Source organism: Eretmochelys imbricata, chromosome 3 (assembly GCF_965152235.1).
Source record: "Eretmochelys imbricata isolate rEreImb1 chromosome 3, rEreImb1.hap1, whole genome shotgun sequence".
Classification (NCBI taxonomy): domain Eukaryota; kingdom Metazoa; phylum Chordata; order Testudines; family Cheloniidae; genus Eretmochelys; species Eretmochelys imbricata.
The window spans coordinates 110,507,159-111,028,901 of NC_135574.1; the positions used below are offsets into that span (position 1 = coordinate 110,507,159).

Consider the following 521,743-nt stretch of genomic DNA (forward strand, 5'->3'; position numbering starts at 1 on the left):
AGATGATATTGTTGACGCTATGTAACAAGCTGGAAATATAAAGTGCTTAGACTGAAATTCAAAATTTGCTTCTGCAGTAAACAGAGACAGGCAAAGAGGAGACGTTATAGTCACAAAAAATGTATAGTGGGGTAACAATGGGTTAAACTTTTCTTTAAAAAAAGTTTCCACTCATCTACACTCTTTAGTTCCAATAAACTAGTTTTACAGTAGCTATTTAATAGATTGTGACTCATCTGCCCTAATGCCATTGACCAAACACACTCATTCTTTGTAAGAGATTAAGCAAGCTGGGGGGGTGAGTGAGGAGTGATTTCTTTGGGTTCCTTTTTCCTAGTGTGGGATTCCCATGGTCATGTACCATAAATGAGGGCTATTCTTGTAAACATCCTACATGTCCCAGACAACCAAAAAAGGAAGAAAAACACGGTGTACCGACACAGATGCTTTGCAGAGCAGTGTGTCAGCATGTATAAAACTAAAGAAGCTCTTGTATTTCAAGCAACAAGCGTTCTGATTAAAATTCAGAAATAGAATATTTTAGTTAATCATATTTTTCAGACTCTTCTGTTCACGTCCTTACCACAATTTAAGGGAATGTAAATTTTGAGCTCAAACTTTATCATATTGTTCAGTCCACCCAAAAAGTTTCTCCTCTAGTTTATCACAACATTTGTATTGGAGAAAATAACAGTATACTTTCTCTAAAAAACAGCTGTATGGAGTGAAAGCCCAATTAAGGAAAATTTTTGTACATTTGCAGACAAAACAATGATCCTGGAAGAAAAAATGCAGACACAGGGAGCATTAACTTGGTGCGAGTTGTTCTGAAGGGCATAAGGAAAGTGTTGGAAAGGAGTATGTGTGAACTGCCCCATGCAGATCCTGCAGGTGTGCTCTAAAAGGTACCTAGTTCACATTAATGTAGTCCACAAGATGAGGTACCTTTTAGACCATGCCAGAAGGGTCTACACAGACCAGTTAGAGCACAACAACATGTTAGCGTGCGTTACAAATCACACCCTTCTGGCGCACTGTGCAGAGAAGCCCACCGTGTCAGCAAAGAAGTGAATGGGGAAAGAGAAAAACACACAGACACCAAATGAGTATAAAATGATGGGTAGCTTATTTTCTTTTTAAATTCTATAACAAAGGAACCCACATTCTTACAGCAAAGCAGTAAAGTAGTCATGGCTTCAAGAATTTTTTAAAATGTGTACAACTGATTCAGCTTTTTACTGTTATTTCAAGACCAATATACATATAAAAGGCATAATTTATCAAGATAACACTGCAGTAAGTGAACACGAAATCTAACTTGCAATGAAACTTCTGTTGTGTTACATAATCTACACGAATACCTAAAAAGGGCATTATGAATACCCAACTGGTTAGTAAAGAGTTTAAGTGTTAACAATAAGAGGTGCAATCCTTGAGAGTTAAATGCTGAGAACCCTAGAGCCCTTTCTATGAGGGTATTCATTCTCAATAAAGCTTTGTAGAGTAAAAAACTGAGAAGCAAAATACTCTGTTCAGTTTCTCTGATTCCACTTTCCCTTCCCCCAAAGTGAAGCTTTACTTGGAGTGAAATCCTGGCGCCATTGAAGACGGTGGCAAAACTCCTGTTAACTGGGGCCAAGATTTTACCCTCAAAAGTCCAGCTCAAATGTCCTTTGGAAATAAAATCCATTGTTTTGTATCGTGTGCAAAGTGCAATCTCTCTCCAGTGCTATCAGAAAACATGCTGATAAGGACATAGCCACAGAATCAAATGAAAACAATTAAAACCCTTACTAATTCTAGCAATCCTAACAGAAGAAGGGTGTTTGATATCTACAGGAATTTATGACAGGTCAACTGATTTAATACAGATGCTATTACTAAGACATGTCCCTTCTGATTTCACTGCGTCAAATCAAAGTTGTTTCACTCAAGTTCTTCAGTTTCTTCTGTGAAAAGGTCTGCCAGATCAGCCACTGTCAACACTGAGGCTTCTGACTGTTTCATGGAAGAGCTGGTGTGGCTGTAGGGAAAATTTGCACATAGTTAGAGAACAGACTCTGCACAATAAAGAAAGAACATGCAGTTGTAGATTGTCTAAAATTTATACTACAGTGAACATCACAAAGGAAGATGACAAGGAAGGGTATGTATACAGTGTAGTTGTAGCTGTGTTGGTCCCAAGATATTTGAGACACAAGATGGGGGAGGTATTATCTTTTATTGGACCAACTTCTATTGGTGAGAGAGAAGCTTTCGAACCACACAGAGCTCTCCTTCATGTCTGGGAAAAGTACTCTGAACATCACATCTAAACGCAAGGTGGAACAGATTGTTCAGCATAAGTAGTTAGTACATATTTTAAAGGACCATTTTAGGCAGAGTGGCCTATTAACAGCTCTGCATGATAGGACAAAAAGAGGGAGTTAGTAGGTTACAGACCACAATGATGCCTGTGTCAAATATTTACAAAACAATGGACAGCCCTCAGATATCCATCCCAAACACGCGGACAAACTTATCCATTTCATCCTCTCCCGTAACAATTTTACATTCAACAACAAACACTTTGTCCAAACCATGGGAATAGCTATATGCCAACCTCTTCATGGGCCACCTTGAAGAAGACAAATGCACCACAAAACCAATGATATACCTCAAACACACTGATGATAGTTTCTTCCTCTGGACAGATGGTTTAAACTCCCCTCATAGACTTCCACCACAATTTCAACAACCAATCCCAATCCATTAAACTCCACAATCAGTTTCAACAATGGATCCCTACAGACAACCATATACAAGAAAGAGGAGATCACACCTACTTTCAAAGTTCCAGTATCCACCCCAAACACACCAACAAATCTTATCTACAGCCAGGCACTCAGATACCACAGAATAGGCTCCCAGGAGAAGGTCTGGGATATATATCTTAATACTCAGAACTGCCTTCACCAAAAAAGGACACTCCACCAGAGTAGCAGACAATCATGGAACGGGCCACACAAATACCCTGAGACCCTGCTTCAATACAGAAATAAACCTCCCTCCGGCTGCATGCCCCTAGGTGTCACAGACCACCCTACACTGGAACCCATATGGGGTATCATCAAACAACTACAACCTATACTCAATGGGGACCCAATCCTGAAAGAAATCTTTCCTGAACCCTCACTTCTGGCCTTCATACAACCGCCCAACCTCTCCAAGCTCATCATCAGAAGCAAGCTTCCCACAGATCAGGACACACCAACTGCCAGACAACAGATGCAAAACCTGCAGACATATCTCCTCTGCTGTAATGATCAACACATTTCAAGATCCATGGATCTTACATGTGCCTATCACAACATGCGGTATACCCAGTGCTGTCCCTAGAGATTATGGTGCCCTATGCACCCCCTCCGTGGTGGAACCAGCCCTGGGCCTCCGAGGGGGAGAGGGGTCTCAGGCCTCTGCACAGGAGGGGGTGGGGCTGCACCCAAGGGCTTTGGGAGGCAAGAGCAGCCAGTGCAGGAAGGCAGCAGGGGTCGGGCCCACCCCCACACTCATGGGGTGGTGGGAAGTGGAGCAATCTGGCCCCAGCCTGCTCCGCTCTGCTCCCAGGCTTGGGGGAAGGGGAGAAACCACCCCCCCCAGCACTCACCGGCAGAGCAGCTGGGAGCTGGCACAGCATAGCGGGCTGGGGCCGGGTCGTTCCACTTCCCGCCACCCGTTGAGTGCCTGACCCTGACCCCTGCTGCAGTCCCCCAGGATTCATAGCTCAGGGGACGGGATATGGGTGGGGGAAGGGGTGGAGCGGGGGCAGTAGCAGCTTTCCCGGGCCCTGCTGTGCACAGCCCATGAGGGACTGGCTCAGCTGCCTGGGGAGGATTGGGCTGGCTGCAGCACACAGCTGCGTAGAGCACCAAGAAATTTGGGGCAATTTGGTGCCCCAAATTTCCTGGTGCCCTACGCAACTGTGTAGTTTGTGTGTGGGTAGGGATGGCCCTGGGTATACCTCATCCAGTCCACTAAACGCTCCAATAGCACCCATGTGGGTGAAACCAGACAATCACTAGACTCTCAAATTAACTCACACAGGAAAATGATAAAAAACAAAAACACCCTATCATAGAATCATAGAATATCAGGGTTGGAAGGGACCTCAGGAGGTCATCTAGTCCAACCCCCTGCTCAAAGCAGGACCAATCCCCAACTAAATCATCCCAGACAGGGCTTTGTCAAGCCTGACCTTAAAAACTTCTAAGGAAGGAGATTCCACCACCTCCCTAGGTAACGCATTCCAGTGCTTCACCACCCTTCTAGTGAAAAACTTTTTCACAACATCCAACCTAAACCTCCCCCACTGTAACTTGAGACCATTACTCCTCGTTCTGTCTTCTGCTACCACTGAGAACAGTCTAGATCCATCCTCTTTGGAACCCCCTTTCAGGTAGTTGAAAGCAGCTATCAAATCCCCCCTCATTCTTCTCTTCCACAGACTAAACAATCCTAGTTCCCTCAGCCTCTCATAACTCATGTATTCCAGTCCCCTAATTATTTTTGTTGCCCCCCGCTAGACGTTTTCCAATTTTTCCACAGCCTTTCTTGTAGTGTGGGACCCAAAACTGGACACAGTCCTCCAGATGAGGCCTGTCGAATAGAGGGGAACGATCACGTCCCTCGATCTGCTGGCAATGTCCCTACTTATACAGCCCAAAATGCCATTGGCCTTCTTGGCAACAAGGACACACTGTTGACTCATATCCAGCTTCTCGTCCACTGTAACCCCTAGGTCCTTTTCTGCAGAACGGCTGCCTAGCCATTTGGTCCCTAGTCTGTGGCAGTGCATGGGATTCTTCACTTGTCCTTGTTGAACCTCATCAGATTTCTTTTGGCCCAATCCTCTAATTTGTCTAGGGCCCTCTGTATCCTATCCCTACCCTCCAGCATATCTATCTCTCCTCCCAGTTTAGTGTCATCTGCAAACTTGCTGAGGGTGCAATCCACGCCGTCCTCCAGATTATTAATGAAGATATTGAAGAAAACTGGCCCGAGGACCGACCCTTGGGGCACTCCACTTGATACCTCATCTACAGAGCCAGTTATCTTGTCATAGAAGGCAATTAGATTATTCAGGCACGACTTGCCCTTGGTGAATCCATGCTGACTGTTCCTGATCACTTTCCTCTCCTCTAAGTGCTTCAGAATAGATTCCTTGAGGACTTGCTCCATGATTTTTCCAGGGACTGAGGTGAGGCTGACTGACCTGTAGTTCCCAGGATCCTCCTCCTTCCCGTTTTTAAAGATGGGCATAACAGTAGCCTTTTTCCAGTCATCCGGGACCTCCCCCGATCGCCATGAGTTTTCAAAGATAATGGCCAATGGCTCTGCAATCACATCCGCCAACTCCTTTAGCACTCTCGGATGCAGCGCATCCGGCCCCATGGACTTGTGCTCGTCCAGCTTTTCTAAATAGTTCTGAACCACTTCTTTCTCCACAGAGGGCTGGTCACCTCCTCCCCATGCTGTGCTGCCCAGTGCAGTAGTCTGGGAGCTGACCTTGTTTGTGAAGACAGAGGCAAAAAAAGCATTGAGTACATTAGCTTTTTCCACATCTGCTGTCACTAGGTTGCCTCCCTCATTCAGTAAGGGGCCCACACTTTCTTTGACTTTCTTCTTGTTGCTAACATACCTGAAGAAACCCTTCTTGTTACTCGTAACATCTCTTGCTAGCTGCAACTCCAGGTGTGATTTGGCCTTCCCGATTTCACTCCTGCATGCCCGAGCAATATTTTTATACTCTTCCCTGGTCATTTGGCCAATCTTCCACTTCTTGTAAGCTTCTTTTTTGTGTTTAAGATCAGCAAGGATTTCACTGTTAAGCCAAGCTGGTCGCCTGCCATATTTACTATTCTTTCTACATATCGGGATGGTTTGTTCCTGTAACCTCAATAAGGATTCTTTAAAATACAGCCAGCTCTCCTGGACTCCTTTCCCCCTCGTGTTATTCTCCCAGGGGATCCTGCCCATCAGTTCCCTGAGGGAATCAAAGTCTGCTTTTCTGAAGTCCAGGGTCCGTATTTTGCTGCTCTCCTTGTGTCAGGATCCTGAACTTGACTATCTCATGGTCACTGCCTCCCAGGTTCCCATCCACTTTTGCTTCCCCTACTAATTCTTCCCTGTTTGTGAGCAGCAGGTCAAGAAGAGCTCTGCCCCTAGTTGGTTCCTCCAGCACTTGCACCAGGAAATTGTCCCCTACCCTTTCCAAAAACTTCCCGTATTGTCTGTGCACCGCTGTATTGCTCTCCCAGCAATATCAGGGTGATTAAAGTCTCCCATGAGAACCATTGGGTGAATGCTTTTCACAAAGTGATCACTATATCTGACTCATCAATCCTCCTCCTCAAAGGAAACCTGCACAACACTTTCAAAAGATTAACCTGGGAGCAGGGGTGGCAGGTTTGTAGAAATGTTGGTGGTGCTGGGTGCAGGCCGCCGGCTGGGTCAGGGATGCAGGAGGGGGTGAGGGATGCAGGCTCTGGGACGGAGTTTGGGTGTAGGCTCTGGGCTGGGGCAAGGGGTGGGGGTGCAGGCTCTGGGAGGGAGTATGCAGGGCTGGGGTGCAGGCTCTGGGAGGGAGTTTTGGGGGTAGGATAGGGTGTGTGGGAAAGGGGTGGGGGTGAAGGCTCTGGGAGGAAGTTTGGGTGCAGGCTGGGGCAGGGAGTGGGTGTGCATGAGGGGGTGAGGGGTGTGGGGCTTGGGGTGTGGCTGGGGATGAGGAGTTTGGGGTGTGGGGGGCTCAGGGCTAGGGCAGAGGGTTGGAGTGTGGGGTGAGGGCTGGAGATGAGGGGTTCATGATGCAGGAGGGGGCTCAGGGCTGGGGCAGAGGGTTAGGTGCGGGGGGATGGAGGGTTTGGGGTGTGGGAGGGGCTCAAGGCTAGGGCAAAGGGAAGGAGTGTGTGGGGGATGAGGGGTTTGGGGTGTTGGAGAGGCTCAGGGCTAGGGCAGAGGGTTGGGGTGCAGGGAGTGGGTGGGCTCTGGCTGGGGGTGCAGGTTCTGAGGTGGGGCAGGGCTGGGGATGAGTTTGGGGTGCAGGCAGGTGCCCTGGAGCTGCAGCCAGAGAGGAGGACTGCCCCCAAGCCCTCTTCCCACTGGCAGCAGTGAGCTCTGGGGGAGGGGCCCCCTCTCCCTCCCTATCTCTCCGCCCCCGGCAGCATACTCATCTCACACCACTGTCACTGCACATGCTCCTAGGGCCCCTCTCAGGTCCAATAAGCCCCCTCACCTCCCTTGTGGTGGGTGCTCTGGGCAGGGGGGAAAGGGGGGCTGCCGCCATCACACATGCACCTCCTCTCCTGCTGTAGCCTCACTGTAGCCTCACTGGGGGTGAGGGATGGCTGCTCCTTGCCCAGCGGGGGGCAGGAGTGGTGACGGGGGGAGGGGGGGGAGGCTGTGCTGGTGGAGGGTCCCGCTGGAAAAGGGAAGGGTCCGAGGCGGAAGGGGAGGGTAAGGGCAGCCTGCCCTGGCACTAGTGGGGCGGGGGGCACTAGGACCCTGCGGCGGCAGTTGATGCCGGGAGCCAGGAGAACAGAGGCAAGGTGGAGCTGCAGGGACACTCTGGGGGGCCAGGGAGGTGCGCAGGGGCAGCAAGTGGAGGCTGGGGGACACTTGGGGGAGGTGCAGGGGGTGGCAGGTGTGGCCGAGGGAGAGACCCGGCCCCGAACATTGGTGGAGCTGGGCCCCCGGGCCCTGAATATTGCTGGAGCCCGGCCACCAGGGGCCCATACAACTCGCCGCCCCTGCCTGGGAGTTTAAATTAATAACTCTCACTCCATGATTTTTCATGTCTAGGAACAGAGACACTGGATTTACGGCTTATTACAACAATCTGTAACCCACTAACTCCCTCTTTTTGTCCTATGACTGCAGAGTTGTTAATGGGCCACTCCACCTTGAATGGTTCCTTAGAATTTGTGCTAAACAATCTGTGTCACCTTGCATTTAGCTGTGACACTTTTCCCAGAATACCTTCCAGAAGGACCAGAAGAGGAGCTCTGTGAGGCTTATTAGCTTGCATCTCTCACCAGCAGAAGTTGATCCAATGAAACATATTACCTCACCCATCTTGTCTCTTTAAGGAAGGGTATGGTTATTACCATGCTCGACCAAAGCAGTATGAACCATCCTGTTCATTATGTAGAGACCATCTTACAGAAGATTTAGTTGGGGACTGGTCCTGCTTTGAGCAGGGGGTTGGACTAGATGACCTCCTGAGGTCCCTTCCAACCCTGATATTCTATGAATCGCATGAGGTCTTCTCACTAGGCAATTTTAAAGACAAAGCAATTAAAGTAGTTTGATCAGGTATTTTGTTGTTCATATTATTCACTACAACTCAGATTAAGAGCACAAGAATTGCCATACTGGATCAGACCCAAATTCCATCTAGTCCAGGACCCTGTCTGACAGTGACCAGTAACCACATGCTTCAGAAGAAGGTGGAATAATCTGTCCCTAGCATGAGATCCTGATCTCTAATAGTAAGAGACTGATGTAAACCCTGCTTTGTACATCCTCCCAAACTACCACAAGTAATAAAAAGACTGGAATCTGAACTCATCTGGTGATTTTGTTGTTTGGGCAAGCAGCATAATACAGTAGTTTTGCTCCTCTGCAGCTATATTGGATCTGCAGTTCTTCTAGTCACATAAGCTTGGTTCTGTGAACTAAATGGAGGGAACTGTGCAGTTAAAGGGTTTATTTTTTCATAACTTTTGACTATCACTATGCTGTACGACTAGAAATTCTCACCTTGTATTTGTTTGCAGGGGTAAGGGTATGAGGGGCAGGGCATCATCCTTATCTTTGTAAGTATCAGTTTTCCACATCTGTACCATTCTAATGTTTTCGCATGTAAAAATTCAAATAATTTGTCCAATGGTTAAACAACATGATTAACAGCAAACATTTGGGAAGGAATATTAAATCTTATGCTTCAGGGTTTACGTCAGTCTCTTACCATTAGAGATAATTAAAATGCCTGGCTAGTAAGGGTTTTTTTTCCCCACCAAAAAAAGAAGAGTCTAGTGTAAACCAGAAATGTAACATCCACATCACATCGGTTTGTTATCTAGCCAATACAAGATTTGTCCAAATGCCAGCTTTTAAAGCATAACCTGGTATACATTTGTACCATTCTAATCTTTTTGCATGTAAAAATTCAAATAATTGTCCAATGCTTAAACAACATTATTAATAGCAAAAACTCATACACCTTAGGTCTAGTTCACCATTGCATTAGTCCAGTTTTATGATAGTGTAATTTCACTGATTTCTGTGCAATTACACTAGTGTAAAACTGGAGTACTGCAGACATGAATCTGGTCTCACATTTATGGTTATTCAGCACACATATACCTGACTGGTTCATGTCCTTGCAGACATCTGGTCTCTTAATTAAAATGTCTGGCCAGTAACTGCACTTATTTACATTGTGTTTCTGTTTCAAATTACTGAATAACAAATCCAAGTTAAAGTGTCAATTTTTTCAAGCTTTGCTGAAAACATTTTGGGACTTTAGTCAAAACCTCACAACTATAGTGAATACAGAATAATAACCTCTTAAACAAACAGAGTGAATGCAGGGTGTATGTATGAATAGGACTTTCATTTCAGTGCAGTAATGCTTTTTAGCTCCCCTCCCCACAAAAAAAAAAAGTACCTTCTCTCTACAGTTTTCAGCATCATCTGCATTCTCTCTTCTATTGTTGCTTTTATCAGGAACCTGTGAACAATGGTGGGCCTGCATGTGTTAAAAAAATAAAATTGAGCACTGGTATATTGTCATAGGACTGGCAAGAAGTTTAGGCCCAAATTTTCACCTCCCTACAAATTATTTTAACCTTGTTGAAAGTGTCCTCTGGATTTTAAAGGCCCAATCCTGTAAGGTGCTGAGCAACCTCTACTGAGAGTAAAGGGTGTTCAGCACCTCCCACCACTCAAATAGCTACTTTGCAAGATCAGGCCCTCAATGATCATCAAAATAATTAAATAAAACCCTATTAGACATTGGATAAAATTCTGCTCTCACTTTTACTAGTAACAATAAAAAGGGTTCATTATGTGCACACCCTGCTTAGGGAGCTCAGAGACATGACTCCTTCTATAACTCCCAGGGCCAGATTAACTCATCACTTGGTCCCAATCAAACATATACTTCTGGGCCCCTACCCTGTTGGAGAAGTAGTTTCTTTACCCAGTGCCCTCCTTGGAAATGGCAAACGAGCCTCAGCTGTGTGGGAGGAATATCTCTGCCCACTCATCCACTGATGTGGGGATGCACATGAACTGAAAGAACTTCATTCACTTGATTCAGAGTAGCAGCCGTGTTAGTCTGTATCCACAAAAAGAAAAGGAGTGATTGGTAGGATTGCCAACCCTCCAGGTTTGACCTGGAGTCTCCAGGAATTAAAAATTAATCTTTAATTAAAGATTATGTCATGTGATGAAATCTCCAGAAATACATCCGACCAAAACTGGCAACCCAAGTGATTGGTGTTGTGATCTGGCACAAAGTGGTACAACATCATGTGAAGTTCTTTCAGTTCGCGTGCAAATCTGCATCAGCAAATATATATATTTTATATATATATATAAATAAAATAAAATAAAATAAAATATAAATAAATAAATAAATAAATAAATAAATAAAATAAAGTGGGGGCCCTGGCCCAGGGACATGCCCAGTTTACCTATGTGTTAATCCAGCCCAGGTAACTCCTCAGCACACAGGGGGAGCACTCCTGCAGCTACACCCCTTCAGGGAATGTGGCCTGCTCCTCCTTGTATGTTGGGCCTGCTCCATAGACTAGCATGGTATGTGGATGGGAGAAAAGTCCTGCCTTCTCCCGGCCCACCTTGGGGTGATGTACGCATGGAATGGGGACATGGAGGAAGCATCTCCTGAACTTCCCTGAGTAAAGGGATTGTGACAGGCTCCTCGCATGTTGTCTTGAAGAGCCCCCTTAATGAGGGCCAGTAATGAACTCAGTCCATTGTTTGTATAGGACCTACAATGTTGCTTTTGAGCCCGTCCAAGAAAGTGAGCTCCAGGTAATGACTAATTAAACATCATTTTCAGAGCTGTGCTGACATCGCTAATGCAGAAGACAAGCAAATATTTTGTTCGGTTTCTTATGTGCCATATAAAAAAGGGTAAAAAAATCTGATTGGCAAATGGAGAACAACAAAGCTAAAGGAAAAGAAAAAGAATTTTCAAGGTCCTGAGTGGGTGAAACAGAGCAGAGTAAAAATCAAAAGTTAATATCTATGAAAATAGCTGTACATCCTTCTGACAATACATTGTTTTTCAGATTAGGAATTTATATTAGAAAATGAAAAGCGCTAAACACTACTCAGAACCTGATTCAAAGTCCATTTAAGTAATGGGATTCTTTCAAGCCCTGAAGTAAAATGTACTAGATAAAGCCAATAGAACTACTCATGTGGGTGAAAGGGAAGCATAAGCACATGCCTATGCAGGGTAGGGGTCTAAATCTGGAATAACTCCAGATATATGCTGGTGAAACAACATAATTTGGCCCTTACTACACATTTAACTTATACATAGTTCTCTTCTTGACTCAAGGCTCCTTACAGTTTTATTTTCATTATCGTTTTATTAAAGTGTACAACACAACATATTGTTGCTGCTGCTGCTGCCTCATTTTCTGCCATGCCTTGACACGTCAGTACCAGCACCATGTGAAATTACAGTGCAGGCTGTTGCTATTCATCTGATCTTCATCCCCACAGCTGAGTCAAAATATTTAGCACCACACCCAAATATCCATTTACTCATGCATTCACTCTCACACATGATGACTCCTGCAACTCCCTCCGCCCCAAACAAAAACATACATTATCTTTATTCCAGAACACATTCGGTCCAGCTATGTTTCTATTTAGTGTATGGCTTTTTTGGTTTTACTAGTAATTTTTGAAATCTAAGTAGGTGAGCTTTTAAGGGGTGTGGTTCAATGGCTTGCAGCACCAAAATAGCAATACTAAAAGTTGTGCAGATTCATGGATCATCTATGCTTGAGATATTTAGATACTAATATAAAAGAAAAGTGTCAATTTAAAACCTAGCCAATTTCAAAAATTAGATATTAAACCTGGCCCTTTTGTCCCTCTGCCAGTCTGTAGTTTTACAGTTAAATTTTCCTATTTTTAAAACTATTTCTCTTTCCCCGACGTTGTGTGAGATCCCCACACAAACAATGAAAACTGACTATACAGTGGAAATTGCATTTCATAGTGCTTTGTGTATTGTCAGTTTCACAAAGTAAACAGACATCCATTTTTCCAGTTATAGTTAAACAAAAAACTTTACAGGAATCTTAAGTGGTTTCAATTAGTAATGGCTACTGCAGAAAAATCTGAGAGAGATACTTCTCATAATAACAGGAAGTAGCATTTTATGAAAGTAGTAATTTTTATTTTTTAAGTTGACAGTGTCCCTTTAAGGAATTATTGTATTGTTGTACAGGTGTCATAGGTTGCTTACACAAGTGAAAGTGCTAAACCCTCTCTCCTATAGTTTTAATGGTTACAGAATATAAGCAATGATCATCAATGTAAAGCTTAACATCAGTAGGTATCTTTTAACCTAATAAAAAACACATGACCAATAAAGATTTGGGCTAGACTGTCTCCTTCCGCAGGAGACAGAGTCTACTGGAAACTTCAGTAGTTCATAAGATGTTTTGTTTTTTAACTGCATGGTGTATTCCATGAGTAGAGAGTGTGAAAACCTCACAATGCTCATTTCAGGAGACCCAGGTGGTGGGCCAACTCTTCCTCTATGCTCCAAATAGACCAGGGGTGAGGAAACTACGGCCCACCAGCCATTTTAATCCGGCCCTTGAGCTCCAGCTGGGGAGTGGAATCTGGGGCTTGCCCTGCTCTGGCTCTCCACGCGGCTCCCAGAAAGCAGTGGCATGGCCTCCCTCCGGCTCCTACGTGTAGGGGCAGCCAGGGTGCTCCGCTCTGCACGCTGCCCCCGCCTCAAGCGCTCCCATTGGCTGGGAACTACAGCCAATAGGAGCTGCAGGAATGGTGCCTGCAGACTGGGCAGCATGCAGCAGAGCTGCCTGGCCGCACCTCTGCATAAGAGCCGGAAAAGGGACATGCTGCTGCTTCCGGAAGCCACTTGAGGTAAGCCCCGCCCAGAGCCTGCATCCGTGAGCCACTCCCCTGCACCCCAACTCTCTGCCCCAGCCTTGATCCCACTCCCACCCTCCAAGCCTCTCAGTCCCAGCCCAGAGCACCCTTCTACACCTCAAACTCCTCATCCCCAGCCCCATCCCAGAGCCTGCACCCCCAGCCAGAGCCTCCTCCTGCACCCTGAACTCCTCATTTCTGGCCCCACCCTGGAGCCCTCACCCCCTCCCACACCCCAATTTTGTGAGTATTTATGGCCCGCCATACAATTTCTATTCCCAGATATGACCCACTCCTGAAATACACCTACCACTTAGCCTGACCACCTAGCTTCCTCAGGAGCCAGACCTACCCCCAAACATATACTTTATCTCCCTCCCCAAAATGTGGGGTAAGCAGGTATGGAAGGGTAGCTCACAGCAGCATTTCCAAAGCTGATTTCCACTCAGAAATCCAACAGCACCCTCGGGAGCATTTTGCTGGGAATGACTGCGCCTCATTTCCATTCATCTACCTCTGACTCTTGGTTCACTTCCTTTGGACCTGTAGAATCCAGGCCCTGCACTGTTTGAGAGCGTGCTTTCACAGCTCCCAGGGAAGATGAAGCTTACAACTGAGTCAGTGGTAATCTCTCCCAAATCTTAAATGTGCTTCACCCACTTTTTACTGAGTTAGGCTCAATTGTGGCTATCTAAATAAAGGGGAGAATTGTGCCTTTTATGTTTTCCAGCCCAACCCACCCATTTCCCACAAAAACATGCAGAAGGGCCACACCCTGGCAGAGTGGCTTGTTTTTATTAGTGTAAATATACAGTTAAATGATTAAGATCACTAATTAGAAAAAAAGAGAATCTTTAAGAAGTTTGCGTTAAAACACAACAGCAAAACTGAATAGAAGAGAAACCTACAAGGAAAAAAATATTGCTATGCTTCTTTTTTTCCACATGTATGGCAAGTGGTTCTTGAGACCAAAGCAGTTAAAAAGCTAGTAAGATATTGATCTCTTCTGAATTATCTGCCATTCAGATAAAATAGAAAAATATCATTAACCTAAGCTGCCACTACAAAATCAAAGAGAGTTTGTAATGATAGTGGCTAGAGCTTGAGATATGGAGTCAAGACAATAGATTCTAGTCCTGGATCTGACTATCTGGTCTTAGGTAAGTCACGCAGGGCAAAGTTTTCATAGGTTCCTAAGACACTTAGCCACTTAAGTCCCAATAACTTTCAATGGGACTTAGTGCTTAAGTCACTTTTGAAAATGGAACGCGAGAGCTTAAGTCACTTAAGTATTTAGGTTCTATTTGAAGATTTAATCCATAACCATTTTGTTTCTCAGTTTATCCATCTGTAAAGTGGGGATACCTATCATACTTCAGCTTAAAGATTCTCAGAAGGAGTTTGCCACATACGAGCATAGTATTATTTTAGACTGACAAGGCAACAGAACAGCAATTTTAAGCAACGTTTATTTTAATTCTTACTTTGTTTGTCCAATACGATGCACTCTGCCAATGGCCTGAAGTTCATGTGCAGGATTCAAAATGGGTTCCACTAGCAGAACATGAGTTGCCTCGATTATGTTTAATCCATTGGAACCAGTATGAAGGGGTAGCAACAAAATATTGATCTTGGGATCATATTTAAATGCCGAGAGGTTCTCCTAGAAGATAAACACCATGTTAGCATTTCAGTGGGAGTTGTTCCTGAATAAGGACTGTAGGGTAGGAACGACAATCAGGATCCAGACACCCCAAGGTAAAGAATAAGAAATTGAATCAACTAATTGTATTCAATATTATTGTACTACAAAAGTGCATTGAGTAAGGTCTGTTAGGAAAGCTGGTGACTTTCTGGTCATTAATATTACTAAGTGATCTATGTACATTTAGTGTGTAAAGAGTTAGGTATGTATACTGGGAATATGTTCCTAAAACATGGTCGGGGGGAGGGGAAGGTAGACTAAGTAATCTCAGTAGAGTAGATAAATAGGTTTGTCCCAGAGAAAGGAATGTAGATTTGCCAGTCTGCCGGGGTCAAGCTTAATAAACTAGAGACAGTGAAAATATATTTGTATCTAAGTAAATAAAATAAGTAAACCAACAGAAAGAGGATGAAGACAGCTTGGCATCTGCACATCAGTCGGAAATTACCTCTGTCTGGGGTGTACACTTCAAAAGAAACACATTTCAAAGGTTTACTAGACTATAAGAAGGGGAGAAAATCCCTTAGTTATCCATCAGTTAGGGGACAAAGTGATCAGCACCTGCTAATTCTGTGAACAGCGGATCCTCCTGCCCAAAGGGCTGGAGATGCTGGAGGCTTGATGTGAGAAATCTGCTTAAGCAAAGATTGTAACTTGCTAAAGTTAGTTTTAGTCACCAGAAAGTGTATTGTTTTGTTTATAACCATACCTGTCTCTTTTTCTCTGGCCGAGTACCACTTAAATCTATGTGCTTAATAAACATACTCTGAGTTGTACTATAAACCATCTCAGTGTTGTGTACCAAGGTAAAAAGTATGCCTTCAGCTGGGCTACCAGGCTGGTGGGGGTGTGTGTGTGCGTGCGTGCACTGTTTCTTTGGAGACAGTGGACTGAGTAATTTCTGTGAGTATCTAGTGAGAGGGACTGGACCCTACAGAGACACATCTCTGGGTTCACTGAATGTTACCTGCAAGGCAAGGTTTAGATTGGCAGAGTCTCAAAGAGTTTGCTGGAGAGGCGGACAGACTGGTTTGACAAGGAGGTGAAATACGAAATACTATTTAAGCCCCAGCAAAGCTCTCTTTTGCAGAGGCAGAGGGGTAACACACTGGCTTACACTTCTGGGCTCCCTGAGAAGAATGTCACAATCAGGTGTTTTTTGTTTGTCTTTTTAAAGAGAATTTAGTAACTGACAGCCCTGAACACAGAAATCTTCTTTTATCCAAAGGACAAATGAGCAGCAGCAGCACAAGCATCCCCCACAACACCGTGGCCAATCTATCTCATCCCCTTCATTCACATAAACTTTATTAAAAACAAATAGTATATGCCTTATTTTTGTGGTTTTGATAGTGTTTTTTAATTATTATTTTAGAGTTCATTAGCTCAGAGATCAAATGCTCTGCCTTGATCAGTTCTATTATTCTCATTCCATTTTCTGAAAGGATATGCAAGGCGAAAGGGTCAAATGAATTTCTGCTAATTATTCCCCCACCAATCCCTCCCGCAAAAAATGACTTGCAGCAAAATCAGCTTTCTGTACCTGAAATTTACTAATTCCATTAATCTGAGCAAACACCATGTTGTTATCATATAGAGCTTTTGAAATTATGTCCAAAACATCTTGCCACTAGAAAAAACACAATATAAAAGCAAGTCAGTATTACAAATAGCACTGACAACACTAGAACATGAAAATATGACATGTCTGTAATATCTTAACCTTACCAATAAATAACCCAGTTATAAAAGGAACCTCTTATGATATGCCTTAAATTAACATTAAACAATTTTTTGGGGGTGTTATTTTTTCTCCAAGAACAATATATTTTAAAAATTGTCTTAATATTAAAGATACAAAGTAGCAAACAGTCCAGCATTCAAAGTGGGCAAACAGAATCCAGAGGAGAGAAAATTAGTGTAAAGAAATAAAGATAAGTTTGAGCAGAAGAGATTTGCAACAATGAAATGTAGTTTTAAAATTTATGAAAAATACTTTGACAGTGTCTTTTCTATCTAGTTAAAATACATGTAGAACTGATAATACGTCTGCACATGAATTTTCAGTGTTTGCCCTTTGAACATCTGTAAAATGGGGGATAAGTTACTGATCTCCCTTGTAAAGTGCTTTGAGATCAACTGAAGAGAAGTGCTATATAAGAGCTAGCTGTTATTATTATACAATACTTTCCATCTATTAACCATGAGTACTATCAACAATGTCCCAATGACATGAAGAATCCTTCACAATGCTCAAAGAATCAAGTGGATATTGAAAACTACTTACATAGTTTAGTAGCTAAACTGAACTTTGGAAACAGTTATTGGAATCTAAGAATTTGTAGAACACAAAGTAACTTTTAAGGTAGAAAATAAGGTTGATCAATACCGTTGAGAAAACCAAAGATTTAGCCCCTGGATCTTTAAACTGGATTTTCTTCAGAGTCCGAACCACAGCTTCCACTTTGGTGGAGTGACTTCCCTTTGAAAAGGGGAAAGAAAAACAACATACAATAGGATGCAGCAAAACTGAAGGAAACAAAATCACACATGCACATTATATACTGATCTTTCTATTAGCATCTCTTAAATATAGTGCGGTCTCTGTCTTATAGATCTCAAAAGGGATCAGCAAATCTCTCTTACCCAGGTACCCATTTTTTTGGATGGGTCTTACAAAATTATACCAGGAACGTTGGAAGTACTTACCATAGTTTGCTCTCAGACCGTACTCTTCTCGGGGCAGAAACTATAGGTGAAATTCAGAACTTGCAGCATGGGAGGGGGAGGGGAAGGTAGGCTAAAATGGCTTTAAGCTGCCTTTGTGCCCTCCCAGTAACGTACTGTTCTGGGAGTTACAGCGATCCCTGCTGTAATTTGGACAGCCCTCTGGATGGCAGTGCTGCCCATAACCTCCACAATACTTTGTGCTGAAATCCAGTACCTGACACAACTCGCCCTCCCCCAGCATATCCACTATGCCTCGGAGGGCTTGCAAGGGGGTCCTTGAAGGATAGCCTATGACAGTCTTGCTTAGTTCCTACATGGGGTGAATTCTCCCCTGGCCAAATTCAGGGCTTTTAGGCGTTATATGACACTTGGCTGGCTAGAGTGGGAGTGAGATTCTCTCTCTGTTTTTGTTTGTGTCTTGTACAGCAATGAGTATGCTGTCACCCCTGAAATAAATAATTCTTTAAAAAGGTTATTTAACATAAGGTTCTAGCTATTATTTGTTTTATTTATTTTGATTTATGTAACAAGATTTATGTAGCATCTTATCCAAAGCTCCTTGTTGCTTTTAACAGACATTTAAAGAACAATCACAACAGAAGACCAGCTGAAAACTTAACTGAGCAATTAAAAATTTGAGGTAAACAGTACTCACAAATCCCAGCTCTCATTTAATGCTAACAGATAGGCTTTCCCAAATGTTGTAATGTCAAAAGACTCAGGCTATTTTGGATGAAGTGGAGGGGACAAAAATCTGAAGTTCAGGGCTATTATGGAGAGCACCCTGCCAGCAAGTTCTCCCTTCATTTAAAGGAGAGATCTCCAGCTTGGGTGCTCTGATGATTATAATTGCAGAAGTATGGCATAGGGAGAGATGTCTGTCAGGTAGGCATGTTACAAGCATCAAACCCAACACATGAAACTCCATCTGAAAACCAAGAACTAGGGGCAGAACACAGTGAATTTCTTCTGTGTTTGATCCTCCACTGGTATAAGGTCTCTGAGTGAACTTCATAAGAACTTACATGTGTATACTTTATTAAGACCACATCCACCAAAGCATCTGAGCACGAGAATAGCAGTCTACTGAAGTCAGGTGGAGGAAGAATTATGGTGGTATTCCACCCCCCTTTGATTCCAATGTCCTAAATACAATTTTGCTCTGTAGGCCACTCCAAAAGATTCCATCACCAGAGCCAAGAGGAAAATATACAGGGGACATTCTTGCTCAGGTCCCCTCTCATGAGAAGGTATGGAAGACGGAACAGATTTTGGCCCCAGTAAACACTATAAAAGTCTGATTAATAAATCACTCTCTATAGGTAAAATACAATTTGACATCTCATAGAGAGAGAGTTCAATGTAGCTGAGAGCATTCTCAGTATCAAATGACAAAATGAAGCCTGGATAGCAGCAAAATTACAATCTCTGATTTACTTCTTTTTTCTCTTTTTTTTTAAATTCAGAAATTACAATTTTTAACAACATTATCTAAAATGTGACCATCACAATTAATGAGAGAAAGTAGGTGCCAAGACTTGCAACTAAGTGCATCTTTCCCCTTCTTCAGAACAAAGGAATTAACAGTCTTTGACATTTTCTGTAGAAAGATAAGGAAACTTCTGACAAGAACTAGAATTATTTATTAATAAATAAAAAGGTCAGCAAATCAGAATATTTTCCATAGACTTCAGTCTGGAGATAATGCAGCATTTTCTCTTTATATTGGAAATGTCAGACAACAACTTCTTGTATACTGTACAGGAGGCATATAAACTAATTTCAGTCATCACAAAGTTAAGTTTCACTAAAATAGATGGGAGTCTATTGCACAATCAGTGATCCACAACTGTCTATGACAGGGTTTCTCAATCTTTTTTTTTTGTGGGGGGGGACCCCCTATGAAAATATTTCAGGCTGTGATCACCCTCCCTCCCAAAAAGTGATGACTCCTCCCGCATACCATAAGAGTTTTCAGCAACACCACCTATGAAGGATCTTCAAAATCCAGATTTAACATCCTCTCTCTTATACTACCTCTCGGCAAATTTAGGTCCCCAGTAAGATTTTATATTCACGAATCCTGCTTCTGTTGCATCCCCCACTCAGTTGCGGCACTAATATTTAATGCTTTTTGCTCCATAAAAAATAATAATTTGTAGTGTCTCAAAACTATTATAATAATACCCAGGCACTTTAAAAAGAATTAGCAAATAGAAATCAGTTAGCAACACCTCAAGCCAGGATCATGGCAAAATACCAAGTCCCATGACTGCAATGAAACGAGTATTTTCTCATGGCATTTTTATTGAAATTACAGAACTACAATTACATGACCACAGCTCCACTTATCATTGCCAAAAGTCGAAATATGGTTATGTGCACAGAAGAAAATGAAGGAGGGCACTTAAAATATTTACATATTAGAGCTGTCAAGCAATTAGAAAAAGTAATTGCGATTAATCACGCAATTAAAAACATTAATCATGATTAATCACACTGTTAATAGAATACCATTTATTAACAATATTTTTGGATGTTTTCTACATTTTCAAATATATTGATTTCAATTACAACACAGAATACAAACTGTACAGTGCTCACTTTATATTTATTTTTTATTATAAATACTTGCACTGTAAAAACAAAAGGAATAGTATTTTTCAATTCACCTCATACAAGTACTGTAGTGCAATCTCTTTATCATGAAAGTTGAACTTACAAATGTAGAATTATGTACAAAAATATAACTGCACTCAAAAATAAAACAATGTAAAACTTCAGAGCCTACAAGTCCATTCGGTCCTATTTCTTGTTCAGCCAATCGCTCAGGTAAGTTTCTTTACACTTGCAGGAGATAATGCTGCCCACTTCTTGTTCACAATGTCATCTGAACGTGAGAACAGGTGTTCTCATGGCACTGTTGTAGTCAGCATCACAAGATATTTACATGATAGATGTGCTAAAGATTCATATGTCCCTTTGTGCTTCAATCACCATTCCAGAGGACGTGTCCCCATGCTGATGATGGGTTCTGCTCAATAACAATTCGACACAATGCAGACCGATACATGTTTGTTTTCATCATCTGAGTCAGATGCCACCAGCAGAAGGTTGATTTTCTTTTTTGGTGGTTTGGGTTCTGTAGTTTCTGCATCAGAGTGTTGCTCATTTAAGACTTCTGAAAGCATGCTCCACACCTCATCCTTCATTTTGGAAGGCACTTCAGACTTTTAAACCTTGAGTTGAGTGCTATGGCTATCTTTAGAAATCTCACATTGGTACCTTCTTTGCGTTTTGTCAAATCTGCAGTGAAAGTGTTCTTAAAATAAACATATGCTGAGTCATCATCTGAGACTACTATAACTTGAAATATATGGCAGAATGCAGATAAAACAGAAGCAGAGACCTACAATTCTTCCCGAAGGAGTTCAGTCACACATTTAATTAATGTATTATTTTTTTTAATGAGCGTCATCAGTACGGAAGCATATCCTCTGGAATGGTGGCTGAAGCATGAAGGAGCATATGAATGTTTAGCATATCTGGCACATGAATACCTTGCAATGCCGGTGACAAAAGTCACATGCAAATACCTGTTCTGACTTTCAGGTGACATTGTAAATAAGAAGTGGGCAGCATTATCTCCTGTAAATGTAAACAAACTTGTCTGTCTTAAGAAGAAAAGGAGTACTTGTGGCACCTTAGAGACTAACAAATTTATTTGAGCATAAGCTTTTGTGAGCTATAGCTCACCTCATCGGATGCATGCAGTGGAAAATACATAGGGAGATTTTATATACACAGAGAACATGAAACAATGGGTGTTACCATACACACTGTAACGAGAGCAATCAGGTAAGGTGAGCTATTACCAGCAGGAGGAAAAAGAAAAAAAAAACTTTTGTCGTGATAATCAAGGTGGGCCATTTCCAGCAGTTGACAAGAACATGTGAGGAACAGTAGGGGGGAAAACAAATATGGGGAAATAGTTTTACTTTGTGTAATGACACATCCACTCCCAGTCTTTATTCAAGCCTAATTTAATGGTGTCTAGTTTGCAAATTAATTTGAATTCAGCAGTCTCTCGGGGTCTGTTTTTGAAGGTTTTTTGTTGTAATATTGCGACTTTTAGGTCTGTAATCGAGTGATCAGAGAGACTGAAGTGTTCTCCGACTGTCTTAGCAATTGGCTGAACAAGAAGTAGGACCGAATGGACTTGTAGGCTCTAAAGTTTTACATTGTTTTGTTTTTGAGTGCAGTTATGTAACCAAAAAAATTTGTAAGTAGCACTTTCATGATAAAGAGATTGAACTACAGTACTTACATGAGGTGAACTGAAAAATACTGTTTCTTTGGTTTTTTACAGTGCAAATATTTGTAATAAAAATAATAATCTAAAGTGAGCAGTGTACACTTTGTATTGTGTTGTAATTGAAATTAATATATTTGAAAATGTAGAAAAACGTCCAAAAATATGTAATAAATGTCAATTGGTATTCTATTGTTTAACAATGCAATTAAAAATGTGATTAATCTAGATTAATTTTTCTGAGTTAATTACATGAGTTAACTGCAATTAATCAACAGCCCTAATACAGATGTAACATTTTTACCCTCTATTGTAGGTTATTAAAATTTGCTCCTTTAACTATTTCAGCCCTACTTGATTTCATCACATCTGTAAATCACAGGGATGAAATATATTAAATAGTAATATTTGTAAAACACTTAGATTCTTAGATCAAAAACAAAGTATATTATTTTACCATGTGTATTACAAATATATAAGTTACACCTTTATTGACCTAATGGATATTTTAAATTTGTCACAGTGAGACTTGTAACTGTAAAGTTGAATACTAACAAACTATTTTTACCTTCAGCTATGCAAACTAAGAACAATCTAGGAAAAAGTACATAAATTAACTTTAATTTATCCTTAGGGCACGAGGGGAGACTCATACTAAGTGCGTACTGTAATGCAAATCCTGTCTACCTAGTCTGTCTACCTTCCATTCATTCAAGACCATTTCACTGTACTTTAATGCATGATCTTATGTATACAAATTACAATGTTCTCAATACAGAAGAGTACACAACTATGTTCTACTTCTTGCTCATTCTTCACTTTGTTCTCTATGCCATTTACTTGTTTGCATACGGGCTCTGTTTGCCTGGCAATCAGAAAATGTATTTCCTTAATAATGAATATTGTGTTGCAGTGTTTTTTAAAGGTATTTTATTGCTTAAAAGTGGTTATGTGTCTATACAAGTGCACGCTGTAGTTGTTTCAGCTGGGCAAATATGGTTTTATTTCTGTCTGTACCTGTTTTCTGAATGCTGATTTGCACATGGTTGGCTGTGCTATACTGACAGGTCAAATTTAGTGCAGTTTTGCTGCTTGTAGTATTGGTGGGGAAGTGATTCCAGTCTAAGTGAGTGCCTGGAGCAAGCACTGGGCAGCTCAAGCATTCATATGTCACAAGTAGCAATGTGAATGCTCAACCTGTCAAGGGTTTCCGTATTCAGTGCCAGCTTCTTTGCTACTATTTTCTATAATGATTTCAGTGCTATGTCCTGGGTACAGGAGTGAACAACTTTTGGTGCCAACACCTTTGCTGTTGATACGTACCTGGCAGCCATCTAGAATCCTGTTTCCAGAAGTGTGACTAGACTGTTCAAAAAATGTATATCTAAAAAGGGGTTGGAGGCTGGGGGTCTGGATGATACCGTTGGCAGCTCCCTAGCAACAGCCAGTCAATGGTACCCATCCTTGGTTAGGGGATCTGAGATTGGTTAATTCTCAGAATTTCTTACAAGTGTTGGGACGGAGTTGCAGGAGGATGGGGTGGTTCCCCAAGTAGAATTAGGCTTCTTTCTGCTCTGGTCTCCACATTGCTGCAAGCCGCAATTTCTCTCTCTCCTTTGTCTTCTGGATTTTATTAGCTGCTTGCAGAATCTGTAACTTGTTGCTCAAGTTATTGGCTGCCCTAGGGATTAGGGTAGGATGCTGCGGGCATCTCTGGACTTGGAAGTGACTGTATGGACACTTATGGTGTCTTGGTACAATTAGTTTGCCTATGAATCATAGGACTGCAGCTTTGGGTGGTACCTTGTCTTGGATGCATGAGTTACATTCCCCTGGGAAGCTGGTGGAGAGGGGATAAAATAAATAGGAGAGCACAACTGGTATGACCCTACAGAGGTTGGGAGTTGGAGTGATGCCCCTTTTCTGCGAACTGTGTATCAGTGAATCTTCCTAGAAAGGGCTGGATTTGCCTGGAGGTCCAGGTAATTATGCAAAGTGTTGCCTCAACAGTTAGCAGTTGCCTCATCAGCACAATACTTTGGCCTGAATCAGGCTTTGGTATGAGGCAAACATGGTTGGTCAAGGAAATGTTACACTCTGGACTAGAGAATCAAAAAAGGGAGGTGGTTTATGACAGTTTTCTCCTCTTTTCACTGCTTCCAGGGACAGGCTGCTTTTAAGAGATATTTTCAGTTAGAGGGTTAATAAAGCTACAGCCCCAAGTCCAAAAGATGATAATTCTTGCCATCATCCATTCACAAGCAGAAAAAGATCATCATCACTCTGCCATTCAGAACTACTACTTGTACAAGAAATACTTAAAAACATAGAATTTCTCATGAGTGTAGACCAATTTTGCTTAGTCAACAGCACCACAGTTAGTTGCACTGTGGAAATAACTAACACAAATAACAGTGGGTAAGTTGACCATTTTCCCCTTTTGTACAGTGTTTATGCAGATATGCTACAGAACTGCTTCATACCATTTCACTTTCAGAAATCACACATTTACACTACAGAGAGCCTTATAATTAGGAAGCTCTCTCTTCACACACAACATCAAACACTGACAAATGAATTAAAAGCAAATCTACCAAATTCAATCTTTGCAACAGGAAAACTGCCCAAAGAAAATATATTAATTCAATTGAAAGGTCAAAGTGTTTATGTACCCAGCTTGAGTAACCATGTGATTTTATTACTGCATCGGTCCTCCTGCATTCCATCCTCATACCTCTCTTTGTTAACATAATTTGTCATGATGTACAAAATTAGAGTCCTTTTACCAATCAGGCAGTGAGTAACTCACTTGTGTAAATGTCTGCAGTTTCAAGGCCTTATATAGTCTTCAGGACAGGGACCATATTTTCCAGATTCTTGACTGATCAGCAGCAGTACAAAGGAAGATAAAAACCTTCAATGAACAGTACCACAGAGATTTTGTAAAATTACCACCACCAAATACCTTGAAATTTGGTAATTTTTACACCTAAAAAAAGCATATTTTGCTGCTTCATTGCTTCACTCATCTCTTTGGTTCCACTCTTTCCACAGCTCCTATTTACTCTATGTTTTTTGTTAGTTTTTGCAAACTCATTCTCCTGCTGATTTGAGTGTGTGGCACATCCGTGACACCTAAAAGGAGTGAACGGAGCAGCAAGAGAGTTGAAACTATGGATACAGTACAAAATATCCCAGTCCCTTTGCTGCCCCAGTTTTTTTTTTAAATCATTCTGCTCTAAACAATCAAGTTAAAGGTACATCATCAACTTGAAAAAAAAATACATGTGTAAACCACAACCCCTCCGGCCCTCCACCACCACATGAAAGAAACCTGGGTTCACATTTTAAGTAAAAATAAATACCAAATGAAGTTGATTCTTAGTGCCAAAAATAAGTCAGCATTTCCCACCATAATGTTTACAGGAGATGTACCATAGATACTATGTATTCTTGGCTTCCACGCTGGCCATTTGTTATCCTATTGCCCAGCAACACATCTTGCATTTGTTTACATTAGAGTTTAACTAGAGTTAAATGATAGCCATTTAACTTGTGTTAGCTTTAATGTTTGTACATGCTAGTCTGACCAGAGTAATCCACAAACATCTGTATTCTGTTGTGGAATGTCCAGACTAGCATATATAAACAGGTTAACTGACTATCAATTAACCCGTGTTAAAAAATCCCTAGTGTGAGCATATCCCTTGATCAGATGGCAGACTAAGAATAGCTAGAACTTTCCACAGAGTGAAAAACTTGCTAGGATCCCCCTGATGACTTTTGTATAGAGAGTGCCACATGCAATTGAGTGCAGCATTACCACTGTGTGGATAATGCTGTGTTGACAAAATAGAAGAAAGACACTCACTAGAGAAAGTAATGAGAAATAGGACAATCACAGACACAAGTGTAAATACAGGACTGATCCCAAATTTTCACATACAGATTGGTGAGCTACCAACATTTATCATGACGCTCTACAGGACCATTATGCAATACAAAAAAAAATGACCATTCTTTTAATAAAGGAATAGAGGGGGAACAACTGCATTTTAAAAAAAAAATCTTGCTTGCTTTTGCAACACATGTACTGAAATTGGAATGATACAAAGAAGATATTAGCACGGCTCAATGCAAGGATGACATTCAAGTACATGAAGTGTTTCATATTTTAGCTGAACCAAAGGTTATGGGCTTGATGAAGGAATCCTTCAGTGAAATTCTATGGCCTGCATTATGTGGGACATCAGACTGGATGACCTTAATGGTCCCTTCTTGGCCTAAAATATATGAATCTACGAATGAGACCTCCCAGGATATTCCCTTACACTGTTCAAGATGGAATGACATTTACCCTCTCCTTCCAAAACTCCTGGGTAAATACTGTAAATATGGAAAAATATTGTGAAAAAAACTCTACAAACAGAAAACCAAAACAACGAACACTCCCAAAGAACAATCTACTTACTCCCCCTGGTGCCAAGTCATGCCAATTACTTCCATCCCTATATTCACTATTTGGCTTAGGGTATGCCACACTGAAGGTTAATTTCCAGCTCAGGTAGACAATCACATGCTAGCTTTTATCAAGGTAGTGTGAAATAGCAGTGTAGTCATGGTGGTGTGATGGGGCAGCTGCCCGAATCCGTATCCAGGGTCTCTGACAGGATTGTACTGGGGGTAGCTAGCTCATCCTGCTGCCTGTACCACTACAGTTACCATGATATCTTTAGTGTGCTAACTCAATCAAAGCCATTGCATGTATGAGTACTTGAGCTGAAAATTACACCGCTAGCTCCAGGATAGAAATACCCTTAATCTCCTCAGTGAAAACATTACCAAATGACCAGAGTCTCTACCACTTTAAATCCAGGCTCCTCATCCATGTTTTTTCAACCACCATAAGTCATCAGTTTTGTTTTCTTTTTCAACGAGAATTTTATAAAAACTACCATTGTAAAACAAAAATGAATATACTTCTGGCCCAGCAGCCTAGGGATCCCAAAACATTACTTAAAATACAAAAAAATAAGCCCTCTCCAAACAAACTCATCAGGAAGAGACAAAAATGGCAAAGCAGGAACACACCTTAATAGGGAGATTTCTCCAAAAGCCTTCAACACAGCTGCACAAGGACTCAGATGGACAATCTCAAGGAAAAAGTGGTACAGAAAGGAACCCTGGACTCTTGGGATAAAGAACCAGCCAGTTTCAACTGCCTTAACAGGTCACACGGCTCAGCAATTACTTTGATGGTAAGCTCTTCAGGGCAGCGACTGTATTTTTGTTGTGTGTTTGTGCCTATCACAACGGGATGTGGATCTATGATTAGGGCTTTTAGGCACTACTGCAATACAAATAATTAATAGGGTTTTGGCTCCTAAGTGCCTAAATCCCTTTTGAAAGTAAGTCTTAGGTGATGTAATTTTGAGCACAGCAACACCTACTAGCTTTAAAAATCTGAGGCTGTGAGCTTTGTACCCTCAGTAACCTTGAATCAAACCCACTGACTAATCAACAAGCAAAGTAGATGGCGGACGGATGGAGCTGCAGACTCCATCTTTTCACCACTGAGAAAGAAAGCAGCCACATGCTGGAACTCCTCAAAATAATGTTAGGAAGGAATTGAAAGGAGAGTTTTACATGAATCCACTCGAGAATGAAATAAACAGCTGAACCACATAATAAGACTGACCCTGCAAATGCTTACTAGCAGTCATAATGCCTACTACTGGGAGCAGTTTCCTCAACAGCATTGACTGCCTTCAGTGTTCTACAGTTAATGTTGTATATGTTAATCTTCATTCAGCAATGTTTTAAAAAAGATAAAGGAAAAAACATACCTTCTTATCCTTTAAAACCACTATAGTCTGAACAGCAGCTAATCTTTCATGGCTATCCATAAAGTCCATAAACCTAAATCTGTACCAATGAGAGGTGCGGAAACCAGATTCAGGAACAAAATTCAGATCGCTGGTAAATCAAGATTTAGCTGTTTGGTTACAAATTGATTAAAAATAATGAGGCAACAAATTTTTCCTAAGAAAGTGGAACTCATCTGAGTAAAGGCTGCAGAATTCCCTGCCCTTCCTTCCCCCACAAATAAAAAATTACAAGAGATACAGAAGGTAACTACAAAAAGCCAATCATTCAACCATCTTCCAAGTAGGTTGTCCACAGCCCTTTATATGTTCATGAGTCTGTTTTTATAGGAGATGAGATGTTATGAAAATCCTCATTAAAGCGCAATAAAGGCTGTTTCCATTTAGGTTCTGGCCTTCAGATTTTATTTTCACATGAAAGACAAATATTTATCCAATTTAAAAAAATTATAGTTTTGTAACTCATCTCTAACAGACTTCAATCAGACATTTAAAAACATCCTTCCGAAACATCTGATCTTTGATGCCATCACATGCGGCATGTCTGTACTTAAAGCTAAAAAAGGTAACTAACATGGATTTTGTGTTTAGGAAAAATTAAAAATGTTTACTTGATAGTTAGCTTCTAGTTGTCTAAATTTTTGAGAAGGGAATAGAAGGGAGGACCATATTATCAAAAAGGTGCATGTAAGTCACACCCAGCTGGAATGGGAAAAAAAACATACATGCTTATGGACAAACCCAGCTCATGAACATATAGTTTAGGTTTGCATGCCAAAATCAAGCATGCACATGCTCTGTTGCCTACTAAGTGTGCATCTCTGAAAAGATTGGCCAAGATATGCTACATATGGCAAATTACCTTCACAGGAATATCGTCCTCCTGGTTTGCAGTCTCTGCAGTGAAGACGTAGGATATTTCTTTATGAGAAGTTGTCTGCCTGCAGATGGCACATTTAATCGAACTTCTGCGGGTGCCAACACTGTACTGCTCTATAATAATAGCTATGCACTCATTGCAGAAGCAATGTCCACATGTCAGCACTGCCCACTAGATAGGGAAATATAAGAGGAACAACAATACAATATAAAACCACTTTCTTCTCTTTATATATACACACAGAAAAAACTCAGATATATAATTTGGTTAAATTATATTTTTAAAACATTTCCTTACCTTTATGAAAAAAACACTTTAGATTATTAAAACAGAAGGAATTCTAGAAAAATATTTGTATTTATTAGAGTTGGTTGAAAAATTTTGAATTCTGAAGTTTTCCAACAGAAAGGGATAATTTTGTGAAAATTTCCAACCAACTGTACTATTTATGCGTTTACTATTTGCATATCTCTCAGTATAAAAAGTAAAATTTGACAAGTCAGTTTTACTTTTTTTTCCAAAATAATTGCCTAGCCAATTTTTTATTTTTGGATTTTGCACTAGAACCAGTTGCAAACATCACAGAAACAATATTTGTTAAATAATAACTGTTTGTAAATCTGTAGATTATTTGTATTGGCCTTCAATTTTGTAAACGCTTTGTTTTTATAAATCCTGTTAAGAGCAAAAGTCACAATCCTTACTCCAAAAAGAAAAGGAGTTCTTGTGGCACCTTAGAGACTAACAAATTTATTAGAGCATAAGCTTTCGTGAGCGACAGCTCACTTCATCGGATGCATCCTTACTCCAAAATTCATGAAATAATGTTTTAATTTTATGTATATCATTACTAAGTTCCATGTAACAGCACTCCTTTATTTATAAAGAAAGAAAATTGTGAACTGGAGTTCTCAACCTTTTTTAGAGTGTGGACTTTAAGATAATGAAGAATTCTGTTGTGGACACCTTCCCTTCCATTTATGATTGTGCTGATCACCTCCCCTATCAATTGGTATCATATGACATCCCTATGGCAACTACAAGAGTTCCTTACAAAAGAGTAGTATTTTGTAATAAATAGGGTTTTTTAGCAGATGGAAACAAGGAGGAGTCAACACCATATGACCAGCCAGCTCGTCTTTGGACCACTAGTGGTCCAAAGACAACACTCATAGAAATGCAGCTTTAAAACTTTATATAGACGAAACATTTCTGAGGGATTGGATAATTCAGAGGATTGAAAAGGGGGCATGAAGCTTTCAATCTAAGGTCACTGGTTAAAATCCATTAGTAGTAGACTGATAGTATGACAGACTATTATGCACAGGCTCTTTCATGGTTTAAGTGAAATGAGTCAATGGTCTCAGTTCGTAGCAGACAGATGTCCATACCACAGATTGTCTTCTTGGGTGGCTGTCTCAGCAAAGGTGGACTGAACTACTATCTCTTATAGAGGTGGTCCCTCCAAATCAGGGCTGAAGCATATTGGCAGGCCAGTGTAGGGAAAGCTACCATTACCCATGCTGTACCTGCACTTAAAGTCATAGGATGACAAATCCCACAAGCTAGCTGCCAAAATAAAACATTTTTCAGTAAATTCACTCCCAAATTCTGGCTTTTCTAGTTCTGAAAAAGAATCTAGATTATTAATATTTATTGTACAAATTGTATTGTATTGTTTGTTTCTGAAGAGGAGGTTAATCACCCTGTGCAGCAAACGTGAAAGTAAGCCGGTCCGGCGTACCGGCAAGAGCCAGTACGCCGTGCCAGACCAGACCGGCTCCCCGCAGTGGCCAGGGCTTTCGGGGCCTTCAAAGCACACCCCAAGCCCCGCTGCCGGAGCCCTTTAGTGTTGACTAAAGGCGTCTGTGTATGCCCAGGTGGCCACCTTACAAGTGTCAATAATCAACATGTTTAGAAAGGCTATCAAGGTGGACAGTGAGCGAGTGGAATGCGTCCGAGTTCCCGGTTGTGGTCGAAGCTTGTGTCATTGATAGCAAAAGGTGTATAAACTCCTTTTTGATAGATGTTGTTTGGATACGGCTGATCCCTTTGATCTTTCAGCAATAGAGAAGAATAAGCCTGGCAATTGCCTGAATGATTTAGTCCTGTCAAGATAAAAGCCTAATGCTCATCTGACATCCAAGGTGCGTAGTGTGGCTTCATGCTGGACGGCATGGGAAGGAACGATGGTGGATAGGTTGGTTTAGATGGAAAGAGAACGGTACATTAGGTAAAGAATTTTGGGTGCGGTCATAGCATAACTGTCTCTTTGTAAAAGTCTGTGTACAGAAAGTACACCATGAGAGCACCTATTTTTCCAACCTGTCGGGCGGATGTGATAGCGACAAGAAATGCTGTTTTCATGGATAGGTGTATGGAGGAGCAAGTTGCCATGGACTCAAATGGAGGGCTGGTCAGAGTGCAAACCAAGACTGGGATCCCAACAGTGGGGTGGGGTCTTGTATTTGAGGGTAAAGATTTTGAAGGCCCTTAAGGAGTCTTTTTGTTAGTGGGTGGGTAAATATGGAATGACCTTCTATCTTGGGGTAGAATGCTGTAATGATGGCCAGATGTACGCTACCAGAGCTTGTGGACAATCCTGATCTTTTAAGTTCTAGAATGTAGTCTAGAATGAGTGGGAAAGGAGTGTTCATTGCTGGGACATGTGTGGTGTTGCAGCAAGTCCAGAATCTTTTCCATTTATGCAGGTAAATGTAGTGAGTTGTAGCATGTAGCTATTTAAAAGAATGTCCTTTACCTCTTCCTAACAAGTTATCTCCAGATCCTGAAACCATGAAGGAGCCATGCCTTCAAATGGAGAAATTCTAGATTCAGATGGAGGATTTGGACTGCATCCTGCAAGAAGAAGTGTGGAGTCAACAGCAGGGTGATTGGCAGAGAGACCATCATGCACACGAGGTAAGGATACCATATCTGTTGTAGCCATGCTAGAATGACTCTGGCTCGTTCCACCTGTATCTCGTGGTGTACTTTGAACAGTAGAGGAAAGGCATAGAGCAGGGAGGGGTGCATCCCATATAATCAGAAAGGTGTCTTCCAGTAGTCGGTGACCCAGACCCACTCTTGAGCAGAATTATGGACATTTGGCGTTTTCAGGTGTGGTGAAGAGATCTATGTTCGGGAATCCCCAGCAGTTGAATACGTGCTGCAGGGTTCTTGTATCTTATTCCCACTTGTGGTCTTGTGAGAATCTTCTGCTCAGCGAATGTTCTGGTGTCCCGGTAGGTATGCAGCAGAGATGTCGATGCCACATTGAATACATCAGTTCCACAATTTTAGTGCTTCCGAGCACAGGGATGGTGACCTTGCTCCCCCGTCTGTTGATATAAAACATGCAGGTTATGTTGTTCCTCATTACTCTCATGGTCCTTTGTCTGATTAATGGTAGAAAGTGTCGGCATGTGTTGTGGACTGCATGTAATTCTAGGAGGTTAATGTGCAATGAGGATTCTGAGAGGGACCACCAGCCCTGCACCATGTGGGTCTGTAGATGTGCTCCGCAACTGAGTATGGAGGTGCCGGTTATCAGTATCAAGGACAGTGTTGGCTGGAGAAAGGGGACCCCCATGCAGACATTTCGGGGTTCTTTCCACCAGTCTAATGAGTCCTTGATCTTGACTGGTATTGATAGGAGTTTGTTTAGACTTTGTCTGTGAGGTACATATACTGTTTGTCGTCATCCCCTTGAAGACAGTGGATGCGTAATCTTGTGTGTTTCACCATGAACATGGCCGCTGCCATATGACCAAGCAGCTGTAGACGAGTCCTGGCAGAGACCTGTTGCCTGGTTCTCATGGTGGAGCTGAGACTGATTATTGCGGAAAATCTCTGAACTGTGAGGAAGGCTCTTGCCTGCATAGCGTCCAGCTGGGCCCCAAAAAATTCCAGATGCTGTAGTGGCATCAGTACTGATTTTTGTATGTTTACCTGGAGGCAGGGGTGAAAGTAACTTAAGGGACTTAATGGTACAAAGGATAACTAGGGTCCTGAGCCAGGTGGGAGGGCAGCTCTAGGCCCTCAGAAGGGGCGGGGATGGGGCCAAACTCCCCCAGCCAGCCATTCAGCACTGCCTGGCCTGCGCCACCCGGGGCCCTAGCAGCAATTTAAAGGGCCCAGGGCTCACGGCTGCCGCTAGCACTACCCTAGGGCTCCGGCCATGATTTAAAGGGCCGAAGCCCCGGGCTCTTTAAATCACTGCCAGAGCCCCGGGGTAGCAGTAGCAGCCACGAGCCCCATGGCTCCAGCAGCAATTTAAAGGGCCCAGGGCTCCAGCTGCTGGCACAGTAGCAGTAGCAGTGGTTGGGAGCCCCGGGCCATTTAAATCACTGCCAGAGACCCATGGTAACAGTAGTGGCGCTAGTGGCTGGGAGCCCCAGGGCTCTGGCGGCAATTTAAAGGGCCAGGGGCTCTGGCCACTGCCAGGAGCTCCGGGCCCTTTTAAATTGCCAGGCCCCGGGGGAGCTGCCCCTTTTGGCTCTCCCCATCAGCGGCCCTGCCAGTATGGTCGGCTCTGTACTCGCTCTTACCAGTATGCCATACCATACTGGCTTACTTTCACCTCTGCCTGGAGGCCAAGGTTCAAGAAAAGGTCCAGTGTTTTTCTTTTGGCTTCAAATGTGTTGACTCTGGATGGAGCTTTGAGACAGTAATTATCTAGGTATAGGATTATTACAATTCCTTGTTTGCATAAATGTGCTGCCACTACCAAAAGGCCCTTGGAAAATACCCTAGGTGCTGTAGAAAGGCCAAAGGGAAGTACCTTGTATTGATAACAGTCAGACCCCAGGAGGAATTGCCTGTGGGAAGGTTGTATGGTGATATGGAAGTACCTGTCTTGGAGGTTGTGGACCAAGAACCAGTCCCCTTGTTCCAGTGCTGATAGCGCGACCATCTTGAAGTGTTGTAGTTTGATGAACTTGTTGAGGTTCTTTAAGTCTAGGATAGGTCTCCACCTGCCGAATTCTTTTTTGGATCAGAAAACATTGGGAATAAAAACCTTTCCCTCTGCGTTAGAATGGGATCAGCTCTATGGCTCCCAGTCACAGGAGGTCTCTACTAGTAGATGGTGTTTGAGAAGGTTCCGTGAAGTGGGATGGGGAGTGGGTGGGAAAGAGAGGAATGGATGGAGTACCCTTTGTTGACTATTTCTAGAACCCAACTGTCCAAGGTGATTTGTCACCATGATGGGTAGAAGGGGATCAAGCGGTCACCAAACTCATAGGTTATATAAGATGGTTGTGCGTCATACTGCCACCAAGGGATGAAATGTTGAGGTCAAGATTTAGGTTGATATCTACCCCGTCTTCTCTTCGGCACTGGTGTATATATGTCAAGTGAATGCATTGTTGCTCTAGAATCTTTTAAAGAATGTAGGGACTTATCTGTGTGCTCAGTGAAGAGTTTAGACCCTTCAAAGGCAGATTTTCCACAGCGGCCTGCAACTCTCTGGGGAACCCTGAGTGGTGAAGCCGTGAGGGTCATCACATCACCACCGATGTTGCAACAGAATGGGCTGCCGCATCCACAGCATCCAGAAAGGCTTGCAATGTCGTACGGACCAGAAGTTGTCCTTTCTTCACAAGTGCCTGGAACTGCTCTTCTTTGTCCTCTGGGAGATGTTGGCTGAATTCCTAAAATTCGGAATAGTTAATGTGATTCTATTTGGTTAAAAGGACCTCATAATTAGCAACACAGAATTGGAGCATTGCTGAGGCGTATGCTTTGCGACCGCAGAGGCCTAGCCTCTTCCGGTCCCTGTTGTAAGGGGTCTTCCTAGAATGGTGTTGTCACCCCTTCTCTTGCACTGCATTTACAACGAGGGAATTTGGAATAAGGTGGGAAAAGAAATTCCATGTCCACTCGCTTGCATGTGGATGGTATTGATGCTGGGGTCTGCCAGTTCACCTTGGCAGGGTCCAATAAGCCCTCATTGATCAGGAGTGCAATCTTTGCCAGTATGGAGGTGTGTAAGATGTCAAGCAACTTGTGCTTTTACTCTCTGACTTCTTCCAGGAGAATCTGGAGGGAATCCACAATCCTACAGAACAGTTCTTGGAACTGTTTACAGTCATCTGCCGATGTTGGAGGTGGTGTCATGATGGCCTGATCAGGGGAGGATGAGAAGTGGGCTGGTGGTGTAACCAATTCCTCCGTTTCTTCCTCCTGCTCCTCTAGTAATTCTGGTTGAGAATCAGGCAATCTAGAGACTGATGAGGACAGAGTGTATGTGCCCCTCTCCCTGGTCCATGGTTTGGGAACATGTGCCCTATTCATAGCCCAAGCGTTCAAATAGAGCTAATGTGGGGGAAGTGGCATATGTGGTTGCACGTATGGGAGTCTGTACCAGAAACCTGATTCACTTCTTGTCTCTGGGTATCAAGGACAAAAAGATAATTCTCTGTGTGACTGCCCTTGATATGATGAAGAGGGGTGAAGTGCAATGGAATACTCCTCCTATTCCTCCTCACTAGAGAAGGGTGGTGCAATCCTTGGTGGTGAACGAGAGCAGTGTTGTGTCTCTGGGGAAGAGGTATGAGCCATGGGGAATGTGGTATGTAGGAGCAGCGACTCTGAGGTGTCAGAGATAATCAAGTCTCTTGGGTATTTAAACTTCTGTGGTACTGGTAGGAGCATCATCGGTACTGGTGGTTGTGTGGAGATTGAGGGCATTTGCCAGTGCCAAGGGTGGAGTGAATTCTCTGCAGAGGTCAGTAGGTGGTGCCAAGGATTGAGTCAGTGCCGAGGGCTTGCTAGGTGCCAAGGACTTGGCTGGTGCCAATGCACTCAAAGTCATTTTAGTTGAGGCGATCGCTGCCGATTTTCAAATCGTTGAACTGTCCTCCTCGGTTCTGAGCGACAGCGTTCCTGTATGCGGTCCTGCCCATTTAGGGTCCTTGGATTTTGCGGTAGAGTTGGTAAAAGAGGTGACCAGGTGGTCATAGGAGCTAAGTCTCGCCAAGGCTACTGATCTTGCAGGGGATGCCTTTCTTTAAAGTGGCTCCCTGGTGGAGGACCTCCGGGCCCACTTCTTTTCATCCGGACAGGAAAGCATAGATTTTCTCTTAGTGGCGTGCGGTGAGTGGGGGTTGGCTGATGACCATGCCAATGGTGACCACCTCGGAGAAGACGTATCAGGAGCAGGGTCTGAGACGGGTCACAGTGAGCTGTCCATTAATAAAAGTTTTAGTCTGAGATCACGGTCCGTTCTGCACCAAGCTTTCAATTTGAGGCAGCAGGTGCACTTTTGTGATACATACCCCCTACCCAAGCCGTGTGTACACTGTGAGTGACTGTCACTCACAGGGATGGCCTCACGAAATGAATGGCACCTCTTAAACCTGGGGGATCCGGGCATAACCCAGAGAAGATAGAACTTCCCAGTTGGGAAGGGCGTAGAAAAAAGGAAACCTTCACTAATCTAAAGACTAATGGGGAGGAAAGAGCAAAGGAAAAAACCATTTATCCAGTATCCATTTATTTAAAGTTTTCGATCCTCAGAAGAAAAAAATAAAATATATACTCAACAACAGCAGATACAGAACAGTATGTGACTAAGTACACAGTATATTAAGGAAGCCAATCTACTTCATGATTAGCATGTGAGCTTCCAAGAAGAATCCCTGACCTGCCAGACAGCAGTGTTTATTACATTTATTTTATTTGATAAAAAAGAGAGACTGAAGGAAACAGCTAGAGAATTATGTATAATATAGTCAGCAATGGACAAGCTCCCCATACATCTCTACCAATGCACCTCAGTAGTGAGGGGACACATGCCAACATCTATTGGTTTTTATTATTCTGTGAAAGGCATGCTTCAGTGCTGAAATTCCAGTGAATTAACCAGTGTAACTAAATTTAAGTTACTACAGTTCAGATACGGACAAAATTTGGTAATTCTGGATTTGTACACACAATTTTTTTAAAAAAATATCCATTCAGCTGTATGATTTGTCCTGGTGTATCTCTTAAATATATAATGTTTTGCTATATTAGAAATGTTGAGAGATACGATATTCAGCCAAGTAAAACTGAGATGAAAGGCAAAATAAAAAAAATTTAAAATGTCACAAAATTGTATTGGAATCAAAATTCTGCTCTCTTATTCTTCTCTAACACCACAATTTTGACTTCCAAAACAAGTTGATTCTATTTGAAAAGAGACTCTCCCACATAAATTTTTTTACCACATGCTTAGTCTACTTCTCACCTAATACAGGAACAAAAAAGGTACAGTACATATAAATATTAGCCCATCTGATCAAGAAGATATGTTGGAAAAGTATTAATTTCCCAGTTTAAACATACTGTTCAGTTAAACTCAGATAGCTGAAATCTACTCTAAAAATGCTGAGAATTCTTAGTCTAGATCTGTAAAAGGGTGAATCAATGCCTGGATGTTTTACCTGTTTTCCCAGTTGGCGGGCACAAATTGGACAAGGTTCTGGATTAACTCCTCCAGTGGTCTTATCCTGAGACTATAAAGCATAAAAAAGCATAACAAAAGTTAATTGAAAAACAAAATTGAGTTACTCAGCATTTCAGATAATTAATTTGGCAACTGATCACAGTTCATTCTGAACTGATTTTAAAATTGCTTTTAAAGTTGCCAAATGTCTTTAATAATTCTGAGAGAAATAAAGCAAGTTCTTTTGCCCATGAATTACAGGAAGATAATCTGGTTTAGGGTCATTAAATAACACTGCTGTTTATGTCACTGTACTTTAAGTTGCACCTGCATTTCTACTAGAGTAATTTAGAAAAAAAATTAGTAAAACGATGTTCCACTGAAGACAGAATATTGTGGGAATTTTGCCCCACAACCTCCATTTTTTAAACCAGCTTTAATTTCTATTATAAAAGCACTGTTAGACCAGCCAAAAGATATCCTCAATAGGCTAAACATTCAAACTCCTTTAAAATAATGTTTTCTTGTATAATATCATATTTAATGCAATGGTCTGTTGACACACTAGGAAGGAAGTGACAGCAGAAAGCTGTTTGGTTTCTGAAAGTTTAAAATATGAACCTTTCTGATATTGTAACGTGTTTTCAGTCTGCTTGGATATCGAGAATTTTTATCTTTGTTTGTGCTAGTTTGCATTGTCCAAATTGCTCAGGTCAGTTGGCAGAAATAGGCAGGGTAAAGTTGATAAAAAGCTATGTTTATACAAAAGCTAACCTCCATTAGGCAATCTTCTGTCTTAAAGACATTGTACAAGCATCCCTAAGCATATTGGGTACAATTCTGACCCATCTTTATTAGAACACCTCCTCCATTAAGTAACTGATTTGTTTTGGTGGTTTAAAATAGGTTTCACTATATATATATATATATATATATATATATATGATACACATTTGGGTATTCCTTGGGTATTCCAGTCTAAGTTATACAGCCCAATGAACAAATTAGATAGCTTTGTAAAACTGTCATGCAAATTTACCAGTCCAGATATGAAATCTCCTCATCTGTTCATTATCATTATGACTGATGATAGTGAGAAAAAACTAAAGAGGTTTCACTCACCCATCTAAACGGGAAAATGTTATGCCTACTAAACATACAATGACACAAGGTCTGATTTTTCAGAACTGCTATGCATCTGCAGCTCCCAGTGATGTCAGTGACAACTGCTGGTGCTCATCATTGCTGAAAACCAAGTCATGTACCTTTAAAGCAGACTAAATTACCTATGCAAAATAATCACATTTTAAAAAAGATAATCTTTTACTCTGAGTTGCTGTATATTGTCCTGTTCTTCCCCTTATATATTTACATCTTCCCCTCTATTTACACCTTCATTTGCACTATTTAGAAAGCCCAAAATTGTTTTCTCCGCTTTTCCACTCCAACATTCAAACAATGGACTCTGTAGCCAAAAATAAAATCAGCAGTAGTTAAAAGCCAAATTATAGTGATACTGAAAAAATTAGTTACATTAAATTATGAATAATACCCTCACACACACTTTTAACCTCTTCAGGAGTACTGAAGGAGAGTCGGCTGGTAACCTCTGAAACAGTTAAAGTTTAACTATAAAGTTTGTGCGTCAAGTGTACAAAATCCCTCTATTTTTTCTACATACGTTTTCAAAGTTAATTCATAATCAAATCTATACCTGAATAATTTGGTATGTAGAAAAAGGAGAGCTAGGCATCACAAAAAGCTTTTAAATAATTCATAACTACTCAGGTAAATGCACTCATTTTGGCTGTGCAGTTAGACTAATAATGTAGAAGATGGAACTGAAAGCTTAAATACACTACCATAGCTGTAGATCACCAGTTTATGGACTCTTATTTAGAAGTGAAAATTTCATTTTTTATTAAGTGCCACTTACTTCAAATTCTGAAGTTTCCATAGTGTAGCTGCACACCCATTCAGACACTAAACTGCCACTTTTTCTTTTAAATCTCACACAGCAAGTCTCAGACATGAGACAATTTTTTTAAAATCAGTTTGGAACAAAATTTAAGTGTCTGTATGCAATAGACTGAGCCAAGTGGAATAATTTGGATTGTGATTAAGCTCCAGATTCCAACCTCCTCCAAAAGTACTAGGGTGTTTAGGATCAAAGTTCCAGTTTAGGCCCATCTGTAGCTATCAAGTTGTAAAAGCATAAAAAGAAAGTAGAAGCAAATGGTAAGGTTTGTACGTGCCTAGAGATGACAGATGACTGTTTTCCAAAATTAAAGCTTGTGGACTACCCCAATATTTAAGAAAGAGTGTCAAGTCAACAGACAGAGTAAAACCTAGGGCACTGTGGGCTTCTGAATGTTCCATAATACCTTGTGGTGTGTAGGGGTTCCAGGGAAGTGAAAGAGAAAGAAGGTATCTGGAAAGAGATAGATTCACCACAAGGATAGCTAGCAAGAATGGGCAGAGGTAGCTAGGAAATCAGTACCAGTAGACTGACTTATGTACCTGCTGTATTAATAGAATAGGTTCCATCAACAAGACAAGGACCTATTGGTTAAATCAACCTCTGTACCAGATGACTGGAGGATAGCTCATGTATCACTGATTTTTTAAAATGGCTCCAGAGGTGATAATCACAGTTACAGGCCAATAAGCCTAACTTCAGTACCAAAAAAATTGGTTGAAACTAGAGTAAAGAATAAAATTATCAGACACACAGATAAGCACAATATGTTGGTGAAGAGTCAACACAGCTTTTATAAAGGGAAAAAAATGCCTTACCAACCTATTAGAATTCTTTGAGGGGGTCAACAAGCATGGGTACAAGGGTGATCCAGTAGATACAGGGTATCTGTGCTTTCAGAAAACATTTGACAAGGTTCCTCACAAAAGTCTCTTAAGCGAAGTAATCAGTCAGGGGATAAGAGGGAAGGTCTGCTCATGGATCAGCAACTTGTTAAAGGATAGGAAACAAAGGGTAGGAATAAATGGTCATTTTTTACTTTGGAAAGACGTGAATAGCGAGGTCACCCAAGGATCTGTACCGGGACCTGTGCTCCTCAACATATTCATGAACAGTCTGGAAAAGGAGGTGAACAGAAAGGTGGTAAAATTTGCAGACGATAAAAAATTACTCAAGATAGTTAGGTCCAAAGCTAACGGTAAAGAATTACAAAGCGATCTCACTAAACTGAAGACTGGACAACAAGATGACAGATGAAATTCAGTTTTGATCCATGTAAAGTAATGAACATTGGAAAAAATAATCCCAAATATACATACAAAATGATGGAGTCTAAATTAGCTGTTACCACTCAAGAAAGATCTTGGAGTCATTGTGGATAGTTCTCTGAAAACATCCACTCAATGTGCAGTGATAGTTATAAAAGCTAACAGAGTGTTAGGAACCATTAGGAAAGGGATAGATATAATAAAATAGAAAATATCATAAAGACTATATAAATCCATGGTATGCCCACTCCTTCAATGCTATGTGCAGTTCTGGTCGCCCCATCTCAAAAAAGAGATATTAGAATGGTAAAAGGTACAGAGAAGGGCAACAAAAACTATTAGGGTATGGAAAAGCTTCTACATGAGCAGAGATTAAAAAGACTGGGACTATTCAATTTAGAAACAGATGACTAAGATATGGGTGCCGGAACAATTTGCATAGTGGGGGTGCTGAGACCCATTGAACCAAACTGGGTTCCTGTATATAATGGAAACCACTGCAAGCCACGGGATGCAGCAGCACCCCCAGCAACCCTAATTCCAGCATCTGTGGACTAAGGGGGGATATGAAAGAAGTCTGTAAAATCACCAATGCTATGGAGAAAATGAACAGGATATTATTTATCCCTGCACGTAACACAAGAACTAGAGGTCACCTGATGAAATGAACAGGCAGCAAGTTTAAAACAAACCAAAGGAAGTACATCTTCATACAATGCACAGTCAACCTGTGGATCTCATTGCCAATGGATGTTGTGAAGGCCAGAAACATAACTGGGTTCAAAAAAGAATTAGGTAAGTTCACAGAGGATAGACAAGCCATTAGCCGAGATGATCAGGGATGCAACCCCATGCTCTGGGTAGCCCAAAACTTCCATCTCTCAGAAGCTAGATTGGATGATGGAATGGATCACTCGAAATTTCTCTGCCCTTTTTATTCCCTGGCATGGGCCACCACCAGAAGACAGGATACTGGGCTAGATCAACCATAGGTCTGACCCAGTATGGCCTTTCTTATGTCCTTATCCAACACGGATTTGAATCCAGTATCACAACAGAAACCACTTAAGATGAAAGCAAGTTCTGTATATTTGTTATTACATAGTCTCAGGACACTTTAGTGTGTCTTTGGGAGATCATGAAAACATTAGAGAATCTTCATCCCATATTACAGCTTCAATTTCTACATTAAAGCGTCCTAATTATGCTTATATGAACATTTGCACTTATTTGAATTATATGGTTCAATAATATAATATATATAATTAGTTCAAGATCTGCATGAAAAGCAATTAGTGCACATGCTCAGCAAATGCTTTTTAAAAATTGTATCCAAACATTTCTGTAAAAAATATTTTTTTATAATGAAAAAACATTGACAGACTTCCTGTCCATTAGGACACTAGAGGGTGCTACTATATTGTAACATCGAACAAGGAACTGTATGACCTTACCTTCTCCAAATTAGTAAGATACAGGAGTTGGCCTAGTTTCTTCTGAAGCTGTGATTTGGCAACTGCCTTGTCATTCAAAAGTTTCACTCGATTTTGTTCTACCTGCAAAAACAGCATTCATTAAGTGTGTTGTACATATCACAGGGTGTTGTCTGAGAAGTTTCAAAATAAAGCTTAAAGGGATCATTAAAATAGTTGTAAAGTAGATAATTTATTATTTAGGAAATTAAACTATGCATTTAAACTTTTGAGACACAAGACAGTTAATTTCTTCATTTAAAAATGTCTCCAGGGTAGCAACTGAATGCACATTCCTCCTCTATATCTAGTAAGGGTGAGATAGGAGATAAATCCAAATTAATTTAGTTGTCATTTGCTTCACTTTCACTGCAAACAGCAGAAATTTAACACACCAAACTATTAACCTTTATCACCAAACCTCTGTAAAGTGAAATAGTCACACTATTTATTTTATTTAAAACATAAATGATCCTCTGGTCTATTGCTGGCATTGCAAATGCCTTTTGAACCTGAACAAGAATTTTTAAAATTTAATTTAAATGTTCACTATCTATGTTGTTTTACTTTATCTCTTTGCCCTTCATTTAGTCTGTTCAATAACAAGAGATATCACACTCACTTTGCTTTCTAGTCAATTTCATTTTCTACTTCTTATATATTAGCTCAAGCTTGCACTACTGGAGTAGTAAGGCTGAAGACCAATTAAGAAGTAGTTTTCTTTCAATTTTAAGTACACATTTTAAATAAAACCTAAATTTTGGATTTCAACTACCTGATAACATCCCTTTAAAATAGGGCTGAAAAATCCACTGAAGGAAAAGCAGAAACATACAACCCACAGCAGCCAGAAAACTGAGAGAAGGAGCAGAGTAGTGGGGAGACACATGCACTTATCACAGCAGCCAGGAGACTGAGGTACATGAAAAACTAGCAGAATACCCTCACCCACATAGTAACAACGAAGCTTTCGGAGATGAGGGAAGAACAGAGAAAGACGCCTGAGGGCTAGCATATTTTTATACTTTTATAGGACAACCTTAAAATACCAGTCCTTTTTTTGACTATTTTTCTCCTGAAAAACACAACTGCCCCTTCTTTGACTCAAATATTTTACCTCATGTGGTTCTATGATGTGAAGAACAGGGGGGCTAGGCTTTGGCTCATCAGGATGACGCACTCGGAGCCGTTCTGTAGCCATAGCAAGTTCATCGATAGCAGATACATGATCTCTCAGTACCATCCAATATTCATGAAGTAACTACAGGAAAAACCAAAATGAATTAGTAACAGAACTGTGGGCTGAGTCCCCTGTAAACTGCTGCTTCTTATTGTAAGTGGTACAGTCTCAACACGGACCTGAATCTTTTGAGAGAGGATTTCACAATTTTTTCTGAACAGAAAACTGTACAGGAACATAGGCATTAACTGCTCTCTTCCACCAATTCTTTATGTGTGGCTATGAATGAACTTAATTGACTTCTCACCTCTTTCTCCCCCACACAATTTCTCCAATGAGATACAACTACAAAAATCTATGTAACCAAAAATGTAGAGGTCAGCTGCCTCTGCTCGATTAAGCATACTCTCTGAATAAAAATGAGGGAAAATGAGAAAACTAGTAGCAATATTTGCAAAGCATAAAGTAGTAAGGCATAGCTTCTTAGATGAAGCATGAAATATTTTGTTCACTTGAGTGACAATACCAACTTTTAAAAAATGCTGATATGCAACGTTTGATCATTCTAGATAACAGAGGAACAGAAGAGGGTAAGAGAAAAAGACAGACACTGGGTTGTATTCACCTGAGGAAGAGCAAGTATTTCAAATATTAGTTACCTATTTTAAATATTTATAGAAAACCAACATATTGCAAATTGTCACACTTCCTGGAGTTCTCTCAAATCCCTCATTGATTATATTGTGACAAATTTAGATTTTTTTAGTCCTAAATCTTTTTGTTCTATGAATCTTTCCTCAACTTTTAATGATTTTATTCAAGAGTCCCTCTAGGACACTGTTGAGATCCTAGGAACTACCCCCCCCCTCAGTTTTTTCTGCTAAGATTCCTACCTTCTCTCAAGGCCAAATGTCATATATGAACACTGGTTTGCTACTGTAAGGATGTTCCTGAATGCTGGCCTGCTGGCACTGTTTTGTTCTTTGTTTTGAAATAAAAAAAAGCACCGAAGCATTAATTTTGGAGCCCACACCTTAACACCTACAAATGCAGAATTACTCTGCATGTAAAACTAGCATAAAGTTAGACAAATAAGTCAAATTTTGAGACTACTTCAACAAACAAGGAAAACAAGGGTGGCACCAGCCTCTTCCCAGTCAGGGGCTGAGGTGGGCCATAGCCCCATCTTGCCATAAAGCCCTGCCCCTCTCCTTGATCCTGTCTCTTCTCCTCCTCTACCCCCGAGGTCCCGCTCCCTGGCCAGGCTGGAAGCTGGCACCGGGCAGTGGTGAGAGCTGCCCAGGGAGCATGGGCCATTGCGGGAACCCCGGACTTTCCACCTGCCCGGGGCAGCGTGCCCCAGAGGGTGGGGACATGAGCCGGAGGCTGCTTTCAGGCATCCTGAAAGTGTACTGAGCTTGGGGTGACAGCCAGGATCTTCAGAGTTCTAATTCCAACTCTGTCTCCCCACCCAGGCTTATTTCAGTGCTGCTGCTGAAGGTGGGCCCCCAGCCAGCAGTTGCCGCTCTCTCTGCTCTGCCTTCAGAGCTGAGTGGCCAGAGAGTGGCAGCTGCCACAGGGTGGCTACAGGGGGGAAGCCCTCAGGAAAATCTGGGGGTGGCTATAACCCCCTTAAGCCCTCCCCAGCACCAACCCTGAAGGAAAATAAAATCAAAACAGGTTTTAAAAATAGGTAAAACACCAGCACAGTTTATAAGCCCATTCAGTGACAATTCAGATGCTTCCTTGGATCACATTACAAATACTCTTTCTTTCCAGTCACAGAGAATGCCACCAGCAAAGTCTTCTCTCATGAATCCCCTGGCTGTCATCAAGTTTATGTACGGAATGTTCATCTCGGCATACAGTTTTAGCAGAATAGTTGCATAAAAGCTCTGCAATTACTATTCACTAATAGAAAAGCATGCAGTTACTTTGGCTTTCTTCTCTAAGTGAGTGTTTAAGCAAGTTGAGTGTTTTGTCTACACTGGGCAAACCTTCACAATTTTAAATAAAGCTGTCAAGTACATTTCCCATTTTCCCACATACATTTCCCATTTCATCCTCGTCTGCAAAGAACTGGCACTGACAAAACATTTACATTTATATTGCATAAACAATGAATCCTAGAGCAAACTGACATTATTTGTCCTTTGCTTAAATGCAACAGCTATATTTCAGAGTAGGGTCAAAGAAGGTCTATTTAAGATCATTAGTCTAAAAAGTTAGTTCTAGATACATGAGGGTGTGACAGGGTCGGGCCAGATGGCTACAGGAGAGTGATAGAAGGCAAATATATTAGCCCCAGATTAAGCAGGTCCCTTTTCCCTGGGTAAGGTAACAGAACAATCAGGAACTTGCTGTAACCAATTAAGACAGGCAGGCTAATTAGGACACCTGGAGCCAATTAAGAAGCTGCTAGAATCAATTAAGACAGGCAGGCTAATCAGGGCACCTGGTTTAAAAAGGACCTCACTTCAGTCAGTGAGGGGCGCGCAAGGAGCTGAGAATGAGAGGGCGTGCTGCTGGAGGACTGAGGAGTACAAACGCTAGCTGACATCAGGAAGAAGGTCCTGTAGTGAGGATAAAGGCCATGGGGAAGTAGGCCAGGGACTTGTAGCTGTCAAAAGAAATATTGTAGACAGCTGTGATCCACAGGGCCCGGGGCTGGAACCCAGAGTAGAGGGCGGGCCCGGGTTCCCCCTTCTCCGCAACTCCCTATTGGATCAGATTTGTCCTAGACTGTGGGTCCTACCAGAGGGGAAGGTCCCTGGCCTGTCCCCCGACTCACTAGGTGGATCACCAGAGACTACGGGGATTGTTCTCCTTCCATTTCCCCATACTGGCCAGTGATGTGGTTAGCTGAGTGAATGGCAGGTTTGAGCCACTAGCAAAAGTGGCCAAACTGAGGGCTGCCATGAATCTCTGAGGCGAGCAAATCCACTAATAAGCACAGGACCCACCAAGGCGGAGGAGGAACTTTGTCACAAGGGCTACAATACATGTAGCAGTGCTCTCCCAGCTCAAAGTGGATTTGAGTAGCACAGTCAATTGAATCAATGTTGCCAGACCAGGACAGATGGAGTCACAAAAGTACTATTTACATTGTCATTGGCAATACTAGCCCTCTTTCTGTCTCCCAAAGCAATAGAACATGAAGATACCGTGCTGAATACAGTATAGAAAAAGCAAAGCAACAGAACATGAAGATATCAGTGTGCCATTGTTGTCAAGAAGGCCAATGGCATTTTGGGCTGTATAATTAGGGGCACTGCCGGCAGATCGAGGGACGTGATCGTTCCCCTCTATTCGACATTGGTGAGGCCTCATCTGGAGTACTGTGTCCAGTTTTGGGCCCCACACTACAAGAAGGATGTGGAAAAATTGGAAAGCATTCAGCGGAGGGCAACAAAAATGATTAGGGGACTGGAACACATGACTTATGAGGAGAGGCTGAGGGAACTGGGATTGTTTAGTCTGCAGAAGAGAAGAATGAGGGGGAATTTGATAGCTGCTTTCAACTACCTGAAAGGGGGTTCCAAAGAGGATGGATCTAGACATGGTTCTCAGTGGTAACAGATGACAGAACGAGGAGTAATGGTCTCAAGTTGCAGTAGGGGAGGTTTAGGTTGGATATTAGGAAAAACTTTTTCACTAGGAGGGTGGTGAAGCACTGGAATGCACTACCTAGGGAGGTGGTAGAAGCTCCTTCCTTAGAAGTTTTTAAGGTCAGGCTTGACAAAGCCCTGTCTGGGATGGTTTAGTTGGGGATTGGTCCTGCTTTGAGCAGGGGGTTGGACTAGATGACCTCCTGAGGTCCCTTCCAACCCTGATATTCTATGATTCTATGATACTATTTGTTCTCACAGCAGAAGAAACACACTAATGCAACAAATGAGCAGCTCATGTCAGGAATCTAGTTCTCTCTGTGCCAACTGCACTAAGTTCTGCACATATAATAGTGAAGCATGACACAGAACTATGGCCAAAATTTTCAAATTAATAAAAGTGGCCTGATCTTCAGAGAACAAGTGGGATTTACAGGGTGCTCAATATCTCTGAAAATCAGGTGCTTAAATATTGTTTTAGATGCCTGAGAGCTTGTGTACAGTTTCTGCAGTGTCACAGAGTAAGATGGCTCTCTGAAGTAGTCGTGAGTTCAGTCTCACCTGTGATTAGTTTACCTCTGAGTCAATGGGTCATATGATGGGAACATATGACTAGGAACTTGTCCTGCTGGGGAATATAAGGGCAGCCTGGCTTCAGTCAGTGAGAGTTTGGGGATCACGCTGGGAAGAAGTGGGTGAAAACTCTCCAGAACTATAAGGCAGAAGGCCTGGGAGAGAGATCAACAGGAAGCAGGAATCTGCTGAAAGAGAAGCTCCGGCTAAGGGGGCTGCAAATAAGTCATCATCTTAGAGTATACGCAATGTGCCTCAGGTGGCACATGACCAGGATTCATCACCAAATTTGGTTGGATCCTTAGCTTCCCTGGCCTGGGTCAGGTACTGACGGAAAGTGCGACATGAATGATGAGCCATGCCCCCCTGCAAAGCAGTGAAACTCGTGGGAAGATTATAAGGAAGGTTGATGTTCTGCTCAGGACACCCAGAACTTTAGGTCACTGTGTTACCCCTCTGCCTCAGCAAGTGAGAGCTTTGCTGTTAAGTTGTGTGTCAGTTCCCTGACACTCCAGCCTGTCAGTCTTGCCAGCAAATTCCTTGAGACTTTGCCAGTCTAAAACTTGCCTTGCAGGTAACAATAAGTAAATCCCAGTTCCCGAATTCCCCAGAGCGTCTCTCTGCAGTGTCCAGTCCACCCCCCTGTGACACTCAAAATAGCATGCATATTAGCTGAAGACTTACATTTTAACACAGAGCACTGAGATGGGTTTGTAATAAAACAAGAATAAGTTTATTAATGAAGAATAGAGATTTAAGTCATGCTAAGCCAGAGAAAGAGACACAGGTATGGTTAACAAAACATGCTTTCTAGTGACTAAAAGTTAATTTTAGAAAATTACAATTGTTGCCTACCCTAAACAGTTTTTTTTTTTTTTACACTTACATCCTATTACCAGCATCTCTAGCTCTCCAACATAGGGGATCAAACTTTCACAGGCACAGAGGGTGTTGTACCCTATGTTGCCTAAGTGATGGATCACTAAAATGTCTTTTTGTTCCCCTTATATTACCCAAACTCCATTGTCTCAGTCTTAAGAGCCAAGAAGGCTTCCTGGGGTGCAGATTCTGACCCCTCGGTGAGCTCACTAAGCTCCTTCCTCGATTGCTTGTTACTTTGTTTACCTTATATGTATATATACCTTCATTGTCCTCAGTCTGTAATCAAGCTAGTCAGACAGGGGAACCACATCCGATGTACACACTGCCTCCCAAACACATTTTAGGAACATATTTCCAGTACACACAAATAAAAGTCTTTGTACACAACCCGTACACAGACCATGCAATGATTTTCAGGACCAGCATGTCACCAGTTTAGATACGATTTCTTACCTGACACCTTTTAGATACATATTATGACAACATTGTGTTGGGGGTAATGATATGGTAATTGTGTTGGGGGTAATGATAGGTCAGGCCTGATATGTATTACAGTATAGTTAACCTTTGCCAATGGGCATGAAGGGGCTCCCAGAGTCACAGAAGGTGAAGCTGTGGTAAAGGATTTTTGAGTCTAGAGGGAGGGCTAAATGCATGCTGAAGCCTGTTATAAACCAAAAGAACTAAATGAGCCCAGGGGCGAGTGCTGTATGGTTTTGTTATTTTACAATAATAAATTATCCCCAAAAGGGGAACAGTACTGTGAAAACACCAGGTGTGGTGGTTTAACTGATATGAGACAAAAGGTAAATTGAGGCATTGGATGGGCCAGACATCTGATTTGGTGAGCCCTACTAAATACAGAACAATGAGATTAACTGGTTTAGTCTGCAGTGGATGCAATTATACTGGTATAGAAGTGTGTATACCAGTTTAGCTTGCTTTGGTAAATGTTAAATCTGTGCAAAAGCTACAAGTAGACAAGTCCTAACTTTAGGCATCTAGATTGAAAATTTTGGCTTATATTCATGTTACATATAATACACTACTGCAATGTTTCTTCAGAATCTTATGTGTTGTACCTTGTACTCCTTCTTCCATGCTTCAAAGAGTTCCAGAAATATATTCCCTTCTTCAATTAGTCTAACATCCATTCGGTGAGCTTTGGCAAAAGACAGTATGGCTTTTAGGGAGCGCTCTGTCTCACTTGCGGCCCATAGTCCTCGACTTGTGGTGGGCAAACGGTCATCAACCAGCCCATCTTCATCTTCTATCATCTCTTCAAAGATAGCCATCTGGCCTTTCACACTTTAAATACACCAAAGCATAACACTTGTCACTAGCTTCTCAAGATATATACATATCTTACATATACATATATTGCTATATTTACATTTATATATACACACACATTTGCTATATTTAAGCTATATACATTCCTTACATATATACATATATATACACACCGCTATATTTAACTACCATGTTGGCTATTTGTGAACCCCAAAACATGGCCACATTGACAATCAGGAGATATTAACAAGGCAAAATAAAAATAATCATCCAGACCAAACAAATTTAAGCAGCCTGTGGTTCTAGTCACATTCTGGTTAACATCAAGTCTTATGCTTCTGGTTTAGAACATATTCATAATTTAAAATAGGGAAAAAACAGCTTTGGTTTGTGAGTCTGCTTTTAAACTATGGTTATCCCACAGTCCCTTGAAAGCAGCATGTTAGATACTGGTAGCATGAATACTATGCAGGGCGCCTTGTCAGCTATGCACTCAATACTAGCTCTTGCAAAGCCTTAGACATCATACTTTTAGAGTGGTTATTAAGGACACTGGAGGTATCAAGTGTAAAAAAAATAAATATTTTTTTAAATAGCACTTCTGTATATTTAACTTGTCCCTGGACTGACAGCAAAGAGATGCAGAGGAGGAACCTTGGCTCAAAGTCTACTACCCCAAAAGAGAATCTTTGAAACCCAACAGCTCCCAACTCCCTTCCCTACCAAACTGACCATGGATGAGTGTACATTAATATGCGCCCTCACCAGCCCAAAAAAAACTCAGTGCCATGCCAAAGCCTATTTCAGGCCCTTCAGTCAGGGCAGTTTATTAACTCACACACAAACTCAAAAAACAAAACTATTCCCTGACCCTAGCAAGTGGCAAGGAGCCCGGAGGCCCCTCTCTTTCTATCTCTCATTCCTCTCTGGCAAAACAAAAAACACACCACACCCTTTCTTTAAAGCCGTCTTGAATCATGGGATGGGGGTTTCATCAGTTAGGAGCACAAATTCCATTGACTTCCAATGGGACTTGTACGTCTAACTCATTTTAGTGCTTTTGAAAATCCCTTCCACCAACCCCAAACTCTCTGTATTCCCCCTCTCCCACTGGGCATTTGAGATTTACAACATTTTTGAATGTGGAGGCAACATGACCTAGTGTACTGAGCTTGGGCATGACAGCCAGGATCTTCAGAGTTCTAATTCCAGCTCTGCCACTGACACACTCTCTCTCTCTCTGGGCACTTCATAACTATTACCATAATGATTATCATCATCAGATTGTACTCTTACTTAGAGGAAATGAAAAGCCACCAACAGCCATGTTCTCTGAGGACTTCTGACTTGCATACATACACAAGAGCATTTGCCCATACAGACTGTGTAGCTGAACATATAGTTACAAAATCTGCACATTAAGAAGCTGGGAACATTTTGAAAGTTTAGCTCTGTGATCTTTCAAATCATAAACCCCTAATGAGAAAACTACACTTATTTGTTCATTTTACAAAAGTGTGTCTTTTTAAATGAAACATGCATAAAAAAGTGACACTGCCTATAAACATTGACACTGACTCTCTTTGTAAGAATATGCTGAAATAGTTTCCTCCTAAAACAAGTGTTTTAGACAACTTAAGATGTTTATATTTTAAACTTTAACTTCCAAAACAAAATTTTCCTTGAATCACAAAAATAAGAATTAAAACTAAGTACTTACGTATGGGAGAACAGCTTTGACTCATATTCTGTGAACAGCTCATCAGCCTTACAGAAGACACAACTAGAATACAAGAGATTGAAAAGAGAGCATTTAAAACTTTGTCAACCAACCTAATTCCTAAGAAATGCCCAGAATTCTCTCTGTTCTGATGAATGAAACTATTATTTAAAAAAAATAAGCTCATTAAATTTTCAGTGAAAAAAATAGGAGATCTCCATTTTTTTTAATTAATGTAGGGCCGGATCCTGTAAACTAGATCCATGCAGACATAAGGGTTTGTTTGCATGGATCTCATTTAAAATGGGAGATTTAATATTTCAATTTAATTTTTCTTCCTCTTATTCCAAAAGAAGATGGACTTCTCAGTACGCCTCCTACAAAAACAACATTTTTGACATACTTGTTCAAAGGAAGTCTAACGGGCCGCAGATGGCAGAGAGTGGCTGCTTCAATAACCTTCTTAGAGGGAGGACCTTCTAGATTTTTCACAGCTTCTCTTACAAGCTTCTGGAACTTCTTCACCTCCTCCATTTGAGTTGTGAGCAGGTACTGAAGGCCTCTACAGTCACGGAACCTGACCAACATCAAAAACACATAATAGCACACCAAGTCAAAACCCAATTCAATATTTTCACAAAGAAGAGAAACAAATAAATGGCAGTATGCAGTGAAACTTCTTAAGACCCAGTCCTGAAGTGTAATGCTCACTATCATGAACAGTCCCCACTGAAGTCAGTGACATAAAATGGCTCAGATTTTAGAAATGGGGAAACAGCACATACCATCTTGGTCACTGTCTCAAATGTGGTCAAGGTCAGTAGTGCCTGAAAATATTTACTATCTGATTTGTGTTTGGTGGCCAGGGAGTAATGAGTTTGGTGGTCTCAGTCCAGTTCACAGTGGAGACACATACATAAAACCGCACACCAAACATTTGTTACTCTAGATCGCAAAGGCAAAATACCGAACAGGCATGAAGATGAACCATCTATTCAAACACCTGGGTATCTCTCTTGATCAGGTGCACAGCCTGCTGCCAGTGCAATACAAGGGAAGTGAACTGTTGCTGCCCATGCTGTAATTGTTCTTTGGGTACGCTGCTTTGGATGCCAGAACACTGCTCAACTTGGCATCCTTAAAAGTACTTACAGTAGAAACTCAGAGTTACAAACATCTTGGGAATGGGGGTTGTTCAAAACTCTGAAATGTTCATAACTCAGATGTTATGGTTGCTCTTTCAAAAGTTTACAATTGAACATTGACTTAATACAGCTTTGAAATTTTACTATGCAGAAGAAAAATGCTGCTTTTAACCATCTTAATTTAAATGAAACAAGCACAGAAACAGTTTCCTTACCTTGTCAAATCTTTTTTTAGTAGTTTACATTTAACACAATACTGTGCTGCACAGTATTTGCCTTTTTGTGTGTGTCTCTGCTGCCTGAGTGCATACTTCCAGTTCCAAATGAAGCGTTTAGCTGACCAGTCAGTTTGTAACTCTGGTGTTCATAACTCTGCGGTTCTACTGTGTGTGTATATATATATATTTTTCTAAATAGATTACTTCTCTCTCTTAGGGAAAATCTGATCCAAAACATTCCAAAACTACAATGAGCCAAGTTAGAGAAGGATAAGTTCATCTGCGTAAAGCTGAGCAAAGTTAGAAAATGGGTAGCTGTTTAAATGATCAAGTTAAGCAATACTTAGGGCTAATTCGGAATTCTGCAACTAAATAAAACCCACATATGGGAGAGCTAACCAATTACCAACAGGGTATTTTGGAAACACATGGGTAGCATTTAAGTTTGAGTTAATATAACAACCTGAGCTGCCTAGTGTCCCAAAAGAGAGAAATCCCACTTTGTATCTTGGGTCAGTCAACTCCACTACTCAGCTATTAGATAGCACTTGCAGCTTTCATCATTGCATTTTTAAAAATAATAATAAAAATATTTGAGCTCTTCTGGAATATTTTTATTTCAAATCTTAAAGTACTTTACAAAGGAGTACCAAGTATCATCCCCCATTTTACAAATGCGGAAATTGAGGCACCGAAAGAAAAGTTACTTGCCCAAGGTCACAGCTTGTCAGTGATAGAACTAAGAAGACAGTCAAGGTTTTTCTGACTAGCCCATTTTAAGTGAAGAACTATTTCCTCTTTCAATATACATAGTGGCAAGTATAGCTTGCCATAAATTTTCCAATGAAATTTAGTTTAGTCTGGGAAAGTGAAATATTTCAATGAGTCTACCACAGATTCAACAAAAACTTTCGTTGAAACACAGCAGTGCACTCGGGAACTCTGCCTGGCTCCCCCACAGCTCCGTGGGATGGGGAGGCCAGCAGTGCTTGGCCTCTCTGTCTCCCGATAGTTGGGCTGGAAGGCTCTTGTCAAATTCACCTGTGAAATTGTTCAAAGCCTTCCCAGAGGCAAAGCCAGGAAGCTGAAAAAATCTTTAGGTTCAAGAAAAATTCTGTTTTGGGAAACTCCCTGTGAAAACGTTCACATTTTTGATGTTTTGATGTTTGATGTTCCACATTTTTTGGTGGAAAGGGAATCATCCTTTTTGGCAAGCTCTAATGGCAACCACACACACACACACAAACATCTGTAATAGTCTTCACCCAGCTATGTTGAACAGCGGCATTTAGAGAAACCCTTGGTCTCAAATGATTGCTCACAATAAGATGGGTCTTCCATGAGCGATGTGTGGAATTTCTTTGTCTTCCTTCTCAACACAACTCTGAGTACGGAAAAAGAAAAGCTATAAAAAGTAAAAATTCTTTTTTTTTTTTTTTTTTTTAACAATACTTCAGTGGAATTAAAAGTCAAGCATGTTATTAGGTGCTTTGCTGTATCAGTACTCAGCATCTTGCAGGATCAAGTCTTATGACTAAACTCTTCAAAGTAAGGGTACCGTTTTTCCCTTGTGTGTGAAGAACTATCTTTGTTTATAGCAATGTAGAGTAAATAAACAGAAATTTTCCTATAAGGGATTCACATTTCAATTTTTTTTTTTTTTTTAAAAAGGCAACTACTTACACTTCATGTTCCTGTATCTGAAGCCAGACTGTTTACAAGTACAGTAAATGCTAGTCACTCATCTATAGACCACTTTACAGGACAAACATATGAATCTGTAATTTATTGCTCCATGAGCTGGGAGTACTCTTGAACTTGGGACTTATGGTATTTGTGAAAAGGATGATGCTGGTGGGGAGAAAGTAACTAGTGACAATTCTAACAGAAGAAGTAGTACTGATGGTCTCCAGTGGGAAACCCATCCAGAACTTGTTAACCAGAAAATGGTATCTCAAGAATGGGAAGCTGCAAAGCGGGAAATGGATAGACCCCAATAAGGGTCCAAACTGATGCAACTGAATCCCTAGAGGAACAACATTAATTGCAAGTCCGTTTGTTTTAGAGAACATTAACTCCCAATGCAATTAACTCCAACATTGAATTATTTTGCTCAGCAGTTGCATGAACACAGAAAATTAAAAAAAAACATAGTAGATTACACAAAGGAGAACATTTTAATGAATACTTGTCTGGGGGAAAACCGAAGGCATCTCTCTTTTGAAGTTTTATATATTTAGTATCTCCTTTTTGAAGTGAGTTTTTAAACTTAATTGCAGTGCAGATGTTCTGAACACAAGTGCCTGGCACTTAATTGCATCTGCTAGCACAAATTGATTAGAAGACTTGAGCAGAGTTAAGTGTATTTTGTAGTTAGTTATTCTCTTACTTGTCTGCCATGGAGAGTTTATTAGTTTGCTGTTTGTAGTTACTGGTTATCTCATTTTGCACACGCTGAACAAGCTCCTCATCAATGGCATATTGTATTGCTGTCTGGATCACGTCCAACCACCAAAGCGACCCAGAATGTATCTGTATGCAAGAGAGATTTATTCATGAACACTCACAACAAGTAAATGCTTTGCATGCTGTGGTAGGAGCCTTTTTTTCTCTCTGAATCATATTCTGCCTGGACTGGTAAAATCTACTGGAAGTAGCCAAGAGATGAAGATGCAGTTGGAAAAGCCCACCTCTGCCCTCAAATATATCCATCATAACTAGCTGGTACTTCCTTTTAAATTTCAATTACTTCAATATCGTTAAATTGCTTACATAAGGTAGATGTAGGATATCTATGCAAGAGAAGAAAATCATCTTTTATTATTTAATCCTCTATGTCTTTATTTATTGTAATATAGTATAGCCGAATCTGCATTTCAGCTCAAGCCTTCATCAGTATATCTTTCTTTTACACCTTTCCTCATCAGGTATGTTGTCAGAGTGAATTAATGCTGTTGAAATATACTTGCCTGGAAGAACAGTTCCTTAGGAAGGAACAGAGGCCTCACCTGATGCAGAGTTTTTTAAATATAGAAACATAGTATCTTCTAGGCCAGTATGGTATTATTCTTATATCTTGATTCTTAGCCTAAATTTGAAGAGGCGAGTGTGTATGTGTGTAACATGATACAATGGAAAAACCATAAAGCAGTTGCTTTATCATCATTTTCTCACTATTACCTTGTGTTCCTCCTATCTGCTTGTTGTGTCCATTTGTTGTAGCTCATCAAATACTAAAAATGTGAGCTCTTTGGAGGCAGGAACCATCTTTTTGTTATGTGTTTGTGCTGTGATCAGCACAATGCGGTTCCATTCTGATCAGGGCTTCGAGGTGCTACCACATTACAAATATTAAATAATATTTTGAATCTAGGACACCCAGGTTAAAAAGTAATTAGTAAATCAAAAATCATAAGCCAAAGAGAGGCACCTGCCTTTCTCTGGAGCTCACGAATGGTTTGTAGCGCTGGTTGCAAGGCCTGATGAGCTTCTGAAACTTCTGCATTGGATTTACTCATATAATGTTGTCGAAGTTGTTCAGCCTATATGCACATAAGAGTTTAAAATATGCATCAGTCATTTATATTTACAAGGAATAATTAAACATAGAAAAGCTCTCAGCTACTGTCTTGCATTAGTCCAAGAGTGTGGTTGGTTACTCAAGGTCTGTATTTGCTTCCCTGCAAATTCAATTCTTTAAAAGAGCTTGAAATGCATGAGATTATAAATATGAGAACAGTACAGTTGTGACAAACTGTAGGCAGGAAGGAGGTTGACTACCATTTTTCCTTCTCCAAATAGAAGATAAATAAATTAAATACATTAAAACTATATTACTGTGATGAAAAATGACTTTAGCTAAATTCAAAAAAGCCAAGGAATTCTGAATTAAACCTTTCTCTCTGTATCCTTTCAGCCATTCTGTTGTGCCTACACAGCAGTAGCTGTTGCTGAGTCAGAGAACAGCAATTTATTTTATACTTTACCTGAACATCACACCTAACTGCAACATAGTGAGTAAAGACATTTTTAGGCCAAAAAAAAGTTAAGAAAAATGCATATCTGGGTTGTCCACATCATTTCAGGAAATTGTCTTGGTCAGAAAAAAAACAACTTAAAAAAACTGGAAAAAATCAAAACATTTCATTGACATTTTCAAAATGTTTTGATTCAAAACTCATTTTCATTTTGAAATTTCCATCAACTTTATTAAAGACATATAAAAAACTCCAAATGCAATCTAAATGTTTTTGTTTGATCTGAAACTAATCTGTTCCACCTTGCATTTAGCAGTGATACTCGGAGTACCTTTCCCAGATTTGAAAAGCTCTGTGTGGGTCGAAAGCTCGAAACAGAAGTTGGTCCAGTAAAGATATTACCTCTCCCACCTTTTGTCTCTGCTATTTTTAGGCAAATCAGATGATGAACTTCTTATTTTTGATACAAAGCACTTCTATGAACAAAAATTCATTGTGGTATTGGCACCAGTTTGGCAATATGTTTCTGTCAGGTTACCAAGTAGATTACTGGCATGTGTTTTCACAAATAAATAGTCAAAATCTATAGTACCTCACAGCACAATTTTGGTGAGTTAGATTTTTGTCTTTATTTTCTGCATTTTGGTGTTGGTTAAGTTTCACTTCACTTTTCTATTATTATGGAATTATCATCATCATTGGTATGGATGGAGCTTACTCACTGAAACTAGAAATGTTTCAGAGTAGCAGCCATGTTAGTCTGTGTTTGCAAAAAGAAAAGGAGTACTAGTGGCACCTTAGAGACTAACCAATTTATTTGAGCATAAGCTTAAGTGAGCTGTAGCTCACGAAAGCTTATGCTCAAATAAATTGGTTAGTCTCTAAGGTGCCACTAGTACTCCTTTTCTTTTTGTGAAACTAGAGAGAGGCTCATGGGGGTGGTCAAGAGCACTTTATTGAAAGAGGACAAAGAAGAAGAATCTCAATTTTTTTCTTTAAAAATGAGAGCTAAGTTTCCAGTCCTTTTCCTTGTGACAATAACAAAAAAGATAAAATGATGTAAACCAATTGCTAGGGGTTGAAAGAAACAAGCAACTGGGCTGCTACAGTCCAACTTCCTCCCTGACAGTGCTTGCCTGGCCCCAACCTTAGTATGAAGAGTTCTTAATGTGAGGGAACCTGATTCTGCTCTCTCACACTATGGTAATCAAGAGTGAAGTCAATGAAGGGAGGGACACTGGTATAAATGGAAGGAGGATCAGGCCTCTGAAGTCCTATTCCCCAAATCTCCAATACCTATCCCCTTTCCGCTAAGTCCCCTTACCAGCCACAGAAAACCTGTTCTTCTGGCTCCCCGCATTCCTCATACAAGCTAGGGGAGATTGATGCCATCCTGATCCTCCCACACCAGCTAGGACAGTGATTTTCAAACTTTTTTCTGGCGACCCAGTTGAAGAAAATTGTTGATGCCTGCGACCCAATGGAGCTGGGGATGAGGGGTTTGGGGTCTGAGAGGGGCTCAGGGCTGAAGCAGAGGGTTGGAGTGCAGGGGTGAGGGCTGTGGAGTGCAGGAGGGGGCCAGTGCTCTGGGCTCGGTGTGCAGACTCTGGGGTGGGGCTGGGAATGAGGGGTTTAGGAATGGGCTCCTGGTTTGGTGGGGGGCTCAGGGCTGGAGCAGGAGACTGGGGCACGGGGTTGGGGTGTGGGCTTACCTCAGGCAGTTCCCAGTCAGTGGCACAGCAGGGGGTGCTAAGGCAGGCTTCCTGCCTGTCCTGGCACCGCAGACTGTGCTGCACTCCGGAAGCGACCAGCAGCAGGTCTGGTGACTCCACGCAGCTCTTGCCTATAGACACTGCCCCCTCAGCTCCCATTGGCTGGGAACCACCTGAGATAAGCCTGCGCCCCAATTCCCTGGAACCAACCAATGGGACTGTGGAGCCGGTGCTCATGGTGGCGGCAGCATGCAGAGCCCCATGGTGCCCCCGCCTAGGAACCAGACCTACTCCTGGCCACTTCTGGGGCGTAGCGCGGTGTCAGAACAAGTAGGGACTAGATTTGCCTTAGCCAGGCAGCACCGTCAACAGGACTTTTAACAGCTCGGTCGGCGGTGCTGACCAGAGCCACCGCGACCCAGTGCCTTACATTCCATGACCCAGTAATGGATCACAGTTTGAAAACCACTAAGCTAGGAGACTACTAGCAGTAAGGGAGACTTTCCCACATAAAATATTAAAAAGGGATTCTGTCCCAATCACCTACTGAGCCCATCACCAGAGAGCCTCTGGCCTGATCACTCCACAATCAGAGATGACAAGACAACCCACCTACCACTACTTTTGTTGCTATGAGGAACAGCTGGACAGGTAAGGAAGGCATGTAGGAGCCTACACAAAAGTACATAGATGGATAGAAATTAGTCAGAGTGGGGTGAGGAGCAGAATATGGAACTGATGGAATTTGGGTGAAGTGGAGTAGAAACGACCTCCCATATATCATCTCTGATTGAGGCAGAAATTTTGAGGGCACCCTGTTAAAATTTTGACAGCACATCATGGAATTTAGCAGCATCCATAAGAACAGTTTAAGACCAACTTATGCCCAAAATATGTATATTTTAATCCCCTCAAAAAGAAAATTGAGTAGATTTGCTCAAATTATTGGCATGTATATCTTATAAAAAGGGTAATAAAGCACTATGATTGCGCTGTGATACAAGAGAAAAAGACGAAAAGAGAACGGTAAAGCATTTTCTCTAGTTCTAGAAGGGAAGCAAGGAAAAGGAAGCTAAATATGCACTACTGAGAAAGTAACAAAGCAGAGTCTAAATTGGTGGTAGGTGAACAAAGATATGGGCTAGCCATCAAAGACTTTTTTTATTAGTGTAACAGTATGATCACAGTTTATGAGAGTATGCCCTTTTTCAAATATGAATTTTGCTAAGAAGCACATATAAATCTGTTTATGCATAGTTACTTTTGAGAAAGAGAAAAACAATTCCACTTTGAAAGCTTATGGTACATGTCCTCCAGTTTAAAATAAATGCCGAAACTACTTTAATCTCCATCACCACTTTAACTCGCTGTGGAAAAAAGCATCCCATTCAATGCAATACTAGAGAAACACACACAAGAGATATGCATACAAAATTACATATGCATGCACTTATTGAACATTCCAAAAACCACGGCAATTGTGACAAGGTAAAGGGGATGCAGTCTGTAAAAGGTTCACAGGTCCCTGCCTCTCATGTTTGGTCAGGGCAAAGTACAGAAGTAAGGGGAATTTGCATCAAAGGATATCTAAGGGGAAAATTATGTCCACTCCCTTCTCAGCTGGCTAAAGCAGGGAAAGCCTACTGGAATTACTGCCCAGTGCTTTTCAATTGATTTGTTTTTGTTTTATGATAGTTTGTGGCTTGTTGTATTCTCCACAAACGAATGGAAAATTTCTTTTAGAGTTTTCTTTCTGCCAGTAGCAACTCCCATAATTCTGGATATCTGGGCTGCTCTCCTCTCACTATAGCTTCACAGAGGCAGATCAGCATTTTGGCTCTGCATACTCTTGCCATACTCCCTTTTCTCCTGCTTACCACCAGATGAGTTATTCCCAAACTGTAAAACTTGCATAATTTCACTAACAAAATATTCCAGAGACAATGTAACAACTATGTACATTAGACCAAGGGAAAAAACTGTTCTATCATAACAATTCCACTTGATATTTGACCCTTGGCTCTTGAGCCATCTAGGGTGGATAGAATTGTGGTAGCCGCTACTTACAGAGAGGAAATTATTGGTAAGAAATTTCCATTCTGCAACCCAGAATCTCCCACGATTCTGGATGTCCAGGAAGTAGCAAGAAGTGATCAGACAGAGAAAGTGTTGTGAAAACAGAATTCAATAGATAAGAAGCCCCCCTCTTTTCATGAGCTCAGTCAAAGGTCAATATTATTTCTGGGCTACCTCCTGCAGCCCCTTCCTGCCAAAGGAGGTCTTTGCAGAAGATAGATCCATCTTACAGCAATTAATGAAGGTATTAAATGTAGACCAAGTGGCCACTTTGCAAGTTTCTGAAGTGGACACACTTGCTTGTTCCACCCATGAAATTGCTAAGGATCTCATGTAGCACACCTTGATCCCTTCTGAGGCAGGAACCTCTGATGATTTGTAAGCTTCCACAATACACAGTCTAATCCACAAAGTGATAGAGGATTTGGAAGCTCTATGTCCATGAAAGGACATGAATAGGGAGCCCAATCTTCTCATGCATTCTGTAGATTTTCAATACTCTTCAGACATCTTAAGATGTAAAACACCTTTTCAGTTTGGTGTTATGATTTTGGACACTAGGAAGGAAGCACAACCTTTTGGGAAGTGTTGAAAGAGGAATTCACCTTAGGAAGAAAGGATTCTAGCGTTCTGAGCATCACCTTGTCCTCATAGAACATGAAGTCAGGCTCTTGTATAAATAAGGCTCTGAAACTTACCTTGTGGGCAAGACAGCCACTAAGAAACAAGCCTTAATGGATAAAAGCAGCTGACACTGAAGTCATAGCTTGTCACAGCCTTCCATACTAGTGGTAGGTCCCATTTTAGAAAGAGTGGCCTGACCACTGGTTTGACTAGCTGGACAGCTCAAAGGAATCTGTGGATTGTCTGCCATGGAACCCAAAGACCCCACGAATAGCATGTTACTAAGAGCAGACACCTGAAGAGCAATGGTACTGTCTGTGCCTTTTTGGAGAAAACCCAAAATGTCTGGAATGCCAAGATCTCTGGGATTTGCATTGTGCTCTTGGCACCAGTTGTAGAATCTGGACTAGTTAAAGAAGTATGCTTTTATTCTTGATTTCCTCCTAAATGAAAACAATGTCTTGATGACTCTGAAGGACAGACTGAGACCACACTTCCGTCTCAACAGCCAGGCTGTGAACTGAAACTATCAGTTGAAAAAAAAAAAGAGGACGTCTGGTCTCAATGGGAACTGGAGTGGGGGTTCTGGTTTTAGGTCTATCAGGTCTGAAAACCAAGGTGTTGGCTAATGAGGAATTACAACCATCTGTTCTCATCTTATTTTTGAGACCATCTTCCCCAATAGCCAACTGTACAACAAGGCATCTGTCCCCGGTTCTGGGGTTTGCCTCCCTTGTGAAATATTTTGGCATCTTTGTGTTCATGCGATTTGCAAACAAGTCATAGAATCATAGAATATCAGCATTGGAAGGGACCTCAGGAGGTAATCTAGTCCAACCCCCTACTCAAAGCAAGACCAATCCCCAAATAAATCATCCCAGCCAGGGCTTTATCAAGCCTGACCTTAAAAACCTCAAAGGAAAGAGATTCCACCACCTCCCTAGGTAACGCATTCCAGTGCTTCACCACCCTCCTAGTGAAAAAGTTTTTCCTAATATCCAACCTAAACCTCCCCCACTGCAACTTGAGACCATTACTCCTCGTTCTGTCATCTGCTACCACTGAGAACAGTCTAGATCCATCCTCTTTGGAATCCCCTATCAGGTAGTTGAAAGCAAAACCCTTTCAAATCCCTCCTCACGCTTCTCTTCTGCAGACCAAATAATCCCAGTTCCCTCAGCCTCACCTCGTAAGTCATGTGTTCCAGTCCCCTAATCATTTTTGTTGCCCTCTGCTGGACACTTTCCAGTTTTTCCACATTCTTGTAGAGTGAAGCCCAAAACTGGAGACAGTACTCCAGATGAGGCCTCACCAATGTTGAGCAGAAGGGAACGATCACGTCCCTCGATCTGCCAGCAATGCCCCTACTTATATATCCCAAAATGCCATTGGCCTTCTTGGCAACAAGGGCACACTGTTGACTCATATCCAGCTTCTCGTCCACTATAATCCCTAAGTCGGTCAAAAGGAGGCTGAATGTTTGAATGAGGAGATCAAAAACCTTTTGATTCAGGCACCACTCGGAGTTGTTGACCCTACGCCTGTTGAACAGCCTGCCTTTTGGATCAGATCCCCGACATAGAACACTCTGAAGGAAAGGAGGAACTGTTCTGCTGACCTCATTATTTCCAGCGCTACCATGTGTAGCATCAGTCTCCTTGTTTCCCCTTTGTTGTTTAAATATGCAATTGTAGTTGTATTATCTGACTGACCCAGGACATGGTTCCCCCTTATGGTGAGCTGGAACCTTTGCAAAGCTAATTTGACTGCTCTCAGCTTTTTCCTACTGGCTCCAGATACCCTGGGTTGTTTAGGTCTTCAAGTGAACTCCCCAGCCCTCCAGATTGTCATCAGTTGTGAATACTAAAGGATATGGAAGGAGACGTGCCTTTGTGGACACTGTTTGTGGACTGAACACCTCTGTCAGAATCTGTACTTGATCTTTCACATATTCTGGGGAGTGGTCCTACACCCTGAGAATCAAGGCTTGAAGGCTTCTTATGCATGGAATGATCCTTATGCACAAAACCAGGAGTCCTAGCAGTTGGAAGCATAATGCTATGGCAGGTCTCCTGTGACTCTGGAACAAGATGATAAATTCCTGGATTTTCTGAAACCTTTCTAATGATTGGTAGATCTTTGCTACTGAGATGTGTATTTTTGCCCCCATATGGATGGAACCAGGAAATCTTTCTTGGCATTGATAATGAAGCTGTGCGCCTGGGAGAGACACAATGTCTGAGACATGGCCCTGTGCACTGGTGATCAAGATGGAGCTCTAATCAGAATGTCATCCAGGAAAGGATACAGCTGAGTTCCCTACAACCTGAGTGTGGCTGTTTATCATTACCAATATCATTGTAAAAACTCTGGAGGCCAAGGACAGGCCAAATGTAAGTGTTCAAGTACTGATAATGTTTCCTGCTGTAAGCGAACCTCAGAAGTCTGCGGTGGCACCATCTAATGGGGATATGCATCCACTGGATCTACTGAAATCAAGAAGTCCCCCTGGGATAGGGATGACTCCGTAGAGGTCAGGATCTCCATCTGAAACTTAGTTTTCTTCATCCACTTGTTGAACCGCTTTACATTTAGAATGGCTCTGATAGCCCTCATGAAAAACAATGAAAAACATGGAGTAGAGCCTAGACATCCTTTCTTCTGAAATTACACACACTATCATTCCTATAACCAGAAGATGAGATCCTTGGTTCTGGATCAGATTGTGGTTTATAGGGTCATTGGAGCTGCATGACTGGATGAAGAAAAGATAGGACAGAGCCCCTAGCTCGAGGTAGTATCTGTAGTATTTGTCTGTGGTCAGTGGAAGCCATTCCTCTAGGAAATGGGAAATTCTGCCCCCTAGCGGCAGTTCTGGGCGAAGGCAGATATGATCTTTTTCATGAAGTAAATCTGGGGAAGAGAGGGAGGGTTAAAGTCCCTCTAGACTTCCCAGCCGGGACCTCGATTTCACAGTTTTCCCTTGGAGAATCTGTTGTACTTTTGCTAGTACCTCCATGAGAATGGTGAGCGAAAGGAGTGCCTCTATCTGAAAGCTGGTCTGTACTCTCTCCTGGGAGCACTTAGTGGGGCAGGGAGAGACTGTCTGGATTTTGCTGCATCAACCACCACCTTCTCCAGCTTTTCTCCAAAAAGGATGGAGCCTCTAAACTCAGCCAAGCATAGGACCTGTTTAAAGTGAGTGTCCACCTTCCACGGACACAGCCATAGGTGGTGCCAGGCTATTGATCTGGAAGTCATGGCTCATTCTGAGAATCTCAGTGCCTCCATTGAGGCACCAGCACCAAATGCTGTTGCCAGGGACACCTGCTTTAAAAAGGAACCAAAGTCGGGTGATCTCTGTCCTTACGGGCATTGAGATTTCCAGCCAGGAAAGAAATACTTTTGCAAAGCAGGTAGCTGCCCGGGGTGCTCAAAGGGTGTCTGAAGCTTCAAAATCCTTTTTGAGAGTGGCCTCCATCTTTCTATCCATGTTTATTAGTGGTTCTTCTGGTACAACTCCCCCTCTGAGGGAATAACCATATATCACTGGAGGGACGCTATAGCGGCATCCACTCTCGGTATCTCAGTAATAGACCCTTTGGTTTTTGAATGTTACAGAGCCTACGATCGCTCCTATTAATGTGCTTGCCTGCATCGGGATTGTTTCATCATCCCTACTCACTTCCTTGAAGAAGGAATAATGGGGTATTGCAACCTCGGGGGATGATTTTGTGGAGAAAAATTTGTTCTGAGGCTTACTCTCAGGAGCCTGCTCAGGTTGGATTTGAATCATGGAAACAATGTTGTTGCTTGAAATTTCGCCAAGGGGGACGGGGGGGGGGACACGAAAAAACCAACACACACCCTTTTGCTACATTCCCCCTCCCCGCATTCCGTTGGGATTCAGATCCGAACAGCTCACCTTCCTAAGTGGAGGAGGGGGAGGAAGAGGAGTCCGAAAACTCATCTCCTGGATTTTGTGTATTTTTTCCTCTTTCTTTTTTTCCTTTTTGGATTTTTAACCTTTTTTATGCAGGCTTTGGGAACACAGAAACTGTTGCAGCTTTGTAAGGCTTTTTGTTGCTTACCTTCCTGGAGTCCTCTTCAGAGGTTTGACTCCGAATCCTCTCTCGCTGGGTCTCCTTATTGGTGGGAGTGGGGAACTCACTGTCTGAGTCCTCCTGGTTGGCTTGGGAGGGAGGACCCTGCTTCTTTCCCCAGGGCACTCAGGACCCACAAGGCTCCCCTCATTGTTCTGCACTAGGTCCCCTGGGATTTATCCCAGGAGTCAGGTGGTCAGGATCCTCCTCATGTTTAGAGCCTCTCCCTGCTCTGCACTGGGGTTCTTGGTCCATTTTTCCCAGACTGGAGTTGAGGACCACAACTGCCTATCTGACTTATAGACCCAGAACCTAACAGAGTTAGGGTCAGTTGGCTGGGTACTACTCAACATTTACGGAGCCTGGGAAGGTGCTTCACGGACAGAGCACTGCTTGGATTTAGTCCTGTGCTTTCTTGGCTGCTCTGCCATGTCTGGAAGGGAAAGAGGAGCAAGCAGGGAGCAGAGGCTCAAGGTGGATTAAACCCCCGAGGGATTACCTGACCTAGGGAGGAGGAGTAACACTTCTCCTCACTGCCCAAAAGCTGGACAGAAAAAGCTCAAATTGCAAAGTAAGGACGGAAGCAACAGAAACTGCTCCAGTCTGCTGCCATGGAGGCAACAGGAAATCTGTTGGCAAGTGAGAGTGGAGGGGGCGTGGCCAGAGTGTGTGGAGCCAAACATTGATCCACCTCCATAACGCTGCAGAGAAAGAAGAGTAGCCCAGACATCCAGAACCATGGAAGACACTGGGCTTCAGAAAGGATATTAAAGAGACTAAGGGCTTGTCTATACAGTGTAGTAGTCCACACCAAAGGAATGGAGATTCTAATACACACTAGCATGTTGTACACTAACTGAAGTTCTCTGGAGTCCTATTTCACATAAGCCAATTAGTGCACAATACATATGAGTGCACTAGAACTTACACACCTTTGGTGAGGACTAATGCACAGTATAGACAACCCCTGATGCTTGGAAATTTATTTCCTTTCCCTCACTGATGAAATCACCCACCAGCTTACGCTACTAGACAGAGAAGAAAAGGTTAAGGCAGCAAGGTGTGTTTATTATACATGAAATTTAGCAGAGGGACATTCACGTACTCTAAGGCCATAAGGGACCATTTGATAGGGCAGAAGCAGTAGATTTGATATATTTCAATTTAGTAAAGCTTTTGATACTGTGTCACATGACCTTCTCATAAGCAAACTATAGCCCAGATGAATCTACAATAAGGTGGATGCACAACTGGAAAACCATACTCAGAGTAGTTATCAATGGTTCACAGTCACGCTGCAAAAGCCTATCAAGAGAGGTCCCGCAGGGATCTGTCCTGGAGCTGGTTCTATTCAATATTATCATAAATTATTTGGATAATGGTATAGAGAGTACACTTAAAGTCTGTGGATGATACCAATCTGGGAGGGGTTGCAAGTGCTTTGGAGACAGAATTAGAATTCAAAATGATCTTGACAAACTTGAAACATGGTCTGAAGTAAATAGGATGAAATTCAATAAGGACAAATGTAAAGAACTACACTTAGCAAGGAATAATCAGTTGTACAAACAGAAATTGGGAAATGACTGCCTAGGAAGGAATACTGCATAAAGGAATCTGGGGGTCATAATGAATCACAAACTAAATATGAGTCAACAATGTAATACTGTTGCAACTAAAGCAAACATCATTCTGGGATGTATTAGTAGGAGTGTTGTAGAAAGACACAAGAAAAACAATGAAAAACAATGAAAAACAATGAAAAACAATAATTCTTCCACTCTACTCAGCACCAAAGAGACTTCAATTGGAGTACTGTGTCCAGTTCTGGTCACCACACTTCAGGAAAGATGTGGACAAAAGGTAGAAAGTCCGGAGGAGAGCAACAAAACGATTAAAGGTCTAGAAAATATGAGTGGGGGGACATGATAACAGTCTTCAAGTATGTAAAAGGTTGTTATAAAGAGAAGGGTGATAAATTGTGTTCCTTATTCTCTGAGGACAGGAGAAGAAGTAATAGGCTTACATTGCAGCAAGGGAGATTTAGGTTAGAGATTAGGAAAAACTTCGTAACTGTAAGGGTAGTTAAGCTCTGGAACAAACTGCCTAGGGAGGTTATGGAATCTCCATCTGTGGAGGTTTTTAACTACAGGTTGAACAAACACCTGACAGGGATGGCCTAGATAATACTTGGTCCTGCCTCAGTGAAGGGGAATGGGTGACCTATTGAGATCCCTTCAAGTCGTACATGTCTATGATTGTGATCAAGTTTGACCTACTGTATAGCAAAGGCCATAGAACTTCCCCAAAATAATTCCTAGAGCATTTTTTTTAGAAAAACATACAATTTAAAAGTGATCAGTAATGGAGAATCCAGTAAAACCCTTGGTGAAAACATGTTCAGAGATCACTAGATATCTGTGAATTGAGAAGTTGACTATCATTTGTCACACTACATTCAACAGACCGCTTTGTAAACTTCAAATATAGGTACTTTCCATAGTTTGGTCCATGAGGTGGCTAATACTTCTTCCTTCTCCTCTGATACTCTCTTTATATACTGCACTATTTGACCCAGTCCTGAAAACACTTATGAGAGGTACTTAATTTTACACGACTAGCCTTATTGACTATGAGACTATTCATACGTAAACACTTGTAAGATCATAATTCTAGTGATCAATGTTTAAAGTTTCCTCAAAACATATAATCATAACGTAGCAAAGATCAGCACACATTCAGAATAGCAGCAATTGGACATTTTCCCTTCTCTCAGTACAACTGCATCTGATTGAATGAGTAACGTGGCTGGAGGCTTATCCTGGAGTATTTGGCCTGATGATTTTTTTCCCCTTCTTTTGACATAAAATAATAGAAAAAGATGGTTACAGTCTTTAAAAAAGTACAATCTGCAAATCATATTGTTCTTTAAAATACATTTACACCAAAACGAACAATCACCTCTTCCTCAAGTCTGCCATCACGCAAGGTTGGTGGTATCCCTGGATGCTTTGCTGTCAGTAGTTCCATCAGGTTGTGTGTAGAATGAAGTCTCTTCACATAGAGAAAAGCAACAATTATCATGTAACACAATATACTGTATTATCTGGTACAGCAACAATGAAATCATTAGTGAAATCCCAGAACAAGGCTACTTATGAGAATAATAATAAATATTTCATTTAAAGGTAGGGCTTTTCTCTGTGAATCGTAAAGTACCTTATGAAGGTGGGTAAGTATTATTATCCCCGCTTACAGAGAGCAAAAATGGGAGAACTAGGTTACCTGACTCCCCCAAGATCTCACAGCAAATCAGTGAGAAAGTCTAAAAAAGAACCCAGGTCTTTGATTCTCTGCTTTATACTCTGTATACTGGATCACAGCTGTTCCCCTTAAAGCCCTCGTGAGATGCAAGCCTTTTATCTTAAAATTTATTCTTTTATAAATTATTTTTAAAAACTAAATATGGAAAGAAGTTGTTTATATGTCCCAAAAATAGACAAACTTCAGAAAAGCGGGAAAAAAATTATGAACTCTGAGCAGCTTCTGCCATTTTTCTTAAGTTACAGTAGTATAGTTTCATTAACATCATTATTGTTATATTAAAGTCAGAGTTTAAGGCCACAAGAGACCATCAGATCATTTACTCTGACCTCCTTTGTAACACAGGCCACTAAATACCATCCAATTACCCCACAATAAGCCCAGCAACCAGAATTAGACCGAAGTATTACAATCTTCAGGAGACTAAACTATTGTGTGGCACAAGATGGACAAAGGTGCACCACTGCCCAAGGTTCCTGCAATGGCAGGGAATTGATTTAGTGAGAGATACTCAGACATCAACAGAGGCAGTTTGATATACTGGTACAGATATGATTAATGAGAGGTAGATCGCGCTTGAATTGACAAAACAAAAATATAACACTGGGTGCAATAAACATGACCAAAGCAACTCCACATTGGTGAAAAGTTCTGTGTTAGAGAACCCCAATGGAGGACAATGACTTGAAATAATATTTCATTTCCCTTTGTGGCCGTAAGTGGTAAGAGAACCAACAGGCAAGTAGCTCACTTCTGAGTTGTCATTATCATGACATAATACATAAACATGCTTCTGCTGTAAGACAAAAGAAAGTTGGTCCAAATTTACCTTGTTGAACATGTTCTTTAAATATAAAATATCATCTGCAGTTGCTGGTTATTCACATAATATAAATACAGTTTCCTAAAGGGATACTGTCAATACTTTTTTATTCTTTCTTGTCTTATAATGCTCTTAGAGGTATAATTTCTTGTGATATAACAATTTGACTTGGTTCCATTTATACTTCTCCAGGAACCATCACAGCTGCCTTTTGTCTATTTCTCTGTCTGTATTCTAGTACCACTGATGTTAGCAGTGATATGCAAGACTCCAAGATTACAGCTTGTTAAATTCTATTGTAGACCAGCAGGCAAAGCTCACATTGTTTTTTGGTGCATCACTAAAAATTAGAGGCAAGGCCTTATACAAATTTTTGTTGCACTATGGTGGCTTTAAACAAGAAATCTGTAGTTCCATGGACTTGTCATAGAACACAATGTTTAGAGCAGTGGTTTTCAAACTTTTTTTGGGGGGGAGGGGGGAGGGGGGAGCCAGTGCTCGGTGTGGGGGCAGTGCACGGAGTCCTGTGGCCCCGCCACCTAGGAGCTAGACCTGCTGCTGGCTGCTTCCAGAGTGCAGTGTGGTGTCAGAACAGGTAGGAACTAGCCTGCCTTAGCCAGCCTGGTCAGCTGTGCTGACCAGAGCCACCGTGACCCAGTGCCTTACATTCCGTGACCCGGTACTGGGTCCCGACCCGCAGTTTGAAAACTACTGGTTTACAGTATGTTATATTTGAAGACAGAACAAGTTAACAGTGTCCCTTTGGCAAGCCCCTATGAGAAATAGCTGCATAAGAAATTTAACTGTGATACAAGAACAGTCAAGTACACGTTGACATATCTATTTTAAAAATGCCTGTGAACTTAAATTCATACTCACTTGCAGCGAATCTGTTTTGAGCTTTTCTTTGTGCTCTTCAGAGGAACGCAACACCTCTCTGTACAGGTCTGCTGCCAATGCATATTCATCTGAAGAATTCAAATCCACTTAGAACCAATGCAACATGATTTCTATCTCCAAATGGCCACAAATGGCCATCATCTATGACAGAGGTGGTCAAACTATGGCCTGGGGGCCACATCTGGTCCTCCAGATGTTTTAATCCAGTCCTCGAGCTCCCACTGGGGAGCAGGGTCCGGGGCTTGCCTCACTCTGGCACTCCAGCCGGGGAGCGGGGTCAGGGGCTTGCCCCACTCCACGCTGCTCCCAGAAGCAGCAGCATGCCCCCCTCCAGCTCCTACGTGTAGGGGCAGCCAAGGGGCTCCGCACAGTACCCCCGCCCCAAGCGCTGCCCCCACAGCTCCCATTGGCCAGGAACCACAGCCAGTGGGAGCTGTGGGGTGGTGCCTGCAGACAGGGTGGTGCACAGAGCCATCTGGCAGGAGCTGCAGCATCTCCACAGGAGCTGGAGGGGGGGACATGCTGCTGTTTCTGGGAGCTACTTGAAGTGCTGCCAGGAGCCTGCACCCCTGACCCCGCCCATGCCCCACCCCCATGCCCCAGCCCTGATCCCCCTCCCACCAGCCAAAACCCTCAGTCCCAGCCCATCCTCTTACACTCCCAACCCCTCATCCCCAGCCCCATCCCAGAGCCCTCCCCTCTTCCCCACCCCGCATCCCAACCCCCTGCCTCAGTCCAGAGTCCCCTCCTGCACCCTGAACTCCTCATTTTGGCCCCACTCCAGAGTCCACACCCCCCAGACGGAGCCCTCACCCCAACAACCAATTTCATGAGCATTCATGGTCCGCCATACAATTTCCATACCCAGATGTGGCCCTTGGGCCAAAAAGTTTGCCCACTCCTGATCTATAACATATGTAAGATGCCTTCAGAGGAACCATCTACTATTTACTTGCTGATTTTTTGGTTTTGTAAATTGCCTATTTTAAAACACCAATTGAAGAAGAATGTTTTACTCAACATAGTGGAGTTCTACTCTGAAAAGTAAGTCTAAGAATGGCATTGTGGGGTACCATATTTGTTGTTTCTCAGTGACTTCCAGAGCAAACAGTTTCAGTTTCCAAGTTAAACACGGTTTTCGCAATTGTCAAACCTGAAAACTCATGATGATTTCAGAGTCAAGCAGAATTCTATAAGTCATATTTTCAAACTTCAAATTCAGCCCTAATACGAACCCATCTGTTATAACACCCACTGTACTGGTGCAACTAAATGCAGAATTTGCCAATTCATGACTATGAATCACCAGTATCAATAACAATGAATAGTCACTGGGGCAGGGAAAGAATGAGAATGATTCTATAGCCTGGTGATTAGGACACTCACCAAGGAAGTGGGAGACTCAGTTTCAATGGCTCTGCTCCAATGGCTAATAATTATTTATAAAAAGTGGAGCAGCTTCAACAGGAGAGATTAAGAAAGACACATACCACAATGTCCCACAGCCCAATGGCTAGAGAATTCTCCTACAATATAGGAGACCCATGTTCAAATCCCTTCTTCACATAAAGCAGAGGGAGGAGTTGAACTCTTGTTTCCTGCGTCCCAGATGAGTTCCCTAACCACTGGGCTAAAGATTTTAAAGGAAGCCACCTCCTACTACAAGCTCACCCCATTCTCCCCACTGACCTTTTTGTGAATCTAGTCCTCTGCTTTTGTCAAAATTCCCACAGTCACAATGTTTTATTTTGAAGCACTAAATTATTTTGATTTGCCAAAAAATTTCATTTTCAGTTTTCAGAATTATCACTAAACCAAAAAATCCATTATTCATCCCCTCTTGTGCCATTTTCACAATCACTTTTAATAGTGGAACTATAGTTTAAGTGGCCATATGCACCCTGAGGAAGAAATTAACCAATATTAACTTGAAGCTACATTTGCAAATCATAAAAACCACAATTACGTATACTTTCTTCTCCTCCAACAACACACAGAAGATAGGTAACCAAATTAATAGTCTGGTGGTCCATGGGACATAAAAATTTAAGGGTGACAGTAAGATAATAGTGAAAGCCCTTTTCTAGTTCCAAATATCTTGAAAAAAAGTGGTGGCAAGTTACAGGGTGGGGAAGTTGTCTAGTACAGTGGTTCTCAACCAGGGGTACGAATACCCCTGGGGGTACGCAGAGGTCTTCCAGGGGGTACATCAACTCATCTAGATATTTACTTAGTTTTACAAGAGGCTACATAAGAAGCACTAGTGAAATCAGTATAAACTAAAATTTCATACAGACAATGACTTGTTTATACTGCTCTATATTTTATACACTGAAATGTAAGTAGAATATTTATATTCAAGTTGATTTATTTTACAATTGCATGGTAAAAATGAGAAAGTAAGCAATTTTTCAGTAATAGTGTGCTGTGTGACACTTTGTATTTTTATGTCTGATTTTGAAAGCAAGTAGTTTTTAAATTAGATGAAACTTGGGTGTACACAAGACAAATCAGACTCCTGAAGGGATATAGTAGTCTGGAAAGTTTGAGAGCCACTGGTCTAGTAAAAGCTTTATTGAAAGAAGAACTGAACAGGTAAACTGAAGAGACCGTTGAAATTAATGCAGCTTAACTAAAAATGACATGATGTGATTTGATTTATCTGAACTACTAGGTGCTACAAAACATATTACACTTCACTATACACTTCAGAGTTCACTGGTAATCACCAGGACCACATCCGATTAATAGGTGCAATTGGGAAGGAAAGGAACAAAATTTATTCTTATCCTTATTCCTAAGATTTATTCATAAGATAGTTATAGTATTAGTACTCATTTTTAAAACAAAGGGCGGGTGTAATTCCATGCAACTCATTAGTTTTAACAAGGATCACTTGGCAAAAAACAAAAAACAAACAAAAAACAGGCTGTACTTTTGCTTTGAACATTTAGAACTAAGCATCCAAGTAAATTATGCTGCTTGGTAAGAGATTCACATAATTATTTCTCTTTGCTTCATTTTTCAGATTTCTGATTAGAACTCACAGAACCCCCACACTGATTCAACTGGAATCTACACTGCCATTTATATGCTAATATTCCTTCAACTAAACAGCGTTTGCAATGGCAACAACATAATGACTTCTTGTATTTCTTACATTCTCTGTGTACACAGCAATTGCTCCAGACATGGGGGCGGAAAGTGTTGTCATCATTGCTACCAAATTGGTTATCTTTTGTACCTTCAACTTCAAATGGCAGTATCAATCCTTGCTATTGATGCCATTAAAATCTATTACAACTTAAAAACAATATTGCAAAAGCATCCATATGTTATATGATATTGAAACTGAAATGCAATTTCACTTTATGAGAGACAAAAAGCCTCAATACCACATTTTACTAAAATGTTTAAAATACTGTATGTCATAATATTCTAGGGAAGAGGCCAAAGATTTCACTGACCATTAGATCAAAGGAGCAAAGTTTAGTGACTGGAATGAATGTGCAAAGGACAAAAAATGTTTCTGATAAATTAAGCACCACACATACTTCCAGCATTGTGCCACTCTTTGCTAGCTATGTGTTTCCAGTTCTATTACCTACACAAAACCTTTGATGTAGCTGTCACAGTTCCAGAGGTAACTGCATCATCTCTGACCTCTTCTCACCCCTCTTAGATCTCCGGCCTCTAGCCATCACCCTTCTCAGGAGAGAGTCCTGTGACACCCTCTCTAGGCTGGGTATTTAGGCAATGATCGTCCCTGCAATTCATTCCGATCACCTCAGCAAGTCTGACTTTAGTTCAGCACTAACAGTCCTATTCTTTCTGGGGCAATGACAGGGTTAACCTGTGACCAGCCAGCCTTCATAAAGCAAAGTATTATTTATTCACAACAAAAGCATTATAGAGAAAACATCTCAAACAACAAACAACTCATATGAAGTCTTAGCTTGTCACCCATCTTCCACATGGAGACCTTGGCATGTACTATCACAGGGCCTGTCCCTCTGGCTCACAGTCTCATGTCCATTCTTGGATCAGGAGAGTGACCTCTCTCTCTGCTTCAAGGTTGTCAATGTACTGGCAAACAAGGAACCCAAAACCATATATTTTTGAACCAGATCAAACCAGTTTATGCAATTTTCCACAGGGGTGGGGCTTCTCTAGACTGGTTAACTGCCATGGGATTTGCATTGGTCACCATCTAGTGATTTTAATTCCTCCAGGAAACCCTTTAGTTCCCCCATGAATCCATAATATAATCCCTACCCCAGAAAGATGCACATAACTTTTACAAAGTTGATACAAGAATCTTTGGATATTCCAAGTGTCCATTGTATCTGTCACAGTAGCCACTGTCATAGCCCTAATAAAAGGGAGAAAATAATGGCGCTAATTCACCTCATCTGCTCCAGTTTTACACTAGTGCAACTCAATGGACGTCAATGGATTTACACTTGAATTACACCACTGTGAAAGCAGAATCAAGCTAGATTTGTTGCTTTTATCCTCTCTTGATTAGACTTTAGAAAGTGAACATAGAAAGAACGTTACAAAATTTAAAAAATGGAAAGTGCTGTGATGCAGTTCCCAATATACTGCACCTCTTTCTTCCCTGTCAGCTCAGAGAAATTTGTTAGGATTTCAGCTGCTGCCTATATGCAGTTCCAGTTTTCTGTGACTGCATAATGCACTTTTCCCTGAAATCAATGGACCTGCCATTTTGCCATGATGATAGCTAACCTCATGACTCGCCCATCAGACAGAGTAAATTAACATAGTGAGCGGTATGTTTTTACCTTTAATGATATGGATACCAGCTAAACCATTGAGAGCACACACCAGTTGTCGATGGGCTTCCTCACATTCAGTGCGACATTTCTTCTGCAGTGAAGTTAGTAGCTCCTCCATGGTCATTGTGCTGAAATAAAGATCTAATGGATCAAATTTGAAAGAAAACAGACGCTACACTTGCATGAAAGGTCATATTATGCAAACATATGTTTGCCACATGATAAATATTCTCAAGGACAATATAGTGACATGACTTAGTTTTAGCAGTCACTCTTTCAGCTGCAGCATCTGCACACATCTAGTTACGGGCTGTGCCCCAATCACTCATCTAACCAAGAGTGCACGTCAAGAGTATAGGAATGAACTCCCCCACTCTGTGGAGACTTGGGAAAAATAGACCTGTCAGAACTCCAGTGCCAGGAATTTCTCCCATTACTTCATTCAGAGCCACTATGTCCAAGTCTCTACACTGCAACAACACAGCATCATTCCTCCAGAGACAAGGAAGTACAGGCCATTCTTGTAGAGAAAGAGCTATACAATCTATTTTCAAAAGCACCTTCCCTCCAGGACCAATGCATTACTTCAGCAACATGACAGCTCCACCAGACTCTCAGGGTCTGAGAGTATGTATTGTTGTAAAGCGATCTTTCCACATTGTAACCGGCCTCTCTCCTTTAAGTATTATTATTTGTATTGCTAATATACATAAGAGCCAAATGAAAAAGGGATCCCATTGTGTTAGGGTTGTACAAATGAATAAGCAATAGTTCATGAGCAAATCTAAATAGATAAGACAAAGTACAGGGGAAAGGAGATATAACAATACAAGCGAGTAAACAGAGCGATGGTTGACAAATGTCACATTAGTTACACTATGCTTTCCTTCCTTTAATTTTTTTTAATTCTCTGGGTGGGGTTTAGCAGGAGATTACCTAAATAGAAAGAAAAAGGGAAGGAGAGAGGTGAAAGGGAGAGGGTAGGAGAAGAAAGAGGGAAGGAAGAATGAAGGGACCATGAAGGGCAACTGGGGTCAGGCTGAGATGAAGGGTTTGGGCAGGAGTGGATTGAAACAGACAAGCAATCAGCATAAGAAGAGACTGACCAGAGTAAAAATGGTAGAAATCAGCACCATCACATTAGTATCCAACAGTCCCTGCTAAGGCTGCTTCTGTGCCTGATTCTGGTTCCCGGGCCTGGCTCCTCCCTGGAATTGTTCCTCGTGTCCTAGAGGGATGCGGGAGTCACCCCTGCACAGTTTGGATCCAGGACGTGAAGGTATGGAGAAGCCGCATTGACTGGGCCCCATCTTCCCCTCCCAGCAACACTGCAGTACCTACTACGGCAGGGGTAGTCAATATGGGGACCACAGGCCAAGTTCAGACCGCCAGATGCTTTTGAACAGACCTGAAATCTTTTTATTTACTTATTATCATAATTATTGGGGGGTTTTTAAATTATTTTCTTCTCTGGAGTCTGGACCTTGACTATACCTTGACCAAGAAATTAGGATCTTGACAAAAAGTAATTGATTACGCCTGTACTAAGGTTTCCCCTTACCTTTGCTCCTGCTATCTAAAGTTTCAATGCTCCTGCTGCCATTCCAGCATGGGAGATGGAGGTGCTATTGATTTAAAACTGCAATTTATACTGATCTACATTTCTCAGTTGTATTGGAAAATATGCACAGCACCTGCTGCTCTCATTCTGCTTAGCTCTAGCCAGCGCTATTAATCTTTCATTTTCATAAGCATGGAGAGTGAAAGAAATTTCTAAAAGCAAAACAAAAATAGCACATAGTTTCATAATTTGTAAGGCCTGGCCTACACTAGAAAATTAGGTTGGTTTAACTATGTTGGTCAGGGTTTGAAAAATCTACACCCCTGAGCTGCGTAATTAAGCCAACCTAAGTCCCCATGTAGGCAGCACGAGATCAACAGAAAAATTCTGCCATCAACCTAGCTAGTACCTCTAGGGGAGGTGGATTACCTACACCGATGGGTAGCATCTATACTGAAGTGCTACAGCTGTGCCGCTGTAGCATTTTAAGTGTAGACAAGCCCTTAATTCATTTACTTTGAACAATCTGAGGCTAATAATCAATTTCAAGAGAAGTTCCTGATTCAGTTGAAATTCTAGGAAAACCTAAAAAGTATCCTGTTTAGGAATGGCTGGACAGCCTTACTCACTGCCTTTACTAGATGAGAAAATTAACACTCTCATAGAACACACTCCAGGCGTCAGTTTCCTTGTTTCAGTCCAATTCTCCTATTCACCACAATACCTGGCACTGAATTCTTATTTATTCACATGCAAATAAAGGAAGCCATAAGCCAAATCTTCTGCATGTTCTGGGAATGGTCCATTGCTACAGACAGCACTTGTTCACAAGAAAATATATAAACGGTATCTCCACACTGTCTTTTCTTACAGTGTGTTTACTGGGGGTTCATCTTTTATTGCTTGTCTTCCACTGCAATTGCTATGCTGCTGTACTCATTAACATTTCACTGAAATCAGTGCAGTGCTAGGATATTCCTGGTGCATTCAGCAGCATGGCTTGCATGCTGCACTTGTACATCATTGGAATGTTCAGCAGTACTCAAACAGTAACTTGCTATGGATTGGGGGAGTACTGGTATTTCTCATGTTCCACCCATGCTTCCACAGCTTTAAAACTATCAGGCAGGAAAATCCTACAACAGATTGTCTGCTTCTATAGCTATTGCACAACAGCAGACATAATTCTACACTGAAGGTGCCCTGTCAGGAGAGAGAGGAGGGACGCAGGACACAGAGGGAAAGAGACACAGGAAATGCGTGAAGAGAGCAGAGAGGAACAAAAGAAAAGGTGGTTGAAAACAGCAGAAATACATTCACATTAAGGGCCAAGCTTGATTCTTTCCTGCCTGTGGCAGCAAGAGCTTAAAAAAAAAATGCAGAAAAGCCAATGCTCTCAGTCCCTGGCATAGGATTATGCACCCATACCTTTCTCTCTAGCAACTCACTGTTGCTAGCCAAAAGAGCAACACTCACTTGCTCCAAAAGGAGCAGTATTAAACCGTTTTTGGCTAAAGACAGGGCTGGTGCAGTGATGGCCTTATGGCAGGGGTGGTCAAACTTTTTGGCCCGAGGGCCGCATTGGGATTGCAAAATTGTATGGAGGGCTGGGTAGGGAAGGCTGGGCCCCCAAAACAGCCTGGCCCCGCCCCCTATCCGACACCTCCACTTCCCGCCCCTTGGCTGCCCCCCCTCAGAATCCCCAACCCATCCAATCCCCCCGCTCCTTGTCCCCGACCGCCCCCTCCCAGGACCCCTGGCCCCTAACTGCCCCCCCTGGGATCCCACCCTCTATCCAACCCCCCTGCTCCCTGTCCTCTGACTGTCCCAACTCCTGTCCACACCCCCGCTGTCTGACAGGCCCCCCGGGACTCCCACACCTTTCCAACCCCCCCGTTTCCCATCCCCTGAACACCCCCCCAGAACCTCCGCCCCATCCAACCACCCTCTGACAGGCCCCCCAGGACTCCCACACCTATCCAGCCGCCCCCTGCTCCCTATCCCCTGACTGGCCCCCAGCCCTGGCCCCCTTACCATTCCGCTCAGAGTAGAATGTCTGGCAGCTGCACCACCCGGCTGGAGCCAGACACGCTGCCATCCTGCCCTCCAGGAGCATGCAGCCCCGCAGCCCAGAGCGCTGCTCGCTCAGCACTATAACTGCGGGGGAGGGGAGACAGCAAGGGAGGGGCCGCACTAGCCTCCCCGGCAGGGGAACTCAAGGGCTGGGCAGGACGGATGTGGCCCGTGGGCCATAGTTTGCCCACCTCTGCCTTATGGGTTGCATGTGAGGGGAGAGAAAGATCTTTACAAGTGTGCACACAAAAGTATGCAAACAGATTTTGAAAGTCTAGCCCTAAATTTATTTTAAAACACAGAAGTTCTTTATTAACAGTTTATTTAAAACAATGTTTTAAAAAAACCTATATTGTACTGCTTATTCACCTTGTGAATAACTCTTCTTTTAGACAGTGAATCCTGCAGGCTAAATAGGCTCTCTTGTTTTTTCCTAGTCAGTTTAATTTTTCAAGTGCTCATGCTCTAGCGCAATGTTTGTCAGCAAACACTGAAGACAAAATAAATTCCACTGAATTTAGGATCTCAGTTTTGTATCCCATCATAAATATGGTAACTCCATCAGTATAGTGCCTCTCGTCATCATAGTAAAAGGTCAATCCCTGGAAGAGTGCCAAATACAGAACAATCAAAATCGCTTTCTCAGGCACCTAGGAATTAGTAGGAATAATTGAATCATAGAATATCAGGGTTGGAAGGGACCTCAGGAGGTCATCTAGTCCAACCCCCTGCTCAAAAGCAGGACCAATCCCCAATTAAATCATCCCAGCCAGGGCTTTGTCAAGCCTGACCTTAAAAACTTCTAAGGAAGGAGATTCCACCACCTCCCTAGGCAACTCATTTCAGTGTTTCACCACCCTCCTAGTGAAAAAGTTTTTCCTAATATCCAACCTAAACCTCCCCCACTGCAACTTGAGACCATTACTCCTTGTCCTGTCCTCTTCCACCATTGAGAATAGTCTAGAACCATCCTCTCTGGAACTACCTCTCAGGTAGTTGAAAGCAGCTATCAAATCCCCCCTCATTCTTCTCTTCTGCAGACTAAACAATCCCAGTTCCCTCAGCCTCTCCTCATAACTCATGTGTTCCAGACCCCTAATCATTTTTGTTGCCCTTCGCTGAACTCTCTCCAATTTATCCACATCCTTCTTGTAGTGTGGGGCCCAAAACTGGACACAGTACTCCAGATGAGGCCTCACCAATGTCGAATAGAGGGGACGATCACGTCCCTCGATCTGCTCGCTATGCCCCTACTTATACATCCCAAAATGCCATTGGCCTTCTTGGCAACAAGGGCACACTGCTGGCTCCTATCCAGCTTCTCGTCCACTGTAACTCCTAGGTCCTTTTCCGCAGAACTGCTGCCTAGCCATTCGGTCCCTAGTCTGTAGCTGTGCATTGGGTTCTTCCGTCCTAAGTGCAGGACCCTGCACTTATCCTTATTGAACCTCATCAGATTTCTTTTGGCCCAATCCTCCAATTTGTCTAGGTCCCTCTGTATCCTATCCCTGCCCTCCAGCGTATCTACCACTCCTCCCAGTTTAGTATCATCCGCAAATTTGCTGAGAGTGCAATCCACACCATCCTCCAGATCATTTATGAAGATATTGAACAAAACCGGCCCCAGGACCGACCCCTGGGGCACTCCACTTGACACCGGCTGCCAACTAGACGTGGAGCCATTGATCACTACCCGTTGAACCCGACAATCTAGCCAACTTTCTACCCACCTTACAGTGCATTCATCCAGCCCATACTTCCTTAACTTGCTGACAAGAATACTGTGGGAGACCGTGTCAATAACCTTATTGCATCCTTCTCAGCTTCTGACGTCAGGTAAGATCATGCCTGATGCAGCATAGCTGCGAAGTGGCTCAACTGGCAGGTATAATTTTTGACTTACTGTAACAACATTGGCCCCTGATCCCGTACCATTAAGTTCAATGGGAGCTTTGCCATTGATTTCAATGAGTGTAGGATCAAGCCCTCAGCACTCAATTTAAGCAGTGGTAAAATTCACCTTTTCTGCAATGGCAAGAATTCCCCACGAACAGCTTGTGGATGACAGCAGGCCTGCCTCAGCCGCAGCAAAGGGTACAGAATAGAAGTGACCGTCCTCCTGTCCAAGCTGCTAAGTTTAAGAGTCCAATCAGAAATCTTCCTGAGTTTTGCTAGCGCATCTTGGCAGCACACTTCATGTTGACGATGATAAAAGTGTCTCTCCACAGGAGAAAAGTGAAGCCAGTGCACATCTTCTGTCTGAGGGGGAATCTGAATCTGCAAAGTAAAATAAAATAAATACATAAAAATGTTTTTGTTGAAAGTGCTATTTACATGCAATTTTTTTAAAGTCCATATTTACTTGATCAATCACGTCCTTCTTTGCTGATCTCCACATTATGTTGGCAATTAGGTTGTAGAGAGGCTGAGGATTTTTCCTACAGTAAGGTCGATACAGAAGCTGATCCCACCAATGTTTGACCCAGTAAGGATCAACTCCAAGAAAAAGCACTAGGCCATATAGATCTGACAAAAGAAGAAGATTACTGTAGAAGTTTTTTTTGGTGTGGCATTCTAAAATAGCACACAGTAACGTAATGTCACCAGGTTTGAAATACCTAAGTGCTTAAACCGCAGAAGCAGACTCAGTTCATCACTCTTCTACAGAAAACAGATGAAGCTCCATGCAATTTACTATGTGCTGTAGTCTTTCAGCTGAGACCTTAAATATTAAGGTCCTGTCTGTTCTGTATAACTTTAAAGATTGTATGACACTTTCCATAAGAGTTAGTTTTCCCTAGGATCTTGTTACCAAAAAAAAAAAAAAAATACTGCTCTCCATCATTATTTTGCAACCTGCAATGCACCAATTGCTTATTGCCTACCACCCCAGCAGTGGCTGTAATTCAGTAGAGTTTCACTCCTTCAATAGCGTCTTAATATTATGACAAAGGAAATCAATTAAGACTTACAAACTATAAGCATTCTTCTCTAGGAATACAAAATATCTACTGCAGGAATCTAGAATAGGAATATCAAAATTGGCAAGTTTAGTTGTCTTTCCTGGAGCCCCAATTCATTGGGGGAAAAAAACCCACGCAGACTACACTACTACACAAAGCTTACCTTCTAATCCTCGCTGCACAGGAGTGCCACTGACACACCAGCGATTGATTCCACTCAAACGGAGTGCCATTTCTGCAGCCTAATGAGAGAAGACAGGAATAGCAATAAGTAGAAAAACACGAAAAGACCACAAGAGACAAGAAAAAGCTCACTCACTCTGAAGAACCATGATTGTATTTGTCAGCCTTGCAAAACACTATTCACCAGACATGCCAAACCCATGAAAAAAAGGCTGAAATTGGGCTTGTTTTTCCTTAATTGGCTTGTGAGTTGCTTGATGGCTAGTTTCTGGCTTGTAGCTTGTTGCTTTTTTTTTTTTTTGGATTGGCTCCCGGCAAGCAGGAGCAAGGGGGGGCAAATAGGCGGGGAAGAGAATCAGGGTGCACAGTGGGCCCACCACAGTCCCAGACTGCACGCCGGGGGGATCTAGTCACATAGAATGTTGGGGTTCTTAGGGATTGACTTGTTTTAGCCTTGTTTTGAAATGGGATTAGCTTGATTTTTGGCTTACTGTGAAAGTCAGGATGCTTATTTACCATCTGAAAGTTGGCAACTGTGCTACTCATCTAAGTTGCCTGTGGAGAGCAGTATTTTTGGTTGACAGGTAAGAGACAGATAGTTTTTTCATTAAATAATAATAAAGGATGGGAAAGAAGATATTGTGCCTCGGCTGATGAAGAGAAACATCAGGGTCATTAGTACAGTAAGAGAAGTAAGAACTTTGGTTCCACACACAGATTTCCCTACATGTGTGGTAACTACAGTATCTGCTTACATGTAAAAGAAAGGAACTGATCCAGAGCAACAGGTCTCAGATTGCTACCTCTGTAATCCTTGCATGTTCCAGACAGAGTTTGCTGTAAATATGGTCCTGGCTCTCCTCTTTGTTTCTAGCTGTAACTACCATTAAAAGACAACTAAAATTACATTAAATACTTCCCTGACATTACTTTTACATGTAAGCAATTGATGTATTTGCCATATGGATGTTAAATAATCATTTGGGAAAGTGGAAGTGATACACACTTAAGACATTTACATATGGAAGAGTGAGAACCCCTGTACTACAGAAAACTGATAGATATGCAAGCAGAACTGATACACTTGTGTTTTTTCCCCCCTCACACATGCACGCACACACACGGAAGGGCTCTGGTATGTATATATAGATTCATTATGCTTTTATTTTAAAAACAAATGGATCACTTGACAGCTGATGAGATCTATCACAGATCTAATTCAAACTGGATGAAGTGTTTACAACAAGGAGGTAAGTTAACTGGGGTTAAATTGTTATGTGAGTAGGATTTTCTGTTGGCATTTTTATCTCCCTACCTTGGGCAACGGGGTGGACACACACTAACTAAAATAATCTCTCTCTACAAACTGCTAGAATGAGCCTAAAGAGCTTCTCAAGTCATTGCTGACTGTTTTATAGTTTCTAGACCTAAAGGACATATTAATACCTCTAAACCAGGTCACTGAACAGGCTAATGCGTTCTTTGAAACTATCAAACACTGTATACAACATGATGACCTAGTTCTTTAAACTGTTGGTATAAATTATGTTAAATACTTTTTGAGCTAGATACACATCATAGCATGCCAAAACTTCAATGGGGAATCATTTAACAGTAAATATCTCCAAGAGGAAGCAAACTATTAGTACTTCTGAAGAACAGATTACAAGGACAAGTTTATGTTTAATACACATTAAGAGTAAAGAAGCAGCTTTATCTTATTTTTTTTTCTTTAAGTTACAATAATCTTATCAAATCTTTTCAATACAGGCATGCCCAGGAGACTTCCTCACCTTTGCAGTGGTGCATTCAACCATCTGTGCTTCATCTAGACAGATCCTCCACCACTCCACTGCTACTAAGGGACTTGGGATAGCCATATACCGCTTCTGGTTCCTGAAACGGCGCCCATCTTCACTGTTACTATGTGGGATGTCCACGTAGTTAAGCTCAGTGCGAAGGACATCATAAGTGGTGATGACTACCTCCTGCTCTGCTAACATGTGAGGCTGCAAGAAGCCATGTTTCTTCACACCTTGATACACCTACACACATTTATATACACAAAGATGAGAGCAAAGACTGAAGATAAGAAATACTTCATAAAGTGTAAGAGCTCTTTATAGTTTTACAGAACACACACTTAAAAATGTTCTTTGCATTATGCAGTGTCAGTTCATAAAAAATGGCTACTAAACTTTTCGTAACTGTTGTTCTTCAAGATGTGTTGCACATGTCCATTCCACATGAGGTATGGATGCACCACACGCACAGTTGTCAGGGAATTTTTTCCCTCAATGGTATCTGTTGGGCCAACTCTAGCACCCTTTGGTGCTGCACGCTTATGCGCCGATATAAGGGGCCTGGCTGACTCCGCACCCTCTCAGTTCCTTCTTACTGGCTAACTCTGACAGAGGGGCAGGAGAATGGGTCGCAGAATGGACATGAGCAACACATTTAGAGGAACAGAAGCTACGGAAAGGTTAGTACCCATTTTTTCTTCGAGTGCTTCCTCAAGTCCATTTCATGTTAGGTGACTCCCAAGTGGAACCTTAGGAAGTGGGCTTGGAGTTCACATATATGCAGACTGCTCTACCAAACGCAGCATCACCTCTAGCCTGCTGCGTGATAGCAAAGCGGGACGAAAAGGTATGCACCAATGACCAAGTCACCACTCTACAAATATCCTGGGTTGGGACCTGGGCCAGAAAAACGACTGAGGAAGCTTGAGCTCTCGAGTAAGCTGTCAAGATGGCAAGAAGTGGAGCACCTGCCTGGTCACAGTACATGCGAATGCAGGAAGTGATCCAGGATGAAATTCTTTGGGCCGAAATTGGTAGGCCTTTCACCCTGTCTGCTATTTCCAGGAAGAGCTGCGTGGGCTTACAAAACAGTTTGGTCCTTTGTGTATAGAAGGCGAGGGCCTGCCTAACATCCAATGTGTGAAGGCGCTACTCCTCCCTATTCTTGTGCGATTCCAGGAAGAATACTAGCAGAAATATAGAGTGGTTATTACGCACGTAACCACCTTTGGGAGGAACACAGGAGTGGGGGAGAAATTGTACTTAAAGAACACCATATACGGGGAGTCTGAAATAAGGCCCCTGATCTCCGAGACCATCCTGGCTGAGGTAATCGCTAATAGGAAGGTGACCTTCCAGGAGAGGTACGACAAGGGGCACAATACCAGCTGCTCAAACAAAGGGCCTGAGAGTCTTAACAGGATCAGGTTTAGGTCCCACTGTGGAATGGGTTCATTAATTTGTGGTTATAATCTCTATAAGCCCTTAAAGTGAATGGACATTTTATGTGAAAAAAAACAAAGATGGCTGCTAGGTGCGCTCCAACTAGCCCTGCTGTTTCAGATGAAGCATATACTCCAAAACTGAGTGGAGAGGTGACCTACCAGGTGAGATGCCTGGTTGGGATGACCACAAGGAGAAACGCTTTCACTTGGCGAGGTAAGTCACTCTAGTAGATGATTTCCTACCGACTTACTCCAAACAGGCCAGCTCCGCTTCCATGGAGCTTCCACACAGTCAAGTGGAGGACCTTGACATTCAGGTGGAGCAATCGGCTGTGAGCTTGTGAGATCAGGTCTGGAGGGGAGGAAACGGCACTGGGATCGCTACTGACAGGTCTAATAAGATGCCCAACCAGTGCTGGTGTGGCCATGCTGGGGCTATAAGAATAACCTTTGCTCTATCCTGCTTGACCTTGAGTAAGACTTTGTGCATGAGAGGAATGGGGGTGGGGGGGGAAGGGGGACAAAAACACACATAACAGATGCTTTGTCCAATGGAGTAGGAAGGCATCTGTAAGCGAGCCCAGGCTGCACCCACGTAGAGAGCAAAACTGCTGACACTTTCTGTTTTGCTTGGTTTCAAACAGGTCTTTGAGGGGAGTCCCCCACTGCTAGAAGATGGTCCTGATTATACCGGGGTGAAGGGACCACTTGTGGTGAGAGGAGAAAGATCTGCTGAGGTGATCTGCCAGATTGCTCCAGGCTCCCGGAAGGTGAGAAGCTTTGAAGTGGATCGAGTGCTTCACACAGAATTCCCACAAGTGAATGGCCTCTTGACACGGGGGACGGGGAGGGGAGGAGAAGAGCATGCCCCTTCCTGCTTGTTGATGTAAAACATTGCTGTTGTATTGCCCGTAAGGACTCACTCAACCTTGCCTACAATCTAGAGTATAAACACTTGGCATGCTAGGTGAACCACTCTGAGTTCTCTGACATTTATATGTAAGGAAAGTTCCTCCTGGGACCACAGACCTTGAGTTCTGAGTTGCTTAAGGTGAGCACCCCAACCTAGCTCGGACGCATCCAAGGTTAGGGATACTGATAGTCAGGGACTGCCCAAGCCTACCGACCAGGAGTCCCTCCACCAATCTAGAGAGGCGAGGACCTGGGCAGGAACTGTAAGCACCGTGTCCAAATGATGACGGCTTGGCGAGTACGCAGAGTCCAGCCATACTTGAAGGGGTCTGAGGCACAGTCTCACAAGCAGTACTATGTACGTGCATGCAGCCATATGATCCAATAATCTGAGGCAAAAACTGGCTGTCATGACAGGGCATGCACTGACCTACGATATCAGGGATGACATTGCCTGGAAGCCGAAAAATGGAGGTGTGAAAACAGGCGTCTTAAGTTGAAGGCAGCATACCAGTCCTTTGGATCCAAGGAGGGGATAATGAAGGCCAGAGATACCATGCAAAAATTCAGTTTCTTCAGAGAACTCTTGAGGAAACTCAGGTCTAGGGTGCATCCGAGACCCCCTTTGGCCTTCAGGATTAGGAAACAACAGGTATAAAAATCTTTTCCCCTCAAACTCTGAGGTACCTCCTCCACAGCCCAAACCCAGAGGAGGGCTTGCACCTCCTGGGCCAAAAGTTGCTCGTGAGAAGGGTTCCTGAAGAGGGATGTGAAAGGGGTGTGGGAGGGAGGAATGGAAATAAACTGGACAGTATAACCTTCCTCCACCATACTCCTTACCCAGCAGTCCAAGGTGATATGGGAACATGCCTGGCTGAAGCAAGAGCAATGGTTCAAAAACCAAAGTGGGGCAGGATCCAGTACAGGAACCGGCATAATGCACTCGAACTCCCCATCAAAAGTTCTGCTTGGATCCTCTGGAATGTCTGTGAGGGCCTGTCAGCAAGGCCAAAGTGGGTGGGATGTCTGTTTTTATAACCTGTTTCACTTCTAAAGCAGGTCCTGGCACAGCGATGGAGTTGGGAAGTGGACCAGTTGTTGAGGCCTGAAGTTTCCTGGAAGGCGCTGGTGCATATAGATCTAGAGACTTGAGGGTGGCTCTGGAATCCTTCAGGCTGTGAAGCTTCGCATCCATTTGCGCAGGGAAGAGCAAAGTACCTTCAGGTCCTGAATGGATTGTTGGACCTCCACTGGTAGACCCGAGGACTGAAGCCACGCGCATCTGCTCATGACCACTGCAGAAACCATGGATCTAGCCACCGAATCTGCCGCATCCAGGGCAGCCTGCAGGGAGGCTCTGCCCACAGACTTCCCTTCCTCCACCAGAGTGGAGAACTCCTGTCTGGACTCCTGGAGAAGAGAATCCTTGAACTTCATCATCGACTCCAACATTAAAACCGTTATCTCCCCAGCAACGCCTGCTGGTTGGAGAAGCGGAGCTGTAGACCCTCTTTCTACCACAAAGGTCTAGTCTCTGAATCTTTTGCTTTCGAGGTCATTTTTTGCTCTCCCTCTCATTGGCCACTGAAACCACTCGGGACCCCGGGGGGGATCAGAGTACAAGTACCCGCAGCCTGGGGTTGGAACAAAGTACTTCTTTTAGGTCTCTTTTGTGGTGGGAGACAAGGAGGACAGAGTTTGCCACAAGGCTTTAACCGGTCCAATAATGGCCTCATTGAGAGGGAAGGTCACCTTCGATGGGCTTGCATCAGACAAGATATCAACCAGGCTATGAAAGGACTCTACCTCCACTTCCAGCCCAAGGTTCGAGGCCACTCTTTTCAATAGCTCCTGGTGAGCTACTACTAAGTCACTGTGCAGGAGGACAAACACGCCCCAAACACTCCCTCATCCGGGTGAGGAGGAAGAACAGTCCTGCACCAGTCAAGAGGTCCTCTTCCTCACCTTCTGCAACAATTGGGTCCCATAAATCTAGGTTCTGATGCTTGGTACCAGAGTCCATGTCGGGTGCCGGTCATATGGATAGGGGCACTTCATTCCGAGACTACGGATTTCGAGCATCTGAAAGAGGGCTCTTGCATAGGAGGAAACCCCCACAGGTTCCAAAAAGGCCATTGCATCTACATAGGCCAGTCCCAAGTGCTTGGCAGTACCCCTGTACCTGGGTCCACTGACTGGTAGGGCTGCCTGGGTGGAGAACTGGCTGTGGTTCCTCGAGTGGAAATATGACTCCACTTCTCCACTCCGGTCCTGGGGCCGGTTTTGTTCAATATCTTCATAAACGATCTGGAGGATGGTGTGGATTGCACTCTCAGCAAATTTGCGGATGATACTAAACTGGTAGGAGTGGTAGATACGCTGGAGGGCACGGATAGGATACAGAGGGACCTAGACAAATTGGAGGATTGGGCCAAAAGAAATCTGATGAGGTTCAATAAGGATAAGTGCAGGGTCCTGCACTTAGGATGGAAGAACCCAATGCACAGCTACAGACTAGGGACCGAATGGCTAGGCAGCAGTTCTGCGGAAAAGGACCTAGGGGTGACAGTGGACGAGAAACTGGATATGAGTCAGCAGTGTGCCCTTGTTGCCAAGAAGGCCAATGGCATTTTGGGATGTATAAGTAGGGGCATAGCGAGCAGATCGAGGGACGTGATCGTCCCCCTCTATTCGACATTGGTGAGGCCTCATCTGGAGGACTGTGTCCAGTTTTGGGCCCCACACTACAAGAAGGATGTGGATAAATTGGAAAGAGTCCAGCGAAGGGCAACAAAAATGATTAGGGGTCTGGAACACATGACTTATGAGGAAGGGTGAGGGAACTGGGATTGTTTAGTCTGTGGAAGAGAAGAATGAGGGGGGATTTGATAGCTGCTTTCAACTACCTGAGAGGTGGTTCCAGAGAGCATGGTTCTAGACTATTCTCAGTGGTAGAAGAGCACAGGACAAGGAGTAATGGTCTCAAGTTGCAGTGGGGGAGGTTTAGGTTGGATATTAGGAAAAACTTTTTCACTAGGAGGGTGGTGAAACACTGGAATGAGTTGCCTAGGGAGGTGGTGGAATCTCCTTCCTTAGAAGTTTTTAAGGTCAGGCTTGACAAAGCCCTGGCTGGGATGATTTAATTGGGGATTGGTCCTGCTTTTGAGCAGGGGGTTGGACTAGATGACCTCCTGAGGTCCCTTCCAACCCTGATATTCTATGATTCTGAGACCAATGACAAACCTTCCTCCGGGGACCATGGAGGGGTGGTATACATTGATGCCAGGGAGAAAAGACCTGCATTGGGGCAAGTAGGGATGGTTTCCCTCTAGAAGGTACCTGAGGAGGCTGCTACCGAACTGGCACTTGGGGCCACATGCTCCCTTCTGCTCCCTGGTATTGATGTCGCTGACTCCTGTACTGATGGTGACAGTGGCACCAAAAGCCAGGTCTCTGGCCACAAGCAACGCTTCCGGGGTACATGGTACTGCAATCCTGCTGGTACCGTATTGCCCTTCCAAAGGAATGGGATAGTCTGGAACTTGACTCAACGGAGCCTGCCTACAAGGCAGAGTTGACACTGCCCCTCTCAGAACAGGGGCAGAGGAGGGGCTAGACACTGTCTCCACTGTGCTCCCCGTGCTTGACCCTCTTCAGGGAACGTCCCCTCTCGAGCTGCTTCTCAAGTTTTTTCTTCAGAAGGTGAATGGTGCCGAGAGTCTCTCATGGCAGGAGGAGCACTCTGTACTGACACAGAGGCACTGGGTGCTGAGTTGGACCAGCTTAGCTCCGAAGAGGGACAGAGTGCTGCCTCCATCAGGAGGGACTTCCAGATGGCCTTCCTGTCCTTCTTCATACGGGGCTTGAAGTCCCAACAGATCTGGCAGTGGTCCCTGATATGAGTCTCTCCGAGGCACTTCAGACAACTGAAGTGTGGGTCACTCACAAGCACAGGCTTGCTGCAGGAGGCCCAGGACTTGAAATCTGGGGGTCAAGGAATGCCCAGGCACTTGGGGCAGACAAAATTCCACTAACAGAGCGAGAAATGCCAATTAACTATATACAACTAATCTACAACAGTCCAAACTGTGAACTTGAAGAGCTGGGATAGGGAAACAAGAGAAAAGGACTAAACGAAGACTGAGTAAGAGTTTGCCGAAGGAAGAGGAGCTGTTCCAGTGACAATCATAGGCAGGAAGAAGGAACTAGAGGGTGTGAAGCTAACTGGGCCCCTTCTACCAGCACACAGCACAAGAGGGTGCTACAGCCAACCCGACAGATACCACTAAGGGAAAAACATTCTCTGGAGACTGTGCATGCCCGTGCGTGCACACCTAAGCATGGAATAGACATGAGCAAGCACTCAAAGAACATTTGCACTCAAGATTATTATTAAATTATACAATTGAAAGGAAATAGGGTGTCCCAATTGATTGCCCCCTCACCCCCAGAGAAGAAAAGGATTTTTGTACTTCATATGACAGCTGTATTTGAGCTTAGCTACTTTAACATGGATTTAACATGCAGCAACATTATGGAAGCAACTGTTAAAACATGCACGTTTTTCCTACAGCAGAATATCATGGTAGAATAGTCAAAGACAGAAACATGCAGTCAAACACCTTTAGGAACAGGAACAAAGTGTGAACTTGAGTAGACTATTATTTCTATCTTCCAAGGAATCTCCAAACAGAATCAATGCAGCACATGGAACGAACATGAAAGACGGTGGCAAAAGCACCAACAAAGTCCATAAATCTCCTTTAGTGACCTTCCACCAGAAGTCTTATAATAAAAGTATCTTTATTATTTATTGTAACAGAACGTGTGTATCTGTCTCTCTTTTACCTCAACATTTTCAATGTGATCCTTTCTGTGAAGCATACAGTAGATGAAAGGGGAAAAAACCTAAATTCATAAGATAAATTGAGGCTTGTAACAGATGTATTTCACAGTGTTAAAATGTTACATCTGCAGGAAAATGCAATAAATATTGTAAACTTAAAACTTTTATGTATACTTTGAGTACTTTAAAATATTAACATTGTTAGATTTCAGATTGTACATGCCATACTCCTAGAATTTAACCAGATACTGTAACAATGTATAGTTTCCAGTTTCCTTGATCTTATTTCCTGTGTCTTGTGTCACAACAGTCTCTGCCAACCAGAAGCATTTGCAGATAAATCCTGCGTAGCCTCTGTGGCCCCAGGATAGAACATGTTTAGTCACTCTATGGTGACAGGGCAAATATGATCTGGTTGGTATGTGGCAGCTGTGAGGGGATAGATTGCTAAGTGCAGACAAAATCTTAGGAGAATTTAGCTGCCAAACTCTAACCTCCACGAAGCATGTGCAAATTGAGATTTTTCAGAAGTTTATAACTTGGCCAAATATGGGAGAATTCTCAGACGGATGGTGAAATACAAAACTCTGACACAAAGGCCAGTCTTCTGCCAAATTTGGTTTGTGTCTTATATTCCTAAAAGCTCACACTTTAGGGTTTCAACCAGCCATCTGCAGGGGTCAGGAAGGGATTTCCCCTCTCCTCCCAATGTATTCTGCGGTGATTTTTGGTCTCCCTCTTTTGAAACATCAAAGATGGCCATGGCTGGACATGAGACACGGGATGGGATGAGGAGGCACTGAGCATTCTCTCATTCACGTGCTTAACTGGTTGGTTCTTACCTCACAAGCACAAGATATAACTGATCACTATATGGGACACTGGGAAAGAATTTTCCCCCAGGTCAGATTGGCAGTGACATTGGGGTTTTTTTGCCTTCCTCTGCAGTGTGTGGGTGCGGGTCACCTGCCAGGATTTATCTGGGTGTATCTCACGTAATCATTTCGCTGCCACTGCAGGGGCTTTGGGCATTGGTGCATCTCAGTTACTCCTATTCTCTCCCTGTAACACATAATGGCCTAGTCTTCTGTGGGCTGTGTAACACGTTGATCTAATTTCAGTTACTGAGTTTAGTGGAGAGATGCTAGGTGGTGTTGGTGGCCTGTACAGGAGGTACACGAGGTCAGACTAAATGATCTGGTGGTCCCTTCTGAACTTAAACTCTATGACTCTATAAACCCACTGGGAATTGATGAAACAGGAAAGCTTGTTTTCCTCTTCCAATCTGTGAATCTAGGTATGAGAAGATAAGATGAAATCATCTTACCAGGACTTGAAGGGAAGATGATCTCACATGCCTGTTGATCTCATCCACCCACTGATGGCAGATGGAACTTGGAGAGATTATCAGAGTGGCGCCTGTAGAAACTGGTTTCATTGCTACTAGGCAATGGGGACAATAAAAGGGCTTAATCTTCAAGTTTTCCTCTTTGTAGTTTACACATTCAGCATGCTGCCATAGGTGGCACTTCAGGCACTGCACACGGGCCTTACAGTCAACCAAGCCAAGCTCACCACAAATGCATTCAAAACGATAGTCAGAGGTGTTGAACGGAAAAATGGAACTGGCATGCTGTATGACACTGCCAGCACATTCTTGGGAGTCTGAGGACTGGTCCTTTAGGACTTCTACATCATCTGTATTTTTACATTCACTGAGGACAGGACTGGTGGAATCACTGAACATGAGATCGCCTTGCAAATCAGCAGACTCCAAGTCCATAACTCTTGGCTGAAGATTTTCTTCTTTTATGCAGGTCCTTTGGCCTGTCTCAGACTTTTTGTTATTTTTGCTAGTTGTACAGTAGTCATGCTCTTCTGCGGGAATGTCCACCAGCCAGGGTGGTTTGACTTTTTCTGAAGATGTGACCCTACTTGCTGATTCTTTGGTTTGAGTTTTAGCATTAGGCAAAGATGTCTTCTGAATCCTTCCAGGACTCCTTGTTGTCTAAAAAATAAAGTTAAACTGTCAGTTAAAATTTTTTTTCCCCTCTTTGATGAGGAAAGTATAGCCATCTCGGGAGTAAACTGTTAACATAACATATATCTTCTGGTTTGGGCTGGGTTTTGGGGACCAAGTACTTAATATTAATTTAGGATTTTTCAAAGTGTTTCATAAACCTCCTGGTCATAAAACTGTAACATCTGCCAACCCTTACAGCAAGAGCTTCAAAACTTTATAAAGGACATAGTGAAAGATTTTAACCCCAAAATTTGACCTACTTTGGGTTTTATTTTTGTTTTTCTTTTTGGTACAGTCTACATATTATAATTCTTTATTTCTGTTTTCAAAGCAAACGCTTCAGGTTTTTGTTTTTTGTTTAAAAGTCAGTACCATCAAGCAAGCATTAATGGGGAGCCCTTTAAATAGCATCACTCTGGCAGCATGTAACTGGCAAAAATAAAACAGCTCCATGCAACATTTGCCTTAATTCAGTGGTTCTTAACCTTTACTGCAGCCTACACCCTTTGGTTCTCAAACTATGTTCTCACACCCCCTACCAAAATCATTGAAGTAGATCAGTTCTTTAAACCCAGATATATTTTTTGTTTGTATATTACAGTTATGGTTAAAAAATGTATAATGTTAATAAATACATAGGTTTGATGAAACAAAGTAGTTGTACTTCTGTGCCTGTGCGTAATTTGTGTTTTCGATGATTTACCTTCTAAAAAAATATGGCATGTCTTGCACCCCCAGAAAGGGCATCTCGCACCCCCAGGGGATGATGGTTCTTAACCTGGAGTTAAGAACCACTGCCTTACAGATCCAGACTAACACGGCTACCCCTCTGATACTTGACTGCCTCAACTGATACTTTCAGCTCTTGTTTTACCTGTTTTTTGGTTCTCTCATGCCTCTTTTGTTCTTTGTAATTCTTCCCCAACTTGAACGATCCAGCCAGACCATGACCTTTAACCTGTTCCACTACTTGTTCTGCAATTAGTTTTTCCAAAGTTCTTTTGAGAAGACGTCGGTTTCTCTGTATGTCATATCTATATATGGCACTGACATATTTAAATATTGCAATGATGGAAGCTCCCTTCTTCACATTCATTTCCTTGACAGCTGCTAATATCATCACCCGTAAGCCTACATGCAGAATGAAACTAGGGTTCAGATAAAATGAAAAGTTACATGGGAGAAAACGTATTTATGTAGCTCTGTAAATGCATGGCCTGCAAGAGAATTAAAAGGTTAAAAAAAAATAAGCTCGACAACAGAGTAAGCAGTCCTGCTCAAGCTAGTTTTGCAGACCATTACTTTTTAGTCAAGATATTGAATACTGTCTAAGGAGTACATATAAGAGTGGAAACAAAGAAGTCTTGTTTTTATTAACAGGGATATGCAAGTACAATATTTTGGTCTGGTCAATAAACCATCTTGTTACAATGGTTCTACTCTAGGTAAAGCTGTGCTGCATGGAGTTCTACAGTGCAGCTCACAACTGGTTTTACCTTTAAAATGGATCTATTAGTAAGGACAATTACAGTTCCCAGAGTGCAGTGCTATATTCTTGAGGAAAACTATCCCTCTGCATCAGAGATGAAGCCATCAGTAAACTGCTTCCTTCATACAAATCAGGTGCAACCCTTGTGCTCCTAGCAAGTTGCCAAAACAACCTCAATAAGCAAACTGTTTTATATAGGTTTTGTCTCTCCATGAATACTTACTGGGATACTGTACTTTCTCCTTTGACTTAAGCTCCACTTTCTTTGCTTTTTTCTTTTTGTTTCCTTCAGTAGGCTGGGGTGGAACGAAGAAGTTCACCAATTTACCCTAATAAAGACAACATTCAATAACGGTAGGATGACGTATATCTGTGACATAATTTTGAACTGTTTTATGAAATTAATATTTTCAATTAGCAGACTAGCAAAAAGCATTTTTACTTCTAAGACATCAGTTCCTCATTAAATACTTTCGCAGGACCACAGGAATGGTCATGCTGGATCAGACACAATGTCCATCTAATCCATTATCCTCTCTCTGACAGTGACCAGCGCCAGATGCTTCAAAGGAAGGTGTAAGAACTTCATGGTAGGCAGATGTGGAATAATCTGCCCTCCACATTTAGTTTCATCCTGATCTTTAATAGGTTGAAACTGACAAACTCTGAAGCATGAATTTAATAGCTCTTCTGAGACTGCTACTATTAATTATAACTCTGGATATTCTTGATATCCATATAAATATCCATTCTCTTCTCAGTTCTTGTTAAATTCTTAACCTCCACAATTTCCTGTACAATGAGTTCCACGGTTTAATTATACATTGAATAAATAAGTATTTCCTTTTATCAGCTTTGAAATTCCCAACCTTTTAATTTCACTGAATGAGTCCTTGTTCTTGTGATAGGAGACAACAGAAAATTCTTATCTACTTTCTGTATACCATTCATGATTTTATATATCTTTATCATGTCCCTTTTTATTCATCTCATTTCTTAGGTAACACTCCCAATTCTTTTTCATCTTTCTTTATATGATAATTTTTTCCAGGTCCCTGACCATACTAGTTCTGTAATATCCTTTTTGAAATGGGTATTTCAGTACTGCATACAGTATTCCAAGCCACACCACTGATTTACATAAAGACATAATAATGGTCTTTGAATTATTCATCATCCCATCCTTTACGCATCCTAATATCTTGTTAGCTTTTCTGACTGCCGCTGCACATTGAGCTGAAGTTTTCATTTAGCTATATATAATGATGCTCAGCCCTTTTCTTGAGTTGCTACAGTTAACTGAGAAAGCGTATGAGTACTTTAATTGACACTGGATTTAATTTGTCATCATGTTGCCCAATCACCTAGCTTGTTTTGCTCCCTTTGAAGTTCCTCAAAATCTTCTCTGGTGCAAACTAACCTAAAAAATTCTGTGTAATCTGCACTCACCCCCCTTTTCACAGAATTAATAAATATATTAAATCGGATAGGACTAAGTACATAACCTTAAGGCACCCCGCTGTTAACCTTTTGTCATGACAAAAATAGACCATTTAATCCTACTCTTTGCTTTCTGTCTCCTAGGGATCTTGCCTCTCAGCCCATGTCTAATTAGTAGCCTCTTGTGTGGAACTTTGTCAAAAGCCTTTAGGAAGTCTAAATAAAATTATATCCACTGGCTCTTCTTTAGGCACCACCATATTGACCAGCTAAAAGAATTCTAAGAGATTAGTGAGACAGTTTTCCTATACACAAACCATATTAGTTAGACTGTATCATATCATGGTCTTTCAAGTTCTATATTATTTTATCTTATTTCAACCAATTGTCTAGGTACACATTTAAAGTTTACTGGTCTATAATTCCCCAGATCATCCTTGGAGCCTTTTGTAAATATATCTACAATATTTTCTACCCTCCAATTCTTAGGAACAGTTGCTGTTTATAATTAGAAATTACACATTTTTGTAGGCATCTCCATCACTTCATACTTAAGTTCTTTGGAACTCTTGGATGTATTATCAGGGCCTCATGACTTTCTGCTTTTTAATGTGAAAGATGAGAGCCACAAAGAGCCGTGTGTGGCTCGAAGGCTTGCCTCTCTCACCAACAGAAGTTGGTCCAATAAAAGATATTACCACACCCATCTTGTCTCGCTAATATACTGGGACCACCACCGGTACAACTACACTGCTTTTTAATTTTTTAATTTTTTCAGTTTGCTTCAGCACCTCTTTTTCTGATATCACTATCTCCAAGACTACACATAAGAATGGCCATACTGGGTCAGACCAAAGGTCTATCTAGCTCAGTATCCTGTCTTCCCAGAGTGGCCAATGCCAGGTGCCCCAGAGGGAATGAACAAAACAGGTAATCATCAAGTCATCCATCCCCTGTCACCCATTCCCAGCTTCTGACAAACAGAGGCAAGGTACACTATCCCTGTCCATCCTGGCTAATAGCCATTGATGGACCTATCCTCCCTGAATTTCTCTAGTTCTTTTTTGAACCCTGTTATAGTCTTGGCCTTCACAACATCCTCTGGCAAGGAGTTCCACAGGTTGACTGTGTGGTGTGTGAAGAAATACTTCCTTTTGTTTTAAACCTGCTGCCTATTTCATTTGGTGGCCCCTAGTTCTTGTGTTAAGGAAGTGTTATTTACTCCTTCTCATATTTACTTTCTCCACACCAGTCATGATTTTATAGATCTCTATCACATCCCCCTTAGTCATCTCTTTTTCCAAGCTGAAAAGTCCCAGTCTTATTAATCTCTTTTCATACGCCAGTTGTTCCATACCCCTAATCATTTTTGTTGCTCTTTTCTGAACCTTTTCCAATTCCAATAGATCTTTTTTGAGATGGGGCGACCACATCTGCACACAAATTCAAGGTGTGGGTGTACCATGGATTTAAATAGAGGCAATATGATTTTCTGTCTTTACACCATCTTTATTAGCAGAAAAGAGCAGATCTAGAACAAATATTGCCCAACATTCTCAGCAGTGAAGACCAATTAAAAAAATTAGCTTTTCAAGTGTCCCTGTCTTTCTTAATTGCTCGGTTGAATTCTGGTGATCCAATGAATCCATTGATGTTTTTCAGGCTTCCTGCCTCTGATATATACTTAAATAATCTCTTAAGGTATATTTATATTTAAAAAAAACCCCTAAATTATTTGAGCTTTGAAATCCATTCTGGCTGTAATTTATGCTCCTGTTTATTGGCTTCACCTCATAAAGGTCAGATTTCCAAAATTTGAAATATTTCTCTTTGGGTTGAATAACCTGTTGTAACTTTCCATTTAGTGTTCAAATTATTTATTTGTATTACTTGAGTGCTTAAAAGCCCTAATCTTAGACAATGACGCCATTGTGCTAGGTGCCATACAAATACAGAACAAAGGACAGTCCTTGCTCTGAAGAGATTACAGTCTTGGCTTACTCCTTACCTTCATGGTTCCCTTTTTGTTTAGCAGTACACACATCTTGTGAGACTAATTTTTAAGTAGCATCCAAGCCACCTGTATGGATTTTACTTTCTTTAGTTTTAATTTTAAGGACCTTTTGACTAAACTATTCATTTTGTTGAAAATTCTTTCTAAAATTTCACATCACTTTTTAAAGCATCACCTGCCCTTTAGCTGTTTAACCTAATTATATATTGTGGTCACTATTACTTAGTGGATCAGCTACTGTTACTGAATTAATTGTGTGTGTTACTTAAGACAAAGTCAAGAATAGCCTCTTCTAGTGTGCTTCAGAACTAGCTGTCCCAAGAAGCAATCACTTAAAATGTCTAGAAGCTGTTTCTCCAGACTTTGTCTTGTTAGTGCCACTTGACCAGTTGGGTAACTGAAATCCCCCATTATCATCATTTTATTAGATTTTGTTGCCTCTGATCTCTCTCAATGTTATGCATTCAATTTCCTTTTCCTGATTCAGTGGGCAGCAGTGTGACTCCTCAGGACACTCACTACGCACAGCTCAGCTAGGTGGCAGCAGCCACAAGAGTGCAGTACAGAGCCAACCCTATGAGCAGGAGGAGAAGAGCTAACCTGAGCCTGAGAGGTTGGATTGTTTTACGACCCAATGCAACACTTGTAGTCGGTCTTGTTGATTTTAGGATAGGTTGTAGGGTTCTACACTGTCAAGTATAATACACAAAATGTTAATGTTTGAAAGAAAATTGGTTGCTACAATAAGTCTTTTAGATGGCAAGATTCTATGAAGAAACACATATGGATAGAGATCACTAATATTTTTATTGAAATACATGCTATTGGGAATTGTATGATTATGGGAGACTAATTTCCAGATATACATTGCAAGACAAGTGCTACTAATAATAGTAGGGCCCAGATATTCCTGGATGTGATGGCTGATAGATTTCTTCACCAAGTAGACACCAAACCAACTAGATGTGATGCATTTTAGATTTAGTATTGGTAAGTGGCAAGGACCTCACAGAAGAGCTGCTTACAGAGGACAGCCTTAGTTTGAGTGACCATGAGATAATCCAGGGTAAACTAAATGGAAGGAGAAACAAAAATAGGTCTGCAAATAGGGTCACTGATTTCAAAAGGGCAAACTTTAAAAAAATAATGGGGATTAGTTAGGGAACTGGACTGAAGAACTCCAGGATCTGACGGCGGAATAGGGTTGGAATTACATTAAGCCAAAGTTTCAGAAGCTACCTGAAGCCTGAATCCCAAGCAAGGGGAAAAAATTCATAGGAAAGGGTTGAAGAGCAAACTGGATGAGCAAGCAGCTCAAACAGATTATTAAGAGAAAGCAGAATGCTTACAAGGAATAGAAGATGAGAAGGATCAGAAAAAAAAGCTACCTCTTGGAGGTCAGAAAATGTAGGGGGAAAGTGAGAACTCTCAAAAGGCGAGCAGCATTGGACCTTACAAAGGAAATTAAAACCAATAGTAAAAGGTTCTATAGCCATATATACAAAAAGAAAACAAGGAAAGAAGAGAGACTGCTAAGTATTGAGGATGGGCTGGAAATTAAAGACAATTTAGGCATGGCTCAACACCTAAACAAATACTTTGCCTCAGTTTTTAATAAGGATAATGAGGAGCTTGGATCAGTGGTAAGGTAGCTAATGGAAATGAGGATATGGAAGTAGCAATTACCATGTCTGAGATGGAAGTCACACCCAAAGAGCTTAATGGGATCAAATTGGAGGGCCCAGATAATCTCCATGCAAGAATATTAAAGGAATTGGCACACTAAATGACAAGCCCAATAGGGAGGATTTTTAATGAAGGGGTTGTACCCTGTGACCAGAGAATTGCTAATATAATACCTATTTTTAAGAAAGGGGGAAAATAGTGACCCAGGAAACTACAGGCCCATTAATTTGACCTCAATTGTACACAAATTTTGAAAGAGACAGTAGTTAAGGATAGAGATAAATGGTAATTGGGATAAAATATAACATGGTTTTTATGAAAGGTGGATTATGCCAGACCAACCTGATCTTTTTTTGAGAAGACAACTGATTTTTTAGACAAAGGAAATGCAATAAGGATCTACCTGGATTTCAGTAAGGAATTTGAAGCAGTTCTACATGGGAAATAATTAGGTAAACTGGAGAAGATAGGGATTAATACGAGACGTGAACGGTGGATAAGGAACTAGTTAAGACTGGAGATTACAACGAGTCATACTGCAACATGAATGGTCAGGCTGGACATAGGGTACTAGTGGAGTTCCTCTGGGATCGGTCTTGGGACCAATCTTATTTAACATTTTCATTCAAGACCTTGGCACAAAGTGGATGACACAAAGTTGGGAGGTATTGCCAATATGGAGGAGGACCGGAATATCATACAAGAATATATGGAGGACTTGAAAACTGGAGTAATAGAAATGGGATGAAATTTAATAGTGCAAAGTCATGCACACAGAGACTAACAACAAAAATTTTTGCTAGAAGATGGGAATTTATCAGTTGGAAGTGACAGAGGAGGAGAAAGACCTGTGTGTATTGAATCACAGAATCATAGAATATCAGGGTTGGAAGGGACCTCAGGAGGTCATCTAGTCCAACCCCCTGCTCAAAGCACGACCAATCCCCAACTAAATCATCCCAGACAGGGCTTTGTCAAGCCTGGCCTTAAAAATATCTAAGGAAAGAGATTCCACCACCTCCCTAGGTAACGCATCCCAGTGTTTCACCACTCTCCTAGTGAAAAAGTTTTTCCTAATATACAACCTAAACCTCCCCCACTGCAACTTGAGACCATTACTCCTCATTCTGTCATCTGCTACCACTGAGAACAGTCTAGAGCCATCCTCTCTGGAACTACCTCTCAGGTAGTTGAAAGCAGCTATCAAACCCCCCCTCATTCTTCTCTTCTGCAGACTAAACATTCCCAGTTCCCTCAGCCTCTCCTCATAAGTCTGTGTTCCAGTCCCCTAATCATTTTTGTTGCCCTCCGCTGGTCTCTTTCCAATTTTTCCACATCCTTCTTGTAGTGTGGGGCCCAAAACTGGACACAGTCCTCCAGATGAGGCCTCACCAATGTTGAATAGAGGGGAACGATCACGTCCCTCGATCTGCTGGCAATGCCCCTACTTATACATCCCAAGATGCCACTGGCCTTCTTGGCAACAAGGGAACACTGTTGACTCATATTCAGCTTCTTGTCCACTGTCACCCCTAGGTCCTTTTCTGCAGAACTGCTGCCTAGCCATTCGGTCCCTAGTCTGTAGCGGTGCATGGGGTTCTTCAGTCCTAAGTGCAGGACTCTGCAGTTGTCCTTGTTGAACCTCATCAGTTTTCTTTTGACCCAATCCTCTAATTTGTCTAGGGCCCTCTGTATCCTATCCCTACCCTCCAGCGTATCTACCTCTCCTCCAAGTTTAGTGTCATCTGCAAACTTGCTGAGGGTGCAATCCACACCATCCTCCAGATCATTTATGAAGATATTGAACAAAACCGGCCCCAGGACTGACCCTTGGGGCACTCCGCTTGATACCGGCTGCTAACTAGACATGGAGCCATTGATCACTACCCGTTGAGTCCGACAATCTAGCCAGCTTTTTATCCACCTTCTAGTCCATTCATCCAGCCCATACTTCTTTAACTTGCTGGCAAGAATACTGTGGGAGACCGTGTCAAAAGCTTTGCTAAAGTCAAGGAACAACACGTCCACCACTTTCCCTTCATCCACAGAGCCAGTTATCTCGTCATAGAAGGCAATTAGATTAGTCAAGCATGACTTGCCCTTGGTGAATCCATGCTGACTGTTCCTGATCACTTTCCTCTCCTCTAAGTGCTTCAGAACTGATTCCTTGAGGACCTGCTCCATGATTTTTCCTGAAGAGAGGCTGACTGGCCTGTAGTTCCCAGGATCCTCCTTCTTCCCCTTTTCAAAGATAGACACTACATTAGCCTTTTTCCAGTCGTCCGGGACTTCCCCGGATTGCCATGAGTTTTCAAAGATAATGGCCAATGGCTCTGCAATCACATCCGCCAACTCCTTTAGCACTCTCCCATGGTGATCAGAGGATGGCTATGAACTGCAATATGATGCGGCTGTGAAAAAGGCTAATGCAATTCTAGCGTGCATCAGGCGAGGTATTTCCAGTAGCGATAGGGAAGCATTCCTGCCATTATACAAGGCGCTGGTGACACCTCATCTGGAATACTGTTTGCAGTTCTGATGTCCCATATATAAGAAAGATTAATTCAAACTGGAACAGGTGCAGGGAAGAGCTACTAGGATGATCAGAGGCGTTGAAAATCTACCTTATGAGAGGAGACTGTTTAGCCTAATCAAATTAAGGCTGAGGGGAGATATGACTGCTCTCTATAGATACATCAGAGGATAAAAAATACCGGGGAGGGAGAGGAGTTATTTAAGTTAAGAGCCAATGCTGACACAAAAACAAATGGATATAAGCCGGCATCAACAAGCTGAGACTTGAAATCAGATGAAGATTTCTAACAATCAGAGGAGTGAAGTTCTGGAACAACAACTTCCCAAGGGAACCAATGGGGGCAAAAAACTTAACTTTTTTAAGACTAAGCTTGATAAGTGTATTGAAGGGACAGTTCAATGAGATGGGCCACATGCCATTGTAGGCAATCTGTGACTGCCAGTAGCAAATATCCCCAATAGAGGAGGAGGGCTTTGAGTTACAACATAGAATTCTTTCACAGGTATCTGGCTGGTATTTCTTGCCCACATGCTCAGGGTCCAACTGAGCACAATATTTGGGGTCAGGAGGGACTTCCTCCCAGGCCATATTGACAGAGACCTTCGAGGGAAGGGAGGTTGGGACTTGAGTCACTTGCTGGTTTAAATTAGAGTAACTTGAAGTCTTTAAATTGTGATTTGAGGACTTCAGTAACTCAGCCAGAGTTTATGGTTCTATTACAGGAGCAGGTAGCTAATCTGCTGGCAGGTCGCAAGGTAGGCGGGGACATTCTGGCCGCTGCCTCCCGCAGCTCCCGTTAGCCGGGAACAGCGAACTGCGGCCACTGGGAGCTGCAGGCAGCCGTGCCTGCAGACGGTCAATGTAAACAAACTGTCTCGCAGCCCACCAGCAGATTACCCTGATGGGCCATGTGCGGCCCATGGGCCGCAGGTTGCCCACCAACGATCTAGTTAGAATGTAATACACAACGGAACGTGGAGGAGTAAATTCCCAGCATATGATGTGCCAAATGCTGTACACAGATCAATGAAGATATCCCAGTGAAGACTACGTAATGTGCGTGCATGCATACAAGGCCAAAATTTGATCCGTTTTCTATGTTATAAGTCTCATTTAAAATATATCAGAAGGGTAGCCATGTTAGTCTGGATTTGTAAAAGTGGCAGAGTCCTGTGGCACTCTATAGACTAAATGACGTATTGGAGCATAAGCTTTCGTGGGTGAATACCCACTTCGTCAGATGCATGTAGTGGAAATTTCCAGAGGCAAGTATAAATATGTAAGCAAGAATCAGGCTAGGGATAACGAGGTTAGTTCAATCAGGGAGGATGTGGCTCTCTTCTAGCAGCCGAGGTGTAAACGCCAAGGGAGGAGAAACTGCTTTTTGTAGTTAGCTAGTCAGTCACAGTCTTTGTTTAATCCTGAGCTGATGGTGTGAAATTTGCAAGTGAATTGAAGCTCAGCAGTTTCTCTTTGAAGTCTGGTTCTGAAGTTTTTTTGCTGCCGGATGGCTACCTTTAAATCTGCTATTGTGCATCCAGGGAGATTGAAGTGTTGGAGAACTGTAGGAGAACACTTCAATCTCCCTGGATGCACAATAGCAGATTTAAAGGTAGCCATCCGGCAGCAAAAAAACTTCAGAACCAGACTTCAAAGAGAAACTGCTGAGCTTCAATTCACTTGCAAATTTCACACCATCAGCTCAGGATTAAACAAAGACTGTGACTGACTAGCCAACTACAAAAAGCAGTTTCTCCTCCCTTGGCGTTTACACCTCAGCTGCTAGAAGAGAGCCACATCCTCCCTGACTGAACTAACCTCGTTATCCCTAGCCTGATTCTTGCTTACATATTTATACTTGCCTCTGGAAATTTCCACTACATGCATCTGACTAAGTGGGTATTCACCCACGAAAGCTTATGCTCCAATATGTCTGTTAGTCTATAAGGTGCCACAAGACCCTTTGCCGCAGTTAAAATATACTTTGCCTGGAATCTCTGCACTTTTACCATCCCTTTTTCTAAAAAGCAAGCTAATAAAGTAACTTGCCTACAACTGAGACTTTGTTCTTCATTCACATCAATGACAAACAATACAAATTGCTCCTCATAATATTTTGTACTGTTTTCCTATTCACATCACCAAGGACCACGTGCTAACAGACAGACTATTTCTTTCACTTGCACAGCTTTTCATTACAGACTTTGCCACACAAAAAATGATAGCTAAACACCAGGAACATGCCTCACATATTAGAAGTACCTTGTTTGTTCCCAAAATCTACCATAGTTCTCTCACCTCGGGTAGTGTCAGCACATCTTGTTTAACATCTCGTCGGGTGTGTGTCAGAATAAGAGCCAGTACCTCTACTGTCTTTCCAAGACCCATCTCATCTGCCAGGATTCCTCCAGGCCACGGAGGCCCTGCAACTGGGTGTTCACGGATAATGCTAAAGATTAGCATTATCACACACCCAAACAAAATTTAACAAGTTACAAACTAGTGTGACCAGAAGAGTAGTATGTGTTCAAAGGAGCAGAGATAATGAATAATTTCTGCAAGCTACATATATAGAGAGAAATATGCACCTGTGTTAAAGAAAATTGCTTTGGTGGCTATGTTTAAACAGATTACAAAACAATAACTTACATAATTTTCAAAAGGTAAAGATGAACAAAATCTGCATAAAGCAACTATACACTACAGTATACAAACAAATTTATTTCTCACAAAATTCATAATTTATTAAAGCAATACTAGTTACTGTATTAATCTATTTTCTTGTCCAAGATCAATAGAAAAATGAAAGTTTATACTGTCTCTTTGCTGTAAACTTTAAAAACTTGGAACACAAATTGAAGGGTTGTAGCCTTCAAGTCATTAATTAAAAAAGAATGAATCCACTACACTTGAATTAAGAAAAAAAGTTCCTACAGCGAATATATTGATGACATTAACCTACAATTTATAAACTTTCTTCTCCCCGCCACACCCCACATTTTCTTCTTTCATATTAAATATCCTATACCTCTTATTCTACATTTACTAACTGAAAAGGCACGGTTATTACTTATCCAATGCTCTTCATGTGAAGGTTTCTAACAAAATTTTCACAAAGTGGCATGTTTAGGTGCTGCCAGGAACAACAGTGTTCCCTCTACAAAACAAAATCAACTCACCAGCCAGTAAATGGATTATAGTAGAGTTTTACTCCATCTGGAGTGATGACCTCTCGCCATAGAAAGTGTAGTGTGTTTTCTATAGAGAAGGAAACCATATGAATATTACAAGATTTTTCATAGTGCTTAGAACTGCACAGCATTATTATGACATTTAAAGGCAAACAGGAACCAAAAACTGGAATTAGTTGCCTATAACTGGAAGTTCTTTGACATGTGTGGTCCCTATCTGTACTGCACACGTGAGCGTGTGCACACACCATAAACCCATGTCCAGAAATTCTAACAAGCAATGTTTGTTGCCCTACAAATGCACAGTAGTTCTCCTCATGCTCCAGACTGAGGGTGCAAGAGGAAATGCAGGCTGATACCTCTCTAGTTCCTCTTCTTACCGCAAATCTAGTAGGATCCAAACAAGAGGGGACAGACAGGGGGTAATGGAATTCAGATAGGGACCACACATCTCAAAGAGCTTCCAATTACAGACAAGTAACCTCCATTTCTTCTTCAAGTACTCGTCCCTATGTGCATTCCACACAAGTGACTGAGAACCTGTATTGGGACTGGAGTGGGGTGAGGGAGACAGAGCAGCAAAGATGCTTGAAGTACTGAAGTTCCCACAGCACTGCATCTGCAGCAGAGGACTACACTAGCGTGTAATGTTTTGTGAATGTGTGCCTGGAACTCTAGGTAGCCACTCTGCACATGTCCAGTAATGGTACTTCCGGCAGGGATGCTGGGTAGCAGTGGCCCCAAACTGTGGAGTATACTTCCTTCTGGGGGTGCGGAGGGGCCCAGGCCAGCCCCCATGTGGGGTATGGAGGGAGTGCCACCCAGCCCTGCTCCACCCCAAACCAGCTCCAGCCGCAGCTCCACTCTGCCCCCAGGCGCAGCTCCAGCCACAGCTTCACTTCATCCCCTGCTCCGTCCCCAGTCATAGCTCCACTCTGCGCCCTGCTCTGTTCAGGCCCCAACCACAGATCCACTCTGCCACCTGCTCCAACTGCAGCCCAGCTCTGCCCTCATTCCTGCTCCGCTTCTAGTCCCAGCTCTTCCTCCATACCGAATTCTTTTCCCATCTCTGCTTTCAACCCAAGCTCCTCTGCTGAGCCAACTGTGCAGTGAGAGAGAGCACGCCACGGACAGATTCCATAACTGGTAACGGGGGCGGGTGGAGAGGAGGGGTAACAGGAAAAGTTTGGGCACCACTGCTGAAGAGGCACCTTGTGCTCTCATGGTGGAGGTATATGTACTAACTGATAGCTCACAGTGATGTGCCCAGAAGTCCATTTAGATACTCGGAGGATAAAACTTGTTCTCGCAACCTTTCTGCTATGGCAATAAATAACCTTAATGATTTTCTCATCGATTTGGTCCTCTGCAGCTAGAAAACCAAGGCACATCTGACATGGAGGGAATAAAGTCTTCTCTTTTCAGCAGCGGAATGGGGTTTCAGGAAGAAAACAAGTAAGTAGATAGTTTGGTTGTCATGGAACTCAGAAATAACTTTGGGGAGCAATTTGGATGGAAGCGAAGGAAGACCTTTCCCTTGTGCAAACAGTACATGGTGGGTCTGCCATGACGGCTTCCATCTTATTCACACTTCTGGCTCAGGTAATAGCAACCTTCATGGACACGTGGGAAATGGAGAATGTTCCCAAGGGAAAGATATCTTGCTCTGCCCTGTTATGTAAAAGGCTGTGTGGTGACATTGCCTGACGTTACTTGGGCATGGAAAGAATGAATGAGTGGAAGACCAGACCTGCATGCCAGGCAGACTGCCCTCAGTTCCAGAAGACTGTTGTGCAGTCTGGCCTCCTGTGGATCCAGATAACTTGTATGGCATGGTTGTTCAGGTGAGCACCCCAACCCATAAGGGAGCCATCTGTTATGATGGTGACAGAGAGGGCAAGAGTGATGAAGGGGACATCTACTCTTATTCGATCCAGGTTCAACCAGCAGGTAAAAGAAGCGATAGTGGGAACAGTCACTCTGGTGTTGATGTGATCCATGCCCAGTTAGTAGATTTACCAGAGTCTGGCCTGTAGACAGTGTACAGGAAGCCTGGCAAATGATATCACAAGTTCACAAGGTCATGTGGCCTAGAAGAGAAAGCACAGATTACTTACAGACTGAGGACTCTGGTCAAAGTGTGCCTATCAGATTGCTCATTAACCGAAATCTTTCCACGGGGAGAAATGCTCTTGCTCCCATAAAGTTTATTATCTGTGTGGGTGTGTTAAAAAGGACTTTTCTTTGTTCACACAGACACCCAGTACTGCTAGAAGATTGGCAACTTTGAGAAGGAACAATCTAACCTCATAGCTGGAGCAACCTATTAGGAGTCAGTCATTGAGATATGGGAAAACTGTTTAACGCCAACATCTCATTTGGGCTGCCACCACAGAGAAGACCTTAGTGAATACTCTGGGTGCTATAGAATATCTAAGGGGAAGGGCTCTGAACTGGAAATGTTCCCAACCCACTAAAAACTGAAGGAACTTTTTGTGGGAGAAATTAATATCTGCATGAAAGTAAGTGTCCATGTGGAAAGCCACGAACCACATCCCCTGGGAGGGGATTATTCATGCTAGTGTAACCATCCTAAATTTTGATTTTTGAAGATGTTCACTTATAAATGTCCAGAATGGGTCTCCCTGCTCCATCTTTTTTTAAAGGACTAAAAGATAAGGGGACTAGCACTCTCTCTCTCACCAAGGTGACACTCGGTCCATTGCCCCTCGGAGGAGGAGAGAGTCCACCTTTTGTTGAAAAATAACCTCATGAAAATGGTCCTTGAAGGGGGACTGGGAAGGGAGTTTGTGGGGAAGAGAAACTCTATGAACTATCCTTGGTGGGTAATTTCTAAGACCCAACTGTGAGTCATATTAGGAGTCCCAATTGTGGGTGAAAAGTGAGAGATGGCCCCAAAAGATAAGGGGAGGTAAGCGGCGGGTTGGTCTCGGCTGAAGCATCAGAAGTAGCCTTTAGTGGATGAGTGGGAATGGATAAAGGTCGTGGTAGCAGAGGGGTCTGAAAACCAAGACTTCTAAATCCTCTGACATTTATGAGGGGTTGGATGCAGGCCGTACTGGAGTTTCCCATCATAGGCAAAACGTAAAATTTAGTTTGTTTCAGTGCACCTTGTGCGAATGTAAACTGATGAGTGATGCGCAGATCCATCTGCACATGTCTGACCACATGTTTTTGGCACAGCCTGCTTTCTTCACTGAGGCTTCTCTTTGGTTTTTTCTGTGCTGATATTCTCGATGGCTTTAACTGCAGACCAACAGGTCTGCTGCCATCCTGATTAACCAACAGCAGCAGCTTCCCATGTGTGTTCGGATCAACTTTGACAGCTTGTAGGTGAGTTCTGAGAATGTCCTTACATCATTTTCATTGGCCTCTTAGCATACACATTCTTGTTTTCCACTGTCCATAAAATATGGCTTCGTAGAGTCACATAGCATCCATACATACAAGGTGATCAGCCCAAGGAAGTTGTGCCTGTTTGATTAGGGATTCAACACTAGTCACGCAGCACCAGTCCAGGACTCCAATGGCTGGTACGATGTCTGACCATTTAATATTACTCTAGTTCCTTCAAGTCCTGATACAGAGTGCCCAAATCAAAGATCCAGAATGGGTCTCAGTCTTCCTTTTTTTTTTCTTTTGGGGGGGGGGGGGCGGGGCAGACTGAGGAATAAGGGGAATAGAATCCTCTCCCTTGATACTGTAGTGAGACTTGTTCTATCGCCCCTTGCTGTAGGAAGGAGTCCACCTACTGATAGCAGAACGTCTGTGGAGGATATGGCCTTGACCTACACACCTGCCTCTGGTGTTTTCTCCTTGGGCCCAGGGGGTCAATTCCCAGGAAGTGTATAGTCAACCTCTAGTCTTTCAATGAGTGAAGGAACTCATCCTTTTTCTTACTGAACGGTTCAACTTGTTGAAAGGCAAATCCTGTATGGTATTCTGGACTGCCCTGGAAGCCCCGAAGGGTGAAACCAAGACACACACCTTATAACTACGCCAGTGACTAAGCCATTGCAGCTTGACTGGATGTCTTTGCCGCTCATTTGCCCTCCTCTATGAAGGACTGAAATTGGGCTCTGTCTTCAGGGGGAAACTTGTCCTTAAAGTCAGCCAGCCTGGCATAATTTTTAAAATCATATTTTGCTAACAAAGCCTGGTAGGTACTGATATGGAATGGCATGCTCATAGAGGAAAAGATCTTTCTTTCCAAGAAATCTAACCTCTTTGAGCCCTTGTCAGCCAGGGTGGTCTTGGAATGCTGTGATCTTACTCTCTCCATGGCTGACTGTACCACTGGGAAGTTGGATGATGGGTGGGAGAAAAGAAATTCAACCACTTTGGCAGAGACGAAATAGCATCTCTGAGCCCTCTTAGGCATGGGGGCCCATTAGACTGGGGTGCATCAAACCACCCTTGCTGGCTCCATGATGGCCTCATTAATCAGGAGCACCACCTTGCTTGGACTTGTAGGCTACAGAATAGTCGGTACTGGAAGTCCTGGACCTCCTGATATTTGGAGGTCATTGGCTATCCTCTGAAGTAGCTCCTGGTACTGCCTATGGTCACTTGGCAGAGATAGTGAGAATGGAGTGACAGTTTCTTCCAGAAATGAGGATGAGATTCCCATCAGCACCTGCAGATCTGGATCAACGTCGTTCTCCTCATACTCTGATGATCTGGTGGATGCCAAGTAGGAGAAGTGTGGTATGACACATGAACGGATCTGGGGTGTTTTCCTTAGGAGTCCCACAGGCCACAATAAGGACAAACGGAGGAATCGACTGGATGTGGGGGCCCCACTAAATCAGGTGCCAGCAGTGCTTGGGGAAGTCATATCTGGGAGGACGGCATCCAGAACTCCTTGACTGCCTATCAAAGCTCAGCTCTCTCTGAGGAGAAAAGAGACCATCCAGGGTGTCTGATTCATCTGCATCTGAGAACTGTTCTCTCTCCATTCATGGGGCCAACAATATTAGAGGATGCATGCATGCATGACCAGGGAAGAGTATAAAAATATTGCTCGGCCATGCAGGAGTGAAATCAGGAAGGCCAAATCACACCTGGAGTTGCAACTAGCAAGGGATGTTAAGAGCAACAAGAAGGGTTTCTTCAGGTACGTTACCAACAAGAAGGAAGACAAGGGAAGTGTGGGCCCCTTACTGAATGAGGAAGGCAACCTAGTGACAGAGGATGTGGAAAAAGCTAATTTACACAATGCTTTTTTTGCCTCTGTCTCCACAAACAAGGTCAGCTCCCAGGCTACCGCACTGTGCAGCACAGTATGGGGAGAAGGTGACCAGCCCTCTGTGGAGAAAGAAGTGGTTCGGGACTATTTAGAAATGCTGGACGAGCACAAGTCCATGGGGCCAGATGCACTGCATCCGAGAGTGCTAAAGGAGTTGGCAGATATGATTGCAGAGCCATGGGCCACTATCTTTGAAAACTCATGGCGATCCGGGGAAGTCCCGGACGACTGGAAAAAGGCTAATGTAATGCCCATCTTTAAAAAAGGGAAAGAGGAGGATCCTGGGAACTACAGGCCAGTCAGCCTCACCTCAGTCCCCGGAAAAATCATGGAGCAGGTCCTCAAGGAATCAATTCTGAAGCACTTAGAGGAGAGGAAAGTGATCAGGAACAGTCAACATGGATTCACCAAGGGCAAGTCATGCTTGACTAATCTAACTGCCTTCTATGACAAAATAACTGGCTCTGTGGATGAGGGGAAAGCGGTGGACGTGTTGTTCCTTGACTTTAGCAAAGCTTTTGATACGGTCTCTTACGTAAGAATACGGTACAGTATTCTTGCCAGCAAGTTAAAGAAGTATGGGCTGGATGAATGGACTAGAAGGTGGATAGAAAGTTGGCTAGATTGTCGGACTCAACAGGTAGTGATCAATAGCTCCATGTCTAGTTAGCAGCCGGTATCAAGCGGAGTGCCCCAAGGGTCAGTCCTAGGGCCAGTTTTGTTCAGTATCTTCATTAATGATCTGGAAGATGGTGTGGATTGTACCCTCAGAAAATTTGCAGATGACACTAAACTTGGAGGAGAGGTAGATACACTGGAGGCTAGGGATAGGATACAGAAGGACCTAGACAAATTGTAGGATTGGGCCAAAAGAAATCTGATGAGGTTCAACAAGGACACCTGCAGAGTCCTGCACTTAGGAATGAAGAATCCCATGCACCGCTACAGACTAGGGACCGAATGGCTAGGCAGCAGTTCTGCGGAAAAGGACCTAGGGGTGACAGTGGACGAGAAACTGGATATGAGTCAACAGTGTGCCCTTGTTGCCAAGAAGGCCAATGGCATTTTGGGCTGTATATATAGGGGCATTGCCAGCAGATCGAGGGACGTGATCGTTCCTCTCTATTCAACATTGGTGAGGCCTCATCTGGAGGACTGTGTCCAGTTTTGGGCCCCACACTACAAGAAGGATGTGGATAAATTGGAAAGAGTCCAGCGGAGGGCAACAAAAATGATTAGGGGACTGGAACACAGACTTATGAGGAGAGGCTGAGGGAACTGGGATTGTTTAGTCTGCAGAAGAGAAGAATGAGGGGGGATTTGATAGCTGCTTTCAACTACCTGAAAGGGGGTTCCAAAGAGGATGGATCTAGACTGTTCTCAGTGGTAGCAGATGACAGAATGAGGAGTAATGGTCTCAAGTTGCAGTGGGGGAGGTTTAGGTTGTATATTAGGAAAAACTTTTTCACTAGGAGAGTGGTGAAACACTGGAACGCGTTACCTAGGGAGGTGGTAGAATCTCCTTCCTTAGAAGTTTTTAAGGTCAGGCTTGACAAAGCCCTGTCTGGGATGATTTAGTTGGGGATTGGTCCTGCTTTGAGCAGGGGGTTGGACTAGATGACCTCCTGAGGTCCCTTCCAACCCTGATATTCTATGATTCCTGCCTGACGGCTGGAGAGGGGATGGTTCTTGTGTCATAAAAGCAGTTTCATCCTCCAGTTTCACCCTCGGGACCAATGAAGAGTCAGGTCCAGCACTTTTGGATGGAGCTGGCAGTTGCTGGTCCTTGTGTTTCAGAGCTGGAGCCACTGATGGAACCAACAGATTCTTTTTCTTGTGCGTGCTACCTTTCAGTCTCAGGGTTTTTAGTGGTCCTGGCACCACAGCATCCACGTGTGAGGCTCTCCCGTCTTGGGTAGGGTTAGGGAGGGATCTCTTCATTTATGAACATATCCTTGCGACCATGAGAGTGCCCCCTACTCTCCTGGGAAGTCTGGAAAGAAGATTCCTTGGCTTAGCAGCCATAGATTCCATTCCTAAGCTTGTGCTTGGAGGGGCACTACTCATTTGATGGGACTGATATACACAGGCATCTCCTTGACCCAGATCATAGTGATGTCTCAGCCTTCTTCATAAGGTGTTTCCTTAATCAAAGTTCATGAGCTTCACGTGTTCATGGTGGAAACAAGTGAGATGCTGCACTTTACTGCTTGGGTGCGAAGCATAATGCTGCAGAGACAGCATTGGTGATCATCACTCATGAAGAAGTAGTGAGGGCAGGACATGCAGCTCTTGAATCCCCAGGACTCTGGGCATAGTCCCAGACTGCAAGGAGGGAGTCCCCAGTATGGGGGGAAAGAACAAGCTATACTACCTATACTAATATTAAAACTATTTACAATACTTATTTACAAGCTATCAAAGAGAAAAGTTGGAGAAATCTGCAGACACGGGATTCCAACTCAGGCCATGCAGCAGTAAGAAGGAACTGCAAAGGCGTCAGCCTGCATTGCTTCTTATGTCTTCAGTCTGGAGCACAAATAGAACTACTCCACACGTGAGAGCCAATGGGCACGGTTTGTTAGAATTTCTGGACTCGGCCATATGGCGCACATGTACACTCATATAGGCAATATGCATAGTGACCAGCACTTGAAAAAGTATCTTCAGAGCGGTAGGGTCAACCAGCTTGATCAATTGTTCCCTGGGTCACCAGAACTATATACTGTAATAATATATAATCCTTAGTCTAAAACTCTGGCTTCTTGTTGATCATAACACATCCACAGCAATGCAGAATCAATGCCAAGGCTGCTCCAAAAGACATAGTAAGTAAGTAATGAACAATGGTAGGGAAATTCAGTGTATAGCCCAAAATATTCTGAAGCGTGACAACTGATCATGGATAATAGCTATTTTTCAAACTTAAATACTTTAATTATAAGACTACTTTATTTTGTGAAATGTTATATTTTGAAACAATAGTAAAATGCAACGTATCCAGATTGACAATGTCTATATTAAGTTCTAGACCAGAATGAAAACAGCTCACAATTAAAAAAAAAAACAAAAAAAACCCCACAAAAATAACGCTTAACTAGTTGCCTCAAATACAACTACAATTTTTATTAATAAAATAATAAAAGCAAAGCTTCTAATTACTAAATTATCAAGGAGACTATTCTCATAAAATTGTGCTAGTTCATATTCAATCCTTTTTGATACTGTATTGTTATTGTATATTTGTTTTGAGTAGCGTTATAATCAAGATGTGCATTTGTTGTCCACAGCCATGTACTTGCCATTGGTAGGGTTGTTTCTGAAATTCTCCCGCTGCAACATCCAGTTCACAGCCTCACTTTGATAGGGCCTCAATACAGGAATCAATGCAGAGTGCTGTACGTCCTCCCACAAAAACTGGATTTCCTGCTGATGTGTGTGCCTCACAAAGTCATACAGCTCTTCAATATTCTGTCGTTCCAGCTCTCTGTCAGATTCTTCCTCATCCTCTTCCAACACATCTGCATATATGAAGAAGCATATCATCATCTTACCCCATCTTTATCAGCAACTAACATCACCTCAATTAAATAAGCCTAGCTTTATTGCTACATGTTTAGTTAATATATGAAAACAGTTAAGCACTGCTTCCATAAAGAGTATGAACTGAGTATATTTTATTTTAGTTGATTGTTCCTGGTGGAGGTGACAGTAGTAGACAAAGATGGGAATTAAATTCCTGAATCTTAACACTGGCATTTTTTCAGACTGCAAACTTACCAAATGCTTAGAAGCAGGAAGAGGTGGTTCCTTAGCAGGTGCTGGGCCCAAATATTATCCATTTGAAGTATGGATACTCCAGGGTTTCTCCTCTATTGAAGCCGCAACAGGGCATACAGCAAAACAAGGTTTTTTTTAAGCATGCTATGCTCTTTAGAGCTTCAGTAAAATGGAAGTCACAGCCCCAGATCAAAGTGTAAAAGACAACACGGGGAAGAAAATACTACCTTTCTGCTCCATTTCCAACTAAGAAAGGAGAAGCAAAACATGACAAACTGACCATTTCTTGGCCCCCCCTCAAGGGAGGGGCATGTAAAAAGAATTTGTACTGCCTTCTCCCAGCCTGAGGCAGGAAAGAATGTGTCATGGAAGCTGAAGGAGAGAAAAGGGTGAGGGAGAAGATTTGGAAATGTTTTTTCCGTGGTGCCCCATGAGGGAGGGAAAAAAATTAGATGGATCCTTTGCCTCAACTTCATGAGCAAGGGAAGGGAAGAGAGAAGAGAAATGCTCTGTCTGGCTCAAATATGATAGAGAGAAAGTGAGAGGAACACTTCCCTCACACACATAAGGGTTACTACACTTTCCTTCATGTGATTACATACATTGTTCTAATGGCAAACCTAAAAAACCCCCAAATAAATGGAAAATCTTAATAGCAAAACACCCTGTTTTCTGAAGCACAAAACTGGAGAAGTATCCAAAATTACTCTGAAGTGAACCCCAAAGAAATGTATGCAACATTTAGGACCACGTGTTCAACTGATGGGAATCAGCATGGCTTTATTATTTCAACTGAACTAGACTGATTAATATCATCAATGAAGGATTAGTCCTTAGTTTCTATCTTATAATTGTGGACTGAGGGAGGTTCTTTTGTTTCAATTGTTTTTAATAAATATTTTTCTAGATATTTCATGCTGCCTTTGAAATGTCAGCATGTCAAAAAAAATTGATATAAATGCACCACAAAATTCAGAGATTCTTGCTTCAGAATTAGGGCCAGGATGGTGCAGAATAAAAATAAACTTGTTTAAGAGATATAAACCTTCTAATAACCATGTTTTTCTAGATTGTCTTTTAAATTTGCTTGTACTAATTTCTACATTTTTTGCCTTGCTAAGTGAAACGCACTTTTAAAACAAAAATGCTAGCAATCGAGAGTATACAAGTTCATGAATCTCATATATCCATGCAATATGAACTTTAGTGAGCATACAAAATTTCAGATTCAAATCTCCATTTTTTAAAGTTATGAAACATATTCCCATGACAACACTCTGAACCCAACATTTCTGTGGGTGCCCTTGGGAAATATTCAAATGTAAAGATAATTTGCATCACTAGATTGGAGATACTCCCTAACCCTCTAATTAACTTATTCTCAGTTATTACAAAGAACTAGGCCTAATTAATGGTGTCAGTATTTCAGCTGTTTCTGAGCCATATAAACAAGCTAAATAATTAAAATTCACCATGATAAATGTTCCAGGATTTACAGGCTCACCTTTCTGGGGAAAAAAATGCTTCCTGATATACCTGTCCTATTTGTCCAGAAGGCATATAATAAATAAAGCATCATTTTGCCATCATCTGGTTCTCTAAAGAGCTTCTGTAAAATCAGGAAGAGTACCATTACTAGTTCTTTCTGCATATTATTAACCAAGGAACCAAAGGTCATGACGAGAGGAAATTCTTTAGTTGCCTATATACCAATGCTAGGAGCCCACATAACAAACAAGAGGAATTAGAATTGCTCATTTAAGAGCAAAAATTGGATCTAGTTGGTATTACCAAAACCTGATGGGAAGATTCTCATGACTGGAATGTTAAAATCAAGGGTTATAACCTAATTAGGAAGGATTGAGTGAGCAAAGGCAAGGAGGAGTGACACTGTGTCATAAATGATATTGCTTGTTTCTGAGTCACTGATAACTTGGAAGAAAATTATCTTCAGTACTAACAGATAAAGCACAAAATGGGATATTACTTGGTGTCTGCTACAAGCCCCCAAATCACACTAGGGAAAAGGATGACTGGCTGAATAAATAACAATCTATGCTGTGTAGGAAAAAAGCTCTGTGATAATGGGGACTTCAATCTGAGTGACAGGTGCTGGGAAGCCTCATGCTGCCAGTACTAAAACATCCTTGAAATTTCTAAATAATACAAATGACAATTTCTTAACTCAAAAAAAAAAAAATGTTGCTCCAACATGGGGGAATGATATATAGTAGACCTTGTCTTGACAGATAAAGAGGAACTGATCACAGAACTAAAAGGTAATGGTAACTTGGATACAAGTGATCATGACTTGATAACATTTATAACGTGCAAATAGAATAAAGTCCAGACCATTGATATATACACACTTGGTGCTTTAAGAGGTCCAGTTTCACAAAGCTGAAAACAATTATGAACCATAATAGCTGAGAGGAAGAATTTAATCAGAAAAATGTGTAAAATAATTGCGATTGTTTTAAAGAACACTTTACTAGATGCCCCCCCAAAAAATCACAATATCACAATTGAGGAAGAAAGTTGTATTGGTCAAAAAACAGATCTGGTTTAGAGGGGAAGTGATGGCAGCTATAAAAAAGAATATATAATAAATGGAGAAAGATGAAGTTTATAGTAATGAATATAAATCAGAAACTATGAAATGTAGAAAACTGTTAAGGGAAGCAAAGGGACACAAGGAGAAATCTATGCCCAGCAGATTTAAAGACAATAAGGAGTTTTTAAAGTATATTTGGAGTAAAAAGAATCCTAACAATGGTATCGGTCCATTGATAGTCAGAAATGGTAGAATTATCAACAATACTGTAAAAGGCAGAAATGTTCAATAACTATTTCTGTTCTGTATTTCGGGAAAAACAGATGATACAGTCATATCATATGATAACATTCTTTCAATTTCTGGTATCTCAGGAAGATGTTAGAAAACAGCTACTGAAGTTAGACATTTTTAAATCAGCAGGTCTAGATAACCTGATCCCAAGAATTTTTAAAAAGTTGGCTGAAGACCATTAATGTTGATAAATCTTGAAACACTGGGGAAGTTCCAGAAGACTGGAAGAAAGCTAATTTTGTGCCAGTATTTTAAAAGTATAAATAGAATGAGCCAGGTAAGTATAGGCCTGTCAGCTTGACATTGATCCGGGCAAGATAATGGAGCGGCTGATACAGACTCAATTAATAAAGAATGAAAGGAAAGTAACATAATTTAATTCCAATCAACATGGGTTTATAGAAAATGGATCCTATCAAGCTACCTTTTTTTTTAAAGGGATTGCAAGTTTGGTTGATAAAGGCAATAGAGTTGATGTAATATACTTAGACTCCTGTAAGGCATTTGAGTTGGTGCTGCCAGACATTTCAATTAAGGAACTAGGAACGATAAAAAATTAACATGGCACACATTAAAAAGGATTAAAAGTTGGCTAACTGATAGGTCTCAGAATGAAATTGTAAATGAGGAATCATCATCAAATGGCTGCATTTCTAGTGGTGTCATGCAGGGATCAGTTCTCAGCACTATGCTATTTAAAATTTTAATTAATGACTTGGAAGAAAAATCACTGATAAGTTAGCAGATTAGAAGAAAATTGGGGGGAGTGATAATATTGAAGAGGACAGGTCACTGATACAGAGAAATTTGGATTGCTTGGTCATAGCTGTGCATAAGCAAACAATATGCATTTTAATAAGGCTAAATGTAAATATATACATATAGAAACAAAGAAGGTAAGCCATACTAACATGATGGGGGACTCTCTACTGGGAAGCGGTGACTCTGAGGAAGATTTGGGGATTATGGTGATAATCAGCTGAACATGAGCTCCCAATGTGACCCTGTTGCCAAAAGAGCTAATGTGATCCTGAGATGCATAAGCAGGAATCTTGAGCAGAAGTAGAGGGGTTATTTTACCCCTCTATTTGGCACTGATGCAACTGCTGCTGGAACAGTGTGTCCAGTTTTGGTGACCACAATTCAAGAAAGATGTTGATAAATTGGAGAGGGTTCAGAGAAGAGCCACAAGAATGATTAAAGGATTATAAACATGCCTTATAGTGATAGACTCAAGGATCTCAAACTATTTATCTTAACAAAGAGAAGGTTAGGGGGTGACTTGTTTATAGTCAGTAAGTTCCTATATGGTGAACAAATATTTAATAATGGGCTCTTCAGTTTATCAGAGAAAGACATAACATGATCCAATGGCTGGAAGTTGAAACTAGACAAATTCAGATTGAAAATAAGGCATAAATTGGTAACCATTGGAATTATTTACCAAGGGCCATAGTAGATTCTCTGTCGCTGACAATTTTTAAATCAGGATTGGATGTTTTTCTAAATGATATGGTCTAGGAATTATTTTAGGGAAGTTCTATGGTCTCTGTTACAAAGAAGGTTAGACTAGAGGATCACAATCATCCCTTCTGGCCCGCAAATCTACAACTCTGTTCTGCTCTGTGTTGTCTTTATTGTACCTCTAATGCCAGTTATGTCAGTCTCCCAAAACATGCACAGTAACTCGTCTTATCCTATTTATTACAAAATGTTTAAAATTGCAATTACCTCCTCTTTCACCTTTCCCATCCATGCAATTACCCATATAATATATGCTGGATTTTGGAGGGTGGGGGGATGGGGTTGGGGAGTGGGGGTTGGTAGATTCAGAGTTACTCTTCTTCCCATCACTAATCCAAAAAGAAAAAAAAAGAGCAGACAAGTAATTTTTATCTTACATATGTATGCTTTGGTCCAGTGAAGACATAGCCCATACCTCCCCTAGAATAAAGGTTATCTTAGAGAACATCCAAAAATCGTTCTCCGTATATCAAAAATCTTTTCACAGTCACCCTTCTATCTCCATGGTTTAAAAAGTCCACACTGCCCATTTATCTTGGTCTAGTAGGAAACTTTCTGGGTTGAGTAGAGGGATCTAATCTAATCAGTTTTGACAGAATTGTTTTAATAAAAATATAAATAACTGATGAAATACTTTTCTCCCAAGTCTGCAGGCAGAAAGTTCCAATGCCTCTGCTGATGCCTATAGCTTTGCCAAGCATCTGTGGAGTGAAATTAACACACAGTTGCAATAGAAATTGCTATGGGAAGCAATGAAAACAATAAGAATAAGGTCAATTTCATTTAATCTCATGGCCAAGTACTAAAAGGTGCCAGGTATCTTCCAAGTGCGTACACCTGCCATTGAAATCAATGGTAGATAAGTTATAGGTGTTCAACATCTCTCAGCATTTTCCCCTTAGCGTAAACAATCGCCCAAAGAAATAAATAGCCTTCCATCTTCACCTTCCCTCACCGCATTATAAACTTTACACAGTCAACCCTCTCCATCATACTTAATTCAGTACCCAAGAAGAATATGATGCCATGAAGAGAAGCATCACATTAAGAAGATAATACTTATAAATAAAATACTTTGCATTTACAGAGCTCCCTCCATTCCAGACTCTCAATGCATTTTCCAGATATTAGTTTAACTTCACAACCATCAAATGAAGTAGCTAAGTATTAGAAAAGTGCATGGGTCTAAGTGACTTACCCCAAAACATACAACAACTCTGTGCTGAAACTATGAATAGGTCTCCCAATTCCCAGTCCTTTGCTTTACAAACCTATCCTGCCTCCCCTTCACAAAAAAATTACCAAACACAAGCTTCAACTTTCTGAAAAGAGAACTAAATACTGAAACATTTAAAACAAAACTAAAGTACCACTCTCACATCCCATTCTGTCCTCAGCCTGAGAATAATATATTGTTTAAAACTTTAGTTGTTCTTTAGAGAGGACATTCATTGAAAAACAGAATCATAGGACTAGAAGGGACCTCAAGAGGTCATCTAGTCCTGTCTCCTGCACTAATGGCAGGACTAAGTATTATCTAGACTATACCTGTCAGGTGTTTGTGTAACCAGCTCTTAAAAAGCTCTTATCATGGAGATTCCACAACCTCCCTAAACAATTTATTTCAGCGCTCAACTACCTTGATGGGAAGGTTCTTCCTAACGTCCAACCTAAACCACTCTTGCTGCAACTTAAGCCCATTGCTTCTTGTCCTATCCTCAAAAGGTAAACAAGAACAATTTTTCTCCCTCCTCCCAACCATTTATGTACTTGAAAACTTATGTCTCCTCTCAGTCTTCTCTTCTCTAGACTAAAACAAACCCAATTTTTTTTAATGTCCCCTCATGTGTCATGTCTTCTAGACCATTAATTGTATTTGCTGCTCTTCTCTTGACTTTCTCCAATTTGTCCACATCTTTCTTGAAATGTGGTGCCCATAACTGGACATAATACTCCAGTTGAGGCCTAATCAGCACAGAGTAGAGCAGAAGAATTACTTCTTTTGTCTTGCTTACAATACTCCCGATAATACACCCCCCCAAGAACAATGATTGCTTTTTTTGCAACGGTGTTTCACAGTTGACTCATATTTAGCTTGTGATCCACTATGACCCGCTGATCCCTTTCTGTAGTACTCCTTCCTAACCAATTATTTCCCATTTTGTATGTGTGCAACTGATTATTCCGTCTTAAGTGGAGTGCTTTGCATTTGTCCTTATTGAATTTCATCCTATTTACTTCAGACCATTTCTCCAGCTTGTCCAGATCATTCTGAATTTTAATCCTATCCTCCAAAGCACATGCAACCCCTCCCAGTGTGGTATCGTCTGCGAACTTTAGAAGTGTACTCTCTATTATCTAAATAACTGATGAAGTCATTGAACAGAACCGGACCCAGAACTGATCCTTGTGGGACGCCACTTGATATGCCCTTCCTGGTTGACTGTGAACCTCTGATAACTACTCTCTGGGAATGGTTTTCCAACCAGTTATGCACCCACCTTATAGGAACTCCATCTAGGTTGTATTTCCCTAGTTTGTTTATGAGAAGGTCTTGTGAGACAGTATCAGAAGTCTTACTAAAGTCAAGATATACCATATCGATCGCTTCCCCTTCTCCACAAGGCTTGTTACCCTGACAAAGAAAGCTATTAGATTGGTCTGACAGAATTTGTTCTTGACAAATCCATGCTATGACTTACCACCTTATCATTTCTAGGTGTTTGCAAACTGATTGCTTGATTATTTGCTCCATTATCTTTCCAGGTACTGAAGTTAAGCTGACTGGTCTGAAATTCAAAGGTTGTCCTTATTTCCCTTTGTATAGATGGGCAAATATAGTGCCATTTTCCAGTCCTCTGGATTCGCTCTCATCTTCCATGACTTTTCAAAGATAATTACTATCCGGCCCTCGCTCATTTTCACTGGCATTCACTACGTTTTGCATAGTGTAGGTTCACTAATCTTTTTGTTGTCATTTAGCACTTCCACCATTTCCACATTTTCTGTTACTGTCTCCCCTCCCCCACTGAGTACGGGACTACTCTGTCTTTGGTCTTCCTCTTGTTTCTAATGTATTTGTAGAATATTTCTTCTTACCATTTATGTCTCAAAGTAATTTAATCCTTAATATGATTAAGTTAATCAAGTCAGACTAAAAAGCACAGCTTTCACACATACAGTTAAATTAATGGATTACTAACCACACACAACATAGTTTTACATTGTCCCCTAATTCACAAAGTCTCTCTACTCACACAGAACACGCACAGAGGAAGATTTAACCCTCTGGAAGGGCAAAATTCAGTGATTCCCCTCCACTTATAGTTAGCTAACATAATTGTCAAGTGACCTATCATTCTTCCCTTTATTAAAAATCTAGAAAAGTCAACGGCACTGTTGTAATGGATTTTTCTTTTCATTTCTTTCTGAGTTACATAGCCATGTGTTCCAATTAGAGAATGATTAGACCAAATGCCAAGTTTGACAGCAAGAGAAAGAACATATTCCCCATGAAGAATTCCCTTCAGGAAACTTCTGAAATATCAGAATAATGTTCCCCTTCCAAGTCATATAGTTAATTTTTCTAATTCATGCCTAATTTCCTTTTTAATAAAAATAATGGAAAACCATACTGAATTTATTTTAAACTTATCAGGAATATTTCCAAATCACATTATGTTACACATAATGCTCATCTTAAGTTTGTTAATAGACACTCAGAGAAAGAGGGAAAAAAATCAAACTCTGGACTGTGAAGGATTCATACTTTATGGCCCTTGTAGGAAGGAAGGTTTGTGTTTACGAAAATTATTGGGAAACTACTTGGCTTCCCTTCAGTGAGCTTTCACAATAATTCTAACAACAGTCCTCTTTACCTTCACTTAATGAAGAAATTCATAGCAAGTTTACAACACAAAACAGCCTCCAAAGAGAAGAGGATAAAGGTCAATTTCTTGAGTCATTTAAAAAACAAAATCAGACTACACACAACATTAGAAATTATACTGTAGAAAATGATTCTGCACTGGTAGGGTCTGGACTCTGATATATATGCAGCCCAGCCTAGTACATTTTCCCCATCTCTAATTCCTATTATAGAACAAATTAACTAAACATAGACCAGATACTCAACAATGTAACAACTGGAGATTCAGAATGAATCCAGAAATTCTCAATGGTCTCATGATCACCCATATTGAAAGATACAAACAAACAAAAAAGATACTGATTAAAAGTTGTTAGAACCTTTGCTAATTTGAGTAACAGTACATCTCAAAGGAAGTTATCAATTGCAGCTAATACTGGAGACATACACACCTTGCAACACATTTTTTCCAAGGTACAATTTGACACTGACTAAAGCTGGCATCCTAAAAGCATGAGGTGTTAAGGCTCTGTTAGGAATGATATGAAGAAATTATTGGAAGGAAGAGAAAAAAGACGAGCAAGGGATTAGCACACTGAATAGCTTTACAATAAAGGGCAACAAAGTTTGGATTGGTGGATAGGGGGAATGCGGTGAACATAATATGTTGGACTTTAGCAAGGCATTTGACACAGTCCCACGTGACATTATCACAAGTAAGCTGGAGAAATGCAGGCTTGGTGGAACTACCGTTAAGTGGATACATAATTGGTTAACCAACCACAAAGAGTAACTATTAATGGAATGATGTCAGATTGGAAAGAGGTCTCAAGCAGGGTCCCACAGCTATCTGTTCTGGGTCAGAGTTATTTAACATCTTTATTAATGACCTGTGTGTAGGAATAGAAAGCACACCTATCAAATTTGCAAAGAACACAAAACTAGGTAGGGCTGCAAACGCTTTGGAGAACAGAGCTAAAATTCAAAGAGATCTTGAGAAATTGGAAAAATGGGCTATAGACAACAAAATGAAATTCTACAAAGACAAATGTAACTTGCTATGCTTAGGGAAGAAAATCCAAAGGCACAAATACAGAATGGGGATAACTGGCTTGGCAGCAGCCTTGCTGAGAGGGATCTGGGAGTTCTGGTGGATCACAACCTCAACGTGAGTCAACAATGTGATGCTGTTGCAAAAACACCAAATGCAATTTTGGGTTGCATTAACAGAGGCACAGCATGCAAGTCACAGGAAGTTATAATACCACTCTACTCTGTGCTAGTTAGGCCTCAGCTGGAGTATTATGTCCAGTTTTGTTCACCGCTGTATAGGAAGGATGCAGAAAAACTGGAAAGGATCCAGAGGTGAATGACAAAGATGAATGCAAGCCATATGAGCAACGGCTGAAAGAACTGGGTATGTTCAGTTTGGAAAAAGAGGAGATTAACGGGGGAAGATGATCGTGGTCTTCAAATACTTGAAAGGCTGTTATAAAAAAAGACGGAGAAAAATTGTTTTCTCTTGCCACAGAGGACAGGGCAGGACAAGAGGCAATGAGTTCAAACTACAGTATAGCAGATTTAGATTAAATCTCAGGAAAAACTTCTTAACTGTAAGAACAGTAAGACATTGGAACAAACTGCCTAGGGAAGTCGTGGAAGCTCCTTCACTGGAAGTTTTCAAAAACAGACTGAACAGTCATCTGTCTTGGATGGTTTAGACATAACAAATCCTGCATTTTGACAGGGAGTTAGACTAGATAACCCTTGCATTCCTTTCTAACCTTATGGTTCCATGATTCTATGTTCTATGAAACACGCACAACTAAATTAAGTTTATCTCCCTTTGCACAGCATGTATCGTGATTAAATTTTTCACCAGTTCACCGAAAGCAAGACACATGAACACCATAGAATCAGGTCTCAATATAAAAGATCTGAGTTGCCATTTGTCCTTTCTTTCTGGTGAGTTAAATGTCTTTTTTTTAAAATCACAATTTTCACTTGGTATAGGAAAGGGAAGAGAAGCTCTTTTTCTGCATTTCATTTAAGCATTATCTTCTCATTAACATGATGCCTCTCTTCACAGCATCCTCCCTGAACTTCAAGGAGAGAAATAATTAAGTAATTACCCTTTAACCTATTTTTGGAATGAGTGCAAGTTGACAACCAAAAATGTTTCCAACAGAAAGCAAAGAGGGCTTCCATAATATTGGTGGTTGTTCAAATGTGGAATTAAAACATATTTAAACTCTTAACAAAATAAAATATAAACTTTCGAAAGAGATGAGCAACGACAGATAACAGGGAAAATTTGCTTCCTTCATGCAACATATAATCATAGAATAAAATACTATGCTAGAAATTAAGAAAGGTCTGGAAGATAATTTTAAGACCATCAACATTTCCATGCTAAAATAAGGGTGATCAAATCTCACATTTTAGAGGATAAAGGCCCTGTTCCACAAAGGTACGTAGGCACCTAAACCCCAGACTTAGCCACCTAAGTCCAGTTTTAGACTTCACAAAACTCCCACCAAACCCTACAAGTGCCTAAACTCACTCAGCACCTAAGTTTTCAGAGTACAAGTTCTCTCAGCACCTACAAGTTCTCTTTGCACCTAAGTTTCTGCCTTTGGACATGCACTCTGCCACCTCACTCTAGGTGTGCAGATGCCTATCTCCTGCCTAAGCCCCAAAGTGATTCATGAACCTAGGGAAGATAGGTAATCAACTGCCCAAGTTGCATGTGGGGACTGATCAGGTAGGCCTGCTCAGAGGCCACCTATTGGATTGGCTTCCATTCAAAATCTGGCCACCAGAGGAGATGGTGGTGGTGCCACCTATAAGTTCTAACCCAGTGGTCAGAGCACTCGCCGGGGATATGGGAGACCTTGGTTAAATTCCCCTCTTTCTGCCAGAGAAGTTGAAAAGAATTGAATAGAGATGCCACAGGGTGGTTAGCCCCTGTAAATGAGGCAGTTCCAGCATCCCTGTGTCAGAATAATTGGCCAAACTGGGAGCATCTAAGAGGGCAGGGCACCACCTGGGGGCTATAAAAGGCTAGGGAGAAACCAAATGAGTGAGAATCAGTCAGGAAAATGGAGGAGGTTTTTGAGGAAAGATGCAAAGAGCAGAAAGTACTCTGCAGGCCCTCCCTGTGAAGAGCAAGGAATTTGCTAGGAGATAGTATTTTTGGGAGAGCGCTGTAGGCAGGAGAGCAGAAAGAGGGGTTTGCTAGCTGGTGTCCCCAAGCCAGAGTCTCGGGGCCAGAGAGGGATGAAAGCAGAAAGAGCAGTAGAGGCAGATGCCTGCTGGCTGAGAGCTTGAGCAAGGGCCGGAGGTGGCTGAAGGCAGGGGCGGCAGCAGAGGAACTTACCCGCTGACATCTCCAAGGCTGGAGAGCTGGACCCCAGAGGAACAGTGAGAGGGCCAGAGAGACTGAGGGATGCTCCCCTGACAAGGACACTCCTAACAGAAAGGCTGTGGGGGTTCTCACTGGGAAAAGTGGGATTGCACTCCAGCTAGAAGGATAAGGGTGGCTATCCTGGCAGAGAGTTGGAAAAGGATGGATAGGGAGCCTAAGCATGGCAGAAGACACCATACCAGGGAGACAGTGATCTCCCAGCAGAGAGGCTGTGGGGGTTCCCACGACAAAGAGTACAGTTTTAAGGACTATATACACTGGGGATGACATGAACTAGGCTTTAGAACTTTTGTTAAAGACTATTTGCACTATATTTGGTAATGAACTGCTCTTCACGAGGGGTATTGTTTAAACAGAGAGTCTGAAGTGAAGTCATCTGGGTTACCTGAGAGGGGAAACTGAGATAGGTGCACCTGCTGTGCTGCAGCATATCACAGGAGGGTGCTCCAGGCAGGGTCTGCCTTCTCATAAAGGGTCTCACACCTCTCAGGAGAATGCTCTTACCTATCAGCTATGGGATATTTTTATTGCAGCAGGATGCCTCCCACAATCTCTCCTGTTGAAGCTGTTCTACTGTGGATAAATAAAGAAAAAATGATTTGAGCAGGAGGACCAGACCCAGAATCTTCTGCAACCCAGGTGGGTGCCCTAAGCATTGGATTAGAGCAGTAGTTCTCAACCTATTTATCATTCTGGGCCGCATATGCAGCCCACAAAGTGTTATCTGGCCGCAGGTTTAAAATCAGTGCCCCACACCGAAACCGCCCCCATGCTCAGAGCCCTCTGCCCAGAGATCGCTCCACAGAGTGGGGCCAGAAGCAGAGAGCTGAGTGTGGGGCGGGAGGCAGGGACCCCGACCCCCACTGTACAGGGTGGGGCGGCAGCTGGCTCCTGAGCCTGGCCTGGTTGGGGGCCGGGAGGCAGCCGGCTGTCCACACCCAGACGTGGGGGGGGGGGGGGGGCGCGGGGCCAGGTGGCTGCCCGGAGCCCGCCGCAAGGCAAGGCAGACAAGAGCCCGGAGCCTGCCGTGTGGCAGGGCAGCTGGGAGCCTGCAGCCTTTAGCACACACCTGAGCTGGGCCGCAGCTGTGTGCTAATTGGACCGCATACAGCCCGCAGGCTGAGAACCGCTGGATTAGAGAGTGTCATTTTCGCCCAATGACCATTTAAGTATTTATCCACCCCACAGTGGAACAGGCTTTGGGCCAGACAGAAAATAACTCTATAGTCCAGTGTTTCAGAACATGTGAGGTGAAAGACTCCAATCACTCTTCTATTATTTATCCATAGTGAAACAACTTCAACAGGAGACCATGATAGAGATGCCCTCCCCCACATCAGAATATCCCTTAGCAGTGTGATTAGAGCACTCCCCTGAGAGGTGGGAAACCCGTGTTCAAATCCTCTGGCAGAGAAGCAAGGGGAAATGAACCTGGGTCTCCCATATTCTTGGTGAGTGCTCTAATCACTGGGCTAAAAGTTGTAAGGTAGGCACCTCCTCCTCTGGCCATTTTGTGTAACGGCGGGCAGGTTCCTAATTCATTCTGCCAAGAAACTACATAGGTGCTTACACTGCCTGACTCCGAGACACAGGATCTCATTAGTGGATTGCTAGCACAGATAGGCACCTAAGTCTAGGATTGCTATCTCAAAGTGAGGAGGAGCTTAGGTCACACCTCTCCCAAGATCTCCCACTGGCTAGCTTAAGCAGTCCTCTGCCTAGCATTCTAGCTTTTGTGGATCACATTCTAAAGCATCTGTCTCCCTCATTCACTGTATAGGAGCCTAGCTGCCTAACTCAATCTTGTGGATTAGTGTCATTCCAGTGATTTTATAGGCACCTAAAAGTTAGGTCCTGCAACACTGAATGCTTCAGCACCAAAGTCCCTTTGTGGATCTGGCCCACAGTGATCAATACTGGAGTCAAAAGATTTCTTATGCATACTCTTTTACAACACCACAGTACACAAATTGTTTGGGGTATTATTTTTGTTCCTGCCTTCACCCCTTTTTTTTGTTTGTTTGTTTTTCTGATACTTTGTATTCTAGACAAACAATTTAGGCCCCAATACTACAATGACAAAGTCAACTGGCCTCCTCATGGGTGTAAGGGTCTTCTCATACAGAAATTATTACAGGATCAGGGCCTTATATTATAAAATTCCTGGGGCTGCCCAACTATGTATTTTATAAAGCACAGGTGCAAACAGTGGGGTCACATAATTAACATTAGGGGCAGAGTAGTTTTGCCTTCTTCTATACCATGATCAGCCACCACTGGAGAGAGGTTATCAGATGTGATGTACTGATGCTCTCATCTGGTAAGCACAAATTCTATATTGATTCTGTGAGTAAGAGATATTTAAAAAAATATATATCTAAGGCAGCAGAGATGGCTTCAGCATCATGTGAATGGAAAGAAATAAGGGGACCTGGAGAGAAGACAGACTAGGGTTCTTTCTGAAAGTGAAATTTTGACATGTAGTAGACGTGGCAAAGTTAGCATGTGGATTAGCAAAACTACAAGTTGTCAGTGCTAATGATAAATTAGCCCATTGGTTGCTAAAGTTCAACAAATAAAAGAGACAAGGATTTATGGAGCTCTTATGGTACATTCTATACTGCAACAGAAGGCTCACAGCACAGTCGCGGCTGGCCCATGTTAGCTAACTTGGGCTAGCGGGGCCATAAAATTGCAGCGTAGACATTGGTCCGAGTCCCAGTGTCTATACTACCATTTTATAGCACCACAGCCCAAGCCTCACAAGCCTGAGTTGGCTGACCCAGGTCAGCCGCAGATCTTTTACGGCAATGTGGACATACCCTTATTGTCAAATACTCAGCTCAGGGCACTTTTGACTTACATGTAAATTGTTGAAACCATCTGGGATTTTATTAACATGAGACTAGTACGTGATGAAAAATAGATTAAGTTTTTATGTAAAACAATATTTAGTACAATTGGATATATACTGTTCACACATTTCTTATTTGTGCTCTTCAATAATGTAATCACACAGCTACTCATATTTTCAAACATTTTAGTGAGGGAAAAATAGCTGTATTTACTGTATAAATAGATCATTTTAAAAGCTTTGTTAAAGCTTTCCTCCACACTATTAATTAAAAGCACAAATGAATATTCAATATTACCCATTATACCATTTTAAAATGTGATTCAATAAACATGTAACACATTACATCTCAATACCTTTAATTCTCAGACAAGACTGGGATTCTAAATGTTCTATTTCTCTGTAGACCCTATGTTTCAAATTAATCTTCTGTCAGACGTCGGAGGTTGTGGCTTTCAGTATTTTAGCCATTTTACCCACCACAGTGGAGTTTCTCTCAGGTTCTAAAACAGTGTCACTTACTGGACAGTTTTCAGAGGAACTTTTCTTAAGGTTGAATATTAAAATGTGTACATTTACAATTTGGTATCATTTCTCAAAAATAATAAAGACTATCTCCCCCTTTTGTCTAGATTAATGGGAAATGTATTTATGTTCATATTTGGTTACGAAAGCAGACCATGCCCTGCAAAAACTAAAGGGCTTATTCTTCCTGAGAAGCCTGGGGACATAATGTATCCAGATGTCATTTAATTTCTGAAAAGTTATGTCACATATGTGCCCATGTACTGATGAAAGAACAAACCCCAGAGCGCTGACCCTTAAACAGAATAAATATATGAACAGCACATTGCATTTACATTTACATTCTTTATTCTCATTGGATTTTATAGCACAGACCAACTATTTTTCATCCCTTGAACAAGGCTAGCTCAATTTATGGATAGCCTAGGGCTGTGAGTCTACTAAACCAAAAAGTAGTAGTCTGAAGTATTTGCATTATAGCAGACACAGGAATAGTCTATTATAAAGGATAGCTGTTAAAGTAGACAAAATAAAGATCTCTACAAGTAAGTTATCAGGAAGGACCCAGTTAATTCTACAATCTCTGTTTAGGATCACCACAAAGGTTTATAAATGACATATTTTGCCTTAGTATTTAAGTTGGTAGATTTCAGTGAGTTTTGCTAAATAACTGGAGCTGGGGGTTTTGTTTATTTTATTACGCACAGATTCTGTCTTGCCATTATGAAAGACACAGACAATCCCTACCCCTCAAGATCTCAAAATCAATTAAAATACATGAATGAGACAAAATGCACTGAAACCCCCCAGGGGAAGTTGTTAAAAAAGAATCAAAGTTAAGTCTTCCTCTCATAAAATGCAAGGTGGGAGAAGGTACGTGTCTCACTTCAGTTTCTGTGGGCCTCATAGCATTTGCAGCAGAGCCAAAGGAAAAAAAAAAAACTTTTTAAATAAAACTCCCCTGGAACACCATCTATAAAAAAAAAATCAAGTTCCTCAAAATATAAATTAATATATTCTGGTATTCCAGGCAAATGGACACAGAAAACTTTTGGTGCTCTGAACTTGTGCTTTAATTCAGCACCTAGATACCAAGGCGGTAATGGAAATGTGATTAAAAAAATAAACTGAATTGTAGATAAAGATGTACCTGTGCAGGATCTTTAAGGAAAAAATGGGAAGTTTAATCTTTAATACTTAAACTTTAAACTTCAAGAGCTGTAGCGTGATACACAATAAGCCCCAACCCACAAAAATGCACATTCAAAAAGACACTGTGAAAATTACCTGATTTCCAAGTCATCACATTCCAGTTTGTATTGAGTTGTAAGATTTTAGTTAAATGTTGTGAACATTAGTCATAAAAGTAAGAGGGTGATTACTTTGTCTAGAGCAGCAACCTTTCTGATAGAAATCTACCAGTAACCTTCCATACCAGATTTAGAACTAGTGTTTTATCCCATACGCAGAACATCTTTGTCTTTCCCCTATACAATTCCCCTGTTCACACATTTCTCTAGATTATTTTGTCTCCGATAACCAAAATCCATTGGTGGTTAGGAGAGAAGAGTGGTGTGGTTAAGGCACTAGACTGGGAACAAAGGACGAAAGCTTATGCTCAAATAAATGTTAGTCTCTAAGGTGCCACAAGTACTCCTTTTCTTTTTGCGGATACAGACTAACAAGGCTGCTACTCTGAAAGGATATCTGGATCAGTTCCTGGTTCTGCTAGAGACTTTGTGTGTGATCACAGACAAACCTAGCACCCACATAATTTTATTGAGTCTTTTCATTGACTGCAATGCGTTGGATTGGGACCAAAACCTCTTTGCCTCAGTTTCCCATTGGTAAAATGAAAATGCTATACCACCTTCCTTATTTCAGAAGGGTGTTATGAAGATAAATTACTGTCCATGAGGGGGGTAAGATATTTATGGTGGTGAAGACTATATATTTCCTGACAAAGGCAGTTGTCATGACAGACAAAAATGCTGTATACTTCTTGCCTTTTCCTTAAAAATATCATTGAACTTAAGAAAAACTTTAATAGTAAAACAGTTCTGCAGTGACATTCAACTGCATGATGGACAGATTATGTTACCTGGAATTATAAAGTTGTAGTACTTTTCCATTAGTTTCTGAATCAGCTGGTTGGCCTTTTTTATTCTCCCACCTCCATCACTGAGAAACTCTGATTTGCTTAAACCAGCTTCCAGAAGGTAAATCCCAACCTGTGAAACATATTTGCAAGAAATTAAAATGATTAAGGAATTAAAATAGATTTAGAGGACAAAAACCAAACTAGAACAATGCTTATAAGTTAGGAAGCCACATTTGGAAAATTTTGAAGACTGGTGGCTATGAATAGAGTTAATCTCTTAACCCCATACAAGATTTTAGTATGGAACACTTAGGAACTCAGATGGTTTCTAAATTCATTTTAAGTGATCTTAATATGTAATGATTAAAGGCAATTATTCCCAAAACATTGAAAACATGTATGCAGGTAACAGCTGAAGAGTATACTTTGCACTGTATTATAAAAGTGTGTGGTGGGACCTGGGCTTGTCAAATGTTCACCTAACTTTCTATTTTATGGTACCAAACACAAAATGAGCTATTTTTATTTTAAAATCCCTCTTAAAATAAACTGCATGAGCAAATACCTTTAAAGCTTGGTCTTCTCTAGGTCTTTGATAAAGTCCAATTACCTTCTTCTTTTGCAACCACCTCAAGTCTTCTAACGTTTCACTACTGAGGGATGATTCCACCAATATGCCCTCTTCATAATCACCTAGGCTCTCTTTTTCCTCATCACCTCCCTCTTCTCCACTTCTTGCATGAACACAAATTTGCAGCTGATCACCAGAATCTGCTCTCATCAAAGTAAAACTCCTTTTATGGATCTTCTCAATAAGAATTTTCTCAAGAAGAAGCTGAAGAACAAATTCTCCAAGTAAAGCTTTCCAGGAATTGTCTGAATGGTAAGGCGAGACTACAATATTTAGCTGTACAGATATAGAGGTCAAGATGGAGCAAGAGTCTTCTCCTTCATCTGTTGAGAAACCCACTGACTTTGACCCTCCGTTTTCTTTGTAAGACAGTCCTTCATCAATGCTATCATCATCTATAACAAAGGATACAGAAGAGGTGCTTGGACCTGGAACAGGGTGGTCTTCATCAATGTTATCATCCAATATTATCACCTCATTCCTTCGGTCTTCATGCATATTCCAACAGAGTTGCTTCTTTTTCTCCTCATCCATCCTCAGTGGAGGTGCACACTTTCGACGACTACTCATCTTGCTGTTTTGCTGGCAGTGTCCAAATCTCTGTAAAATGGATTAATATTAGTCAATAGTAGATAACACTAATTAGATATCCAGATAGATCTTTTACTGTGCTATAGCTGAAGAGTTTGCAGAAGTCACATTACTTGCAACTCTGCTCACTAGGGGTTCTGCAGATGGCTCAAAGTGTCTATTCAGTTTTATAAAACATCCCTTTGTTCCTGCCCCAAGAAGTCACACAAACAAAGCCATGTAAAAAGATGTCTTGTGGTGGTTTTAAGAGATCAATTGCTTATTTTAATCAGAGAAAGGAACTCACTCGTTTCTTCTGCCTAGTTCAATCATCATCCAAAACTTTCTAGTCAACACCACTTATTTTTCAAATGAAGTTAACACCAGGAGTACTTTTTCCTCTTGAACAAAATGTTTCTTGGAAGTTATAATTAATCATTAATTAAGACCATGAAAACTGCAAAGTGAAAGAAGAAGAGTACACAAAAGGCTTGAAAAATCCATTCTCCTGTGGTAAGCGGGAAACTTTCCCTAGAGCCTACATATCAACAATTTCAGTACAATTGAAGAACTCGGAATTTTTTTTATAGTCTTTGTGATTGCAAAGACAATTTTCCAAATGCAAATTGATTGTAAACCTATGCAGTGCTGTCACCTGGAATCTGAAGACTAACAGTTCAATGAGTCTGCTGCTGTTGCTTCTAGTTTTGCCAAGCAGCAACAGATTGAAATTAAGACGACTGACCAGTTTCACTGCCATTATTCAGAATCCTATGGACAGCTGTGAAAAGTCAGGGATCATATTAATTTCACATTGCTGCTGCTGAAGAAAAGTATGAGCAGCAGCACAGGAAAGTGCTAGAATTATCCCTGGAAAGCAGATGCCAATCCACTTACAACAGCCTGTGGGTTCCAGAGAAGGAGAAGAGACAAAACGTTTCTTATATCTTCAAGCATTAAGAGTGGAATGGAGTTTCAAATGTATCCAGCACATAATAGCTGGAGGATGACAGGATATAAAAGATGGATTGGAGTTTCTCAGTAGGCTGTTGTCCAGGTACATCTCTGGTGATGTCCATCTGAGTCTTAATACCTACTACTGGCTAGCAGCTTTAGCACCACACCCCAATCTCCCTCCCCAGTTAATAAGCAATTGATACATTTTTTTCAAGGCCTGGGAATACTCTTCTCTTGAAGGAGCTTGCACAGCAGTCCTTAACAGTTTGTTGTTGCAACTAGGCCCAGATTCAGCAAAGAATTTAGGTATATGCATAGCTTTAAGAACATCTGTAGTTCCACTGAAGTCATAGGAACTACCCAGGTACTTAAAAGATATATATGTACTTTGCTGAATCTAGACTTTGAAGCACAGAGGTTATTTTACACATAATCCTATTGGTCAATAACACACATATGGTAAATACAGCACATGGAACACGGGGAACATTAAGGATCAATGGTCACAATAAATGCAATCAGTTCTCAGAAGTTAATAACTATATATTCAAAAAGGTAGTTGTCAAAATATTGGATTTTCAAAAAAAGAATTACAGAGACTCAGATTAGCTCAGAAAAAGGTTCAAAATAATGACCTTGTATAATTTCAATTTCATTTGCCAGGAATGATGGGCCAAATTAACAGACCTATACCTCCTGTATCAAAATTGTTACTGAAATACAATAGCAAAAAAGCAGATATGCTAAACTACTCATCATATAGTCACAGGTCCCAAGGCTAAGGAGGGGTTAGCTCTGGAATAAGACAGGAAATTTCTAGAAATTCTTGAAGACCTTTCTCTTCTTGAATTTGACACAGAGACTCACAGGCCTGATGTACAATTTCCCAAATTTTTGTCTTAATTAAATAATCAAAATTTTCCCTAAGGGAAGCTAGCAGTAAGCTATTTGTAGACCTGCTCCCTCTGATCACATGGCCCACATTTTATGTTCCTCTGTTAAACAGATTCTCATTGCAGCTCCTGATCATTCAACATCCACAACAGCAGCACAAGGAACTGCAAAAACATACTGCCATTTAGAGTCTGGACATTCAACTTTTTCATAATTGAGTTGTATGAAAGGAGCAAGTGAAAAAACAAGCACTCGAGGGTAACAAAAGGAGACAATTTATCTTTCACAAAGCAGTACCTCTTTTCGAGTTATAATTACATGGTATTGCTCTTCAACTGGACATCTCACAATGGAGGAAGAGAGAAAACTGGTAACAGTTTTCAAGTACATAAAAGGTTGTTACAAGAAGGAAGGAGAAAATTTTTTCTTCTTAACTTCTGAGGATAGGACAAGAAGCAATGGGCTTAAATTGCAGCAAGGGCGATTTAAGTTGGACATTAGGAAAAACTTCCTGTCAGAGTGGTTAAGCACTGGAATTAATTGCCTATGGAGGTTGTGGAATCTCCATCACCGGGGATTTTTAAGATCATGTTGGACAAACACCTGTCAGGGATGGTCTAGATAATACTTAGTCCTGCCTTGAGTGCAGGGGACTGGACTAGATGACCTCTCGAGGTCCCTTCCAGTTCTATGATTCTATGAGAATACTATATGCAACTACATCTTAACCCTTCTCATACCATCAAACGTTGCCTAAGGCACAAGCATGGCTCTGCCATCCCTGACCACAATGGCTACCTTGTTCTGTTCCTACAACTTTTTTTTCTTTTTTACGAGAATAGATTATTGGTCTATCACTCAACCCCCAAACTGGAGGACCAATGGACTGCTTTTGGTCTGGTCCCGATCCTCTGACCTGTCCAACTTCGGTAGCCCTGCCAAAAGAGTTAATCCTGATGGCACAGCTCTCAAGGTCACAGGCAGTGTTCCCTCTTAATTTTTCCCCACCCATGTGAGGAATGAATTTTGTTATGCGCACCAATAGGGAGGTGATGTCATATTGGTGCACATAACAAAATTCATGTGGCGGGGGTGGGGCCAAGAGGTTCGGAGTATGGGAGGGGACTCAGGGCTGGAGCAGAGGATTGGGATGCAGGGGTGTGAAGGTTCCAGCTGAGGGACTCCCCCCAGCTCTCTCCCCCCACAGCAGCACCTCGGCTGGGGGACAGAGGCGCCCCTCCCCACTGTGGCAGCTCCGGGGCTGGGGCCGCAGGATAGGCATCCCTCCCCCGGCCCTAGCAGGTCCAGGCTGGGGTCGCCCGGGTTCGGGGCTGGAGCCGCCCAGATTAAGGGTTGAAGCACCCCGCCCACAGCAGGTCCAGGCCATGGCATAGTTGGGGCCAAGGGGCCGTCCCGGCCGTGGCAGGTTGGAGGCTGGGCTAGGTTGGGCTGCCCCTCCCCCAACAGGTCCCCAGGTGGTTTCCCTGAGCGCCTATGCAGCGCTAATTTACAGGGAACTTAGGTCACAGGCATTCACCACATCAAGGTGTAGTCCCCAGGGAAGGATATGCAAGCATATCTGCAAAGAAATCATGACGAATTTTGGAAACTAGATGAAATAATTAAAACATGACCTACGAGGAAAGACTGAAAAAATGGGTTTGTTTAGTCTGGAGAAAAGAAGACTGAGTGGGGACATGATAACAGTCTTCAAGTACGTAAAAGGTTGTTATAAAGAGACGGGTGATAAATTGTTCTCCTTAACCACCACGAACAGGCCAAGAAGAAATGGACTTAAAATTGCAGGAACAGAGATTTAGGTTAGACAAAAGGAAAAACTTCCTAACTGTAAGGGTAGTTAAGCACTGGAACAAATTACTAAGGGAGGCTGTGAAATCTCCATCACTGGAGGTTTTTAAGAACAGGTTAGAAAAACTCCTGTCAAGCATGGTCTAGAGAATATGTAATCCCGCAACAGCGCAGGAAACTTGACTTGATAACTTAACTAGGTCCCTTCCAGTCTTACATACACTTAAATGTTTTACTGTTTTCTGTTTTGTATTTGTTTTTCCTATAAAACCAGCAGTTCTGACGAATGCTCCACATTCCTTTCAACACTGTCCCACATCTTCAAAACAATTCTTTGGGACCTGTGATCCACAAATATTTTCTAAAAATATAAACTAGGAATGTCAAGCAATTAAAAAAATTAATTGCACTGTTAAACAATAATAGAATACCATTTATTTAAATAGGTTTTGATGTTTTCTACATTTTCAAATATATTCATTTCTATTACAACACAGAATACAAAGTGTACAGTGCTCACTTTATATTTATTTTTGATTACAAATATTTGTGCTGTAAAAAAACCAAAGAAACAGTATTTTTCAAGTCACCTAATACAAGTACTGTGCTGCAATCTCTTTATCAAGAAAATTGAACTTACAAATATAGAATTATGTACAAAAAATAACTGCATTCAAAAATAAAACAAAGTAAAACTTTAGAGCCTATACGTGCACTCAGTCCTACTTCTTGTTCAGCCAATCGCTCAGATAAACAAGTTTGTGTACATTTGCAGTAGATAATGCTGCCTGCTTCTTGTTTACAATGTCACCTGAAAGGGAGAACTGACGTTCGCATGGCACTGTTGTAGCCGGCGTTGCAAGATATTTAGGTGCCAGATGTGCTAAAGATTCATATGTCCCTTCATCTTCAACCACCATGCTAGAGGACATGCATCCATCCCGATGATGGGTTCTGCTCAATAACAATCCAAAGCAGTACAGACCAACGTATGTTCACGTTCACCATCTGAGTCAGATGCCACCAGCAGAAGGTTGATTTTCCCTTTTGATGGTTCAGGTGCTGTAGTTTCTGCAATGGAGTGTTGCTTTTTTAAGACTTCTGAAAGCATGCTCCACACCTCGTCCCTCTCAGATTTTGGAAGGCACTTCAGTTTCTTAAACCTTGGGTTGAGTGCTGTAGCTATCCTTAGAAATCTCACATTGGTCTAGTCTTTGCGTTTTGTCAGATCTGTAGTGAAAGTGTTCTTAAAACAAACGTGCTGGGCCATCATCCAAGACTGTTATAACATGAAATAATGGCAGAATGCGGGTAAAACAGAGCAAGAGACATACTATTCTCCCACAAGGCATTCAGTCAAAAGTTAACTGACGTATTATTTTTTTAACGAGTGTCATTAGCATAGAAGCATCTCCTCTGGAATGGCAGCCGAAGCATGAAGGGGCATATGAATGTTTAGCATACATGGCACAAATACCTTGCAATGCTGGCTCTGAAAGTGCCTGTTTTCACTTTCAGGTGAAATTGTAAATAAAAAGCCGGCAGCATTATCTCCCGTAAATGTAAACAAACTTGTTTCCCTTAGCGATTGGATGAATAAGAAGTAGAACTGAGTGGACCTGTAGGCTCTGAAGTTTTAAATTGTTTTGTTTTTGAGTGCAGTTATATAACAAAAATAATCTACATTTTTAAGTTGCACTTTCATGATAAAGAGATTGCACTACAGTACTTGTATGAGGTGAACTAAAAATACTATTTCTTTTGTTTATCATTTTAAAAATCCATATATTTGTAATAAAAAATTAATAATATAAAGTGAGCACTGTACACTTGGTATTCTGTGCTGCAATAGAAATCAATATATTTGAAAATGTAGAAAAACATCCAAAATATTTAATACATTTCAATTGGTATTCTATTGTTTAACAATGTGATTAAAACCACGATTGATCACAATTAATTTTTTTAATTGCAATTAATTTCTTTGAGTTAAATCATGTGAGTTAACTGTGATTAATTGATAGCCCTAATATAAACAGATATCAGTAGTATCCTTTTAAAATCACTAGCACATGAATTGGACTCTCCCATTGTACATGGTCTCAGGATCAAATTTAATCATCATTCTAAGACCTCACATACCTTTCATTATAAAGCCAACAATTTCCCCATGCTTGCTAATAGGCAGCTGCCCTTGTTGCATTCATCCCCAGCTGAAGGGTGGGTGATAGCAGCCTCTTCCGAGTAATGCTTTGATATGCCACAAAATGGTTAGCATTAGGTACTCATAAAAATAGAAGTTGTCATCCTCTTTAACATAAATCCAAGAACACCTGAGCTCCAACAGTTGAGGAAACAATGACTGGATTTCAAATTAGATACACAATTGCATGCACACTTTTGCACATGTACTTTAGGCAAGCAAATGACCAATGTATATATATAAAAAGAGGTATGTGCACGTGGCTAATTAAATAAGACAACATGCAAATGTACACACACTATTGTAAATGCAGGCTTAGAAAATCTGACACCCTTCAACCAACCCCAATAATCAAGGTTATTTCCAAGGCTCCTGTTCAGCAACCTCATCTTCTGTCTGACTGAAGACTCTCGCCCGTACATTAAAATAAAGTAAAATCAACAAGAGTCTGACAAACATTTTTAGGCTAATATAGTATATGTAATATTATGTATATATTTGGAATCTAGTGTCCTGTTAACTTGACATTAAATATGCTTCTTCAATGTAAATGGACATGGCCAACTTAAATTTAACCCACAATTTACATTTCATACAAACAAGATTGTATAAAGCCTATACACATCAACCAACAGAAATGATTTTTCATCATTAAGATGAGTCTAATGAAATGTTTTTAGACTAAAACCTATATTGTTTGAATTCCAAACATTATACCCGTAAGAATATGAAAGTGAAACTGTCTGATTTCTCAGTATCGATACTGAGAAAAGTGCGAGCTTTAAAAATAGAAAAAACAAAGACAAGCTAACTGGGGTTTTAGAATTCTTGCACTTAATGTGAACAACAAGGGCCAGTATCCTTCAATCAAATCCATGGAGTTCTCCCTGCATGAACCAGCTGAATACAGGTCATAATTACAAACATAGTTAAAGAAATCTGTTTGTTTCATACATGATTTTAAGTGTCCCTTTAACTATGATGCAATCATGTCCACAATATGAGGCCCCAATCCTGCAAAGAAAAGCATGCGGCTAAGTGTTTGACAGATCGGGAATTTAGGTTTTTTTATGTAATCTTTGCCAAACTAAAGGATTTCTAAAATACCTTCTGAATTTGCAATGATCTTTAAAACTGTGATATCTCACATTATTTCTTATTGTATTGGGCATGTGGGGTTTTTGTTCTGTTTTTTGGCCTTATGTCATTCTTTAGGAGAGCTCAGATTTCCTAGACCAGTGGTTCTGAACCTATGGCCTATGGACACCTGGGGGTCCGCAGACTATGTCTAAGAATTCTAAAGGGGTCTGCTGCACCTCCATTTGAAAATGTGTAGGGGTCTTCAAATGAAAAATGGTTGAGAACCACTGTCCTACACTATGTTTTTACATTATTATTGCATGCTCCAATGTTATACATTCTAACAGCTCTTTTTTCCGATTTTTCCTGTAACTGCTGGGGAGCTACTTGAAACATCAAAAGAATATGAAAGCAGAAGTTAAGAGTATCTTTTGAATAATAAACTCTCTCCTCAGTGGACTACTCCAAATAAAGCTATTAATGTGGAAGGAAATGTATGATATTTTGATACCTCCAAAACACTGCATTTCAGAAGCTGATGAAATTTGGGCAGCACCAAGATTACTGACATTATAACGACAGGTTTCAGAGTAACAGCTGTGTTAGTCTGTATTCGCAAAAAGAAGAGGAGTACTTGTGGCACCTTAGAGACTAACCAATTTATTTGAGCATAAGCTTTCGTGAGCTACAGCTCACTTCATCGGCGTAGCTCACGAAAGCTTATGCTCAAATAAACTGGTTAGTCTCTAAGGTGCCACAAGTACGCCTCTTCTTTTTGACATTATAACTACACTCACCAGCCTTCCATCTTTATTTTTCCTTATTACACACTTAATACGTGAATACAGAGCAAAGTTAATATTTATAAAGTAATGTACATGTACAGATCCATTTGCAAACCTAAACAAAGCACACTCCTTGCCCTGAAAGAACTTCTGAAAACCCAGCTGTTCTCTGAAGCATTCCAGCTGTGAAGCTCACAGCCCTCACTCTCCTGTATAATATTACACAGTGGAACCCGATTTATCCGATCTAATTGGGATTGGGGCCACATCAGATAAACAAAAATTCAGATAAACAGAAGAATGGATGGGGATTTCGGGGCTGTGGGCCTGAGCCCCGCCACCCGCGACGGACAGCGTCAATTTCCCTTACTCTGTTCCTGTCTGGCGCCCGGGTGGTTTGGTTAATCCGGAGAGCCAGACAACGGGTAAATGGGGTGCTACTGTATTGCAATGTACCCATTCACCCCTCAGACTGCAAGCCCTTTGGGGCAGGGACACTTACGTGCAAAGCTATACTTACCCTTGTCTAAAGCACCGCGTACTCTTGCATTGCCACAGAGACAAGGGGCCCTCGTCCCGAAGAGCTGCCAGGCTAACCCGGACACACGCAGCACACCCAAGCGAGGTGGCAATGTACGCAAGGGGGGCAATTATCGCCGCTTAGCTGTATCAGGAGCGCTCGCCTCTTCCCAGAGACACTGGTTTATCTGAGCGCCCGGCTCAGCCCCACTTCGGGCCTGGCCTCGCCTCGCCACCGGAACGTCCCCGTGGGAAGGGGCCGCAGGGGGAGGCGAAGAGACTTTGCCCTTTCACAGCACAACCGGGCACGCCGGCGGGCGAAAGGGAAGCCAGGCGCAGGCAGCGGGCAGCACACGCGGGGTACCCCAGCCCCCCACCCAGCACAGGGGAGCCCCAGGGAGGGGCTGCTGCACCGTGACACAGGGGGCGCCCTGCGGGGTCGGGACCCACAGCCTGGCAGGCCCCCGCTCCCGCCCTGAACCTACCTAGGGGATAAGTCCGCTCCTGCGTCGGCTCCTTCCAGCCCCTCGGGGCGCCTCTGGCGGGGGGGGAGGGGAGAGGAAGGGGATACAGCTCCCGAGCAGTTGCGCGCGTACGAGACCCCGCAGCGCCGCTTGGGGGCTGACGAGGGGCCACAGCCACCAACGGCCTTCTAGCCGCGCGCGCTCCCGACAGCACCAGGGCGCGCCCGTTCGGTGTGGGAAGGAGCCTCCCAGCCGGCAGAGGCTGCCCCGGCGGAAAGGAGCGTGCGGGCCCAGAGCTGGCGCATGCGCAAGGGCCATGCCCAACAGCTGGGGAGAGAGGTAGGCGGGGCCTCGACGGCTCCTGTGGGTTCCTCCCAGCCGCAGAGGGGAGGGTGGCCGGGGGCAGGGAAGAGCCGCAGCCGCGGCTGGCCGGGCTGATCCCGGACAGCCGGGCCCAGGGGTGCCCCTGGGATGAGAAGCAGCAACAGCCTTGAAATGCCCGCAGCAAATTCCCCCGTCCTCACAGGGGTAGTGCCGGGGAAACGTGTGACACGCAGGGCTGCCCTTGGGGGAAATGGTGCCCTCCTTGGGTGAACTTGTATTTTGGTGCCCCTGGACCCCTTGGATGCCCCTCAGTGTCCCTAAGTTCCCCAGGCTCCCCACCTCCCCTTTCCCTCCTAACTCCTACACTGTGCCGCTTTGCTCCGAGCCCTGTACCTCTAGCCCCTCTACCCCCTCCTGCGCTCAAGTGGGGAAAGTGACCTAGATGCATGGCGCAACTGGCATCGCCAACTGGCAACTCTCCGCCCCCCGCTGCTTTTCCTCCGTCACCCCTAGGGGCTGTGAGGCGAGAGCCAGGACCAGCGCCAGGGCTCCTAGCATCCAGGACACTTTCCCCACCTGGGCTGTGTAAAGCCAGGGCAGGAAAGCAGCAGCTCCTGACGCTCACCTCACAGCACAGCAGGACAGTGACCTGGATATATGGAGCACTCGGTGTTGCTTCTCGCTCCCCCGTCACAGCCCCCTAGGGGGGCACAGAGGACCATGGGCGGGTGGGGGCGAGCACCACTCCCCCCACCACGTTTGTCTACTGGGAAAAAGCAGGGAGAAATCTGGCTGCATTCCACACGCACAGCGCTTCCTTGCCAGCCGGGAACAATTTCTGACAGCGCGCACCTCAGCGCTGACACACAGTGCCCCCTTGACTGACATGTGCAGTGCAACCCTCCCCCATTCTCAGAGAGGAGAGGGGGCAAGGCACACCGCAAACTCCCCCTCTGTGTCCCACTCCAGCTGCAGGAGGGAAGGGAAATTGGGGCACCCGCAGAAGGAATTGATGGATCCCTTAAGTGTTAAATAGTGCCCAACTACTATGGGAATGGGTGCACTAAAGTTAGAACGATCTGATGTTCAGATATTGTTGGGACTGTCAGGGTATTAGGGGCTTTGTCTTATATATGCCACTTCCCTACACTGGAAAAAAATCCTGATTTTTCACACTTGCTATCTGGTCACCTTAACTAAAGTGCATTTACACTTTTATTTGACAGACTCGATAGTGACATTTTTAGGATCCTTCAGCTTATCATAGGTTGTCCCACAGTAGGATTTTTTTTTTTTTGAAGAATAGTTCAAAGCAAATCACTTGTCTCCTTTTATGATTAGACTGATTCACCAAATCAGTAATGAGTTGGTTCTGAGCCTGCAGAATTTGGATGTTGCATACCTGAGTAGCATCCTTATTGTGTTTCCTGCGTAGGGTTATAGAATTGGCAGATTCATACAACAAGATAAGAAAGTCATATAAAGATATCAGAAAAGTCATAGCTGCACTTCCCCCCCATTCCCCAAATCATAAGTAAGTCAGAGATGACAACAGTTGAGTAAATGCTGCAAAAAAGTATCTGTGAACATTCCTTAGAATAAATTCACACATTTGTTACTATTTATGACCTCTTTTATTTGCTTCCCTAAACATTTCTATGTGCAAGTTTTTGGTTAACAAGAACATTATAGAAAGAGAAATTTTCAGGCATACTCATGAAAACATGTATTTGCATGAACATTCACACCAGAAGTGTTTGCATCAAGTTCTTGAAAGCTCTTCTAGGACTAGAAATCATCCAGTCAGGGAGCTGAGACTAAGAAATAGTAAATTATTAATAGCAAATTCTCAAAGCAGTAGTAATGGTGGACAATGTCAGGCAATCCATGAGCTAAAATATGTTTTCAAAATCACATTAAAATAAATTCGTGTCAAATATGCTCATGGATAATTTCAGAGGTAAAAGGATTAAATTGATCTAATAAATTGTTCACTGCAAATAGCTCACTTTAAAAGATGCAAATTCTGAAAAGCAAGAGCCAGATCTTGCTGTAAAATAGACTGATATTCAATCAGAGAACTGAATAGGGCAAATGATTTGTCATCCTGGTAACTTTCTGGATCTGACAGAACTGCCAGCAGTGGTGTGTGGTCTGATGGTATTGTAGGCAACTTCTGAGGTGCTTATTAGTAGGGGTATTTGTTTTGCAATGTAAGTAAGCAGACATGAATCAAGGAACAATAGAGAGAAGCTATTGAGAAAGAAAGGGCTTTTCCCCCCCTTCACAGAAACCATTGTGGGCCAGATTCTGCTACCTTTACTCATGTCGAGTAGCACCTTACTCGACCAATAGGCACTGATCTAACAAAACCTTTAAACATGAGTAATCCCATTGACTTCAGTGGGACTACTGAGTAGTCCACATGAGTAAGGGGAGCAATATCTGGCCCTGAGTTTGAACCCATGAGGAAGGACACTAACTTTACACAGTATGGCCTTTCAATGAATCCAAGATTATATAAATGTGAGGTGAGAAGAACATACACTATGTTGGTACATTTGTTACTGTTCAAACTATGTTTCCGAACAATAACTGAAGCCATTAACTTGCTGGGCCTGGTTCTCTGCCATTTTTGGCTAGTTTATAGCAGTGAAACTCCATTGACTTCAACAGAGCTAATGTAAACTAATAAAATTAAGTGCCTTGCATGGTGTGGGTTATAGTCAATGAAAGCTTATGCCCAAATGCATTTGTTAGTCTCTAAGGTGCCACAAGGACTCCTCGTTGTTTTTGCTAATAAAATTAATGTAACAGTAGAGAATCAGGCCCTCTGGGTTCTAGCTGTATTTCTGTGATGGTCTGAGTTTCATACCAGCACAGTGCTTGTGATATAGCAGTAAGAATATACTGCCAACTACCTAACCAGGATGGTGACAGGGATTGTGAAATGCCCAAGGGATAAGAGAACACAAAAAAACGCAGGAATAATGGAGAATTACAACTATCCTCTCATCACACGGTGCTCCCTCAGCTACCTGGTGTGCCAGGCTGCCTGGCCTCTAACAATATACACACACAGTCCATTTCTTTTCCCCAGTGGTATCATTTTTCTTTAGATTCTAGGCATTACAGAACACAGTACAGGTAAGTGTAAAGAAGATCCTTCCACCCGCTTTCTGTACCATACCCAGCTCGCAATCTGAGCTCTCCTCTTCTTATTCCTGCCAATTATATATCTTCCCCTTATGGAGCTTATTACCTCATTAGTCCAACCATTACCCCCCCCCCAAGTGTCAACAATTTTCAGACCAAGTTAATACCTTCCAATTAACTCTGTGATCTGCTCTGTTATACAATTACCTTAGTGACCAGAGTGCTACAGCTATCACTCTGTCACACCTCACTTTGACTGGGTATATGGCACCTCAGGAAAAGATGCAGAGATAAAATTTCTAGACACCATAAGCGACTCCTTGGAGCAGCTTGTCCTGGAAACCACAAGGAGAGAAGAAATTCTTGATCTAGTCCTAAGTGGAGCACAGGATCTGATTCAGGAGGTGAATATAGCTGAACCACTCGGTAATAATGACCATAATGTAATTAAATTTAACATCCTTATAAGGAAAAAAATGCCAAAGAATCTTACTACAGTAGCATTTAACTTCAAAGAGGGAAACTAAACAAAAGTGAAGGTTCTAATTAAATGGAAATTAAGAGGAACGGTCACAAAGCTGTAATGGCTAGAAATTTCATGGAGACAATTTAAAAACACCATAATAGAAACTAAATGAATACCCCAAATAAAGAAAAAACAGTAAGATGACCAAAAAATGCCACCATGGCTACAAAGCACAGTGAAAGAGGCAGTTAGAGGCAAAAAAAAAAAAAATCCTTTAAAAATTGGAAGTCAAATCCTAGTGAGGAAAATAGAAAGGAGCATAAACTTGGGCAAGTCAAGTGTAAAAATATAATAAGGTAGGCCAAGAAAGAATTTGAAAAGCAACTAACTAAGGACACAAAAACTAACAGGAAAATGTTTTAAAGTATATCAGAAGTATTCTGCCAAACAGTAAGTGGTGGTCCTGGACAACTGAGGTGCTAAAGGAGCACTCAAGGAAAACAAAGTAGTTGAGGAGAACGTAAATGATTTCTTTGCATTAGTCTTGACTGCAGAGGATGTGAAGCCATTCTTTTCAGGTGACAAATCTGAGGAACTGTCCCAGATTGATGTGTCAGTAGAGAAGGCTTTGGAACAAATTGATAAATTAAACAATAATAAATCACCAGCACCAGATGGTATTCACCCAAGTGTTCTGAAGGAACTCAAATATGAAATTGCAGAACTGTAGTATGTAACCTATCACTTAAATCAGCCTATGTAGCAAATGACTGGAGGGTAGTTAATGTAATGCTGATTTTCAAACAAGGTTCCAAAGGTGATCCTGCCATTTACAGGCTGGTAAACCTAACTTCAGTACCAGAAAAATTGGTTGAAACTATAATAAAGAACAGAATTATCAGACATATAGATTAACACAATCTGTTGGGGAAGAGTAAACATGACTTTAGTAAAGGGAAATCATGCCTCACTAATCCATCAGAATTCTTTGCGGGAGTCAACAAGCCATGTGGACAAGGATGATCCAGTCAATATACTTGGATTTTCAGAAAGCCTTTGACAAGGTCCCTTTCCAAAGGCTCTTAAGCAAGTAAGCAGTCATGGGATAATAGGGAAGGGTCTCTCATGGATCAGCAACTGGTTAAAAGATAGGAAACAAAGGGTAGGAATAAATGGTCAGTTTTCACAGTGGAGAGAGGTAAATAGCAGGGTCTCCCAAGGATCTGTACTGGGACCAGGGCTATTGAACATATTAATAAATGATCTGGAAAAGAGAGTGAACAGTGAGGTGGCAAAGTTTTCAGAGGATACTAATTTACTCATGATAGTTAAATCCAAAAGCTGATTGCAAAGAGTTTCAAAGGGATCTCACTAAACTGGGTGACTGGGCAACAAAACATCAGATGAGATTTTAAGTGCAAAGCTATGCACATCGAAAAACGTAATCCCAACTATGGGATGGGGTCTAAATTAGCTATAACCATTCAAGAAAATCTTGGAGTCATAGTGGATAGTTCTCAGAAAACATCTGCTCAATGTGCAGTGTCAGCCAAAAAAGGTTACAGAATGTTAGGAACCATTCAGAAGTGGATAAATAAGACAGAAAGAATCATAATGCCTCTCTCTCTCTCTCTCTCTCTCTCTCTATATATATATATATATATATTCATTTTATGCTCACACCTTAAATACTGCAGGCAGTTCTGGTTGCCTCATCTCAAAAAGGATGTATTAAAATTTGAAAAGGTGCAGAGAAAGGTGCAACAAAATTGATTAGGGGGATGGAATAGCTTCTATATGAGGAGAGATTAATAAGACTGGGACCGTTCAGCCTAGAGAAGGGATGATTAAGTGTGGATGTGATAGAGGTCTATAAAAACGTGACTGGTATGGAGAAAGTGGATAGGGAAGTGTTATTTACCCCTTTACAAAACACAAGAACCAGAGGTTACCCAATGAAATTAACTTGCAGCAGGTTGAAAACAAACATAAGGAAGTACTTCTTCACTCAAAGCAGTCAGCCTGTGGAACTGGTTGCCATGGGATGTTATGAAGACCAAAAGTATAACTGGGTTCAAAAAAGAATTAGATAACTTCATGGAGGATAGTTCATCAATGGCTATTAATCAAGATGATCAGGGTTGCGACGCCATACTCCAGTTGTTCCTTCACCTCCAACTGCCAGAAGCATCTGGGCACTGTCAGAGATGGGATACTGGGCTAGATAGACCATTGGTCTGATCCAGTATGGCTGTTCTTATGACATTCTGATCCAAAAATGAACGTAAAAAAATCACTGTAAACATGAGTGAAACTGTGAATAAAAGGAAAGCTCTCAGTTACTAAACAGCAAAAACTTCAAAAGGATAGGATGACATCTCTATGTACACTGTCTATTGACAATTGAAATCATAGTCACCCGGGGCTGAAAGGGCTGGGCAGTTTCCCTCATGATGATGTGGTGTGAGGATATGTTTTGAAAATATAAAGTTTCATATATGAAAAAACTATTAATTATTATTATTATTATAATACTTGTAAAAGGTTTAGGTCATGTCCTAAATTTTCCTGTGTTTAACTCCTCCCTGTTCAAAGCTTATCTGCAAAAAATTTACATATCTTAATAAAAGCCTTGCTGCTTAGGATAATTTAATACTTACCTATCTACTGTGCACTTATTTTCTTTCCTAAAAGAACTAATGTACTTCTCATGGTCCATTATACAAGTTGCTTGGTACCATGATAGATAGTATATAGTAAACTATTTCAGAACTCATATACTTTTAATGAGTTTTATCTTTGGAATTCAACTTTGGAAAAAAACATTATGAGTTTTTAAACTTTTATTTATAGTTTGATTATACTCAAAAAGTGAGTGTAAAACTGGCAGCCTAATACTCAACAGATCTATTATCTGTATGTACTCAGAGCCATAGCTGTGTATCTAATAACTCATCATCATCTTATTCAGTTTGGGCACAATCGCAAAGACTCGACTTAGGTTCAGGGCCTCACTGTGGTAGGTAAACAAAGAGGAAGACATGGTCCCTGCCCACAGGAGCATATTTACGGCAGGATATGCTGAGTGAGCAACAAATGATAGAAGGGAAGCTGGAAAGGAGGGTGAAAGCAACAGTGCTGAATTCATGCGTTTATATAAGCCAGTGTAGAGCCCAGCTGGATGGAAATAAATCTATATATTATTTCCAACCTAGCCATCTTCAGCTGGTTGATTTCTCATAGGCATCACAGAAGTGGATCTTAAGGGTCTATATTTTTCCTACTTTACTCCTGTGAGTATTCAGAGCCAATACAATTATAGGAGAGTAAGCTGGTTTCTTTTCTGGTTGGCATATCATCAACAAAATTACTAAAAATGAAGTGCTCTCCTCTGCTTATGGAAAACAGAGCGTAAGGCACCATGGAGTGCCAGCTCTATGACATACTATTTCCCCTGTGGCATGCTAATCCTGTAAAACCATCTTTGTTGGTACTCTGTGAAAATCAAGCTCTGCGATAGAGTGCAGTGGAAGAATGCACATCTCTACTCAGCACCTAATGATTAATTGTCCCTATCTTTGGTATCTAGTGATTTCCCTAGTGCTATAAATTAGGTTTGTTTGAATAAAGGTAATTGCAATTTAATTTAATGAAACAGGGAGAAAAATTAGGAGAACTTTATATCAGATAATGAGAGTAGCAGGGCTATGTGAAGGGAGTTTCGTATGATTCCAGTGGAACTGGAACCGGGTCCATCAGGGGCCTGCAATGCCTTCCTCCCCTACCCCCCTCCCGACATTTATCAGTCTTTTCTTGTGTCATGGGGCCCTAGCCTTCTCTGTAGCTGCTCCCCTTCATTTGACCTTATTCCTGTGTTCTGTCTCATTCCTCTCACCTGATATAGCCCTGAGTTTCACAGAGATATGATGACCTTTCACCTGATTTCTCTCAGTTTCACACAGATATTCATTAAATCTTTCACCCACGACTGCAGTTATTCCAAACTTAGCAATTCATTTGTAAAGATCTTGGTGGGTGAATTCTTATGGTCTATTATGATTAAGGCGATTGATTAATCACAGTTAACTCACGCGGTTAACTAAAAAAAAATAATCGCTGATTAAAAATATTGTGATTAATGCCACTGTTAAACAATAGAATATCAATTGAAATTAAATATTTGGATGTTTTTCTACATTTTCATATATATTGCATTCTGTGTTGTAATTGAAACCAAAATGTATATTATTTTTGATTATAAATATTTGCACTGTAAAAATGAAAAACAAAAAAAATAGTATTTTTCAGTTCACCTCATACAAGTTCTGTAGTGCAATCTCTTTGTCGTGAAAGTGCAATTTACAAATGTAGAATTTTTTTTGTTACATAACTTCACTCAAAAACAAAACAACGTAAAACTTCAGTGCCTACAAGTCCACTCAGTCCTACTTCTTGTTCAGCCAGTCGCTAAAACAAACAAGTTTGTTTACACTGACAAGAGATAATGCTGCCCTCTTCTTATTTACAATGTCACCAGAAAGCGAGAACAGCCATTTGCATGGCACTTTTGTAGCTGGCATTGCAATGTATTTACATGCCAGATATGTTAAACATTTGTATGCCGCTTCATGCTTCAGCCACCATTCCAGAGGACATGCTTCCAGGCTGATGACGCTTGTTAAAAAGATAATGCATTAATTAAATTTGTGACCGAACTCCTTGAGGGAGAAATGTATATCCCCTGCTCTGTTTTCCCGCATTCTGTCATATAGTTCATGTTATAGCACTCTGAGATGATGACCCAGCACATGTTGTTCATTTTAAGAACACTTTCACTACAGATTTGACAAAAAGCAAAGAAGGTACCAATGTGAGATTTATAAAGATAGCTACAGCACTCAACCCAAGAATCTGAAGTGCCTTACAAAATCTGGGAGGGATGAGGTGTGGAGCATGCTTTCAGAAGTCTTAAAAGAGCAACACTCAGATGCAGAAACTACAGAACCCAAACCACCAAAAAAGAAAATCAACCTTCTGCTGGTGGCATCTGACTCAGGTAATTAAAATGAACATGTGTCAGTCCCCCTTGTCCACATATTTGCTTTGGATTATTATCAAGCAGAACCCATCATCAGCATGGATGCATGTCCCCTGGAATGGTGGTTGAAGCTTGAAGTGACATATGAATCTTTATCACATCTGGCACGTAAATATCTTGCAATGCCGGCTACAATAGTGCCATGCAAATGCCTGTTCTCACTTTCAGATGACATTGTAAACAAGAAGCAGGCAGCATTATCTCTTGGAAATTGTAACCAAACTTGTTTGTCTGAACGATTGGCTGAACAAGAAGTAGAACTGAGTGGACTTGCAGGCTCTAAAATTTTACGTTGTTTCGTTTTTGAATGCAGTTTTTTGGTACATAATTCTACATTTGTAAGTTCAACTTTTATGATAAAGAGATTGAGCTACAATACTTGTATGAGGTGAATTGAAAAATAATATTTATTTTGTTTTTTTACAGTGCAAATACTTGTAATAAAAATAAATATAAAGTGAGCACTGTACACTTTGTATTCTGTGTTGTAATTGAAATGAATATATTTGAAAATGTAGAAAACATCCAAAAATATTTAAATAAATGGTATTCTATTATTGTTTAATCGTGCAACTTGTTTAATTATGATTCCTTCCATGCCATTACCTATAAGCAGATGAGTGCTGTTCAAAAGCACAAGATGCAGCAGCACCATGAAAAAGATCAGAAAAGTGTGAGTGGTCTACAAAGTTTCTTTAAACATTCAAAGTTCACCCACATTCCTGGTGAGCTATCTGTGGACAGTTCGGTTACTCGCACTTCTGAGGCTTCCTTAGCTAGTGAGGATGTCAATTTGGGTTTGTCAGACTTATTGAGTGCCAGCGTCTCTGATTCTGGAACTGAAATTGCCCGTTGGTTGCGAATGCAACTGTTATGAATATGGATGCTGAAAGCAGTTCAATTATTGAAAGCAGGAGCAGAATTTTGACTTTGACAAGGCAGATTTGGCTACTTGGCCACAAGTGATGGATTCTGTTCATAGGTTTTTTGGTAGAAAAGTCGGTTAATTTTAAAACAAGACTTTTCACCTAGTAAACACAAAGGAAGGCAAGTATTAAAATTGTGGTTCTTTGTCAAAACTCTTTATGGGGAGTTATGCCAGCATTCTTGGTTGATGTACAGTTCATAAGAACAACCATACTGGATCAGACCAAAGGTTCATCCAGCCCAGTATCCTGTCTACTGACAGTGGCCAGTGCCAGGTGCCTCAGAGGGAGTGAACCTAACAGGTAATGATCAAAAGATCTCTCTCCTGCCATCCATCTCCACCCTCTGACAAACAGAGGCTAGGGACACCATTCCTTACCCATCCTGGCTAATAACCATTAATGGACTTAACCTCCATGAATTTATACAGTTCTCTTTTAAACCCTGTTATAATCCTAGCCTTCACAGCCTCCTCAGGCAAGGAGTTCCACAGGTTGACTGTGCGCTGAGTGAAGACGAACTTCCTTTTATTTGTTTTAAACCTGCTGCCCATTAATTTCACTTGGTGGCCCCCTAGTTCTTATATTATGGGAACAAGTAAATAACTTTTCCTTATTCACTTTCTTCACACCACTCATGATTTTATATGCCTCTATCATATCCCCCCTTAGTCTCCTCTTTTCCAAGCTGAAAAGTCCTAGCCCCTTTAATCTCTCCTCATATGGGACCCATTCCAAACCCCTAATATTTTAGTTGCCCTTTTCTGAACCTTTTCTAATGCCAGTATACCTTTTTTGAGATGAGGGGACCATGTCTGTACACAGTATTCAAGATGTGGGCATACCATAGATTTATATTTAAGGGTGATAAGATATTCTCCGTCTTATTCTCTATCCCTTTTTTAATGATTCCTAACATCTCGTTTGCTTTTTGACTGCCGCTGCACACTGCGTGGACGTCTTTAGAGAACTATCCACGATGACTCCAAGATCTGTCTCCTGATTAGTTGTAGCTAAATTAGCCCTCATCATATTGTATGTATAGTTGGGGTTATTTTTTCCAATGTGCATTACTTTACATTTATCTACATTAAATTTCATTTGCCATTTTGTCACCCAATCACTTAGTTTTGTGAGATCTTTTTGAAGTTCTTCACAGTCTGCTTTGGTCTTAACTATCTTGAGCAGTTTAGTATCGTCTGCAAACTTTTCCACCTCACTGTTTACCCCTTTCTCCCGATCATTTATGAATAGGATTGGTCCTAGGACTGACCCTTGGGGAACACCACTAGTTACCCCTCTCCATTCTGAAAATTTACCATTTTTCCTATCCTTTGTTCCCTGTCTTTTAACCAGTTCTCAGGCCATGAAAGGATCTTCCCTCTTATCCCATGACAACTTAATTTACATAAGAGCCTTTGGTGAGGGACCTTGTCAAAGGTTTTCTGGAAATCTAAGTACACTATGTCCACTGGATCCCCCTTGTCCACATATTTGTTGACCCCCTCAAAGAACTCTAATAGATTAGTAAGACACGATCTCCCTTTACAGAAACCATGTAGACTTTTGTGCAACAATTTATGTTCTTCTGTGTGTCTGACAATTTTATTCTTTACTATTGTTTCAACTAATTTGCCCGGTACTGACGTTAGACTTACCGGTCTGTAATTGCCAGGATCACCTCTAGAGCCCTTCTTAAATATTGGCGTTACATTAGCTATCTTCCAGTCATTGGGTACAGTAGCTGATTTAAAAGATAGGTTACAAACTATAGTTAATAGTTCTGCAATTTCACATTTGAGTTCCTTCAGAACTCTTGAGTGAATGCCATCTGATCCCGGTGACTTGTTACTGTTAAGTTTCTCAATTAATTCCAAAACCTCCTCCAGTGACATTTCAATCTGTGACAATTCCTCAGATTTGTTACCTACAAAAGATGGCTCAGGTCTGGGAATCTCCCTAACATCCTCAGCCATGAAGACTGAAGCAAAGAATTAATTTAGTTTCTCTGCGATGACTTTATCGTCTTTAAGTGCTCCTTTTGTATCTCGATTGTCCAGGGGCCCCACTGGTTGTTTAGCAGGCTTCCTGCTTCTGATGTACTTAAAAAAACATTTTGTTATAACCTTTTGAGTTTTTGGCTAGCTGTTCTTCAAACTCCTTTTTGGCTTTTCTTATTACATTTTTACACTTAATTTGGCAGTGTTTATGCTCCTTTCTATTTACCTCACTAGGATTTGACTTACACTTTTTAAAAGATGCCTTTTTATCTCTCACTGCTTCTTTTACATGGTTGTTAAGCCACGGTGGCTCTTTTTTAGTTCTTTTACTTTGGGGTATACATTTAAGTTGAGCCTCTATTATGGTGTCTTTGAAAAGTGTCCATGCAGCTTGCAGGGATTTCACTCTAGTCACTGTACCTTTTAATTTCAATTTAACTAACCTCCTCATTTTTGCATAGTTCCCCTTTCTGAAATTAAATGCCATAGTGTTGGGCTGTTGAGGTGTTTTTACCACCCCAGGAATGTTAAATGTTATTATATTATGGTCACGATTTCCAAGCGGTCCTGTTATAGTTACTTCTTGGACAAGATCCTGCGCTCCACTCAGGACTAGATCAAGAGTTGCCTCTCCCCTTGTGGGTTCCTGTACCAGTTGCTCCAAGAAGCAGTCATTTAAAGAGAAATTTTGTCTCTGCATTCCGTCCTGAGGTGACATGTACCCAGTCAATATGGGGATAATTGAAATCCCCCACTATTATTGAGTTTTTTATTTTGTTAGCCTCTCTAATCTCCCTTAGCATTTCATTGTCACTATCACTGTCCTGGTCAGATGGTCAATAATAGATCCCTACTGTTATATTCTTATTAGAGCATGGAATTACTATCCATAGAGATTCTATGAAACATGCAGATTCATTTAAGATTTTTATTTCATTTGATTCTACATTTTCTTTCACATAGTGCCACTCCTCTTCCCGCTCCCTCGCCCCCCGCATGACCTGTTCTGTCCTTCCAATATATCTTGTACCCCGGAATGATTGTGTCCCATTGATTGTCCTCACTCCACCAGGTTTCTGTGATGCCTATTATATCAATATCCTCCTTTAACATGAGGCACTCTAGTTCACCCATCTTATTATTTAGACCTCTAGCATTTGTGTACAAGCACTTTAAAAACTTGTCATTGTTTATTTGTCTGCCCTTTTCTGATGTGTCAGATTCTTTATGTGAATGTTTCTCATCTGATCTGGCCCATACTTCGTCCTCTTTCATACCCTCCTCCTGACTAAAACCTAGAGAATCTCTATCAATAGACTCTCCTCTAAGAGAAGTCTCTGTCCAATCCATGTGCGTCTCTGCAGCAATCGGTTTTCCCCCATCTCTTAGTTTAAAAATTGCTCTGTAACCTTTTCAATATTAAGTGCCAGCAGTCAGGATCCACTTTGGTTTAGGTGGAGCCCATCCTTCCTGTATAGGCTCCCCCATCCCAAAATTTCCCCAGTTCCTAATAAATCAAAACCCCTCCTCTTTACACCATCGTCCAATCCAAGCATTGAGACTCTGAAGCTCTGCCTGCCTACCTGGCCCTGTGTATGGAACTGGAAGCATTTCTGAGAATGCCACCATAGGGGTCCTGGATTTCAGCCCCTTTCCTAGCAGCCTAAATTTGGCCTCCAGGACGTCTCTCCTACCCGTCCCTATGTCATTGGTACCTACATGTATCATGACTACCGGCTCCTCCCCAGCACTACACATAAGTCTATCTAGATGCCTCGAGAGATTCACAACCTTCGCACCAGGCAGGCAAATCACCATACGTTCTCCCGGTCATCACAAACCCAGCTATCTATGTTTCTAATGATCAAATCTCCCATTGCTAACACCTGCCTTTTCCTAATAACTGGAGTTCCCTCCCCCAGAGAGGTAACCTCAGTGCGAGAGGATACCCCAGCATCATCTGGAAAGAGGGTCCCAACTATGGGAAGGTTTCCCTCTGTTCCCGTTGACTGCTCTCCTTCTCTGGGCCTTTCATCCTCCTTAATGGCACAGGGGCTGTCTGACTGACTGGAGGTGGGACAAATCTACAGTGTCCCGGAAAGCCTCATCAACATACCTCTCTGCCTCCCTTAGCTCCTCCAGTTCCTCCACCTTGGCCTCCAAAGCCCGTACACAGTCTCCGAGGGCCAGGAGCTCCTTGCACCGAATGCACACATACGCCACCCACCCACAGGGCAGGTAATCATACATGCTACACTGAGAGCAATAAACAGGATAGTCCCCACTCTGCTGCTATCAGTAGGATCACAAGAAAAGTATAGCAGACTATTTTCCACAAAGTTAGAAAAGCTAAAACTTCTCTGTTGTGTTTGACTGCACTCCAGACCTCTCCCAAATGAAACAAATGTCTCACATGTTAAGGCATGTTGAGATTTTGAAAGATGGAGCAAAGGTTGTTGAGGGAGTTGTAGAGTTTATTGATATCCTCCCCTGTTTCATGTGGATATTACAGAGGTTATTTTAGAGAAGCTGAAAGAAGATGATTTATATATGGCTGATTGCAGGGGACTAAGCTATGACAAAGGTGCTAATGTGGCTGCAGCATACAGAGGTACTCAAAAATCAAATTTAGCAGGTAAATCAATACACTTTCATCCCATGTGTTGCCCACTCACTGGATCTTGTTGGAGAAGCTGCTGCAATGGTTATTCCCCAAGTTGTTCTATTTTTGGAATTGTTCAAAGATTCCCCCCCCCCCCCCGCCCTTTTACTAGTTGGGATATGTTGAAAAAGCATATTCGCAATTACATTAAAGTGCCAAAGCACAATAAGATGGTCAGCAAAGGTAGAAGCAATCCATGCACTATAAAATCAGGGTGACAGTATTCTAGATGCTTTAGATGGGATGAAGGCTACACACAATCTTATGCCAGAACTTAAGTCAGAAGCCAGGAGCTTGCAAATGAACATTTCACAGTTTTCATTTCTTGTTTTGGCTGAAATATGGTATACTACATAAGCAAAAATAACGTTGTGAGCAAGAATTGCAGAGTCTGGATCTTGACATTCAAATGGCTCATGATTTATTTAGTGGCCTTTGAGATGCTCTATCAGAATTGTGGTTTTCTGGGTTTGCTGCATGTAAGGAAGCTGTTGCTTCACAGGCTGTAACATTAGCAATATCCAGGAAGTTCAAAGAGAAATGATCTCAAAGGAAGAAAGTAATGCCAGGCAAACCAGCAAAGGACGAAAGGCCACCAGATCCTGAGAAAGCTTTTGAATGAGAGATTTTCAACCCCATCTTAGACACAATATTAACACAATTGGACAATGGGATGTGTAGGTAGAATGGAGTCAAAGAAAGGTTTGCTTTTATGACAGGTGAGAAACTGAAAAGTCTCAGCAGCAAAGACCTAAAGAGGCTCACTTGAAACTTAGCAAGCACCCACCCTGAGGATTTAAACTCAAGAGTTTTGAGAATGAGATTGAGCTCTTCGCTGGTGAATCTTTAAGGATGACATGTAAATGAAGGCACCCATTGATCTCCTCAGCTACAGTCACAAAGGTCTTTAGATGTGAGTTTCCCTAACACAGAAACAGTTCTGTGTATTTTTTGCTGCCTTCCTGTAACCGTGGCTGCTAAGGAAGGAGTTTCAGCAAACGAAAATTCATCAACACATCTAAGAATGTCCATGGGGCTGGGAAGGTTAAGCAATTTGGCAGTTATTTCGATAGAGAACTCGCAAAAGAATATGCCAATAACCAACAAGATAGAAAGCAGGTGCATGGTTCATAGAGATGGCTAAAATAAGGTAAAAACATGACATTTCAATGACATTTTCCACTGAAACTTTGTATTTTCATTTAAAAAACAACATTTTCACATAAACGTCTATGAAAATGTTGACTTGTTTCTTGACCAGCTCAAGGGGGAAGCCAGAGGCAGTGGTTAGACACAGAAGCAAGATTCAGAGCAGCTGCTTTACATTCCCTGTTCTGCCATGATTCAGTGTGTCGTGTTGGTGAAGTCACTTGACATTTATGGGTAGGTCTGCACTGCAATTAAACATGTGTAGTTGGCCCGTGTCCGCTGACTCAGGCTTCTGGTGCTCAGGCTACAGGGATGTAAAAGTGCAGTGTAGATGTTCAGGTTCAGGCTGGAGCCCAAGCTCTGGGACTCGGAGCCCACATCTCAGCAAAATAGGTGTAACTCTACTTACTATGCCTCACAAAGATTACTTAATTATTGTTTGTAAATCTCTTTTGAGTTCCGCATATGAAAAGCACTATACGGTATAAATGAAAAGTTGTATTATAATGAACAGTGGAGTTATTCAAGCATGATACAGCTATGCTCTCTTCCAGATCAGTGGAATCGTCATTGACATGCATAGCCCAAAGAAGAAATTACCTTTAGAAACTTTATTCCTCACTACTCCTTAAATTGCTGGATTTGAATTCCAAAATATTTTAGCTAGCATAGAGGGCCTCCTGCAGTGTTTATCTTATAATTCTTTCATCTACAATAAGTAACATAACACTACTTCAGATCAAAGTGGGAAAAATCCATACATTTTAGGAGTGTGGTGAAAGGCAAAGTCGCCATATAATTTTAAGTGCTACCAGCAGTCATTGTAAGCCTGTGAGCTAACTCACCAGCTAATGCCCCAAAGAACATTCTCCAGCCACAAGATTCCAGTCTTCTTTTCTTCAGGACTTCAGTTTTTTTCTACAAAATAACACAAGTTCAATATATGAAATGTCCTTTTCCACATGACCCTGGGCCTTCTGCTACTTCCGGAATAATTACACAGCACATGTCTTCTGTCTGGGTGTCAAAGTGAGCCTCTCTGCTTCTTCCTTGCCTAGTCCCTGCAGGTTTACAATCTGCAGGCCATCTAACTGAGCATCATATATAAAAGGAGTTCTTTTCCTTCAGCAGGAGGCTCCTGCAAGAACGTTCCTACTCCCTACAGCTCTCCATCCTGCTTCTTGGAGGATTACACTCTACAGGCCTTCTATCAGAGAGTTGAACAGGAACTGTGCTCTTTTCTCTGAACCACAGACAACTCAACGGAGCTACTTGCTGGTTTTTATAGGATCAGGACTCAAAACCACAAAAAGATTTATATGTCTAACTCCAAAATGTAAGCACCATGGAGCTCCTCAAAGTCCCTGTTCAGCTGCCACCAAACTCTGGAGGTGCCTGAAATGCCTCGGTGCCTACATTTTTGTTATAAATGACCCCTGAGCACCTAAATTTCTGCTCCTGGGTATGTGTACAGCATCTCAGTCTAGATACTCAAGTGCCTCTCTCCCACCTAAGCCCCAGCAGGATCTTGAAACGAGGTGAATCTAAGCATCTCTGTCTCATGCCTGTCTCATCTGCAGGGCCTGATACAGTAGGTGTTCTTAAAGCATGCCTAATAGACCAAGGCCCAGGCAAATGCAGAGGAGGAGGTAATGCTGCCTCCTTTATAATCTTAAAATCAGTGGTCAGAACACTCAGGCAGCATGTAGGGAAACCCAGGTTCAATTCTTCCTTCCGTCTGATGTGGAGAAGGGATTTTAACAGGGATCTCCCAACTCCTAGGAGATTACCCTAACCACTAGGCTGTGAGATAGTCCGACATAGAGTTCTCTCAATCTGTCCTACTTTGCAGAAATAATTGGTCATTGGGCCAGAGAGAGAGCATGAGAATATCTCTATACCCCAGTGGTTAGGTCTCTCACCTGAGAAATGGGAGACCCAGGTTCCTGCCCCCATGCATATTTAATTATTTATATTCATAACTCCCTCCAGCCCAGAAGTAGGTGCCTATGTCCCTGAGAGGGCTTAAGAGGTCTATTTGCTAGCTTAGTCAGCTCCCCACTCAATGTGATGGCTTTTGTGGATCCCATTCTTATGTGCCTCTCTCTCTCCATTCATTGTATAGGAAGAGCTAGGTGTCTAACCCCGGTTTTGTGGATTCCACTAGGTGTCATCTAAAAGTTAAGTATTGCATTGCCTAAGTCACTTTGTGGATTTGGGGGCAGGTGATCTTCAAGCTATCACTTGATCCCAAGCCTCCCAGCATCAGCTGGGAGGCAGCTGATCAGTCATAGAAGGTGTGCTAAGCCCAACTCCCTTAAAGGACCACCCCATAACAATCATCTTTTTTTCTAGGATGGTGCAGTTGTAGAGAGACTAGCTAAATAAAGAGGGGGAAACAATGTTGCGGTTCAAATGCAAGACAAACAAAGCTTTTAGCAAGCAAGCGGGAAGGTCCGCCGTGTCGGCTTTCCACCCTCTCTTTTATTCTTCCTCCACTCATGCGCATTACATACTCCAACCGCAAAAGGAAACAACAAAGGAAATAATATGACTTTGATTAATATTCTTATTTACCAGCTTCTATCTACTACAGTCCTTGCTCTCAGGCCTTGAGCCCAGTCCAAGGAAACTTCCCATGGTTCATGTCCTCTGGGCGACTTCCCATGGTCCATGTCCTTGGAAGGAGCAGTGTGTGCACTGCTCCTACACAACACGCAGGGTGTGCCCTGAATGTTTTCAGGTGCATGAACCCTGCATGAACCCTTCAAACAACCTAGATTTTACTTGTGTATCTGAGGCATCATCTACAGTTACAATCTGATTTCAGCCCCAATTCAGCAAGGTACTTAAGCATGCACCTAACTTTAAACGTCTGAGTAGTCTCAATATAATCAGTGGGTGCATTCAGGCTTAAAATTAAGCACATGCTTAATTATCTTGCTAATTCAGGGTCTTAATAGGTAAATGTCTTACTCAATTATTTCATTTAGGCCCCAATTCAGCACAGCACTTAAGCTTGTGCTTAACTCCCACAGAGCCATTTAAATGCTTTGCTGAAGGGAGGGGCCTTGTTTTTTAGTTGTCAGCTCAGAATTCTGAGGTATTTCTTTGTTAAAAATACAGCACTGCTGCTGCACATGAGTGTACTTATTAAAGGACACGTTTTCATTGCATCTATTTGTCCATCAGGCTCAGCATTTAAGCCCTCAAATAAGGCACTTTTATTTCTTTGATAATCTTTGATGTGAATTACCTTCCTTGCCTCTCTGGACTCTCCGGAGTACTTCAATAGCGAAACAGCTTCTTTTCGGGTAAAAGAAATCCATAAAGGCAAAGGATGGCATGCACTTGCTGGGTCTCTAAACAAACCAACCAAAAAATAATGGAAACCAGCAGGGAATTTAGGCCCAACATGTAGGTTTTTATAATGTGATATCAACGCTGCTTTGTGCAATATGAAGACCAGGATCTAACTCACCGAATATGAAGGAAAATATTGGAAATGACACTCTCGGCATGCTGCAGGTAGGAGGGGATGTCCTGAGTTAGTGTGCCTGCTCTAGGGTTCTTTAGAGCTCAACAACAATCTCACCCTCCCCTCCTCTGGAAGAACACCAATGTCAAATGGTGGTGTGAACATTAACTACCTTCCTCTAGGTCATAGCTGGTTCCATCTGTACATCCCTTCCCCCACCCCCCCCCCCGCCTCGGCTGGGGGTGATGTGAATGAAGCTCAGACTCTAAAATATTCAGCAAATTCCAACTTTCTCCTCTCATAAGGCCAACCACTTTTCAGTGGTCTGTACTGTGGATAAGTGGCCAGTTTGTAGTGCAGAGTGAGGTGAAAATTTTGCTAACTCCTTTCAAGTCTCATGGTGGTGTTTTTTTCAGCCAATTTCTTTATAAAAAAGTTAAAGTTAGTCATAGATTTTCTTTCATAGAAACGTTATTAGCTCCATTTATGCACCAGGAGGTTATTTCACTTGCTCATAAAAAGGTGTGGGGTTGCAAAGGGCCTCCTGAATGCTCACATCACAGGCTAATCAAGTTAATTAATACAGGTTGGAAACTGCCTACAGAAGGATTGTCCTTTAGGCTGAATAAGATTTGGTTTAAAATTAGTTCACAGTCATCAGTGTGGCTTGATGAAAGGAAGGTTAATAATGGGCTTCTTTAGGATAGTCTTACATTTAATTAACCATTCTAAATTCATCTCTGAACCAATCTTGATGATTGCATTAGATGCAGAAAAAGCACCCACTTGTACAGAATGGGAATATATATTCCACAGTGTTCAGCATTTTGGTTTGAATGCTGAACTTAGACAATAGACTAAACTATTGGGCCAGATACTGAGCTGCACCAGAGTCACATTGACACAGCTGAGGAGGAAGCTGTGAAGTGTTTTAGACCACCTTTATACTGTTGCCTGTCCAAGGGCTTCATCTATATGGACCCCAACATCCTGTGTTGCTGTAAATCAGGGTTGTTGTACGTTATACTGCATGCCCATGGGCTGTTCTAGCAGATGGGGATATCCAAGGCATCTATAACAGATGTAGGGAGAGGGCGAAGTGGGGTGGAATAGGAATCTGTGTGATAGCAGTGCATGACAAGAGAATCCCCCTACACCAAGGAAATCCTCCACTGGCTAGCTGAACCAGGTTTAAAGCTGTTTTGTACTGCTAGAATAATGTAATGTATTATATCTATTCTCTAAGACAGAAAATCTCCATCTCTCTCTCCCTTCCTCACACAATGACTGTTCTTGTGTGGAATAATTCTTAAATAGTCATGGGGCTAAAAAGAGTGGGAATGATATTGTAGTCCAGTAGTTAGGGCACCCACCTGGGTACTGCGCCCCATATTCCTGAGGGAATTCTGCATCAAATTCTGTGCATAATCTTTTAAAATTCTGCGATTGTTTTTTTACAATAAATAAATGTGGAAGCTCCACCATAGCAGTGGGGAGCACAGGTCACTGGCTGCATGGAGGTGGCAGAATACCCTGCAGCCTCCCCTGCCCCCATGGGACAGACTTGCCAGTGAGGCTGAACCTGACCCTGACATAACACAAGGGCCATGCCTGCCACAGAAGCACCCTGGGGCCCTGCCCCTTTTGCCTTATTGGGATCCAGGAAGTGGGCAGGGAGACTCAGCCTGGCAGCAGGATCCAAGTGCAGAGGGATTTAGTGTGGGGGGATCCAGATGGGGGTAAGAGGGTTCTGTGTGGGGCAGTCTGAGTGCAAGCAGCTCAGTGGGGTATCTGGCTGACAGGGTGGTTCCAGGTGCAGGGCAATGGGAGTCTGCAGGGGGGACCAAGTGAAAGTGGTTGGAGCTCAGCGGTGGGCAGGTGGTGTCCTGGGTGCAGAGGAGGTGGGGTTCATTTGAGTGGGGGTCCAGGTGTAGGTGGTTGGGGCTCAGTGGGGAGTGTGTCTGGGGGGGCTCATCGGGGTAGTACAGATGCAGGGGAGGTGGGGCTTGTCAGAGTGAGGATTTGATGGGCCTGCTTAACAGGGGAGCCCCAACTGCTGCCAAGAGGATCCGCATGCTGGGCCCCCGCTTCTCCCATCTTCTTCTCTTCCCCATCCCATGCCCCTTCCCCACTGCTCCATCTCCTCCCCATCCCAACCCCTTCCTTCCCCATTGCCTCTTCCTCCCTGCCCCCGCTTCCCCCATCCCCTTCTCTTCCCCATCCCATGCCCCTTCACCACTGCTCCATCTCCTCCCCGGGCTTGGAGGGCGGGGGGAACCGCCCCTCAGCATGAACCGGCAGAGCAAGCTGGGGCCGGGTCGCTCCACTTTCTGCCGTCCCGTGATTGCAGGGCAGGCCTGCTCAGCTCTGCTCCGCTGGCTCCCAGCCTTGGGACTGGGGGGCTCAGGGGAACCACCCCCCAGCACTCACTGGTGGCGTGAAGCAGTGAGTGCAGGGCGCGCCCGACCCCTGCTGCAGTCCCCCAGGATGTTGCTCAGGGGAAGGTGTGGAGTGGGGGAGGGGCTGGGGCGGAGCAGGGGCAGGAGCAGCTTTCCAGGTTGGCTCAGCCGGCCAGGGGATCAGACAGGCCAGGGTTCCTTCTGACTCTGGGCCTGGCGCCATGGCGCCAGTGCCCAGTACTGATTCTTTACAAGGAGATGGGGTAGTACACTATTATTTAGAAACCAGTCTTCCTTTCCCAAATTGTGAAGCATGAGTCTGAGAGAGAAACTAATGTATCAGAGGAAACTTACATTTTTTTTTATTTTTTCAGCACAACGTCCCTAATTACTCTTCTTTAGCTTCAGTTTGGTTCTCTAGACAGCTGGAGATAGGAAATAAGCAATTTAACAACAAATATTTCACCAGCAAACCCTATATTGGGCCCTAAAGTATACAGTCCTGGATATGCCTTTATGGAAGCATAGTTTCTTTCCAATGGATGAAGTCCCTATTCTGCATTGCAGATAGAAAGAGAAGAGAACTAATATATATAAGATATAAATAATAATATGATGCTATCTGTATAAATGCAAGAAAGATAAAGTGGATGCAAGAAAGATAAAGATAAATGGAGAAAGATTATTACTTATATTTTCAGCTCAGTACTGCACTTGGCAAACTCTTTTGATCTTGTGATATCTCAGAAACTGCTGAGTGGATGATTTAATTTTGTTTATATTCCACAGGACATTTAATTACTGTATATATAAATATTATACACACAAAAAGGGCATTAAAGAACGTTAGTGAGATTGCAAAGTCAAGCACTCAAAAGTTAGGAAATGACAGAATGAAGGTTATCTGTGCTGCCTTATCCTTTCATGAGAATTTGTGTTTTGGTCTTGTCTCCCTGGCAGTATGCTTCCCTTAGGAGTCATCATGCTACCTCTTTCCCCAGCTATGCACTGTGACTTTTGGAGGGGATTTTGTTGTAAATAGAGTTATTTAGGGCAGCGTTAACTCTCACTTGGATGCTCATTAGGATATCTGTGGTGTCTGTAGGAGAGCACGCTGTGGAGTGCTCTCCAATTTGTCCATCTCCCAGCCTGGCCATTCCCATGTCCCACAGACCTCTAAAATACTATACACTACAGAAACAGGTTTTCTTGTGTGACAAAAACAACTTGTTATATGTGGTTTATAATGACCATTGTAGGTTTTTATGCTTTCTTTCATAGTTTGTGCACTACATAATAATAAAAGGAGCCCATAAAACATGGCAGCATTATACAGTTTCTTTTCAAATAAAGGTGTTCAGAATGAATGGCTTACACTATAAAATAAAACATAGAAATTAATTGAATAACAGTTTCTATTCACAATATGTTTAAATCTCCAACAAGAATAGTTAAAACTGGGGGATGGGGTGGGGTGGAGGGCACAGTTTAAGCATCCTAATTTATAACCTAGAATATGTTAATAGTCTCCTGTTAGTCCTTTCCTTTGTAATACCACCTTAGAATGTATATAGATATATATTCATATATGCCCTCTGAATCTTCAAGAAGCTAACATGTACCCTGGTCATATAGCATCAGCTTTTCCTGCAGCAGCAAACAAGACAAGACCTCCTCTCTCCCTCTCTCTCTTCACCTTTGGGGATCTTCAGCTAGAAAATATGAGCAGTAGCGGAAAATGTAGGCTCAGTGCATGGAAAATGTATGCAGCTTTTCCCAGATATAGCTGTATTGTATTTGAGTATTTGGTGTGCAGAAATGTTTTTTATTTCTGTATTCATGAGGCTTTTGCTGCATTAGCAGTGACCAAATAAAAACAAAAATGGACAAGATAGCTGAAGCAGAATGCAGTTTTCTCCCTCCTCGCCACCCACTTTCATAAAAAGAACACTGTGATGGCACATACTTAAGGGCTTTGTGGAATAAGAGTGGAGTTAAGCACATGCTTAAATGCTTTCCTGAATTAGGGCCTATATGCTGTGTCATTGTTCTATTTGTTTTTAGGCGGCAGCAAAACAGAAGCAGTCAGCATAGGTCTTGCTATAGCATAGACCCAGCATAGGTCACGTAAGACCCAGGTTACTTAGAAGATAGGGATAAAATTGTGTAAAGTGCTTGCATGTTTTGAGTAGGGAATGAAAAATATTAAGCAAAGGATAGCATAAGGAAAGAGATACACGAATTTGCTGACTCTGTCGACAGAGATTCCAGTTTAGAAAAAAAGAAAACTATGAATATATGAGGAGATGAATCTCTGAACAAGCCAATTTACCTGTGGAATGAAGGCACACTAACTGCAGGTACAATCTGAAAACAAAAAGCACAATGATATGGATGAAGGTGTCTTATTTTTAGCTAATGTGTGTTGGCTGAACATATTTAAATATAGACAAGTAATTCAGCAGCTGTCCATTGATATAGTCTGTCAACTGCTACCAAACCAGTTGAACCATTTAGGTACTTTGGCTGGGTTAATTTAAAAAGTGAAGGTTTGTTGTCAGAGCAGATTTACAATGCTGATGAAACAGAGGCTTTGTAGAAGCTGTTACCAGAAAAAAAATTTAAACACAGGCTGTAGCTACCGAGAAAATTGCCTATAGATTAAAAATAAGAGACATGGTATCACTGCATTGGCATGTGCTAGAGGGCCTCCCATACTCGTATTACTAGTGATTAGCAAACTATCAGACCATGTTGCTTTAATCCAATGGACCTGAGTGAGCTCTATGTTTTGTATAGAGCACAACCAAGTGCATGAATGACTTTCGATATTTTCCTTTGAATAAATTCTGTTAATTCAGTGTTGGAACTCTTTTGATTGTATGTTTAATTTGGGGCAACCGCTTAGGTTGATAGGGTAATATTACTGCCATTTACTGTTCCCCTCACTTTATCCATTGCTAACCATGTAAAGTGTGAACAAATATCTCATCGGTTATTGTTAATCATTTGTACACACAGACTGAAAAACTAGTCTTTAAATGTGCCCATGTTTGGTATTTTTTTCTTTATCTGCCGTTTATTAATTTCCATTCTCCTTTCTTTTTGAGGTTTTACAGATCAAACCCATTGTTAGAGCTACTGAACAAGATTTTCAAAAGGTATCAATGATTTTAGGTGCCTTGTTTTTTGACTGTCCAACTTGAGACACCCTAAAGGGCCCTGATTTTCAGATACTGCTGAACACCTGCCCTCTGAAAATCAGACCTACTTCTTCTTCTTCATCAGTCATCATCATCATCATCCAACACCACCTCCTCCTCTTGCTCCTGCTGCCATTTTGTGAATCCTTTGCTTTGCTTTTCTCAAAATGCCTGAAAATCTAAAGCAGTGGTTCTTAACCTTTACTGCAGCCTGCACCCCTTTGGCTCTCAAAATATGTTCTCGCACCCCTTATCAAAAATCGTTGAAGTAGGTCAGTTCTTTAAACCTAGATATATTTTTGTTTGTATATTACAATAATCGTTAAAAATGTATAATGTTAATAAATATATAGGTTTGATGAAACAAACTAGTTGTACTTATGTGCTTGTGCTTAATTTGTGTTTTCAATGATTTATCTTCTAAAAATATCTGGCATGTCTCATGCCCCCACAGAGGGCATCTTGCACCCCCAGGGGGTGTATGTACCCCAGGTTAAGAACCACTGATCTAAACAAACCTTGTTGGATCAAAATGAAACATTTAATTTAGACATTATCATAGCATTTTGACTTTTTCAGCTTTGTTGAAACTGTTCAGTGAGCTTCATGTGAATTCATGAATAGTTTTGGCCAGCCCGAAATTGCATTGTTTGACAAACAAATTATTACTCCCCAAAAGTTTGCCCAGCTACTTTGAAACCTTTCTGGTTCCATTAATCTTCAAGAGCAGACCATCAAAATGTATTCCTCACACTCACAGCAGAGAGGAGCTCCAACCTCAAAGTAAAGGAGGTAATGGTTTGTCCAAGACACAGGTTTAAGATCCAGTTGCCTAATCACCAGTCCAAATCTAAAACCTAGATCCTAAGTATGACCATCTGTCTGAGTTAAGCCATTAGTTACCTCAGACAGGCCCATTGTCATCATGATGGCTAGGAAATTCTGAGCTGCCTCAGAAGATTAATCATCTCCATGAAGTCTGAAGTCACCAAGGAAGAGTCAGTCTCTGCATTTCCCATACCATTGTAGCACATTGTAAGTATAAAAGAAAAAGAGAATTGTAATTCTGATATAACCTGAGGTAATGAAATGCTTCAAGAAATGCTGATCCTAGCTAGAAAGTCAAAGTGACACAGCTTGAGTGAAGTTTCTATCATCAAGACTGCTCTGCCTGAAGACCATAAACAAAATAAATAATAAAAAGAAACAAATATGAACCAGAGATTTTTTTCATGTTTCTGTTAGACTGCTTAAGATATGCACATGCTTTAACAAGTACTTGTTATAACACATTGAACCTAATTTTTAAAAGGACCTCAATCAACGCTTTAATTTTCTGGGTGCAATTTTGATTATACGTCTATTTGACTGCACCAACAAATCAGGCAGTTAGAGGTATAAATGCTGTAACCCATGGCTGCATATAGTTGTAAGTGCAGAATTTGAACTGCAGTCTTTGAGGCCATTTCTGAATGTCATCAACTTTATTCTGTAGATCTTAATTTGTGGTTTTTATACTGTACTTATGGTAATATCTATGTTCTAAAAGGTGAAATAAATAAAATAATTTCTACTATTGTCCTTCATGTGTGCTTGCTCTTTGTCAGGTAGATTGAGCCATTAGGCTCAGCCCAGAGTAACAGACAATGCATACATTGCACAGCTCCAGATGCAACCTGTGAAGCACAATTGCTCCCTGTTTCTCTTGGGATGAAGTATTTTGCAACTGCTCTTTTCAGGGTACAGCATCCTCCCCTTTGAGGCCCAGCCATCTCTGCTCACAGGTAAATAGGAATGTGGATTCAAGGTGCCCCATAGAATTCTATGATTCTATGATCTCCATCCCCTCCCCATCAGACTCACTTCCTTTGCTCTTACAGTGCTCAGTGCCACAATCCAGGCAAGATTAAGACAGCCCTACATAGGGAAAGGCCCTGGCATGTCAGCATGTTTAAAGATCCCTTTCTGGGTCCTCCCACCCTCTTTCCTATAGTTTTCCATTCAGCTCCCTCTGCCTGGAAGCCTTGACCCACTCTATTATGCTCCTCCTCTTTCAAGTTCCTCCTTAAAATGCACTTCTTTCATGAAGTTTATAGATCCCAGTAATCCCTGCAGTGAAGTATTATCCGGTCAAATGCACTTACATTAAAAACAATCAAAATAACAAGCATGTAATTACCACAATAGGCCTGATTCTCTACTGCCCAGCCCCCAGCATTGTCACTTCATCTATGCATAGCATGTACAAAGAGGGTCTAAAATGTTACTATTCTGATTTAGCAGGCTTTTAGACCCACTTTGCATCCATTTTGGATAGGTGTAAATGAATACAGTGGAGAATGAGGCCATTTCAATCCAACATCAACATTCAATCATACTGGTCTTTGTCAAACCCATCCTTTGTTTGCTATTGCAAACAATGTGAAGCAGAAGCACCTGTACAGCTATAAAGTGTCTTGCACATTGTGCTATGTATACAATGAAATAAAATAAATAATACTGTAGTTAATAAATGCCAATAACTTTCTAGGGTACTTATATTTACCAGAGATTACTTTGCACTTTTTTGACATATAAATGTCTTCATAAATGTTGGGTCCCTATAACACCAAAAAGGTTCCCTTGAAAGGATTGGGCCTTTATCGTGCACTCTTTGGTTCCTAAACTGGTACTTCTACAATTTTTTTTTTTTTTTTGGTGTGTGAAACAATCCTACTCTGGCAATGGAATGGATTAGATGATTGTAGGTCTTTTCTTTCTCTAACTTTTATTATTCTGTTATTTTTTATGAAATATGTAGAAGTGACATCTTAAATATGAAGGATGCAAAGAACAGCTGTTACATATCTGATGTAGCTGTTCTCTTCTGTGCTGAGATTAGTCATGAGAAAAAGTTCAGAAAACAGGAGAAACTTCCAAAAATAGTATGTACCTAGTCTGCTCCTAGTACACTGCAGATACACATTGCTCCTTCTTGTGGGTTGAGAGTAAACTCTCAGTCTAGCCCTAAAGGACTTAAGCCTTTTGTTGTTAAGGTTTGTAATCTAGGGACCCTATTGGATCCATGGCTCCTGGTGGAAGGCCAAATAGCAGCGGTGAGCCATGAGATTTTTTTCCATCTACACTTTGCAGAAACGTTCCAACTTTTTCTTCTCAGATGCAAATTTTGCCATAATTATCCATGCCTCCAGAATGGATTACTGCTATGAGTTTTGCATGGGACTAGCCTTGAAAACCACTGAGAAATTTCAGCTACTGGAGAACAAGGCTGCCTCCTTATATCACAGTGTTTCACACTAGTTCTTCACAGATTTTACCGACTTCCTGTGAATTTCTGTATTCAGTATCTGGTCTGAGTTTTTGATCTTTATGGTTGGGTCCTATATACCTTAGAGACCTTCTCTGTCTCTTCATATTTCAACCTTGCAGGTGAGTTCAGCTGTGATGCTCAAGCTGACAGTCCCTGGATTTTTTGGCTGGGTGATGGGCATTCTAAATGGAGGGTTCCTCACATCTGAAATTGGAGGGCCCTTGACTCTAAAATTCATTTTCCTCTTTAGTGTGATATAACCTGAGTTTGATATTCAGGTCGTGTGCCAACAATCTATTTATTTCAGCTTTTTCTGAAGAGATGATTTCAAAGGGAAGTTTGAGGGTTTTTTTATGGCGAGCAAGTTTTATCATCATTAAGTGATTTGCATTCAGTTGACGTATATAAGTATGTATTATAACTATTGTGTCATATGTTGGGCTAGAAGGCATCATAGGGTACATTGTTATAGATTAAAAAAAATAAGCACAGAAAAGGTTTGAAACCCCATCCAGGAGATATCCAGATTGTCACCCCCTTTGTCATATACTATTAATAATTGTTGAATTTATTATTAAATCCTCCAAATTCTATATACTGTATCAGACCAAAAATTTACAGTTAGGGCTGCAGCTTTTGGTGACAAGTGGCATGCCTTTCAGTGAAGTGAATCTGACTTTTTGGATGTGACATGTCATGGTGTAGATGGTGTGCCTCAGTCAAAAATAAACAGATTGTAAGATGCCTTGCCTTTCACTATGAGGAATGCCACATGACACTCTGTTCCAGTCTCTCTTCTCACATTCTACATGAAGAACTTCCATTCTGTTGTTTTTTTCCCTTCCACATGGTGTTATAAAACAACTAAGAAGCAGAAGAACATTTCTAATTTCTCTTAGAAACTTCTAAGGAAATAAACTTGGTTTATTTATTGGTTACTATTGGAGGTTGAAACTACTGAACACATGGATGACTCATTGCTTGATGCACTCTACATCCCATAGACAGTGGCAAAAACTCCACAAGAAGTTCCTCATTGCTGGATTTTGCATTGATTTGGATCTCATACTTATCTGAGAGATGTTTAAAATCACAACTAGACAGACAGCTCCTCATTGACTGAATCTCTGAGGAGGTATATGTGCTTTGCTTATTGTAGACAGTATATGGAATTTAGTGAGCTCATGGAATATGCTCGTCATACCCTGATTTTGTACAGGACTAAGTAGATGTCTGATGGACAGGAATAAAACCTTTCAACCTTTGGGGGATCTTTGTGGAAAGATGTGTTTCAAAGATGGGTCTATCAAAAATGAACTATTTGGAGAAGAGTGTAGTTATAGTTCTGAATGGAGGCTGCTTCTAGTCTCTCAAAATCACACTACAGGTTCCACTTGTGGGGCTTAAATCTACAGCCCTGTTTTATGCAATACCCTCATATGACTTCAGTGGATCTACATGTGTGAGGAACCACTGAGCAATCAGAGACATCTGGAGCTACACATATGTAGATACTAAAAGAGCAGGACTGATCCATTAATGCTCAATACATAGTAATTAAAGTAGGTAGTTGGAAGCAAACACTTTTATTATGAAATGTGTTGTAATGTGATTTCAGTTATTAATTCAAGTATAAGGTCGTTTGATTGAGAGATGGGACAAAGGCCTGTAGCCTGCACTTTTTTTATAATGAAAACTATAGGAGAAGTCTTTGCTTTATCAAAAGGAAAAAGGAGAATATTGCACATATTAAATATATTTGGATGATTACTATCCCTGTTTGGGAAGAGAGGATCCTGTTTGAATTTTATAAGTTGAGGATGAGCCTTTGTTTACATACAAATATTTCAGGATCTGTTATAAGGAAATATCTATAAAGGTTACTTTCTAGCATGCATAGTGTCCAAGTGGCTTATGTAAATCACAAGGGAAAAAATGTAGGTGGCCAGAATAAAGATGGACATATAATGACTAGAGTGGATTCTAACTGACACAGGTTATGTGAAATGACTTTTCCTTAAAAAATAAATAGTCCTCTGAGGGAAAAGTTTTAACAGCATTGCTCCACCCAGATGAGCTCCAAAGCTCACTGATGAGTTATCTGGAGAAAACACACAACTGGGACACAGAATCTGACATTTCTCTTACTGGGAGAAAGGAAGAAAGGAGTAGCTGTGTGCTGACAAACCACATATGGGTTCATCAGATCAAAGCTCCTCCCCCTTCAGCTGCTCCCGCTCCAAACCAAGCCTACCACAAGTCAATATTCTCCCACACAGCTCTACTTCCCAATAGAGCTGGTGAGAAATTTTCCAGCTGAACATTTTGCCATGAGAAAATGCAGTTTCACAGAATTCAAAAGGTTCCACAGAAAAATGTTGATTTCAACAAAATTTTGTTTTGAAACAAAAGTCAAAAAGGAGCATTCTGATAAGGGCAAAATGTTCTCTTTGACCTTCTCAGAATCAAACATTTTGATTTTCTCTTTTGAGATGATTTTTTTGTTTCAATGTTTCACATTTTATACTATGTAGTATAAAATAAAAAAGTCGAAATTGGAGTGAAACATTATCAATTTCATTAAAATTAAACATTTTGATCAACCCCAAATGATTTTTTTCCCACCCAAAAAATCATTTTACAGGAGTTTTGTTGTTTCTTTCTTTCTATTTTGGAATGTAAAAACTTCACAGTCACAAACTTTCCCACGAAATGGAAAATCCAGATCCAGCACAACTCCATTCACCATATTGCTAGTCTGTCCCCAATGCCCTTTCCCACTTCCTTGCTCGCCACCCAGGCCCCTCCACAATGCTGTGTAGTCCTGTTCAGCTCCTCTCCCAGAGCTGCTACATGGACACCATAGTATCCAAGAGGTGGCGATGGTATCTGAAGAGTGGTGATGTAGGGGGAGCCAATGATGAGGGAAGGGAGGTTTTCAAGTGTGGTGAGTTTATGGGAGGAGGGGCTTTTGGTTGTGGGAGTTGGGTGGAAGGAACCAGGATTGTGTGGAAGGATTAAGGTGGGAAAAAGCTGAGAGCCTCTGTCCTGAGGCATTGGCACTAGAAGAGTTCACCAGAGCTGCTGTCTTTTTTTGCCCCTGACAACTGAAACCCCATTTCTTCAGAGAGCCTAGATCTCTTTTCCTCCCACCGCCATAGTCCTATCTCTTCCATATGCCTGAACCTACCCCTATTCCCCATGCATCCTCCCTGCTGGCCAGCCCATCTCCCTGTCTCCCCAGGGACTCTGTGCTGCATAGAGCTGGTGAATTAGGAATTGAGGCTGGTAGCGTCAGAGAACAGAACTGGATGATGGGACTTGACTGTTCTGTTAGCTAATCGTGGCGAGACTTGGGTTATCCTGAATTAGGGTGTGTCTACACTATGAAATTAGGTCAATTTTTATAGAAGTCGAATTTTAGAAATCGATTTTATACAGTGGATTGTGTATGTCCACACTAAGCACATTAAGTCAGTGGAGTGCGTCCTCACTACTGTGGCTAGCATCAACTTACAGAACAGTGCACTGCGGGTAGCTATCCCACAGTTCCTGCAGTCTCCGCTGCCCATTGGAATTCTGGGTTAAGTTCCCAATGCCTGATGAGGCAAAAACATTGTCGCTGGTGGTTTTGGGTACATGTCGCCAGTCACCCCTCCCTCTGTGAAAGCAATGGCAGACAATCGTTTCGTGCCCTTTTTCCGTGCAGACGCCATACCACAGCAAGCATGGAGCCCACTCAGTTCAGCTCACCATCACTGCTGCTGTTGTGTCCTGGGTGCTGCTGTCAGCAGACGGTGCAGTACGACTGCTAACCATCATCATCCACTACTTCCACTGCAACTCTGCTCTCCTGGTGCCATGAATCCACCTCGCAGGTCCTCTCGTCGTTCTGTATAAATATCTATTCTCGTGGCATCTGTCATTATCCACTGCTTCCGCTGCAACTCTGCTCTCCTGCAAACGCCATACCACGGCAAGCGTGGAGCCTGCTCAGCTCACCGCTGCTGTTGTGAGCATTGTAAACACCTCGCGCATTATCCTGGAGTATATGCAGAACTGGGCTAAGAGATGCCAGCACGAGGATGATTTTGATGAGGACATGGACACAGATGTTCCTGAAAGCACGGGCTGTGGCAATTGGGATATCATGGTGGCAGTGGGGCTGGTTGATACAGTGGAACGCTGATTCTGGGCCTGGCAAACAAGCACAGACTGGTGGGACCGCATAGTGTTGCAGGTATGGTATGATTCACAGTGGCTGCGAAACTTTTGCATGCATAAGGCCACTTTCCTGGAACTCTGTGAGTTGCTTTCCCCCCACCCTGAAGCGCAGGAATACCAAGATGAGAGCTGCCCTGACAGTTGAGAAGCGAGTGGCGATAACCCTGTGGAAGCTTGCAATGCCTGACTGCTACCGGTCAGTCGGGAATCAATTTGGAGTGGGCAAATCTACTGTGGGGGCTGCTGTGATCCAAGTAACCAATGCAATCATTGATGTTCTGTTATCAAGGGTAGTGACTCTGGGAAATGTGCAGGTCCTACTGGATGGCTTTGCTGCAATGGGTTTCCCTAACTGTGGTGGGGAAATAGATGGAACGCATATCCCTATTTTGGCACTGGACCACCTTGCCAACCAGTACGTAAACCACAAGGGGCACTTCTCAATGGTGCTGCAAGCACTGGCGGACCACAAGGGATGTTTCACCAACATCAGTGTGGGATGTCTGGGAAAGGTGTATGACGCTTGCATCTTTAGGAACTCCAGGCTGTTTGAGCAGCTGCAAGAAGGGACTTACTTCCCAGACCAGAAAATTACTGGGGGGGATTTTGAAACGCCAGTAGTTATCCTTGGGGACCCAGCCTACCCCTTGCTCCCACGGCTCATGAAGCCGTACACAGGCAGCCTGGGCAGTAGTAAGGAGCAGTTCAAGTATTGGCTGAGCAAGTGCAGAATAGTGGTAGAATGTGCTTTTGGACGTTTAAAAGCTCGCTGGCACTGTCTGCTGACTAGGTCAGACCTCAGCGCAACCAACTAGAATTAATTTGAGAACTAGATACCATTAACTTGGGCTTGAATAGAGACTGGGAGTGGCTGGATAATTACACAAATTGAATCTATTTCCCCATATTAAGTATCCTCACACCTTCTTGTCAACTGTCTGAAATGGGCCATCTTGATTATCACTACAAATGTATTTTTTCTCCTGCTGATAATAGCTCATCTTAATTACCTAGCCTCTTAGAGTTGGTATGGCAACTTCCACCTTTTCATGTTCTCTGTGTGTATATATATATCTTCTTACTATATGTTCCATTCTATGCATCTGATAAAGTGAGCTGTAGCCCATGAAAGCTTGTGCTCAAATAAATTGGTTAGTCTCTAAGGTGCCACAAGTACTCCTGTTCTTTTTGTTCTTTTTTGTTACAGACTAACACGGCTGCTACTCTGAAACATTCCCATTGTTATTGTTGCTTGCTGTGTGCTCCATAAGATCTTTGAGAGTAAGGGGGAGACTTTTATGGCGAGGTGGGAGGTTGAGGCAAATTGCCTGGCGTCTGATTTTGAGCAGCCAGATACCAGGGCGATTAGATGAGCACAGCAAGGCACACTGTGCATCAGAGAGGCTTTGAAAACCAGTTTAATGACTGGCTAGGCTTCGGTGTGACAGTTGTGTGTATTTCTCCTTGATGCAAACCTGCCCCCTTTGTTGATTTTAATTCCCTGTAAGCCAACCACCCTCCCCCCTTTGAAGTAAAGTAGCTATTGTTTTGAAACCATGCATTCTTTCTTTATTAATTAAAAAAAAAAGGGAGATAACTGACCAGGTAGTCCAGGTGGGGTGGGGTGGGGGAGGAGGGAAGGACAAGGCCACATTGCTTGTTGTAGCCACACTACAAATCAAACTGTTTGAATGACAGCCTTCTGTTGCTTGGGCCACCCTTTGGAGTGGAGTGGCTGGGTGCTCAGAGCGCCCGCCCCCGCCCCCGCATTCTTGGGTGTCTGGGTGAGGGGGATATGGAACTTGGGGAGGAGGTTAGGTGGTTGTACAATGGATGCAGTGGGGGTCTGTACTCTTGTTGGCTTTCCTGCAGCTGCACCCATACGCTTCATCATGTCTGTTTGCTCCCGCATTAGCCTTAGCATCACCTCCTGCCTCTACTCTTCGCACTCCTGCCTCTGCTCTTCACGCTCACTTAATGCTTTCCTAGCCTCTGCCACTGAATGCCTCCATGAATTCAGCTGTGCCCTATCAGTGCAGGAGGCCTGCATGAGCTCGGAAAACATGTCATCGCAAGTGCATTATTTTCTCCTTCTAATCTGCGATAACCTCAGGGATGGAGATGATAGGAGGAGCATAGAAACATTTGCACCCGGAGGGAGATAAAAAGGGAGAGTAAAATTTAAGATGATACATTTCTGAGAACAAAAGGGGGACTCTTTCACAGTGAATCAAGCAATTCACAGCAGACAGCACATGTGCTTTAGGTACAGGGTCACATTTTGCCTTTTATATTGAGTGCCTGCTGGTATAGTGACACATCACACACGGCTGGGCAACAGAATTCAGTTTCCATGCATCCATGGTAAGGCAAAGGGTACGTGGGGTTGGCTTCTTATGCATAACATGTGGGAATGATTTCAAACTGCAGCGCCATCCTTTCCCATTGCAAGCAGTGGGTTGGGTTTCACATTTAAAAGGAGGGGCTGTGGTTTTCAGGTGGATGTGCAGCACACACCTCCCCACACCCCACCGCGTGGCTCTTCTCTGGGATGATCCCTTTTAGCCAAGCGTAAACAGCCCAGCATGAACAGGATCCTTTTACTGTTCCCTTACAAAAATTCCCCTATTTCAACCAGGTGGCCATGAATGATATCACTCTCCTGAGGCTAACACAGAAAGATATAGACTGAATGTTGCTTGAATGCGACCAAAACCCAGGACCATTCGCTGCAATCCTTTGTGCTGCAATGATTCCAGAATACTTTCAGAGTACCTCCAGGAGAGCTTCATGGAGATGTCCCTAGAGGATTCCCACTCCATCCCCAGACATGTGAACAAACTTTTCCAGTAGCTGTACTGGCCGTGAATGCATCCCAATTCTTCAGGGCAAATGAAACATTAAACACTATTGCTTTTAAACCCTGTACTGTAGTTACAAATGTGTACTCACCAGAGGTGCCTTCTCCAGCTTCAGGGTCGGGGATCTCGCCTTGGGAGGGTATTGGCTCCAGGGTGATGAAAAGGTCCTGGCTGCCAGGGAGAATGGATTCACCGCTTGCCTGCTGCACATTCTCCTCCTCCTCCTCCACAAAATCCTCCTCCCTGTTGCGTAAGACTCCCCCCTTGCAGGTGTCCACAGACAGTGGTGGGGTAGTGGTAGGGTCCCCTCCTAGAATGGCATGCAGCTGATCATAGAAGTGGCATGTGTGGGGCTCTGACCCGGAGGGACCGTTTGCCTCCTTTGTCTTTTGGTAGGCTTGCCTCAGCTCCTTGACTTTCACATGGCACTGCTGTGTGTCCCTGTTGTAGCCTTTCTCCAACATGCTCTATGAGATTTTGGCAAATATAGTTGCATTTATTCTTTTTGATCAGAGTTCTGCCTGCACAGATGCTTCTCCTCATACAGCAATCAGATCCAGTGTCTCTCTTTCAGTCCATGCTGGAACTCATTTGCTATTCTGGAGAGACGGCATGGTCACCTGTGCTGCTGAGTTCGCCACGCTGACCAAACAGGAAATGAAATTCAAAAGTTCCTTGGGGCTTTTGCTGTATACCTGGCTAGCGCATCGGGGTTCAAAGTGCTGTCCAGAGCGGTCAAAATAGAGCACTCTGGGATAGCTCCCGGAGGACAATACCATCAATTTGCATCCGCACTACCCAAATTCAACCCAGCAAGGTCAATTTTAGCGCTACTCCCCTCGCCGGGGTGGAGTACAGAAATCAATTTTAAGAGCCCTTTAAGTCGATGGAACGGGGTTGGTTGAGTGGACGCATTCATTTTAAAATCGACCTAACGCAGCTAAATTTGACCTAACCCGGTAGCATAGACCAGGCCTTAGAGGAATAAGTCTTTGTAAAAGGTTCAGGCATAATCTGTGTCTGAAATATCATCAAAGTGTGTGTCTGTGTAAAGTTTGGCATTTATGGGGGTCTGTGATTGTTCAGCTGGAGGAACTCAAAGGAGTGTTGAGGAGAACAGGGCAATATTTAAAACAGGTAGCATTTTAAAGTGTTTCCTCTGTCAAAGTTAGTGGTAGCAAATATTTTACTTAAACAGGTATATAAATAGACCAGTTGTCTTTTGAAAGCTTATTGTGCCAAAATTGGAGACTACATTGAATTATTCAAGTGTGAAACTAAAGGAATTTATTACTGTTTTTTAAGTGCAAGTCTGCATGCAACTCGAATAATAGTCACTACAGGTGCCTGTGTAATGTCGAGTGTGTGTATATATACCCTTATATGGGCACACACATGAAACCTTACAGATATACCTGGAAGGGAAAGCAGCCATGAGCCTCTGACTCAAGGATTCTGCCATTCCTTAATTTATTGCCTCCTGATTTGTTAACACAGCACATGATCGGTTATTATTTTATATAACTCATTTGCTCTTACTGTCATAAATTATAGCAAAAAGTGTGTACCAAGGTTTGTAGTGGTTGCATTTATATGTTATATTAGGTCTTTAACAATGAATGTGTCACAAATAAATAGGCAACATAGTACATAATCAGCTGTGCCAATGGGAAAGAACAGATATTACACAGGAAAAAGAAACCAATTAAACAGTATTCACCATGAAACAGTATCTGAATGTTCAGTAGTTAAACACATGTCCTTGTCTTTTTTAAAAAAACCGGACAAATTCCAGCCTCCACAGATATAGAGTTCCCTGAGGGCTAAAGATCTAACTTTAACTTCCACACAGTAAACTAAAACACCCGAGACTGATGGCGGTGATACAAGCCGGTCGTCTGAATTATGATTATTCAGTCTGGCATTATTTTAATCTGCCATGACTCTAACGTGCTTGATTTAGATTTATCTTGACCTGAAAACTCGAATCTCAATTTCTTTCTCTTTACAACTGATTTATCTTGTTCCACTAGTTTTTATTTCAACAGCAGACATTAAGAAACCTTCCAAACGAGTCAGACTTGCACATTTATCTACATCAAATACATTTGAATCAGGTTCCCCCCACCCGCTCCACGCATCATACTCTGTTTTCATTTGTTTATGTGACAAGGAGGTAATGAATTACGGTAGCTGAAAGTCAGACAAAACACAATTCTCCAGCAAGGCTGTTTTCTGGACTATATTTCTTTTCTTGATAACCAGACAATAGCTAAAGAAATTAAGGAGGGGGAGAAATGACTGATCTTTATGTATGAGATAATGGATGAGCCTTGAATGACCTGTTTTTTTTTTGTTTTGTTTTGTTTTGTTTTGTTTTGTTTTTTCTTGCGGTAAAACAGTGTTGAAGAAAGAGGGCACTAGCGTACAGCCCATATCCTCCCATCTGACTGTATTAGTGCTAAAGCTCATGTTAGCAGGAGAACTGCCAATGACTGCTTTGACCAAGGAAGGAGCGAACTGTCTCACTGATTCAGGTACGTCTCAAGTTTAATCCTACAAATAGACCAAGCTTTAAGGTATAACGCTGCAGATAAAAGATCCAGACAAAAGACACTCAGGCGACACATTCCAGGTCTGTCTGGCTTTCGGGCCAGTTTGAGACGCCTCTTGTGTGTGGCCGTAGGATCGGGAAGGAGAATCGGGACTGGTGGCTCCTCAGAGGATCTTCCCCCCTCTCGTTCTCCCTCGTCCCCCTTTCTCCATCCTTCAGGAAAGGGGGAGAGACCCGAGGGGCGAAGCCCTGGCGCGCTGCTCAAGAGACCTCCCTCCCCCCGGACCTCATTCTGGCAGGCGAAGCCATTCGGGAAGGATTGGCTGCAGCAAGCGGGGGGTTTGTCTGTCTGTGTGTTGGGGGGGGGGTCGTGACAGCGTGCGCGATCTTGGCTGCGGTAGCAGCCCCAAAGGCGGAGAAGTTTAGGGGGAAGGCGAGTCGCCGTGGCAGGAGGTAAAGGGCCAGGGCGGGTTGTAGCGGGGTCTGGCTCTCCTGTGCGCTGTCCTGGGTGCTGAAACCAGAGCCAGCCTCGCCTTGCATCGGGGCGCCCAAGCCCGGCTCAGCAAGTCAGTCCGCCTGCCTTCCCTCTCGGCACCCGATCACCTTTAAACCGCATTCAGCTACTTCAGCTGGAACCGCCTGGCTCCACACCTCTGGGTGCCCAAAGTCTGCAGGCAAGGCAGGCGTGCCAAGAAAGCACATCACTACTTTATCTGTGGTTGCCTTAGTAACTAATATGTATTTCCCCCGGCTTTCATATATGTGTCTCTTGTGGAATTTTCCCCTCAACCCCAAAAAGTTAACCTAAGCTGTAATGGATTTATTTTTTTTCTCCTCTGACCTTTAAATGACATTTTCCTTCACTGGAAAGGCGGATTTCTCTCTCTCTTTCTTTTTTTTGAAAGTGGAGTCTTCACATCCAAATGATGTTTTTAAATGACAATGAGTGAAGTAAACCCTCTCCCCTCCTTTCTGATATGGCGACCACTGAGGCGATGATAAGATTTTTATCTGATTAACTGGCTTACAAAAGTTTTAAAACCTGTCAGCTATTCTATCATTAGTTTCAAAGGTACAGGCAGCCGCCTCTTTGTCTTAAACACATCTGTGTGTCTATGTATATATTCTTCCTTGAAACTTACATTTGATAACCTCTTCTGATTTGCACACTGACAAAAATATTTATTTCTCCAAACCCTTTTAAGATTAAACTGATTTTTACTGATTGCTGCCCTGACAGTTTTCTCTAACAAATGTGTGTTATTCCTTCTTCCTATGTCAACAGGATACACTTCAGTACTACGATGACTCCTTTTGCACCTGAGAGCCATTTGTTTAAGGCTATGCCGTAGTGGGATTTAGAGCCACTTGACAAGTGACGGGCGAGAGGCTGGTATTTCCTTTAACAATGTGCAGACAGGAGGAGCCCATGAAATTTGTAACCTGCATTTGGATGACATCCTGTAACAAAATGATTGGAGTGGTGCTGGTGTTTTTCCCTGCTATCTTCCTGGAGATGGATATTCTCCCCAAAAACACTGGCAGGAAGATGCTGCTGTCGGGGGCTTCCTCGCAGCGATCGGTAGCCAGAATGGACGGAGATGTCATTATAGGTGCCCTCTTCTCGGTCCATCACCAACCGCCGGCCGAGAAAGTGCCGGAGAGGAAGTGTGGGGAGATCAGAGAGCAATATGGCATCCAGAGAGTCGAAGCCATGTTTCACACTTTGGATAAAATTAACTCAGACCCAGTCCTGCTGCCCAACATCACGCTGGGCAGTGAAATCAGAGATTCCTGCTGGCACTCTTCCGTAGCACTCGAGCAGAGCATTGAGTTCATAAGAGACTCCCTGATCTCCATAAGAGATGAGAAAGAAGGGATCAGTCGATGTGTGCCTGACTCTCTATCCCAACATCAGAGCAGGACCAAAAAACCCATTGCTGGGGTGATTGGTCCAGGCTCCAGCTCGGTTGCTATCCAAGTTCAAAACCTGCTCCAGCTCTTTGACATCCCTCAGATCGCTTATTCTGCAACGAGCATCGACCTGAGCGACAAAACTTTATACAAATACTTCTTGAGGGTGGTCCCTTCCGACACTCTGCAAGCCAGGGCCATGCTTGATATCGTCAAACGCTACAACTGGACCTATGTATCCGCAGTACATACAGAAGGTAAGTATGGAAAAGCAGCGCACTTAGAATCAGGCTAGTGGATTTTCCTTCCCACCCCTTTTAGCCGCTCTTTCCCCCACACCCAGAGAGCCAGCCATAAGCTTCTGGCGGCAAGCTGAAACACCACTGCATGGCGTGCTACACGGGTTTGTCATTTACGTGGTTCTCTTGCTCCTAGGTCACTAGCAGCGACCATCTAACTGACTAATGTAGAGGAATGCTTTCCACTAAGGAGAGACGGAGTCCTTGACGCTAAATTTGAACAATTAGATCGTGGTAGACTATTTGTTTGCCTTGTTTCTCCGGGCAAGTCAACTCCACCCCAGGGATACCAACAGCAATTGTTTTGTTATTAGTAACCTAGCTTTCTTGAAAAAATAAATGGAAAATAATGCAGTCTTCCCCCCCCCCCATACACACACTCCACCACTGTGGGATCTGAATAGTGTTTCTCTTCAACCAGGGAAGTTAGCGCTGAACAGACTGTTAGATAGTGTCCCAGCTTGTGTTCAAGCGACAGACTAGATGTGGTTAAGTATCAGACCTTATTTAAGTTCAGAGGAGTAGGACTGGCACAATTAGACATGCCCAAGACTCTTAGGTTTGACCCTGTCCCTTTACTTCTCATACATGGAAAGATTTCTCCTTCTTGCATTTTAGACTTTAATTTCGAATTAAAAAGGTAATTAATGTGAGAATCTAGAGCTGAAGTTAATCATGGTATAAAAATCATTCTTAAAGAGAGACTGCCAGTTCTGTTATGAAGTGTACAGATTTTCTCAGACAAATCCTGAGGGGCTGCTTAGTTTTTATTCAGGCAGAACAGTCACTGATGTCAATGAGAGTTTTAGCTGAGGGAGAACTGAGTCAAAATTGAACAAGAACTCCAGGATTTGGCACTATATTTGTTCTGTATTAATACTATAAATTAATTTCTGGGGCTATACACATAGAGGACTGAATCCTGAAGGCATTGCTCGAATATATTTTACAGAAATGTTTTGCAATGAAGTAAGTGTATAGAGGTCCATGCTATTTGACAGGCACGCAGTTCTAATATTCAGTAAAGTGTTACTACTATATGAACATAAGTGAAAGTCTTACTGTATAGAGACAATTTGTTTTCAACAAGTTTAATTAACTTTAAACTAGTAAGTGAAGGAATTGTAAGATCACACTATTTAAAACTGGAAGCACTGGTTCATAGCTAGACCATTGGTTTTGTCAAATACAACCAAATTTATATTCACAGCTAACTTGTACAAGAAGCAAGCCCTTTCAATCCAATATTGTGGCATTTCTATTGTCCAGTCATGCTGCTGAACACCAATTTTTTACATAGTAAATGACAAACCTGATTTTTTGTCATCGCAGCACACCGGTTAATACATTTAGCCAAGTAAATCCATATGTAAATCTGATTTATGATTCCCTTTAAATTAATGAACTAAATAGGCAACTTTGTGCTCAAAGGTCTGGCCAGATGTAAACAGTTGAAAACATATATTGCCATCATGAAAGAAAGAAATCATCAGTTAGACTTGCAAATGTCACATTCAAAGGTGAATTGGATTAACCTGGACATACGAAACATGAAAGTGCTGCAATTTTGAAAAATGTTAGAGCAGGGAACAATGACCTGACATTTGCAGTTCATTTTGTGCCCTGTCACAGATGAAAAAAACAAACTGATGTACAGGGTGGAACCTGAGATACTAAAATTCTTGGATGCTAGTAGATATGATTATATTTTGTGACAGATCAGAGTGAAAATACACAGGAAGGGGCAGCTCCTCATCTGGTGTAAGTTGTCATAGCTCCATTGACTTCAGTGGAGCTACGCCAGTTTACACCATTTGTGGATCTGCCCCTCAGGAATCTGTTCTACTTCTATGTGCATATGTAACTCCCGTTAACATTAATGAGAGTTATCTTCCCTCTTGGGAAAGAGAATAGATCATTAAAGTTATTTGTTATTTTGGTTTTTTTTTTTTAAATCATGATATAGGAGACTTTTCATGGTAGCAATTTCACTCATTACATGCGAGAACTTTTAATTAGCTATCACTTTTTAAAATACCTTATTGACTGACAAGGAGTGCTTCTTGCAGGATATTTTTCTGATATCCAGGGTGATACTTTTGGAAATGTTGAACTAATTCTGTTTCACAGTGTGATAAATTCTTCTGCAGTATCAAGGGATCATTTTTCAGATTACTCAGCTTTCATTACTCCCTTTTGTGCGTGTGTGCACACACACACACACACACAATGTCTCTAAAGATTGTCTCTAAACCCAATTAAAATATAAATTATATTTAGTTGCACAAGTACATATTTGTTGAGCTCTTTCCCAGAAGAACTATAGAATACCAATTTATAAAGTATGAAAATCTTCCCTCCCTCACCCTTTTAAGGTGAAATTACTGTTCAGGAACAGTGTTGCCTTTACTTTTCTACAGTTTAATATCCTATGCATTCACTGAGATCTATCTAGATTGTGAGAACGCTTCCCTCTTCCCCTTCCCAATGCCTATGGCATGCAAAGCACCTTTCTACTTTGCATAACCAACACAAAGGCCACTCTCAGTACCAGTCCCTGTGAACAAGGGCTTCTTCATATTTGCTTCCATACCAGCTCACAGAGCAGGGCTAGTGCAACAGAATCTACACCATCCTTGCGGTATGTACCACATATACAACTCCTATGCACACCACGCTTGGGGCAGATTGTGGGTTGTGGCATTATGGCTTGGCACCACCCTCTACATAGGACTCTGAAAAGTATACACATTTCTTCCAAAATGCACAGGCAGTACCAGTGCAAACTTCCATCATACTGACTTTCCAAAGAGCTTAAGACCTGGGTGGAGCACCCCTGGGAGTTGGACAACTGTTCCTTTCTCATGTCAAATCAATCTTTGGCCCCAATGCTTCAGATCATTGTAGACACCTGGGCACAAGGAAATGAAATGAGATCACCAATTCATTTGACATAACCACTCAGCAGCTGTCAGATAGCAGTATTCTTCAGGCAGTACCGACCTAGTCTGGATTCAAATAGGTAACCTAGAAATTAGAGTCTCCATAGTCCTTCTCTGATACTCTAAGCCATTTCTGTTCTCTTGCAGTGTCACCTTCAGACATAGCTGCCCAGAACAGTTCAGAGAAAACAAAATAATATCATAATGTATAGATTATTCTATCTTTTAATAATGATCATAAATAATTACCACTTGAAGTTTGTGAACTATACACAGAAATTTGTTGACTATATAAAATGGCTTCCAATTAGTTTATCACATTGGGTATATAGTGACAATGAGGACAGGCAAAGCAATCCAGTTTGTAGTAGACTGTCTTTCTGGTAGTCCATGAGAACATATTCTTCTGTTCATTGAACACATAGAGGTTTATTCTCCATCAGAGTGCAGGACATATGCAACTTCTGGCATGGCATTTACCTGCATAAAATCCCTGCACATTCATGGGAGATAGATCTCTTGAAGATATGGAATATCTGTCTTGTGCAACATTGTTTTCAGGAATACATAAATATTGTAATAAGGTACAAATTACTATTTTATTTTCAAAGGTATATATAATTCCACTGGAAAAAAATCATTGTAGACTAAAATTGACACATAAAGCTAGGCAGACAAGAAAAGGGCAAGTCATTTTGCTTAAATATGTGTCTCGAACACAGTTGCACATCAGGAAAGTGCATTATTTTCAGCACATCTACCTAGACAAATTTGTATGGCCCTATAGTAGCTGCAAGACATTTTCTAGGCTATTGTTTTTTTCATGGAACCTTCAAAGAGTATTCAATGTGCAGGAGTACTTGTGGCACCTTAGAGACTAACCAATTTATTTGAGCATAAGCTTTCATGAGCTACAGCTCACTTCATCGGATGCATTCCGGTGAAGTGACCTGTAGCTCACGAAAGCTTATGCTCAAATAAATTGGTTAGTCTCTAAGGTGCCACAAGTACTCCTTTTCTTTTTGCGAATACAGACTAACTTGGCTGCTACTCTGAAACCTGTCAATGTGCAGGGTTGTTGTTGGTGGTGGGGTATTTTTTGTTTTTGTTTTTGTTTTATGTGCACATGCATCCTCTCAGCTTTTAGGGATGATTCAGAAAAGGATTTCTGTTCAGAAAAGTACTTAAGTACATGCTTAACTCTTAAGTATCCACCGGTCAAGAAGGATGTTTGGTAAATTGGAGATGGTTCAGAGAAGGTACCACAAAAATGATTAAAGGACTGGACAACATGCCTTAAAGTGAAAGACTCACAGAGCTCAATCTGTTTAGCTTAACCAAGAGAAGGCTAAGGGATAACATGATAACAGTCTTTAGGTACCTACATAGGGAGCAGAAATTTGATAATAAAGGGCTCTTCAATCTAATGGGAAAAAAAGTATAACAAGACCCAATGCTGAAAATTGAAGTTAGACAAAGTTAGATTGGAAATAGGGCACGCATTTTTAAATATAAGGATAATTAACGATTTGGAACTTGCCAAGGATTGTGCTGGATCAGGGGTGGGCAAACTTTTTGGCCCTAGGGCCACATCGGGGTTGCAAAATGGTATGGAGGGCCAGGTAGGGAGGCTGTGCCTCTCCAAACAGCCTGCCCCCCGCCTCCTATCTGACCCCTCCCACTTCCTGCGCCCGACTGCCCCCCTCAGAACCTCCCACCCATCCAACCCCCCCACTCCTTGTTCCCTGACCACCCCCTCCCAGGACCCTCCGCCCCTAACCTCCCCCAGGACCCCACCCCCTATCCAACCCCTCCCCCGGCTCCCTGTCATCCCCGACCCCCTGGGACCTCCTCATCCAACCCCCCCGCTCCCTGTTTCCTGGATGTGGCCCACAGGCCATAGTTTGCCCACCCTTGTGCTGAATTCTTCCTTGAACAGTTCTTCTAAAGCAGTGGTTTTCAACTCAGACTTTCAACTTTCAACTTAGACTATGTCTAAAATTTCCAAAAGCTTCATTTGAAATTTTTTAGGGTCAAATGAAAAAAGGTTGAAAACCACAGTTCTAAAAGTATGCTGTAGTTCAAACAGGAATTCATTCAAGGAGGTTTTATGGTCTGTTATATACAGAAGGTCAGACTAGATGATTACAACGGTCCCTTTCATCTTTATAATCTATGAATAAGGCTCAACATTAACTAATGAAATATTTGTCGTGATTATAAAGGCTTTTTAATTAAAAGTAGAGGATGTGGTCTTTATCTTCATTTCAATTTTTTTTGTTTTGTTTTCTGGCCATAACTGTCACATATTCTCCACAGTAGTGATTCACAAGAAACTCAACCATATAACCACTTACTAGTAAAAGGATGGAAGCTGTATAAACTTGGACATGTCAAAGGGAAACATTCTTCTGGCAATATTGTATAATAAGCTTGAGAGTAGAGAATTCATCATGGTAGTTTGTATGGGCTAGAACAGTGGCTCTCAACCTTTCCAGGCTACTGTACCCCTTTCAGGAGTCTGATTTGTCTTGCATACTCCCAAGTTTCACCTCACTTAAAAACTGCTCGCTTACAAAATCAGACATAAAAATTCAGAAGTGGCACAGCACACTATTACTGAAACATTGCTTACTTTCTCATTTTTACCATATAATTATAAAATAAATCAACTGGGATATAGATATTGTACTGACATTTCAGTGCATAGTATATAGAACAGTATGTAAACAAATCAGTGTCTGTACGAAATTTTAGTTTGTACTGACTTCACTATACTTTTTGTGTAGCCCGTTGTAAAACTAGGCAAGTATCTAGAGGAGTTGATGTACCCCATAGAAGACCTCTGTGTACCCCCAAGGGCATGCATGTCCCTTGTTGAGAACCACTGGGCTAGAAAATAGCTTTCAGTTTAAAGCTATTGCACTGTTTGGGGTGATGGGTCAAGAAGCACCTCTAGTTTTTTGTATGTCGTAAAGAAGGACTTCATTTCTGTTAAATGCACAAGGGCAGTAAATTATGGAAATGGCCAATGGAATTTGTTAAACCAAAAATATGATACATTTAAACATTGTGTTGTTCAAAAATTTTTCAGAAACTATTCTTGATTTATGTGAATACACCCATTGGGCCAGCTGTTTTGCTGGTGCAAACTGGCACAGTTCCAATGGCAATGCACCAGTTGGCAGTAGTGGAGAATTTAGCCCTACATTTTAAGTATTCACCAAATAGTTTGGATTAATAATGTTCAGACTATGGGTTGTTCTCAAACTGTTCCCTTGAGCTACCTATTTACTATTCACAGTGTAACTGATCGCATGGTATGTTTGGAGGCGTGCCACTTTTTTAACATGAGAATGATGGATTCATAATAGTGAATAGCAATTCCAGTACAAATTAATTAAATTTTCAGAATTCACAAATATTTTCATGAGTACATTTCAGTGGTTATAAGAACATTTGCAAACAGTGATTAGTACGGCCTAGTACAGAGCAGTGATTTGTATCTGAGATGTTTATTCACAAATACATTCACCAAGCTATTTCTTCACTATTCAGCCACCCTTATAAACATCATGTGGGATCTCTGAAGCATGGTGTTGTGGGGGAGAAGCAGAAAAATTGAATTTATATTTTTTCAAAACCAAATTTAGTGTAAGCACAGAGACAAATGGAAAATCAAATGGTGACTGGAATTTTCTCTGCATTGGCCACACTAATTATATTTATAAGAAAGTGGTGAGAAAATCATTTACATTGATTGATGTTGACAAAAAATGTTGCTTATGACAAATACAATAGAGAAGTTATTCAAGAAAACTTCCTTCTTGAAAATATATTACCTTATAGCGTTACTAAATTCACAAAGAATCAAGCTTTTCAGCTGCACAAGTGGCCTCATGAGTTATATCAGTTCAAAAGACTCATCTAACTTCCACACCTGCCATTTCAGCAATATTCCTAGGTTTCACATTTGCGAGTTGGCACACTCGGTTCATTTGTGCCAGTTGCTTCTATTTTTCTCTATTCTCCTCCTGCTTTTAGATTTGTACATCCCACAGTCCCAGTATGCTACAACAGATTTTCTGTGTCAATACAAATTGTTTTAAAACCAAGTTAAAAGAGCTGGGTTTTCTAAACAAGCTATATGAAAATGTCTTTAAAATGTTATTTTGAACACAGAGTTCTTAATATTAAGGCAATCTTGCCTTGGTTTCTCAGTCAGAAAAAACTAAGGCTATGGAAAGTTTGGGTGTCTGATTACTTATGGTAACTGCCATTAAAAAAGGTATTTTAGGAGATTGGAAGGCTTAGGGGATTGACAGCTTTAACAGAATGTAGGGATGTTCTCATCTAGATCATTGATTCAAATACAGACTAAGCCATCAGTGATGGACAGTCATTTCTAATGCTGATTGGCATATGAGAAATGAGTTGTGGTCTCTGTATATTTTCTAGCTGACAGGTGTTCACAACACAAAAACCACCATCACAGATGGCACTAATTAACATCCCTGCTTGCAGTCTCAGCAGAAAGGGCAGAAATTGACTCGACTTGGACACTTAAATATACTGCCTTCTCTCTTCTAGAGGTGATCTCTTCATATCAGTGTTGAGGCACATTGTTAGAGCAGTGTGGGGAAGTTTGCACATTCACCAACAGTGTTGCATCTGTCCTGTGGAGAAATAGAGACTTTCAGTTTGTAGATATGTCAACCTGGCTTCTTTCACAAACACTAAAAGGAATTTAATATTTAGAAAATAAACTAAACTTGAAGGGATTTCTTCCAGAAGGGTGTACATTCAAGATGAATTAATACATGTACAAGTAGAGGTAGAAGCTTATAGTCATGAGTGTATATAAATCTAGGGTCCAAATGGACTGTTAAAATAAGTGGGAGAATTTCCATAGACTTCAGCCGAGTTACAACCACTAACATCAGTGGTGAATGTGACTCTAATTCTTGTCTAGATCCTGCAAGCAGTTCCATGTGGACTCTACAGCAATACAGGATTTCACTGAAGTAAATAGAGCTCCGTGCAGGCTCTCCTTGCATAGGACTCTCCCACGGAGAGCTAGTTGCAGGATTGGGGTCACTGGTTGGAACCCTGCCCTTGTTAGAAAGCCAGAATGAGAAACATAGTTAACAAATAATGTATAAGCAGAAACCCAAACATACATGGCTTTATTAGTAATTGGTATTTGTTTTATTTACCATATAAAACTATCTCTGACTGAAATTTCAGTCTCCAAGCAGATGACTCAACATGCACATGTGAAGGCAAGACAATACACACTATTTAATATGTGCCCTCATTTTTCATTACCCATTAGTGACTGTTGTAACTGCAAATTACGTATAGCCAAATAACACAACATACAAAGCAAATATGACACTAAACTGGGAGGAGTGGTAGATACGCTGGAGGGTAGGGATAGGATACAGAGGGACCTAGACAAATTAGAGGATTGGGCCAAAAGAAATCTGATGAGGTTCAACAAAGACAAGTGCAGAGTCCTGCACTTAGGTTGGAAGAATCCCATGCACCGCTACAGACTAGGGACCGAATGGCTAGGCAGCAGTTCTGCAGAAAAGGACCTAGGGGTTACAGTGGACGAGAAGCTGGATATGAGTCAACAGTGTGTCCTTGTTGCCAAGAAGGCCAATGGCATTTTGGGCTGTATAAGTAGGGGCATTGCCAGCAGATCGAGGGACGTGATCGTTCTCCTCTATTCGACATTGGTGAGGCCTCAACTGGAGGACTGTGTCCAGTTTTGGGCCCCATACTACAAGAAGGATGTGGAAAAATTGGAAAGCATTCAGCAGAGGGCAACAAAAATGATTAGGGGGCTGGAGCACATGACTTGTGAGGAGAGGCTGAGGGAACTGGGATTATTTAGTCTGCGGAAGAGAAGAATGAGGGGGGATTTGATAGCTGTTTTCAACTACCTGAAAGGGGGTTCCAAAGAGGATGGAGCTAGACTGTTCTCAGTGGTAGCAGATGACAGAACAAGGAGTAACGGTCTCAAGTTGCAGTGGGGGAGGTTTAGGTTGAATATTAGGAAAAACTTTTTCACTAGGAGGGTAGTGAAGCACTGGAATGCGTTACCTAGGGAGGTGGTGGAATCTCCTTCCTTAGAGGTTTTTAAGGTCAGGCTTGACAATGTCCTGGCTGGGACGATTTAGCTGGGGATTGGTCCTGCTTTGAGCAGGGGGTTGGACTAGATGACCTCCTGAGGTCCCTTCCAACCCTGATAGTCTAGGATTCTATGATTCTAATATGTATTTGTCGCATTTTGTGACATGTGGGGAGTGAAGTGAAGAGTACTGTGTAGCACAAGCTGTCTTTTCATCTGTGAATTGCCACTGGCTGCATGGCTTGCCTCCGTCAAAAACACAGTGTGACATGCCTTTCATTTCATTGAAAGGCATCCCACTTGTCACACAATACTGTGGCCCTCTGACTGAGCAATTTTCATTCGTTTGTGTTCTCTCGTGCATGTTTTTTAAACAATTGAATGGCATAAAAATACTTGTAGTATATTAATAACTGGTGAGGCATTATAGTAACATTAATTATTAGGGACCTGATCCTGAATTCTTTATGTATCCAAAACTACCTATGAAATCAGTGGCGTATCGATGTGCTAGGCACTTTAGAAATATTGATCGCTAAAATAGATAAGATGCAAGGTCATACCTGAAGTGAATAAAATTATCCACGGCAGTCACAGCTGATAGATATTGGGCCTGATACAATGCCCATGGAAGTCAATTGAAAGACAACCATTGACTTCAATGGGCATTGAATTGGGCCCAACATTCATATTATGTATTGGTCTGTTGGATTATGGTACTAAGATTCCTCAGGCAGTATTACAGATCCACAGGATGCCCCTGTGTGCAACTACATTGATCTCACTGTTCTCTGAAAGGTGTGTAAAGTTTCATATAGGCAAACAGCATTGTCTTTAGCTACATATTTGAGGATTTTCATGCACGTCTTTTATTCCACCCAAGTAAATTATCCAGTAAATTTAACCCTTTTTTCTGTCTGCAGATTGTTCGCAGATTTTTATTTTTATAAATGTCTTCACTGTTTGCAATTGTTTGACAAATGTTTTACACTCTTATTAATATGTGGATAGGTGTATTTGTACAAAACAGCAATTCCCCCAAAATGTATACAAACAAAAATCCACCTGTGTAAAAATCAAACAAAAAGGGTCATGAATTTGGCTGAACTGACAGCTTTTCAAAATGTGACTGAATGTTCATGAATACCATTTTACAGCGTTTGACAAGGCTGTAGTGAACACAGTATCCATGCATCTACATACACTAGTTTATAATAGTAGATGAATAACTATATTGGGTGGGGGAGGGGGGGAATCTCTCACTTTTAGGCCTGGTCTACACTAGAATATTAGGTTGGTTTAACTATGTTGGTCAGGGGTGTGAAAAGTCCACACCCCTGTGTGGCGTTGTTAAGATGACCTAAGTCCCTGTGTAAACAGCACCAAGTCAAGGGAAGAATTCTTCCGTCGACCTAGCTACCACCTCTCAGGGAGCTGGATTACCTACTCCAATGGGAGAACCCCTCCCATTGCCATAGGTAGCGTCTACACTGAAGCGTTACAGTGGCACAGCTGCAGTGGTGCTGCTGTACTGTTTTATGTATAGAGAAGCCCTAAGTCAAACATATCTTTCCAGGGGAGAATATTTGACAACAGTGAAATTGGATAAGAACATCTGTCAGAAAGCATCTTTTGGAGGACAATAGCATCTGGGTTAAGCTTCAGTTCTGAGAGTTGTATGATGCTAGTCCTGCAAATGATTATGTATTTCCCTTTTGCGGGCTCCACACTTGTGAATCTGGAATCAGGACTGGGTACTTAATGTGGCGATCTTTATAAAAGCAGATCATGACCCAGAAGGTTCTTATTTTGTTCTTCTGTAGGAAAAGCCAAGCTAAAGCAGTCTTTACAATACAATTAGCGTGTGGGCGGCAGGTATAATAGGCAAGGGGAAGCATTGCCTCCCCTAGCACAAGCATCCCTGCTGCCTGACACCTGGGCCGTGGTGCCCCCCTGCCTCTTTCCCTCCCTGCTCTGACCCTTCCCTGAGGTTTCCACAGCTTGCCGCTGCTGCCTGAGGTGAGTCTTCCTCCTCTCCTCCACCCCATCCCACCTCCTTCCCCCCCTCGGAGGTCCCCGCAGCTGTTGGCCATGTCTCTCCTCACTCCCCCTCCCCGCGGGGTGTTTGTGTGTGTCAGAGAATGTGAGCGGGGAGTCAGTGGCAGACAGGGGGAGTGAGGAGGTGAGCAGAGGGGATTCCTGGGGGTATGTCTACACTGCAAAGTTGTCAACAAAACTTTTGTCTTTCCATGGTACTTAAAAAAGCCTCCCCGCGAAAGACAAACATTTTGTCAACACAAGTGGCAGTGTGAACGTGGCTTTGTTGGCAGGAGCGCTCTCCTGCTGACAAAGCTAATGCCACTCGCGGAGCTGGAAGTATTTTGTTGGCAGAAGTGTTGACAAAGAGTGTTTACACACATTGACTTTTAGCAACAAGGCTGTGTCGACACAGCCTTATCACTAAAAGCTGCATGGTCTAGACAAGCCCTGAGTAACTTTACACAGTGAAAAGAACAGGAGTACTTGTGGCACCTTAGAGACTAACAAATTTATTTGAGCATAAGCTCTCATGGGCTATAGCCCACTTCATCGGATGCATGCAGTGGAAAATATAGGACGATTTTATATACACAAGAACATGAAACAATGGGTGTTACCATACACACTATAACAAGAGTGATCAGTTAAGGTGAGCTATTACCAGCAGGAGAGAAAAAAAACCTTTTGTAGTGATAATCAAGATGGGCCACTTCCAGCAGCTGACAAGAACATGTGAGGAACAGTAGGTAGGAAAAATAAAGATGGAGAAATCCTTTTACTTTGTGTAATGACACATTCACTCCCAGTCTTTATTGAAGCCTAATTTAATGGTGTCCAGTTTGCAAATTAATTCCAATTCAGCTGTCTCTCATTGGAGTCTGTTTTTGAAGTTTTTTTGTTGTAATATTGCGACTTTTAGGTCTGTAATCGAGTGACCAGAGAGATTGAAGTGTTCTCCGACTGGTTTTTGAATGTTATAATTCTTGACATCTGATTTGTGTCCATTTATTCTTTTACGTAGAGATTGTCCGATTTGGCCAGTGTACATGGCAGAGGGGCATTGCTGGCACAGGATGGCATATATCACGTTGGTAGATGTACAGGTGAACGAGCCTCTGATAGTGTGGCTGATGTGATTAGGCCCTGTGATGGTGTTCCTGAATAGATATGTGGACATAGTTGGCAACGGGCTTTGTTGCAAGGATAGGTTCCTGGGTTAGTGTTTTTGTTGTGTGGTGTGTGATGAGTATTTGCTGATGAGTATTTGCTTCAGGTTGGGGGCCTGTCAGTAAGCAAGGACTGGTCTGTCTCCCAAGACAGTGAGAGTGATGGGTCGTCCTTCAGGATAGGTTGTAGATCCTTGATGATGTGCTGGAGAGGATTTAGTTGGGTGACGGCGAGTGGCATTCTGTTACTTTCTTTGTTAGGCCTGTCCTGTAGTAGGTGACTTCTGGGTCACCTACTGCAGTTCTCCAACCCCTCAGACAGAGACAAACACCTACAAGATCTCTATCAAGCGTTCTTACAATGACAATACCCACCTGCTGAAGTGGAGAAACAGATTGACACAGCCAGAAGAGTACCCAGAAGTACCCAGAAGTCGCCTACTACAGGACAGGCCCAACAAAGAAAGTAACAGAACGCCACTAGCTGCAGGACAAGGAGCTTGCCTCTCCCATTTTCACCCACAGCCCATGAATTAGTGCCTCTGCTGCTATTGTAACTGTTAGATTATTAACTGTCACTGTTGATTTTAAAAACAGATATTTATTATGTATGTTGCTATTCCCTACAGGAGCTGGTCAGGTTTTTTCCACTGAAGAAAATTTAGATGAAAGTAAAGAAAAAAATCATTTTTGTCTAAATTTTCCATAGAAAATTTGTATTTTTGGGTGGAAATTTGGAATATTGAAAATTTTCAGCTGAAAACCAAAATATTTCCCTCACGGAAGTTGTAGTTTGGATGCCTCATGCTCCCATTCTTTTCTATAGGCTGGACTTTTGGTCAGACGGCTCCATGGTCTCCCTCTTGGAGAGTGAAGATGGTGCATCATGGGATCACTGGCTATGGTGCATCATGGGAAATGTAGTCTGTCCAGTGAGCCCAACCTATGGAGGAGAATGGGGACAGGAGGCAACTGAACTGTATCTTCCATGAGGCACCATTTCCAAATTGAAATATTTTGTGTTTTGGCTTAATTTTTTTGATTTTTGTTCAAAATATTTTGATTTTTGGGTTGTCAGTTTTTCAACAAAGTATCAAAATTTTCTGTGGAAAAAAGACACTTTTGTGAAAAAAATTGTATAATCAATCCCCCAATTTTCCATTAAAAGCAGTTTGATAGAAAAATTTTGGCCAACCCTATTCCTAGTCCTGATCATGTGACAGTGTGGTGGGAGTAAGGCTTATTTTAGGACAGCATAATACTAGTTTATGTGTGCAGCTGTATCAGAAAATTGAAGTAGCCTGATCTATTATACTTTACAATATGTTGATTTCATGTGGAAAGAACACATGACCAAATTATCCACATAGCTAGAATTATTCTGTTATGATTACAATTTCTATGCAATATTTTATTAGCTTTCAATAATCTTTGTTTGGCATTGACTATCAGGATTGAATTTCATGCTGAATTATAGCTCCTATAACTCCATTGACTTCAGTATAGTAACAAGGGGCAAACAAACACAGAACTGGTCCTTAAGGATTGCTTTTAAAAATACTGAGATTTCAGAGTATTAAGCTACTCATGTTGACTTTATTTATACATTCTTGTTCGTGCCCTTCATTATTTCATATCTTGTTCTCCTTGTCTCTCCTCATTTTATCTATGCCTCTTATTGACCTGTGTCACTTTCTCTGGGTGGTTGCATCCTTGCCCTATTTTACGTCTGAGGACCATAACGGTGTAGTAGGCATTTATGATTGTGTCCTCATGCCAGCTGTTTTAGTCTTCCTAATGGAGGGAAACAGAAAGCAAAAGGAATGTTTAACGGGGGGGGGGGGGGGAGGGGGGAGAGTGAGCTGCTATAACTGAGCGTTATATACCTGAGATCCAATGGCAATCAATTATGGTAGGTCTCATAGTTTAGTAAAAAGTAAAATTAGTATTTAGTACAGTTTTCTGGTTATACCCAAGTCACTGGAATTAGTGACTCAGGGTCTGAGTCTGTCCTGAAGTTTGAGAGAATGGTGTACAGGAAAATTTGTTTCAGTCATGAATTCAGACAGCAACCTACCACAGGTTTTGCCGCATGTATTTTCTCTCACTCTTGGATATAACATATCCACAATGGAGTATTGTTCAATGTTTGTATTTTCCACTTTGTTGAGATTTTACACTAAATTTGTTCGTATCATAACATAAACAAGGGCTCATGTAACTGAAGAAAGCAATAAGCAGAATGAAAAGATTCATCGATATCATTCTCATAGTATCACTGACTATGATATCACTTTGTACCCAGAATGATATAATTTGTCTGACAACACATGCAAAATAAAGTAAACGTTATGGGAGGGAAATGAAAACTGGAACCTATAGTAGGTGCATTTTTTTTTTGATCGAGCAGTTTCCCAGGAATTATTTAATACAAGTATTTTGCTGGACTACAGTGTAGATGTTTGTAAACATTTGTTCAGGCTAACCACAGAAAACATCATATATTGATATTTTCAAGTGGTCTGAGCATACAACCAATCTAGAAGCACCCTGTGTATGTTGTGATGGCTATCTTCTGATGTAATAGCAATATTAATATGCTCTCATCTAGGCAATGCAGAATGGATTCATTTCTTGAAAATATGATGTCCTTGTCACATCTACTTGTCTCTCTTCTAGTGAGTCGATATACGTGACTGGGTGAAAGTGATCATTAAATGACAGATTTCATGATTTTAAGGAAAGAAAGGAGTGAGAGCAGCAGAATAAGGACAATGGATTTCAAAACAGCAGCCATTAACACACTCGGAAAACTGGTAGGTAAGGTACCATAGGAAGAAAATGTAAGGAATAAAGTCGGTCAGGAGAGCTGGCAGTTTCTCAAGGAGACAATATTAAAGGCACAACTGGAAGCTATCACAATGTGAAGGAAAGACAGGAAGAATAGTAAGAGGCCAATATGGCTCCATCAAGAGCTCTTTAATGACCTGAAAATCAAAAATAAATCACACAAAAAGTGGAAGTATGGACAATTTGCTAAGGAGGAGTTCAAAAGTATAGCACAAGCACGCAGGGACAAAATCAGAAAGGCTAAAGTACAAAAAGTGTTGCACCTAGCAAAGGACATGAAAGGCAATAAGAAGAAGTTCTTTACATTAAGAGAAAGTTGAAGGAAAGTGTAGGCCCTCCACTTAACGGGAAGGAGAGCTAATAACTATGACATCAAGAAGCCCGAGGTGTTTAATACCTATCATGATTCAGTCTTCACTAAAAAAGATAATTGTGCCAGATGCTTAACACAATTCATTTTAACAAAAGAAGGAAGGAATGCAAGCCAAGATAGGGAAAGAACAGGTTAAAGAATATTTAGATAATTTAGAGCAGTGCTGGGCAACCTGCGTCCCATGGGCCACATGCAGCCCATCAGGGCACTCTGATTGCAGGCCGTGAGACATTTTGCTGACGCTGACCATCTGCAGGCATGTCTCTGCACAGCTCCCAGTGGCTGCGGTTTGCTATTCACAGCCAATGGAAGCTGCAGGAAGCGGCAGGCCGCAGGGATGCGCTAGCCGCTGCTTCCCGCAGCTCCCATTGGCCAGGAACAGAGAACTGCAGCCACTGGAAGCTGCGGGGGGCTGTGCCTGCAGATGGTCAACATCAGCAAAATGTCTCACAGCCCACAATTGGATTACCCTGATGGGCCGCATGTGGCCCACGGGACACAGGTTGCCCACCACTGATTTAGAGGTATTCATGTCAGCAGGGCCTGATGAAATTTATCCTAGAGTACTTAAGGAACTAACTAAAGCAGTCTCAGAACCATTAACTAGTATCTTAGAGAACACATGAAGAAAGAATGAGGTCCCAGAGGACTGGAGAAGGGGGAACCTGTGTATAAAAAAGGACCAAGAAAATTATAGATCAGTCAGCCTAACTTAGATACCTGGAAAGATACTGGAACAAATTATTGAGCAACCAAATTGTAAGTGCCAAGATGATAATAGGGTTATAAGGAATAGCCAGCATGGATTTGTCAAGAACAAATCATGCCAAAGTAATCTACTTTCCTTCTTTGACAGGATTTCTGGGCTAGTGGATGGAGGCAAAGCAGGACATGTGGTATATCTTGGTTTAGTAAAGCTTTTGACACAGTCCCACATGACAGTCCCTTTGAGATAACTGGCTCTGTGGATGAGGGGAAAGCAGTGGACATGTTGTTCCTTGACTTTAGCAAACCTTTTCACACAGTTTCCCACAGTATTCTTGCCAGCAAGTTAAAGAATTATGGGCTGGATGAATGGACTAGAAGGTGGATAGAAAGCTGGCTAGATTGTCGGGCTCAACGGGTAGTGATCAACGGCTCCATGTCTAGTTGGCAGCTGGTATCAAGTGGAGTGCCCCAAGGGTCGGTCTTGGGGCCGGTTTTGTTCAATATCTTCATTAATGATCTGGAGGATGGTGTGGATTGCACCCTCAGCAAGTTTGCAGATGACACTAAACTGGGAGGAGAGGTAGATACACTGGAGGGTAGGGATAGAATACAGAGGGACATAGACAAATTGGAGGATTGGGCCAAAAGAAATCTGATGAGGTTCAACAAGGACAAGTGCAGACATCCTGCACTTAGGATGGAAGAATCCCATGCACTGCTACAGATTAGGGACCGAATGGCTAGGCAGCAGTTCTGCAGAAAAGGACCTAGGGGTTACAATGAACGAGAAGCTAGATATGAGTCAACAGTGTGCCCTTGTTGCCAAGAAGGCCAATGGCATTTTGGGCTGTATAAGTAGGGGCATTGCCAGCAGATCGAGGGACGTGATCGTTCCCCTCTATTCGACATTGGTGAGGCCTCAACTGGAGGACTGCGTCCAGTTTTGGGCCCCATACTACAGGAAGAATGTGGAAAAATTGGAAAGTGCCCAGCAGAGGGCAACAAAAATGATTAGGGGACTGGAACACATGATTTGTGAGGAGAGGCTGAGGGAACTGGGATTATTTAGTCTGCGGAAGAGAAGAATGAGGGGGATTTGATAGCTGCTTTTCAACCTGAAAGGGGGTTGCAAAGAGGATGGAGCTAGACTGTTCTCAGTGGTAGCAGATGACTAGAACGAGGAGTAATGGTCTCAAGTTGCAGTGGGGGAGGTTTAGGTTGGATGTTGTGAAAAACTTTTTCACTAGGAGGGTGGTGAAGCACTGGAATGTGTTACCTAGGGAGGTGGTGGAATCTTCTTCCTTAGAAGTTTTTAAGGTCAGACTTGACAAAGCCCTGGCTGGGGTGATTTAGTTGGGGATTGGTCCTGCTTTGAGCAGGGGGTTGGACTAGATGACCTCCTGAGGTCCCTCCGAACCCTGATATTTTATGATTCTATGACATGCTCATAAGCAAACTAGGGAAATGAAGTCAAGATGGAACTCCTATAAGTTGGATGCACAACTAGCTGAAAGATTGTACTCAAAAAGTAGTTATCAGTGATAGTTATTCACTGTCAAACTGGGACAATGTATTTAGTGAGGTACTATTCAATATTTTCACTAATGACTTGGAGAATGGAGCAAAGGGTATGCCTTTAACGAAAAGGAGTACTTGTGGCACCTTAGAGACTAACAAATTTATTTGAGCATAAGCTTTCGTGAGCTACAGCACACTTCATCGGATGCATGCCGTGGAAAATACAGTGGGGAGATTTTATATACACAGAGAATGTGAAACAATGGGTGTTACCATACACACTGTAACGAGAGTGATCAGGTAAGGTGAACTATTACCAGTAGGAGAGAAAAAAAACCTTTTGTAGTGATAATCAAGGTGGGCCATTTCCAGCAGTTGACAAGAACGTGTGAGGAACAGTGTGTGTGGGGGAATAAACATTGGGAAATAGTTTTTACTTTGTGTAATGACCCATCCACTCCCAGTCTTTATTTAAGCCTAATTTAATGGTGTCCAGTTTGCAAATTAATTCCAATTCTGCAGTCTCTCATTGGGCTCTGTTTTTAAAGATTTTTTGTTGAAGAATTGTGACTTTTAGGTCTGTAATCGAGTGACCAGAGAGATTGAAGTGTTCTCCGACTGGTTTTTGAATGTTATAATTCTTGACGTCTGATTTGTGTCCATTTATTCTTTTACATAGAGACTGTCCAGTTTGGCCAATGTACATGGCAGAGGGGCATTGCTGGCACATGATGGCATATATCACATTGGTAGATGTGCAGGTGAACAAGCCTCTGATAGTGTGGTTGATGTGATTAGGCGCTATGATAGTGTCCCCGAATAGATATGTGGACACAGTTGGCAACGGGCTTTGTTGCAAAGATAGGTTCCTGAGTTAGTGTTTTTGTTGTGTGGTACGTGGTTGCTGGTGAGTATTTGCTTCAGGCTGGGGGGCTGTCTGTAAGCAAGGACAGGCCTGTCTCCCAAGATCTGTGAGAGTGATGGGTCGTCCTTCAGGATAGGTTGTCGATCCTTGATGATGCACTGGAGAGGTTTTAGTTGGGGGCTGAAGGTGATGGCTAGTGGCGTTCTGTTATTTTCTTTGTTGGGCCTGTCCTGTAGCAGGTAACTTCTGGGTACTCTTCTGGCTCTGTCAGTCTGTTTCTTCACTTCAGCAGGTGGGTATGGTAGTTGTAAGAATGCTTGATAGAGATCTTGTAGGGGTTTGTCTCTGTTTGATGGGTTGGAGCAAATGCGGTTGTATCGTGGAGCTTGGCTGTAGACAATGGATCGTGTGGTGTGTCCTGGATGGAAGCTTAAGGCATGTAGGTAAGTATAGTGGTCAGTAGGTTTCCGGTTTAGGGTGGTGTTTATCTGACCATCGCTTATTAGCACTGTAGTGTCCAGGAAGTGGATCTCTTGTGTGGACTGGTACAGGCTGAGGTTCATGGTGGGATGGAAATTGTTGAAATCATGGTGGAATTCCTCAAGGGCTTCTTTTCCATGGGTCCAAATGATGAAGATGTCCATCAATGTAGCACAAGTAGAGTAGGGGCATTAGGGGACAAGAGCTGAGGAAGTGTTGTTCTAAGTCAGCCATAAAAATGTTGGCATACTGTGGGGCCATGCGGGTACCCATAGCAGTGCCGCTGATTTGAAGGTATACATTGTCCTCAAATTTGAAATAGTTATGGGTGAGGACAGAGTCACAAAGTTCAGCCACCAGGTTCGCCATGACATTATCGGGGATACTGTTCCTGACGGCTTGTAGTCCATCTTTGCGTGGAATGTTGGTGTAGAGAGCTTCTACGTCCATAGTGGCTAGGATGATGTTTTCAGGAAGATCACCGATGGATTGTAGTTTCCTCGGGAAGTAAGTGGTGTCTCGAAGATAGCTGGGACTGCTGGTAGCATAGGGCCTGAGGAGGGAGTCTACATAGCCAGACAATCCTGCTGTCACCCCTAGAACTCCGAGCAGGGGTATTCTATCTGCTACCCAAGATCCATAAACCTGGAAATCCTCGACGCCCCATCATCCTCTCAGGCATTGGCACCCTGACGGCAGGATTGTCTGGCTATGTAGACTCCCTCCTCAGGCCCTACGCTACCAGCACGCCTAGCTATCTTTAATCTGGGCTTTAATCTGCAGCAAGGCAGACTTAAGTTAGATACCAGGTAAAACTTTCTAATTATAAGGGTAGTTAAGTTCTGGAATAGTCTTCCAAGGGAGGTTGTGGAATCCCCATCACTGGACATTTTTAAGAACAGGTTAGACAAACACCTGTCAGGGATGGTCTAGCTATATCTTCTCCTGTCTCAGACTGGCAGGTGAGGGATGGGGCCTGGACTAAATGACATCTCAAGGTCCCTTCTAGCCTTACATTTCTATGATTTTTTTCCTCTGCATTTTTAGCTTCTCTCCTCATGGCAAGCCACGCTGTCACAGGTTGCTGTATTTTCTGCATCTTTTATTTCACTGCTGTTGAATGAATGCTGTCTATTGCAGTAGATCTCAGACTTTTCCACACCGTGACCCCATGTTACAAAAGCAAAAGTTTTTGGATTCCCTCTCCCTCCCCTGATACCTAGATATAGGGAGAGGCAAGTGGACATGACCCCCTTGGAGCTGTTTGTGACCCCCTGGTTGGGAAGCCACATTCTGTTGGGTTTACTTTAATAGTGAGGGTGAGGGAGTCAGTGAGGCTATTTCCACCCACTCTTCTCCTGCTGTTAATGCAACACATTTTTTAAATTTAATTGCTTATTTGTGTTTCATTATTTGTTGCTGTCATTAGAGTCCATTGAACTTAATCAATAAATAATTATTCCCCTAATGGTCTGAAGGAAGGCTGAGTGGCCCAAAGCACTGCTACTTGTGCGTGTGGGGAGAAGGTCTGTGAGAAGTTCAGTATATTATATATATATATAATGGAAAGATACTGGAACACTCAATTTGTAAGCCCCTTGAGGGTAATAGGGTTATAAGAAATACCCAGCAGGGATTTGTCAAGGCAAATCGTGCCAAACCAGCCTAATTTCTTTCTTTGACAGTGTTACTGACCTAGTGGATGGGGAGAAGCAAGTGAGATATCTTGATGTTAGTAAGGCTTTTGACACTGTCCCACATGACATTCTCATAAGCAAACCAGGGAAATGTGTTCTAGATGAAATTACTATAAGGCTGATGCACAACTGGCTAAAAGACCGTACTCAAAGAGTTGTTATCAAGGGTTCACTGTCAAACTGGGCGGGCATATCTATGGGATACCACAGGGATCAGTGTGAGGTCCAGTACTGTTCAATATTTTCATTAATAACTTGGTAATGGAATGGAGACTATCTTATAAAATTTGCAGATGACACCAACTGGGATGGGTTGCAAGTGCTCTGGAGGATTAGCATTCAAAACCACCTTGATAATTTGGAGAATTGGTCTGAAATCAACAAGATGGAATTTGATAAAGTCGAGTGTCGAGTACTTTGGAAGGAAAAATCCAATGCACAAATACAGTGCTGCTAAGCAGCAGTACTGCTGAAAAGAATCTAGGGATTATAGTGGATCACAGATTGAATAGGAGTCAACAATGTGGTACAGTTGCAAAAGAAGACATATTTTGCGTGTATTAACAGGAGCTATATGTAAGACACAGAAGGTAATTGTCTCAGCACTGGAGATCTCAGCTAGAGTACTGTGTCCAATTCTGAGTGCCGTGTTTTGGGAAAGATGTGGACATATTGGAGATAGTCCAGAGGAGAGCAACAAAAAATAATAAATGGGTTAGAAAACCTGTTAGAAAAACTATGAGGAAAGGTTAAAAAAACTGAGCATGTTTAGTTTTGAGAAGAGAAGACTGAGGGCAGACCTGATAACAGTAAGAGGATGGTGATCAATTGTTGTCCATGTCCACTGAAGGTAGGACAAGAAGTAATGGACATAATCTGCAACAAGAGAGATTTAGGTTAGATATTAGGGAAAACTTTCTAACTATAAGGGTAGTTAAGTACTGGAAGCAGTTATGGGAAGGTTATGGAATCCCTATCATTGGACTCTTTTAAGAACAGGTTGCACAAAAACCTGTCAGCAATTGTATATGTTTACCTGGATCTGCCTTGGAGCAGGGGGCTAGACTTGATGACTTCTTGAGGTCCCTTCCAGCCCTACATTTCTATATCATGTGTAGTAATATATTCTACCTTTGTCATAGCCATAATGTTTTGAAATCTGAAGCAGAAATGTGCTGGTACCACAAACATCTTAAGAGACATCACCACTTTTTATAGGTCATATTTGGACATATGAATAATGAAATGCTTTCTAAAACTCCTGGAAATGTATCCGTGTTTACATAGTATGATCCTGTGATCCTAATGAACTCAACAGGAGTTTAGCGGTTGACTTCTGTTTGTACATGGATTCTATGGGCTTGCTCTTGAATGGGGCTGAGCGCTCTGGGCTAATTCAGCAAAGTATGTTCTTAAAGTTAACCCTGTGATTAAGTGAATAGTCACACTGACATTGAATAGGATTACTCACATGCTTAAATTAAGCACATGCTTAAGATGATTTGGATCACTCCGGCACTCCAGCCACCTTGTAGGAGACAATCCCATCTGCTTTGCTCCACATTATAACACAACATTTTTGTAGACAAAACTAAACTATATTCATAAGCCTAGGAAAAGGTAGTATTATTTGCAGATAATAGAAGGCATGTGAGAAGATGCTGAGTGGCTTGCACACTAACACTCTAAGATAAACTTACCATCTTTTCATAATAAATAGTGTTTGTGTTCATTGTATTTTGTATTCTTGTGCAGCGTACCTAATGTAAACAACAGCATTCTTATCCAACAAGAACACTTATATTCTTTGATGGTGAAATTCACCCTCACATACCTTCATATAGACTGAGTATCATACAAAGCTCTGTGGGTCTCTCCAGGGATGGGGGCATGGAGTTCATGGAGCCCTTGTTGCTGCTCCAGCTGATAAGCTAGTACTATGTTCACAAAACCGATGCATGTTTTTTGACCTAGTTGGTCCTCCTAATCGTGGGTCCTGCCATAAGCTCACCTCCAGTACACCCCTTACTGATCTCATGGGACTAGTATGGAGACCCCTTCCAGGGCATGCAGGAGGGTGGAGAAGCTCCCAGTGTAGTTGCTCTAAGCACAACCTCTCCTCCAATGCATCCTCGTGGTGGGGTTGAAGGGGCACAGAGGGATTTACCTAGACCCCCAGCATCCCCATGAAATGTCATCTTTCCTGCATTTCTTAATTTATATTATTTGTTTGGATCGTGTTGTGCTACGAGTTTCTCTCCATTTTGTTTTAGGCAACTTTGTAGACATTTCAGGATAAATTTTCAGTAAGATGCTCCTGTGTGACAGGTTTGACACTGACAATTGCATACCTAATTGCATACGCATGTTCACAAATTTTGACTTAAGAGCATGAATGCTCTTACATGGTTAAATTGGAGCACTGAAATAAGAGGTGGTTCACTAACATATGCAAATATATTATCAACATAATTAGTCATGTAACTGGGTGGTGAGATCTCAGCGTATTTTCCCATGAAAGAAGTTAGAATATTTCAAAATAAATTCTATTTGTCATGCTTTGTTATCCATTTGCTAAAAATCAAAGTTCTCTGGTGGAAACTCCATTCTGAAACTGTTCATTGTTAATTTTTATTTCTTGGGTGTTAATTTGTACATATTTGAATACATAGCCCCAGACAACAGTGACAAAATATAGGCAACAAAATAATGAATTAGGTAGAGAGAAAAAAATTCAGTTTTCTGTATTGCCTTCTTCCCACAAAGGGGTATGTTGTGTAAGCCTATTGGTACTGTATTCTGGTTTGTCTGTGAAGATTTAGTGTACATTTGATTATTTAAGAACAGACCAAAAAGGTGCCTCTCTCAAGCTCTAGGAGCTCTTGACATTTTTTTTTTAAATACAACCATACTTCGGTTATTGTCTATACTTACGACTGCATGAGGTGTCCATACACTGCACACGCCCCTGAGCAATGTAAATTGTACCGACCTAAGCGCTGGTGTAGAGAGTGCTCTGCCAGTGGAAGTTTGTCTCCAGGGGCTCGTCTCATTCAGTTGAAAATATCACAGAGATAAATGGCCACTTCACACCTCTGAGCCTCCTGTGCTACAGGTGGAAGTATAGAGCCTCTTCCCCCTACACTAGGCCCAGATCTGGGGTACTGACCCTGCCTCTCCTGTCCTGCCCCTTTCTGCTCCATCTGGTATGTGTAATCCTGACAGCCCCACCACCTTCCCATGGCTTGGAGAGGCAAGCAGCCTGTGCGTGTGTGTAAGGCTATGTCTACGCTACAAATTACTTTGGGATAACTTATGTAGCTCAGGAGTGTGAATCATTACAACCTTGTTCCCCATTAAAACTGAGCATTAAAATTTCCACTAATTCATTTTGATGGGTAATATGTTGACAAAGCTGACACCTATAACAAAATGTGACTAAGTGGATGTGATTTGGGACTGATGTTTTAAGAGATTTTTCCCCCCCCGCACCATGATGTCAAAGAAACCGTAATCAATTGAGAATGAAAGTTGTCTTTCTTTGATTGGATTTTTTTAAAATCCTTTTACCTTTTATTTTCCAATTTTTGTTATGTGTTGTGTATGTATGTAGGTATTTCTTAAAGCTATAGTATCAACAATATTGCCATTGCAATTTATACAGCTAGGCTTGGAAGGATTAGATTTTTATCAGTAAATGTTGATTTCACCATACACACATAAACCAATGAACAAATATTTTCATTGACAATAATCAAAATGTACAGATAGGCAAAGTAAGAAAAATGCTGCTTGAGAACTTATTAGAGTTTGATTTAACAATATTTACTTTCTATATTTTGGCATGTAATGTTCTATAATTTGGCAGATTCTGTGAAACTGTGAAAATTTAAATCAATAAAAATTGAAAAAAAATGCTTAAAATAAATATTGAAATGTCAAAATTATTAAAAAATAAAATTCTGCTAAGCCTATATATACACAGTAGCAATTTATCTTTCCAAAGTGCTTTACAAACATGAAGCAATTAATCTGATTTAAGTTGCAAAGTTGTAGCTACTAACATATTTTCCTAACTACTGTGTGAACTGGTATCTTTAAGTGTTGCTTTGGTCAGCAATCTGTAAGAAGTCATAAAAGTTCTGAAAGCTCAATCATTACTTTAAAATAACTGTTACTCTGTTACGTGTAACAGAACATGAATGGTTGTTGGAGACTTTTCACAAAGATAGAGACTTGATTGCTTGTATAACTTCTGCTACAGATACATCCTTGGGAGGCGGCCCTCTGGAATCAATATCAAGCTTTGGTAAAAGGATTTCAGCAAGATAAGTATTTGTCAACTTGGGTGTTCTGTGAAGCTGTAGGGAACAATAGGAATCAATTCTTCAAAGACATTGGCTCTGATGCTCTGCCTAGGTCAAGGAATGCACTGTGCAACTCATGACACCCAGATGTCAAGATGGTTGAAGCCATGATCCTGGTCCAGCTGTGTGCTAGGCTTACCCTCAGATGTTACTCTAGGGCTGCTCTAACTTATACTGGCTGATAAGGTCTCACGAGAAGCCCCAGCCATGACCTCTGTGCCAACAGCCAGGTGTGGAGAGCATAGAAACTACTACACAACAATACTACTGGAAGATCCCTCTACAAATGGGAGACACCCCTCTCCTCACTCTCCAGGGACAACTACATCAGCTTTAGGATTGCTTTGTGTCCGCAGTGCAATGCAAAGCAACCCTTCTGCAACAAAGAAACTGGCCTATCAGTTATCTTTGTGAGAGCTTTTCTTTTGTGACTCAAGAATGAAAGAATATAGTTTCTCTGTGCTTATGCTTTAGTTCAATAAACCAAGAACTTATTGGTTTCCCTGCTTTCCCTGTTTAATTGGTTTCAGTGTACATTCTGCTGTTTTTTAAAATAATAATATCTGATTGAGTTTACCTCTTTCAGATTCTAGCTGTTTAAAGATTTGATATGAGCCAGTGTTGTTTTGCTTCCTTTCTAATCTCTTTATTTCTCATTGGTTGTAAACATCCTTTTTGTAGGCTGAGGAGAATGCAATAAAATGACCCGAGACCACTGCCATTTTATATTGTGAGAAGTATCAGGATCATTATTTAAGGCCAGGTGGTCCTCAATTCTATTATCATTAATCATTTGTCTGAGCTGCTGGTTCTTATAATAAAAGCCACAGAAATTCATTCCAGGCAGAAATTTAGGAAGGAAGGCTATTTTTTAGAGACAGAATTTCAAATAGTTTATTTTTACATTTATAAATATGGCATCCACCTAAACTAAGGTTAGGGTATGCAAACTGGCTTGTTTAAAATAAGGTCTTATTCTCCCTCTACTCTGAACTGAACCTAAACCTTTATAAAAGTTAAAAAAAATTCTCCAGACTTCTCTTCTCTAAACCACAAATATGCCTCTCTCTCACTCCTCTTCTTGTAACACATTTCCCCTTCCCTGTCTCCAGCTCTCAAAAAATGGCTGTAGGACCATTCCCTCTCTCCGATCCACCTGGTCTTGCCCACTAACTATTCATGGATCTCCAGTAGTCTTTCCTGGTTGAGCAACAGGCTTCCTCAGCCTCCTCCGGTCTTTCCCTCTCTGCAGACCCATTTTTTAAAACTTCCCTACCTTAGAAGATCATTATGGGTTCCAACAGGTTCGGTAGTCTGTTTTAGGGCCTATGGTCTGTTGCTTTCAAAGCTGGCACAGGGACCTTCCTGGTCACACTGCATTGCCTGCCTCTGATCCGGGAAGTCTGAAAGTGCATCTGCTGGCATAAGTCCAGCAAACACAATGCCCAACCTCTTGGACCCTGCTAGAATCCTCAGACTCATAGTCATTTCATGAGTGTAAATGACACCACAAAGAAAGAGGGTAGTTGGGAGAGGAAAGAGGAGCTTGAGGAATTCAAGGGTGGAATTGTGAAGAAGAAAAGAGAGGAGGTAAGTCCTGCTGAGCTTCACCAGATCTCCAAACCTTGTGCAATTTAATTGCATCACTGTGTAGGTGCTTCTATAATTCACAGCACTTTTTAGTGTCAAGTATATAAGCCTGTAAGTACGTCTATCCTCTTGTATGCACATATAATTCCCACACAACCAATGAGAATTGCACCCACATAACTTAGGGCATAAGGGGACCCTTCTTTAAAATGACATTTAAATAGCTGAGTTATTAATGCTAGAAATTGGAATCTGCCTAAAGCATCTCTCTTCCACAATATGCATAATCATGTGCTCATTGCAGATGATAAATACTGGACAGATTTGCATGCTAGACTACAATTTCTCTGAAAATGCCACTGCAATCTAAGGAGTGAAAACTAAAGATTTTTTTAAAATGTAGAAATAATCTTCCATATATTCAATATAAAAATCCTGCCCAAGTACTGTATGGTGTAGTTGTTACCAGTGAGGGGTGAACAGGAAAAGGTTTGGCTTTGAATTGAATAAGCACCCCAATGTTTTAGACCTTACACAAAGCGTATCCAAATGATCTGAATTCTCTTGACCAGGCTGGAATTTTACAGGAACAGAGCTTTCTCACAAGACTTCCACTACTACTTGTTTCCAGGCAGGACACAGAGACATGCAAAACCAGCCTTTTTCATACTATTTCTGCACCTGTGCTTCCGCTCCCAGCTGGAACTCAAGAGATTCAGAACCTGGTACTTTCCCTGCTGCACCAGCTCTGGGAAATGGGCCAGGGCTGTGTAGGGGTGGAGCCAGGGCTCCAGCCACGCCCTGCAGGCACATTTCCCTCCCACCTACACGGCGGCATAGTAGTAGCTTGGCAGCGTCTGCTTCTCCCCCTCCAAATGCTCCAGCACTGTGGGCACCCCAGGTGAGGAGTCAGGGGGCTTCTGTTCTCATCTGCCCTTACTTCTCCATGTGGGCACAGCAGGGGCTCCCAACTGAGTGCATAATGGCACCCCTCATGGAGTTACACTGGGATTTTTGACCACAGATGGTGTCACACTGCTACTAACTAGCAGTAATTTATCCCAACTCCCCCTTTTGCTTTCCCCTATTCCTGTGCACCCACGTAGTGTGTGGTACCATGGAGTGAACTGTAAGGAAAGAAAGTAAATTATTCTTTTACTACCTTCAGAGCCTTCAAATCAAACACTGCAGTGTCCAAGTGATGCAAAAAATTCCTTCAAAACCCTAACTTCAAGTAAAACAAAGCTAACTTTTTATTGGCTGTGAGAAAAAGGCAGTGTTTCAGGAACAGGAAAATCAGACAACATAAGAATGTAACAACAGCCCTGACATGTCCTCTTAGCAATCAGGCCAGGTTTAATCCTTAAACCTCACAACAACCATATATTATAAACAGGCAGCTTTCCCTTTTCTAATACATATGATTTAGAGTCACTTTATAACTATATTTTCCAGGTAGCTCTTTTGTTAACCCCCCTCAAATCATATCCTAGATGGCTCTTGGAAACAAACCTGTCTAAGGAGAAACCTCCCATGGAGAATTAGAAAATCACTACTAAGGGAATCTCCCTATGCAAATCAGCATCCCAAACAGGTGACTGTGCTCAGATCCATTAATAGAAAACAGTAGATATGCAATGGCATTAACAACATCACAAATAGAGAGTTTTTAAAACATGGGTCTCATTTCCATCCAAAGTAACAAACAACTGTAGTTCTCCTGCTCACGTCACAAGTGGAATACTGTCAGGTTCTTTCTACACAGCAGAGGGAAATCTCCAGGCCTCCTCTACTCTGCGTAAATGCACCCCTGTGAAAAGAACCAGCACAAGTCCTATCCACCACTTAAGTCTCAATTCACCATGAACAACTTCAGGCTGAAAATTAGAGAAGGTTTCTAACCATCAGAGGCGTGACGTTCCAGAACAGCCTCTGAGCTATGTGGAGGACAGGACAACCAACTTAATTAGTTTCAAGAGAGAGATGAACAAGTTTATGAATGTGATTGTATGACAGGGTTGCTTGTGATGGTGTGGGGTAGGGCTGAGCAGCTCTGGGGCTCACTTCTGGTTTATATCTTGTGTTCTTAAGAGTTCATGTTTCAGGGTTTCAGCCAGCCAGCCAGCAAAAGGGGTCCACCCAAAAAGAGATCAAGTGAATTCTTCCTCTAAGAGGATCCATTTCCTCTCTCTAAATATTAAAACTTTTCTGAGCCAGTCCAACCCATCCGCACAAAATTGTCCAACATAATAATCCAGGTGAAAAGTCTGCTTATTTTTGGATATTGCATGCATGTGCTTCAGTTCAATCCATTGTATTTGGACTGGATACAAGAGGCAGAATATATCTGGCCTGAAAACATTGTGTGTGTCTGAAGGATTTAGTATCTTTTCACTGTATTGTTACTTATATCTTGTCACAAAGCATTATGTTATTTCATGTCAATGGCTTGACAGTGATGCTAGGTTATACAATGCCAAAAGGGAATTTGTAAATCTAGTGCTTTTGGATCATATAACCTTGGCAAAGCAGGTATCCGGTCAGGATTCTTGGTAGTTATTTTGCAGTACTTACCTTTGGAAGTAGTAGATTTGTTGAATTAAGGGGTTAACACTTTCAGATTATTCATGTGCATGCTCTCCTTATACTAATTTTGCAGAGAATGTACCTACAGTACTTATATCACAAGATCCACAGGGGCATTTGTGTATTATTTTATTGGCTCAAGGAGGGCAAGAATGTAGAAGGAGAATGCTGCTTCTGAAACTTTTGGTACGTGGATCAATTATGTGACTAATAATATATGTTAGGAAATGTAACTACTGCTCTAGTCACACCTGCTTGTTGTTTTTCCAAGATCAACTATCTCATTAAATTTAAAATATTTTCCTCTTTCGAGATAGCAAAAGCCGCTAGCCCAGCCTAAGAACGAATTGCCTTGCAAAATTATTTTTTTCATTGATGATGACTTGCAGCTACAACTGATTTTTTAAAAAGAATACAGTATTTGAAACAATATAAAATGGAGATAGATGCAACTGAAAACTTAATTGCGGGTTTTTAAAGAGCCCAATCATACCTCCAAGATCTAGGTGCACAGAGGACGCTCAAGACTGAGATTTCTTCATTCTGCAGGGATAGGAGTTAACCAGTTCTATGGCATCATTCCCCCTTTCCCTGGGCTCTCTACATGTTCAAGAAGTGATGTCTGGGAAGCGAGTGGGACCGGGGAAGAGTTAGGGCAGAGCCAATATGGGGGAATAATGTTGGTTCCCCACTGGTGCTGCAGAGAGTCCCCGGAAGGATAATTAACTCCTTACTGCAGAGTGGAACTTCCCGGAATTGGAGCTCCTGGAGTTTCATGTCATTGGCATTGTCCTGTCAGGCATCAGAGGCACTGAGGATGCAGCAGCGAGTGCCGAGGCACTGGACCTCTGCACAGATGGCCCTGGCCTCCCCCTGATTCCCTGTGTGATGTTGAAGACTAAGTCTCTAGGCCTTGAGTGAACACTATCAAACGCATAGCTGGAAACCAGTCTGACTCACCTGTGGGTTAGTCTGGCTAAAGTAGGTGTTAGACTTGTAACAATGTATTTAGCGTTTAGACTTTATGAAATGTGTGTAAGTTGCTGCATGCATTTATGGCACTAATAATATCTGTAACCCATGCTGCAAGGTAATATGTAAGTGTTCATTCTGTAACTGTAAAAATGTTTGCTCTGAAACTATAAATCCAGTCAGGACAGAAACATCACCAAGAGTGAAATACTGGTTTGCACCCACAAGGAGGGGTTATCTCCAGCCCACCAGGAAGGCCTGTTTTGTTTTGTTTTTTAATTTAATGATTTTCTTTGCATTTGTTTTTACAAGAGTCGGATGCCAGAAACAAACAGAACATTCAGTTAACTGATTTTGAAAAAAATTATGTACGTTTACGACATCAAAAGAATCAAGACAAAATATAAACCTTTGCTACTTACAATTGTTCTATACAGATTAACCAAATCACAAATCTGTCACAATATAAATGTTTAATTGTTACAATATAATGAATAAGAACACACAGAAAATGACTTTTATATTTTGTCTTTTAAACCTATCGTAACTAAGTTAGCTATGCAGGACTTTTGGGTTACATGACTAAGAAGGCACCAACAGTACAAAGCAAATACAAAGCAGTTAGAGTATTTTTTAAAACATGGTCTTCTACACTGATACAACACAAGAAAAGGCAACAATGTCAAAAAGAAAAGGAGTACTTGTGGCACCTTAGAGACTAACCAGTTTATTTGAGCATGAGCTTTCGTGAGCTACAGCTCACTTCATCGGATGCATACCGTGGATACTGCAGCAGACTTTATATACACACAGAGACCATGAAACAATACCTCCTCCCACCCCACTGTCCTGCTGGTAATAGCTTATCTAAAGTGATCATCAAATTGGGCCATTTCCAGCACAAACCCAGGTTTTCTCACCCTCCACCCCCCCACACACAAACTCACTCTCCTGCTGGTAATAGCCCATCCAAAGTGACCACTCTCTACACAATGTGCATGATATTCAGGGGACACCATCACAGGGCCTAATAACATCAGCCACACTATCAGAGGCTCGTTCACCTGCACATCCACCAATGTGATATATGCCATCATGTGCCAGCAATGCCCCTCTGCCATTTACATTGGTCAAACTGGACAGTCTCTATGTAAAAGAATAAATGGACACAAATCAGACGTCAAGAATTATAACATTCATAAACCAGTCGGAGAACACTTCAATCTCTCTGGTCACGCAATCACAGACATGAAGGTCGCTATCTTAAAACAAAAAAACTTCAAATCCAGACTCCAACGAGAAACTGCTGAATTGGAATTCATTTGCAAATTGGATACTATTAATTTAGGCTTAAATAGAGACTGGGAGTGGCTAAGTCATTATGCAAGGTAGCCTATTTCCCCTTGCTTTTTCCTAGGCCCCCCCCCCCCAGACGTTCTGGTTAAACTTGGATTTAAACTTGGAGAGTGGTCAGTTTGGATGAGCTATTGCCAGCAGGAGAGTGAGTTTGTGTGTGTATGGGGGTGGGGGGGTGAGAAAACCTGGATTTGTGCTGGAAATGGCCCACCTTGATTATCATGCACATTGTAGGGAGAGTGGTCACTTTGGATGAGCTATTACCAGCAGGATAGTGAGTTTGTGTGTGTGGTTTTTGGAGGGGGGTGAGGAGGTGAGAGAACCTGGATTTGTGCAGGAAATGGCCCACCTTGATTATCATGCACATTGTGTAGATAATATAGATATTATCATGCACATTGTGTAGATAATAATATGTGCAATATAGATTGGAATGCCCAAGGGGACTTTCTATGACTCCATGTTAAGGCTGTATAGTGCCTGAGGAATTTACACTTGTTATTTGGCTGGTGAAATCTGACGCCTGGTCTACACTACCGACTTATATCGTTATACTACGGTGCTCTGTTGTGTGAAAAATCCACACCCCTGAGCGACAATTATATCAATCTAGTCTGCCACATAGACAGTGCTATGTTGGCCGGAGAGCTTCTCCCTCCAGCCTAGTTACTGCTTCTCGAGGAGGTAGATTAACTAAACCGACGGGAGAGCTTTCTCCCATCAGCTTAGAGTCTTCATTAAAGCGCTACTATAATGAAGTTTCAGAGTAACAGCCGTGTTAGTCTGTATTTGCAAAAAGAAAAGGAGTACTTGTGGCACCTTAGAGACTAACCAATTTATTTGAGCATAAGCTTTTGTGAGCATCCGATGAAGTGAGCTGTAGCTCACGAAAGCTTATGCTCAAATAAATTGGTTAGTCTCTAAGGTGCCACAAGTACTCCTTTTGTTATAGTGAAGTTGCATCGGTGATGCAGCATTTTAAGCATAGACTTTTCCTGAGTATAGTACTCACAACCTATTTGAGGTTTGTTCCCTGCTTCTTAATAATCTGCCCTGAGATTTGTATTTTCGCTTGTGAGCCACTTCAGACAGCGTGACATCCTGGTCTCGTGACACTTCTTGGATGTTTGCAGTGCTTGGGAGCCAACTCCCTAGCCTATTCTGTAGTGCAGCAATCTCCAGCCTTCTGGAAACCTCAGGGAAGGAACTCCCTCTTAACCCATCCTGCAGGATTTTCTATGAGAAGGAGCAATCAGGCTCAAAACTTGGCTCATGTGTCCAGTTTTTAGCCCAAGGGGAACAGATATTAAACTGAAAATAATGCTTTTAATTAAAAAGAAAAGGAGTACTTGCTCATGCTCAAATAAATTGGTTAGTCTCTAAGGTGCCACAAGTACTCCTTTTCTTTTTGCGAATACAGACTAACACGGCTGTTACTCTGAATGCTTTTAATTGAAACTCTAATAGACTCTTACCTCTGGCATAACTAAAGGGTAAAGACTAGGATCAATGAAGTAAGAGAGAGGAAAGGGCCACTAGATTAAATAGATGCTCCTACAAATGCAGGAGATGGTCCTCTGCCAGAGAATGTATTGGCTATTAAATTAATACAATATGCTGGGTCTTAACCCCATACGTATGGAGAGAGATTTAGAAAACTTCACTTACTTTTCCTTCAAAGGTAGGGACCTCATAATGGTGACCTTAGTGATGTTTTATATGATTGGGTTTTTTTGGTGGGGGTGGGAGAGATGCATAAAATCTATCTCAGAAAACTCTTCAGATGGTCAAGACAGAACACTAACAAATTTCTTAGGAAATGGTCAGCAAAAAGGAAGAATATAGAAAAAAGCCTGTCCCAACAGAAGAGAACTGATTATGTGAAAAAAGCTTGGCAGAAAGCACCATTAAAAGGAGCAGAATTGACCTGATCAGGAGACGCAGGCAGTTGGGTGGTTTTTAAGCAAAGAGAAGCTAGGCTGGTGTGAGTTGCATGATCAGATTTATCCAAGGGAAGCAGCCAAAGTAAAGAAACCACAAAGCCAAAATAGGACGTTTTTTGGTCTTTCCAGGCCAGATTTTGCCCCATTGATCTGTAAGCACAGGGTGCTTTGTGCCTATGGTCTGCCTCTCACTTCGTGGTAAGAAGAATAAACTTTCTCACCCATGCTGGACCTGCAGAAGGCTCTCCTGCAGGCCCAGGGATCCTCATGTTGGCAAGAGACAGGCTAGAGTAGAGCATTCTTCCCTGGCAACTTGTGGAGATTCTGCCAGACATTTAACACATCCATAGGCTATATTAACTTCCCAGTGGTGCCCCTTCTGCACAGGAGAGACTTCTGCAGGAAGGGAGGTCTCTGCGCTGCTTGAGTTGGGAAAGGGGATGAAGAGGAACTTCCAAGAGCCGCTTCATTTTATCATGCTACCAACAGTCCATGATCTGATGCAGAGACACAGGACCTCCTCACAGACAAAGAGGTGTCCTGAGTAGATACCTGGAAATCCATGTAAATAGGAGCCAAGTGTCCTCCTTCTCCCACAGGGGAAAACCTTGTCTTAATGGAAAAATTTGAAGGAAAGATCCCAAGAGATATATCACTGTTACTGCCTTCTTCTGCTGTTTTACCCATGGATGTGCATTGTCTAGACCTCAGCTAATGATATGTGTATTGTACAGTGGTATGGGGAGGTAGGAGAGGGAATGACATTATGCTGCTGCTCAGTGGAGTGTGATCATCCATCCAGTAACACTTACCAGACCTCTAGAGCATTAAGTGAATTAACCCACCCCATCAAACCTCGGAGAACTTTCATCCTAAACAGCCGGAATGGGAGGCACATAGGCCCCCAAAGGTATTTAGTTGCTCAATTTCCATTGATTTCAATAGGAATTAGGCACCTGAATACTTTTGAGGACCTGGACCATAATTCATATTATTTTCTGGCTAGATGATTCTGTTAATTTAGGCAAGATCTCTGTTTTCCTTTTTAAACACTTAAGGAAATATTATGGCATAAACCCACACTTTTGGCTGAAATCCATCTATTTGGATTTATTGTTGTGTGTTTTTAAGGGGGAAGAAGAAAAATTCTACTCTGATGAATCCCAGAAGTTGAGCCACCTGCAGCAGGGTTTGACATAAATATTTTGGGAATGCTTAGATCACAGAAATGTCAGCTCACTTCATTTTTTAATGATGCAGTGGGCTTATTATTTTCAGGCAAATTCCTGCAAAGGCTGGAAAATTTTCTAACTTACACTTCAATGTCTCATCCGCAGTTGGGGTTCATCAGTATAGGCTTTCCCTAACCTGTTCTGAGGCAGATACAACATGATCTTTACCTGCTATTTTAGACTGGGTCTGAGGTGATGGTTTTGCCTGTCCACTTTGAGATGTCAATAGTCGTCCCTGCTCAGACAGACAAAGTTTATAGCTTTAGTGAGTCCTTCTGCAGGAAAGAAATTGTCACTTTAACTGGTCTATATATTAGAGATGGGCCAAAACTGCTGCCTCAAATCAACCTCCTTTAAATTTTGAGAGGGAGGTACAGATTCAAATCCTCAGATCTAATTTGCTTATTTAATAGTTGGAGCTCAAAATGGGAACTGGATTTCCCCCCCACCATTTCCAGTTTCAGACTGGTTGCAATTTTAGCCCAAGACAGTGGATATCTCACAAAAATGGCTGATATAGGGAGGTTTTCAGCTTCTTGGGCCAAAAATACACAAGAAACATCTCACAGGAGTTTAGCAATATCTAATCTGAAGCCTAGCCCTACTTCAGCCTCAAACCCAAACTCTAACCTAATCCAGATCTGAACATTGCCTTTTCAATTCAGCGCTAGTAAAAACTGAAGTTAATTAGCTGATAGCCCTGCCAGTGTTCATGATCCCTCTGCTGCTTGTGGATTTACTACAGCTGAGCTTTGGTGTAGATAGATTTATCCCATTTGAGAGGAGCAATGTGGACAGATCATTAGTGCAACCACTAGAAGCATAAGACTGGTATTTATCCCTCCATTTGTTAGGAGGGAAAAGAAGTTGTCGCTACCCAAACTATCCTTCTGAATATTATTGTTAAAATCCTGAGATCCTGCTGTCCAAGACATTTTACACACAGCTGGCCCAATTTGCCAATACATAAAAAAATGGAAGATGGAAGCTTGTTGTTTTGATGTTTCAGGTTCAGATAACTGATGGTGAGGTTCCCTATTTTTTCAAGTTCTCCAATGACTATTTGCAATTAAAGACCTTTGCTTTAGATTTGTTTGCAGCAAAACCTGCACAAACTTAGTTTTGGATGTATTGGCAGAAGGTGGGTGAGTTGCTGGGATTTTTGTACAGAAAAAGTCACCTTCAAATGACTGATTGATTGCACCTTCTTCCGTTTCAACACCACCACTAAAAATATTTATTCAGTTTTTCTGGCTTCTGGTTTACTCAAAAGTAATCAATACAACTGAAGGGAATAAAATACCTCATCCTTAATAAGTTAGAGATAAACAAACGAAATATTTTGATGAAACTCTGTTTTAACTTCCTCCAGTCTTCTATCTCCATTTCTCTGGATGTTTATTATTGATAGCAGTGTGTAAACAAAACACCAAGCGGCAGCATAAGGACTCAGAAGGTGGTTGATTTGGATAGATCTTGCTGAGAAGGCATCTCTTTTTTGCCTTTCTCATGCATTTTTCTTATCTTTCAAGACAGAAGAGACATGATTTTTTTTGGGGGGGGGTTGAGATCATGTGAAACAACTGCGATGTTCTTTTGCGGCTTTATCGTTGTTTACCTTGGGAACCATTCTACAAAGTTACTTAGTATAGTTTTGTTGACGGTCATAGGATGCCAAGTGAATTGGGCTTTAAAGCCTAAGATGACACGTTCCTCCTAGAATTCCTAAAGCAGTAAATAATTGAAATGTTTAATTTGTGTGTCAGTGGTGGATTTCATAAAAAATGTGTTTGAAGGTGAGTTAAACAATTTTAATTTTTAAATATTTTGTACATGCTTGTGAAATTTGCCCACTTAACAGGGCTGGAGAACAAAGTCTTCTAATTATCTGGACAGTTTTTATTATTTTGAGTGGTAGTGTTTTTAAATAGAGATGAAGCAGAGCTAAGGGGCTTGAATATTGGTCTGAACTTCACTGAAGTTTGACAGGGCCTAATTCACCCTTACTTTTAAAAAGATAAGAGATACACAGATATGATTCAAGAATTTAAGGGCCTGATCCTGCAAACATTTACTACCAGGTGTAGTGCTTGTTATCATGAGTAGCCCCACTGATTTTATTTAGTTAGTTTTAATACCTGATGAATCAGCTAATTTAGTACCTATTCTTTTGAAAGTGTATATATGTTCATTAAGGGCCAGTTCAGAAAATGATTTGTTTCTTTTTAGCTCTTACCTCTTATATACTGTTCTTAAATGGCCTCCAAGCTGATTCTGTGATTCATAGGCATTTTACTTTACCCTTCTGGCAGCACTTACCCAGTTTCCTCATATTTCTCAAGTCTGCCCTTTTGGAGTCCATTGTTACTATGTTACCCCTGAGGGAGTCACCCTTGGCAAACTTAATCATTGTGCTTTGGTAGCGGTTATCCAGTAGAACTTCTACGCACATTTCCTGTATGCGCTCCTGTGTGTTACTGAGCACTAAGTCAAAGCACATTCTCCCTGACAGACACCAAAACAAGCTGTTGAAAAAGTATCTTACGTTTCACAAAACTGTGCCCAGATGTGCTGTTCAAGCTGTTATAGCCTAAGCATTTATACTCTGCTAATCATCAAGTTGATGAGCCTGAACAAAAAAAATCCCAGATCTCAATACCTGATGTGTTCAAAATGTGGGTCAGAATTTTGCAGCTTGAACTGATTTCAGTTCAGCCCCAATCCTGCAAACACTAATGCACCATGTTTAATTTTATTACCATGAGACCCTCTGAGGATTACTCACAATACTACAGTTAAACACATAGACCAGGACTTTATTTTGCAACTACTTGAATCCCTCTACTGCAATCCTTGTTGCTATTATGATTTGGAACCCTATAGTCCTACAGTTTAACCCATTTTACTTGAGACTTCACGGTGGGTTTAAACAGAAGCCTCAGAGATGAATGGTAAATGAAATTGTGCCTTTTCAATGTTAATTACAAACAAAAAGTTTGAACATGCTCATTTTGTGGTTTAGAAATCATTGCTAATGTCATATTTAGTCTCATGTGGCTCTTTGAAATGTAAACTGTATTCAGCGAATCAAGTGAAGTATTTCCATTTCAGCAAAGCATAGGAAGAGACCTCTAAAAGTGCCAACCTTCTTTTATATTTAAACAAATCTTATATATGCTCAGCATTCCTAACAGTTTTTTTTATTTAGTCTTGTTCTAAAATTTTTCTAGATAATTTAACTCCTTATCTCTAGCCTTCTTCAGTCTTTACATCTAAGACTCTCTTAGTGTCTGTGTTGATTCCAGAGGGCAGGGTTGACGGTAAGAGCTTTTAGGTTTCTTTCAGTGGTGTAGAGATTATTGATTTCAGGTCACAGTTTGAATAGCAAGACAAAAATGGGTTGTGACAGAGGATGAGTTAACTAGTTCAGATAAAGTAAGAAGTGATCTAAATCTTCGTCCAACACTTTAACTGACCCATATTGAACTGTGTGTTCTACAGTTTTCTAGTAGTCTTACATGTACAACACTTAGGACTATACAAACAAGTTGTATTCTTTCTAAGACCATGTAGCATAATCTGGATAAAAATATTACAATAGCGAATGCTTTAAAAAATCACAACCTACAAATATTGTGTTTTGTTATTTCATAGACTATCAGGGTTGGAAGGAACCTCAGGAGGTCATCTAGTCCAGCCCCCTGATCAAAGCAGGGCCAATCCCCAATTTTTGCCCTAGATCCCTAAATGGCCCCCTCAAAGATTGAACTCACAACCCTGGGTTTAGCAGGCCAATGCTCAAACCACTGAGCTATCCCTCCCCCCCATATTTGCAGTATAAAACAGTATGCCATTTAGACCTGCAGTTTAGTTTATCCAGTGATGGACAGATTGTCATTACGGGGTGTTTGTTAGACATGAGCCGAAGCTGTAGCATTCAGATCCATATCCAAGTCTTTCCATTATTGAGATATGTTCAGATACAGAGTTTTGACCCACTTTAGAAATAGGGTATCAACCCTCAAGATCAAATCTAACTCCAAATTACCATAAAGTTCCAGAGTATTTGGATCTGGGGTTATTGTCCAGACCCACCAGTTTCTTTTTCAGTTGTGCGTGTGTGCAGTTTGGAGAATCTATAAAATCGGTCACAATTCATAGGTTGTACATAAACTCTGTGTATAACTCTAAATTTCAGTGGGTATTGAATCAACCATTTGCTAGCAAAAACTGGTCATGTATCTCATGAACCCTGACTAGAAGCCACTACAGGACAATCAAAAAGTCATTAACATTGAATGACTGTGCCCTTGCAATACAATAGGTCCGATAAAGAGGGTGTCAAGCTGCAAGAAATAATTTTTTCCAGTCTGGTCTTCAGTTGGGTAGCAACCAAGCAATGAATTGCTTGATGAGGGTCCTTGATCACCTGAGGGGGGCCTTGAGGCTGACCAGGAGGGTTACACGAGAGAGGGAACTGGAAGTTACAAACAGACATGGTCTACTCTTAGCAGTTCTCTCACCAACCAGAACAATAAGTCAAAACTGGGCAGATGGACAGGAGGGTCTTAGATTGATCAAAATTCAAAGAGCTCTTGGAAGGACAGTGGTGGGAAGGTTTTTGTGTGAAGTTATGTTACTTCTTTTCCACCTGAGCAGCTAATCAAAGTTCAGAGCCCTGGGAATGTTCCAGCTGGAAGTAGAAATTGATGGAGCCTAATATGTTCTTTTATTTATTTATAAGACACAAGATTCTGCTTTTCTGAACGCAGGAGGAAACAAGAACAAAAGGAGCAGTTTCTTAGCTTCCAACCCCAAGCCTCTTTAGCCAACACCAGACCCAAAAGCTCTCTCTAGGTTTTTCCAGGATCACACTATACTTGCAGGCTGCTGCTTGGCTTTCTTCCTCCTCTAAGTCTTTCACAGTTTCCATCTTTTTTTTTTCTCTCTCTCACCCACACACCCCACCCACAAACCTCAGCAAAAGCTCTCTGCCCACTCAGTCCAAAACTTCTGGGTAGATTCACAACCTCCTTTTGTCTTAGGTGAAGGTCTTGTGATTAAATCATCCTGACAGTTATATTAATTGAACAGTGTGTTCACACCCAGTCTCAAAGAGGTTTGTGATCAATGCTGTCAAAGGTACCTCTCAGCATAACATTTATTATTTTTGCATGGATCTGCAAGTCTCTTATGTTTTTGCTGAGTTAAATGTGTGTGTATTTAGCAGTTCCTTTGCAGAGTTAGTATGTTTGCTTATGCTGTCATGCACCCTCTGAAGATGAAATCAGTGAACCAGAAGGTCCACAGCCTTGGTGGGCTCTGGGAGCATGCAGCAGTTCCTGGGGAGGTGTGGGAGAGCCAGAGCTAGCATCAGGGCCTTGGCAATTGTATTGCATGTCCCTGCTACTAAGGGGGATGTATGTCTAGAGGCCCAGAGCCGGACAGACCGTGCCTAAACTTTGCCTAGTCCCACCAAGCCAACAGAACACAGGGGACCCCCGGGTTTAGGTCCAGTACAGCTGCCTAGTGAGTGTCCAGCAGCATGCACTTATCAGGTTTGTAACAGTGTGTTAACAGACACTGGGAATAGAAGGATTGTATGGTTCATTTACTCGTGTTTAAAATGGCTGATTCTGCATCTACTTATGTCAAGAACTTTAATGAGAGCAGGATCCACTGCTAATTTCTTTTTAAAAAGAAGGTAAAGAGTAAACATACTCCAAAAATTAGACTTAAATTATTATAGCAGTAACTTTCAGGTAACTGTCTTAAAGACATGGATATTGCAGGTCATTGGGTGGTTTGCACAGTGTCTCTAACTCTTATGATTTTATTAAGTGTCTCATGATATTTGGTGTTTCAAGTCCCAGCTCCTGGGAACATGTGATTACATGAGAGTTTCAGTTTTTATTTTAAAAAAGTAAGGGCTTGTCTACACAAACAGTTTGTGGCATGCTGGGCTGTAAATATACCTCACACTAGCTTGCTGTACATTAAGTGTACACCCTGCTCCATGCACTAAAATGGAGTACACTAAAGTGCACTATTTGAAAAGGAAATAAAGCACACTAGGGAACTATTAGTGCACAGAAGCTGGGTCCACCTGTATACTTAATGTGCAGCAGGCTAGTATGGGATAGATTTACACCCCAGCTTGCTGCAAACCAAGTGTTTGGGTGAAAAGTCCTAAGTTGTAGCCCTCATCATTGTAGAGAGAGGTTAGTAAACAACCACCTGTGCACCCGAAAAGCTCAAAAAACAAAAGGCAAATCAAGATTTTAATTATTTTTTAAATCTCATGATTTTTAAGTCAATCTTATGAATACTGGGGGGCCTTACTCACGGGTTTTTAATGTTAGGGGTTGGCAGTACTCTGCAGTAAGGTATAGAAGATTTCTGTGTTTCATTATAAGTGTGAGCAGTGGTAATGCACAAGCAGAGGACAAATACCATTTCCCCCCCCCTTGTAAATATTTGCTCAGATAGAAAATGGAATTTGATTTTCTTGCTGTGGTGCCCCTCATGTTTGCTTTCTGCAAATATTTTTGCAAATGAATTTACTAACAGGAAATAGTCATATTAAGTTCTGAGAAAGCATAAGAGAATATTCAAGGAAAATGAATTCCCAACTCCTTGGTGAGAATTAAGTTCAGATGAGACTACTAACAGTTACACTTTTCCAATGAAGGAACAGAAATAAAACTGACCTAGGTATCCAACCAAAGCTAACCAACAGAGATTGAATTTCAGGTATTTGAAATTTACAATGAACAAAAAATTGCACAGACCAAGAATTATTTTTAGACATTATTAGGAGAATTACATTGAGTAAATATTAGAGAAAGGTGAAAGCTACTCACTGACAATTTGTGAGCAGAAAGTCAGGCTAAATTAATTGAGTAACCTTACTACAAAAAATTCTTATATGTAGGTATAAATAAGGTTAATCCCTATGTATGGTCTTCCACACAGAGCAGAAATAAATCTATACAACCCCTTGTTATGCACAGGATAAAAAGGAGCAGCATGTGGTCAGTGAATTAAAGTGTCTGGAAGAAGATGTTGGCATAAATGTAAACGAGTCACTTAATTACACGCTCATCTTTTTGGTTTTACTCCTGCTACTAGAGAAGGGTAATTTAGAAGGAACATTCTCATTACTGCAGGATTGGAGTCCCCTGTGCTTCTGTTTCTATTCATAGCAAATAAGGTTGCAATAAGATGCTATACATGTCCTGTACAGGCTCTTGTCATATATATATGACCCCAGGGTTTTTATATATATATATGTATATATATGTTTTATTCAGCACTGACATTTTACTGAATCTTGAAACGTGGTGAATCTTCCTCACCAAGATGGTGTATCCCATAGAGACTTCTCAGCATGCTGAAAATACCTATTAATTAATTAATTAGTAAATCCATTTAATATCCTTAGATAATGTGCTATTACTACACATGAAAAGTTACAGTTTTCTGAGCTGTTTTTATTTATTCTGTTGTACTATTCTGGTTTCTTAAACAGACCATTTCGTTTCACTGCAGAAAAATGAAACTTTGGCTCAACAGCTTACTTCTGTAGATCTGGCATGGCCCTAGGTTCTGAGGAAGATAGGCTGTAAACACAGATGGCAAAAACTTTTCCATTTGATGCAAAAAAATGACTCAGTTCATTGACTTAGCACATCCTTCTGGCTTTCATCGAGCTAGAATTTTGTGATTTTGAGATCTATGTTATGAACACATTTATCAAAGTGATTTAAAAGAACAAAAAGTAGTTCCCATTACATTTAATTCTCTAATCATAATGAATCACCTGCTGGCTCATTGCTGGTCAGTGTGCTAACCCCCACTGCAATATTCAACCATCAAATGGCATAATCTTCCCAGCATAGAAAAAGGGGAGTACTGTCTGGCTACATTCACGCTTCACACCAGTGGCAGCAGCATGTAATATACATGTAGTTACATGCCATGGTGAAAACCAGGCTGCATCCATGCTGTGGCGTGTAGCTGTGTGTGTCAATGAAAGGGTCCAGGCAGTGGAGAGCTGGCCAGAGTCTTTCCCTGCTGCCTCCCTGTGCCAGAGCCCTTTCCTGCTGCTAGAGCCTTTCCTTGTGGCAGGGAAAGACTCCAGCAGTGGTGAGGCAGTGGGATACTACACTGCTAAAAATAGCAATGTAGACAGGAAAGGCTTGGGTATGTAGAGAGCCATGTAGAGTACATACCCCCAAGGGTTCAGGCATGTCTTTATTTGCCTAAGCAGTGACTCATTACCTACACTGCTACTTATGCCTGTGCAAGCTGGGAGTGCAGTGTTGGTACTCTACATGCTGCTGTAAGGAGAGTGCAGTGTAGATTTAGCTTCAGAGGGGAGCTGACTCAGGAGGGAATCTGTGGCTTTGGTTGAGAAGGAGGCCATAGAAAACGCTGGGCAGCTCAGGAACTGAGAAACAAGCTGCTGCTGGCAGGTGGGACAGCCAGGAGTGGCCCTCAACTAGGGAAGCCATGTGATGACGCCTGAATTAAGCTACAAGTTCTGAACAAAAAAGAACTGGACTTTAGATGGGATCTGCAGGTGGGATTGCCTCTGGGAAAGGGGCGGTCAGAGTGAGTAGCCCTGGCACTAGGCCTGAGGAGCACCAGCTTCGTACCCCTGGGCGACTGCACATAGGGGCTGAGTTAGGAACTGTTGGTTCATCTTTTGCAATTTAAAGCAATTGCGCCTAGGATAACTGCAATGTTTATCTCTACCTCCCCACCCCCTATTAAAGCAATCCTCAGTTCTCCATCAGCCCCTGTGGACGTTTATGGGAACCCAGTGAGAGCTAGTGCTCCTGCACGCACAGTGCTCACCTCTGAACATGTGGTACACCCAGCACGCTACCAAACATGGAGGGGACAGCACTTACACGGGCTCCCTGGAAAGGGGCTGGTCACAATAATTCTTCCAAGCAAATATGACTGGCTGCCAACAATGACAAGGTTTATGAGCCTAGACCAGGGAGCAAACTGTGGTAGATTTGTGGGGATTTGTCTGTTTTGTTTCTGAGAACTAAATTTGGCCTTTTTGCACTCCCCTAAACTTGAGAATCAATACAAAGCATTGACCTTTTTAGGGGGGAAAAAAAAGGAATTTTGTGTAAGCAGTGAGCAGGGCCTTGCAAGCGAATTAAAATAAAACAAGGTAAATCTTCTTCTGACCTTACACTTGAATCTTTTAAAAATTTTAATAAAGTTCACTTTTTTTTTTTTTTTGTCTGCTTCTGCACTTCTTTGTTCTGGTTGGGATCAAAAATGGAAATGACGGAGGCTGTGGGAAATGACTGTGGGAAAGGCTGTCCTTGCAGTATTTCTGGTTGTAATCAGGTGTACTGGCCTTTTAAGGCTGCTAAAGAAAACTCCTGTACTAGTGCTCCATGTTCCAGCTTTTCCTCTTAAAAATGTGGAGGGATAGTAGGAGGGACACACTCAGTGAAGGAGGGAGAATGATCTCATGAAAGCAGTCAGGATTTTGAAATGAAGCTCAGGCTAGAGACTGGTTTTGGGGTCTGTCAAAGGCCAAAGTTCAGTGAATTGCCCTGGCTGGAACTCTGCTCAATAGGAAGAGAAGTTTGGTTGGGGCAGTTCACAGCAGGCCTCTGTCTGAGGAACAGGAGAGCAGGGATGCTGGGAAATGTAGTCCCTTCTAGGATTCATGTTGTAGTTTTAGCTTGGGAGAAGGCATCCTGGAAAAATGTGGAACTTGGCCCTTTTCACAGTTATAGAGAAATCTGAGAGAGGGGAGGTTATGCTGATGGGGCTGAAACTTATGTGCAAGTAAACTTCATTGTTCTGCAACTGTGGATGGTTTTATCATTAACTTTGTTTGTTTTTAAAAAGGTGTTAGGCAAACTGAAATAAAGCCAGAAGAATTATTTTTACAAGTTCCAGAGATATACACAGGTGATGAGTGCCCACCCCATACCAGACCTGGAGGGGTTAAAGTGGCTAGGCAGGCCAATTAACTGCCCAGGCTGCTCCTGAAGGGGGGTGGGGGAGCAGGCCACTAACTGGAAACAGGCTCAGCTGGGCAGGAACTGGAGGGGCCTGTATAAAGCCCAGGAGCTGTGAGAGGCAAGAAGCTACTAGGCAGTAGTCTACACTTACTCCCCCAGAGGAGGGAGTTTGGGGTAGTAAGCCCAGCAAAAGAGGGAAGATGAATAATTAGAAAGAAGCCCAGTGAAACAGTAGCAAGCGATAGGACCTTATGGACCGAGGTTGGTTATTATAGGATCCCTGGGATGGAACCTAGAATATAGGGTGGATCTGGGTTCCCCTACCAGCCACTGGGAAGTAGCACAGGGTGTTAGAGATGCTAGCTAGGCAGTTGGTCTAGAAGAACTTTGATTTCCCTGGAAGGGGAGGACCTTAGTGACCTGGCTGTGGGCCAAGTCACAGACCAGAAGCTACTGCTCCACAAATGAGAGAAGCTCCAGGGTGATAGAGACTATAAGCAGAGAGCTGCCAGGAGGAGGTACCACTTGTGGTGAGTGGATCCTCTGACAGTACTTTTTTGCATGGCCTGGCTCACTAGCCAAATGGGGAATAGTAAAAATACTTCCTATTCTATATAATAGTTGTACATATCATTTCACAAACATTTGAGTAAAATACACAACACCCTGCTCAAGTAGTAAAGAATTAGTCTGATTTTTACAGGTGAAGAAATTGAGGCACAGGAAGTTTAATTCACTTTGTCTAAAATTAGACAAGAGCAATTCAGTGACAGACTAAGGAATGGAACCCAAATCTCCTGACTTGCTCAGTCTTGTGATTTAAACGCTATTTAATACTCTCTCCCAAGAGGAAGTATAGGACATGTTGAGTATGTTATGAGCTATGGATAATCTGGCTAAAAAATGAACATAGAATGTTTACAAAACTGAAATTTCAACCTTTTTGCAGTTATCCTCTCAGTAACAATATCATTCATTTTAGCACCATTCCTCACAGTGCATCCTAATCTGATAGTAGACATTACTACTGCTTCCTGTAAACTAGTTAGTGGGACATACCATAAGGTACACTCTAATCTACTCAAGCTCACACTCTAGTCTTTCCAGCTATTTAGTATACCTTTGCAGTTAGAAAGCTTTAAGTCCAGTGGCTGCTTTTTTTATTATGACAGAACCCTCTTTGTCCTCATCCACATTCTTCTTTTGTACAAAAAAAGTTTTTAATTAACTGAGGCAAAGAAGGGTTTTATAGTATAATCATTAAAGACATTGCAGCAGGTAGTGTCACCTTGCATCTTAAGGCATAAATATTTAAAGGTGAGTAATAACTGTTGGAACAATTTACCAGTGGTTATGGTGGATTTTTTCCATCCCTGACAATTTTGAAATCAAGATTGTATACTTTTCTAAAAGATCTGCTCTAGGAATTATTTTGGGGAAGTTTTGACCTGTACTCTGCATAAGCGGGGGAATAGTCCCGCTATTGTGGGGAACTTTCCTGGCTTCTGCACTACCCTGGTGAAGTGGGCTAGCGAAAGGATCTGAGTCCTCACTCCCACTTCCTTTAGCCAGTGGCCTCCTTGCCCTTGAGGACTCCCCTTCCCCTCTCCTGTCTGGCAGAGTCCTCGTAACCCCAACAAGGCTGGGCCCAGGATTCCTGGGGGGCTCAACCCCCAACCCTGCTGTGGTCACCTAGGACAGGGGCTAGGGTGTCCCCACTTCGGGGTACTTTCTCTGCACTGGGCACTTCTCTGACCCACTGATCAATACATACAATTTGAAGCAAATGCAAATTATTTAACCAACAATTAATTTTAAAAAGAATACGGGAAAATGGGAAAGGTTAAAGGAAACACATCACCCCGCTCTGTGGCAGGGAACATCACAAACAGTGTCTCTGCAATGTCAGGTCAGTTCACGGTCTGTTCCTTGTAAGTCCCAGGCCTTCTTCTCAGGCCCTGGCTGTGCTGCAGGGATGCTGTGGATTGGACACTCGCTCTGGTGGTGGCTATACGCTCTCAGGCTCTAAGTAGTAGGACTCTTCTTCCCAGTGTTGCCCCCGCCCTGTCGGGGTTACGATCCAAGCCTGGCCTGCAGAGCCTCTTGGCTGAGGTGTCTCCCCATGCTGGGCCCACTGCTCAGGGTCCCCCCTTGCTCTCCCCATCTGCTCACGACACCCGGCTCTGGACTGCTCCAGCCCCAGCTCCAACTCCTCTCTGCCTCAGCACGGCTGCTGCTCTGCCTCCAGCTCCCTGGGCTGCTTCTCTGGCGCCTCTGGCTCTGGTTGCTACAGCTCTGCTCCCAGGACAGGTCTGCTTTGCAGGCTGCTTCTATGACTCTGCTCCCAGCACTGACCTGCTTTCTGGGCTGCTTTTCTGGCCCCTCTGGCTCTGGTTGCTGCAGCTCTGCTCCCAGGGCAAGTCTGCTCTCTCTGGGCTGTGCCTCTGGCTTTGAGGATGCAGCTCTGCTCCCAGGACAGGGTCTGCTCTCTCTGGGGTGCTTTTCTGGTCCCTCTGGACCTGGCACAGCTCTGCTCCCCAGCTCAGCTCGGCCCCCTGCTTTCTCCTTAGCTCAGCCTCACTCTGTCTGACCCAGGCAATTCCAGCTTACACGGAGGACAGGACCTCCCTGGCCTCCTGACTCCCTGATTAGCCTGCCTGCCCTGTCATTCAGGCTGACCTGGAGCATCGGCCTTTCCCCATTGCTCCTAGGGACTGGCAGTCTCAGAGTCCTGATTCCCCATCGACCCTTCCCCCTTTTAGTACTGGGAGCTAGCAACTAAAACACCCCCACTGAATGTTAGTAAGGGGGCAACAGTCCCCTTACATATGGAGGAAGTCAGACTAGATTATCTCAATGGTCCATTCTGGCCTTAAAATCTATGAAACCTGTCTAATGGTACCCCCAGCAATGTACCTCTGACCAGGGAAGAAGGAGACAAATAGAATATGATTGAGAGAAGAAAGAATGGTGCACAAAATAGTTTATGAATTGAATGCTTGTTTGGGGAGAAGAAAGGGAACCTTGTGTGGCAAAATTAGATTGGATGGCTGTCGTGTTTGTATACTGTTGTGTTCTCTTTTTGCTTTTTGCCTTTGATCTGGATTTTTATTTCTACTGGTATTAGAGCAAAATAAATGTGGCAAATACATAAGCAATTGAAAGCATGCTTAGGAAAGTGCTAGGCAACCTTAACCATACTGGTCCTGTCTATACTATAGGCAGGTAAGTGTAGGGTGACCAGATGTCCCATTTTTAAAGGGACAGTCCCATTTTTTGAGACTTTTTCTTATATAGGTGCCTATTACCCTCACCCCCCATCCTGTTTTTTCACAGTTGCTATCTGGTCGCCCTAGGTAAGTGTCTTGTACTGCTTGTCTTGTTACTTGTTTTTAAAGTCTTGAATCTTTGTCCACACGCATGAAGAGGGAGACTAAATTTTTTTTTAATCTTTTGGTGGTATTCTTTGGGGTCTCTCTGAGAGGTTTACATTCCCTCCTAACCCTGTTAGAGCATCTCATAATGGAGGAAACAGCTGCTTATGTTATGTTTCCCTCTCTTCTTCCCACCACCTTTTCTGAATAAATGAAAGTTGCTGGATTGATAGGCCTAAATTTCAAACTTCATCTCTGTGCAGACTTCCCCATGTTGTTAGGTTAATATGATTCAGATCTGAGCAAAATGACCATTTTTTTGGGTTCCCTTAAACATCTGGCTGCCACTGATGGATCCTGCAATGAGCTCCATGCAGGGAGATCCATGAATCTTTGCAGAGCTCAATACGGAATGGGGTATTATTAGCAAATAAAACATGTGCCAGGTAGAATGATTGCTGGGATAAACAAAAGGTTGTGTGTGTGTTTATTTTTTTTAAATAAATGAGAGAGCAAGAACAAAACCAACCAAATAATTTCAATCACCATAAAACACCATTACTGCTGCAGTTCCTGAATGCATTCATGAAAGCTCTCATGTGCGGAGCTGTGTCTAACTGTGTCTTGTTTAATTTGACCACTTATAAAACTAACTTTTTCCAACAGGGCTGTTACCTTGAAAAACATTTTTATATGTCTGAAATGTCCTTTTATTTTTTTTCCTCTACTCAAGCTGCTTTCTACATATATCACGTTCTCAGGTTGTTGGTTTTGCTTGAGTAAAGTGATAAGAATTAATCTCTAATTGCACCAAAGGGAAGGCTGGGGGGAGTTGAGAGAGCTGATTAAAATTTTAAGGATAAAACAGGCATAAAACAATTCATTCCATTTCATAAATTGGGGGAGGGGCATTTCTATTGACAAAGAAAATAGGGATATACTTGTCAGAGTTCACAGTTCAACAGAAAGGCAATATTGCCTTTCAGATGGAACTCCTGGATTCTACTTCCAACTCATTCACATTCAATGTGTGACCTTGTACAAGTAGTTTAACTTCTCTCTGCAGCTATAAAATATATACCTTATCTATCTCACAAAGGTTAATTAATGAGGCTAAATTTTTTTAAAGCAAGTTGATATCCTTGCATTAGGTAAGTGTAAAAGTGTTATGATTAAGCTTCTAGCTGCCTTGTTTGAAATATATGCACATTCTATGGAGTAATATTATATATTCTATTTTTTACTAAAGTCTGAACATTTTTGTTAAAATATTCTCCATTTATGGTTGTAAAGATTAAGAATAATATTCTAGCCTTAGATAATTGCGCTTGGCTCTGACTTCATTAAATAACTTGGCCATATCTGAAGGAAGAATATGGCCTTACCATCTGTGTTGGGGGGGTGGGAAAACACTTTCTGTTTGGCACTGAGAATAAAGATGTATGGGAGTTTTATTAAAACTCAACTCTAATAGGATTTGAACTTGCTACCATTGAAATGGAAGCACTTACCCACTAGGTTACATAAACTTTGCTTAAGGGTTTTATTCTGGCCACCAGATGGAGCTCGTATTGTTTTCTGAATAGGATAGAAACATACTGAGAATAACAAGGAAAAAAATCATAAACAATTAAATATAGTGGGTGATTGAGCTCAGTGTGTAATCTAGTTCACACCGGCATTCACATACATGATAGATTGTAAGTGTCCTCAGAACAATGCAAAGGCCTCTGACCTGTAGAACAGACAAAATGGGAGAGGTAATATATTTTTATAGGACCGACTTCTGTTGGTGAGAGAGGCAAGCTTTTGAGCCTGCACAGAACTCTTCTTCAAGCTTGTCTCTCTCACCAACAGAAGCTGATCCAATAAAAGATATTACCTCACCCACCTTGTGTTTCTAATATATTGGGCCTAACATGGATACAACAACAGTGTTTTAATGAAGGAAAGACAGCCACACTTAGGCTTGGCTCTTTCCTCCTTCAAACGGTCTTGAAAATATCCTCTTCCAGTGGTCTGATATGCAGTAACTCTTCCTCTATTGGCACCTGGTATTATACATTCCTGTTCAATAGTATTAAATTACATATCTTAGAGTAAATACTAAGCTCTTTTGTTACAGACAGGTGTGTTCTCAGTTATCACTCAGAATTAATTAGTGTTTTGGTTTTTATCAAAAACAACACTATCATTGCTCAGCACTGGCCTCTGTTCCCACTGAAATTAAAGGGAGTTTTACCATTGACTTAGATGGGAGCCGAATTAGGCCAAGGAGAGCCTTTGAAAACCCCTCTTTACATTGCATACACTTTAGGGCTCTATTAATTTAGAAGTAAGGAACCTCTTAAAAATAACTTGGCATATGCATTTTGTATGTCTCTGTGTGTTTAAAAAAAGCCCCAAAACCCACGAAGTGCCAGATTCTGATCCCTTTACTTCTCTTGTGTAGTACCATACTCTAGAAGTAGTCCCATTGATTTCAGTGGAATTACTATCTTATCTAAGAGACCCTTCCTCACACTTCATGGTATCACAGACTGACCGCAAAAGAATAAAAGTTTTCAGTAGTGCTAGGTCAGTACTCAAGATTTCCATGGCATCTGGTCCCATATCAGTCTGGTGACTGAAGTAAAGTTATAAAAAAGAAGAGTATTCATGTTACTGCCCTATCCTGCAAGATCTTATGCAGCGACTGCAAGGTTAGGGCCTAGAAAGGTATATCCAAATTTGACTGGGAATGTGAGGCCTCACCTCATCAGCTCGCCTGATCTTTCACAAAATATCTGATTTCATTTTTTTTAAATAAAGCCCTTTGTTTCATCAGGCTTTCATATCATTCTAAATCTTGTTTCCTCACTAAATTCTCACACTGGTAACTATTTCTTCTGGGTCATAGTTTGTGTCTTTGGAGACCATTAGGAAGAATGTTATTTTAAAACTGTCCTATTATGTATTTACTAATTTGAAAATTTCACACGGAAGGAAAGCTAGAAACTGAAGCTGTACTCTTTGGCCTAATGACCACGATCAATTCCATCTCTGTAGTTTCACAAAAAAGGGTATATGTGTAGCAGTAGTCAGATGATTGGCACATTGGTTGGGTTAGGTATTAACAGTTGAAGAATCAATGCCACAGTCCAATAAAGATTACAAAATAGAATACTTCATGTAAGCACCATAAAAATACATACATCTCTTGTGCCCCTTTCTTGTTACTGCTAGTAACAAATACTTATGCATAGAAGGGAGTTCTCTGTTGTGATCAGTCTGCTCATATTGCCTGATTAGTGGTGGTTTGACATACGTGTTCATGGTAATGAATTGTAATGTAATGTCACAAATATAGATTGTGACTTCACAGAGCTTCTGCAGCAGAAAGCAGAGTTGGTTTTATATAACTGTGGATTGGATTTTTTTTTAATAAAAGCAAAACCAAGAGTCGTTCCAGAGCCAGGTTCCGTTTTATCTGAACCCCCAAAGTTTGTGGGAGGCTTAAGTTTCAAATGTTTCTAATTTGAGCAATTATCCCAGAAACTGAGGTGTGTAAAAAATATTGTACGTAAAAAAAAATAAAAATCTTGGAACGGATTTTTCATTGCCCTTCACGTTAGTCAATCCTTTACACTAGGGCTAAGTGGGTATAAAATGCTACAAAATCAGAATGCTTTCCTTTTACTCACTTTTGCACTAGTGTAAATGATTACATGAGGTGTAGGGCACCAGAGAATCAGAGGGGGGAAAATAAACACACTTTCCTCTCAATTTTTGGTGTCATTCACAACAATTAATAGAAAAGCTCTTCCAGATGACAGTTATGGATGGGGAAGTTTCCAGTGCTCATAATATGGGCTGTGATCAACTCATTTCCACAGGGGAACCCCAAAACAGCAGCAGAAGGCCTTACTTGAATAGCCTAGCAACTGTAGTAGACCATGGAGGGATGCTTTCAAAAGTGCCCTTAAATAATAAGCACTTCTGTGCATTCCTGCAATCTAGGGACTCCAGAATGACCACGCTGCCCCTTTAAGCAAGAGGGAGGAGGCAGGCATTGTCCGGCTTACTGAGGGAAAGGGAACAGAACTTTACGGGGGAAGAGGGTAGTGATGGAGGGGTTAAAAAGGGGCTACTATGAATGGTATGGTAGGGAGCCCACCCCCCTTTCTTATAGCCTACCTTCCCCCTCCTATGAGGGGGAGTGTGGATGGTAAGGTCCCAGCAGTGGGTTCGCTTTGGGACCTGGATGGAAAAAGGGGAGGGCTAGTGGAAGCTTCTCTTCCCCCTGCCCCCCTTTCCCATCCACCCCCGGATAGTTATTGAATGAACATGGGGTTACCTGCACTGTACACTTTTGTCTGCCAAGTAGTTCCAGACATCTAATAATAAAGTTGTGGCCGGATTAAAACCATATCTAGTGTCTCCTGTCCTTTAGCTGTAGTTGGATAATAGCAACAGCAGCACTTAACTGATCAACCTGTAAATGAAAAACAGCATTGCTACCTTCATTAATTAGCACATTATAGTAGAGGCAAGTTAAATGTTGGCCTAGAACTGCCACTGGCTGTTAGAGCTGTTTCTCATTTCATTGTTTATTCCTGTTACTTAAACAGCTGGAGTAGCCAGTGGCACCACCATGACTTCTGCCTTCCTACATCCTCAGAGTATTAACAAAGGAGCTGGTATCCTCATTGTCTTAGTTGACCTTTGTTCCCCTTGCCTCCATCTCTGTCCCTTTCCACGCCTGCTTTTGGCATCCACTATTAATGAAAGTAAGAAAGCAAAAGCCTCCAGTTGCCAAGTTGAATATAATTAAGATAAAGGAAATTCTCATTGCTCCGTGGCATTCCAGTTACATACAGAGTACTGGGTTATAGGCAGAGAATGCAACAGCCCCACTAATCAGTTAATAAAAGAAGAATCTCCTTAGTTCCCCTTAATGTCAACGATACTATTATTAGCTGATGTGAGAAGATTTTTCCCACCACCCCATCCCCTCTTAACAGGCTGTCATCTGCTATTGCTGTTGAATTAAAATCAAACTCATAATTTATTTTGTTTAGGAAATTATGGGGAAAGCGGAATGGAGGCCTTCAAAGAGCTGGCTGCCCAAGAAGGCCTGTGCATCGCTCACTCAGACAAGATCTACAGCAATGCTGGGGAAAAGAGCTTTGATCGGCTGCTGCGGAAACTCCGTGAAAGGTTACCCAAGGCCAGGGTTGTGGTTTGTTTCTGTGAGGGAATGACCGTGAGGGGGATCCTCATAGCCATGAGACGCCTTGGAGTGCTTGGGGAGTTTCTGCTAATTGGAAGGTAAGTCTTTGACTCTCATTTCATTGTTCCCTCATGAGGATGCCAGCCCTCCATGCATGGACTGTGTTACTGTGGTTGCCTGTTACCGATATACCTTAATAATAAATTAAGAGGTGACAAGGTGGCAGAGCTGAACCGAGGAAGGGAGTGTAAAGATGTCTTCCTAGTAAATCAGTATAATTTTGGTTAGTTTTTTCTGATGTAAATGCTCACGTTTTTGCGTTTTATAGATATGGACAACTTGATTGAGTATCGCGGGGGGGAGGGGATATATTTATATATGAAGCTTAAAACCTTAGCTGGGAGTGCTGTTTACACTCGGAGTAAAGGCAAGATAATGTGACTAGGAAGCGAGATGTGCAGAGAAATATACTGTCCATTTTAACAATGAATGAGACATTGATCTATACCCTTTCTAAAGTTACAAAATGATTTTGGTTTCAGAGTAGCAGCCATGTTAGTCTGTATGTGCAAAAAGAAAAGGAGTACTTGTGGCACCTTAGAGACTAACCAATTTATTTGAGCATAAGCTTTTGTGAGCTAAGAATTTTCTTATCCTTAAAAGGAAGAGCTGGCTCTTCTAGTTACATACCTTTATGCTAAGTCTTGGATCAACATCCCAGGACACTGATCTTATTTTACACAATCTTTTTTAAACCTAGCATATTTATGATGAGATAACTTAACCATTATAGTAAGTATGTGTGCCTGTTTCATCGATTTTTTTCAGGGTAACAGCTTGAGCATGTGTATATGATATTTAATGTCCTATAGGTATAAGGCAGATCCAGGTCAATACATTAGTTAGTGAAGTCAGAGATGCTCTCCATTGGTTCCACTTTGTTTGCCTGTGTATTTTAGGTCTTGCCTTGAAATCTGATCCTTTCTTAGGTTCGCTCACATGAGGTTTGTCCAAGTTCTCCATTGTGGGTTGTGGTGGTTTTTAGTAGTTCCTACAGTTAAGCCACATTTTGGGGAATGTAATTATTACAAATAAAGTATCCTGGCACACTTTGGTAGAATGCCTCATCTGTCCTCCAAAATCCTCTCCATTTCCTCTGTTCTCTGTCACTGTTCATTGAGTCAGAGATTCAGAAGTCAGAAGATACCATTGTGATCATCTAGTTGGACCTACTATGTAACACAGGTCATAGAACTTCCCCAAAATTCCTAGAGCAAATCTTTTAGACAAATGTCCAGTCTTGATTTAAAAATTGCCAGTGATGAAGAATCCATCACACCCACTGGTAAGTTATTCCAATGATTAGTACTTGTGGCACCTTAGAGACTAACCAATTTATTTGAGCATAAGCTTTTGTGAGCTAAGAATTTTCTTATCCTTAAAAGGAAGAGCTGGCTCTTTGCCAGTGATGAAGAATCCATCACACCCACTGGTAAGTTATTCCAATGATTAGTTACACTCACTTTTAAAAACTTAAGTCTTATTTCCAGTGTTATTTCCTGTCCAGTTTCAACTTCCAGCTATTGGATTGTGTTATACTTTTGTCTGCTAGACTGAAGAGCCCATTATCAAATATTTGTTCCCCACATAGGTACCTATAGGCTGGGACTAAGTCACTTAACCTTCTCTTTGTTGCGCTAAGGAGCTCAATCTATTTAGGCTTATCACTATAAGGCATGTCTTCTAAGCCTTTATTCATTCTCATGACTCTTCTTTGAACCCTCTCCAATTTGTCAACATCCTTCTTGAATTGTGGATACCAGAATTGGACACAGTATTCCAGCAGTGGTGACGTCACTGCCACACACATAAGTAAAATAACCTCTCTGTGCCTACTCAAGATTCTCCTGCTTGTGCATCCCAGAATTTCATCATCACTTTTGGCCACAGTGTCGCACTGGGAGCTTGTGTTCAGCTGATTATCAACCAAAAACCCCAAAACTTTTTCAGTCACTGCTTCCCGAGATAGTTTTCCATCCTGTAACTATGGCCACATTCTTTGTTTTTAGCCATATTAAAACACACATTGTTTGCTTGACAACACCACCATTCTTCCTGTCACTAAGGCCCATCACTTAATAGCTATCTCTGACTTACTCTCCCTTACGAAAAAACTCATTCAGGCCTTCTTCAGCTCCTGTCTTGACTACTGCAGCCTCCTCATGTCTGGCTTTTCTGACACATCCCTTGCCTTGCTCAGGTCTGTTCAAAACATGGCTGCTAAGATCATCTACCTTGTCTATCACTCTGACCATGTCCTCCTTTGGGAATCTCACCATTAACTCTCTGTTTTCAACCACATCACGTTTAAGCTTCTGTTGCCTGCCTTCAAGGACTTTCACAACTCTGCCTTTTCTCCACCATTCCTTTTGCTTGTTTTCTTGTCTGTGAGCATGTTGGAGGAAGGGTTGCATCTTCCTGTGTGTGTGTAAACAGGGCCTACCGTGTTGTGGGTGCTACCAGAATAAAAATAAAATAGTATTAAAAGTGATATACCTAAGAACTGTACCTATAATTTATTGTACCTCATTTCACATGGCTAGTATTTTCATAGCCTATAATAAAATGTTTCAGATTGTCACAAATGGTACTTAAGATCTGTTTACAGATACAATACAGTGAATCAAATAATCTAAATTTAACAAAATTCGCTTTTGTGTGATACTATCTCTGGCAGTTCAGTAAACTTGTTTTGCAGCTTTAGACTATTATCTACTATGTTCATGTACTACATCTTGTTGCCACATAACAGATGTTTATAATCTAGTTTTTAATGTCTTTTGTCATATTTCACTGATATGAAGCCTTTAAATTTTGTATTAGAACTTCTACCAGGTAGCATATTTCTATTAAGACCTCCATCCTTAAGGTGTCTGACTGTGAAACACTTTCCTCTGTGGCATTATAAGTTTTATTAGGAATTCTCAACTGTTTTGTTTAGTAAATTGGAAATTTCATTGAGAATCATAGCGTGTTTTTATTCAGATATTTATGTACTTTTAGTTTTCTATATTCCATAAGCTTTGAGTGGTTTTTATTTAAAAAAAAAAAAGTTGATGGGGTTGATCTTGTAATAAAGCAAACTGGTGATAACTTTACTTAGAGTCTGGATTGTGTCAGGCAGCTGGCTGAGGTAAGAAATATAGGGCTCACAACATGCCTTATAAGCACTTACAAAGCTGTAAGAAAATACTTTCTTTGGATTGTCCTAATTAAGTGCTAAAAATGGCAGATCCAGCACTAAGCAGCAAATCATTATTCACAATTAAGTTGCAGTGATACTGCTGTGCCATAAATTTGGGTAGTTTAACACAAATGGGAACAGAGTCACACATTAACATTGCTCTGACACAATATTGGATGTCTTGCATTCAAATACACAGCTAAGCAAAAACAAAAGCCTTTAAAAAAGCAACTTTAATTGAGAGGAATGGGAGTGAATGTAAAAATCAAAATCTTTGCGGTACTAAGCTAAATGAAGCCCTTAATTTATCCACAGAGGCAGGTGCATTGTCAGCCACACAGTGAAAACCTCATAACTCTATCCTGACTCACTGTACAAAAAAAACCCATTTTTAAGGGACACCTAGTATCACACAAATGCTATCTCTAGCAGTTCAGTAATCCCGTTTTGCAGCTTTAGACTATTATCTACTCTGTTCATGTACTACATCTTGTTGCCACATAACAGATATTTATAATTGTTCAGTTTTTAATGTCTTTTGTCATCACCTCAAGTTTTGTCTGCAGCTTCACTCTCAAACAGAATGGACTATGAGAAACAGCTTCTCTCTTAATAAACTAAATTCAAGGTATGGGAAAGGTGGTGTTGGGCCAAGCTTGGCTTTCAGTTATACTGATGTAAATCAGGAATAACTCTATTGATGACTTGGGATTTAAACAGGTTTTACACATTTGCAAATGAGAGCAAAGCCTGGTCCATCATAAATATTACAAGAAGTTACTTGGTGCCTGTCTGGGGAGGGGACTGGTTCTTTTAGTGAGTTGGGCCTAGCCCCGTCTGTGCTTAGTTATTGGGCCCTAGGTAATGGATTTGGGCTTGGTCTGGCAGTTCAGTTTGGTGATCAGGATCACCTGATAATAGCCCACATGTGGAACTTCCCCTAAGAGGGAGCCTGCTCCCCCAGTGAGAGATTTGGAGGGAGAAAGTTTTAGGGGAAAAAACTATTGAGTCCAGGAAGGGGCTGAAGTAACTGAGAGAGGGGTGGGGGGTACACATTTTTTTGCCCAAGTTGACATTTGAACTGTGATATTATTTTAATAATTCAGACCCCAACCAGGGGTAGTGGTGATGGATAAGTGGCCTGGTTGTAATTTGAGAAACTGAAGGTGGGAAAACTGAAGCAAGTGGCGGGTCCAATATGGAGCCATGTATGATCCTGTTATATTGCCTTGTCTGAAATACTATTCATGCTTCTGGATAGCTTATTATGGAAAACAGATTACAGAGATGGAGAAGGTAGAATAATAGGCAATCAAAAGAATATAGGGATTTGGTAAAAGTAGCAATTTAAAATTTTACAATAACTACACCTTATTCAAAAGGAGTAGGTGAACAGAGAGCTTATTAATATAGCCTGCTTTGGTCCTTTCAGGACCTCTCTTTTCTGTTCTAATCATTTTAAGTATAGTAAGAAAGGGCATAGTACTAAAGAAACTCAGGTGGAGTTTCTTTAATATTAGTTACAATGTGGAATTAATTAAGGTAGCAAGAGAAGCAACTAACAAACTCATCTAATATACTTATGCAGAACTCCTTAGGTCATAAAGTGCTTTGAAAATAAGGCCTTATGAGAATTTTGCAAGGTAGGGGAGTATCATACATATTTTGTAGAGTCGTAAATTGAGGCACAGAGCTCAAGAGACTTGCCAAACTAGTGCAAAGTCTTTGTAGGTAATACACTGCCAGTGAAAGTCTGCGTTTAGAAGCAAAAAGTCCTGCCTCCCAGCCCCATGATTTCATCACTAGAAATCATTGTTTCCCCAGAGAAGAGGAAGATTAGATGAATATTTGGAGGTGAAAATGTTGTTCAGTAACTGAAATGTTTCCTAATTTCCTCCTATTCTAAGTGGCCTATCTGTATATTGGGAACTTTAGTGAGTGTATTGGTATTTAAGGATGGGTAGGTGTTTGCTGTGTATGTTCTGAGATACAGTGCTTTGTAACTTGATGTATAGGAGTGTAGGCATGTCCGGCCGGGGCCGTCACTCTCTGGGGCGGCGGGGAACCAGACCGCCTCGCTACTTCTGTCAGGTGTGTCGGGGAACTAGCCTGCCTGAGCAAAGAGTTCAATAGCAAGGCCCAGGCCCTGGGTCAGGGCAGGGCAACAAACAGTTAGTAGCTCAGGGCCCTCAGGCAGGGGCTGAGCTGAGTTCAATAGCAAACCCAGGCTCCTGGCTCCGAGCGGCCTCGGAGAGGGGGAGACTGCCACCCGCGAGATGGGTGGCAGGGGGGACTCAAGTCCAGCCACTCCACTGCATCCCTCCAGAGATACTGAGTCCGGCCGGCGTCCTCTAAGGGGTCACACACCATGGGCTCCTCGGGGTAACTGGCACTCGGTTGGCTTGGCGGCTCCTCTGGGTAACTGGTGAACAGCAAACTTGGCAGCAGCTCTGGGCTCGGGCTAGCTTTAGGCATTGGCTGGTATGGCCAGTCCTTGGGTCGGCCGCCGATCGCCGTGGTCTCCCAGCTGGGAGCTCCGCCACATACGTCTGGCCTCTCTGGTGGCTGTGTTTCAACTGAGCTCTGGGGTCGGGCTTTTATATGCCTTGACCTCTGAGGGGCAGGCACAGGGTTTGCTGGCTCCGCCCACTTTGGCGTCCAGAGAGGCTCGTCCCTCTCTGGGGCGGCGGGGAACCAGACCGCCTTGCTACAAGGAGTTATGAAATGCCTAGTCCAATGCTCTCTTACATGTGTCACAGCCAGCACTAGCGATTTTTAGGTCAGGACTCGCATCACAATCAACTTCACATGTTGTAAGATCCCATCTCCCAGTGGCTGTTACGTAGCTGTGATTTTTATGTGCTAGAATGGACTCTCCAAGAAACTGGATACCCTGCATTGAGGACAGGACTGGAATCCTCCAACTCCTGAATGCTAATCTTGGCTCGATCGCACATCAAATCATTGGCACTTTACAAGCCATTTAACCTCTCAGCATCTCTTCTGATTCTAAAATGAGGGTACTTTTATTCTATTACCCAGAGGTGTTGGAGTGTGTGAATGAATGAATGTTTGTGCAGTGCTTTAAAAATGCAACTTGTTATGAGTGTTGGTTTTTTGTGATGACAATTTTTCCGTAGAACTAATCACTTTTTTTTTAACTGTATCAGGCAAAATGGCAAAGTAGTGTGTGTCGTACCCTCATTTCACTACGTTTTCCTAAGCAACACAGCATTAGGGCTAGTTCTTGTTACTGTTTACCATAAACTGTGCACATCCTTTCTTGATTATCAAATCAATGAGATCCAATCAGAAGGAAGCATCCCAGTTTCAGTGAAATGTCTCCTATTAGTGTAAAACTTCAGACAGAGGATAGGAAAACAGGTTTTGGTGGATGGCATCAGCTGTGAAACTGGCCACTAAATTTAATCAGACATTGATGGTCCAATTTGCCCTCTTGAAACTATCACAAATTTCAGAGTAACACTGTATGCTAGAGACCCCACTAGCTTCTGTACTGAACAGATTCCAGCAACTGATATCGTGGACCCCACTCCAGTGTTGCTTCAAGACAAAGCATGGAAACAAGACTGCACTGATGGAGGAATTCCTCATTGGGGTGGAGCAAGAAAAGACAGGCTGATGTTATCTTGCTTAGCCTGTTATCCATTTTAAAAACCATTGACCACAAAGTGCTGCTGATCTGGCAACATGCCCCAGCAAGAGACAATAGAATTTCATTAACTCTTTTCTTCCTAGCTGGTCTTGAAATGATCCCCCCCCACATATTCGGTTCCAGAAAGTGGGCAGGCACAAGCACACCCCCTGCTAAAGGACCCTCTCCCAGCCTGTGGGGAGGATCCACAAGGGCCAGAAACTCAGATAATTACAGGGGACAACCAAAAATCTAACAGGGACAAGTCTGAAGGTCAAAGGGTCAAAGAAAGGGAACCTGAAGGGGACACCAAGCAGACAACCCTGGACAGTGCCCAGTGTTCCTCAAAGGTGTCAAGGGAATCATGATGGGCAGCTTCTCCTGCTCAAGAGCTCTAAGGGTGTAATACTGCAACTCCTGCTGGTCATCGTCTAGATGTCACCCGTAGGTCATACTGAGATGACAAGGGCAGCACTTCCAAGAACTTAACATGCAGCTCTATGTATCTTTTCCAGTCAGCTTTGATACCATGCTGTCACAGATATCCGTGTGCATGAAGGCAATTGCAGCCTGAATGAACAACTGGCTCAAACTGAAGAATAAAGTCTAAAATGATGCTACAAAGTAAATGGTTTGGGGAACTGGTGAACACCACTGCCTCCCTCTCACTTGTAGGTATTTGACTTCAGGCAGTTAAACTGCATAGCCTTGGGTCCCTGAACAATCTAATAACTGCAGACCTGAAAAATGCCTTGCAAACTGTAACCACTACCAGAATGCTTTCTTCCATTTCTGGAGAACCCATTCCTCCCAGATGTGCCTCTTGCCACATTAGTTCATGCATATGTTACCTGCAGGGTGGGCGGCTCCTACTTGCTCTACCTCAGCCTAGGCAAGTCATTCACGAAGGGGCTGCACCTTATACATATGATGGCCTTTCTCCTAAATGAAACAAGCTGAAGGCAATTTGCTGCTGCTTCCCAACCTGCACCGATCCCTATCCACCACTGAATCTACTGTAGGACTCTGCAACTGATTGTCATGGACCTTACAAGTTAGCTCAGAACAAGTGGGAGGTAGATACTTCTCAGCAGCAGCCCTTAGGCTCTCAAACATCCATGCAAAGAAGATTAAGAGCCCTACCCTCGCATTCATGTTACACTTGTTACCAAAGCGCATCTTAAAGAGGAGGAGCAGAAAAGCCTTCATCATTGTGCTACAAAGTAGCAGTCCTGACTAAACCAAGGTCAGGACGCAGGACTAACTCCTCCCAATTACTTGGAGTAGGACAGGGATCTGATTACTCTCTCTTCAGGTCTTGGAGAATTTTTCTACTTCTGTGCTTTGGTTGTGGCCTTATTTTTTTCAGAGGTATTGAGCACATAGCTCCTGCTGAATTCAGAAACACTGAAAAAACAGCACCTTAAAAAAGGTTAGCCCTTCATGTATCATTTCTGTAGTGGACTGAATGGGGGAAACAACATTAACATGAGCAGCAGTAGTCATGCTATAAGTAGCAATGTAGTTTGAGATACAGCATCCTCAGAAGCAGACTCTAATCCAAACTTCTATATTGTCATGTCCTGGCATTCATGGGGGAAGTAAAGAATTAGATGATGATTAAATAACAGTGGCTGGAAAACATGGAACAAACCTAGAAAAGGCAGGGCCAGGGGCAGCAGAGCTGGTAAATAGGAGGATATTGATTATTTGTCAGACACTGTTTAGAATAGAGGAGTGGTTCATCTGTCACCATCGAGACCCCACTTACACAGCGTGACTAGTAGTAAGTCTGCCACTGCTGTTGATTCTCTGAGTTACTGGAGAGACTCTGTGCATCTCCCCTTTTGTGTAGTGTACTTGGATCCAAAGATTACTTTAAATTTCAGGTAAGCCTCTGCAGCTGGGGTAGGGGCATATTCAAAGTTAACCCCCAAATCTGTTGAACTCTAACTTCTAGAGAAAGATGCAATATTGGCAGACAGGGAAAGTATTTTAAATAAAGATAGGATCAAGCCATACTATTTGGATCCATATTTTGAAAACCAAGAAGGTGGGCAGTTTTTTGGTTCCGGTGCTAACTTTAGATTTTAAAGAGCCAGAACCTCAACTGGTGTAAATCGGAATAGTTTCATAGATGTGAGGTATGTCTACACTTGAATTTTTAGTCAATTCTAGCACATGCTAGCTATCACAAGAAGATGCAAATGTCTGTACCATGACACACGAGTTTTATTAGCAAATGCACAAGTGGTACAGTAAAAATGGAAAATTCAAAATATCAAGTAGGGAGATACAAAAATGTATCAATCCCCTTCTTCCCCTCCCCCCCCCAAAATAAAAAGTCGAGAGGGCTTAAGTAGGCATCAGAAGTGTTTTTGTGTTCAGTAGCTTTGGGGTCAGTAGTACATCTCCAATAGCTGGTGATGGGCCCCTAGATAGTAAGGGCTCTGAGTTATTTCAGAGAATTATTTCCCAGGTGTCTGTCTGGGTTTTGATCACATGCTCAGGGTCTAATGATTACGATATTTGGGGTCAGGAAAGAATTTTCTCCCAGATCAGACTGGCTGAGACCCTGGGCAATTTTCGCCTTTTTCTGCAGCATGGAGCATGGGTCACTTGCAGGTTTAAACTAGTGTAAACGGTGGAAACGCTGTAACTTGAAGTCTTTAAATCATGATTTGAGGACTTCAGTAACTCAGCTAGAGGTTATGTGCCTATTACAGGAGTGGGTGGGTGAGGTTCTGTGGCCTGCGATGTGCAGGAGGCCAGACTAGATGATCATGATGGCCCTTTCTGGCCTTAAAATCTATGAATCTCTGAGCATGGTGTCTAAAAAGCCCAGATGGATCAGCACCGGATGAGCAGTCAATCAGGAAGTGTGCGGCATCCTCAGCTGCACCTCAGCCACATAGAGGACCATTCCTGAGTTCCAGGATGTGGTCATCTACCACATACCTCTCCACCCTGCATCTGAAATGGTTGAGCTTGCATCAGAGGTAGCATGGGGGCAAGAAGCCAGGCAGTCTTTCACCAAACTGAGTGATGTGGAAGGAGTTCCTTACAAAGGGAGCAGCTTGTTCCTACTCTGCTCGCCACAATGTAACAACGTCTTCCCTTGAGATGGCCAGGAATATAGGCCAGATTGCTCCTTTGGTGAGTCACTTGCCATATCTTTGAAAAGTGGCAGTTGTGGTATTTCCTGGATTTTTGTCAAGGAGGTCCTTTGCTGCAATATAATACCTGATGTTAGGAGTCAGGCTTTTAGAAAGGACTGGTACCACTCAGTGTCTGTTGGTCTCATAGTCCCTGTTTGTTGTCATTTTGAGTCAAATGTGCATCAGTTAACTGTGTGTGGGGAGAGTTTACTGTGCTCCTGTGTGGTTATTCTCCAGCTGAATAGCAGAGGCCTAGTGCCAAGCTCTGAAGTGTTCATGCATTAGCTCCCGAAGTTGAGCCTGCAAGCTTATTTAAAAGGCCATTTCTGCTCTTAATCTTCTGGAGCTACCTTGTTGTGGTGGTCCTTATAGTAAAGTGTATGAGCTAGAGTTATTCCTATATATACTGCTTTTGGGTCATATGCCAGTTCTCCATTTGTGCAGATGTTGAGCAATGCTGCTATGTTCTCATTGTGCACCCTGTGAGTACCCTCTGAGTGAAACTAAACAGTAGAATGAATCTGGATTCCAGTTATAAGGGTACTGGAGTAGTAGTCATTGGTTCTTCACTCTCCATTCTTTAGCTCAATGTCAAGGGGCTGTCAGCTGCAAAGCACTCTGTAATAGAGAGTCTCATGGGGTGGACATGTGGTCTCCAAGAAAAGCATTTCTTGCCAGTAGTCTGACGCTATGAAGCTATTACACTGTTAACAATCTTCATGGAAAAAATGGCACAGCTGTTGATGTGAAAGCTGACATTAATGATGTGGAGGGTCTGTCAGCTTCTTTGCCTCATTGTGATGTTGCTAGAATCAGTCCATTTAAAGCTGTGAATGTTTGTAAACCACCTGATGAAGCCTGGAACACCCACCTCTATGAACACTTCAACATCCACCCCAGGTTGGGAACCTCAACAGACCCCACGCTTCATGGGCCTACAAAAAATTGAACAAAAATGGTCTGGATCTTACAGCCTTGGTTCTTGTAAGTGATACAGGATTAAACATGACAAAGAACAAATTACTGTTGTCTTTCTACTTAACGTATTAACACATGTAGGAACATGACTAAAAATTAAAGTGTAGAGCTATATATACCCTCCAATAGAGCTACACTGAATAACACCCACTGAGTGTTTATCTTCATTGTGCATGCAATGTAGTCAAGGCACTTCCACAGTACCATGGTGATGAACATGTGGTTTTTTTTGTTTTGTTTTTTTAAGACTGTCTAATACAGCTTAAGCCTTAGTGTTGCCTGATCTATTGATTGTGTATTAATTAAGTTTATTACTTAAGAATTCCTAGTTAACACTCTGAGGTTCTCATCCCAAGATCAGGCATAGTATTATTAGACTTGTAAACCCTGACATGCATGGTTGTAACACAATTACAGAAGGCTTTTCCTAAGTTTGAGTAAGTTTTATTAACTAAGTTAGCAGTGTTACATACAATCCAACCCAGAAAGGTAGAAATAACACAGAATGACCATCTGAGCATCCATGTACTCAAACCATTCCTTGCAGAACAACTTGAAGTATTTGCTGTTTTTTCTTCCTCCGTCTCATTTTCCTCATCACCATCACTAGTGTTTGTCATCCTAAATTCTCCCAAGTGTTACATACCCAAGGCACGCAGGCCAGGATGCAACTTTTATAATGTGTTACTATGCCTAAGGCATATGGAGTAGGAGTTTCATCCCCTCTTCCTTTGCATTTCCTCACCTTATTGATGTTGGGGTGCCATTCTCCCATAGATTGCTAATCTGTTTACCTCAAGATTATTAGCATATATGTCCATTATTTACCATGGTATTCTTGTGGAAGGAACATCAACAGATGTCCAAACTTAAAATATCTAAGCTGCTATAACCTAGCATCTTGTGGTTACCTGTCAGCAGTTCACCTATCACAACATGCTATTTTGTGCTATTGGGTCATGGCTAGCTTATGATCTAGGGTCAGTTTTGGTGAGCTGCTTATACGAAGGCTTTTTGGGCCTTTTAGGGTGACCAAATGTCCTGTTTTTAAAGGGACAGTCCCGTAATTAAGCCCTCCTGCAGGTGTCTGCCTTTTTATTAAAAACGGGCAAATTGTCCCATATTTTCCGTCTCTTTCCCCCCATCAGTGGTAGTGGGTCCTGCTGCTGGTCAGATCCCTTCTCGCACCAGTGATGAGTGGAGAGGTCCAGTGGCCAATGATGGGGGAAGGTATGCAAAGCTGGTGGTGGGGTAAAGATGCAGAAGGTGGGGCAAGCCATTGTCCCAGCTGGTCTGTCAGTGCAGCCCACACTGTGTGCTGGCTCTTGGCCAGAAGGGTCCCGTCCCGTTTCTGGCTGCATGCTGTGAGCTGCCGTGGCTGGTGAGTGTGGGCAGGTGACAGCCAGTTATGTGTCGTCTCTGCTGCCCAGTCATCAGCCCTTTTATGTGCTCCCCTCTCACTGTCCTCTCCCTGCTTTTCCGCTTTGCCACCCCACCCCTCCACCAGCCCTGCTGCTCCTCCATATCCCCCACTCCCCCAGAAGGGTGTGTCCTGCTCGCAGCGCGGTGTGGAGAACCAGCTCCTGGTCGGAGCGCTCAGCTCACCAACAGCCTGGCTGCCAGGCTCCTTCCTTCTCTCACTGCCTCTGGCTGGGCCGGCACCCCAGGAAAGCCCCAGACCCTCTGGCCCGGGGAGCTGGCCAGGAGGAGCCGAGCCCTGCATGTGCCAAAGCCCCACACAGCACTGGCATGGGGAAGCCTCTCTGCCCCTCAGCTAAGCTCTGGATTGATGGATGGGGGGGGAAGTCATTTCCAGTGTATTCATGCCCCGACCCTGCAGGCTCCAGAGCAGCCCCCAGGGCAGGGGCTTAGCACCTCCCTCCCCCATCCTGGGTCCTGCCCCCAGGGAGCATGGGGCTGCTTCATCCCCTAGGCACCTTTCCCTGCTGAGCCACCTCTCTGGCCATGTTCGTGGAAGCCTCTGCAGTCAGGTTCCTTGAGCCCTGGTGCTCAATGCATCTTTAGGGCTTAACGCCTTCCTGCCTGCACCTAGCAGGAGGTGGCTGGGTTATGTCAGTGGCCGGGTTATGTTGGTGGCCAGCAGTAGCCTGGAGGTGTTAGTTGCATTTTGACACTATGCAGCCAGGAAGGCACAAGCTGCTTCCAGCCATGCCACGGGGGCGGGAGGTGGGGGAAATGAGTTCTGAAAAGACATGGGCCGGATCATCCCTTCCCCCTCTCCTCCTCCCCTGCGGCTGGAAGCAACTCCCATCCCTTCACTCCTGCCCAGTGCCAAAAGGCTGCTGCTGGCCACATTCTGGTGTGAACCCTGACAAATCGGTGGGGGGGGCGGGGAGTGATCTTGTGTGGGCCCCCTCGGGAAGGTATTGCCTCGGGAAGACATGGCACCAGGTAGTCAGGAGAGGTGGGTCCGTCGTGGGGGCCCAGCCAGGCATGGAGGGTGGATAGCCTGGGCAGGAAGGGTTAGGTCGGTTGGTCACACCCATCCCAGCAGGGTGGAGGTGGAGTGGGGGTGGGTCATGGGGCTGAGTGGGGGTTGAGCACCACTGGGGAAAGGAGGAAGCCTGTGCCTGTGCTGGCCACTGTCCAAGATCGGATATTACGTTGGATGGATTGGTCTGACCCAGTATGGCCATTTTTGCATGATGCCAGTGGTAGTTCTGAGAAATGGGTGAGGGTTCTGTGGAAGGCATGATGCTTTAGAATTGTCTTAATGGAAAAAAGATGCCATTCTACAGGGAGAAGAGGTCCATATTTGTGCAGTGATATCCAACAAAATGTTGTTCCCTGTTTGCTATTCCAGAAACGTATTTATATTCAAACTTGCCCCTGAAATAAATGCAGGAGAGTTCAATGACTGCATGTTTTCTGTGAACATTTGAATTGCCTGATATCAGACAGTACTGTATGTAGTTAATTTACACTTATTATCACAGCCACGTTTCTCATGTCTGCCTGGCTTCTGTAGAAAACAGCAGCTGAGGCTATTGCTACTAAGCTAGAAAAATATGCTGTACTCTTGTTGTGAATGAATCACAGTGAGTGATGCTGCTTCAGTCTCTAATAAATTATGTAAAGATGCCTGGACATTTGGCAGAGCTGTCCTTATATGGGGGTTTTCGGCCTTACATCTTCAAGTGACTAAAGGCCTGTTTTTTCCACATTTTGGCTTCAAGGGGATTTAAGTAAGGCCCTTATCCCATGAATTTTGGACCCAATATTGCACATTGTGCTTTGTGGTGGTATTTTGGCACTCTAACAGAAATGCTAACTTGGTTCTAGAGAGACAAAGTGGGTGAGGTAATATATTTTATTGGACTAACCTCTATTAGCGAGAGAGAGGCTTTTGGGCTTACACAGGGTTCTTCTTCAGGTCTATAAGTGTGAAAGCTTGTCTCTCTAACCAGCTGAAGTTGGTCCAGTTCTAGTTTATTAAGAGATGTGCAATCTTTCCTGCAAAATAAAAGGCATCTTAAACTCAAACTGGTTAATTTAAAACAGACCAATAGAGCAACCTTTTTATAAAATGTACACGAAAGCGAATTCTATCTAGTATTGCACCACATGAATATCTTTCCAGCAAGCAGGAGCGGAACCACATCATCATGGTCTTGCTCCATGTCTCCAACACCGTTTGGTGTAATGGAGAGATAACAGGGACCACCTATCATCAAATGCATAAAGGCAGCCTACAGTTCCAGCAACATGCACAAGGTGGTTCCTAGCATGGCTCCAGTCAGACATATGGCTCTGGGATACTGCCCCTGAAATGTTAGCGCTAACACTGCATACCAAAAAGAGGCACTGTGGATGCAGGTATATGCCTGTACACCGTGCAGACTCATGCCCAGCAAGGCATATGTGGTTACTCAGAGGGGGTACAGGGTACTTGCTCTAGCAGTACATGGATGTGTAACTGTCTCCACTAATAAGTGTAGATATACCCTTACAGTGTCTTTTAATCACTAGGGATCCATTTGGATTGGTGCCATAGGATTCTGTATCTCAGTTAGAGATGGACAAGAAAAAGTTTTTCCTATCATATGAATTTTTTTAAGATTTTGAAAAAAAATTTCTTGACCCACATTGGGATGAAAAGTCAATCTCAAATTTTTCTGGGACAAAAAAATCTGAACAGTTTTTTTGATTCAGGACTGTTGAAATGTTTTAATAACTTTGAAAATTTTCAGATATGTTTCAACCATTTTTATTTAATTTTTTCACTGTAATTAGCTTAGAGTTTGAAATAAAAAGTTGTCTTGAACCAGAAAGCGGTAATTTTTTGTTTAGAAGTAGTCAAAACAAAATGCCAGGACAACTTCAAAACTTTTTCAAAAATATGTGGAGTCAAAAAAACTCTGAAAATGATCATTTTCTGCAAAATGTTTAGGTTTCTGACTAATTGGCATTTTCCAAAAAAAGTTTCATTGAAAAATTCCTGACCAGCTCTAATCCCACCCCAGCGATCTGTCCAGTTCCTGCATACATTAGATACATTCCACTTCAGTCCTCTATCGTCCGCATTTTATTTTGTTCATCTCCCAAAAAGGAGGCAACCTAAAGGGAAGGTTGTTTAGAACTCTTGAAATCCATTACTGCCTCGCCGCTTATTTCAGATGGCTTTAAATAGTGTTCATTATTCATTGCAAGTTCTTTGATTATAGGATCATTTTCCACGTTGGTGATTTGGTTATGTTTAGTTATGTCTGTATGGGAGCATGCTTTAATTTCTCCTCTTGGTCATATTCTCTTCATAGATTCGGGAAGGGCACTTTTTGATTAGAAAGAGAAATGCACAACTGTTATTAAACACAACAACAAAAGCGGCTGGGATTGTTTTTCTATTTCTACTCAGTAAAACTGAATTGTCTGGTCCCATTTTTGAGATCATGGGAGAAAGGAGGCACTTGTATGTTAGCTTGACCATTAGACAAATGACACAATAGATAGAATTTAAATACTGCAGTGTACAGGAATGATAATGCTTGAGTTTGATTCGAGTTGTTATTTCTGCTGACATCTTGTAGCAGGTTGCATCACTGTGAGATGCTGTATTAGTTCTGCTGAAAACTTTTATATTTCATTTATTCTCTGCAAATGCTCCTTTCTCTGCTGCCTTAGACATCTCTGTTGCAGTTATACTAATACATCTGTCACATGCTTTCCCTTTCTGATATACTGGAATTGTCTTCATCAGTCATTTCCCTTTGTATGTGTTCCTACTTGCCTCCTGACCATGCCTGATGATTAGAATATTGGCCTTTCCAGCACCTGTTACCACTACAGTGAAATATTTTTCTGCTATATTTAAACATTTTATTGTAGTCAAAAGCACTCAGTGTTGGCCTAAGTGTCCTCCCCGTGAAGTCAATGGGAGTTTTACCATTGACTTCAGTGGGAGCAGAGAGAGGCCAGCACTAAGTTCGAAAATCCTATCCAAACTCCTGAGGGGAGGTAACAACAAATGAATTTGATTGACTCTTCCCCTTCCACTCCACCATATTGTTTAGATCTACTTTCTTCATCTGAGATGTACCTTCTTGTCCTGTTCTAGACATCGTCTTCTGAGTTTGTGGCTGAACAAGCCCTAACATTTATGGATGACAGATCTTGTTCTTGGTTGTAGAAATAAAGTTTAAAGTCCATCTGTACTCAGAAAAATGGTTATGTGAAAATGGCACCTTCTTCAGATTCTTTGTTCGCTGGGTGCCTTCAGGTCATAACTGCTTGCTTCGGTGGCAAAATCAAGCTTTTTAAAATCACCATATTAGGCTTGAAGTGCTTTGAAGAATGCCCACCGCATCAACAAAATTGCCAACTAAATTTTAATGGCAAGAACTTTATTGCAGGTAGCATAGGTGCTGACTCTGTGTGTGCTCCAGGGCTCAAGCACCCACCAAAAAAAAAAAAAAAGAGGGTGCTCAGCACCCATGAGCCACCAGTAGGTGGTAGGAGCATGTAGGTGGTGCACAGTGAAACCGGATGGTGGAAAGCACAAACTGGCAAAAACAAAAGTCAGCACCTGTGGCAGGCGCTGATGTGAAGGACAAAAAACAGGAGAGTTTTTTTAAATCCCAGGCTGAATTTGGGGGCTGGCAGTTAGAGAAGTGATTTTCTAAATTGCAGACTAAGCAAATCAGAAATGGAGTCATTGTGAGAGAACAAATACAGAGGCTTATAACTTCATTTTTAAAGAGTCACTTTTCTGACTAAGTGCCCTTTAAGACCTGATTGTTTTTCATGTTCTCCAGCTTGGGTGGCTCTTGGAGCAGTGATATTGTGCATGCATGCAGGAGTGAGAGACCGAGAGAGAGTGAGTCTGTGGCACCCAAATTTCACTGAATTAAAGATATTAAAACTTTTCTGAATGTCCATCCTGGTGTTGTGAAGTCAAAACTTCAGTCTTTCATTGTGCTAATCCATCTTTATGTATTTGGGTAAAGGGAGGAAAAGGGAAGTACTTTCCAGGGTCACACTGTGTGTGTACTAATGAAGTCTGAAATACATTTTCACTGTTTGAAATAGAATCCCTTAGAAAGGTGGATTTCTAATTGAAATGAATATGATGGCAGAGGTGTGTTTATTTTAGTTAACATAGTAATAATATTGGGACAGTTCTATTTGTCGTCCACGAGTGACAAGTAGCTATCTAGATATTTCAGAGTAACTAAGTATAATGTCAGCTGATTGATAGGTAGACATTAAAACATAGCAAAGATACCACAGTTCTTAATGTGTAATGCTAAGGTTGATTTACAATAGAACACCTGTGGTACAAAATTAGATGTGTTAAACTGCATGCATACCAAATGAATTTATATCAGCACTGCGATTAACAGTGAATATGAAATGAACCCTGAATGAGGATGAAGAGCTTGAACTATTCACAAGCACTTTGCCACCTTCTATTGCAATCTCTCTCTGATAGGAGCTGCACTGAGAATAGCAATATCTGAGGCATTGTATAACAAAGTCCTCCCAAGAACTTGATCCTCCGACTATGACTAATTTCAGTTTCACCATTACCATTTCTGAACACTTTATAGATCAAAAGTGTACACTAAAATAACAGCCCCACCTGCTCTTCCAGTGAAGGTCAGCAGCAGAAAGATGCAATCAGAATTTAAGAGGGGGAAAATACAAAGGGAAGTGGAAAGAAGGAAAGAGGTGATTAGGGAAAGAAGACACAAGGTGCAATGTTTCAGAGTAACAGCCGTGTTAGTCTGTACTCGCAAAAAGAAAAGGGGTTCTTGTGGCACCTTAGAGACTAACCAATTTATTTGAGCATGAGCTTTCGTGAGCTACAGCTCACTTCATCAGATACATACCGTGGAAACTGCAGCAGACTTTATATATACACAGAGAATATGAAACAATACCTCCTCCCACCCCACTGTCCTGCTGGTAATAGCTTATCTAAAGTAATCGTCAGGTTAGGCCATTTCCAGCACAAATCCAGGTTTTCTCACCCTCCACCCCCCCACACAAATTCACTCTCCTGCTGGTGATAGCCCATCCAAGGTGACAACTCTTTACACAATGTGCATGATAATGAAGTTAGGCCATTTCCTGCACAAATCCAGGTTCTCTCACTCCCTCACCCCCCTCCAGAAACCCACCCCCATACACACACAGACTCACTCTCCTGCTGGTAATAGCTCGTCCAAACTGACCACTCTCCAAGTTTAAATCCAAGTGAAACCAGAACATCTGGGGGGAGGGGGGGAGGAAAAAACAAGAGGAAATAGGCTACCTTGCATAATGACTTAGCCACTCCCAGTCTCTATTTAAGCCTAAATTAATAGTATCCAATTTGCAAATGAATTCCAATTCAGCAGTTTCTCGCTGGAGTCTGGATTTGAAGTTTTTTTGTTTTAAGATAGCGACCTTCATGTCTGTGATTGCGTGACCAGAGAGATTGAAGTGTTCTCCGACTGGTTTATGAATGTTATAATTCTTGACATCTGATTTGTGTCCATTTATTCTTTTACGTAGAGACTGTCCAGTTTGACCAATGTACATGGCAGAGGGGCATTGCTGGCACATGATGGCATAAATCACATTGGTGGATGTGCAGGTGAACGAGCCTCTGATAGTGTGGCTGATGTTATTAGGCCCTGTGATGGTGTCCCCTGAATAGATATGTGGGCACAATTGGCAACGGGCTTTGTTGCAAGGATAAGTCCCTGGGTTAGTGGTTCTGTTGTGTGGTATGTGGTTGTTGGTGAGTATTTGCTTCAGGTTGCGGGGCTGTCTGTAGGCAAGGACTGGCCTGTCTCCCAAGATTTGTGAGAGTGTTGGGTCATCCTTTAGGATAGGTTGTAGATCCTTAATAATGCGTTGGAGGGGTTTTAGTTGGGGGCTGAAGGTGACGGCTAGTGGCGTTCTGTTATTTTCTTTGTTAGGCCTGTCCTGTAGTAGGTAACTTCTGGGAACTCTTCTGGCTCTATCAATCTGTTTCTTTACTTCCGCAGGTGGGTATTGTAGTTGTAAGAAAGCTTGACAGAGATCTTGTAGGTGTTTGTCTCTGTCTGAGGGGTTGGAGCAAATGCGGTTGTATCGCAGAGCTTGGCTGTAGACGATGGATCGTGTGGTGTGGTCAGGGTGAAAGCTGGAGGCATGCAGGTAGGAATAGCGGTCAGTAGGTTTCCGGTATAGGGTGGTGTTTGTGTGACCATTGTTTATTAGCACTGTAGTGTCCAGGAAGTGGATCTCTTGTGTGGACTGGACCAGGCTGAGGTTGATGGTGGGATGGAAATTGTTGAAATCATGGTGGAATTCCTCAAGGGCTTCTTTTCCATGGGTCCAGATGATGAAGATGTCATCAATATAGCGCAAGTAGAGTAGGGGCTTTAGGGGACGAGAGCTGAGGAAGCGTTGTTCTAAATCAGCCATAAAAATGTTGGCATACTGTGGGGCCATGCGGGTACCCATAGCAGTGCCGCTGATCTGAAGGTATACATTGTCCCCAAATGTGAAATAGTTATGGGTAAGGACAAAGTCACAAAGTTCAGCCACCAGGTTAGCCGTGACATTATCGGGGATAGTGTTCCTGACGGCTTGTAGTCCATCTTTGTGTGGAATGTTGGTGTAGAGGGCTTCTACATCCATAGTGGCCAGGATGGTGTTATCAGGAAGATCACCGATGGATTGAAGTTTCCTCAGGAAGTCAGTGGTGTCTCGAACGTAGCTGGGAGTGCTGGTAGCGTAGGGCCTGAGGAGGGAGTCTACATAGCCAGACAATCCTGCTGTCAGGGTGCCAATGCCTGAGATGATGGGGCGCCCAGGATTTCCAGGTTTATGGATCTTGGGTAGTAGATAGAATATCCCAGGTCGGGGTTCCAGGGGTGTGTCTGTGCGGATTTGATCTTGTGCTTTTTCAGGAAGTTTCTTGAGCATATGCTGTAGTTGCTTTTGGTAACTCTCAGTGGGATCATAGGGTAATGGCTTGTAGAAACTCGTGTTGGAGAGCTGCCGAGCAGCCTCTTGTTCATATTCCGACCTATTCATGATGACAACAGCACCTCCTTTGTCAGCCTTTTTGATTATGATGTCAGAGTTGTTTCTGAGGCTGTGGATGGCATTGCGTTCCACATGGCTGAGGTTATGGGGCAAGTGATGCTGCTTTTCCACAATTTCAGCCCGTGCACGTCGGCGGAAGCACTCTATGTAGAAGTCCAGTCTGCTGTTTCGACCTTCAGGAGGGGTCCACCTAGAATCCTTCTTTCTGTAGTGTTGGTAGGGAGACCTCTGTGGATTAGTATGTTGTTCAGAGGTATTTTGGAAATATTCCTTGAGTCGGAGACGTCGAAAATAGGATTCTAGGTCACCACAGAACTGTATCATGTTCATGGGGGTGGAGGGGCAGAAGGAGAGGCCCCGAGATAGAACAGCTGCTTCTGCTGGGCTGAGAGTATAGTTAACTCTCAGCCCAGCAGAAGCAGCTGTTCTATCTCGGGGCCTCTCCTTCTGCCCCTCCACCCCCATGAACATGATACAGTTCTGTGGTGACCTAGAATCCTATTTTCGACGTCTCCGACTCAAGGAATATTTCCAAAATACCTCTGAACAACATACTAATCCACAGAGGTCTCCCTACCAACACTACAGAAAGAAGGATTCTAGGTGGACCCCTCCTGAAGGTCGAAACAGCAGACTGGACTTCTACATAGAGTGCTTCCGCCGACGTGCACGGGCTGAAATTGTGGAAAAGCAGCATCACTTGCCCCATAACCTCAGCCATGTGGAACGCAATGCCATCCACAGCCTCAGAAACAACTCTGACATCATAATCAAAAAGGCTGACAAAGGAGGTGCTGTTGTCATCATGAATAGGTCGGAATATGAACAAGAGGCTGCTCGGCAGCTCTCCAACACGAGTTTCTACAAGCCATTACCCTATGATCCCACTGAGAGTTACCAAAAGCAACTACAGCATATGCTCAAGAAACTTCCTGAAAAAGCACAAGATCAAATCCGCACAGACACACCCCTGGAACCCCGACCTGGGATATTCTATCTACTACCCAAGATCCATAAACCTGGAAATCCTGGGCGCCCCATCATCTCAGGCATTGGCACCCTGACAGCAGGATTGTCTGGCTATGTAGACTCCCTCCTCAGGCCCTACGCTACCAGCACTCCCAGCTACGTTCGAGACACCACTGACTTCCTGAGGAAACTTCAATCCATCGGTGATCTTCCTGATAACACCATCCTGGCCACTATGGATGTAGAAGCCCTCTACACCAACATTCCACACAAAGATGGACTACAAGCCGTCAGGAACACTATCCCCGATAATGTCACGGCTAACCTGGTGGCTGAACTTTGTGACTTTGTCCTTACCCATAACTATTTCACATTTGGGGACAATGTATACCTTCAGATCAGCGGCACTGCTATGGGTACCCGCATGGCCCCACAGTATGCCAACATTTTTATGGCTGATTTAGAACAACGCTTCCTCAGCTCTCGTCCCCTAAAGCCCCTACTCTACTTGCGCTATATTGATGACATCTTCATCATCTGGACCCATGGAAAAGAAGCCCTTGAGGAATTCCACCATGATTTCAACAATTTCCATCCCACCATCAACCTCAGCCTGGTCCAGTCCACACAAGAGATCCACTTCCTGGACACTACAGTGCTAATAAACAATGGTCACATAAACACCACCCTATACCGGAAACCTACTGACCGCTATTCCTACCTGCATGCCTCCAGCTTTCACCCTGACCACACCACACGATCCATCGTCTACAGCCAAGCTCTGCGATACAACCGCATTTGCTCCAACCCCTCAGACAGAGACAAACACCTACAAGATCTCTGTCAAGCTTTCTTACAACTACAATACCCACCTGCGGAAGTAAAGAAACAGATTGATAGAGCCAGAAGAGTTCCCAGAAGTTACCTACTACAGGACAGGCCTAACAAAGAAAATAACAGAACGCCACTAGCCGTCACCTTCAGCCCCCAACTAAAACCCCTCCAACGCATTATTAAGGATCTACAACCTATCCTAAAGGATGACCCAACACTCTCACAAATCTTGGGAGACAGGCCAGTCCTTGCCTACAGACAGCCCCGCAACCTGAAGCAAATACTCACCAACAACCACATACCACACAACAGAACCACTAACCCAGGGACTTATCCTTGCAACAAAGCCCGTTGCCAATTGTGCCCACATATCTATTCAGGGGACACCATCACAGGGCCTAATAACATCAGCCACACTATCAGAGGCTCGTTCACCTGCACATCCACCAATGTGATTTATGCCATCATGTGCCAGCAATGCCCCTCTGCCATGTACATTGGTCAAACTGGACAGTCTCTACGTAAAAGAATAAATGGACACAAATCAGATGTCAAGAATTATAACATTCATAAACCAGTCGGAGAACACTTCAATCTCTCTGGTCACGCAATCACAGACATGAAGGTCGCTATCTTAAAACAAAAAAACTTCAAATCCAGACTCCAGCGAGAAACTGCTGAATTGGAATTCATTTGCAAATTGGATACTATTAATTTAGGCTTAAATAGAGACTGGGAGTGGCTAAGTCATTATGCAAGGTAGCCTATTTCCTCTTGTTTTTTCCTCCCCCCCTCCCCCCAGATGTTCTGGTTTCACTTGGATTTAAACTTGGAGAGTGGTCAGTTTGGACGAGCTATTACCAGCAGGAGAGTGAGTCTGTGTGTGTATGGGGGTGGGTTTCTGGAGGGGGGTGAGGGAGTGAGAGAACCTGGATTTGTGCAGGAAATGGCCTAACTTCATTATCATGCACATTGTGTAAAGAGTTGTCACCTTGGATGGGCTATCACCAGCAGGAGAGTGAATTTGTGTGGGGGGGTGGAGGGTGAGAAAACCTGGATTTGTGCTGGAAATGGCCTAACCTGACGATTACTTTAGATAAGCTATTACCAGCAGGACAGTGGGGTGGGAGGAGGTATTGTTTCATATTCTCTGTGTATATATAAAGTCTGCTGCAGTTTCCACGGTATGTATCTGATGAAGTGAGCTGTAGCTCACGAAAGCTCATGCTCAAATAAATTGGTTAGTCTCTAAGGTGCCACAAGAACCCCTTTTCTTTTTACAAGGTGCAATGTAACAGAAAAGAAAGGGATGAGGATATAGGGAGGGATGAATTAGAAACAAAGAAGTAACTGGGCAAGTGCATAAAGAGGAAACAAAATAAGGGATAGATTCCAGAAGCCAGAGAACTATGGAGAATTATTATTTGTTCTGTGAGCCAAATAGGGGCATATGCTCTGGTTGGATTAATTCATCTGCAGTCTTAACTCTTTGCCCATGTACCTATGTCTCTTCAAATTAAATATTTCTAGGGTTGCGTTGGGCGCAGGGTCTGTCTTTTTGTTTGCTGTCTAGCACAGTGGGGCCCTGGTTGAGGACTGAGGCTCTTAGGCACTATGGCAATATAAATAAAAGAGGGCTAGATTTCCCCTAAGCTGGCTCCGGGAGGTATGAATTTCACCTCCCTGACCAGATGTCATAGGCAAGAACATATGCTTTGGACTGAAGTCCATCCACAAAGCAAAGTGGAAAAACAAAAGAGAGAGAGAGACTCCTTGCAGCCTTTGGGTTAGCTTGTAGCCTTATATGCTGTCTGAGAGTGTGTAGAGGCAGTAAAGGTGATGCACTGTTCTCCAGGCTAGCTGTAGTACAAAGTGCTGTGGCTTTTCTGAGCCCGGATAGGGCTCCCATTTCAGCCCTTTGAGGCAGCACAGAAATCAGGTATCACAAAGGTGATGTCAATCCAATTTTATTCCCTTTTCTTCAGGCCTGGACCACTGAGTGTCAGAGCATAGGATCTAGCCCTTAGTCTTTTAAACACAGAATACATTTTCCTTGAGTCCGAGTCCTTGAACTGGAGAAAATGGCAGACTGATTTCAGTCAGTCTAATACCCAGGGCCCATATACTCCATGATTTTATGGCTGTGGAGCTTGGTGCTGAATACACCCCATGCTGCAGATTTGTGTTCCAAAAATCCAAACGTAACTATTTCACTGAAGACTAGTTTAGCAGATACATCCAACAAATGTACTTATCCCATAGTTCCAAACCACTTTCTATGCCTTCCCAGGCCCCAGAAGCTCTCTGTGCCCCCTGCCGATCATTCCAGAAACCGAGGTTTCTACTCATGGCGACTTCTGAAATGCAGTTTATATACTGACAATGCACCAATCTGCAGCATATTGAAAACAGAAATAATGAGGACAGTGTAAAATACATTGAAGTAATCAGAATAAATAATGCCACAACTATTGTGCTAATTGTTATTCACTTTTGTATTTAACTTAATAAAAACCTTCTTTTATTAATTTAAATGAAACTGCTACAGAATTTCCAGTCTGAGTGGCACAGAAACAAGGGAGTTTTGCCATGGAATTTAGGTCCAGATCGCCGCGGAGTACACCTGCTCTTGCTTGTAGCCCTTTTATAAAGTCCAGGTCCTATGGACTTCAGGGCAGTGCACATGGGAGCCAAATGGTGGGAAACAGGCAGAAAGTGAGGCTCAGGATTAAGAGGTTGTGCAGATAGAGAAGGCAACAATGCAGTACTTAGCATACTATGCAGCTGCCTCAACACAGGAGCTCACAGCGGTGTAGCTGTGGTGGAATAGTCTGTAAATGAGTCCAGGTGCAGGTCTCTCTTTGCTGAAGAAACACCCTCTCAACTGGTCAGTTCAGTCTGTAGTTTAGAAGTGTTTTTGGATTCCTCATTGATGCTAAGCTCTTATGCAGCAGCAGCTTATTCAGAGCAATACCGTCTATCATCTTCAGTTGGCTAGTAAACTGTCCCATACTGGCAGATTACGACCTGACCTCAGTTTTACATGCCTTCGTCATCTCCTGTGTGGACCACAGCAGTGCAGGATAACTGAGCATGAAGCCTTCAGCCCTTAGGAAACTCCAGCTAGTCCAGAGCACTACAACCAATCTCCTCAGCAGCAAAGGCCACTGTGACCATATCAGGTCCATCCCCCAGTCTCTACACAGGCTTCCCATAGAATATCAAGCCAACTTCAAGATCTTAGTCCTTATCTTCAAGGTGCTCAATGGCCTGGGCCCAAGATATCTAAAAGATCGCCTAAAGCCCCAGGATGAAGATCAAGGTTGACAAGCTCCTCTGGCACAGTGGCATTTTTTTTTCTTCCATAAATTTAAATCTTGTCTGTGCAATAGACAGTTCCTAGGGCCCGGTCTAAGATGGTAGCATGAACACCCATAGAAATGAAGGCCCATCGCAAACCTCACCACCTTCTGTTCTCCATGGAAGGTGCACATCTTTGACCTGCCTTCTCCAACATACACCTATGTATATCCCCCCCTCCCACCCCCAATAAACAAACCCCATCAAAATAAAACACTTCATGGCACACACAATTCTCCCTTGAGGGTGAGGATGGGAGACTGAACAAACTACACGCAGTAGATGTTGGTCATGTTACTTAATGCACCACTGGAAGATACTCAGCTACTACGGTGATGAGGGCAGTCTAAGAATCTATACAAAATAAAATAAATACAGCCGTTCAATGCAGGGTGATACACTTTCAGGGGAGCAGATATTACAGTGCCACCCTCATTCTATAGGCCTTGCCAACACTGTCAATTTACAGCGCTGCAACTTTCTTGCTCAGGGGTGTGAAACATCCCCTCCCCCCGAGTGCTGCAAGTTTCAGTGCTGTAAAGTTGCAGTGTAGACAGTGCCCCAGCACTGGGAGCCGCACTCCCAGCACTGGTAGCTACTCCCGTCGTGGGGGTGGTTTTCTTACAGCGCTGGGAGAGCTCTCTCCCGGCGCTTGTGCCGCGACTACACAACTAGTGAAAACACAAGTTACTGTTCCCTGAGTGGTAATTCCTCCTCCAGGGATTTCTGCACTATTGAGGAGGTATAGCTGCACCCACGAAAGTGCAGCTGCTGCCGCGGGGCTGTGGTGGAGTACGAATGGACTGAGATCTGTGGGATATAGCCCCGTTTGTTTCTGAAAGCGTCCGCCATCTGCGACGCCTGGCTGTCCTTCCCCTGGCCTTTTCACTCTGCCATTGGTCCCGCCTGTCAAGGAACAGCACCCTAGAAAAGGGTGTACAGTCCTGAGGCGCAATGTTCTCTTTTCCATGTGATTTTGTGTGGGAAGGAAATCAAATGATCTGAAGTCACATGACTCCCCAAACTTCTCCCTTTGTATTCATTTATCTGTATTTGTAGCTCTTGACAGGGTCTTCCTTTTGGTTCCTGAATTTTGTTTCATTGCCCACCCCTTCTCGTTCTTCTTTCTGTTTTTTTTTTTCATTTGCATTTTATTAATCTTGGGCTCTGCCATAATAAACAAGGACCAACCCCATTGTGCTAGGCACTGACCAAACACAGAGTAGCAAGCTGTCCCTGCTCCAAAGAGTTTACAATCTAAATAGACGACATACAGGCAGGTCGTGGCGAGGGATATAATGCACAAGCAGAGTGAACAATGTGAATGCAGCAAACTGCATGTTCACTGTGGGGCGGGTGGGGTTAGTTAGTAGGGGATAAACTAAATGGAAAGAAAAGAGAAGGGCAAAGAGACATTGAAGGGAAGGGAGGTGTGGAAGATAGGGGCTGGGTTGAAGAGGCTAGGAGGGTGAGCAAAGCTGACAAGATGAGACTGAGGGAGAAAGGCAGAGGGTTGGTGCAAACAACCAGTCAGCACGGGGCAGTTTTAGTCAAAACTGTAGAAAGTTCTCTGACTATGCAAACGTCCCTGCTTTGGCTGCCTTGCCAGCTGGCTGGGTCCTCTCTGCAATTTTTCCCAAGGCCACATGGCAGGAGGAGGAAGTGCACCATTTGGGTCCTAATTTCCCCAGAGTGTGTCTATGTATGGGAAGGCGGGTATCTTCCCTGCACAGTTCGGGCACTGTGGGAAGGGCTGGCACTGGCTTCTCTGGCTGATTTCTTTCTCTTTTTTATACCTCCTTACACCATCTTTTTTTCCTTTTATTCTTTTCTCTTCCTCCATCATTCATTTTTCTCGCTATTATTATAATATTTTATTTAATATTTATGTTCTGACAGCACTACGTCTCCCTTTTCTCTCTCTCTAGCTTCACTCCTATTCCCGAAAGCCCTCTGACTGGCCTCATTTTGTATTCCTCATTGACTTACTGCCCAGTTCTGTAAAAATTATGGCCACTGTCTGCACTGCAGAAATCCATGGAGACTGTCGGTAGGCAAAATTGATACCTTCTGTTAGTGTACTCAGTGCTGTATATCCCATTGGTGCCGAGTGACCTGAAACAGGTAAGGGAGCTCTTAACCTGCTCACTGGAGCTTCCAATGCTATAAAATAGTCTTTGCATGGGCTTCTGCCCTTTGAAAGCTGGGTGTTGAGTTTGCTGAATTTACTGGGGGGAGGGATAGCTCAGTGGTTTGAGCATTGGCCTGTTAAACCCAGGGTTGTGAGTTCAATCCTTAAGGGGGCTATTTAGGGATCCGGGGCAAAAATTTGGGATTGGTCCTGGGTTGGACTAGATGACCTCCTGTGGTCCCTTCTGACCCTGATATTCTATGATTCTGTGATATTCTATGAATTTTGAGCCGTAGTTATTTGAGCTGAAAATCTATTCCATTTCTTAGATTTCAAAATGTAGTCTAAATCTCTTCAGAGTAGTTATTAAATACTTTATTTGAAAATTAGAGTAAATTTTCGCCCACTGGGGAGAAAAAGGTGGTAATGGGTGCCTTAATTTCAAAGACTAGGAATCTTTTGCATCATGTTTTAGAGTTAGGGTCTGACTTCCAGTGCTTTCTCCACCCCATATCTGACATTGATATATGCTCAGCAATTATGTTTGGAGTTGGACAGCAAAAACTGAAGGTTTTGGACTACTAGCGATCAATGTATCTTTCTCATAACCAATGCATTTAGGCTGACAGTGCATCAGGCTGTGACAAGAGCTCAGGGGGTTGCTAGATACACTGACTGACTTAGTATTTCAGTCAGTTTCTTCCCCTAATCCAACAGTGAACTTTTGACGCAAGACCTGAAATAAATAATACAAAAGTACACCACCCAGAGATATGAACAGAGCACATTTAGAAATTGACAAGAGTTGTCAGTTGCTCACCAGTCATGCCACAATCTAATATTTTAAAGGCAAGAGACAGAATGATTTTAGGAAAATCTGTTTACTTTGGCACCAGCTGTTCTCAAACAAGCTACTCATGCTTAATTCCATGGTCTTTCATATGTAGTCCATTAAAACTAGATCTCAAAAGCAGTAGCAATGCAGAAAAATGACACTCCCTCAGTAACTTATTTGAGGATTAAAAAACAAACAAACGAGGAGTACTTGTGGCACCTTAGAGACTAACAAATTTATTTTGTACGAGGATCTGTTTCTCAAGGTGAAGAACACTCACACCCCTATGCAGCAAAACACTTAAGCATGTGCATAAAGTAACTACAGAAGATTATTTTGGAAAATAACTGTCTATTGTATTTTGCTTCACAGAACATTGAGGGTGTATTAGTGATTTACATTATGTGGTGTCGAGGGAATAGATGCTACCAGATATAATGCTCACTTGAAGGTACTCATTGTCTTTTGTAGATACAAAGTACTTTGGGAAGAGAGAGGGACTGGCAGGGAGAGGAGGATAGGCATTAAGAAAAGCCGTATTGTGAGTGAAGAAAGTGTGCGTGCGTGTGGGCGCGTGTGCTCCAACAAAAAAATCATTAACAACTATTTAAGGTTGCTTCAGTGCAACATCCACCCAACCCCTTAAAAGTAAGGAATTGTCCATTTAAGGGATTCTCCTTTATCATGTCTCAATCTCAACACTTCATATTCTCCACACTCACTACTGAACTTTGCCCCTTTATAACTAAGTGCCATACTATGTATCTCTTACCTTTACAGAAACACAGTCTGCACGCCAAATTCATCACACTTACACTGGAACACACAACTTTGCCTTTGACCTCAGCAACATGAAGATACGTTCTTCAGGCATTTCCCATACTGGTTAATTTTGCATTCTGTTATGTGTACGTGAGGGAGGATGAGGTCAGAGTTAAGACTTGTGTTCCACTGTAAATTAGCTACTTCAATGGGTAGAGGCTGGGGATCCTCAACGGGTGTTAGCTCTGGAGCAGACCTCAGACCTGCAGAGCTGGAGGCTGTGGTGCTCTTGTTGAAGCTCAAGGCACCAGAGCAGGCTCTTTGTGCGGTGAAACCCTGGGCCACATGAAGTTGGTTTGATATCTCAGAACTTTCTTTGGCTATAGGTGAATGCTGTGCTCCTCATAGGAACAATGGGAATCTCCCATTTTCAAAGGTATAAAGCTCCAGAAGGATTTCTAGCCACCAGGCCTTCAACCTGCCACAGGTTTTGAATATTGCACCTTCTTCTAATTACCTTTTTTAGGTGGAAACCACATTTTGGGGGAAGGTGGAGGGGAAAAAGAAATGCACATCTGAAAGTTCTTGATGTTTGTTTCTGTTGACTTTTTAAATTTAAGGTTTGAAGCAGCTCTAAGGTTTTGAATATTTGAACATGGTATGCAGTGTTGTAGTAGCCGTGTCGGTCCCAGAATATTAGAGACATAAGGTGGGTGAAGTTATATCTTTTATTGGACCAACTTCTGTTGGTGAGGGAGACAAGTTTTTTTGAGCTTACACAGAACTCTGCTTCAAGCTTGGGAAAAGTACTCAGAGTGCCACAGCTAAATACAAGGAGGAACAGATTGTTTAGCATAAGGAGTTAACACTTATTCCAAGGGACCATTCAAGGTGAAATGTCCATTAACACCCCTCCAGTCATAAGGGGGAAAGGAAGATGGAGGGAAGAGGGAAAAGTCAGCTGGGAGGGGTTAGTGGGTTACAGATTGTTGTAATAAGCCATAAATCCAATGTCTCTGTTCAGTCCACAATTTTTAGTGTCTAGCAAACCTAAGAATTTAAGCTCCTCGGCTCGTCTTTTGAAAGTGTTGCTCCGGTTTCCTTTGAGGATGAGGACTCAGAGAGTGATCACTTTGTGAAAAGTAAAGGAGTACTTGTGGCACCTTAGAGACTAACCAATTTATCTGAGCATAGGCTTCCATGAGCTACAGCTCACTTCATCGGATGCAAATGAAAAGTGTTCATTCACAGGTGATCAGGTGTTTTTGTCTTTTATCATTTTCCTGTGTGAGTTCAGTCGAGAGTCTAGTGATTAATTTCACCCACATAGTTGTTGTTGGGGCATTTACTGCACTGGATCAGGTATACCACATGGGGCTATGTCAATATTGTATTTTGGACATTCTGATAACATCTGAATTTATGATTTGGCGTACAGGCTATGTCAGGAGTGGTCTGTATATTTGTTGTAACACAAAATTGGCTTGGCTTTTTTGTCAACAAATATGACATGAGCATACAGTTCAAATTATCTGACATATACATTTAGTATTTACATTACATCTGTACACTTAAAATAGAACTGATTTCCTAAATATATGGCTTGTCTTGGAAAGCTAGATGACGTGTATTCATAGATACTAAGGTCAGAAGGGACCATTATGATCATCTAGTCTGACCTCCTGCACAATGCAGGCCACAGAATTTCACTCATCCACTCCTGCGAAAAACCTCTCACCTATGTCTGAGCTATTGAAGTCCTCAAATCGTGGTTTAAAGACTTCAAGGAGCAGAGAATCCTTCAGCAAGTGATCCGTGCCCCATGCTACAGAGGAGGAATCTGCCCTGGAGGAAAATTCCTTCCCGACCCCAAATATGGCGATCAGCTAAACCCTGAGCATATGGGCAAGATTCACCAGCCAGATACTACAGAAAATTCTTTCCTGGGTAACTCAGATCCCACCCTATCTATTCTAAATATGTTCTCTCATACACTGTACCTACTGGATGCAATTAATGTATTTGATTAACTATAATACAAAACCAAATGTAAATATTGGGGTCAGCAGTTCCTACCATATGGGGATGAAATTAAATAATTTCCTTCCATTCTGACCTTTAGGAGAAACTGAAACTTGGCTGAAATAAACACATAAATAGCAACCCTGTGTTTTAAGGAACAAAAGCTGATATTTACGACAGAGACAGGATATCATCAGTGTCATCATCTCTCTGTAGTTAGCAGTAATTGTTTCCGGTTGTTTGCCCAACGCTACAATGTAGCCAAGTGTATCTGGCAAGTATTAATTTTTTTTTCTTTTTGACAGAGAGAGAGAGTGTGTTAAATATCTGAGTCTGTAAACCATCTAAAATTTAATAATAATAATAATCAATGAAATATGCTGACTAACACACATCTATGAATAACACAAATCCAAATATCGGTGACTCAGTGTTGGCCTGACTGGTGCAGTGAGGTAGGCCACAGAAAGAGTCCGATGTGTCCTCTACAAAAGAACACCTGCTAGTCTGATCAGGATTCTGTAAGGATGGGAGTGGGATGCCTGTGGAGTTGATGTCAGATTGTCTCAGCTGGAGTAGTATGTTCCTTTGGCTGGTACTTGCTGCTGACTCTATTGCATGAGTTAGCTGTTGAAAGGATCTTGCCTCTTTACCCACGGACTATGGCCCTTGTGGATGTGGGGCATGGCTTACTATCTCTCCTAACAAGCGCTGCTGAAAAATCCTGCTCTGCTGCTTCATGGGAAGAAAATCCTCCCATAGGCCCTGTTTCTCTTTCTTTTGCACTAGCACAGCACTGGCCAGGATTTTAGCTCTAAAGGTCAGATTTCAAAAGTGGTCATGTCCACAGTCATTCTCAAAAGGCTTTTTAGCTCCCAACATGCATAGCTCTTTTGAAAGTCTGCTGTAAGAATCACAGTGGGAGCTGATGGGTGCAGAGCAAGGAGCTTAATAACCAGTAAAGCTGGCAAGAAGCTATTCTGATACATAGGAGCTCAGGACCAAGGACATAACCAGAAGAGACATTTAAAAATATGGCAGCTATTACACTGGCATTTTCAGGACTTGCTAATCAGTGACAATTTAATGTGGCCCTTTCCCCTCTTTCCTCTTGTGGCTTCAGACAGATAGCTTCTTGGTCTAATCTGGAATTAAGTGTAGCATTAATTAAGCATGTCTGTGCTACAAAATTAAGTTGACTTAAGTTAGGTCGACCTTCAGCCACCACAGTAATTAAATCGGCTGTTCATGTCCACACTATGCTGCTTCTGTCGATGGTGTGTGTCCTCCCCAGGAGCACTCGCAATGATCTAAGTGGGGCATAGTGGGGCACTGAACGATGGAGCTCCACTGCCCTGGTGCTGACAGCTGGAGCCCTGCCAGGCTGATATCCAGAGCCTCAGCACCCTGGGCTGATGCTGGAAGGGGTGCTCCAGCTGTCATCTCAGGGCAGTGGTGCTCTGGCTGTCAGTCTCGGGTGGCGGGGCTCCAGCTGTCAGCCCCAGGCAGCAACAGGTGCTGTAAGCAATGTAGCGTCTACACAGCCATTGTTTCAACCTAATTAATATGTGCTATGCCTCTCGCAGAGGTGGAGTTATTAAGTCGGTGTAGTGGGTGACTTACATTGGCAGGAGGTTTCAGATTGGTAGCCGTGTTAGTTTGTATAAGCAAAAACAACAAGGAGTACTTGTGGCACCTTAGAGACTAACAAATTTATTTGGGCATAAGCTTTCGTGGGCTAAAACCCACTTCATCAGATGCATGGAGTGGAAAATGCAGTAGGAAGATTATATATACACAGTCCTTTTCATGGACTATGTAATCTTCCTACTGTATTTTCCACTCCATGCATCTGATGAAGTGGGTTTTAGCCCACGAAAGCGTATGCCCAGATAAATTTGTCAGTCTCTAAGGTGCCACAAGTACTCCTCCTTGTATTGGCAAGAGGGACATTTTAGTGTAGATGCTTACAGAGTTAGGTCAACATAAGCTGCCTTACGTCGACCTAACTCTGTAGCGTAAACCAAGCCTAAGTAGCAGAACCTTGCTATGTACTTTCCTGCTTATTGGCTGACGCTCTATAGTTCCATCAAAATGGAAAAAAAAACCTTGCTCGTCAACACATTAAGATTGTGTTATTTGAATACAGGTTTCTTCCTGGGTGCTAATTGCATGCAGCTATAATTTTTTTAAGTGTTATCAAGCTAGTGTCAAGCTGATAAATCAGATAATTCTTCACCATTGTGTATGTGTTAATTTATAAAGTGGATTAGCACTTACTTTCAACTTTTTCAATACTTGACAGTAAATGTAACAGAGAAAAGCAGATATGCAGATACCAATTAAAATATTGTAATAATGGAGCAAGCTTGTCAGTGCCTAAAGCACAGAGGTTTAAGGTATATAAGAATGGCCATCCTGGGTCAGACCAAAGATCCATCCAGCCCAGTATCCTGTCTTTTGACAGTGGCCAATGCCAGGTGCCCCAGCGGGAATGAACAGAACAGGTAATCATCAAGTGATCCATATCTTCTCACTCATTCCCAGCTTCTGGCAAATAGAGGCTGGGGACACCATCCCTGTCCATCCTGGCTAATAGCCATTGATGGACCTATCCTCCATGAATTTATCTAGTTCTTTTTTGAACCCTGTTATAGTCTTGGCCTTCACAACATCCTCTGGCAAGGAGTTCCACAGATTGTGCGTTGTGTGAAAAAATACTTCCTTTTGTTTGTTTTAAGCGTACTACCTATTAATTTCATTTGGTGACACCTAGTTCTTGTGTTCGAGAACAAGTAAATAACACTTCCCTGTTTACTTTCTCCACACTAGTCATGATTTTATAGACCTCTATCATATTCCCCCTTTAGTTGTCTCTTTTCCAAGCTGAAAAGTCCAGTCTTATTAATCTCTCCTCATACAGCAGCCATTCCCTACCCCTAATAATTTTTCAAAAAAAAGAAAAGGAGTATTTGTGGCACCTTAGAGACTAACCAATTTATTTGAGCATGAGCTTTCGTGAGCTACAGCTCACTTCATCAGATACATACCGTGGAAACTGCAGCAGACTTTATATATACACAGAGAATATGAAACAATACCTCCTCCCACCCCACTGCCCTGCTGGTAATAGCTTATCTAAAGTAATCGTCAGGTTAGGCCATTTCCAGCACAAATCCAGGTTTTCTCACCCTCCACCCCCCCACACAAATTCACTCTCCTGCTGGTGATAGCCCATCCAAGGTGACAACTCTTTACACAATGTGCATGATAATGAAGTTAGGCCATTTCCTGCACAAATCCAGGTTCTCTCACTCCCTCACCCCCCTCCAGAAACCCACCCCCATACACACACAGACTCACTCTCCTGCTGGTAATAGCTCGTCCAAACTGACCACTCTCCAAGTTTAAATCCAAGTTAAACCAGAACATCTGGGGGGGGGGGGAGGAAAAAACAAGAGGAAATAGGCTACCTTGCATAATGACTTAGCCACTCCCAGTCTCTATTTAAGCCTAAATTAATAGTATCCAATTTGCAAATGAATTCCAATTCTGCAGTTTCTCGCTGGAGTCTGGATTTGAAGTTTTTTTGTTTTAAGATAGCGACCTTCATGTCTGTGATTGCGTGACCAGAGAGATTGAAGTGTTCTCCGACTGGTTTATGAATGTTATAATTCTTGACATCTGATTTGTGTCCATTTATTCTTTTACGTAGAGACTGTCCAGTTTGACCAATGTACATGGCAGAGGGGCATTGCTGGCACATGATGGCATAAATCACATTGGTGGATGTGCAGGTGAACGAGCCTCTCCTTTTCCAATTCCAATATATCTTTTTTGAGATGGGGCAACCACATCTGCACACAGTATTCAAGATGTGGGTATATCATGGTTTTATATAGCAGCAATATGATATAGTCTGTCTTATTATCTATACCTTTCTTAATGATTCCCATCATTTTGTTCGCTTTAACTGCCACTGCACATTGAATGGATGTTTTCAGAGATCTATCCACAATGACTCCAAGTTTTCTTTCTTGAGTGGTAACAGCTAATTTAGATTTTATCATTTTATATATATAGTTGGGATTATGTTTTTCAATGTGCATTACTTTGCATTTATCAACATTGAATTTCATCTGCCATTTTGTTGCCCAGTCACCCAGTTTTGAGAGATCCTTTTGTAGCTCTTCACAGTGTGCCTGGGACTTAACTATTTTGAGTAGTTTTGTATCATCTGCAAAGTCTTGACATTTCTTTACAAAAGTTTAATTGCTTTACACAGTCAGGCTTGGCTAAATGTATTGTAGTTTCCTAAGGTAAGAAAATGGCAGTGGAATCTTAAAACAATGTAGTCTGGCATGTATTTTCTCATTTACGGTAGAATAGGAATCTTATAAAATATGTTATGGAGACTGTATGCATCTTTTTCACCTCTTGATATATTAGAAAATTGTGACCCTAAGAATCCCTCAGTGCCAACTGGCAAAGAATTAACTATTCTGTAACTCCTATCAGGCCTGACAAACTCACATCTGACACACTGTTCTAATGGTATTTATCCAAAAAGCATTGTGAGAGGCGTCTAATGGAAGCATACATCATAATGATCTTCCTAATTGATATATGTTGGGGTGATATTTAAGAGGTTGTATGTGTTTACTGACAATATGTTTGTAATCAGTGTCCCAGGCAGGATTGACCAGCAGGTTTTTCCAGATAAAGAGGTGTGGAATCGCCTCTCCACCTAGGTTGCCAGTGTAAATTATGCATTGTAAATCCAACACAGAGCAATCACCATTTTCATTTAAAGTCAAACAGGAAAAATAGGGTGACAGGCAGCAGGTCAACTCAATAGGGGAGAGTACACCGATGTCTGAACCCAAGGGGGTCATCCTGACTCTGGAAACAAAGACAATGAACTTTGGGCTATAAGAAGAAAGAACCAGGACCCCTCTTTAAACCTGAACTTGAGGGGGTACCCAGGCAGTGTAGTTACATCCATGAAAACAGGATCTCAACTGACCTGAGTTGAAATGCTGCAAAAAATGTTTAGGTGAGCTGAAACTTCTTTAGACAAGGGTCTGTTAGGTTCAGTTTTAGTCTCCAGAAAGTGTGATATACTTTGTTTTATTGGTAATCTGTTGTTTTTATTACCCTTGCTAAATACTTCTTAAACCTTAACCTTTGTTAATAAACATATTTGTTTTCAATACTCAGTAGTTATATTTACACTATTCCTGTGGGAGAAGCGAATCTGGTAATTATTGTGAGTGTCCAATGACAGGGGCTGGGAACTACAGGGGAACGCTCTTCAAAGGGGCTTGAGAACTGGGGTGCACCTATTGTTAACCTGGAAAACAAAGTAGAGTCCTGAGGAGAGTGCTTGAGTGGCTGACAGGCTGGTGCTGTACAGGTACTGACATCCAGTTATCACAAGAAAGACTCCCTCACGCTGGTGGCAGGGGGTAACAAGGTGGCTCTCGCTATTGGGTGCCCCCAAAAAGTGTCACAGGTACATAGATTGGTCTTTAATGGATTTTTCATACAAGATTTACACTGAAATTATAATTTGCTTGAAAGATTAAAAGACTAACAAACATGGGGTAATTTTTCCCCATGATTTATTTTGTATAAATCTTGAGTGATGTGAATTAAAACAGTCTGAATCTTTCATACTGTAGATTCAGTAGCTTGCTGCTGTGTTGTATTGCCTCTACTTTATAACATTTTTGACTGATTGTTCTACATTTGTAGCATAGGATAGTTACAGAATATTAAGAACCATTAAAATCCGACATGAAAAATCGTGAACCAAAGTAAAGTGAATTGGGGAAAAAAAATCTCACCCTTAATCGGGATCATGATGAAGGGTCTGTGTTTCTTTCCTGGGTTTCATTCAGCTTTGAAACAATAAGCCTCAATGACTATAACTTTATCAAAGTAAGGTTTTACTATAGTGACCTATTTCCTGACAATTTTGAGAACTGTATTACTACTTTTTATGATACAAGGTGTTCTGGATACCGATTTGAAGGAAGTATTTTGTTCTAAGATTGTAGCCATGGAGAGGGAGATATGATCAAGTGGTCTGATGACAGGACTGGGAGTAAAAAACTGCTGCATTCTAAGCATGACTTTCACACAGACTCCCTCTGGCACCTTGAGCCTGCCACTTTCTTAACTGCTTTGTTTTGCTACCTATCTGTAAAATGGGGATAGTAACACCTCTCTTTCTCACACAAGTATTATTAGGATTGATTACACAGATTGTTTAGTTAATGCTTTGAAGACGTAAAGCTCTATGTAAATGCAAGTGTTATTGTTCATGGATAGTGACTGCTTAAGTATATTTATATTTGCAATATTGTTGTAGCCATGTTGGCCCCAGGATATTAGAGACACAAGGTGGTCGCTATGCTGAGATGGTCAAGAAGAGTGCCAATTGTGTTTGTGATTTAGTGATACTAATATTTGTTTGATAGGATCTGGTCTGAGATCAACATCTCATTTCACACAAAACCCCAGACAGTCACTCAACAGTAATGAGTTTCAATAATCAGCAGTCTGGATTGGATCTGAATCAGTGATCCATAGAGATAAAGGGCTCCACACCCCATCACTAATTCCCTCAGGCATCCAATTATCACAGGTTGTGATTTTAAAGGAAATTATTTTAAGAAAGTGCTTGGAATATTTCTAATCTCCCATATTGATAATTGGCTGATTTCTGACTGATTTTTAAATACAGGAAAGATCTTTCTTCTCATATTCTAAAAAGGAGAAAAAATTGCTTGTGCCCAGAAATGCAGCGATATGACCTGGGTCGACATTGAATGGTATTTTGCATGTTCAAAGAATGCATAAATGGGTCTGCAGTAACAAATATCTAGTGAAAGAGACATAATGGTATAAAAGTTTATCATTTCAGATAATGGAGTGTGAGAGAGGAATAGAAACCTAACCATTTGGGGTCATTTTGTCCTAAAAAATGCAGTTAACTGTGTCCTAGAGAAGTTTAAGAATCTGGGACATATATCATGAGATAGGATGGCAATATTTATAAATTTTGTCACGTTCTTTCACTCTTAATTCCCAATGCACCTGTACAACTTCCTTGAATTTAAAGTACAGCTTCTTTTCACACTAAACAAGGTAAGGAAGAGATCTGAGTGAATAATTTGAAGTGAATAATATAATATATATTCAACATATTTAGCCTCTTTCGGTATACAAATTTTTCACAAATAGCTTATGATTTCCTGAAATTTTATTGTTTGAAATTATTTATTAAGGGGCCAAAATGTGATGTCTTTATTCACAATGAGTAGCGCTTTCTCCACAAGAAGTGTCAGTGATTACAGTGGGATTAATTGTGGCATCAGGTGCTATTTGGCATAAATAAGGTTGTCAGAATCTGGACCTGAATAATTTTTGAGTGATTTTTGGTCTGTAGATTGTTCATTAGCAGTTTGTTGCAGGTATCTAACATTTGAAATTCAAGTTATGTTGGTTACTTTTGATTAGGTGAATAGATCATACGCTATCATTTCTTTTCCATGACTGGATGATCATATATCCTACATTGAGGTTTCCTGTAAGACTTAGCACATTTATGGGTTCCAGTTTTACATTCCATGAATATTCCTACCATTTGCCATTTCCAAAAACATTCCTGCCGATAACCTCAGTACCTAGAATATTCAAGGAAAGTGGTGATGTAAGGGGCATGAATGTAACCAAAGTGTGTTTTGTGTTTAATTTGAATAAATTAATGTTTGGTGGAAATAATTTGAGCTGTTAGCTTAGGTCTAGTAAGTAGAAAGAAAGGTGTTTCACTACATGCCCTGAAAAGTACAGTGAATTCTGAAGTAGTAAAGAAAGATAAAGGCAGTATGTTTCTTTAATACAAAAAAATTATGAAGTTCATTCTGCCCTTAGCTTTACAGCATTGCATTCTCATAAAATAACCAGTACTGATCTAGGTTTGGAGAACTTTTTAGACCTTGTATTTACACAGAGTTGGAGAATTCTGGCTTTTAATCATTAGTTCTTAATGACCTAAGCCCTTGTCTACACTACAGAGATTTGTCGACAAAAATTATGTTGATACTCAAAAAGCGCTATAATACACTCACGCTCTGTCAGCAGAGCATGTCCACACTTGGGGCACTAACATCAACAGTGTGAGCAGTGCACTGTGGGTATCTATCCCACAGTCCAACTTGACACATTCTGCCACTGGGCCTTGTGGGAAGGCAGAGCAGATCATGCCACATCTTGGGACCGGGCTCAGTGTCCCGTGATGTATTGCTTTCTGTCCCAGCATTCCATGGGTTTCCGTCTTTCTTTGGTGACATTTTTCAATAGCTGTGCACCCCAGCATCTTTGTGAGAAGGGATGGATCCTACACTGCTCTCCTATGCTCTGATAACTGTCATGAAGACCTTGCGGATGGCAGTGTAGTTAATAGTGAAGTTCCTAACTGAAGAAGACTCCCTGTTGCCTGACATGCTGTGTGATATGGATAGGACCAACTTTAGATTGCTTTTGGCCTTCATGGAACGGCTGTAGAGAATGGACCATTTCTTTTGGGTTCGGGGGAAAAAAGCACTGAATGGTGGGATTGTATCGTCATGCAGGTGTGGGATGACAAGCAGTGGCTACAGAACTTGGGGATAAAGAAAGCCACTTTCCTAGAACTGTGCATGGAGCTCGCCCCAGACCTGAGGCGCAAGGCACCAGAATGAGAGTTACCCTATTGGTAGAGAGGCATGTGGCAATCTCTGTGTGGAAGTTGGTGACTCCAGACTGCTACTGGTCAGTCATGAATCAATTTGGAGTCGGGATGTTGACCGTTGGGGCTGCATTAATGCAAGTGTGCAAGGCAATTAATTGCCTCCTGCTACGAAGGACTGTGACTCTGAGAAATGTGCATGAAATAGTGGAGGGCTTTGCAGAAATGGGTTTCCTTAACTGTGGAGAGGTGATAGATGGCACACACATTCCAATTTTGGCACCAGACCACCTTGCAACAGAGTACATCAATAGGAAGGGGTATTTTTCCATGGTGTTGCAGGCACTTGTGGATCACTGTGGGCATTTCACTGACATCAGCGCCAGGTGCTTTGGGAAGGTGCATGACGCACGCATCTTCAGGAACCCCAGTCTGAACAGAAAGCTACAAATGGGGACTTTCTTTCCAGACCAGAAGATTACAGTGGGGGATGTTGAAATGCCCATAATGATCCTGGGAGACCCGGCGTACCCCTTACAGCTGTGAGTCATGAAACCTTACATGGGAAACCTGGATAGCAGTAAGGAGTGGTTCAACAACAGACTGAGAAGGTGCTGGATGACCGTGGAATTTGCCTTTGGCAGATTAAAGGCGCTCTGGCGATGCCTTTCTGGCAGGTTAGACCTCAATGAGGATAATATTCCCACGGTCATAGCCACATGTTATATCTTGCATAATCTTTGTGCAGCTACAGGTGAAAGATTTGCTCGGGGTGGAGTGTTCAGGCAGACCACTTGGCGGCTGATTTTGAGCAGTCTTTCAGAGGAACCCAGAAGGGAGCAATTCGAATCAGGGAGGCTTTGAGGCAACACTTTGAAAATGAGCACCAGTAATGTATATCTCTGTGATTGGTGCTGCAATGTTACATTACATGTAGTTTCCTAGGAAGCAATGGTGACATTTGGGGCCTTTCATTCCAGTAAGCAAATGATTAAACTACCTGTGTATGTATTGGCAGTGCCTGATATCTCAATTTGTAGAAAACAAATAAAGATGAGTTACCATTCAAAAATGTTGTTTTTATTGAACAAGAAACTACACAGACACACACAAAGATGCATGGTGGGAAAGGAGGTACAAGGAAAGGGCAGACTTTCAGAGCTGTGTGTAGATCCAGTTATCCTTCTGAAAGTTGTCCAAGGGGGTGGAGTGAAGGGGAAACCAAGAAGTTCTGAAAAGTGGAAAGGACTGTGCAGGCAGAGTTTGGGGCAGGTATGGAAAAGAGTTCTGAATGTGCTTCAGGGGAGGGCGGGCACACACCTGCTCAGTCTGCAGCATTATTAAGGACTTCAGCATGTGCATTCGCTCCTCCATGACTTTAATCATCTGCTCAGTAGAGTCCTTAACAAACTCCTTTTCTTTTCTGTCCTGCCTTTCAGCTTCCCTCCACTCCTTTGCCTTCCCTTTTTTCTGCATTGGAGAAGTGCAGTACCTCCTGAAACATGTTTTCTTTGCTCTGTCTTGGGTGCTTTCTTATTGGCCAGTGTGTGTGTGAGGTGTTCCTGAAGGCCACAACTGCCAAAGCAGAAGGCACCATGCACAGAAGCATGATTATTAAATTTACCCACAGCATTGAAACATTTCAGTAAAATACACCTTTTGTAACATAACAATCATTTTCTCACGGACCCTTAGCAAGCACACATCTCTGCGAACACCCAAAGCATGGTGAGTGTTGGCGGGGGGTAATGGGGAGGGGTGCTCTACATGGGGAAAAGGGCACTCTGCAAGGGTTGCAGCGCAGCCAACTAGGGGAAAAAGTCTAAAATTCTCCCACACTTTTCCACAGGCAGGGGTAGTTCTAGCAGATATCTTGCTGCTGAATGTAAGTAGGGAAGTGAGGGTACATTTACTATATACTTGTGGCTTCCGCCCTAGTCCCTATACTGGTTGTCTGTGTGCCGCTTTGGTCCCTGCACAGGTGATTGCTGAATGGTGTAGGAAAGTTTCCTATAATGGGAGAAGGAACAAAACAGCTCTGCCATGGAACCGTAGGCAGCGGATTGCAAAGTACCTCCAGGAAACTTTCCTGGAGATCTCTCTGGAGGATTCCCATGAGATCTCAGCGTGCCTCAACACCCTCTTCCACCATACTGATTAGCTAGACAGGAAAATGTCCAGCACACAGAAACACAGCCAGCCTCACACATTTCTATACCCTGAATCCACCTCCAAACTACACAAACCACTGCCACTTCCCAGGCGTCTCCTATCCTGCTTCTTGCTTGCCATAGAGCAACTTCTGAGACTGGCTAGAGACCTCCGGAGTGCTGAAGAGTTCCTGGCTACCTGCCCTACCAAGCGACCCCACCAGGAGCTCCACATTGTTGTCTAACTCCACCTCTTCATCAATGACTTTGTCCTCCAGGTTAGGTCCTCTTTCCACCGTCTCCAGGCCGAAGTATCCACAGGGCTGTTGGTGGAGGTGGGGTCGCCACTGAGGATAGCGTCCAGCTCCTTATAGAACCGGCAGGTCTTAGATGAAGCACTGGAGCGATGATTTGCCTCTCTTACCTTATGGTACGCCTGCCTCAGCTCCTTTGTCCTCACTTGCACTGCAGCATGTCCTGATCACAGCCCGTTTCGCACAAGCCTCGAGAAGTCTGCCCATAGGTATCAAAATCCCTATGGCTCAAGCACAGCTGGGACTGCACAGCCTCCTCTCCTCATATCCTGAGCAGATACAACAGCTCTGCAGTGGTCCAAGTGGGAGAGCATTTGCTGCAGTAACCTGCCATGGTCACCTGGGAAGATGCAATGAGACCTCTCCATGCCAAGCAAACAGGAAATGGAATTTCAAAACTTCCTGGGGCTTCTAACTGGGAGGAGTAGATGGTTGTTCACCTGGCTTCAGGGCAGTGGAGTTCAAACTGCTGAGCAGAGGGTCACGATGGGCATTGTGGGACACTTCCTGGAGGCCAATTAGAGTGATAAAATCAAGCCTGGTGTCTACACTGCCACTTTTTGCACAAAATTTTTGTCAACAAAGCCTTATGTCTCTTGTGAGGGTGGCTTTATTTTGTTGTCAAAACACAGCATTTTTGCCTCCAAAAGTTGCATTGCAGTGTTTATGCATCCACTGTTTTGCTGACAAAACTTTGTAGTGTAGAAAAGGCCTAAATGTTTCCTGTTAAACCTGTCTGGAAGTCATTGGTATATAGAAAGACAAAGAGAAGCCAAATATAGTAACAGCTTTGCCAAGTGCTGTGGCAGATGAATGATTTGGAAAAAGCTATGATAAAAGCTGACCTTGGCCACAATACATGAGATTTGCTGTGCTCCTGCTGAATGGTATCTGCCTGATATAATATAATCAGGTTAAAATATGATTTATTAAAACTTATGTTTGACTTGGGGCGGGGGGGTGCACAGTGGAAATCTAATTAAGAAGTCATCTTAATTGCTGAGTGTAGTGTCAATTGATCCTTAAATCAGAATCTGTGGGAAGACTTTATTTTCTGAATATAATTTTTTTGTAAGTATGATTAATAGACCTAAATTCTGATGGGCCAATAACCCTGGTTAGAAAGGAGTGTGTGTTCTTTTTTTCTAAAGATATGTTGCCTTCACAAAGCCATTTCTCTTGCCAAACACTGTGAGGTATGCCTTTTGCCAGTTGCTTTGGAATTTTTCCACTACTAAAAGTCGCAATTCTTCAACAAAAAAAACTTCAAAAACAGACTCCAACGAGAGACTGCTGAATTTGAATTGATTTGGAAACCGGACACCATTACATTAGGCTTGAATAAAGACTGGGAGTGAATGTGTCATTACACAAAGTAAAACTTTTTCCCCCCATACTGTTCCTCACACGTTCTTGTCAACTGCTGGAAATGGCCCACCTTGTTTATCACTACAAAAGGTTTTTTTCCTCTCCTACTGGTAATAGCTCACGTTAAATGATCACTCTTGGTACAATGTGTATGGTAACACCCATTGTTTCATGTTCTCTGTGTATATAAAATCTCCCCACTGTATTTTCCACTGCATTCATCCGATGAAGTGAGCTGTAGCTCACAAAAGCTTGTGCTCAAATAAGTTTGTTAGTCTGTAAGGTGCCACAAGTACTCCTTTTCTTTTTGTGGATACAGACTAACACGGCTGCTACTCTGAAACCTTCCACTACTAGGGTAAGTTGTTAGCTCCAGTGTGTTTTAGTAATACTCCAAGAAGACATCTCTCCGTTAAACAAAAATGGAACCAGTTAGATTGCTAGGGAATGGTAATGTCCACTGAATATTAGGTAGTGTTTTATGTCATGAGCATCTGCCCCAGAGAGCTTCCTGTGTAGGATTTAGACAATATCTACAATAAGTTTCATCGAAATGACATGGTTTGAGATTGCACAGTATGTGCTTTCGTGTCTTTTTTTTTTTAAGGTCAGAAGGGCTGGATGCAACTTCCTTGAGATTCCATCAATGCCCCTCCCTCCTCAGCTCTTCTGGCCCCAGGGAGTTCAGAAAGTTCAGAAACAAACTAGAAATCTCAGCTTCTATCCCTCCCAGCTCTGTGTGGCAGTGAACATCAGCCAACCTTTGTATCTTATCAGTTGGGAGGGTTAAAATGGTTTTGCACATGAGGCTATTCTATTAGTTGCTGAAACTAAGCTGGCACATGAGTAGTTTAGAATTATTGTTTTTAATAATTGCCTTACTAATTTTGTACTTTAAATTATGCATTATCTACTGCAAAATGTAAGAATTTGGACTGTTCGTGTGTTGTTGCTGTTTATGGGCTCATTTATAAGAAGATACTCAAGCAAATTAATCAGAATTAACCAAAGGTGTGACTTTAAAGTGGATTAGTTAAACTTCATTACACCTTTATGTGGACACTCTTATTCATAATTAAATTAAACTAAACTGAATTAAGGTCACTTTAATTCTGAATGAGTGTTCACACAGGGGTTCAACGCAGTTGAATAAATCTACTTTAAATTCACACCTTTCTTTAATTCTGATTAACTTTCCTGAGTGTCCCTGTGTAGACAAGCCCTTTGTATCAGTGGCAATTAGATTGTCTTGCTGCTTTGTAGAGAGAGAAGTAGTTAATATTCAAGTTCTCTTTGCAAGCACATAAGAGCAATATCAGTATGTATAGATAGATCAAAGATGATCTTTGATTGCTAGGGGTGTTGTAATCATTCACAAACATTGCTGGAGGAATTTACTTGAGGCTCTGGATTAAGAAAATATACATTAAGGAGCTGCTGCCTTTTAAAAATAATCAAACAATGAAGGTTTAAAATGCTCTTTTTCGTTTTGTTTTGCGTCAACTACTTTGTCATCCCTCCCTTTGAACTGTAAATGCATTCTGTTGCCATACCAACAGTTTATTTGAAAGTTCAGATGTGCTAGACTTAGTTGTCTTGAATATGAAGGTCTTTTTCATGCTTCCTGTTTTTTGTTGCTTTTCTGTTCAAGTTTAAGATCACCTGACATGAAAGCCATGCGTTATAAAGGGGAATAAAAGAAAGAGAAAACAAAATGGTACTTAAAGATAGTGTGGATGGAAAGAGCTGCACTCTGATATAAAAAGAAGGTGGCTTCTTTTAGTTGGGGAAATATTTTTAATACGTTTCCCTACATTTGAAACTAAAGCTATTACAGAGCTGCCGGTTGGGATATGGTCCTGCCACCTTGCAACCTACTGAAAACACTCTGACAAGGAAACGTCATAGAAAACTTTTCCCCAGCCAGGCATTCTTTAAGGAAAAAGTGATTGTTTACATAGCAACCTGGATTACATACACAAACTGCATATTCAGTTTCTGTTCCCATAGTACCTTTGCAACTCTCATAAATGTTTTATTCATAGCCCAGATCTCGTGTGGATTTGTTTTAAAAATTTATATATATATTACATTGAAAATAGGGTTGGTCATAGTTGGATCGTGATGCAAATAGAGCAGGAAGAGTAACAATATAAAAAGAAAAACCACACATTAGCACCAGCAACTAGTATTAGAGGTAAGGAGAGTCTTTAATACAGACCTTAACCTCTCAGCCATCACATTGGTAAGTGAAAACTCTTTTCAATGAAAAGTTACATCTCTTGGGTGAAATTATACTTCACTTTTACTCAGCTATGTATTGTGACCAGGTGATTTGTAGGACATATTATGGACACATTTGCTGAGATGTGGAATACCCTTTGGGATGATTCAGTAAAGGATTAGAATACGTGCAAGAAAAGTCTGCCTTGATATTATAGTAGTTGTGGTCCAAGTTCCTTTTTTACCCTCCTCTTTTTTGTTGATTGGTTGGGTATAGACTGCCCATCTGAACAGAGAGGGCAAGAAGGATTGGTGAGAGGTTGGCTGGGTGGATCTTGTCTTACACTGATGTAACTCCATTGACTTTAATAGCGTTATTTCTGATTTACCCAATGTGCGAGGAGAATCAGGCTTGTGTTTGTATATAATTAATACACAGGTAATATCTGTTTTTTTCCTTTAATTTCTGTTTCTGGTAAAACATAATACAGACTGAGTAGTAAAACAGATGTTTCTTTCTTTAAACCCAACCCAGTCAGGATAGCTGATTAATGGCGTGTTACCCTGTCAGGTTTTTCAGGCATGGCAGCCAGGTGTATAGACACTACATCAATATTGCCAACCCCAAATGTTCAAAAATCATGAGTCAGGCTCACCAGAAATCACGAGATAGGCTTTATAATCATCGGATTATGTAAACATAATAGATTGGGTGTTCTTTTTATTTGCGTTCTGCTTTTTGAGTCTTTAAGGTGCATTAGGGTCACATTTTAAAGCTTTTTCAACAGCCACCAGGGCTAGAAACTTACTTTTTCTTTAAGAATGAAGGCTGAAATCCTCACATCCACATGACTGCAGGTGCTCTGGCTTTAAGGAAAACAATAATTATCTCATGACAAAATCATGAGCATTGGCAACACTGCTACATCCACCTTTACTTGTGGCAATGAAGGCTTCAGATGGACCTTCTGTTCCCTAGAAGGGACCAGCTGACTTTTTTCTGCAAGTCTGAGTTATGGTGTATATGTTACATATGGAGGAGAATAGTATTTAAAATGAGAGAGACTGTCTTTTTGTATGGAAAGACTGAATGTCATGATTTAGGTCCCAACCCTGCAATGCATTGTGCATGGGTAGATCCCTGGGCTTGTGTGGAATCCCACTGGCGTCAGTTGGGTTTCCTGTGGATGCAAGTCTGCTCATGTGCAGTGCATTGCAGGATCAAAGCCTAAACTCCCAACTCGGCTTAGACAAAGGGAATGTAAAAACTATGTGCAGGGGAAGGGGTGGAGTCCTCTTTAAGATTCAACAAGGAGTCCGGTGGCACCTTAAAGACTAACAGATTTATTTGGGCATAAGCTTTTGAAGGTAAAAACCTCACTTCTTCAGATGCATGGAATGAAAGTTACACATGCAGACATAAATATATTGACACGGGAAGAGAAGGGAGTTACCTCACAAGTGGAGAACCAGTGTTGACAGAGCCAATTCGATCAGGGTGGATGTAGTCCACTCCCAACAATAAATGAGGAGGTGTCAATTCCAGGAGAGGCAAAGCTGCTTCTATAATGAGCCAGCCACTCCCAGTCCCTATTCAAGACCAAATTAATGGTGTTAAATTTGCAAATGAATTTTAGTTCTGCTGTTTCTCTTTGAAGTCTGTTTCTGAAGTTTTTTTGTTCAAGTATAGCTACTTTCAAATCTGTTATAGAATGTCCAGGAAGATTGAAGTGTTCTCCCACTGGCTTTTGTGTGTTACCATTCCTGATGTCCGATTTGTGACCGTTTATTCTTTTATGTAGGGACTGTCCGGTTTGGCCAATGTACATGGCAGAGGGGCATTGCTGGCACATGATGGCATATATAACATTAGTAGACATGCAGGTGAATGAGCCTCTGATGGTGTGGCTGATGTGGTTGGGTCCTCTGATGGTATCACTAAAATAGATATGGGGACAGAGTAGGCAACGAGGTTTGCTACAGGGATAGGTTCCTGGGCTAGTGTTTCTGTGGTGTGGTGTGTAGTTGCTGATGAGTATTTGCTTCAGGTTGGGGGGCTGTCTGTAAGTGAGGACTGGCCTGTCTCCCAAGATCTGTGAGAGTGAAGGATCGTTTTCCAGGATAGGTTGTAGATCGTTGATGATGTGCTGGAGAGGTTTTAGCGGGGGGCTGTACGTGATGGCCAGTGGTGTTCTGTTATTTTCCTCGTGGGGGCCTGTCCTGTAGTAGGTGACTTCTGGGTACCCATCTCGCTCTGTCAATCTGTTTCCTCACTTCCCCAGGTGGGTATTGTAGTTTTAAGAACGCTTGATAAAGATCTTGTAGGTGTTTGTCTCTGTCTGAGTGATTGGAGCAAATTCGGTTGTATCTTAGGGCTTGGCTGTAGACAATGGATCGTGTGATGTGTCCTCGGTGAAAGCTGGAGGCATGCAGGTAGGAATAGCGGTCAGTAGGTTTCTGGTATAGGGTGGTGTTTATGTGACCATCGCTTATTTGCACTGTAGTGTCCAGATTAAGATTCAGAAATTCAGTAACTGGCTAAAAACACTTATTAGAGAGACAAGGTGGTAAGAGACAAGAAAGAGACAAGCTTTTGAGCTTACAAGCTTGTCTGATTCACCAACAAATGTTGGTTCAATAAAAGATATTACCTCACCCACCTTGTCTCTCTAATATCCTGGGACTGACACAGCTACAACAACTCTAAAAAAAACTTGTTTCACATTAGGGGTCACAATACTCATTATCTTCCTTCCCCAGAGTGCCTATGAGAAATACAGGAGTAGCTTTGACATAACAGATTGTGCAAACATATCCACTGAAACTATGTGTTTTTGTAAATCCTTTATGGGTGAAAACACAGATGCTGTTCTTGTCTGGTGTGAAACGGTTACCTGGTAGTACATAAAATGTAAATGCAATGGAAATTCTTTTTGCCACACAGCACTGCTTAATTAGTTCAGGAACTTTTGCTAATTATGTAGAAGGTAATGCACTACACTGCTTTTTAAGCAGTTTCCGGAATAAATGACTTCATAAAACTACTTTTCTTCAGCGAAAACACTTATTTTAAACCCTTAAACATAGCTTTAACATCTCTTGTAAGAAATCAAAACATTCTAACAAACAGTGATTCTGCAGCTATTGAACAAACAACCTTAAGACTTAAGAAAATACAGGAAGCTTTAAAAATAATAAGTGATCTACCTATCTATGTAGGTAGCTATAAATTGGCAATATAAATACAATATCCTGACAAAGTATGTTCATATCAAAGGGACATATAGAAATAAAAGATTCAACCCTGAATACATGTAAACAAATCAGAGGAAAGAAATGGGTTTTAGAATGACTGTAATTAAACAAGTATGTAGAGGTGTTGTAGCCATGTTGGTCCCAGGATATTAGAGAGACTAGGTGAGTGAGGTAATATCTTTTATTGGACCAACTTCTGTTTGTGAGAGAGACAAGCTTTTATGCTTACGCAGAGCTCTGAAGAAAACCTGAAGAAGAGGTCTGTGTAAGCTCAAAAACTTGTCTCTCTCACCAACAAAAGTTGGTCTCATTGGAGGTATGGCCTCACCCACCTTGTCTCTGTAACTAAACACAAAGGAGAGAGTATATTTTGTATAAAATATCAATCTTTTGAACAGAGAATCAATGCTCTGCTATGGCACTTTTTGCTACTCCATTTTGAGACCTATCTGCCCATAGAACAGAATAGAATAGAATAGAATATGCATGTGTATGTTACAGTGAACATGATAGGGATGCTATAATTACAACTGTGTTGGTATTTTCACTTACAGGAACATGGACTGAATGTTCATAACTTTCCAAAATGTTTTCCATTGGACTGAAATTTCTCATGTTTGGTCTCTGCAAAAGCTGGATTCTTCTGTGTAGTTTGGGAAAATTGTGCTGGTTACTTTTACTGTTATTGAGAAGTCCTATAGAATGCAATAGGGATAAAACCAATAGGCATCTATACAGCTTATTAAAAAAACTCTTTTTTACTCTCATGCACTCTAGTGATCCTGTTGACTTAAATGGGACCCTTCCTATAGGTATACGCTCACTAACCCCAATATAACACGATTTAGCCCATATAATTTAATACAGAATGTTCTTCTTACTAGGCATTTTTTAAATCATCCTGTAGGCTTCTATAATAGGGAAATATTTCTCAAATTCTGTAGGATGGTTTAAAAGATTATAGATTAATTATCAGTTTCTAATAAATTCTGCAGGATATTTCTGTACAAGGATTCAATTGACTATGATGTGGGAAGCGTTTTTTTACTTATTTAAAATATTGTTAAGCTGCTTTCTGTTCACTGGATGACTAAAGAAAGGTGATGGTGCTTGTTTAAATGCCAATAGTGTACTTAACGCTGAACCATACATAGTAGGAGACATGGTCACTGCCCATAAAATTTGTAATCTAAATGAAGATAGTGAGGATATGGTGAAATAGGAGGGTTATTTTTTATAATTTTAAATATGCTATGCACTTAAGGCATTCCTGAAACAGGCAAAGGTCCCATTATTTTGCCTGCACTGGGACTGCAGGTTAGAGCATTCTGTCCTCCCTAAGGAAAAGTGCTTTTGGCATGTCTTAAGAGACCTGTTTGAAAAAATGACCAAGATGTAAGAGTTTGAAACTCATGTATGGTGCACATGTGGTCCTTGATTCCACTATATTTTTAATGCTGAACTGAGGCTTGGAGAGAAACATATATATTCATAGAAATGGTGTAGTGGTACAAGAAAAGTGGTTAAACTAACCTAAACTAAACTTCCTATTCCCCAAATGAGAAGTGTGCCAACTCCAGGCTCCCCAGTAGATAAGTGGGTAAATTCCTTTTATCCATGTTTACCATTGAGAACACTATCGCTTGCTGTTAGGGCAAAATTCAGAGGGGCAGCATAAGGCGCTATTTTTATAGTTTGACTAGTACTTAAATGGAGTGTAGAGCTCTTGCTGGTCTTCTTCAAGGTATGAATTTCATCCGTTTGAGCATATATCTGAATCTTCATTCTCTGGAACACAAACTTTACTTGTTCAGATGAAGCAACTACCCTTTGTCCAGTTAAGGAGCCTTAATCTTGCTGGCACTAGATCCTCCAACCATGATCCCTTTCTCAATTCCTCCTGTCCTCGATCAGTGCTCTTTTAGCTATGTTTATTTTAATTACAGCTTGTTGGAAATGTTTCATCTACGTGTTTGTTTTTTTTTGATAGGAAAATGCCATTTTCGTCTAAGCTGAAACATTTTGAAACCGTGTCTGTTTAGAAGAAAAATTCAAAATGGAGAAAAAATTGGTTTTGTAAAATGTGTGTTTTGGAATTTTGAAATGTTTTGAATTTTATTTTATTTTGTTTTTATATCTTTATTAATTTTATATTATTTCATGACATGTTCGTAGTAGTAGTTCATAATATGCACTACTATAATACATCTAAGGTCCTGCTATAATATAACAATATAGTTGAAAGATTTTGGTTATTTTATTTTTAAAATCATTAAGAGCAGAGCAGGGCAGGAATGGTGTCCCTAGCCTCTTTTTGCCAGAAGCTTGGAATGGGCGACAGGGGATGATCACTTGGTGATTACCTGTTCTGTTCATTTCCTCTGGGGCACCTGGCATTGACCACTGTTGGAAGACAGGACACTGGACTAGATGGATCTTTGGTCTGACCTAGTATGGCTGTTCTTATGTTCTTTAGAGCAGCTGCTGTGTAGTACTGAATGAAACATCTGATCATCTTTTCTAGATTAAAGTGTCTCCTTTTTGTGTGGTCATGAAACAGCTTGACTGAGGGTAGTGGCTTCTTCAGAATGAAACGTTTTGATTTTTTCCTTTTTGAAACAGCTTTTTGTTTTGATATTTTTAAATTTGTACTATAGATTATAATGTAATATAAAATGTAATAAAGTCAAAATTGAATCAAAATGTTTTGTCTTTCAGAACAAAACATTTCAATTCACCCTACATGAAATTTTGAGGGATTTTCTTTTGTAGAGAATGTCAACATTTTTGATTTCATTCCCAACTGAAACAAAAACACATGTTGACATCCTCTGGGACATGGAATTTTCGTTCTCCGTCCTGCTGTAGTTACGTTGTGCCTCACAAATGTGCACCTGCACATGCATAGGTAAACAAACCTTTAAGATGATTTGCGGATCTTGCAGTTTCTTTCTTGTGGCTTCCTTCCTGAACTGTAAATGTCAAATTTTGCATGTGCCATAGAGTGTAGTCTATTCTGGGGAGCGTGACACCAGAGCATGTTCACTGTTGCTTTACTCAATGTGCAGTGGCTGAATGAAACCCACTAACTTTTATATGATTTTCTTTTGCATCTCGCATTGTACATTGAAATAAAACCTACCTGTCTTAATATTTGGTCAGTTACTGAGCTGCTACTTCTGTAAACCAAGGAAATTTAATACAGATTTAATGTAATAATAAGGTTGAGAATTTAGAAGCCAAAAAAAAAATAAAAATAAAGTTGAAAGTCATGGTTCTTACACAGTGCTTAATTTGTGCCAGGGCTTGCTAGGGCTGAGCCCCAGCTCCTCTAGGCCTGGCAGTTCATAGCCTTTGCACTCCTGGGCTTCCTACATCAGCTATGAATGTAAAAAAATTGCTTGAGCCCCAGCACCTCTTTCATTACAAATTACGCACTGTTTACACACTAACCACAATTCAGCACCACGGCATATAGATCTGTAAAGGCATATATTTAATGGTATCTACAATTACAATTACAAATGTGTAATATGACTGACTTATAGTTGTGGAAAGCATAACTTTGTATTTCCTGATTTCAGAGATTTTAAGGGCAGAAAGCACCAGTAGACCATCTAGTCCAACATCCTGTACAAAATAGGACATATCATTTAATCCAGTTAACCCTGTAGTGAACCCTGTAACTCGTTTGACTAAAGCATTTGCTTTTGTGCTTTTATTTAATTTCTCGGTTACAAGATTGTATTGCTATATTGTTTGTGTTTTTAATTTGCAATGTGAAAGAGCGAATAGATGGGAGACAATTAAAGTAAAGTACAGGATACTTTGGGTTTAATAGATACAATAATATTTATATTTTGAGCACCCAAAAATGTAGTAGTATCCTTATACAACAAGCGAAGATCTAGTCCCTGCCAAACAGAAAATATAGTCTTGATTTGACACAAACCAGTAAATGAGTGTCATAAAATAGGGTCAAAGGGGCTTAGAAGGGCAAGAGTGACAGCGCTAAAGTGACACAAGTACTCAGTAAGGCATGGACACACCCTGATGTTTTGGCTCCTTTATTTAATATTTTTATTACAATTTGCTGGTTATTTTTCCTTCAGAAATATGAAGGAAAACTTGCATGCGCCAAGGACCGAATGTTAGATCCAGAGTTTCTGATCCTGCAAAGACTTATGCACATGCTTAGCTTGACACAAGTGAATAATCCGATTGACTTCAGGTATGTGTATAAGTCTGTATAAGATCAGGGTCATGATCTCTAAGGTTGTGATGCCAGAAAAGTACAATTTAGTAATTCCAAAACATTCAAAAATAATCTTGCTCACCCACACTTTTGAGGGCATATCTAACTTTTTTTCAATATTTCCATTACAGAAACATCTAGTTAAAGGTATAAAAAGTTAACATTTTGGTTGATAAACTGTTTATCAAAACTAGAAGCACGTTTTTGAACTCCCTGGCCTGCAAGAAATCCAGCTGTGTTTCCATAGCAACTGCAATGGACCAGTAATGATGTCATCGCACAGCAACAGCTAAAATGCATATCACTATTACACACTGGATACAAATAAACATCAAATCATCTAACTGCTAGTTATAAATAATTCCCCATCTCCCCAAATAATTTACCATGAGGAAGAAAAAGACTCCTACATTACTGGCCAAAATAGTAATTATCCTGAGTTATCTGAAGGGTGGTAGGAGAAGTCTTCATTGTCAAACTCAGTTTTTTAAAGCAAGGTACAATGTAAATAATTGCTGAAAATATTTTTTCATTATAATCAGTTTGAATAGCATTGTGTGAAGCTATCTGTAAATTACTGAAGATGATTTTATTTCTCATGGCAAAAGGGCCCATAGTAAGCAATCATTGAAAGTGTGATTCAGACCATACTTACTTTGTTTGTTTTTTTGACTATCACAGCATCGTTGTTATTATTAGATATTATTATATGTATTAGGTTGTAGAAACTAAAAGTAGAATTAAAAGTGATGCAGAAGGAATTGCCAGAGAGTTAGGAGGGGAGAACAAGGAGAGAATAATACCATGAAAACTATGGAAGAACAAGTAAGGTGAAGAATGGAGTATGTTCCCTGAGATTAACCAGAAAGAAATGATTGGTGAGAGCAGTTTCAGATGACAGAACATTGAAGCCAGAATAGAGGGGATCTGGGAGAGAACTGGAACTTGAAACAATATTGTGTGCAGCTTTTTCAATTCTATTAGAGGCATGGGGAAAACTTTAACATTTGATTTACATGTGCTCCCAAAGTGTCTCTGCAGGATCATGGTAGCAATAATATTGGCATTAGAAAAGGAAGAAATTAACTTATTTCTTTCCAATAAAATATTTCTGATCAGGATTCTGTACAGAGAGAAGGCTGAAGCAAACACACTGAGATACATTTCCTGGAATATCTTGGATTCAGGATAACCACAATCATATGGTGCTAGAGAAATCAACCATACGCTTGGACTGAGGATGAACACAGTCAGGTACAAAGTCTCATCGCAGGAATGTTAACAGAAGATGAAGATGTCCATAATGGAAAACAAGTTGTGTCTCAAATACAAAAATCCAGTTCTTATTGGGGATTCTGATCTCAGACACAGGCATGCTTTAATGAACCAAAGTGTATATGAGATCTATCCAGTAATTCCAGATATTCCCTCTAAATTTTACCCTATCTCATCCATTGGCAGAGATCTCACTCCAAATGCATATTCTGCACTCCCTCATCTGGTGAATGCAAATAGTCTGATTTTTATTTTGAAGGGATCTTCCTGATCAGTTCAGGGAATAGATAACAGAACACGAACAGCATCTACCTGGTGAAACATAATGACTCACTGAGGTCCAGAGCGCTGCTCCTTCCATGAATAACAGATCTGTTTTAGTAATGACAGTCAACGGTATAATGGAGTTTTCATAGTACCTGGGAAGAACATGATCAGCTGTACCCTAAAGAGAGATTCTTTTGTCCTGGGTGGAGCAGAGTTTCCTATCTCTATGTGCATTGTCCACCAAGTGGTAGATGAACATCAAGACTTATGCGGCAGAAGTTGGATTAGCACTGGTTCTTGCATTCTGAAATATCTCACTCATCAGAAGTCAGTTTTGTGGGCTGACAATTAACCTCTTTCCATCTGGAAACAGTAAATATAGTACCCTGCGAACTTGGTTTATGCCAGAACCTGGGATGTGAAGTGGTGGCACACTGCTATGGAAATCCCAGTAGTAGGTGCTGATGAACACGATACCCAATTGAAACTGCAGTGAAAGTTTTAAAAGGTAAAATGTAACTACTCAGTTTAAAATTTGGACAGGCCACCATACACCAAAAGCATTTTTTTAGAAACTGAACTAGAATGTGTTCATGAAGAAGGTTTCAGAGTAACAGCCGTGTTAGTCTGTATTCGCAAAAAGAAAAGGTGTACTTGTGGCACCTTAGAGACTAACCAATTTATTTGAGCATAAGCTTTCGTGAGCTACAGCTCACTTCATCGGATGCATACTGTGGAAAGTACAGAAGATCTTTTTATACACACAAACCATGAAAACATGGGTGTTTACCACTACAAAAGGTTTTCTCTCTCCCCACCCCACTCTCCTGCTGGTAATAGCTTATCTAAAGTGATCACTGTCCTTACAATGTGTATCCTCAGAGGTTAAGAAGAACAATTCTTCTCCCTCCTCCTTGTAACAACCTTTTATATACTTGAAAACTGTTATCATGTCACCTCTCAATCTTCTCTTTTCCAGACTAAACAAACCCAGTTTTTTCAATCTTCTCTCATAGGACATGTTTTTGAGACCTTTAATCATTTTTGTTGCTCTTCTCTGGATTTTCTCCAATTTGTCCACATCTTTACTGAAATGTGGCACCCAGAACTGGACACAATACTCCAGTTGGGGCCTAAGCAGTGTGGAGTAGAGCAGCAAAATTACTTCTCATGTCTTGCTGACAGCACTCCTGCTAATATATCCCAGAATGATGTTTGCTTTTTTTTTGCAGCAGTGTTACACTGTTGACTCATATTTAGCTTGTGGTCCACTATGACCCCCAGATCCCTTTCCTCAGTAGTCCTTCCTAGGGAGTCATTCCCTGTTTTGTATGTGTGTAACTGATTGTTCCTTCCTAAATGGAGTACTTTGCATCTGTCCTTATTGAATTTCATCCTATTTACTTCAGACCATTTCTTCAGTTTGTCCAGATCATTTTGAATTATAATCCTATCCTCCAAAGCACTTTCAACCCCTTCCAGCTTGGTATCATCCGCAAACTTTATAGGTGTACTCTGAATGCCATTATCTAAATCATTGATGAAGATATTGAACAGAACCAGACCCAGAACTGATCCCTGTGGGGCCTCACTCATTTTGTCCTTCCAGCGTGACCGTGAACCACTGATAACTACTCTCTGGGAATGGTTTTCCAACCAGTTACGCACCCACCATATAGTAGCTCTATCTATCATATCAGTGTAGCCTGATCCAGGAAAATGCTAAGCAGCTTCTGGAAGATGCTGAGCTCCCTCAACTCTCCTTTCATAATTCACTTCAGTAAGAATTAGGATACTCGGCAGCTCCCAAGATGTGTTCACTGCCTGTCTTGATTGTGCCCATACTTTCTCATTTGAAGATATCTTTCCATCATGCTGATTTGGCATCTAAAGTAATGTGTTTCTTTGATGGGGTGTACCAGGATCCTTTGAGGCCCCCTGCTGGAGGCCCCATGGTTCTACCAGATTCCACCCCAGGAAGAAGCAGTGGAGGTGGGTCCTCCAGGCCTGCCTAGAAAGGCTGCATAGAAACAGTCAATCAGAGTCCAGCAAGCTCATAAAAGGAGCTGCAGAGGCTGATCAGGTCAGCTTGTGGCTGGGGCTGGAGTGGGTATGGAAAGGGGCCTTGCTCTGGCCACAGGGAGCTTGATGGGTTGCATTAGCTAAACCTGGGAGTGAGAGGACTTGAAAGCTGTAGCCCTAAGGTAATGGACAGATGTAATGAGGCCAAGTGGGAAGAGGTCCAAGGAATGTAGTATCAATCAGGTAAAGAAAGCAGCATGTGCTTGTTGTTTGTAGGGTCCTTGGGTTGGTACCTGGAGTAGTGGGAGAGCCCAGGTTGGGAAATGGCATAAGTCCCAAAAAGGGGACAAGACTCTTTACAAGAAGTTTGTGAAAGGGGATGAAATTTAAACGAGCCCAGAGGTGGGGTTGAAGACCTTTGGTGAGGGCTGACCATTTTTGAACTTTTCGGGCTGTGAGAAACCTGTGAAGATAACGGGTCTCCAGTGAGAAAGACCTGGTGGCAGTGCTCTATAACGGGGCAGCAAAGAACTTACAGCTATCCCAGAAGGGTCTGAGAACTGAGTCCAGAAAGCAGGCTGAGCAAGCCAAAGGGAAGAGAAGAACAATTTGTCTGGACCTTTGTTTAGACTTTCTGCTGGCCTTTTGTTATCCCTGAAAGGGTTGGTCTGTTTTAGACTGTGTGACTTGGCCAGAGGGCTGAGCGACTGAAGACCTGCCTAATGAGGTGAACAACCAGCTGACAGAGGCATTCATGAGAGGTGAGTTTCCCCCGTCACAGTTCCATTCTTAATATTCTCGTTGATAGATCCAGACAATATTAATACTTAGAATGTTCCATAGCACTTTACCTCTTCAAAGCACTCTGCAAATATTGCTCCACGTAATGAGAGGTCATCTTATCCCTAGTGACTAAGAAATATGTCTTTAAATTCTTCAGTACTATTTACTTATGTGATGTTCATTCTCATTATTTCTGTTATTTCACTCCACGTTAAACTAGGCTAAATGCTCACCTGAGGGTAAATCCTATGTCTCCAGTGTCTTCAGAAAGGCACAAATACTTTGTGAGGGTGGTGAGGGTGGTGTGTGTGAGAGATTGGAGGGGTGGGATTGTTTTTGTTCTTAGGAAGGAGTGATACAATTTTTCACTTGCCACTTCAAGGACTGTTCACTGAATCCTAGATGTTGGAGATGAAAAAAGCCCTCCTGATGCAGGAATGTTTCCTGTGGCACACTTGCTACATTTGCCAATTCTAGTTCTAGTTGTCACCAGAAGTGGGGTTTCTGCCACTTCCCTCAAGCTATTCCACAGCCAAGTGCATTGCTCCATCAGATTTCCATCATATGCAACCTACATTTTCCTTTTTGGCCATTTCATTCTATTGTTCCTTGTTACTGCTGCATCCTCTCCTTTTTTAGTATTTAGTATGTTTGTTCTCCCTTCTATTAAAATTTTGTTCCAGATTATTTTTCGCTTGCTGCATTAGCTTGCAGTTGTTCCACTTTGAATCTCATTGTTATTTTTCACCATGTTTTAAATCTCTCTAGCTTTCTGTGTTTCCCTGTCTTCACTGGTACTTGCAACTCTCCCAATTTAGTATCATTTGCAAATTTCATTAATATACTCTTGACTTTCTCTCCCAGATCATTAATGAATATGCTAAGTGACACCAGCCCTGGAAATCGTTGTATGCAGTGTCCCATTAGTCACTTCTACATAGTACTCAATATGCTGTTCGTCATTATTCTTTGTAATATATTTGCTAATCCTTGAGATTTTAAAATAAGGAGAAAGAATAATGAACCATTAGGACCTCTGGTGTGACTTGCAGAATCTTCTATCCTGCTATAATCTGGATGGTGTGATCATTGGTGGATATTGGCACTCAGTGAAAGGTGTAGTATGAGAAGTTAAGAATAGTTGATAACAAATTATTGAAGACAGAGGGACAAGGTGACAAAGCATAAGTGATGGATCCAATTCTGACTTTGTTAGTGATCTGCATTCAAAGAGATTTCAGTCTAGTATAATCTAGAATGTGATGTTTGTGTAAATTACCTTGAGATCTCTAGTAATTTGCATTCTGAATAATTTATTGTGGTGGTATCTTTAATGTTAGAACTAGTCTTGACTGACGGAATACAAAAACTTTTTGAAAAGTTTTTGAAAAAAACTTTTTGAAAAGTTTTTGAAAAAAAATTTTTTTTGAAAAGGTCTAGATTATTTTAGAATTTAGAGCTGTCCTGCAAATGCCTCCTGCATACTAGTTTTGTCTACATTATATTATAGAATATAGTGACTACACTGTAACTTCTGACCTGAACAGAAGCAAACTCTTAAAGACAATAGTAAGATGTGATAAGTACTATAGCCCAGATTTTTAAAGCTATCCAGGCATTTCAACTCTTAAATGCCTAAATCCCTTTTGAACTGAGATTTAGGTTTCTCAATCAGTTAGGCCTTGCAACATTGAGTGCAGCAAATCTAGACCTATCTGTTCAACAGAGGAGTCAATTACCAATTTTTTAGTTTTAAATTCTACAAAGGTATTAATAACCAATTAAGCTCTGTGTATCCTTTTAATTTACAATGAACTCATTATGTTACTTTGATTAAATCACTCTGAAAACAATCAATGATAATATTTCCATTCAGTTCACCCAATATTTAAAAAAAATAGTTATAACTTTAAATTCTTGGCAGGATGAACAATTACAGGACATTTTTAAATGACTGTAAATAACACTTTATCTCCTGCCAAGAACTTTAAGTATTGTCTGCTTATTGCCCCAAACAAGCAGCAGGGTTTTGGGAAGAGGGCAAGAAAAACAGTGTGTTCAGAGCCAATATCAGAAGGGTGTATTTGAGCTTTCAATTTGTATTTTGGTCTGACCCATAGTGTTGGACAAGAAGAAAAAGGATGGTAGTCCCACATTCTGTGTGAACTACAAAACATTAAATGAAGTCACTTTTTAAAGGATTCTTATTAGGGCTGTCAAACAATTAAAAAAAAATAGTCACAGTTAATCGCAGTTTTAATCACACTGTTAAACAACAACAGAATACTAATTTAAATTTATTATAAGTATTTTTGGATATTTTTCTACATTTTCAAATATATTTCAATTACAACATGGAATACAAAGTGAATAGTGCTCACTTTATAGTATTATTTTTGGTTACAAATATTTGCACTGTAAAAAAATAAAAGAAATGGTATTTTTCAATTCACCTCATACAAGTACTGTAGTGCAATTTCTTTACCATAAATGCAATTTACAAATGTAGATTTTTTTTTTACATAACCACACTCAAAAACAAAACAATGTAAAACTTTAGAGCCTACAAGTTGAAGCATGAAGGGACATATGAATGTTTAGCATATCTGGCATGTAAATACTTCGCAATGCCGGCTACAACAGTGCCATGCAAATGCTCTTGCATTCAGGTGACATTGCTGCCCGCTGCTTTACAATATCTCCCGTAAATGTAAACAAACTTGTTTGTCTTAGCAATTGGCTGAATGAGAAGTAAGTCTGAGTGGATTTGAAAATGTAGAAAAACATCCAAAAATATTTATTATAAATTTAAATTGGTAATCTATTATTGTTTGTTAGTGTGATTAAAACTGTGATTAATTGCGACTATTTTTTTAATCTAGTTAATTTGTTTTGCGTTAATCGCTTGAGTTAACTGCTATTAATTGACAGCCCATTACCATGAATAGATGATACCCTGAATGCAATAGCAGGTTCATTCTGGCTTTCCACACTGGATCTTAAAACTGGGTTTTGGCAAGGGGAAGTGGATCCAAAAGACAGGAAAAACGGCTTTCACAGGAAGAGGAGGAGGAGACCTGTGGCAATTGAAGGAGATGGAGCTGGTGCTTGTGGAAGGCATCAGCCACACCTGAGAGGCTAATGGAGAGATAGTATGTGGAATGCCTCTCTCAGCCGTTTGTTATATCTAGATGATATCCTGGTGCATACTAAAGCCTTTGAACAAGAATTGAACATTTACTAATACTCTGAGGTAAGATGAAATTTGCCAATCTGAAAATGAACCCAAAGAAATGTGAGTTTTTCCAAAAAGAGGTAACTTACCTTGGGCACACAGTCAACAGGGAGAAGGGGGCTTTCCCCTGACCAAAAAAAAACAAAAACATTGAGGTTGTATGGAACTGGTCAACTCCACAGACACACACAGATGTACAGAGTTTTGCATGACTCTACTCCTATTACAGAAGGATTATTGCTGTGTTTGCCAATATTGCAAAACCTTTGCATAGATTGGGTGAGAAAGGGAAACCATTTAAATGGGTAGCAGAGTGTGATGTAGCATTTTCAGAGCCGAAAAGGGCTCTTGTAACTCCTGTCTTGGCCTACCCATGTTTCAACCCGCCCTTTCATGTTGGATACAATTGCTAGTATTTACAGTTTCGGGGCAACATTGACACAAGAACACAAAGGATTGGAGCAGGTGGTGACCTATGACCAAAAAATTCTAAGTTCTCCTGAGATAAATTATTGAAAAAGTTGTATGAAGAGATCTGGCATGGTTCCACATCCTGAGAAGGTGTCAGGGGGACAAGATTTCAGCTTGGTTGCCCATGGAAACTGAGAATACAACTAACTGGATACTGAGGCTGGAAGTGTGTCAGAAATGAATTTGCCAATGGAACAGAATGGACAGGGTATCTCTCCAGCCAGCAGATTCCACAGGAACAATAGGTATTCCTCAAGGCCTCATAGAAGGAAATCTCTCCCAGGAAATCTGACAGGGAAACAATTCCCAAAGAGGCTTGGATGGCAGTAAAATTCTTTTGTATTGGTGATGTGAAGTATCCTGACAGACGATCACTATAAATAATTGAGATTGTATAATTTGTAATATTATTTCTTTTCTATCTGTCTGTCAGGGATGGCTTTGTTCAGTGTGTCACTTTTTCAGGTCTCCTTGGAACGACGGCAGAACTAAGACACAATATAGTGTTCTGGATTGGATTAAACCTTGTTTATGGGTCCCGTGTAACAGCTGCCTTACATTCAGGATAAATGTAAAGAAGTCATTGTACATCAGGTGACTGAAACATTTAAGCAGCTTCTATCCCACACAGGACCATGTCTCTGGCCAAAACAAAGACACATCCAAGGCCACTTGGGAATTTGAACTGTGTGGGTAGGGATTTGGCAGGCCATGGTTTGGGTAAGGGTATGTCTTTGGGGGTGAGAGGGGAGTGGCAGGAAGATGGAGACAGATGCAGACAGTAACAGGAACACTGGTAATGAGCTCCTGAGAGAAAGGTAAGAGCTAGCTTTTGGGCACAGAATGCTGGGTGAAGGGCAGGTTTGGAACAGTGAGCAAAGAAACTCTCTCTACTCTTTGATTCCACCTGGATTCAAGGAAACAGGACTTTACATATAATCTTTGTAAATAAACAAGATTGCATCAGAGAAAATATCTAGCTCTATCATCGTTTTCTCCTCCTAACTGAAACAATCCTCAGCACCCTGAATTTGGTTAACAGCTTGGGTCAAAAGGGATAAAAACACATTCAGTAGTATACAGTACCTAGTACAATGGGGTCTTAAGCCACAACGGGGTCTTCCAGGTGCTATAATAATATAAACAATCAATACAAAATAACATAAAATAAAAATATCCATATGAAAGTCATTTCAAAACAGAAAGTACAATCACTTCATTCTGAAAATGTCAAAACACGATGTTTTGACATTGCCAGATTCTGTCCTTCCCCTTTTCCCCCCTCCATAACAGAATTTTGGCAAAATCAAAATGATGTCACAAAGCATTTTGATTTTGACAGAACTTGATTTTCTGACCAGCTTTACTTCAGTGTTCAGCAGGACAGCGTTCTTTCGCTACATCGTTGATTTACAATACAGCTATCATCTGTTGTTAAATGTCATGTTCTATTTAAATAGAAGTATCATTGAAAACTTTAATATAAGGTGTTATGCAGACATATATGACCAATACAACTATAAGGCTTGATCCTGTAAACAAACAGTTATTCCACCAGACAGTCCCAAAGAAGCCAGGATCTGGTCCACAGTCAAAAGAAATACAATAAGTCAAATCTTTAGATAAAAATATTTCCAAACCTGATGTGGAATTCCTACAGAAGTACTGAATGTGTATGCTGGTAAGTTTGCCTGTTGAAAAAGAGGTAATTTAGCTGTAAGCAATTAATGTTTCTGCATGAGTTTATCTGTGGACTCTGACTTGGAGCTGCCAAGCAATGCAACCTTTTTGCAGACCTCTTATTCTAATAACACAGTTATGGTCACTTTTGTTATCATATGGTGCAATTGCTGCTGCTACCCTGAACAGCATGTGTGTGTTGATGACGAGCCTGATTCTGCACCAACCTTGCTTCTTTTGAAGTCATTTACACTTGCAAAGTGGGTGTAAAACATTACCATATCCATGTGCATTATCCATACACACTTTCTACTCACTTTGGGCAGGCATCTGGGATTACGTAAGGTGTAAAGCAGTAGAAAATCAGGCCCAAAATATTTGGATCCTTAGGATGGAAGGAACACAACCAGCTTGGCCCATGTACTACTCACTGGATCTAATTAATCTTTTTCTTGCCAAGTGGACAATTTTAGGGGGAACTACGGAACGTTACTGATCTATGATTTTTTTTTAATTTATTTTGTTTTTAAACTTTTTTTTTGCAGTCCCCAACATAGTATCTCGTACCTTAGTATCTAAATTAATTGTAAACTCATTTGGATGAGTTACATACACAATAAGTATGAATGGAATGAGATTCCTGGACCAAATATCAAGGAGCTTGAAATAACAGAACTGTACACGAGGGGAGACTTTAGGTCTCAGATATATGTTGGGGAATAACCAGAGGATAATATGGGTTGTCAAAGCTATCTGAATGATTTAGGACTCAATCCTACAAGATGCTGAGCATCCTAGCCCAAATGCAGCAAAGCATATTATCAAGTGCTTAACTTCAAGTATGCGTGTTGTTCCACCAAAGTTACTGGGACTACTCATGTACTTAGGTAAGCACGTGCTCAAGTATGTGAGTATTCCCAGTGACTTCAGGGGAACTACACGCATGCTTGAAGTTAAGCACTTGCTTAAGTGCTTTGCTGTATGGGAGCCAGAATGCTCAATGTCTTGCAGAATCAAGAGCGCAAATGCTTTGTCACTCAGAAAGAAGAGTAAAAAGAGGTAAATCAGCCTTACAACTTATCTTTACCTCGATGGTAAAACTTATTTCAAATGGGAATATAAGACAGACAGCAGGAAAGATGTTCTTGTAGTTAGGGCAGTGGATAGGGATACAGGAGAAGTGGGTTCTGTTCTGCCAGAGTTTTCCTTTGTGATTTTGACTAAATCACTTAATCTCTCTGTGCCTCAATTCAGCAGCTGTAACATGAAAATACCTTTTTTCCTTCTACCTGGAGTCTGTTTTCTCTATTTATATTGCAAGCCCTTCAGTGCCTATCACAATGGGACCTTGATCTCAGCTGGGGCCCATAAGTGCTACTATAGTAAAAATAATAACAGGTAAGGTTAATATTAGCAATCACTAAGTACTTAAATTAAATATTATAAGCAACACTCATAGAACCCAGCAGAGCAAGGGTATAAGATTGGAGCAAAGTAAATATTGAAGAATTAAAACACACAAGTGTGGAAAAAGACTGAAAAACCCAAACATGAGACAACAGATTAGTATTCAGCTGTAGGACATGTAATAGTGCCACTTAAGGCAGAAATTCTTTATGGAAGCTGCAGTACATACCTTTAATTCCTGATGGGTACAGTTACAAGCAACGAGCTGTTGCTATGCCTAAGTGACTTACACTAAGTGTATGTTTACTGACAAAAAACCCTCCAATGTGAGGCACTTCCAACTATAAGTCTCTCAAAATACACTGGAGATTTACACCACGTTATTTCTCAGACTCCATGCTTGCCAAAGACAACTTCAACATTTTAGGCTGTGAGCAATCTGTCAGTGGTTCCACTGAAAGTTTAAAAAAGAATTAAATCTAAATCTATTAGCTTTTTGACAATTAAACTTGTTTTGCAACAATTTGAGTGTTTGACTCTGGTAGCACTGGGATTTTGTTGGTGTCTGTATGACAATGTAATTAAGGTACAACAGACTGCAGTTCCACTGGGGGTGGGAAGTGGAATATGCAGGGAATGAGAGAGAGAGTTTGTATGGCTTAATGAGGGCCTAGGGTAAAAGATTCCAAGGGTAAAAGACAACCTATTCTGAAACTGAAAGGGGTAGAAGAATCCAGAGAGAAATATAGGCCAGATCGTGAGCTGTACTAAAGTGGTATAACTCCACTGGGGTATCACAGTCTAGCCAGGTGAGCATCTAGTCCCAGGTCCTCCTTCTCAGGTACATTAAGGCTCCTTTACACTGCTCTGGCAGTGTAAAATTTGTCTGCGTTAAGGCACATTTACAGTGCCAATGTTTTATTGAGAGCCCTGTCATGGTGGTTCTGGCTCTTTTATCTGGTGAAAAGAGGCCAGAAGTGGGGTGGGAATCTCACCCTATGTGACTTATCTGTCAATCACTGTTAAACAACACAGCTGCAATTTTGGCTATCAGATTCTTACAATGAACTGTCTGTGATCAATGCACAGAGTAAAAAAACGCTACAGATCATTAAAATATCCAGAAGCAGAAAATGATGCTAAATCTGTATGACAATTAGTTAGTTCTTCACACAGTACAAAGTCAATCTGTGGAATGTGTTGCCCGGGGATGTTGCGAAGGCCAAAAGTATAACTGGATTCAAAAAAGAATTAGATAAGTTTATGGAGAATGGGTCTATCAATGGCTATTAGCCAAGATGGTCAGAATGCAACCACATGCTTTGGGTGTCCCTAAGCCTCTGACTGCCAGATGCTGGAACTGGATGATAGGGGATGAGTCACTTGATGATTGTCCTGTTCCATTCATGCCCTCTGAAGCACCTGGCATTGACCATTGTTGGAAGACAGGTTACTGGGCTGAATGGACCATTGGTCTGACACAGTATGGCCGTTCTTATGTTCTTAGTTATGAATTAGTAACTAGGCTCTATTTACCACAAAAAAAGGGCAAAACGCTGGAGAATTGGAATAACTGGAGTTATTCAGAATAACTGTATTCTGGTGAGGAGGCTGGAAGTGGAAGGAAGGACAGAAGATGAGCGGAGACGGAAAAGATCCAATTTTTAAGGGCTTGTCTACACCTAAAATTTAAATGGAAATGGTGCAAGGTAAAGGAGTATTATCTCCATTTTACAGATGGGGAGCTGAGGCACAAGGTAGATTGGAAGTTTTTGACCAAACCAAGAAATGAAACAAGGTCTCCTGAGTCCTAGTCCAGCGCCCCAGCCACCCGGCTATCCTTCCAGGCTGTGTTCTATAGTGACTTCAGAAAGCACTAGGTAATGCAGACACGGGTATGCATACCTTACTTTTACAATCAGATCTTAAACTTTAAGCAAAAAATTTAGAGCTAGCTGAAGGGGATTGCTGGTCATTTATTCTTGAATACTAATACTCAAAATACTCTCTGAAAACTGTCTTTGGCTTTATGTAGAGAAAGAGAGGCCCCAGTTGCATTTTTCTGTGAAAGTTCTGTTCAGTGCTGCTTTCCATTTGATACGATGCATATGTATTTATAAACAAATGAACATTTTGTGAGGGATGGGGAACATTGTAATTTATACTCTGGGAGGGAACTACTGTACTTTCTTATGCTTATTCTGGCAATACTTGTATTCTGCTTGAGATTATAAACTGCTTTCTGAAAAAGTAATTTATACATATACAGTACTCTTCTTAGAGTTATTTATAATATTCATTGAAGAAATGTATATGGGGATTATGGAGCCTGATTTCCTTTTAATGGACACGAGTATCCCCAGCTGTAATTCCATAGATTTTAATGGAGTCACTCTTGATTTACCTAGGAGGAAAAGTAGGTCATTACTTCCACCTCAGTCCCTTAGCACATACCCTGAAAATTGCTTTGATTAGAGAAAGGCAAAACTGGGTTGAAACACTCTGGGAACTTTACCACCATAGTGTTCAGAGACTTGACAGTAGGCCATGTGCTCAGCTGCTCCTCTGACATGTACTCATTACTATATTTTGCTGTACTTACGTCTAGTATTCAAATTAAATACCTACAAAATGTCCATAGAAACTGAGTCAGGCTGTGACAAGTGGAGGTACTATGCTATTAAGAGTTGGACTAGAGTAAGGAAGGGCACTTCTAGTGATATCGCTTGTTGTCATTTTGTTGGGTGGCTATAAAAATACATAAGGGAACAGCTTGATGTATTCCAGTCAGTGACTTTGTTGTTAACCCTTGTAACCACATAAAACTTCTATTTCTCTGTAGGAATTGAGAGTCATAAGATATGTTATCTTATTCACATGTCAGAATTAAATAAAATCAGTTCTGCAATGAAAACAAGGTGTCTGTATAAGTGTTTCTTTAAAAAAAATCACCTTGTATCACTTTTTATCTTATTTTTACATTTGTTCTTATCTGTATTGAAGCTGAATCTTTTTGATCATTAGTTAAAGAAACACCTACACAGAGAGCAAAGATTCATTCAGGCAGAATCAGAAAACTTCCTTCCTGGAGCACAGGGCTCAGCTCAGGCAAGACAATGTACCTACTTCTGATTGTCTCAAGATGACATTGACTGCTATGCTGTTGGCCAACCCAAAGCCCTCTTTTAATTCCTGCTTAAGCTCTATAATGCGTAGTTATGTCCTGTTCCTCTTCGCAGGAGTGCATTGCATTCTAAAATGATGACATCTCAGGTAGCTTACAAAACGTACTTCTGTATTCACGTCCATTAAGGATATTCCAAAGTACTTTGAAACAGACATTCATATTTCCTTATCACAGAAGGAAACAAGTAAAGAGCCAGACCCTCATGGAACTACACCTCTATCCCGATATAACGCGACCTGATATAATGCAGTAAAGCAGCGCTCCTGGGGGCGGGGGGTCTGTGCGCTCCAGTGGATCAAAGCAAGTTCAATATAACGCAATTTCATCTATAACGCAGTAAGATTTTTTTGGTCCTGAGGACAGTGTTATATCTGGGTAGAGGTGTACATTAATTTATATGAGCTATGTGGGCCAAACATTTGGATTAAAGGGAACACTATGGGCTCAGTTCGCCACTGATTTGACACTCCGTTGGTAGCTATGGTTCCTTTAAGTGCTTGACTTTCACAGCGCTCATACCTGCTGATAGTCAGGCCAGTTGCCTCAGCAACAAATAAATGAGAGAGAAAGAAAAGGAAGCTTTCTTGTTGATTTCAGAGAATCTATTTAACAATTTGATGGTTTCATTTGTTATGTTTTTTTAAAACCATATTAGCATTGTGAACAGATGAGGAATAGATACAGGGTGTAAAAAGTTAAGAAGTTTATGAAGACTGGGATATCACGGAGGAGAAAACCAAGAGAACATTGACACTTTTAAATAGCACTATCATCATGATGATCAGAACGGTGTCATGCTTAAGGGGGCATTTTAAAAAGCCCTCAGGAATGGCTTTAATTCTGCTCCTGTAAAGTCAACAGGAGTTTTACTATTGACTTTACAGGAGCAGAATGTGACCAAGGCTGAATGCTTTGGAAAATTCCACCCTGACTTCCTGGGCTAGGGTGAGCTCTCAGCAGTACTGTTTGTGGGGACTTCCACAGAACCCTCTGACACGGCTCAAGTTTCTAGCCAGTGCTATTGTTTTTTACATTTATGAGCATAAAAACTGATCAAAGGATGGTTTAATAAATGTAGCCAAATTTGAACAAAAATACAAATACCAAAAAATGAGAATTGAGATCTGCTGTCTCTGAGAGTTACACCAATCTTTCTCTAGAGCACATGCAGAAATACTCCTTGGCCACAAGTGTTTTCTCAGGAGCAGCCTGCTTGATTTACTGTCCTATCACCTTACATTACTTTAGTAAAGCTTTTGATACTGTCTTGCTTGACCTTCTCATAAACAAACTAGGGAAATGCAATCTAGATGGAGCTACTATGAAGTGGGTTCAAAACTGGTTGGAAAACTGTTCCCAGGGAGTAATCATCAGTGGTTCACAGTCATGCTGGAAGGGCATAATGAGTGGGGTCCCACCGGGATCAGTTCTGGGTCTGGTTCTGTTCAATATCTTCATCAATGATTTAGATAATGGCATACAGAGTACACTTATAAAGTTTGTGGACAATACCAAGCTGGCGGGGGGGTTGCTTTGGAGGATAGGATTATAATTCAAAATGATCTGGACAAACTGGAGAAATGGTCCGAAGTAAATAGGATGAAATTCAATAAGGACAAATGCAGAGTACTCCACTTAAGAAGGAACGATCAGTTGCACACATGCAAAATGGGAAAATGACTGCCTAGGAAGGAATACTGTGGAAAGGGATCGGGGGGTCATAGTGGACCATAAGCTAAATATGAATCAACAGTGTAACGCTGTTGCAAAAGAAGCAAACATTATTGGATGTATTATCAGGAGTGTTGTAAGCAAGACACGATAAGTAATTCTTCCGCTCTACTCTGCGCTGATTAGCCCTCATCTGGACTATTGTGTCCAGTTCTGGGCACCACATTTCAGGAAGGACGTTGACAAATTGGAGAGAGTCCAGAGAAGAGCAATGACATGATTAAAGGTCTCAAAAACATGTCCTATGAGGGAAGATTGAAAAAATTGGGTTTGTTTAGTCTGGAAAAGAGAAGACTGAGTGGGGACATGAAAACCGTTTTCAAGTATGTAAAAGATTGTTACAAGGAGAAGGAAGAAAAATTGTTTTTCTTAACTTCTGAGGGTAGGACAAGAAGCAATGGGCTTAAATTGCAGCAAGGGAAGTTTAGGTTGGACATTAGGAAAAACTTCCTAACTGTCAGGGTAGTTAAACACTGGAATACATTGCCTAGGGAGGTTGTGGAGACTCCATCATTAGAGATTTTTAAGAGCAGGTTAGACAAATCTGTTGGGGATAGTCTAGGTAATACTTAGTCCTACCATGAGTGCAGGGGGCTGGACTAGATGACCTCCCAAGGTCCCTTCCAGTTCTAGGATTCTCTGATTATCTAGCTGTGTTTCTGCATCATGTGACACAGCATGAACCTCTTTATATGCAAGAAAATGTAACTTTTCAAAGGTACCTATTTGGGTAGAGATATTACTACTACCACTGGCAGAATTTATCACACTTTCCATTGCCTTGATTAGAAGGCAGACTTGTTTGCTACTTTCCTGCCTCCTCATCAGTTAATGCAGCAAAGCAAATTTTTTTCTAGAAATGTCCAAGTTTCTTTTGCAAAGAGCATTCAGTAAATCTGTGATGTGATTGCTTAGAGGGAATCACTGAAAGGAACACTAGGTTGCCTAATTATCCAGGCAGACAGTTTGGGACAAATCCTGAGTTGGTGGAAATACAAGAAGCTCTATTGACTTAATTGACGCATCTTGGTTTTCATTTTTTTATTTCATTGAACCACTTTATACCAGTTGAGCATCTATCCTGATTCTGTGTCAGAATCCTTCTTGCATAGTTTTTAAAATAATCTTTAAAAATGGGGACTGTGCTCTGACAGCACCCACATTCATTATAAGCTGTCTCATATTGAGGACGGAACTGTCTGGTTTGAGTCAGAACACTGACTGACTCCGTGTTATTGCACTGTGACATCGCAACAACAATTTCAGTTGTTGGCCAAACCTTGTTTTTCTGTGACTTCTTTTTGGTGTGATAGAATGGGAGGTATCTGTTAAGAGCGCAGGATTTTTAGGGGGTAAAGGTGCAAATTTGTTGAGAATTGTCATTGCGCCCTGAGAGATTAAACAAACTGGAATAAAAGCAATCTCATACTTCTGCATGAGGAGCCTGATCCAAACCTCACTGAAACCAGTCTACATACTTCAAGTTTGGATGCTGGATATCAGTTGAAGTGTTAAATAAATTCCCCTTCTCCCTCTCCTCTGTGGTAAAGTATTGCACTGTTGAGCAGGTGCATTAATAGGGGAGTTACAGCTTTTCTAGAAGCAGCTGGTACTGGGCACTTTTAAGAGAGAGGATACTGGGCTGTTTGGAGCATTGGTCTCTCCTGGGTTTACAGTTCTCTTGTTCCTGTGAGATGTGTTATCTTTCATGTAGTTTATTTTCCCGGGAGCTGGTGTGAGATGTCAGTTCCACTTGGCTTCATTTCTTGTGGAAACAATGGCTTTTAGCTACAGCAGGGTCTCCCTTGGAACTAAAAAGACCTCATGTGTCACCAGTGGAGCTATTTACACTATTATTTGGTGCAGTAATTACCCTGTTCCTTTTTTGTAAGCCCTGTTCTTTCTTCTTTTATGTTTTTGTTTTAAAAAGGAAAGAAATAACAGCTTGTCTCTTTGAGAGCAAATAACACTCTTTTAAAGAGCTGTTGCCAAGCAACCTACATTTGCAGGTTGGGTGGGCTGCCGCCTCTATAGTCAGCTCAGAACAAAAGTGAATCCCAGAATAAAGAATTTGATCTCCCTGGCCTCACACATGAAGCAGACCTGTCTCTTCACTATTTGGCACACTTGGGGGATCACAAAGTATCCTCCTCTGGGGTAATGATCTGAGTGGAGCAATCTATACTGTCATATTCAGTGCAGTGAAGAAATTTGTTTTCAAAATAAATGCACTCGTCACAACTTTGAAGGTGAAAGCTGACACTCCTGAGCAAATCCATCCAAAAACAAGCCAGCAAAATAATTATGCACCAAATGCTGAGAGACACTGAGAACTTGCAACTCCCACTGGGAGTTGAAAGTGCTAGTAGGCTCTCACCTGCTCTCAGGATTTGACTTTATATTCTTGGGGGTCATGACATTTTTTTTTTAACAACAACTTTTTAGCACCTTGCATACATGCATGGTGGTAGTTGTTAGGGAGCTGGGTGTGAGCCATTGGTGGAAGGGAGCTGCTCCTTGCCCCAAAATGCTTTCACATTGCAAAGATCTTCCTCAGAACCTCATCTGGACAGAAATACAAATAGGTGTGGGCAGCTGTATAAATAGTGACAGGTTTCAGCGTAGCAGCCGTGTTAGTCTGTATACGCAAAAAGAAAAGGAGGACTTGTGGCACCTTAGAGACTAACGCATTTATTAGAGCATGAGCTTTCGTGAGCTACAGCTCACTTCATCGGATGCATTCAGTGGAAAATACAGTGGGGAGATTTTATATACACAGAGAACATGAAACATAAGCTTATGCTCAAATAAATTTGTTAGCCTCTAAGGTGCCACAAGTCCTCCTTTTCTTTTGTATAAATAGTGTGAGAGAAGTGTCTGGTTTTGCCTTTCTAAGAGAAGGTATGCATTCTAGACTGATAGAGAAATTCTAGGACTTGCAGTGAATGTTGAATTAAGGTCTCTCTACTGTATGAACCTGAGAGTATTTCCTCAACTCCTGCATTTGTTTATATGCTGGATGTCAGTTGAAGTTCACCTGCATTTTCTGTAAGTAGATTACAGTTTTCTCAAATATATTCATTATTCAGAATTAGCTGTTACATAATTTTGACCAGTAATTCATGGTCAGCAGCAGATTCACCAGCAGGTTGTTAGTATTTCAGATTGAAAATTTGAATTCAAACTCTTTTCAGTTGATGCATTGTCCCTTAAACTCACTTTTCATCTGTGTCCGTTAGACGTTTCCTGTGCATCCATGGGACTGTAGCCCTTCAAGTAACACATCTTATAGGTTACTCAAGGCCCTCCCACAACAGCGTTCCCTGTAACACAATCTTTTTGGTGCTCCTCTTGGGATGAGGTGGCTTTGGCATACAAGCCGTAGTTTGGCCCCAGCATGTGTAATTATGTTCTGCTTACCAGAAGTCCTCTGGAAATTTTGATGAAATATGGTTTTCCTTCTCCATTTCCTCTTCTAAACTGGTGTATAGTATTGCTGTGATCTATTGAACAGCTGCTGTGTTCACTACAGAGAAGCATTTCAGATATGAGTGAAGTGTTCTGCCTCTTACCTAGTTCACATGGATATGGAAAGGCTTAACTGAATATTTTCAATGTGCATTGAATCATAGAATATCAGGGTTGGAAGGGACCTCAGGAGGTCATCTAGTCCAACCCCCTGCTCAAAGCAGGGCCAATCCCCAACTAAATCATCCCAGGCAGGGCTTTGTCAAGCCTGGCCTTAAAAACTTCTAAGGAAGGAGATTCCACCACCTCCCTAGGTAACGCATTCCAGTGCTTCACCACCCTCCTAGTGAAAAAGTTTTTCCTAATATCCAACCTAAATCTCCCCCTGCAACTTGAGACCATTACTCCTCGTTCTGTCATCTGCTACCCCTGAGAACAGTCTAGAGCCATCCTCTTTGGAACCCCCTTTCAGGTAGCTGAAAGCAGCTATCAAATCCCCCCTCATTCTTCTCTTCTGCAGACTAAATAATCCCAGTTCCCTCAGCCTCTCCTCATAACTCATGTGTTCCAGTCCCCTAATCATTTTTGTTGCCCTCCGCTGGACTCTTTCCAATTTTTCCACATCCTTCTTGTAGTGTGGGCCCCAAAACTGGACACAGTCCTCCAGATGAGGCCTCACCAATGTCGAATAGAGGGGAACGATCACGTCCCTCGATCTGCTGGCAATGCCCCTACTTATACAGCCCAAAATGCCATAGGCCTTCCTGGCAACAAGGGCACACTGTTGACTCATATCCAACTTCTCGTCCACTGTAACCCCTAGGTCCCTTTCTGCAGAACTGCTGCCAAGCCATTCGGTCCCTAGTCTGTAGCGGTGCATTGGATTTTTCCATCCTAAGTGCAGGACTCTGCACTTGTCCTTGTTGAACCTCATCAGATTTCTTTTGGCCCAATCCTCCAATTTATCTAGGTCCCTCTGTATCCTATCCCTACCCTCCAGTGTATCTACCGCTCCTCCCAGTTTAGTGTCTTCTGCAAACTTGCTGAGGGTGCAATCCACACCATCCTCCAGATCATTTATGAAGATATTGAACAAAACCGGCCCCAGGACTGACCCCTGGGGCACTCCACTTGATACCGGCTGCCAACTAGACATGGAGCCATTGATCACTACCTGTTGAGCCCGACAATCTAGCCAGCTTACTATTCACCTTCTAGTCCATTCATCCAGCCCATACTTCTTTAACTTGCTGGCAAGAATACTGTGGGAGACCGTGTCAAAAGCTTTGCTAAAGTCAAGGAACAACATGTCCACTGCTTTCCCTTCATCCACAGAGCCAATTATCTCGTCATAGAAGGCAATTAGCTTAGTCAGGCATGACTTGCCTTTGGTGAATCCATGCTGACTGTTCCTGATCACTTTCCTCTCCTCTAAGTGCTTCAGAATTGATTCCTTGAGGACCTGCTCCATGATTTTTCCAGGGACTGAGGTGAGGCTGACTGGCCTGTAGTTCCCAGGATCCTCTTCCTTCCCTTTTTTAAAGATGGGCACTACATTAGCCTTTTTCCAGTCATCTGGGACCTCCCCCGATCGCCATGAGTTTTCAAAGATAATGGCCAATGGCTCTGCAATCACATCCGCCAACTCCTTTAGCACTCTCGGATGCAACGCATCTGGCCCCATGGACTTGTGCTCGTCCAGCTTTTCTAAATAGTCCCGAGCTACTTCTTTCTCCACAGAGGGCTGGTCACCTCCTCCCCATGCTGTGCTTCCCAGTGCAGTAGTCTGGGAGCTGACCTTGTTTGTGAAGACAGAGGCAAAAAAAGCATTGAGTACATTAGCTTTTTCCACATCCTCTGTCACTAGGTTGCCTCCCTCATTCATTAAGGGGCCCACACTTTCCTTGACTTTCTTCTTGTAGCTAACATACCTGAAGAAACCCTTCTTGTTACTCTTAACATCTCTTGCTAGCTGCAACTCCAGGTGTGATTTGGCCTTCCTGATTCCACTCCTGCAAGCCCGAGCAATATTTTTATACTCATCCCTGGTCATTTGTCCAATCTTCCCCTTCTTGTAAGCTTCTTTTTTGTATTTAAGAGCAGCAAGGATTTCACTGTTAAGCCAAGCTGCTTGCCTGCCATATTTACTATTCTTTCTACACATCGGGATGGTTTGTCCCTGTAACCTCAATAAGGATTCTTTAAAATACAGCCAGTTCTCCTGGACTCCTTTCCCCCTCCTGTTATTCTCCCAGGGGATCTTGCCCATCAGTCCCCTGAGGGAGTCAAAGTCTGCTTTTCTGAAGTCCAGGATCTGTATTCTGCTACTCTCCTTTCTTCCTTGTGTTAGGATCCTGAACTCGACCATTTCATGGTCACTGCTTCCCAGGTTCCCATCCACTTTTGCTTCCCCTACTAATTCTTCCCGGTTTGTGAGCAGCAGGTCAAGAAGAGCTCTGCCCCTAGTTGGTTCCTCCAGCACTTGCACCAGGAAATTGTCCCCTACATTTTCCAAAAACTTCCTGGATTGCCTGTGCACCTCTGTATTGCTCTCCCAGCAAATATCAGGGTGATTGAAGTCTCTCATGAGAACCAGGGCCTGCGATCTAGTAACTTCTGTGAGTTGCCGGAAGAAAGCCTCGTCCACCTCACCCCCTGGTCTCGTGGTCTATAGTAGACTCCCACCACGACATCACCCTTATTGCTCACACTTCTAAACTTAAGGAAGGTGCTATAGAAATGTAAAGTGTTATTATAATCACTATTAATTTTTATTAATTTTACTCTTTCTTGGCTATTCTGGATTCACTAGAATCAAGCTACTTAGGAACAATGGTTTAAGTTTCTTTTGTTTTCAGACTACCAGTAGGAAATATATAAAAATAGCAAAGTGACCAAACTATTCTTCCAGTCCTGTTTTGTATTCTCCTCAATGCCCTCTGATGACTACAGTTATACCCTGTGTTTTCTAATTCTGTTTTATTATCAGTCCCATCTGCTCTCCCTGCCACAACAGGAAGCCCTGCAGAAATCTACAGACTTCTTTTCTTCCTTGGATTGCTATTGGCCCACAAAACAGCATGTAAGGTGAGGGACAGCCTTTCTGCCTCTTTCTGGCAGATTTGAAGACAAAGAACACCTTAGGCCAAAAGAAGCAGATGCTCTTCATCCACTGTTCTTGTTCCATCATATACAATATAAGAAGCAAAGGCACCTTGCCTGTCTAATCTTGTCTCATCTTTAGACCAAGGGGTAGGAGGACTGCATTATTTATATAGCCGCTTTAAGGTGAAATCTAGTGTTCACAGAAATCTTGAGTCTTTAATTATGGCCTTCTTCAAACAGCTCCTCTGAGTTGTTCACTATGGCGGTATATTTCCTAGTGTCCTAACTCGGGACAAATAATATCAGAGGATGATCCAGATGGGTCTCTAATGAAATATTCAAGAAGTTCCTATGGCAAGCCCTCTTCAGAGCTTCCACACAGCACTGTGCTGACATTCCTTCTATCATCAGCGATAGTCAGACATTAAGAGGCTCTGAAGAGTCTTAAATCAATTTCAGTGTCCACAAGCTTAGGGTTCTTACTTTTACTCACAGTAGAAAGAAGTAACAGAGGTGTGAAGTGGGAATAGGTGCTTGAATTTGTCTTTCATTATTAAAGGTTTTTTTGAGGACTTTTCTGAAAATCAAATGAAATAATTTAAAAGACGGGGCAGGAGGAGGGGAGGGTAAACTAGAGTGAAACTATTGTGTAATAAAATTATGTCACTTCTCATGGCTGCTGCTGTGAGTGTACTGGAATACTACTCTGCCAGTATTTATTGTACTTCTAATTTATTATCTTCCTGTAGAGTCTAACTTTTATTTTTGAAAATCCAGGGTAGGTTCTAGAAACTCACTTCACATAGTTGGGATATAAACTGTGTTAACATCAATAACTTGAAAACTTGTTTCTTATGCCTCTACAGCAATTGCATTATTTATGAATTAGCTATAATGGAAATCTTCGAACAAATTGTTTTCTGAATGACTATCGGTTATGCCAACCTCATATAAAAATACCCAGTAAATACAGGTCTGCTTGTTTTCTAAAACTGTGCAAAATATTTGCATCTAACTTCTCAGCCACTTAAACTGGGGTGGCTTTTTTAGAAGTAGGAGTTCTGTTCCTTGCAGGTGTGTCACTAGAGGGGGTAAGATTATCATAAATGCTCAAGCAATTCTGCCATCCTCCAGTAGAAGTCAGTGGTATCTGTACACGGTACACACGTGATTTCAGACACTTGCCATAATTAGAGCTGAGAGAGAAAGTTTTCAACTTTGAATGTCCTCACTTTTCTTATTTTATTTAAACACGGGTATTTTTTTGCACTGAGAGTATGAAACGGCCAAGACAATAGGTGTGCTATTTTAATGACTTTCTCCTCTGGCTGTAGATAACTGAGATGATGAATAACTCTGTTCAAGCTTGCAATAATAAGGTAGTCCTACAGAATAATGACAGTGACTGTATCCTTAGGTATGTCTGCATACTGTTTTCTATTTTGCAAACGCTGGAAGATTTTGTAAATGTACATTTCATGCTTAGAAAAGTAGATTTTTAGATGCCTCCATTATTATAAGAACATTCTGTACAAATTCCATACTGAAACAGAGCAAAAGTCCATCTAGTCTTGTATCCTGACTCCCGCAGTAACCTCTCTCTACTAGAGGGGGAATACAAGCCACAGAGTACAGTTGAGCGATACTGTACAATGAGGCTGAGGTGGAGAGTTTCTTCATGAGTGCTGGTAATAAATTTGTGCTGATCATGCAGATTCCTTGTCTCTTGTTTTCAATATACTCCATTGTGGTGGTGGTTTTTCTAAAATGGAAATAATAAAGCAGGAAAAAACAACTCCTGGAAGTGCATTGAAATAATCCCTTCCACACTCATTTCCTTGTCCAAAAAACGTCCCTTCCTTCACCAAGTTCTTTTAATCCAATTTTTATTTAGATTTTCTTTTGGCTGCAGATTATGATGAGGCAGTAAGGAAACACATTTCTGTCCACATCCCAGCTTACAAATACCCATGTAACCCTAAAGAATTACACTCAAATGAAAGTCTTTTCTTTTTGCTTGTTTGGGAAAGTTTTTGAATTTCTTTTTTGTCTGATTTTCTTTACCTCTTGTCACTCCAAAGTTTTTTCTCTCTCCATGACACAGACACAGCCATCCTTATCACATGGCTACAATGGAAAGGCACTTACAAAGCAAATAACCTACAATAAATATCATGTTGTTCTATATGCCTTCAGCTTTTCTAAAATTTTACTTGACAGCTAGGAAATACATACATTAGAGTAAAGAAGCATTGCTGCTGTCTAGCCTATTCACATTGGAAAGAAGCAAGGTAGGTAGGCAATTTTCTGTTTTACCTCTTGGGGAAAAAAGATGTCTCCTGCCCATAAACTCTAAGGTTTGGATGCACCTATATCATTTTTAAGATATCATGTGCATCTCTTTCTAGGAAGCCTTTTGAAAGATATTTATGATCAAAATTAAAATGGAAATTGGATGCTTTTTAATCTCAACATTTGATTAGTCATAAAGGAACCCCATCAAGTTAAACATCACAGGCCAGATTCACCACTGTGCTACTCCAGTTTTATGCCGGTGTAACTCCCTGAGCTCAGTGGAAATAGTAATCAGTTTAAAATGAAGTAATTCACTGACTCAGACCCTGTATTTTTAAAACTAATGGCGTCTTAGACTATTGAAAGAATTTTAAAAATCCAATAACTCTTCTCTTTATTGATTGACTACACGTTCTATTTCTTTCACACTGGACAGTGAAAGCAGATCAGTCTCTTTCACACTTATTTCTATTCAATGCACTAGCAGACTATTGCAATGCTACCTTCTAAACAGAGTAAAGAATGCTGATAAAGTCTACGAATCACTCTTTCCATTGGAGTCTTTTGAAAAAAAAATCATAGAAACATTCAATAGGGATTAGAGTTTGCTTACGTTTTTTTAAAAAACAAACAAATGATATATAGGTCCAAACATGACCTGACAATGTCCTTTACAATATATAACGTTTCATTACTGGTATGACTCAGAGCCTTGATAAATATTCCATGTTTCTATATACGCTAGAGAAGCATGTTGTATAAAACTAGAGCTCAGAAAAATGGACACATGCATATACAGCACATCTTTCATGCCCTGATTCAGCAGTCCATCCCTGTTCAACCTCATCAGGATTTTACTGATGAGACTTAAGTACAAGCCAAAAGTTAAGCACATGCTTAAGTGCTCTGGTGAATAAGTATGGATTTAAGCACATTCCTAAATGCGTTGCTGCATTGGAACCTGAGTTTGTAGCCTAATAATTCTCTGCTGAAGAGGTTAGCACAGAATAACATTGATTTCAAATAGTGTCTGCCTGGACATAAGACTCTGCCCACACGAATTCCTTTGCAGGACTGGGGCATTTATCAGGAAAACATACCTGATGCTCTCAATTCTTCATCTTCAACATTCTTCCGTGATTATGCAGAAGCACCTTTAAATTAGTTTTTGGAAATGTATTTGAAATGTAACTGTATCTAGTCTAAATTATACAGTGGGGGATTTCTTAGAAATATGGAAACACATGATTTTTTTCTGGAGAACTAATATTTGTTCGTGCTCAACATGCATCAGTAGCATGCTAGTGCGCTGTTGTGGCTTATAACAATTCTGGAAAGGTTCCTTCCTTTTAGATTTTTTTTTTAAACCTAGCCTTTGTTTAATGTATGTAATGTATTCTCCCCTTATTACAAGATAAAATAGTTGGTTTTGAATCTCTTTACTCTTATATTTTGAGTCTGTTTATTGGCAAAATACTATTTTATGCCACCTTCTCTAAGGTTCCCTTGACTATGTAGATTTCTTTCCCCTTCTCCTATTCCCTGTGAACCCAAATGACTTTTCAGCAGTAGTCTATGGTCTAGTATACCACTAAATTGGGAAAAGGTGGGGAAAGGTTCATGGAAGGGGAGAAAAGGGATCCTCCGTGTTTAGATTCTAACTTATGAATGGTTACCCAAAGGGCATTGTGGGCTGGATCTTAAGCCCATTGAAATCAATGGAAAGATTCCTATTGACTACAGTGGGCTTTGGATCAGGTCCCCAAACTTCCTGCTCTTTGAGATTCACTCATAAGTAGACATTACTGTGGTCCAGTTTCCTTAAATGTAGGTTATTGCTAGTCAATTTTAAATTGATGACCTACTTTGTATAAATCAGGAATGAGCATCTGTCTAAGGGAAAGAACTATTTTTCTCTCTGTGAGGAAAGTCTACTAAATGGCTATTTCAGTCTAATAATTTATACATTCTAGCACCCCTATGATTTATGAGTAAACTGCCTGTTAGACAGAATGACTTCTACATGAGGCAGACAGAGCATAATTTCCTGCCTTTAAAATGTTGCAGCATTCTAGACAGCCATATTTTTCTTGTTTGCACACAGTCCTTTCAAATCTAGCCAAACCTGTAGATTTTTGTAGATTACCAAAAGAAAAGAAAAGAAAAAGATTAATTATTATAAGGGACTCCTTGTGCACTTGCCACCTCTGTGAGACATGAACATGCTGAGAGGGAGCAGTGTCCTTTCAATCTCCCAGAACTCAACCAGAAGCAGATTCTGCTGACATCTTTCCGTCTTGCATGCACAGAAAATGACAGCCCGGTATTAATGTAACAAAAGTTCACGGAGGTAAGTCCTCCTTGGAGATCACTTAGTAACAGTTTCTGTTACTTTGTCAGTTTATTCCTTTCCCAAATAAAGTAAGCAATAACTAGTTATAAATTTCTCTACACTGGTGTTATGCACAAGTCATTTTCATCAGGTGGAGAATTCTGTACACTTATCCTGTTAACCTTTCATTTAAATCAGTTTCTGTACCAAATGGCTGGAGGATAGCTAATGTGATGCCAATTTTTTAAAAGGGCTTGAGAGGTGATCCTGGCAATAATAGGCTGGTAAGCCTGACTTCAGTTCTGGGAAAACTGATTGACACTATAATAAAGAACAAAATTGTCAGACACATAGATGAACATAATTTGTTGGGAAATAGTCAACATGGCTTTTGTAAAGGGAAATCATGCCTCACCAATCTACTAGAATTATTTGAGGGGGTCAACAAGCATGTGGACAAGGGGGATCCAGTGGATATAGTGTACTCAGATTTTCAGAAGCCTTTAACGAGGTCCCTCACCAAAGGCTCTGAAGCAAAGTAAGCAGTCATGGGATAAGAGGAAAAGTCCTCTCATGGATTGGTACTGATTAAAATATAGGAAACAAAGTGTAGGAATAAATGGTCCATTTTCCGAATGGAGAGAGGTAAACAGTGGTGTCCCCCAGGGGTTTGTACTGGGCCCCGTCATATTCAACATATTCATAAATGATCTGGGAAAAGGGGTAAACAGTGAGGTGGCAAAATTTTGCAGATGATAAAAAAAACTACTCAAGATAGTTAATTCCCAAGCAGACTGCGAAGAGCTACAAAAGGCTCTCACAAAACTGGGTGACTGGGCAACAAAATGGAAGATGAAATTCAAAGTTGATAAATACAAGGTAATGCACATTGAAAAACATAATCCAACTGTTCATATAAAATGATGGGGTCTAACTTAGTTGTAGAAAGAGATCTTGGAGTCATTGTGGATATTTCTCTGAAAATATCCAGTGTGCAGCGGCAGTCAAAAAAGCAAACAGAATGTTGGGAATCATTAAGAAAGGGATAGACAATAAGACAGAAAATATCGTATTGCCTCTATATAAATCCATGATATACCCACATCTTGAATACTGCGTACACATGTGGTTGTCCCATCTCAAAAAAGATATATTGGAATCGGAAAAGGTTCAGAAAAGGAGGAATGGAATGGCTTCCATATGAGGAGAGATTAATAAGACTGGGACTTTTCAGTTTGGAAAAGAGACGACAGGGGCGGGGGGGGGATATGATAGAGAGCTATAAAATCATGATTGGTTTGAAGAAAGTAAATAGGGAAGTGTTATTTACTCCTCTTAACACAAGAACTAGGAGTCACCAAATGAAATTAATAGGTAGCAGGTTTAAAAAAAAAACACAAGGAAGTACTTCTTCACACAATGCACATATACTCCTTTGAAAATTCATCCCTATAAACTGTAATATAAACTTAGGTGGAAGTCTATTTACTAGACCATAGAGTGCATTCAGAATTATTGGGATTTGTTCCTCTTCTCAGTGGATATAATTATGTGGCCATTAGAATTAGCAAAGGAAAAGTTCATTATGAGACGATATCCAAGCCCTATTTTGAGGGTTCAAGTGAAATTAAATGGTGCCTAAGTGTTGTGCTGGCTTGAAGTATAGGGGTGAGCTTCAAGCTGGTGTGAATAGCTTTCATTGGATTCCATTTCTTCCAGGTATTTGCTAAAATAAAGTATTGTTACCTATACCTTCAAGAGTTTATGGGAACATGATATTGTGTTTCTTTAAAGCTTTTAATCTATTTCTGTCTGATCAGTCAGGGCATGAAGGCTGCTGAATGAGTTTTGATTTAAAATGGACACCTCTTAACCAATATATCACCTATCAAGAACTAGGAGTCACCAAATGAAATTAATAGGTAGCAGGTTTAAAAAAAAAACACAAGGAATTACTTCTTCACACAATGCACATATACTCCTTTGAAAATTCATCCCTATAAACTGTAATATAAACTTAGGTGGAAGTCTATTTACTAGACCATAGAGTGCATTCAGAATTATTGGGATTTGTTCCTCTTCTCAGTGGATATAATTATGTGGCCATTAGAATTAGCAAAGGAAAAGTTCATTATGAGACAATATCCAAGCCCTATTTTGAGGGTTCAAGTGAAATTAAATGGTGCCTAAGTGTTGTGCTGGCTTGAAGTATAGGGGTGAGCTTCAAGCTGGTGTGAATAGCTTTCATTGGATTCCATTTCTTCCAGGTATTTGCTAAAATAAAGTATTGTTACCTATACCTTCAAGAGTTTATGGGAACATGATATTGTGTTTCTTTAAAGCTTTTAATCTATTTCTGTCTGATCAGTCAGGGCATGAAGGCTGCTGAATGAGTTTTGATTTAAAATGGACACCTCTTAACCAATATATCACCTATCAATAAATCTTTATAATGCCTATTCCAGTTTTCTAACAAAACCTGTTCTTCTGTTTAACTTCTCAGGATGTGTCTGATGGCACTTGAAAACTTAATCTGTAAATGTCAAAAGTGTTTCCCCATCCCAGGTTTTTCAGCTGGTAACTAACGAGCACAAATGATAGCTCCTGTGATTTCTTATGCATTAAACACTGTTTATTTTGTGCAGCTCACCTGAATATGAGGTTTATATTAATAAATATTGCTGTGCCAATGGTGTGCATTTGGTAAGTGCAGTTTTCTGTTGGCTCTCACATTACATTTCCTTGTTTTGATGGAAATACATGGAATTTGACTTTCTTCCTACAATATTCCTATGCGTCAGCTGTAGCAGCTCTTATATTTGTGTGGTGGTGAAGGACGTACATAACAACAAAGACATGCAAATAATCTGAAACAATCTATATGCAGAAATGTAGAAATATTTCTGGGCATTATTATTATTTATTAATCATACAGCATAACCTTGCAAAGTTGTCACACAGATTTATCAGCCAAGACATAACATTTACTCATTCACCATTTACTGTGAATGATGATAATGAAAACACGGATATTTTACTGATCCATCAAAAATATTACTTAGTGTGGACGAATGGGCAAGTAGAAATATGCTGGTATAGCATCAACAATGCTTAATAGACAAATGTGAAAACAAGCTATCTAACCCAAAGAGTTTATAATCTGGGGGTCTGATCTGAAGTCCATTGAAATCAAAGGGAGTGTTTCCATTGAGTTCAATGGGCTTTGGATCAGGCTCCAAAGAGACAGCATACAGATTAGAGATATGGGAAAGTGGCAAATTTTAGCATACTTCTTGCTAATGTCACAGTTTTGTATAATAATTTTTTCTCTTTTGGTTCAGTTAGCTGGTGCAGAATTTCCACAACTAGAACATGATTTATTGATCTCACCCTGCCATGTCAGCTCTCAGCTGATCTTAAAACAAGAATTACAAGCTGTACATCAAGATAAAATAAAAAAGCTGTATTTTTTAAACATTACTTTCATTTTCTGTATTTAAAAATGAAAATGAAATAAACAATTCTCTCCAAGTAATAGGGTCAGTGTTTAAAAATAAGAAGGAAGTAAAAAGTAAAAGGCCAGGACAAATGCAATGGAATCTCTTTCCTTTTGCTAATGTAATGCAGATCCTCATTGGTACGTTCTTTCCTCAATGTGAATGCATGATTCTGATTGACATTACTGGAAGTTGTGTAGCTTTCCCAAGAAGAAGACAAATTCTCTTTAATGATTTAGGTATTTAAATTCAGAACACAATGAAATCAGTTTCCCACAGAAACCAGATTTCTTAAGCTCCTGAAGTCAGTGCTTTACTTTTTAAGCATTAGTTTCCAACTTCATTTTAATTCAGCTTTCCAGCTTGTTCTTTTCTGTCTTGGCTGGTAGCCACTGCTAAACTTTTCCCCCTACAATCACATACAGAGCTTTAAGGGCATCCCACATTGTGAGAAAAGAAGAAACTGATGGTTTGTTTCTGAGGCTTATACATTTACTCAGTCTGTGAATAAGGAGAAATAAACCTTCATCTAACTATACAGGATGAGTTACTTTATTTCTGTGACTTAAGGCATAGCTAGAGCTACTACATGTTGATAGTACCCTCCTTTTCCCTCTGCCCTCCTGTAGGATATCTGTAATACTGTGGACTGAAAGCTGAAAAAGGAAACGTTAGGAAACAAAATATAATTACAACTTTGACAAGAATCAAACTGATGTACCTACGGAAAAAACTAGTTTGTTCAATACTGTTAGTATTGAACAATTGGGGGGAGGGATCGCTCAGTGGTTTGAGCATTGGCCTGCTAAACCCAGGGTTGTGAGTTCAATCTTTGTAGGGGGCCATTTAGGGATCTGGGGCAAAAATTGGGGATTGGTCCTGCTTTGAGCAGGGGGTTGGACTAGATGACCTCCTGAGGTCCCTTCCAACCCTGATATTCTATGATCTATCTCTGAGCATCAATTAACTGCGTGAATATCATAAATGAGATTTCCCTGGCCTGCAGGTAGATACCATCCATCAAGATTTGGATTAACTACCATCTATAACTTCCCCAAATAATAGGAGTGTGTTATGACATCACCTCTGGAGGCATTTCATTAGTGCAAGAAATTGAACATACACAGGAGATTATTGTTGTGAGCCTAGCAGATATTTTCTATAGTACATTGACTTTCCGTTTCAGTTTTCATGACTGTCAAAACCTAGGTTACTCACAAAATGACTACATTTATGGGGGAAAAAATAGATTTATGTGCAAGTCCCCGAGAAATGTCCTCCCCTATTATCCTTACTCTTTGCCTGATTACCTAGTAAAAGAGACCTCTCATAGATATGGTATAAAATTAAAAGAAGGGAAAAGGATATCTAGAGTATATGAACTCACATTTGTGCAGGAGTAGAAAGATGTATGAATCAGCTAAACTTGATTCAAATCCTTGTTGTTGTTACCTGTGGTTTCATAAGAGAAGATAAAGTACAGCCTGTCACCTCAGTTACAAAAGGGTTTAGTGGGAGAACCATGAGATGTGTTCTTTATAAAGGAAAAAGCAGCTCTATTTATGTATATATTACACACAAAATCTATGTTAAAAGCACATTCCTAAGGTTTCAAAGTCTGGCATTTCCTAACTTTTGAATGCTTGATGTAAGGTTGCCTGGGCAACTTTAATTTGTCTCCCTTGTGCTTATGCATTATGGTACTCTTTAATTATATGAACACTTGCTATGTTTATCACAGGACCTCTGCCTCATTGAGTGCACACAGGATAGACACTATTTCTAGGGATGAATCAGGGCTGTGTACTGAAGGAAGCTATTGTCGATAGGACCCCTGCCTCATTTGTTGCAAAAACTAAAGGGTGTGTAGTGAGGCAGCGGATTACAGGAAGAGAAAGGATGGTCCAATCTTTAAGGTTAATCTTTAAAATGGAAAATTGAATTCTGACCCTGCTTCTGTCACAGAGTTCCTATGTGATGTTAGTCAATTTCACTTAAACCAAACTTTTCACAGGTGGTCACCAATCATGTGTTCCTCATTTTCTGTGTGTCAGACTTGAGACCTTGGAGTCTTATTTTTAAGAGTGCTCAGCACTCTTAGCTGCAATTGAAGTCAATGGGAGCTGTAATTCAAATGTAGAGTGTTATATAATGCCACATGGTCTGAAAAATCAGGTCTTGGGTATCTCAAATTGGACACCCAAAATTAGCAGATACTTTTGAACTTAGTCTCTGTGCCTCAGTTCCATCTGTAAAATTGGAATAATTCCACCCCTTCCCGTCATAGGGGTGTCGTGAAAATAAATTTGTTTGTGAAGTGCTCAAATACTCTAGCAGTGAGTACCAAAAAAAAGCCTATGAGAAAACAGATGATTCCATCTTCAGAACAGGCCTTGAGTAGTGTGCAATAAAATAAGGTGTGGGCCTACACACTGAAAACCAAGGAGAAAACAAAGTATGGAATAGTTGCTCATTGAGTGACCACTGTCCAGCCTGTGCACTGAATGTGGCATGGGTCTGGTGGAAAAAAAAGTACATGACTATATAATCACAGACTATATCACAATTCATGTGACATCATATTGATATCCACATGGGTCATCATCAGGGTTTGAATCTTTAGATCCGCCACACAGACCTCTGTCACTTGAGGTAACAGAGGAACTGATAGCAGTAGTAGGTTGTCATCCTATATGTGAACCAGCATTAGAGGGAGACAGATACTTCGTCATTGGGTTTCACAGAAATTTGCTTAATAGGAAATTGTGCTACCAGCTCCACCTATACTATGCTTGGGACATCTGACAAACTGAGCAGAAGGAATAATGCTGTTGCTGCTCAGACCAAAGACTTGTCCGCTGTAAAAGAGTTCAGGTAATTTTAAACTATAATGAGTAGGTATGGTTAGCACAGCTGTATGATGTATCCAACATCCATATTTTACTTATCTTTTAATTTAATTTTCCTATCTGGACAGTTTGCTACTTTTTATTTAAGGCAATGGGAATTAGATCTTGGATATTGTTCAGAAGGAACAATCACTGGTGACTGGCTTCAAAGGGCAAATGAACTCTGACCTTAGGATGGTAGCATCAGAAGTAGGAGTCTGGGAGCAAAGGGAAAGGGAATGTTTAGTTCTTTCACCCCAAACAGTACCTGTCAAAAGGTCTGCTTACAACTCTAAGAGACGCAGCAAGGAAGTACCTAATAACTTTATTGAACCTACAAATTCATGAACAATACAACAGATGTTATTTTTGTATGCCACTAAATGGTGAGACACATACACACACATGAACACACGCAGACACACACCCCAACACACACCCTCTTTTTATATACAACTTTCATAGCAATGACCAATGAGGGCAAAGGGAGAGCTAAATGACCTAATGCACACAAGGCATGGTTAGAGTCATAGGCAAAAACTTTGTCCAGTAATTTGCGCCACTTGATTATATAGATTAGTGGTAAGGATTCTCTTCTTTGGGTTCTGTTCTCTCATCAGCTGCTCATTTTTTTGATAGACGAGGTGGGTGAGGTAATAACTTTTGTTGGACCAACTTCTGTTGGTGAGAGAGACAAGCTTTCAAACAACACAGAGCTCTTCTTCAGGTCTGGAAAGCATCACAGCAAAATGCAGAGTGGAACAGATTGTTTAACATAAGTAGTTAGCACATATTGTAAGGGACCATTCAAGGTAGAGTGGCCTGTTAACACCCCAGCAGTTTTAGGACAAAAAAAGAGGAGGTCAGCGGGTTACAGATTGTTGTAATAAGCCATAAATCCAGTGTGTCTGTTCACTCTAGCAGTGCCTAGCAGAGTAATGATTTTTAAGCTCCCAGGCTTTTGAAAATGTTGTGCAGGTTTCCTTTGTGGATGAGGACTGATAGATTGGATACAGAGAAGTATCAGAGGGGTAGCCGTGTTAGTCTGTATCCATAGAAACAACGAGAACTCCGGTGGCACTTTAAAGACTAACGGATTTATTTGAGCATAAGCTTTCGTGGGTAGAAAACCCACTTCTTCAGATGCAAGTGGGTTTTTTACCCACAAAAGCTTATGCCCAAATAAATCTATTAGTCTTATACAGAGAAGTGACTCTCAACCTTTCCAGACTACTGTACCCCTTTCAAGAATCTGATTTGTCTTGTGTACCCCCAAGTTTCACCTCACTTAAAAGCTTACAAAATTAGACTTAAAAATACAAGTGTCCCAGCATACTGAAAAATTGCTTACTTTCTCATTTTTACCATATAATTATAAAATAAATCAATTGGAAATAAACATTGTACTTACATTTCAGTGTATAGTATACAGAACAGTATAAACAAATCATTGTCTATGAAATTTTAGTTTGTACTGACTTCTCTAGTGCTTTTTATATAGTCTGTTATAAAATTAGGCAAATATCTAGATGAGTTCATGTAGCCCCTGGAAGACCACTGAGTACCCCCAGCCAGGGGTACACGTACCCCTGGTTGAGAACCACAGATATAGAGTGATCGCTTTGTGAAAAGCGTTTGCCCACAGGTGATAGGGTGTTTTTGTCTTTTATCATTTTCCTGTGTGACCAACAGAAGTTGATCCAATAAAAGATATTACCTCACCCACCTTGGCTCTCTAGTCCAATATCCTAGGCCGAACACTGCTACAACTACACTGCATACATTTTTTTAATGAAAGTTACTGTACTTTTTCTCCTGGAGAGCACATTCTTTTGATATGGTTGCAGTCAATTATATAGTCTGGTAGGTATAATTCTGTCATGGTCTGCTCCACTTCGTTCATGTTTCATGGGTTGGTAAAGGTTTTGAAGGGTCAGTTATAGAGCAGCTGCGTCTGAATGTATTTTGGCATGCCAGAGGGCTTCATTGTGGTATGCCCTTTTCCTCATCTTCTACCTGTTGCCATTGGGTTTTGTTAGTCAGCACTATGGTCTGGGTCTTAGCTGTTGACACCGAGATTAGTTTAGTTCTGCCATTAGTTTATCATGATGCTTTTGACTGACCAGTTTTCATTATGCTAAATTATGGATGTTTCATAATTTCATGGAATTAAACAAAAAAAGTTTTAAATATTTGAATGAAGCTTTTCCTCTGGCTTTTTTTTTTTTTTTTTTTTTGAAAATGGTCTTTACATGTTAACAACCTGTCATTTTATGCTGACCTTGGGCTTACCAACTGATACATTTATCTGTACAATTTTATTAGAGAACCGTTTTATCTTCTATGATACAGTAGAAGAATGAGATCCTGGCCAGTTAGGGAATGACATGGTGTGACAATGTGGAGACTCTGTGTATAACTTGATGTTATGAAGCAGTTATGAAATTGTGTGACATGGAATGCCTATGTGTGGATGTAGAATCCACCATCTGCTATCAGAGGCTGTAGCACATACTTACCAGACCATGGAGCATGGAGAGTCCTTTATCTTAAGGACTGCTCTGATTGAACAGCAAATATGTGTTAAGGAGGTTGCCTGAGTGGAGAAACCAATTTGACTAAGTGTCTCTGCAGGAGGGCTGGTGAAGTAGAGAGCAGAAAATGACCAGCATAGACTCTAAGGCCAGATGGGACCATCATGATCATCTAGTCTGACCTCGTGCACATTGCAGGCCACAGAACCTCACCCACCCATTCATGAAATAGACCTCTAACCCCTGGATGAGTTACTGAAGTCCTCAAATCATGATTTAAAGACTTCAAGATACAGAGAATCCATCATTTACACTAGTTTAACCTGCAAGTGACCAGCAGGAGAAAAAAGGAACCAGATGTTGGTAGGAGGACATGTAAACATGAGTGATTCACAGGAAGCTTTTGGAAGGAGAAAGGAAGAGACAGGTATGCTATCATAGCATGAAGGTAAGATTTAACAGAGGGACCAGCACAAAATCAGAGAAAATGCTAACTGACCTAGAGACAGAAAGGCTGCATATTTCTGAAGAGAATCCATGAGATGCCCAAAAAGGATCCTGGACACCACAGAGGACTTTTCCCAAGCACAAAGAACTGTTCAGAGTGGTGAGGAAAAGGAGGCAGGAAAATGTGTATAGGAGTGTTTATTATTTAGTCCAGTTTTGTGTATTTCTTGTGTTGTTCAGTAAAGCATAAATGGTATTCAGAATTATATGTAAAGTCTCTATCTCTATTTGCTTTCATTGTAACATGCCCCTGAAGAATAAAGCTGTAAACCCAGATGCAACGCATTCATTGCATGCCCAGCTGGATCTGGCCTGTGGGATGTTTCTATTCAGCTCCAGAATGAGCTTGTAGAACAAAATGGTGTCCTCCATATTGTACGTGCAAGGTCATGCCGCATTAGGGTTCCGTTTGTAGAACAAAATGAAATCCTATGCACAGCTTGACCTCACGTGTGAGATCACACCTTGCATGCAAAAATAGTTGTTGAATGCTTTACTAAAAATGTCATGGCATCAGGAGTGGTGCCAGCTTTTTCCCAGTTCAGGAGTGGAGGGGGTTTGAGACCCCCTCTCTGTGGCCACACTCCCTGCTACTCCTCAGCTATGTGGCAGCCCTGTCTCCTCCTCCTCCTTCCATCCCTGAGGCCTCGCTCCCTGGACAGTTTGGAGGCCAGAGGTCGGAGCCGGGCAGTGCACGGCTGCTGCTTCATTGGCTGGTGCTATGGTATCGGCAACCACAACGTTCCCCCATCTCCTCCTCCTGCTGCTGCTGCTGGGGCCTGGGATCCTGGGGCTGCAGTTGCTCCTTAGCTCCCCACCGCACTTTGACTGGTAACAGCCACCTGGGTGGGGGCGGACTCTGCTCCCGGAGCCAGCACAGCGCTTGGGGAACAACGCCTGTGTGCGGGGGGCCCAGGAACCTGGGCCAGAGCAGGTCAGTCTGGGCTGCTGTGAGGAACCCTGAACCTGCCCTGAGCGGAATGCCCTGGCAAGCGGGGACACAAGCTGCAGGCTGCTCTCAGGTCCCACAGTCCCCCATCCAGGCTTACTCCTAAGTTGCTGCTGGCGGCTGCACTGCCTTCAGAGCTGGGTGCCCGGCCAGCAGCCACCAGCCCTGCTTTCTCCATTCTTCCTTCAGAGTTGGGTGGCCAGAAAATGGTGGCTGCTACGGGGAGGTAAATTTTTTGGGTGGCTATAGGCCCCACATCTGCCCCCTCCCCCTTGCAGCACCACCCCTACATGGCATGCTGTTGCTAATTTGGCTTCCTGTAAAATTACATTGAATTTAAAGGCCTTCTAATGATGTATGAGGCCTTTAGCATTTATGCTCCAAATATCTGATTGCTTTTTATCACCACATAGTCCAGCTGACTCTTCAGTGTGCCCTGAGTGTGACTTTTTTAAAATGGGTAAAGCAACTCTCTAGCAAGATCTAGAATTGCTGCTTTTAAGATGCAGTTTAAGAGGGACTTTGCTATTGGTTTTTAACTAGGGACTATGAAATAGTTCAGATAAAATAGCTAACCTAAACTTTGACCCAGAATTCAGTTGAGCTCTATTCTTTTTTAAACTGATGGTTTTGGTCTTCTTTTTCATGGCCCTCTGCAGTTCTGCTTGTAGTTTGAACATGGAGGACGCAGAATATCCCAAGAGAGCCCGTTTTTGCTGTATTTGCACCCAAACCTAGAGAAAGAGTTCTGGACATCTCAGCAGCTTCCCAACGGTACCGAATCACCAGGTTCAGATTATTTCAGCAAACTCTGAACAAGCATTGTTTGGATAAACTGAATCTTCAAACCCCAGAGGTTAAGCCATTACTATTTTTTAATTGTTTAAATTATCATCATGTAATAATACCTACCTCCAGTGTAACACTTTTCATCAGTAGCTCTCAAAGTACTTTACAAAGGCGTCAGTATTGTTATTCTCATTTGTAAAATGGGGAAACTGAGGCAGAGTGAGTGGAAGGGGGAGCTGCTGTATATCAAAGCTTGGGGCTGCCAGAGACTGGTTCATCCTCTGGAATAAATTTGAGCAGCCTCCACACTACCCTAATGTGTGCCAGTTGGGAAAGGCTCTATAGCATGTGGTGGTTCCACCAGTCCTTCAAAAGTTTAGTTCTTGCAGCTTTACACCCTGTTTGCACTGCCAGAGTGGCACAAAGGGGCTGTATCAAGGCTGCAGATCTAGCCCAGGAAATGTAATCTGAAGTAAGTAAAAGGAAGACGTAGCAGGAGCACTAACACAATGTCTTTAGAAAGCTTTCATGTGTTTGCTTAGCTGGAATTCAGTTCCTTTTAAAGATGAATGAATGAATAATCATACGGTGCTCCAACATTTTGAAAAACTGTCTTTGTGTGTAGGTGCTCTGTCTGTTTTAACTTAATTTAGGCAATCCTATATGTCTGGTAATATATACACATTCATTATTCCACACTATTTTAATCTTAGTGTCAGGATGCTTTCTATTCAATTTCTCATTTCCGTGACTGGATTAAATACATATACAGTACTTCATAAACTTGTGTGGAACTTGCTAGGGAAGGGCAGGCCAAACTGGATCCTTACACCTAGTAATTTTCTCTCAGTGGTATGCTTTCTGTTCCCTCTCTCAGCCTTCCTGTTGAGAAGACACACTGTAACAGTGATTCAGGTTCTTTGATTCTAGACCTAATCACTGGATAGTTATAATTTGTAGGATAGTTATAATTTCCAGGCTCAAAATGAAAAACTGCTTTCTTGACACTATAATTGGGATTTTGGTATGTCTTTGCAACCTCCCACCAGCCTCCAGGTAAACTCTTTGGGATTAATGATGGAAGAATAGACAGCTCTCTAAAATCACAAGAGATCACTATGGTAACAGGAGTGGCTTAGGCTGGCTCTTTTGGATATAAGCTTCACTGTGGTGAGATGGTCCAATAGCAAGACACAGGTAGTGCAACAGTTTGATGGGTCATGCACAGCTGATGGCTGCCTGCTGGGGTGGGCTTGAGCTCACCAGACTGTCTCATTTGGGAGGAAAATCAAAGAGAAGTAGATACTGGGTATGTCTATGTTGCAATAAAAAACCCTGTGACTGCAAATATCAGAGCCTGGGTCAACTGACTCAGGCTTGCACTACAGAACTAAAAAGAACACGGTGGACGTTTGGACTTGGGCTGGAGCCCGGGCTCTGAGACCCACCCCCTTGCCGGGCCTGAATGTCTCTACTGCAATTCTTACCCCTGTAGTGCAAGCCCCATGAGTCTGAGTCAGTTGACCTGGGCTCTGAGACTCACTGCCACAGGATTTTCATTGCAGTGTAGACATACCCTACGAAGGGGCTGCAGCTGGGAACTAGAGACTGTGTAGAGGACCCTGAAGTTTTGATGATTCCAGATTGTTTGATTTTAATACATGCTGAGTCAGTATTTTATTTTTTATTTCCGTCCTTTCTATATCCTGCCACAGCCTTCCCTGAATTTCCTATTTGGCTGAATAGCCAATTGAACTCTATTCCGTGGATAAAGATGCTGGTCAAATGAACTTGTCTGTCCCTTAGTTCACAGTATTTTATTTATCTGAATTTCTTTAATATATATTCACAATGTGGGTATTTTATTCATTATTGCTGCCTATGCATCTCTTAGGTTTTTCTAAACCAGTTATATTATCCCTTCCTCTAATAAGTGGTTTCCAATCTGTGATCCGCAGACCGCTGGGGGTCCACAGACTATGTCTAAGATTTCCAAAGGCTTCCATGCCTCCATTCGAAATTTTTTATGGGTCTGCAAATGAAAAAGGTTGAAAACCACTGCTCTATATCTTCCTTAACACAGACTGTATTATCAGATTTTGAGTCCTGGACTAAGCTGTAGATATTGCAGTATACTATGTCTTTCTAATCTTCAGATTGGTATACTAAGACCTGAGAAATTTGTCCTACAGGTCACTTTCAGAAAAGTGGGACATTTATTCCTATAAGGTTACTCTGCTATTTTCAAACTATGTTCCCTTCATGAGATGGTATTTATATCACTCTGACATTTTCTGGAGACTGGTTGGTTATTTGACACTTACTCTCACTGACATTGTCCCTTTTTATACAGAGTTCCCATGAAAGCCTTTTCTTTTAGTAGGTCTGGCTCCAATGCTTCATGATGTCACAAGGTGAAGCTGGCCTGGTTCCTTCTGTCAGCTCTTTTGAGATTACACACTGTACCATCTGAGGCTGTGTTCTGAGGTCTCTCTGCTTACATCTGGTTTTCCTTTTATCCATTTCAAGGGCTGATTTGGGCCTTAAGAATGGGAAAATAATTTTTATATTTTCTCAAGATACCATGTTCAACTTTCGGGTGAAATTCTGCCCTGGGCAGAGGGCCAGGAAAAGGCCTATGGATGATCTTTAGGGCAGGGACCAAATTTTTCTTATGAGTTTGTATGGTGCCTAGTACAATGGGGTCCTGGAGCATCTCTGGAGAGTCTTTTGTTAGAGCTGTGTCCTAACTTTGCTCTTCTGCACCATCCCAATTTCACATATTCACATTAACACAACATAGTGTTTTGACAGAATCTTGATCCGTTGGAAAACACACTTTTCTTTCTAAAGGAACATTACTTGTTTGTGAAAATAAGGGATCTAGTATCTCTGACTAGACAGAGGTATCACTCCGCTGGACTATGGAGTGGTTTTGTCATACCAAAAATTGTAAATGGGGACTAAACTGACATCATCCATTTGTTTTGTTTTGCCTGTGATCTCAAGAAGGATTTGCAATGCTGTAACTAAAATGTAACTTTCATTTAAGTACAGGCCAGATTCTGATATATTTTCTTGTTTTACATTGGTGTGACTCCATTAGCATCCATTGAAATGCTCCTGACTTACACTAGTATCAATGAGATACAATCAGGCTCACAGTGTTTTCTTTAGGAAATTAAAGTGAGTGTAGTAGTCATGGGAACTTTTCATCTTCCAGCATTTTTGAGTGAGAATTCAACTTCACAATGGCTTGAATCTGATCAGTTTCACACACTCAGCCCCCCAAATAATGGTTCCAACTGTGTACTATGGCCCTTGCACCAGGGGTTGCAGTACTACCTGCTGCCACTGGGGTACATCCGGCTTTGCCACACACAGGCTGCAGGTAGCAGAAGGAGGAGGCCTCGAGCCACAAGTGCAAACTAGCCCTGTTCAAGGTTTGTCTACACAGTGGGGTAATGTGCACTGTCGGGATGTGATTTCTAAGTGCGTTAACGTGTTGTGCATTAATTGGTCCGTGGAGTCCCTTGCTCATGCACACTAAAGATTCCCTAGTATGTTTTAATGTAGGACTCACTAAGTTAGAGTGCACTGGGGAACCTTTAGGGTGCACCAGCAGGGTCCACGTGGACCCATTCATGCACAGCATGTTAGTGTGCTTTAGAAATTGCACTTGCAAAGAGCATGTTGCTGCACCATGCAGACAAGCCCTCAGGCACAGTATAAGGCTGCCTGTATATGGTTCTTTCTGTCTCTGCTCCTGTTTTTTACAGGCCTGGCAATAAGAGTATTGTCAACCCCAATCATTCAAAAATTGTGAGTCAGGCCTCCAACAAATAACAAGTGGTGTAAAATTAATTAACAATAAATTTGGGGTTCTTTTTATACTCCTTGCTTTAGAGAGAGCTTTTAGGGTTCACATTTAAAGCTTTTTTCTGCAGCCATGAGGGGCTAAAACTTTTATTTAAAATGAAAAATCATGTGACAGGTTTTGGGAGGGGAGCTTCTTCAGCAGATAAAAATGAAATCCAACACTTATCCCTTCTGGATAATATAGCAACAGTGCAGTTAATAAACCAGGCTTTTAAAGAAAAAAGAGTATATTCTTTCTCTGTATATTTAGAGAAAAACATGTGTTGCATGTACTATGTGTAGCAGCAAAATATATACATATATTGAAAAGCATATGTGGTTACATGACTGTGTTGAGCCACGGCCTGTAAAAAGATACTGATTGCATCAGACACCTAGAAGGGTTTTTAAATTAAAAAAAAAACAAACTTGTTGCAGATATTAGGCTTTAGAAAAGTTAGATCATTTCTTGGTGATAGGAGAATCAGTTCCAAGACAACAAGAATTGAGTCTGAATTTTCGCCTGTCCCTCTAATCTGACCCAAACCAGTCATCCCCCGGCTGGGCTGGGCTGTCTTCAAATTCAGCTGCAATCTGATGCTTCCCTACATTTATTCCCACAAATTACGCCTGCATACAGAATCTCTATGTATAATCCTGTGTATGTAACACTTTTCCTCTCTTCCATTCCGCAAGGACCATGGCTTTGAGGGATCTCTCACTCTGGGGTTTTAACCTCAGGCAGCACACTGTAGAACAAAATTTAACTTAACCCCAGGCAACTTTATATTTTAAGAACAGTTAATTAGGGCCCAGCCTAGAAATGGCTGGATGCTGCTGTTTTGAAAGTGGGAAAGGGAGCACACCAACTGGTACCTTGCAAAAGGGAAATTCTTCACATGTAAACAGAGGGGAATTGGGGTTTATCTACAGGAGGAGGGTTGCTGGGCTAGATTGGGCATCCAGGATTTTGATAGATTGGATAAGCACTGAAGTAGAATCTCCAAACTTTTGGAGATTCACCAGTCACTTTTCCTAGAATATCACTGTTTCTAGTATATTTATAACAAAAAGCTTCTGTGGATAAACTTGTTTTTAAACCACAAGCTGTAAAAAGTTAATGATCACATCTGACACTTATTGTCACACAACAATATATATCCTTATAATATGACACTGAGCAAAAATATTACAGACCTTGGAGACTGTTGGTGCTAGAGCCGGGCTCATTCAATACTTACAGTTCTCTTTTCTTCAAGTAACATCTCTGTTATGGATGTTGTTGACCATCACCTTCCATCTTTCACCGTTGTAAAACTTCCACTTTCCTTTGATACCAGTCCCTCTGGTGATGTTTCTGACATGGCTGGCTCTCTTTCTTCTACTTCCTGGTTTGCCTGATAGTATGAGTACTGGGATTGAGTCACTCTGCAATCAGCGAGCAATGTATCCGCAGAAATATGCTGTTTTCTTCTGTAGGGTCTCAAGTAACTGTGGTGTTCTGACAGGTTTCAGAGTAGCAGCCGTGTTAGTCTGTATCCGCAAAAAGAAAAGGAGGACTTGTGTCTCTAAGGTGCAACAAGTACTCCTTTTCTTTTTGTGGTGTTCTAAAATTCATCCTTCTCATCACCTCATCATTCATAGTTTAGGTTATCCAAATAATTTTTAACATTCTTCTGTAACACCAACATTGAGTCATCTCTGTGTCCTTTTTGAATGCCCAGGTCTCACCTTCATACAAGAAGGTTTGAACTACAGCAGCATATATTTTAGAAAAACATCTAGTCTTAATTTAAAAATTGCCAGGGATGAAGAATCCATCACAACCCTTGGTAAGTTGTTCCAAGTTAGTTATCCTCACTGTTTAAAAAAATTGTGCCTTCTAGTCTGAATTTGTCTAGCATATGTAGCACTTCAGCAGCCTAGTGCAGATGTATATTTTTAACTTTCAACAACACAGAAGTCTTTGGAAGTTGTTTGTATGCATTTTTTGCAAACTGTATCCTTCTCTTGACTTCTTCATTGCATCTTCCACCTGATGCTAATAGACTCCATAAATATCATACTCGTTTCACTACTTCACCATCGAAACATTGGTGTTACCTACCTTATGAGTTACTGTGGTTACTTATTATCATACCTATTGTCTTCCTAACGTTAATCATCGTTCCATATTTCTTGTTGGCATTATTCACAGCAGCAAACGTGTCCAGCAGTTCTTTTCTAGCTGAAGCAATGCAAACTAAGTTGTCATCATATCTTCGGTTGTTGTATACACCATAGACCTACCGGTATACATCCTGGTTGGTATCTTCTAAACTTTCATGATACTTTCTACATATATGTTGAATAGTTGTATGGTGAACAATGTGGAAGTATACCAAACAAGTACAATATAAGCTCATGGTTTGCCAGGAAAGGGAGGAACAGCAAAAATAGAAGAAGACAGCCAATGGGTTAAGGGAAGTAAAAGAGGATGATGCAGATGCATCAGGGGAAAATAAATTGATTTTCTGCTATTTGGGATGAAAAGTTTTGGTGAAAATCTGTGTAGCTCTAGTTTTGAGTCAGTTCTTAAATGTGTCTGTGCTTGGTTTGTTAATTATGCCTCTCTGTTCTTCACTGAAGTGTAAATCCTTCATGCCTTCAGGCAAAAGCAGTGTGGCTAGCACTCATGATTTTGTCATGAGTCTGGCAATATTTGGTGGTCTTTTTACAGTTCCAGCTCCTGGATGCATGTGATTACATGAGAATCTCAGCTTTCATTTAAAAAATAGTTTCTGGGCCTTGTGGTTGCAAAGAAAAGCCTAAAAACATGAAATACATGCCTCTAAAGGCTTAAAAACCAGGAGACTAATTAAAAGACTCCAAAATGGATTATTTTAAAAAATATGATTTTTAAGCCAGTTGCATGATTTTGTGGTACCTGACTCATGCTCTCTGAACATCTGCAATGAACAATGCTGCAAAAGTCATAATGAAATTTTACCTGAGTAAGTCATGGAGGACTGGCCCCTAGACAGACTCAAAGTCCCATTTCTTTCCAACAATTTTTAACATTGGAGTATACAGTATATGCAGCTATTGCTTATTTTAAAGAGAAAGAGAGCGAGAGCGAGAGCGGAAACACAAGAAGTCTGGAAAGTTACCGTTATATCGTAGATTCCTTTTCCTACCTCTGATTCAGAGAGCGTAAATTGCCCTTCCCCATGTTTGTATCTGTCCAGTTGGAACAAGGAAACATAAATCCTATAAATGTGAAATAGAAAACCCTCTCCACAGCAGCTAAGGAATAATGAGGGTTACTAAAGCGTGGCTGGTATTGATGAGATTGTAGTGAAGATGCTCTGGTGGAGAAAGATACAGCAGCAGTAACAATTTACATTGGCTTTAAATGAGTTAATTGTTTTGCTACAACAAAAAGCAAATTGTCCTGTTAATTAGGCTGTGGGATTTCAGACAAAAAAACCTAATATGTCCGTACTCTGCTTCATGCACTAATTTTTAGTTCCTTAAGTATTATGAAACGCTTCTACAGGAGATGTTTTTCTGGGACATCTTGACCCTACTATTTTAAAATGCTATTTTATCAAACAAATTCCCTTAGGCTCTTCCCTGTCAGCCCCTTGCCAGAATAACCCTTCCTATTTCTGGCCATTGATTAGGCAGTCACACAACAAAGAAATGTATCTCTTTGTTACTGTAAGGACAGTCTTATTTGGTTATTAGAAAGCAGAGTCCCAGGGCAGTCTTCAGGCTGGTCTGCAGATTTAGAGCCCTGAGATGCAGAATTCCCTACTCAGGCAATAAAAACTGAGGTAGTAAATATTACTTTTATTGATCATTAGTTTCACGATGCTTACCCAAGAGAGCTCGCTCTCTCTTTCTCTCTCGTCTGTATACATACAAATATCAAAGGATTGCTTCTTTACCCCATGCATATAAATGGGATCAAGTGACATAAAGGAGACTGGGCCATGGGGGAAAAGCTCTCCTAGTTCAGTATATTTCAATAGGGATATCAATGTATCCCTATTTGTAGCCTTCAGGATGTAAAGTACTGGCTGTGCATATTTGCCTATGTTGCACTTTAGTGCAGGCCACAGAAGACAAGCTATACTAAGTATTAACAGCGAATAGATAGTCTCTGTTCAAGTGGTGGAGGCAAGTGGTGTGATTATTGTTTATCAGTTATATTGTGGTAGCATCTAGCGGTCTTGACCAGGTTGAGCCTCATTCTGCTAGGCAATGCATAAACGTATAGTCAATGGCATTTCCTGCCTGAAAGAGTTTACAGTGTAGAAAGCAAGACATAAGAGGTGGAGGAAACAGGTAAGCGGGTGGGAGAGGGAGAAGGGAGGATGAGTTGATCGTGTTGTGTTCAGTAGCAATAGCCAACATTTTGTAGCCTGGAGTGCTACCCTACATCTGCATGTGAGTTTTATTTGGCAGCCATGGTGTCTGTGGCCTGCGAGATGTGGATCTGATGGCAGGGAGAGTGATATTCCCATTTATTTAACTATTTTGTTTATTCATATATAAACTGTATTAGATTTTTCATATCAGTACAAAAACCAATTGGAAATAACTATACAAAAAGAAGAAAGTTCTCTCAGTAAGTTTTAACAATTGATGTCTGTTTGTAAGTTAATTAGAAAACAAAAACTGAGCATGACTGGGCTTGTTTGCCGAAGAGTTATAGTTTGACTGTGTTTTCAGGAAAAGGTAACCAAATTTCTAAAGACACTACTCAGTTCTGTCATTGATGATGGTGGTGGCAAGGGGTGGGTTGTATGCATTTTTTTTAAATCAGTGATATTTTCTAGATGTTGTTAAACCAAGATGTTGTCATTAAAGGTTTTCTTCCTATTTCTATGATTTGAAATAAAGTTAGCTGCAGATAGTAAGTGAGAGATGAATTCTTTATATTTCGAATACTGTTGATTTTCCAATGACAGTCCCCAAAATAGGTTATGTTGGAAAATTACACTTGGAATATCTTAAGTTTGTCTGCATGTTTGTGTCTAATATTTTTCCATTTTAGAGCACAACTCCCAAATATGTGTGAAATATCCTGACATCCCACATTCTCTCCCAGCAGTCTGATGTCCTATTGCCATGTAACTTTTTAAATCTGACTGATGAAAGTACTGTTGTTATATGGCCCAGTTCTGCAAACCTTTCCCACACTGAACAGTGTTTACTTACATGAGTAGTCCCATTGATTTCCATACGACTATTCAAATGAGTAAGTGCTACCACACAAGAATAAGCGGTTCAGAATCAGGCCTATTTTACTGTGAAATAATTTTCCCCTGCAGAAGCACATATGAAAGATGAGGCACTAACTCTCTGTGGGCTAGTTTGTGGCTACCCCAAACACTGGGCAATAGTGGGGGAGTAAGGATTTCCTCCCGTCCCCGCACTTTTGCACAGTCATGTTAATACTCCCCACATTGTATCTCTGAGTGTTGGGGGAAATATAGAGTTTGCATGTCAGGAAGCAAGTAAAGTGGGAAGACAGGGAAGTAAGCAGAGCTGGCTGCAATGCTTAATTTGTGCCAGGGCTGAGCCCTGGGCACCTCTAGGCTTGGTGGTTCATAGCCTCGGCACATCTGGGCTTGCTGCATCAGTTATGAATGTAAAAATATTGCTTGAGCCCAGCACCTTATTGCTTGACAAATTGCTTGAGCCCTGACACCTCTTTCTTGACAAATGAAGCATTGGCTGGCTGTCCATGCAGTATGAAGCAAGATGCAACCTCAAAAAGGGCTGCAGCAAATTACCACCTCCTCCCCCGCACATGCATACCCCAGCAAAACGTGGGTGTCCTGGGAGGTGAGGGGCCACTGACATGTCATATCTTCAGGGGTTTCTCCTGAGGCAGTGCAACTACATGCTTCTCTTTACTCAGAGCTGGGAATAAAACACACAAATATCTGGCCCTTTTCACCTCCCTCAATACTTCTTCCTACATTTCTTCATAAAAGCAATTCCTCCGTACCAAAACTATTCAAAGCTTTATAGATTGGATCCAGATGCTTTTGTGTTCATGTCTGCAACAATATATTTTTCTTTTCCTGAAAGATCTCTGTTTAAAGCCTCCTCCTTTTTGCCTTAGCTGCCATGTTTTGTGATTCATAAATATATTGTGAATATGGCAAATGTTGCGAATTGTGGGGTTTTACTAGATTTTAAATGGATGAATAAAAAAAGTTTGTATGTTGAATATGTTGCTGAACGTATAATAAATGGCTTTTCCACAGTCTTTGAAGTTACCTTTTACTGACCTGGGTTTGAAATTTTTTTTTTCATATATTGACAGTAGAGGCAGAAATGCATTGAGTTCCTTTGAGATAGGACAGTGGTCCTCAACCTTTTCCATACTACGAATCTATCATAGAATATCAGGGTTGGAAGAGACCTCAGGAGGTCATCTAGTCCAACCCCCTGCTCAAAGCAGGCCCAACACCAGCTATGTTACAACAGAAGAACATTTGGGGACTCCCCAGCTTCCTTATAGTTTTGAAACTCCTTTCCCATCTAACCATAAATCACTACTAAAATATCTGATCTGTAATAGTAGAATGGTGGTGTAAGGTAGGGATTCTAAAACTTTTTCATAATATGGACCGTATCTTAAAAAGATTGTTGCATGGGCCAAGTCCTCTTTGTGGATCTTTTCCATTCTCTCTGCAAATGTATTACATGATTTTGCGGCAAGTTCAGCAGTTTTTTTTACATGGAAAGGTAATATGAGTCAGGTAATGCAATTTTAGCTGCCTTTCAATGTGATTTAATATCTGGAAATAGGAAGGGGAGATAGCACCATGTGAGCAATCAGCTATTTGCAGACTGCCAGAAATGCTCCATAGATCACCAATGGACTACAGATTGAGAACTGATGGTGTGGCAAACTTGCCAATCACTTTCTTGTTCAAAACTCTTTCTCTGACTTTTCATCTGGTGAAGTTAACTTTAACTACTCAGGGTGGGATCCACCAAGGGACTTAGGCACAGCAATGCTGAGTATCATGGTGCCTAGAAAATAACCAGAATCACACAGTGCTCCACAAAGTTGAGTTAGACACCTATACAACGAATGGGAAGGGCTAGGCACCTAAAAATGCAACCCACAAAAGCCAGTATGCTAGGCAGGAAGCCATCTAAGCCTAGCCAATGGGAGATGCTGACAACAAAGGTTTGTTGATTTGATAAACCTCATTTAAACCCTCCTATTTCTGAGATAGGCATTTCTCTGGTTAGCGACCCATGAAGGGAAACCCCTCTCCTGGAGTCAGGTGGCTTAGGCACCCAGAGGCATTCATTGTGAAAAATCAGTTAGGTACCTGTCTCGCTCCACACAAAATAGCCAGAGAAGGAGGTGGTGGTGCCCACCTTATAATTTTTAGCCCACTGGTTAGAGTACACACCTGGGATATGGGAGACCCAGGTTCAATTCCCCTTCTGCCAGAGGGAAGAAAGGATTTGAACAAGCATCTCCCATCTCACAGAAGAGTGCTTGAACCACTGAGCTATGGGATATTCTGATATGAGGGTTCCCTCAGTTTCTCCTGTTGAAGCTGTTCCACTGTGGATAAATGATTGGAGTAGGTTTGGAGCAGGGGGACTGGACCCCAGGTCTCCCACGCGGGTGCACTAACCACCACGCTACAGAGTTATTCATTTGTTTGATTTCTTCCCCTGACCTCCAACCCCAGACGAATGATATTTAAATATTTATCCACAGTGGAACAGTCTTTGGACAAGAGAGAGAAATAATTTGAAGCCAGGGAAGATCATGGTGTAATATGCCCAGAGGAATGCAATGGGTGTGCAATGTACCAGCTTGATCAAACTCTGCTTCCTGAGGGCTAGATTGAGAACACCATGCTCAATGGGACAATTGGGGTGAATAGCTGCTCATTAACATGAGCAAAAGGTTAACAATCTGGATATAGGTGGGCAGCTGTATTATGCACTAATGTAAGCTTCTGAATGGTGTTCAGGTGTACCACACAGGCATCTAATGTCAACGTGACAAAACCCTGGGTAGCTGTAGTGAGATATGCATCTGAAAGAAGAGCTTGTACATGGTGATAGGTCGACAAGATTATCTCCTTAATAACCAAAATAGTGTGCTTAGAACCAATTTTTTGTATAAAAAGGGAATTACTAAATAGGCAAACCTGCTAGAATTACCAACATAAATTGAAGAATTTGGGAAAGTTACTGACTTTAATGTAAATGATGCTAAATCAGAAAATTTGGCCAATGATATCACATAAGAGCAGAAAAACTATATACAATCAGTTTGTTATATTTTTAATGGGTGTTTTATTTGGCAGCTGGGGGGTGACTATTCCATTGAGTCTTCAGGATTTGTGTGAAGTGTAATTATTCTCCAATGATGTGATAACTTAATGGAGAAATGGAATAAACTTTTAACATAGGGCCAGATTTTGTCTGGCTATTAACTGGGTATGCAGTAGGGAGAGAAAGCATAAGTAGCCTTCTTTCTTGCATAATGTACAGAGAAACACTTCCCATTCCAAGTGCAAGGAACATTTCTTTGACTTTGCTGCTTCAAACACTGCCAGACACAGGCTCCCCTGCCAGGAAGAGTAATGGAGAAGGAGCCATACCTGACAGATGCTTGTCACTTTGTTTGTACATCATTGGGAGAGACTCAAATAGCCTGGTAATGACTACAGCCTAAGAACCCAGCCAGAATAGAATGACTAGAATAGAATCCCAGCCCCAATGCTTATGTGCATGGTATCCAAAAAGGGATGGGGTGCAGGCGAGGCTATGGCTTAATCCCCTCATGATCTAGTGTTTACAGTTTGCTGACTGCATAGGGGACTAAGCTTCACACCTCCATCCTGACATGTGGCAGCAGATGTCCATCCTCTGTGCCTTAGGGAACTTCACTTAGAGGTTGGGAAGGTTGGCCATGGTCAAAACGAACTTGCTTTTTGTCCTTATCCAACTTCCATTCATGGCAATGGAATATTACACCATGATTTACACTGGCTACCAATTATTTTGAAGTCAGAGTTATAATTTTGAGTAATAATGGGGTGGCAGCTGGCTCTGGGAAACCATTTTTCTCTTGCTATGGTTGTGATGAGTGGAGAAGCTTAAAGTACTGTGACAGCCCCCAGGCCTGCAAGGGAGGAGGGTTGCTGGCAGGGTGTTTTCTGAGAGAGATCTTCAACATTGGAACTTGCTGTGTCCCCATCTAGTCCCGCCCTGGACTGGCATAGCATGAATTGACCTTCAGGCACATTTCAAGGTTCATCTCTTTTGTAAGTCTTTGTTGAGAGTGTGGGATGATGGGTAGAAAGTGGCTGGATGATAGGCATTATTGATATTTGGTGAGCTGGGCTTGGTTCAGATGGGCAACTCATCATAGTTGGAATTTTTACCCTTACCTTTGTCTAATTAAAATAATTGGTATGATAGACCCAGGCCAGTTGGGTACAGCAGAGTAGCAGAAGGCAGATATACTGGCCACTGGATTACAGTTTTCTGTTCCCTGACCGACCAGAGCAAGGGCTGCTCCATGCTAATGAGAACATCTGACTCGAATTAACCTGCAAAGAGTCAGGTGAGGCCATTAAGCTAATGTGACCACCTGACTCTAATTAAGACCCCTCTGATAATATAAAAGGGCTCACTACAGTCAGGCAGAGAGGAGCCAGAGGAGAGGAAGTGCGGCTGAAGGGCTGGTTAATGAAGACACCCTCAAGTCATTGGTAAGGGTGAAGAAAGGAGAAGCAGGAGAGCTGTGGGGAAGTGGCCCAGGGAAATGTAGCAACTCTGGCACTAAAAGGTTGGCTGCCAACAGCTGCTACCATTAGGGTTCCTGGGCTGGAACCCGGCGTAGAGGGTGGCCCTGGGTTCCCCCCAACCCACCACTACAGAAACACCTCCTGGGAGGGGAAAACAGGCCCCTGTCAGGACAGGAGGCTAAACTGTTTTGTCATGAGGCCATAGGAGCAACAGAGACTGTGGGAACTCTCTCACCAACCTCCATTGCTGGCTTATGATGGAAAGGGCTCAGTAGACTGTATCCCTGGCCCTTGAGAGAGAAGGGCTACGTGGAGGGTTGCAGTGATCCTCTGAAGCTAGCATAAACTGCCTGGAAGCGCAGGACCCACGGGGACAAGGTCGGAGCTCTGCCATATTGGACAAATATCTACAGCTTTGGAAAAGGTGCTTTTAAAAAGCAATAAATACCAAAGAATGAATAAATATTACTTTGAAAGTTCTCTAGCAACAGTTGCTTTGGATTGGATGTGACATCATGAGTTGCAAGCCTGAGTGAATTATTCAAAACAAATGATTATTCAATGAATTTTTCTTCCCAGCTGCCACCCCCCTGTTCACTAACTGTCTGTGAACAGGTTGCCTAATTCTCAAGTGAATTCATTATTCAAATTATTCACTAGCTTCTTTCACAAGTAATTCTCAGTCTGCAAATTGTTCACGTTCTGTTCATTACAGATATAATGCAACGCATGCTGTGTTGGTGGGTTACAGAAGTTTCCTGGTGTTGCTTCTGCTTACTGACTGGATGACTTCTGTAACCAACCAAAATAATGTGAATTGTGAATTTTATAATTGAGCGTACAATTTTAGATTAACTTTTGGTGAATATTTGTGATAATTCATTATTCACAAGTGTTCATTCAAATGCTCACAGGAAGCAAATAAACAAGGGTTATGGACATGGTCAGTTTTACCTTTGTTTTAGAATTCACAGATAGTTGTGGAAACATTTTCTACAGTTTGTTCAGCTTTGATTTACCACTCCACCAGAGCTGCTATGTTCTATCACACACTTTTTATAACATAATATAAAACCTAACATAACACTACCTCTTGTTTTCTGTTTTATTTAAATTGACACGTTGAAGCCCATAATAGTACTCTGTAATTCGAATTGAACAGAGTGTTCTTAACTTCTTGGCCTGAACTACTGTGTATTCTTTTTTTGTGTTAAATAGCAGCTGCATTCCACCCCAGAGGTGGCTACATTTGCATAGCTAGTGAAGTAATCCTGTACAGTGCATGTGGAGGCTTAGTTTTTAAACATGGTCACGTAAACAGCTGGGTCAGAATCCTTGCACACTCATGTACTGTGACAGGGTCGGGCCAGATGGCTATAGGAGAGTAATAGAAGGCAGATATATTAGCCCCAGGCTAAGTAGGTCCCTTTTCCCTGGGTAAGGTAACAGGAACAGGGAAGGTTCCAGAACAATCAGGAACCTTCTGGAGACAATTAAGACAGGCTGATCAGAACACCTACAGCCAATCAAGAAGCTGCTAGCTGCTGGTTTTAAAAAGGAGCTCACTTCAGTTTGTGGTGTGCATGTGGGGAGTTGGGAGCAAGAGGCACTAGGAGCTGCGAGTGAGAACGCAGACTGTTGGAGGACTGAGGTGTACAAGCATTATCAGACACCAGGAGGAAGGTCCTATGGTGAGGATAAAGAAGGTGTTGGGAGGAGGCCATGGGGAAGTAGCCCAGCGAGTTGTAGCTGTCGCACAGCTGTTCCAGGAGGCACTCTAGACAGCTGCATTCCACAGGGCCCTGGGCTGGAACCCGGAGTAGAGGGCAGGCCCGGGTTCCCCGCAAATCCTCCCAACTCCTGGTCAGACACAGGAGGAGTTGACCTGGACTGTGGGTTCAGAAGAACGGCCAAGCTGAGGGCTGCCGTGAAGCTCCAAGGTGAGCAAATCCGCCAATAAGCGCAAGACCCACCAAGGTAGAGCAGGAACTTTGTCACAGTACCTAGACATAAAAGACATGAAGAAATACCAATTTCTGCAACTAAATGCAAAGCTTAGGATATCCCTGTTTAGACATCCCTGTTTGAAAATTGGCCTCCCTGCCTTCAAAAAGGAGATTTCTAAACCTCACTGTCCGTATCAGTTCCAGGAAATCTTTGTTAAATCTTATCTTGCTAGAGGGTGACTCTCTTAATGAGAATCATATTAGACATATAAACATTAAAGGAAAATTATGGGCCCATCTGTGATAGTCAACATTTAGGAAAACTCTAAAGGCTAGCTCCTCTGCTGCACTGAGCCCTGCACAGCTTGGGAACAGGAGAGGTGGAAAAGTGAGTTCAAGCTATTTCCTTGGTTTTGTGGGTCACTAGAAGCCAAAGTAAAGAAAAGCACAGAACATACTGCATCAATCCTTTACAAAATGCAGTGTACTCGCACCCAGGCATCCAGCTAGCTCTGCTGATTGGCACACAGGAGATGGAACCCTGTTTCCACTTACTTACTCCCGGTGCCTCTCTGCCCACTCCCTGATCACTTACTCACAGGGGGAAGTATGAGGTGCACAGGCTCTGTTCTCATCTCTTCACACGTGGATCCAAGATCTGGGTCAATCTTGTGTGGAGAATGGAGGGGCCTTATTCTCTCTTTTCCCTTGGATGACCATGGAGGACCAAGGCACAGTCTAGTCCCTTAGTTTTATATATTCATGGATGGAATTCTCAGCTGGGATGCCGCTTGGTTTATCTTCCTAAAAAGGTACTATATCTATGCAATAAGCTCTTTGAGGTGGGGACTCTCTCTTTCTCTTTGTACGTACGTTGCCTAGCATAATCGGCCACAATCACAGTTCAGCTGTTACCCCCAGCATAAACAATAATAAGTTCAACAAAGATTTCCCTGGAACTGATACAGAGTTAAAGAACATGCATGCCTTAAAACATCAAAATCTTATATCCGGGTGCACAAATCGGTCCTTACATGTATTTTATATGCCTGCTTGATGATCTGACTGTGCTAGGATTTGGATTTCATATTTATTTGTCTATGTTTGAAAATTGACCTTCTCCCTAACCCCCCTCCCCACATTTTCTTTAGAAAAGAAGTGACACATTCACAAAGCTTCATAATGTTATGCATTTCTAATATGCAGAATTAGGATTCCCATCCTCCCGTCAAGCAGCAGGGTAGGAAGCATGTATATGCCTTTGAAAATCAGCTATTGCCCATGAGAATGTACATGTGGTGTGTGTGTGTGTGGTATGTACGTGTGATTTTCCAGGGTATGCACCAGTGTGCACCTTTGAGAATAGTTAAAACCTCACTACATGAGTATAGCAGCCACACTTACAAAATATTGTAGATGCAAATAGTATCAAGAATCTTCATAATAAAGACCCCCAAAGAACATATCGATATGATAGACAGTTAACTTACATTATGTAAATAATATGCAAATATATGCACCGCATATGGTAAATAAAACCTTCCTAAACACACATTTACAAAACAGACAATCCATCATGGTTCATGAGATTATCATCTGCATTTTTTAAACAAGCATTCCAAAAACTCTGCAAAGTCAAATCAGTGTCATTTATTTTGTGTGAAACACAATGATCTACCATTTATTGTTCTACTGTAGATTCCTTTCACAGTACCATTCATTCAAAAGGATCTACTTACTAACTATATTTTGGGATCACTTCAGCAACTACTGAACTACCTGCTCTGGTATAAAACGCAAGTACAGTAACCCCCCTGAGTTTAATGAAACTAATCACATGTAAAGTTAAACATGTGCCTAAGTGTTTGGAGATGCAGGACCTTTATGTGGAAACTGTTGAATGACTGAAGAAGGAAGGGGATCTTCCATACAAATAAAGGCTGTATTTTCAGGCTTGATCTAATGTGTATTGAATTTAATTTGAGTCTTTCAACTGACCTCAGTGGCCATTAAATTAGATCCTCAATGCATACACAGAAGAGGGGTGAAGTTACTTTGCCAATTCCTGATTCCTGAATGCTTGACAACCTCTGCATTCTCTTAGCATAGTGTTTTGTATGGTGTGTATGGTACGTGAATATAAAATATCCACATTCCTGCTTTTCGTAGAATTTATCCCTCTCTTTATTGTTGCCAGTGCTGCCTTTCATCTTGGCTCAGAAATGAGCTAATGTTTTGCCTCTAGAATATACTAGGTTGAGCAAAATGACAAGTACTTTAAAAAAAAAAATCCAGGAGAGATGTCCTGACCTCTCAATGACTGTTTTGTTTTCCTCTTACGGAATTTACTCTGGGCCAGATTCTGTCACCTTTAATCATGTAATCAAGCTGAGTAGTAGCAGACTACGCTGGCTGCAGTGGAACTGCTTGTGAAATAAGGATACCTGAGGCATTTGCACTTGCTTGGTTAGCCCTGTAAACTAAGCTTGGTTTGAAGTGCAACAAGTTCTGCCAAAATACCACAAGAGAGGCTCTTATAGTACTATTTCCACCTGCTGAGACAGGAATCTATCTGAAGTTTTTATATTGAGCCAATATCTACCCGAGGAAGTACCAGAAGTCCATAAGAGATTCCATTTATTATGAGATATACAGACAGGCGTTACAGACTCAAGAAGTTCTTTTAGTTTGGATAAGCACCCGGAATACTGGGTGTTTATCTGACTTGAACGCCAAATGGTTTAAGATTCACATGTCACTACTAGGATCTCTAGTGCTTTGAAACACTTTTATCTGGCTAATGGTTGGTAGCCTTCTATCAGGAGACTTTCCTGCAAGTTGACTTTCAATTAAAATTTCAAAATATCCCGGGGTACAACTGTTTTTCATTTAAAAACAAAAATAAATGAAAGTGAAAAGAAAATCCCATGTTTAAATCATTTAGAATTTAAACATAACTGGCAAAGCAGCGATGAGGAGGGTGTTCAGAAACGTGCTTTGTGGGGTGAAAGGCAAATACTTGGTTTGTATGGAAGTGCTTTGGTTGTATGGAAAGGAGAGAAAAGCAAGCATATATAATATGGATTTATAACAATATATACCAAAAAAGCACCATTCTAGATTATAGGAACCTTTGCTAGAATTTAAAAATACAAAGCAAGATTCATTTCTTTAGCATGTATAAAGGATTTTTTTCCGAATCAGTTTCAACACTTAGCATCTTCTTCTTTAGTACTGTGAAATAAAAAACAAAAATTAAATTAACATCAATATAAATACTTTAACCAAAATACAAATATACAGTTAATTGGCTAATCCAAAAATATTTGACACGGCTGCCAATGGGCAAGTGTCCAACGCTGCGAACATAAAAGCATCTCAATCAGCTCCCTTCTACAGCCCCAGACCATGAAGTCAGTGGAGCTTTGTGTGGATGCAAGGATCCATCCATGCATATAAGGCTGTAGGACTGGGATCTGTCTCATTTACCTTATCTATAAAATGGCGATATTAATACCTTCCGATGAAAAGCGCCATGTATCTTTTATGTATTCTTATTAATCAGTCTCCTGTTTCTTTCTTTCTTTCTTTCTTTACTTGGAAAAAGCATCTGGAATGTTAATGCATTGAGAACTGCACTGGGAAGTGGAGCAGAGCACAGCGTTAGAGTTAAGGTCTTGAAGAGGATGAAAATAGAATGCTTGATTGCTGGTTGTCTCATCAATCCATGCAAAAAAACAGCTGACAGTATGTTCTTGTTTGGGGAAAAAAATAGGAAATCCATTTTATTTTTCAGTATGTTGGAATCACGGGAATATATGTGCCATGTTAAAGTCTGGGTTTCAAAAAATACAACAGATTCGGATGTTGCTATTTAAACTGCAGTTCAGAAATGTCTAGTGTAACACACCATTGAGGTAATAAATCTAAATAGAAGAAAAACCCTTTGATTTCCCTTTCCCTAAATCAATCAATGTTGATAAGTATTAACAGCTCTGTGCTTAGAGATAGGTAACTTTGGGGTATTTCCCATTTGATCTGATTTTTGTGTGTGTGTGTGGCTGTCACCCCTGCATTTGTATTTAGCAACATGAGGGTTTCAGTAACTAAATTGGGAGAGAGACGAAGAGCATCTTGCAGAGAACTGGCAACCGCTTTGATTGTGACAAACAGCATGAAACAGTAATGAAACCAGTTGGTTGCCTCTTTTTTCTGACAGTGAGCAAATGCTGCTCCTAGTTCTACACCCACACACATGTCCCCTTCTAGCTGCTTTTCTGCATTCACTTTAAAGGCCTTCATACAGCAGCAGCTACCAGACTATCTCAAGACTACAACACTGCACAGCAAACACGATCAGACAGTAACTGTAATGGGCAATAGAGTTAGTGGATATGTTGCCACCTTGTGGCATCCATAAGCAATACCAATCTTTCATGTACGCATGTAGTGTAGTTGTAGCCATGTCGGTCCCAGGATATCCGAGACACAAGGTGGGGTGAGCTAATATCTTTTATTGGACCATCTTCTGTTGGTGAGAGAGACAAGTTTCAAGCCAGAGAGAACTCTTCTTCAGGTCTGGGAACCTTCGTTTCACCAAACTTGTGCAAGGCCTTTGTGATCCTATTTTTTTCACAATAAAAAATCATTTAGACTGGGATTTGGCACCTAATTCCCTTAGGCTGCTTTGAAAATCGCAGCCGTAACATTTCCCCCTGAAAAGGGGCCCCCTACTGCCTAGTCAAGAACAGATTAATTAATGTTTTTTTCTATTAGAGCTCCAACACCATGAAACAACCTGCATTTGCCAACAACTCACTGACCTAATAGGATGTTCAGGATCCCCTTGGAAGCACATCAATGTGTAATTTCTTGGCCCTGATTCTGCAGTCAGCTCCACACACAGGTAGATGTTTGCAAATGCACAGAGCTACGTTAAGACCTTGCCTACACTTGTGGCAGCATATAGGGTACGTGCAGCTACCTGCTGCAGTGAAAGGCTCCAGCAGTGGGGAGCTGCTGGAGTCTCTGTGCACTGCCTCCCGCTGCTGGAGCCTTTTTTCCTGCAGCAGGGAAAGGCTCTGGCAGCTCCCTACAGCAGGGAAGTCGGCAGCGAGGCAGCAGGACACTACACTGCTAAACATAGTAGTGCAGACATGGGAGCCGCAGCTTTAAGGTGTTGAGGGCTGTGAAGGGTGCATACCATAGGAGTCAGGTGTGTCTGGGCACTCTACTCCACTGAGCCATGTCTTGCTGTCTACACCGCCCTTTATACCCGTGCTGACTGGGCATGCAGCATCTGTACTGTACACACCACCATACATGTAGACCTACCCAAATGTGCCCACACAGATTCAATAGCAGGATTGGGGTCTTAACTTGTAGGTGTACAGCTGCCCTCTCTGGGATGCAAACATCCCTGCCCAAGTGTTTCAGTTTGTGATAGTCTTGCACACTCCATGTTCCTCCCTTCCTTAGATCTTTCTGGGGTTAGTTAATAAAACACCTCAGGAGGTAGAGAGGTTAACGTTTGCCACTATAACGTGGATCACACTGTGTGTTCTATCCCTTTCCCCTACCCTTTGTCGTGTCTATTTAGATTATAACTCTTTGTAATGGGGACCATCTGTTCCTCTTTGCTTGTTCAGGGCCTTGCATAATGGGGCCCTGAGCGTCAGTGGTCCCTAGGCACTTCCATTAAAAATGTGATTAATAATAAGATGGGTGTGTGCATGATGCCAGCATTCCTGTGCTCCACGTACATGATTACCTGGTGCCCATGATGTCTGTGGTCCTGAATCATCAGAAGTGTTGCACCTTTGCAGTGGTCTCTAGTGTCCAACATAAATAGTAGGGTGGCAGGGACCACAATACAAGAGCCCTTTCCACCCTGACTGCCTCCCTTGCAGTTTGACCACATTTTAAAAGTGAAATGCTAGGACTCTAGCACAGGGTTGGGAGGAGAACACTGGGGAGGTTTTTACAGAGGCCCCTCTTCCACCACCCTCCCCTTTTCAAAATGAAAAACTGGGACATATTGGAAAAATGGGGAGAAAACCGTATTTTCCTGTACCTCTGTTCTTCCTGTACCATTGTTTTCAATTATTGCTTCTTCTCCATCCCCCTAACCCTCCCAACTTCCTCTTACCTTCCTATATATCCTTACTGTCTTCCATTTATAGCCTCCACCCATACTCAATCCTTCCAAAGTACCTCACCTCCATCCAGGCTCAGAGGTCCCTAGACTTCTTTCAACCCCACCCCTTCATGCCCAGAAATTTCCTCCTACCTGACACCCCTAGGCTCAGAACTCTGGCCCCCAGGCTAAGGACACCACTCCACACTTCACAACCTTCACCTTGGCTCCGAAATCACGCCGCCTCTCTTCTAGCCTGCCCCAAGCCCCTCCTGCACTCACCAGATCTAGTGAGGCTCAAAATCTGCCCAAATCCACAGGGTCAGAGCTTTCTCCCTACCTCTAGTGACCCCAGCCCCACTTCAGAACCTCTCCTTCCTGCCACTGGAAACATCCTTTGGAGGCTCAGAACCATTCTCTCCCCTCTTAAGACTGCCCCCCAACCAAATTTACTTATACACTTCTTGGTGAGACTGGAGAAAGGTGAGCACTGGCATTCAGCAATAAAGAGGGAGCCCCCTGTTGATCTGAACTAGCCCTGCAGAGTCCCATGTTCCATATTCAGCATCTACTGTCACTGGTGTTTGCAGGAACTCCAGGTGGCAGTAGAACAAGCTTTAGTTTTGCCACGATTCCCCAGGTGGTAGTCTGGTACCCAGCTACTAACAGAGCAGCCAGGGATTCCACTTCTCCCACTGACATCACTGAAAGCAGGATTGGGCTCCCAAATTATCACAAGAGTGCTTGCTAACAAAGCTTTGCTTGATTACAGCATATTTCTGCAAATTTAGCTGACATCTGGTTTCGGGTAGATTTAAGCACATGGGGAATTTGAGGAGTAACAAGCCTTTGCTGGGCTAGAAGACACCGCAGAAACACTAGACAGTCAACATTTCAAATCAAGGCAGCTCTTCCATCACCTGTAACTCAAAGAATTTGACACCTTGTCTCCAGCATTGGCAGAAACACTGTCCTTTGCCTTCAGTGTGAAGTGGCAACATTTTCCAAGCCAAAGCTGTATATAAATCTTTGTAAAGTTCTCAGTGACTTGATTTAATAAATCCTTTTGACTCAGTAATTATCCTACTTGACTCTACGGTTTGTTAAAAACCACAAATGTGACACACAATGAAGTAATTGTGAAATTAGGATGTAATTACTTTTGCTGCTGGAGTGACCTTTTGTTTGTTTTCCTACTTAAAAGAAACAAATTTTGGACCTCTCCTGTTTTTATAGGGCTAGATTGGTATTTGCACTATATGGACTATAAAAAAAACCTCCCCCCACCCCCCTACACCTGTGCATGTGGTACTCGGTCCTTGGGCATAGGTGCTGAGGAGTAAGTGGGCACTGTGCATCCAATTATTCCCCCAAGCAAACAGCTAAGGAGGGGTGAGAATAGGAAGAGCCCTGGTTTCCTCCCCTCTCCAGAACTGCACAGCTGACCTATTGCAGGGGGTATCCTAAATTGCTAGAGGTATATGGGGCCACAGCAAGAGGGAAGGAAAGAGGGAATCCTGCCTTAAAAGGTGTATCTCTGGTCAGTCTAAACACTCCACCTTGCTCAGGGCTCTGCATAAGGTACGGTCTACTCCTTAGAATGGAACCCATGTAAATGTATCTGTTGGGAGTTCTGCATGATCAGTGCAGATTCAGACTGGAAGGAGCCTATGTTTTGGTGGCTATAGGCCAGATGTTCTTTTCTTAGTGGTCAGTCACATTGATTTTGTTGATCTCCTTGCTGCTGTTGCTGAAGCAAACAGATTAAATTCTTTCAGTGCTGCTGTTGTCATTCCAGATGGATGCAGCTAGTTCTTTAGATGTCAAAATAATCTATTTCTCTAGAGACATGACTATGCACACTAAAATTAAAGTGGGCTGACTTACATTTGCACATAAATTAAACCTAAGTGTGTTCTAAGGGGAGTCAAAGAAGAATTGGAGAATGCAGCTAAATTAGTGAACTTGGAGTTAGTGAACGAACTTAAAAATCAGATGCTAAGCCAAGTGACCTCATTCAAAACCACTAAATTGACTCTTCATCAAGTAATATGGTCAGGGAAATGTTTTTTTCTCTCCTCAGGGTTTTAGGATTGTCTTTATTTTTAGCACTGTCAGTTTGGATTGACAGTAAAAATAAATAAAAGCCATTTGTTTGTAAGAAAAACATGTTTTCATAGATTTCCAAAAGGAGCAAAAACAGTGTGTGGCTTTCTTTTCAATTGATTCAATTTTCCTATGCATTCTTCCTCCCCACTCTCTCTTCCACACTGATGCATTTCTCTGTTTGTTTGATTTGAATTATTCTGCTAGCTTCCAGAGCCATGATTGCTGAGATCACAGCTATGGAGTGTTAAAGTGCCAGGGTTTTGAAAAATCATTATTATTCCATTGAGTTTAGACCCTTACAGAATAGAATGAGGAATGCAGTATTCTCTCAATTACAAAAAATATAGCATCCCACGTCCGAAGCTTACCTGGACTATTTCAAGTGGGACAAAGAAATCAGTTTGAAGATAAATATCTCCCTTTCATTCCAAATGAGTTAATCAGCCCTCAGTATGACAATAGTTAGACGTTGCTAGCCAGAGCAGTCACCTTAATTTTTCCAATTAGCTTTTCACTTCTATGCATACATTTTTGACTCACTTGGAATGGGCTTTGGATAGCTCCTTGACAGTATCTTTTCAAGGGTGTCAACTTGGTTTTGTCTAGGTGATCTTTCACACCAGATTCCTGTATCTCTGTAACAATTTTCCTTCCCTCTTTTCAGTGATGGCTGGGCAGACAGAGATGAAGTAATTGAAGGCTATGAACCTGAAGCAAATGGAGGAATCACTATCAAACTGCAGTCCCCAGAGGTCTTGTCATTTGATGACTATTTTTTGAAGTTACGTTTGGACACCAACACCCGAAATCCCTGGTTTCCTGAATTCTGGCAGCACAGATTCCAGTGTCGTCTTCCAGGACACCCTCTAGAGAACCCCAACTTTCAAAAGAACTGCACCGGTAAAGAATTAAATCCTTTTTTCATCTGGATCTATGTGGTTTGAGAAACCCATCTCCCCCTGATTTCTTATTGTGAAGTTAGTGCTGGTGAGAAATGCTCAACTCAGAGCTCTCAGACCAAAGCCCTCACTAACAGATGTGCTATTTTCATTGGCTATGCAAGCTCCCCCATTGCCCTGTCAGTGTAACTCTGTCCTCTTGCAAATGCACATGTTTCTTCTGCATCCAACAAGGATGCCATTAATGCCAAATGTGATGGAGTTTGTGATATGAAAATCTGTCCAATACCAAATCATTTTGTATAGGCCATGGAATAGACATTGTATGGTAATATATGCATGTAGTTGTAGCCATGTTGGTCCTAGGATATTAGAGAGACAAGGTGGATGAGGTAATATTTTTTATTGGACCAGCTTCTGTTGGTGAGTGAGAGAGAAGCTTTGAAACCACTCGGAGCTCTTCTTCAGGTCTGGAAAGGAACTTCCAGCCTCACAACAAAATGCAGGGTGGAACAGATTGTTTAACATAAGTAGTTAGCACATATTGTAAGGGACCATTCAAGGTAGAGTACCCTGTTAACATCTCTGCAGTCTTACGACAAAAAAAGAGGAAGTTAGTGGGTTACAGATTGTTGTTATAAGCCACAAATCCAGTGTCTCTGTTCACTCCATGATTTTTGGTATTTAGAAGAGTAATGAATTTAAGCTCCCAGGCTCATCTTTTGAAAGTGTTGTGGAGGTTTCCTTTCAGGATGAAGACTGATAGGTCAGATATAGAGTGATCGCTTTGTAAAGAGTATTCACCCACAAGTAATAGGGTGTTTTTGACTTTTCTCATTTTCTTGTGTGAGTTCCTTTGAGAGCATAGTGATTGTCTGGTTTCACCCACATAGTTGTTGTTGTGGCATTTAGTGCACCGGATGAGGTACACCACGTATTGTGCTAGGCATGTGTAACATCCATGGAACTTGAAAGGTGGGTTGTGCGGGGTGTTGATCATTGTAGCAGTGGAGATATGTCTGTGGGTTTAGCATTTGTTATTCTGGCAGGGTCTTGTGCCGCTTTTAGTTGGTGTGTTGTGGTCTGTGGGGAGCTTGCTTCTCATGATGAGTTTGGAGAGATTGGGGTGTTGTTTGCTGGCCAGAAGTGGGGGGTCAGGAAAGATATTTTTCAGGATGGAGTCCCTATCAAGTATGTGCTGTAGTTGTTTGATGATGCCCCATATGGGTTCCAGTGTGGGGTGGTAGGTGACAATGAGGGGTATGCAGTCAGAGGGGGTTTCATTACTTTATTGAAGTGGGTTCTCTCAGGGTATTTGGGTGTCTTGTTCCATGGTGAGATCTACTTCTCTGGTGGCATGTCCTTGTTTGGTGAAGGCGGTTTTAAGGGTACTAAGGTGTATATTCTAGACTTTCTCCTGTGGTACATGAGTTCCTGGCTGTAGATATCAGATTTCTTGCTGTATTGAGATGGTTACTGGATCTATTAAGGTAGGTGTGGTTTTCCATGGGTTTCTTGTATATGGTTGTCTGTACATTTCCATTTTTGAAGCTGATGGTGGTGTCCAGAAAGTTGATCCTAGTGTGGGAGTGTTCCGGAGAGATTATTGTGGGCGAAACCAGACAACCACTATGCTCTTGAATGAACACACACAGGAAAACTATAAAAGACAAAAACACCCTATCACTTGTGGGGGAACACTTTTCACATGATCATTCTGTATCAATCCTGAAAGGAAACCTGCACAACACTTTCAAAAGACGAGCCTGGGAGCTTAAATGCATTACTCTGCTAGACACCAAAAATCATGGCGTGAACAGACACACTGGATTTATGGTTTATTACAATAATCTATAACCCACTAACCCCCTCTTTTTACCGTATGACTGCTGAGGTGTTAGCGGGCCACTCTACCTTGAATGGTCCCTTACAATACATGCTAACTACTTATGTTAAACAATCTGTTCCACCCTGCATTTTGCTGTGATGCTGGGAGTACCTTTCCCTCTGTGTGCCTGAGCAGCTTGTCTCTCTAACCAACAGAAGTTGGTCCAATAAAACCTTGTCTCTGGTTGTATGGTAATGACTTTTAGACTTTCAACTCCAGGCTTGGCCTGCATTTGAACTGTTGACATCAATCTTTTCATTTCTAAAACATTTCCAAGGCTACCTAGGCATCCCTGCCCCTTGTTTAATAGAATAAGTAAGTACAAACACAGTTGGTCAATGTAAGTGGAATGAATCAACTGTCTGGTATAGCGGGTGAGAAATTTTCTGTCAGAGTGAAATTTTGACTAAAACAGGAAACAAAATTCACCAACATTTTTTTTCCTCCCAAAATTGTTTGTTTTCTGAACAGCCCTGTTTTCAGGATTATAAAAATATTACTGGAGGAAAAAAACATAAGGAGGGTTGAGTGGCTTTAAAACTGATCAATCAGTTATGCGATTCTCCCCCTCTTTTTCCCACACTGTTAAGTTTATATTTTTCTTCCACCCCAATGTGTAATACTCACAAAGAAAGCATGCATGATAAGGTGATGCAAAAATTGATAACATAATTCACTGAAACAAAGGAACAGGGTCATATCTATCTGCACATAGACATTCTCTGGCATGACAAGAGCTGGCAAATAATTCAAAATTAGTAATTTTCTCAGTGAATTTAATATCTTTTCCCATTGGCAAACTAATTGTGAGCACATCAGTTTTCTTACAGTTGTTGCTGACAATTATTTGCTGAATAATTTCTGTGAATAATTATGATTTCTAGCTGCTTTGTGAACAATTCACTTGTAGTATTTTATAGTAAAAATATGCACTGTTTTGACTGGCCACTCCCAGGCATGAATTTTACCCTCTGATTCAAAAATTTATCCTGGTTTCTTTTGAATTTCACCTGTTTTTATAACCTAAACTTAGTTTGATAAACTCTAATACTATTTTAATCAAATGTTAAAACAATGATATATTTGATAGTTGAAAAATCCTTCCACATGAATTCAAGCTTCTTCCTCTTACCTTAGTTTTGTGCAATAGTGCTACTCTTATTTTATACGTAGGTTTTCCTTCAGCTATCATTTCACTGTATGTATCTTGCTTTCTGTTAGTGCTATACTGTGTTACTGAAATGAATTTCAAAGTGTCAGCACAGTTTGCTACTTATTGGCTCAATTATTTCTATGCATATAGGGTAAAACTTGTTAAAGATGCACTGTAAGTTATTTACGGCCTTTTAATTAAGGTATGCATTATCTGAGAAGCCTTTAACTTTAATGACAGGTTTCAGAGTAACAGCCGTGTTAGTCTGTATTTGCAAAAAGAAAAGGAGTACTTGTGGCACCTTAGAGACTAACCAATTTATTTGAGCATGAGCTTTCGTGAGCTACAGCTCACTTCATCGGATGCATACCATGGAAACTGCAGCAGACTTTATATACACACAGAGAATATGAAACAATACCTCCTCCCACCCCACTGTCCTGCTGGTAATAGCTTATCTAAAGTGATCATCAGGTTGGGCCATTTCCAGCACAAATCCAGGTTTTCTCACCCTCCACGCCCCCACACAAATTCACTCTCCTGCTGGTGATAGCCCATCCAAAGTGACAACTCTTTACACAATGTGCATGATAATCAAGTTGGGCCATTTCCTGCACAAATCCAGGTTCTCTCACCCCCTCACCTCCCTCCCAAAAACCACACACACAAACTCACTCTCCTGCTGGTAATAGCTCATCCAAACTGACCACTCTCCAAGTTTAAATCCAAGTTAAACCAGAACATCGGGGGGGGGGGTAGGAAAAAACAAGGGGAAATAGGCTACCTTGCATAATGACTTAGCCACTCCCAGTCTCTATTTAAGCCTAAATTAATAGTATCCAATTTGCAAATGAATTCCAATTCAGCAGTTTCTCGCTGGAGTCTGGATTTGAAGTTTTTTTGTTTTAAGATAGCGACCTTCATGTCTGTGATTGCGTGACCAGAGAGATTGAAGTGTTCTCCAACTGGTTTATGAATGTTATAATTCTTGACATCTGATTTGTGTCCATTTATTCTTTTACGTAGAGACTGTCCAGTTTGACCAATGTAAATGGCAGAGGGGCATTGCTGGCACATGATGGCATATATCACATTGGTGGATGTGCAGGTGAACGAGCCTCTGATAGTGTGGCTGATGTTATTAGGCCCTGTGATGGTGTCCCCTGAATAGATATGTGGGCACAATTGGCAACGGGCTTTGTTGCAAGGATAAGTTCCTGGGTTAGTGGTTCTGTTGTGTGGTATGTGGTTGTTGGTGAGTATTTGCTTCAGGTTGCGGGGCTGTCTGTAGGCAAGGACTGGCCTGTCTCCCAAGATTTGTGAGAGTGTTGGGTCATCCTTTAGGATAGGTTGTAGATCCTTAATAATGCGTTGGAGGGGTTTTAGTTGGGGGCTGAAGGTGACGGCTAGTGGCGTTCTGTTATTTTCTTTGTTAGGCCTGTCCTGTAGTAGGTAACTTCTGGGAAGTCTTCTGGCTCTATCAATCTGTTTCTTCACTTCCACAGGTGGGTACTGTAGTTGTAAGAAAGCTTGACAGAGATCTTGTAGGTGTTTGTCTCTGTCTGAGGGGTTGGAGCAAATGCGGTTGTATCGCAGAGCTTGGCTGTAGACGATGGATCGTGTGGTGTGGTCAGGGTGAAAGCTGGAGGCATGCAGGTAGGAATAGCGGTCAGTAGGTTTCCGGTATAGGGTGGTGTTTATGTGACCATTGTTTATTAGCACTGTAGTGTCCAGGAAGTGGATCTCTTGTGTGGACTGGACCAGGCTGAGGTTGGTGGTGGGATGGAAATTGTTGAAATCATGGTGGAATTCCTCAAGGGCTTCTTTTCCATGGGTCCAGATGATGAAGATGTCATCAATATAGCGCAAGTAGAGTAGGGGCTTTAGGGGACGAGAGCTGAGGAAGCGTTGTTCTAAATCAGCCATAAAAATGTTGGCATACTATGGGGCCATGCGGGTACCCACAGCAGTGCCGCTGATCTGAAGGTATACATTGTCCCCAAATGTGAAATAGTTATGGGTAAGGACAAAGTCACAAAGTTCAGCCACCAGGTTAGCCGTGACATTATCGGGGATAGTGTTCTTGACGGCTTGTAGTCCATGTTTGTGTGGAATGTTGGTGTAGAGGGCTTCTACATCCATAGTGGCCAGGATGGTGTTATCAGGAAGATCACCGATGTTGTCATCATGAATAGGTCGGAATATGAACAAGAGGCTGCTCGGCAGCTCTCCAACACGAGTTTCTACAAGCCAATACCCTATGATCCCGCTGAGAGTTACCAAAAGCAACTATAGCATTTGCTCAAGAAACTTCCTGAAAAAGCACAAGATCAAATCCGCACAGACACACCCCTGGAACCCCGACCTGGGAGATTCTATCTACTACCCAAGATCCATAAACCTGGAAATCCTGGGCGCCCCATCATCTCAGGCATTGGCACCCTGACAGCAGGATTGTCTGGCTATGTAGACTCCCTCCTCAGGCCCTACGCTACCAGCACTCCCAGCTACCTTCGAGACACCACTGACTTCCTGAGGAAACTTCAATCCATCGGTGATCTTCCTGATAACACCATAACAAATTTCTGGTAACTCATATTTGCTAAAATACTTTCTTGTTGGACCAGATTGTTGATCCTTCTGGCACTCAAAGATACAATCTCACAAAAGAAATTTTAAGACCCACAAGATATCCCATTGATAAATAAGGCACTCATCAAATAAAGCATATGCAGCTATTACCTTTGTAAGCAGCATAGACATGCAGATATGTTAATATTATATCATGGAACAGCAAGTAGTGTAGCTGGATTCAGGGTCAATTTTTGTATTTATAATTTCCATGATGGGTTTTAACACTTAAAATATCAATGTATGGACTAAAATAATGTGCACTCTCTGGATAGCTCCACCACATTCAGCCTCCCCTGTTACAGAATTGAACCACCAGAGCCATAATCTGTGCTCTGACATTCAGTAGGCATATACCTGACCATTCCTCAGTATGAATTCAGTGAATGCTTTGAAATCCTATAAATCCAGTGGTTGGGAAAAAGAAGTGCACAAAAATAAAATGTATTGATTTTGTTTTTGTACATAAGACTTGTGTGCAGGCTATGCAACAGAGTAGTCAGCCTAGATATAACACTTTTCAATAAATCAGTAAGGAACCCAGGTGACATAATCCAGGTAACTGATCTGAAGAGAAGGCTGATACAAGTGCCTTTACTCAAACTCTTACTTAGTCAGGTTTTTTTCCGTTGGATTGTGTTTTCCCTTTTTTATCTGACTCTTCTCTAATCTGTGATACTGAGATTGCCAGTTTTCAGGTTGTCATTAGCCCTTCAATCTAGGAGCAAAGGATGTCTGTAAGTTACTACCACAACAACAAGAACAAAGACCAAATCTAGCTTCAGAACAGAGAGCCCTTTATGCACAAAACATGTATCAGAAGGGTTTACTGAACAGGGACTCTGCTACCACCTCCGCACACACCCTACACCAGGACTTGTGAAAGGGCCTAAGACTGTACTACACAGTTCCTGCACTCCCCTAGCCAGGTAAGCGGCTTTCACAGCATGTTTACACTGCTATAGCACAATGCAGGGACCATAGTGGAAGGGAGACTCCACCCCCAAGTATCCAGATACTTTCAAGCCATTAGCAACTCTAGCCACTGGGCACCTGGGTCCAACTCTGCCTGTGGAACCTGTGGTAGTTCCTGTTGGTGCCAGGGACATGTGGGAAACTTGGAGCCAGCAGAGAGGGATAAGGTGGGGAGAGGGAGTGCTCTTGCTGGAGCGCAGCCAGCATCCTTGTCCGGTGTTCTGTCCAGTGGGTCCTCTGGCCAGAACCCGCAGCAGGCTTCTCTCAGCACCAGGGCCTGGCAGAAGCCTTGAGCAAATGGTGAGGGATAAGGATTTTAGGTAGAGCGGGAGGGAGGAGGAAGCAGGGCTGGATGTGGGGCACAGAGGGAGGGGGAGCAGGGCTGGATGTCATGTAGTGGACCTATTAAATTGGGGGCTACATCCAGCTCTGTCAAAAATTGTCTTTGATAGTGGGTGGGGCCAGCTTGCCCTCTTAGATTTGAAGTGGCTCTAGCCATTCTCTCCAGCATGATATTTTCTGGGTCAGGCAGCGGCTTCCAACTGGCCATCCTGCCCACTCAGTGCTGAAGCAGCTCCAGCTGCCCTGACCCTCCTGCAAGTGAAGGGTGACTCCAATATCAGCTGCCTGGTGACACTACTGTCCTGTGTCATCGGTCCCTGGTAGTTCAATCTCATAAAGACAAAGGGCAAAGTCAACCCTGCCAGAAGCAAACCTGTGGTTTCAGGAAGTCTATGTCACAGGCAGGGCATGGGTAGATAAGCCTAGTGGGTAAAGCTGCAGTCAGCCCTAGTGTATAGGGCTGGAGCCAAGGGGCAGAGCCAGGATCAGAAGTCAAGAACCAAAGCAACAGAGAAGGGTCTATCGTAGCAGCCATCTGGGGATCCACCTAATTGCACAGACAACATCCTGGTGCCCTCTCCACTGCCTAAATAGTGCTCCTGGACTTCTCAGGGACCTAGGAGCACTGCCAATCAGGCCCTCTGTGGGTGGCCCAGCCTGTGGTGCTTGGCTCACGGCTCATAGATCAGTGATCTGCTAGAGCAGTTGAGTGGCCATATGGATGCAGCAGACCCTCAGGGACTGGCAGCCCTAGGTTCTAGAGCTGTGACTCCTCACAACCTAGTTATTGCAGACCTAAGGTTTCACCTGCGATAGTATTATCATCAGTGAAATAAGGTGGAACAAATGCTATAATAATGTTTTTCCTTCATGGAGGGAGTAAGGCACTCCAATATAAATGTTTCTTAGACTTTGGGAAGTAAATGTTAGTGATATCTGAGGAGCTCTGCATACTTAATAACACTTCAGAGAGCTGAATACTTGATTTGCTAATTTCTAGCAATCCATTCAAGCAGAAGGAGCTCACGTAAGGGAATTCTATAGAGATGAAGGTGTTTCTGCTTGTGGGTAGAATATATATTACTCACCAGTCTGAGCGCAATTAACAAAATATTTTTTTTAAAGTTGGATCTCTTTTAAATATTGAGGGTCTAGGTGAGGAGGAGGGGGTTGGTTTTTTAAATGACTGTTAAAGGGAGAGAATAATAGCAATGGTAGCAATGGGAAACAAACTGTAGTGAAGGTAATTATGTATCTTTTCTTGTTCTTATGATTTAGAACTTAATTTAAACCAGTATTAGCCTATATTAAATGTAACTGTATTTCATTCCTGACTATTCTTCAGGCTTTTACAGGATCAAGGAAATTTAATGTGGGAAAAAGACCAATTAGGCTATCTAGTCCCTCCCTTGCCAATATCAGATTGTTCTCTGCTTTGTCCAATTTTTAAATGAGGTTTCCATCACTTTCTTCTTTAGTCCTCAGGATTGCCTGACCACACACTTATAATTGTGAACTAATATTCAAATGTTTTGTGATATAAACCAATGGATTGAGATAAGACAATTTAATTCATTGCACTCAGGATCCGTAAGCAAGATTGAAACACAGATCTCCAGAGAGGCTAGGCTAATGAAATAACTTACATTTACTGTTCTCTTTCTATTCTATTTCCCGCTGCTTTGATGACCTTCATTAGACATTTGAAGTATTGCATTTTGTTAAGTATTTAAAATATAACACAAACGGACCATTTTTGACTTGTGTGTTCAATCCAGCAATTTCATATTGCATGATCACTATGAAAGCTTCATTACCATTGATACTGAGACCAACACTTTCCAACATGAATGCCTAAAATTAGGCTCCTAAATCTATGTTTAGGGACCTAAATAAAAGTGGCCTGATTTTCAGAATTGCTGAATCTCCCAGAACTCCCACTGAGGTCAATGGCATCTGCAGCAGTTTACTTATTAATCAAGCCACCTAATTAGGTACCTAAATATGGATTTGGGTTCCTAATTTAGGCACCCAAGTTTGAAAATGTTGCCCTACATTTTGAAAGCAACAGCATGATTACAGAACTCTGAGTCCTCTCCCCTTCAAATAAAGCCTCAAATGTAATGTGAAAAGCATGACATTAGTTTAATCAGTTCTAATTCAGTCTGTTTCTGGTGGATTTGTATATTATCACTGTGTTTTGTAGTAACACTTCTATCTGTGTCTGGTGTATAGGTTTACTTTGTTACTAATGTATAGTCATAATTAAAGCTGGGCAGGCATTTTTTTTATTTTTAAATAATTTCACTTTAACTACGTTTATGCAATTAACAAGGCAGTCTGTCCCCTTTAAGAATATTTGTGGTCCATTGTCTGCCAGCCATGTATCCAAGGGCTGGTTCCCTTAAGAACAGTTGTTCTGAGACTTTTAGTGTCCTGGAAGGATCAAAGGACCAAGCTGGGAGTGGGGATCAGGACACAGAGCCATGTGACTGATTATATGAGGAAGGCAAGAAATACAAAGGTTGGATCTGTTTCTCAGTCAAGGACGGGGATGGGAAAGACCTGGTGTAGATCTGGGTCTGGAGTGGAGCCAATGGGACCACCTGCCCAGAGGGAGTAGGGCAGGATCCCATAAAGGGTCTGGTAGAGTAATGGGGGACTTGTGAGAGGCACAGGAAAAGCACGATAGTCCAAAGGGACTCCATACGGATGTCTGTTACCATAAGAAGCTCTGAAACCAGCAATAGCTATGGAGTCTTGGGTAAGAGGCCAAATGAACTGGGGAAACCAAGGTACAGAGGTGTCTTGGAAAGACTAAAAGGACATGGGTAATCCTGCTGAAAGGGTGAAGAATTTAATACATTTATGTCTAATAAACAGCCCCAAGAAAAGGAAACATGAACTGCAACACAGGGAGTGAGAGTTAATTGGAGAGTCACAGGGGAAACTGAGGCTGAAGTGATGGTGGTGCCATAGCTGTGTGCTGTGTGGCTTGTGCTGACTATAGCAACCAACAACCTCCTTTGTGTTCATTTTTGGTGAATCTTCTAGTAAAAGTGCTCCACTAACACCAATACTTCTGAAAAGCGATTGTGAAGCTTGACTAGCCAAATTTTTGTCAAATGTGAATTTTAAATCGGAAAACTAAATAATAATTGTGACCGAATGCCCCCGTGTAGTCACGTCGTCATAATGTTGATTTCAAATATTACATTCCAATTTCAAAATGTATGTTCTTGTTGATTAGGTTTAAAAGTTATCCAGGTAGGGAACAGAGAAAATATCAGATGAAATGATATTGCTGAACAGAGGATGAACTGCACATTTCAAATTCAAATATGTACTGATCAGTAATGATCTGCAGATCAAGAATTATTGGCTGAAAAAATTAAGTAATTTCAAATAATGAATAGCACACTTCCAATCTTTGTAGACTGTTTTGCACATAGAGCAATTTATAAGAAAAATTAGTCAATTATTTGTCCCATTCTAGTCCTAATAATTTTTATTTGTCTCCGTGGAAGGGACTGGAATCAGTTTGGTTTGTCTTCTGTGCCACCAGTTTCTAGAATACACATCATCTAATGTTTTATTAGCTAGTCTTCGCTTTTCCAGTTGTTTAAATTACAGTAACAAATTGTTAACCGTAAACTTTTTCCATTTTGATGGATTTCCCAAGATTAGAGTTGGTATTGGATTTTTGCTGCTTTCTGATTTTGTTTCTGTCATTTGATTTGAATATATCCATTAATTAGAACTGGATATTTGACCTGAGGTAATAGGCCATGGGCATTTGGTATTAGTTTCTTTAACAATCCCATCCATTTTTCAGTGGGTAATCACAATATTTCATCCTCTGTGTTTCAGTAGCCCAGCAGGATCAAATATGGATCTTATTGATTATCCACTGCCTTTTGAAGCAGGTTCTTAACTATCTGTACAGCTTCCTCAGCTAGTTTATAAGATGCAGGATAGAGTGGTCTGGAATTATTTGCCCCAGGTTTTCAGCAAACACAATTGGCTTGTGCATTACTACAGTTGCATTTGCAATGGTACTAATCACTCATGGGTGCAGCAGTGAAAATGTTGACAAATATGTATGAACTGACATTTCTTTGCAACTGCTGGAACATGCTACTAGCTTATGGTGGACTGTCATTTAAAAGTTTGTCTCAGATGCCAGGAAATGGAAATCGATTGTCTCCAAATAATGACCGTCTCTCTTCTGTTGTTTTCTAATTAATTAATCTCAAAGTATAGCAATTAGAATAGTCAGCCAGAATTGGCTAAACAATAAGCCTTAAAAGTTAAGAAATCCTACCCTTGCCAAATTTGTTCTGGAATGTTGTACAGATGTTAGGTATTCTGTGACTCACATTTGTCACATCTATCACACTTTGAGACTAGATCTGTGGTGCTTGTATTCATATCTCTCAAAAAATAGTATGTCTTTGTTTGGTCCTTTCTATGCCAAGATGCACACTGTACGTCTAATATTTCTACCAATGCTTATGTTTCTGTTGTTGTTTTTAAATGTATTGCACAGTTATTTTATCATGATAACTTCAAAAGTGTTTAGCATCAAAACGAAGCAATGAGTAATCTTCCTTCCAGCCTTGTAAAACATACAATTGTGGATCTATAAAACCAGGGGCTTGTGGAGGAATTTAAATCTGACCACTTTTTGAGGGGCATATCAAACACACACTTATAATACGCATTAAACAATATCAACACACGCACATACACCATAGGCATAGAAATAAACAGCTGTACACTCACCATTTCAGTGAAATCAAACTGGAAGGAATTATAAATGTATAGGGCCAATTTCTATAACTTGCATATGGGCCTGTAATGAGGTGACATGAAGCTGCACCTCCCTAAAGGTGGCTTGGGGGAGGATTGTGTGGAAGGACACACAATCCCTCCTGGAGCTCCCTGACATGGAGGAGTGCATTACACTCCCCTTTCTAAGCCCTAATCAGCCATGCTGGCCAGTTCAAGGGCAGGGGCAGGACCTCTCAACTCCATTTGTAGTGACTTGCACCCTCGAGGGATTGAAGTGGTGCATGACGTTTTCATAGGTGGAGACATCAAGGAAAGGATCATTGTGCCCTCCTGCACAGGCACAGGGCATAGTCTCACTGCGTCTGATTAATTAGTGAGTCAGCAACTTCTGACACCAATTCCCCTCATGGATGTTTCAGCTTTACTTGTGGCATTGTTGTACTAGGTATGCAAGTCTCATTTCGCAGAACTTTTGCCACTAAGCTCTTAAATCCATAACGAGCTCCAGCATTGGAAATTTTTAAATCAAGATTGAATTGGAGCGTATCTTTCCTGAATTAATTCCTGTTTGGATGTTTTTCTGAAAGTCCCATGGCCAGTGTTACAGACTTGGAATCGATGCTTACATAATGTGATATGGGAGATTGAGAGAGTAAATTTAAGTATATTTTTTTTCACTGCTTCTGTGACCCAGTGAGAGAGAACCCTGCTTGCACTTAAATCTGTTTTTCCTCCCTTTGAAAACTAAAGGATAATGTGGATATCCTGAAAGAACCTGCCAAGTGTTTTTGAGGACGCTTTTGGTGCCCAGCTGTTTAAGTTGGTCTAAAATGGATATCAAGCTTGTTACCTTTAGGCATCAGTCATCTGTCGCAAATGTGTACAAATGAAGCAAATATGGTATTTTCTGAAGGTTAAGTACCTATTTTTGGCAAGAATCAGAATTACACTCTGGTCTGCTTTAAACACGGAATTTATCATCTCGGAGGAGGAGGAGAGAGAAAGTGTAGTTTAAAAAGTGAAACCCCTCTAAATTCAAGAAACTGAATCCAGGAACTAGAAGAGATATTAGGTATTCATTCAACTTTGCTAGTAAAAATAATATATACTCCAGCATGTATAAATATCTTGGATAGGTAACTTCTCTTTCAGGAGTTCAATTGAAAGACCTGCATTTCAGTTGCTTCCTATTTTCTTTGAAGCTTAGTTTAAAAAAAAAAAGACACTATTATAATCGTGGTTAAATGGCAACATTTTCCAATGGTTACTATGCAGTTATCTGAGAGTACCTAATATTTCTGCGTACTTAGAATAGAAAATATCAAGAGTGTCACTACTACTGCTTCTCCTTCTTCCCCTTTCCCAGCTAACTGAGACTGGTTGCTGGGATCAGTCTTTTCCAGGCTCACGCCTCCTCCATCCATCCTCCTTTACACCATCTAACCCACTCTTTTGTTGGGCATCCTCTTGATCTCTGCCCATGAATGCTAATCTCAAATGCCTCCCCAACAGGATTCACTTCATATACTCTTCATACATGCCCATGCCATCTCAGGCCCCTCTCTGCAGCTTCTCTCTGAACCACAGACATAGGTCTCACTCCTGATGACCTCATGCAACATGCGATCCAGCAATGTCACCCCTTACTGTCCTCCAGCGTCTTATTTCAGTGGCATCAAGTCTTCTCAAGTGCCTCTCTTTGGTTGCCCATATCTCTGATCCTTACAGAAGAGCTGGTTTTATCATGGTTTTGCATGTCCTTGATCTAGTTTAAGCATCCAGTTGTCATGAATCACTACAGTTGTCCTGTCCAGTTGTTCATGAATCACTAGACTTTCCCCATGGTCAGCAGCTTTACTTGCCGTCCTATATCAATCTCTCCATTTGCAGCTAACCAGTCCCCAATGTACTTAAAAGCAGAAATCTGATTTAGGCACTGGTTATCAATGCTGATAGGAGTGTTACTATAATTCTGCCATAGCTTTTAAGGGGGAAATAGATCTAACATAATTGCATTAATGTAAGAGAGTCTATCAGCTTGGGAAAATAAGAACAATTTGGAATATGGAAATGAAAGTGAGTGAGAGAGGTTTCATTTCCAGACAGCTTGCAAATGAAGCCTGCAGCCTTCCTAACTTCATTTAAGCTTCACGAGCACTACAAGATTTCAAAAGTTTAGTATGTTTTAAAACTCAGGGCAGAGTCTGCAGATTGCAGAATGTTGTCACCCAGAAGAAAGCTGTGCTTACTGTGTTCTTGCCAAAGGACCGACCTGCTTGATGAACTATGGAGAGTGTTGTTGTATTTTGTTTAGGTTGGTGATATGCCATGCAGAAGGCCACCTGCAGGGCTAAAGAAAATATCCCATTTTTAAATAACTGATCCTTTTACAGCTTTGACAGGTAAGGGAGTTTCAACCAATCAAAAAGATAATAAACATGCAATACCAATGACTGGGCTGTTTTATCCGTAGTATAGTTTTTTTAGATAGTAGCTAAATAACCTATCTTCCCTCCCTTGTTCTCTGACTTCTTTCAGTAATCACATGAACTCATCTCACCCTCTCAGCATAATCAGTTTTCTTCTCAACCTGCTTACCTGCTGCCCAGGAAGTGACATCAAGTAGGAAGAAGACAGGTAAACTGTTACATCAAGGGACTACTCTTGTTGCTCGAAGACTACAAGGACAATAAAAAGACTCATTGTCTGGGATCAGAGCCCAAGCTCGTACTAAATATTTATTATCAGTAATATTTTGGATTTAGAGTACATTTCATCTAAGGGTTTGATAGCAGTTTGCATACTTATTAGTAAAACTTCACAACAGCCTGGCAAGGTGGATAAATATTTTTTTTATGTCACAGATGCTAAACTGAGCCATGGACATTCCAAAGTCACAGAGACAGTCAGTGACTATCAGCAAGAGAGCCTTTAACCCCGGGCTCTCAATCCCCTGCTCTAATCACTAGATGGCAATCCCGCCCTTCCCTTTCATATTCGGGTAGTTACAGCTAGAGTTGGCTCTTCCATCTAACAGAACAAGCAGTAGCTTGGAAAACCAAAATATTAAGAAAAGGAAAAGATTTGGTAGTTGAGCATACAACTGCAGGCTGGAAGAGATGGACAACTAGTGGTCTGCACAGAGAAGAACCTTTTGTCCCAACAATCTAATCCCTCTGTGTTATTCTGACTATATTTGAGTGATTGACATAATTGCTTCAGAGGCTGCTACTCTAAAAACTACCTCTCAGTACACTTTGGACATGAAGATCTAATTGGGGCTTTATTGTTGTTGTTAGTAATGAATTGGATGCATTTAAGAATTTAAAAAAGAAATTTGATATGATGAGCATTTGTTGTAGAGAATAATGTACTTTCTCTACACTAATATGCATTTCTTGTATTAATCACACTAAAATAACGTAGTATGTATGGAACTCCCATCACAATAACAATGGAAAACTTAGAACATTAATATTTTTATTGGTCTGTTCATAGAGTTATCCCTGTGTCATACATATATATCTTATACTATCTAAAACAGATCGTAAAATATTAATAATTTTAAAGGATTCCCACTGTTATTGCAATATGAATTCTATAGATACTAGGATACTTTAATACAAGAAATGCACACTTGCATAAGCACATATATAGAGATATATAAAAATGTACTTTATACTAGTGTGCACTTCGTGTGTGTATGTGTATCTTACATTATATAAAATTGGGATACATCCATGAACAGATGAATATATTTAATGGTGTAAGAGTGGAAGAACTGGTGATGCATGTAAAACATATTAGAAGGACTGGGTTACTTTTAGGATTAACTGTTGATGAGTACACAGAAAGGAAGGAGTTTTAAGGAATTAACAACTAACAGAGAAATGTGGGGTGGCCAACCTTTTCTGATCTATGTGCCTGAAGATAAGATCTTAAATCCATATTTAGGCACCTAAATAAAAGAGGCTTGCTTCTTTTTAAAGGTGCAGAATACGCAGTAATTTCATTAAATCAATGGAGGATACAGGTGTCAGTACCTTTCATAACTGGGCAACTTTTATTTAGATGCCTAAATAATGATTTATGGGTCTAACGCTAGGCACCAGGTTTGAAAATTTTGGAGGGTGACTTTCTAGAGGGCTGGCTTAAAAAAGAGGGTAGAGAAAGAAAAAGTATTTTAGCGAGACTTTCCACCAGTCATTTTTTTCTGATTATATTGTTGCCACAATGGGAGGTTAACGTATTACCCTACAAACACGTATATCCGATCCTCGGTGATGCGCGGAGTTCGTGTTGCACAGTGTTGCTGCTGCTGCAGCATTAAGGTTCCTAACTGCTGCTGTTTCTGGAGCTCCGATGTCAGCTGTGCTAGCAGAGAATGCCGCTTCCCGATTCCCCAGACCTCCGTCTTATCCATAAAGACAGCCTGCGGGCTTGGTTTGGTGGTGAAGTTGCTCGGTCAGGTTTATTGCCGACATAGCGCTGTATGAGCACCCCATAACAGTGACAGGTACGTTAACACACAGGAGGGCAAAGTTGCCCCTCCTATGACTTCTCCTTTCACACATCAATACAAACAAGTTACAGATTTAACAATTTTATTAAGATGATGTTGAAGTAAAAAGAAAACAGTACAGAGTTTAAGCATAGAAGTTTCTGGTTATCAGGGAATAAGGTACAGATTATAAGCGAAAATCGGTTTAGGAACGGGTGGCGTAAAGAATACATAATCTGCAATCTCCCCGACTGGGGGTAAAAGTTTAACGGGTCAAAGTACAGACATTAAGATATTGGGGTGTGTAGTCCTTATAATGGCTATAATGGTTCAGGTGTGGAGTGTAATGAGTGGATATGATGATGAGGATGAATCTACCTTCATTTGGTGGGATTTAATGTTCAGTGAGTTTATGGTTCCAGTTCATATGGTCCAATGGAAAAAGTCTCTCAGTCCCTTTCCCATAGTTGATGCACGATGTCGTACCGGCTCACACCTCCTGGTACTGTCGGTGGCCAGTGATGTGTTCGATGTAGATGTCCCTGGACCATCGGCTGGTGTCTGAGACCATGAGGCGCCACATGAGCCGTGGGTAGCGTCGACCGATCCCACAGGTCCGCAGCACACGCTCGTTGCAGGGGTCCCAAGCACCCAGGGCTCCGAATTACATTTCAGACATTGTTAGTTACCACCTTTATCCTTGTACCTGCTCATTGGAACAAAACATCCTTATCCATTATCCTGTCATCCCATCCTTACCTGAGGGATTGGTGTGTTCCTCTTGGGATTTTGTTTACATAATTGCCTGATAGACCTGTGTTTTTGAACCATCCTCTCCAGTCAAGAATCTGTTTAGTTTGGTGTTGGCTAATAGCTAATGTGGCGTTATTTTACCAAGACCAGGCCCACTCTGGTTCACAGCCTTTGGTTCACACTGTTCACTATGTCTAGGACTTCAGGAAGGCCTACAGTGTGAAATCTTAAGATATTTGTAGGTTGTTACTTCCCATTATTTTCAGATACATTATGTAGTCAGCACATCACTCCTTGCATCAGATACTCAAGAGGAGCTAGCTGGATAGTACTTGCACAAACCAGTGTAGTAATGTCAATGCAGCATTTGATTGTCCAGGAGAGAGCATGAGGAATCTGCCTCCCAGAGCTCCCCGCTAGATGGGGAAGCATGCACATTGTTCCACTGCTTCATGGGGTACTGCACATTTTGGTACATGGGGGAGAGAGGAGGTAGATAACCGAGCCATGGCTCCACTTCATCCCTGCCCCTGTGCAGGTTCATACTCCTCTAGGGGAATTAGGAGGGAGCTGTCCCAGAACCCTTGTCAACACAGGAGCTGGAATTGTGCCATGTCCTTGCATAGGCCAGCCCAACTTGGAAGACTCCTTGTTGTCTAACTGCACACCATACAAGGATCTAGCCCTTACTGTGCTTCCAAAATAGTTCAATTTTTTTTATAGTGCATTTGCACATACCCTAATCTTAGACATCCTCACTCAAGTAGCTGAAATGGATTCTGATTAGGGCTGTCGATTAATTGTGGTTAACTCATGCGATTAACTCAAAAAAATTAATCACAAGTAATCGCAGTTTAAATCGCACTGTTAAACAATAGAATCCCAAATGAAATTTATTAAATATTTTGGATGTTTTTCTACATTTTCAAATATATTGATTTCAATTACAACACAGAATACAAAGTGTTCAGTGCTCACTTGATATTATTATTCTTTTATTACAAATATTTGCACTGTCAAAATGATAAACAAAAGAAATAGTATTTTTCTGTTCACCTAATACAATCTCTTTATCATTAATTATCATTATTAATGCAATCTCTTTATCATTAAAAGTGCAACTTACAAATGTAGACGTTTTTGGTTACATATTTGCACTCCAAAACATAACAGTGTAAAACTTTAGACCCTACAAGTCCACTCGGTCCTACTTCTTGTTCAGCCAATCACTAAGACAAACAAGTTTGTTTACATTTATGAGAGATAATGCTGCTGGCTTCTTATTTACAGTGTCACCTGAAAGTGAGAATAGGCGTTCGCATGGCACTTTTGTAGCCAGCATTGCAAGTTATTTACATGCCAGATATGCTAAACATTCGTATGTCCCTTCATGCTTCAGTCACCATTCAAGAGGACATGCTTCTGTGCTGAAGATGTTCGTTAAAAAAAAATGCATTAATTAAATTTGTGACTCAAATCCTTGGGGAAGAACTGTATGGCTCCTGCTCTGTTTTACCCGCATTCTGCCATATATTTCATTTTAAAGCAGTCTTGCATGATGACCCAGCACATGTTGTTCATTTTAAGAACATTTTCACTGCAGATTTGACAAAATGCAAAGAAGGTACCCATGTGAGATTTCTAAAGATAGCTACAACACTTGACCCAAGGTTTAAGAATCTGAAGTGCCTTCCAAAATCTGAGAGGGATGAGGTATGGAGAATGAGAAGTCTTAAAAGAGCAACACTCTGATGTGGAAACTATAGAACCTGAACCACCAAAAAAGAAAATCAGCCTTCTGCTGGTGGCTTACTCAGATGATGAAAACGAACATGCATCAATCTGCACTGCTTTGGATAGTTATCTAGCTGAATCTGTCATCAGCATGGCCGCATGTCCTCTGGAATGGTGGTTGAAGCATGAAGGGACATGTGAATCTTTAGCACATCTTGCACATAAATATCTTGTGACGCCAGCTACAACAGTGCCATGTGAATGCCTGTTCTCACTTTCAGATGACATTGTAAACAAGAAGCGGGCAGCATTATCTCCTGCAAATGTAAACAAACTTGTTTGTCTAAGCAATTGGCTGCACAAAAAGTAGGACTGAGTGAACTTGTAGGCTCTAAAATTTTACATTGTTTTATTTTTGAATGCATTTTTTGTACATAATTCTGCATTTGTATGTTCAACTTTCATGATAAAGAGATTGCACTGCAGTACTTGTATGAGGGGAATTGAAAAATACTATTTTGTGTTTTTACAGTGCAAATATTTGTAATCAAAAACAAATATAAAGTGAGCACTGTACACTTTGTATCAGTGGTGGGGGGCCTGGAGGTCACGCATGGCCCATCAGGGTAATCCGCTAGCAGGCCGCGAGACAGTTTGTTTACATTGACCGTCCACAGGCAAGGTTATCCGCAGCTCCCAGTGGCCATGATTCACCATTCCCAGCCAATGGGAGCTGTGGAAAGGCGGTGTGAGCCACAGGGATGTGCTGGCCGCTGCTTCCCACAGCTCCCATTGGCTGGGAATGGTGAACCACGGCCACTGGGAGCTGTGGGCGTCTATGCCTGCGGACGGTCAATGTAAACAAACTGTCTCATGACCCGCCAGCAGATTACCCTGACGGGTCACATGCAGCCCACAGGCTGCAGGTTGCCCACCACTGCTTTGTATTCTGTGTTGTAATTGAAATCAATATATTTTTAAATGTAGAAAACATCCAATATATTTAAATAAATGGTATTCTGTTGTTGTTTAACTGCACGGTTAATTGCGATAAGCCCCAATTCTGATTGCTAAATTCCTATGTTGTCCATTCACAAGGCTTTTGAAGTTTGGAAGGGCTACAGACTGGGTAGCAGAGAAGGAATCATTTCCATGGCCCATTCAGGCCCCAGTGCCTCTGCTGATACTGTCAGCAAAGATGCTAATTGCGATAGCAGTTTTTGTAATCTCCGCTAATTGGCGCAAGACCATCAAGGCACTTCGTGTGTCACTGAACAGCCAACAGATGGTAATGGTTTTTGGTCACTAATGAACATTTGAACTAATGACTACAGCTGGGCAAATAGTTTGTAACAATTTATTCAATACATCTTGACTTCTTTTCCAGAGCATAAGTGGTCTATGAACAAATTGTGATTTTTATCAAATGAATGTGGTGGTCAAAATTATTTGCTGACTAATTTCACTTGTATTAAGCAGAGACCCAACAAGAAGATTTCCACAACCCTTCTCTTCCTCCCAAGCTCTTTCCTCCCCTGAACCCTCATTGAGGACTGCAAACAAAAAATTATTCATGCCCTAAATTCTTATGGTTTGCTAATTGGGCTTTACCTTAGGTGTTAGACCATAATTCCCTTCTAGTCATAATTTTAATAGGAGTATAGTTTCTTAGTAATTCCAATTTATAGCTAACATGATTTGCATGGTATCCAATGTGCTCCAGGATAAAGCTACTTCCTTACTTACCTCACAGGGATGTTGTTAGACTAAATTCATCCATGTCTGTAAAGTGCTGTGCAAGCATCTGATGTAACAGGGGTAGGCAACCTATGGCAATCGTGCCAAAGGCGGCACGCGAGCTGATTTTCAGTGGCACTCACACTGCCCAGGTCCTGGCCACTGGTCCGGAGGGCTCTGCCTTTTAATTTAATTTTAAATGAAGCTTCTTAAACATTTTTAAAACCTTATTTACTTTACATACAACAATGGTTTAGTTCTATATTATAGACCTATAGAAAGAGACCTTCTAAAAACATTAAAATGTATTACTGGCACGCGAAAACTTAAATTAGAATGAATAAATGAAGACTCGGCACACCACTTCTGAAAGTTTGCTGACCCCTGTGATAGAAGATACTGTGGGCCTGATCCAGCAAACATTAAAATCAAAAGAAAGATTCCCACTGACTTTAATGATGTTGGTTCAGGCGCTAAATTAAGTGGCCTCTCTCTTCCTCCTCTTACTATATAAATTCTGTTATTTGCGTAGTGGTTTCTGTGCCCATTGTGTGCAAACAGAACATTGTTTTTATCTTGAATAAAAAGGAAATGATTGGCGAAAGCAACAAACAAAACCAGGATGTGATTAAAAAACCCCACTCAAAACAGCACTGAAGCAACATAAAAGAAGATCAACACTACTAGAAATAGCATGAAGAAGAAATTTTAGGACACTTTAATCCTTCAGGGTCATTCTAAAGATAATGACCTAATTAAAGTGTTTTCAGTTAATCCAGGACTCACATGATTTGCAAGAATCTAAGTCACAATTCTTTGCTTACAAAGGTGAAAGCTAAAGCTTCTAAAAAAATAACAAAAACACTTCCTTTTTTAATGTTGATTCAGACACTTTCAAGTGTTCAGATTAACTAGTGTGCACTAATGATCTTTTGTCAGAGGGCGAAGGGGGGAAGGTGAAGCCCACATGTCACAATCAAATGATCACTAGTTTTTCTGAGAGGTGTTCTTGCTTATTAAATGTTGATATACAGGTGCGGTAAAAATGACAACTTTAAAACACCATAAATAGAATGTTTTATCTGTTTCATGAAAACACTGTGATTAAAAAGCTGCTCTCTAAAGATTTAAAAGAGGCTAAATTAACATCTGAGTTTTATCTCTAGCAAAAAGAGAGAAACAAAATTGCTTGTCCTCAATTTGTTAGAAACAACATTTTCTGTGAGTAGTTGTCTGTGCCACAGATTTTTTACAAACTCAAATGCATAATGTACATGAAATTTATAATGAAGAAATAGGATTAGACAGTCATGTGGCTTCACACAGAAACAAGTAGGTTTTTGGGAGATATCCCCTTTTGTCCATAAGACTGATTAGTGGATTATTAATTACAATACTAGGTCTTCAGATGTTTTCAGTTGAAATACAATTATTTCCATAAATGAAAAACACGAGATATCTTTGAAGAGTAAAATGCACTATGGGGGGGAAATAGATTTTTCAGAATTAAGGCTCCAAGCAGAGCTCCAGTGCAAAACTTATTTTGACTCCCTTGGAGAGTCCTCATACTCTCCAGTGTTACAGTTAAATCTCATTGGTAAATGGCATTAACCCTGAAAGTCATGAGAGAATTGAGCACATACTTTTCCAGATTAGAAGTCTTTTAAAAAGAGTCTCTCTTTTAAAATGTTTGCAAGTTGTCTCATGTTTGAGTGTCTCCCGCTATCATCCCAACCAAATACTTTATTTCAGAAAATTTGAAATACATAGATTTTGACACGGGCTCCTTCAAGAAGCAGTCTTCTAGAGCTGGGATAGCAAAAAGTTCGTTAAATTATTTCTTTTCTCCCTCAGTTTCACCAGACCTCCGAGCAGTCCCAGGTTTCACGGGACTGTCCTGCTGTGACGCCCCCAAACCACTTCTCCGGGTTGCAGGGCAATTTGTCTCAGGTCCCCCATTTGTGAGGGGGCCCCCAAATGAAGTGGCATTGCAACCTGGTGCACAGGGTCATAGAGCAACTCAAGTTTGGACCAGCCGTCCCTCTGTGTCTGTGTAAGGAGGCCTGGATGGAGCAAATTTGATTGGTTGTGTGACATGGCACTGTGTCCCGCTTTAGCCACTTGAAATGTTGGGCGCTATTGTTTAACTGATGAAGAAGAAAGGAAGCTCAGGATGGTGCCGCACTGGGGCAGGAACCACTAAGCAGGCTTGAAGCTCTACTCCAACATTCCCTGGGCCATTTTGGTCTCCCTTGTGCATCTCCACTCTGAGAGCTACTTAAAAGCTCTTAACTGAGTCGCAGGGAACTGCAGTGCTGAGCCTTACTCCCTTGAATCTTTCTTACAAAGAGGGATAAAGGCAATACTCAAGGCCATCCTTACCCATATGCAAACTACGCAGCTGCGTAGGGCACCAGGAAATTTGGGGCACCAAATTGCCTCAGATTTCCTGGTGCCCTATGCAGCTGCGTGCTGCTGCAGCGGCCGGCCTGATCCCCCAGCCGGTTGAGCCGGCCAGGAAAGCTGCCCCCGCCCCGCCTCTTCCCCAAATCCCACACCCCTGCTGCACCCCCACTCCCCCTTTTCCCCAGAACTATGTCCTAGGGGACTGCAGCAGGGGTCAGGCACGCCCTGCATTCACCAGTCAACGGGAAGTGGAGTGACCCAGCCCCAACCTGTTCCACTCTGCTGGCTCATGCTGGGGGGGAGGTTTTCCCCCCAGCCCCCAAGCCTGCTCCTGACCCCCACAGATCTTTGGTGCAGTCCTCCCCCTCTCCCCCCAACATGGGGGCTGCTTAGGGCACCACGATGGCTAAGGACAGCCCTGACAATACTCCTCTTGTGTTAATAGAAAAGGAAGGTAAAGTAAGTGGCATTTGTATGGTGCTTCTGTTCCAATGTGCTAATCCACAGACAAGGCACATTTAAAGACAATGGATATTGTTGCCTGCTGGGTAAAAATATAATCAAACCCCTCACTGGAGTTGGCTGAGATAACTTCTAGATCATGTGATACCTCTTGCATGCGGTACATGTTCTAATGTATCTGCACTGACCTGAAATATATATTATAATTTCACAGGGTATAAGTTATGCAGACATTTTATGTGCTTACTTGTAAAATTTCTATTCTCACTATGTTTCTAGTGATGTCATTGTGTTGGCTTTGTGCTGTTTGAATGGAAACTAGAAGAAATGTTGCATCTCTGAAATATATCTCTGGCTGCAGCTGCAGGTGGTTGGTGCTCGTAATAATGGTGAAATCCCCTGCAGCATGAGAAACACATGACTTGCTTCCCGCACTTTGTGACCTTCAAAACACTATTTTCTTTGCCATTCCAACCAGTTATTGCATGGCTCATTCTTGTACTTGGGAATCAGAATACTGCAGAATAGCTATTGAAACTAGACACTCTTACCAATATAAATGGGGCCCTTACACTAAGGGAGGCCCATGCCCAAGGAAACCCAGGTATTTCTGTTTTTGAAATGATATCATTCCAACATATCACCAGGTTACATGTCTAAGCTGTGATGGTGAGGAAGGGAAATAGGGGGAATGCCTGCCTTATCAGAGCATCTTCCTGGGAGAAATTTAAGGATCAGCTTCATTATCCGCTTTGAAGATTGGACCATGCCTACACTAGGAAAAAAGGTGTACTTTTAATATGTTAGCAGGTCAAGATAACTCCCTTCCCATGGCTTTACTTGACATGCTAACACATATTACAACTGCCTCATTCACACTAGGATTTTAACACATCAGTTAACACATGGTAGCTCACACATCTTTTTTTTCCTAGTGGAGCCAAAGCCTTCTGTGGACAAAGAGAAATTGGATGGCAGAGATTAGACATTGGGTAGGGTGGTAGGATATCTACAGGTAAAAACAGCCTCCAGGGGATCAGTATGACTCAGGAGAGTGGGAAAGAGATATGGAGGCTTTCAGTTTTGGCTGATAGCTTTTCAGTAGTTCATGACAGAAAATAGTAGCAGTAGTCTACTTCCTATTAGTGTTTGCATCACACAAAACACAATCAAGATCAGGACATTCCTTGATAGCATCCTGAAAAGTCAGTGGTTCAGATCTGAAGGTCACATGTGGGGAAAACTTTCACTGCTATGTTGTGTCTGTTCTATGGAGAGAGACTTCAATGCCTGTTAATCCATCCAGCACCTTTTACACTTCAGTCACATAAAAAATCTTTGGGTATCGAGAACTTCTGTTTATTGTCCACAGCAATCCAACATGGCACATGTGGACTAGTGTTTTAAAGTGTTGTATTACTATAAAAAATAGTTATCAAGTTTTCTGCAGTGAGTATAGGAGTTCTTTTCAGTATCTTTTTTTTAAAGATTATACTGATTTAGATTTGTTTATTAGACTGGAGTTTTCTGCACAAGTTTGAGATTTTTTAGAAATTTTTTTCCTATCCCGAAACAGGACGAAAAGTCAAAATATCTAAAATTTTCACAGATAATCCAGAAAAAAATTGGATGAGATCATTTGAAACATTTAGTTTTAATAATTTCAAAACATTGTTTTAACCTTTTTAAAATATAAATTAAAATTTCAAACGAAAGTTGTTTCTAATCAATAAATAAATTTTTCCTTTCAAAGTTTCAACAGTTTCATAATGTTTTTTTTAAAGGTCAAATCAGGAGATTTGTTGAAAACATCCCTTTCTTGCAAACAGTCTTGAGAAATTCACATTTTCAAATAAAAAAATAAAACTAGTTGGAAAATTCCCAACCAGTTTTATTGTTATGCTTCAAAAGTATTTAAGAGAAATGAGCTAACTATTGTTTTGAAAAATCATGTAAATCGCCCTCTTCTTCATTCCATGAGTTCCTGCAATTATTTAATTTCTGTCTTATGGTAATGTTTGTTTTTTTCTTATTGTAGGCAATGAGAGTTTAGAAGAAAACTATGTCCAGGACAGTAAGATGGGATTTGTCATCAATGCTATATATGCTATGGCTCATGGCCTACAAAATATGCATCATTCCCTTTGCCCAGGACATGTTGGGCTGTGTGATGCCATGACACCCATCGATGGCAGCAAACTCTTGGAATTCCTCATAAAGTCTTCATTCATTGGTGTTTCAGGAGAGGAAATTTGGTTTGATGAAAAGGGAGATGCCCCTGGAAGGTAAGGAGCTAATTCATGTCAGTGAATTAAAGCAAATAATTGTGTTGCTACAGCTAGCCTAACTAGAGCATGCAGAAACTGTTTGTCAGAAATTGGGGTATATGGGTGAACTTAGTCTTGTCAGTGGGTGAAAGTAATTCCAGATACAGGATGATCTGTTGATAGCTACAGCTTGTAATGGGACTGGAGTTACAGTAGGATGTGTAACCCTTTGTAGTGTTTCTGGCGAGAGGAGGCCAGAACTTCTGAGTTTGAGATACCATTGGGGTTTCAGCCTCAAAGTTTTTCTGAGTAATTATAGGATGATTCAGTTGCATGACTTGTACTGAAATGTTTCAGCTCAGCGAGTTTGAGTCTGAATCTCCTCGCACTCACACTGGTGTCTATCAGAAGTTACTTCATTTAGATCAGTAGAGTAACACAGTTGTTAAACTGATGTGAGCGAGAGGAGACTAAAGCTCTGTGTATGCTTGATCAATGGAGTCAAAGAACTGGTATTGTATAAAGAGAGTGCTCTGAATGAAATGAGACTTCACAGTTTGGCAGATGGCTTCAGAGAATGTCTGCAAGAGCCAATGTCATCATAAAATGTCTTTAAAAAGTTCTTGCTTCTCTTACTAACACCTTAGGTTATTAAAACTGACATTTGGTTTTTCACTTTTTGTTCTTTGTGCTACTTGGTATATTTAACTCTGCTTGAACAATCAAAAGAGATAGGTCAGTTACTCCTCACCCCATCCCATCACCTCATTCATCAGTCCTATGCTGTGTATTTTGTCTGGGTTTCTTCAGCCAAAGAGACCTGTAGAGTAGGCCAGAGTTTAAGAGATAGGGGCCAGCAATTGCCTTACATACTCAAAGTCAATATACCTGGACAAATACAGCTACACCCTTAGACTGTTTAGAAACTTTAATTGATGAGTAATGTAACTGTCAATCTATTCAGTAATTCTTCACACTGGGAACATACTACACTTGTGCTGTGTAGTTTGTATTGGCTACCAGTTAGTTTTGGTGTTCGTTTAGATCTGCTAGTCCTTACGTTGTTTGGTTACCAGAGAGACCACCTCTCTCCTCACACAATGCTGCTGCAGCAGTGATCAGCAGAGGGGCTACAGTTTACGGCCCTCAATTTAAAAAGGAGAGGGTTTATGACAGGATATTTCCATGAGTGGTTCTGGACTCTGGAACAATTCCCTTCACCCCTTGATCCATTTCAAGGTTAATCTCCCCCTCCCCTTCCCACCCCAGTTTCTATTGGTAGGACAGGTTTAGAATTTGGATGGATTGGATGAGAGTGGGTTTTCTTTTGCTGGTAACTTATATTTTAAAGCTTGGCTTGATGAGTATGGACAAGAATATTTTTTGATTTTTTCCTTCGTTTTCAATATATTTCATACTTGTACCAGTGTATATTGCTCACGGGACAGAGCAATTGAGATCAATAAATAAAAAGTATCAGACATTTGGATACATCCAGGAATTTAAGCCTATGCAAATTTGCACTTTCAACAGTGCATACCTGACTTTGAAAATATGTCCCAGTGTTTCTACAGTACAGAGCAAAAGTCCTTGAGTGGCATAGATGAATGTACAGTAGCAGTTTATCAATGCCAAAGTGTCTTCATACCTTAATGAAATATAAAGCTCCATTTTGCATTCAACACTTTGTCAATTAAATATAACAAAGAGCACTGGAACAGAACAGACTGCCTTTTCTGTGACCTTTTGCTTTATCGGGATAGATGAGGAGACTGTGTCCCTGGGGGAAAAATAGATTTTAATATTTTCACAAATATGGGAACCATTCTCAGACTGCTTTGGAGTAATGTTTTAAGTTTAATCATTTTATTTATTTATATAACAAGAGAAAACAAACAATATTTACTATTATGTTAGCAAATATACAGTGGTTGAATTTCCCAGCACATTATCAACTGAGCTCAAAGTAACACATTAAGCTTAGCTCGCGAGTGGTCTGCCCAAATCAAGTGAGCTGTCAGTGCATTTCTGGTCATTCAAGTAAAAGGCTTTTCAGCTTTAGTTTGCAGTATTGTTGTATGAAGAAATAAATAAACCCCTACAAGACAGAGAAGAACAATGTTCCTACCTTGAACACTAACATTTATGCTATATTTTATTTATGAAATCTTTTTAAGCCATCACTGATTGTAACTGGAGACGGAGATGATAGCATCATCCATAGTTCAGGTTGCCTGACACTTTCTATTTTCAGTTCCTTATAACTCTGTCCAACTTTATCCATTTGTCTGAAATTTTCTTAGACCTATTTTCTGCCTCAGACTGAACATATTTTTTAAACGGTTTAATGAAAAAGTTTGGGTCCTTTCTGACAATGAGCATAGAGAAAAACAGGTTCAACTATTCCTCCTCTTCCCGTCCCACCGCCTCTGTCTTTGAAGAGCTCTTGTGCTTCCCTGCTTGGCAGCCAGTGTTTGAGATCTGTCAGAGGATAGTGCCAGAGTCAGAGAATGCCTTTTGCTGTCTCTAAGGAAAACCACCCAGACTTGGTCGAGTTAAAAGCCTCACTTGTACTTGCTCAGTAGAGATTATTGGGGATTTACTGGGAAAATCTCTGAAAATTTCATCTGCAGTGAGTATATCCCATGAGCCTTCGAAATGGTAGTCAAAAGCAAGAGCTCCAGAATGGGAGAGGGTAGGAGAGTGGCAAGAATGCAGCAGCCCCTCCCCCCTTAGAATCATAGAATATCAGGGTTGGAAGGGACCTCAGGAGGTCATCTAATCCAATCCCCTGCTCAAAGCAGGACCAATCCCCAACTCCCCAGATCCCTAAATGGCCCCCTCAAGGATTGAGCTCACAAACGTGGGTTTAGCAGGCCAATGCTCAAACCACTGAGCTATCCCTCCCCTTTGACTCAAGGAATGGTGCACCAGATTGGGAGCCAAGCAAATAATGGGTTCTGGTCTTAGCATTTTTTAACACTTGGCTTTGAAGCCTTAATATTGTGTTAACGTAGTTTATTGCATGTAATATATTATAATAGGTGTCATTAGTGCTGCCATATTTAAGGATGAAATCCAACTTCCTTAATTGCCCTAATTTTTCAATGGCTCACAGCTTTCTCAAACAAATGGCTTTTTGGCTGAAAATTTCTCTGCTTTGTCGCAGCTGACTGAGATTTTTTTAAAACAGGTTTGCGACAAACATTGATACTGCATGTGTGAGCGGAGGGAAATAACTCAATAATATCCCAAACCTAATTTCCATGTATTCAGAGCAGAACTTTTGTACATGCATATATGAAAAGAAAAGAAGAAGAAGAAGAAATAAACTTCCTATCCAATTATCAGCTTGTCTGGAAGATCTCATTATGTCTTAAAACTTCAAGCTCAGTCTCAAACTGCAAGCACGTGTAAGATTTTGTAAGAGATTTCAGTTTGCATACTGTATACATTGACAGCTGGCTAATAATGATATGAAGGAGGACACTTAGAAACATAAGCACAAGAGAAAAAGTTAAGATGAAACTTTAAAACTTATCTCAGCATTTGCTAAGTCTTGATTGATGTTGAATATAGTAATGCTAGTTTATGCCATGTAATAGGTTATTTGCCTTAAAAAAAAAACACATGTAGACTAAAAGTTCTATGAAGGCAATGTGAGCCTTTAATGATCTTCTGTCCCCCTCCCCCAGATTCACTTGCCAGTACGGAGTACATGATTGTACATCTGCTTAATTCAAGGTCATAATAGGAAACAAATAGGTTCTGCTCTCTAGCAGGAGATAATGCTCATTTATACTCTAATTTATACTCTAATAATGCTACTAATGCTCATTTATACTCATGTATATCACATCTATATTATAGTGGACCCTGAGGATACTGCTTCATGAAGTACTGCACAGTTTATACACAAAGCTATCGAACAGCACAATGCGTTCCTTTTTCATATTCTCCCTTTATAAGAACAGGAAAGTAGGAGGAATTTCGTCCTGATTACCTTGAAATGGGTCCCTTTTCTAGACTCCTTTTTAATTATCAACCAAAGCTCTCATCCTGCAGCTGCCCAGATGGACCTCTGTACCTACACAGAGTTGTCCTGAAGTGAGTAGCACTCCGTACATGATCTGCCCACTGTGATGGGCGTTCCCAGTATGCAACCTGGAACTGGGTACTGCTGAGCCCTCTGTCTCACCAACCTGGGCTCCCACTCACACTGTGATAATGTGACACGCTGCAGTCCTCTCCAGGTCCTGCACTCACACAAACGTTCACGGGCAGGAAAGCCCCCCGCTAAGTGACATGAATGCTCTTGACAGCCACCAACAAGAGAGAGGCTCCAGCCAATTCCCCACAGGTCCTAGCCTTGCATCCTGCCCTGGTCAAAAGCCTGACCAATGTAAGTTTATTACCTAGTCCACCACTTTTACAGAGGAAAGTGGATCTGCACCAGCTATTGTTAACTGAGCTAAGGTTTTCCAAGCACTTCATTCAAGCCACACTGTTTTTAGGTAAAGTATAAAACAGATATATTAACCACAGCAAGATAGTTTTTGAGTGATTATAAGTAATAAGTGTACAGATCAAAGTAGATTACCTAAGAAATATTGGAGTGTCAGGGTGCTGCTTTGGGGTACAGAGTGTCACACTCATGTGGAGCCCCACGGACTTCCGTGAGGCTCAGTATTGGAAAATGAGTCTCCCCACGCAAATGTAGTTGCAGGATTAGGTCCTACATAAGCACAGTTATAATGGATCCAGCTTCTCTGAAAAGTCTCTAGAAAAGGCCATACACCCCCAAAGATATGCAAAGCAAAAGGCAGGCAGACAGAGGTTCAAGAGGCTCGCGCACATGGAACTGCAAAGGTATCTGACATTTTCTAAACCAGCAAACAATATTTTGTTTATTTGAACCTCTGAGGGGAAAAGAAAAAGATTTGGGTGTGATGACCCCTTTACCCAGAACCAACCACCTATTCCTATCTGTTACTAAGGGCACAGACCCCTGTGTGCCCTTCATTCCCCAGCCCATATACATTAGTAACACTTCAGAATAAAACATTCTGACCTCAATATGAATGTAAAGAATCAATCTGAGAGAACTGAAACAACTACAGAGAAAACCAAGGCAGGGACTCTCAGCCTTAGAAAGCAGAACATATTTCTCAATTTACAGTCCAAATCACAATTTCCAGTTGCAGCCTTTTCTCACACACACACCCCCCCCACCGCACACACACATACACTTAGATCAAAACACTCCCCCGCCTGCCACCCACAATGATCTTCTTCCCCGTCTCTCAAGAGCCAGCCTGTCTATCCATCCTCACTTGTGGTTCCTCCTCCTTATGCTGCTCTCCTCTGTTCATTCCATCACTCCCGCTTGTTTCCCCCCATGAAATTACAGCGGTTAATCATCACTTTGCACAAACTACAGGCAGGGAGAGAAAGCAGGAGCAAAACAGTTAGCAATAAAAGACTTTCACACATCAGTCCCAGCACACAGGGATGACAGGGTGTGATGGTGGAGGGTGAAGATGGGTAGCTGAGTGTTTCCAGAAGCTGTGTTTTTATGCTTCCTTTATATTGGCCTTGGGAAATTCTGTTCTACTTGCCTTGGGTGGGAAAGTAGATTTTTGGGTCTGGGCTGATACATTTTCCTGACCGTCTTGCAAGGCTGCCTTATATTAATTGTTAAATCAGTGTTTTTGGTTAATTTATGTCACTCTTGTTTGTTTGGTTTGAATATATTAATTGGATGATGATTCCAGAATGTATAACACCATAGTGCCCTATGCGGGGCTAGATTGTGACTAGCCTTAATGTGGCCACACAAGAAATTAGTGGGTGTAAAGATTTCCCCTCCTCACTGACTATTGCCCCTTCATGTGGTCACATTAGGCCTACACAAATCTTAGCTCCAGGTGCTGGAGGAACACAAAGTGTATATGCTCGGAGTTAGCAACTGAGGAGAAATGGGAAGTAGGCAGAGCCTGGACTCCCTCTCCTCCAGACGTCACTGGAGGCTGGATGTCTGCAAGGGAGGTCAATATGTTGCACCCTGAAAAAGGCTTTAGCCCGTCCAGAACAAGTGGAGATTTTCTTTTGAGGAACCGTATTCTCCGAGATACAATTCCTCCTGGGACAACACAGCTAGACACTCCACCTTACTGAGGGTTGTGCATGAAAGGCACAATCTAGCCCCTGGAGAATACCTACCAGTAAATAGTAGAAATTAGTGGTGCCAACTCTGGTGATTTCATCACAAGTCTCTCAATATTTGGTGGGAATTTTTAAAGCCCCAGCTTCTGGAGTCAAGTGATTACATGAGAATCACAGCTTTCATTTTTATTAAATAAAATTTCTAGCCCTCATTGTTACAGAGAAAAGTTTGAAAATATGACCCAAATGTAACCCTAAAGATTCTGAATCCAGAAGGCAAAGAAAAAGAACCTCAAAATGTATTACAGGAACTCCTCACTTAATGTTGTAGTTATGTTCCTGAAAAATGCAACTTTAAGTGAAACGGTGTTAAGCAAATCCAATTTCCCCATAAGAATTAATGTAAATAGGGGGGGTTAGGTTCCAGGGAAATTTTTTTTTGCCAGACAAAAGGCATTATACACATTTTAAACCATTTTAAACAAGCAATTTAATACTACAATCATTGCTGAGTATGAAGCTTGGTTGAGGTGGTGGAGTCAGAGAGTGGAAGAGGGTGGATTGTCTGGCTGCTCCTCTTGCTGAACTTTTTGAACTCGAAAAAACACATCTAGAGATTGTTTTGCTTTCCTTTTTTTTTCTTGGTGAATTTTTTTATAGCAAGTCATTAGATGACCAACTCCCCTACTCACTTTGGAGCTGCATTCCCTGTCAGGATCATCATCACTCAGGATTTGCAAGCCAGCTTCAATCATTTGGAAAGCTTCAGAAAGATGTTTGGCAGTCAAATTTCGATGGTTTGGTGGTGGTTCTACTTCTTGGCCCTCTTCTTCCATTGCTCTCGTCACCTCTAGTTGCATCAGATCTTCATTGGTTAGCTCTTCTCCGTGTGATTGCAGAAGTTGTGTAACGCTGGCTTCTTCCACCTCATCAAAACCAAGCCAAGGATATCTTTCTTCATAGCTGGGACAACATCTTTAAATCCTTTTAAGTCATTGACACATTCAGGCCACAACTTCTCCCACACACCATTCATGCATGGCTGAGTAACTTCAGCCCAGGAATCACCGATGTTATTGATGCACTTCAGGATGTTGTAGTCATACCAAAATTGCTGAATCATAGGTTTGTCTTCCCCCTTGGTGCCTCTGATGAGCTGGTCAAAAGTATGGCATAAATAATACACCTTAAATGCAGCAATGGCTACTTGAATCATGGGTTGGATCAGTGATGTGGTGTTAGGTGGCAGAAAGACAACTTTGACATTTTCTCACAGGTCGTCCAGGTTGATTGGATGAGCTGGTACATTATCAAAAAACAATAAAATCTTGAAATCAAGATTTTCCTTGGCACAGTATTCCTTCCATGCAGGGATGGCATAGAGAGTCAGCCATTCTGAAAAAATAGCTCCAGTTATCCATGCCTTCTTATCGGATCTCCAAATGACTGGAAGGTGTTCCTTTGAAAATCCCTTGAGAGCGCGTAGAGTTTCAGATTGGTACACTGTCAGTGGTTTCATCTTCAAGTCTCCGGCAGCATTACCACCTAAAAGCAAGGTTAGATGGTCTTTAACTGCTTTAAATACGGGTGCTGTCTTCTCCTCTCGGGAAATGTAAGTCTGCTCAGGCATCCTCTTCCAGTACAGGCCTGTTTCATCGACATTGAAGACTTGTTTAGGGGAATAGCCACCTTCCTCAATTATTTTCTTGAGATAATCAGGGATTTTTTTAGCTGCTGCAGTATCAGCACTAGCTGCCTCACCGGACATCTTGATGTTATGCAGGTGGAAGCACCTCTTGAACCGATCAAACCATCCCCGACATGCTGTGAACATCTGTCTGTCTGTCTGTGATCCTTCACCTTGTTCTCTCTTCAAATTGTCATACAAACTTTTTGCCTTAGCTTGTATCACTAGCAAATTCAGAGGTATGTTCCGCTGGTTTTGGTCCTCTATCCACGGTTAGAGAAGGCGTTCCATGTTTTCCAGCAAACTGCTTCTTGATTGACTTATTGTAGTAGGGCTAAGCAGTGTTGCACACTGAGCACTCGCCCTGATCTTGCTGGCATTATTCCGAAGTGCTCTCACAGTAAGACCTAGAGCAATGCCAATGTCTACTGCATGCTCGCCTGTATCAAAACACTTTAAAATGTCTAATTTAGTACCCAAATTAATGGTTTTCCTGGTTTTCTTTCTGCTAGTGCTACTGCTAGGCACTTCACTGTCACTTGCTGGACGTTTTTGACTCATGATGCTGGGTGATGCTGCTCCGGACGTGCATGCATGTGCTGCTCTTCACTCCCTTCAGCCTGGAGTGGCCGGGGTCATGCAGCATCAGTCAACTATGGCAAGGGAAAGAATTTGGAAAACCCAGGTCATTCTCCATAATAATCTGCTCCCTTACTGGAAGCCCAGTGGGTTTAGGCTAGGACTAGTTATGGAGGTTCTTACATTCTTGCAGGTTCTTACTTTCACAGGAGCCCTGCTGGAGGACCAAAGGCCTCTCTTCTAGGGTGCGCTGGAAAAATGGTCCCTGCTGTATCTCCCCTAGTAACCATGCACTCAGCACCCGGGCAGCATTGCAGCCAATGTAGTAAGAGGAGGAAAATAACATTTTCTGCAGGGCTCTGCCCCTCTCTGCTGTGTACATGCAGGGGCAGAGAGATGCACCTGGCATTAAAGTGAATGGCAAGGCTCCTGTGCGTTTCACAGACTTTCATGGGAGCAGGGCCAAGTTCTGTGCATCTCTATGCCACTTCTCCCCCTTGCTACAGCGGAGCAGGTGCTGGAATGCTATTCCTGTAACTTGCTTTGGGCGGGCTGCTGCCCCCTGTGTTCTTATCTCCCTCCAGCAAATGGCTGGGAGCAGATAAAACATTATTTATTCTGTAGCAAGACAGGGCCTCTGCTGTCCACCACCCACCGCTGCTTTGCAGGCAGCTGGTGGCCTCGCAAGCACTTGGTTGTAGAGCCGTATTTCCGAGCATTTATGGTGGGCCATAAAGCAACAGTGAATCGCTGTGGGGGTGGGGGGGAGGGAGTAGTGTGCACATGCTGTGTGTTTACAAACATACTGTACATACAGTACACTACTATAGTTGGGAGGTTCCCCCGCCTTACCCTACACAGTCACAGCCCACTGGCACTGGAGACAATGAGGCAGGCAAGGAGGCTGAAGGTGCTGTAGGCTAGGAGAAGCACGTTGCCCAGCAGTAGTGGCAGATTCCCTTACTCTGCAAGCATCAGGGGTGGGGGGCTCAACCCTCAGCCTGCCCACTCCACCCCTTCCCCCAAGCCCCCACCTTTGACCCACCTCTTCTCCCCCCCCCCACCTCATCCCCCTTTACTTTGCAGGCTGCTTCCTCGCTCCTCCCTCCTGAACTCTGCAAGCCAGCTGATTGCCGTAGGCAGGGGAGGGAGGGGGAGCCTGCATGCTGAGTCCTCGCTCCTATCCCCTCCCTTCTGCCTCCTAAACACGACAAGCCAGCTGATTGCCGCGGGGGGGAGGAGGGGAAAGGCGCTGATCCACAGTGTCTGCTGGGGGAGGGGCATGCTGTGGGGGCAGGGAAGCATAGGGAGGCTGCCTGCTGTGGAGAAAGCAGGCAGCCAAACAACATAAGAGTGGAGCATTGCTCAACTTTAAACTAGCATGTTCCCTAATTGATCAGCAACATAACAACGTTAACCAGGACAACTTTAAGCGAGGAGTTCCTGTAGTTTTATAAAACTCATTCTTTTTAAGCCATCCTCATGATTTTGGGGGGTTTGGCTCAGATTTTTGAAATCTTGGGGTTGGTGATACTGAATAATGAAGGAGTTGGTAGCTCCTCAAAGATTCTAGAGATTTTGGGAAAAGAAATCATGAATTAGCTGGTTTCCATGAAAAAGGAGAGTCAACAGATTTAATACTTGTGTCCAGGAGGCTCGACTGTTCTCTCTGCTTTCGCTTCCCAGGTATGACATCATGAATCTGCAATACATAGAGCCCAACAGTTATGACTATGTACTCATTGGAACCTGGCATGAAGGGGTGTTGAATATTGATGATTACAGGATTCAGATGAACAAAAGTGGAATGGTTCGATCAGTGTGCAGTGAACCTTGTTTGAAGGGTCAAATTAAGGTACGTCTCAGGTGCTTTTCTCTATATTAGGTATCCAGGAAGATCTATATTAATGAGAGATGAATAACAGGCCTTCACTTTTTTCACCAGGTTTGAGCAAACAGATTGAAGAAAACATCTGGCTTGGAATTTCTTTGCTTTTCAGTTATAATAAGTGTATAAGAAGGCAAGACTATATGAAGACTCATAGGTCAACATTTACAAGAAGTCAATGCCTATTTCATGTGCAAAAATGTATTAGCACATGTGCTTCTGTGTCTATATGTTCAAATCAAGTATAGCAGAATCTCAGATTTACGAAAACCTCAGGAATGGAGGTTGTTCATAACTCTGAACAAAACTCTGTTCTTTCAAAAGTTTACAACTGAACATTGACTTAATACAGCTTTGAAACTTTATTATGCCGCTTTCCCTTTATTTTTAGTAGTTTAATTTAACACAGTACTGTACTGTATTTGCCCCCCCCACCCCTCCTTTTTCTCTGCTGCTGCCTGATTGAGTACTTCCAGTTCCAAATGAGGTGTGTAGTTGACTGGTCAGTTCATATCTCCAGTGTTTGTAACTCAGGGGTTCCACTGTACCCAATCTATGCAAATACCAGCATGTGAGTGTACTTTTGGGGGTTTATACTTCTTGAAAATTCTACAGTTATTCAGACAGTTCTAGTGCTATAGAAACAGAATCAAATTTAGGCTTGTGCCGCTGCTGTAAAATGTAACAGTAAGAACAACACGATTATTTTTGTCATTACCCAGTACTTACTATAACTGCAGTTCTCTTGGGGGGCTGATTTTTAAAGTGGTGTGCACTGCAGGAATAAAATTTTTGTCCTGTCAACAGCACCTGAAAGAAAAAAGATCTTTATCTGTTTGTACCCTATGCTTACCACAGGAGGTGTAGAAACACAAATAAAATCTCTATCTATTTACCAAATAATAGCACTTCTATCCAGTTACAAGTAATTTGCCACCTGCCATGTCCAGGTGACATAAAGACAAATTTAAGCAGTATCATAATAATATGGGCACAGTTAGGGCAAGATGCTCCCATTGAGGAAAACCACCCTCCCAAAACAGCTTCCCATTTCTAATTAAATTCAAAATGTGTAAATAAGCACACTTGCCTTCTCCCTTCCGACCAGCCTGATGCATCTAGGTTAGAATTTTAGCAAAGGCTTCATAAAACATACAAAACATTTGGAGGTACATCATCAACATTCATTGGCCTCTAAAGATACTATCCATTCCTAAAGAAGAGTTTTTTGTGTGCATTTATATATGTGTGTGTATATGAATACACACACAGCTTAATCCAGCTCCCACTGAAGTCAATTGGACTCTCTCTCTCTCTCTCTCCATAGATTGCAAAAAGAACTTAAATTTCTATACAAAACTCAATAAAAACCAGCATTTTGCAGCTTTGCGTGTGGATGATAGGGAAGATCCTGGAGGAGGGGGAAACTGAGTAAAAGTCTGCTGCAGAGTACTTAGGCCAGCAATATCCACAACTCATTCTTTCCGTTCCGTTGTCACCTGTATTGTATTTAATCTGCAACTGCATGTTTGCCCCCACATATTATATGCCCTGGGATCGGTTTGCAGACTCACCTACCCTTAAATCAAACCTCTTTGGAAGTTTAATTTAAAATATAACACTTTCTGATTCAAACTTAGAAAGGAAGCAGAAATTCAGATGCACCACAAAAGAAGCTGCTTTCGTATTTCTAATCTAGCAGAAGTGATACTGGAAATGTCCTGAGAAAGCTTATTCTTGTGAGGGTTCGAGCACAGGTTTTAGCCGAGAAGGGTACAAACAGGTCTCCAGCTTTTAATATTCCCCCACCCTTAGAAACTTCCCGTAGCCAGTGCTCATACTGCATTGTTTTACAACATTGTAGGTAGTGCTGGCCTGCTGTGGAGATTCATGTTCCTTCTTAAAAAGGATTTAGTCTGAGGGTATTTTTTGTGTTGCAGGTTATAAGGAAAGGGGAAGTGAGCTGCTGCTGGATTTGCACCCCTTGCAAGGAAAATGAATTTGTGCAGGACGAGTTCACGTGCAAAGCCTGTGACCTGGGCTGGTGGCCTAATGCTGACCTGACAGGTAGGGAAATCTCCCTTGCATACACATCCTCATTTAACAGCATGCAGCAAGACAAGTGTGTGATTGTGTATAAGGAGGCAGAGTGCCAGAATATTAAAAGGGCACTTTAAACACAAAGACCTGTAAAATGTAGATCGCTCCGTGGATGATACAGCAGCCTCTAGGTCTACTCTGCATAGTGTAAGGAAGAAGGGCCAGGTGAGTATTAATGTGTGCTCACAAGTATTTACAGGGGGAAATGACACAGTTAACATGAACATTGCTAAAACCGCCAGAATTATTAATTAATTAATTACAGTACAATCATTGCTGTGTTTTTACCAGTGATATTTCAGGAGCTAGGTGCACCAGCTGATTTACTTGACATCTTGTCAGTTCATTCCATCTTGCGACATGGAGCATCCTATCCGGGATTTGTGGTTGTTTTGCAAAACTTCCATGTGTTTCCCCACATTTCCACAGGAACATCCGCAGGCACAGCAGATGCAGAGCACCATCCCACCCCAACCCTGCCTCCACAGGAGTCCTCAGCACATGGGAAACGTCAGGGAAGTTCTGCAGAGTGATGGTGTTGGGATGGGATGTGGCTAGAGCATGTCTCTGCCATGGCTACTCTACAGCTGGATTACAAGTTAGGACAGTCCTCCGGGCTATTCCAATCTGTGCCGGCGGCTGAGTTAGCTCCCAGCAGCCACCACATGGTGAGATGCAAGCACCTGTCCCAGATATCTGTTCCTGGGTTGGGCTCTGTAGTGGCGAATCAGGCCCACCACCTCTAAAATTTAGAGGTCAAGGTGGATAATCAGCTGCATATGAGCTCCCACTGTGATGTAGTGGCGAAAAGAACTAATGCAATCCTGGGAGGCATAAATAGGGGAATCTCGAGCCGGAGTAGAGAGATTATTTTACCTCTGTTTTTGGCACTGGTGAGACCACTGCTGGAAAACTGAGTCTGGTTCTGGTGCCCACAGTTGAAGGATGTTGATAAATTGGAGAAGGCTCAGAGAAGAGCCCAAGAATGATTAAAGGATTTGAAAATGTGCCTTATAGTGTTAGACTCTAGGAGCTCAATCTATTTAGCTTAACAAAGAGACAGTTAAGGGTAATTTGATTACAGTCTGTAAGTATGTACATCAGGAATAACTATTTAATAGTGGGCTCTGCGGTCTGGCAGAGAAAGGTATAACCCGATCCAGTGGCTGGAAACTGAAGCTAGACAAATTCAGACTTGAAATAAGACATAATTTTTTGAAAGTGGGGGTAATTAACCATTGGAATAATTTACCAAGGTTCTTGTGGATTCTTCATCACTGGCCCTTTTTTGATCAAGATTGGATGTTTTTCTAAAAAATATACTCTAGACAATATTTTGGGCAAGTTCTATGGCCTGTGTTTTGTAGGAGGTCAGACAAGATGATCAAAATGGTCCCTTCAGACCTTGAAATCTATGAATTTCTGGGGGACTAGATTCATCAGGATACTCTCACTGATTTAGCTACCCAGCAACACACAGCAGCTGTAACCCTGCCTTGGTGGCCAGTTAAACTGGATTTGCAATTGCTTTGGATTGCTGACACTTCACTGAGCAGCCCAAAGTCTATTAATGCCCTGCCTTTCTCATGAATATTTTCTCTGTGTGTGTTGAGCAACAGGATGGTACTTTTACAGAGTAAGAAAACACATTGACCACAAAGTGAGGAAATAAAGTGGTGTGTGATGGGACACGGTCTCATTCCTGGCCTTTAATAAAACTTTCTGGCAACAAGATGTCACCAGTGGTCTTCATGCATGGGCCAAAGTACTGTTTACCTGGTTGCTGAAAATACATTTCCAAGACATCTTGTATTATGCAATATAATAGAGCAAGTCTTGGGGGTATTTTTTTTGTACTGTGGGAAATTGATGCTCTACCCCACTAAAATAATTTTTGAAAATGGTAATGACCTAGAAAACTTAATCTACTTTTTTCTAGTTTGTGCAGTGCAAAAACAGGAACTTCTTTGCTCAGTAAAGAAGCAAAGCAAGGGCATTGTGAAGGATCGGTGTGCACTCAGGTGAAAGCCAGTGCTACCAGCTGCTCAAAATAGATCCTAAGGGAGAATCTCAAAATGACAACCACTGCCAAAACGGGTCTAAGAAAAGGTCTCCATTATCAGTGCTGCAAAAACCTCAGAGACTGTTGCAATCTACTAATTTTTTTTTCACTTCAGTGTAAAAGGTCATTTTGTGTTTTTTGTTTGCTGTCTGTGGGGATTCCATCTCTACAAGGAGATTTTATACTAAAACCACAGTACCCAAACTACAGTGCAACCACCTCATGTTTTCCAAGAGAACACATGGGACAATAAATATGAAACCAAAATGGCAGCCAGCATCATAAACAACTTCCACCTGTTCAGTTGAGATGGGTTTTTTTTAAACCTTACTGCTGTTTTCTTGAAATGCAATAAATAAGTGCAAAACTATTCAGAAAATCTGAAGAAATGTCAACCCATCCTATATAAAAAGTCATTTGATTTGACTAAATCCTGGCATGTAGTGTTTATTTTAACCACTGAAGATGGAATGCTCTTTTCTTGCAAGCATTGTTCCCACCAAATGTGCTTTTTTAACTCTTGGGTTTTTTTCTGTTGTATTTACACTCACCAATCACCATGTAAGCTAGGCACAGATATTATCATATTGCATTCAAGATTACTTTTTCTATTCCCTTTAAATCTTATATGATACAAATGTGTATGGTCCTCGGCTGCTTCCCTCAGAGAAGGAGGTTCTTAAAGTCTCAGTTTCTTTTAAAATTCCCCTAGTCTAGTAGTCTAGTATATGATTTCCTTAGACATAATTCTTAAGGTCCCTGTTATCCCACTTCAAAGGCTGAATAACTCTGGTGTTCAGTGTTGGTTAACTGCTTTTTTTTTTTAACTCTCAAATGGTTTACAGAAAATCTCCCCACCTGAAAGTTTGCTCAGTAGAATAGGAGTCACAGGACAGGGGAAATTTCTCACCATGAACTATATAAACCATATTTTTTCTGAAATTAATTAAAATCAATATTTTGGGGCCTCTTGCCAGGAACCTCCTTTTGACAAGTGATATCATTTATCTTATTAGAATTTATGGGAAAGGAACAAATGTCAGAGCTGGAAAATCCAGTTTCTTCCCGCTTTAATTAAGCAATAAAACAAGACATGGCAAGTAGATTTATAGAGCTATTACAATATTCATTGTAAAGGTCTTATGCCTTCAGTTGCCCGAGACATGTATTAATGATCTCAGGAAACACCTCTGGAGTGTATTGTTGGTCTTACAATATGAATATCATTTTAAAAAATTAAAAAATCAATTAGTCTCCTGTCCTGAGAAATAGTTCATAGTTAAAGCATAGAGGGAGAAAGTAGACAAAAACTAACCAACTGGTTTTCACCACATATAGTAAATTAACTCTGTAGCCTTTTGCTGTTAATTTCTATATTGGATTTTTTTAAAGCTTGTAAACTTTCAGTTTACTGCATATCTTTTCTGTCTGTCTTTGTCTTGCTTTACACAGCTTCTCTATCCTCATGTCCCTCTCATTCAGATGCCAGTCAAAGCCCTTCACTAATGTGAGCAGTTCACGGTTGGGGATGAGTGTTGGGGAATGTAGTCAGCCCACAGAGAGCATGTTGTGGGTCTTACGGCTTGTCTGCAGACAGAAATTGCACCAATGTATCTGAACAGGTTTCTATGTCTTACATAAAATAGACTTAAAGCTGTGTGTGTTTAAATGCTATGTTGAATCAGGGCTGAGGCATTGAACATGTTACCTATGCTGGAGGAATGAGAATATGGCTTGGTGTTACTAAATCTAGACTACACATTACATATTAACTCTTCTAGTGCCCATAACAGTGCTGCAATACTGGCATACCAATCCATAAAGGAGCTTTGTTTAATCTTAATCAAAATGGTGCGTTGCTTCTGGCAGTAAATCTATGATAAAAGCAAAATGGTAGCTGATTCTATTCTGTTTCTCAGTGCTGTTGTGGCAATTGGCAACAGGCTTCCAGGTCTAATTAAAATCTTTATTTTCAATTACATTTCACCCTGAATACGTGGTGAGATGTGCTCCTCACCTCACCTCACCGCATGAGCTTTGGGTACATTTGCTTTTCTTTAAACCAGCTCCTCCAGCTGCAGAAATTAGCATTGCCATTGCTGCTGTTATAGGCAGTGCGGATAGTGCCACCTGTGTTTAAGGCTGCCCAATGCTTTCGACTATAAGCCCCTCTTTTCTGTTGCTTATCAATTTGCCAAACGTTAACTATTCAGGCTGAAATTGTCCATGCCACGTGTCTGCCTCAGACTGAAGTATTTTGCTTTGGTCTGTATTTTTTGGAAAATTTCAGCAAATATGGTTCAGCTGTTTCTCAAAATGAGGTTAGGGAAAATATGTTGGTTTGGCCATGTTAAAACATGCTTAAATCCGTGTCACTGACACCCTCCCCTCCACGTTTTGGAGCAGGGACTTGAAATTTGGTAGCGGTGGCAGCTGATACCTTTTCCCATCCACCTAAATTTGGTCACGTTATGAGTCTCTGGAAATCTCAGTGCGCACATGCTCAGTAGAGACCTCTCCAAAGATTCCATCTGTACCGAACATGCTCCATCCCAGGGCTTCAGGGGTTGAGAAGGACTTTTCCTGACAGCTCCTCACAGCACCCAGGGGCCAGTGCAGTGCTAGACACCAAAACTGAGAGCTGCGAGGCTATCTCTCCTGTGCAACCAATGCTTCCTTTGCTGGTCCCCAAGCAGGGAGGAGGAGAAAGAAAAACAACTCAACTTGATTGCACAATTGTGAGGAGCTGGGTTAGGGAGTGGGAGCACAACTTGGATGAGAGGGTCAGGGTGCAAGTGGGGTTAGGATGAGGAGCCAGGTTGCATGGAGGGAGGCACTGGGATGTGAAGCTTGAGGGGAGGATTAGGGACTGGGACAAAGAGCCACTGGAGAGTAGGAGTGGGAAATGGAACATGGACACAGATATGAGTGGGGTGGGGGCAAGCAAAAGACTGTTAAGAGGAATTGAGGTGGACAGGGAGAACTGGAACTGAAAAGAGGACAGGCTGGAGGGGCCAGCTTGTCAAAATGAAGGTTGCCTGCTGTAATTCTGGCACTTCCTGTCTTTTAAGTGTTTGACTTTTCAGCCTTAACATTCTTTTAATTTAATTATAGTTTTTAGTGTATAATTTATACTGTGGTAGCACCTAGAGGCCAACTAGGTCAGTAGCCACAAAGTTTCCTTTAACTTTGGCTTGTAAAAATCTTATCCAAAGTAAGCCCCATTTCTTATAGCTACTTCTATTTTACTAGGAATAGGTGATATCCTTCATGCCTATTTTCAGATACACGCATACATTGTGGATTTGACTTTGATGTCATTGAATTCCTGTTATAGTTAGAGGAGACTGTGTGAAGGAGTATAAAGAGAAAAAATCTAATGAAAACATAAAGAGAAAAAGGAGCCAAGATCTGGAAAAGTGTAAATACACAAGAAGCAATAAGACAAACAAACATTTTAATGAAAATATGCATATATGTCATACATATATATACACACATGGTTACATATCTATCTATCTATCATATAGGGGTATCCAGTTGTTCCAGTCTAGCTTTTAGTGGGGTTTCTATCCCAGATAAATAGGCTTGCCTCTATTTTTTCTTATAAAACCACCCCTTGAAAAATACGTGAGTTTAAATTACATTAGTTTTGCAAACACACAAAATAGTTTGCAAAGTTTGAAAGCCTTGAACTTCCCATGCGATCTGCCAATCCCTGCCCAAAACTGTTGATAACCAGCACTTCACTGTTGTTTTAGTTAGGGTGAGGGTGCTGGTCTTAGCAGCAAGGACTTGTTCACAACTCTGCCTCTCAATTGTTCCGTCCCCCTGGGAAAGTCAATTAAACAAAAATTGTAAAAACAGTCCACTGATTCTGGACTTTCTGTTTTTGGGTGTCCAGTGCAATAAGGACACCTCAAATTAATGGATGCTTTTTAATTTATTTAATCTTAACCTTTCTGTGCTTTAGATAAGTCATCTGTAAAATGAGTATAATAATCCATTCCACACCAGCTTACACTGATGTTCGTATTTTAGTTTGGGATTCAGAAAAGCAGTTTATCCTTCTCACAGGTACCTTTCTAACACTTTGTTTCTTTTCTATATACTGCAGGCTGTGAACCCATCACTGTAAAGTATCTCCAGTGGAGCAATATAGAGTCTATAGTGGCTGTGGTCTTCTCCTGCCTGGGGATTCTGGTCACCATGTTTGTCACCCTTATCTTTGTGCTCTACAGGGACACCCCTGTTGTCAAATCCTCCAGCCGGGAGCTCTGCTACATTATACTTGCTGGCATCTTTCTGGGTTATATCTGCCCCTTCACCCTTATAGCTAAGCCCACCGTCATTTCCTGCTACCTCCAGCGCCTTCTGGTGGGCCTCTCCTCTGCCATGTGCTACTCTGCCCTTGTGACCAAAACCAACCGCATTGCACGCATCCTGGCGGGGAGCAAGAAGAAGATTTGTACCCGCAAGCCACACTTCATGAGTGCTTGGGCACAGGTGGTCATCGCCTCCATTTTGATCAGTGTGCAGCTCACACTGGTGGTCACACTGATCATCATGGAGCCCCCTATGCCAATTCTCTCCTACCCCAGCATCAAGGAAGTCTTCCTGATCTGCAACACCAGCAACCTGGGTGTGGTGGCCCCAGTGGGCTACAATGGACTCCTTATTATGAGCTGCACTTATTATGCCTTCAAGACTCGCAATGTGCCCGCCAATTTTAATGAGGCCAAGTACATTGCCTTCACCATGTACACCACCTGTATCATCTGGCTGGCCTTTGTGCCTATTTATTTTGGGAGCAACTACAAGATCATCACCACCTGCTTTGCAGTGAGCCTCAGTGTGACAGTGGCCCTGGGGTGCATGTTCACTCCCAAGATGTACATCATCATCGCCAAGCCCGAGAGGAATGTCCGCAGTGCCTTCACCACCTCAGATGTGGTGCGTATGCACGTTGGGGATGGCAAGGCTCCTTGTAGGTCCAACACATTCCTCAGCATATTCCGAAGAAAGAAGCCGGGTGCTGGAAATCCAAAGTGAGTAATTGGTTGTGTGTACGTACATGTCTGTCTGTCTCTTTTGCCTGTTCTCTTTCGACCTACAGTAGATTGTTGTATTTGTAATAAGGTATGTAATGCTATTTCATCTTTTCTGTGGTAATGAGGGTAGGGCTGGGGTAGATCTAGAATAGTCAGCTACCCTATCAGGTTCTCCATTGTGAAGGTAGCTTTGAGGTAATTCCCCTTTGGTGCAGGTCATTCTGCAGAAGAGTAACCAAAGCTCTCTCTTTCAGCTTCTCATCTTTCAGTGCATGCCCATTTGAAGTGCACTGTATTATTGCCCAAACTGAGGTGCAAGTGTATTTCCCCCACCCTCGCCCAAAAAGTGGACCAGAAATCTGTGGGTGACTGATTATCAATCACGCATATCTGTCAAATGGCCACTGGAGTCTGTACGTGAAAGTACAGGGTCTTTCATTCATTCACAGGGTAGCCTTTTGTGAAACTCTGTTCGTGATTGTCATCAAACTGCACTCCCCCCCCCCCGATTGTGTGTTCTTTATTTAATTTAATTGTGAGCAATATTTTTTTTAATAATTGGCACTGTTAGTTTGAGTAGTCTTTGTTCCCAGTGGTAGAGTTTGCTTCAAAGGATTGAATGATCATGATGACAGTTCTGCATTTGTAACCTGCTTGAATATATATAACTAAGCTACAGGACAGAAAAAGAGAGAGAGAGAGAGAGAAATGTCATTTCAAGCAACGACTCCCTGTGAGTAGCTGTCTGAACATTAGCATACTTTATTTTCCTATTTCTTTAATAGTACCATAGGTCTGTAAAGAAGCATCAGAGTACTAGACACAAGCTGAGAGCACTGGTATCGGAGTTGTGATCAAAATGTAAAAAAATAGGAACCAAAGGAGGTGGAGTCCACATTTCAGAGCTCTTTAGTAGCATCAAAATTCAGTTAAGTTCAATCCATTTGTCTATGCTGAATCGTCAATAGTTTGTTGAAGTCCTTCATGTTGGTTTCACTTCATTTTGCACAGGAGCCATTTTCATATCTCTCTGAGATGCAAGGGGGATACAACTAAGATGACATAAAACCCTTGCTGTGATCAATTTTGCTTTCCTACTACATTACTCTTTAATTTATCAGAAGGCCGGGGGTGGAATAAAAGGCAAGCATAAACAGTGGGAATACACAACTCAGTCAAGGAGGAAGCAATAGGAGTACACACACCAAGTCCTAAGCTGATGCAAAGAAAGAACTATGAATAGCAGTACATTTCTGAGAGACCATCTTTGAGTGAAATATGTTCTGGATGGTAATATAGTATCAAAATATTGACCATTGTAAGTCGTAGACTTGTGTTCCTTGAAGATAGGTAGATATGGTGATCCAACTTCCACTGATTCAGTGGAAGATATATTGGGCCTTAGATCTCTCCAAGAGAACAGTTTATTTCATTTGTTGGCTCTACTATCTAATCTTTGGCTCAGGCTGCCAGAAGAGGCCTATTGTGTGTTTTGCACCATGAACAAGCTTAGCAATTTAGTTCTTTATTGTGCTTAGTTGACCTTTTTTCTAGCTGAATAGAATAGTTGAATCTGCTGAGGCTTTATAGTTTTAAAGGAAGGAGAAGAAATTTATATTTTGAACAGAATTATATTCACAGTTTATGAAGTAAATTTAGAACAAAGCATATAATACAAGAACATTTCTCCTCATTAGAAAACAGCTTTCTGAACTGCATTTGTACTTTATAAAAATGATAGAAAACTCAGCTAAGCTCTACCAATTTTGTTTGTTGCATATATTTTAATAAGTATCTCTTGACATTTAGTTCCTTTCTACCCAGCATGTGTTTAGTTGTATTGAACAAAAAGTCTTCATAGCACTTTTAAACTATGTTCTGAACTAAATGTTCATTAATCGTTAATATGCCTTCTGTATTTTGTGGGTTGTTAGGTTTCTGGATCTTTTACACACCAGAATTCAACCTCTTGATTGGCTGCTGTTGTCTGCTTCATTTATGTTAGCACAGAAGAGGGAGTATTACAGGCTTCCTTGCAGAGAGAGAAACTTCTGCAGACCTCTGTCTCCAAATATAGGACATAATAGCGTTGCATACAAGAAGGTTTTGGTAGCGAGAAGATGGGGCATCATAGACGGTAGCCTCAGGATTATGGAGGCTGCTCAAGCCCCCAGTAGGATCCATTTTCAAAGCTTGCAGGGACAGTGGGGAGAAGATGCAGGCAGACACTGAGATTGCTGCTGATGAAATCCAGGAGGGAAGAAGCTGAATTTGCTGAAGGCTTTGAATCTGAAATCTAGCTTGAAAAAATGTTTGAAATATAAATGCAGTGTACAAGCATATTTAATGCCCAAAGGAATTGCACCCTGGCTTCCTTCCAGCTCTTCTGTTTGCCTTTCCAATTTCAGGGTTTTATTTTCAGCTTTTCCCCTCTTTGCTCTGGTGTGCAGACCTTTTTCCATTGGTCATGTTACTCTGCTTCTTGATGCTGTACATGCCTTTCTTGGGAGGCCATGCTTGCTGCTTGGAAATGGTGAGCTGCACTCTTTCTGAGGGATTTTTATCCCAGTTTCTTTCCACAGTCTTTCTTCTTGTTTACTTGTTGTCTCCCCTCTTCCCCATTTGTTTTCAGCCTTCTGTTTTTTCTCATTGTCTTTTCCCGCTACTAATCCAATCAGGTCCAATTCCCTTACACCTCTTAGGATTTGTCCACACATAGAATTTGCACTGGTTTAACTTAAATTGGCTTTAAAACAATTTAGTCAAATTGATGCAAGTTTACCTTTGAAAACACTTACGCTGGTGTAAAACTGATTATAATTTACGGGTGCAAGTTAAACTGATATAAGCCAGGTTAAACCAAGGTTTCCACACCACATAGGGGAAAACATCACTGACAACCAGATGTTACAGCTGAATTGAGCTCTCCAGGGCAAATTGCATAATAATGATCTTCATCTTCTTCATCAAAAAAGAAAGGCATATTGCCTTCGCTAATTTCACCTGAGCTGTCTGCTTCTGATGGGTTACAACATGGGATCTGGAGGAGATGAGCACTGTCTCTCCCTGGCTGAGTTTAGCCTATTGGCTCTCGCTGAAGTTCAGGAGGTGTTGAGAGTAGAGTTGACTGGGAACTTTTCATCAAAATGAAAAGCGTATTCAGAAAATGCTGTTTCACCAAAATCTAAACTTTTGGCAGAAACAGATCTGGTTTTGATAGGAAGGCTTCTCAGGCCCAGGATGGAATGGGGGAAGGGGAGAGAATGTTCCCTCTGGACAGATTGCTGCTGTGTTTGGGTCCCAACATGGTGGACCTGTGGGTTTTTAAGTTTTGTAAATCTGAGCAAAGCCCTGGGAGACTCTCTGGCTTTGGTTATCTAGGCAGGCTTTCGGGATGCAGATCCTCTATCTAGCACCTTCTTATCAGAGCTGATGTGAGCCACCTGCCTAGGACCTCTGGCTAGTGGTGGCTCCCCCAGACTCTTCAGTTGCTTAAGCACATCCTTTTCCAGACCTCCAACCTTTTAGGCACTGTGGTGTACTGCTCATCTCTCCAGGGACAGGTGATAGTTGATGCACATAGCATGCAGACTTTGCCAAAGGCTCCAAAACCACTTAGATATGTGGCAATTCTCCCAAAAGGGCCATATTTTTGGAGTTTAATATACCCACCCTACACACACCCTAACCATTTGAAAACTTATTTTATGTACATTTAGATGAGGTATAATGCAGTGCCATAAATCCATAGGTGAGGTGAAACAATGGTACCCAAAATGAAAGTCATTTTTGCACAGTTCCAGAAACATTGCTGACTGAGACTACATTTTTTGCTTTTTAAGTTCATTTCAACCCCTTCATATGATGGTTATTGGTGAAAGTTACCAAACAACAATGTATTCAAAGATTTTTATTCATTTTGCATGAGCGGGTATTTTTTCCCCCAGAAATGATGAAGCTGTTTAGCATGTGGCAGAAATGGCAAATATCAACATTTTCCAAAATACTAAGATGAAGTGTCTTCACATTGCATATTCTTAATTGTCAAAGTATCTCACTAGTTATTATAATAGTTCTCTCTATTTTCAGCTGAAATTTGCTGATCAGATCAGTCTCACACTGAAGGTTGTGCATTAGTAGCAGTAGATTGTGTGCTCATAATTTGTACTGCAAGGCGATAGATATAAATGTATGTGAATTCCTAATGTAATGCTTCTCCATAAGGTTTTGTACATACAGTGTAGCATCTAGTCTACCTAGTGAAAGGTTTTAAGTTGTAATTACCTAGGCATGCACTACCAGTACCTTTGAAATATTCTAGAAACTAGCTTTTTAATTCAGTGACCCTTATGCACAGATCCATATTAGCGTTAGAGATGACACTACACAGCTTCATATTATGTACATACAAAAACTGTGAGAGAAGGAAGTGGCCTGACAAGAAGTAGTTAAGACAAAGTACACAAACATGTTCTTGCCTCTGCACTAAAAAGGGATTAGGAGCATGTTACAGCTCTCACCAACCATGTCATCAATAATATGGCAAACCCACCTGACCGTGAATCACAATCAGAGATGCTTATCAACATACCTACTAGACTATGTGTAACGTCAGGTGTCTTTACTGAAAATAGATGTTGTTGAAGAAGAAATGAAGAGATTTATGAGAGGTGCATTTGATTCTGATGGGACATGTAGCATCTTCAGCCCAGTCAAGAAATCGCATCAAAACCTTTGTTGACATGGCCAAGATGATCAAATTTAAGGAAGGGACAATCACAGCAGCTATCAATCCAGAAAATGTTTTCCACAGAGCCCTGGATTTAGCACGATGCAGAGGTAATATTCCAGTTGCAACTGTTCTTAGTCATCCTATAGGACCTGTGCTTGTGTCCCTCTTCCATGCTGATGGAACAATGAGAAGAACAGACAGAGCAGAATTCAGACATCAGCTGGAAACTCAAGCTGAAAGAATCCTCGAGTTATGAGCGTGCAACAAAGAAACCACAGTGTACATCAGGGATGCCATGACTGTTATATGTATGATGGCTGGAGACAAATTCCTCACATTCGATGAATTGGCTGCTGAGTACTTGAGGCAGATCTTAAAAGGATTTGACAAAGTCAATTCTGTAATCAAAGTTTTTGACAGGAACAACAACGAGAACTCTGTGAAAACTACAGAAAGACAGTGATGGACAGGATCTAAGGCTGAATGCAAGAAATACCAGGTGGCTAGTAGATGCCCTGTGCCTCCATGGGAAAAGTTTCTAACATGGCATCCAACAAGCAGTCACTTATAAAATTCTTCTCTGAATATATGGTTGAAAATGCCCCTGAGAGCGTCCAACACAGACACTCCTTGCTGGAGGCTTTTCCAGTGGTGAAATAAGAAAGTCCATCACCAGTAGAGGTGCTGAAGAAGTCCAAGGCTTGTACAGTACACAAAGATGTTTCTGCGTGCTGTGTGTGCCAGTATGGCTTTGGGTCTCTTGCTATCAAAAGAACAAAAGTAACTAGGTTGACCAATACAGATGTTTTGATCCTTGTTGTTCATTACTTTCCAAAAATGAAACACACAGATGACATGTGGATTGAAACAGTCATCAATTCCCGCAGAAGCGTCGCTTCATACCTGTGCATGCAATTTATGATGCACTCCTGACTTCTGTAGCATATGATGTACATACATTAACATGGAATTATTCTGTGTCATCCCTATTTGGCATGGGGGAAAAAAATCTCTGTTTAAAGTCAAACCAAAAGGAGCTTACCATTTCAGAGATCTTCCCAAATTGGGAGAGAGTGATGGACAAGCTGCAGTTTCTGCAGCAAGGAAGTTGGGAGAGAAAGTGAGAGACAAAAGGAAACCCACAGAGACCTGAATTGCTTGTGCCTCAATCTAACCATCAAAAAGGACAAGGCACTGGCCAAAATCCCAAGTGAGAACAGTTTTGAAGAGCATATCAGAAGAGCCTCTTGGAAAACAAAGATTTGGATGTCTTTGCACATAGGTAAACCAGATATTGGATCACCATTACAATCTGGATGGAAAAAATGCAGATGATGAACTGTATACTTCAAGGGACCAAAGGCATCTGAACTTCTATGAGACCTTATTTGTTCCTATACCAGTAGGGTTCACTACACAATCAACTGTGTCTGTAGTCAGAACAATCTTCCCTGCACAGAACTATGTACATGCCAAGACAATGAAGACTGTGGTAACCCATGTGTTATTGAGAGAGATCATAGTGATGAACAAGATGATCATTACTACCAAGGTCTTGACTACCAAGATCACCAGCGCTATTACATTTCAATGACACCTGTAGAAATTTGTTAAATTTTTGTTTTGCCCTTTATATTGTTGTTGTGATGGCTCTGAGGATAGGTCCATCAATGGCTATTAGCCAACATGTTCAGGCATGCAACCTCATTCTCCAGATGTCCCTAAACCTCCAACTTCTGGAAGCTGGGACTAGACGACATGGGATGGATCACTCAAAATTTGCCCTATTCTATTCATTCCCTTTGAAGCATCTGGTACTGGCCACTGTCAGAAGACAGGATATTGTGCTAGATGGGCCATGGGTCTGACCCAGTATGGCCATTCTTACGAGGTCACAAAGAAATACAGTTGTATGTCTTGAAATAATATATAGAGTCATTAAACTAACAGAAAAGAATGCAATATTTCAAACTGGTCATTTTAACGTGTTGATGTTGTCAGTTTATCCCTGTTTCTATGGTAACAGCACCACTTGATAGCTCCACATCATACTTTATCTTAAAATAGACATAAATAAACTTTTTCAAATGATATGTGATGTGCGTGTGTGCAGAGAGGGTACATTAAGTTGATCACATCCATGTTGTCTACCACTCACCTAATTTGCTCTTTACTGTAGACAGAACAAGAAATATACAGATCGAGACAAAACAATAAAACACCTATATGAATTTCCCTGCTTCATTTTTCTTACTACTCTTGAGCATTCTTTTGGCTTAGGTCAGAGTCCTATAAGAAGTCCATGATGCCCCCCGCACACACTATATGATTCAGAGGAGAATCCATGTGTATCTCCTCTACAGCCCGCTTCTTTCTTCCTCAGGAGATCCTGCAGTTAAAAAGGATTCATCTGCCACAAAAGTATGGTCCTCTCTCCTTCCAAGGCTTCCTTTTGTCTCTGTGAATCCCTCTCCATTTAAAATTCCACCACTAATGCCTTGTTTTTTTTCTGCTTCTGGGGAAATTCCTTTCCTCTGAACCCCAGCACCCCCATGCAGAGAAGTTTGAGAAAACTCACTTTATGTAGGATGCAGTCACTCCTTTGTTCTCCCCAGGTAATATCTATTCATGTGTTGATAGTCTTCAATGACCAGCCTATTCATAAGTAGACATATAGGCAACACTCTCCTGTCTGTTAGCACAAGAAGCATGAGGCAACACATAGTATAATCATAAGGCTGCATATAATCCATAAAACCAAACTGGAATTCATAAATTGTCCATAGACAGATTTCCCAGATCATCACTGCATGTGTGAGAAAGCATTTTGCCCTAAGATAGCCCAATGGTTAGGATTTGGGAATCCTGGGTTCAAGTCCCTGATCCAAATCCCAGGTAAGTGGCTCTAACCATTGGCTGTTGTGGCGTGAGTCTGTATCCCTCTGGTTTTGAACAATAATTCCATCCTGGATCTCAGAAACCTTCCCAACTAAAATTTCATCAGAACTAATAGAGGCATTTTAAGAAGGGGGATCTACATGATTCAGAGCAGGTGCTTGAACCTGGTTCTCCCTTATCCCAGCTGAGTGCCTTAACCCCAGGCTGCTGGCTGTTTCTGGGGTGGGCTGTATTGCATCAGAACAGAACCAAATGTCAAAACTTGATTTTTTTTGTGAAACAGAATTCTTGTTTTCCGCCAGCCCTATTTGGGAGCACTTCACTGCACAACCTTCATTTCGATGTGTGTCCTTCCTAGCTGGTGAAGGCCAGCAGAGAAGAATTGGTCCATTGCTGACGAAGATGGTCAGAGCTTTTTTGTAGGCTGACAACTTGCCCTCCCTTTCTTTAGAGGTTGTGAGGCTGTAGCTCAGGAACTCATCAGTTGACACTGACAGTCTGGCTAGCCACCATCTAATAGCCAATGTCCCTTTTTTGGTTGGGATTATAGAGAAGGTTATGGGGAGACAGCTCACAGAGCACAGGTCCTAGATGGTTCACAAGTCCTTCACCCTTGTCACTCCAGATACAGACATGGGTACAGAACAGACTGCACTCCTCTGGGCAGTGAAAGAAGATTGGGTGTCCATGCTAGGACAGCTAAAATTATCAGCTGCCTTGATACCATTGATTGTGGCATCTTTATTGACTCACAAGTGGATGGGAGTAATCTTGGGCTGACTCTGTGGCCTCCCTGATGAGCATTCCGAAGGATGGTGTTAGTTTGTTGTTTATCATCCCCAAGGATGCTAACATGTAGGATCCTACACAGTTCCATCTTGTCCCTGCTCTGTTCAGACCACACCTGGGGCTATTGGGAGGCTGAGTGAGGAGGCATTGGCTTTAGGATTTTCACTATGCCAATGACACCCCACTCTGGATATTTATCTCATCCAACCCAAGAGTTGCCTGATTGAGACTGAGACACGGTTGACAGCTGTTGTCCGATGCTCAATCCAGATAAGACTGAGATAATATGGACAGGTTGGGGAGAACAACTGGGAGATATGGCTAAGATCGCACCTGCTTCTTACATTGAGGATGTGCATGACCTTTTATTTTTGAGTCTGGGGATATTATGGGATCCCAGCTGGTATTAGATAATTGTATAGCAGTTGTTTCTAGGAAGGCCATCTCTGTCTGACTGTGAGATTATGCCTTTTTCTTTTGGATATGGGTGTCACCTCAAGATGAGACCATGGCAATGTGATCTGCATCATTTTAAATCAACTCCAAGACTAAAGCGCATGCAGAATGTAGGGGCTTGCTTAGCACGTGGTTTATCTCAGTGGGAGCACACCAGTACTTCATGAACTTCATTGGCTGCCTGTTGATTTCTGGATTATGTTTAATGACCTATAAACCCCCAAATGGTTAGGGACCTACCTACATGAGAAACTGCCTGGAATCCACTAAGTGTAAAAGAGGGGGAACTGCTGACAGAGCCCTTAGCTATGGCACCTACTAAACTTGCTCCCCACAACCTACTAACCTGTCTCCTCTTCCTCCCCCCACCCCACACACCCCCAACACACTCCCTTTGGCTCAAAATAGACAATGGGGCATGCTGCAAGATCCATCTCTTTACCCAGTATTTTGGGATGGAGACAGAAGCGGTTATTCAATAGGTTTGATTTTGGGTTTGGATTTTGTCTCTGCTTGGTTAGTTTCTAGTTTTGTGGTGAGACATAGCTGCTGCCTCAATCTTCTGGGGTTGATTTTAAATTTATGATAAAGCCCCCAGGATAGGCACCATTTCTATGCATTGTAAATCATAGTACATAAACATTTAATTTCACAGATAAGATTTAAGCCAAAATCTGAACTATGACTGATTTGAAGGCCAACCATCAAGGAATGCAGTGTGGCCAGGAATCCACAGCAAACAATGGAACAACCTCTCCTGCTGTTTTCCAGCTTTATTTATTTGTAATTGAAACCTCTTCTCCCTCTCTCCCACCTTCTGCTAGGCAATGTGGTGTTGTTTTTAGTATTTCAATAGTTTGTCTAAAACAACTGCTTTTACTTGTTTTCTTAACATATTGTATTAGTTCCTCACCAGTTACAAAAGCCTCTCACAGTCCCTGCTATTTTCTGCAGCCAGATACACAAAGGAATGGTAGCAAATGTAAATCATCAACAGCAAATATTGTCACTGTTGTGTGTGTATAAACACTGAGGGCAGATTTTGATACGCTTGCTCATGCCGATTAGTAACTTACTCCAAGGAAAGTCCCATTGGCTTCAGTGGGATTGCTTAGGGATGTAGGTTATGTCTATAATGCAGCGGAGTAGAGGTACACATGCCAGCTCTGCTGGATGTAGCATGCTAAAAATAGCAGTGTGGGCACAGTGGCTCAGGTTAGCAGCCCGAGTGGAGCCCTGTCCAAGGTCCTATGCATGTACTCAGGTGGCTGGCTCATAAATAAAAGATTCTATGGGTGGGTGACATGAAGCAGAGTGTGCAGCTAGAGTTTAGACTTCCAGAAACAATGATCAAGTGCCTAATAAGCTCAATATGCAAATTAAAATTTTCTACAACTTGTAACTTGGTCAAAATTGGGTTGAATTTCATAGATACAGCAAAAGACATCTCAGGGCTATTCCCCTTTTTGTTTTTCAAGTTCCTACACCAAACCATCTATATACTATGGTTTTGGTTATTTTTTTTTTTAAGATAGAAACCTTTTTTTAAATAGCCAAAACTACCTATTTTTGCATTATCATTCTTGAAGACTGCTGACCCAGTTTTGATCAAACTTAAAAAAAAATAATCAGCCTGACACATCCAGGCATAAAAAATTTCAGTCTGAATGGCTACAGTTATAATCAGTTGAAAGAGGAGGATATAAGGGACAGTGTTGATCAATCTGAATAGGGTACACACTGTATTAAAAATGGTTATTTTCTTAAATACCAATCCAGTGCCCTATAACATTGTTCCAACCTTGATATGCCTATGATATATTTTCAAGTGTTTTCTGTGGCCCTAGACTATAATTTAATCAACAGCCTCTGAGTTATCTTTAAAGGGTTTCTATATAGATTAGTGCTTTGCATAGATTTTTATTGCTATGCCAGTTCAGTACAGATCCTTGCATCTTATATGAAATGGTAAGTTGGCCTGCTTTGCAATTTGGAAAATCAATGCACTTGGGTAAATTTCTTATATACTGTAGTAACTGCAAACACAATAAGGCAACTCTTTATTTCAGCAGTTACAGCCACTGGAAAATACTTAGTCTGAAGGCAAGTACTAATAGAATTAAGATCCTTAAGTCTCATGTTTGCTATCTTATAATTTAGGGCGATAAACTGTGCTTAGTCTTCATGCACACCCTATTAATGCTCAACAGGGAAGGCAGGGTCACTGTGACATGGGTTCTTTGAGGAGGGTGATGTAAAAGGATCCTGGAAAGAAGAGTAGGAATACGAAGGACACAAGGTAAAAATCAAAACGGAAAGAGTTAAAGAACAAATTGATTTAAAAAAAAAAGAAAGAATTAGCAAGATTTTTGTGCCTGATCCCACCATTAAGTATTATTTATATTATGGTAGCACCTCAGAGCTCTGGTCATGCAGCAGGATCCCCTTGTACTAGGAGCTATATGAACAGACCAGAAACACAATCCCTGCTCCAAAGAGCTTACTATCTAAGTATAAGACAAGAGACAGGGGAGTACCAGGAAACAATGAGATAATATTGGTTATCATGGCTGGCTGCGGTCTCAGCAATAACGCTAACAGCCAGGTGCTGACCCGCATTATGTCCACATTATGCTGCCTCACGTTCTTTTATGTTGTATGTAGATCTTTTGTTCCTAAGTCCCACAGTTTTAAATAGGTTTCAGAGTAACAGCCGTGTTAGTCTGTATTCGCAAAAAGAAAAGGAGTCCTTGTGGCACCTTAGAGACTAACCAATTTATTTGAGCATGAGCTTTCGTGAGCTACAGCTCACTTCATAGTGAGCTGTAGCTCACGAAAGCTCATGCTCAAATAAATTGGTTAGTCTCTAAGGTGCCACAAGGACTCCTTTTCTTTTAGTTTTAAATAGATGGATAGTTTGCTTTGTTTTCTAATTGGACTCATTCCCTGCTACCATGTATCTTCAGCACTGTCTCTTGTCACTCTAAAATTCTGTGTTCAGTGTTTTATTTTATCCATTTCTGTGGCTGCAATATTTGCGAGAAAAGCATCTTGCATTTTCACAAGGATAATTGAAGGTTTAAGTGCCAAATATCTATCCCTGAACAGTGGCACATTTGCTTGCATTGTTAGGCAATTGCTTGAGTTTAAACCATTAATGGTTTTATTTGAACACATTGTCTTTGGCAGGTAATGGCCTTTACCCTTTTCTATCATATGTGTGATCTGAATTTCAAAGAGGGAAATTCAGCAAGCCTGGCTGGGCAATTCAATCCTTGTCAGTGTATTGATTTAAAAGCATTCTTAAAACCCCCATGAGACAGAGAACTACATATTTCCAAAGGGGCCATTATAATTAAAGTGAAAAACAGAAAGAAACACACACTAACACAGTCTGAATCTTAATAATTCAATGACATTCTGTATTGGCCATATGGCAGGATTGTTCATTATATTTGAGCAATGTATTTGTGTCCAATATTGTCTTTTGTAGCTTTGGATTTGCATTTGATTCAGTAGAATTGGATGTAGTGCACCTGAAGAGGGGAACAGAGAAGGGCAGTAGTTATAACCAGGTGATTTATTTCTCTCACACATGTAGTATTCAGTTAAATCACCACAGATCAGGTATGTCCGGGATATGGAGCAGCGCTCAAAACTCTGGCTGGGCACGTGTAAAATAAATAAAAAGAATAGTCCTTAGACACCATTTAATACCCAAAGGGCTTCCCCTTCCTTTGCCCTGTGGTCTCTAATGCTGGTCCTGAGAACTGTTAGGAGCTAGTAAGTGCCAACCTGCGACCCAGTGACCTGCTAGGAGGACTCCAGTTTTGGAACCTGACTGGCAGAATGCTGGGGGTCCTGATTGGTCCACAGCATCTATATAAGCCCAGCACAGGAACAGGAAATTGTCCATGCAACTGGGATCTACCCTGCTCTGGTTTGACTTCTGACATCCCAGCCCAGCTTGACCCTGGTGTCCAACTTGTGGTTCTGATCTGTGGTTTGTCTTCTGCCTCTGACCTCTGGGTATCCTGACCCGGTCTGACTCTGGTTACTGATTTGTGGTTCTGCTCTCAAGTTTGTCTTCTGCTTCTGGTCTCCTGGTATCCTGACCTGGCACACTTTTGACTCCTGTGCCATGACTGGTGGACCCCCCGGCTCTGATCACTAGGTCTAGCTGCCCATGACCCAGCCGTGACAGTTTGCATGGATCTCTTAGGCACAAGAGTGGGCCTGGTGCCAGCAAAATGGACCTGGCTAACCCTTCAGGAACACTGCAGATGCTCAAGGGGACCACCTGCCTTCAGGCAGACAACAAAGACCAGCAGGCATGGGTCATCCGACTGACCTCAGAGAACCAGCTATTGCAGGGGCAAGTCACCGAGTTCCATGCAGAAAATGCCACATTCCAGACACAGCTCATGCAGCTCTGTTCCCTGATACCTCTGCCAGAACAGTTTGATGACAATCCCTAGTGATTCCAGGGTTTTATAAATCAGTGCCGCGACCTCTTTATGATGTGTCCTCGGACCTATACTACTGATCATGCAAAGGCGAGCCTGGTCACCAGCATTAGACTGGGTCTCCCCCTTCTTGAAGTGTGACAGTCTGGTACTGTTGAGCTGGAAGGTCTTCCTGCAAGCCATGTCTGTATTATTCAGTGACCTGCACTGAACTTGGATGGCGGAGGCTGCCCTAAGGAAGCTCCGAAAGAGGCAGGGCACTGCAGCCTTCTATGCTGCACAATTCCACCACCTCATGGCTGATGCAAACTGGAATGAGGCAGCAGTACCAAACTGATGTACCAGTTCCAGTGGGTCCTGCAAGAAGAGGTCAAGGATGAATGAGCCCAGGTAGAGATACCTGTGAGTCTGTGTGCCCTCGTGGATCTCACCATCTGTATAGGTTTCAGAGTAACAGCCGTGTTAGTCTGTATTTGCAAAAAGAAAAGGGGTACTTGTGGCACCTTAGAGACTAACCAATTTATTTGAGCATAAGCTTTCGTGAGCTACAGCTCACTTCATCGGATGCATACTGTGGAAAGTGTAGAAGATCTTTTTATACACACAAAGCATGAAAAAATACCTCCCCCCACCCCAAGCTATTACCAGCAGGAGAGTGGGGTGCGGGGAGGTATTTTTTCATGCTTTGTGTGTATAAAAAGATCTTCTACACTTTCCACAGTATGCATCCGATGAAGTGAGCTGTAGCTCACGAAAGCTTATGCTCAAATAAATTGGTTAGTCTCTAAGGTGCCACAAGTACCATCTGTATAGAGAATCAGTTACAGGAATGAAGGGAGGACAAAACCAGGGAACTTGCAATGCTCCAACCCAGGTATTGTGACCTTTTCACCACGCCTCTCCTGAGCCAATGTAGGTGGAGATGGGCCATTGACGGCTCACCCCCAGGGAAAAGAAGCAACAATGCCAGCTTCTGCTGCTTCTACTGCGGTGAGTTAGGTCACTCAATCTCTGCCTCTCCCATACAAATTCCAAGAAGTCAGGGATGAGAGCTCTCCCACACTTTGGTCCTGACTGAAACACATCCAGAACCCTGCCCAAGAGCCCCCCAGTAGCAGGTGCCAGTCCAGTTGCACACCCCTGCAGAATCCCAGCCTATGGGCCCTCATCGACGCAGGTGCAGCTGATTGCTTCATAGATGCAGCAGCAGTCCAGATCCTGCAGATTCCCCTGCAATGAAGGCCCTTCTTGATCTTGTAGAGACTATTGACAGTTCTCCTTTATCTTCTGGTCCTGTAACAGACAAAACAACTCCCCTGGAGGCTATGATTCAGGGACACAGAGAAGTGTGACAATCTGGTGTGATCCATTCTCCACACTTTCCCTGATCTGCAGTATCTCCTGGCTGGCCCTCCACAACCTGCTTGTTTGATGGCATGCACAGGAAATCTTTTCCATCTGAGTTTTGTCAGCAGCACTGCCAGAGATCAGTAGATCCTGACCTGGCATTCAAATCTTGAGAGATTCAAGTGAGGATGATCATCCAGGCAGAACCTTCTATTGCACCTACAGTTGGGCTCCCCTTGATATACAAAGACTACGCTGATGTTTTTAAAAAGAAGAATTTTGTAAAAAACTTGTCTCTACACCAGAACTATGACTGCCCAATAGAGCTGCAGCCAGGAGCCAAAATACCGTTTAGACGAATTTATGCCATAACAGAATCTGAGCTGACAGCACTCCCGGAATACCTCCAGGTGAATCTGGTCTGAAGATTTATCCACAAGTCGACCTCACCAGCTGGCACACCAGACCTGTTTGTCAAAAAGAAAAAGCAGTTTCTGACTCTGGGTGTTCTACGGCTCATTGAATCAGATAACTATCAGGAATTGTTACCGGCTACCCCTGATTCCTGACCTGCTGGACCACATGGGGTCTGCCTGCATCTTCACTGAGTTGGTCCTATGGGGGGTGGGGGCGTATAACCTTGTGTGAATTATAGGAGATGAGTGGAAGAATGCCTTCCAGACCCAGTATGGCCATTTCCAGATATTTGTAGTGCCTTTTGGGTTGACCAACACTCTAACCACCTCCCAGCATTTTATAAATGATGTGTTCCAAGACCTGTTGGGCCAGTACATAGTAGTCTAGCTCGATGACATATTGATCTTCTCTGACTATCCTGAACAGCATACCTCTCCCATCCAACCTGTCCTGGAATGCTTGCAGCAGTATGGCCTTTACGCCAAGCTCAAGAAGCGTGCCTTCGATGAGGCTTCCATGGAGTTCTTGGGCTTCATCTTATCCCCAGAAGGAATCCAGACGGACCCACATAAGATCTAAGCCATCCAAGGTTATCTGTCTGACTCCCCACACAGTACATGACCTACAACGCTTCCTGGGATTTGCCAACTGTCATTAACAATTTATCCTGAATTTTTCCAAACAAATCATGCCCCTCACTACTGTTCTTCAGGAAAAACACCCAATTCCATTGGTCTCCTGAGGCCCAGCATACATTCAATCAACTGAAACTGGCCTTTACTACAGCACCGATATTGGCTCACTCCAGTGTCACATCTGCCTTCACTGTAGAAGTTGATGCCTCCAGCACGGCAATCAGGGCTGTCCTTTCCAGTGAGTTGGTCCCAAATAAATGTTACACCCATGTGCTTATTACTACAGGAAGCTCACCCCTGAAGAAATTATGAAATACTTGACAAGGAAGTCCTGGTGACAAAACCATCTTTGCAGAATGGTGGCACTACCTGGAAGTAATTTGTTACCCAGTCCAGATGTTCACTGACCACAAAAACCTGGAATATCTACATAGAGCAAAAGCCTTAAACCAACGGCAGCTTTGGTGGGCCTTACCTTTTTCATTATTTGATTTCATTATCACCTACCATTCCAGATCCAAAAAAGGCAAGGTGGGTGCTCTGTCACAAAGATTCAGTACCACCTCCCAAAACCCCAGTCAGGAACCAACCCTCATTCTCAAATCCCGTAACTTTCTCAGTGCAATTCATCACCAAGATATACTCAGATTGATACACTCCACCTCTACCTTAAAAATGCCACCTTATGAACAAGCTATTATTGACAAGCAGCCACATGACTCCCAGGAAGGGATTACATACATAAGGGACCATGTTTATGTGCCCCCAAGACCCTCAAGGATTGCGGTCATGCAACTGTGCCACGATTTTCCCCTAGTAGGACATTTATCTTACTTGAAGACCCAACAACTGATATCCTGCTCCTTATGGTGGCCCCAGATGCACCGAACCATACAGTTGTTCATTGCCTCCTGTGATGCTTGTGCCCACGTCAAGACCTCACACCATGAGCTCTGTAGTCTTCTCCAGCCTTTGGACAGCCCATCTCAACCCTGGGAAGCCACTGCTCTAGATTTTATCATAGAATTATCAGAGTCTAACAAATTTATGACCGTTTTAATGGTAGTGGACCACTTTACCAAAATGGCCCACTTCATCCCTTGCATGGGCCTTCTCTCTGCTGAAAAGACAACCCAGCTTTGGATTAGCCACATAGTCCACCTCCATGGCCTTATAGAGCACATCAACTGCAATTGAGGGTTGCAGTTCATGATCCAGTTCTGGCACAAGGCCCTGCACCTGCTGGGAGTCTGCACATGTCTTTCTTCTGCTTTTCCTCCTCCCAGATTCAAAGGGCCAACCAGATTTTCGAGCAGTATCTGCAATGCTACACCAATCATCACCAGGACTAGTGGTCCTCAATTCTCCTGTATGTGGAATTTGCTTACCAAAAATACAAATCATGCGTAGAGGAGTCAGAACCCTCTTTTTTTTAAACCAGTTATGGGTACTATCCCCAATTTTACCCACAATTACCTGCACAATTACCTTGCCCAACCTAGCCACCTCAGAATTGGTGCAGAGGATTTGTCGGGCCCAGGAAGAAGTGAAGGAGCATCTGGAAAAGGGAAAAGCGGACAAAAAGCGGCATGCAGACCAGCATAAACATCAACGCCCCTCCTATGCAGTAGGACAAAAAGCATGGCTCTCCATGGAGCACCTCTGCACAGACAGACCTGCTCACAAGCTGGACTTTGGTTGCTTGGCCCTTTTAAGATCCTGTGACAGGTTAATTCAGTCACTTTTGAACTCCAACTATACCACTCTCTAAAGATTCACCCAGTGTTTCTGTATCACTTTTGAAACCCTACACAGAAAACCCTTTCCCTCACAGGAAATCACCCTGAAAAGCCTGGTCCCACATTGCCTTGGGGAGGGGCTGATGTCAGGGACCACAGGTTTTGAACCCTGTTGCACAGGACTGTTAGGAACTAGTAAGCTCCACCCAGTGACCTGCTAACAGTTGGTAGGGCAGAAGCTGGACCCCAACAGAGGACTCCAGTCCTGGAACCTGACTGGTAGAATGCTGGGGGTCCTGATTGGTCCACTGCATCTATATAAACCCAGCACAGGAACAGGAGGTTGTCCAGGCACCTGGAATCTACCCTGCTCCTGTTCTCACTCCCCTGGCTTGACTTCCTGGCATTCCAACCCAGTTTGACTCCTGACATCTGACTTGTGATTGTGATCTCCAGTTTGTGTACTGCCTCTGATTCTTGGTATCCCAACCTGGCCTGACTCTGGTTACTGATTTGTGGTTCTGCTCTCAAGTTAGTCTCCTGCTTCTGATCTCCCAGTATCCTAACCCAGCTGACTCTTGACGACTCTGACTGTGGACCCTGGCTTTAATCACTAGGTGTGGCTGCGCATGACTCAGCCGTAACATACACTCAGTCATTTGCTCCTCGTGAGCTTATTAATTTGCTTTATCATGTGAAGGTTCCATACAACTTGCAGGCTACTCAGGCAAATGCTTTTAAACCAACGCCCACACATCTACATACATTCGTGGTCATGTTGCACATGGGAATTTCTTCAGATCTAAGCTAGTTTAACTGTTCAGGTTAGGGTGGCCTCATTTCTAAACAACAACAAAAAGGACACAATGGGTGAGTTTTCCCATTGACTTCAGTTAAGCAAGGATTTCATCTTTCTCTGGTTTCTCTCATCCTTATCCTTTTTTCCTACTCCCTTTGCACAGCGTGCAGTATATTATTGAATCGTGTCTGCCGTATACCCCTGTCATAAATATAAAGGGAAGGGTAAACCCCTTTGAAATCCCTCCTGGCCAGGGGAAAGCTCCTCTCACCTGTAAAGGGTTAAGAAGCTAAAGGTAACCTCGCTGGCACCTGACCAAAATGACCAATGAGGAGACAAGATACTTTCAAAAGCTGGGAGGAGGGAGAGAAACAAAGGGTCTGTGTCGGTCTGTATGCTGGTCTTGGCCAGGGATAGACCAGGAATGGAGTCTTAGAACTTTTAGTAAGTAATCTAGCTAGGTATGTGTTAGATTATGATTTCTTTAAATGGCTGAGAAAAGAATTGTGCTGAATAGAATAACTATTTCTGTCTGTGTATCTTTTTTGTAACTTAAGGTTTTGCCTATAGGGGTTCTCTATGTTTTTTAATCTAATTACCCTGTAAGATATCTACCATCCTGATTTTACAGGGGGGATTTCTTTATTTCTATTTACTTCTATTTTCTATTAAAAGTCTTCTTGTAAAAAACTGAATGCTTTCTCATTGTTCTCAGATCCAAGGGTTTGGGTCTGTGGTCACCTATGCAAATTGGTGAGGCTTTTTATCCAACATTTCCCAGGAAAGGGGGGGTGCAAGTGTTGGGAGGATTGTTCATTGTTCTTAAGATCCGAGGGTCTGGGTCTGTAGTCACCTAGGCAAATTGGTGAGGCTTTTTACCAAACCTTGTCCAGGAAGTGGGGTGCAAGGTTTTGGGAAGTCTTTTGGGGGGAAAGACGCGTCCAAACAGCTCTTCCCCAGTAACCAGTATTAATTTGGTGGTGGTAGCGGCCATTCCAAGGACAATGGGTGGAATACTTTGTACCTTGGGGAAGTTTTGACCTAAGCTGGTAAAGATAAGCTTAGGAGGTTTTTCATGCAGGTCCCCACATCTGTACCCTAGAGTTCAGAGTGGGGGAGGAACCTTGACAACCCCGCTCCTTTTTCTTGAGCATCTCTTTTCTATCTGCGGGCACTGCCTCAGTTTTCCATTCTTTTGTTTTCTCTCTAACTCTTTCCAGCTCTCTTCTGTCCTCCATTCAGTAGCTCAGCCAGAGAGTAGTGTGCCTCCTGCTTACTTGTCTATTCCATAAGAAAGGCCAACAGATCAATGACTGGCATAATCCGTTCCCTTTGGCTGACCTTAGGAATGCACTTGTGAAGCAGGCAATAGCACAACAGCTACACTTATTTGCAACCTCCTTTAAAACAAAACAACACCATTCCCTCACAGTGTAATCCGCTTCTGATGAACCCAAGCCTTGCACTATGGTTTATTTGCATGCTCAGTGGTGTCCCCCAGCTTTATTCCTGAAGGAATCTAGAGCGATAAGGCAGGTGAGGAAATATCTTTCATTGGACAAGACCTTTACTTTGTGGAGCCGAAGCTAAGTGAGGTATCTTATTGCAATGAGAAAAGGAAAAATATCCCCCCCCCCCCCTTTTGGGCCTTTTGGGCTAGATAAAACAAGAAGTCCATAGAGCGTCTGTGGGTCAGCCATTGAGGCTTGTTTCAGTTGGATTGGGTCCTTTAATTGAAAGAGCTGTCGTATAAGATCAAAAGTTCTTTTTATTTGTAAGTTATTCCCATATAAGGGAATATTCCCATATAAGGGAATTCCCTTATATGGAAGTTCCCAGACCTGAGCATTTTTACCACTTTCAGCTTCACCATTTACCACTGATATTCACAACTCCACTCTCCCACATGATTTTGACAAGAAATTAAGTGAAATAACCAAAAGTCTTACAGATGCAGTCTGGCACTTGCACAAGGAGGTATGGAAACATTCTTTCTTTACATCATGCTCTCCCTTTGTTACTCTTGCGATGTTGAATCACAACATTTAATTTATCTATGGGCATTAGACAGCAGTACATCACAGTGATGCATAGATGTACAATTACATGGAAGGGAAGTCTCACAATTAATTCAAATACTGCTTATTTATTGAGTTGGGGGAAGCAGACACAGCACTGTGGAAAACCTGAGAAAGTCTATCACCATTTTGGCGTAAAACTCGGGAATAAAAACCACGAGTTATAATTTAAATTCTTGCTAGATTGGATAGCTTATTCCTTTTCCATGTATTTCTATATTTGTTTGTATTTATTATGTATCACATTTTGATTCCACAATAGAAAAATACAGTCATAAGAACCCAATTAAGTATTTTAATTTGGTATAAAAAAATATACCAATTCAATAGTGACTTACATAGACAATTGTTTTTATCTTTACTAGGTGCTCAGGTACAACAGTGATGAGCAGACTAGGTCTATCTAATACTAAGAATCTCATGCTATTGCATTTAAAATCCACTCATCTTTGGCCCAGTAATCAGTCTGTAAATCTCATAAAATCAGGATTTTTTTTTGTGACGCTACTAGTGTAATCATAATTTTGGGAGGGTCAGAAATACCACGAAAACAGACCCTGCTTTCCTGTAATTCCAAAAAATTCAAACAGAATGAAGAATCAAAATACAGGGGGTTCATGAAAACTTAATTTTAAATTTGAGACTGCCTTCTATCTCCTTCCTCATCCCCGAAGGTAGCAGGTTTCATCCCTGTGCTTCAGTTATTCATATATTCTCAGCAAAAACAAGTATAATTGTGACACATTTCATGAGCGCACGGTATTTCAGGTACTAGCACTTGCTAGAATAAGCCATGCATAGGAGACTCCTCAGATGTGTAATCAGTAGGGATCTCTCAACCTATGTGTGATTTCATACATCTTTCAGCTAACTTAGAGATATAAACATAAACCTAACACTGAGGATACCATCTGAATTTGTGACAGTCTCTAGAAGATAGTGGATCTATAAAAAAATGAATGGAGTACACTCCTCCCTATGCTATGTAGTGTTGTTTTTTAACCTGTGACAGATGTAGTCCGAATAATGATCTTATTTTAAGTTGTCCTAGTATAATTCAATGCAAGTTACTAACATAACTTAGCCTTCATGTTATTTAACTCTGTCAAAACACGATGTATGAGACAACACAGATGGCAAGATCTTATAAAAACATATTGGGACTGAAGCATTTTTTGTGGTGTGGTATGTCTCTGAGTGAAATGAAAGGCTCATCCACAGAGGCATGCCACAGTTTTAAAGCCAGCTTGTGGTGGGACCTTCTCTTTCCTGAGAAGCATGCCACATGTCACAAAATGCTGCAAGCTTAAATGTTTTACTACAAGTGAATAGCTGTGATGAGCCTTTTGAAAATTGGTGATGGAACAAACACAAGATGGCTGCTACTCTGAAAGATGAGAAATCATGGCGACATATATGATAGGCCATAATATTTCCTGGCCAAACTTATGCTGTTGCCCAAATTTCTGGCAAAGATTTTACGGTGGTCACATAAGGTCAATCAGAATCCTGTGATGCTCTGTTTGACAGAGAAACGCATACAAAATCCATTCTGGATTAGACAGCCAGAATGAGGCACATGGTATACAGAAAATGCATGTGAAGAGACCCACACGTGGGTAGATTTGTAAGTTGACCAGTGCTGTATTTTGAAAAAGAGAACCTATAACAAACATGCCTGTTGTCACAATCACACAGCTCTTCTAAAGCAAACATTGCTATTCAGTACAAGTAGGTGATGCCCTTATGGGCTCTGGCTACACTAGGGAAACTTTCTAAAGGTTTCTAACCATTGTTAACATGGATTCAGCTCCATCGATATTCGTGTTACACTCCCAGACCCTGAACTGTGTTAAACACTGGAGTTTTATTACATTTAATTTCTAAAGAACCCAGATATAGCTTGCGCAAGCCCTACTGAGTCTCTCCAGAGAACACACAACTCACCTGAGACTATACCCTGCTTGCCAGCTGTGTCCCCTTTCATCTTTTCAGCAGAGCTCCAGTCCTTAGAGGGACAGAGAGCAGTAAAATTACCCTGGCATTCCAGTCAATTCTTAAGCAAAAGACTCACTTTCACATTAAAATACTCTAAGATGCCTACATAGTCATTTGAGTGCTACACTCCTCCCTTGTAAATGTAATGCCATCCTGACATTTCTATCAGCAAAGTATGCCCTAGGTCCATTTCAGTTAGCCTATAAGATCCATGGTAGAACCATATAACTCAGACACTGGACATATGGCAAGCTATTTTTAAAAAACTATGAAATAATAAATATTAACTATAAAATATTTGGCTGGACCGATATCCCTACCAGAAAGCAATATTCATTCATTCATTTTCTGATATTACCTCAGTCTTGGATAAAATATGGGATAAGATACAGAAATAGGCACTTGGTATGGCACCTGACATATATGAGGCTAATCCCACCGTGCAGTCACCAATCCAATAGTAAGAATTATTCAGTGATGATAGGTATTCCTAGATGTTTATATGACCTAAATGTGGATTGTTCTGATGATTTGTCCTCTTGTGAACTACTGATTTCAGGTTCCATGGTCTTGTTTTTACATTCATGTCTTTCAGTAGCAGGTGCAAATGTCTCATCAGTCTGATCATCAGTTTCCAAGTTTACAGGTTCAATAACATCCTCATTTCTCAAGTGTGGATAAAATGTTTCTGCTTCTGGTTCAGAATCTCTGGTACCATCACATAAAGTAGTTGATCTTCACTCTCACTATCAGAATCACTGGAGTCTGAATTCCTGTCCTTGTTTTGATCTCCTATAGGGCTGTCAAACGATTAAAAAAATAATTGCAATTAATCATGAGATTAAAAAACATAGAAGCAATTAAGTGTAGTTTTAATTGTAGTGTTAATAATAGATCACCAATTTAAATTTATTATAAATATTTTGGATGTTTTTCTACATTTTCAATTACTATACATAATACAAAGTGTACAGTGCTCACTTTATATTATTTTTATTACAAATATTTGCACTGTAAAAAGATAAAAGAAATAGTATTCTTCAGTTCACCCCATACAAGTACTGTAGTGCAATCTCTTTTTCATGAAAGTGCAACTTACAAATGTATTCTTGTGGGGCGGTTGTTTAGTATTATTGTGGAGGATTTTCTGCACTCAGAAACAAAACAATGTAAAACTTTAGAATCTACAAGGAAGCATGAAGGGACATACAAATGTTCAGAGTACCTGGCACGTAAATACCTTGCAACACTGGCTACAACAATCCCATGTGAATGCTTGTTCTCATTTTCAGGTGACATTGTAAATAAGAAGTGGGAATTATCTCCTGTAAATGTAAACAAACTTGTTTGTCTTAGTGATTGGCAGAACAAGAAATAGAACTGAGTAGACTTGTAGGCACTAAAGTTTTACATTGTTTTGTTTTTGAGTGCAGTTATGTAAAAAAATACTACTATATTTTTAAGTTGCCTTTTCGCAATAAAAAGATTGCACTACAGTACTTGTATGAGGTGAACTGAAAAATACAATTTCTTTTGTTTATCTTTTACAGTACAAATATTTGTAATAAAAGTAATAATATAAAGTGAGCACTGTACACTTTGTATTCTGTGTTGTAACTGAAATCAATATATTTGAAAATGTAGAAAAACATCCAAAATATTCATAATAAATTTAAATTGGTAATCTATTATTGTTTAACAGTGTGATTAAAATTGTGATTATTCGTGACTGTTTTGCATTAGTTGCTTGTGTTAACTATGATTGACAGTCCTAATCTATTATTATACTCGTTTGCCCTGTTCTCTATGCCTTCTGTGGTGGTTTAGAGGCTAGTGTTATGTCCGAGGGTACGAGGTCACAGGGAAGTAAAATATTGTGGTGAAGAATTCTAACACATCCTTTTCCATCTTCTGCTTTTACTTTATAGACGAAACTATTTCCTTTTCTTTGAAGTAGTACATGAATTTTATCTTCCCAATAGGATATTCATTTGCCTGGTCCCTCTATCTGAAAGATTCCTGACAAGTAATCCTTTCCACAAATAGGAGATTTTTAAGAACATTTTGATGCCAGTTCATAAGCTTCTTTCATCTGCTGTTTCCATTTCTCAGTGTAATCTTTATGGTCTCCAGGTGCAGATTATAGGTAAACAAGTGGGTAAACATGGAGATATACCACATAATAAATAAAAGGGTGAGCACCCATGGCCTCATTTCACATACAGGTATAGGCATAGATTACCTTATTAAGGAAGTCCTTCCAGTTTGCTTTTTGTTCTTTTGGCAATAGTCTAATTATAGCTAACAGAATTCTGTTCAATCTTTCTACTTGCCCATTGCTGTGTGAGTGGTATGGGGTTGTGTAAGATGTTTAATTTTGCAGTAGTGCTGAAACCATCTGAAAAAAAATCATATTCTTCACCTTGGTTATGATGAATCATTTTGAGGAAACTACATTTTGAAACAAAGTAAATGAAGATCTCATTTGCCACAGTCTCTTGCCTGACTTGCTGGTGGTAGAATAAGGTTGAACAAACCTAATGAAGTGATCCACTCTGACTAAAATGTATTTATACCGTGACAAAGCTCTGTCCTTGCCTCCATGGGTCCCGCGTTTCCTGGCGGATTTCGCTAGCCTCAGAGGCTCACTGTGACCCTCCACATAACCCTTCTCTCTCTAGAGACAAGGGTCACAGTCTTCTGAGCCATTTTCATCATAAGCCAGCAAGGGAGGTGAGGAGAAGTTATCCTTCCTTGCACAGTCTGTATTGTCTCCCAGTCTCAGCGATTAATCAGGGGGCAAAGATTGGGGCGGGGGGGAGCCCAGGTCCACCCTCTACTCCGGGCTCCAGCCCAGGGACCCTAACAGTATCAGCTATGAGAGCTGACCTTTTAGAAATATAACATGTACAGTTCCCTGGGCTACTTCCCCCACAGCAGCCCTCACTTCCTTAAGCTCCACTTCACCCTTACCTCAAGGCTTCCTTCCTTGTGCCTGATGTGGTGTGTAGTACTCAGCCTCTCCAACAGCGCAACTTCCTCCCACAGCTCCTGACATGCACACCCACCTGACTGACTGGGAGGCTTCTAACTAGTTTCAGCCAGCCCCTGATTGGCTTCAGGTGTCCCAATCAACCTAGCCTTCTCCCTGCCTTCTGGAAAGTTCTTAATTGGCCCCAGGTGTCTTAATTGGCCTGGAGCAGCTGTCATTTCACTTATCCTGGTACCATGGATTTGTTTGGCCTGGAGCTAATATATCTGTCTCCCACTACTTTTCCATAGCCATCTGGCCTTGCCCCGTCACAATACCCTCCTTTGCTTCTTTCTATATGCAAGAAGTTTATTGATACAAGCACAAATGGTTCTGTTGTAACTATGTATGTTAGTGGAGTTCTAGTAGGCTGGTGAGGTTTCTTTTGCTCCATGCATGTAGAGATGCTAGTGACATAAAGAGGAACACTGAACGTTATCTGCAGTGAGTAAAACTATACTCTCATGATACTGGTTATTCACTCTGCTCCTTGAGGTCCCATCTCTTCATGTAGTTCTTGATATACTTGTCTTTTGTACTTTTCAAATAATACCAGTTGAATTCTTGACTTGGTTTGCCAATAAATTACTCCATTTTTCTCCAAATACAATTGATATGATTCACTCATCAGAGTGGAGATCCTAACACATCCTCCTGTGTTTTCATGATTATAAGGTTTGCAATCCAAAGACTTATAAGGAAGAATTTTAGCAATAGCTGGATTTTTTTTTCTGAACTATCAACATTTCTTCTCATGTCAATTGACTTTCTGGTAGATTCAATACCCGTGGTTAAGATTGCTACTGCCAAAGGGTTGGTAGTAATAGCTCCCAACCAAGGTACCTTGCCATCTCTTGTACATCCAAGGACTGTACAACAGCATTAATATAATCTTTGCTTGTTTCTTCTATGCTTTCTGTGATAGCTTTCCACATTGATAGGCATTCTGGCTAGGGCATCTGCCTCCACATTAGATTTCCCTGAAGAATATTTCATGTTGAAGTTAAATTCAGCTAATTCTGCAACCTACCAGTGTGCTGTGACATTCAGCTTTGCAAAGGTAAACACACAGGTTATTGGGTTGTTACTACTGTAAATTATGAAGGATTGTGCATAGAGGTAATCATGAAATTTGTCAGTGAAAGCCCATTTTAAAGCTAGAAATTCCAGCTTTCCTGAAACTGTATTTCAAGCATCTTTAATTTTTCAATATACTGTTTCTGACTTCTTTACTTTTGTTCTCCTTTTGCTGGGGCACTGAGATATAAAGTCTGATCTTTTTAAACTCTGGCGCTGTAGACATGCTTTGATTTTTCAACTCTTCCTGCTCTTCACTATTTAAGTGGTTTGTTATATATTTGACTAAAGCAAAGTAGTTTTTTTGCTGCAGTTTTACTGCAATCTGTCCCAGAAGTGCCCAAAGAGTCAGTCTTCCCTTAAATGTTCGTCCTTTAGCTAGTGTAAGAGTCTTCCTACCTTCATATGAATATCCTTAACTTTCTACGAACCATAGTGCTTCCAAACAATTAAATATCTGCTAAAACTGTTCAGAGCTTTTGGAGGTTAGGTAAGGGCCATACTTAGCTGTGTGCCTGAGTAACTCACTTCTATTCTCTATTGTCCTTCTTCTCTGTTTTCTTTTTGAAAAATCATTTTTGTTTATCTTACCTTCTGCAGCTTGTCCTGGAACAGTCCATGGCAGCTCATTCATCTCAGAGAGGACAGGTCATTGCAATTCAAGATGGTAAAAATCTTACATTGGTGAGCAGTTTCTCCCATGAGTGCTGCCACTTACATCTGTGGGACTGTTTGCATGAGTAACTTCTCACCGGTGTAAGAGGTTTCCCGCCTGTTTTTAGGACTTTAACTATTCTGAATAAGGTTGCAGACTCATGCATTCCACTTAATTTCTTCTCATTCTTTAGTTTTCTTCATCACAGCTTTAATTGGTTAAATGGGCCATCCATGAGACAATCAGATCTCCCTATTCCTTTTTGAACTCTTTGGTTTCTAAAAAGAATAAAACTATGTTTGGAATAGTTGCAGACTAAATTTTCAGCTCATTAGATTTTTATGCACATAGGCACACATGACTGATGCAAAGGAGGAGCATAAGACAGAGGTCTTCCATTAAATTTTGTCTCCATGACAAAACTGTTGAGATTCAGTCCTGCAGCCCTTATGCAACAGGAGCAGGGCCAAGATTTCCACCTTTTTGTACATACACCTTTTGATCTGGCACTGGCGACCACATGTCAGGCCTGAATCTCCTGTGTGGTAAACATAAACCCTATGAGCATACAGCAATAAAATTCAGCATGCCTCACAGCCTCTACTTAGGAAACATCCAGGGTTTAGGCTGAGAAGGGATGGTGGGATCAATGAGCAAACAAAAGCACCTGCCTGACTCTCACAAATACTATTTACCAATCCCTCACATTCACAAGCACCCAACTGACCTCCAGATGATCAAAGGAAGAAAATGAACAGTGGGAAATTCTGCCACTGTTGCTATTTTGCCCTTTGGGAGTAGAAGGAATAATAGGTCTCAACACTGAAGCATGATGTGACGATTTAAGTCATGAAGTTATGACACAAAGGGGATATTTTCCCCTATGCATATGAAATTGGAGATTTGTGTTTAAAAAACAAAAAACAAAAAACCCCTTTTGAATGATTCAGCACCATTGATCTGTATGCAGAGCTTACCCAAACAACAGCTTGATATTCTCATTGTTATCCCAACACCCTGTCCTCTTTTTGTTTATGGCACTCACTTGTTTCAAGAGAGATTTTAAGCAATTTGCAGCAAAGACTGTGCCTACTTGTGTGTTTTTGATCAGAGTGAACCTAGAACTCATTCAGATAGCTTCGACAACAACTAGCACAGTGGGTCCCTGCACCTGACTGCGCCTTTGGATTAAACCTGGGCAAAATTTTTCAGATGAAACTTATTTACACACACACAAAAAATGCAGATTTGGCAACCCAAAAATGTTTTGCAAATTTGTGTTAGTTGTCAAATTGTTCATATGGGGGGGCGGGAGATTTCAAAGTATTCAGTTTTGTTTCAGCATTTTCAAAGCAGAACATTTTTTTAATTTGAAATGTCTTTTTGTTTTAAAACTTCTCTCAATTAAAAAGAAATAAATAAAAAATGTTTTAAAAAATGCTCAAAAATTAAACACAATATTTTTGGTGGGAGCAGGAGGCATTGGACTAAACATTTTGTTTGACCCAAAATTATTTTTATGGATTTTTTTCACTTTTGAGCTTTCCAAAAATCCCAAAATAATTTGTTTGACCTGAAACACTTTTGCTGCTGCTGTTTTTTTGTTTGTTTTAGTTGCCAGAGGATTGAAAAATCCATAATTTGCACATTCTTCTTTGGATGCTGCTGCAGTATATATGATAAATAATAACAATGCCCTGCACATTAGTAGTCTTGGATGCAGGACAGATAAATTCAGGTCAAGGTCTGTTGGATTAGTGGCGATAGTAATTCCTGAGTTGTGGGTGACTACATCCAGATTCACAGCTATACAGAAATAAAACATCACAGATAGCAATTTACACTTTCCTGCAATCTTGACACAGCTGTTTGACTCATGGGATGATTAATTTACACTTAAGGAAAAATGTAGTGAGAAAGCAACTCTTCTGTCAGACCCATTCTTTGCAGCATATTTCAACAGACCCGTTACTTTTCCTGAATTCTGAGCAGCTGGCTAGAAATATTCTTATGCTTCAAAGAACTTAAGAAGAACTAAGTTAAGCAGTTAATGAACTTCACTCAGGAACCCTCTGCTCTGCTGGGATTCCCTCCAAGACATTTTCCACTCAGCTCATTCAGAACACCTTGCCCAGTTCTGGGAGAATACTTCATCCAGTTCTCTGGGATTTCAAACATTCACTTTGACTCCAGCTTGTCACTCAGGTTAGGCTTGTAACAGCTTTTTGCCCAGGCTGGCCAGACCCAGATGCCGGGGGTTTAGGTACCGGGTGATACCACAATTCCAATTCATGTCACACTCCACACAGTTCATATACATTTTTCTGAGCTATTAACCTCTATACTTCTTGCCCCTACAGACCAATAGCTTTGCAGATTGCGTAAGGCAAGCATATCAGTTTAGGGTGTTTCTGCCTACTTGTTTGCTGTAAACATACTCACAATGGTTAGTTGTTTCAGCCAATACTTGTTCGGGCTTGTTCAGCAGTTACTTGTTCAGGGGTGTCTTGTTTTACCTTAGGCCTGTGCGTGTCAGCTAAGCAGCCCTACCTGTGCTGTCATAGTCTGCTCTCTGATAGACTCTGTGTTAGTGGACCCCTATCTTCATTAGATGGCATTTTAAACACCTTCATTATGGTATGGCAACTCCCCATTTCAACACACAGTAGACCTTGTTCTGTAGCTACAAGGTATTTGAATAGCTGGTGAGTTATCTGTAACTTGCACTGAGAGATCATAGCCCTTAATAATGGTCTTTTAATCATGGTGTCACAGTACAAAGATGAACAGGGTACCAAATTTTTTGAAAGAAGGTATATGTGATATAGGGATCATTTGGCTTACCACTGAATATTGCCACCACTTTGATGGAATATGGCAGCCATCTTAACAGTGTCAGCAACACTACACAAAACAGTTTACGGACAGAATTGAAAGGAGCACACCTTTTCAATGAAATGTACAGGGCGTTTAGGGGGTTGTAATATCTATTTTTTTATTGTGGCCAGGACACACAGCTCTTAAGATGCCCAGCCACCTTTGGGACAAAAGAATAAAGATGCTTTCTGAAAGTATTAGGCAGATTTTTGGCTGGGTCTGGAAGTCTGTACCCTTCCCACTTTTGTATATGAGAAATTCATAGCAAGAAAATATCCCTAGAGTGTGAAAATGGGAAAAGTCATCCTGAGGATGTATCAGGGTAGGAGGAAATATGGAGTAGAAAGAAGATTTTAAAAAAATCCCCCAAATGATAGCAAAATGTTTAGGCTAGATCCAATAGAATCAGTTGCCTCAAAAGCAACCTGATCCCATGCCACACTTCCAAGTCAAAGGAAGATTTGATATTGTTTTTAATTGTGTAAGACCAGCTTCTTTGTTTCATTGTGTCCTCTCTTGTATACATGGTGTGCATGCTGAAGCTATACATACGATGGGAATGTATTTAGAGCTAGATTTTGGTCTCAAATGATTGGTTGCATATTGTCAAATATCTTGTAAAATCAGCTACTGTGACTGAAAGATTATAGAAATGTTGGTGGTTCTGTTTAATCTAAAGCTCTATAATCTTTGTGAATTTAGTAAGGTGAAGAAGAGGTCACACTAGCTAAGCTCCCAATTCTGATTGGCTTAAAATTTTCAAATCTCAGGGATCTTGTCATTGCTGGTAAGAGTTTTAATTATTCAAGAGACTCTACAGTGGATAGTTTGAGTGCTGAGAAATAGGCCCATAGCAAATTTTACTTGCAATCTATTTATCATAACATGGAAGTAATATCAAGGCATTTACAGTCCCAAACCAAGTATCCATGCATTGTTGTATACATCACACTGTGCTACTGTACATCAGTATGTTGTGAGAAAAGCTGATTTGTTTTATTCGTTAGAAGCTAAACTGAATATGCAGTATTGGTACATGTGACCCTTCAACCCTTTGTTATGGGGATAAACAAGGATAAGGCAAGTGTGCACCATGACTTTCTCGTTGTGGACAAAAAATGCTGAGTTTTGTTTTGCATTTCATTTTCAACCCAACTAAAACTTTTTGCAGAACTCTGTCCATATACTCCACTTGCAAAAGTACGTGACATTTTTGTGGAAGCCTTTTTTTTCTTTTATTGGTTCTGTGAAAGACAGCATGGAAGCTTGCATCTGCTTTTGTTCACTATATAGCATAGCAGGGAAAAGAAATGAAAGAGGAAATTGCCTTCCATTATCTGCAGTGTTAACATCCAAAGTGACCAGTTTTCAGTTTTGAGGCATTAAATCGTCTAAGAGAGCCTAAACTTTATGCCTACCCTTCAGAAGCATGGTTATATCCATGAGAAACAAAGATCCACGTGTAAGGACTACCAATGACTATTCACTGTAGCCAGAGTCAGAGAAAGGTAACGCTGAGAAAAGCAAACGATTGAAGTAAGGGCCAAAGAAGAAAAGTATGAACTAAGCATATACTTTTTTTTAAAAGCCTAGAGTAAACCTCTTAAAGTAAAGGTGGGATAAGAAGAGCATATTGCTCCTTTTGTACCATTCCCACGAATCTTGGAGAAGGCCAGGGGAGAGTTTCCACCGAAGACTAAATGCACAGCAGCATTGCCATCTGCTATTTGAGTACTTGTGGTATCAGTAGAGAGAATGAATATAAACACCATCAGAAGCCACTTGAAAATAAGTCACGCAGTAGCAAAGGAAAATTTTTTTTGCCAGTTACAGTAGGCCCCCAAATAAAGCGGAGGAGGAGGAATGGCAAGATTCAAAGAAGACTGGGACTAGATCAGGGATAGGCACCCTATTGAGTGGTACAACCACCATGTGTGTACATGTGTATAACCACTCACTGGGTGTCTTTTTCTTTTCAATCTTCAGGAAGAGGCAGCCAGAATTCTCGCCCACCAGCCAGTGTCCGTCGGCACATGTGCAGCTTTGAAAAATCCCACACTGCAGTGACTGTGTAAGAGAAGCTGCATGACAAATAGCGGTTTTACCCCTTGCTTTCTTTTTCTCATGGGTTTATCATTTCTAATAATGGGACAAATGTGGTGCATGCCATTAAAGATGGGGAATTTGCTTATGTGCCCTGTTTTGCACAATGCCTTAATCTGATTGTCCATACACTCTTTAGAGGACACTTGCCTAAATTTTTTAGAGCCTTCATTTTTCATTATCTTCACTTTTGTCTGTAAATGCCTACTGACAGGTTTGCAAATACATATTTCCATACTAATTTTATCTTTTTCCATTTAGCCAGCATTTTTTCACCCTTTTTACCATTTTGCATGGAGTTGAGATTATCCTGTGTGCTTTTAACAACTTCAGTTTCTTTAGTGGCTGACTCATGGCAAGACATCATTGCTGTGCACTGCTCTTGCTAACAGTACTTGTTAGTGAACCGCTGCTGTAGAGCCAGCAAAGGGAACATAAAACACTGGTTTGGCAGGACTCCCAAAAATAGGGAGGACACGAGGAGCTTTGTATGAATGAGATCTGCAGGATCTAGCCTATAATGGCTATTGGGTTGGGTTTTTTTTAAGTATCTCTTTAAGGCAATGACATGGTAATTTTTTTTATTCTTCATCTTATTTTTAAAAGAGATTTAGAACCCGAAATACTGTAACCGTTTTATGGTTGGGCAAATTATTAGCTATAAACCTTTGCAGTAACCCTCTAAGCAAATACATGACTATTGTTGAAAATACGCTAGCTGTTGTGCACAAAGTCTGTGGTCACTCCTAGCCTTTTCCTTTATAACCCTGCTTGCTGCACTAGGGAAGACAGCGTAGTGACTAGGAGGAAGTCCACTTCTTCTACACTTGCCCAACAATTCTGGGCAATATACAAAGCTACTTATAATTGGGGCTGCAGTTTATCTCCACCCTCCAGTCAGTGAAGTGTCATAGAATTTAGCATTCCAGCGTTTCTATGCTCCTTTGAGGAGTCCATGCTACTGACAAGCAGCATTAATGTTCGTTTCAGTCAGATCAGCCCTCTGATTTGTTTAGTAGAAAAAAATATGGAATGATGCATCAGATACCGCAAAAGTATTTTGATGTACATGGTGATGGTATTGCAGTGTTTTCGCAGCAGCCATATTTGCCTCAATGAAAGTCAATTTAAGGATTAGCACAAACATTTCCTCATTAACTCCCACTACAAAGATAACATGCCCTCTTTTCTGATCTAGAACAAGTCCCTCAGAGTCCCAAGGGTACAGCTGCCAACTGCACATCAGGGAGGATTTATTAAGAAATGGGAAGATTGATATTGACATGCCATTAGGAGGCAAATTGAGAACAGTGCAAGAATAAAAATTCTAAAAAGTGTACAAAGGTGCGCTATAAAACTCTGCTATGCAAGGAAAGGCAGCAGCTTCTTGATCTTATTTTTGCCACTTTTTAAAAAATAGTAAAAAAAAGTCCTCACCCAGGTGAAGTCAGGAGACCTACCACTAATGGAAATGCAATAAATAAATGAGCCTTAAAAATGGCTTTTGGTGGTAATAGGTTAAGATGGGTTAGAATCCTAGAATATTAGGGTTGGAAGAGACCTCAGGAGGTCATCTAGTCCACCCCCTGCTCAAAGCAGGACCAACACCAACTACATCATCCCAGCCAGGGCTATGTCAAGCCGGGCCTTAAAAACCTTTAAGGATGGAGATTCTACCATTTCCCTAGGTAGCTCATTCCAGTGCTTCACCACCCTCCTGGTGAAACAGTGTTTCCTAATATCCAACCTAGACCTCCCACACTGCAACTTGAGATCATTGCTCCTTGTTCTGTCATCTGCCGCCACTGAGAACAGCCTAGCTCCATCCTTTTTGGAACCCCCCTTCAGGTAGTTGAAGGCTGCTATCAAATCTCCCCCTCACTCTTCTGCAGACTAAATAACCCCAGTTCCCTCAGCCTCTCCTCGTAAGTCATGTGCCCCAGCCCCCTAATAATTTTCGTTGCCTTCCGCTGGACTCTCTCCAATTAGTCCACATCCCTTCTGTAGTGGGGGGACCAAAACTGGATGCAATACTCCTGGTGTGGCCTCACCAGTGCCGAATAGAGGGGAATAATCACTTTCCTCGATCTGCTAGCAATGCTCCTACTAATACAGTATGCCGTTAGCCTTCTTAGCAACAAGGGCACACTGCTGACTCATATTCAGCTTCTCGTCCACTGTAATCCCCAGGTCCTTTTCTGCAGAACTGCTGCTTAGCCAGTCAGTTCCCAGCCTGTAGAAGTGCATTGGATTCTTCCTTCCTAAGTGCAGGACTCTGCACTTGTCCTTGTTGAACCTCATCAGATTTCTTTTGGCCCAATCCTCCAATTTGTCTAGGTCACTCTGGACCCTATCCCTACCCTCCAGCATATCTACCTCTCCCCCCAGCTTACTGTCATCTGCAAACTTTCTGAGAGTGCACTTCATCCCATCATCAAGATCATTAATAAAGATGTTGAATAAAACTGACCCCTGGGGCACTCCGCTTGATACCAGCTGCCAACTAGATATCGAGCAGTTGATCACTACCCGTTGAGCCTGACAGTCTAGTCAGATTTCTGTCCAACTTATAGTCCATTCATCCAATCCATACTACTTTAACTTGCTGGCAAGAATACTGTGGGAGACTGTATAAAAAGCTTTGCTAAAGTCAACCTATATCACATCCACCACTTTCCCCATAGCCACAGAGCCAGTTATCTCATCATAGAAGGCAATCAGGTTGGTCAGGCGTGACTTGCCCTTGGTGAATCCATGCTGATTGTTGCTGATCACCTTCCTCTTCTCCAAGTGCTTCAAAATGGATTCTTTGAGGACCTGCTCCATGATTTTGCCAGGGACTGAAGTGAGGCTGACCAGTCTGTAGTTCCCCGGGTTCTCTTTCTTCCCTTTTTAAAATATGGACACTATGTTTGCCTTTTTCCAATCGTCCGGGTCCTTCCCCGAATGCCATGAATTTTCAAAGATAATGGCCAATGGCTCCACAATCACATCAGCCAACTCCCTCAGTACCCTTAGGTGCATTAGATCTGGACCCATGAACTTGTGCATGTCCAGCTTTTCTAAATAGTCCTTAACCTGTTCTTTCACCACTGAGGGCTGCTCACTTCCTCCCCATACTGTGTTGCCCAGTGCAGCAGTCTGGGATCTGACCCTGTCTGTGAAGACCGAGGCAAAAAAGCATTGAGTACTTCAGTTTTTTCCACATCATCTGTCACTATGTTGCCTCCCCCATTCAGTAAGAGTGCCACACTTTCCCTGACCACCTTCTTGTTGCTAACATACCTATAGAAACCCTTTTTGTTACCCTTCACATCTCTTGCTAGCTGCAACTCCAATTGTGCCTTGGCCTTCTTGATTATACCCCTACATGCTCAAGCAATATTTTTATACTCCTCCCTAGTCATTTTTCCAACTTTCACTTCTTGTAAGCTTCCTTTTTGTGTTTAAGATCAGCAAGGATTTCACTGTTAATCCAAGCTGGTCGCCTGCCATATTTGCTTATCTTTCTGCACATTAGGATGATTTGTTCCTGCGCCCTCAATAAGGCTTCTTTAAAATACAGCCAGCTCTTCTGGACTCCTTGCCCCCTCATATTAGCCTCCCAGGGGATCCTGCTGATCAGTTCCCTAAGGGAGTCTAAGTCTGCTTTTCTGAAGTTCCAGGTCCATATTTTGCTACTTTCCTTTCTTCCTTTTGTCAGGATCCTGAACTCAGCCATCTCGTGGTCACTGCTGACTAGGTTGCCACCCACTTCTACTTCCCCTACAATTCTTCCCTGTTTGTAAGCAGCAGATCAAGAGGAGCACAGCCCCTAGTTGGTTCCTCCAGCACTTGTACCAGGAAGTTGTCCCCAACACTCTCCAGAAACTTCTTGGATTGTCTGTGCATTGCTGTATTGGTCTCCCAGCAGATGTCAAGTTGATTGAAGTCCCCCATTAGAACCAGGGCCTGTGATATGGAAACTTCAGCCAGTTGTCCAAAGAAAGCCTCATCTACCTCATCCTTCTGATCTGGTGGTCTATAGCACATGCCCACAACTACATCACCCTTGTTGCTCTCACCTCTAAACTTAACCCAAAGACTCTCAACAGGCTTTTCTCCAATTACATACTGGAGCTCTGAGCAATCATACCGCTCTCTTACATACAAAGCAACTCCTCCAAGTTTTCTCCCATACCTGTCCTTCCTGAACAGTTTATACCCATCCATGACAGTGCTCCAATTGTGTGAACTGCCCCACCGAGTTTCTGTTGTTCCAATCACATCATAGTTCCTTGATTCTGCCAGGACTTCCAATTCTTCCTGCTTGTTTCCCAGATTTCTTGCGTTTGTGTACATGCACCTAAGATAACTAGCCGATTGCCCTACTTTTTCAGTATGAAGCAGGAGGCTTCCCATCTTGTACCCTCCTCCTTGTGTTTCCTCCATATATCCCACTTGCCCACTTACCTCTGGGCTTAGGTCACCATCCGCTGGGGAACCTAGTTTAAAGGCTCCTCACTAGGTTAGCAAGCCTGCCTGTGAAGATGCTCTTCCCTCTCTTCGTTAGGTGGATCCCATTTCTTCCTAGCAATCCTTCTTCCTGGAACACCATCCCATGGTCGAAGAATCCAAAGCCCTCTCTCCAACACCACCTGCGTAATCACGCATTCACCTCCACAATTTGATGGTCCCTACCTGGGCCTTTTCCTTCAACAGGGAGGATGGATGAGAACACGACTTGCACCTCAAACTCCTTTATCCTTCTTCCCAGAGTTCATAAAGAGCAGCTGATTTTCCTGAAGGGCCCCTTTTTAACTTCACCAACTCCCAGAAATTGAAATAAAGCAATAAATACATGTGTGAATTTGAGGTACCCTTTTTAAAAATGCAACCCTTAACTTTGCAACTCCCTCCCCTTCCAGTTATATGTAAACAGATTTAGAGACCTGCACTTTTTCTTGATCTGGGCCATATTTAGCCTTGGGTATTTTGCACCCAGTTACGACAACATAAGAACCCCATCCCATATCCGATCCTAGAGGGAACCTAGAAATGCAAGGGCATAAAAATTAAGCATAATTAAACATTTTATTTTATTTGGAAATTCAAAGAGTTTGGGGTTTATTTTATCCAAAGTCATTCAATCACTACTTTCAGAGTAGCAGCCATGTTAGTCTGTAACCGCAAAAAGAAAAGGAGTACTTGTGGCACCGTAGAGACTAACAAATGTATTTGAGCATAAGCTTTCATGAGCTACAGCTCACTTCTAAACTTTCAGATAAACCTGTATCACCCTCATGCCTTCTTGTGTCTGATTGTTTAGCTAGTATGATATATAATACCACCATTTTAAAAGTGAGGTATTCTTGTGGCTTCTAAGATCACATTTTATAGCTTCTTGTGGCAACCATATTGAGTTTGCATTCAAAATGGTGACATAGCAGTAATGGCAGTTTAGAGCATATCTGATGGCCCTTTTAAGATTTCTTTAGTTAAATTTTGAAAAGTCAGAGTATCCTGGAGAATCTTGCAGGTTAGAGATGAAAAAGACATAGTATATCACCTAGTCCATCTCTCGCCCAATGCAGGATTGTTCCCCATGTTGTCCAAGCAAATGTCTGACTCAATGGTCCTTCACCTTTTCTGTTAGAAGACTGTTCCACATGCTAACAGAACTCACTATCAAGAAGTTTTCCTGCTATTAAGTGTGTCATGCTGTCTGGAGTGGCTCATAACCATGAGTGCCTACCTCATGGTAGACTGTCAAAAACAGGGCAGACTCCCCAAACTGGTGGCGTGTTCCATAAATTATATATCACCAAGCCAGTAACAAATGTGAACTCCTGGATCACTAAATCAGTCTTATCCTGGAGTCACAGCCAGTCCTGTGAAGCTCTCCAGTTTATCTAGCAACCCAGGCAAGCTGGAGTTAGTGATAAATGGTCACTTACACCAAAAATCACAAAATATTCAGGTTGCTCCCAGTCCCAGGAGAGCACTCACTTACCCCAGATCGGTTGGTACCCTAAATCTTACACCAAAGACAATACCTGTAACCAATCCTGTAATAAACTACTTAAAGATTTATTAACTAGGAAAAAGCAATGAATAAATAACAGGTTAAAGCAAGCAAACGTATGCCCACAACTGAGTTGCAATCTAAATCCTAATAGTGACAGAGTTGTAGTAATCTGTCAATTCAAAAGGTCTTTCAGGGCAAACCCAGGGATCTCTTGCTTCAGTTTAGAGTCTTTGGCTCTGTGAGAGTTCAAACAGCAAAGAGATCTTTATCTTTTATATTTAGTTTTCCAGTTTACAAGAGGAGCTCCCTTGCACGTAGCATCTCCAAGGTATGATAGGGCCATTTCACCAGTCCTTTGTGCTGCAATGTTCCTTAATTGCCCATTTAATCTTGATAGGCCTCCTGAATGGTGGTGGTGGGGGACAATTCCCAAAGCCTGGCTCACAAGTTCAGAGCAAATATTTTCAAAGTTATAAAGCACAACTTACATAGTTTCTTATAGCAGGGAATACAGGCATTGCAAGTGAGATTAATGTATCACATGTCTAAACACTAAATACAGTCTTATAAGACTACTGCCTATTTTGAACAAAGCTAACAAACAGGTCAGCTGGTTTGGTTTCCAGCTATGAGTTTGTCAGTTCTTACCTAATGCCTATGGCCTTGGCCAGAGCTGACACTTGGTTTACTAGTGTCACATAGCCAAAACTTTGGCTTTGTTAATTTCATATCATGGCTTTCAGTTATATGTTGCTGTACCACACTACATAGTTACTCCTGTCCTTGGTGGTAAAGCCCTTCAGATATCTGAAATCTGTTTCATGCTGCCTGGTCAACCTATGCATATTTCGCTGTCTTAATCTTCCCTTGTATGCCATCCCTTCCGGATTCTGATCATTTTTGTTTCTCTTCTCTGAACACCTTCCAGTTTTCTCCGTATCTTTCTGGTAACATGGTGACCAGAACTGATTTGGTTTTGCACAAGAGCCATAAAAGACCCAGTGGAATCAATGACAAAACTCTTATTATCTTAAATAGTATATGACTGGGTCTACAGGGAGTGACTTTTACTTCCATGCTCCATGGAGTGATGCTTTTGGATATGCAAAGTCCATGAATATTTTTCTAGCCATGTCACCTTGCAAATTCATGGCAGATTTGCTATTCAGTATCAGCACCAAGTCTTTTCCAGGCCTTCTTCTCCCACTAATGTTACAGATTATTTTTCCTCAGCTGTGTTATTTTGCATTTTTCCAAACTGAACCTCACTTAGTTATTTTCTGTCCATATTTCTAAGCTCTCTAAGTTCCTTTACATTATCTCCCAGTCTTAACGGTTGTTCTCTGCTTTTCCAGTTTTAATATCAGTGGATTTCATTAACATGCTGCTTAGTCTCTTTTCTAAACTATTAATGTAGATATTAAATATGAACTGAATAGCCCTAACTCTGCTCCCCATGGTAGCCCACAACTTAATACATTGCTATAGTTTATGGCCTTTCAGTCAGTTTTCAGTCTGTGTGATGATGTTCCTAACCAAGCCAATTTGAATTAATTTTTAAATTCAGGTTTTATAAGCAACAGCACCACACACTTCTACTAAAATTTAGACTTGTGGAGCCAAATTTTCATCTGGTGCAAATTGACCATTTCATTTATGTGAATCGACCTATGTTGATTCACATCACTTCAAGATCTGGCCCATTATGACTACTGCATTCCCTTCATCTACTAACTTTGCAGTCCTGTCAACAACAACTTCTTTGTCTAGCAAGAGTTATTTTTTCTAAATTTACTCTATTTATTGCTCATTGCTCAATAATCCCCTAGGTAGGACCTGTTCTTTCTCTGCACTACAGTTCAGAACTTGGTTGTATTAATCAGAAATCTGGTCAAAAGAAGAAAACAATCAGATTCACAACAAATATTTTCACAAATGAAAGCATTGACTTACTTTCACTTTGATTCACTAGTCTTCATTTTCTTGAGTATTTGGAGGATTTGCCTTGTATTCAGGAAAAATATTCACAATTCTGAACTTTTCATTAATTTTTAGCACAAATGATTTCTCAGAAATGCATAAGTCATTGTTCATTATTCTTCTTTAATATTTGCCATCCATCTTGGGAGCTGAAACAATGCCCTGTGATTTAAGTGTCACTCACACAATCTAAATAACATATAGTCAAAGCCAGCAGTTCACACACAACCCGTAAAGTCTGGACGTTCTTTAGTGAACCTTCCCAAATAACCAACACAATTTTAGGGCAAGGGTGTATTCATTCTTAACTGGACAGATAGTTGAAAAGAGGAAGTAGCCTTGTATTTCAGGTGAGGTTAATTCAAACTACTAAAAATTAATGCTGGTAATAATAATTAGCAGTCCGCACTTCTTAGCTATTAACTAATGAATCCTCCCAGCACCATTGCTAGTAGTTAAGGTCTTGTCTGCACATAACTTGGGCCACTTTAACTATACCTTACACTTAAAGCAGAACACCCCCCCCCCCCGGGTGAGTGCACTTACACTGGTATAAAAGTGCTTATACTGATACAACTTATTACTATATGGGAAGGGGAATAAGTTTCACCAATATAAGCACATTTACACCCATGTCCACATCAGGAGCTGTATCGGTATAACTAATTCAGTAGAAAACACAAACAAACAACCCACGTCCCTAACCAACACAGTGATACCCGGTACAAAATTTGTGTATAGACCAGGGTTAAGCCGTATAATGTTGCTTGACAGACTGGATAAGTAGTGCAGAGAGGTTGGAAGACTTGCCCAAGTGAGTCAATGTCAGAGCAGGGATTAGAATGCAGTGATTCTTGGCTTGTGTTCCCACAAGACCACTAGACCAAGTCTCTCCCTAAACCGTACCTAGTCAGCCAGGGTCTGAGTGTGAACACTTTGTATATACCTACTTTTTAATCAAATAGTTTCAAAGGTATATTTAAAATAGCCCTCTAATTTACATTGAACATTAAATCTCCCATGTGCATGGAAAGCAATTTGTTTTGTGCTACAAAAAAGAAAAGGAAAGGTTAGTTTAATTTACTAAACTTCCAGAAATGCCAGTGGGAGGTTAAAATCTGCTCTAATTATACAGCAGCACAGAGAGGACTGGAGTCAGACAGCGAGAACTATTGTGACAGTCTCTTGTTACTGAGCTAGAAATTGCATTGTAAATGGACTAAAACCCAAAAAGTCTGTGATTTCCTTCTCTTGGTGATAATCAGATACGCTAAACAGACAAAGACCTGAACATGTGCTATAATGAGATTTTGACAGCATGTATCTACCTCACTATTGGGAAAACCTCTTTATCAGGTTGAGAGAAAGAGATGAGCCCGTAGTGGGCATGCCTCAAATATCAGTCTTGCAGAGAAAAGCTACCAGATGTGGCCCATTAGGTTAAGGGACTCGGGTTTAATTAGGCCAGAGTCAATGTTGCCAAACTGGGATCAGAGGCTTGGAGATGAGACTAATGTTTTTTCCTTTATCCCTTATCCCCTTTGATGCCACAGATACTTTACTGTAGAGATTATCTTGATGGAAGGAGCATTGTGAATGAGTCATTGTCCTGACATGAAGGAAAGCAGAGTATGTTCTCCTAGCCTTCCTAGGATGGGAAAGACAACTGCACTAAGAAGAGAAAAGAAAAGGAGTACTAGTGGCACTTTAGAGACTAACCAATTTATCCGATGAAGTGAGCTGTAGCTCATGAAAGCCTATGCTCAAATAAATTGGTTAGTCTCCAAGGTGCCACTAGTACTCCTTTTCTTTTTACGAATACAGACGAACACGGCTGCTACTCTGAAAACTAAGAAGAGACTTCAGTTGCTATATAAATTGCTTCTCTAGGGACTGAAAGGGCTGGTAACCTGTACATGAGAGGTGTGGTGGTAACCCACGTACAAAGATATCGCTTCGGCACTCTCCTAGAATAACATCCCTCCCTCACAGCGGGGTTAGCTCTGCAGTGTAAATGGTCAAATGGCTCCAGCTCTGCCACTAAGGGGTTCTTTGCTTGATGACTGAGCAGTAGCTGACATTCTCCTTCTGAAATGCAGATAAGACTGTGAATCAAAAATACAGGTTTGAACTGTCTCAGTACCTTGGATTTTGGTTTGGGCTTATCATTTTTTGATGGATTTGATAGCCATGTCGCAAGCTGCATAAAAATAATTCAGGATTTATAAATTCATAGAGTTTAAGGCCAGAAGGGACCCTTAGATCATCTAGTCTTATTTGTATATCACAGGACATTACATTTCACCTAGTTGGCCTTATATTGAGCCCAAAACTTTTGTTTAGCTAAAGCATATGTTCCAGAAAGGCATCCAGTCTTGAAATCAAAACAAAAGATTGAGAATTCACTGCTTCCCATGCTGGCTTGTTCACATGGCAAATCACACTCACTGTTAAAAATGTGTGCCTTACTTCTAATTTCAATTTGTTTGGCTACCGATTCCAGCCATTGATTCTTGTTCTGCCTTCTCTGCAAGATTAATGAGCTCTTCAGCATGGTTATGAAATTGCCTGTGTACTAGTAATAAATCAAACCTGTCTAATAATACCAGGCCTAGGCCAAATTTACTATGTCCCCCATCTCAGCATGATTAGGTACTCCCCTTCTCCCCTGGGTGTTTGAAGAGGCTAGCAAATCAGGCTTTGGCATATTGCGGGGAGAAGCAGAGTGAATTCCAAAGCTAAGGATTTAGAAAATGCTTGTATCACCTTCTCTTAAACATAGAGGGCTCAAGCCCAGCTTCCTTTATTGATTACATCTATAACAATATCAGACAAATAAAGAGGCAGTCACCCACCTGACAAACCATTTATCTATATATCTAGCTCTGTGGTTCCCATCACTGTAACATCTGAGCATCTCAGAAACATTCATGAATTTATCTTTACAAATTTAGGGAATTACTATGCATTTAATAATCAAAGCAAGAAGAAATTTTGGTGACTTGTCCCAACATCATACACGGAGTATGCAGAAAAGCTGGGATTTAGGGCTTATAAATTAAAACTATCACTTTGAATTCTCTGTGGAAAGATATTGGCAGCCAGTGCAGCTTATGGAGTCCAGGTTACTTAGCAGAGGAACACATGGAGAACACACACAAAGAAAAATCCTGGGGTTTATTCCTAGAATACACAAATTGCCCAAGATGTATTTGTTGTGGAAAAGAAGGAGAAAATGCAGCTCACTCAAAACATGTCCCCAGCAGTAAAGCACAAATAAGCTCATCTTAGTTGTGTCAACAGGACATGCATGAAATTGCCTGAACATTCGGCATAGAGACAGTGTTAGCTGCAGGGATTTAGAGAAATGGTATTCAGAAGATATGTTGTACTGGGTAGACATTGCCTTAAACCTGTAGCTCCTGGATGATTCAAAGGGCTTTATGTCATCAAAAACTTGCAAAGCACTGAGCTCAACCTAATGACAAGCTCTTAGAAGGGTTGTTAGAAAACCTGCAGTTAACAAATAATAAATAGATTTGATTAATTTTCTTGTCACCAAACCTATCACAAACAACTGTGCAAGGAAAATAACAGTTCCATTTTGAGGCAAAACTCATTATCATGCGCTTGGGGAGAGGAAAAATGGGCTGTATATTAACCAAGTACAGTCAGGCAGTGATCTCATCATCAGCTGTTGAGCTTTACGAATGGGAACAGACACCAGATTTACCACAGAACTGTGGTATGTTCAGCTGTCTGCGTTAATTGATTTGTGCTCAGCCATTTGTGCCTACTCTTAGGCCAAATTAGAAGATTAAAGTACAGCGTTCTCTCTACTGGCCTGCTTTGGGGAAAAACCCAGTATCCCAAACTTTTTCCTCTTTCTGGCAAAAGTTGGGGAGGGCAGGAAGAAAAGACCCTCCACTCGCCTTCTGAACACATGGGGTCAGAGAACAGAGCAGTAAATCCTCCTCCTAGCCACAAGGGAGTGTCACTGTAAGACTCTTGAACTCAGTTCTCATATGTGGTCATTAGGTAATTACTGTGCAGCATTAAAACTGTGACCCTTAAAGTGACACACCATATGGGAGAGGACCCTTACTTAGTATTTGACAGAGCCTACTTACTGTTTATCACTAGAGTTCATTTTCTTAAAGGCTGAAGTTTATATCACCTCCTCTGGATAGTCCGTGTGAAGTCTAAAACCACAATGGTCGTAGTACATTGTTTTGTCAAAAATAGACAGAAAATCAGAAAAACCAAAATAATTATATGCATGAAATTTATATTCTTACCCTCAACAAAAGCTAGTAAATATAGGCCCCATTAATGTTGTTTCAGGAAAATAATAAAGACTTGCATTCTTATTGCACTGATTCCTGTCTGGTCCAGTTTGACTCTTCTTCACCTTTGACCCTTCTTTGTAGGCAGCATGTCAAAAACAAAGCCTGTTTTCAGCTGTCTTGTGTGAATGAAATTTTCAGTTATACTTTTCAGATTATTTTGATCTCCACCTGCATACTGTCACCATTCCCACAAATGTAGGCTCCAAAGTAGGATTTCTGGAACAATGTGGATAGTGGGGGTGCTGAGAGTCATTGAACCAAACTGTAAACCCTGTATATGATGGAAACACTTCAAGCACCCCTAGTTCCAGCACCTATGCTCCAAAGAGGAGATAACAGCTAGACAGGTAACATTGAGACATCTAGACAGAATTATGTGCAGTCCTGGGGAGGAGCTGGTGGCTGTGGTACATGTAGTTAGCAATGACATAGGGAAAGGTATTAGAGACCAAACTGGAGGCCAAATTGAGGCTGCTAGGTAAGAGATTAAAGTCCAGGACCACCAGGGTGGCATTCTCTGAAATGCTTCCAGTTCCGTATGCAGAGCCAGTTAGACAGGCAGAACTGAAGTGTCTCGATGCGTGGATGAGCTGATGGTGTAGGGCAGAGGCAACGTGGGGGTTCACATACCCCCCCCAGATTTTCTGCTTGTACTGAGCAGGGTCACGTGGACTGAGCATGCTCAGTAATGCTGCTGAAGCCAGCTTTCCTCACTCTGTACACACACACCCCACTATTCACAGGCACAGGTTGTCTCTCGTGTAGGAAGTGGGGTTTTCGGTTTAGTAGGAACTGGTGAACCTTTGGGAAAGGAGGAGCTTATATAGGAAGGATGGACTTCACTTAAACCAAAATGGAACCAGATTGCTGGCATGTAAAATTAAAATGGTCATAGAGAAGTTTTTAAACTCAGGGCTGGGGGAAAGCCGACAGGGTGTGGAGGAGCACACGGTTCAGACAGAGACATCCCGTAGGTGAGGATCTGTTAACAAGGATTCTCTATATCATAGTAAAGAGGAAAGGATAGAAAATGATAAAGTACAGGTAGGAGCTGAAGAGAAACTGTCAAATGAAAAAGAGTCCCATTCTATTATATCACATGAAGGCAGACAACTAAATATTGACAAATTTTATAAGTATTTGTATACAAATACAAGAAGTCTAAATACTAAGCCGGGCTGTAACCAAGGCAGGGGCAAACAGGGCAGCTGCCCAGGGCACAAAGCCATGGAGGCGGAAAAAAGAGGCAGTGTGGGGAGGCATGTAGGGTCACTCCCCGCTGCCCCAAGATTTCTGCCTGCCATTTAGCACAGAGGTTTTCAAACTGTGGGGGTGGGCGAATGCCCCACAGTTTAAAAACCATCATTGGCAGATGAGAAGCTGGTGGGAATCACGCGGTCCGCTTGTGCCAGGGCGCTCACTCACTGGCTGCCTGGCAGCCCTTTCTGCCCTGTTCCCCGAGCTGACCCGCCTCTGCACTGCCGGGTGCTGCCCAGGCAGGGAGGGTGGCACCGCTCCGAGCTGCACCCCAGCTTACCCTTTCCTATCCCCCGAAGGAGCCTGGCACTGACCAGTGGCACCCCCTGGAGCAGCCCCTGCCCACGGAGACTGGCTGCCATGAGATGCTCCCCGAGGCAAGCATCTCATGGCAGCCAGGCTCCGTGGATGGGGCCAACTCAAGGGGGTTCACCAGCTGGCGCCAGGCTCCTTTGTGGGAGAGGCAAGGGTGTGTCAGAGGTGCAGCTCAGAGCTGTGCCGAGTGCCTGGCCGTGCAGAGGCAGTCTGGCTTGGGGAGCTGGGTCGGGAGGGCTGCCAGCCAGCTCCCCAGCTCCCACAGCACAGAAAGCCAGGTACACCCCACAGCTTGAAAACTTCTGTGCTAAATGGAAGGCAGAAATCTGGGGGTGGGGATGTGACCCCACATGCCCTTCCCCCCATGTCATTGCTAGGGGGAGCAAATATGCTTGCTTGCGCCAGGTGCTAAAATAACTAGTTACAGCTCTGATACTTAGATGGGTGAACTTGAGTGCCCAGTATTAAATGAGGATGTTGAGATAATAGGCAACAGGGAAACTTGTTGGAATGATAATAATTAATGGGACACGGTAATGTCAGGGGACAAAATATATAGGAATTACAGAGTAGGTAGTGAGGATGGGGCAGTGGCACCATATGTGAAAGAAAACAGTGGCAAATGTAGTAAAAATTTGAAATGAATCAAACAGTACCATAGAATCTCTAAGGATAGAAATTCCATGCTTGAATAATAAGACTATACTATTAACAACCTAACCAAGAAGGTGGTGGTGATGATTGTGACATGGTCAGGGAGATTAGAGAGGCTGTAAAAATAGAAAACTCAATAATAATAAGGAATTTCAACTATGTCCATATTGACTGGGTACATGTCATCTCAGGATGGGATGCAGAGATAAAATTTCTAGACACCATTAATGACTGGTTCTTGGAGCAGCTAGTCCTGGAACCAACAAGGGAAGAGGCAGTTCTTGATGTAGTCCTCAGTGGCGCACAGGATCTGGTCCAAGCAGAACCACTCAGTAATAGTAATGATAATGTAAATTTAACATCCTGGAGTGGGGGGAGGGAATACCAGAGAAGCCCACCACAGTAGTATTTAACTTCAAAAAGGGGAAGTACAGAAAAATGAGGAAGCTAATTAAGTGGAAATTAAAAGGAACAGTCACAAGAGAAATGTCTGCCAGCTGCATGGAAACTTTTTAAAAACATCACAATAGAGGCTCAAATTAAATGTATACCCCAAATTAAAAAAAAAAAGCAAGAGGATCAAGAAAATGCCACCATGGCTAAACAACAGAGTAAAAGAGGTGGTTAGAGGCAAAAAGGCATCTTATCATAGAATATCAGGGTTGGAAGGGACCTCAGGAGGTCATCTAGTCCAACCCCCTGCTCAAAGCAGGACCAATCCCCAATTTTTGCCCCAGATCCCGAAATGGCCCCGTCAAGGATTGAACTCACAAGCCTGGGTTTAGCAGGCCAATGCTCAAACCACTGAGCTATTCCCCCCACCCCACCCCACCCCACCCCACCCCAAAATTCGAAGTCAAATCCTACTGAAGAAAATAGAAAGGAGCATAAACTCTGGCATGTCAAGTGTAAAAATGTAAGTAGATGGAACAAAAATAATTTGAAGAGCAACTACCAAAAGACACAAAATCTAACAGCCACGTTTTTTTAAATACATCTGAAGCAGGAAGCCTACCAAGCAATCAATGGGGCCACTGGGCAATCAGGGAGCTAAAGGAGCACTCAAGGAAGATGAGGCCATTGCAGAGAAGCTAAATGAATTCCTTGCATCAGTTTTCACTGCAGAGAATGTGAGGGAGATTCCTACACCAGAGCCATTTTTTTTAGGTGAGAAATCGGAGGGACTGTCCCAGATTGAGGTGTTGATAGAAGAAGTTTTTGAACAAATTGATACATTAAATTAAGAAGTCACCAGCACCAGATGGTATAAATCCAAGAGTTCTGAAGGAACTCAAATATGAAATTGCAGAACTACTAACTGTGATATGAAGAAAATGAGTACTTGTGGCACTTTTGTTAGTCTCTAAGGTGCTACAAGTACTCCTTTTCTTTTTACAGATACAGGCTGACACAACTGTTACTCTGATAACTGTGGTATGTAACCTATCACTTAAAATAGGCCTCTATTCCAAATGACTGGAGGAAGATAGCTAATGTAACACCAATTTTTTAAAAAGGCTCCGGAGGTGATCCTGGCAATTACAGGCTGGTAAGCCTAACTTCAGTACCAGGCAAATTGGTTGAAACTACCATAAAGAACAGAATTATCAGACACATAGATGAACATGATATGTGGGGAAACATCAACACAGTTTTGTAAAGGAAAATCACGCCTCACTGATCTATTAGAATTCTTTGAGGGGGTCATATGGAAAAGAGTGATCCAGTGGATATAGTGTAGCTGGATGGTCAGAAAGCCTTTGACAAGGTCCCTCACCAAAGGTTCTTAAGAAAAGTAGGTAGTCATGGGCTAAGAGGGAAGATCCTCTCATGGATCAGTAACTGGTTAAAAGACAGGAAACAAAGGGTAAGAATAAATGGTCAGTTTTCATAAAAAAGAAGTTAATAGCAGGATTCTATGGGAATCTGTACAGGGACCAGGGTTATTCAACATATTTATAAAGGATCTGGAAAAAAGGGTAAACAACGAGGTGGCAATGTTTGCAGACAATATACAAAATTAATCAAAAAGAAAAGGAGTACTTGTGGCACCTTAGAGACTAACGAATTTATTTGAGCATGAGCTTTCGTGAGCTACAGCTCACTTCATCAGATGCATACCGTGGAAACTGCAGCAGACTCTATATATACACAGAGAATATGAAACAATACCTCCTCCCACCCCACTGTCCTGCTGGTAATAGCTTATCTAAAAGCCATTTCCAGCACAAATCCAGGTTTTCTCACCCTCCACCCCCCCACACAAATTCACTCTCCTGCTGGTGATAGCCCATCCAAAGTGACAACTCTTTACACAATGTGCATGATAATGAAGTTAGGCCATTTCCTGCACAAATCCAGGTTCTCTCACTCCCTCACCCCCCTCCAAAAACCCACCCCCATACACACACAAACTCACTCTCCTGCTGGTAATAGCTCATCCAAACTGGCCACTCTCCAAGTTTAAATCCAAGTTAAACCAGAACATCGGGGGGGGGGGGTAGGAAAAAACAAGAGGAAATAGGCTACCTTGCATAATGACTTAGCCACTCCCAGTCTCTATTTAAGCCTAAATTAATAGTATCCAATTTGCAAATGAATTCCAATTCAGCAGTTTCTCGCTGGATAGTTAAGTCCAAAGCAGTTTGCAAAGAGTTACAAAGGGATCTCACACAACTGGGTGACTGGCCAATAAAATGGCAGATGAAATTCAATATTGATAAACACAAAGTAGTGCACATGGGAAAACATAATCCCAACGATACATAAAAAATGATGGTATCTAAACTAGCTGTTAACAGATCCCTGAAAACAGCTGCCCAATGCTCAGAAGCAGTGAAAAAAACTAACATAATGTTAGGTTTCAGAGTAACAGCCGTGTTAGTCTGCATTCGCAAAAAGAAAAGGAGTACTTGTGGCACCTTAGAGACTAACCAATTTATTAACATAATGTTAGGAATCATTAGGAAAGGAATAGCTAAGAAGACAGAAGATACCATAATTCCACTATATAAATCCATGGCACACCGATACCTTGAATACTGTATGCAGTTCTGGATGCCCCATCTCAAAAAAGATGTATTAGAATTGGAAAAGGCTCAGAAAAGGGCAACAAAAATGATGAGGGTTATGGAACAGCTTCCATATGACCAGAGATTAAAAAGACAGGGACTGTTCAGCTTGGAAAAGAGACAATTAAGGGCGGATAAGATAGTGGTCTATAAAATCATGAATGGTGCAAAGTAAATGAATAAGGAGGTGTTTATTTTCTCCTTCATATAACACAAGAACCAGGGATCACCCTATGAAACTAACAGGCAGCAGGTTTAAAACAAAGATAAGGAAATACTTCTTTACATAACGTGCAGTCAACCTGTGGAACTTGTTGCCAGAGGATGTTATGAAGGCTGAAAGTATAACTGGGTTAAAAAAAGAATTAGATAAGTTCCTGGAGGATAGGACCATCAATGGCTATTAGCCAGGATGGTCAGGGATTCAACCCAGAGGTGTCCCTAAACCTCTGACTGCCAGATGCTGGGACTGGATGACAGGGGATGGATCACTGGATAATTGAACTTTTCTGTTCATTCCCTCTGAAACATCTGGCATTGACCACTATGAGATGACAGGATACTAGGATAGATGGGACCATTGGTCTAACCCAGTATGGCCGTTCTTATGTTCTTAATGATCTTTTATGAAATGGCCTTTGTGTATTGCAAATGAATTCAGGATAAGTACTTGTTGCTTTGAATGAATAGTTTAGGTTCCTCTTTTTCCTGTACTATTTTATATTTTATAATTCGCTTTAATGTGTGTGTAGTCAGTAGATTTCTCCCAGCCCCACCTTCACTTCTGAATTCCAAATAACCATGTTCAAGGTGCCTGATCTTAGTTCTAGAATAACAACTGCTCTGCTGCATGTTAAATGTTTTGGCAGGATCCACTAACCTGAATCCAATTCCCTGATTGCCTTTCTTCTGACTTTAAAGTGACAAAGCTCACGTATTTATATGTTTCCCTTGATTATTATTTCTGTATCAAATATGAATAAACAGATTAACAGTAAATTGACATGAGGGAAGATAATAAATAGAAAAAAGGAGTAAGGGGATGGAGAAATTGAGCAAAGTAGTAAAGTGGAAGATGAGAGTGAGAGGATGGGCCCCTCTCAAGGCTACTAAAATTCTAAAGCTAGTTCAGACATAATTAACATAACCATCAGAGAGAGCGAAATCCTGTACCCATTGAAGTAAATGGGACACCTCCCATAGACTTCAGTAGAAGCAGGATTTCACCCAGATAGAGTAAACTGAAGTGAGTGAACGAGTAGTTATTACATGTTTTGGTGGTGGAGTTGCAAGTTAGTTTGATTATCATATGGTTGTTAGTTTGGGTTTTTTTAGTATGTGTTGGAGGCATAGCGGGGGGCAGAAGCAGGAGTTTTAGTGAAGATCTGGATTTGAGGAGAGCAGGCAAAAATGTGGTAGGGAGGGAAATGAATGGAGTGGGAGGAAGAGGTAGATGAAGATGTAGCTAGGGAGTTCCTGGCAGTGTCAATTTTTGCCTGTCATGTAATATTCAAGATCTTGGGCACAGAATGAAGTAAAAGGCTAAAGGGATGGTTTGAAGAGTGAATCAAAGATGGGAAGAGACACACCAGGGGTTAGGCATGAGGGAGTAGATGATGATAATGAAGTCTACTTAGCATGAGAGAGAGCAGAGTTGAGAAATGAGAACATGAACAGGGCTGGAGGAAATCTGCATGAGAATGAGAGAGAGCAGCAAAATCAATGGAATTACTCATGCTTAAAGTTAGGTATGTGTTTGAGTGATTTGCTGGATTGAGGTTTAAAGTACATTGCTGTTAGATGTTATTTTCACCTAATGTTCCCTCTTCTGTGCCCAAGATTTTGTACTTGGACTTTCAGAAAGCCTTTGACTAGGTCTCTTACCACAGGCTCTTAAGTAATCAGCCATGGAATAAACGGGAAATTCCTCTCAGATTCCTCTTACAAGATAGGAAACTAGAGTGGGAACAAATGGTCTGTTTTCACAGTGGAGGGAGGTAAGTAGTGGGGCCCCCAAAGATGTGTACTGGCACCAGTGCTGTTCAACACATTAGTAAAAGGTCTGGAAAAAAGGGTGAACAGCGAGGTGTCAAAATTTGCAGATGATACAAAATTACTTAAAATAGTTAAGCCCAAAGCTAACTATGCAGAATTACAAAGGGATCTCACAAAACTGGGTAACTGGCCAACAAAATGGTAGATGGAAGTCAGTGTTGATAAATGTGAAGTCATGCACAGTGGAGAACAACGCCAACTATACATACAAAAGGATGGGCTCTAGATTAGCTGTGACCACTCAATGAAGATCTTGGAGACATTGTGGATAGTTCTCTGAAAACATCTGCTTAATGTGCTAAAAAGCTAACCCAATGTTAGGAACCATTAGGAAAGGGGTAGAAAATAAGGTAGAAAATATCATAATGCCACTATATAATGTGAATAAGGAAGTCTTGTTTACTCCTTCACATAACACAAGAACCAATGGTCACCCAATGAAAATTATTCAGCAGCAGGCTTAAAACAAACTTAAGGAAGTACTTCTCCACACAACAGTCAGTCAATCTTTGGTACTTGTTGCCAGGGAATGTTGTGAAACCCAAAAGTATAACTAGGTTCAGAAAAGAATTAGATAAGTTCATGGAGGATTGGTCCATCAGTGGTTATTAGCCAAGATGGTCATGGAAACAGCCCCATGGTCTGGGTGTCCATAAATCTCTGACAGCAAGAAGCTAGGGCTGGATGACAGAGGATGGATCATTTGATAACTGCCCTGTTTTGTCCACTCCCTCTGAAGCATCTGGCCCCAGTCACTGTCAAAAGACTGGATAGTGACTAGTTGGACTATTGCTCGACCCAGTATGGCTATTCTTATGTTCTTTATATGTTCTCCCCCAGCATAATTTTGCTATCCCCTTGTTCTCATGTTCACTGTGATTTTTTTCTCTTTATAATACACATCTTATTATTACAAATGCCACATTTAATTCCCAGAACAGCCCTATCACGAGGGAGCATCATACTCCATCAGTTTTACGTATATTCTATTTACACAAATTGTTCTCTTAACTTGGATGCTGTGTCTCAAAAATAGTCATCCTTATGGTCACTCAGAAATCCTTTTTGCAGTGTTCCTTAGAGTAACATGAACAATGCAATGCCAACATATTGTAGAGAATTGCATCAAACTCAACAGCAGACCAAATGTTTTCTGTGGGAAGTGTTTTTATAAAACTTTGTATATTAAAATGTACTTCTGTGGATATAAAATCATCTTCCTCTAACATTTTTAGTTATTTGACTTGCTTATGTTTACAGCATTTTAAAAACAAAGATCACACAGCTCGGAAAAACTTTGTCAGTGTGCCTCTGGTGGAGCTGTGCTGACAGGGACAGCCACATGGGTTCAGGAAGAAGTACAGAGGTACAGAGCTTCCATGTGGATTGCCTTGGACCTCTAGTGAAATCACAGAGTTTGGACCACTGCTTATTCCACTAGGGAGCAAACCCCTCCTCCTGAGATAAGAACTCAAAAGTAGTGCTGTGTGGGGAATCTTAGTTTTTCTCCTCCCCTGGGCTTCCCTGCAGAAGTGGTTGATCTATCTGCAGTAACTATTTCTATTGGTTTTGTCAGCAGTGAGAATATTTGTGCTTGGTTCTGTTGATCCCCATTCTGTAATGTGTGCTATAGCTGCTGAGGTACTGTTCCCTTTCAGGCACTACTTCCAGGGATGGCAGAGGAAGATAGGAAAGCACGGTTCTTTGGTTCACTGCATTTTGGTTCCTCTTCTGAGGATAAGAACACAGGACAGGTCCTCAAGCTTTCACTCTCACCAAAAGCCCCATTTAGAATGCTTTGACAGAGTTCTGCCTGAGCAAGGACTTGGCATATTTGGCCCAGGATGATTATATAGCTGTGTGACCGGGTTCCAGTGGGGGCCAGCTGTGGTCCCTAGGGTGAACTGCAAAGAATGGGGCAGACAATCCCCATAAAGCTGGTGGATATTCCACTGCTTAGATTTACCAAGCCTGCATAAAACAGGTTCTTTATTACCTCACTGGTTACTCAGAAGTCCAAACAACACATTTCCCTTAAAGTGATCCAGCCTCAGGCCTCCATCCAGGTACCCATGTCAAATATGATGAAGATTCCTGAAAATCTTATTTCATCATATAAAAGAAAAGGTTCTACCAATCTCAAAGGATCAGACACATTACCTCCCAGGTTAATGAATGTTTCAGATCTTACCCAAATACATGCTACAGCCAATTCTTATTAACTAAACTAAAATGTATTACAAAACAAAAGAGAGAGAGAATGGTTAAAAGATCAATATACATACAGACATGGGTTCAATTAATTGAGGTTCAGATTCATAGCAGAGATGGTGAGCTCTGTAGTGGTGGAGTTCTTTCAGAAATAGTTCTTAGGTTATAGTCCAAAGTCATTGCAGGGTATTCCAGCTTAGGACTGGGATCTCAGTCCTTTTGCCTAAGCTTCCCCTGTATGAAGCCTCAAGCAGATCTGAGATGACAGAATCAGAACCCAAGGATCTTTTACACAATTTCATGTCCTCTTTGACAAGTTGGGAGTTCCTCCGGGAACAAAAGGTAATTAGGATTCCTTTGAAGGAGGTCCATCACCATAGAATTATATATAATTAATATTAAGGGGAGGGATAGCTCAGTGGTTTGAGCATTGGCTTGCTAAACCCAGGGTTGTGAGTTCAACCCTTGAGGGGGGCATTTAGGGATCTGGGGCAAAAATTGGGGATTGGTCCTGCTTCAAGCAGGGGGTTGGACTAGATGACCTCCTGAGGTCCCTTCCAACCCTAACCTTCTATGAATCTATGAAACATAAGGCAATTTGCTTATTCCTCCACTGTTCACAGTACATTTCAAAGACAAATGAATACCGAGATAACCCATGTTTACAATTCATTTAAATGCTAGGATGTTCTTTTGATATCTGAACTGTCAGAATATAGCATAGACAGGGACTGTTGATTGACCCTACTCATACATATGTAAATATACAACCATTATCCCTCCACATGTCTTTGGAAGGTTATTTATTTTGCAGGATGTTTAACCCTTTCTGGCCATGCATCACAAGCTGCTAGTTCCTGCACAAAACAACCATTTAAAATGCTAGCACTTTTTTCCCTGCTTGAAAATCATCCGTGGGTTGAGTTAAATCCACTCTGCACTGAAAATACGGGGGCTTACTCTGCAGTGACAAACAAATCAACAAACTGTGAACAGCTTTCTACAGTTTTTTATTTTTGCCTTTTGTCACGCTGTCGGAATGGTTCATGACAGTGAGTGCCTACCTCAGGGCAGACTGTCAAAAACAGGGTAGACACCCCAAACGGTGGTGTATTCTATAATTGGATTTTACCAACCCAGTATCAAATGTGAACTAGATTACTAAATCAGTCCTACCATGAAGTCACAGCCAGTCCCTTTGGGCTCTCCAGTCTATCTTGCCACTCAGGCAAGCTGGACTTAGTAATAAATGGTCACTTACGCCAAAAATCACAAATTACTCAGGTTGCTCCCAGTCCCAAAAGACCAGTCATTTGCCCCAGATCAATTTGTTCCATAGATCTCACACCACAAATGACAGTGGTAGTAAACTAACTCAGAATTTATTGACTAGGAAAAGGAAATCAGAGAGTTATTTACAGGTTAAAGCAGGCAAAATATATGGACAAATGAGTTCAGTCTAAGACAGTGGTGGGCAACTTGTGGCCCGCAATTAGATTACCCTGGAATGGTGAACCACGGCCACTGGGAGCTGTGGGGAGCCACACCTGCGGATGGTCAACTTCAGCAAAATGAATCGTGGCCCGCAATCAGATTACCCTGATGGGCCGTAGGTTGCCCACCATTGGTCTAGGGTTCCAAAAAAGGAACGAGATGTAGTGATCTGTCAGCATTGAATGCCTTTTCAGGGCTTACCCCAGGTCAATCCTGGGGATCTCTGCTTTTCTGTTTCTTCATTCCAGCCCTTGTCAGAGTCCAAACAGCAAAGAGATGAAAAATCTTCCTGTTAGCTATTTTTATTTCCCTTTTCTGGCATTCAAATCAATGGGAGGAGGCCTGCTGCATATACTTCTCCATGGCTGGATGGGGCAATTAACAAAGCTTTTGTCCTATGAGTTCACAAATCATAAAAGTGGAGCAGAGTGTTGGATTTACCTCTAGGAAGGCCCTCCGATACTTTAATATCTGGGACTTTTAATGTATGTCTAAATTTGGGAGGGGGAAAGGGAGAGAGGGTTGGCTAATGGGACAGGAAGAGTTATTAGCAGTACCTTCTGCTACCAATATTTTAAATGGCAAGGGCTAAGACTGTGGTTTGTTTTTCTTCCATCAGTTTGGAAATCTTTCATGTAAACAGCAGTCAGCATTAATTAGAGCTCTGCCTGTTGTTTTTCCCTGTAAGATACAGTGAGCAAACTTAGATGTAAACCAATTTAGGCTGCCATGCCTAAAATTTGGGCAACGTTTCAGTGCCCTCAGTGTCAAGTTTTCTCTTTTGGCTGTAGGGTCAGTAGCTGGCAGGGAATAATTGGATTCAGATGCAAATTGTGGTAATTGCTGCTTTTAAGAGAAATCATGGTTTCTCTTCGTATTATTTCTCTGTGCCTTGTTCTGAGATTATCTGACTCGCAGGGGAACTGATTAATAAGGCAAAGCAGCCAAGTATTTCTCTAGGCTTGTTTGTTATGCTGTACATGTGTGCATATGGTAAATGCAAATAAACCCATCTTTATTTTATTCATAGTTCTAATGGAAAGTCTGTGTCATGGTCTGAACCAGGTGGAAGACATGTTCCCAAGGGACAACACATGTGGCACAGACTCTCAATGCATGTAACGAGCAAGGAGACGGGATGCAATCAGACAGCGGTAATCAAGCCCCTCACTAAAAGTTACCATGGCCAAGGCACGAGCCTGACTTTTTCAGACATCAGCAGTAAGACTCTCTACAATGTGGTGGAGGAAGAAGAGAGCGAGCCAGTGCGCTTCAGCCAGCCCTGCAGCACTTCCATGGTGGTGCACAGGCGGGTGACAGCAACGCCCCCACTTCAGGCAATGGCAGAAGAGACCAACCTGTTCTTACCTGAACAGCCCCCCAAGAGTCTGGTGCTGCAGCAGAGATCTATTGTGGAGCAGCTACAAGGCGTGGTCAGCAAGTTTGCCACCGGCATTCCTGACTTCAACTCTGTGATCCCCATGCCCAATGCAGGGAATGGAGGGAGGGCCCTCTACCAGCCTCCACTGCAGCAACAGCAGGTGCTTCCTCTCCAGATGGCCACTTTCAGTGAAGAGCCGGTCTCGCCGCCGGCCGACGAGTTGGAAAGCGAGAAGTTTAAGCTCATCCAGGGATATGTGTACGAGAGGCCGGAGACCACGGAGGAGGAGGAGGAGGAGGAGGAAGAGGAGCAGGCGACTAGCAAACTGACTCTAGAAGACTCACCAGCGCTGACGCCTCCATCTCCTTTCAGAGATTCGGTGGCTTCTGGCAGCTCGGTGCCCAGCTCCCCAGTGTCGGAGTCAGTGCTCTGCACCCCCCCAAACGTGACCTACGCTTCGGTCATCCTGAGGGATTATAAACAAAGCTCCTCCACTCTGTAGAATGAGGATTACATTAAGATGTGAACAAGGAGGACTTCGGCTGCTGTCAACTGGAAATTGCTGGGGCGGAAGAACCAAGACATGTGGGTGGGGGAGCATGAGAAAGCAGAATGTGATGTTATATGTGATGCGACAAAAACTGTATCCTGCACTAAAAACGATCTATTTGAGGGCTCAAATTATTTAGCCGTTAAAAAATAATTTAAAAAGTGTTGTACTTTGAGAAGACAATAGGAAATTCTGACAAAGCACAAACCCAATAAACAACTTCTATAGCAAAAAAATGAGTAAACATAAAAATCACTCACACTCACACACACTCTTGGTAATGCTTGGAAATGACTCTGGATAAATGCAACCATGGATAAGTCATTAGCACATCTCATGGCTGTAATTCTTCATCTGGTGCAGAAGCAGCAGACTCAAGAACTGGAAGGGGCAGGGTGTACAGGAATGAGGGAAGAGATCTCTGTCTGGGAGTTTCTTCTGGTTTAGTAGGTGGATAAAGTGCAAATGTAAGTCACTGTAGTGTGTCTGTTGGGGAAAAGCAAAGACAACATGCTGACATATGATTTTAAAAGAATTTTGTCGGAACAATCAGTTGCTCACATTAGATTTTCTTTTTTAACTTGTGCTGATTTTGAAAAGGGGCCAGGATAATCGCAACATTTTTTGTGATGAAGATTCAAGAGGTCTGGTTAAAAGAGCCTTTGTTGTAGAACTTGTAATGTTCCAAGTACTAAGAAGAACTGCCCTTTTGTATAAGATTGCAAGCCGTGTGGCTAAACTGTTACATTACATTTACCGTAGCAAAATATTTACCAACTAACCTTTCATAATACAATATATTTGCCATGTGATTACATTGTTTTTTGTGTTACTATAGGAATAAATACATCAAAAATAACTGTATACTTATAGCAACAATTACTACTTTAAACAAAAAGGCAATTCTTTGTCGTGGGTCATAAAATCCATCGTAGAAGCAAGAGAATGAGTGTATGATTGTGTCTGTGTGTGTGAGTATAATATGTGTGAAATGTAATGTCTAATAACTGCCACTGGAAGATTGTCTTACAAATATACATGGATATTTTTATGTTCCAATCATGTTTTATAGCATTGTTACAAATATACAATAGATCTTTGAAGGTTTGTATGCTGTGCTAACACAGTTTTCATATATAAGCTAAGACGGTTGTTACCCTTATAATAGATGCTTTATTTTGCAGATATTTTATTATGTGGAAATATGCTATTGATCACTAGTGCTTTGAGAGCTTGTTACTTTCAATGTTTGCAACAAGTGTGGTTAACCGAAATAAAAAGTCTGTTTTAGAAATCTTGTACATGCCAGTGTTAAAACTATAAAGGCAAGACTGGAAAAAGTATTTAGACCATTTCTAGTTATTTCAGATAGTTACAAATAAAATCATGTTGAGACAAGAACTTTCACCAGTGCTTAAGGTGTACACAAAGACCCAGATCTATTCAGCATTGTCCATTTACCTCTCAGCCTCTTCTACTTACACGTCTTCTTCCCGGTCTCTGTGTTTTTTCCTCCCTTTTCGATTTTGCCTCTGTGGTTTCCCTTTCTGCTCTTTTCATTTTTAAGGGTCATTCTTATGCTTCTCTCTTTCTGTCTTTCACACCCTCTTCTCTCCACATTTCACACATTTGCCAAAGATGGGCCTAAACCAAAACCCCGCCCCAAACATGCTTAAATGTTCTGGGGTTCAAAATCCAGATCCAACTCTTGTGGCTTTAGTGCATCAATTCAATGAACTCTGATTTGTTTGATTTGGTTCATTTCATTGGTTGTTTTTTGTTGTTTATGTATGTGATATTATGTTATATAAGCCACTCATATGGAGCAGATCCTCAGCTCCTGTAAATTGTCATAGCTTGATAGACTTCAGCTGAGGATCTGTCCCATAATTTTCTCTTGATATTTGTGAAGTGTTCTTTTCATGCCAACATAATGACATAATTGCTTTTTGTCGTAGGTCTTGTATGTTTTCTGCCAGAATTATTCTGAATTCCTCATATTTATACTTGATCTTTTTCCCTTTTATTTCATTTTTACTCTAAAAATGCATGTCGCCAGTAATCAATTCTTCTGTTAAAACCCAAGTGTTTGTTATTTTTGATTGAATTATATAGCAGCAGCATTAAAAGAATTGGCCGGTACCCCAAATCAGAATCAATATTTAATCCTTACTCTTTTCTTTTTATGATATTCCTTTCAATATGACTTGTTGCCAATTGCTATTATCATCTTGATGTAAAAAGCATGAATTGACTTTGCCCAAAGAAACAGCTACATCTTTGTCAAAAGATCGAGGTCTCTGGTCAAACCTAAAGATGCCTTTGGGTTTGTTTATGTTGGCTCACAGTTCTGTTTTTTTGTTTTTTTAAACTGTAGATAGATTAAAAAAATAAGAAAAAATGTTTTATCTCTTGATAAGCATACTAGCAAAGGATTACATCGTCTCATACCTATTATTAGTATAAGATGTTTTGTGTTGCTACCAATAGCAACAGGGCTAGTACTTTGAAGACATGAGTTAGATAAGACAAAGTGATTAATAGATATATAGATATGTATGCCTATGGCAAATTTTTGGTTGTCTGACCTAGCTGATTTGAACACATTAAGCACTGACTTTACTACTGTTTAATCATAATATCATGAGTAGGAGTTTTCTTGAAATTCAGTATAGTAGCTCTAAGTTTGTAATTGTTAAAACTGTAAACATACACATACATAAAGTGTATCTAAAGGGCAAGAACTCACCTTCGTGTATGTGGCTGTACAAGCTATTAAACTTCCTGTAAAAGTTATTTCTTTTGGCCTGTCAGATGCTTGATTAAAATGGCCTTTTTGTCAAAATGATCTTGATGATGCTGTATAATAAATATTTTCTATTTATTATTTTAAAAGATTCTTAATTTTTGTTTCATGAGCTAAATTGAAAATGCCTGATAGTGTATGCATGCGAGAAACTTTATCTACGTGAGTGGTGTCATTGAGGAGTTACACAGTAAGGTTAAGCACAATGCAGAAGTGTTTGCAGGATTGGGCCCTAGGAACCTGGTCCCACAAAAATTCATTCAATGGGACTATTAAATATTTGTATTATGGTAGTGGCATTGTGTGGGGTGCTAAACACGAGTAGCCCTTATTCACACAAGTGATCCCATTGATCACCACTCACATAGATAAAGTTACTCACATGCATACATGCCTATCCATAGACCGTAAAGAAGAATTTTAGCCCACAGCATTACATGGCTGGGAGAAAACCAATTTATTAGCTGAATGCATTTCCTCCAATGCAGGGATGCCCAATGTGACTGACAAGGAGTAAGACAGTAAAAAGCCCTCTTCTTGTCACAGCATCCCAAAGAGGTGTTAATGGAGCAGTCACTGTTAAAAATTCTTTTGCTTTTTTTGTCTTCATTTTGAAGACGTCCTCGGAGAGGGAGACCCGAAAGCCCTAAATAGCTTAGTGTTCTCTCACTCTACGTTCAAAAGTATGAAACAAAAAGAAGAGGACCAGATTCTGTCTCCTCTTACTTCCCCGCCCTCCCCCTCCCCCCACCAGTCTGGTGACATAAAGGGGCTGCAGTGAGCCAGGGAACTGGCACAGGAGTAGTGTAAGACCAATGAAAATGGAACTATACTGTTCGCTATTCATAGACTTCAGTATACTGGAGCCATCCACACAGTGTTTGCGCTTTGGCGATTCTGGGCTGAAGAGCAAGCCAGGTAAGGTGGCCATAAATCAGCCCTCTGCCAGGCTACATGCTCAGAGCTGCATCTCAGGGCACACAACACAGAATTTATTCCAAAATATTCGAGGACGGTGAATAAAGCTTTGGTTCTGATGGTTCATTCCTGGACCTAGTCTTACCCCGTGAGATATATGTATATATACTAAAATATGTAGGGCCTGGTTTTATATATGCATTCATTTAAATCAGATGTGCAAAAGATCAGAATCCATGTTTTCCTTTCCGTGTTCTTTTAAAGGCACAAATACTTTTATTTTATGAAGGAACGTTTGCTAGAAGACAAGTTCTTAGACATACCCTTTAAAGTGAATTGTGTTGCATATTTAGCACATTCAATTGAATATATGATTTTTCAGAAGTAGTCTTTGGTTGGCAGGATTTCTGACTTCTGTTTATATTTTATTTAAAAAAACCATCGGCACTGTGAACATCGCGGGCCTGAAATCACGAGTAATGTCATTGCCGCCAGTGGAGCAACATCAGCATAAAACTGACATGAGACAAGAATCAGACCCCCGCATGTTTAAAACAGAAATCCTGCCCTGGTTACGTGACTCCCTAGACCTTCAGCTATCAATGCGGCCACAGTTGAAAATATAAAACACATTTTGCTACTTACGTTCATTTTGTGGTTGCATTTCGCTCAGGCTGGGTAGTGGAACGAGGTGAGCCAGCTTTACTTTCAGAATCTCGTCAGTTTTAGATGCTGGTTCCCATGCTATTGTGCTTTGGGTTTGTAGCACTGAGGAAGAGTATTACAGCCTAGGTCATTTAAAATCACGTACATGGTTCTGTTCATGTTGTTTTTATTAATGTTTTTTCATAAAAGTGCAACAAAACACACATTTACAGAAAGAGCAGATTGGGCACAGTCTATCTAAACAAACTTCACTAAATATGAGCAAACAACAGTTGGCAGAAATGCTAAAGGGAAATACGTAGAAGGCCAGATTCTCCAGACTGTTAAGCCTGCATTGTGCATCTCTGGGCATTCGAAGGAGACTTTCACTTGGTTTTGTTGGACAATGGAGGATTCCCCTTATGTAGGGTAATCCTCCAATGACACAGATCCACAATAGTAGTTCCTACATCACCCCATCCTGGCCCTAAGCATGGAGAGGGAAAGGGGCATTTCTACTCCTCTGCTACCAGGTCTCTCTTCAGTCTAACATAGCAAGGCATAACGAGATCCAGTGACTGGAAGTTGAAGTCAGGAAGATTTAAATTGGAAATAATAGGCATCTTTAACAATGAAGATAATTAACCACTGCAACAGATGACCAAGGAATGCAAGTAAATTTTCCATCATTTGGGGTCTTCAAATCAAGACTAGAGTTTTGCTAAAAGTTATGCTCTTGTTCAACCTTAAGGCATTAGGCTCAATGCAGAACTCCCTGGATGAAATTCTGTGGCCCATACCATCCAGGATGTACCCTAATTATAGATAATGTATTAATTAAATTGATTACTTAAGAATTCCTAGGATATCACTCTAAGGTTTGACAGATTCTTGTCCCAAGATCAGGCCCTGTATTATTAAAATTACTGTTCAGTTGGGAACTCCTGTGTGCGCAGTTGCAGCACTCATACTTTAGGAATCCTTCTGTATTTACAATAGTTTATTAATACATATAGCAAAGTCACAAAAACTCTAACCCAGCAAGATAGATATAATACAGAATGTAGATCTGCAAATCCATACGGTCACATCAAAACTTGCAGAACAACCTGAAATGTTAGCCATGATCTTCCTCATCACCATCACCTTCCTCCTCCTCACCAGTGCCCATCATTCTGGCACCTCACCTCTCTCTCCTCCGGCACACAGGCTGGGATACAATTTGACAATATATTGATGCCATCATGCCTAATGCATATTCAGTAGGGGTTTTCTCCTTTTTCCTTATTTGTATTTCCTCACTCTACTAATGTTGGGGTGCCCTTCTCCTCTCGATTAGTATGTTAATGATCTCAACTTATTATCATATACATCAGTTCATTACCGTGGCACTCTTGTGGTCAGATATCTGTAGATGTTCTAGCCTAAAATATCTAAAAGCTGGTATGTTCCTGTGTTGGCTGGTGTCGTTATGGATAAACTTTCCCCTTAAATGCTATTCTCAGTTCCCCAAAACTTAGGGGTGACCATTAGGCCATTTATCTGTGCCAAAGTTTGTAGGCCTCAAGCCTTATGCTAACTAGTGAAGGCAATGTCTTACAGGATACAGGCCTGTAGGTTCCTTGTGCCACTGCTAAATAAAATGAATGTTAAAACTAGCTCTATGGGCTACAAGTAGGACAGATTAGATTATCATAATACTCACTACTGACCTTGCATCTGTGCTGCCAAAATGACCCCTGTAGATCACAGGCAGCCTGCATAAGAGAAAACATCCTTATCTTGGGTAAGGGGGTAAACTGGTGCCCATCGTCCTCATGACCCTGTAACAGAAAAATGGCTTGATACCACTTTTGGCCCTGTCTCCAGACTTGTGCCAAGGGCATCTTAGCTGCTCTGAGGCTCTGCTTCTCCACTGGCTTGCCCTGTCCATGGTAGGTTTGGCATTCTGACCTGGTAAGATTTTGCAGCTACTTTGCAAAGGCGTAAATGATTTAAGATAGCGAAAGGCCAGGGGCAATCAGGCCCTTGGTGTTTAAATTTGACCAAAGTGTTTGTCGTTATTTAGGGAATAACAGCTGAAAGGGTTGATAAAAGCTCTTTTATACAAAGCCTAAATGTTGTCTTTTAAAATAGTTCTTAAAGGAAGCGGGAGGTGTGGAGAGCCTGCTGTTATTGGGTTGTTTTGTTGGGATTTTTGTCAAATAAATTAATCACTAAAGAGATACTTGGCAAGCACCATTCTATCAAAGCATCAGGAAGTGGATGCAAACCTGTGGTGAATATGAAGGTTTAGGTTTGTCAGCAATGAAGTTTCCAACAGGCGTGTTAAAACAACAATAAAACGGTACCATGTGAACAATGTTGTTGCATGCCCTACATCTGGAACAAAACCAATGGCTCCGTGAGCCCTGCTAACTTCAAAACACAGATGTTAGCAGAGAGAGGAGCATGTAAATGGCTGAAAAAAGACAACTTCTATTTTCAGTGCTCTGACTAATTGCATTCCCCTCAAAAAATGATCAATGCATCTTTTGCTTAATAGTGTTGCAATGAGACTAACACCTTCCCAATTTAAATAAGTCCAAACAAATTCTGGGGGGGTGGGAAGAGGACTGTTTTGGCCCAGTGAAGAATTCTTTCACTAGCCTTTGTTTTAAACTTGATTTCATAGACAAACATACACATCAGCATTCTAGAGAAACACAAAAATAAACCATTGTGATGACTTGTGCAGTCTCCCTACACAGAACTTCTAGGTCGTGAATCAGCTGACACTGATACCAAGGCAGATAGATTAAAACGGTGAGGATGGGAATGGTGAGGGACTATTTATGGATGATGTTCACTACACCCACATATTTACTGTTCACAAAAAATTCAGGCTCTATGTCAGAGGTGGGCAAACTACGGCCCGTGGGATGCATCCAGTCCGTGGGCCCCTGAGCTCCTGGCCCGGGAGGCTCGCCCCCAGCCCCTCCCCTGCTGTGGCCCCTCCCCCCGCGACAAGGAGAAGAGGGAGTTGGATGGGGGGGGGGTTCTGAGAGGGGCAGTCAGGGGGCAGGAAGTGGGAGGGGTGGATATGGGGCGGGGGCCAGGCTGTTTGGGAAGGCACAGCCTTCCCTACCCAGCCCTCCATACAGTTTCACACCCCAATGTGGCCCTCGGGCCAAAAAGTTTGCCCACCCCTGCTCTATGTAGATGGAATGAATCCCATACAGAGGCAGCTTCCCTCCCCCTTGACTTCTGCTATTCCCCTCAGTGGCCTGAAATCAAGTTTTGTGGCCCTGCCACACTTGTTTTGTGTGGTGTTGGGATGGATCAGCGTAAAGGTGGCTCTAGTCCACTTCCACGATCTGTCCCTAATTTGGCTTATGCAGAGCCAACATGGAGACCCTCTCTGTGGTGCAGAGGGAGTGCACAGGCATCCCCATGTGAGGGCTCTGCCTGTGATTGCTCCATATAGCTTTTATGTGGTGCTTAAGTGGTACAGATAGCCCTCTACACAAGATTTAAATGGTTTGTCAACAAGCAGGGCCTATTACTCTCCTCAGGCAGGCTCCTTGAGGACAGGCTGGAAGTGTTCACCTGCTCATTTGACTTGATTAATCACAGCCAGCCAGCTACATCCTTCCACTGCACAAAGTGACATAAGAAAAGAAAAGAAAAGAGGATAAAATCATCTCAGGGGAGGAAAAAAAGGAGAATTAACTGTGCTGAATAAACTGTGTGTTGTTTGCCTTGAAAGCCTTCAAGATCCTTAGTTCTGAAGTCAATGGAGCTGCCCTGATTTGCACCTAAATGGAGCTGGAGATCTAGCCCTTCATTTGTTATCTTGCCCTTGGGAATTTACATTATACTGAAGAAATTGCAATATCATCAAAGCAAAGAGCTTCCTTCCAGTGTCAAAGGCTAGTCCACCATCACTGGTAGTGGCAGCTCTCATCAGAACTGAGATTCTAAACAACTGTTTTCACAGGCCTGCATGGTAGGATTTTTTTTTAAATGTACCTTTAGATTAAAAATTCACATACTTTTTCTTAGCTAAAGGATACCTTTTTGATGGGAAAAAATTGAGTTGGGATTTTTTGGGGGGTACTAGTTTGAACACTGAAGCCAAATCTATTCAGCTACATTTGCATTTGGGATGTGTTAAACCCTTGTTGCCTGTTTTTAAAACGACTGCTAGCATAATGAACGGCAATAGAAACTCAGTATTGTTGCTCCACTGAACCTAGTGAAACTGCTGATTTCTACCAGTTGAGGATCTGGCCCACTTACATGTGCAATTAACTTTTGACTTTCCTGGTTTTTCTTTTAGTTTAAATTTTCAAGCATCATGTTACATCCATGTGTGTCTTGTGTTTACGTCTTCTTTTGCTGCTGCTGGTCTTCTTTCTTACCTTTGAGTGCTGCTCCCCTTAAACCCTTGGCAGAAGACAGAGGGAAAGGGTAGGATGCGCCAATCTCCTAATTCCCTGGAAATGCGTAAGGTTTTCCAGCTGAATTACATTCTCCTGGCTGGGTTACAATCTTTTGTAATGTGGTGGTTCTAGTCTGAGTGCCGCCGTTGACTCACTTTTTGACCTCAGGCTGAGATATTTCACAGCTGGCTGCGGATTTGTGCCCCAGTTCCTATGAACATTTACCAGAATTGGGCATCAAAATCCCCTCGGGAGCTTGGAAATTCTCAGCCTGCATTTCTCTGTGCCTTAGCTTACTGTAAGTGCAAACTGGGTCGAGGGACAGATGAAGAGGCCATGACCCTCACAACCCTTCTCTTGACCAGAGTTTCCCTCCTTGTAAAGTGCATATGATGTTATAGCAGTAGCAGAATAGTCTAGCAGTGGTTCCACCTGGTCAGCTGGAGCTTATTTTCCTTCTTGTTTCCAGCTCCAAAAAGTCCTTGGAGACTGTGACAGTCACTGGAGAGGAAGGGCAGCAGAAGCCAACGTAACTGCCTCTTCTGCTACATAAGGGTAGAAGGAGAGAAAACAGAAGTTCCCTTCAGGTCCCAGAGCTCAGATTATACGGCTTTGGGAAGCAGTATAGAACGCTGAGATAGACAGAGTGACTGGTGGTCCTGGAGCTACCAGACACCAGCAAGAGAAGTACGCCATGATGGGCGGGGGAGAAAAGAGAAGTTTGAGGACTCCTGGTATAGTGAGCTCAGCACTGGTCAAGCAGCCAGGAATCTCCAAGTTCCATTCCCAGCTCTGTCATTGTTGCTGTGTGGCCATGAGCAAGTCACACAGGCCAAAACTGGGTGCTTAAAGGCAGGCACCCAAATCCATTTTTCAGGCATCAAAATAAGTGGCTGGATTTTCAGAGGCACTGAATTCCCACTCAGACCAGCCTCTGACATGAAGGCAGCAGTATCCAGTGTACTTCTCCCTCCACAGTAAGCTGTATGGATGACTACCATGCTCATGCACACTCCCTCCCCACCCTGATAATGACTAGTTTTCAAAACTTTTTGAAGCCAACATGTTTTAAGGGGCAAACAGCACTGGCACACCCATCACTTAGTGGGGTTTCTGTTGAGCAATTTGAAGTACTCCCTCCCATGAGAGACTGAGCTCCGCATGTCTGGGAACAGGAAATCAGGCATTAAAGCCAAAACAAGCTGGCTGGCAGAGCACAGTACACTAGGCCAGGCCTACTCTGTACTCTTTTTCTCTGTTTATCTTCTCTCCCTCTCCAAGCTCTGCCCACTGGGAGTCACACTGCTTCTGTTCACAGCATCAAGGACAATACTCAGCCTGATCAAACATGTTGCAGAAAGCAGAATTTACCTTTTGACCTCAACTCCACAGCTCTGTTGTTATATCCAAAATTCACAGTTACTGTCACAGATAATTTTTCACTTATGACAGAAACAAGCAAAGGAACTCGACACCAGAACTGTTCACCTTTTAAGAAACCGTGAAAAGGATGTAGTTTGGCATGCAACACCTTCTAATGACTTTTGGAATTATAAAGAATTATTTCCAAGGGGGGAGATTGTTCCCCCAGGATCCACAGACAGAGGAGATCCTCCATGCACAGATTTCCCCCTTCCTCTAAGAAGCAAGAGCCAATTGCCTCTGCAGCACTATGCCTTCCTGGATGCTCTAACTTTTGTTCAGTGGCCATTCCATTTTGCAGAACCCCCAAAGTGGTGGGAAGTTCTGGGGTATCAGCTTTGAGAAGAAGCATGCTGTCAGGGAGTGGGCCAAGGGTGCCCTGGAGCTGGTGTGAATGCAGAAGGCTTCCATGTGGATGGCCCTGGCCTCAGGCAGATACCCTAAAATCCCACTAGTTAGAGTTCCTCTCTCAGTTGTCATCCATCTATAGGGCTTGCCTGATACTGCATGCTTGCAAATTTGCCCCCTAGCATTCAGCCAACCATTACAGTGCTGCCTCCAACGGCAGCTCACACAGCCTTTCTCTCTCTCTCCCTAAGCCTGATCCTCTTCACCCTCAATGTCACTTCCTTTTCCTGTGAACTCTGCATAACACAATGCTCTCTGTCCCTCCTAGAATGACCTGTCCTTTCCCACTGACCCATCTGTTGTGATAATTAATGAATCAGCTGGTTCATCACAATATAAAATTCCCAGAAGACAACCTGTCCCCCCCAAACCCAATTGATTGGACTCTCCTTACACAAAGACTGACTCCCACCATATGTAACTAAGACAACTGAGTCCCCAGTTACGAAAGAACTTTGTCTTAGGGGTACTAGCATTGGCTGGCTTCTAGACAGTTAGGCCTGTTGTTGTGGGTAAGGGACCCTAGTGATGAGGTAGGAAAGACAGTGTACAAACCTGCAACTCAGTGTAGGTCTCTTAGGAACTACTGTGTCAAGAGGGTACTTGAGCACCTGCTCCAAAACTGTTGGATATTAACCAGAGCAGTCATGGTTTCCTTATCCCAGGCTGGAGGAGAGAAACAGGTGCTTCTGAGAAGGGCAAAAGTAGGCCTTTCTGGTAGATCTCTCTCTCTCATCTCTTGGTCTCCGGTCTGATGTTGTCTCCAAAGTCACTGCAGGAAGTTTACAGGCTATTAGGCCCATTACACAAACAGCAGAGACCGGAGCTTGCACAGGATAAAGCGAAAGCTCTGGCTGAGCTCTCTGGTCATCTCAGAGCTCTCCCAAACTTCAGTCCTGCTTCTTGTGAGCCATTTGCACTCCCTTGCCTTTGGGGGGGAAATTCTTAGCCTTTTATTTATTCAAAAGGTCTGTGATGACATTTCTGTTTTCTGAGCAGTTGGGCTCCTGTTGTAATGGAACTTGGAGCCAAAACCATAGCTCCAGTCTGGAGGCAGTTTAGGTCTGGAGTCACTGTTGCAACTGAAACTGGCTCCACTAGGAAAGGCTGGCTGGGCTCACAAACCTTCATAAAGATTACACAGCTTATTTGCAAATCGAAAGAGAGGCTAAATTTGCTGAATAAATTATTCCCTATGAATAGTTTGCTCAGCTCTAGAATCTAGGAATTAAAACCTGAGTTGTAAAAACCCAAAGTTGTGACTATGCAAATACAACAGAGATAGTGTATTCCAAGTGTGCCCCATTACGTGCGTCTGACTCAGCTCAGCATGTGCTAAGTTCAGATAGTTTCTTTCAGCTGGTGATTTATTCAGTTTTGTTCTCTGTTCATTGTCATAGTGGATCATATTAGAAATAAATGTCCCCTTCTCCACCCCAGCCTATCCAGTCATTGAGTCTGTCTCCCCATACAAGGGGCAGGAGACAGTTCCCAAGAGAGGGCATATCAAATACTAAACTTGTTAGCCAAGAAGTTGTAATTCATATCAAGATTCATCCATTCTAAAGCATTATAGCCAAAGCATGCCATAAGCAAAGAGTAACACTGACATAGTGACTCCCAGCTGGGTATCCAAATGCATTTGAGTTATAGGCCTTCCAGTTCCATAAGTCTCATACTGATAACACAATGTCTAAGGGGTTCCCTGTCATATGCCTCTTTGAAGCCAGTCTGAAGCACTTTTTATCCTTAAGGGATGCCAGATATCTCAAATGGCACCCTGGATATGATTGCATTAACGTGCTCGGGACTGTCGAATCAGAACCCTGCTTCCAACACAGAGGGACATAGAAGATTGTAGCAAAAAGGCTTTCCTTTTTCAATCTAAATCGGAATGTGTTTGTCAGGGACCAGAGGTCTCAATTGCTGGTCCACAGGGCTTTCTGGAACTAGCAAGTGCCAACCTGCCACTCAGTGACTTGCTAGCAGTTGCTAGAAGTAGAAGCACAACTCTGATGGAGGACTCCAGTCCTGGGATCTGATTGGCAGAACTCTTGGGATCCTGATTGGTTCCCTACTTCTATTTAAACCAAGCACAGGAGCATGATGTTGTCCATGCAACTGGGTTCCCCTCACTTAGGACTGCTTCCCCTGTAATACCTGCTCCTACTGCCTGAATCTGATCTCCTGGTAACCTGAGCCTGTCTGACTCTCAGTCTGCCCGGTTATTTTCAAAATTTTTGTATTGGTGACCCCTTTCACACAGCAAGCCTTTGAATGTAAACCCCCCCCAATTAAAAATGGGGGGGGGGCAGGATTTAATGGAGGCTCCGGGCTGTTAGCCCCACAGAGCTCACAGCTTGTGACCCCCATATAAACACCTTGCAACCCCCTGAGGGGTCAAGAACCCCAGCTGGAGAACCCTAGCCTGTCTCAGGCTCTGATTTCCTGGTATCTGAGCCAGCCTAGCTCCTAACTCCTGCCCTGACCACTAGGTCAGCCTGCCCATGCTTTGGTCATGACAGTACTGATGATGATGCAGAATACTTTAGAGGCAACATGTCTCACTCCCTGTAATGGAAGACTCATATCAGCTCCAAGGCACTTATATTTTTATTTTATTGTTCCAGTTTATTAAAAAATAACCTACTGAAGACCTTAGGTACATATACAAAAATGTTATCAAACCACATATGTTAGCTGCCTGAGTTCTGCATATCAAGAGTTTTTTTTACTGCAATGGCCTTCTGCTCAGCTTGGAAATAGGCATATCCCATTGAAAAAAGAGACAAAAGAGTGTAAGGAGGATTTCATGATCGAGAGTATTGTGTGGTGCTCCTCTTTGCTAGACCAACCAACATCTGAGCATGCAACACACAGGTTTTCTCTTTATAGTCTTGTTGCCTGACTGAGACTGAGCACCAGTTGTGCCGAACTGAGCCCTGAGGTTAATCATCCAGTCAGACCAGTTTTATTAACATTTTCCCAGTGGTTTATTCTCTGTTGGCAGTTCTGAAAGTTGTCACAAGTGGCTGGTACATATTTTAAACAGGCTCAGGCAAAGAAAAGTCATGTCTTTACAGAAGGCTAGTTTTAGTTTTTACCTGTTCTGAAAGCAAAGCCCTCTTTGAACCAATGAAGAAGTCAGACAATCAAAGTACCATGTCATTCTACTGTACCTTTCTGTAGAAATCAGTGGTGATCCCATTAGCTTGCCACCAAAGAGGAGACCAGCTATATATTTACTTTAAAAAAATACACCTAAAAGGAACATGGATGGCTGGGGGGAGTTCATAATTGGTTAGGAAGCCTTTCACCTATCAATCACTGATTTGAACCTGGACTAAGTTGACAGTAATTGTGTGGTCCAATCCTCACCTTCTCATCTGACAACTGGCTGGTGGTAAGTGGGAAATGAATTGGTGATCTCAGTCCAGTACCTAACAGACATATGTCTACATCATAATTGGTACTAACTGGTACCCTTCTTGACAGTCACAACAGAGAGCTTCAGGCATCATGACTTAACTATCCTCTCACATCTAGTGACAAATCCAGGATAGAGTTGAGGTGCAGAAGTGGTATAGTGAGGAGAAGCTGACATTACAATTTCCTGTACTCTTCCTAGCTTATAGGTAAGCAGTGGATTTAAATTGCCAAGGCTGATAATATGCATTACATTTATTTAAATAATTTATTTTAAAAGTTCATTCTGGCTTTGAAGCTTGTGCCATTTTAAGCCCATTAAAGGAGCAGTGTGTCTGGAATGGTAATATTTTACATTTCTACCAAGCCTTCCATCCTAGGGCCTCAATTATTTTAGAACATTTATGAATTTAGCTGAATTTTATAAGGTAGATAGGTATTATTATAATACCCATTTTGCAGATAAGAAAGCTGACACAAAGAAATTAAGGCCAACATTTTCAAATTTGGTTGTGTAGTATATGGAGAACAGATTTTATTCTGGTACAAATTCATCAAAGCAACTAATTGGGCGCCATCTTGAAAAATTTCCTTGCTTTCTCTCCTCTGACCCCCTGGAGCATGCTCAGTACAGCCTTAGGGCTTCTAACAGTAAATAGCTATTCTCGCATTGGCCGCCGGGAAGGAATAAGCATAACAAAAATACCTACAACATTACACTCCTCCACCTTTAAATGATTAGTAATAATACACTGAAAACATGAACAGTATAACAACAAAACAGAACATCCTAAGAGGCTGCGGTAGACTACCCTAATCCTCATGCCATGACAAGGGATTATTCTTCCCTTTCTATCATAAGTACCTTACTACTACAAGTCTAGTCTGTCTCTAGGTTTGAAAGATTTTTCGGGAATGGCACGGTGAAAACACCTGTAGTCCTTCATCAGTAGCAGATGAGTAAAAGATAAGGCTTTTTGTGCAAAGGTTTTATAACCAAAGTGCCAGTGTAAACACCTTGCTTGCTTTTCTCGTTGTAATTGGCCTCAGGAGGTGTCCCACAATGCCTGCAGTGACTGCTCTGCTCATTGTTTTGAACTCAGCAGCCCTGCAGGCATGTGCCTCTCCCCTTTTAAAGCTCTGTTCTGACAGCCTGTTTGCTGTGATGCTCTGTTCCAAAACAAAGAGCAAATCATTAATGCTCCTGTGGAATGCTCCTGTCCTGCTGTCTCCCACACTAAAGAACACAGAGGCAGGCAAGCAGGCAGGCAGGGGTGGACGTGTGTGAGAAAGAAAGTCTGTGCTCTGTAGAGCCAGGGAGGGAGGCGGGGGCGGGGGCTGTTGTCAGGGTTTCCCCCTCAGGACAGGTTGCTTTCGGCAGCTGACTGAACTTGAGAGACAGCATGCCGACACACTCACTCTCCCTCAACACACACTGTCTGTCTCTCCCCCTCCTCCCCATATACACACGCTCCCTGTCACACACACTCTTCCCCGACACTTCAGTTGAAAAGCAGATTGCAATCTAGTAGGATGCCCGTGGACAATGGGCTTGAGAAACCTGCATCATATGACGCTGTACCTGCCCCATGAGGCATTGCAAACCCTTCCCAAAGCAGCCTGTGACCAGTTGCCTGGTGGGATAGCTACCACAGTGCACTGCTCTCTTGTCATTGCAAGAGCTGCTAGTGTGGATGCACTCCAGCAACACAAGGAGCACAGTGTGGACTTGCAAGAGCAGTTTAATTAAAATGCTTTAATAAAAGTCGTATAACTTTTGGTGAAAAGACTTGGCAGTGTAGACATAGCCTCAATCACCCAACTTCTGGACCAACTTCTGTTGGTGAGAGAAACAAGCCACACAGAGGTCTTCTTCAGCTCTGGGAAAGGTGGAACAGATTGTTTAGCATAAGTAGTTAGCACATATTGTAAGGGACCAGTCAAGGTAGAGCGGTATGTTAATACCTCTGCAGTAATAGCATGAAAAGAGGGGAGTTAATGGGTTACAAATTGTTATAAGCCATAAATCCAGTGTCTCTGTTCAGTCCATGATTTTTAGGCTATGTCTACACTGGCAATTGAATGACAAAACTTTGTCTTTCAGAGGTGTTGAAATCTCCACCCCACTCCTGAAAGACAAACGTTTTGGTGACAAGAAGTGCCAGTGTGAACAGCGTATTGTCGGCAGAAGTGCTCTCCTGCCGACAACGCAAATGCAGGTCATTGGGGGTGGAAGTATTTTGTTGGCAGGAGAGCTGACAAACAGCAGCTACACAGTGCGACTTTTAGCAGCATGGCTGTAGCAACACAGCCTTATGGCTAAAAGCTGTGTAATGTAGACATAGCCTTAGTGTCTAGCAGAGTAATGAATTTAAGCGCCCAGGTTTATCTTTTGAAAGTGTTGTGCAGGTTTCCTTTGAGGATGAGGACTGATAGGTCAGATATAGAGTGATCCTTTTGTGAAAAGTGTTCTCCCACAGGTGATAGGGTGTTTTTGTCTGTTATCACTTTCCTGCGTGAGAATGTAGTGATTGTCTGGTTTCACCCACATAGTTGGTATTGGGACATTTAGTGCACTGGATGACGTACACCACATGTTGTGCTTGGCATGTTTAGCATCCATGGAGCTTGAAAGGTGGGTTGTGGGGGGTGTTGATCATTGCAGCAGTGGAAATACGTTTGCAGGTTTTGCATTGGTTATTCTGGCAGGGTCTGGTGCCACTTTGAGGGGTCTGTCCTGGTCTGTGAGGAGCTTGCCTCTGATTATGAGTTTAGAGAGGCGGGGGGTTGTTTGAAGGCAGAAAGGGGGGTTCAGGAAAGATTTCTTTCAGGATGGCGTCCCCATCAAGCATGGGTTGCACTTGTTTGATGGTACCCTGTATGGATTGCAGTGTGGGGTGGTAGATGACAAGGGGTATGCAGTCAGAGGTGGTTTTATTTCTGTATTCAAGTGGGTTCTCTCAAGGTATTTGGGTGGCCCATTCCATGATGCAATCATCCTCACTTTAACAGCTTCCTTTGGGTATAGAAAGTCCAGATGAGTCCTTAGTTTCCTTCCCACTGAGAGTTCTGCAAGTGACTTTCTTGTTGTGACTTGTGGTGTCACACGACACTCAAAAAGAAGCCTGCTCAGCTTGGCTTCTGTGGTCCAAGGATACCATCTTCTTCATTCCCTCTTTTATGATTGGCACAGGCTGCTCCGCTAGGCCATTTGAAGAAGAGTAATATGGAGCCGTTCTAATGTGTTTGAAGCTGGTTTGTTAAATAAGTTCCTGCAGTGAACTGGGTACTACTGTCACTCACCACTGCCTCAGGCAATCCAAAACTAGAAAATGTAGCTTGTAGTTTGTCAGTTGTGGCCTCTGCTAATAGAAGAAGGTGGGGTGGATTATTTTTTCACAATCCTGAGCAAAGTAGTTAAGCTGACCTATCCTCCCCACCGCAATGTAAACAGCATTTCCATCAACCTACCTATTGCCTGTCAGGGAGGTGGATGACCTACGCCAACAGGAGAACCCCTCCCGTTGTCATAAGTCATGTCTCTGTATGCAGTGTTTCAAGCCCTTAGTCTCTCTTTTTATCTGTGCAGCATCAGTTAGAGAAGTGGGCATTAGTTCAATAAGGAGGATGGTTTCTGTAGGCTGAGGTAGTTTTGGCAGGCTATCCATTACCAGGCATATACTCAGAGCATCTGCACTACCCAATGCTTTTCTAGATTTAAAATCAAACCCATAGTCATAAGCTGATAAGGTGAGAGCTCATCTCTGAATTCTGGCAGCTGCCATAGGGAGTACAGGTTTGCTCTCACCAAGCAGACCTTTGAGAGGTTTATGGTCTGAATGTATAACAAAAAACCTGTGATATAGGTAAGAGTGGATCTTCTTTACCCTAAAAACTGCTGCTAGCCCTTCTCATTGTAGTTGGAAATAATTTTTTTCTGCTGAAGCTGGTGACCTCAATGCATAACTGATAGGATGCTCAGCTCCATCTGACATTCAATGGGCTAGTACCACTCCCTCCCCAGATGGTGAAGCATCACAAGACAATACTTAGTTATTTTTGGCTATCATCATGAACTAAAAGTTTTGATGACTTTAGCAATTTCTCTGCTTCTGTTCAAGCTAATTTTTTGTTTTGGATCCCACTGGAATTTTATTCCTTTCTAAAACAGTTTGTGTAATCGAGCCAACACAGATGCCAAGCTAGATAAAAATTTACCATAATAATTTAGCAGACCTAGAAAGAATTTCAATTCAGACAATTGGTGTGGAGCCTCAGTAATCACCCTCACATTCTCCTCTATTGAATGTAAGCCAGTGCATCAATTCTGTTTCCCAGGTAAATGACTTCAGCAGCCTGAAAAAATACACTTCTCCCTCTTAAGATGAAGACCTGCATCCGCCAATTTTTGCAGTACCCAATCTAAGCCAACAAAAATAAATATGCTTCTAAGACTCAAACCTGATTTAATAAACTAGAGTCTCTTCTTCACACAAATGTTTCTCACCAAATCTCTTTTCCAGCATGGCTCACCAAGCTCTCTGGCCAGGACCCTTCATAGAGCTTTGAGTACTCGGTTCCTTCGTCTCCTCAAGTGAAGGATATTGTAGGGGTTCTCTCCCCATCTCTTATAGTCCCATAAGCCTTGGAAATGTGTTCTTCTGAAGAGTATCCCCAGATAACTTCTTATCCCTGCTGTGTGTAGACGCCCAGGTGTCTGGTGTAGAATCTATTCTCACCTGCTGGTGATTTTTACAGTGCAAATGATCTCTTCCTGAAACCTCTGGTATAAATGACTAGCCCATTGAATTTGGCCAAACCTGGTTTTATGTGTTGGCCTCTTTCCTTTGTCTGAAGAAAACCTGTTTATCACCTCCCCCTATGTGCCTGGTTTGAACACATTTTAGTCACAAATTTCCAGGTCTGGTGTAAAGTTCTTTGTGGGCTTACCGTACAGGCATCACATATGAATATTAATGATCAGTGAGTTATTCATTTTCTACTGATATACTACATGCCACCTTTTGGGTAAATATTATGACAATATGCCATCCGGCAATGGGGTGCTCTTATGGTCACAGCTGCCCATGCCGTATTTACTGCACATTATTCAAACAGTGATCTGAAGACAGTAATTAGTAATTTCTACATGGGGTTTCTATGGCACTTATCACTAGAGTATCCGAGTTCTTTGAAAACATCAGCTTATGTTTGTAACACCCCTGTGAGGTGAGAGTGTGGTATTATCCCCATTTAACAGATAGGGAACTGAGGCACAGACTGAATACCAGTTTCCCCCCAGTTCCCAGACTCCATTCCAGTCACATTGCCCAGCCAGTTCCAGTCTCCCCCCACCCCAGCTCGCAGACTGTTTCCCTTTCTCCATCTCTGTCAGCTTCCAGTCCCAGTTTCTGCTCCCCTGCCCCAGGCTCCTTGTCCCTTTCTACTTCCCATGCCTCTGGTCTGACTTTTGTCCCCTCTGCCTTTGAATATGGCATCGTCTTCCTCCACACTGCCTGGGCCAAGCAAGGGGATCATTCAGAGCACAGGAGACAGTTTCTCTTCTTTCAGTTCAGGTGATTGGGCCTGGATCTGACCTGGCCTGCAGTGGCCCAGAGCTGCCATTGCAGGGAAAGTCCGGAGCAGACCTGGGCTACAACCTGTCCAGGGTGGATGGAATTGTCAGGGAACGTAGCTGCTAAAATCCCAGTCTCTACTGAGCAGGTGGAAACTGCAGTTTTTCAAAGGCTTAACGCTTCATGAAATTTGAGCAGATTTTCATGGCAATGGCAAAAGAACCTTCCCCCTGCCAAATTTCACATCCCTGCTGCAAAGCATTAAGGGGCTAGAGCTTTTCAAAGAACAGGTCACCAGCATTTTTAGGATGGGCACTGCAACGTATTTTCCCCTTATCTCATTCTCACAATGAGCATGCGAAGGAAACAGCTGAATCTTTTTGGCTGAAAGTTTCACCAAAAAATTTAAAAAAAAAAAATCAGCCTGAGGCAGACACCCAACATGGAACATTTCAGGCCAAACTGAAATTTGGCAAAGTTATAAGCAACCAAAACCAGTGTCTTATAATAGGAAGTGTCAGGCAATCTTAATAAGTGAAACTGCCAGCCCCCCTATAACAAATGTTAAGGATAGCCTGTCAGCTACAATCAAAGAGCAGAAAAAGCAACATTTTGGTTTTGGTTTTTGTTCACAAAGAGATCGCTTGCAATCCCAAATCACCTTGTCAAGCAGTCTATCTTGCTGAAACACTGAAAATCTGAGTCTGCCTATTATCCGTTGACACTTATTGTTCCTGTGTGTTATTTAGAGGAAAGGGAAGTTATTCATCCAGAAATAATTTGACAATATAAATTGTGTTGTTTTGTGCCTTTGTTGTCACTACAATTAATCAAGCAAAAGACGAAGTGTGGCTTTTGCCATAGCTCATCTTTGAAGTTTGGCAACTTGCTTGCTAGACAGTAGTGACCCTGAATTTCTGCATCATCTTAAGGCCAGTTTTCTCCAGTTTGGCACAGAGGATTCTCCAGCAACTTTCAATGGTCTGCTTCACATGCTGGGATATAAGGGAAACTAAATTAGTAACGAGGGGCAGATAATGGTATCTCCTTCCCCTTCCCCTGCCTACCCAGGAACCCAAACACTGGGGAGCACCAGATCCCATACAGACCACCCACATTCAACACACTCCTCATGGACAGGATCCTCAAGGGTTCCACCTTCTAGGGTAGGTTCCTGTCTATCTTTTCATTATATGTATGTGCTGCGCTTAGCAGAAGAGGGTCCTGATCCTTGATTAGTGGCCTCAATGCATTACCACAGTACAAATAAATAATAATAAGGCCCCAGCCACCCTGGGAGAAAGGAGAGCAGCAGTAGCTGCAAGTGACAGGGGAATGGAGTCTTGGGAGCCTTTCTGAGATCAGCCCCAGGAGTCTCAGTAGTAATACGTTTGAATTAAATATTTGATCAGGTCAGAAACTTTCCAGCTGCTCTCATCTACCAGCATTTGTACATTTTGAAATAAATGTATTAAGACAATGGGAAGGAATAAGAAAAAACAACAAATAATTAATGGGACTAAAACTGGAACTATCAAAGGCAAGGTAGGTGGCTGCTAGAGGTAGTGTATAAATATATTGTTAATATGAAATTAACAAGAGTGCCAATCGTCACCCCATTCTCTTTGCTTGTAGGTTGTCTCCCTTCTCTCCTCCTCCCCTTTTGTGATTTTGTCTCATTTTGATTGTTAACTCTTCGGGGCTGGGCTATTTTTCCTTTATGTATGGCACCTAGCACATTTTGGTGTTCATGTGGTATGAATGATAATTGTTATAAAAACCAGTGGGCTCATTGTTGATGGAGAGTGTATTAAAGATTCTGTTGTCTGAACTTACTGTCATTGGCGAAATCTGGTTATCACTAGAAATTGCTACAAAATTTCTGCAAGAACATAGGCCACTCAAGTCCAGTAATATTCATATATACGGTAGTCAGCAATGTGCTTGTCGTCTTGTAAAATCAATATTCTTAAGAACATCTAGTGACGCATGGCCAGCCCAGGCACCAACAGAAAGAGAGGCCTTGGGCAAACCCCTACACAGGATGTTAAAGAACATAATGTAGTTGTACACCAGATGTCTTTTTGTCTGATGTGCTTCAGAGAGAATGCTCAACGATACATTAATGCACTGATGCAAAGTTGACAGGGCTGGCAGCTCAAAACCAAAAAGACAGCCCGAGGTTAAGAAAATAAAATATTTTCAGAGTTCAAAAAGAAGGAGAGCTTCAAAAGGACTATTGAATGCAATATTCTGGCTGTCCCCCAAAAGACTAAAGAGTTTACTGCAAAAGCATAAAGCTAAAAATCTCCAGAAAGATAAAAAATGCATTTAAACATTAAACTAAATTTTAAAGATTGTGTCCAAATAATGCTAAAGATCTGATTTAAACTGATACAGCCATGGAAACTAAGACTAAAGGCAAGACAGTAATCCATCATTAACTGCATTCTTAATGCATTGTACCTCATAAGTAGCCAGACCTTCAATTTCACTTCACTCTAATTTTTGCCTGAGTAAGGATTCAGTAAAACCCAAGTTACTGATCCTGCCTACTACTCCATAGCCCGATTAGGATAAGCAGCTCTGTTCAGAAAGGCAATTAAGCATGTGCTTAACTTTAACTTAATTTTAAGCACATACTTAAGTGCTTTCCTGAATTGGGACCCCATGGAAGTGCCCACATAATGCTGCTTGCAAGACTGGGGCCCCTCGAGATTTGGCCCACATTAGGTAAGTGAACCCAATATTTAGAGGCTTTGCACAATTTAGAGAGCTAAACACACAAATCAGTTCCATCCTTCAGAGTGCTCTGTGATGTTTCCTTTTACAGCTTTATGACTGGGAGCTATGTGGCCAACATAGAAAGTGTAAAACTGGCCATTCAGTGCATGAAATGAAAAGGTTTCTTTTGTTGCAGGTCTGTGACATTCTGTCCTCTATTGCTGACCTGCTCCAGCTCTGTCTGATGGCCCACATGCACTGTGCAACAGCATACCCATCACAGGAGCATGGAGGCTGTCTGCAGGGGTGAATTTATTTTTCAAATATTTATTTTTAATCATTCTTACTTATATTCTGCAGAGTTTTTATTATCATCTTCATCTCTACTGCAATACTCTTCGTTGTGCAAATACTAGGGTTGTCAAGCGATTGAAAAAATTAATTGTGATTAATCGTGCTGTTAAACAATAATAGAATACCATTTGTTTAAATATTTTTGGATGTTTTCTACATTTTCAAATATATTCATTTCAATTACCACACAGAACACAAAGTGTACAGTGCTCACTTTATATTTATTTTTTATTACAAATATTTATGCTATAAAAAACAAAAGATATAATATTTTTCTATTAATATTCACCTAATACAAGTACTGTAGTGCAATCTCTAGAAAGTTCAACTTACAAATGTAGAATTCTGTACAAAAAAATAACTGCATTCAAAAATAAAACAGTGTAAAACTTTAGAGCCTACAAGTCCATTCAGTCCTACTTCTTGTTCAGTCAGTCACTCAGACAAAAAGTTTGTTTACATTTGCAGGAGATAATGCTGACCTCTTCTTGTCTATAATATCCCACCTGAAAGTGAGAAAAGGTGTTCACATGGCACTGTTGTAGCTGGCGTTGCAAGATATTTATGTGCAAGATGCACTAAAGATTCATATGTCCCTTCATGCTTCAACCAACATTCCAAAGGACATGCGTCCATGCTAATGTGGGGTTCTGCTCGATAACAATCCAAAGCAGAGCAGACCGATACATGTTCACTTTAATCTTCTGAGTCAGATGCCACCAACAGAAGGTTGACTTTCTTTTTTGGTGGTTCGGGTCTTGTAGTCTCCACATTGGAGTGTTTCTCTTTTAAGACTTCTGAAAGCATGTGCCACACCTCGTCCCTCTCAGATTTTGGAAGGCATTTAAGATTCTTAAACCTTGGGTCAAGTGCTGTAGCTATCTTTAGAAATCTCAAATTGGTACCTTCTTTGTGTTTTGTCAAAACTGCTGTTTAAGCATTCTTAAAAGAAACAGCATGTGCTAGGTCATCATTTGAGACTGGCTGCTATAACAGGAAATATATGGCAGAATGTGGGTAAAACAGAGCAGGAGCCATACTATTCTCCTCTAAGGAGTTCAGTCACAAATTTAATTACCTCATTATTTTTTAATGAGGGTCATCAGCATGGAAGCATGTCCTCTGGGATGGTGGCTGAAGCATGAAGGGGAATATGAATGTTTAGCATATCTAGCAAAAAAATAACTTGCAATGCCGACTACAAAAGTGCCATGAGAATGCCTGTTCTCACTTTCAGGCAACATTGTAAGTAAGAAGTGGGCAGTATTATCTCCCATAAATGTAAACAAACCTGTTTGTCTTAGTGATTGGCTGAACAAGAAGTAGGACTTGCAGGCTCTAAAGTTTTACACTGCTTTGTTTTGAAGTGCAGTTATGTAACAAAAAAAAGCTACATTTGTAAGTTGCACTTTCACAATAAAGTGGTTGCATTATGGTACTGTACAAGGTAAATTGAAAAATACTATTTCTTTTGTTTATCATTTTTACAGTGCAAATATTTGTAATTAAAATAATAATATAAAGTGAGCACTACACACTCTGCGTTATAATTGAAATCAATATATTTTAAAATGTCATAAAACGTCCAAAAATATTTAATACATTTCAATTAGTATACCATTGCTTAACAGTGTGATTAAAACTGTGATTAATCACGATTAATTTTTTTAATTGCAATTAATTTTTTTTAGTTAATCACATGAGTTAACTGTGATTAATTAAGAGCCCTGCAAATACTAAACTGTTGGAGTAGGCTATACTGTGTATCTTTTATGCCTGTGGTGTCCTGTTTCAATGAAAACAAATTCCAAAAAAAAGCCCTGGCTAGATGGGTTTCGTGCAGTGAAGCTACATGTGTGCATTTCCACTGTTGTTGTTGACATTCCAGTAGTGTCTAGAGGCCCCAACAATGATGACGGCCCCATTCTGCTAGGTACTGTAAATACACTTGGGCCCAGATGCTCAAAAGTGTTTAGGCATGTAACTCCCATTAATTTCAATAGAACTTGGGTGTCTAAATAACTTGGAGGATCTGGGCTGTAGTAAAATCTGCTCTGAAGAGCTTAGAGTCTATGGGCCCACTCCTGCAAACACTTACACACATGCTTAACTTTATGTACAAGTGTTCTCTCATTGAAATGAATGGGTGTTAGGTGCCTGCTTAGGTACTTCTGAAAATCCCACTAGGGACCCATCTGCATCTTTAGGTGACTAAATAGCTTTGAAAGGGTGGCCCTTGGGGTTTGCAGGATTGGGACTGTAACAGACAATAAGCGGAAGAAAGGAAGCAGTAATAGCCCCGTGTGACATTTATGCTACTGTACTCTGGTACCAACTGCCATGTTTTCAATATCCATTTTAGAACTGCACCTCTCAAAATGGTTGGCTCTTCAAGGTGGTGGTATACAGTGAGTGTCCTGTGTATCTGAACAAGAGGATTCACAATGCATACTCAGTGCTTCTCCTCATAAACATAAAGCTCAATTCCATGTATAAATGTTACCGTGGCAGCCAGTCACATGTGTCCTTCTGTTGGAATATTTAACTGATCAGCATGGCAAATTGCCTCATGATAATGCTCATTAATTTCATGAGCTCTTATTGTTTATTAAACTACTGTCTTCTAAAATTATTAGGGCCAAATAGATTTAATTGTGAGGAAAAACTGCCGCAGGGTTTGACAATCCAATTCCCTTTCCTTTCAGTTAAGCGTTTTATTAAAATCAACATACTACTAAACTGTACATATTTATAATAAAATGCTGAAACCTGACAGTGGGGTGTTGCTAGTTAGCTGTTGAAATATTTGTGTAGATTGAAAGAGGAAATGAGAGAGAGATGAATTTCATCATGTGATATTTAATACAACACATAACAACAATTCCCTTGTAGGTGACATTATCAGTAGTCAACAACTGGTCTTCTGAACTAAGCCTCAGGGTATGAGCTCTGTGTTCTGATATTAAGCACAGTAACTAATTTGAAGGAGGTTGCTGGTAAAACAATCTAGCATCAGCGGATCATTATAATAGTAATAGTCATATTTTGGCAAAAGAACAAGCCTGAGGACAGCTCATCAGCTATATGTGTGAAATGCTGGTGGATGCAGGGAAACAACTGATTTTCTAGTGTTTTTGAGCTATTTTTTCCTTAATCAGAACTCAAAATATTATTCCAAATACTTTAAATGTTTAGTTTTATCATTCAAATGATTCTTAAAAGATTCCTGAAGGAATATTTTGAGAGTTGGGCAAGTACCTGGAGACAGAAAATTGAAGAAATCAACAGATTGATACATTGGACTCCAGCAGTGCTTAGTCAACATGTTTCTTTTAACTGGAGATAGGCTCAAGGTCAGTGGTTAAAGCAGAACAAAACAGGCAATGTTGCTAACCAATTCTGGTGATTGCATGCCTTTGCGTGGTGAAATAACATTTCATTGTCTTGTGTGATGGAACATGGCATAGTTAAGATAAAGAAGTCAGGAAAGGAATAAATATGTCAAAGAATGATCCATTCTAGGGCTCTAGCAGGTCCAATGAAAAAGTGTGTGTGTGTGTGTGTGTGACAGAGAGAGAGAGAGAGAGAGAGAGAGAGAGAATGTGTACATACACCCAAAATGTGGAATTGCGCAGGGGACCATCAAAGTGGAGAGTTCGTTGGGAATTTTCCATCTAAATGAGTTTTCGATGAAAAAATAGAGTTTCCCAACTATTAAATTTTTCCACAGGAAATGCTGAAATTTTTCAATTTTCCGTAAGGAAATTCTAAAAAATAATGTTTCATTCTGAGTCAGTTCAACATTAATCTGTGTGTGCTGTAGCTGCCACAGTGCATCATGGGTGTTGTAATTTGAGTATGTCATGTCCCCATTCCCTTCTATGGACCAGGCTCCCTGGCTGGACTACGTCTCCCACGATGCTCTGTGATATCTGTCCTCCATATTTTCTTGTAGAAAGAAGTTAATGGACCTCTCTCATTGTTTTCAATAAAACTATATTGATTTACAGCAACTGAGGAGCTGGTTCTATGTCATTGTAGCCTCACTGAAGCCAGTGAGGCCACATGCTTTTAATGGAAGGGAGAACTTAGCCATTTTTTATCGGATTTCAGACAGTAAGGATGTTTGCAGTTATAGCATAAACCCATGAAAATCAGGATTTATAATGGCAATTTTGGCACAGCATTAGTTAGAACTAGGGTTGCCAGTTGTCTAGTTTTTGACCGGAACACCCAATTGAAAAAGGATCCTGGTGGCTCCGGTCAGAACTTCTGACCAAGCCGTTAAAAGTCCAGTTGGTGGGGCTGGTAGGCTCCCTACTCTGCTCCACCCAGCTCCCTGGAAGTGGCGACATGTCCCTCATCTCCTAGGTGGAGGGATGGCCACAGAGTCTCCTTGTACTGTCCCCGTCCCAGGTGCCAGCTCAACATCTCCCACTGGCCAGGAACCACAGCTAATGGGAGCTGTGGGGGCTGCGCCTGCGGGCAGAGGCAGTGAGCATCCACCATGCAGAGCCTCCTAGCCATGCCTCTGCCTAGGAACCGGAGGCACGTGTCGCTGTTTCCAGGGAGCCCCATGAGGTAAGTGCCCCACACCCCCTCCGACACCCCAACCCTCTGTCCCAGGCCTGAGCACCTTCCTGCACCCCAAAACTCTCATCCCTGGTCCCACCCTAGAGCCCGCACCCCCATCTGGAGCCCACACCTGCTCCCGCACCCCAACCCACTGCACCAGCCCAGCGCTCCCTCCTGCACCCAAACTCCCTCCGGAGCCTGCACTCCACACCCTTTCCTGCACCCCAACCCCCTCATCCCCAGTCCCACTCCAGAGCCAGCATCCCCAGCCGGAGTCCGCACCCCCTCCTGTGCCTCTGCCCCAGCCCTGACCTCCTTCCCACACCCAAACTCCCTCCCGGAGCCCACACCCTGCACCCTTCTGCACCCCAACCCCCTGCCTCAGCCTGGAACCCCCTCCCACACTCTGAACCCCTCAGCTCCACCCCCCAGCCTGGAGCCCCTCCTGCACCCCAAATCCCTCATCCCCATGCCCGCCCCAACCCCCTGCACCCCAACCCCCTGCCCCAGCCCAGAACCCCCACCTGCACCCTGAACCCCTCATTTCTGGCCCCACCCCAGAGCCCACACACTGAGCGGGAGCCCTCACTCCCTCCCGCCCCCCAAGCCCCTGCCCCAGCCCAGTGAAAATGAGCAAGTGAATGAGGGTAGGTGAGAGCCAGTGACAGAGGGAGGGGGATGGAGTGAGCAGGGGAGGGGCCTCAGAGAAGGGGTGTGGCAAGGGCAGGGCCTCTGTGAAGGGGTGGGGCAGGGCAAGGGTGTTCAGTTTTGTATTATTAGAAAGTTGGCAACCCTAGTTAGAACACCATTTCAGAAGACAAACAAGAATTTGAATATCTAATCTAGATTGAACAAGTTTCCACTACAATAATGACACATGATCATATTGCTTCTGAATATTAGGTTAAAATAGTTTGCAATCCTCAGCTAGTATAAATTGCATTGCTACATGACCCTGTTGCTGAAATAGTGGAGCATATATTATATAATATATCTAGGGAGGCCAGATAAAAATATTTTACATTCCATCTCTAGATGCTGAAAGTGAACATTCCTAAAATATTGATGTAATCTCAGTTAAATAATTAATTAACTAGTTCAGTATAAAAAAAATATTATGGGTCAGCAGAGCTTTCCAATCTTTTGTGCCAGTGTTTTAATCCCAGAGTAATCAAAAGTGATTGCATTTTGATTGTATACTCTAGGTTGTTGTCATTATAAGAACACTTAATTTTTAACATCATACACCATACTTAAATGTTTGGACTACAAATGGAGAGGAAATGGGATCTCTGCTTTTGTTAGCAAGAACATACCACATTTCATAAAAGAATCAAGAACATGGATGGATGTCTCACTGGATTGTTAATAAAACACAAAGCCATTTAGATCTATTCTGGGCAAAACTAGGGGCCAAAAATGATTATTGTCCATAGTTCAATGCCCTATAATATTAATAGACAAATTTCAGAAGGTCAAGTGCGCAGTTACAGAGCTATCTGGAGAATAATAATAATGTGAATGCTGATTTCCATTATCAGCAATGCTGTGCCAAAATTGCCATTATAAATCCTGATTTTCCTGGGTTTATGCTCCTTTTAGATATGATAAAAGGGGACAGATATGATACAGCTTACAAAGTCTTTTGCCACAGAAAAAAAGACCACCAGGACTAACGGCTAAATGCACGCAAACTGCTTGGATACATTAAAATAAGAATGCAGAACTGCCATAGCAGGGTTCATTCATGCTAATGTTTCCAACAACAGCATTTCCATTTATATTACCCTAAAATATTGCCTCTATACACTGTGTGCAATAATACACACTCTTAGGGCTTGTCTACATAGGGGGCACAGAAAAATCAATCCGAATTAACTAAGTGTGAATTCAAGGTGGACTGTTTAAGCTACATTAAGCCCCTGTGTGGCCTTTCTTATTCAGAATTAAAGTGGCCTTATTCCAGTTTATCTTAATTCACTTCCAAAGTGAAATAAATTAAACCAAATTAAGGCCACTTTAATTTTGAATAAGAAAATCCACACAGGGTATGTCTACACAGCTGCTAGAGACCAATTCAGACCTACAGGGCTTGGGCTACAGGGCTGTTTCATTGCTGTGTAGACTTCTGAGCTCAGGCTGGAGCCCGGGCTCTTGGACCCTGAGAGGTAGGAGGGTCCCAGAGTTCAGGCTACAGCCCAAGCCTGGAAATCTACACAGCAATGAAACAGCCCCACAGCCAAAGCTGGCTGGCACAGGCCAGCTGCAGGTGTCTAGCTGCTGTGTAGACATACCCACAGGGCTTAATGTGGTTTAACCAATCCACTTTAAATTCATGCCTTTAGTTAATTTGGATTAATTTTTCTGAGTTCCCTGTGTAGACAAGCCCTTTAAAAATAGAAAAGCTGCATATTCTGGATCTTCACATGCAATAGTGACAATAATTCAGCTCAATTTCCTCAAATTACAGTTAATCTCAGAGAAAAGTAATAAACAATCCAGGTTACCCTATGGCCATGGAGTCTTGAAGGATGATCTTTCTACAAGGAAAGAGTGAGGAAGAAAGAGTACTTTATTTGCATTCCTGTTCAGACATACAGTAAGAAGAATATATAAGAACATATTTTGCTGATCTTATTCATATACACAGTCATACTGAAGTCAAGCCTGTGTGAGTAGACTGAGTAGGATTTGGCCATTGTGTTATTTATAGGTAAATGGGTCTCAGAAATACAGGTGTTTGAGAAAAAGTCCATGAAAACAGAACACGTACAAACCAGTGAATGTGAAAGCCTATTTGTAATTCGGATTTATTTCTCTCTCTTTTTTCTACTTTGTTTGCATTTTTCAGGCATCTGTTATGCCCTTCCCTGCCTCATATATACCATTTTGGCAAGTTTTCTGAATTGTCTACTGAACCAGAGGAGGGTAGGTATGTTGCAGAATTTAAACAAGGAAGATGTTATGTGCTGTCCCACTTCTTGTATAAATTAAGTGATTGTACAAGATTCTCAGCAACTGAGATCACAATATGGAGATTAGATGTGATACAGTGATAAAATGGAGAAATTTAGCAGAATATACCTAAAGTAGCTCACAGTTGGGTAACTGAATGGATCAGAAGATTGGAAATGATTTTCTACCACTAGACCACTGGTTTAACAGGTTTTAAGGCCAAAAAGGACCATTATGATCATCTAAACTGACTCTTTCATAACAAAGGCTATATAACCTCTCGCAGTAATTCCTGCACCAAGCCCATAACTTCTGGTTTGAACTAGTAGAGCTTATCTTTTGCAAAGACATGCAATCCTGCTTTAAAGATTTCAGTTGATGAAGAACTAACTTACCATGGGACCTGGTGAATCCAATGATAAATTACTCTGAATCCATCTCAAGCCAACAGGAAAAAATAATATAAGAATGATTAAGTCCAAGGGATGGGCTTTGTGACTAGTTGATAACATATGATCTTTCATATTGATATTTCAAATTCACTTCATGTTCTATACAGCAGGAGGAACTGATGCAGAACATGTGGTGAAACAAAACTAAAAATTGTATTATCAACGGTGGCTACTTGAGTCACCAGTTTAAACAGATTAACTGACACGTTAACTAAGGGCTTCATCCAATTTCAAGTAAAGCCAATGGAGAGACTAGTGACTGAACTTTGGCCTTGGATACAATTATTTTGGGGCACTCTCTTGCAATCCTTGGCTACAGAACAACCATTTGTGGACAATTGCAGATGGACATAATTCAGAGCTGTCATGAAGCTTCTCTAAATTATGCCAGGGGCTGGCCTCAAGATTGGGGAAGCACAAAATGGTTTAAAGTACCGCCCCCCACACACACTTTTCTTCAGCTGAACAAGCAGAGCTCTACATTAGAACCTATGTGGATATACAATAGCAACCCTCACTATATTTGTAATGTGCTTCTAACATACTGTAGGCAAGAAAGTCCTTTTGTTTTTCTAGGAACTTCACAAGTCACTGGAGATCCAAAATGTCCATCTTTAACTGATGCTTTGGCTTCTCTCCTTCCTTCCTTTCTCCCCCTCCCTCCCCTTTCCCCCAGGAGCTAGTTAGAGTTGTTTGGCCATTATGGAATGGCTAGACTGTACCCTACGTTTAACATACTTTCAGTATAAGAATTATCATGACATTAGTCATCAACATCCATTATGTATAGCAAACATGTCTACTGGTGGGGCCAAATCCTGAGAAGCAGCTTATAGGCTGTGTGCTACTCTGCTTCATAGGGGTGACGTGGAAGGAAGCCTTCCCATCCCAACAAATGGTTGAAGAGCAGACCTGTACCGGCACTGCAATAGCCTCTGTGGCTCCAGTTTGGCTACTCTAATGTCGGGGGAAAGGGGTAGGCAGTGGGAGAAAGAGGACAGAAGAATCTATATAGTGGCAGATTCTCCATTCCTGCCCAACCCCATAACCTGAATTGGCTGTATGCCTCCGCCCACCTCTGCATACTGAGCTCCATGACTGGGCCTTCCCTGCTCTGCCCCTCCTCTGCCACCCCTTTCTACACGGAAGAAGCTCACAAGTTTCACTCTCAAGGGAGCCTCACTGGGGCATGGCCTGAGGCAGGATTTGCACCTTGCTGCACAAACTTGGCTCAGTCTTGCCAATTGCTGATTGAAATCAATGGCCTTTAGAAGAAAATAAGTTGCCAAAACATCAGTTGAAACTCACTGATGTCAATGGGAGTTGGACCAGGCTCATTATGCTGTCTGTCCTACTTAAAACAAACCAAATCGAAAACCAATCCAGGTATTAGAGAATTGTGCAACAAAGCGCACTCCAGGTTACTGCTAAAAATTCCCACAACAGGTTGATCAGACTGTGGTCTTGTCAGAACCCGCAATACAAATGCTCACAGCTGGTTGAAAACAGGACATTTGGAGGAGAAAAATCAAAATTTCCTGTAAAAATTTTTGGTTTTAGACAAAAAAACAATAGCCACATTTTGTCAGTTTTTGTCTATTTTCTGAAAAAAATGGACACTTTAAAATGAAACACAAATTTCCCAGAAGGTTTAATTTAGGGGAAAAAGGAAAATTTTAATCAAAAATGTTTCAACAGAAAAGTTTTGATCAGCTCCACACACAGTACTCCTTGTTCCCTGAGAGCGCCTGGTTTGAGCTGGGCAGGTAAGAGCAGTCAGACGCAATCCAACTGTGTCATGACAAACTGAAAGCAGGCCTGCATATCGGCTATGTTAGGAACACGTTGCTTTTCAGTTTACCATGCACATAATTCTATGCACAAACACACTACTTAATTCTACCGGGTACTAGCCTTTTATGAAAAGACACATGCTAATAAGTATCAGCTGCAGCAGTGAATCTGATGAAAGGTTTGCTGGAAAACACATCAAATAGCAACATCAATCCATAGATTAGCTTTTCAGTGTTATTATACGACAGTCTGTGCAGATGGTGATTTGCTTAGTGCTTGCTTTCTGGGGCCCCTGTTTCAGACAGTATGTCTTATCTCATTTGCATCGTTCAAGTTCCAGAAATTACTGTTTGTATTTCACAACATTTTCATACTCCAAGATGCTACAAAGCATGTAGAGACTGATGGAGATTCGAGGAGAAAATGCTGATGATCCTTGGGACACAGAACTGCTGACAGGTGTGCCTGGTCTCTCTCTCTTTTTTCATATCTTTTTTCTTAGTAGGGGATATTTCTTTTCTAAATGGTCTTTCAGCACCTATGTCCCCAAGCATCACTCACAGCCTCCTTGACTGCTTCTGACACTTGTGATTCAAATGAGATCAATCGCCTGGCAGATTCTGTATTTCTGAATCAATATGCTTTAATCAAACACAGGTTACTGGGCTCAATACAAGGATAACTGGATTAAATTTTCTGTTACACAGGAATCTGACTAGATGGTCTAATGGTCCCTTCTTTTCTTAAATTCTGTAAATCTATTAATTTAAGTACAGTCCTAGGCTAATTTCGTTCTTCTTGAGTCTAGAGGATCCCAAGGGTTTGGAGAGAGAGTGAATTGTCCAAATATTGCTGCTAGCTTGACACTCTGTGTGTGTGTGTGTGTGTGTGTGTGTGTGTGTGCGCGCGGCTATCAAGTCTTCCTTTTTAAAATCTTACTTGAATTGAAATACATTGGCAGCATCCCGCATCAGACTCCTCAGGACAGATTTTCTTCCAGAAACAATCAATCTTCCTCCTGCTTTAGTCTTCTCTTTTCTCTAGATTCAGTGCCGCTCTTTTCCTCATGGCAGTCATTAACCTTTTCCTTTCACTTTCCCTTCCTAATCCTAAATCACTAGCAGTTTCTCGTACATGTGTAATGCTGTGTGTTTTAAACTTGTTAACGTACGTGCACTTTGGGTGTGTGAGTGATAGGGGCACTCTTTACAAATGGCCAGAATGCGACACACTTTCTCATGCTGGGAGTGCCATACTCCTCATCTGGTCCCATTTACTTTGATGTGAGTGTAAGAGTATCACTGTCTGGCCTAAAGGAAGGAAGATTTTATACCCCTCTCCGTAACCAGGGGGGGATTAATACCAAGAATGAATAGCACCCATGTTATTTTTATTTCTTGCAATCTTTGAAATAAAGATCCTTTACTGGCAGATCCTTATCTTTTCCCACTTGGTAAAATAGTAAAGTGCCAAAGCCAAAGTGATCTTGCTACATTTTCAAAGCTGGGGTGTGTCTGTTAGGCAAAGCCAGAGTGTTTGGAAGCACCAGAAAGTATTCTGACAAACAGAATGCCTTCCTGAACAGCCTGGAGCACAGGGGGATCGTGTATGTTAGCGTAACCCAGTGCTCCATGGGTGTCACCTGGTTCCTTCTGTGTCTGATCCACAGAGGATGTGATTCCTTTAGAGCTCCTACTTACAGGACTTAGTCCTTTAACTCAGGCTGTGGAGGAGAGGCTCATGCTTTTATCTGTCCATAGTTCAATCGGCAATGATTCATACATAGATTCCAAGGCCAGAAGGGACCATTATGATCACCTACTCAGATCTCCTGTATAACACAAGCCATAGAACTTCCCCAAAATAACTCCTAGAGCAGATCTTTAGAAAAACATCCAATTTTGAGTTAAAAATTGTCAGTGACGAAGAATCTACCATAACCCTTGATACATTGTTCCAATTATTAATTACTTTTTCTGTTAAAAATGTATCCCTTATTTCCAGTCCAAATTTATCTTCCAGCCATTGGAGTATGTTATGCCTTTCTTTACTGCATTGAAGAGCCCATTATTAAATATTTATTACCCGTGCAGGTGCTTATGGACTAAACCAAGGATGGGCAAACTTTGGCACACAGCCCATCAGCGAAATCCATTGACGGGCTGGGACGGTTTGTTTACCTGCAGCGTCCGCAGGTTTGGCCGATAGCAGCTCCCATTGGCCACGGCTTGCTGTTCCAGGCCAATGGGGGCTGCGGGGAGCAGCGGCCAGCACATCCCTTGGCCCACACCACTTTCCGCAACCGCCATTGGCCTGGAACTGTGAACTGTGGCCAGTGAGAGCTGCGATCATGGAACCTGTGGACGCTGCAGGTAAACAAACCGCCCCAGCCCACCAGTGGATTTCCCTGATGGGCCGCATGCCAAAGGTTTTGTTAAACTAAACAGATGGAGCTACTTAAGTCTGTCACTAGAAGGAATGTTTTCTATTCCTTTAATCATTCTTGTGGCTTTTTTCTGAATTCTCTTTAATTTAACAAAATCCATCTTGAACTGTGGGCACCAGAACTGGACACAGTATTCCAGCGATGGTCACACCAGCACCAAATACAGAGGTCAAATAACCTCTCTTGAGATTCTGCTGTATATGCATCCCAGGATTGCATTAGTTCTTCTGGCCAGCACATCAAACTGGGAGCTCATGTTCATCAGATTATCCACCATGACTCCCAAATCTTTTTCAGAGTCACTGCTTCCAAGGATAGAGTCCCTCATCCTGTAAGTATGGCCCTAATTCTTTATTCCCAAATGTATACATTTACATTTAGCCATATTAAAATGAATACAGTTTGCTTGCACTCCATTTAGCAAGCAATCTAGACCTCTCTGAATCAGTGACCTGTCCTCTTCATTATTTACTACTACCTCAATTTTTGTCTCATCTGCAAAGTTTATCACTGATGATTTTATGTTTTCTTACAGATTGTTAATAAAGATGTTAAATAGTGTAGGACAAAGAACCAGCCCCTGCAGGACCCAACTGGAAACAGACCTGCTCAATGACAATTTCCCATTTAGTTACATTTTGAGCCCTATCCATTAGCCAGTTTTGATCCATTTAATGTGTCTTTAATGGGGTGCTCACCCCACGCAAGGCTGAGCAGGTGAAATTATTATATTTAATCTGATAGGCTGTGTCTGGGGGAGATTCAGGCATTGGAAGGCTGATTGGAAGGCCCATCCGAGAAGGAACAGGAAGGGCTAGTATAAAGCCAGGAATGTGGGAGCAGAAAGGGGCTGCAGGGGAAGTAGGCTGCAGTCACTCCTAGGAGGGAGATTGGGCTGGTAAATTGGGTGGGATGGCAGGAGCCAGAAAATGTAGGAAGGAGTCCAGAGAAAGAGAAGAGTCTGGAAGAAAACAGACTACAGATGCTAGAAATAGGTTCCCTGGACTGGAACCCGGAGTAGAGGGCGGGCCTGGGTTCCCCTACCAGCTATTAAGGGAAGTGGCACAGATTGGGCAACAGAGCCAAAGACTTCCTGAGACAGTCATCCCAACAGGACTTTGCTACCCCGGAGGGCGAGGACTATAGTGACCTGACCATAGGGCCAATCCATGAAGAGAAAGTACCTTGAGTTGCAGAAGGAGAGAAGCAGCAGGGCACATGAACAAGTGGCAGAAGGGAGTGCCAGACCCAAAAGGTGCTAATCCCCAGAGGCAGACAGGAGGAGGCACCCTAGCAGTGAGAAGAGCCCTGTGACAGTGTATCATGTTAAATTTAAATCATTCTAGTTTTTAATCAAAATGTTGTGTGGTACCAAGTCAAATGTCTTCTAGAAGTCTAAGTGTGCTGGGTCAACACTGTTACCTTTATCAACCAATCTTGTAATCTCGTCAAAAAAAGACATGAAGTTAGTTTGACAGAATCTATTTTCCAGAAACCCATGCTGATTTGCATTGATTATATTATCACCCTTTATTTCATTATTAATCAAGTACTATATCAGCCACTCCAATATCTTCCCTGGGATCAATGTCAGGCTGACAAGCCTCTATCTGTCCTCGACCTGTGTCATCCCATTTACCATTTTTAAAAATTCGCACAGCTTTTGCTTTCTTCCCGTCTTCTGGAACTTCCCCAGTGCTCCACAACTTATTGAAAATCAACACTAATGGTCCTGCAAACTTCTCAGCCAACTTAGGAAAGAAAATGACCAGTCTTCCCCTTGCATGAATGCGGTGCAAGACCCTCCAGCTCTGAATGACAATTCTCAAGATCCTATCTGTTCCAGAGCAGAAAGTCTGTTATTCAGTCCTGATGCAGCAGATCACTTCTTCAAGTCCAGTCCAGTGTTAGGTTCATTTCTCTGATCCCTCCCTTGCTTCCCCACAACACAATCTCCTTCCTCCACCCAGCACACGTGCTAAATTGATGAGAGATAGGAATTCTGGATCAGAGAAGTCTGAAGTCCTATCTACATATTTAACATAACATTTCATTCTTTATTCAGGGCACTGTGGCAGTGTGGCCTAGTGGGTAGGGCAGCAGTTGGGTGATATAAACTCTATATTTAGCTGTGCCTATTGACTCACTGTGCAACTTTTGCTAAGTCATTTAACCTCTTTGTACTTCATTTACCCCATCTGTAAAATGGGGACAATGACGTTGAACCACTTTTGTAAGGTGCATTGAGACTGCCAGATGAAAAGTGCTATCTAAAAATGAAATATTATATGCCAGGCAGCGTGTATATAAGCACTGATTTTCCTTGATGAAGCAGAGAGGTAGGATGATCTTGTGGCTAAGGCCCTGGCTGGGAGTCAGGACTCCTGGGACAAACCTCCAGTTCTTCCACAGACTTCCTGTTTGACGTTGGGCTAATCATTTAATTTCTCATCTGTAAAATGGGGATAATAATCCTTTCTTAATCTGATGTGGCTATTTGCTTCTTAGGGGCAGAAACTGTCTCTTATTATATGTATGTATGGTGCCTTGCACAGTGGGTCCCCAGTCCTCTGAAGGCTACTGGAATTCAAATAATCATAATGGCATTCTGAATAAATTTAGTGCAATTTGGTTAGAAGTGAATGGCTCCAGAGACCTAGAACTTGCAATTCAGGTTACCATGTGTACAATCTGGAGGACGTTTTTCCATTGAACTTGTTTGCAATGTGTTTAAAATGGCAGTTTTCACAGAGACCATTTAACATACTCTTTTCATTTTAAGCTGATGTTGTCTGTAACATTTATGGTCTGTAACACAGTCACCAGACAAGCCTCCTTGATTTTCTTTCTCAAAGAAAAGACACCAGTGTTTCACAGTGAGAGTACCTATGGTGTCTAATTTTACTACTGTGAGGTATCCAGGCTTATTTTATATTGACCTTGCCTTTACAATGCAGGTAAGCTTTTGCCATCCTGGTTTTTACTGTAATCCATGGAGACATCAGTTCACTAAATTGTGACCCCATGTTCAGAGATATCCAAATCACCATAGAAATACAGCATGTGTGACATCCCTGGTTTAAATTAACTTTCCTGGGCTCCAGACAAATGTTTCATTATTTAGCAAACTTAACACAGTTTGAGGAACTTTTTCGTACTGTCATATCCATGTGCTGGGACAGGAAGATTGTCATCAAACTAAGATCAATGAATGTTATGAAATACTAAACCAAGTAAAAATGACAAGTTGTTCAAATATTTTAAAGTCATCGTCATCATGTTCCCATTATGCCTCTGGCGTTTGGGCAGCGATGAAGCTCCTCCACTCCTGTCTGTTTCTGGCAAGTCTTTTCAATGGTTCCCCAGCTGTGCCCCAGTTTTTCAGCTTGGTTTCCACAGCTCTTTGCCACGTTGTTTTCAGGCGGCCTTGTTTTCACTTGCCTTCAGGTGTACATCTTATTGCTACTCTGGTGATGGAATCAGTTTCCATCTAAAGCACATGGCCTATCCATCTCCAACGCCTCCTGGCAATGATGTTGCTCAGATCCTCTTGGCTGCACTGTGTCAATTTTAAAGTACAGGATATTTATCTCGCAGATAGTTTTGATTGTGACTGTAGTCTCTTTTCATCTCTCATAAGAACAGTCATCTAATGGTTAGAACACAGGGATGTTTTATTCCTGACTTTCTGTGTGACTCCAGATGAGGCACTGAACCTTTCTGAGCTTTAGTCTATCCATATGTAAAATGATGATTATAACAATACCTATCTCACTTATGAGTTGAGAAATTTAGTTGATGATTGTCAAGTGCTTTGAAAGCCTTGGCACTTTAAAAGTGTAAAATATTATTAAAGGGTTAAATGAAGTCTTGTGAGCTCCAATCCTGCAAGATGCTGCTGCGTGCCTCCTGTGAGGAACTGGTATGCTCTGGGAATTATTTTGGGAAAGTTCTAAGGCCTGTGCTATACAGATGATCACACTAGATGATCACAATGGTCTCTTCTGGCCTTAGAATCTACGGGTATGTCTACACTACATTTAAAACTGCGTGGCTGGCTCTTGGGCTATGAGGCTGTAAAACTGCAGTTTAGACATTTGGGCTTGGGCTGAAGTTGCTCTACTGCAACGTTTAAACGGCAATTTTACAGTCCCATAGCCTGAGCCCCGCCAGCCCAAGTCAGGTGACATGGGCTTGCTGCAGGCATTTGGTTGCAGTGTAGACATACCCTATGAATCTATGCCCTCAACTTACTTGACTGAAATGGGAGTTGAGTTTGCAAGATAAAGTCCTTAAGTGTTAAGCAAAGTAATGCTGGGCTACCTTGTCCAGTCAATAGCCCAAAATGCATACGCAAAAACTTGAATGAGGTTGGACTTGTGCACACACCCATCCACAGCCCATTGTCTTACCAGCATATTCCCTTAGTATCTGCCTTTCCAGGCTGAATTTATGTGGACACTCTAACAAGAGGAGAAGAAGATAGAAGTTTCAGAGATGAGCAGATTGCATAGCCATTAGTTGGACTGCTGGAGCGTTCATGAGTGTATTAGCTAATTAATTTTTATTTTAGGACAAAATATTCTTAAATTTTTGCAAACTATTGTTTTGAAAAGGGCTATAAAATGAATAGGGACTTCAGTTCTATTTAAATTACAAGGCTACAAAGTAAAAAAAAAATTCACACTTTTTAATTTGTGAGGGGAAAATGTTTATTTTTAGTTTTTTCAAAAATATTTCAAGATTAATTAGCCCTAAATTTTCAAATGCCCGATTGCATCTGCAAAATTTACATCTGTATTTTTTGTACTTGCAAATGACCAGTAGGTGCAGATATTAGCACAGGCTAACTACCTGTCTCACAAGAGGAGAGATCTGCATGTGCTAATACTCGCTAGTCATTTGCAGGTACATAAAATTGCCCATGCAATTTTTGAAGGTACAAATTGCCCTCACAAACAGCTGAGGGCTGACCACACTGAATTTCAGCCCTACATAAAACCAAAATGTGTCTGAAGTTTTTAAGTCTCTTTTCTGTCTTTTCATTTGTCACAGTCTTCTCTTTTTTCTTTTACTCAGGTCCATGTGTAGATGCGCCTGATTATCGCTTTGTAATTGCATATACAAATATAAATAAAACACCATGCACTGAATGGAAAACTTAATGTAATTGTATTGGATCTGGTCCATCACAAAATTAATAGCACTCAGATCTGATTTGTCTCCTTGGCCATGATCCAAAGTCCATTGAAGTCAATGGAAAAACTCCCACTGATTTCAGTGGGGTTTGGATTAGACCCTGGGTTGCCGTAACATGAAATCCTCCTTTGGATAGCAACTCCAGCACAAAAGATGTGGGGCCTTCCGCCTCCCTGAATTTACTGGCATAAAGCCTACAGTCTTCTAAAATGACTTTTGTTGTGTTTTCTGTTTTCTATGGTTCTCTAGCTAATATCTAACCTAGACTGTAAACAGAAAACAAGCCTTTATTCTGCTATAAGGGAACATGCACAACTACATTGGTATATACAAATATTAAATAGTAGATTTGTCTGAGTTGCAAGAATCAGAGCTTGAACTGGATAGATCTGAAGGTGCCAAAGCTCAAGGCTATTCAGATCCATCTACAAGGAAAACAAAAGCTCTGGGTGTGAAGGCTGCAAACCAATAATTTTGTAGAAGTTTGTAATTTATATCCCTATATGAGCCAAACAAACAAAGTCAGTAACAACAGTGACTGTAATTGATTAGACAATTAGCTCATTTTCAAAATAATTCCGAAGTATTTGACCTTACTAGTGTGAAAATAGCTTTTATCTTTCTAAGAAGTATGATTTCTTTGTGTTTAACTCTGCTCCTAACACTTTTATGTATTCAGCTCTTTAAGACACACAACAAGGGTGACCAAGTCTAAGAAAAAGTGTTTATAATTCTAATAAGCACAGTGCATGAGTTAAATATGACTGCTGGGTTTTTTTTTTTTTAATAGCAGAGAGTATTACTTACTGTCACCTCAGGTTATAAGAAACTGCTGTGTGCAAACTATGATGGGAAGTGAAAGGAACAGCTCAACCAGAATTAGTAGAAGATCCTGTTCCCATTGTAGTCAATGGCAAAACATTCAATGACTTCAATGGGAGCAGGTTTGTGTCCACTGTAAATAAACCCTGTAATATTGGCATGTTTTTATTCCACCTCAGTAGAGTGTTCTGTCACATATTATCTCAGCTTGACTGATCTTAGCGTTTTCAGTGACCTTTACTAAACATGGTTACATTGCTTCAGGTAGGGTCAGAGAGATGGAAGAATAGTTGAGAAGGTAGTTTCATTCATGAAATAGAAGTTTTAGGATCCCCGTCTCTTTCAAAGTGAAGATACCAATAGAAACTGATGTGTACGGATAGGAAGTCAGAAGTGTGGTGAAAAATCCTAGGCCAAAGGGCAGAAATTGTTTAATATTTAAAAGGGAAAGTGAATAATGTTTTGTGTTTTGCTATTGCTGGACACAAGAGTTGCCAGTGCCCCTGTGTGTGTACTTCACAGCATGGTGCCCTTTTGCTTTGTTTAAGTAGTGGTATGTCTGTGGGCATCAGTGTAAGGGGGTTGTTTGTTTCTTTTTTAAAAAACAACAACAGAATCTAAGTTTCAGGTCCAACATGCTTGAGAGTCCCCCAAATATAGGTTGAAAAAGAGAGAAATTGTCATACCATGTGAGGGGAATGCTAAGTGCAGGAGACAAGTTGCGTGTAATTAATGTGATAGTTTCCAGTTGTGCCGACATTCTTTAGTTGCTGGGAAACAAAATAAGAATACAGGAAATGGAAGCTTTCTAACTCTACCTTGAATAAAAATATATTTTAATGACAGACATTACCAAAAGTACATCCTCAGCAGGCACTAAAACATTTACAATGTCAAATATGTATAATATATAAAGAAATACAAGCCTCTAGCCTGCTCGTTTAACAGAGCACAAATATGTCTACACCTTTTTGAATCATGTGAAGAATTACCATTGCCTGCCAGTTCTAGCATGAAGAAATATTTCAGAAACGATAGCAGGACTCTGTTGGTTTGGCTCCTGACGAAGCATTGTATAATCATCTGCAACAGATTGCCTAGTGTGAGTATGTTGTACAGCAGGTAATGAAATGACAGTGCATGGTAATAACTTGACAACTAGATACAGCAATTGTGCATCAGTTTTTCCAGAAGGCAATCTTCTGGAAGTCAGGTCACAACAAGTGAGTGTCAGATCACAGGAAAGAGGTAGGATAATATTATGAATGAAGATAATTGTAACCTTGTCTTGCTCTGTTTTGGGACACAGGGGGAAAAAGCCTGCCAGAACAGATGGCTTGATGTAGACAAATATTTTGTGAGTATGCAATTAGATATGACAGTCTCTACTGTTTCTTGCATAAGGCTTTTGATAGCAGAAGCAAAGTCAGAGATTTAAGATTATAAACAAGTGTTTATCAGTTTAGAACTGGAGAAAGGCTTGATTTTATTCAAATAACTACAAGTACTTCTCACAAGTGGTGTTAGAAAATGTGATTTATAGACAAAAATTAAAATCTACACAAAATAATGCTGTATTCTGCCTGATAGCTTCATAAATGGACATTTATCTTGTTGAAATAGTCAGATCACAATTAAGTAGAAATAGACCCCTACAGGCTTACTTTAATTTAATACTGATAAATCGAGGGGGGGAGGGGAAACTGCTGTACAAGCAAAAGCTCACAGACTGATCACCTAAATAAATTAGGTCCTTTTGTGTTACGTTTCACACCTTCTCAGACTGCTTATTACATATCACAACTAGAGCTGAGCAAAATGTTTCCCCCAAAACTTTTTTGGTAAAAAATGCAGGTTTGTGTCAGTTTCACCAAATTGTGTTGGTCAAAAATAACGCCCCCAAAAAATCTAAATGATTTGTTTTGACATTTTCAAAATGAAATGTTTTGATATTTTGGTTCAAAATGACTTTCATTTCAAAATTTCCTTTAATTTTTGTTAAAATATTTTTGAATGTTTTTAAATGTTTGAAATAAAAAGAAAATATATTGGTTTTGTCTAATTGAACTGTTTCATTTGCCTGGAAAATAACGTTTTTGATTTGCCTAACATATGAAAAATTTCATTTTCAGTTCAATGTAAAACCATTTTTTTTCTAGTTTTCAGAATTGCCAGCAAACCAAAAATGACATGATTTGCAGAGCGCTAACACAACAATCCCACAAGGGAAGAAACCCATTCCAGTGTGAATAAGAATGTGTTAAAAAAAATCTATAATTCAGTACAGGTCATTTTTCATTACAGTAGAAAAGATACAGTAAAGGAAAGGGGAGCCCCATGTTCTGTTCATTACATTTATGATGGACCTATTTCATTACAAATATACAGTCTTCTGGTGGACTGGCAAATGTAAACCATCAGCAGGTCATGATGTGTGCAAATGATTTTAAATGGTTTCATGCTGCATTTTCTGGGACCTGAAGACCTCTCTGCAGGCTCAAAAGCTTGTCTCTCTCACCAACAGAAGTTGGTCCAATAAAATATGTTACTTCATCCACCTTGTTTCTCTAAATGGAAACATGCAGTTACGAGGGGCATAAGGGCCGACTCCGTGGGTGCTCCAGGGCTGGAGCACCTGTGGAAAAAAATGATGGGTGCTTAGCATCCACCGGCAGCCCCCCTACCAGTGCCTCCCCTTCCTCCCAGCATCTCCCACCCACAGGCGGCCCTGCCAATCAGCGCCTCCCTCTCCCTCACCCTCCAGCACCTCCTGCCTGCCGCGGATTAGCTGTTCTGTGGCATGCAGGAGGTGCTGGGGAGAAGGCGGAAGGAGCGAGGACTGGGTGCGCTTGGGGGATGGGGCGGAAAAAGGCAGGTTGGGAGCAGAGTAAGAATGGGAAGAGCTGGAGCAGGGGCAGGGCCTGGTGCAAAGCCTGTGGGGAGCACCTCTCAGCACATCAGAAATTTTGCCTGTATGATGAGGGGCAATTACTTGATAATTGTGCAGTGCTAATAGTGTGCTTGATACTGTATGACACAAAGGAAGATGCTGTTCCTGCACTGTGGAGTTTACAACCTAAAGAGACTGACAAGGCAATTCAGACAGAAAAAGCACTGAGACAACCAGAGCATGGTTCTGATTTAAAGCACGTCCTTATTTATTTATTTTTATATTTAGCAGATGTTAGAGCCACATTCACTGATATTGGTTAGCACTGTGGAGATGGAAAAAATGAGAGAGGATGTGCCCATCGAATTTAAGCAGAGAATTTTCTGAAGAGAGCTTCTACAATAGGCATGAAACAATTTAAAAACTACATCCGTCATGACCTGCTGATATGTTACATTTACCAGTCCATCACAATTAGTCCAATAAACGATATTACCTCACCCACCTTGTCTCTTTATTATCCTGGGACCAACACAGCTACAACACTGCAAACAACATGTTTCCTTGAGATAAATGCTGTAGTTTCTTCACTGGGAGCTCTTTACGTTTCACTAACAAAATAATAACGTTAATGGTATACTCACTCCTGTCTATAGCTGCAGTCCTTATGCACAGTTTGCATGGTTGGAGGAAACAATGGGTTAAGCACCCTGCTTCAGGTCCGTTTAAAATATGGTATGGGTAATTTCCATATAGCACAAATACAGTGATGTTCAGAACTCTTCATAATTGGCATATTGTGGTCATGAGGCCAAATGGAACCCTAAAAAGGAGGAAACCAACGTAACTGAATGAAATTGTTATGATGGGAGAATTGTAGCTATTGGGGAATAAAGCGCCTGTGTGGCAATCACATGGTTGGTAAGAGCTGTAACATGCTCTTCATCCCTCTTCAGTGCAGAGGCAAGAACTTGTTCGTGGATTTCATCTTCACAACTTCTTGTTATGCCACTTCCTTCTCTCATAGCTTTTGCATATGAAGCTGTGTAGTGTCACTTCTAACACTAAGACTGATCTATGCAGAAGTGTCACTGAATTACACAGCTAGTTTCTAGAATATTTCAAAGGCTAGTACTGCATGCCTAGGCAATTACAAATTAAAATCTTCCACCAGGCAGGCTAGATGCTACATTGTAAGTAGAAAAGATTACAAATGGAGAAACATTACATTAGGAATTCACATACATTGATATCTACCCACCATGCAGTACTAACTATGGGCACACAATCTACTGGTGCACAATCTTCAGTATGAGACTGATCTGGTCAGCAAATTTCAATTGAAAATATAGAGAATTATTATAATCACTGATGAGATACTTTGACAATTAAGAATATGCAAAGTGACAACATTTCATGTTAGTATATTACAAAATGTTGATATTTACATTTTTGCCAACTGTAAACATCTTCATCATTTCTGAAGATGAAATCTCACCTATGCAAAATGAATGAAAATCTTCTAGTACATTATTCTTTGGTAGCTCTCACCAATTAATACCACGTTAAGATGTTGAAACTAACATAAACAGTAAAAATTGTTGCCATAGTCATGTTTCAGTGTTTCTGGAACTATGCAAAAAATGACACTCATTTTGGGTACCATTGTTTCACATCCCCTATAGGCTTATGGCACCACTTGACAGTGACACATCATACCTCATCTAAACATACATAAAATAAGCTTTCAAATGATATATGCTATGGGTATATGGATACATTAAACTCCAAACTACGGCCCTTTTGGGAGAATTTCTGCACACCTAGTTTACCAAGGGTGATGTGGACTCTTCAGTATTGGCAATTTTCAAATCAAGATTAGATGTTTTTCTAAAATATATGTTCTAGGATTTATGTTGGAGAAGTTCTATGGTCTGTGGTATACAGGAGGTCAGGCTACATGATCACAATGGTCCCTTATGGCCTTAGACTCCCTGAATCTATTGTAAGGAAGGGGAGGGCATTGCATGACATGGGTATTGCAGTGTGGAAAGTAGGGAGTCATCCTGATAAGCCAGTCAGAGGTAGGCTGGGAGAGGGCCTCAGCAACCTAACTTACTGTTGCCGTCCACTTTCATTCTGTCACTGTGTGTGTGAGAGAGAAGACTGTACTGTACCTCAGGCAGAGTTGTTCTAGTGTGTTGCCTGTCCCCACTGGGTATAGGCTAAAGATCAGGCTTAGCTTTTATGTAGCCAACATGAGTGCTTAGCACTCCTGAAAATTGAACCAGACAGAATCTTGTTAAGTCTTAAATTCTCATCTGAAACCCCCCCACATTGTAAACCACATAAAACCCAGTTTATCTATCTCCAGAAGATGAAGAGCTGAGATGATAGTGATCTGTCTACTCTGTTATATCCTGAAGCTGTACTTCTGAGACAAGCATAAGTGTAATTACTGTATAGGAGGCCTCTGGAAAATACAGTCATGCAACACAGCTTAAGAAAGACAGAATTTTAGCAAAACATAATACATTTCTCAAACAGCTATTAAAATGTGCTGTTTTATATTTATTCTTTAACAAGTTTAACTGAAGTAAATTATAATAATGGACAATGAGTATTTTATTAGAAAACCCAATATTAATGGACTAGATGACTCAAGAGATTGGTAATGATGTAGAGAACCTCTTGCCTCTAGGTTGCCTTTTCAAATCGGACCCACATCAGTTTTACTGACTGAAAGCTATTAGCTATTGGGCTGTTCAGTGATTTATGGTAGGGATAGCTGGTAGCAACCCCTATGTTCCTACGTATCCAAGGATTTTATACTGTGCTGCATCACCACAGTGTCTGAGCACCTTCTACATAAAATCAATAGCAACGGCAAAGTCCCTAGCAGACTTCATGGTATATCAGGCAAGTCTCCTATTTCAGGGTTAAAATTCTACTGGGGATAGGCTTCTACTAGGGCTTTTAAAATTTTACTCATTTACTTTTGTTTTGCAGCAGGGGAGGGGTGCTTCAGGGTTTTTTGTTTCTTCTTTTTTATTTTTTCTTGGATGGTTGGTTGTAGTTTTTTGGTAGAAGGGAGTGTCAATGTTGGAAGTGAGACAAGGCCTTTTTGAAGAGGACAGTTTTGGAGTATTTCCTAAGGATGGAAAGACTCTGGATTCATCTGATTTCTTCTGAAAGACTGTTCCCTACCCAACTACCTTGGACCAAGGACACCTTGTCCCCAGTTCTTGCGTGCTTTTTCCTGGCTTTGTGATCTGCATTGTCCCAGAGGAGTGCAGCTGTCATGTTCATTCATAGATCAAAATTTGGTCTTTGCTACAGCTGGGGCTTGATCCATCTGAAAATTAGGATCAAGGCCCTATACTAGCATCAGAAGCTGTCTGGGACCTAGTGAAAGGATTTAGGCCTGGGCCTGATGTGCTCACGGCACCCTAAGCTATGGGGAAGGCAGGCAGTGGCATTCTGTACCTCACTTTCATTGTACATTGTCCTCACTTTCAGCTTCCTATAGATCATGGATGTCACTTAGTAGCAACCCTGATATTAAGTTCTGGTTAATGGCAACATTTTGCTTGGAACTAATCCCATCCATTGACTTTTAACTTTCATGGGGTTCGGATATTGGTATCAGCATGCAGGTTTTCAGAGCTGCTGCCAGGGAGGGAAGCAAGGGGAGGTGTCTTCCCTGGCTGAAGTCCCACAAAGCTGCCTATGGCCAGTGCCCGGGGACTGCATTCAGCTTGAGTCAGCTGCTCTTCATCTAAGAGCTGATGTCTTACATGTTTTTGGACCTCTTTGTACTGGCAAAGGCTGCACTAGTTGAGAATGAGAATATGTCTACATTGCATTCACACCCTGTGATTGCAACTTGTGTGTAGACATACCTGAGCTCGCTTTAATTTAGCTAGCTTATTGGAACCAGTGAAGCTGTGGCAGCACAAACTTCAGCATGAGCTAGCCATGCAAGTAATTACCCAGGGTCCCAGGTGGGTTTGTTCTGCCCACACTGAGGACCATGTTGCCAGGGCTTCACTGCTCCGCTATACAAGCCAGCTAACTTAGAGAAGGGAAAAGAAGGGATAGTGTGGATCCCTGTGGGAAGTGTCTGAAGGACTTTGAAACCTGCCAGATTCCCCTATGGATGACTTCTGGTAAGCCTAGCAAGTGTGAAGACCTTTAATTGTTTTCTGATATGCTTTCTCAGTAACACTTTTGTTCAAAAAATAAATGTATTGTGCCTTGCAACAGCTGGCTGGTCACTGGTAGTCATGGCCCTTTGAAAGAGAGAACAAAACTGGACTAAGGTCAGACCTGCTAGATTAAACTTAGTGAAATGCAGGGATGCTGCAAGCCCAAATACCCAATCTGAAGGAAGCGGGATGTGCCCCAAGAGACAAGACAGCTAAGATGCCTGAGACCTGAGTAAATGCTCTTAAAGAAGCCAAGAAGGGATTAGAGATGCTGATAAACCTGGAACTATGCCATTGGTCCTTTCAGTTCAGCAGGTGGGAACTATGAGGAAAGCTTAATTTTCTGATGTTTGGGGTATGTATGTGTGTGTATGTATGTATGTATGTGAAGAGGACTTTGGTCTGTATGGCTCTGATTGAGCAAAACACTAAAGCACATGTTTAACTTTAAACATATGAGTATTCTCAAGTATTTTCTTGACATCAGCAGGACTACTCACATGCTTGAATTTGCACATGTCCTTAAGAACTTGGTTGGATCAGAGCCATGGACAGTCAATCTGCTGTCCTTAACAAGCCATCAGATTCTATTTAAAAGCATGTTTTAAAAAGAAAATTTTATTTACATCTAACTGTGCCCTGACAGAAATAAAAGAAAGGATCACTGTGATTAATGCCAGCATTTGGAAATAAATTATAATTTTTTCCAAAATCAGAATTACCATTGGGTTTTAGAAAGTTCAGATTTCAGACCGCTTGGCTTGCAGGAAGAAACCAAATATTAGTTGAGATTTCTTCAAATAAAAGACTTGATGAGTAACCCTTAAAGGAGTTTATAGTGGGCTGCAAAAGGAAATGTTTTCATTTGTGGGGGAGGGGCAGAGGAAAAGAAAAAAGTCTGACACTTCTTGTGACAAGCTGCTGTTCTGAAAGAGCATTTTTTGCTCTTAGACACCACCACACATCTGTGAAACAATGGCTTGAAGAAAAGCCCCTCTGATCTTGAACCACCTTTAGGGAGAAAGAAAAGGAGTACTTGTGTCACCTCAGAGACTAACTAATTTATTTGAGCATAAGCTTTTTTTAGGGAAGAAACTGTTTGCTAGGTTCCAGCAACAGGAAAATGATAATAAGATTGTAGCTAGGGGACATTATCAGTTCACACCATCAGCTCCCAGTAAGTACAAAGAAAACACATTAATCTCAGAGGGGGGCTCACTCTCTCTTCATCCCTAAGGGAAGCTACTGCAGCCAATAGTGAGCTCTGAGTTGGCTTCTTCAATTAGCTGCTGACCTAGAGGCAAGAAACTACATTAGCAGTTCAGAGGAGGAACCATCTTAGCTGCAGGCAGCCACCTAGTGACTGGGAAGAAGCTAGATGAGATCCTAGTGCTCTGGGTGGAAGCCCAGGTGGCTCTGTCAATGCTACACATTGCCCACCAAACAGTATTGTGGAAACCTCTCTATAAGCCAAAAGCCTAGTCTCTGGAAAAGTTTCCAGTGTCACACCTCTAACCCTAGTCATGGGGTAACCATTGAGAGGAAGCTCTGCAACTAAAAGTCATAGTGTCATAGAGTTTAAGACAAGAAGGGACCTACAAAGTACCTAGTCTGACCTCCTATATATCAAAACCTGCGCACTAAAACCCAATAACCAAAATTAGACCAAAATATTACAGTCCACTGGAGAGAAGATGATTATGTGCCACATGCAAAGAATAGGCAGGATCAAGATGCGTCAATGCCCGAGGTCCCTGCAGTGGCAGGGAAATATACCCAGATAGTTCTGGCAAGTGATCCGCACCCATGTTGCAAAGGAAGGCAACTAAACTCCCAAGGCTACTGTCAGTCTGACCTGGGAAAAAATTGTTTCCCAACTCGACATATGGTGATCAGTTAGATCATGTGCATATGAGCAACAACCAGCCAGCCAAGCACCAGAGAGAGAGAGAGAGAGGATGCTCAGTGCCAACTCAGAGTCCTAGCCCACCCGCATTCAATGTCCCATCTCCAGCCATGGTTGCCTGATTCTTCAGAAGAAAGAGATTTTTAAAAACCCTCCCAGAATACTTGGGGATGGGAGGGGAGGAAGGAATCATCTGCAACTCTGAAGAAGAGTTTTAGGAACATAAGACATTAACTGGAAGTGAGCCCCAAGGCTGCAGAGCCCTATTCCCTCACAAGAAACCCATCATACAAGTGCACTCATAAATTTGTTCCAAGTCCAGCTCTCTCTTAAAACTAATTTAGTTAGTTGTTCCCACAACTTCTACTGGGAGGCTGTTCCAGGACCTCAGTCCACTGATGGTTAGAAACCTTTTAATTCTCAGCTTGAATTTGTTCATGGCCAGTTTACACCCATTTGTTCTTGGGCCAACATTGTCCGTTAACTTAAATAGCTCTTCACCCTCCCTGGTATTTACTCACCTAATATATTTATAGAGAACAATCATATCTCCTCTCAGCCTTTGTTTTCCTAGACTAAACGAGCCAAGCCAAGCTTGACACCTTTTAAAAGTGAATGATGAGATTAGCACCAGCAATTAGAGGGTTGAAAAAAATGGTTAGGTCCTGATTGCAGGATTCTGGACCTATAAGGGCTGGTCTACTTATGTAAAAAATTTTAGACTAATTGGTACTGATTGATTCAATAGTAAAGGAGGGATATGTTGGTTTGTGATTTGAAATATTAAAGTAAACAGAATATCTAAAACAGATATTTACAGAGGTCCATATTTAAATACCTTCAGTTAGTTCCTTGGTAGGCTTCAGGCTATAGGAAGAAGAAAGAAAAGGTAAGTGAAGGAAGATTAAAGAGAAAGAACAGAAAATTAATGGAAATAATTATAGTTGATCACAGCATTTGTCATTTCTTTCACTGGAATGCTGTAAGGAAATTTGGATTTGGGGGCACAAGGGATTCTGGAATATCAGGTCACTATATATACTAATAATTATAGAATATTTTTAATCCATAGATCTCAAAGCACTTTCAGAGGAAAGTAAGTATCATTATCTCAATATATAGATGATGAAACTGAGATACAGAGAGATGGGATGACTTGCCCAAGCTCACATGTCAGGGGCAGATCTAGGAGAAGAACCCCAAAGAGAATTCCTGAATGTTACTCTAATGGCCTGTCCCCTAGGCCATGCTGCCTTTCCTAAACTACTATGGTTTGGGAGTGATGAAGAGGGAAAGATTGTTGTAACGGGGTTCACCCACCACTCTGGTGCCTCTTGCCGGCTGTCATGGGAATTAGCTCTGCATGTTAAAACACCATCTTCGGGTGGTGCTTCACCACTGTCACTCCTGCTCTAGGACCCCCGTCTCTCCAAGGACCGTGGCATCCTCTGAGCAACACAGCCCTCCAGCCATGCCACACAGTGCTGCCCCCTTCTGGGAGACCTGCAGTCCGCTGTTCAGCCACTTTCCTTAGTGGCTATGCAGCAAATTGTCTGTCCACTTCCTCATGGCCCCAGCATCCTCTTTGCCCTTGCCTCAGGGGCTCAGCCTGCAAACCCCAGCAGCTGTCTCTTACTCCCCCTGGTCCCTGCTAGCAGCATTGCTCTGTCAAGGATGCTGTCCATTCTCTCAGCCCTCCAGACACACAGTCCTTCCTCACATGGGTTCCCAGCACAGAACAGCCCTCCTCTGCTCTACAGCTCCCTTTGCATATGGGCCTGCTTGGCCCTGCTTGGCTGCTCCCTTCAACCCTTTTATGATTGGCTGCCTCCTGTGCAGCCTCCCTAGGTCTCTATTAACCCCTTAGAGCCCATCACACTTGTATAAACACTTCCTTTGAGAAATCTGGCTCAGTGATAGCTTCTCATTGTCTCCCTATTTTTGTTGGGATCTGGCACTGTTTTTGGGGTGATTTTTGTGATTCTAGCTAGTTTTATTTGAAGTGTTCTCATTAGCATTTACTTCCCAGTCTTGTTCAGGGTAGATTCTCTTTAGTATATGCCTTTTTATTTTTACAACACTAAAATTTCTGAGATGAGGCAGAAATATGTACATTGTACCAGATCTTTTTTTCTTTTCTTTAAAGTTTGCCATAGTTGAGTTTGTGTTTGTGATGTTACTTGGTTCAATTTTAGGCACTCACCATCCTGTCAAGTTTCGCTGGCATCTCTGAATACAGTAGGAAAATCAATTATGGTGTGCTGAAACAGCCTTGGATGAAAGTACATCTAACAAACTCTAGGAAATCATTTAGCATCTTCCAAATTCTTAGACTAAAAAGGTAATTGCTGCCTCCTCATTACGATTAATTAGCCACCTCTACTAAAGTCCAAGACAAATATCTGTTTGCAATCTCAAAGAAAATCAAAATCACCGATAGAGGCTGCTAAGGTACTGTCTTGACTGTTTTGTGAGCTGTCTACACTGAATTAATTGCATTTGAATTATATATAATGATCAACTGTGAAGCCGGGCACAGGAGCTCTGAAATAAATAGACCATGCTCACAAAATACAAAAGAGTCACAAGTGAAGGGATTCTTACCTAACCAATGCTACTATGGTGAGACAGAATGCCAGCAAAAAGATTATAAGGCACTGCAAATTATTCATCAGGAAGAAGGACCCTAAGGCTAAGGTATGTAATCCAACAGAAGCCTTGTGTGTTTGTATGGAAGAGTTTTGAACACTAATAAGTACTAATCAGTCAAAATCAGCTCTGACTAACTCTGCTGACTTCACAAAGTGGGCCAGATTCACTGCTGTCCTGCACTTTTATAACCATCTACACCCATGTAAAGTGGGTGTAAAATGGTATTAAATCAGAAAGAAAAGCTCTTTACACACTTCTTCATGCATGTCAATTACTACACAAAGTGCAGGGCTATGATGAATTGGGTCCCATATATTTATCTTTCCTATGGCCTCATCACGTGAGGTGCTGAGGAGTCTCAACTCCCCTCCATGGATGTTGAGGGCTTTTGGTACCCTCAGTCCAGCAAAGATTCGTGCATATGCTTAATGTATGCCCTATGAGTAGCCCCATTGAAATCACAGTGCATAAAGCTGAGCACGTGTCTAAGTCTTTGCAGGATCAGGGTCTTAGTAAAGTAACTTGACTAAGAGGACTACTGGAAAATCACCCGAACAGCAATATTCCCCATTCCAAGCATTTGGCCTTGATGATTGCTATTCCAGTTGCAGAAAAGGTCAAAGATATAGACCTTGAAGGGGCCAGGACAAAGTTAGTAAAATGAGAAATACAGTAAACTTTAGCAAAATGGGAAGCTCTATGTGAAAAAGGAAATTTCTCTGCAGTTGTTTGTTTTTTGGTTTGGATCTTTTTAGTTTGTTTATTTGCTTTATGTTGAGTAGTTTCCTTGCCAACATTTACCATTTTTGAAGACTGATGAATCAAAGAAGCAGGACACGAGTCAGAACCTTAAAAATAAAATCTGCAGTGAGGCGAGGATGTGCAGTGAGATGATTTAAAAGGTACATCAATGTTTTAGGAATGTGCGCCCTGAATATTAAACAAGCTTTTATGTTGCCAGAACGGCTGCCTAGAACCAGCCCTTCATTCTCTATTATATTCAAAGTGTTGAAAAGTGTGTAGGCAGTGAGTTCTCCCTAGATTATAGAGTGGTTCAGAGAATAAATGTGCACTTCAGCCAGATTGAATATAGCTTGTATCTGTTTAACTGCCTTATTGCTAAGTAACACAGAAGCTAGAAGGCCACGCTTCCCCTGATATGGATATATATAAAATAATAATAGTAATAATAATTAATAATAAATACAGAAATAAAAAGTAGGGAGAAAGGATAAATACCCACCATGCAGTCCCATTCCACAGAACAGCAGCAGTGTTCTGGAGTCCTGCCCTGTCCTCTGAGCCCTGATTAGCTAGGGGAAGGGCAGACAAGAGAAGCTGGCCACTCCACTGCTTGAGAGCCCTGGCTGGCTACAGAGCTGGCAGGAGACCCCACCCCTACTTGCTGCTGCCAATTCTCCTTGGATAGATTGGATGATGGGATTAAGATTCAAGAAATGACTGCACAGGCTGCTGGAGAGGGCACATGCTGCTGCAAGGACACAGCAGACTGGGAGTCTGAGCTCAGAGTAGGGGAACATGCTACGGGAGGAGCCTATCTGTATGGCCACGATGCATAGGTGCTGGAATTAGCGGTGCTGGGAGTGCTGCCGCACCCCCTGTCTTAAAGTGAATTCCATTATATACATGGTTTGCAGTTTGGTTCAGTGGCTCTCAGCACCCCCACTATATAAATGGTTCCAGCACCACTGCCACCATGAGCTTGCATCACGGGCGATAATTGGCCAGAGTCCAAAGGGAAGGAGGTGCACTGACTGGTAATTGAGGGACTAAGGCTGGTGGGTCACTGGAACTGTTTGTTGGCTGATAAAGGTGGCATGATTTCAGGCTAAATCTCTACCTCCCCAAGGCTGTAGAAGGGACCTTCACCCCAAGGCAAGGGGTGGGAGTTTGGAATTAACTAACAGAGAAGGGATTCCCACACCATACGCACATTCTCTGAAGACACTTAATGGAAAGAATCATAGGTTTATAGATTTCATAGAGTTCGCGGCCAGAAGAGAACATAGATCATCAAATCTGACCTGCATATCACAGCTCATTAAATCTCACCCAAGTTACCCCCTAAATAGAGTCCAATGACTTTAATTAGACTAAAGCATTTCAGTCCTCCGGAGACACAACTGTAGTGTGCCACGAGCAGAGAACAGGAGAGACTGAGGTGCCATCAATGCACAAGGCACCTGTGAAAGCAGGGGATTGATCAGGTAAGATATACCCAGGTCATCCCCAAAGGCACTTAACACTACATGCTGCAGAAGTAGGCAATGCCTATCCCTTACCTCCTGCCAGTGTGACCTGGGAGAAAATTCCTTCCTGAGCCCTAATCTGGCAATCAATTTGATCCTGTACATGTGGGCACACAGCATGGCACCTACAAAAGAGTATTCTCTGTACCACTTCAGAGCACTGTTTCACCACATCTAGTGTCCCACCTCCAGCTGTGGCTAACCTCTGATTCTTCAGAGGAAGGCGGAAAAAAACCCCAAACCCAAACAATGAAACAAAACCAGAATACATCTGACAGGTATATCTTTCCTGATGCCTGAAGGCGGCTGACTGAAGCCCTGAAGCATGAGATTTGATTATTGTCATTGTCTTAATGTGGAGCTGAGAGCGTTATGAGCATGTGGAAGGCAATGCAGGCATTCCGGTTCTCCCCGTGACCTACGAAGGAAGGGGATGAACAGGGGGACTCATAGATTCACAGATTCCAAAGTCAGAAGGGACCACTATGACCATGTGCAAACAGGCCACAGAACTTTTCCCTGTGCAAACAGGCCACAGAACTTTTACTAGAATATAGTATATCTTGTAGGGAGACATCCAATCTTGTCTTAAAAACTCCAAGTGATGGCAAGTCTGCCACCTCCCCTGATGAGCTGTTCCAATGTTTAATTATCCTCACTCCTAGGAAATTGCATCTTATTGCAATGCTGAATTGGTGTAATTTCAACTTCCAGCCATTAGATCTTGTAATGCCTTTACCAGCAAGATTGACGAGCACCCCACTGTCAGATCTCTCTTCCATGTGTAAATACCTATACGCAGCGATCAACTCACCTCTCAACCTTCTCTTCGATACACCGAATAAGTTGAACTGCCTTCCTTCTACATGATATTCCACGCTTTATACATCCAAGGATCACGTTAGCCCTTTTTGCCACAGCACTGCTCTGACAACTAATACTGAGGTGATTTATGATTACCCCCAAGTAATCATAAATCATAAACCCAACTTTGTTGGATTGTTACCATTTAACCAGGTGACTTAGACCACTCTGTAAGAGTAACCCGTTCTCTGTGTACTACACCACCAATCCTTATGGCATCTGCAAACTTTACTAGCAGTGATGTTCCATGCCAGGTATCTGCATTAGGCCAAATATTTCTGGAACACTTCAGCAAAAAGGGTTGAGCCATTTGTGAGAATGAAGTTAGGGGACAATATGTTGTTTGGCGCATAGTAATTTTTATAACAGACATTTAATGGAGAAGCTCTACTATCTCAATGTCTTTGAGCAGGAATTGAAAATTGGCAGGAGGATTGTCCTGGTGTTGTGGATGTGCCTTTTACTATCCTCATGAAAAACTGCCCAAATTTGGGAAAATTATAACCCTTCAAGACGTCTCAGTTCATACATGTTCCATAAAGACTTGTGTGGCAGAGTGCGAAGAACCAGCAGCTGAATCAGTACTCTGGTCATTGTAAATCCAAATAGTTCCCCCAGGGAGGGCTTGATTGAGGGAAGGAGTGGCTAATTTCTAGATCAGTTTGGGCTGAGGAGAGCTAAGGAGCTAATTAGCCTGTGAGAGTAGAAAAAGAGCACAGGAAGGAATTGCCAGGAGAGGAGAAGAGAGGAGAGAGAGAGAGAAAGAAAGGCAGGATGGTCGGCTGATCGGCCAGCCAGGGTAAGGGGACAGCTCTGTGTGAAGATATCTCTTCCCTCTCTTATGATTGTATGACACTGTAAATAGAATTACTGCATAGGTCTGGAAGAGGGTGATGGTTGATAAAACACAAATAAAGTACACAATGGTAGTCACGAACTGGAGGTGTCAGAGCCATTTATAAGAGAAGATAGGAGTGGAGGGCCACAGCCTGTCACACTTGCCAGAGTATGGCAGCTAAATTTCCCCAAGAGTCCATATGTAGTGGGTATAGCCCACCCCTGGACTCCAGGAGCTGATCAGGGTTTCCCCTCAATTATTGCATCTGGCATCGAGGGTCTGCTGTGGCACAAGGCACAGGAATAGAGAACAGGGAGACTGTGAGCACTAACCATCTTGTACACTGAAAGAGGCAAGGGTCCTGTGGAAAAAATTGTGTGTGTACATGTAATTAAAGTTGATCATAATTCATATGCACAAGGGGGGCTGAATTAAGGTTGTGCAGGGCATTTCCTAACTCTTGAGTGCTTGACTTGACTTTACAACTGTAACTTAACATAATCTTTTAGTGTGTACTTTTATGAGTCCACAAAAAATGAATAAAATAAAAATTAAGAAAGGAGATGATGAGAGAAATGACTTTGCTAGAAGCAGAGAAGTTGGCTGAATAGAGTCATCTTTTTCAAGTGGAAGAAAAACTCATCCTGTTCCAAAAAGTTTTGGACCTATACTTTGACGACATGGCTTCTAGCTGGCTTGTATAGCTGAGTAGCTGAAGTGTTTGGGCAGAGGGAGAGGAGGAAGAGGGATGGATGGTAATGGGATTGTCAGACTGAGATCACAGGTATTCATAATTAGCTGCTATTTTTTCTCTCTACTTTTTAAACATGATGGATTAAATTCTCTCCTTTACTCCAACTCTTTGGCGCTGCTTTGGCAGCACAAAGGGTCCAGAGAACTACCAGATCTGCTCATCTGGGGTTTCTTCCAGCTTGGGGGAGTCATAGGGTATGTCTACACTGTGAAAAAAAAACCTGTGGCAGCAAGTCTCAGCACCTAAGTCAACTGACTCAGGCTCACTTTACAGGACTAAAAATAGCAGTGCAGACATTCCCACTCGGACTGGAGCCTGGGCTCTGAGATTGACTTGGACTCGCAGGGCTAAGAATAAACAGTGCAGATGCTGGTCTCAGAACCCGGGCTCCAGCACAAGCGGGAACATCTACACTGCTATTTTTAGCCTGATAGCACAAGCCTGAGTCAATAAACCTGGATTCTGAGACTCACTTCAGTAGGGTTTTTTCTTTGCAGCATAGATATACCCATAACTGTCAGAGTCAGCAAAGCCAGCTCCTGTACCACCCCCTAGAGCTTCCAATGTAGAGTGCGTGTCGGGGTGGTCTGGCCAGAGAAGAACGGATGGATAGCTCCTAGGGGACTAGAGCCAGTTGGTGCACTTTAGAGCAGCCCATTGGACACTGGGTACAGAAGAGAATCCAGAACAAAGTTTTTAATTCCACTCCCCCTTCTGGATCAGAATTTCACAGCTTGTTCCCATCTTTAATTCTTCTGAAAGGTCATACTGATATTATTGCTCCCTTTCATGAGACACTTTGTGCTGCTACATCTGGACTGTAGCTAACAAGGACTGAAAGCTAACAAACACTGGTTACCTGCTTATGCCGCATGCACATGGGAGCTGGTGTGCTGAGACCCCAGCCTGTCATATTGTCTCTTTGCTTCCTAGTACTCCTCTGTTGCTCTGTCTATATCCATCTGTTGTCTCTTATCTTATACTTAGACTGTTAGCTCTTTGGGGCAGGGACTGTCTTTTTGTTCTGTGTTTGTACAGCGCCTAGCCGAGTGGGGTTCTGGTCCTTGCCTGGGATGTCTAGGCACTATGGTAACATAAATAAATAATAACAATCATAATTAATACCATGTGGCTGTCTAAGTTACTAGTATTCATGGGGGCCCAGAGAGAGCAGGACTATATGATGAAGAATGTATTGCAGAACATTTTTTGTAGGGATACATTGTTATTTTGGTGATCAATATTTTAAACATGTTCATAGTTAAGGGCATGTAACATATACTATGTTCATTATTTTGATGCTCGAACAGTGATTGTTACATTTTCTAGTGAGGAGAATCATGAGGTAATCATTTATTTACTACTCACCAATAGATAGTTATCACCATTCTACTTAGTGACTTAGGCTATGTCTACACTACAGCCACTGAATAAACCACTCCCCTGAGCCACATAAGTTACAACGGCATAAGCGCTTTCCCGTCGGCATAGAGCATCTTCACCACAGCTGTAGCGCTGTGCGTATAGACATGGCCTCAGTGTCTCCAGGCATCTACGACTATGTTTGGTGCAATTGGAGTAGAGACAGCATCCATATTTTCAGGTGCAGCTATGACAAGTAAATAAAAACAGTGCAATATCTAGGCAGGAAATAAGTATGTACTATCTGTTTAATTACATATTATTAGTTATATTTGTGGTCACGATGCGTTATTGCTTTGTATTTTGTGTTGCACTGCAGAAAGGAAGGCCCTGGTGGCACATGATTAGCATTATGCACATGAGTAATCTCATGGAAGTGTTTCAGAGTTGCAGCCGTGTTAGTCTGTATTCGCAAGAAGAACAGGAGGACTTGTGGCACCTTAGAGACTAACCAATTTATCTGAGCATAAGCTTTTGTGAGCTACAGCTCACTTCATCGGATGCATGCAGTGGAAAAGATTTATATACATAAAGTGGGGAGATTTATATACATAGAGAACATGAAACAATGGAAGTGGTTGGGACTAGTCATGGTGCATACAGTTAAACACATGCTTAAGTGGTTGCTGGACTGGGGATTTATTTGTTTCTGGTTGAGGACAGAATTGGAAACTTTTTTTGATTCTGTGAAGTAATTTGAATAAATGATACTGTTTTCAGTTTTTTCCAATGTAATAACTTTTCTCTGATTAAAACTCGGCATAGTAATTTTTGATATATTGAGATGGTGTGAATTAGTTTATGCGGGGAGCGTGATTCTGTCCCGCATACTCACATGAAGCAAGGGTAGCAGATTTGGACCATTAATAGATATCTGTAAACCATACAGCTGATGCTTGATATTTTTTAGAAATCACACTTTTTATGAGATATTTTGTAATCCTGAATATATCGTAATCTAGCCTCTTCATGAGAGAAATAGTATCATTTTGTAATTGAATATTTCATATCTGACTTCAGTCATATTTCTGTAGCTATAGATATGTGTTATGGTACAGAGTTAGCACATTTATTGTCTGGGATTGTCTAACAACTATAACATTTTCTATATAAGAATATTATCGATCTTTTCATTGGCTCACCAACATGAATGTAGTATTGGAGACCTCCAGCATCTTCTTGACATTCAATGTTTTAACCTTTATCTTCTCCAGCATGATGATGATGAAGAAAGGGGATGGGTTTGGGGTTTTACAGTTTCAGCTATGAAGTAGAAATAAAAAATTGCAGGTGGAGAATGACTATGAAGTTGTTTCTCTTTTCCTGATCTGCCCCTACTGCTACAGTGGAGTGGGTGGGTTGAATACAGTTGCTCTCCGAGCTAGAGTTTATGGAATTGTAGGTAAAGGGTTAAGATGATGCTGTTGCCCCTTTCCTTGTTTACTCTCTTACTTCATTTAACTGCCTCAGCTCTGAGCCAGGGGACTGAGATTCAAGCAGTCAGAGAACAGGGTGGGAGTATTTTATGCTTCACACTCTCCCACCCTCAGTCAACAATAAATTCAGTCAACAATAAATTCACCCACCAAACATGATTATGGCATGATTGCAGAGAGGACTTTCAAAAGAAGAACGGACATCATGATGAAATTAGCCCAGCACAGAATGCCTGTGATTAATAAGAGCCATGTAGATCAGGGAACAAGTAAGCTCAATCACCACATAAAAAAAGTAGCCAAAGCTTTGCTACAAAAGCCATTTCTCTTCAAAGATTGGTCATAAATCGGTCTGCGGGGAAACATTCCATCCTCTAGGCAAAATTCAATCAGCAGGTCTCTTTCCACACTCGTGCAGGACTCACATAGTGATTGAAGGCAATGTGACTTCCTCCACACTTGTTTCTGTTCTTCTTTGAAGCAGACCCCTTCATCTGTTACGCCTGTATATATGCCTGGTTCTGCCACATTTACTGTGTGCAACTATTTTGATGATCAAAGAGTACTTATTTTATATTTTCTAGCAAGGAGAATCTTTACATTTTATTTTTTTAGACACACCAATATACCGATATACAAAACCAATATACCGTTTTCATTACTCTGCTTAATGTCTCCAGGCATCTGAGCGATGTTTGGTAGAATTGGAGTACAGATGGCGTCCATATTTTCAGCATCACCTATGAGGTGTAAATAAAAAAATGGCACCTATTTAGGCAGGAAATAAGTATGTATTATGTCTTTAAATCTGTGCTATTAGTTATATTGATAGTCATAGAATGTTCTTACTTTGTATTTTTTGTTGCACTGTAGAAAGTAAGGTCCCAACCTTGCTAATACTTATGCACAATCTTAGCTTTATGCACGTGAGTAATCTCATTGAAGTGACTGGGAATGCAGACTGTGCACAAAGTTAAGCATATACTTATTTATTCACAGGACTAGGCCTTATTGAGGCCTATGCAACCTAAATTTGACTTCCTGTCACCAGGCCTGCTGCTGGCAGCACTGAGCAGTCTTGGCTACTGCATTGATTCCATTTAACTCCACACAGCTTTTGTGTCCACAGACTGACAGCACAGAGGAGCTCCTGATTGGAGCAGGTGGGGAGGCTATGTAAAGGTCCATGGAAGTGAATTCAGTCATTGGGCTGAACTAGCTTCCACACAGTGGTTCTGAGCTCTGTGCCTTGGAAGCAAACAATTCCCTCTTAACTCTAGTAGTACATCTGCCCAATAGCTAGCCAAGCTACTCAGGCACTGGCTGTAGATTTCACTCCCAGTGCAACTACAGGGAAGAGAGGAAATGTTGTGGAAGAAGAGAGGTTGCTTACTGCAGCTTTCCTCTCCTGGCTGGCTGTCCCTTCTGACTGTAATCTGGGTAGAGGAAGTGAGTGATTAGGTGATGAGGAACATAGAGGAAAGAATAGAGGGATGGGATGGGAAAGGGTGGACTCAGGGGAGAAGAATGGAAGGCCTAAGTAGTGATGGAGAGAAGGAGAGTAGCCAGAAGAAAAAAGAATATAAATGGAAAACAAAGGGGAAATAGAGGAGAAGACAAAAGATTTGGGAAAGGAAAGAATGAACATAATCAGGATGGGGAAGACAGAAGGGAGATAAGACAAAATGATGGAGGGAAGAGAAGACAAATTGGTGGAGGAGAGATTGGAAAAGACAGTTTTGAAGAAAGAGATACACAACAAAACATATTTCAGAGTAACAGCCGTGTTAGTCTGTATTCGCAAAAAGAAAAGGAGTACTTGTGGCACCTTAGAGACTAACCAATTTATTTGAGCATAAGCTTATGCTCAAATAAATTGGTTAGTCTCTAAGGTACAAGAAAACATGGAGATGCAATATCATTACATTTTGTAGACATTTTGTTTTATTCAACTTTTTGTACCCATGATTGAATGGTCTTTAGGTTATTTACAGTTGGAAAAATCTAAAAATGTCCCCAGCATGTAACCAGGGAAAGAGCGAGACCCCCTCCCCAGACTCGACCTCTTTTGGCACCATTCATCACCTTTACTCTGAAACTTGACAAGTATGTGACTCAGCACAGTGCCCGTGGGATGGGCAGGCCAACATCAGCCAGGGGCTGTGGTAGAAAATCAAGTTTAAAAAAAAATCCTATTCTTCAGCCTTCAGGGCTAAGTGATAGGGATTACCACAGCACTGCTTTGTCAAGCTTTCATTTCCTCTTCTCATTCATGGAGTAATTCTTGAAATGTCCAGTGTATGAAAAGAAAAACAAATGGCGTTTACAATTGCTAGTTGAAATATGACACTGGCACCTGATTTTAAATGAGAAGAACCAGGTGAGCTAGTTAAAAAATGGCATGATGACAACCCTATCCAAGTCCCTCAGTGCAGGCAATTGAAGGAAACAATGTATAATGCTAATTACTCTACAGTAATGCCAATGTTCTTTATTCACTGAGGGATTTTCACTGGCACGGAGGGCCCAGTTGAAAAATACAATTCCATGCAAAAGACCATGTGCCACCAAAACATAGTTCACAATACAAATATTATCTCCCATGCACTAGGTGGATAGCGATTATATACTTTTTTCTGTAATCTCATGCAGGGTTGATTATACTGTACTATACAGAGACAGACAGGTAATGAGACTGCCCAAACTGATTGAATTTTGCTATCCAAATTTTGCCAAGCTGTTCTACACTGATTACAGCCAGTTTAGATTAAATGAATAATAATGAAATTAAGGCAAATTATTTGTTCAGCAAAATCCATTGCTATTTGTCTGGCATGTTGTAATGTAATTAGAGCTAATAAAACTATTAATGGTGAACAATTTATTAGTCACATTTGGCCTTTTTCTGTTTGTGAATTGTCTGTGAACACATCCCGGCTTTTATAGATTTTTTTTGTTACTTGTAATTGCTCAAAAATATTTAAACCTGTTCTTGAACTGTTCTTATCGAGTACTCTGGAACATCTGTTTTCAGAATGTATTATTAGGGCTGTCAAGCGATTAAGAAAATTAATCGTGATTAATTGTGCTGTTAAACAACAGAATACCATTCATTTAAATATTTTTGATGTTTTCTACATTTTCAAATATATTGATTTCAATTACAACACAGAATATGAAGTGTACAGTGCTCACTTTATATTTATGATTACAAATATTTGCACTGTAAAAAACAAAAGAAATAGTATTTTTCAAGTCACCTAATACAAGTATTGTAGTGCAATCATGAAAATTGAACTTGCAAATGTAGAATTATGTACAAAATATAACTACATTCAAAAATAACACAATGTAAAACTTTAAAGCAGCGGTTCTCACTGTGGGTCAGGACCCCAAAGTGGGTTGCAACCCCATTTTAATGGGGTCATCAGGGCCAGTATTAGACTTGCTGGACCCAGGGCTGAAGCTGAAGCCCAAGCTTCACCCCCACCCAGGGCAATGGGGCTCGGGATGCAGACGCTTCTCACCCCAACCTGGGGTATCAGGGCTTGGCCTGAGGCCCCCTTTCCCCACACCCAGAGCAGCTGGGCTCGGGCTCCAACCTCCCACCAGGAGTCATGTAGTAACTTTATTGTCAAAAGGGGGGTTGTGGTGTAATGAAGTTTTAGAACCCCTGCTTTAGAGCCAATGAGTCCACTCAGTCCTATTTCTTTTTCAGCTAATCGCTCAGATAAACAAGTTTGTTTACATCTGCAGGAGATAATGCTGCCTACTTTTTGTTTACAATGTCACCTGAAAGTGAGAATACGCATTCACATGGCACTGTTGTAGCCGGCATCACAAGATATTTACAAGCCAGATGCGCTAAAGATTCATATGTCCCTCCATGCTTCAACCAACATTCCAGGGGACATGCAGCCATGCTGATGATGGGTTCTGCTTGATAATGATCCAAAGCAGTGTGGACTGATGCATGTTCATTTTCACCATCTGAGTCAGATGCTATCAGCAGAAGGTTGCTTTTCTTTTTTGGTGGTTCAGGTGCTGTAGTTTCTGCATTGGAGTGTTGCTCTTTTAAGACTTCTGAAAGCATGCTCCACACCTCGTCCCTCTCAGATTTTGGAAGGCACTTCAGATTCTTAAACCTTGGGTTGAGTGCTGTAGGCTATCTTGAGAAAACTCACATTGGTACCTTCTTTGCATTTTGTCAAATCTGCAATGAAAATGTTGTTAAATCGACCAACATATGCTGGGTCATCATCCGAGATTGGCTGCTATAACGTGAAATACTGTATATGACAGAATGTGGGTAAAACAGAGCAGGAGACGTACTATTCTCCCCCAAGGAGTTCAGTCACAAATTTAATTAATGCATTATTTTTTTAACAAGCCTCATCAGCATGGAAGCATGTCCTCTGGAATGGTGGCCGAAGCATGAAGAGGCATATGAATGTTTAGCATATCTTGAATATAAATACCTTGCTATGCCGGATACAAAAGTGCCATGCGAACGCCTGTTCTCACTTTCATGTGGCATTGTAAATAAGAAGTGGGCAGCATTATCTCCTGTAAATGGAAACAAGCTTGTTTGTCTTAGCAATTGGCTGAACAAGAAATAGGACTGAGTGGATTTGTAGGCTCTAAAATTTTACATTGTTTTGTTTTGGAGTGCATTGATGTGACAAATAAAATCTACATTTATAAATTGCATGATAAAGAGACTGCACTGTATGACTTGCATGAAGTGAATTGAAAAATACTTTCTTTTGTTTATCATTTTTACAGTACAAATATTTGTAATAAAAATAATAATAGAAAGTGAGCAGTGTACACTTTGTATTCTGTGTTGTAATTGAAATCAAAATATTTGAAATGTAGAAAAACATCAAAAAATATTTAATACATTGCATTTGGTATTCTATTGTTTAATAGTGCGATTAAAACTGAGATAAATCACAATTAATTTTTGAGTTAATCACATGAATTAACTCCGATTAATCAACAGCCCTATTCATTATTTGAGCTGTGTGATTGCTCACTTAATTATATGATATGATTTCTCTTCCCAAATAGGATAACAAGCTTTATAAATAGGAGAAAAAAATGAAGAAAGTCCTAAGGGTGATGCATCTCTAGACAGAAGGTATGGAGGACTTTAGGGAGGAAGATCAGAAAGGTGATAAGGAAATACTAGGAAAGTTAAAAATTTTTCTAACCTTTTCTACACAAGAAAGAGCATTTTATTTGACTGAATGTGAAACCCATATTTAAAACTAGTTGAATTCCCTCATGACTGAAGGAGAAAGATAAGCTTTATTGGCTATCTAGCTGGCTTTACTTTCACTTTTCTCTTGCATTCACACCATGTAACTGCATGTATGCGTATATGTGTGGTCCTCTTCACAAAAGTTGCTGTCAACTCACTGTCTGGTTTATTTGTCTGTGTGGCAGGAGTTTCAGGGTGGTGCCATGGATTCTTTGTATTCTTCTGTCCCATAACACACTCTTTTATATGTCAGTCAGGTGAGAGCGTTGAATCCACTGTTCACATCATTTGCCCACCATTAACCCCAGGAATTAACCGCACGTATGTGCACAGAGGTGTTTGCAAAGGTTTCATGTAACTTTGTCCCTTTCATTGTGGTAAGCATGTTATCATCAGTTGTCAGCAACAGAGTTTCAGGGATTCTGTACCTGTGTTGAGTATCACAACCTACGCATGTCAGATGAAGGACCACTTCAATTTTTTTGTCTCTTCACCTTAATGCCAGGTGAAACTTGAACCAGAACACTTGAAGTGGAAAGTACTTGAAGTACTTTAAAGCTCCACCACTGAGCTAAAGGAAAATCTCCACTGGCTGCTGGTAGTAGTCCTGATGTGGGCCTGATTCTCTTCTCACTTACATCATTGTAAACCAAAAATAACACCACCGAAGTCAATAAAATTACATAGGTGTAAAACCAGCATGAGAGCAGAATCAGGTCTGATAGACTTGTTAAGTCTTATAGAAATTGATCCCTATATACATTTTACATTAAACTGCTGATTTGATTATACATGAATTTGAGAAAGGAAAGCTTGATGATCTTGTTACAGGTTTTATTAAGTCTTAATTTTTATTTGTTTAGAAAACAATCCTACAATCTCCAAGACAAGCACAGTATAAGGGGTAGCTCTCCTTATTAATACATTTCAGTTCATGTCTGATGCTACCAACTCCACTCACTCCCATGCCTGTTTTTGTCCCTCCCACAGGAGAATCTGGACCTTCTGCTATGCCACCCAGAACAGCCTTTCGTCCATGTGTGCCTACCAGCTTTGGTTTCCTCCTTTTGGCTAGCATTCTGCCCCTAATCTGCCTTCAGATGCTTCCTATTACCACTCCAGTCTGACAATTATATAGTAGTGATTTTAAAGAAGAAAACTCTGGAAGTTAATGTAGCATGACAAATGACTGAAAACTTAAAGTGAAAGCATAAAATAAAATCGGTCTTCCAACAACATCAATTCTATCCTTGTGTTTTGACACTCAAATATTCTTCTCACCCACCTTCATTTATACTGAATGCATCATCATTCTATCTATACACATTGGATAATAAAGTCCTTAGGGCAGGGATCCTGTCATACTTTTATGTCAGACACTAACAAGTGTCTGCTCACTTATGTTCAGCAGCAGATACGTTTTTAAAAATAGGTGAACCATGCAATTAATGCTGGCTTCTGCAATGGCAAAGAGCTGTTTTATAATGACAAGAAGTGTGTTTTTCTGGATAAAGTTACTTATAAAGGGAACTGGATTTACAATTAAACATTTTAGTGAGAAATCAAGAAATGGGAATGTCATTTATTCCTCTATTATGTGAGCCCCTTTAGAAGATTATATCTTCTATATTTATTAATAGACATAAGTGGTGTTATTCCCATGAGCTGATGCCCCTATGAAATGCTTAATACTAAATCCAATTCCCTTTGTATCTAAAGATATCTAGCAAGAAATTCCTCTTGACTATACAAAACACCCCTTTGCCATAATGTTCTCCAGAAAAACCAAAGGGAAGAAAACTTGATAACTGGTAGAGAAAGGGAAGTGAGGGTGCCTGTTTTCCAAAGGGAGGAGGGAAATAACCCTGGGAAGGAGGATCAGGCTAGAGACATGGGGGAGGTGAACTGTTTGGGGCAAGGCCACAGAGCATGTCAACCGGCAGGAGGGGGAAACGCTATAGAGTCTTTGCTTTGACATCTTGTCCTTGTAAATCTTTGCTGCTCCCCAGCTACACCCAGTGCTGGTAGGGGGCTGAGGGGAAGAAAGACTAGCCTGGCCCCCTGATGAGCTATCCAAGAGGCACTGGCATGTATCTGGTGCTGTTGAACAGACTGGAGCCTCCGGAATGCTTTTTAACGGTTCCGCACAGCCCTCTGTAAAAGGGTGCTAGTGGGTCTGGGGCAGCCATTTCGCTCCAG

At 41.6% G+C, this 521,743-nt stretch overlaps 2 protein-coding genes and 1 non-coding gene across 8 annotated transcripts; 2 read left to right on the top strand and 1 right to left on the bottom strand.

Moving 5' to 3' along the window:
• Nucleotides 1-1,103: 1,103 nt before the first annotated feature.
• Nucleotides 1,104-141,302, bottom strand: SHPRH (SNF2 histone linker PHD RING helicase). 4 transcript variants are annotated; one of them, XM_077813172.1, is made up of 31 exons: nt 141,121-141,299; nt 138,191-138,298; nt 131,753-132,418; nt 131,188-131,317; nt 113,563-113,781; nt 104,980-105,058; nt 104,099-104,249; nt 94,348-94,453; nt 93,510-93,766; nt 91,940-92,620; nt 83,401-83,652; nt 81,588-81,666; nt 80,824-80,987; nt 80,482-80,738; nt 74,834-74,955; nt 70,008-70,096; nt 67,943-68,035; nt 55,924-56,031; nt 54,879-55,021; nt 51,530-51,703; nt 51,127-51,189; nt 49,196-49,421; nt 42,988-43,131; nt 41,853-41,954; nt 37,151-37,222; nt 28,704-28,892; nt 17,304-17,396; nt 16,458-16,544; nt 14,694-14,872; nt 9,707-9,787; nt 1,104-2,023 (listed from the first exon to the last, which is right to left on the bottom strand). In XM_077813172.1, exons 3-31 carry the CDS (start codon nt 132,386-132,388, stop codon nt 1,927-1,929), a joined length of 5,073 nt encoding a protein of 1,690 aa, XP_077669298.1. In that variant the 5' UTR covers nt 132,389-132,418; nt 138,191-138,298; nt 141,121-141,299; the 3' UTR covers nt 1,104-1,926. The 4 variants fall into 4 exon arrangements, with proteins under 4 accessions (XP_077669298.1, XP_077669297.1, XP_077669299.1 ...); XM_077813171.1 differs by lacking the exon at nt 138,191-138,298; XM_077813173.1 differs by lacking the exons at nt 9,707-9,787; nt 138,191-138,298 and having other exon boundaries at nt 141,121-141,302.
• Nucleotides 26,030-26,133, top strand: LOC144263334 (U6 spliceosomal RNA). The gene has a single exon (XR_013345799.1). It is a non-coding gene; the product is annotated as a U6 spliceosomal RNA (small nuclear RNA).
• Nucleotides 141,303-180,317: 39,015 nt separating the features above from the next.
• GRM1 (glutamate metabotropic receptor 1) lies at nt 180,318-454,044 on the top strand. Of its 3 annotated transcripts, XM_077811782.1 has the most exons (10): nt 180,381-181,080; nt 234,385-234,634; nt 351,262-351,497; nt 376,911-377,157; nt 387,257-387,425; nt 389,399-389,525; nt 395,738-396,668; nt 415,777-415,784; nt 427,558-427,588; nt 428,652-428,712. In XM_077811782.1, exons 1-10 carry the CDS (start codon nt 180,381-180,383, stop codon nt 428,710-428,712), a joined length of 2,760 nt encoding a protein of 919 aa, XP_077667908.1. The 3 variants fall into 3 exon arrangements, with proteins under 3 accessions (XP_077667907.1, XP_077667908.1, XP_077667909.1); XM_077811781.1 differs by lacking the exons at nt 415,777-415,784; nt 427,558-427,588; nt 428,652-428,712 and adding an exon at nt 453,192-454,044 and having other exon boundaries at nt 180,318-181,080; XM_077811783.1 differs by lacking the exons at nt 415,777-415,784; nt 427,558-427,588.
• Nucleotides 454,045-521,743: the final 67,699 nt, after the last annotated feature.

What these genes read in the sequence shown, in the direction of transcription:
- SHPRH (XM_077813171.1), bottom strand. Translation starts at nt 132,388, where the DNA reads ATGAGTAGTCGTCGAAAGTGTGCACCTCCACTGAGGATGGATGAGGAG. An exon ending in CAGAAACAACCCTACCAATG is followed by an intron (nt 105,059 to 113,562) that starts GCAAGTACATGG and finishes CCTTCTCTATAG; the next exon opens with AAAACACACTACACTTTCTA. An exon ending in CATGGAAGAAGGAGTACAAG is followed by an intron (nt 43,132 to 49,195) that starts GTACAACACATA and finishes TTTTTCCTGTAG; the next exon opens with TTACTTCATGAATATTGGAT.
- GRM1 (XM_077811781.1), top strand. Translation starts at nt 180,318, where the DNA reads ATGTGCAGACAGGAGGAGCCCATGAAATTTGTAACCTGCATTTGGATG. An exon ending in ATCCGCAGTACATACAGAAG is followed by an intron (nt 181,081 to 234,384) that starts GTAAGTATGGAA and finishes TATTTTGTTTAG; the next exon opens with GAAATTATGGGGAAAGCGGA. An exon ending in GAGTTTCTGCTAATTGGAAG is followed by an intron (nt 234,635 to 351,261) that starts GTAAGTCTTTGA and finishes CCCTCTTTTCAG; the next exon opens with TGATGGCTGGGCAGACAGAG.